General features: G+C 38.0%; 2 protein-coding genes and 1 pseudogene across 3 annotated transcripts; 2 read left to right on the forward strand and 1 right to left on the reverse strand.

Moving 5' to 3' along the window:
- The first annotated feature begins 46,568 nt into the window (after positions 1-46,568).
- On the forward strand, positions 46,569-262,213 carry ABCA12 (ATP binding cassette subfamily A member 12). The gene is made up of 53 exons (XM_010372163.2): positions 46,569-47,055; positions 74,377-74,470; positions 127,875-128,028; positions 137,443-137,534; positions 139,517-139,614; positions 142,263-142,448; positions 146,077-146,255; positions 154,287-154,399; positions 158,903-158,978; positions 163,201-163,319; positions 164,365-164,471; positions 170,605-170,861; positions 170,953-171,065; positions 172,265-172,389; positions 175,805-175,978; positions 179,309-179,473; positions 179,805-180,015; positions 180,985-181,124; positions 183,610-183,729; positions 187,171-187,261; positions 189,719-189,898; positions 190,428-190,743; positions 193,701-193,815; positions 200,142-200,471; positions 201,555-201,624; positions 201,713-201,847; positions 203,690-203,836; positions 204,757-204,943; positions 208,190-208,408; positions 209,676-209,872; positions 211,333-211,493; positions 212,891-213,127; positions 213,471-213,621; positions 215,981-216,233; positions 217,154-217,240; positions 217,993-218,086; positions 221,622-221,749; positions 223,239-223,326; positions 225,445-225,550; positions 234,267-234,321; positions 234,885-235,062; positions 236,534-236,649; positions 237,959-238,118; positions 239,221-239,474; positions 242,246-242,450; positions 244,116-244,225; positions 244,528-244,669; positions 246,040-246,174; positions 248,501-248,604; positions 250,684-250,776; positions 256,078-256,183; positions 259,470-259,607; positions 260,992-262,213. Exons 1-53 carry the CDS (start codon positions 46,987-46,989, stop codon positions 261,097-261,099), a joined length of 7,788 nt encoding a protein of 2,595 aa, XP_010370465.2. The 5' UTR covers positions 46,569-46,986; the 3' UTR covers positions 261,100-262,213.
- A 129,809-nt stretch (positions 262,214-392,022) lies between these two features.
- BARD1 (BRCA1 associated RING domain 1) lies at positions 392,023-477,835 on the forward strand. Of its 2 annotated transcripts, XM_010372155.2 has the most exons (11): positions 392,023-392,316; positions 404,014-404,070; positions 409,030-409,178; positions 423,976-424,907; positions 436,672-436,752; positions 438,669-438,841; positions 452,851-452,959; positions 458,368-458,500; positions 459,063-459,155; positions 473,815-473,912; positions 475,310-477,835. In XM_010372155.2, the coding sequence occupies exons 1-11, from the start codon at positions 392,159-392,161 to the stop codon at positions 475,640-475,642; spliced, it is 2,316 nt and encodes a 771-aa protein (XP_010370457.2). In that variant the 5' UTR covers positions 392,023-392,158; the 3' UTR covers positions 475,643-477,835. The 2 variants fall into 2 exon arrangements, with proteins under 2 accessions (XP_010370457.2, XP_010370459.1); XM_010372157.2 differs by lacking the exons at positions 404,014-404,070; positions 409,030-409,178 and having other exon boundaries at positions 392,244-392,316.
- Positions 477,836-505,187: 27,352 nt separating this feature from the next.
- Positions 505,188-505,528, reverse strand: LOC104669240 (annotated as a pseudogene).
- Positions 505,529-576,716: the final 71,188 nt, after the last annotated feature.

Here is a 576,716-nt window from a genome sequence, read left to right on the forward strand (position 1 = left end):
GTTGTTTCCTGACTTTTTAATGATTGCCATTCTAACTGGTGTGAGATGGTATCTCATTGTGGTTTTGATTTGCATTTCTCTGATGGCCAGTGATGATGAGCATTTTTTCATGTGTCTGTTGGCTGTATGAATGTCTTCTTTTGAGAAATGTCTGTTCATATCATTTGCCCACTTTTTGATGGGGTTGTTTGTTTTTTTCTTGTAAATTTGTTTGAGTTCTTTGTAGATTCCGGATATTAGCCCTTTGTCAGATGAGTAGATTGCAAAAATTTTCTCCCATTCTGTAGGTTGCCTATTCACTCTGATGGTAGTTTCTTTTGCTGTGCAGAAGCTCTTTAGTTTAATTAGATCCCATTCAGTCAATTTTGGCTTTTGCTGCCGTTGCTTTTGGTGTTTTAGACATGAAGTCCTTGCCCATGCCTATGTCCTGAATGGTACTACCTAGGTTTTCTTCTAGGGTTTTTATGGTGTTAGGTCTAACATTTAGGTCTCTAATCCATCTTGAATTAATTTTCGTATAAGGAGTAAGGAAAGGATCCAGTTTCAGCTTTCTACTTATGGCTAGCCAATTTTCCCAGCACCATTTATTAAATAGGGAATCCTTTCCCCATTTCTTGTTTCTCTCAGGTTTGTCAAAGATCAGATGGCTGTAGATGTGTGGTATTCTTTCTGAGGACTCTGTTCTGTTCCATTGGTCTATATCTCTGTTTTGGTACCAGTACCATGCTGTTTTGGTTACTGTAGCCTTGTAGTATAGTTTGAAGTCAGGTAGCGTGATGCCTCCAGCTTTGTTCTTATGACTTAGGATTGTCTTGGCAATGCAGGCTCCTTTTTGGTTCCATATGAACTTTAAAGCCGTTTTTTCCAATTCTGTGAAGAAACTCGTTGGTAGCTTGATGAGGATGGCATTGAATCTATAAATAACCTTGGGCCGTATGGTCATTTTCACGATATTGATTCTTTCTATCCATGAGCATGGTATGTTCTTCCATTTGTTAGTGTCCTCTTTTATTTCACTGAGCAGTGGTTTGTAGCTCTCCTTAAAGAGGTCCTTGACATCCCTTGTAAGTTGGATTCCTAGGTATTTGATTCTCTTTGAAGCAATTGTGAATGGAAGTTCATTCATGATTTGGCTCTCTGTTTGTCTGTTACTGGTGTATAAGAATGCTTGTGATTTTTGCACATTAATTTTGTATCCTGAGACTTTGCTGAAGTTGCTTATCAGCTTAAGGAGATTTTGGGCTGAGACAATGGGGTTTTCTAAATATACAATCATGTCATCTGCAAACAGGGACAATTTGACTTCTTCTTTTCCTAACTGGATACCCTTGATTTCTTTCTCTTGCCTGATTGCCCTAGCCAGAACTTCCAACACTATGTTGAATAGGAGTGGTGAGAGAGGGCATCCCTGTCTTGTGCCAGTTTTCAAAGGGAATTTTTCCAGTTTTTGCCCATTCCATATGATATTAGCTGTGGGTTTGTCCTAAATAGCTCTTATTATTTTGAGGGACGTTCCATCAATACCGAATTTATTGAGCGTTTTTAGCATGAAGGGCTGTTGAATTTTGTCAAAAGCCTTTTCTGCATCTATTGAGATAATCATGTGATTCTTGTCTTTGGTTCTGTTTATATGCTGGATTACGTTTATTGATTTGCGAATGTTGAACCAGCCTTGCATCCCAGGGATGAAGCCCACTTGATCATGGTGGATAAGCTTTTTGATGTGCTGCTGAATCCGGTTTGCCAGTATTTTATTGAGGACTTTTGCATCGATGTTCATCAGGGATATTGGTCTAAAATTTTCTTTTTTTGTTGTGTCTCTGCCAGGCTTTGGTATCAGGATGATGTTGGCCTCATAAAATGAGTTAGGGAGGATTCCCTCTTTTTCTATTGATTGGAATAGTTTCAGAAGGAATGGTACCAGCTCCTCCTTGTACCTCTGGTAGAATTCAGCTGTGAATCCATCTGGTCCTGGACTTTTTTTGGTTGGTAGGCTACTAATTATTGCCTCAATTTCAGAGCCTTCAAGAAGTTGAATCACGGATTCAACTTCTTCCTGGTTTAGCCTTGGGAGAGTGTAAGTGTCCAGGAAATTATCCATTTCTTCTAGGTTTTCTAGTTGATTTGCGTAGAGGTGTTTATAGTATTCTCTGATGGTAGTTTGTTTTTCTGTGGGGTCCATGGTGATATCCCCTTTATCATTTTTTATTGCGTCTATTTGATTCCTCTCTCTTTTCTTCTTTATTAGTCTTGCTAGCGGTCTGTCAATTTTGTTGATTTTTTCAAAAAACCAACTCCTGGATTCATTGATTTTTTGGAGGGTTTTTTGTGTCTCTATCTCCTTCAGTGCTGCTCTGATCTTAGTTATTTCTTGCCTTCTGCTAGCTTTTGAATGTGTTTGCTCTTGCTTCTCCAGTTCTTTTAATTGTGATGTTAGAGTGTCAATTTTAGATCTTTCCAGCTTTCTCTTGTGGGCATTTAGTGCTATAAATTTCCCTCTACACACTGCTTTAAATGTGTCCCAGAGATTCTGGTATGTTGTATCTTTGTTCTCATTGGTTTCAAAGAACATCTTTATTTCTGCCTTCATTTCATTATGTACCCAGTAGTCATTGAGGAGCAGGTTGTTCAGTTTCCATGTAGTTGAGCGGTTTTGATTGAGTTTCTTCATCCTGAGTTCTAGTTTGATTGCACTGTGGTCTGAGAGACAGTTTGTTATAATTTCTGTTCTTTTACATTTGCTGAGGAGTGCTTTACTTCCAATTATGTGGTCAATTTTGGAATAAGTGCGATGTGGTGCTGAGAAGAATGTATATTCTATTGATTTGGGGTGGAGAGTTCTATAGATGTCTATTAGGTCCACTTGGTGCAGAGATGAGTTCAATTCCTGGATATCCTTGTTAACTTTCTGTCTCGTTGATCTGTCTAATGTTGACAGTGGAGTGTTGAAGTCTCCCATTATTATTGTATGGGAGTCTAAGTCTCTTTGTAAGTCTCTAAGGACTTGCTTTATGAATTTGGGTGCTCCTGTATTGGGTGCATATATATTTAGGATAGTTAGCTCTTCCTGTTGAATTGATCCCTTTACCATTATGTAATGGCCTTGTCTCTTTTGATCTTTGATAGTTTAAAGTCTATTTTATCAGAGACTAGGATTGCAACCCCTGCTTTTTTTTGTTCTCCATTTGCTTGGTAGATCTTCCTCCATCCCTTTATTTTGAGCCTATGTATGTCTCTGCATGTGAGATGGGTCTCCTGAATACAGCAGACTGATGGGTCTTGACTCTTCATCCAGTTTGCCAGTCTGTGTCTTTTACTTGGAGCATTTAGTCCATTAACATTTAAGGTTAATATTGTTATGTGTGAACTTGATCCTGTCATTATGATAGTAACTGGTTGTTTTGCTCGTTAGTTGATGCAGTTTCTTCCCAGCCTCGATGGTCTTTACATTTTGGCATGTTTTTCAATGGCTGGTACCGGTTGTTCCTTTCCATGTTTAGGGCTTCCTTCAGGGTCTCTTGTAAGGCAGGCCTGGTGGTGACAAAATCTCTAAGCATTTGCTTGTCTGTAAAGGATTTTATTTCTCCTTCACTTATGAAACTTAGTTTGGCTGGATATGAAATTCTGGGTTTAAAATTCTTTTCTTTAAGAATGTTAAATATTAGCCCCCACTCTCTTCTGGCTTGTAGAGTTTCTGCTGAGAGGTCTGCTGTTAGTCTGATGGGCTTCCCTTTGTGGGTAACCCGACCTTTCTCTCTGGCTGCCCTTAAGATTTTTTCCTTCATTTCAACTTTGGTGAATCTGGCAATTATGTGTCTTGGAGTTGCTCTTCTCGAGGAGTATCTTTGTGGTGTTCTCTGCATTTCCTGAATTTGAATGTTGGCCTGCCGTACTAGGTTGGGGAAGTTCTCCTGGATGATATCCTGAAGAGTGTCTTCCAACTTGGTTCCATTTTCCCCCTCACTTTCAGGCACCCCAATCAGGCGTAGATTTGGTCTTTTTACGTAATCCCATACTTCTTGCAGGCTTTGTTCATTTCTTTTTCTTCTTTTTTCTTTTGGTTTCTCTTCTCGCTTCATTTCATTCATTGATCTTCAATCGCTGATACTCTTTCTTCCAGTTGATCGAGTCGGTTACTGAAGCTTGTGCATTTGTCACGTATTTCTCGTGTCATGGTTTTCATCTCTGTCATTTCGTTTATGATCTTCTCTGCATTAATTAGTCTAGCTGTCAATTCTTCCACTCTTTTTTCAAGATTTTTAGTTTCTTTGCGCTGGGTACGTAATTCCTCCTTTAGCTCTGAGAAGTTTGATGGACTGAAGCCTTCTTCTCTCATCTCGTCAAAGTCATTCTCTGACCAGCTTTGATCCGTTGCTGGCGATGGGCTGTGCTCCTTTGCAGGGGGAGATGCACTCTATTTTTTGAATTTCCAGCTTTTCTGTCCTGCTTCTTCCCCATCTTTGTGGTTTTATCTGCCTCTGGTCTTTGATGATGGTGACGTACTGATGGGGTTTTGGTATATGTGTTCTTCCTGTTTGATAGTTTTCCTTCTAATAGTCAGGACCCTCAGTTGTAGGTCTGTTGGAGATTACTTGAGGTCCACTCCAGACCCTGTTTGCCTGGGTATCAGCAGCAGAGGTTGCAGAAGATAGAATATTGCTGAACAGCGAGTGTACCTGTCTGATTCTTACTTTGGAAGCTTCCTCTCAGGGGTGTACTCCACCCTGTGAGGTGTGGGGTGTCAGACTGCCCCTAGTGGGGGATGTCTCCCAGTTAGGCTACTCAGGGGTCAGGGACCCACTTGAGCAGGCCCTCTGTCCGTTCTCAGATCTCAACCTCCGTGTTGGGAGATCCACTGCTCTCTTCAAAGCTGTTAGACAGAGTCGTTCGCGTCTGCACAGGCCTCTGCTGCTTCCCCTTTTGTTGTTTAGCTGTGCCCTGTCCCCAGAGGTGGAGTCTACAGAGACAGGCAGGTTTCCTTGAGCTGCTGTGAGCTCCACCCAGTTCGAGCTTCCCAGAGCCTTTGTTTACCTACTAAGCCTCAGCAATGGTGGGCGCCCCTCCCCCAGCCTCGCTGCTGCCTTGTGGTTAGATCGCAGACTGCTGTGCTAGCAATGAGGGAGGCTCCGTGGCCGTGGGACCCTCCCGGCCAGGTGTGGGTATAATCTCCTGGTGTGCCCGTTTGCTTAAAGCGCAGTATTGGGGTGGGAATTACCCGATTTTCCAGGTGTTGTGTGTCTCAGTTCCCCTGGCTAGGAAAAGGGATTCCCTTCCCCCTTGCGCTTCCCAGGTGAGGCGATGCCTCGCCCTGCTTTAGCTCTCGCTGGTCGGGCTGCAGCATCTGACCAGCACCGATTGTCCGGCACTCCCCAGTGAGATGACCCCAGTACCTCAGTTGAAAATGCAGAAATCACTGGTGTTCTGTGTCGCTTGCACTGGGAGTTGCAGACTGGAGCTGTTCCTAATCAGCCATCTTGCTCCGCCCCCAAGCCACTTCTCTTATCTTTTTATCTAGATTCACACTGCTAGGGGAATTAGCTAATCTCTGCATTAGTCTTCTTGTGGATCTGTACATTTTTTAAAAATTTGATTTTAATTAGTCTTCTTTTATTGTATAGTTATACAAGTTTTGACAAATGCATAGTCCTGAGCACCACACTCAGGACATAGAATAGTGCTCTTACACTAAAAATTTCCTTGAGCTGCCCCTTTGGAGTCAAATCCCGCTCTCAGTCCTAATCCTTGTCAATTACTGATTTGTTTTCTGACCCTAATGTGTTATATATTTTTAGACTGTCATGTAAGTGAAATAATATAGTATTGATTTTTTGAGTCTGGTTTCTTTCACTTTGTGTGATGTATTGAGGATTCATTTATGTTGGTGCATGTATCAATAGTTTGTTCCTTCTTATTGATGAGTAGTATTCTACCATATGGATGTGCAGTAGTTCATTTATTCACCTGCTGAAGGACTTTTGAGTTGTTTCTAGTTTGGGGCATTTATGAATAATGCTCCTCTAAATATTCACGTGCAGATTTTTGTGTGGATACATGTTTTCATTTTTCTTCGGAAAATACCTAGAAGCAAAATTGCTGAGTCATGTGATAATCATATGTTTCATTTTCTTAGAAACTGCCACACTGTTTTACAGGGTGGCTGTACCAGTTTGCATCTTCACTAGTGTTGAATGAGAGTTGCAGAAATTTCTCTGTCAGTACTTGATATAGCGAGGGTTTTATTATTTTAGTCATACTAATAGGTGTATAGTGAAATGTACTCTTTTTTAAAACATAAGAACATCTTTTACATTATGAAACAAAATACTTAACATTGCAGGCTAGTATATTTGCATTTGTATTAAATTACCAATATCTGAAGCAATCCCAGGATCAAAGGACCATGAGTAGGCATTTGATTTACATCTGCTTGACCAAAAAGACGTATGAGAGATCTATCCCCAAACAAAGATAGGACCCCACAGTGTTACACTAGACATATTGAACTGTAGAAAGCGAACACATAGCTTTAAACTAGCTTCCCTGTCCTGGTAGAGCCCACTATCAAGAGTTCAAAAATAATGAAGACCTCTCAGATTACACTACTATACAACTAGGGAATACATTAAAAAACTAAGAAGGAAATCTTTGCTTTATAGAACAAGTTAAAATATAGAACTATCCACACCATTAGTACCATTATATTTTCAAGAATTAGACCTGAATCTTCTTGGAATTGTTTTCTCTCCTGCTACCTGGTGATTACATGGAACTCCTGGTCTTTGAAGTGGGCTGAGCCTCAGACTTGCAGTGTCTTAGCCATGCATAAGAATAGCTAATGTCTTCACTATGACTTTTGTCCTCATGGCATCTCAAAAATCTTACTGACTTCCTCAATTACTAGATTAGCCTGGCACTCTTGGTTTGTCCTATCTTGAAGCTGCTTAGAGGCTAGTGTGGCTGGTTTACATCGTAAGTGGGAGTTAAGGAACAACTGTAGTCAAAGTTACTCCTGAACTTCTTTTAGAATAATGCCATGTTGGAGGCCACACCACGCTGTCTCACAGTTGAATCCAGTTCTGCCAGTTTTTCCTCCAGCTTTGGAACGAGTGACGTTTTCCTTCAGTGGAGTACCAGATGAAGGAATTGGCTTGTGTGTGTGTAGGGACCATGTGGTAAGAAAACCATCCTTGGCACCTGACTACCACAATTCTATTAAGTGCATCTGATTCTCATGCTACGAGTGGCTCAGAGAAAGAGATAAACTGAGAGAACAGACTTATGTCTCCCGCTTGTACTCATCTTGGGCACCTACTCAGCATATTGAGAGGGATGGCAGGTGGAATTTCTGGCACCATCTTAAATGTTATTTTTCTGTCTTTCCTGCAATGCTTTCCCTATCTTCCCAAGGTATATAGTTGGATTTCTTCAAGAAAAATGTCATAAAATCTGTAATGTTACTTTTCTGTAGTGGCAATGCAGTAGCTGGCTACTGTCTTCTTTTCCATTTCTTCGCAACGGGATGGAGAAATATTGATAGATTTTACATACCCTCTTAATGTCTAATGGCAAACTTGGCCAGCCTTGCACTTTCCCTGAACAATGCCCCCGCCGTGAGTAGCACAGTTGGTGAGCCTGCACACAGAACAGCCATACTCAATGCTGCTCTTGCACGAGCGAGAGACATTCTTTTCAGCTGCTTCTAGCCCAAAGCCATACAGTGCCCCTCCTGAGGTCTATAAATGCTCAGGCAGATTACAGAGCTGGGCTCATTAAAATCTGGCTGTAGAGCAATGGTGGTAACAAAATATGATATGTTATTCCTTCCATTTTCATTTTCTGAAATGACTGTGGCATTACTCATTGGAGATACATTAGACATTTTAGACATGTTTTTACCCAGTCAAATTCGCAGAAGTAAAAATACCAACAAAGTTTCCAAAATATGACAACACAAATTTTCAAGTCTGGTTTAATAATACAAAACAACTGCTACTTATTTGTAATAAACAACAGTGTGTAAAAATAAGTAGAAACCCGTAAATGTACTTAATAAACAAATTATGTGAAAAAGAAGTAGATAAGAATTGAAAATTTGCTAGTGCAGAGCCTTACATAGTAGGAATTAATTATTAATTGCCCTTGTTTTCTTTCGTTTTTAACCCTTTGTATTTAGAAGATAGGTTTATTAATGACCTAGTCATGGCAAAAAGCATAAAAAATGCTTAATAAGAAAAGTTATTCCTTGGATCCCCCCTTTTCTTGTTTGTTTTGGAAAGGCAATGTTGCACAACAGAAATATTATCTATCAGGCAAACCTATATTCAAATCCCAGCTAGTTGTGTGACCTTGAGCAAACTATTTAATTTCCTGAGCATCAGTTTCTTATTCTTAGACGAAGATAATGTTCCAAATATCCAGGGCAGGGGATAATAACACTGCCTTGTGGAATCATTTTAACAGTTTAGGATGAAGCCATTAAACATTCAATTTATTGAATTTCTTTTGATTCCAAGAAAATTTCTAACTATGTATAGTTTCCTTGATAGGTATCTCCAGATTTTGTGGTGACCAAATGGGCTTCTAGATCTTATCAGTCATTTCCTTGTGTAAACCAGTGATTCTCATTTACCTAACCATGTTGCTTTACTAAACATAGAAAAAGAATGCACCATTTATCCAGAATGGGCCTGCTGTCTACTGGTGCAATGAGGTCTCATCTTAAATTAATATACCTAATTTCATAAGTGTAATTAAAGTGAGTTTCACTGCTTCTCCCAGAGACAGACCTGCTTTTTATGTAAAGGTGAAATTAAACTTTTGAGCCTGCAAGGTGAAGGACTAGCAGCTGAAGATTATACATTTAGTGAGGTAAGGAATGTCACCCAAGGAATAGTTCTTTCTAGACTATTCTACTTCTGCATACCCAATTAAAGTTTATGTTTAATCATTATTACAGTAATGACTGGACATAATTTAAAAATAAAAAGTATTTGACTTCAGTATTTGACTTATAATGGAAAACTCAATTCCTGTTACTTGGAGGCAACCACTTTGAATTCTTTAAGCTATTTCTTCTGATATTTGCCTCCATATTTCTAAATTGCATAGCTCTGGTGTTGATTTCTTGATTTTTTAAAGTTTTAGATATTTTCTACTTATCTCTTGGGATGAAAGAGGAGGATGTTGCTAGCTTACACACACTGATACACATCCATGCAGCTAGCACACACATACATGCATGCACATACACATACAACTCTTCTATATAGTTATACCATATTTTTAGAACAATTGAATCATTATAGTGTTATAAAAACATTGTTCACAGCTGATACATTATTAACATTATAGTTGTGCACATGAGCATTTCTTGCATAATTTTTGCTTTTTCTGGAATTTATATTGATGAAGGGACCTGCTACCCCATAAGATCACTCTGTATAGTAGACAGTTAAAGAGTTTTTGTTGTCTACACTGCTTTCAAATGCCCATTTTGAAATTTAGCTCAGCACCTACAAGGCCTGCATTCCAAGCGCTTGCTTCTAGAAATCCTATTCACTACAACTCTTGGAAGAGACCTCAGCTTGTATCCAAGCATAAAAGAAAATCAAACTTTGATGTGCCTAGGAGCCGTGATTCCATCGTCCCTGGCCTCTGGCTGGTGAGCCAGTCCTTCCTCTCTTTCTGCAGAGTTTTTCTTACTGACAAAGGTTTGTTGCTAAATTCTGAGTTTGTAGTCTAAGTTTCCTTAGCAGGTGCCGCTCTTCATCTTTATGTTTTCACAACCTCCTCTGAAATGTTAAACATACTGCAATTTTGTCATCTGCATGTTCTTCTTGGAGATGGGCCTCCTTAAGACTTTGTCCTGCTGTAATGGGGACGAGCTGCTCCAGAGCGGACAACATACCCACCGCCCCGAGACTGCGCCTCTTCCCCATCCACGGGAGGCTCTCCATCTCCCTCCTCTTTGGGGCTCTCTGTTCTTTGTATCTTTATCTTACCTGATTTACTCCTCGATTTTAAAGAAGTACCTCCTTCCGGTAGTTTCCTGGGAAAGAGTTTGTGGTAAGTACTTTTAATTTTTTTTGACTGAAAATATCTTTATTCTATTTTCACACTTGCTAATTTTGCTGGGTACATATTCTAGAATAAAAATGACCTTTTCAAACGCGTTCTTCAGTTGCTTCCAGCTTTCAGTGTTGCAGCTGGAAAGTTTGGTGCTATAATGATTCTTTTTATACATTAATGACTTCATTGAGTGATAATTTTATACTGATTGTTGATCCACTGTAAAATATATATATTTTTTACATTCTGAAGACTTATTTATTTATTACTTTTGATTTAATGTTACTTTACTCTAAGTTCTGGGATACATGTGCAGAATGTGCAGGTTTGTTACATAGGTATGCATGTGCCATGGTGGTTTGCTGCACCTATCAACCTGTCACTAGGTTTTAAGTCCTGCACGCATTAGGTGTTTGTCCTAATGCTCTCCTCTCCCCTTACTGCCCACTTCCAACAGGCCCCGATGTGTGACATCCCCCTCCCTGTGTTTAAGATCTATCCTCAGTCTCTGTTGTTCATGAATTTTATATTTTGTGGCTTGAAGTGAGATTTATCAACGGGTCTCTTTAAAGGTAAAAATGTATGCCTTTTAGTTCTAGAAAATACTTATATTTTATCCTATGATAATCTCTTCTGTTTTCTGTGCTGTCTGTATCAGCAACTATTATTATTTAGATGCTAGGCTTTCTGGATTGGTTAAATAAATAAATTTTTCCCTCGATTGCAGTATCTCCATATTTTATTTCTATTCTTTATTTTACTTTTCAATGCTTCTGTTGAAATGCTTATTTCTGGTCTGGCATGGTGGCTCATACCTGTAATCCCAGCAATTTGGGAGGCCAAAGCTTGAGCTCAGTAGTTCGCCTGGGCACCAAGGCAAAACACCATCTTTACAAAAATTACAAAAAAACTAGCCAAGCATGGTGGTGTGTGACTATAGTCCCAGCTACTCAGGAGGCAGCGGTGGGAGGATTGCTTGAGCCCGGGAAGAGGAGAAGAGGAGGTTGCAGTGAGCTGTGATCACACCACTCTACTCCTACTTTGGTGACAGAGTGAGACACTGTCTAAAAAAAAAAAAAAAAAGCAGGGTTTATTTCTATATCATACTGTTAATTTTCAAGAGTACTTTGTTTTTGTTTGTTGGTTTTTTTCGAAGTAGTATAGCATCTAGCATCCTTTTTTTTTGTTTTATGGATACCGTATCTTTTAAATTTAAATTAAATTTAATTTTTTAACTTTTCCACAAGTTATTGGGGTACAGATGGTATTTGGTTACATGAGTAAGTTATTTAGTGGTGATTTGTGAGATTTTGGTGCACCCGTTACCCAAGCAGGATACATTGCAACATATTTGTAGCCTTCTATCCCTCACCCCCCTCCCACTATTCCCCCCACATACCCAAAGCCCATTGCATCATTCTTATGCCTCTGCATCCTCATAGCTTGGCTCCCACATATCAGTGAGAACATACAATATTTGGTTTTCCATTCCTCAGTTACTTCACTTAGAATAATAGTCTCCAGTCTCATCCAGGTGACTGCAAATGCTATTAATTCATTCCTTTTTATGGCTGCATAGTTTTCCATTATATATGTATAATGGAATATATATATGTGTGTGTGTATACACACACACATATACACACACACCATTGGGTTGGTTCCATGATTTTGCAGTTGTAAATTGTGCTGTTGTAAACATGCGTGAGCAGGTATCTTTTTCGAATGATGACTTCTTTTCCTCTGGGTAGATACTCAGTAGTGGGATTGCTGGATCAAATGGTAGTTCTACTTTTAGTTCTTTAAGGAATCTCCACCCTGTTTTCCATGGTGGCTGTACTAGTTTACATTCCCACCAGCAGTGTAGAAGTGTTCCCTGTTCACCTCATCCACGCCAACATCTATTCTTTATTGATTTTTTGATTATGGCCATTCTTGCAGGAGTGAAGCGGTATCGCACTGTGGTTTTGATTTGCATTTCCCTGATCATTAGTGATGCTGAGTATTTTCTCATATGTTTGTTGGTCACTTGTATATCTTCTTTTGAGAATTGTCTGTTCATGTCCTTAGCCTACTTTTTGATGGGATTGTTATTTTCTTAATGATTTGTTTCGGTTTGTTGTAGATTCTGGCTATTAGTGTTTTGTCAGATGCACAGATTGTGAAGACAACAAGAAGTTGTCTGTTTGCTGACTGTTCCTTGTCCTGTGCAAAAACTCTTTAGTTTAATTAGGTGACAGCTACTTATCTTTGTTTTTATTGTATTTACTTTTTGGTTTTTGGTCATGAGATCTTCGCCTAAGCCAATGTCCAAAAGGGTTTTTCCAATGTTATCTTCTAGACTTTTTATAGTTTCAGGTCTTAGGTTTAAGTCCTTAATCCATCTCGAGTTGACTTTTGTATAAGGTGACAGATGAGGATCCAGTTTCATTCTCCTACATGTGGCTAGCCAATTATCCCAGCACCATTTGTTGAAAAGGGTGTCCTGTCCCCAGCTTTATGGTTTTTGTTTGCTTTGTTGAAGATCAGTTGGCTGTAAGTATTTGAGTTTATTTCTGGGTTTTCTATTCTGTTCCATTGGTCTATGCACCTATTTTTATACCAATACCATGCTGTTTTGGTGACTATGGCCTTACAGCACAGTTTGAAATCAGGTAGTGATATGCCTCCAGATTTGTTCTTTTTGCTTGGTTTTGCTTTGGCTCTGCGGATTCTTTTTTGGTTCCATATGAATTTTAGAATTGTTTTTTCTGTCTCTGTGAGGAATGATGGTGGTATTTTGATGGGGACTGCACTGAATTTGTAGATTGCTTTTGGCAGTATGGTCATTTTCACAATATTGATGCTACCCATCCATGAGCATGGAATGTATTTCCATTTGTTTGCATTGTCTATGATTTCTTTCAGCAGTATTTCATAGTTTTCCTTGCGGAGGGCTTTTGACTCCTTTGTTAGGTATATTCCCAAGTTGTCTTTTTTTTTTTTTTTTTTTGCAGCTGTTGTAAAAGAAGTTGAGTTCTTGATTTGATTCTTCGTTTTGTCACTGTTGGTGTAGAGAAGAGCTACTGATTTGTGTACATTGAGCTTGTATCTGGAAATTTGCTGAATTATTTTATCAGTTCTAGGAGCTTTCTGGAGGAGTCCTTAGGGTTTTCAATGTAAAAAATCACATCATCAGCAAACAGTGACAGTTTGAATTCCTCTGTACTGATCTGGATGGTGTTTATTTCTTACTCTTGTCTGATTGCTCTGGCTGGGACTTCCAGTACTATGTTGAAGAGAAGTGGTGAGAGTTGACATCCTTGTCTTGTTCCAGTTCTCAGAGGGAGTGCTTTCAACTTTTCCCCATTCAGCATTACGTTGGCTGTGGGTTGGTCATAAATGGCTTTTATCACATTAAGAAGTGTCCCTTGTATGCTGATTTTCCTGAGGGCTTTAATCATAAAGGAAAGTTGGATTTTGTCAAATGCTTTTTCTGCATCTATTGAGCTGATCATATGATTTTAGTTTTTAATTCTGTTTATGTGGTGTAGCACATTTATTGACTTGCATATGTTAAACCATCCCTTCATCCCTAGTATGAAACCCACTTGGTGTATTCATCAAGGATATTGGTCTGTAGTTTTTTTGGTTGTGTCCTTTCCTGGTTTTGGTATTAGGGCGATGCTGGCTTCATAGAATGAATTTGGGAGGATTCCTTCTTTCTCTGTCTTGTGGAATAGTGTCAAAAGGATTGGTACCATTCTTCTTTGAATGTCTGGTAGAAGTCTGCTGTGAATCCATCTGGTCCTTGACTTTTTTTCTGTTGGTAATTTTTAAATTGTCATTTCAGTCTCACTGCTTGTTATTGGTCTGTTCAGGGTATCTAATTCTTCCTGATTTAAGCTAGGAGGGTTGTACTTTTCCAGGAATTTATCCATCTCTTCTAGATTTTCTAGTTTGTGTGTGTAAACGTGTTCATAGTAGCCTTGAATGATCTTGTGTATTTCAGTGAGGTCAGTTGCAATATCTCCTGTTTTGTTTCATAGTGAGGTTATTTGGATTTTCTCTTTTCTTTTCTTTTCTTGGTTAATCTTTGCCAATGGTCTATCAATTTTATTTATTTTTTCAAAGAACCAGCTTTTGTTTCATTTATCTTTTGTAATTTTTTGTTTCAATTTCATTTAGTTTTGCTATGATTTGATTATTTCTTTTCGTCTACTGGGTTTAGGGTTGGTTTGTTCTTGTTTCTATAGCTCCATGAGGTGTCATCTTAGATTGTCTGTTTGTGTTCTTTCAGTTTTTTTGATGTAGGCATTTAGGGCTATGAAATTTCCTCTTAGCACCACCTTGGTTATATCCCAGAGGTTTTGATAGGTTGTGTGATTGTGTCATTGTTGTTGAGTTTGAATAATTTTTAAATTTCCATATTGATTTTATTTTTGACCCAATGCTCATTCAGGAGCAGGTTATTTAATTTCCACGTATTTGTATGATTTTAAAGGTTCCTTTTGGAATTGATTTCCAGTTTTATTCCACTGTGGTCTGAGAGAGTGCTTGATATAATTTCAATTTTCTTAAATTTATTGAAGCTTGTTTTATGGCCTATCATGTGGTCTATCTTGGAGAAAGTTCCACGCACTATTGAATAGAATGTGTAGTTTGTGGTTGTTGGATAAAATGTTCTTTATATATCTGTTAAGTCTATTTGTCTCTGTTGGGATGGGTTAATTCCAAGACTTTGTCTTGGATCTCTGAATTTCTTTCTTCTGGTTGTTCAATTTTACTGCAGAGACTTTCCAGAGCATTTTGCATTTCTAAAAGTTTGTCCAAAGTTTCCTGAGTTTTTTTATTGTTTTTTCTTTATCTGTTTCCTTGAATATTTCTCCCTTCACTTCCTGTATCATGTTTTGGATTTCCTTGCATTGGATTTCACCTTTCTCTGGTCCCTCCCTGATTAACTTAACAACTGATCTCCTGGATTTTTTTTCAGGTAAATTAGGGATTTCTTCTCTTGGATCCATTGCTGGTGAAGTTGTGTGATTTTTTCGGAGGTATTGAAGAGCCTTGTTTTTTCATATTACCAGGGTTGGTTTTCTGTTTCCTTCTCATTTGGGTAGGCTCTGTCAGAGGGAAGGTCTATGTCTGAAGACTGCTGTTCATATTTTTTTGTCCCAAGGGGTGTTCCCTTGATGTAGTACGCTCCCCTTTTCCCTGTGGATGTGGCTTCCTGTGAGCCACGAGTAGTGATTCTTGTCTCTTATCTGGGTCTAGCAACCCAGCGAGTCTACCCAGCTCCGGGATGGTGCTGGGGGTTGTCTGCACAGAGTCCTGTGATGTGAACCATCTATGGGTTTCTTAGCTGTGGATATCAGTGCCTGTTCTGGTGAAGATGGTGGAGGGTGCAGTAGACTACGTGAGGGTCCTTAGCTTTGGTGGTTTCATGCACTATTTTTGAGCTGGTTGGCCTCCTGCCAGGAGGTGGCCCTTTCCAGAAAGCGTCAGCTGTAGTAGTGTGGAGAGGGACTGGCGGTAGATGGGGCCCTAGAACTCTCAATATTAAATGCCCTTTGTGTTTGGCTCCTAGGGTGAATTTGGAAGAACCATTCGATAAGGGTGGTGCCAGGTGTGTCTGAGCTCAGACTCTCCTTAGGCGGGTTTTGCTGCAGCTACTGTGGGGAATGGGAGTGAGATTCCCAGGTCACTGGAGTTGTGTACCTAGGAGGATTATGGCTGCCTCTGCTGAGTCATGCAGATTGTCAGGAAAGCAGGGAAAGCTGGCAGTTACAGGCCTCACCCAGCTCCCATGCAAATTAAAGGGCCAGTCTCACTCCCACCATGCCTCCCCCAACAGCCCAGAGTCTGTTTCCAGGTGGAGGACAAGACGGGCTTGAAAACTTGCCCGATGCTTTCTGCCTCCTATCTGCAAAAGAAAAGGGCTTTAGTTCTTCCCCCTGCCTGTAAAGTCTGCATGCTTGTGCAGTTCTGGCCAGGAGGCTTCTCTTCTGCCTGTGAGTTCTGGCCAGGAGCTTCTCACCCAGTTCAAATTGTCATAAAGTTAAGCTAAAGAAGTCCTTCTCCCTGTGGAGTTTTACCCCCTGCTCCTCTGGCCACCCTCCCGGTGGATCCTTGTGGTGTCAGGCAGGAATGGGCTGCTAAGGGACCCAGTGAATTCCCAGGGCCTTTCTGCTGCTTCCTCTACTCTTGTATTTCACTTGGCTTGGCTCTCTAACTTCACTCAGCCCAGGTACAGTTGGAAACTTCTCCTGCAATCAGACCTTCAGCTTCTCCAGGGGAGGTGTGTGTTCAGGAGAGGAGGATCTCCCTTTCCCACTTCTGCAGCTGGAGCACTCACAGTATTTGAGGTGTCTTCTGGGTCCTGCAGGAGCAGTCCGCTTCCTTCAGAGTTTCTGTGGGTCCTCTCAGAATTGCTGGTTTGTTTTTGCAGTCGATCTGGAGCTAAAATTCACAATGCAAGCCTCCGCTCGCTGCTCTGTCTGGAGCTGAAATTCTCGTCCTGCCTCCCATTTGCCATGATTCCTCAGTAATCTGTATCTTTTTTAGATGGTTGCAGTATCTGCTCTTACATTTTAAGTAAAATCATGTAAGTGTTTTAAAGTTTCCGTTTGTTTTCTCTCTTATCATTGTTTTCTCTGTTCTGTTTGTTTAGTTTCCATCTTTGAATTTAAAATTCCCTTAGTTGCCTGGTGGTCTCAGGCTGTTCATTTTTAAAGAAAATATAATTGAGAGCTCTGTTTCTCGGCACAGTTTGCCAATTTGTGGACCTTGCCACAGAGTGGTCGGATGGAGGGTCTGGCTACCTCACCAGGATACTCCCCAAATAAGATTTGAAGTATTTTCTTTTGGTTAAATCAATTTTCTCAAAAACAAAGTCTACAGTCTCCCACCTAATGATATATACTTTGCTGTAAGCATTTTGGGAGTCCAGCAGGAAAAAGTTGTTGGTGAAGGGAGTGGGAGTGGAAGAAGCAGCCGATTTTATCAGCCCCCAAAAGTTAAGTGCTCTTTGGAGAATGAGCCAGATCTTACTCATTGCAGCATTTCTCATGGGAATGAGCTAGACAGCTTACATATTGTGACATAGAGATGTTGGCAGTTTGGCTGGGATATTTGTCACACTATTATTTGTCAGGGTTGATTTAAGTGGTTGTTTCATGCTTCATGGGTGTCTCTTTAGAAACTATGAAAGGGGATAAAAGGCTTCAACAACGGAGAGGCCTACTCTGTTTTTTGTTTTGTTTTATTTTATTTATTTTATTTTTTTGAGACGGAGTCTTGCTCTGTTGCCCAGGCTGGAGTGCAGTGGCGCAACCTCAGTTCACTGTAAGCTTCACCTCCCAGGTTCACACCATTCTCCTGCCTCAGCCTCCCGAGTAGCTAGGATTACAGACGCCTGCCACAATGCCTGCCTAATTTTTTTTTTTTTTTTTTTGTATTTTTAGTAGAGACAGGGTTTTGTGTGTTAGCCAGGATGGTCTCTATCGCCTGACCTCACGATCTGCCCATCTCAGCTTCCCAAAGTGTTGGGATTACAGGCATGAGCCACCGCGCCTGGCCTTGTTTTTATTTTTGAGACAGGGTCTTGCTCTGTTGCCCAGGCTGGAGTGCAATGGCACAATCTCAGCTCACTGCAACCTCTGCCTCCCGGGTTCAAACGATTCTTGTGCCTCAGCCTCCCAAGTAGCTGAGATTACAGGCGTGTGCCACCACACCTGGCTAAATTTTGTATTTTTAGTAGAGACCGGGTTTTACCATGTTGGCCAGGCTAGAAAGGCCTACTCTTTCATCACAGTAACTACATTGCCAAGCCTCCAGCTATAAGATAGAAGATATGAGATAGGACTTAACACATGTGTAAGGCACTTAAAGTAGTTCTTGGCACAGGAACTATTATTAGATACATAATTATCAATTATTTAACATCAATGCATTAATTAAATACTGCTTTTTTAACTACAGTTTTGCTAAAAGGGTCCTTCGAATAAAATCCTACTCTCAAGTAGCTTATATCCTAGAAAAGACACTTGAACAATTGATTTCAATAATTTATTAAAAAAAAAAAGACAGATGAAATAAGATGAAATCCATGTTATTGAAGAGAGTAACAGCGATCCAAAGAAGTCACCTTGCTTTAGGGCAGAAAGAATCTTTTCTGCACTCAGAGAGAATTCAAGACTCCTTCATCCCGAGTGTCTGGGCTTTAACCAGTATACATCTGCTTTTGTTTTTATTCTACTCCAGAAATCTGCTGTGAAGCCCTTTAATTCACAGAACCCAAATATTTTCCCTGAGAGGTGATGTTACTCAAATGTTTGCTTCCTCTTTAATGTATTTTCCAAAGATGTACTAATGTTTACGGACAGGCTTTATTTTCCTAGAAACAGGAAGCATATGCCATCCCATATACTTCCAATAAGTATTTCAGTTAGGCCGGGCACTGTGGCTCATGCCTGTAATCCCAGCACTTTGGGAAGCCGAGGCGGGTGGATCACGAGGTCAGGAGATCAAGACCATCCTGGCTAACATGGTGAAACTCTTTCTCTAGTAAAAATACAAAAAATTAGCCAGGAGTGGTGGTGGGCGCCTGTAGTCCCAGCTACTCGGGAGGCTGAGGCAGGAGAATGGCGTGAACCCAGGAGGCAGAGCTTGCAGTGAGCTGAGATCGCACCATTGCACTCCAGACTGGGCGACAGAGCGAGACTCCATCTCAACAAACAAACAAAGTATTTCAGCTGTTTTCTGTTGTCCTTAAAGACAAGATACCCAGAGGACTTTAGCAATAGGAAGCTAAAATGATTAGTATTATCCCACAAGAGAGTTAAAGAATGTGGAGAAAGGCATTATCACAGGATATCAAATGGCAGAAAACTAGGTTAGACCTTTTAGCAGGCTGGGCTGTTGTCCTTTGAGGGGCAACTCGGAGACCTACTAATGCATTTCAACAATGGGTGTGATCATCACTGCATTTCTATTCCTTGCTGTGATGAGAGAAGCTTGTATTCTCAGTAGAGGTCCCAGGCTTGGAAATAAGTTGGTTTCCTTAAAATAGCTTATTGAAAGGAAGCTCTTGCATAAGCGATCAGGGTCATTACCAGTAAACTGTTTTGTTTATCTTCAATATGAACAAACGTCATCCCGAAATGGAGCTTCTTCCTGCCCAGTGTTATTGATCACCACTGGCTGCATTGGAAAATATTGATTTAGAGAAATACTGTTTATTCAACAAAAATTTACTGAGTCGAGCACTATGTGGGCCCTAGAGATACACTGTGATGCCAATATGTGAAGGATTTTAATGTTTACAATCTAGTGAGGGAGACAAAGAGCAATGAAATAATCACACACAAAAAATGTAAATGCCAACTCTATAAGGGCTACCAAGGAGATAAGCACAGTGCTGTGGATGTTAGGTTAGACACTTGTAAGAAAATGACTGCCAAAGAGAGTGAGTGGGTATGAAACTCAGAGAGGGCAGGAGGGAAGTGTGTCCAAGACCGTGACCCTAGGAAGGGAAAGAGTGAGATGAAGAGACAGTGAAAGAAGACAGGTGGGGAGAGTTTTAGTGGATGCTGGACTGTAAAGTATTAGACCATAGACCATCTTGTGGACCATTAAGCAGTTTTGTCTTTGTCCTAAACACAAAGGGAAGCCATTCAAGAGCTTTAAGAAAGGGAGTGACATCTTTAGACCTGTGCTTTGAAAAGATCATTTTGGCTGCAATTTGGAGAATAATTTGGAAAGGCAAGAGTGGATGTGTAGATGTGTGTAGATCGTGTATCACTGGTCAAGCCTTATTGAGAACTGTTACATGAAAGCAGCATTTAATTTATAAAAGAATAAAACCGTAATGGATGTCAAAAAATTCAATCTGATATTCTCCTGGATTAGTGGCTGCTGAAAACTTTCAGGACAAATGACTTAAAAAATCTCTCAGAAGAGAAAATCTACTGTATTTCTTGGGAACAGATACTGACATTTGACTATTTTTTTTTTTTTTTTTGAGACGGAGTCTTGCTCTGTCACCCAGGCTGGAGTGCAGTGGCGCAATCTTGGCTCACTGCAAGCTGCACCTCCCAGGTTCATGCATTCTCCTGCCTCAGCCTCCCGAGTAGCTGAGACTACAGGTGCCCGCCACCATGCCTGGCTAATTTTTTGTATTTTTAGCAGAGATGGAGTTTCACTGTGTTATCCAGGATGGTCTCGATTTCCTGATCTTGTGATCTGCATGCCTCAGCCTCCCAAAGTGCTGGGATTACAGGTGTGAGCCAGCGCTCCCGGCCGACATTTGACTATTACAGGGGAGCCCATTCAGTGTTTTAAAATGCCATACTTCTTATTGGATAACGTTCACAACAATACTGAGAAGCAATTTGGGATCATAACTTCAATTTTACAGATGTGGAGTTTAAGAACCTAGGTACAGAGAGACCTAGTGACTTGTCCTGGGTCATGAAAAAATTGAATAGCAGTGCAAACTGTTGACTTTCTTCTCAAGCTTTCAATTCCTTGAGTTGTCTAGATGATTTGGCATTCACCAGAAATGTCTCAGAGCACTTAAAGTTAGACCACAAGTAAGCATAATATTGTAGACTTGGCACACATCTCCGTAAGGTTATTCTAAGCATGAAGCTGCACTGTTGACCTCAATTTTCACGCTTTATATACACATTTTGTTCATTTTTTTCACTTAATTTCACTAATCCCTTTATGTTACTTATTTACTCTTTAGGTTTATACACAGTAGTTTTATGAACTTATAAGGATGCCACTAAGTTCTCAACTCTACCCCATATAGATTTGCCAAAGGCTGTGTGTTTACTGCAATGAACATGAGGGAGCTTTGAGAGTTGATGCATGTTAACCCCATAGAAAATGATGTATATGAACTGTGGCCTTCTAATAAAAATCTTTCTCCATTCTTTTTGTTAGGTGATAAAAGGTAAAATCTATAGATTGTTTTAGAAATTAAGTTAATGGTGACAGTAATATTCTTCCCTAAATGATTATTTTAAGTAATGTCTCTTGTTTAACCTGTATTTGTAATATTGGCTACCTATTATCTAGAGTTTCCAAGAAGCTTTAAAAGTGTACTATCTTCTAAAATTCCTGGAGAATGACAATGAATGACCTTCCAACCCTTTTTTTTCCCTACCACTACAGGCAGACTTCTGGCCTAGAATCAAAACTCAGAATTTTTATTAGTTTTTTTAAAAATTGCTTTAGAGAAAGTAGTTTGAATGGTTTGATTATTCACAGCAGTAGGGCATTAGCAGAAAAGAAAATATTTCATATCATAAAGATGATGTAATAGATATTGAAATTCATCTTTGAAATGCTGACAAAGCATTTAACCTTCCATCTTAGTCATTCAACTGTAACTATCTGGGTAAATTCAGGCAAAAGCCCTTCATGTGTTTTTAACTAAAACACCCTACTAACGGAGAGAAGTCTTGGGCTTGATTGAAATTATATATATATATATATCTACTTAAACCTTTATATTCTGTTAGGCCAGTACATTTTTTTTTTGGCTAAGATTTCTAATTTTACCATTATTTAGTCAAAGTATTTTGAACTCTTTGGATCCAGTAATCAAGTAAATAAAAGTCTAGTAGATTGACTTAGTGGGTAAAATTGTGGGAAAACGTTTAAGGAGGAACAGGATTTTTGCATAGTCTCAACGTATCTCACTGAAAATGATCATTCTATAGTGAAGCAACTTGGCATACATTACTTCAACCAAGGCTTGTGACTAACATTTGGCAAATGATATAATGGTGATGTTAACACTGTGTCCTAGAGAAAATTTTAATGTTCTTTGATCATGTATACTCATGATGAAATAAAAGCCTGGTAAAATGTAAACTCCATAATGTTTATTGTCAGGGGCATAAACTTTTTTTTTTTTTTCCTAGACAGAGTCTCACTCTGTCGCTCAGGCTGGAGTACAGTGGTATTATCTCTGCCTCCTGGGTTCAAGTGATTCTCCTGTCTCAGCCTCCAGAGTAGCTGAGATTACAGGTGCCTGCTACCATGCCCAGCTAATTCTTTTGTATTTTTAGTAGAGATGGGGTTTTGCCATATTGGCCAGGCTGGTCTCAAACTCCTGACCTCAGGTGATCCGCCCACCTCAGCCTCCCGAGGTGCTGGGGTGACAGGCATGAGCCACCGCGCTTGGCCTGTCAGGGGCATAATCTTTATCTGACATAGGTACTTGTTATGCCTTGAGCACTTACTAAGTGTTCAGTGATAAGAAATTACTTACTCATTTGAAAAGCAAACATTTATTAAACATTTGTAGAAAGTCTAGTATGGAATACATACATACACATGCACACGCACATTTAAGGAAGTACTTTTTTTTTTTTTTGAGACAGAGTTCCGCTCTTGTCACCCAAGTTGGAGTGCAATCGCATTATCCCTGCTCACTACAACCTCCGCCTTCTGGGTTCAAGCGATTCTCCTGCCTCAGGTTCCTGAGTAGCTGAGATTACAGGTGCCCATCACCACACCCAGCTAATTTTTGTATTTGTGGTAGAGACGGGGTTTCCCCATGTTGGCCAAGCTGGTCTCGAACTCCTGACCTCAGGTCATCTGCCTGCCTTGGTCTCCCAAAGTGCTGGGATTATGGGCATGAGCCACTGCTCCTGGCCAAGAAATAACTCTTTAAAGAATTCTGTTATGTGATTGAGACTACACTGGGTTTCAGAATATTGACTTAAGCATTCACATTGGATTCTACTAGTTTAGCTATCTCTAACTCTGGATTTATAAAACCAACATAAATTAGTTAAACATAATTGAAGTTAACCCAAAGAATAAAATAAATTATCAATGAGTCCATATTGATATAGATAAGTAACTGAATAAATAGACAAATGGTAGACAAGAGTTAACATGTATTTACAGAAGAGTTCCAATTAGTAACTGTAGAAGGAAGGTGGTAATATAAATTCACCATTATAATACTACAATACAGACAAAGGAGCAAAGGCAATACATTGGGGAAATATCACCTTTTCAACAAATAGTGCTAGAACACTGGACATCCACATCCAAAAAAAAAAAAAAAAAAGAATCTAGACACAGACCTCACACTCCTCATAAAAATTGACTCAAAATGGATCAGAGACCATTTTGTAGTCTCAAATGTGAAGGGCAAAATTATAAATGTCCTAAAAGATAACATCAAAGTAAATCTAGATGACATTGGGCTTGGCAATGGCCTTTTAGATAAGACACCAAAGGCACAACCGATTAAAGAAAGAATTGATAATCTGGACTTCATTAAAATTAAAAATTCTGCTCGGCAAAGAATATTGTCAAGAGAAGCCACATATTGGGAGAAACTATATTTCTTTTTTTTTTTTTTATTTTTTATTTTTTTTATTTTTTTATTTTTATTTTTTTATTTATTATTTTTTTTTTTATTATACTTTAAGTTCTAGGGTACATGTGCATAACGTGCAGGTTTGTTACATATGTATACTTATGCCATGTTGGTGTGCTGCACCCATCAACTCGTCAGCACCCATCAATTCATCATTTATATCTTGTATAACTCCCCAATGCAAGCCCTCCCTCCTCCCCCCTCCCCCCTCCCCATGATAGGCCCCTGTGCGTGATGTTCCCCTTCCCGAGTCCAAGTGATCTCATTGTTCAGTTCCCACCTATGAGTGAGAACATGCGGTGTTTGGTTTTCTGTTCTTGTGATAGTTTGCTAAGAATGATGGTTTCCAGCTGCATCCATGTCCCTACAAAGGACGCAAACTCATCCTTTTTTATGGCTGCATAGTATTCCATGGTGTATATGTGCCACATTTTCTTAATCCAGTCTGTCACAGATGGACATTTGGGTTGATTCCAAGTCTTTGCTATTGTGAATAGTGCCGCAATAAACATACGTGTACATGTGTCTTTGTAGTAGAATAATTTATAATCCTTTGGGTATATACCCAGTAGTGGGATGGCTGGGTCATATGGTACATCTAGTTCTAGATCCTTGAGGAATTGCCATACTGTTTTCCATAATGGTTGAACTAGTTTACAATCCCACCAACAGTGTAAAAGTGTTCCTATTTCTCCACATCCTCTCCAACACCTGTTGTTTCCTGACTTCTTAATGATTGCCATTCTAACTGGTGTGAGATGGTATCTCATTGTGGTTTTGATTTGCATTTCTCTGATGGCGAGTGATGATGAGCATTTTTTCATGTGTCTGTTGGCTGTATGAATATCTTCTTTTGAGAAATGTCTGTTCATATCCTTTCCCCACTTTTTGATGGGGTTGTTTGTTTTTTTCTCGTATATTTGTTTGAGTTCTTTGTAGATTCTGGATATTAGCCCTTTGTCAGATGAGTAGGTTGCAAAAATTTTCTCCCATTCTGTAGGTTGCCTGTTCACTCTGATGGTAGTTTCTTTTGCTGTGCAAAAGCTCTTTAGTTTAATTAGATCCCATTTGTCAATTTTTGCTTTTGCTGCCGTTGCTTTTGGTGTTTTAGACATGAAGTCCTTACCCATGCCTATGTCCTGAATGGTACTACCTAGATTTTCTTCTAGGGTTTTTATGGTATTAGGTCTAACATTTAAGTCTCTAATCCATCTTGAATTAATCTTCGTATAAGGGGTAAGGAAAGGATCCAGTTTCAGCTTTCTACTTATGGCTAGCCAATTTTCCCAGCACCATTTATTAAATAGGGAATCCTTTCCCCATTTCTTGTTTCTCTCAGGTTTGTCAAAGATCAGATGGCTGTAGATGTGTGGTATTATTTCTGAGGACTCTGTTCTGTTCCATTGATCTATATCTCTGTTTTGGTACCAGTACCATGCTGTTTTGGTGACTGTAGCCTTGTAGTATAGTTTGAAGTCAGGTAGCATGACGCCTCCAGCTTTGTCCTTTTGACTTAGGATTGTCTTGGCAATGCGGGCTCTTTTTTGGTTCCATATGAACTTTAAAGCAGTTTTTTCCAATTCTGTGAAGAAACTCATTGGTAGCTTGATGGGGATGGCATTGAATCTATAAATAACCTTGGGGAGTATGGCCATTTTTGCGATATTGATTCTTCCTATCCATGAGCATGGTATGTTCTTCCATTTGTTTGTGTCCTCTTTGATTTCACTGAGCAGTGGTTTGTAGTTCTCCTTGAAGAGGTCCTTGACATCCCTTGTAAGCTGGATTCCTAGGTATTTTATTCTCTTTGAAGCAATTGTGAATGGAAGTTCATTCCTGATTTGGCTCTCTGCTTGTCTGTTACTGGTGTATAAGAATGCTTGTGATTTTTGCACATTAATTTTGTATCCTGAGACTTTGCTGAAGTTGCTCATCAGCTGAAGGAGATTTTGGGCTGAGACAATGGGGTTTTCTAAATATACAATCATGTCATCTGCAAACAGGGACAATTTGACTTCTTCTTTTCCTAACTGGATACCCTTGATTTCTTTCTCTTGCCTGATTGCCCTAGCCAGAACTTCCAACACTATGTTGAATAGGAGTGGTGAGAGAGGGCATCCCTGTCTTGTGCCAGTTTTCAAAGGGAATTTTTCCAGTTTTTGCCCATTCAGTATGATATTAGCTGTGGGTTTGTCCTAAATAGCTCTTATTATTTTGAGGTACGTTCCATCAATACCGAATTTATTGAGCGTTTTTAGCATGAAGGGCTGTTGAATTTTGTCAAAAGCCTTTTCTGCATCTATTGAGACAATCATGTGGTTCTTGTCTTTGGTTCTGTTTATATGCTGGATTACGTTTATTGATTTGCGAATGTTGAACCAGCCTTGCATCCCAGGGATGAAGCCCACTTGATCATGGTGGATAAGCTTTTTGATGTGCTGCTGAATCCGGTTTGCCAGTATTTTATTGAGAATTTTTGCATCAATGTTCATCAGGGATATTGGTCTAAAATTCTCTTTTTTTGATGTGTCTCTGCCAGGCTTTGGTATCAGGATGATGTTGGCCTCATAAAATGAGTTAGGGAGGATTCCCTCTTTTTCTATTGATTGGAATAGTTTCAGAAGGAATGGTACCAGCTCCTCCTTGTACCTCTGGTAGAATTCAGCTGTGAATCCATCTGGTCCTGGACTTTTTTTGGTGGGTAGGCTATTAATTGTTGCCTCAATTTCAGAGCCTACTATTGGTCTATTCAGGGATTCAACTTCTTCCTGGTTTAGCCTTGGGAGAGTGTAAGTGTCCAGGAATTTATCCATTTCTTCTAGATTTTCTAGTTGATTTGCGTAGAGGTGTTTATAGTATTCTCTGATGGTAGTTTGTATTTCTGTCGGGTCAGTGGTGATATCCCCTTTATCATTTTTTATTGCATCTATTTGATTCCTCTCTCTTTTCTTCTTTATTAGCCTTGCTAGCGGTCTGTCAATTTTGTTGATCTTTTCAAAAAACCAACTCCTGGATTCATTGATTTTTTGGAGGGTTTTTTGTGTCTCTATCTCCTTCAGTTCGGCTCTGATCTTAGTTATTTCTTGCCTTCTGCTAGCTTTTGAATGTGTTTGCTCTTGCCTCTCTAGTTCTTTTAATTGTGATGTTAGAGTGTCAATTTTAGATCTTTCCTGCTTTCTCTTGTGGGCATTTAGTGCTATAAATTTCCCTCTACACACTGCTTTAAATGTGTCCCAGAGATTCTGGTATGTTGTATCTTTGTTCTCATTGGTTTCAAAGAACATCTTTATTTCCGCTTTCATTTCGTTATGTACCCAGTAGTCATTCAGGAGCAGGTTGTTCAGTTTCCATGTAGTTGAGCGGTTTTGATTGAGTTTCTTAGTCCTGAGTTCTAGTTTGATTGCACTGTGGTCTGAGAGACAGTTTGTTATAATTTCTGTTCTTTTACATTTGCTGAGGAGTGCTTTACTTCCAATTATGTGGTCAATTTTGGAATAAGTGCGATGTGGTGCTGAGAAGAATGTATATTCTGTTGATTTGGGGTGGAGAGTTCTATAGATGTCTATTAGGTCCGCTTGGTGCAGAGATGAGTTCAATTCCTGGATATCCTTGTTAACTTTCTGTCTCGTTGATCTGTCTAATGTTGACAGCGGAGTGTTGAAGTCTCCCATTATTATTGTATGGGAGTCTAAGTCTCTTTGTAAGTCTCTAAGGACTTGCTTTATGAATCTGGGTGCTCCTGTATTGGGTGCATATATATTTAGGAGAGTTAGCTCTTCCTGTTGAATTGATCCCTTTACCATTATGTAATGGCCTTCTTTGTCTCTTTTGATCTTTGATGGTTTAAAGTCTGTTTTATCAGAGACAAGGATTGCAACCCCTGCTTTTTTTTGTTCTCCATTTGCTTGGTAGATCTTCCTCCATCCCTTTATTTTGAGCCTATGTATGTCTCTGCATGTGAGATGGGTCTCCTGAATACAGCAGACTGATGGGTCTTGACTCTTTATCCAGTTTGCCAGTCTGTGTCTTTTAATTGGAGCATTTAGTCCATTAACATTTAAGGTTAATATTGTTATGTGTGAACTTGATCCTGCCATTATGATATTAACTGGTTATTTTGCTCGTTAGTCGATGCAGTTTCTTCCTAGCCTCGATGGTCTTTACATTTTGGCATGTTTTTGTGATGCCTGGTACCGGTTGTTCCTTTCCATGTTTAGGGCTTCCTTCAGGGTCTCTTGTAAGGCAGGCCTGGTGGTGACAAAATCTCTAAGCATTTGCTTATCTGTAAAGGATTTTATTTCTCCTTCACTTATGAAACTTAGTTTGGCTGGATATGAAATTCTAGGTTTAAAATTCTTTTCTTTAAGAACGTTGAATATTGGCCCCCACTCTCTTCTGGCTTGTAGAGTTTCTGCCGAGAGATCTGCTGTTATTCTGATGGGCTTCCCTTTGTGGGTTACCCGACCTTTCTCTCTGGCTGCCCTTAAGATTTTTTCCTTCATTTCAACTTTGGTGAATCTGGTAATGATGTGTCTTGGAGTTGCTCTTCTGGAGGAGTATCTTTGTGGCGTTCTCTGTATTTCCTGAATTTGAATGTTGGCCTGCCCTACTAGGTTGGGGAAGTTCTCCTGGATGATATCCTGAAGAGTGTTTTCCAACTTGGTTCCATTTTCCCCCTCACTTTCAGGCACCCCAATCAGACGTAGATTTGGTCTTTTTACATAATCCCATACTTCTTGCAGGCTTTGCTCATTTCTTTTTCTTCTTTTTTCTTTTGGTTTCTCTTCTCGCTTCATTTCATTCATTTGATCTTCAATCGCTGATACTCTTTCTTCCAGTTGATCGAGTCGGTTACTGAAGCTTGTGCATTTGTCACGTATTTCTCGTGTCATGGTTTTCATCTCTGTCATTTCGTTTATGATCTTCTCTGCATTAATTAGTCTAGCTGTCAATTCTTCCACTCTTTTTTCAAGATTTTTAGTTTCTTTGCGCTGGGTACGTAATTCCTCCTTTAGCTCTGAGAAGTTTGATGGACTGAAGCCTTCTTCTCTCCTCTCGTCCAAGTCATTCTCTGACCAGCTTTGATCCGTTGCTGGCGATGGGCTGCGCTCCTTCGCAGGGGGAGATGCGCTCTTATTTTTTGAATTTCCAGCTTTTCTGCCCTGCTTCTTCCCCATCTTTGTGGTTTTATCTGTCTCTGGTCTTTGATGGTGGTGACGTACTGATGGGGTTTTGGTATAGGTGTCCTTCCTGTTTGATAGTTTTCCTTCTGACAGTCAGAAGGACTGTCTGTTGGTCTGTTGGAGATTGCTTGAGGTCCACTCCAGACCCTGTTTGCCTGGGTAACAGCAGCAGAGGTTGCCGAAGATAGAATATTGCTGAACAGCGAGTGTACCTGTCTGATTCTTCCTTTGGAAGTTTCCTCTCAGGGGTGTACTCCACCCTGTGAGGTGTGGGGTGTCAGACTGCCCCTAGTGGGGGATTTCTCCCAGCTAGGCTACTCAGGGGTCAGAGACACACCTGAGCAGGCAGTCTGTCCGTTCTCAGATCTCAACCTCCGCGTTGGGAGATCCACGGCTCTCCCCAAAGCTGTCAGACAGAGTCGTTCGCGTCTGCACCGGCTCCCGCTACTTACCCTGTTGGTCTTCAGCTGTGCGCTGTCCCCAGAGGTGGAGACTACAGAGACAGGCAGGCTTCCTTGAGCTGCTGTGAGCTCCACCCAGTTCGAGCTTCCCAGCGGCTTTGTTTACCTACTTATGCCTCAGCAATGGCGGGCGCCCCTCCCCCAGCCTCGCTGCTGCCTTGCGGATAGATCGCGGCAGACTGCTGTGTTAGCAGTGAGGGAGGCTTCGTGGGCGTGGGACCCTCCCGGCCAGGATTGGGATATATTCTCCTGGTGTGCCTGTATGCTTACAGCGCAGTATTGGGGTGGGAGTTACCCGATTTTCCAGGTGTTGTGTGTCTCAGTTCCCCTGGCTAGGAAAACGGATCCCCTTCCCCCTTGCGCTTCCAGGTGAGGGGATGCCTCGCCCTGCTTCAGCTCTCGCTGGTCAGGCTGCAGCAGCTGACCAGCACCGATTGTCCGGCACTCCCTAGTGAGACGACCCCAGTACCTCAGTTGAAAATGCAGAAATCACCGGTCTTCTGTGTCGCTTGCGCTGGGAATTGGAGATTGGAGCTGTTCCTATTTGGCCATCTTGCTCCGCCTCCACTGTTCGAAACTATATTTCTGATAAAAGACTGTTATCAAAATTATACAAAGAAACTCTTAAAACTCAACAATAAGAAATTAAACAACTAATTAAAAAATGGGCCAAAGACCTTAACAGACACTTCACCAAAGAAGATATAGATGGCAAGTAAGCATATGAAAAGATATTCCACATGGTATCATATGTCATCAGGAGGAGAATGCAAATTAAAACAAACAAAATGAGATAGCACTTACACTTATTAGAACATCCAAAATCCAGAACACTGGCAACACCGAGTACTGGCAAGAATGTGGAGCAACAGAAACTCTCATGCGTTGCTGGTAGAAATGCAAAACAGTACAGCCACTTTGGAAGACAGTTTGGCAATTTCTTACAGAACTAAACATATTCTTACCATATGATCCAGCAATTATGCTTCTTGGTATTTACTCAAAGGAGTTAAAAGCTATGTCTACACCAACCTGCCCACAGATGTTTATAGCAAGTTGATTTATAATTATGAAACCTTGGAAGCAAACAAGATGTCTTTCAATAGGTGAATGAATAAACTGTGGTCCAGCTCGACAATGGAATATTATTTAGTGCTATAAAGACATGAGCTCTCAAGCCATGAACAGATGATAAGGAAATGTAAGTATAGATTACTAAGAGAAAGAGACCAATCTGAGAAGGCTACATACTATATGATTTCAACAATATGACTTTCTGAAAAAGGCAAAACTATGGAGACAGTAAAAACATCAGTGGCTGTCAGGAGCTTGGGAGGAGGGAGGGATGACTAGGCAGAGCACAGAGGATATTTAGGGCAATAAAACTATTCTGTATGATATTATAATGGTAGATTCATACCTTTATACATTTGTCCAAGTCCACAGAATGCACAGTTCCAAGAAGGAATCCTAACATAAACTATTGACTTTGGGTAATAATGATATGTCAGTATAGGTTCACAGTTTTTAAAAATATGCCCCTCTGTGGGTGAATATGTATGTGTGGGAGTGGGGGATGGATGAGAGTTTTCTGTATCTTACTCTCAATTTTGCTGTGAAGCTAAAACTGCTTTAAAAAATACAGTCTTAAAAAATTACCTGCTACCATCATGTAGGAAGACAAAAAAAGAATAAATATCTTGACATAAATAAATAACTGAATAAATATACAAATGGTAGACAAAAGATAACACTTCTTTACAGAAGAAGAATTCAATTAGTAATTCTAGAAGAAAGGTGGTAAATATAAAATTACCATCACAACACTACGGTTGTAATTGTTTCAGGCAAGATTCACCAATGGATGCGGAAATTTTGGGCAAAATTTTAAGGAGAAAAAGGATATCTGCATCCCAAATTATGTCTTCCAAATAGTAACATCATAGGGGAGAAATCTGACAGACACCACCTTAATCAAGGGCTCAAAGCTAACATCACAGGTAATAAGATATAGTGACAGGTGGCATCATGCACCCTCCTGATATGGCGCCCTGAGAAGTGTACATTGTCTTTGTACTATCCTTCCCAATAATAATGCAAAGCTCACTCCAATCATGAGCAAGCATGAGACAAACCAAAATTGAGATATACTCTACAAATTAACTAAATTAGGTAGTAACTTAGTACTACATAAAAGTTTTGAAGTCCTGAAAGGCACACAAGGAAAGACTGAGAAACAACAGATTGGAGGAGAGTGTGGAGACATGTCAACGAAATGCAACATAGGATTCCAAATTGGATCCTGGAACAGAAAAAAAGACTGTTGTAGGAAAATGAGGAAAATCTGAATAAAGCTTGTATTTTAGTTAACAGTATTGTACCCATGTTAGTTTCCTGGTTTCAATCATTGAACTATGGTTATGCTACACTGGGGAAACTGATGAAGGGGATATGGGAACTCACTGTACAGTGTTCTTAATTCTTCTGTAAGCCTAAATTATTTCAAACTAAAAAAGTCTTAAAAGACAGTAAAAATTGAAGTTGACACTATGAATTGAGCACTATATTCAGTGTAGTACAAATATCACAATTGGGGAAAGGTACATCTCTGAAACATTTTAGTGTTCTATTCCATTTCCACCACTTGAAACACATTTGTTCCTTAAACACTGGGTTTTAGAAATATGTGGATGGCACAATGTAACAACTGTCTTTAAAGATAACAGAATTTTCTATTAATTTCTACTTGTCTCTCTGCATTCATTGCCTACAAACCAATTTCAGCATTTTCCCTGAAGCAGAATGATGAGAGAGTCTTGAGAGCTGGCAGCATGTGAGAAGTCTTTATAATTTCAAGACTCATCAGGATGCTTACTTCTTCAGCAAGTCCCAGCCACACAGTGCTTTTTGCAAACAGCCACTCCTTACTAATAAGACTTGCTACGTGGGTGTTGCTATCAACAAAGTACAGTAGTAAGAATTTTTTGGTTATTGTCGAAACTGACTTGTGTAATATATACCACCCAGTTCCATCTTAGAATTAATGTAAATAGTGATTATACCTTATAAACAAAAGTCTCAGGATACAAAACCAATGTGCAAAACTCACAAGCATTCCTATACACCAATAATAGAGAGCCAAATCATGAGTGAACACCCATTCACAATTGCTACAAAGAGAATTTAATACCTAGGAATACAACTTACAAGGGATGTGAAGGACCTCTTCAAGGAGAACTACAAACCACTGCTGCAGGGTATAAGAGAGGACAGAAACAAATGGTAAAACATTCCATGCTCATGGAGAGAAAGAATCAGTATCATGAAAATGGCCATACTGCCCAAGGTAATTTATAGATTCAGTGCTATCCCCATCAAGCTACCATTGCCTTTCTTCACAGAATTAGAAAAAACTACTATAAATTTCATCTGGAACCAAAAAAGAGCCCGTATAGTCAAGACAATCCTAAGCAAAAAGAACAAAACTGGAGGCATCATGCTACCTGACTTCAAAATACACTACAAGGCTACATAACCAAAACAGCATGGTACTGGTACCAAAACGGATATATAGACCAATGGAACAGAACAGAGGCCTCAGAAATAACACCACACATCTACAAGCATCTGATCTTTGACAAACCTGACAAAGACAAGCAATGGGGAAAAGATTCCCTATTTAATAAATGATGTTGCAAAAAACTGGCTAGATATATGCAGAAAACTGCAACTGGACCCCTTCCTTACACCTTATACAAAAAAAAAAAAAAAAAAATCTCAGGATGGATTAAAGACTTAAACGTAAGACCTAAAAACCATAAAAACCCTAGAAGAAAACCTAGGCAATACCATTCAGGACATAGGATGGGCAAAGACTTCATGACTAAAATACGAAAAGCAATGGCAACAAAAGCCAAAATCGACAAATGGGATCTAATTAAACTAGAGTGTACATACAGCAAAAGGAACTCAAAATGTCTTATCCCACGGTTTGGGCTTGGAGTGGGGGTGGGGTCTCTCGAGATTGCAGTCCAGATGTTGGTTAGGGCTTCAGTTGCCTGAAAACTTTACTGGGGATGAAAGATCTGCTTCCGAGTTGGCACACATGAATAACTTAGCAAGCTGGTGTTGGTTGTTGACTGAAGGCCTAATTTCCTCCTTACCCAAGCTTCTCCATAGCCTGCCTGAGTGTGCTTACAACAGGATATCTGACTTTCTCCAGAAAAGGTAATTAAAGAGAGAGAAGTTGAAAGCCTCAATGTCTATTTCAACATAGCCCTGGAAATCTTAATGCAATTATTATTTGTGGAAGTCAGTCCTATTCAGTATGGGAAGATACTACACCAGGCGGTAAGGATCACTAGGCACCATCTTGGAGGCTAGTTACTACTACAGTGTTCCTAAAGGTAACAAGCTTGTATATTTTCTCTTAGTGTTCATATTAACTGTCAATAATATTTTATTTACCTACTTCAAAGTTCCTAATAATTGTTCTTGTACATTAAATTAACAGCTTTCAAAACATACCATTGTAGTATAAAAACAAAATCCTAAATTCCTTCATAGATTGAACACCTTCTTGACCAACGTGAACCCTGGAGAGAGAAACCTTAAAAACTGAGTTCCTAGCCATGACAGCATGGGAGGCTGGACACACTTCATGATATCCTCTTTGTTTTGCCGTTTAGACAGAACAGCTGACCAGCATTAATGTTAAAAATGAGATCATAGGGCCGGGCGCGGTGGCTCAAGCCTGTAATCCCAGCACTTTGGGAGGCCGAGACGGGCGGATCACAAGGTCAGGAGATCGAGACCATCCTGGCTAACATGGTGAAACCCCGTCTCTACTAAAAATACAAAAAACTAGCCGGCGAGGTGGCGGGCGCCTGTAGTCCCAGCTACTCCGGAGGCTGAGGCAGGAGAATGGCGAGGTAGGAGATCGGAGTCCATTCCTGGGTAACACGGTGAAAACCCGTCTCTACTAACTAAATACAAACAAACTAGCCGGACAGGCGATGTGCGCGGGGCACTGTAGTCCCAGCTACGTGGAGGATGCGCAGGGAATGTAGGGAAACCCAGGAGGCGTAGCTTGCAGTGGAGCGCTGAGATCCGGCCCACTGCACTCCAGCCTGGGCGGCAGACCGAGACTCCGTCTCAAAAAAAAAAAAAAAAAAAAAAAAAAGAGAGATCATAATACTGACAAAACGGACTCTTTGTGGCAACAATGTACCAAGACCTAAGGCAATGCCAGATAAAGGTTAAGTCACACACCACTGCACTTAAAGAATAGACTATGTTCTAACTGCCATAAGGTTTTCCTTTTTCTCTAGCAGCTAACCAAGTACTGGCCTCAAGATAAGCAATATTAAAACAATTGTAGCTCACCACCAGACACTGACTAACTGACTCTCCCTGTTTCACAAGCCGTAACTACAGTTTTGATTGGACAAGAGACTGATCTTAATAATTTTCTTCTGTTAAGAAGATCACCAACCAGGACTGGTTCTGATGGGTTTACAAAGGATGCACACTTGAGTGCCTTTATATCCTGAAAAGATCTTTGGGTGTTTAGGGCCTGACTGTCTAATTCTTGAATGTTAAGTCGCCACCCCAGAGTGAACATGGCTTATATGTTATATGCATGTTTGTTCAATACACATGTCAGGACCACCTTTATGAATAATCATAATTCCTGTAAGCTGTTGAATGTGTATGTTTGGCCAATAAGCTCAGCATAAAGCTCCTCACCCAACTCCTCCTCCTTCAAAGTGCCTGTTTCTGGTCATTGCGAGAGGCTGTGCTTCCCAGCCTGTGCGATGGCCACCTTGTAGGCTGTAACCCTTTACAAGTAAAGTCTCCTTTTCTAGATTTGTAGATCTTGTGATGTTTCAGTTGACAATAGTAAAACTTGACCCTTGCTATGATAAACATACCTTTATATTTCAGTTGACATAGAATTTTTTTTTATTTTTTATTATTTATTTATTTATTTTTTTGAAACAGAGTGTTGCTCTGTCACTAGGCTGGAGTGCAGTGGCGGGATCTCAGCTCACTGCAAGCTCCACCTCCTGGGTTCACGGCATTCTCCTTCCTCAGCCTCCTGAGTAGCTGGGACTACAGGCGCCTGCCACCGCGCCCGGCTAATTTTTTGTACTTTTAGTAGAGACAGGGTTTCACCGTGTTAACCAGCATGGTCTCAATCTCCTGACCTCGTGATCTGCCTGCCTCGGCCTCCCAAAGTGCTGGTATTACAGGCGTGAGCCACCATGCCTGGCCAACATAGAATTTCAATACAGCAAACACATAAACAGGTTTCGCTTCAAACTATATCTTGAAACTGTACCAATATTTTAAAGGAACAATTTAGTGAATAATAATAAATCCAAATGACTTGTCTTATTTATATTATGACAATGTAATTCTGATTAGGTATATTGGTAACATACATGATGACATAACCGTTAATCACATACAGGTTCAGGGATGTCTGAAATGACATTTACTCAGGTATTCGACTCATCTTCCAAAGGCTGAGGCTGTCCCAAACAGATTTGAGTCGAATAATGAGGCCAAAGCCAAACCTCAGTACAGTTCCACTACATAAGACCTTTGGTGAATTCTGACATGAAGATCAACTTCCTCCTTACCAAGGAACTGCTAAACCTTCTGAAACTGCAGCTGTATTAAGGAACCGTTCCGGACAGTTTCAGATTCCCCTTTGTTTTCTCCTCCCTCCAAGTTTGCACTTTGCCAGAAGGTTTGGTGTCTGAAGACTCAGACCCTTAATTCCTGATGGTAAATGGCTGTTTGTTTTGCAGAAAGACCAGTCTCGTTATTTTAATTTTATGCTATATGTTTATCACGTGGGCATCAAAAAAAATCTGCTTGTACTGAGTTCTACAAAATATTTTGTAAGCATTTCTATTAGCTTTTTACTCTGAACCCTGTACCAGGGATCCAAACTCAGTCCAGACCAGTTTGTCTGAAAAGGAATAGATGCCATGCACTCCCTTCCATTATTTTTCTACCTTAACTCATCTTCTACAACCGCCCCCCGCCCCCCACTCCTTTTACAGTTATAAAATAAAAGGCATATTTCTGGACACTTTGGGAAATCACTTAAACTCTGAATCCCAGGTCTTTCATTAAAAAGACCCTTATATGACAAGGTTGAAAATGTATTTACACTGCCTTAAATGTGCCAATAAATATAACTTCTTCCTTTAATAGATCAGATTTTTTTTTTTTTTTTTTTTTTTTTTTTTGAGACGGAGTCTTGCTCTGTCACCCAGGCTGGAGTGCAGTGACGCGATCTCGGCTCACTGCAAGCTTCGTCTCCTGGATTCACACCATTCTCCTGCCTCAGTCTCCCGAATAGCTGGGAGTACAGGTGCCCACCACCACGACCGGCTAATTTTTTGTAGTTTTAGTAGAGACAGGGTTTCACCGTGTTAGCCAGGATGGTCTCGATCTCCTGACCTTGTGATCCACCCACCTCAGCCTCCCAAAATGCTGGGATTACAGGTGTGAGCTACCATGCCCTGCCCCTAGATCAGATCTTCTTTACAAGATTTTCCTTCACTGGATAATGTGGAATAAAAACAATTGTAGAAACTTGGTAATTTAGAGTTTAACAGTCTTTTCCAGTTTACATAACCTGTATATTATGGCTCAGTGTCTTTGGTATAAATGCTTAGTGTCTTACATTTATCTCACCCACTATGATTCTCTTTAAAATGGTAATGGGTGTAATTGGATTGTTTGTTAACACTGTGAATAAACGCTTGAGGTGATGGATACTCTATTTATCCCAATGTGATTACACATTATATGCCTGTATCAAAATATCGAAGATACCTCATAAATATATACACCTAATATGTACGCACAAAAATTATAAAATAAAAAAATTCAACAGATGGTAATGGAATTTATGGAGGGTTGGTTTTATAATCTTGGAATATCAGGGTCCATGATGCTGGTGAGATTTGGGAAAAGGGAGGATCATGGATCCACATTCATTCTGAATCTTCCTTGGTTTCTCCTAGAGTGACAAATTCTGTTTCTTCTCTGGATGTGTAACCCCTGAGTCAGTTCTATCTGACGTTTTGAGACATCATGCTGGTACCTACAATTAATGGCTGTTTGCCAAGACCATTTGTCTTGCATTAAAGTTTTCTTACATTACAGGCTCTTTATTGTTCAGTAAAGTTTACCGCTATTGCTTGAAAAAACTTTCTCAGTTTTATAATCAATAACATTACTTCATAAGAAGTAGATGCTATTTTAAAAAATGAATGCAAGTGCCTTTTTCCCCTTCAAGTATTGGGATACGGGCATAACTGTCTCAGAAACTTTTTAAAAAGTAAAAAATGTTTTTAAATGAAGTGTTAGTTTTTAAATACCTACAATGTTCTGCTGGATTAAAATATGTATTGGATATCAGTACCTTATGAGTGCCGAACATCTGCATGTCATCAGGTCATTGGGGCCAGTCAAGATTCAACCAAAGAAGATAAACCAGTAGGAGATGAGACTTCTTGCAAGGAACTGGCTTACGTAATTGTGGGAGCTAGATAAGCAAGTCTGAAATCTGTAGGGCTGGATATCAGGAAAGGCAGGCTGGAACTTCAGGGCCGAATCTTCCAGCCACAGGCAGAATGTCTTCTTTATCAGGGAAGCCTCAGTTCCACTCTTAAAGCCTTTCAACTGACTGGATCAGGCCCACTCAGATAATCTAGGATGATCCTCTCTTACTTAAAGGTAACTGATTATGAACTTGAATCACACCTACAAAATACCTTTACAGCAACACTAAGATGAGCCTTTGGTTGAATAACTGGAGACTTAACCCTAGCCAAGTTGACACATCAAAAGGTCATCACAGGTCTCAAAATGTTTGCCCCCAGAGTTTTTCCAGTGTTGCTCATGATCTAATTTTCTGTTCTTTATCCCTTTAATCATAGGGATTAACTGTGAATATTTACCTCATATCTTTGGATATTTAAATGGTTGACTCTAACCTACAAGGAAGAGTTAGTATAGTCAGTATATTCTAAATGTAGGAAATGCATGTGTATGTAAGTTGTACATAATGCCATTAATACTCTTAGGTTTTGTTTGCTAGTTCAGACTTTATGTTTAATAAGAGCCTTCCAAAGAGAAATCTCCTCTTGATTTAAACTATAACTAAGAAACTTCCATGTATGTTCAAACAATTTTTAGAATATCATGAATAAGTTATTTATTGCTGACTTTTTCAGCAGTCTGCAGGCCAGCTCTGTGCTGAAACATAATTTAAAAAAACATTTGTATGTACTTGTCCCATGCTGTGCATGTATAATTTTTGTATTACGTTCACCTCCTTCTTTTCTCACTGACCCACTGCAATTAAAGTAGTATTTACTTTCGCTTTGCCATATCATGATTCAAAATGAAAGACTTTATTTAAAACAAAGAGAAAAATTTTAGTTAGGAAACATCATTGCTAAAGAGACATATTACTTTTATAACTTTAACGGAATTGAGCAATTCTTTTGAGTGTGAGTTACAATAGCAGTTATGTAACAATTGCTGTCATTTTTACATTGCCATATTAAGAAGCTAGATAATCTTATTAATTCACTAAGAGGGTAAACATTTCTACCACAGATGGATTGCTTCATACTTAATTGTTCAGACTGGGTCATCCAGATGAAGCCGAGTAGGCTAACTTTAATTTTTCAAAGGCTGTTATAAATACTGAAAGCAACAAAGTGCTCAATCTTCAGAAAGGATTTCTGGGCTCCTAAGAATATGTCAGGGATCCCAGAGGGGTTTACACTTCTCTTCACACTGCCTTGAGTGTAAGAAAAAATAGATAGTGACAGTATTTCACGTGTCCTGATGTGAATTGAATATTACTTTGAGTTTGAAATAATTGCTGTGGAATTAATCTCATTATCTTCCTTGATTGTCATTGTTCTGAAGGTTCCAAGTGATCAAGCATTATTTTAGTCAATAATAATAGTAATTAAGTGTAAAGAGTTGGTGAAATTTTTGCTACTTTAGGAACTGCTACCAGAGTTTCTCATGTAGTGAAGAGAACAGCTTTTATTCTAGTGACTGAGAAGTTTGGATGTGAATGCGTTCCTCTGGAGTCTGGAGGTCAGGAAGCACTAAAGCTTCAGAGAAGGGTTCTAAACTACTGAGCAGAAAGGAGAGGAATTTAATTGTCCTAGAAAGGGACAAGGAATAATGGAGTAAAGAGAAGAAGGAAAGGGAAGGGGGAGAGAAAAAAGGTTGAGTTGGGGAGATGGTGAGAAGCCATATACATGGAACAACTTGTCACCCCCTAATCATTAATAAGTGTGCTAATCACACCTGTAATCCCAGCATTTTGGGAGGCCAGGAGGTCGAGACCAGCCTGGCCAACATGGTGAAACCCCATCTCTACTAAAAATACAGAAGTTAGCCAGGCATGGTAGCGGGCACCTGTAATCCCAGCTACTCAGGAGGCCAAGGCAGGAGAATTGCTTGAACCTGGAAGGCGGAGGTTGCAGTGAGCCACAATTGTGCCAATTGCACTCCAGCCTAGGTGACAAGAGAGAAACTCCATCTCAAAAAAAAAAAAAAAAGTGTGCTAAACTCACGGAATACTTTGTGTGTGGTTTTTTTGTTTTTGTTTTGTTTTGTTTTGCTTTCAATTAATATACACCACCAATGAGTTTCCATCTGGGTTTTATAGGGTATTAACCCAAGCCAGTGCACAGATGGCAGGAATTGAGCAGGCAGAAGGGGCCTCAACTATCCTTTAGGTTATTTATATTTGTTTGATCTTTTAGTTTAATTCCCCAGTAAACCTGTAGGCTGAGAATAATTATCACCCCACTTTCTAGATAAAGCAATTGACCCTCAGAAAGTGGTAGCTTGGCCTTGACACCTATCTCTTCAGTACAACTCCTCTGCTCTTTCCCTCCACATTCTCTGCTTCCTTGTGAGTCAAAACAATTATTTCAATAAGCCCTATGGCTTTCTCTCCCCTTGCAGTAAGTTTGTACCTTCACTTTCAATGTGATTTGACATTTCTCACACGGCCCCTAGTTTAGAGAATGAAGTTGCTATATCAAAGTGGCATCTTGCCAATGACCTTCTGAGGCTGCAGAGCCATGATGTCAACAGAATTCTGTTTCATGGGCTCCTTGTGCTACACAAAATGGTTGTTGGCTCTAAGCAGTGAACTTTCATTATTGGAGGAAGGCTGATGATTTGAGGGTCAAGCTGTAGGTGAGAATGAGATTATGTTTCCCATGAAAGTCTCCGTGGTAGGGAAGTTTGTGCAAGTCTCTCAGAATGTTTTGGACAAATTTCTTCTTTTATTATTGTCTATATATAGGTCACAACTAGCTTTCAAAATAATTTCATGGTCCAGAAAAAAAATCACAGGTAGTAACAGAAGGGCAAGGTTAACGTCATTCCTGCCACTTAAATGATTATGTTAGATTGAGATATATTTATTGTGTGTTATATGGGAGTACTTCCCCCTTGGAAAAGGGTTAAAATATAAACTTGATGCTCACAATCATAATACAAATTAACGAATGCGCAGTTAGTTAATTTAGAAGTTGATGTGTTTAGAAAAATACCATGGGTGAAACTATATGCGGCAAAATTTGATTCAAAATCTCTGTCCAGTTATCTGTAGCAAGACTTCACTGGTATAATGGCCATATGTTCTGCTTGTCACATGCTATCATTAAAATACTCATTAAAATGCATATCTGGAGAGCCAGATGTTTCATTTTTATTATATACCATTTTCTTTCCATTTACAATCCATATGTGCTTATCTAATGGTTAAAATTTTGTGAATTTTTTTTACATACTTTTGCATGTTTTTTTTGTTTGTTTGTTTGTTTGTTTTTTTTTTGAGACAGAGTCTCACTCTGTCGCCCAGGCTGGAGTGCGGTGGCGTGATCTCCACTCACTGCAAGCTCCACTTCCCGGGTTCATGCCATTCTCCTGCCTCAGCCTCCCATGTAGCTGGGACTACAGGCGCCCGCCACCGCGCCCAGCTAATTTTTGTATTTTTAGTAGAGACGGGGTTTCACCTGTGTTAGTCAGGATGGTCTTGATCTCCTGACCTCGTGATCCACCCGTCTCGGCCTCCCAAAGTGCTGGGATTACAGGCGTGAGCCACCGCGCCTGGCCTCTGCATATGCTTTTTATCTTTAGCTACATATTTGTAAAGAAGCATATATGGGTACATATTTACATCCATATAAACACATACAAAAATGGATATTTTTGAGTGTGGACTTGTGAATTTATCCTACTCTATTTGTACATTCTCTTATTCAAGAGTCAAGCTATCAGCTATCACTATACATGCCAATCAGTTGTTCTCTTTCATTTCCCCCTGTACCTTTCCTTCTCTGCTTGCAAAATATTACTGATCAGGCTAGGCGTGGTGGCTCATGTCTGTAATTCCAGTACTTTTGGGAAGCTGAGTCGGGTGGATCACTTGAGGTCAGGAGTTCGAAACCAGCCTGGCCAATATGGCAAAACCCCGTCTCTACCAAAAATACTAAAAATTAGCCAGGCATGGTGGTGCATGCCTATAATGTCAGCTACCAAGGAGACTGAGGCAGGAGAATCACTTGAACCTGAGAGGCAGAGGTTGCAGTGAGTCGAGATTGTGCCCTTGCACTCCAGCCTGGGCAACAGAGCAAGACTCTGTCTCAAAAACAAAAACAAAATATTGCTGATCAGTTAGTGCTTCAATGAGACTTTTCAACTAAAATGTTTGATTATTGATTTGAATTGAAATTATTGACCAGTTCCTTTACCCACTAGCCTTATGCTTTCAAAGTAATACAGTAGTAATTGCACATACAAAATGGGAGGTGGATCACGAGGTCAGGAGTTCGAGACCAGCCTGACCAACATGGTGAAACCCCGTCTCTACTAAAAATACACAAATCAGCTGGGCATGGTGGCGCACGCCTGCAGTCTCAGCTACTTGGGAGGCTGAGGCAGGAGAATCACTTGAACCCAAGAGGCAGAGGTTGCAGTGAGCAGAGATTGCACCCCTGCACTCCAGCCTGGGTGACAGAACAAGACTCCACTTCAAAAAAAAAAAAAAAAAAGAAAAGAAAGAAAGAAAGAAAGAAAGAAAGAAAGAAAGAAAGAGAAAGAAAGAAAGAAGAGGAAAGAAAGAAAGAAAACCTGTGTGTTGCTCAAGATTGAGGGGACAGATAACTGGGTGATTTATTTTTCTTACAAGTTAGAATTTGAAAATGCTACAAATGATCATTTTCTAGTTTATTTAATAAAATTAACCTTTTCTTTTTTCTTTTCTTTTTTTTTTTTTTTTGAGACAGAATCTCACTCTGTCGCCCAGGCTGGACTGCAGTGGCCAGATCTCAGCTCACTGCAAGCTCCACCTCCTGGGTTTACGCCATTCTCCTGCCTCAGCCTCCAAGTAGCTGGGACTACAGGCACCCGCTACCTCGCCCGGCTAGTTTTTTGTACTTTTTAGTAGAGACGGGGTTTCACCGTGTTAGCCAGGATGGTCTCGATCTCCTGACCTCGTGATCCGCCCGTCTCGGCCTCCCAAAGTGCTGGGATTACAGGCTTGAGCCACCGCGCCCTGCCAAAATTAATCTTTTCTAAGACAGTTTCTGTTGTGCCCAAGAGAATGTATGCTATAGAAATCTTTACTATTGGGATATTCTTTTTTTAAATTTCTCTGGGAACAGGTCAGTCATCAAAGACTAAAACACATGCAAAAATTGGTTTGTTGTATTTTTTCCATGAAGAAACAAGTGATAGTAGATAAATATACAGATTTGTCTTTTAAGCTGTTTAAGGTTTTATGAGGGGAAAAACATAAATTGAGAAGAAAAAATACTATTTTTCATTTTCATTTTTCCTTTAAAATGGAGAATTGATTATTAAAACTTACATTGCAAAGAGGAGGAGATGATCTTTCTGAATACTCTACCCCATATCTTTCCATCAGTTTGAATAGGTTGGCCAAAAAATTCTAAATTTTACAGGTGTCAGATTTTTCTTAGCCTCACAAGATTACAGCTACACATGTAGTAAAATTAATTAATTCAACATCACCAGTTTAAGAAAATGATTACTCACCCTGAGTGAGTGGATGAGTAATTCTTCGCATGATGGGAAATCACCCTGAAATTGCCGTAAGATAATTGATTTATCAGACTTGGTCTCTGACATGACTGTGTTATTTGTGATGAGGAATCTGTGCCATTGAAATAACCTTGGAGGGACAAGGTGCTCTGTAACAGCTTGGAGTGAGCGAGACTTTTTAAAGCTCCCTTGAAATATGTCTTGTTTTCGGGTTTTGTGGATCAGATTTTTACCAGTTGCTTCTTGACACAATTCTTTTGTCTACATTATCATTGGAGTGCCTCAGTGCTGATAAAGCACTTGAAAATCCTGAATCTGATACCTTCCTCACACCCACCTGCTTCATAGCCTCAGTTATCAACATCTTACATCGCAGGTGGATCTTAGGTAATGAGGTATTAGCAACTGGTGCCTCATTATTATAATCCTTGGGTGGAGTCTCACCCTTCTTGTAAAAGAAGGATGCTGTTATTTTTACCATGAATTAGCTTCGATTTCCCAACTTGTTGCACATTTCTACCTAGGTTAAATGCGTGCACTTGCTGTGTTTCCTTACCCATGCTTGCTTTATGAGGGCCTGTTGGAGAACAGACTTTGCAGACACAGAAACCTGGGTTCAAATTACTGTTCTGACACTCATCATCTGTGTGACCTCAGGAAGCTACTTGTCCTATGCATCTTCACCTATACAGTAGGTATAATAATGTTGACCTCACAGGTTTATTATAAAGATCAGATTCTGTAGGCAATGAGTATCCATTGCACCTTAACGTAAAAGTAAGTTAATGGTAAAAAAAAAAAAAAAAAAAAAAAAAAGAGTTGTCACTGATGCTATACACAAAAATCAGTGTTGAGGTGAAGGAGTAAAATTATAATCTGGTTGCTGTTAAAATTTCTGAACTGCTTTACATCATCACTAACTCAATTCACTTGTTTTTTCTACTCAAAAAAAAAAAAAAAGGATTTCAAGTCTCAACTTCAGTCAATGTCTCTTTCTACTAACATTTTCATCATCCCACAGCGTTGGCTTTATCATACTCTCTCTCTTAAGAAGAGTTTCCAGGAACTGTTTCATTCTAAACCCACAATATGACATCTTCTCCTTAGCTTTAGGTCCCTAACTCTCCAACTTTATCTTCTACTACTTCTGACCAGCTCTTAGATTTAGCTGGGTCAGAATTCTCACCATTCAGGAATATAGAATTTATCTCGAAATTGTAGTGTTCCATGAGACATGGACCCTGTACGCAACGGGCTCAGAGTATGGACAGAGAGACAGACTGACTATAATAGAAGGTAATAAGGGAGTTGACTATCTGTGCGAACAAAGCTTTATGAGAAAACAGATGAAGGGGTGATTAATTCAGCCAGGGGTGGGGGTGTGGTGGGTGGAAGTGCTGGAAAAGGCTTCAGAGGGGAAGTAACACTTGAGTCAGTCGTTTGAGAATGAGCACAATTTCATTTTGGGCAGAGGGAACAGCGTGACCAAAGCCTGAAAGTGAACAGTCCTCATCTAAAGTATTCTAGCAGATGGCAGGAGGGATGGCTGAAGGTGGAGAGACAACGGATGAAGCCGACAAGAGCCAGGCTGGGAAGTGCCGTGAGGCTCTATCAAGAAGCCTAAAAGAGCATCCTTCCTTTTCCTGAATTCCTGGAGCAACTACTCTTTGTGCACTCATTTTGGCAATAATTTTTCATGCTGTACTTCCAAAAAAATCGCTACAAGTGATTTATAGGCCCCCCCCTAGAGAAACAGGGAAAATCCCTGATGTTCATTTGTTTCTCAGCTCTTCCTGTGAAGTGTAATACATGGGACTGGAGACAACATAGCATAGAGACTGAAAGTACAGAAACGAGGTTTGAGTTCCTTCTCTGCTGTTCCCACTGTCTTCACTGCTAACTAGGTGAACTCCGGCAAGTTATGGCACTTCTAAATATCATTTTCCTCCACTGAAAATGGGAATAATGGCAGTTTCTATATAATAGGACTCCTAGGATGATTCAATAAGTCCTTAGCAAACGTTGCTACCCAATTATTTAATAAGAATTAATTGACCACCTACTATGAGGCAGGACCTGAGTTAGATTCCTTTTTTTTTTTTTTTTTCCGGATGGTGTCTCGCTCTTTTGCCCAGGCTGGAGTGCAGTGACACCATCTCAGCTCACTGCAACCTCTGCCTCCTGGTTTCAAGTGATTCTCCCTCCTCAGCCTCCCACGTAGCTGGGATAACAGGTGCCCACCACCACACCTGGCTAATTTTTGTGTTTTTAGTAGAGACGGGGTTTCAACATGTTCGTGAGGCTGGTCTTGAACTCCTGACCTCAAGTGATCAGCCCGTCTCGACCTCCCAAAGTGCTGGGATTACAGGCGTGAGCCACCGTGCCTGTTGAAGGGCGAACACTTAATGCTTTAATGGATTTTGCAAGTAGAGTCTGGATTAGTCAGGATAGGTGTGAGGATCAAAGGGGAGCTTCACCCTACTAGCCTTGGTTCCAGTATTTTAGTCAATTACATTCAGTAGCAAGTATTGAACACTAATGATATGTAAAGTACTGTGATATAGTCCATGTCCTCAAATAATTTATTATCTTGTAGGAAAAATAAGACATATACAAATAAAAATAGTGCAAAAAGTTTAAGTTCCTTGAGAGAGGGCAACAAAGAATGATGCTAGACTCAAAGGCAAGAGAATCTATTCTATGGGGTATATCCAAAAAGGTTTCATTGAAGATGTCAACTTGGGGATAACTTTGAAAGGCAGGGTCTTAGAGAGGGAGGAATGTATCATGGAAAGAGGAAATAGAAATATTTTGGATCACCCTGCGTCCCCCTTCACTATAAGAGCCTGAAACAATGTGGCTTGCCTGTAATAGACACATGAATCTCCACTCATGAATTGAGGGACTCCAGTTTGTCATTTATGTCCCCTACAGCCTACCTTTCCTTTTCTGCACTGTGCTTAACTGAGTACATTGTGATGAAAGGTGGGACCTGGTCAACATAGTCACTTCCCCCAAAATCGAAACATTCAACTTTAAGTTAAAGATGGATACTTTCCCTAGTATATCTAGTGATGGGCTGAGGCTCAGAGCTTTGCAGCTAAGCTATGGCCTTATTGATTTAAATCATTTTAATGACACTTTAATATTAAAGAGCCACTGGGCCCAGTGTCTGTGAAATGCTCTCTGTGCCCTGCCTCAGCTAGAGCAGACACTGTGTGCAGGAAAGAAGACAAGAGAATGTAGGACAAGTCCTACTGGCCTGGCAAGGGTCCCACCCTGTAATTCCTGTGACGCATCCAGTGCGGGTGACATGCTCTCTAAGGTGTGGATAGGCAATTAATTTCATGGAGAGTAGGTGGTGTGGGCTCAGCTGCCGCTTTTTTTTTTTTCCCTCTTAGACATTATCTGAATGATCCTCATTCTCTCTTGAGTCTGGACTTCGTGCAACAAGCAGCACCTGGATATTATTTTAAAATAAGCATAAGCCACCCAAAGATACTGATCTGGGTCCTTCTTTTGGAAGAAGCATTGATTGAGAAGTGCCTCTTGGTTAAGGATTAACCACAGGGAAAAATCCAGCAGAAACAGAAGAACCGTGGGTTTCTTACCCCAGCTCTCAAGGAAGCTATGCCGTGAAAGGGGTACTGATACCCTGATATACAGCAAGTTGGACGGGGCATCAATTCTTCATTTGTGGAGTGGAGAAAAGAAGAGGAAATCTCTCATTTGGAGTGTTTGAAGGATGGCTTCCCAGTTTCATCAGCTTCGGATCCTGGTCTGGAAAAATTGGCTAGGTGTAAAAAGGCAGCCGGTGAGTTAAAAAAAAAAAACAGTGTGGAAGTGTGGGTCATGGGGCAATACGCCAGGTAATCCTAAAAGGTGATGTTAATGAGAAGTAAAAACAGAAGAGTTTAAACGCATTTTCCAAAGCAGGAAGTAATATATTTAGAATTCATCCCCCATCTGTCTTATAGCTAATGGAGCGAGTCTTAACATGCCCCCAAAAGCAGCCTTTTGATTTCAGTAAATTAAAAGAGTAAATCAGGACATGCCCTGGGCGAAAAAAAGAACATGACTTGTTACTGGCTGAACTGGAACATTGAATTCTGGGTTCAAGCCAAAAGGCTTCCAGAATTTTTCTTAATGAATTTAGTTAAAAATGGGATAGAGGAAAGAAGAGTATTATTTGAAATGTACAATAAATGGGAAGAAATATATTGGAAAACCAAAAGCCATAGAAAGTTTGATTGAAAGGTAAAATACAGAACAGAAATAGTTTGAAGTCTATTCGTATAGAAAAGCTACTGATAAATTTTAGTATCTAAGAATCATTTACTGGGAATGCCAAACAAAAGTATGTATATGTGCCATGTTTCAAGAATATCATTGAATCACTTAGCTTTACTACTACAATCTATCTTCTCTTGCTCATTGCAACGTCTTTTTTGTACTCTTACGTTAATGTTTGCATTCTAATTACAAAGTTAGCTATTCGATCCTCATCAGATGGCTCCCAGGATGATTGAGAATGGAATTGGTTTCTGGGAATTGTTATATATTCAGAAGAATGTTTGAAAATCAGGGAAATCCAAAAAGGTATTCAATATACTTTATTTTAAAGTGGTAATTCCCAGTCTTGAATGAGTAATGTACATATTATGCAAATAATATGCATCACAGAAACCAGCATTTTATCTATGCACCTTATCTCACTCTAGGCTTGGAGTGCCTGACACTTTACTTTAGTGTTTTGATGTGTGTAGTAAGAGGAGGACGTAGATGTCACTTACCCTTGTGAATTTTGTGGGTAGGGTTTTAAAATCCTAAGGCATGTGATTGCATGGGTGTGGGGTTTGAATATAAAATTATAAACTCATTCATGTTTTTATTTGTTTTTTAACTGGAAAAAAAAAACACTGAAGAAAAACTCCCCATAATTATCTCGTGGTTGATTCTGTGTGGCATTAGCAGGGAAAGGATCCTGGGTGTGTGGATGAGGTCAGAGGATGTGAGTTGGGGCCCCTGCCACTGCTCCTCATGTAACTTAAGTAGCTTAAGACAGTTTCTCTAAGCACTGGTTTTCCCACCATGATGTGGCATGATGAGTTAGATGTGGCATGATTAGTTACATGTGCCATGAAGCCTGCCACATCTAACTCATATTGGGGGAAGTACCAAATGTGCTAATGTATTTCAAAGTGCTTTGTAATGGTGACACTGCTTAGCAAATAGATTAGTGAGGGATTTGAAGCAATGTGTGTCAGATTTTATGCAGATTAATAATGAAAGGAAATTCAGGAGAAGATACTGTGGGTAAAAGGAAGAAATCTACATACAGTAAAGTTTGTAAGTGATAAAAATTCAATAGCTAAAAACAAAAACACGGAGGAACTAAAATCTGTATATGTTATTGTCAGTAATCTGAATGCTGAGGTCTGTTTCTTTTACAACTCTATTTTGTGTAAAAGAAGTTATAGGAAAACAACCCACCCAAATCTCAGGTGAATATGTTTGTTTTTCATTGAGAAATTTTATCTTTAGAAATTTTAATGACAAGTCTTTTTCCTCATTTTGAAAGTAGTGGGTATATCAATTTTCTCCTTTAGGGTTTCTCTTCATTCTAGTCAGTGTTTGCTGGACACGGTGAAATATTTAGGGGAGATGCAAGTCAGATACATTAAAAGTTTTTCAAGCATGACACCTTGCATTATTCCCATCTAGTCAAAACCCCTAAATAAACTCTGGTAACTATATTTTTCCTACGGAGGGAGAATACATGAGCCATTAGTTCATTTTGGGAGAGGGAATGATTCAGATCTTAAGTGCACCTTAAACAAATGGAAACCAGGACAGATAAGTCTTCATGGTAGAGCGAGGTCAGAAAAAGTCCAAAATTTGGGACAGTACAGAAGGCCAATCTGAATCCATTATAACCAACCAGAGGGACAAGAGAGACCTATAGAAGATGGTGATGCAAAAGGAAAAGGAAGGACAATTCCAAGTGGAGGGTGAAAGGGCAAAGAAAGATAAATTTCCTTCACAGTTTCGCCTAGCATCAGCTCTGTCTCTCCATATTGGGAAAAATACTTGAAGACACATGTGGGAAGGATATATGTCTGATAGCATTGCACTTAAAAAGGAAGAGCGGAATAAGAGGTTGGAAAGTTGGAATTAAAGATCTAAAGGGGGATAAAATGAAAAAAATTGTATAAAGGCAAATTAGAAGACAGACAAAATGTGAAATGAAGGTACATATGAATTTGAGAAGAAGCGTGTTTTTGTAGGCACTGGACTTGGTTATCCATCAAATAATTTAAAATGCAAGCATTTATATTTCTATACTCATAATCATTCTAAAAATTATACTTTCAAAATATACTTTTACTCACAGAAAAACAGAAATTAAGCTATGGGCACAGGAAATGTATAGTCCTTACTTAATGGTAAAAAAAATGGAAGCATCACCACCATGACAACTTTGCCTAATTTTTGTTAGAAATTCCATCACAAAGCAAGGTGGTGGGAAGAACAATTCAAAAGGGAAGAAGTTAAGAATCTATTAATAGAGAAACAAATGACACATGAAAAAAGAAAAGAAAAAGAAAGATATAGTAAAAATATTAAGGTAGATTGGAGATTAATGAGGAAATGTGTTGCTTATAAAGGTATACGCTGGGGCTGGGCACAGCGTCTCATGCCTGTAATCTCAGCACTTTGGGAGGCCAAAGCAGGTGGATTACTTAAAGTTAGGAGTTCAAGATCAGCCTGGCCAATATGGCAAAACTCTACTAAAAAGATACAAAAATTAGCTGGGCATGATGGCACACACCTGTAATCCCAGCTACTTGGGAGGCTGAGGCAGGAGAATCACTTGAACCTGGGAGGTGGAGGTTGCAGTGAGCCAAGATCATGCCACTGCACTCCAGCCTGAGTAACAGAGTGAGACTCTGTCTCAAAAAAGAAAAATAAATAATTTTTTTTAAAAAAGTATATGCTGGCCAGGTGCAGTGGCTTATGCCTATAATCCTTTGAGAGGCCAAGGCAGGTGGATGACTTGAGCCTAGGAGTTCGAGACCAGTTTGGGCAACATGGTGAGCCCTGTTTCTATTTTAAAATACAAAAAATTAGCTGGGCATGGTGGTGCATGCCTGTATTCCAGGCTACTTGGGAGGCTGAGGTGGGAGGATTACCTGAGCCTGGGAGGTCAAGGCTACAGTGAGCCTAGATTGAGCCACTGTACTCCAGCCTGGGCAAAAAAGTTTGACATCTCTCTCTCTCTCTCTCTCTCTCTCTCTCTCTCTCTCTCTCTCTCTCTCTCTCTCTATATATATATATATATATATATATATATATATATATGCCAAAATAGAAAATGAGAAGAGAATTACAAACAGCTATACAATCTGAGAAACAGAATGAGAATAGCATAAGCTAAATATTTAGTTTGGCTATAAAAAAAGGGGAATCTTTAATTTTGGTGGTGACTTCCCTCAAAATTATTCTTGGAGTAAATGTCTCTCTCTTTTCCTTGTAAAGTAAGATATCAGAATTCTGGAATATTGGACATATATAACTGACTTAATTTTACAGGGTCCTAGAATGCTCAAGGGACTTGTCCAAGGTCACACAGCAATTTAAGGCTCAAAGGCAGATTTATCCAAGCATGAATTTATTCTTTCCATTGCTTCCTGATGCTTCTCTGTTGCTCCCGAGTTGAGTTTTTTCCCTAACATTCTCTGATCCCTACTTAACAATTAGCCCACCAAAGAACAGATCATATCTGGTAAGGAGGCCTTAGGAATTGATGATACTTAATATTTGTGGTAATATCAATTCTCAATTTTATTGCCAAAAAATGAATATTAAAGGAAAATAAATAAAAATACACTAAGCACTAACAGAAATGTTAGGTAATAGAGAAAGACAACCAGGTGTAGTTGCTAACCTGCTGGGCTTGTAATTTAACTTTAAAAATAATGAAATAATGAAGAAATACTCCAGCAGAGATGGTTAGCAATAGGAAGGCTTACCTAATGAGATGCTAATTAATGACAGGAAAGAGTACTGGGAGGACAGCAAAGAGATTGCAGGCTGAAAGATTAGATAATATTAGAGTTTATCTTTCATTAAGATGACAAAGTCTATGAGAAATATGAGATTATGTAAAGTGACCAAAGCTACACATTATTGGAATTCTTGATAGAGAGGGAGAAAAAGTAAACAACTTGAAAAACATATTTTAGAGAATAATTCAAGAAAATTTCCCTAATCTTGCTTGAGTGGTAGACATCCAGATATTACCAGACATTCAGATAAATTTAGAGAATACTTGTGAGAGTTTATGCAAGCCAAACATCGCCAACTCATATAGTCACCAGACCATCCAAAGTCCATACTAAAAAATAAATAAATAAATAAAATAAAATTTAAAGCTGGTTACAGAGAAGAGTCAAAGCACCTACAAAGGACAACTGATTAGACTAACAGTAGACTTCTCAGCAGAAGCCCTATGACAGAAAAGATGAGGATCTATTTTTAGCCTCCTTAAAGAAGAAAAAATGCCAGCTAAAATTTTATATCCTGCCAAACTGAGTTTCATAAATGAAGGAGAAAGTCTTTCCCAGACAAGAAAACACTAAGAGAATTTGTCATCATTAGCCTGGTCCTACAAGAAATTTTCAAAGGATTTCTAAATATAGAAACAAAAGGACAACACAGAAAAAGATACATAAGTACAAAGTTCACAGATCTTGTAAAGCAACTGCACAACAGAAACCTCAAAAGAACTAGCTAACAACATTACATCAAGAACAAAATCTCACGTATCAACATTAACTTTTAACATAAATGCCTCAATGCCCTGCTTAAAAGATATAGAGTGGCAAATAGGATTTCAAAAAAGACACAGCCATCTTCTGCCTACAAGAGACTCACCTACTGACTAAAGATGCATTCAGACTCAAAGTAAAAAGGTAGAAAAAGATATATCACACAAATGGAAAAGAAAAGCAAACAGGAATAGCCATTCTCATATCAGATAAAACAGACGTTAAACCAACAACAGTTTAAAAAAAGACAAATACATTGTGTAATGATAAAAGGTTCAATACAACAAGAAGATTTAACTATCCCGAGTATATATGAACCCAATACTGAAGCACCCAGCTTTATAAAATAAGTACTACTAGACCTAGGAAAACAGATTAGTAGCAATACACTAATAGTGGTGGACTTCAACACCCCACTGATATTACTAGACAGATAATCAAGGCAGAAAATCAACAAGGAAACTCTGGACTTAAATTGGACTATACAGCAAAAAGACTTAATAGACATTTATAGAACATTATACCCAACAACTGCAGAATATACATTCTTCTCATCTGTGCATGAAACATTCCCCAAAATTAACTGTATGCTTGTCCATAAGGGAAGTCTCAATAAATTTAAAAAAAAATTGAAATCATATCAAGTATCTTCTTGGACCACAGTGGAATAAGATTGGAAATCAATACTAAGGAGAAACTTTCAAAACTATACAAGTACATGGAAACTAAACAACTTTCTCCTGAACAACTTTTGTGTAAATAATAATGGCAGAAATTTTTAAAAAATCTTTCAAAACAAATAAGAATAAAGACACAGTATACCAAAACTCCTAGGATATAGCAAAGGCAGTGCTAAGAGGAAAGTTTATAGCATTAAATGCTTACATCAAAAAGATAGAAAGATCTCAAATTAACAATTTAACATCACACTTGAAGGTACTAGAAAAACGAGCAAAACAAAATAAAAGCTATCAGAAGAAAAGAATAACACAGATCACAGCAAAAATAAATGAGATTGAGGCCAAAAAAAAAAAAAAAAAAAGATAGAAAGGATCAATGAATGAAAAGTTGATCCTTTGAAAGGCTAAACAAAATGGACAGACCACCTGCTAGACTAAGGAAAAAAGAAAGATTCAAATAAGTACTAGAAATGATAAGATGACATCACAACTGTTACTGGAGAAGTAGAAAAGATCATCAAAGACTACTATGAATACCTCTATTCACACAAACTAAAAAACCTAAAGAAGATGAATACATTCCTGGAAACATACAACCCCCAAGATTGAACCAGGAAGAAATAGAAACCCTGAACAGACCAATAACAAGTAATGAAATTAAATCAATAATAATAAAAAAAAGTCTCCCGATAAGAAAAGCCCAGGACAAGATGGATTCATGGCCAAATTTTACCAGATGTGCAAAGAAGAGGTGGTACCAGTCTTGGTGAAACTATTCCAAAAGAAATCAAAGAGGAGGGCTCCCTTCCCAACTCATTCTATGAATCCAGTATCACCATGATTATCAAAATCAGTCAAGAACACAACAACAACAAAAGGCCAATATTTCTGCTGAACATAGATGCAAAAATCCTCAACAAAATACTAGTAAACTATAACAGCACATGAAAAAATAATTCACCATGATCAGGGAAGCAAGGATGGCTCAACATACACAAATCAATAAACATGATCCACCACATAATCAAAACCAAGCACAAAGACCATATGATCATCTCAATAGGTGCAGAAAAAGCATTCCATAAAATCCAACATCCTTTCATGATTAAAAAAAAAAAAAAAAAAAAAAAAAAAAAAAAAAAAAAACCTTAGCAGACTAGGCATAAATGAAATGTACCTCAAAATAATAAGAGCCATATATGACAAACCCACAGCCAACATCACGCTGAATAGGGAAAAGTTGTAACATTTCCCCTAAGAACAGGAACAAGACAAGGATGTTCAGTATCACTGCTCCTATTCAACATAGCACTGAAAGTCCTAGCTAGAGCTATCAGGCAAGAGAAAGAAATAAAAGGCATCCAAATTGGAAAAGAGGAAGTCAACTTATCTCTGTTCACTGAGATGAACAGGTATATGCCATGATCATATACCTAAAAAACCCTAAAGACTCCTCTAGAAGACTTCTAGGCCTGATTAGTGACTTTAGTAAAGTCTCAGAATACAAAATCAACATACACAAATCAGTAGCATTTTTAATACACCAACACTGATATATCTGAGAACCAAATCTGGAACTTAATGCCATTTAAAATAGCTGCACAAAAAATACCTAGACATATGTTTAACCAAGGAGGTGAAAGATCTCTACAAGGAGAACTACAAAACAGTGATGCTTTAATTTCTTTAAATTGTAGATAACATCAATAAATGGAAAAACATTCCATGCTCGTGAATTGAAAGAATCAATATTGTTAAAATGACCATATTCTCGAAGCAATCTATAGATTCAGTGTAATTCCTAACAAATTACTAACATCATTTTTCACAGAATTAAAAAAAAATCCTAAAGTGTACATAGAACCAAGAGAAAGCCTGAATAGCCAAAGTACTCCTAAGGAAGAGGACAAATCTGGAGACATCACATCACCTGACTTCAAATTATACTACAAGGCTATGGTAACTAAAACAGCATGATACTAATACAAAAATAGACACAGATCAATAGAACAGAATAGAGAACCCCAAAATAAAGCCACATACCTACATCCGACTGATCTTCATAAGGCTACCAAAAATAACAATGCAGAAAGGACACCCTATTCAATAAATGGTGCTTGGTAACTAGCTAGCCATATGCAGAAGAATGAAACTGGATCCCTATTTCTCATCACATAAAAAAATTAACTCAAGATGGATTAAAGACCTAAACATAGGACTTAAACTATAAAAATCTTAAAAGAAAGCCTGGAAAAACTTTTCTGGACATTAGCCTAGGCAAAGGATTTATAATGAAGACCCCGAAAGCAAATGCAACAAAGCAAAAATAGACAAATGGGACTTAATCAAACCAAAATGTTTCTGCAGAATAATCAACAGGATAAACAGGTAATCAACAGGATAAACAGACAACCTACAGAATGGGTGAAATTATTTACCAATTATGCCTCTGAAATGAATTAATATCTAGAATCTATAAAGAACTCAAACAGATCAACAGAAAGAAAATGAACAACCCGGCCGGGCGCGGTGGCTCAAGCCTGTAATCCCAGCACTTTGGGAGGCCGAGATGGGTGGATCACGAGGTCAGGAGATCGAGACCATCCTGGCTAATACGGTGAAACCCTGTCTCTACTTAAAAATACAAAAAACTAGCTGGGCGACGAGGCGGGCGCCTGTAGTCCCAGCTACTTGGGAGGCTGAGGCAGGAGAATGGTGTAAACCCGGGAGGCGGAGCTTGCAGTGAGCTGAGATCCGGCCACTGCACTCCAGCCTGGGTGGCAGAGCAAGACTCCGTCTCAAAAAAAAAAAAAAAAAAAAAAAAAGAAAATGAACAACCCTATTAAAAACCGGGCAAAGGATATGAGCAGATATTTCTCAAAAGAAGAAATACAAGTGGTCAACCAACACATGAAAAAATTCTCAATATCATGAATCATAAGAGAAATGTAAATATAAAACAACACTGAGATGCCACCTTACACCAGTCAGAATGGCTATTACTTAAAAGTCAGTGTGGAGCCTGTGGCAACTCCTGCTGTCACTGGACACAGATCAGGCAGCACCAGGGACATGACCTTGAGACCTGAGATCAGACACAGACCTTCTGAAGGAAGTGGACTGCTCCTAAAGGATCCAAGAGACCCCTCCAAAACTGTGAGTGCCCTAATTGTGGAAGTGGAGAGGGAGACTCTCCTCTCCCGATTACACACCCCCACAGGAGAAGCTGAAGGCACTGGTATCCACGGCAGAGAGACTATAGACAGTTCACATCCCAGGACTCTGTGCAGACAACCCACAGTACTAGTCCAGAGCCAGGTAGACTAGCAGGGTTGCTAGACCCAGAAGAGAGACAACAATCACTGCTCTTGGCTCACAGGAAGCCACATCCACAGGAAAAGGGGGAGAGTACTACCTCAAGGGAACACCCCATGGGACAAAAAATCTGAACAACAGCCTTCAGACATAGACCTTCCCTCTGACCGAGCCTACCCAAATGAGAAGGAAACAGAAAACCAGTGCTGGTAATATGACCAAAGAAAGCTCTTCAGCACCCACAGAAAATCACACTAGTTCACCAGCAATGGATCCAAACCAAGAAGAAATCTCTGATTTACCTGAAAAAGAATTCAGGAGGTTAGTTATGAAGCTAATCAGGGAGGGACCAGAGAAAGGCGAAGCCCAGTGCAAGGGAATCCAAAACCTGATACAAGAAGTGAAAGGAGAAATATTCAAGGAAATAGGTAGCTTAAAGAAAACAACAATAAAAAATTAGGAAACTTTGGACAAATTTTTAGAAATGCAAAATGCTCTGGAAAGCCTCAGCAATATAATTGAACAAGTAGAAGAAAGAAATTCAGAGCTCAAAGACAAGGTCTTAGAATTAATTCAGTCCAACAAAGACAAAGAAAAAGAATAAGAAAACATCAACAAAACTTCCAAGAAGTCTAAAATTATGTTAAATGATCAAACCTAAGAATAATTGGTGTTTCTAAGGAAGAAGAGAATTCTAAAAGCTTGGAAAACACATTTGCGGGAATAGTCGAGGAACACTTCCCCGGCTTTGCTAGAGACCTAGACATCCAAATACAAGAAGCACAAAGAACACCCAGGAAATTTGTTGCAAAAAGATCTTTGCCTAGGCACATTGTCATCAGGTTATCCAAAGTTAAGATGAAGGAAAGAATCTTAAGAGCTGTGAGGCAGAAGCACTAGGTAACCTATAAAGGAAAACTTATCAGATTAACAGCAGATTTCTCAGCAGAAACCCTATAAGCTAGAAGGGATTGGTGCCCTATCTTTAGCCTCCTCAAATAAAGCAATTATCATTCAAGAATTTTGTATCCAGCAAAACTAAGCATTATATATGGAGAAAAGATATAGTCCTTTTCAGACAAATGCTGAGGTAATTCACTATTACCAAGCAACCACTATAAGAACTGCCAAAAGGAGCTCTAAATCTTAAAACAAATCCTGGAACCACATCAAAACAGAACCTCTTTAAAGAATAAATCACACAGGACCTATAAAACAAAAATACAAGTTAAAAAGCAAAAGCAAAATAAAGTACACAGGAAACAAAGAGCACAATGAATTTAATGGTACCTCACATTTCAATACCAACACTGAATGTAAATGGCCTAAATGATCCACTTAAAATATACAGAACCACAGAATGGATAAAAACTCACCAACCATCTGCTGCCTTCAGGAGACTCATCTAGCACAAAAGGACTCACATAAACGGGTGGAAAAAGGCATTTCATGCAAATGGACACCAAAAGCAAGCAGGGGGAGCTATTCCTGCATCACAGAAAACAAAATTTAAAGCAAGAGCAGTTAGAAGAGACAAAGAGGGACATTATATAATGGTAAAAGGCCTTGTCCAAGAGGAAAGTATCACATTCCTAAACATATAGGCACCTAACACTGGAGCTCCCAAATTTATAAAACAATTACTAATAGACCTAAGAAATGAGATAGACAGCAACATAGTAATAGTGGGGGGGCTTCAATACTCCACCGACAGCATTAGAAATGTCATCAAGACAGAAAGTCAACAAAGAAACAATGGATTAAACTATACCTTGGAACAAATGGACTTAACAGATCTATACAGAACATTTCAACCAACAATCACTGAATATACATTCTGTTCAACAGTGCATGGAACTATCTTCAAGATAGTCCATATGATAGGCCATAAAACAAGCGTCAGTAAATTTAAGAAAATTGAAACTATATCAAGCACTTTCTCAGACCATAGTGGAATTAAACTGGAAATGAACTCCAAAAGGAACCTTCACAACCATGCAAACACATGGAACTTAAATAACTTGCTCCTGAATGAACATTGGGTCAAAAACAAAATCAATATGGAAATTTAAAAATTCTTCGAACTCAACAACAGTAATGACACAATCTATGAAAACCTCTGGGATACAGCAAAGGCAGTGCTAACAGGAAAGTTCATAGCCCTAAATGCCTGCATCAGTAAGACCGAAAAGAGCACAAACTGACACTCTAAGGTCACACCTCAAGGAACTAGAGAAAGAAGAACAAACCAAACCCAAACCCAACAGAAGAAAGGAAATAACCAAGATCAGAGCAGAACTAAATGATACTGAAACAAAAAAAATTACAGAAGAGAAATAAGACAAAAAGCTGGTTCTTTGAAAAGATAAATAAAATAGACCACTGGCAAGATTGACCAAGAAAAGAAGAGAGAAAATCCAAGTAACTTCACTAAGAAACGAAATGAGATAATACAGCTGACACCATGGAAATACACAAGATCATTCAAGGCTACTATGAACACCTTTCTGCACATAAACTAGAAAACCTAGAAGAGATGGAGAAATTCCTAGAAAAATACAACCCTCCTAGCTTAAATCAGGAAGAATTAGATTCCCTGAACAGACCAATAACAAGCAGGGAGATTGAAATGGTAATTAAAACATTACCAACAGAAAAAAAGCCCAGGACCAGACAGATTCACAGCAGAATTCTACCACAAATTCAAAGAAGAATTGGTACCAATCCTTTTGAAACTATTCCACAAGATAGAGAAAGAAGGAACCCCCACCCCTTAATTCATTCTATGAAGTCAGCATCACCCTAATACCAAAACCAGGAAAGGACATAAGCAAAAAACAAAACTACAGACCAATATCCTTGATGAACATAGATGCTAAAATCCTTAACAAAATACTTACTAACTGAATCCAACAACATATCAAAAAGATAATCCACCATGATCAGGTGGGTTTCATACCAGGGATGCAGGGATGATTTAACATATGCAAGTCAATAAATGTGATATACCACATAAACAATTAAAAACAAAAATCACATGATCATCTTAATAGATACAGAAAAAACATCTGACAAAATCCAGTGTTCCTTTATGATGAAAACTCTTGGCAAAATCGGCGTACAAGGGACATAGCTTAATGTAATAAAAGCGGCCTATGACAAACTCACAGCCAACATAAAACTGAATGGGGAAAAGCTGAAAGCATTCCCTCTGAGAACTGGAACAAGACAAGGATGCCCACTCTCATCACTCCTCTTCAATATAGTACTGGAATTCCTACCCAGAGCAATCAGGCAAAAGAAAGAAATAAAGGGCATCCAAACCAGTAAAGAGGAAGTCAGACTGTCACTGTGTGCTGACGATATGATTGTTTACCTTGAAAACCCTAAGGACTCCTCCAGAAAGCTCCCAGAACTGATAAAAGAATTCAGCAAAATTTCCGGATAGAAGATTAACGAACACAAATCAGTAGCTCTTCTCTACACCAACAGTGACCAAACAGAGAATCAAATCAAGAACTCAGCCCCTTTTATAATAGCTGTAAAAAAATAAAATACTTAGGAATATACCTAACAAAGGACTCAAAAGCCCTCTGCAAGGAAAACTAGGACACACGGCTGAAAGAAATCACAGACAATGCAAACAAATGGAAACACATCCCATGCTCATGGATGGGTAGAATCAATATTGTGAAAATGACCACACTGCCAAAAGCAATCTACACATTCAATGCAGTCCCCATAAAAATACCACCATCATTCTTCACAGAGTTAGAAAAAAACATTTCTAAAATTCATATGGAACCAAAAAGCCCACATAGCCAAAGCAAGACTAAGCAAAAAGAACAATCTGGAGGCATCACACTACCTGATTTCAGACTCTACTATAAGGCCATAGTCACGAAAACAGCATGGTACTGGTATAAAAATAGGCACATAGACCAATGGAACAGAATAGAGAACCCAGAAATAAGCCCAAATACTTACAGCCAACTGGTTTTCCACAAAGCAAACAAAATCATAAAGTGGGGAAAGGGCACCCTTTTCAGCAAATGGTGCTGGGATAATTGGCTAGCCACATGTAGGAGAATGAAACTGGATCCTCATCTCACTTTATACAAAAACCAACTCAAGATAGATTAAGGACTTAAACCTAAGAACTGAAACTATAAAAATTCTAGAAGATAACATTGGAAAAAATCCTTCTAGATGTTGGCTTAGGCAAGGATTTCATGACCAAGAACCTAAAAGCAAATGCAATAAAAACAAAGATAAATAGCTGAAACCTAATTAAACTAAAGAGCTTTTGCATGGCACAAGGAACAGTCAGCAGAATAAATAGACAACCCACAGAGTGGCAGAAAATCTTCACAGTCTATACATCTGACAAAGGACTAATATCCAGAATCTACAACAAACTCAAATAGATCAGTAAGAAAAAAACAATCCCATCAAAAAGTGGGCTAATGAAAAGAGAACATGAACAGACAGTTCTCAAAAGAAGATATACAAACGGCCAAAAACATATGAAAAAATACTCAGCATCACTAATGATCAGGGAAACGAAAAATCAAAACCACAGTGCGATACCGCTTCACTCCTGCAAGAATGGCCATAATCAAAAAATCAAAAAAGAATAGACAATGGCATGGATGAGGTGAACAGGCAACACTTCTACACTGCTAGTGGGAATGTAAACTAGTACAGCCACCATGGAAAACAGTGTGGAAATTCCTTAAAGAACTAAAAGTAGAACTACCATTTGATCCAGCAATCCCACTACTATCTACCCAGAGGAAAAGAAGTCATTATTCGAAAAGGTACTTGCACACACATGTTTATAGCAGCACAATTCACAATTGCAAAATTGTGGAACCAACCCAAATGCCCATCAATCGACAAGTGGATAAAGAAACTGTGGTGTATTTATGTGTGTGTGTGTGTGTGTGTGTGTGTGTGTATATATATATATATGATGGAATACTACACAGCCATAAAAAGGAATGAATTAACAGCATTTGCAGTGACCTGGATATGATTGGAGACTATTATTCTAAGTGAAGTAACTCAGGAATGGAAAACCAAACATTGTTTGTTCTCACTAATATGTGGGAGCTAAGTTATGAGGACACAAAGGCGTAAGAATGATGCAATGGACTTTTGAGGCTTGGGGGGAAGAGTGAGAAGGGGGCGAGGGATAGAAGAGTACCAACGTGGTGCACTGTATACTGCTTGGGTGCTAGGTGCACTAAAATCTCACAAATCACCACTTAAGAACTTATGTCACCAAATAATACCTGTACCCCAATAACTTATGGAAAAAGAGAAAAAAAGGGAAAAACAGAAAAGCCAAAAAAATAACAGATGTTGGCATGGATGCAGAGAAAAGAAAACATTCATACACTGTTGATGAAAATGTAAATTAGTTCAGACTACGGAAAACAGTATGGAAATATCTCAAGGAATTGAAAATAAAGCTACCATTTGAATCAGCAATCTCACTACTCGGTATCTACCCAAAGGACACATGCACTCGTATGTTTACTGCAACGCTACTTACAATAGTAAAGTTATGGAAACAATCTAAGTGTCCACCAACAGTTGATTGGATAAAGAAAATGTGGCAGGCCAGGTGCAGTGGCTCACACCTGTAATCCCAGCACTTTGGGAGGCTGAGGTGGGCAGATCACTTGAGGTCAGGAGTTTGAGACCAGCCTGACCAACATGGTGAAATCCCATATCTACTCAAAATACAAACTTAGCCGGGTGTGGTGGCAGACACCTATAATCCCAGCTACTTGTGAGGCTGAGGCAGTGAATCACTGGACCCAGGAGGTGAAGGTTACAGTAAACTGAGATTGTGCCACTGCACCCCAGACTGGGTAACAGAGCAAAATTCCATCTTAAAAAAGAGAAAAAGAAAAGAAAAGAAAATGTGGTATATAAGCACCGTCGAATATTACACAGCCATAAAAGAGAATGAAATCATGTCCTTTGCAGCAACATGGATGGAGCTGGAGGCCATTATCCTAAGTGAACTAACATAAAAGCAAAAAATCACATATCGTATGTTCTCACTTATAAGTGGAAACTAAACAAATGCTACACATGGGCATAAAGTCAGAGAAAATAGACTCTGGGAATGTCATTGTGGGGAAGGGATGATGGGTGAGAAATTACCTACCAGATACAATGTACAATATTTTGGTGATGGGCACACTAGAAGCCTAGTCCTCACCATTACACATGTAATATCCATGTAACCAACAAGCACATGTACCCCCAAATCTCAAATTTTTAAAAAAGAAGATAGGTCCTAAATAGGCATATCAAGGAGTGACTTCAGATTTCAACAGAAGTGGGATCTAATTCCAGCCTTCTGACCTAAAGAAGGGAAATTAACTTTAGTTGTTTATTTTCTGTGGTAACTGTTTTGGTAGTGGATCACACTATAGCTCAGATGATGAGAGAACTAGCTTTTCCACAGACATTGTCACAACTTGCTAAAGGCTTACATTTTGGATGAAGCTTGATATACCCTCCTGCAATCCCCACCTTGCTCATATTACTACCTTTCACAGTGACTGCAGAAAGAAGAAAACTTTGCTTAAAAATTTAAGAGCAAGTTTGTCTATGCATTAAAATATTTTTTAGAATAAAACAAATTAGGATTAAACCCTAATTTCAAAATAATCCTAAATCAGATTGAAATAAACTAGGTCCTGCACAACTTACTCAACTATGCGGTCAATGTTCCAGTTCCTTTTATCTCTTCTGAATTGGTATCATTTACTCCCTTAATCCCTTTTAATTGCTCAAAAATTTTAGTTCTACCTATTGATTATGGTGCCTGGCACATAGTAGACATGCAAATTTTATGAATGTAGTCAATCATTAAAAAGTAACTGAGGTGAAGAGGTTTCAGAAATGAGAGCAATAGAGGAGTTAATTGACTTAATGTCTGATAAAAATCCATTGCTTCTGTAAACACCATAAAAAATTTACCAATCTTTAAAGTTCAAATCTATAAGTATGGATTTCACAAAAGTTTCTTGATTCCAGTCTTTAGATGAGTCATTTCTTTAGATGGCAGTGAGGTACACAAGTGTATTAGTCTGTTCTCATGCTACTAATAAAGACATACCTTAAACTGGGTAATTTATAAAGAAAGAGGTTTAATGGACTCACAGTTTCACATGGCTGGGGAGGCCTCACACTCATGGTGGAAGGCAAAGAAGAAGCAAAAATACATTTTACATGGCAGCAGGCAAGAGCTTGGGCAGGGGAACTCCCATTTATAAAACCATCAGATCTCATGAGACTTGTTCACTATCATGAGAACAGCACAGGAAAGACCTGCCCCCATGATTCAATTACCTCCCACTGGCTTCCTCCCACAATACGTGGGGATTATGGGAGCTACAGTTCAACAGGAGATTTGGGTGGGGACACAGCCAAATCATATCAACCAGAAAGACTAATTAATTGAGAACTCTGAGCCATTTTTATTTCCTCGCTGGGAAACTAAGTTTGTTCATGGGAACTAAGGTTTATTCTGGGTCTTAGGTAGCAAGCTCTTACTTTGCAATGTAAACCTTGGAATCCTCTTGTTACCATCAAATAACAGTCATTCTTGTCTTATAGGACAATGCTAAAAGAAAGAAATAAAAAAGGGAAAAAGAGATAGTGTACTTTGTATATGGAAGTTTGAGCAATTTTTATTTTCAAGTTTGCAATAAAAAGTTCTAATTCTAGGTTACAAGGAGTCCTTTAAATGACTTTCAATGCTTTCATAGAATAAATTAATAAAAGTATAGTATTCAAATCAAAGACAGCCAGTAATCCATTTTGTAGTGGGTTAGATCTATAATTTAGTGATTAACTCTGCTAGTGTAGCCAGACTCCCTGGGTTCAAACACCAGCTCTACTGCTTAGTGGCTTCTAGAAGAAAAGCTCATTTAGTCATTTTAAGATCTTGTCTTCCTATCGGCAAGAGGGAAGGAGGTTATTATGTTAAAAGTGATAATGCATGTTGTGTTTAGCAGAGCATGTTGCATAGTCTAAGCAGTCAATATATATTAGCTATTATAATTTGGAGTATCGTATTGAATGCTAATATTAATTATAACAAGACCACTTGACAACAAGAATTCATCCTGGGGAACATATTTTGTCACAGTACTTAACGGAATTGTTAACGTTGCTGAGGGGAAGAGGGGATTTTGTCTTTCTTCAAATACTCATAGAATTCTCATGTGGAAGAGGAGGCCAAACTTAGACAAATAGGCAGTAGTTACGGGAAGAAATATTTCACCTTAATATAAGCAAAAATATCAGACAATATGAGTTGTCCAATGATGAAGCAGTCTCATAGTAAACTTCTAGTCACTAGAAGCATTCACATAGAGGTTGGATAACCATATGGCAGATATATTTTCCCTAAGTCTTAATGTACCAGTCATTCTGGACTTATTTCTGTTCCTGGAATATCCACCTCTCTTCCCCATCTGTGGATCTTCACACATATGCTTCTTCTGCTCGAAAGACTCCCACTTCTTTCTCATGCTCCATCCAACACACATTTATTTCTTCTGTTTGACCCTTTTTCATCCTTCATGTTTTAGACTCAGCTGTCTTTGATTTATCTGTCTCTTGCATTCTTTACTTCCTATGTCATATTATGCATTCCAGCTAGCTGTAATTATTTTTTTCAATTTCTATTTTAGATATGGGGAGTATGTGTGCAGGATTGTTAGATGAGTATATTGCATCCAAGTGGTGAGCATAGTACCAAACAGGTGGTTTTTCAACCCATGCCTCCATCCCTCCCTCCTCTAGTACTCTGCAGTGTCTGTTGTTCCCATGTATATGTCCATAAGTGCTCAATGTTTAACTCCCACTTATAAGTGAGAACACAGAGTATTTAGTTTTCTGTTCTTACATTAAATTGCTAAGGATTATGGCTTCAGCTCCATCCATGTTGTTGCAAATGACATGATTACATGATGTCATTCTTTTTCATGGCTATGTAATATTCCATGGTGTATATGTACCACATTTTCTTTATCCAATTCACTGTTGATGGACAGGTAGGTTGATTTCATGTCTTTGTTATTATCAGTAGCAAGGTGATGAACATATGAGTGTATGTATCTTTTTGTTATAATGATCTTTTTTCCTCTGGTTGTATGCCCAGTAAAGGGATTGCAAGGTTAAATGGTAGCTTTGTTTTAGGTTCTTTTGAGAAATCTCCAAACTGCTTTCCACATGGCTGAACTGATTCATACCCCCATCAACAGTAGATAAGTGTTCCCTATTCTCTGAAGCCTCGCCAGCATCTGTTTTTTTTGTCATCGTTGTTTTGATTATTATTTTTTTTTTTTACTTTTTAATGATGGCCATTCTGACTTATGTGAGGCCAAAACAGCATTGCACTGGTCCAGAAACAGGTGCATATAACAACTGAACAGAATTGGAAACTGAGAAATAAAGCACCATACTCACAACCACCTGATCTTTGACAAGGCTCGCAAAACCAAGCAATGGCGGAAAGGACTCCCTATTCAATAAGAGGTGCTGGGATAACTGACTAGCCATATGCAGGAGAATAAAACTGCGCCCCCACCTTTCCCTATATATAAAAATTAACTCAAGATGGATTAGGAAATGTAAGACCTCAAACTCTAAGAATCCTAAAAGAAAATCTAGGAAATACCCTTCTTGACATTGGCCTTGGCAAATCATATTTGGTTAAGTCCCCAAAAGCAATTGTAACAAAACCACAAATTGATAAACGGGACCTAATTAAGCTAAAGAGCTTCTGCCCAGCAAAAGAAATCATCAGCCAGGAGTGGTGGCTCATGCCTGTAATCCCAGCATTTTGGGAGGCCAAGGCTGGCAGATCACCTGAGGTCAAGAGTTCAAGAGTAGCCTGGTCAACATGGTGAAACCCTGTCTCTACTAAAAATACAAAAATGAGCCAGGCGTGGTGGCACATGCCTGTAATCACAGCTACTTGAGAGGCTGAGGCAGGAGACTTGCTTGAACCTGGGAGGTGGAGATTGCAGTGAGCTGAGATCGTGCCACTCTACCCTGGGCAACAGAGCAAGAATCGGTCTCCAAAAAAAAAAAAAAAAAAAAAAATATATATATATATATATATAGATATATATATATATATCTATATATATATCTATCAATTGAGGAAACAGATAACCTAAAGAATGGGAGAAAATACTCTCAAACTCTGCATGCAACAGAGGTCTAATATCCAGAATCTATACAAACTTAAATCAGCAAGCAAAAAACAAATAATCCCATTTAAAAAATTGGCAAAAGACATGAACAGACGCTTCTCAAAAGATGACATACAAGTGGCCAACAGACATATAAGAATGCTCATCTCACTAATCATAGAGAAATGCAAATTAGTTGTAATTTTTTTTTGTTTCCCTTTCTCAAAAGACTGAAAACTTACATTGCTGTATCCCCAGTGTCTGGTTCACAGTTGATGCTCAACAATTTTTTGTTGTATTTATCTGTAGATCTTAAATACATGATTACTGTTTTATATATATTTATATGTATACTCTAAATTTTCTTAAAACTCTCCAAAACTATGACGATATGAAGAGGAATGAAAACTCTTCATTTTAGCCTTTTGTTTTTGTTTTTGGATTGAGGCAAAAGAAATCCTATTCAAATATAGAAACTATTGATATTCAGTTTCATATCATTCTTTTTTCTATTAATTTTTTTTTTTTTTTTTTTTTTTTTTGAGACGGAGTCTCACTCTGTCATTCAGGCTGGAGTGCAGTAGCGAGATCTCGGCTCACTGCAACCTCCACCTCTTGGGTTCAAATGATTCTTCTGCCTCAGCCTCCTGAGTAGCTGAGACTACAAGCACATGCCACCATGCTCGGCTAATTTTTGTATTTTCAATAGAGACGGGTTGTCACCATGTTGACCAGGCTGGTCTCAAACTCCTGACCTCAAGCAATCCGCCTGCCTCAGCTTCCCAAAGTGCTGGGATTACAGGCGTTAGCCACCATGCCCTGCTGGGTATCATTTATTTTTGACACAACCAGCCTCAGGCTACTCTAGTATAAAGGCACAAACTCAAAGGTCTGTAGGGACAAAATATGTAATGTATAGGTAAAGTGCACCAAGCACTTCATTAAAAAGTGGGGAATGGGCCGGGCGCGGTGGCTCAAGCCTGTAATCCCAGCACTTTGGGAGGCCGAGACGGGCGGATCACGAGGTCAGGAGATCGAGACCATCCTGGCTAACATGGTGAAACCCCGTCTCTACTAAAAATACAAAAAACTAGCCGGGCGACCTGGCGGGCGCCTGTAGTCCCAGCTACTCGGGAGGCTGAGGCAGGAGAATGGCGTGAACCCGGGAGGCGGAGCTTGCAGTGAGCTGAGATCCGGCCACTGCACTCCAGCCTGGGCGACAGAGCGAGACTCCGTCTCAAAAAAAAAAAAAAAAAAAAAAAAAAAAAAAAAAAGTGGGGAATGGTGACATCTATGATGAACTAGAGAGTACTTCCCCCATTTAAAGGCATTCACATTTCATTGAAAACAGTAACAAAACCGTGTGCAAGAAACAAAACAGCTCCGTGAGTCTGATGTGATCTTTCTACCGCCAGTCTGTTACTTCTGCTCTAGGATAATAAGATGTAGTAATTAAATTCACAGAGTCTCCAAACAGTAGTTTAGTTTCATATAATTTAAAAAATATATAGTTAGACTTGTTTACTTAAAATTCACCTGTATCTTATTTTCTTTACTGTTTAGTGAAAATGGTAAGATAATAACAATGGTAGACAAAAATAGAATCAGATAGTCTAGCATTAATTAGAATAAAGGGTTCTGACAACGTAATAAAGTAGTGATATCCTAAAGTTGAAATTATATGCTTTGCCCAAATTTTTTAGAACATCAGGTTTTTGAAATTTGCCAATATTGGAAATAATAGTTCTTAGCAGGTGCAGAGGAAAATATTACTAGATAATTTGATTTCGTTATTAGATACTGCAGATTAGCTTTAAATGAAAATTTTGCAGTGAATTTACATTTGATTAATATAAGGAATTGCTTAAGATTTAAACTTGTAATTTTGAGTTCATGACTTAGTGACTGCAAGGTCACTGAAATGTGCCCTGACGTTATCATTAATTCTCCAAACCTTGAAACTTGCATGCAACAGGATAGAGTTTCTAGATATGAAGCTTGTCTTTATCTCTTTTTCTGTTTCTTCATCTTTTGTATTCTTTTTTTTGTTTGTTTGTTTTTTGTTTTTTTTTTTTTGAGACGGAGTCTCGCTCTGTCGCCCAGGCTGGAGTACAGTGGCCGGATCTCAGCTCACTGCAAGCTCCGCCTCCCGGGTTTACGCCATTCTCTTGCCTCAGCCTCCCGAGTAGCTGGGACTACAGGCGCCCGCCACCTCGCCCGGCTAGTTTTTTGTATTTTTTAGTAGAGACGGGGTTTCACCGTGTTAGCCAGGATGGTCTCGATCTCCTGACCTCGTGATCCGCCCGTCTCGGCCTCCCAAAGTGCTGGGATTACAGGCTAGAGCCACCGCGCCCGGCCCATCTTTTGTATTCTCTTAAAAATTAGTCTGGATTTTCAAAAAGAAATGCAGAAATCTTTTAAATAATTTCTAAACTTTTTATTTTGAAACAAATTTAAAGAAATGTTGCAAGAACAGTGCAAATAACTTTTCTTTTTTTAGAACAATTTGAGATTGGTGCTCCATTACCCCCAGATACTTTAATGTACATTTTCTACAAAAAAAGCATAGCTCAATACCACCATCAAATCCTTAGACTCAAGGTTCACCAGTTGTTGGAACTGTGGCCTTTATACAGCAAAAGGATCCAGTTTAGAATTACATGCTGCATCTAGTTTTCATGGCTCTTGTCTCCTTCAGTCTGTAACAGTTTCTCAATTTTTCTTTATTTCTTCTTTTTTTTTTTTTTTTTTTTTTTTTTTGAGACGGAGTCTCGCTCTGTCGCCCAGGCTGGAGTGCAGTGGCGCAATCTCAGCTCACTGCAAGCTCTGCCACCTCCCAGGTTCATGCCATTCTCCTGCCTCAGCCTCCCTAGAAGCTGGGACTACAGGCGCCCGCCACCACGCCCGGCTATCAATTTTTCCTTGACCTTCACGACCCTGACACTTTCGAACCTTCATGACCAATTGTCTTATAAAGTATCGGTTGTTTCTTTATTTTTTGAGTCAGGTTATTATTCATCTTTGGCAAGAATGTCACAAAAATGATCCTGTTTTTTCCATTTCATCACATTAGGTTGTGCGTGATGACAATTTGTCCCATTTTGTAGGGAAATATTTTGTAGGTACGTGCTCCTTTCCTCATTAAGCTTTCAATTTGTTTATGTTTACCTAGGTGTTTGTTTCCATCAGCAGAGATTCATGGATTCCTAGTTTATTTAATTAAATATATTTTATTTTCAAATATATTTTAATGCTTATGCAGCCACAGGCTGGTATCTGTATTCTTGGATGTGTCCTCATCATTCATTGCCAATCCCTTTGCAGTAAATCCATCATGCTTCTATCAATCTACCTACCTACCTGTCTACATCAATCAAGTAAGCTATATAGCTATGTATCCTTTCGTATCATCTGTCTCTTTGTCTTCTACATATCATCTTTAGCTATGTCGAGTACTGAAAATAGTGAGACCCCACTAGCAATGATCACACCTAGCACTCAGTTGTCTACCAAAAGCAGCTAGCGTTTTTTGGAAAAATAGGTGTTTTCAGGAACTGGACAAAGAAGGTACACAATGAGGCAGAAACAAATTGTGGAACCAGAAAGTAAAAAATAAATAATACACACACACATTTTAATCTACATTTTATGTCTCTTTATACACTTGGGAATTAGGAGTTTATGCCCACTTTGCTCATTCTAACCCAACACTACCAAGTTCATTCTAGTTTCCTTCTTTTCCAATTGTTATAACTCCCCTGGTGGATAGTGGGAAGCCTGACTCCCCTAATGGGGGATATATCTACTTTTATCATCAACCTGCTCTTATGAAATCAATCGCCTGCCACTGCCTCTGTCCTGCCTTCCTGCACTGACACCTTCTTCACCCCACTTGGTCTCTGACACCCACATCTCACTGCTTCAGTGCCCATGTCCTCTTCACCCTTCTAAGTCCCCTCTTCCCTCACTGGGTCGCTGTGGATCCCAAGTACTAGTATGTACACTTACCTTGCTAGGACCTACCTATGGACTTTTGGATTGAATTTTTCAGGAAAAGAAGAAGAAAAAGAGAACAGAATGGTACATCTGAGTAGAAAATAAATCCTGGAGAAATAAAAGGATACGAATGCCCTGGCCCACTAAGGAATTATAAACTATTTAGTGTGCACATACCCTTTGATGCCAAGAGTATAGGGGGGTGGAATGCCAAGGAGATGTATAGACAGTGTAAAATAATTACACTCTAAGCACAAATATGAAACCTTTAAACACTGCTTTCGTCAAGCATCTCAAGTATCTCCTATGTCTATATGTGTAAAATTAATATATTATCCCTTTCTCTAAACAAACAGAAAAAAATCACGGCTCATTGGTTTAGAGTTTGAATCCTTGACACTGCATTTGCTTCTAGGTTGCTTATAATCATATTTAAAATGGTGTTGTGAACAACACTGCTGCTATGAAAATTTAAATTTTATTTATTTCTTGCTTTTGTGATTAACCTGTCAAGCTTAACATTTGTGAGACCACAGTATAGAGGGCTTTGTATTTATTATCCCTCTAAAATGCGGTATGCAGAAATGTTCTCTAAACCTCTCTCTGACCTGAAATCCCAGGGAAATCTTGTAATAATAGATTTGTTTATAGGCTGGCTGTGGTTTTTGCCTTCAACAGAGTCTAAAATGCCCTAAACGTCTCTGGTATATATTACATTTTTGTCTGGATTCAAAATATGTTTAAAATTAATTTTAAAACTCACCAAAACATCCTCATGAAATCAACAAATTAGATCAAGCAAAAGACAACTTAAACATACCATACAATATATGCCCCTTATCTGAATGTGGATATGTTGATATAGTTGATCTCAGTCACTGAATTCTCATGAAGTTGCCATAGAAAATGAATAGATGTTCCTAAAAGTAGCTATGGGGCATCAAGCCTACTCAGATGAATACTTTCCTTAAAGAATAACTATGGCCTCAAATACAAAACTGTTAAATCCACAAACATTAATTTTTTAACCTTAATTCTTTCTACTCTACATTTCAAATGAGAAACATAAAATAAAGATGATACCTTTTATCCAGGATCTTTAAAGAACAATCTCTAATTTCGAAATAAATCAGAGATGAGGCTAGAATAATAACACATCTTACATTTCTGTAGCACTCATATTTTTGCAATATAATTTCTGTAATGCTTTCTTATTTGCTGCTCAGAACAGTACGATAATTATATTTTAAAAAAATTCTGGCCTCCTATATATCTTGGGATTCAGATCCTTGTTCCCTGCTCTGCCTCACAATTAGATATATGACTTTGGACAAATTATGCTAACTTTCTGCACCTGGAAAATACAAAAAAAAGAGTTGGATCAGATTACAGGACCTTAGGATGGCTTTGGCAGTCTGGTCAAACCTACAGCCTCTTTAAGAATAATGTTTTAAAATTCATCATGTAAAACAAACTAAAAAGGATTATAAATAAAACCAATTATACTGAAATTCAGTTATCAGAGTATTAAAAAAAAATTTGGCTGGGCATGGTGGCTAACGCCTGTAATCCCAGCACTTTGGGAGGCCAAGGCGGGCAGATCACGAGATTAAGAGATCCAGACCATCCTGGCCTACATTGTGAAACCCTGTCTCTAGTAAAAATACAAAAATTAGCTGGGCATGGTGGCACACGCCTGTAGTCCCAGGTACTCTGGAGACTGAGGCAGGAGAATTGCTTGAACCTAGGAGGCAGAGGTTTCAGTGAGCTGAGATCGCACCATTGCACTCCAGCCTGGCGACAGAGCAAGACTCCGTCTCAAAGAAAAAAAAGCAAATTTATGATATGGTAATATGTGTGTCTCCTTATTATGCATTAAATAAAGGTCTAGTGGTGAATTCATACCTAATTTTAATATAGTAATGAGTATAAATAGCACTTTAAGGTATCTGCAACAACTCTAATGTGATTTTTAAATGTCCATAATTTCTGTTAGTGACAAAGTCACAGGTACTTCTAACAACACTATGGTTCATTCCCTACATTCGTCATTAATGGAAATACTAAACGTTAATAACAGGCTAGAGAAAATAAATATATAATCTCTTTTTCTCCCATTCAAATTGACAAATGCCCTGAATTCTCTTCATTAGGTGATCCCAAAGAAATTTTCCTACAAAAATATTCCAGGATTTTGTGAACACTCCTGTTAGATGGGCAGGGTGGCTTACATCTACATCCACTCTCCTCAAGGTGCAGTCCATGGATCAGCTGCATCAGCATCACCTACCCAGCAGCTTCTTAGAAATGTAGAATCTCAGCCCCCACCTCAGACCTTCTGAACTATAATCTGTATGTTTACAAGATCCCAAGTTGATTTGGAGTCCACCCAAGTGTTTGAGAATCGCTGTTTTAGATTAACTTGTTCAGTCTGTATGGGTGCTTTTCAAGCTCTGATCAAACCGATTGCCTCAGGATTCCTTGGATCTATAGTGAACTTCCATTTTTGAAAACTTACCCTTATACCCAAAGTCTAAGGAGCTGGTGAGACAGGCCTACCAGCGAGGAGAGCAGCACTCTTGGACGCGCAATGGAGATTTTAGTAGCAAATGTGCATTAGGAGTTATTTAAGGATCAGTGATTTATGGGGTTTGGATTGCTTTGGTGAATGGAAGAGCTCTAGGTAGATTGTTTGAGATTTGGCTGAAGCAAATTGTCTCTGAAAAGTGGGAGAGGAAAGGTAAATCTGACCACAAAACTATACAGAAACGCAGTTCCAAGTTTCACTTTATTAAGTATATGCAAAATTTGTCCCTGTGGTGTGGTTTGAGCACCATAACTATTTGCATATCACAGTTAATGTTCTTGTGAATATGTGTTTTTCATGGCTCTAGAGCCAATTATATAGATCTATAAAATATTAAGCAGTTAGTGTTTTTCAAACTGAATCATATCTACATGGTGAGGAAAACCAGCTCATAAAGTACTTAATGTGAAATTCTCTAATAGAAATTTCAGGCCTGGTGTGGTGGCTCACACCTGTAATCCAGCACTTTGGGAGGCCGAGGCAGGTGGATCACAAGGTCACGAGTTCAAGACCAGGCTGGCCAAGATAGTGAAACCTCATATCTAATAAAAATACAAAAATTAGCCAAGCATAGTGGCGGATGCCTGTAATCCCAGCTACTCAGGAGGCTGAGGCAGAGAATTGCTTGAACCTGGGAGGCAGAGGTTGCAGTGAGCCAAGATCGTGCCACTGCACTCCAAGCCTGGGCGACAGAAGAAGACTCCATCTCAAAAAAAAAAAAAAAAAGCAATTTCAATGCAGTATGTGTTTTTGAGCATCTAGTTTTCATCTAGTGGTAGAAATTTAGGTATCAATAAGACACTGCCCCTACCATAAATGAATGACCAGTTTATTTGGGAAGTGGGCAAAAAAAATCATTGACTGTAACAGTGTAAGTTCTATGATAGAAGCAGACACGCAAGACATTAAGGAGTATGTGGGACTACGTGGGACTTGAAGTTCCTTTTTACTCCTTCACTCATTGACTCAATTATTTCTCCGTTGGTTCATTCTTAGGTTCATTTATTCAACATTATTTATGGGTCATGACCCATGTCACACACCAGTCTTTATGACTGAGCATAGAATGCTGACATTGAAAAGGCTAAAATAGGCATAGGTTGACATTACTTCGGGTTCTGTATGCCCTGTTTAGAACATTGTGTCTTATCCAAGGGAAGTGGGAAATTCTAAAGGATTTTTAAGGAATGAAGTAACCAATCAGGTTTAATTTTAATATAATCATGAGTGGGGCAGTCACGAGAAGTGATCCAAAAGAGGTCTTCAGAAGATTATTTCATGGTTTTAAGCCTGGAAAAATCATTCTTCTGTGCATTTACAGGTCTTTTACATATTAAAAAAATCATTCATTTTTTATTAATAATATCTACCGTTGGTCAAATATTCAGCTTGTGTTGAAATATTATAGTATGACACATTTGTTGTAGTCAGGTCTTAAAAATCTTTGGTTCAACAATAAAACTAACCATTTTTTCTACCATTATGTTGCAGCTTTGGACACTTGTCTTGATCTTATGGCCGGTTATTATTTTCATAATTTTGGCTATTACCCGGACCAAATTTCCTCCAACTGCAAAACCAACTTGTAAGTAAATGAAATTTGTTTCTTTCCCTAATTTTCAGATTCTAGTTAAAATTTATTTTGGTACCACTTTAGTGTTTCATTTCAATTTTTTTTTTTTTTTTTTTGTATAGTGTTTTCACTTGGAAGGATCAATACGAACAATTTGTGTGTTTTTTACCCTAGATTTTCAAGTTGGTCAGAAAGTTGAGTTTGTAATATTATGTAGAAAAATATGAAGCTTGTAGAAGCCAGAAAATATTTTAGCCTTTTTAAAATGTTGACCCATTGATTATTCATTTCATACATTTTGCCATGATATGCACAACACAAATAAGCAGCAACCTAGCGCTACATCATTCTTCACTTTTGTAATGGAAATCGTAGTCTTGTATTTGATCAACCAAACAAATGAAAATCCAGAGTAGTATGCACATCTCTTCTCTCTCTTTAGGGCTGATATTTGAGTGGTGTAAGTGTGTCAACACATTTAGTTCAAGAGAAGATTGTTCTCTAATTAGTGCTCTTTCAGTTACATTTAGTAACTGTCAAGTTGTAAAATGGGCAGAATGCCTGACACTCTGTTATTTTCTTTTGGATCCAGAATGAAAAAGTATAAAGAACTAAGAAAAGTCCTCAAAACTGAAGGGGCTTTAACCCCAGTGGTTTGATGAATGCTGTTTTCATTTTTGTTTTTTCCCTGTGAAGCCAGTTTTCTTAAAAGAGGAGGAAAAGTCAAACCAGATGCTTCTTGCTTCACGAAGCAGCCATCTCCTAAAAAGCTTCTTGTAAATCAAATTTCTGTAAATCAGATTGTATTTCACAAAAATTGCGGTAATTTGCTACGTAAAAGAAGACAATGCTGAGTTATTTTGTAAAGAGAGTAAAAAGTTAGTGACTTTTAAAAATAATTAGTGTTTTTGAATCACCCAGTTCTAAGAAATCAGATGAGAACCATAGAATTTACATGAATCATGCGCAATTGGCTAATTCAAAATAAAATGTTAATTCAGTTAGTGGAAAGCGTTTGAACTCTTGGTGCTAGAATAAATAATTCCTTACATTTAAATAGTAATTTATTTCTGTTTTGTTTTGTTTTGTTGAGACAGAGTCTCGTTCTGTCACCCAGGCTGGAGTACAGTGGCGCGATCTCAAGTCACTGCAAGCTCCGCCTCCTGGGTTCACACCATTCTCCTGCCTCAGCCTCCCGTGTAGCTGGGACTACAGGTGCCTGCCACCAGGCCTGGCTAAATTTTTTTGTATTTTTAGTAGAGACGGGGTTTCACCGTGTTAGCCAGGATGGTCTCAATCTCCTGACCTCGTGATCCACCCACTTTGGCCTCCCAAAATGCTGGGATTACAGGCGTGAGCCACCGCACCCGGCCAATAGTACTTTATTTCTAAAGGATTTTTTTTTCAAGTCATTTGAGTTATTGATGAGATTTTATTAGATTGTTTATAAAAACAGCATAATTTTGCTCTCTTTATATTATGTGTATATTAGCTATTTATAAGAGATTGGCTCCATCGTATACTGTTGGAGTTTATATGTTCGTTTGTATCTTAAGTAGCACGGGCCTCAGAAATAATCCATTTATATATTTGTACGTATCTTAAGTAGCATGGGCTTCAGAAATATCATATAAGTAGGACAAATACTCTTAAACAGTTAATATGCTAACTAGCAATTTTCCCAGGTTCAAGCAATACTCTGCCTCAGCCACCCAAGTAGCTGGGATTACAGGCAACCTGCCACCACACCAGGCTAATTTTTGTATTTTTAGTAGAGACGGTGTTTCACTATCTTGGTTGGGCTGGTCTTGACCTGGTGATCCACCGCCTCGGCCTCCCAAAGTGCTGGGATTACAGGCGTGGGCCACCAAACCTGGCCTTTTGCCCTGCTTTTGTGGTAGAAAGAGAATAACTTTGAGATGTCAGTTTGGATTTAGATGCTTTTATCCTGTTTTTTAAATTGCTCATTTTTCTTTGTTTCTCATATATGTCTTTTATGCTGAAAGATTACAATTGGCCAATAATTCATCATAATAAAGATATTTCTTGATCTCATACTGTATACCAGACACTTAGTAAGGTGGTGACTGTATTATTCATCTCACAGTTAAGAAAACTAATGCACAGAGAAATTAAGTAACTTGACCAAGATGGTACAGTTAATAAGTAGTGGTGTCAGGATTTGAAACCAAGCAGTCTGGCTCCAGAATCTGGTTTTAAGCTCATGAACTCACATTTCTTACATCTGTTAGTCAGTACTAATTTTTCACATTGCATCATTTACATTTTATAAAAGTGAACTAAAATTAGAAACTAGGACTAGAAGCACCCCTGCTTTGTCTCAATTATGAAATCAAGAAATATGGGGAGTAGGTCCAGTCCAATGTATGTATTAAGAGTTATCGTAACTATTAGTATTCAGTGCTACCTGTGTCCAACTAATTCTTCATGAATCATTGTAGCTGAAGTATCATAGAAATTAGGTCCTCTTTAATAGAGTTAAAATCACTTGTGGGCTACCGTGCTAGTGGGGCAATAGAGAAGCGAAGATGAAACTCTAGAATCCACCTCTAGATGAAACTCAGTCGTGGTGGGTCCCTTAGTTTTCATCATTAGATCATGGGTGTGCAGGAGAGCAGGGTGCAGTCTGAAATCCTACACTCATGCCCTTGTCCTCACTTCCCTGAAAACATACCACAGAAAAAGTCAGCAGCAAGAGCGACGCCAGAACACACCTCACTCCTCTGACTTTCACAACCCTCATCAGTGAGATGCCCCACAGGCTCTTTCAACATGAAGACTTTATAATAGCTCCTCTTACCAATTCAGGCACTGGAGTCATGACAACATGCATGGATCCCACAACAACTTCTGTAATACTGTGGGTACATTCTGCTCCCAGAGGAGCCAGGTAGGTCCAGGTCTGTAGGACTTGATAACTCATTTAGAACAATTATAATTAGCAACTTAAAGGATTTCCTTCATAGTGTTTTTGATTGTTGAGCATCTGGAGAAGTCTATATTTTTGATGAGAGGAAACCAGCTGCAATCCCTGACACCAGGGGTGCTGGTCCAGATAACGTACATATTCCTGACATCACCTGACTTCACTCACTCCCTTTTGTGTTGCAACAAACGGCTTAGGTAACTAGCCTCTGCAAATAATAAATCCCAGGTAAAGAAAACCTTTTAAGCCTGGCAGGCAGGCCCTAATTCTTCTCATTCAAACAGGGAAGAAATGAGCTGAGGTGCCAAGTTTGAAGTAGTTTCAATCTCTTATAATCTCCACATGCAGCAGCTTGTCAAGAGGCAAATGTTAAAGCCGAAAAACCCTGTTTAGGAACAAGGGCCAACAAAACAGCACAAATTTCCACAAGACACACTTAGACTAAGCCAAGCTGTAACATGCAGCAAGCTTATTTTGTCTCCCTTTAATACATACATACCCATGAATGTCCAGGCAAGCCGTCCCTAATTACTATGCAACTATTTTTCAAGTACAGTAAAACCCTGACAGAATGAGATAAGTAGACTCCAAACAAAAGTAGTCATGTCATGGAGTCACACTTTTGTGAAGTTACTGAAAAACAATTTTTCTATTGTTCCCTAAATACCTCTAAAAGTACAATGGAAATCGTACCGTGCAAATATGACCATACATTGCATTAAGCCCCAACTATCCCAAGGCTGTCACTTTCTAACATTCCTGGGATCTCTGCGGATAAGAAATTCAGCCCATCTCACATTTGAAAATCAGGGCTGGTGGAAGGCAGGAGCCATCCACGAACTGAATTATATCCTGATTTATATTATCACAGAGTTATACTAAATAACACCCATCCAGATGTTACTCAACAGCTTTGGTAAATGCAAGGATGTCCAACATTTTCAGCATGACTTTTTTTTTGCCTCCAAAGTATACCCTTTATCTTCAGGGATGCATAAAAGTAATAACAGGGATGAACATTTATTGAATGCTTTGCTATGTGTCAGACACTGGGCTGAGTACTTTGCATGCCTTAGTTAATACTCACATCATTTCTGTGGGCCATGCAATAGGATTGTCCCTATTTTAAAGATGAGAAAATTGAGACAGAAAAATGCGTTAAGTAATTTACCAATGTTCACATGGTTATTATGTGCTGGAGCCTGGATTTTTGAACAAGATACCTGCAGACAGGTGGTTTTATTTAGGTCATGGGTGCCACCAATGGCGGTCCTGAGGTCTGGTTCATTACAGTAACTCATTTTTCTTCCTCATACCACTTATTAGCACTATCATATATTGAGCATTGCTGTAAACATGAACTCAAGTTGTTTTTCTACTTGTTAGTAGCTCTGGGAAAAAAATGTGAGAAGGAAGATTGAAATTGTTGATCAGCAAGTGGTTGGTGGGATCCATGCATGTTGTTATGACTCCAGTGCCTGAATTGGTAAGAGGAGCTATTGTACAGTCCTCATGTTGAAAGAGCCTGTGGGGCATCTCACTGATGAGGGTTGTGAAAGTCAGAGGAGTGAGGTGTGTTCTGGACTCGCTCTTGCTGCTGACTTTTCCTGTGGTGTGTTTTCAGGGAAGTGAGGACAAGGGCATGAGTGCAGGATTCCAGGCTGCACCCTGCTCTCCAGCACACCCATGATCTAATGGTGAAAACTGAGGGACCCACAGGAAATAATTTTGTTTGCTATCTTGATTGGCTCAAAATTTACATAGGATTTTTGTTGTTGTTGTTCTGAGAAGCTCAGAATTCATCATCACTTGTCTTTTGCTGTGGATTGCCCAATCCAGTTTCTGCATTCTCATGAGTTCCAGCAACACTAGTTAGTCTTTCAGGTTAGAAACATCTGAATCATCCTTGACTACTCCCTTCCTTTACCTCCCATAACTGCTGGCATGCAAGTCAGAATCCATCTGTGCAATGTGTCCCAGAGTTACTCTGCCCTTCCATCCTTCCTGCCACCCCTTGGTTCAAGATCCCATTGTCTCATGCTTGGATTGCTTCCATAGCTTTGTGACTGTGTAAAAGTGGGTGCATGTGTGTGTGTGTGTGCACGCGTGCGCACGTGTGTAGGCCCTACCTCCAACTCTTTCCATGTTTCATCATCAAATAATCTTCCTTAAAATACTGTTTGAGCCCATTAGGTTTCACCTTCTCATTGTCTGACTTTCAAGACCTTCAAATTCAGGATTCTTCCAACTTTGTGTTCATGCTGTTCTGCAGTAGAATGCCTGTGCTTAAGGAGTAAGTGTCTGAATGTCCTCCACACCTCTCATTCTCACTCCCACGTTGATGCATGTCCTTATATCTCCCCATGAATGTCAGTTAAAAGCCAAGCTCACATCCAAGGCATTCCCATTTAGCCTTGTCTGATCACTCAAACCCCAATCAATTTTCCTTTATATGTCTCTGGTTGAAGTATTGGCTTATAATGGTCTTTCAGTGTTTGATGCTTCAATCTTGACTCACTCATTGGATGGATAGTACATTAATAGCGGAAATCACATCATACCACCGTACTCACAAGGGACTGCGTGATTCCTAACAGGGAACAAAGTCGGAATGCAACGGGTCAGAATCTGATACAATTTGGAAGACTGATATGGGGGACTGGATTACAAAATTCACCCAATGATAGATAGTAAAAAATACTCGATGTGAGTCTGAGATGGGTAAGGGACAAGGAGTTAGTTTGTTTTGGTTTGCTATTTACTTTTCAGATACAGGTAAATCTCACTATGGGATCAAAATAATGTCTATAATGCCCATATGGGGGGAAAGAAAACAAATGTAAAGCCCCATCACTCCTTCGCAGCTAGATCCACCTGGGAACTTCCATCACAAATATGAAAGAGTTCCAAATATGTAGGAGAGATTTTTGTGTAGGAGAATTAACCGCCTGCTTCTTGCTTAAGAAGTTTCAGAAAATTTTGGAACAGCTTTTGAATTTCACGGCCAAAGACCCATCTTGTACTTCCTCCATCAGCAGATTATAGTCAGTGACTTTTTGGGAAACATGACTGACCCTTCAAATACCAACACGGAGATAAATTCTGTGGAAGCCATAGAAACTGATTGGGATTTGACTGGGACCCTGTTTCCTCCAGTGTCCCGTGCAGAGCTGCCTGAAGCATGCAGAGGGGAGGGAGATGTGGACACGGCTGCAATCACTCACAGGGATGACTACAGCTCCTGCTGCCAGTGGTCCATCTCCCCCAGATCCTGGCCTGATTCTCATGCAATGTGGATGACCACGCCCTAATTCCAGCTAACGTGACGACAAGATTTCTCAACTAATACCCTCTTAGGCTCAGTATACAGAATTGCATCAGAGAATAGGAAATATCTTAATTTTAACAAGTAGAAAAATTAAGAAGGGTATTTTCTCTCCATCCTGTATCATCCTCACATTGTGTGGTCTACCTGGCAAGCTTCCCAAAGGTGATTGTCTCAGTGAAATTGGCCATACAAATGTCTCTTGGTTTTTACTCCTTTTCTCTTTCCTTCATAAGAGCAGAGGGCCTTTTGTCAGACAGGGCCTCCTGTCAGATAGGGAGTGCTAATGCCCAAGTCTATCCAATAAGTAAAGATGAATGGTTGAATATTTATAATATCTTTATAACATATATATTTTTTTGAGATGGAGTCTCTCTCTGTCACCCAGGCTGGAGTGCAGTGGCGCGATTTTGGCTCACTGCAACCTCTGTCACTCGGGTTCAAGTGATTCTCCTGCCTCAGCCTCCTGAGTAGCTGGGGTTACAGGTACTACAGATTACATTAGCCAACATGCCTGGCTAATGTCAGATTTACCTGGATCTGAAAAGTAAATAGCAAAAACAAAACAAAACTAAGCTAAACAAAACCTTGGTATACTTAGATTAGTGCCTGCTATATGGTAAGAGCTATAAAAGTGTTGGACATTATTTTCTATACTGTATTATTTATACTATATATGTATAGAGTATAGTACCTATCCTTGAGTATCATGAAGATAATCTAGTATCTTGTCATCATTTGTCAGATGAGGAAACTGAGGCTCAAAAATTTTAAGAGACTTTATGGGGCCAGGTGCCATGACTCATGCCTATAATCCCAGCAGTTTAGGAGGCTGAGCTGGGTGGATCACCTGAGGTCAGGAGTTCGAGACCAGCCTGGCCAACATGGTGAAACCCCAACTCTACTAAAAATACAAAAAATTAGCTGGGCCTGGGGGTGGGCACCTGTAATCCCAGCTACTCAGTAGGCTGAGGCAGGAGAATTGCTTGAACCCAGGAGGCAGAGGTTGCAGTGGGCTGAGATCACACCATTGCGCTCTAGCCTGGACAACAAGAGTGAAACTCCATCTCAAAAATGACAACAAAAATAAGAAATTTTAAGAGACATTATTAAAGTTTCACATTTATTCTTGCCATCATCACATATTTAAAGGGCACCTGTTGCATCTATTAGCACTAATTAAGAAAGCCATGACCCCTCACAGCAATCAAGCCTATAAGAGAGCAATAAGTATATCAGAAACTATTGCAATGTGAAAAATTCCACAGTGGAGGTAGGTCCAAGACAGAAGCAAAGAAGCTGGAGTCAGCAACTTTGCCTGGGACCAAGGCAAGTGCAGTACAAAATTAGAGGGTTTGAAAAAACTCAGTGATCAAGATCAATAATAGTTCAAGAGAGTATTTTACAAAATCAAAATTAATACAAAACCTTATGATGAATAAAATATCAATATTTAAAGTAGAAACAGGATCAGGGTTACCAACTTTTCTTTTTTCTTAGCTTCAATGTGGAGTTCAGTGCTAAGACTTAGCATGAGTCTTGAAGAATGAGTAGGAGTTTGTCAGTTAGATAACCAATGTCGTTCCATTTCTTCCAGAAAGCAGCTTACATGAGTGAGGACACAGAATGTGAAAGAGTTAGATGTGCCAGGAATTTGGAATCTCTTTTGCCTGAAAGAAGAAGATGCTTGTTGAGTACTGAGAGATAAGGCTGTTTGGTCCAAACCAAAAGTATTAGACTTTGTTTCTATTTTTTGAGACAGAGTCTTGCACTGTCGCCCAGACTGGAGCATAGTGGTGTGATCTCGGCTCACTACAACTTCTGCCTCCCGGGTTCAAGCAATTCTCCTGTCTCAGCCTCCCAAGTAGCTGGGACTACAGGTGCACACTATCACGCCCAGCTAATTTTTGTATTTTTAGTAGAGACAGGGTTTCACCATGTTGGCTAGGCTGTTCTCAAACTCCTGACCTCAAGTGATCCACCCACCGCGGCCTCCCAAAGTGTTGGGACGGATTACAGGTGTGAGCCATCGCATCAGGCCTAGATTTTATTTTAAAGGTGATGAGAAGCCATTGGATTTTTTTAAACTAAATTAGTTTTATTTTAAAATGTTTAGAGATTTTTCTGACTCTAGATATACATGCTCATTATTAAAAATTAAATAATGAGATATGAGTAGTATATTGTAAAACATGGAAGTCCTGCATAATCTCACCCTCTAAAGAGAACCATTGTTAACATTTCAGTGTACATTTGCTAGGACTTTTTTCTATGCATATACCAAATACTTGCAAATACACATACATAGGCACACACGCACACACATGTGTACAAGCAAATACAACAGGACCATTGGGACTAGACAATAGCTTAGGTGTTCCTGCAGCTGTGTGGGAGATGGTTTTAAGGAGCAGGAGCTGGTGGCTGGATTGGGAATTCTGGTGTTAAGACTTCCACTTCAGTCTTCTTTTTCATGATCTCTTGATTGCCCAAGAGAAATAGTAACTGAGGTTAAAAGAAATCTGTGTACTTCTCTATCAGAGCTAGCTATTTCCTTAGGCTTTTTAAACACCCCATTCTTCAATCCTCCGTTTTCTTTTCAGATTTTTAAAATCCAGATTTCTTTTAAAAATAGAGAATTACTCTTTATACTATGAAGGTTTTCAATGCAAGGTTAGCCATAACCCTCTAATTTCAAATTGTCCAAAATAAGATGTACACAGTTTAGGAGAAATTTGGGAAGTGAAAATGGAGCAAATTAAGGAGAAAGTAATACAGAAATCACATGCTATTACCAATATTTTTCTTTTGTCTTTTCTCTATTTTGGAGATTGACAAACATATGTACCCAGCTACTCTACCTCAATCAAAACGATGCTGAAATAGAGAGATGGCAGAGTATTACCCTAGGCTTTCTGATTTGGCATCTGGAGGTGGAGGTGGAGTTGGAGGTGGTGGTGAGTGGGATGGTGTTGAGGACCAGAGTTTAAATTTTGAAGAACTCACCAGGTGATTCTTATGCTACTTCAAGTTTGTGAACTACTTTTTCCTTTCTTTTCAACTTAAAAATAATTTTAGATCAGTGTGCATTTTTGACTTGCTCATCACTGTGAAAACAAACCAGAGAATGGATTTAATTCTTTGAATAATCACAGAGAAGAACTTGCTTTCACCTGAGTTAGCTTGCAGGCTTTCAGTGGCTGCCAGCATCCTATCCTTCTTTTCAGCATTCAGTCTTTCACTGTGATCCTCAGGATATCAGAAGTCTTATACCATTCTTCATGTCTTATATTGAAGACACATTTTTAGGACAGCTGAAAAGAGGAGCAAACCTCCTCTCAGAGAGTCCTGTTGGAGCAGTGTCTAAGGAAGGACGTGTTCACAATTTCCTGAATTGGTGTTTTTCCAAGATGACTTCATTGATGAGTTACATGCCCAGGGAACCCAGGTCCATGCAAACAAGCGCTTCCCACTCTAGCTTTATAACACTGCACTTCTGGCTTCATAACTATCAAAAGAATGAGAACTGTCAAAATCTTTTCATTATTTTGAAATTGCTGCCCTATGTGGAGATGGTAAAAAAAGATGCTTCTGGAGATTTATATTCTACAAGGATGTGCCTAGGGCTGTAAAGAGCAGGACTATGTTCTGACCTCAAGTTGCTTACAATCAAATTGTAAAGTGAAGAAACACACAAGATAGATTACGGGCCATAATATATTTTTAAAAACAAAAAGTTAAATGTAATTAAAGTAAAAATGTTAAGTATAGATCTTGGCACAGTACTTTGCACATAATGGGAACTCAAATATTTATTAATAGTGACATGTCACAATTGTGCAGATAGAAAATAAATATTAAGTAGGCAGCATTGGCAATGAAAACTACTGGATGTTTAGAAAGGAAAAGATTGCTGTGAATTAGGGTAATCAAGAATTACTTCAGGATTAAATTCATCTTGGAAGGAAAACAGTCAATATGCAAAAAGAGGAAGTGGCTTTCAAGAGGCGGAAGTGGCATGATCAAGATCTTGGAGGCAGAGCTTCTCAGGCATAACTGGCTAAAAATAGGTAGATTAGTCTAGCCAAATTAGAGTGTTTTGCTTGAGAGTAGACTGGGAAACAGAGGGAGACACGATCTCTACAAAAAAATAAAAATAAAAAATTAGTCATATGTGGTGGTATGTGCCTGTGGTGCCAGCTACTTGGGAGGCTGAGTTGGGAAGATCACTTGAACCTGGGAGGTCGAGGCTGCAGTGAGCCATAATTGTGCCACTGCATTCCAGGCCTGGGCAAGAGAGAGTAAGACCCTGTTTCTAAAAAAAAAAAAAAGAAAACAAAAAAAGATCAATTTGAGTGGGGTTGCATCATGTGGGGTTTTGAATACTAGACTAGGAGTCTAGATTTTATCCTGTAGTAATGGAAACATTGGAAGTCTGTGAAGAGTTATTTAATTTTGTGTTTTCCAGCGTGGGAGGTAAACTAAAGGAAGTTTGTGAAGTTTTCCACCATAATTGTTTATATCCATCCAGATGTTTACATCACAGGCTGTATTAGTTATCTATTGCTCTATAACAACTTGCCCATCAAAATTTAGTGGTAACAACAATAAACAAACATTTATCATCCTCCATTTTCTAGGGGTCAGAATTTTTTTTTTTTTTTTTTTGAGACAAAGTCTCGCTCTGTCGCCAGGCTGGAGTGCAGTGATGTGATCTCGGCTCACTGCAACCTCCACTTCCTGTGTTCAAGCGATTCTCCTGCCTCAGCCTCCCAAGTAGCTGGGATTACAGGCACGCGCCACCATGCCCAGCTAATTTTTGTATTTTTAGTAAAGATGGGTTTTCACCATGATGGCCAGGATGGTCTCGATCTCTTGACCTTGTGATCTGCCCGCCTTGGCCTCCCAAAGTGCTGGGATTATAGGTCTGAGCCACCGCACCCAGCCAGGGTCAGAAATTAAAGAGTGACTTAGCCACATGGCTTTGCCTTGGCGTGTCTCATGAGTTTGCAGTCAGGATTTGGGCTAGGACGTCAGTCATCCAACAACTCAAGTAGGGCTGGAAGATCTGTTTCCAAGGTGGATAGCTCATGTGGCTGGTGCATTGGCACTGACAGTTGGTGGGAGGCCTCAGCTTCTCCCCTACTGGGCCTTGAGGCTACTTGAGTGTCCTCAAGACAGGGTGACTGGCTTTCCCCAGAGCAAGCAATCCAAGATAGGCAGAAACTATCCTTTTTCTGTCCTGCCCTTAAATGACTTAGAGCATCACACTGTCACATTCTATTCATGAGAATAGGTGCTTCAGCCTGATTCATATTTAAGGGAATTAGGCTCCACCTTTTGAAACGAAAAGTGCCAAAGATTCTGTGGACACATTTTAAAAGCATCACACAGTCTAATAAGATTCAATGGTGCAATAACAAAGGGCATAAACATGCTTGCAATATTCAGCCCCATCATGGCAGTGTCCTTATCTGCTTTGGGCCACACTGAATTCCTAGTACCCAGCAGGGCCTGCACATTGAGGCATTCATTAAATGCTTTTGAGCTATTACTGTTTTACAGATGGAGACATTTACTTTCAAAGATTTTAGTGACAGGCCTCACTAAGTGTTGAAGCAAGATTTAATTTGTTCTTACTTCCCATTTCTTCTTTCTACTCTCTATGCTATCTGTCAAACGGAGTCACTCACGTCTGTAGAGATGCTCACCTTGCTGTTGGCACAGCTAACAGAATTACTCTCTGGAATATTGCCTGGTACTTAGTCACCTAACAAATATTTGTTGAACAAATGAATGAATTTGGTGCAACAATAATTGAAGGCTGGAAGTTTAAAGAAATCTGTTCAAATTTACTTACAAGTCAGTGGAAAAAGAGAATACAATCCGGAGTAGTTGCCTTTTGTGCAAGTTATTATTTTGTCATGTTTGCTGAAAGGGCACCATGTTCAAAGGGCAGAAGTTAGATATTCTGAATATAGAAGAGATGGAACTCCTGGAGTTTGAGAAGCTTTTTGATAACCACACAGAAGGATTCTATGGCAAATGAACTTCCTATTGTTGAATCATTGTTTTGAACATAGTCTTTTCAAGAGTGGTAATATCGTAGGGGGTGTGGGGGCTGGGATAAGTGTGGATCAGCTGGAATTCCTCCCATTTGAGTAGTCTTGTACTTTGACATTTAACCCACAAAGAGAAACAAATGAATTATGATACCACATGGCATACCTAAACTTTCATACACCTCTCTACACAGCTGTAACATGGTTTATTCTGGAAAAATTTTGGACCAGAATTGAACCTAACTCCCGTGAAAACTTCACTTACCTCCACTGAATCCTGTTAGCTTTGATTAGCTGTTTTTAGGTTTTATGATAAGCAGAGCTCTGAAAATCAGGGAAAAAAAATTATAGATCTTTATTAAGCACATTACATTCCTTTCAGAGACATATCCAAGAACTGAAATTTAAGGTCTTTATTTTGTTGATTTATCTTTGGTTTTATGTGGAAATTTGGCATTAAATATATAATCCAGAAGGTATATAACAGGGACCAGTGTATTTCATAGGCAGGTTTAGCTTTAGGGATTTTATGGAATTTGTTAACATTAGGTAGTATTAACGTAGCCAAACTTCCAGAACAATAAGCAATCAGTTTTTCTGCAATGTTAGTGCAAAGAGTATTAAATTTTAGCTCAAATAAAACTGAAAGCAAATGAACAAGAGTGGAATTAGGTTAATCATAAGCTTTAGGAAGGTTGCTCAACGTATTACAGCCATGATTGCAGTCCTTGCTTTTGTTACATAGATTTCTAGCACCTAGATGTGCACACCCCAAAACACTCAGCTATTTGTCAAGCAAATATTTATTTATTATAGCATCATATGGAATCTAAAGGAAAAGAACCCAGGATTCTTAGGTAAAAACATGGATAATCAAGTTACAGTAACTGTAAAATCCATAATCTATTACATAATCAAGTGTGAGAGCAGGAACAAAGAACCATCAATGCACTAAGATTTTTAGAAAAAAAAAAAACAAGATTTTTGGAGGCTAGAGAAGTTAGGTAAAGCTTAATAGCATAAATAGGACTTAAGCTGTGTCCTTAAAAAAAACTAATAGGATACTTGGATTTGCATGGATAAGAGTGGGGAATTTTGTAAGGAAAGGAAGAGAATGAACAATTCCGTGAAGGTGAGAATGAAGGGTTTTATGTTGCTTCGGGGAACTTTCTCTGAACCTCTATACTAGGTCAGTTTTCACTCCTACACCAGCCCTCCTTTATAATTGTAATTGACTAAGTATGCATTTATTTGATGTTTGTGCCTCTGGTCTTCCCTTCATAGGATCTATACCTAAGTCTGTTTTTCCCACCAAAAACAAGCAGTGCCTAGCATATCAGATACTTAACAGATAAGGAAATGCCCCCTTTTTCCTAACTTCCATTAGATTCTGCTGGGAAATGAGTTTGAATCTGTAAAACTGGACCAAGAGACCCAAAGTCGTAAATAGCAGGGTGAAGATATAGGAATATCTTTATCCCATAAGCAATGAAGAATGACCCATGGCAATAAAAATATGGAGTTTTGTGCAGTATTAATCAGATAGTGTCAGAAGGCTGGACCTGGGCAAGGAAAGGCTGGAGGAAGAAAAAGAATGATGCAGTTATTGAAATTATAATATAAAAAGTAGTGGGTACTCTCACTAATAAAATTGGAGAAACAAAAATGGAGAAGAATGAGTAAGTCTTAAAGATATTGGGAAGAGAGAGTAGTAGAATATGGTGGAGACTAGATCTGGGGGACAAAGGAATGGTTTGAAATAAAAGCACTCTTCTGGCTTTTGATTTGGGAGTGTGAGAAAACAGAATAGTGACAATAATGATTTTTTTTATGTAACTTGTCTTTCAATTCTTGTACCAAACCTGAGAGATTAATTACTGTGATTTCCATTTCCAGATGAGAAAAATCAAAACTCAGAGAAGCAAGTAAAGCCTAATGATCAAACCCCTGGGCCTTTGGTCAGGGTACTCAATTCGAGTCTCACCTTGACCTTTGTGTCACTGGGAAGTTAATTCGTCTGTGCCTCAGTTGGGGATAATCAAAGAATCTACTTCATAGCATTGTTGGGGTGTAAAATAAGAGAATAAAACTAATAAAACAGCATGTAATAAGATAATTTGTGGTATCACACAAAAGGATGCCTGCAGTCTATAGATGCATATAGCAAGGACTCAATAAAAGATTACTATGAGTAGGTAACTTGCCCAAGATTAAACAGCTAGTAAATGGCAGAGCTTCCTATTTGAACCCAGGTCTTCTGGTGTATTTGTTATACACATTGTTATGCATGTCCTTGTGAAGAGACCACCAGACAGGCTTTGTGTGAGCAATAAAGCTTTTTAATCACCTGGGTGCAGGCAGATTGAGTTCAAAAAAGGAGTCAGCAAAGGGAGATAGGGGTGGGGCAGTTTTATAGGATTGGGTAGGTAGTGGAAAATTATAGTCAAAATTACAGTCTCTTGCAGGCAGGGGCAGGGGTCACAAGGTGCTCATTGGGGTAGCTTTTGAGCCAGGAGAAGGAATTTCACAAGGTAATGTCATCAGTTAAGGCAGGAACTGACCATTTTCACTTCTTCTGTGGTTATTCAGTTGCCTCAGGCCATCTGGATGGATATATACGTCCAGGCTTGGGCTCAGAGGCCTGACATTCTTGTCTTCTTATATTAATAAGAAAAACAAAACAAAATAGTGGTGAAGTGTTGGGGCAGTGAAACTTTTTGGGGGTAGTATGGAGAGATAATGGGTGAGGTCTCTCAGGAATGCTTCAAGTGGGATTAGGGGAGGCATGGGAACCTAGAATGGGAGAGATTAAACTGAAGAAACATTTTGGGGTAAGGGGTGATAGTGTGGGGTTGTTAGAGGGAGCATTTGTCGTATAGAATGATTGGTGATGGCCTGGATGCGGTTTTGTATGAATTGAGAAACTAAACGGAAGACATAAGGTCCAAATAAGAGAAGGAGAAAAACAAGTATTAAAGGACTAAGAATTAGGAGGACCCAGGACATCCAATTAAAGAGTGCCTAAGGGGGTTCAGTGTGATTATTTGCTTGGTTGGTGAGTTTTGGGGTTCTATCCTTGCGTTTTTTTATGTTGTTATATGCCAGGCCAGATTGATTTAGGTGAAAACAACATTCTTCATTTAAAAATGTACAGAGTCTTCCTTTTTCAGCAGTAAGTTGAGGCCTATTCCTGTCTTCTTATATTAATAATAAAACAAAACAAAATAGTCGTGAAGTGTTGGTGTCATGAGGGGACAGGAAGCTGTTCAGTCCTATTTGCAAATTGATTTTGGGGAATAAGGAAAACTAGTGTACATGTACCTGTCCAACTGATAGGTAGACACATGTAGGTGGAGGAGCCACAGAGGAAGAAGAGAACTTTGCAAGGCAAAACTGGAAATGTAAAGTGAAAAGATGAGAGGGAGCACCAAAAGAGATGTCTTGCACCCAGACTCTTAGGGACTTAGTGAGAGGAGCAGCTATTAGAGGTTGTAATGGGGATTGATGGGGCAACTGGGTAGAGGGGGTGGTTCGATTTTTATGGTATATTAGAACGCGTATAGTGTCTATAAGTAACCTTTCACTGCTATTCATGGGAGTGAGTATAAGCAAGCAAGAGGAAGGGTTAGGAGGAGTCTGGAGAACAAGGGGAAAGTAGCCAAGGATGGAATGAAATGCAGGGCAAATGTCTTAAAGGAAATGAGAGGTTCTAAGAGGCGGGCTAGTGGCTTGTGATCTACGTGGAAGAGGTTATGAAAGGATGATAGAATGGCATGAGCTTGTGAGGCTGGAAGGAGGTATTTTCCTTGGTCTAAGAACCATTTGTCTTGAGTGGGAAGGGTTCGATAGGTGGAAAACTTCAGTGGGAGAAAAAGTAGGAGTGACTGATAAGAAGGAGAAAAACTGGCCATGAGGGACAGAAGTTCGAATGCTAGCTGCTTCTTTAGCTACCTTAGCATAAGTGTTACCCTAAGCAGTGGGGTCTGAGGCCTTTTGATGGCCTTTGCAGTGAAGGACTCCCGCATCCTTTGGAAGTAAAGCGGCCTTGAGAAGGGTTTTTAATTAAAGAGGCATTAATGATGGAGGACCCTTGCATAGTGAGGAAACCTCTTTCAGCCCATATAACAGCATGGTGGTGCAGGATATGGAAGGCATATTTAGAGTCAGTGTAAATATTGACAGCGCAATCCTTCTGCAAGAGTGAGGGCCTAAGTTAAGGCAGTGAGTTCGGCTTGCTGAGAGGTAGTGGAGGGGGGCAGAGTGTTAGCCTCAATGATAGATGTGGAAGATACTATAGCAGAAAGTATATGCATCAGGTGTAAGGAAGCAAATAGATTTTGAAAGTTATGAGAACTATAGAAAGTGAGTTGAGCATAGTTTGTGATTTTGAGGGCCTCTAAAAGTATTAAAGCAGTGGCAGCTGCTGCACGCAGACATGAGGGCCAGCCTAAAACAGTAAGGTCAAGTTGTTTGAATAAAAAGACTCTAGGGCATGGTCCTGGTTCTTGTATAAGAGTTCCGACCACATAGCTCTGCACTTTGGCTGTGTGTAATGTAAAAGGGTTGGGATGAGTTAGGGAGAGCTAGTGTGAGAGCAGCTTCTCGGGCTGTTTTAAGGAACAGAAAGGGAAGTGGGGAAAGGATTTAGAATTTATGTAGGCTTCCTTTTGTGAGTTTATATAATGATTTAGTTGGGATGGCAAAACCAGGACTTGAGAGGTGAAAGTACCTAACCATGCCTAGGAAGGAAATGAGTTATTGCTTTGTAGAAGAGGTTGGAGTTTGGGAGATTAGCCGGACATGATCAGCAAGGAGAGCACGTGTGTTTTCATGAAGAATTATGTCGAGATAGGTAACAGATGAGGAAGAAATTTGGGCTTTGGAGGGGGATACGTGATATCCCTTTGAGAATAGATGTTGGAGGAGCAGGAGGGTGTCCTGTTGGGAAGATTTGTATGAGGGGCTATAAAGTAGAAGATCATCAAAATATTGAATAAGGTGAGAAGTAGATAGATGGAAAGAAAGTAAATCATGAGAAAGGGCTTGACTGAAGTAACGGGGGCGGTCCCTGGAGCCTTGTGGCAGTACAGCCGAAGTAATTTGCTAAGCCTGATGGGTGTCAGGGTCAGTCCAAGTGAAAACAAAGAGAGGCTGGGATAAAGGGTGCAAAGGAATGGTAAAGGAAGCATGTTTGAGATCCAGAACAGAATAATGGGTTGTGGAGGGAGGTATTGAGGATAGGAGAGTATATGGGTTTGGCACCATGGTGTGGATAGGCAAGACAATTGGGTTGAAAAGGTGAAGATCCTGGATCATCCTGTAAGACTTGTCCGGTTTTTGGACAGGTAGGATAGGAGGGTTGTAAGGAGAATTTGTAGGCTTTAAGAGGCCATGTTGTAACAGGTGGGTGATAACAGGCTTTAACCCTTTTAAAGCCTGCTGTGGGATGGGGTATTAGCATTGAGTGGGGTAAGGGTGATTAGGTTTTAATGGGATGGTAATGGGCATGTGATTGGTTACCAGGGAGGGAGTAGAGGTGTCCAATACTTGTGAGTTAAGGTGGGGGTATACAAGAGGAAGACATGAAGGAGACTTTTTGGGTTGGGGAGAAGGGTGGCAATTAGATGTGGCTATAGTCCAGGAATAGTCAGAGTAGCAGATAATTTTGTTAAAACATCTTGATCTAATAAGGGAGCTGGGCAGGTGGAGATAACTAAAAAGGAGTGCATAAAAGAATATTGTCCAAGTTGGCACCAGAGTTGGGGAGTTTTAAGGGGTCTAGCAGCCTGACTATCAATACCCACAACAGTTATGGAGGCAAGGGAAACAGGCCCTTGAAAAGAAGGTAATGTGGAGTTGGTAGCCTCCGTATTGAATAAGAAGGGGACAGACTTACGCTCCACTGTAAAAGTTACTGAAAGCATCTGTGATGGTCCAGGAACCTTCTGAGGCAATCAGGCAGCATCAGTCTTCAGCCACTAAGCTGAGAAGATCTGTGAAGGAGTCAGTCAGAGAGCTTTGGGCCAGCATTCCAGGAGCTCTGGGAGTGGCTGCCGGGCGAGCTGGACAGTCTGATTTCCAGTGGGGTCCCGCACAGATGGGACATGGCTTAGGAGGAATCCTGGGCTGCAGGCATTCCTTGGCCCAGTGGCCAGATTTCCAGCACTTGAAGCAAGATCCTGGGGGAGGAGGTCCTAGAGGAATACCTGGCCACTGCAGTTTAGGCATTTTGAAGTTCTTGTGTGCTAGAGATGTGGCTGGAGTTTCTTTCACAGTGGAGGCAAGTAATTGCAACTCAGAAATACGTTGCTACTTGGCTGCCTGTTCTCTATTATTGTACACCTTGAAGGCGAAGTTAATTAAGTCCTGTTGTGGGGTTTGAGGGCCAGAATTTAATTTTTGGAGCTTTTTCTAACGTCGGGAGTGGATTGGGTAATAAAATGCACATTGAGAATAAGACGGCCTTCTGGCCCCTCTGGGTCTAGGGCAGTAAAGCATCTAAGTGTTGTTGCCAAATGAGCCATAAACTGGGCTTGGTTTTTATATTTGATGAAAAAGAGCCTAAACACTGATTTGGGAAAGGTCGGCTAAAGAAAAAGAAGCATTAACCTTGACTACCCCTACAGCTCCAGCCACATCTGTAAGAGGAAATTGTTGGGCAGGTTAGGGAGGGCTAGTTCCAGAATGAAACTGTAAGCCAGACCAGGTGTGAGGAGGGGAGGTGATAGAAGGATTATAGGGTTGGGAGCTGAGGAAGAATTGGGACCTGGCTCAGCCTGGCAAGGAGCAGCCTGGGGAGGAGGGGACAGGTCAGATGGGCCCATAGAAAAGGAGGATTCAGATGACTCAGAGCTTAGGGTGGAGACTGAAAGAACAGACAGGAGAGAAAGAAGAAAGATTTGGGACGAGTTGCATTGGGAGCAGAGACGAGGGGAGGGACCAATGTGTAAAAGAATGCCTGGACGTCAGGCACCTCAGATCATTTGCCCATTTTTCGACAAAATTATCTAGATCTTGCAGGATAGAGAATTCAAAAGTGCCATTTTCTGGCCATTTAGAACCATTGTTGATTTGTATTGGGGCCAAGTGGTGTTGCAGAAGAAAAGACACTTAGGTTTTAGGTCAGGCAAGAGTTGAAGAAGTTTTAAGTGTTTTAGAATACAGGCTAAGGGACAAGAAGGAGGAATGGAGGATAGAAGATTGCCCATGGTAAAAAGGTAAGTCTAGAGAAAAGAGAGGGTAGAGACACGGAGAGAGGGGGATGGTACTTGCCACTAAGGTGAAGGATCAAGGCAGGCATCCCTGCGATGATCAGACATCTCTGAAATGTGGGTGAATAATCAGGCAGGCATCCCGTCAGTGATTAGATACCAAGGGAAGACTGTCTTCTCAAGACCATGACCAGCACTGGAGTTTTGAGTTCATAGATAAAACGCATCTCCTCTATCTCTACCAGAAAGGGAAAGGAACCAAAATTAAGGAAGGGAGAGACTGAAGGGTGGAGGGATAGCGAGAAAGGTTGGAGAAGAGAATAAAAAGAGGCCACTTACCCGATTTAAAATTGATGAGATGTTCCTTGGGCTTGTCTGAGGACCCGAGATCATAGGTGGTTCTCCTCATGGAGTGAGTGCGAGGACAGGAGACCGGTCTCCCAAAGGAGTCCTCCTGTCCCTGGTCTTCGGCAGCAAATGTCACGCACGTCCATGTGAAGAGACCATGAAACAGGCTTTGTGTGAGCAATAAAGCTTTTTAATCACCTGGGTACAGGTGGGCTGAGTCTGAAAAGAGAGTCAGCAAAGGGAGTTAGGGGTGGGGCAGTTTTATGGGATTTGGGTAGGTAGTGGAAAATTACAGTCAAAGGGGGTTGTTCTCTTGTGGGCAGGGGCAGGGGTCACAAGATGCTCAGTGGGAGAGCTTCTGATCCAGGAGAAGGAATTTCACAAGGTAATGTCATCAGTTAAGGCAGGAGCTGGCCACTTTCACATCTTTTGTGGTTCTTCAGTTGCCTCAGGCCATCTGGATGTATATGTGCAGGCTTGGGCTCAGAGGCGTGACACATATCATGTTGCTACTAGAGGTAAAAAGTCACAGGAGTAGAACTGAACTATTAGTTGCTTATTAGCCAAAGAACACCACTTGTTTATTGCAGTTCATGCTTTCAAAAACTGGCCTGAGGTTTGGAGGAAAAAGGGAAATCAATGGTTCTTATATTAATTCTGCTAATCTAAATTATCCTAAGATTTGAGAAGGGAAACATTGTTCTTTGGTTGCTATACTTATGTACTGAATCATATATGTGAAATTGTGCTAAGAGAAACAATGGATAAAAGTCCTCTGAATGCTAAGTTAGTCCTAAAATCTTTAGCGACCTCCACTGTTAATGACTTTGTTTCTTTTTGAACTTTAAAAGAGAGGGCACTAAAGATGTTTCATAGAACCAACATTTGAAAGAATTCTGCTCCCTGTAGTAGGAACCAGATAGCAATCACACAGAAGTAAATTGATGAGAAAATGGTTTCTGAGAGCAGAAATATTCAGAGGCTTTTGGGCCTGTGCACTAATTAGTAAAATGTAGCTCTTGTTTTATTATTATATCCTTGCTAGTAAAGGTCTAGATTTTTTGTGAATGTAGCAGTTCCTAGTAGTTTTAGCCTAGTAATGCTTTTCCTTTTGACATGTTTTTTTTTTTTTTTTTCCATTCTTAGAAGAAGGAATATGAATCTCATGAAATCGTAAGCAAGGAAAGATTATATAGTTTATAAAGAAACAGCATAAATAAGGCCTGGGGAAGAAAATAAAGCAAAACTTGAGCCATAGCTAAAACTAATTCAGCAAAAAGTAGGTGTTAATCTACTTTAGTTATTGCTATCTTGTTTCCTAGATCCCATATTATCTCCAGGAGACTGTTCAGACCACAATTTTATCCTTTCTATTTAAAAATTTCCTAAACTCTCCCCGCTCTTTCAATGTGCCTGGCATTTAGCAGATGTTCAATAAATACTTATTAAATGGAGGGAGGGAGGGAGGGGTGGATGGATGGACATATATGAATGATATATGTGAACAATTAATGGAATAGTTAACTCAAGGGATCAATAAAGTTTCCAAAAAAAATTAACCCTTTTGTGCTACTAAAACTCATTCCAGGAGCCACTGTGTCACATCACTAACATAATTCAGCATTACTAATGACAACTACATGATCATAACCAGGAATTAGCAGTCTTTTTTCCAAGAACAGGTATCTCCATTCTCGTTTCCTCTTCCTTAATGAAATCAATTTTTCCTCTTCCCATTTATTAAAATTCTAGTTTGAGCTGATGACAAATAATGTCAAACTAAGCCTCTGACAGCTTTGTTTCCAGTCTCCCCATCAACTCTTGAAAAATGAATCAAATCCAGCTCACTTCCACCTATTGCAATCTAATAGCTTTTCATTACATTAGACTAATCCAATTGTAATACCTAAAGAAAAATAATCAAGGAAGTGTGGGTATATTACACATTTTCAACGCATTTAATACTAAATCCTTTATCTTCCCTTTTCCCCAAACTGGACATTGCCTAATGTGGGAAATGAATTCGTCTTCTACCGAGTTGTTCAAAACAGTAAGATGGCAGCCATTTTCCCCTTCATGTCCACACCCTTTAGTCACTAAGTTCTGTTGATTTGTCCTTCCAAAAGTCTGCTGAAACCCTCTGTCTCCATTTCTGCTACAATTGCCTTAGTTCAGATCTTCATTATATTATCCCATTTCCATGCATATGTTCTAGCTCCTTCAGTTGATCTTATATATTAATGCCAGTTATTTTCCTAAACATAAATCCGTACATGCCATTTTCTCTGCTTAATATTCTTCTGACTCAACATTACATTCAGGATAAAATCTAGACTCTATTGTGTGGCACCTAAGATTTTTCATGACCTAACTCTTCAGAGTCATCTCTTACACAGCCCCCTCTCCATCACTCATTGCCACAAACTTCACACTCCAGCCACTCTCAATGAACTGAAGGAAATACTGCCATAGCAATGTAAGTGGGATCTAGAACATTCAATCATGTAAAATGCAGAGGGCTGTCTTGCAAGGATAATGAAATGATCAGGTGAGCCAATTGCTTTATATCCGAATTCAAGTTACTGCATTATCATGGGCCTTTTATGATACTTCAGGCTCCTCAAGAGTTTTCTTACATTTATGCCTTTGAATATATTATTCTCTCCCTTCTCTGTCGTTCTCTCAGTTAGCTCCAACTTATCCTTCAAAACACAGAGCAGGTACCACTTTCTCTAGCCCTCACTTGCTCACTCTACTGTCTGCCACCAAGTTGTATTAGGAGCCCAAATTTCATACTTTAATATCATACCCTGTGCATGACTCTAGTAGCATAAGAAGAATCATGCCAGTTGAAATTGTTTTGTACATATACTTGTCTTTTTTTTTAATCTTATCTTTCTGAACTCCCCCCACCACAAAACACACACACACACACACACACACACACACACGAAGACTGTATGCACATTTAGGTAAGAATTTTATTTTTCATATCTATATTTGCTCTTAAGACTCAGTCCAGTGACAAACACAGAAAAAATTTGTGTGTAATCAAAGCTAAAATCTGTATTTGCAGTAAACCATTTTAATAAATATTTGACAGTGCTTTCCAATCCGTGAAGAATATCCTGATCCAATTTGGACATTCATGATTGTCAGGTTCATCTTAATAGACAATATTAATAATTAACTGGGTCAGGCATGGTGGCTCATGCATGAAATCCCAGCACTTTGGGAGGCCGAGGTGGGTGGATCACCTGAAGTCGGGAGTTTGAGACAGGCCTGACCAACATGGAGAAATCCTGTCTCTACTAAAAATACAAAATTAGCTGGGCATGGTGGTGCATGCCCTCATGCTACCTAATACATCTCAGGACTGACTGAAGGTACAGACAGGAGAAGCATTTCCATGCAAAGGGCTTTGCTGGCTTGAATTCTCCTAGAGGCTCTCATTTAGACTTAAGTATCCCTGGTCTGTGTATTCCTGATTTGGTAACTTCAAAAGTTAATTAACAGCCTCTGGATTGTAGATTAGAAGTAACTACAAAAGTTAATTGATAGTTGCTAGGTTATAGGTTAAAATTGACTAATGTACTTAACCCATCGTATCTGGATGTATTTTAAAATGAAGTATAGACAATCTTGGATCCTTTGGCCAGTCACGATGGTGGTTTGCCATCCCCACTCCAACAGGTGGTGCACAGTAAATACAGTTGACAGCAATGGATGCTAGCCAGAATGACTGATTAGCTGAGCAAACAGCATCTTGCCATGTCTTAAAATACTTCCCATTATTTATTTCCCCTCTGTCATTGTCTGGCCTTCAATCCAGAGATCCTGACTTCTTCCACCACTATTACTTTTTGTTCTTTATGTAAAAACTACATAATGATCTTTTCATTTATATTAGGAATCTGTGATTACATAACATTATTTGACTCTTCAAGTGCCTATGTAATTGATGTTCTTGTGGAAGCAGATTGACGCTTTATTGAACATTTCTGCTCTCCTTCCTCCCTTCTTCATTCCCCATCCTGCCCCAATAATTCTACTGCATTTACTCACAAATATAAAGTGCTAAAATGTCTATAGAATAAATGAATGAATAAATGACATTCCGTGTTATGGAAGGAAGAATCTTATCCTTGTGTACCTAAAGCTAAAATGGAGGAGGCAGAATTGTTACATATAAAAGCAAATTACTTTAGGCCAGGTCTTGTTGAAATAAATCACATTATACAATTGAGATTTTTGCATGATGAAGTAGCACTCATTGTACCCAGGACAATAGTAAATCTTTTACCTACACTTTTCGGTTAATCTCTAAAATATTACTCTGAGGTAGATGCTGTTGTCTCTGGTTTGCCCCTAAGAAAAAGAGAAAGTAAAGTCAGTGGGCCAAGGTCTTAGGGTGGTCGAGTTGGAACCAGGCTTTGAGTCCAGGCCTGGGCTATGCCACACAAATCTTCACTGTAACCTATCACCAAATCTTTTGAAATCTTGATTCAGTTCACTTAATTTCAGTTAACATTTAAAACAGTGAAAGTCTTGTGCATCAAAAGTATAGGAAGCTCATTGTTACTGAGAATTGGGCTTTATAGCACAAGCTTCTTACACAGGCATGAAGAACTGTATCATTCACTGACTTTAGTCAAGAGTGTGTGTGTGTGTGTGTGTGCGTGTGCACGTGTGTGTTTGAGATGGGGTCTGTCACCCAGTCTGGAGTGCAGTGGCATGATCTCAGCTCGCTGCAACCTCTACCTCCTGGGGTCGAGCCACTGTTCTGCCTCAGCGTCCCAAGTAGCTGAGATTGTAGGTGCGTGCCACCACACCCAGCTAAGTTTTGTAGTTTTAGTAGAGACGGGGTTTCACCATGTTGGCCAGGCTGGTCTCGAACTCTTGACCTCAAGTGACCTGCCTGATTCAGCCTCCCAAAGTGCTGGGATTACCAGCATGAACCACTGCAACCGGCCCTTCAACAGTGATTTTTTGAGTTCCTTCTCCAATCATATTGTGACAGGTCTATGTATGGCATGTAAAACTGCCAGTAAGGTAAATTGACCCTCATGAAGAATTGTAACCATTACTTGGTCCCTAAGTTCAAATGAGCACATCAACTTTTATGCAGTTGGGGTGATAATAGTTATGAGAAGCTTCTGGCTAAGTTCCCCCCTTTTGATGGTTAAGTATCTCCATTCAGCCTTGGGATTTGAAAAGTTTTAGTATTAAGGCCATTGAGGTCAGTAGGAGAGTGTCTTTGACCTTAGCATTTGTAGTTCCTTCTCCCATTTTATACCTTTGGATTTAAAGAATTACTGGAAAACAAGTTCAAATATTTTGTTTAATTTGAGTAATGAGAAAATCAACTGTTGTGACTCAGATTGCCACTTGATAAATAAAGGGTTATTTGCACTTTTGGGGAGGAGGGTTCTGAAATAATGCAGTCTATAAGCTGAAATGGTGAACACATGTAAACATTTGCTGACCAGGGATGGTAGCTCATGCCTGTAATCCCAGCACTTTGGGAAGCTAAGGTGGAGCACTACCTGAGCCCAGGAGTTTGGGAACAGCCTGGGCAACATAAAGAGATGTGGTTTATACACAAAACAAAACAAACAAAAAAATTTGGCCAGGTGTGGTGGTACGTGGCTGTAGTCTCAGGTATTCAGGAGGCTGAGACGAGAGGATCACTTGATCCCAGGAGGTTGGGGCTGCAGTGAGCTATGATCATGTCACTGTACTCCAGCCTGGGCAACATAGTAAGACCTTGTCTCAAAAAATACTGCTATCTTTGGTATAGGTCAAAAATATTCTTTATATAAAAGATAAAAGGAAGAAAGAGAAACTTCATGATAATAAATTTGAAAATCACAAAGACCAAGCCATACCAGATGATATTTTGATGGATTAAGGGTAGTTTAAAGGGAAAATATGCACATGAGTTAAAGCTAGGGCACCCAGCATGATATGCCACTTACCTTTTCAATGAATTGAATACCCATGATAAAGCTGCTTGGTATGTCATGTGAGCTACTCCACCTTGGTATACCCATCTGAACGGTGGTTTTCAACCTCATTGTCCCCAAGAGAGCACCAAGATAGTAAAGCATATAGGATTTCTATTAATAGTTAGTATACTCTAGATAAACAATGAAAATCAGTATTACCTTCATCCCAAAGAAACTGAGTGTGGTTAATTTTTTTCTTTTGTTTTTGTAGATTCTGTCCTGCTTGTTTGGTGTATAGAGACTTTCATGTAAAATTGCTTATGATACCCAAGTGCAATCAATGCTCTAAAACCATCAGATACTCTGGCTTTTCTCCTTGTCTCCCATGAGGAGTCCAAGCCCTCTCTTAATACCTTTGTACTGAACCCTGATGTCTTGACCTCTCACTGTGATGTCATATTCAGGAATGACCTCATGCTCAGGATAGTACGCAGCCTCCTTTCCTTATAAACTTGTACATTCCACTATCCGTTACCACAGACACCTGTTGTCTGCTGGGTGACTCTAGGTGTTACTAACAGGCAGTAATTTCTATAGATATGTCAGGTATCCAATGTCTTACACATCTCAGTAACATAGTCTATTATTCTGGTTTAAATGCACTCATCTCCAGAGAACCACTACTGTATGGAAAGACCTGTTACATAGCCAAGTTAGGGAAGAGGTTTTAATTAGAGGAGACTTCCATCAGCTTGCAGCTCACACGATATATACCGAATGATTTCGTGGAAAGAGTGTGGGGCTTGAAATTACAACTCCTATTTCAAGTTCCAACTTTGTTTACTTATAAATATCATTGAGCTTTTATTCCCTAATCTATAAGAAAGGAAATGATGTTTATCTTCCATGGTTATGTGAATGAAGCTCAAAAGGATGTTATTTGTGGAAGTACTTTTAAAGCTAAAAAGCATTAAAACACATTCTGTTACATATGTTATTATTACAGTCATTGAAAAGGAGATCCCTTGAGCAAACTCTTTAAGAGAAATAACAGGTTATATGGATTCCAGAAAACCACGAGAGGACTAGCAGTCAGCAGGGGGCTTGTGTGCGGTGGAACGATGGGTCACGGGCTTGAATATTTATGCATCAGCCTCCTTAAGGACTCTTCACAGGCCACTGATCCTCCTTCCTGTTCACCCAGCCTTAAGACCATCAGGCTGCAAATGGTGAAGAGAAAGAAGGCAATTGCTTGAACAAAGAATATTCATTGCTCTGGGACTATCTTCCTTTGAACCCTGTAGCACAATTATGAAAGTATTATTGCAAAATATAAACAATGTGGTTCACTTTAGTAGGCAGGAGAGATAACCTATGGTTGAAAGTTAGAACCGGGTGAGGGCTGGTGGGAGTCCTGCTGAGAGCTAAGGGTTGGGTTTTATCCTGAGGGTGGGAAGGCTGTTCAGAAAAAAGAGCATTAAAATGCCAGGAAGAATTAACAATTTTAGCACTTTGGGAGGCCGAGGCAGGTGGATCACAAGGTCAGGAGTTCGAGACCAGCCTGGCCAAGATGGTGAAACCCTGTCTCTACTAAAAATACAAAAATTAGCTGGGCATGGTGGCGGGCACCTGTAATTTTGTACTCGGGAGGCTGAGGCAGGGGAATGGCGTGAACCTGGGAGGCGGAGGTTGCAGTGAGCCGAGATCATGCCACTGCACTCTAGCCTGGCCGACAGAACAAGACTTTGTCTCCAAAAAAAAAAAAAAAAAAAAAAAAAATTAACAATTTCAGTAAATAACATGTAACTGCATATGGACTTGTGAAGTGGGACTCATACTTTCATCTGAGGTCAATACAATGTGTGTAACACTATCAATAAGAATAATTCCAGTCCTCTAGTAACAAAATATAATCCCCAATGCTCCTTTAATATCAGTTTTGTGTTTGAAAATTCAAGATCCTCTAATTTAAAACTTCATTGTCAATCTTTTCTTCCAGGTATCTTTCTGTTCCCTGTCCTGACACTCTCTCTTGGGCTTCCTAAAACATATGCATTGCGCATGTGTATATTTAAGATCTCTATATACACATACTTTTAAATGTATAATTCCATGTGTTAGTTTGGTAATGTACTACAAAGTAGTATGTATCAGAGTATTCCAATGTTAAAAAGTAATCCAAGGAGGAGTGTAATAATTTGGTCACCTTTATTTAGGGGGGAAACTAAATCTAAATCCCTTCCCCCATTTTTTTGTTTGCTTTTTTTGTTTCTTTCTTTTCCGTTTCTTTTCCTTTCTTTCCTTTTTTCTTTTTTTTTCTGAGACAGAGTCTTGCTCTGTTGCCCAGGCTGGAGTGCCGTGGTGCGATCTCAGCTCAGTGTACCTCCGCCTCCCCTGAGTTCAAGCAATTCTCCTGCCTCAGCCCCCAGAGTACCTGGGGCGACAGGCGTAGTTTTTTTATTTTTATTTTTATTTATTTTTTTGTATTTTTAGTAGAGACAGGGTTTCACCATGTTGGCCACTCTGGTCTTGAACTTCTGACCTCAGGCGATCTGCCCGCCTCAGCCTCCCAAAGTGCTGGGATTACAGGCGTGAGCCTCTGCACCCGGCCTGTTTACTTGTTTTGTTAAGAAGTGAAAGCAAACAGGCTAAAGAGAGTCAATTAACATAAACTTTAACTGAAGCTTTTGAATACAAATATGTGCAACATGAAACTGAGGGTAATTGATATCTGTCTTTCCTGGCCAGAAACTGGCATCATGAAACTATTAATATAGGAAGCAAAAATGAGTAATAAACCGAGTGATTTTCAACTTCCTGGTCAACTAACAGGAGAATCTTCCAGCACTGGCCGAGAAAAGATTTAAAGTAATATGGTTTCGAGGGGGAGGAAAGAGGGACTTAGAACATTTTTCAAGGATTACCTGGTAGTTCTAGTACTCTGTATGAAACCACAGTTACAGCAGCAAGCAGGAAAATGGAGCATTGAGTGGAATACAGCACTTAAGATAACAGTCTTGACTTCCCAATGGAACAGCCCACAGGATGTGACAAGAAGTGGGTGTTATTTATGGCTACTGACTGGGCTGCCTCCGGCATATCATTTACTCTTACAGTGTCTTCGTTTTCTAGCCTATAAAGTGTAAATAAGTGATTTTTCTCAAACAGCCGAGGGTGATTGTTTCTCAGATTTATAAATATATATATATATTTAAAGCATTTTGAAATTTAAGTAAGAATATGTCTTAGTTCTATGATAAATCCTATGATAAATTTCTGACTCAGTTGCATCTTTTTTTTTTTTTTTTTGAGATCAAGTCTTGCTCTGTTGCTCAGGTTGGAGTGCAGTGGCACGATCTCAGCTCACTGCAACCTCCACCTCCCGTGTTCAAGCAATTGTCATGCTTCAGTCTCCTGAGTAGCTGCTAATTTTTTGTGTTCTTGGTAGAGATGACATCTCACTGTGTTGCCCAGGCTGGTCTCAAACTCCTGGCATCAAGTGATCCACCTGCCTTGGCCTTCCAAAGTCCTGGGATTATAAGCATGAGCCACTGCCCCTGGCCTTTAGTTCAGGGAATTCATCATTGTATATTTTTAAAGGAATTGTAAGTAACTGCATTAAAGTTACTAATAATATACCTTATTTTCCTGTAAGCAAGCAGGAAAAATGATTTAGGAATAAAGATGCAAAGTTTTTTCAATTACATATGGTATTCCTCTAATTACCACTGTATATAGCAGAAAGAAAATCCCCAACTAGCCGAGTCGTTATAAGAATTAGAGACAATATATGTCACATGTAGGGAAACATTAGGAATACAATAAATGGTAGCCATTAGCCTATCTATCCCCAACCAGTGTTTTGGTATTAATCCTATTGATATATCTAAACTGAATTTCTTTTCAGCTTCCTCTGTTGTGTCTGATTTCAGCAGCCTATTTTAATGTGGAAAGCCACTTGCCTGGAATTTAACGCTTCTGTTCATTTATTTCCCTGAACATTTTATTAAGTAACACAAGATTAAAAACTGTATGACCTCACCAAAAGCAAAAATTAAAAGGGTCTGGTGCTCAGGGGGAATCTGTGAATGTCTAGGAGCAATAAGCAAAAGCTGGCAGTTCATTTTGTTGACCTGAGTGAAACAAAACAAGAGGGGCAATAGCAAGGGAAAGAAATAATTGGACTGGGAGACATTAATGACATTTACCCTGGCTTAACTGTTCCTTTACACATACTAAGCAGTCAATGATAAACTTATACCAATTCTGATATTTGAAAATTGGAGGTAAGTTCAAGCTTTCAGGTATCTTCCACGTTTCATTTCTATTATTTATCCATCAATATTTTCCACTGCAGGCACTGAGGGGTTGATATTAAATACTGGCTATTTAGTAAGTTTCCTTCGCTTACATTTTATTGATTTAGAGCCAGGAAAAAGGCATTATGACTTCTGAGTTCTCATCCTTCTGTTTCACATAGTCAAATTTTTCCAAAAAGAAAGCCACCACTGTTTACAGGAAGATTTTCTTGTGTCTTATAGTGCAGCTTCGTGCATCTTTCACCTTTTCTATATATTGAACCAGGAAGAAAAGATGGTATGAGGGTTGCAATTTTAGTATCTGTTATCTCTGCAGATGAAGCACTTGAAGACTTTTTCCCATCCTTCTGTTTTTCTTCATATCATTAGGCTAAAAGAATAAAAGCCGTCTGTCTGCCTGAGACACAGAAGGGGCTACTGAAGGTTCACTAAATATGCATAAAAAAGGACAAGAGGGAAGAGGCAAAATATACCATGTTACCTAGATCACGTGCTGGTTCACATCCCACTTTCTTTTAATTTTTGGACCTGTGGGTAGGATTTAATTTTATTGTTGCCTTAGAGAAGTCCAATCTTGGGAGTTTCAAACTAGGAAAAGAGGAGTAATTGCCTGAAAGGTATTATGTTAATTTAGATCTAATTCTTAGGTATAATGGCCCAAAATAAAGATGGAGTGACTAGGATTTGTTTTGCTCCACTATGAACCTTGTGTTTTTTTCCTATTTCTCATTATTCTCGCTAAGGGTAGAAACGGTTATAATTTTCTTGTCCACCAACAGCATCTCCACATTATGGACACAGAAGATGTTCAATAGCCATGTTTGGATTGAATGAATGAATGAATGAGTAATGATTCTCCACTGTGGGTGTAGACACACAGATTAGATCAATATCTACACAGGGATAAACAACAAAGGGGATACTTATCAACTAGGACTGCGTAAGAAACTGGAACTTTCAAGATTCAAAATGAATTTGAAGGCAACATTACCCAAAATGTGAAAGAGTAACCAGAATTCAATGATAGCATCCATACAGTAAAATCATATGAAACTATTCATCAGTGTTCTCTCAAGGAAGACAGAGGCTAAACACAATGCTACATGACCTCAAGTTACTTCGCTCTACCAAGTGGCAGACTGCTGGACTGAGTTTGCCAGTGAAAGCTGTAGGAGTCAAGGGGACTGAATGGGATTGTTCTCCCTGGCTATCGTTTTAAAAAATCTTAAGAAACTGCAGAATAAGACTGAACCACTAATAAAGTGGTATCATTTACTATTAATGGTGAGAATATCTTTCAAGGGCTGCCATCTGGTTAATGGCTAACCTGTTTTTTAAAAATGTGAGAAGAGAGATCTTGGGAATTCACATTAGGAGTTGAGCAAATTTTACCTTTCACAGGAAAAAGCAATGACTGCACAGGCAGCAAACGTGGTATCGTTTTAATAAATTAGGTTGTGTCTTTCTAATCTGTGGAAATTCCTTGAAAGGATTGACTGAGTATCTGTGGTTAGGAACATCTAGTGCTTTACATTTTTTTGTGTGTGATCTTCCCAAAGGCTATGAACAACTGTTGCATTAAGTAATTTGAGGTATAATTTAATAATCGATAAAAAGTCCGATCTCGGATTCCAAAAACCAGCTGAGATGGGCAAATATGTAAAATGAGAGACAGCATTCATTGAACAGTGAGTTGACTTTTAGAAACCTAGAGACAATTTAAAAACATATTTGTTAATAATTCAGAAGCAATACAAATAAATGGCACATGTTTGCCAACAACCAGAAGTTTGAAGGATTATGAGAAACTCTTGAAGGACTTAATTAAGCTCGGTAATGGAGTAAACACAATAGCAGATGATGCTCATTGGAGAGAAGATAGAGGTAGTACATAATGGAACAGTTTGGAGTTATGCATTTAATGAGCTCTGAATTAGCTCTACCCCTCAGGAAAAGAAATCCCAGCTAGTATCACAATAAACAGGGCAAGGAGGACAGTGCGTAAACAAATAAAACCTAGGTCAATGAGTTACCCACAAAATTGACAAAACCAAAGAACGGAATTTATCAACTCAGAGAGCATTGCTATAAAGCTATTCTTGAACTGGCTTGTAGGTAAGCTTACACTGTAATGAGCCTTCTCTGGTACTTTGTAACTGAAACCTAGTTATGGTCGAATGCAATTCCAATACATCATTAAGAAAACTGTGAAATATTTCAAGCACATTGGCAAGCATACAAATAACAGACCTTCATGTGTCTACTACCCAACTTTATCAGACTCTAATATTTTGATGTCATATTTGCTTCAGCATCTATTCGTGTTATCATTTAAAAGAAATCAAACATTAAAGGTACCTTGGAGGCCCCTGTGTAAACCTGGTAGGTTCCATTTTCTCCCTCCCTTCCTGCCTCCTTCCTTCTGTTCCTGAAGGAAACCATTATCATTAATTCAGTGTGTAACATTCTTATGCTTGTTTTATATTTTTTACTATATGTTTATGTACCTGACTACATCACATAGTATTATTTTGCAAGTGTCTAAATGTTATGTAAATGGCATGCCACTCACACATCCTTTTGCATTATGCTTTTGGGCTCAACATTATGTTTTGCTCAGCACTGTGTTGTGTAGTTTATCTCCACTGATTTAGGTAGCTTGAGTTTATTCACTCTGACCCATATACTCCATGCATAAATATATCACAATCTATTTGTCCATGGTCTTTTGATGAACACTTTCGATTTATTACCAGTGACATCATAATGGATATTCTTTTATATGTCTCCTTTTGCACATGTGTGTGTTTTTCTAGAGTACCTCTCTAGACTTAGGCACATTTTAAACTTTGTCCAGTGTGGCCAAATGCTTTCCATACTAGCTTTATCAATTTACTTTTCCCCACCGTGGGATGAGAGTTCCCATTCCTCCATATCCTCTCAACACTTGTGTTTTAAACTTTTGCCAATCTGATAGATGTAAAATGGAATCTCTTGGATTTCCTGTGTATTTTTCTAAAGTGTTTTCTTTTCAGAAAAAAAGAACTTTTTCTTTAAAAAAACAGAAATGCGAATTGCTATGTTAAAATATTTTTAATGATAAATTTTAACTGTACAACTTGGGAACATACCACCAGGGAATTTTTCTCTGCTGTTTTTCCCCTTAATGAGACAGTAGCTTTGATGAAAAATGGATCTGCAAAGAGGGAGGGAGAAGGCCAGTAACATGTTGTGGGTTACAAAGCAAGCCACGGGTCACATAAATTGTCTCTTTGAGATTGGCAGAGGCCTTGGTAAGGAAATCTTTGGTTGAGGAAAAAAGTCAAGTCTGACGAGAAGACAGGGTTGCTACCTGTCAGCAGTGCTGCGGGAAAGAAAAGGTTGTGACACACATTTTCCACTGGTGGACTGTCACCAGTATCATTTGTAAATAGATGGAATATGAATACTAAAGACCTAAATATTACACAAACTGTTGAGGAGTGATAGGATCTGGAACCAGACTTCGAGCCTCCCGAGTGAATAGACCATCTGTTGAATCAAAGAAGTGACTAAGCTTTTGCCTTGATGGGGTCAATTTTTTTTTTCCTAAACAATGATCCCAGCAATAAATTTCATTGGCTTTTAGTTTTACACCATAGCATACAAAATTCACTGTGATAATAACTGAGTCACATTTCCAAGTGAAAAGACAGTTGTTAGTAACATACCTCTATTGGGATAATTACTAAAAATTATTTTCTTCATTTCATTACTTTTAATGGGTTATCAAAATTACATTTTGATTACCAAATATAATCTTCATTTTAAGTGCTTAATACTCCAACATGCTCATCTCCTTTTATAGGGGATTCTTCTACTTGGAACAGTTGTGATGGATGGATGACTCAGATTTTTTTTCCTGCATAAGTGAGGAAATTGACTCAAGGTACAGGGTTATGGTTGCACAATAAATCATTTGCAAAGCTAGGATTAAGAGAATGCTTTTTGACTCTTGCTCCTGTCTGATATTTCACTCACTAGAGTACTTCCTGAAAATTTTGCCAGTATGTAGTTCCAGGCAATAACTCTTAAGTTAGCTCAGGTTACTAGAAGGGCAAAGATTTGGGGAAGAAGTTGAAGAGGGCATTTTCTCTGATTAACCCCTAACGACTTTATGCTGTTTTCATTATCTTTCTTGGTATTCCATACACTGGTATTGTTACTGGGGGATCCTTGCTCCCAGAGCTCCCAAGATGGTGGCGGGCCACTTCCAAAATGGTGGTGGGCCACTTCCAAGATGGTGGCAAGCCTCGTGTTCTCTGACCTGGGGTTCTTGGCCTTACAGATTCCAAGGAATGTATTCTTGGGTCATGCCGTGAGTGTTATAGCTCTATTAGAAGCCATGGGTCACAGAAGAGAACCGTGGAACCCAGTGACTAGTGTTCAGCTCGATTAGGATGAACCCGGGCACTTAGCCATGCAGGAACAACGGCAAGCCTTTAGCCCGATTGGGAGCGGCAATGGGTGCCTTGCTGGATCAGGAGCACAGTGGGCACCCTGCCAGATCTGGAGGGATGGAAGTCAGCAGTGAGTCTGCAATGGCGGCAAACAGCAGTGGTGAACCTCAAGCGAAAGCTCAGTTGGAGCCGTAACAAACACGGACCAGAAGAGAGCGCAGTTGCAAGATTTAATGGAGTGAAAACAGAGCTCCCATACAAAGGGAAGGAACCCATAGAGGGTAGCCATTGCTGGCTCAAATGCCTGGGTTTATATGCCGATCATTGTCCCTCCCACTGTTCTCTCAGGCGATAGATGATTGGCTATTTCTTTACCTCCTGTTTTTGCCTAATTAGCATTTTAGTGAGCTCTCTTTACTATCTGATTGGTCGGGTGTGAGCCAAGTTGCAAGCCCCATGTTTAAAGGTGGATGCGGTCACCTTCCTAGTTAGGCTTAGGCATTTTTAGTTGGCCTAGGAAATCCAGGTAGTCCTGTCTCTCAGTCCCCCTCTCAACAGGAAAACCCAAGTGCTGCTGGGGAGGTTGACTGACGACCACTCTAACTGCTTCCTGCTGAATTGGGGCATAGCAGGGGTCGTGCAGTTGAGATTTCCTCAGGAGGGGTACCTTCAATGTCATTAACATCAGAGCATGGGCTAGCAGGTTGGTCCAGGGGTCCACAGTAGATCTTAGTCATGGACTGCATCTGGGGCTCCATTTGAAGAACTATTTTTAGTTTTACAGCTTTGATTCTTGAAGAGACAAACTTAACAAGGAGGTTAAAGATATAGGGATTGAAATGTATGGCCTGCAGTGCAGAGGATTATTTTTTTTTGGCACACTTCACAGGCCCTGACTATCTGCTTGATAGTTTTAAAAAGGCCTGGTCTAGTAAATAATAATTTGGCCATCTGATGGATGCTATGAATGCCTAAGTGAAAGGTTTGGTGAAGGGTTTTAAGTAATTTCTATTGGTTAGCTGCAGGCAAAAGTATTTTTCCTTCTTCGGTGGCTAGCCATCCTGAGGGGAGGAAAGTATGTCCTCATGAGGTTCCCTATTCTATTTCTCCTGCTGAGTACTGGGGCTTGGTTTCCCGGAGGGGATTACCCCATACTAGGGGTCCTTCTATAAGCATTTCTAATAGAGGGCCCTGCCTTGCGGCTCTTTTGGCTTCAATATCCGCTTGGTGGCTCCCTTCTATTTCCCTTTCCTTTCCTTTCTGATGACCCCAGCAGTGTAAGACTGCCACCTCTTTATGTTTCTGTGCAGTCAATAATAAGTTCCTAATGGCTTCCTGATGTTTGATAGGTGTTCCCTTGGAAGTTAGGAATTCCCTTTCTCTCCATATTGCTGCATGGGCATGGAGGACTAGGTAAGCATACTTAGAGTCTGTATATATATTTACCCTTTTTCCTTCTCCTAATTCTAGTGCTTGAGTGAGGGCTATTGGTTCTGCCAGCTGAGCACTAGTTCCTGGAGTGAGGGATTAATTTCAAGTATTCCATTACACTGACCACTGCATACTCTGCTTTTTTACGTTCTTTTTCTAAAAAGGAGCTTCATCAGTATACAAGTTGAGGTCAGGATCAGTCAAGGGAACCTCTACAAGGTCCCCTCGAATGGCGTAAGTTTGAGCAATTACTTGTTGACAGTTATGTTCTATCTTTTCTTCATTGTCTGGAAGAAATGTGGCTGGGTTAAGAGTTGCACAAGTGCACAGTAGCAGCACTGGCCCTTCAAGTAACAGAGCCTGATATTTAAGTAAATGGTTGTCTGACAGCCACAAGTGTCCTTTAAGTTAATTGTGTGTCTGACAGCCACAAGTGTCCATCATGAGATGTCCACACAGTAAGATCTCTTCCCTCTATCATTTTAACTGCTTCAGATACTAAGACTGCTACTGCCACCACTACCCATAAACAATGAAGCCAACCCTTTGCCACTATATCAGTTCCCTTATTCAGATATGCCACAGGTTGCAAGCTCATCCCTCAGACCTTGTGTAAGCACTCCTAGAGCTATTCCTGTTTTTTCTGTGACATATAAAGAAAAGTCTTGCCCCATTGGCAAGCTTAACACTGGGGCTTGGGTTAGGGGCTTCTTTAGGGCCTGGAAAGCTGCTTCTGCTCCAAGTGGCCATCTTACTAAATGGGTATTGGCTTTCTGAGTTTCCTTAATTAGTGTTTATAATGGTCTGGCTATTTCACTGTACCTGGGAATCCATATTTGGCAGAAACCTGTTATGTCAAGGAACGCTCTTAGTGGCTTTAGGGTTTTGGGATGAGGATAAACTAGTATAGGCTGGATACATTCCTCACTGAGGGCCCTGGTGCCTTTGGATAATTTTAGCCCTAAGTATTTAATCTGCTGTGAGCAGAGCTGAGCCTTTGGTTTGGAAACCTTGTAGCCACAGGTGGCGAGGAAGTTTAAGAGCGCTTTGGTGGCTGGATGGCACAGGGTTTCTGAATGGGCAGCTAAAAGTAAATCATCCATGTACCGAAGGACATGAGTGTCCAGGTATGAGAACTGGCTCAAGTCTTGGGCTAATGCTTGGCCAAATAGATGGGGGCTATCCCTGTACCCTTGGGGTAAAACAGTCCAGGTGAGTTGAGACATTGAGTTCAAAGGATCTTCAAAGGCAAACAAGAATTGAGAGTTGGGATGTACAGGGATGCAGAAAAAGGTATCCTTAAGGTCCAGGACTGTAAACCACTCTCCTTCCTCTGGTATTTGGGAAAGCAGAGTATAATCGTTAAGTACAGCTGAGCATAGAGGGACAACGGCCTCACTGACAATCCTGAGATCTTGCACTAACCTCCACTGTCCATTGGGTTTCTGTACTCCTAAAATTGGAGTATTGCAGGGGCTATTGCATGGTTTGACTAGGCCTTGGGCTTTTAGGTCCTTAACAATCTTTTGGATTCCTTGTTGGGCCTCGGGTCTAAGGGGGTACTGCCTTTGGTAGGGAAAGGAGGTGGAATCCTTTAGTTTAACTTGAACAGGATGGACATTCTTTGCTAGTCTATATTGTCCTTCTGTTGCCCAGACTTCAGGATTAATTCCTTCCTCAAGCAGGGGACAACAAATGGGTGTTCCTTCTCCTGTATTCAGGTGTATAATGGCCCCTGCTTTTGCTAGAATGTCTCTCCCTAACAAGGAGGTGGGGCTTTCAGGCATAACTAGAAAAGCATGTGAAAGGAGTAAAGTTCCTCAGTCACAACTTAGTGGCTGGGAGGAGTATCTAGTGACTGCTGTCCTAGGACCCCTTGGATATTGACAGATCTGGAGGACAGTTGTCCAGGACAGGAGAGTAAGACTGAAAAGGCTGCCCCAGTGTCCAGGAGACAGTTAACCTCCTGGTCTTCAATGTCCAAGCATACCCAGGGTTCTGTGAGGGTGATGGCATGGGCTGGCACTTGCCCCAGGCACCCTCAGTCCTGCTGCTGGATCATCTGGTTAGTGGCTTCTGACTCAGAGGACCTTCATCCCCTGGGGCAGTGGTCCACCCAGTGATTCCCTTGACATAAGGGGCATGGATGAGGGGGCAGCTTATTTCTACTTGGACAATCTTTTTTAAAGTGTTATTGTAGACTGCGCTGGAAGCAAGCCCTATTAGGCGTTCGATCTGCCCAGCTTTTCCCTTTTCCAGAGCCTCCAAAGTCCACTTGCCTGAGGGCCATGACTAAAGCGGTGGCCCGTATTTTTTTTTTTTTAAGCCCGTTTGTCCTGTTCCACCTGCTCCTCCTGATCTCTATTATAAAAAACTGAGGTTGCCAAGTTCAATAGGGTTTCTAAGTTTTGCTCTGGGCCTAAGGCAGACTTTTGAAGTTTTTTCTAATGTCTGCAGCTGAATGAGTAATAAACTTATCCTTTAAGATTAGTTGGCCTTCAATAGGGTCAGGTGAACGGGAGGTATGCTTCCTCAATGCCTCCCTTAGTCTCTCCAGAAAGACAGTAGGATTTTCTTCCTTTCCCTGTGTTATAGTGGACATCACTGAATAATTCATAGCCTTCTTCCTAGTTTTCCTTAGTCCTTCTAGCACGCAGTTAGCAAATGTCTGTGGCACCAATCTCCATGTTCTGATTGTGTCTCAATGAGGGTCTACACTCTCTGGGAACTGCCTGCTGGCCTGTGGGGAATCGTTCTCTTTCCTCTGTTGTCATCCTATCATTGACCTGACAGCTACCAGAGATCGCCAAACTCTCGGGCTGCAGTTATGGTGGCCTTCTCTCATTTGGGATTAGTGTCTGATTTAGCAGTAACATATCTCTCTATGTCAGATCAAAGGATTGTCCTAACCCTTGTAAAACATCAGTATAGCCATCAGAGTTATCTGAGAATTTACCTAGGTCTATTTTAATTTGCTTTAAGTCTGAGAGAGAAAAAGGTACATGCACTCTGGCTGGGCCGAATTCTCCTCCTCCCACCGCTTGGAGGGGGCATAATCAGGAATATTGGCAGTCTTTGGTTCATTGTTTACCCCTTTGTCTATCTCCTTTTGGATGATTTGGGTTGAAGGGGGGTCCTTATTAGTTGGGGAAGGAGTCGGGGGCATGCTGGGGTAGGGAGGTAGACTCTGGAGGCTTCCTGTAGGGCATAAATCACACTTTTTGCATAATTGAGAATTGTCTCTTAATGAAAAGAAAGTTTGTACATATGGCACTTCACTCCATTTGCCTTCTTTTCTACAAAAGGGGTCTACTGTAAGATGGTGTTATAATTTATACTTCTCTCAGGAGGCCAGGTTTCTCCCCCTTGAAGAGGATATGCCAGGCGGTACTGCAGAAGAATATAAGTCATTTCTTTCTTAGTGTCTGAGGGTCAATTTGGTCCCAATTCTCTAGAATACATATTAGGGTCAGCATCCCTAGTCATTTGCTGATGAGCATTAGTCCTAGAGTGTCCTCTATGGCCCTAATGCTTATTCATTCCTTTCCAGGGTGTGTAACCACTCATGGACCTCTGCTTTCTGGATTAGTTATGCTCACCAATGTAGCAGTCCTGCACCCCTTTTCCTGCCTTTCTTGACCACAAAGGAAGGGGTCCAGGCTGCTGGATTCTAGTGGTCCTTTACCAGCATGCCCAACATTGCCTTTGTGCTCAGGTGTGAGTCCTAGAGCTGGACTGGGTTCCTGAGTATTTCATAACAACCCAGCTGCCCCATCAAGATGCATTCCCATAAATAGTTCTTATACAAATTCATTTCAGAGAGGGTGTAGGTAACCTTTTGAGTCAGGATAGAGATCATCTTTTTGATTTTGTAAGTACTTTAAGGCTTGGCTGAATGCAAACAGCTCCTGCGTTTGAGCAGACCAATTATTATGCAATTTTTCTAACTCTGCTTCCACAAGAGTCTCCCTATCAATTACTGAATACCCATTGTGGTTTTTCCCTCAATCACCTGGGAGGAACCATCTATAGTCCTGTCCTGAAGGAAGTTCCTCCTAGGTCTGGTCAGACCTTTGTATGGTAATTAAGATTTAAATCCCCTGTTAGGAAATCTGCTGGGTTAAGGGAATTGTCAGTGGTTGGTGTTAAATTACCTTTTTCTCACAGAATAGCCCCATACTTTAAGATTTTTGAGTTAGTAAACTACCTTTTTGCTTTTTTGACTTAGAATAATTCTGAACTGGTGAGGTGTGCTCACAATGAGGTTTCCTCTAAAAGTTACTTTTCTACTTTCTTTTAGCAAAGCAGTTGCCGCTACAGATCAAATGCATCCGCGGGTGACTGGGTTAAGGATTTTTGATAGGAAAGCTGTGGGTTGTCAGTGGTCTCAGTTTTTTCAGGCTACACTCTTGTTTATACTGACAACAAGGTAGTATTAGAGTGTCATAGGGTCACGGAGAAGAACTTCAATTATCAATTATAGGTTTTAAATTTACCCTGGCTTTTAAAGGAATAGGGCACACTATTTTTGTTTTGTTTTGTTTTTTACTATTTCTATCTTTCTCTTTGCCTCCCTCTTTCTCTCTCCTCTGTCTCTCTCTCTCCCCTCCCTCTCTCTCTTCCATCTCTCTCTCTCTTCCATCTCTCTCTCTTCCATCACTCTCTCCTCTGGATCTCTCCTCCATCTCTCTCTGTCCTTCGACTCTCTCTCTCCTCCATCTCTCTCTCTCTCCTCCATCTCTCTCTCTCTCCTCCGTCTCTCTCTCTCTCCTCCATCTCTCTCTTTCTCCTCTCTCTCTCCTGTCTCTCTCTCTTTCCTGTCTCTCTCCTCTCTTCTCTTATCCATTACAAACTTGGGTGGGGCCATGGCAAGGGTGGTGGGGAACGGGTCCCACACAACTGCCCATGTCGAGAGCTGTATGCCTAAATTGGGAGGGACACCAGGGAGAAGACTCCCAGGGTTTATAGACTAGATGCCTAAGGATGCAGGGTAGAGCTTCCTTAGATCCTTTTGGAGATACAGCTTGCTAGAGGAAATGAAAGTCTGACCCATTAGTACCTAGGAGGCAGGGATCAGAGGAAGTAGATTCAGAGGTAAGGAGAATTTTGGTGCTACACTTTCAAGAAAGTCATGGTCAGGACCCAGGAGGTATGGGTCAGAAGGAAAGGTAGGGGTGCCTGCATGGGCAACTGTTGAATAGAGACTTCTGGCTGCAACATGATTTCAACTGGCTAATGCCAGGAGTATGGGACAACAGCTTTCTACCTCTAGTTGGCCCTCAGCTTCCCCAAGAAAATTGAAAGTGGAAGCTGGCTCCAGGCAGACCAAGTTCCCAACCCAGAAGGGTTGGGATTTGTTAGAAAGCCCTTCCCCAGATAACCTCACACCTGAGTCTTAAGTCTGGCGGTCATGCTAATCATTTTTAACTGCCCAACAGGTGCCTGGTATTTTCCTCCAATTCTAAGGAAGACAGAATAGCAAACAAAAGTGGTCCAATATTACCGCTTTGGAGATTCCTTCGCGGTTACCAAATGTTACCTGCGGGGGGGGGGGGGGGGGGGGGGGGGCGCGGGGCGGTCCTTGCTCCCAAAGCTCCCAAGATGGTGGTGGGCCACTTCCAAAATGGCGGTGGGCTGCTTCCAAGATGGTGGCAAGTCTTGTGTTGTCTGACCTGGGGTTCTTGGCCTCACGGATTCCAAGGAATGGAATCTGGGGCCATGCAGTTGAGTGTTATAGCTCTATTACAAGCCGTGGGTCACGGAAGAGAACCATGGAACCCAGTGACTAGTGTTCAGCTTGATTAGAATGAACCTGGGCACTTAGCCATGCAGGAGCAATGGCAAACCTTTAGCCCGATCGGGAGCAGCAATGGGCGCCTCACTGGATCAGGAACACAATAGGCACCCTGCCAGATCCGGAGGGATGGAAGTCAGTGGTGGGTCTGCCACGGTGGCAAACAGCAGTGGTGGATGGCGAGCAAAAGCTCAGCTTGAGCCGTAACAAACACGGACCAGAAGAGAGTGCAGTTGCAACATTTAACAGAGTGAAAACAGAGCTCCCATACAAAGGGAGGGGACCCAAAGAGGGTAGCCATTGCTGCTTCAAATGCCTGAGTTTATATCCTGATCATTGTCCCTCCCGTTGTGCTCTCAGGAGATAGATGATTGGCTATTTCTTTACCTCCCATTTTTGCCTAATTAGCATTTTAGTGCACTCTCTTTACTATCTGATTGGTCAGGTGTGAGCCAAGTTGCAATTCGTAGTCAGCCTAGGATATCCAGCTGGTCCTGTCTCTCAGTATCATGATAATGGTGGCCCAAATCGGCAGCTACCCGTTTAGAAGTGGTGAAGGGAGAACATTACTCATTTTCCCCCCTCTTTGCCTGCTAGCAGCAAACACCTCCATCTTCCTCCTTCTAAGGATTGGCCACTGGAATAATACGTCACTTTCACTGAAGCTCCCATGCATTGGTGGTGGGGGGTAAATACACTCTCACATTTGACTCACTAAAGTGAAGCCCATAGTCCCTGACAAGTATGATTTCTCTCTGTATAGTAAAAGTTGTATCTATCCCAGTACATATATTTATTTATTTATTTTTATTTTTATTTTTTGAGATGGAGTCTTGCCCTGTTGCCCAGGCTGGAGTATGGTGGCATGATCTCGGCTCACTGCAACCCCCGCCTCCCGGGTTCAAGTGATTTTCCTGCCTCAGCCTCCTGAGTAGCTGCGACTACAGGCGCGTGCCACCACACCCAGCTAATTTTTGTATTTTTAGTAGATATGGGGTTTTACCATGTTGACCAGGATGGTCTCGATCTCCTGACCTCATAATCCACCCACCTCTGACTCCCAAAGTTCTGGGATTACAGGCGTGAGCCCCCACACCTGGCCTATTTATTTATTTTTATTTTATTTTATGGAAACTGTGAACTGGGTAAATGATCACATTTCTGTATTTCCTTGAGTTGCTTAGGACACCCAGATCCAAATTTGTGGCCAAGCTCTATCAACACACAGACCTCTGGCTCATATTATTGTATTGGCTTTATTTTTTCCTATCCTTGCTTGTTCTCATTCCGAGTCCCTCATTATTTTTCCACATTATAGAGTGTGTACTTTAATAAGCCTCCTCAAATCCTTCTAGAATGAAATTCCCTTCTCCAGGCAATGTCTGAGATAGGTTTTACTGAGGGACTCCAACAAATAGTAATGCACAAACACTAAGGTGCTTGCTGAATTACCATCTGAAAGCCACATTAGTAAGGTGACAGTTTATAAATAAGTTTTAGAACATCAAGACTCGAAACCAAAATGTTTTCTTACGTAAGAAGTTTCTTCCTGAGGGGGGAAAAAACAACAACTTTTCAATTCCAGGCATCTTTTCAGCTGGGAATATGTGAGATCATGGATTAAGGCTCTGTTTTCCAAAGTGTGCCCCATGGAATATTCATTCCCAGCATATTATCCAGTGCTACCCTAAAAAACAGGCAGAAACATTTAAAGAAGGAAAGGAAAACATGTTCTGTAATCAGATCGTGGAAATCTGGAATTAACCAAAGTTATTCAGTTTTTTTACTGAAAAACTTTTCAGAATCTTTAATATGCAAATATATTCTGGCTTTCCCAGAAGGGGAGATAGAGTTTAGTTTCCTAAACTCATTTGGCTCCAGAGTCTGGTTTAGAGAAATCCCTGATGCTTCCCCACTCTACTCCTCCAAACCCCAGCATCACATTGGAGATCACAGTAACAGGAGAGGAATTAAATCCTCAACTCGTTCTCTCAGTGCAGGCTTTGTGAGTTAACTCCTAGATGCCTAGTGCAACACAGTTAAGTATCAGCACAGCACTTCCCTCCTCAATCAGAACAGATGCAGTGGTGCTGCGGGAAGTACCACTCCCCCAGTGTACCATTCCTCCAGGGTACCCCTCCTTTCCTGGGTGCTAAGTGGTGTTGCTGGATCTGTGGAAAGGGAGACTATCTCAGGGGAGGGGCTGCAACCGATGGGGCTCAGCAGAGTGGCTCTTAACCCACCAGCGCCAGGCCTTTCTGATATGACCAGTCAGCACAGTCATACCCAGTGTATGCGTACCCAGCTTAATTCAGACCTGCCCAGAGGCTAAAAACCATTTTCCTGGTTAGCCTTATCTAAGGAGAATTAGGAGGCTAAATTTCATACAATGAAATGAGATTCTAGGGGTCTATTTTTAAAAACTTTAATTTATATTTAGAGGGAAAAAATAGTTGCCAGGATTCTATTTGCAAATGGCCGTAGCAGGGAGACTTTTAAAAATGCCATTGTGAATCTTTGCTACTAAAAGACAAGTTTCAGAAAAGCAAAATGCCAGTTACTGTGAGGCTTGTCTAAAAAGACGAATAAACCCTACTTACCCCAGATGAGCCATAGAACTCAACATTCCTTGTTTCTTTTCTTTTCCCTCCCTTTCTCTCTCTCTCTCTCTCTCTCTCTCTCTCTCTCTCTCTCTCTCTCTCTCTCTCTCTCTCTCTCTTTCTCTCTTTCTCTTTCTTTCTCTCGCTCTGTCGCCCAGGCTGGAGTGCAATGGCGCGATCTCAACTCACCGCAACCTCCACCTCCTGTGTCCAGGCAATTCTCCTGCCTCAGCTTCCCAGGTAGCTGGGATTACAGGTGCACCCCACTATGCCCGGCTAATTTTTGTGTTTTTAGTAGAGACGGGGTTTCACCATGTTGGCCAGGCTGGTCTCAAGCTCCTGACCTCATGATCCGCCCGCCTTGGCCTCCCAAAGTGCTAGGATTATAGGCATGAGCCACTGTGCCTGGTGAAGAACTCAACGTTCCTTGTTAAGGGGAAATGATTTGAAAGCATGACTGAGATTTTTATTTTTAAACTTCCCCCAGATTCAGTCCACAACAGAGTTTATTATCTGCCATGTATTTGTTACTGTTATATCTCCCAGCCTTGAATCAAAACATTTTGTCTAAAATTTAAATAGACCAGGCCGTGATCTTTGGAAGCCATCACCCAGCAGGGTCTCTTTAATATTCAGAAGAGAAGGAGCTACATTTTGGTCTGGACATGCAGGAGGGTGGGATTATGGAGTCTTCTGGGCTGACCATCAATTCAGGTGTACACTTAAGTGTCAAAGAGATAACATCCAAAGAGACAGCAAGGTCCTGAGTCCAGACTGCCTTCTAAAAACTCCCCTTAAAAACTAATAATAGCAATAATCCAAAGATATAAAGAAGGCAGAGATCTTTCCCCAATGCCTCTTGCCTACAGTTTCATAGCCAGAGTCTCAAGATACCTTTCAAAATCTGTCTGGCTGTGGTACTTAGCAGCAGCTATGAGGGATGCAGGGGATGTGGGAAAGATCCGGACATTGTAGGACACCCACCCAAATGACCCAAGGGTTTTTTCTTGTTTTTTATGGTTGTAGCCATTGAGCATATTCAGGTGCCAACCTTTTGAGTACAGGACCTCCTTAATCACTGCTCTCAGGATTAGGCGTCTTGCCTCAGACCTCTTTGCCACCTACAGTCTACCATTTTGCCAATGGATTTGAACTTGGAAAAGAATCTGTGCTATGAAGCAAGACTTGCCTGGGGAGAAGGAGGGAAAATGTATCATGGCACCACACCCACTGAACACACAGTAATTTAAACACTACACTGGTTGATACAGGTACATATTATGAATTACTAGGAAGAGAAGTACATCATGCAACACTCCAAACCATTCACTGGCTTAAGGCATGAGCTGGGAGACCAGGTCGAGCAGAGAAGCCACAGTCAGCAAGTGGAAAATAAGACCAATGATGCAAGAGGAGCCCGATGAGCAATGGTAACTCATGGTTCCATGGGGCCTTGTGTCTTCAATGCTCATAGTACCTTACACAAGAATTGCCTAATGATCTTCCCTGTGCCCTGTGAGATGGCAAGATCCATTATCTTCAATCTGGGACATGTGGAAATAGAGTCCTAGGTTAATTTACCCCCTGGTGATTTACTGATTCAACAGCAAAACTAGAAGCATACCTGTTTTTCAAATCCTCAGTCTGTTTCCTCCTCCAAGATTCTGAAGCTTAGCTGAACATGTTGTTTCCATTACTGTAATCTATCATATAGTTCTAGATCCATCTCTGGCATTTTATTATTTATGTTTATTTATTATTGATTATTTATTTGGACTTTGACCAAATTGCTTGATTTCTCTGAGGTTATCTACAAAATGGGCATAAACACTCACCCTGCCTATCTTACAGAATTGTCATGGAGCTTGTATGAAATGATGTATGTTAAATTCCTTCAAAACCATGAAGGTTTATATTTTATTGTATTGTATTTTATTTGAGATAGGATCTCACTCTGTTGCCCAGGCTGGAGTGTTGTGATACAATCACGGCTCACTGCAGCCTTGAACTCCTGAGCTCAAGTGATCCTCCTATCTCAGCCTCTGGAGTAGGTGGGACTGCAGGCATATACCACCATGCTGAGAGAGTTTGTGGGTTTTTTTTTTTTGAGTGTGCATTTTTTGTAGAAACAGGGTTTCGCTATGTTGCTCAGGCTTTGTCTTGAACTGCTGGGCTTAAGCAATTCATCCGTCTTGGCAGCCCATGGTGCGAAAGTATAGATGTGAGCCCCTGCGCCCAGCTGAAGGTTTATTTTTTAACGAATGTTTTTTGTTTGTTTTCAAATATACACTTTTTAGTACACAATATTTCTGGCAGTTTGGAAAACAAATGATTTCTATATGCATTTTACTTAATAAAACTGTGATGACCTTATAAACCAGATTCACATACTCTCTTTTTCTCTCTTTCCATAATAACCCAGAGTAATATTTTTTAACTGTTAAGATGAACAATTTTTTAAAAAATAGAAGGATGAACCCTACTTAACACCTTTCTTGGTGCCAAGTACACAATACCTGCTCAGTAAATATTATTGAATAGATGGTGAACGGATTCAGTTTGTGGATAATAAATCCAGAGGTTGACATGTATGGATGTCAATGTGTATTAATTAGATTTTCAGAAAACCCAACACCTAAAGGCCCTGCAACAATAAATATTATTGATTTTATTAATCAATTAAATCTGTTTTACAAGGCATGTGAATATAATGCAATATTATCCATTGAACTTACTATAACATTGGGATACAATTTGAATCTTTGTCCTACAAATGATAAACACAAACATGTATATTAGGTTAGAGTCTTGAGTCGTGCAGTCTTCCTGGGACTCCCCCAGGGGTTCCTACAGCCATGCATTTATTCACATATTTAATAATTGTTTACAATGTGTGAAGCATTGTGCTAAGAACTATGTAAAGTTTGTTCTTTCTTTTAAATAGCTTATTTTTTAAGCCAGTCTCTTAAAAAGATTCACTTTTACTAGGTTAGAGTCTCTATTTGCAGGTTCGAAGTCATATTGGTTTTTAGCCCTAGGCTGAAGTCACTCTAGGCCACATAGGTGTAGAAGCCCTCATTCCGAGGGACCAGAATCAGGAAGAGTGGGTGTATTTGATTGTATCTGAAGGTGGGTGGTGGGCAGGTCGCCTCTCCTCAGTAAGTCGACTCATCCCTCAAATGAAAGGTGCATGCAAAGAACAGGAACAGATCTACAGGCTCCTGATACAATGTTTTGAACTACTTTGAAAGACCAAGTTTATATTATTTACAATTTAAATTGTCTTTTCAAATGTAACTGAGAACAAAATGTGCTTGAAAACTATAAGAAGATTTAAAAACTTTAATACATTATTACAAATATATGTCTAAGATTCATTTCCTTTCCTGTATTTTTAAAATTCACATTTAGGTATTTGATTGCTTGCAGGTGATGTGTAGGATATGCTTGTCTTATTCTGTACTCTTGTTATGGTGTTAAATCCCTGTTGTGGTGCTTGATAAGGAGACATTATTTGTATGATCAGAAGGCAGGACACTTATTCTGCCCCTGTGACCCTGTATCCAAAAAAACTGAGAAAAATATAATGCTCTCAAATGAGTAACTCCATATTTTTTTTCAGTCAGAATTTTCCTTCCAAAATGTATCATTCTATTCTTCACTGGGGTAAAGACTAAATGCCTTTCACCTAGAAATATAAAAATACCAACTAGGTTGTCTTCTGACCTGTTTTGAGAAAAACAGAATGAAACAGTGGAAAGTCTCTGATTCCACCATTACTATAATATGTACAAATATCACCAAGGCAGCCTACAGAATATTTCCGGAGCCTAATGATTTCAAATGGAAGTAGCTTCATTCCTGAAAAGACTGTGACACAACTTTCTGCAACAATAAAATAAACAGAAAATAGTACTTCTCTAGACAGTGCTAATGAGCATCGTGCTCCTGAATTTATTATGGAAGTGAGTCAAAATTCTTCCATGATGGTGAAAAAGACAAAGTAAAGGAAGATATTGAGAAACAATTGCATTCCTGGCTGCATCAATGAGTACAGAGAGGGGAGGAGGGAGGAAAGGCAGCTGCAGGAGGAAAAGGGAAAAGAGGAGTTGGAAATTGAATGAAAAGAGGAAGTAGTGAGTGAAAAGGAAAGAAGGAAACATTAAGAAATAGAGGAAAAAGAATTAAGTCCATTAGATGCAATGAGGGAAGAGGAAAAGAAGGATGGGAGAGAAAGTGAAAACAGGAAGTGAACAAGGCAGGAGAAGGCGGGAGATGCCTGTAAGAAAGGCTATCCTCCCAGGAGTCAGCAAACTACAGCCCGAGGGCCAATTTCAGCCTATTGCCTGTTTTTGTAAGTCTTATTGGAATACAACCAGGCTCATTGAGGCACCCATTGTCTGTGGCTGCTTTCACACTATAATTGCAAAATTCAGTAATTGTGATGGAGACAGCATGGCCCACAAGCTTAAAATTTACTGATGCTCATGGAAAACTTTGCAGTCTAACCCAGTGGTTCCCAAACTTCACTGTCCATCAGAATCACCTAGAGAGCTTATTAAAACACAGATTGATGAACCCCACCCCCAGAGTTTCTGATTAAGGAGATCTGGGGTGAGATCTGAAATTTTTAGTTCTAATAAGTTCCCAGGTGACACTGATGTTGTTGGTCCAAGAATCAAACTTGGAGAACCATCACGCTAATCTTTACATTCTGTCACACTAACAGTGTTTGGAATAGAGTCTTCTGTGAGGAAAGGAAAAGGAAAATCAAAATTTATCTCCCTTTGAGGTAAACATTACATGTATCCATTGATTTCACAATTGTTTACAAAGCGTACATTAAAAAAAAAATTCTTAGAACTGTTTTTATAATTCTAGTTTCATTCTTACAGCAATGAAAAATGAATCTGATTTACTTTAAAGCTGAGTTCATTGGTGGCTTGTTCCCAAAATTTTTTATAGTTTGGTTTGATTCAACTCTTTGAAATAACGTGGACTGTGTCAATGTTATGATTGGACAGTGTCAATGAGGTAGATTGTATCCATTCAATGAGAATGACCTCTCCCCACCCATGGGTGGCTGGCTGCTCACTGCCTTTGCCTGGAGCCCCTGAGAAGCTAAGCCATAACCAGCTCAGGATTTTGCCAACCAACACATACCTCACCCTACTCCCAGATGATGCTGACATCTTCTGAATTTGACCCTATGAAACTGGCAAATTCTTCAATAGCTTTTCTCCTGGTGATGGGCATGAATGTTATCCTGGGGTGAGACTTTTGGGAATCATGGTACCAAGGACTTTATCCTGCTTAAACAAACTCTATCTCAAAACCCTGCCTGAGATTTTTTTTTTTTTTACCTGTATGGGGCTGCCATGGTTTGCACAGTCATGATCTTCCTTTACTTGTGTCCTTAAATTTGTGCTTTGGCTGGGAACATAGACAATTATTAGCCTTAATTTTGCAATTCCTATGCTTGCTGCATGGAAGTTTTGTGAAAGAAAGAAGCTTCTCTTTTTTCTTTATCCTAGCACTGGGGAACTTAAAGGGGAATGTAATTTCAGGACCTGAAAGTGCCAGAAACACCTTCAAGGATAGAATGGGCTCAAGTTAAAATTAGCAGCTCTTTAAAATGTGTAACGTTTTGATTCCACCATTGCTCTTTTTATTTGTATACATAACTGAGATGGGAAGAGAATGGAAAAAATATTTTTTACGAGAAAGCTACAGGAAATTTAATTCTATTTAATTCAGATATTACTTCTAGAGGATTTCCAGAATTTACGAAAAGTTGGTGCTGGGCGCGGTGGCTCAAGCCTGTAATCCCAGCACTTTGGGAGGCCGAGATGGGCAGATCACGAGGTCAGGAGATCGAGACCATCCGGCTAACACGGTGAAACCCCGTCTCTACTAAAAAAAAAATACAAAAAACTAGCCGGGCGAGGTGGCGGGCGCCTGTAGTCCCAGCTACTCGGGAGGCTGAGGCAGGAGAATAGCGTGAACCCGGGAGGCGGAGCTTGCAGTGAGCGGGGATCTGGCCACTGCACTCCAGCCTGGGCGACAGAGCGAGACTCCGTCTCAAAAAAAAAAAAAAAAAAAGAAGAAAAGTTGATGTATATGAGAAAGTATATTATAGATGTCAAGGAAGGATGAATAACATAAGTAAATGTTACATGCCTAGCACAGTACATGGGATACAGTAGATATTTAATAAATCACTGTTGTCATTGTTGTTGCAACAGGCACCCTTACATTGATGAGGGTATAGGCCTTGATTAAAAGATTATGGTAAAATAAATAGTGCAAGCCATCCATGTTCTGCATGGCACTCTGTTAACTGAAACCTGTGCATGCCTGAATCAATTCCTCATTTGCATGATTCCATGTAACACGTTAAATATCCATTATCAAAAAACTGCAAAGAATAGACTGTCCGTATTTTAACACCATGGGAGTTTATTTTTAAAGAAACTCTGTGATGAATTTTCCTATAAATTAGGTTTTGTCCTCTGTAGATATCATACCAAAGAATGTGGTGGGTTAAATTCCTTCAAATTCCTCTCAAATCATTTGCAATTTGTAATGAATGCCAGGAAAGATAATTTGGATGTCACTGAAAGCTCTTCTTTCCATGACATCTTTTTCCTTCTTTCCCTCTCTTTGTATTGCAATATGGCTTTTCTTGAGTGTCTCATTTTTTCAGTACTGCCTGACTCAGCCACACCATCACGCTGATAAGTGGCATAGAGCAGAGGGGTCATCTGGTCATCTCTTTCTGTTGCCCTTCCATCTATCTTCCATTCAGATCAGTCACTGCATGTATTTGAGAGAGAGTAGGAATAAGCTCATTTGCAGTCCCACACCCTGAGTGAGAGGTTACAGCGGAGATCTGTGTGACAGAGTGGATTACCATGCATGGTGAACCTCCACTGCAGACTTTTAAAGGTCTTGCCATATGTAGTTCACTGTGGTAAAATTTTGTTGCAGAGGGATGACATGAAAAGCTAACAGGCAGTTTAGCAGCTACTCTCTATTTTATTCAGGGAATTGCATACGATGAAAACATTGGTGGGCAATCATTATTGGTTCACTGTGATTTTCACTTAGGTTTAACATTAGGAGAGGCACCAGTCTCTCTGGTGTCAAGGAGGGTCCACATGGAAGGAAGTAGTGAATAGTTTGATGGGCTTCAGTTCTCTCCAGTTTCTTCTGAGTTTTCGAATCTTTCATTCATACTGGCATTAATTTCTAAACTATTTGTTCTATAGTTACTGTGATAAATTACACCAAAATGAGTATCTTAAAACAGCACAAACTTATTATTTTACAGTTCTGGAGGTCAGAAGTCCAGAATTTGGTCTCAGCAAGCTAAAATCCAAGGTGTCGGCAGGGCTGCATTCCTTCTGGACCCTCTACAGGAAAAGCTGTCTTCTAGATTGTTCTGGTTAGAAGTTCTAGAGGCTCCCCACATTCCTTGACTTTCAGCTTTTTCTGCCATCTTTAAGGTCAACAGTATAGCATTATCCAATCTCTCTTTTTCCCTCTTTGCTTTGCTTCTGGCCAGCTTTCATATTTTCCCTTCTTTATTTTTTTCCCTCAGCACCTTCTTTATACAGACCTGTATTTAAGTTACTGGAATCAAATACCTATTTATTCTTTCTACTGGTAGATTAATGCATGGCCATGTTGCTCTTACCATTCTCTCTCTCTCTCTCTTTTTTCCCCACTTTTCTCCTTTCTCTTTAAAATGAAAACAGACCTGTACTGGCACTCTTTTTTTTTTTTTTTTAACACATTCATGAGGTGATCAAAGTTTTGCTTTTTAGCCTTAATTTTCCTAAACTTGCCTTTTTTGAAAGTTCATTGTCTGTGTAGTCCCCCAAAGGAAGAAACCTAGTGTTTTCATAGCAAACCTAATTGTGAAAAGATGTGTATTTCCCAGCTTGCCTATTGTCATGACTCATGTGTATGCCATCATCGTATTTTATAAAGCAAATGTTAAAGTTTACAAAACCCCTTACTATTAAAATTACTGTTTTGTATGACTTTAATTTTGGAGAAAATTTGCATTTTCATTCATACCATTCACTGTTGGTTTTTAAATTGGAAAAAGAAGTTGTGTATATAGGATAATTAAAATGTTAAATTTTAATGAGATCAAAAATAGCTCCTGGTTTTTGGAAGAATGGCTGCATTTATACCTACTTTGATTACAAAAGAAGACATGTAAATTGTGATAAAACATAGTTAATATACAGTCAAAAGGAAGAAAATAAAATGAAATACACTACCCAGGAAAAAAGCCATGAATCAAATTTTGGTGATACAATCTTTTGGATTTTTTAGTACACGTGTGTGTGTGTGCGTGTGTGTGTGTGTGTGTGTGTGCGTGTGTGTGTGTGCGTGTGTGTGTGTGCGTGTGTGTGTGTGCGTGTGTGTGTGTGTGCGTGTGTGTGTGTGTGCGTGTGTGCGTGTGTGTGTGTGTGTGCGCGCGTGTGTGTGTGTGTATTTTAAAAGATTAGGACTCTTCTGTTCATACTGTTTTCTGATCTGTTCTTTTAAACTAACAATGTGTGATAAATACTTTTTGTATTAATTGACAACATTTGTATTGGCTGCGTTGTGTTTTATCATGTGGATACACTGTGATTTATTTTTAAAACATTCTGGCAAATATTCTTGCAACTACTCATAAATATTTCTTAGAATAAATCCCAGGAAGGGAATTCATGGGGTAACCAGGCGTTTTTAAGTGTTTTTATACATATTAGCAAATCCAGAAAAGGGAAGTTAAACATAACACCCTCCAAGACTGCTCCTATTTAGTGGCGAATGTTAGTTGCAGAGTTGGGGCTCGGCTGGGGGACCTGGATAGTGGTAATCTAGGAGGTAACTTCACAAAGCAGAGTTGCTGCATTTATGTTCTTTCCCAGGGAAAGGTGCCATAGTGATGTAATGACTGCTTTTTTTTTTTTTCTTTTTATTTTAGGTTACCTCGCACCTCGAAACCTTCCTAGTACTGGATTCTTCCCGTTCCTGCAGACCCTACTATGTGACACAGACTCTAAATGCAAAGACACACCCTATGGCCCACAAGACCTGCTTCGTAGGAAAGGGATTGATGATGCATTATTTAAAGACAGGTGGGGGCACTTCTCAAGTGTGTTCAATTATTCTGAGAGATCAAACCTTGTTTCCTTATGAGATAAGCCAGGAAGCCATGCAAGCTTAGGTACACAATTTTGTTTTCTATGTCTATAAATGTGATGATCTAAATATGAAATAACAAAGTAGGTAGAAACTGTAATAACTGTGTTTATGTGAGATTGAGTACAATCTACTTTGGGTGGATGTCTCAAATTTGCTTTATAAGATGGGTGACTAAGGTAGTCCTCCTTTACATCCCTCAAAGATTCTCTATCCAACCTTAAATTATCAGTGACACATTGCCTGAGACTCATCACAAGCATAAGATGTCATAAGTGTAGGATAAGAGTCAGGGCCATCATCCTGGAAGAATGACATACTGGTACTACCCCTGTGTGATACTTTCAGATACAATAAAACCCAGGAAGTGCAAAAAAAGAAATTAAGGGTGCTTAAGTTCAAAGTAATAAAGTTAAAAGTATACGTAATTGAATGACAACCTTTAAATGAGGTTATTGCGTGTTCTACTGTAGGGTGTAAGGAGCAGTTGAAGAATGAATAGGGAATCTAAATCATTAACAACCCGACTTTACAACCTCAATTTTCCTTCCTGGGATTCTAAACCTAAAGAGACTCCCAGAAGCCCATCTGTCTTCAGAACTGAAAATAATATTGTAATCTTGAATCAACCAAGAACTAATTCTCTGTTAGAGATATTTTTTGAGTATCTCTCAAGAAAATATTATATTTATCTATAATCGTAGATATTTAGTTGCCAAACTTTAATGCTAAATTCCTTAGCATGTAGCACAATTTCTCCTTTAATACCATTCTCATGATTTTGGTCATCAAATAATATAGGTGATACTTTAAGAGCGTAACTGCAACCCGTTTAGCAAAAAATATAAACATATTAAGAACTGTCATGAGACACAACTTGGAACCCCTAATTGTTGGGTTGCTGATTCACACTGATTTTGTTGTTTCAATAATTAGGCTTGATGCTTAAAACAATCTGATGTCCATTAATTCATTCGTTAATCTATTTAAAAAATAGAGCAATAGACTGAGAGGCTTCCATGTGCCAGGCACCATTCTAAGCACTGGGATACAGAGGTGAATAAAACAATTTCTCTATTCTTTTGTTACTTGCGCTCTAAAGGAAGAGAGAGCAACAGCATGATCAAATAAATAAATAGCATAATTAATAATAATGAGTGTGCTAGTGAGAAAATAAAGTAGGTTAACAGGTAGAAATTGTAAAGTAGGGATTTACTAGAGTGTCAAAAGAAGGCCTCTGATAGAAGTGACATTTTGGTAGAGACCAACAAGGACAAGGAAAAACCAGCAGCAGCATATGAATATCTGGAAGAGAGTGTTGCATGCAGAGAAACAGCAAATGATCCTGAGGTGGGGACAAACCCAGCCATTTAGAAGAGCAGAAAGTCAGCTAATATGGTTGCAACACAGCAAGGGATGAGGAAAGGGATTCGGATATGTAGAAAAGGAACCTCAGAGACCAGAGCATGCAGAACCGATCATGAAAGAAAAGGTAAGGGGATTCGCGTTGTGTGTTTAGTATAAAGAGGAACCATCTGAAAGTTTTTAGCAGGGAAATGACATGACATGACACATTGTCTATGAGAACGGCACAGTTCTAGGCATATGCAAGTATGACCTCAATGAGCACCAGTGTGTAATTAATTCTGTAAGAAGACCACAGCCAGCTAGGGTCTATTCCCTCTTGTATAATCAGTTCAAAGGTGGGATGCAAAGAAAAATGGCATTCCTTCTTGTTCCAGTGTTGATGGTCTCTATGCTTGTCACTAAGTAAGTGATGAATTAGGAATAATGTATGCTGATGTTCTAGCAGGGGAGGGAAAACATTAAGTCAGTAACAATAATAGGAGATAGTACAATGAAGAGTGCCAGAGGGAAGCTGAAGCAAGGCACCCTCTATACTTAGAGCAGAAAGAGAGCTTTCAGCTGGGGTAATCCAGTAAATCTTCACAAAGAGGTTTACTTGAGATGGACATTTTGTGAACCAGGCATTAGAGGAGCTATGAGAAAAATTAATATCCATCATTTACAAACTGGATTACCATTTTACGAAGAACTAGAAGGGACATAATTAACCGTATCTAAGAAGTAGACAACTATAGTTCCCTCTAAAGAAGTATTTGTCTATCTAATTTTATAGAGAACCAAACTCATGGGGTTGCATGAGATGAGACACTGAGTTGGTTTTGGAAGGAGGATTAAAGTCCACGTTTATTTTTTCATCTGTTGATTATTCTCTAGATGGCTGATCATGTCTGCTTTACTTAGTTTTAGTCTAATCTCCAGGTATTTTGCCTAGCTCAAGTTGTATATTGCTGTATATTCACTGTTTTCTCTAAACTACTAAGTAATTGGAGTTTAATTTAGAAAATTATGTAAAATAATAAAATTGCATTAATGATATTTCCCATCATGCTATTAACTTTTATGCTTTATATAGCTGTGCAATGAAACTGGCATATATTTTACCAGATAAACAATTCCATTAAAATTGCTTCCCTTTAGTGAAGGAAGATTCACCAGCATAGCCTCATTAGGAATCAAAACCGTCTTCCTTTTCTGTTCTATAAGTGAGGGGAAAAAATGCCACCTTTGGTCTCATCAAAAGAGGCCTGCCATGTTTCTTTTAATAGAATGCTCTTCTGAAAGACATGATCACACTGCAGTCACTACTTGTTGGCCAGTCGCCAAGTGTTTTGATGTGATTTTTGCGTCTGGCACCAGCCTTCTGTCATTAAATTCATACTTCTCTAAGCATTAGCTTCAGGATGAGATGTTTAAAAAAAAATCCAACACTGTACTCAGCATTGACTCTAACTAGCTGTCTGAAAAAAGAGACAATTACATTTATGGTTTTCTTGCTCATTTGCACAACAGATGATCCAATATCACAGATCTTACCCTTTTCTTTCCTCCTTACACTACCTCTCAGAATCTATCAGCACAGTGGGAGACCCTGGCCGTGTGCCATTGCTCACACAGTTGGCGAATGGCAAAGATCGTTCCCCAGAGCGTACAGGGTCATTATTTGGAGAAGGGATTCAGCTTTCCTGCAGATCCTGGGGGCAATTGCCTCTGTGGATTTGCTCCCTATTTCTGTTGACACTCGTTCATGACCTGTGGCTTCTAAATTCGTACCTCGGCTCCTATTGTATGGCTCCTGAAGAACTTGAAAAAATATTTAATCAGAGTTTAGTCAGGTCAAATTTGAAAGTGCCAAGGCTTTGGTTTAATATTGAAAAATATGGATGAGCTTAGAAATAACCAAAAGATATTATTAGGAGTGTAAGATAACTGGAAGTAAAACAGATGTTTGCCTTCATTTGGTTATATAGATGAGAAAGGATGTAGAGGTCTCTTCTTGTATTAATATTAGATTAATTTATAACCACTTGGTAACCATTTTAGCTAAAATCAGCGTAAAAAGAAAGGGCAAAAAGAATTTAAGAGTTTTAAAACTTTCCTCTAGCTTGTGTTAGTATTACATTTTTGTTATTACATAGTTAAAACCACAAAGAGATACATGAATTAAAACATAATTACATGTAATTTAAACAGAGACATTGGTAATTATGAAATAAAATTGATGAAAGTAAAAAAAGAATGGTTAAAATTTTATTTATCAAAAAACAAAGTAGAAGAATGTCTTAATTATTATGTAAGCCCAACCATTCATTCAATAAGAACATATTAAATTCGTACAGCATGCTGGAGGCTATGCAAGTCTCTACAGATACAGAAATGAATGAGGCATATGTCTTGCCCTATATAAACTTACAGTTCAAGTGAGAAAGAGAGAAGTAGAGACAAGATAACAGGTAAACTGCTATGTAACATGGTAAATGTAATGAATGTCTGTTTAAGTCTCACTGTGCCCAGAATATTACACAACAAATGGTGAATAGTTTCACAGTTACCATAACACATTGTTTCTGCCTGAGGAATATGGATCTTACTGGAGAGTATATTAGTGAAGTGGAGATAGGTGTGGGTGGGCAGATGCTAGGAGAGTTCTTTCAGAGGCTTTTAAGAGTGTGGTCATGGAGAACAGACAGGGTGGTTGTTACCAGAATAGCAGAATGTATATTTGAGATAGGTCATGGAGAAAGAATGCCAAATTCAGCGAAAGGGAAAAATAGAGTCACTTGCATAGTTGTCTTACAGGAATAGGCCAATAGCTTTGCTACTGACTGTGATGGAGAGATTACACATTTCCTTGCAGTGTTGCCAAATTAATCTGCTTGTTTCATGGTTAGGTAGAACATAGTCTGCACAGTGTCATCTGAGAGATACAGTGGTGTTATCTCCTTCTCCTGATATTCTGTGTGTTGTTGGGACATGTAGGATACCCCCTAATCTGCCCATAATAATAGCCCAACAAATTTTGGAAATGTATTAGTTGGCCTCTACTCACTATATACTATAACTAACTCCAAAGTTTTTCCTAAGAATATAGAAAAACCCTAGGACACAGTAACATATTAAGACATTTCTAAATCTTAATGTTTTAACTGATACGGATTGTTGGATTATAACTGGGACAACTATGAGAGACATATGTTTTGAATGTGGACAGATATCCATAGCTGAAGTAAAGATGACCCTTAGGGAATGAGGGTCAGGATGAAATATGAATAATTAAAACAGATAAAATTTTCCTGTGGGTGACTTCTGTTTGGGATATCCAGGAAGGACAACTGCGTCAAATCACTGAGGGGGCCTCAAACCACTACAGTGTCCTTAGTCCTTATTTGCAGTTAAAAGTTAGTGATAAATGTCATCTGGAAGTGGGATCAGAACTAGACTTACAGCAAATCTCGTATGTTTCCAGGTGCCACTACATACCCATGTAATTCTAATTCTGGGGAAATGAGAAAAAATACATATGTAAATTTAACTAACCCTTAGAGACAAAAAAGAATGTCAGAATTTTCTTTCCAGGATTTGCCATATGTCCCTTGCCTGATAGGAATTCCTCTTATAGATGATGCCATGGCACACAGTACCACTTACACAGGTAGTGATGTTTCCTACTCATAGGAAAAAAACACCCAGTAGAAGTACATGCATTTTACCATTAAGACGATATATATAAATGTGACATTTCCTGAAAGTAACTATTGGTAGACATGTCTGAGAACAAGTAAAATCTATTCAGTGCTTAGCATTTTTTCCCCTCAGAATGATGGAATTCTCAAATCCAAAATGTTTCCCATATTGAGTTCTACTCCAAAATAGAGCCCTACAAATGTCACTGAGGCAGAATCTACATCTTCACCATCTTAGAGGAGAGGCCCTTAGCCATGCCCATGGTACTGTGCATGTGGCTGGGTCCAGTAAAAGTTAGTAAACTGATGCCATGGGCCACTTGGTGATTTGACTCAAGTTTTGTTGGTTCACCCAGAGGGTTGAATTTTCTGGAATCAGATGGGCCTATGTCCCAAATTCAGGGGACAGCTAAGTTTTGTGCAATACTTTCATATACTTCCCAGAGATATCCAGTATGAGACACAGTCTCTGAGACTTCCTTGGAGATATTTAGAGCTCCTGAATAGGACTTTTATCTCTCCTGATTTGATTTGGTCATGGGGACTGGAAATGGGGATGAGTTCAATAATTCCATTATCTATCATAGTCTAGTACAGGGTTTCTCAACCTTGATTCTCAACTACCGATAACTGGGACCAGATAATTCTTTGTTGTGTTGTACATTGTAGGATGTTTCAGCATCACCTCTAGCCTCTACTCACTAGATGCCAGTGACACTCCACGCACAGTTGTGACAATCAAATATGTCTCCAGACATTGTCAAATGTCCCCTGGGGTAGGGGGAATTATCCACACTTGAGAACCACTGGGCTAATAGAAGGCTGAAGGAAAAATTTTTCTGGTTGCAAGAGGCTTGCATTAAGGATGTGAGTAAGAATCTTGTTCTATAAGAAATACAAATGGGATAACTCAGATTTAGGGGTCCTGTCATGTGTTCCATTCCTCCTTTGTGCTTGTCCTTACTTAGCTATTCTCATTAATGTACCATAATCCCTGTGTTTTACTTGCCCATTATTTTACATATAATAAGAATGTAGTCAATGTTGGTGAGTTAATAAATGAATATGGTATGTACAATGTAAGATGATAACTTTGGGGCTATGGCTGGGTGTTTCCTTTTCTAAGAATCCTTGCAGAATCAGATATGCAACAATGGAGAGCAGGCCACAGCCATTTAAAAAAAGATGCTTTAGTGGTAAGTTGTTCCAAGTAATGTTCTTCATTATCAAGTATCCAGTGCTTGTCATGTGCTAAACATCCTACTATCTGCCAACACAGTACACTGTAGGCTTTTCTTAAGAACCTTACAGTCTAAAAAGGGGGAAATTGGTACACACTACTGGTGGAATATTTCTCTCATAAATAGATAAAGAAGTCACATAAACCCATAAAATGAGGAAGGGGTTATACAACTCTGGGTGAGGGGCTGTACCTCATTCCATATCACTAGTCAATACTTGTAGGTTCCAGATCTATAAAATAATGGGGTACATCCATTTGGATTCCGGAGCTTTTGAAGTTTCTACGATTCTGAAGGGATTACATCTAAAGTATGGGCCTCCAGCTCCCTACTGATGGTGAAGGTTGCATCTTTGCAACATCTTGTATAGGTACTCTGACCAAGAGCTAATATTGCTGAGTACCTATGATGACAGGGCCAAGAGAGACTCTTGGTACACACACCTCATATCATACAACAACCTTGCAAGGTAGGTGTTATCATTGCTAATTTGCTGATGAAGGAGACAATGGCTGGAATCTTTTAGAAAGAGAGAGCTGAAATTCCAAAGATATCTTCTAACTCTAAAGTACTTTCTGCCATACCCCAACAATATGGTCTCTTTTTATTTAATCAGCCATCAGATCTTATGGTCCTACACTATGTTAGATATCGGGAATATAAAGATAAATAAGACATGGTAGCTTTTCCCAAAGATGTCACAGTGGAAATAGAAAAAGTGGTGGGAATAGGTACAGATAGATATGACATAAGTGTGCACTAAGTGCTTGTGTGAAATAACGGGAAGGGTGCTATTTCTCAACTACTGTTATAAGAAGCATGTAGTGCTTTGTCTATAAGCATGATCCTGCTCATTAGAAACTTCAGGGAATGCCATTAACTCAGTAAGACCAGCTACTTTCTAGCCCTCTTTAAGTAGGTTAATCGGAAGTTAATAGAATTAATTGCCTTTGTTTGGGGGGAAGTAAGCTGTGTTTCACCTTACAGCATTAATTCATCTTTTTACGCACATACACTGTTGTACATTTATTTTGTGGTTTCAATTTTAAGAGTTTAAAGAAAACAGTTTTGATGTGCAATGGGAATAGACACATGCTATCACACCGCACCTTGTCAATGCGAAATGAAGCTGGAGAACATTTTCAGGAAAGGGGAACAGCAAAGCACACGTGCTATCCAACTCTCACTTCCAAAAAAAAAAAGACACATTAAGGCTATATAAAAGGATGTGGGCAACCATGTCACACTGGGCACTTCCTGGTGAGAGAAAAGCGCTGTTAGAATGGGAGCTGCTGTGGGTCCTTGTCTAGGAGCAGTCATTTTACTGGTGAGCAAGCTCAGAGGTGCAGAGCCAGCTGCTTGCTGGGAAGGGAATGAGTTTGTCTTTCCATGGTGTTTAAATGCTATTTGTAGGAGTAATTTTAGTTTTCTTATCTGAATGTGGGAAGATGAGTGAAGCGTCCTCTGTGGGGCAGATGCAGCTTTTGCTTCTCCAAGAGCACACTTTCTTAGTTTCCTGTTGCCTCTTCTTTCTTTTTTTTCCCACTTCCTCACCACCATTCATTATTCAGTCTATTTTCTCTTGCTCTTTCATTGCTCATTTTGATCTTTGTCATCCTCCCTTTCATTTTTGTTGCTGTCCCTAGTCCTTAAAATTTTTATGAAGGCAGTTTTTGCTTTTGTTTTCAAAATATGTTGATATTCAATAGTCCTCGTAGGATTGCAAGCCAAACTAAAAAAAGGTCGAGAGAAAAGTAAACTCGACTTTCTCAAACTTTCTAAAAATTCTTTTTGAGAAAAGGGAAAATGTTCAGGTCAGTTCTTATTTTTACCTGAACAGTTTTCCCATCCACATAGTCAGCATAAGGAATGTAAAAAGATTTAGGGGCATACAGTCAGGGTCATGAATAATTCAAATATATATTAAGAATGCAGAGCTTTTGGAGTGAAAAGTACATTTTATGGAGAATATTGGAAAAACACTAGGGAATGAAAACAAATGTCACTTCTTTTTCTTTTTCCAATTATAAATCACAAAGTACCCTAGAACCAGGATTCAGATCTTCTTTCTAAAACAGAAGTCAAATTGAACCACGGTAGTAAGCAGAATTTCTTGCTTTTCCATTATCTTTTTATAGCCATTGTTATGTACCTCAAGGTTTTTATAAATAACTTCATAAAATTCACCAACTTTTTGGAATTCTAAAAATTATTTGCATCCTGGCATTTAGACCGATTTTATTTTTGAAACATACATACTTATTTTAGGCACATGCTTTTTGATACATCCAGTTTTCAAGAAAATGTGATCATCTCCATTTTAATAATAAACTAAACAAAAAGTGAATTTTTAGAAAAGAGGGGGTTACTAATTGTGGGAAGGCCCAGCAATGTTTTCTTCCAAAACCTAGTATGATCATGTTGTATGGGGATTCCTGGCACCATAATGTAATTATTACTGCCTTGACACATTCAGTGCAATGGAAAATTTATTTTAATGTTATTCTTGTTATACCTGGTGCCATCTGTGATGACATCAACCATAATTCCTGGCACATAGTGGGTATTCAATAAATGACCTTTTTCTTCTTCCTTGAATCTGTGTTGAAAATCTTTAAAAGGCCATCTATAATTTAACATAGAAAACTTATTTTTCTTTTAATGTTGACAAACAAGCAGACCTTTCTTTCAGTCCCCAAAGCACTCTTGGATTCTCATTTATTTGGGATTTACCAACTTTTTAAAAGAAAAATATACATCATACATATTTTAAGTATTTATCTCTAATGTCTTTTTAAATGTCCTTTCTATAAGATTAAAGTAAAAATAACTATTTTAAACATCATCTAGGCCATTTTCTCTGAATAAAAATATACTTTGTAAGAGACCTTATATATTCATTGGTGTGTGGTTAGGTGAATTCTTCCATTAAAATCCTGGAAACTATATTAAATATTTGAAAGTCCTCAGACAGCCCTGGAATCTGCCACATAATACATTGCTGTAACTAACTAAAATTAATGTGGGAGAAGTTATAGAGTTCTTGCTTTTTCTTCTCTAGTGAGATTCTGAGAAAGTCATCCAACCTGGATAAGGACAGCAATTTATCATTCCAGAGCACCCAAGTTCCAGAAAGAAGGCATGCATCACTAGGTAAGCTATTTTCTTCTGTAGCGTTTAGAACAAGCCTTGTGGAACAGTAAAGGTCTAATCTTTGAAAGGTTTATACTTTAAACTTTTCAAACAAAGATGGAATGCTTAGAATATCCCTGAGAGATCTAAATGTTCCTTATGGTTGCCTGAGTATGGCGGTGCAATTACGCAAAGGTGTCGAGAATAATTAGAAATTAAGTTCTTACTGAAATACCCTACAGGAGCAAAAGCCTACATGTTGAGAATTGCACCATTTCCCAGAACTGACTCTAGACTCTTTCCCTGTCTGCAATGAGATGATGCGGGGATGGGTTAGAAAGCCCATTAATAAAAATTATTGGAAACAATCTCAGAGGTTTGTCCAGATTTTCCATTTTACAGATGAAAAATATGAGGCTCCGCAAAGTTAGGCGCTGTGTCTATAGCCATACAGCAGAGCTGGCATTAGAAGGACTTGCAGGCCAGTACTCTTTCAGCTGTATGCTTCTTCCTCACACTTAATGCTCAGTATCACAGTGTGACTGTGGACTTGCTTCACATCTGGGCCAGTAGCTCTCAAATTTTCATGTGCAGAGAATCTTCCTGAGTTACTCCCTCAAAACCTGCATTCCTGAGCCTTAGGCACGAGTGATTCAATTCCAAGTGGACTTGAGAAACACTGATTAGAAGCCACATGTTAAAAAAAAATAAATGCTTTAAACAGCACGACCGGCTCACATTCATTTGACAAATATTTATTAAGTCCCTAATACTAACCAGCCACTGTCTTAGGGGCTGGGGATATATTAGTGAACAAAACAAGATTCCTGTATGTCGAAATATGGCTGGTGCTCTGGATAAAAAGGGAGTTTCTTTAAAAAGGTCGTGGGATATTTAAGACTTTGTGATATTAAATAACATTCCAATGCAAGTTGATGGAGCAAGTAAAAAAAAAAAAAAAAGTCCCATGTTAATGTAGTAGGAACATGGTGATGAATGGTTTTGAGGAGTTAATGTTCTGTTATGAATGATCTGTGGGTGTTTGGCTGAGTAGGTTAAAGCACCATAGAAATAAGGTTATAATGTTATGGTCTAGTAAGTTTTGCTTTGCTTGGTAGCCACAGATTATGTTTCTCACTCTGGCCAGTTATCTCACAAATATATTCCATAGTCTAAAGGAATCAGATGGCAAATTCTTCAGTCCCATGGGTACTAAAATAAAGCCTAGGCCCTACTGATGATGAGTCACTGGTACCATTGAATATTAAGATTCTTTGCTCTGAGGATGACAAAAGACTTCTGTATTAAATTTATAAAAGTCAATATACTGGCTTAATGAACATCCATGTTATAGATATGAATGTAGTCTTCTAGCTAATGCTCCAAACCCAGAAAACTCTGCTACATCATAAATAAACAATACTAGATGAAGACGCATTGGGAATTACTTAATTAGAGTATACTGTAGTCCAGGCTAATTGCTTTATCCCATTTATTTGATCTAAAATATTATTCAGAAACCACTTGGAGGAGAGAATTTATGATTCTAAGCAGATTTCAGTGTCCCAATTGGATAATTAAAAGAAAAGACCATTATCACCAGATGTGCATTGGCAGATCCTTTGAACAGATGTTGGATATGATGGATCTGTGGAGCTAGTGTAGGTACCTCAAATCCTCCAGGCCTGCACAGAAATGATTCGGTTTATTGGGCAATAATATTGGTGATGAAGTTTAATGTCACAGACTGGAATGAAAGTAAATGACATCTAAATGATTGGAAAAAAAAATAAGAACAGACCAAAGCCATCACAATTTTATATGAAAAGAAAAACTCATGGAATTTGCCATTTTTCCAGTATGAAATGTTCATGGAAGAGGCACATTTGAGCACATCCTTGCTACAGTGTATATGAGGTCACAAGTGATGTTTATGGATTCTCATGCAGTCCTGTGCATTTGTGTGTGTTTGGAATGTCAATCTGTTCCTTCTTTGATTACAGCCACAGTATTTCCCAGTCCAAGTTCTGATTTGGAAAGTCCTGGAACATATACTTTCAATGGCAGTCAAGTGCTCGCACGAATTCTTGGCTCGGAAAAGGTAACTTGATTCAGTTTTGTAATGAGAAGAGTGATTCAACATAGGCCTTTTAGGTTAATAGAAGGATCTCTCAAATAGCAAGATGTTTGGAGCACCTTTCCTATTTAGAGTAATATCTTAGGCAACTTCTTAGGAACTCTTCAATAAACAGCTTAATTTTAAGACATTCTGAATTCCTGAAGATCTTCAGTATTTATTTACTTCCCTGTTAAGTCCCTTAATTGAACTTAAAGTTTTCATTTAATAAGAAATTAGGGTGGCATTATATGTGATGTTTTAATTTTCTGAAACAGGAAAGAAAAAAAGACCAAATGAAGTTATAATGCTCTTCGAATTTGTTGCCTCATCCATACTAATCAACTCTTTGGAAAAATTAGAGCTAAAGAAAATATTGCCCCGAAGTAGGAAAATCCTTTTTCTTAGCATATTTTAGAGAGCTTACCTATGGATTTCTCTGTTTCCTAGAGACCATCCACTTTAAGATTTCCCAGATTGCAAGACAATGAACATAATTTCTATCAGAGGTGTGAACTGGCAGCCTCTGAGCTAAATATATGTGTGAGTGTGTGTACGGAGATTTTAAAACATTGAATGTACATGCCTTTAAGCAGAACAAGTGCTCTTTGTAACTACAATCCCCACTTCTCCTTATTGTCTTTCATCTGGCCAGATTCATATATTTAAGTTATTTGGCTGGTCCCATAGGTATTTAAGTCTTGTTTTATGTGCTCTTTAGAAATGAAAAGACATCATTCTCAACATTTGGCATTAGAGATACTATTCTCTCTCTCTCTCTCCCACTTACCTTTCTTCTCTCCTTCCCCATATCATCTATACACACACACACACACAAACATTTTTAATAATATATCTATGTCTTATATAGCAACCATTTGTTTTATCTGATCATGAGACATGTCTTTAAAGTTTATTAACATTCCAATAACCATAACCACTGCTACTGAATATGTCTTTGTTAGTTATACTTAAATTAACACTCTGTATAACTGAGGCATCTCAATAAACTGAGTTACATAAATGAGTCAAAGGCCAGCACAAAAGTGGACTCCAGGAAATGGCATCACACTCATCAACTCTGCCCATGCTGGCCCAAATAGAGGACTTTTCAATCTGTCCAAAATAGACATTGAAAGTCTAGTTTACATAATAGTTGAGGTTTCTAATGTTTTTTGTCTGGCATAGAAGTCTCTCAATATGCCCAGTTAATTCCAGTCTGAAGCTTCCCCCAATCAAGTACAGTGTATAAATTAGAGAACGTTATTCTATTCCATTCTAATTCTTACATATTGGTTCCTAGAAGTAGACAGTCTTGCACTGGATCAGATAAATTCTTTAATATCTAGAAGAGCAATGCTATTCTCCAAAATGCTACTTTATCGTATTGAAACTCCCAAGTTCTCTTTCTCATGTGGAATAAAATTTCAGAATTTTGTGAGGCAGCACAGAGCTATATATCCAGGGGAGATAAGCCAAAAATGAAATTTCTATGTATGGATACATATTTTTAGAGTAGTTGGAGCAGGGAAGAGATGTAAAAATTAGGATGACATATTGATGCCTGTGTCAGCAATCTCTCTGATTCCTCTTTCTTTCTCTTTACTGCTTTCTGCAACACTTGCAAGAATGAGTAGAGAAATCATTTTGGGGTGAGTTTATGTGGACAGTTAGGGGAGAGATATGGATGAATGACTAGAAGGCCTAACACTTATAGTACATCCCAGATAAATGGATTCTGTCTTGTTCCATTACTTGTAGAATTTGAGTCACTAGAAGGTAGCGTGTATATTTTGTAATATACACTTAAGAGGAGGATGAAATTGGCCTCACCTCACGGAGTAATAAGAATTAATTATTAAGATGGACCTCTGAAGTCTGACAACAAACTATTATCAGCTCTGTAAATATCTAAACAACTTAATAATGGTAAATATGATCAATATTATTGGTAAAATACCGCTACATCGTGACTGGCCTGAATTATGAATATATAGGGAGATTATGATGATTCCATTATGAAAATGATTTCCAGTGACTACTTTTAGTAGTTATGCCTGCTATTATATATTTTCATATATGTTTTCCTTTTTCTTTCTATATATAAGACTTACATGGAAGAATTGCTTTGCAAATGAAGCAATCTATATTTGTACACTTCTGTAAATAAACACTGTTCATCCTAGGAATAGACCTCGAAGCTCCTTCTGTTGGAAATCTTCCAAGGATCACAACCAGTTTCCCATGAGTGTCATGAAGAGTTAGGGCACCTGAGTTTCTGCTGCTCAATGTTCAGAAAAAATGAATAAGATTTTTATGCATGAAGATTTTTGTAAGCAAAGACTCTGTACATTGAGGTTTTCTAGTCAGAGACAAGAAATGAGTTCAGTCAAATAAATCATATATAAATCATTTAAATAATAACAATGACAAGAATTTACCACATTCATGCATTCACTCTACAAGTTCTCATGGGTAAATTATATGTTCTTTATTGTTATTTTAATAGCTGCTATAATGGAGGACCTCAAAATGGCTATTTTGAAGACAGCTTAGATTACTTGAAGACTAGAATATTTGAACATCTACAATTAATAACATTCATATTTTACTCTTTTCACACATGCTTTTAGCTGTTAAAGCAAAATTCAACTTCAGAAGATATACGAAGAGAACTGTGTGATAGCTATCCAGGATACATTGTGGATGATGCCTTCTCTTGGACCTTTCTAGGAAGAAATATTTTTAACAAATTTTGCCTTTCTAACATGACCCTTTTAGAGTCTTCTCTCCAAGAACTAAACAAACAGTTCTCCCAGGTGAGTGTAGATCTTTGATGTACAAAGTGACTCAACATGAATTAAAGGGCAATTCTATAGCCCATGTAGACTGGGAAATGCTGACTCGCATAGACTCTGCACACAAAGTTTAATCTTAAGTAGTATTACATATTTAATGTGAAAGGTTGAAATGATTTCAATGCTAAACCAAAAATATTACATTATGGTTAATGTGGACACACCTTTTAAATAAAATATGGCTTTGCTCTACAGTAGATGAAGTTTGATTGTTTTCTCTGAGATCTTTAGGTGAGATTACTCAGGCTATGATACAAGTTTAATAATTAAATTATCACAGTCATATAACTGTCAGAATTTAGAATAATGGGTAAAATCTTTTTATTTTTCTCACTGACTTCAAACCTAGCTTGAAAAGCTAGTTTTTCTTTAACTGTGAATTTTCAAAAACTTTTGTTTTAGGTTCAGGGGCACATATTGCAGGTTTGTTATATAAGTAAATTCATGTCACAGTGGTTTGTTCTCTAGATTATTTTGTCACCCAGGTACTAAGCCTAGTACTCAGTAGTTATTTTTTCTGATCCTCACCCTCATCCCACTCTTCACCCTCAAGTAAGTCCCAGTGTCTGTTGTTCCCCTCTTTGTGTCCATGTGTTCTCATCATGTAGCTCCCACTTATAAGTGAGAAAACGCAGTATTTCGTTTTCTGTTCCTGCATAGTTTGCTAAGGATAATGGCCTCCAGCTCCATCCATTTGCCTGCAAAGGACATCATATTGTTGTTTGTTATGGTTGCATAGCATTCCGTGATGTACGTGTACCACATTTTCTTTCTCCAATCTGCCACTGATGGGCATTGAGGTTGATTCCGTGTCTTTGTTTTTGTTTTGTTTTGCTTTTTGTTTTTTCTGAGACACAGCTTCACTCTGTCACCCAGGCTGGAGGGCAATGGTGCTATCTCAGCTCACTGAAACCTCCGCCTCCCAGGTTCAAGTGATTCTTGTGCCTCAGCCTCCCAAGTAGCTGGGACTACAGGCACAGGCCACCACATCCAGCTAATTTTTTTTTTTTTTTTTTTTGTATTATTAGTAGAGATAAGGTTTTGTCATGTTGGCCAGGCTCGTCTCAAACTCCTGACCTCAAGTGACCCACCTGCCTCGGCCTCCCAAAGTGCGGGGATTACAGACGTGAGCCACTGTACCTGGCCAAGTCTATGTCTTTGTTATTGTGTGACTAGTGCTGCAGTGAACATACGTGTGCATGTCTTTATAGTAGAATAATTTATATTCTGCTGGGTGTATATCCAGTAATGGGATTTCTGGATTGAATGTTTTTAGGTCTTTGAGGAATCACCACACTGTTTTCCACAATGTTGAAATGAATTTATACTCCCAGTAACAGTGTTTAAGTGTTCCCTTTCTCTGTAACCTCACCAGCATCTGTTATTTTTTGACTTTTTAATAGCCGTTCTGACTGGTGTGAGATGGCATTTCATTGTGGTTTTGATTTGCATTTCTCTAATGATCAGTTATATTGAGCTTTTTTTCATATGCTTGTTGGCTGTAGGTATGTCTTCTTTTGAAAAGCATCTGTTCATGTCCTTTGCCTACTTTTAGCGGAGTTGTTCTTTTTTTTCTTTAGACTTTTTTCAGATGCATAGTTTTCAAAAATGTTCTCCCATTCCGTAGGCTGTCTGTTTATTCTGTTGATGGTTTCTTTGCTGTGCAGAAGCTCTTAAGTTTAATTAGATCCCATTTGTCAATTTTTGCTTTTGTTTTGATTGCTTTTGGCATCTTTGTCATAAAATATTTACCATTTCCTGTGTCTAGAATTGTGTTGCCTAGGTTATCTTCCAGAGTTTTTATAATTTGGGGCTTTACATTTAAGTCTTTAATCAAACTTCAGTTGAATTTTGCATATGGTTGTAAGCAAGGGGTCTGGTTTCATTCTTCCACATATGGCTAGCCAGTTATCCCAATGTCATTTATTGAGTAGGGAGTTCTTTCCCCATGGCTTGTTTTTGTCACCTTTGTTGAAGATCAGATGGTTGTAGGTGTGTAGCCCTATTTCTGGGTTTGTTATTCTGTTCCATTGGTCTATGTGTCTGTTTTTGTACCAGTACCATGCTGTTTTGGTTACTGTAGCCCTGTAGTATAGTTTGAAGTTAGGTAACATGATTCCTCCAGCAAGAAGTTAAATTTTGATAAAACAATATATCCCTCTCACCAAAATATTATACATTAGAACCAAGAACACTCTACTATGGAGTGTTTGCATACATTAGCCTTTAAAAAACTTAATTTAATGTTAAGTTCCAGGATACATGTGTAGGATGTGCAGGTTTGCTGCATAGGTAAATGTGTGTCATGGTGGTTTGCTGCACCTGTCAACCCATCACCTAGGTATTAAGCCAAGCATGCATTAGCTATTTATCTGGATGTTTTCCTTTCCCCTACCCACCTCTGACAAGCCCCAAGGTGTGTTGTTCCCCTCTGTGTGTCCATGTATTCTCATTGTTCAGCTCCCACTTACAACTGAGAACATGTGGTGTTTGGTTTTTTGTTCCTGTGTTAGTTTGCTGAGGATAATGGCTTCCAGCTACATACATGTCCCTGCAAAGGACATGATCTCATTCCTTTTTTCTGGCTGCATAGTATTCCATGGTGTATAGTATCATATTTTCTTTCTCCAATCTATCATTGATGGGCATTTGGGTTGATTTCATGTCTTTGCTATTATGAATAGTGCATACACTGGCCTTAAACAACAATGGTAAAAATGGACACCAATAATCTACATTTAATGAAACCCCACATACAATGAGAGATCATAAAAAAGTTCAAAATTCTCTTGAAATTTTATAGATATAAATAAATGAAATATGTCCATATCTAGTATTTTCCCCTTGATTTTTTGAATTTTTATTGTAATTTCTTTTAAGTACAGAATGCTTAAATAACCCTTTAGTAATCTGAGTTTTCCAAAGTAACCCAATTAGAGGTATGGTTATAATAATCCCCAATCCAATGTAAAGCACTTATGATATATTTTTTAACAAAATGGCAGTCATGTAGAATAGAGTATGTGGTTAAAAAAAAAAAAAAGACATTATTCAAAATCACATAGCATTAAGTATGTGTAATTGTAATAGTAAACACTTTCCTGAATTTTATATATATATATATACACACACACATATATATAAATCTATCTATATCTCTACTAATCTGTATATTAGTTTTAGGAGTACTCCACGCAAACAATATAATATCTAGTAATAAGTATAGGGAAGATATATCTGCAACTCCTAAACCAAGTCCTAAGAAAAAAACATTACTCAAAGCTAATTTTATGTTAGGAACTTAATTTTAATTTTGAAATATATAATTTGAAATATTTTATATAAATACGGCTTTCTTAACCAAACTTTATGCCAATTTCTGGAGCTACAGGGAAAAGATCCAATTATGTTTAAGAACATTAGAAATAGTTGCTGGTTTTCCAAATAAAAGATTGGCTTCAAACTGAGTGAAGATCTAAAAGAATTGCTTATGTGAAAATCAGATTTTTGATGCTTTTAAAAACAGCAAACCACGTGATTACGAATGTTAAAGTCTCATTTTACTCTGTTTGTGGTTTTATATTTTAAGCTATCCAGTGACCCCAACAATCAGAAGATAGTGTTTCAGGAAATAGTCAGAGTGCTGTCTTTCTTCTCACAAGTGCAAGAGCAGAAAGCTGTGTGGCAGCTTCTCTCTAGTTTTCCAAATGTGTTTCAGAATGACACGTCACTAAGCAATCTATTTGATGTTCTTCGAAAGGCAAACAGGTAAGAAAATATAAGAATTAAATGTAATATTAGTGTTCACAAAGAAGTCTTTAAAAAAATGTTACCTATGATGATTACTGTTAGGTGGGTTATTTAAAAACAGAACAAATAATCCTTCAGCCTCTTATTGCAGATTTTAGCAACAAAGGTGAGTGTATTAGTTAAACAAAGAAGAAACACACACTGTGGTCATCAAGGTTATGGAAGCATCCATGAGGAACTGATCCTAACTGTTGCATTGTTACTGAGTATCACAGAGCTTCTAAGAATGAGGTGTACAGCAGGACCAATGGTATATTGCAGCACTGACTCCAGCTCATTCAGGGACAACCTGAGCTCTATGCATCGAGCATTTAAACTATCCAGGAATAAAATATCTCAGTGAGTTTTGTTTGGTACCATCCAATAAAAAACAACCATTTTGGTAAGAGTTTTGTTCCTAGTCACCTCAAAGAGGTTGTTTTCCCTCACGTGTAGTCAGCTTAGAAATGACTTTTCCAAGCCTGCATATCAGTTAGCCTTGGTATATAGGTTATAAAGATTTTCAAATCTTTGCAGGAGAAACCCCTTTAAAGGTTACTTTATTTGGAAAAGAGATCTGGGCATGGCCAGTATTTAGAGTTTAATGGACAGTACTTTGGTTTTGATTGCCGTGTATAGCTAATTTGAAAATATGCCTTAAAAATCCAACTACTGCATCAATGATGTTCGATTATTAAGTGCCTATTACATGCTAGACATGTTACCAAGCCGTTTGTACACATTATCACATTGAATCTTACAACAAACAGTATTTATTTTATAAATTAGGTAACAGTCATAAAAATTAAGTATTTGCAGATCATGCATCTTGAAGGGTTTGCAACTAGGTTTTCTAACTCCAGAACCCAGGCTGCCTCTCTTATATGTCACTAATAGCATGATGTAGTCTATTTTATATGTCTAAAGCATCAGACGAGATTGTTTTTTACTTTCGGAATGCTTTTAAGAGCTTATATCTGTTCAAAGACCTTATAATAAGTCCTTGTATTGATACAGTAATCTCATTTGATTCTCAGAATAGTGCTTTGAGCTGGAGACAACAGGTTCCCATTTTACAGAAGAGGAGACAAATCCTTATGGAGGTCAAATGGCTTCCCCAAGGTTCTACAGTTAGTATGTGGCAAAGCCAGGACCTAAACTCAAAGAATTAGAATCCCAGTCCTATACTGTTTCCATGGTAACACACCATAACTGGAATACAGAAGAAGCAAGATTTACGAAGTTTGATTCTCTATGTTAACCCTCATTTTATCTCTTAGGGAAATTTTCACTCACTCAGAATTTTGACATTTGATCCTTTTCCTCCTATTTATCTTCTGTCTTAGGAAGCAAACAGGTGAATCTGTAAAAGGAGAAAAGGAGAAGGGGAATTGTATGACTTGTATAGTGTAGCAGTGAAAAGAGTCAAAATAATATTCAGACCACAAATAAGATATCACTACACAATCACTGGAATGGGTAAAATGTTAAAAGATGTATAATTCCAAGTGTTGGCAAGAACGCAGAGCAATTGAAGTGGTCATATATTACCAGTTAGCATGGAAAACAACACAATCATTTGGAAAATAGTGTGACAGCTTCTAATGAAGTTAAACAGTAGATCCATATGAGGCTGCATTCTACTCTTGGGTATTTATCCAAGAAAATGAAAATATACACCCATACGAAAACTTGTATGCTAATGTTTATTTCTTGATAATAGCTAAAAGTTGAGCTGGGTAATCAAATATCTATAAACAAAATGGCAAAACAAATGTGGTTTGTTCATATAATTCATATATTAAAATGCAACACAGCAATAAAAATAAGCAGATTATTGAGTCACAGAAGGTAAATAAGTTTCATTAATATTATGCTGGCAAAAACATCAAAACAAAAAATATATACTGTGTATGTAGATAGTGTATCCTATTTATAGAAGGTTCTAGAATTGACACAATCTATAGTGTTAGAAATCAGATCAGTGAATTCAGGAGCAACTTCATGAGAAATATTTTCTGGGGTGATTGAAATGTTTGTATCTTAATTGGCATGGTGGTTACATGTATGTGTATTTGTCAAAACTTATAATTTCACTTTGTACCTCGTAAGTTTATACAATTAAAAATTATCACTTTACAACTTTAAAAAACTCATTGAATTGTACACCTAACATAGGTGCATCTTATTGTATTTAAATTATACTTCAATGAAATTTGATTAAAAAATCAACAACAACAAAAAGACAAAAATTCCACAAAATAATATTTAGCAAAAGGCAGAAGGACTAAAAATACTCTAGGCATTATTTTTTTTTAATTTATTTTTTATTATACTTTAAGTTCTAGGGTACATGTGCACAACATGCAGGTTTGTTACATATGTATACATGTGCCATGTTGGTGTGCTGCACCTATTCACTCGTCATTTACATTAGGTATATCTCCTAATGCTATCTCTCCCCGCTCCCCCCACCCCACAACAGGCCCCGGTGTGTGATGTTCCCCTTCCTGTGTCCAAGTGTCCTCATTGTTCAATTCCCACCCATGAGTGAGTGCATGCAGTGTTTGGTTTTCTGTTCTTGCAATAGTTTGCTGAGAATGATGGTTTCCAGCTGCATCCATGTCCCTACAAAGGACTTGAACTCATCCTTTTTTATGGCTGCATAGTATTCCATGGTGTATATGTGCCACATATTCTTAATTCAGTCTGTCATTGATGGACATTTGGATTGGTTCCAAGTCTTTGCTATTGTGAATAGTCTAGGCATTATTTTGGTGGAGCAAATTACACTGGTAAAAACATTGTGCTGTGGCTATTTTATTTTAACAACCTCTAATCCAAGTGCTGCAGCTATTTTAATTCCCTTTAAATTTTAAAATATAATTATTGCATATTTTGGCACTATGCAATAGAGTATGTTGTCAAGTAATGATTATAAATGTAAAAGAGTCTGCATAATAATGAAAATAGCTTATTAATAAATGAAAATAGCTTATTAATAAATAACTTCAACCTTAGGAGCAAAACAAACAAACAAACAATGTAATTTAAAATGGACAAAAGATCTGAATAGATACTTCTTAAAATAACACATATAAACAGCCAACAGGTGTATTTTTAAAATGCTCAACATCACTCATCATCAGGGAAATGAAAATCAAAATCAAAACTATAATGAGATATCGTCTAACTGCAGTTAGAATGGCTATTATCAAAAAGACAAAAACAATAACAGATGCTGGTAGCATACAGAGAAAGGGAAACTCTTGCACACTCTTGGTGGGAATGTAAAGTGAAATAGCCATTGTGGAAAATAATATGGAGGTTCCTCAACAAATTAAACATGCACAGAAAGACAAATACTACATAATCTCATTTTTATGTGGAGCCTAAAAAAGTTGATCTCATAGAAGTAGAATGTAGAATAATGGTTACCAGAGGCTGGGTGAAAGGGGAGGATGAGGGAAGGTTGATCAAGGGGTAGAAAGTTACAATTAGATAGGAGTAGCTGGGACTACAGGCAAGTGCCACCATGCCCGGCTAATTTTAGTATTTTTAGTAGAGACGGGTTTTCACCATAGACCAGGCTGGTCTCAAACTCCTGACCTTGTGATCTGCCTGCCTTGGCCTCCCAAAGTGTTGGGATTACAGGCGTGAGCCACAGCACCTGGCCTATTTTGTATTCTTTTCTTAAATTTTTGATCTTAAATTTTCTTTCATTCAGCAGTATTTCTTTTCATTTTTAACTGACAAAAATTGTATATATTTGTGGCATACGACATGTTGTAATATATATGTACATTGTGGAATGGCTAAGTCAAGCTATTTAACATATACATTTCTTTCATATACTTATTTTTTTGTGAGAACACTTGAAATCTACTAGCTTAACAATTCTTTTTGTATGTAATATACTTTTATTTACATAAACAGGCCTTAGGGCTGGATTTGGCCTGCAGGTTCCATGGGTTAGTAAGTGCAGCAAACCATCATGGTACACGTATACCTATGTAACAAACCTGCATGTTCTGCACATGTATTCATGCCCACCCACCCTTTTTTTTTTTTTTTTTTAGAAGAAATAAAAAAAGATTTGGGACACATAACATTTTGTTTGTTTGTTTGTTTTTTGAGATGGTGTCTCCTTCTGTTGCCCAGTATGGAGTGCAGTGGCGTGATCTCAGCTCACTGCAACCTCCACCTCCTGGATTCAAGCAGTTCTCCTGCCTCAGCCTCCCAAGTAGCTGGGATTACAGGCACGTGCCACCACACCCAGCTAATATTTTCATTTGTTTGGTAGAGACGGGGTTTCACCACGTTGGCCAAGCTGATCTTGAACTCCTGACCTCAGGTGATCCGTCCATCTTGGCCTCCCAAAGTGCTGGGATTACAGGTGTGAGCCACCGTGCACAGCCAACATTTTGTGTTCTTACCAATAGCATGGAAGGTTTGGATTTCTTCATATCTTTGCCAATACTTTTTGTCTTTTTAAAAATTTAATAATATGCATCCTGACAGCTGTGCAATGATATTGAGATTTTGATTTGCATTTCTCTGATGATTGAACATTTTTTTCATATGTCTATTGGCTATTTATATGTTTTCTTTGGAGAAATATTTATTCAAGTCCTTAGTCCATTTTAAAATTGGGTTTATTTATTTATGTATTTATGTATTTACTATTGAGCTGTAGAAGGTCTTTATATATTCTGGAAATTAACTCTTTATCAGATAAATGGTTTCCAAATATTTTCTACCATTGTATAGGTTGCCTTTTTTATTTTATTTTATTTTATTTTATTTTATTTTATTTTTTTTTTGAGACGGAGTCTTGCTCTGTCGCCCGGGCTGGAGTGCAGTGGCCGGATCTCAGCTTACTGCAAGCTCTGCCTCCTGGGTTTACGCCATTCTCCTGCCTCAGCCTCCCCAGTAGCTGGGACTATAGGCGCCCGCCACCTCACCCGGCTACTTTTTTGTATTTTTTAGTAGAGACGGGGTTTTACCATGTTAGCCAGGATGGTCTCGATCTCCTGACCTCGTGATCTGCCCGTCTCGGCCTCCCAAAGTGCTGGGATTATAGGCTTGAGCCACCGCGCCCGGCCAAGGTTGCCTTTTTGATAGAATAGCATCTGACTTTTATTTAGTCAGAACAACTCTTTTCGGGGTGGTCCAGTAATTTATATACTTGATCTTTGTAACACGATAGCCCCTAGTTAATGTGGCTTTTGAGCACGTGAAATGTGCTAGTGTATCTAAGCAACTGAATGTGTAATGTTACTAACTTTGATTAATTTAAATTTTAAAAACTGATACTTGATTCAGTTATTGTAATACTTTTTAGTATGTTTAGAATGGCTTAGGTATGTGAATCTACTTTTTCACCTGTAAATTTAATGAAATCTAAATACAGATTAAGACTTTTCAATTAAAATTTGGCATCTGCATTGAGATGCCCCATTAGTTTGGAGATGTAGTACAGTAAAAGACCTACATTCTTTCATTAGTAATTTTTATATTTATTAAATATTGAAATGCTAATATTTTGGATGTATGGAGTTAAAATATATCATTAAAGTTAATTTAGTCTGTTTAACTTTTTTAATGTGATTACTAGAAAATTCTCAATTAAATACATGGCTTGGATTATATTTCAGTATAAACCATTTTTTAAAGTCAGCTGTTTATTGTTATGATTAAGCTGATATTGTCACTAAAAGTCATAATTTTCTCACAAATGATTGTGTTTTATCACAACATTATGGTCTCATTGGTTTATCTTAGTCTTTGTTGAACAAGTAATAGAGACAAATGGACCCCACAGGAATTTTTATTATTTCTCCAGCATTTGGTTTACATTGTAAATTGTATATAAACCAACCACCAAAATCAGATTATATAATGTTAAAGTTAAGACAGTAATTAGCAGAAATGAGCAATCTCAAAAGTCGAGAAAAACATATGATAGGACACACAGGATTGTTGCCTTACTGAGATGAAGGTTATGCTGAGACATAAATCACAAAAAGTCTTTTTAAAAATTACCTTTACTCAGAGGGCAACTTGTTTTTGATGATGTTTTGTTTTGATGATTTCCATTTTTATATGATGAAGAGAAGAAAAATAACCTATAAAGTAAAATAAATATCAAGTATCAATGGTTTAAGGGATTTCAGAGAAGATGGGAGTCCAGGTGTCATTATTTATTAAGTTACATTTTGTTAGATAAAGATGAATGAAGTCTACTGACATTTAATTAATAATGTTAATGATAAGAATGCCGAAAGATTTAATGAGATTGTCAAATGTTCAGTCTTTGAAGATGTTACTTTGGGACAATAGGTCAGGTGAGTTAGGCAGAGGGTCAGGCTTGAAGGCCGGCCAAGACTTACGCCCTGAGACAGTCTAACTGGTCTCTGTGGTTGCTAGGGTTTGGAAGTAACCCAACACCTGAGAACCAGGAGATTCTTGGGGCAAACACAAAAATGCCTGAGGTATCACCAGTCATGTATACAGAGCAGAGATGAGAAAAATACAGCCATGTCTCTGTGGCCAACTGTTTGGAACACAGCTGGGTGATAAGTTAACAATGCCTGTGGGCTCTGTGCAGAAATGTTCTGCCCTCCTCCTCCCCACCATGTTGAAGCAAAGCTTTTGTGCCAGAGGCAACATATAGAGTAGATAGAACATAAACTTTGAAATAGACAGAACCTAGCTGTACTTGTTATTAACTAGATAACCTGGTGTAAGTTACTTAACTTTTTTAACTTTCATTTTCCCATCTGCAAAACTGGACAAATAAATTGAATTTATAGAATTATTAGAAAACTAAATGTTAGAAAATATATATGCATATATTTTTGTGTATGTTTATAAACATACACACATATCCACATGTATATCCTTATGTTATACTAGATACTACCCAGATGGCATCCTAGACATAGGTCTCTAAACAGCTATCATTCATATCTAGGGGACTAAAATTAACATAATCTTAATCTAAATTTCAAAAACTCTAAAAACATTATAGAATGCCATGAACACGTACACAAATACTATCTATTGCTGGAATATGCATTCAGTTTACTAAGAAACTAGATAGGGAAAAATTACTTTTGGCTAATTTGTATTACATTTAACTTCACAATGTCAAATTTTTAACAAAAGCCTTTTGTTTTCACTACTACTTAACTAAAGCATTGACTCAACTGTTGATATAAGTCACAGTATTTGTATAATGTAGAAATACATGTGTAATAACAATATTTCTTTAAAATGCACTAATGGCTATAAAGGAACTAAAAGACATGTTTTAAGTAAATAATCGTGTTTGCGAAATACAGGATGAACTCAAGCATAACTGAATTTTCTGACTGTCTATCCCCAGGGTAGACTGCCCATCTTATTGATGACATAAAAGCTATAGAAACAGAGTATGGATATTAATTTTGAACTACCTCTGGAACAGTGCCTATAGACCACTTAGAGGACAGAATATAGTCGTTAATTAGGGCAACCTCCATTTTCTTTTTCAAAAACATTACTATCTGTTTAGCAAAAGATAAATATTATAAATGCTTAAATAATAATTATTCCTGAAACTAGATCCTTTACTTGGGTTTGGTTTTTAATGAAAATACTTTCTAATATTTAATTTTTCTTTTTAGTTAAAAAAAGATGTGTTCTTTAATTGAAAGTTGGTTTTCCTAACTACTTATTTCTAAGTCTTAGAAAAAAATCAATGGGAACCTTGCTCCATGACTTTAAGGCTGGTGATTCCTGATGTTTTAGAAACCTGGAAACGTAAACTGCTCTGTCCAGTTAAGAATATTTTGTTGAGATTTTGTGCATGAAAAGACAAACAAATAATTAAATTACAAAGAGTAGCATCTTGTCTTTTATAAGAATAATTTTCTATACTGTAGCCATTTTCTCCTTGAATAACCTTTTGTTTCTGTCTGCAAACCTTGAAACAGAATCTGGTTTAATTGTTTTTTGACTCCTTAGTGTGCTACTGGTTGTGCAGAAGGTTTATCCACATTTTGCAACTAACGAAGGTTTCAGAACCCTCCAGAAGTCTGTTAAACATCTGCTGAACACTCTGGATTCCCCAGCTCAAGGTATTATATTTCCATCTTACTGTGTTAAATTCAGTGTCACAAAGCCCACTGGAAATATAAAGCAGAGTGCAATGAAAGTAATCATGTAGAGATGATATTATTCTTAGGTGGGGACATATGCTGTGAATAAATCTGGATCTCAAGTTAATCGAAGTGTGGAGAAAGGGAGAAATGGCCAAGAAGAGGGAACTGTGACTTTCTAGGGTTTTTATTTAGGTGAAAATGATCTCTGTTAGCTTATAAAACTATGTTTATACTTGGTATACACAAAAAAATCAGGGAATATGCCTCAACAAATAGATTTCTACCTTACTATTTGAAACAAATGCCTAAAGTGAATTGCAGTGTTTTTAATTTCATTTTCAAATTTTGATTTTTTTAATTAGAGTTCTTTCATTGCAAAAATATGCCCCTCAACCATCTTGATATTAGAGCACAAATAGATCAGTGTAAATACACTGCTGTGTCCAGTAAGACAAGGTATAACATGTTGGTAGTGAGTCACAGAATGTCCCTTTGGCACATCTAGAATAGTACTGTCTACACACGTGGAGACATACAGCTACATACACACAGACACATACAGACAAAGGTTTGGAGATATAAGGAATAAATCCCTACTTGCCAAGTTTTGTTAACAATTTATCTCTGGTGAATAAATTTAGAATTATGTTTTCTCAGCTGAGTTTTTGAGCTTTTACATATGTCGACTTTTACCTTTAGATTACAAAATAAGCATCCTGAGATCATCAGGTCAAAAGCTGTTCATTATATAGTCTTGAAATATCAATTTTCATATAAAAAGAAAGCATGCCTGTGAAGGCTTTGAAGAATTCTCACTGGAGGGTCCAACAATACTCTTGGATGTCATTTTCTGTTAGTCTAGAGCATTTTTTATGTCTACAATTGCAGAATTGATGGTTAGCTTGCAGGATTGACCATTACTAAATTTGATGGTCTTGACGTCCATCAGAAAAACAGGATTACTCTAAAAAAAAAAGTTTAGGCTAGAAAACCAGACAATGTGCTAACAAACATAATTACTTCCTCTCTATTATTTTCATATTTGCATTTTAAAGGCTTAAGAACTTAACGTTTCTCCTTACTACCTTTTCCTTTTTATCTTCAGACTCACACTTTATAATTAATATAAAGTAAAGTAATAAAGTTACATTTTTGAAAATTTTAAGTACAAAGCTCACCTGTGCTTCAAAAGCTGGAGAAGTAAGTGGCATTTCTTATTAAGCAGGGAGCAGAACACATTTCCTGGTGAAAGATGTAATTCAGTTTTCAATATTTAATGGTGACCATGTCTTATGTCTATGACTGTGCTAATCATTTTGGCAAGTCTTAAAACACGTCATTGGATGGTCAAGAAGACAAGAAAATACACCAAGGAAATGTATTTTTATTCATAAAATTTGATGTACTTACCTTTTGTTTGTTTTTAAATTTCCTGCACTGTGAGTTTATCAAGCCAAGAACACCAATGCAGATGTATTAATGTCAATTCCTAAAAGTTATTAACTTCAAACCCCTACCTGTTTGAACAGAAATTGTGTAGACTTTGAAAACCCTCCTGAGTATTTCTAGGAATCTTTCAGGGAACTTAAACTTGTCATTGAAGGCAGAACTAGTGACTACAGTTCAACAGCACTGAGGTCTCTGGTCCAAGTACAAATACCTGCCCCGTAACCCAGGCCACCTCATTCTTACTCTTCACAGTGTTCAGCAGTATTTTTGAAAATGAACATCCTTTCTCCCTTGGTTTTTACTCTCTTATGCTGGAGTGGGGTGGTAGCTCATAGCAGAGTTGCTTGGATTCTCTCTAATATAAGGGTTAAGATAGCTTTGTAGGCTTCATATCACTCTTTCAAGTAAAGAACATAATAGGTAATATTTATTGTATCAACGCTCAGTCCTTTAGTATCTGAAATTCGTTTTATCATCTAAATAACTCTGTGAGATACAGTTATTATCCCATTTTATAGACAAAAAAACAGAGGCTTAAGGAGGCTGGGTGCTTGTCTTATGTTACTCATCCAGCAAACGACCAAACTGAGATTAGAACTTGGATCTGTATATCTCCAAAGCTAGGCCCCAGGAGCTCTTTTATGAACAGCCTCACTTAAACATCTGCCTTCTGGGACATACTTGCTTCTGAGGTATCTCACTGGGACATGCAAGTACCGGCTTAACCTCAGAAGGGCCCGCACTTTCAGCCACTGATGGAGCTTGGCTCTCCATTCACACTTATCATTCTGTGGGAAGCCACATGCTAAATTTTTTCCACTGCCTTCCCTCATTCCTCTCCACACTCTGATTTCTACCCACTTTCCTCACACCATGTTTATCTCTGATCCACCCTGAAGTATGAGCATACTTCAAGATTTCTTCAGGAGCCTCCTTAGCAACCATGAAAATAGAGAGTTGCTGATAAACAACCTGGCAAGAAAGTTGCCTCCTAACTTCCTATCTCAAGATATCTAATTCTCAGCTCTGCTCCACCTCAGATCCTTGCTACACAGTTAATACACTCTATAGTATGTCCATTTATAAATACTGAGTTTTGGGAGCAGAGATTATCTTTGTGACTCATTGGAATTTGTTCTTTTGCAAAATAGTACATTATACAAAATTACATTTTTAGGATGTAATTTAGGATAGAAAGCAATCCTTACTGTTAAAAAGAGGTTCCTTACTGATAAAAAGAGGTTATCTATGGACCATATTTCTGTGTCTTTGAATATAATTTTAAGTATTCCTAATCTTCCAAATATAAAAGAAGTAAAATCTCAGTTTTTAAGGGTTTGTAACATTTTCTGTTTCATTAAGACCTGTTTAGTATAGCATTTCTTCCAATGTACTTTATAGTCCTTAGTGACCAGAGGGAAAAGTCTTTATTTAACTTCAGGGTCAAGTCTATTATTGATAATATAAGGTTAATTTTCTATTAGTTACTTATTTTATTTGACTTGATGAAAAAGAGAAACTATAACCACATAGTATTACAAATACCACTTAGCTTGCTCAGCATCACATAGGAGTTCAAAGTGAGCAAAATTTGATCTTAGAAAAAGTTTTATATGCCTTTCCATTGCAAAAGCATAAATCTCAACAGGTGTTTAAAACTATAGTTATTCTCTATATAGATGCCAATGCATAATAGGTATTACTATTGTTAATTAGGTTTATTATTCTGGGCATCCCATTCATTCTTGGCCCTTTAACTCACTGATGCATTACTATTATTAGAGCAATAACATTCAGCTGCATTGTGAGCAGAGCACAGGAAAACTCCACTCTGCTGAACAGGAAAAACTGAGACAGCTGCTCTGCCAGATAGTAGGGTCGTACAAACATGACTTAAACCTGACTGATACAGGTGACAGACAAGGAGATTTTTAATTCTGGGATAGTCTTTTTTATACACACGCTAATTTAAATAAAATTATAATCAGGACCAGAAAAAATTGGGTGATTGCATAGTTTTGTGCTAGTACCTTTTTAGAAGGCTTTAGGTTGAACTAACTAGAGACAATACAAGAACTATTGAAGCTGGTAATAAAATGTCCCATTGAAAGTGATTAGGCTAATGCTAAAAATGACAACATTGAAACATACTGGATTATTTATAAGGAATGAGTAAAGTCTGAAGAGAAGGCTGAAATAAGTGATACCATTTTCCTAAAGGAGCTGAATTAAAGTATTGGATTTATGATGTTTTTATTTATGCAGGGGCCATTTAAAGCATTTTCATTTTCAATTTTTATGTGAATGCCGTTGCACACTTACTCTTTTATGATACAACCTTATGCAGCAGGCTGAATCAGGGACCTAGTTAACTTCTGGGGGTAGCTCATGGTGTTGAATTAGATCTTTGTATGTGGTTTCCATTAGATCAAACTTAGTGACTGCCTTCCACACTATGCACCTTCATATTATTTGAGAACTCTCAGAACAGTTCTGTTAACATAAGTCAATTTGCATTCCCAGCTGCATTCAATTGAGATTAGTGGCTGCTTTTTGAAAGATAGAAAATACAGATTAGTGATGGCAGATGTTTCCTGAGGCTACATTCTAGACAACTGAAGGCAAAAAAAAAAAAAAAAAAAAAATTCCAGTGACCCATAAGACTAAAATTGGCTTCATTTGATTAACAAATCATGTGGTAGTCAATCTTCATTATAGTACTCAGCAGTCATCTGCATATGCAGGTCCTGGGATAAAATAATGTAGTGGCTTGATGCACAAAGAACTTGTTAGAAATGCATATGCTTGACCATTGGGATTACTTTGATCAGTAGGCATCTATTTCCTATAAATATCACAAATATTTCCAACAAAAGAGCAGAGATGTCTTTTATACAATTCTTTGGAGAATGATTCTGCAGATTTCTGCATTTTCTCCTCATTAATTTGACCTGGGATGGTTTTCACTGAGGAAGAAAATCTTTAAGCAAACATGTTAAATGTTTACCTATATCAAAATTATTACTTTAGGTGACTCCGATAATATAACACATGTGTGGAGTGAGGATGATGGACAGACATTATCTCCAAGCAGTCTGGCTGCGCAGTAAGTCTTTGTTTATTTCTAAATAGGTAGATAACTTGGCTGAATAAACAATGAAAACAATTTCTAAACATAATTCTTTTGTGTACATAAGCATGGAATAGAAAAACCAACTATTGACTGAGCAAAGGGAAGGGCATAGTCCAAATAAAGTTGAAACTTATTTTTTGATATTATTTAATGATACTTTAGCATTGCACAAAAAAAATCTCTTTTTCAGTTCCAAGCTTGCATAACTAGATCTAATGTGTCATGTCTGGATTGGTTACCTTATGCCTATGAGGATGATCTAGATGGAGGGCTGCCAACACTTTTCTTTCACTACAAACAGTGTATAAGTATCTGTCTTGCTCTGTGCAGGCTGCTATAGCGAAGTACCATAAACTGAGCAGTTTATAATCAAGCTTCCTAATACTGTCATGTTAGGGGTTAGGAGTTCAACATATGAATTGCAGGAGAACATACTCATTCATACCATAGCAGCCTCTGATTTTTTTATTACTATTTTTTGGGTTTCTAGAGAATAAAAATATTTTTAATGCTTAAACAAGATAATGCAAAATTTGCTTGCTTTCAGTGGTATTCAGTTAGGCAAAACTGTTTGTAGGTTATTTAATTTGGGGCTTTTATTGGCATATATAAAGTCCCAGGAATAGGCAGTGGAAATAACAGCAGCAACTATGCTGTCTAAAGACCATTAATGTAAGCAGATCCTGAAGTAACTGTGATAATTATGGTAAGAAATGCAAACAGTTGCTTATGGTAGTTAATTGAGGCAAATTCCTGTAGTTGAAGGCAAATTTAGAGACTAGATGGCCTGCCTGTTAGGTAAAGATTGCTTTAGCCTATAAATTATACTATTGAAATTCTTTGATTTTAGTCCCAAAGGATATGTTTTTGTGCTAACGGAAATTTATACAAATAAAAACAAACAGGAGTACTTAGGTTTAACCAATTTTTTGTTTTTCTAAAATAGAACGTACATAGTTGTTTGTAAGAGAAGTTCTCCAACTCAGAGTAGATTCTGACCAAAATCCTTGCATAAACAACTACCTCCTGTTTCTGCTGCCATCTCTCTCATCCTCTAAGGTGGCTGACCCAGGTGCTTCTCCCAGAGCAACCAAGCCCTTAGGCAATTTCATCCTAGCCAGGCTGCCATGTTTCAAATAGTCGTGTCTTTTAAACACATTCCCTCTATAGCCATCAAAAATAATAATAGCAAAATACCTTTAAACTGAGATAACTGCATGCTTATTGCTGAAGCCAGGTATTTTTATCAGAGCCTCGAGGCATCCATAGCATTGATAATGTCAGCGCCGCAGACCTGCAAGTTCCACAGCAAATGTAGTTAGTTGCTGACAGCTAGCTGACAGTTTATTAGGAAGAATTCAATACTTCTAAGAGGGCCCTTGTTGTGATTGATGAAATTAAGGGATTTCTTATCTTCAGACTTCCTTTCCATTCCAGCTTTAAAATAATCACAGAGTGGTAACACTGGTATAAGATAAAAGTTATTTTGGCTCAGAATTTTCTAAAGCAAATTTTCAAAAATACTTTTCCCTCATAGCTCTACTTTCTCCTAATAATTTTTGTTCTGAAGCCATTATCTTTGTTTTGTATTTGTACTTACGAACATGAATGTGCATATCCAGACACTTACCTTTTATTGTAAGCACTCTTGGGAATTAGCTAGGATTTTGTATAAAAGATTACTCTAGTGTTTTAAGGGAATAATTGGGTATTTATGCCAAAACTGTGGCACACAGATATGAGATCTTATTTTGGAGTATACTAAGTCTATTGTCAACAGTTTTTGTACTCAAATGTTCTTTATGAAACTAAGAGGATGGCTTAGATGATATTTCAAGGTCAATTCTAGCCCAACTGTCCTCTATTTTAAGCTTGACAATATACCATGAAAATCCCTTGTTCCGGTCCATCTAGTAGATAAGGCCAATATTTTGCTGTTGAGCAGTGCACCAAGTGGAAATAGCTCTATGTTGTAACGATGATAACAGAGAGAAAGACAAACACAAAAGAAGGAAAGGCAATATTGGGAAGTGTGGGGAAAGGTGAGGAGAGGAAGGGAGAACCACCTTACTGAAGCAGGAGAACAACCCGACATGTGCTTATCCAGCGATGCCCCATTGGGTACTTCTCAGATAAATGGCCAGTATCTCTGCAGCTTCCAGCATCTCTTTTCCTCATGTATTTGTCCTTTCCACAGATATTAACTTAAGTGTATGATGTACAAAATACAAATGCTAGATATTCTGTGATGAGGATGGGGTCGGGGTGAACAGGGAGTGGGATACAAAACTAAATGGATCATTCTTTCAAGTTGCTCAGAGGAGAAATGTTTATCTTGAAACCTCTACTTATCACTATAGCCAAATAAAATAGATGGATTATTCTACCCTCCTCTTCCCAAAATAGATGCAGTCAATTTGCAATTATTCTCATAATTTCATTTGTCTCTTCTTTGATGTCTTGGATTCTCAAATCCCATCTTCCAGCTTATCTTTAGAATATTCTTTCTGACACTGCTTCCTACTTCCCTCAACATTCTGAAACTGTCATTTCAAAACACCTGCTGAGGGTTTTTTGAGCAAGTGCTGTGACTATATTGGTTATTATTAGACCTTGGCTTGATTTGATTTGACTTGACTCACTGATATCATAGGTGGACTACAGTCCATGAAACTTGACTGTAGGCGTGACTTCATATTATATGGGTAACCTATACAACAGGGTTAGTTTTATCACCTGTCACACTCCTGTTGCATTTTTAACAGTAATAATGTGATTTAGAAATTTCCCCAATAGACAGTTTCTTTTACTTAGGACAGAAAACTTAGTCTAAGAATACACTCTCCTGTCCTTCATTCGTGTATTGATTAATGGCATTGACTATCTATAAGGAGGCTTTGATAAATAGTGAAGCTCACTGTCTAAAATCTCTAAGGTCTGAGACCACCAAATATAGTATTAATAAGAGTCTCTAGTCAAGGAAATGCCTATGCACAAGCATGAGCACTTGGAAAATGGATACTTTTTGAAAAATATATAAAGACTATGAATAGTATTTAAATGAGTCAGCCCTCTGACCACTTTGCTGTGCTCTGATTGCCAAGTTAGAGACTTTTCTTGCCATTCATTTTTTTTCTTTTAAAGTTCCTCAAGGATCCAATGTTGTTAAACCCACATTTAAGCACCCTGAGTCTTCTTTAATATTGATGAAAACGTTTTCCTGCATTTACTAGTTATGCCAAGATTAATTGCTCCCATTCGTATTTTAATAAAATCTAAGTTGAACATCCAGTAGGACTAGTTAATTTGTGTTTTGTACAGTTTGATTCTAAACAGATGATCCCCAAATCAGCCATTGACATTTATTCCATCTTTACATAAAATTCAATAGCAGACACTAAGGGAAGAAGTTACAAAATAAATAGAGATGCAGCCTCACAGTTGAAGCGACAGAGCACACATAATATACACATACTCACTCACATAGCCTTACTCACTCGTGTAGCCTTAAAAGTCTTAGGCCCTATCGTCACATGCCAACCACTTTGAAAGGAAACCAGAAAGTGGTTAATTTGTAAACAGTAAATTGGTTGATTGGAGAAAAAAGGAACTTATATCGGTCATTGGGACCCTATTAGTTCACAATTAAATGAATTCAAATCTAGTTATTCAATGTTATAGGTGGAAAGGACCTAGCAGATCATCTAGTCCCCTAGCTTTCAATTGACGAGAAGAATCGGAGAGTCAGAAGGGGGTGGCCAGATTTAGAAAATAAAAAGAAAAGTGAAAAAAATTGCAGGACTAATGGGATGTACTTATACACAAAAAGATTATTCATTGTTTATCTATGATTCAACTTTAACTGGGAGTCCAGTATTTTACCTGGCAACCCTCACCCATTGACCTTTTTCTTTCATGTAAGTGTGCCTAGAAATTGCCTTAAGATGACCTATGATGGAATATTAAAATAATTAAATATAAAGATAGTACACATAGAAAAGGCAAGTCCTCAGAGGAGGCAGAGTAGTACTGCCCTTGTACAGTTAAACTGGATGGGGGAAGACATCCAACTGCCTAGTATTTCAATGTCCGAGTCAACCAATGCCTAACAACCAGGGACCAAAATGATCTCAACAAAATGTCTTTGCTTTATTTTCGTATGACTTAATTTCTATATTCTTTTCTAATTCTGCAGGCTCCTAATTCTGGAAAACTTTGAAGATGCCCTCTTAAATATATCAGCAAATAGTCCTTATATTCCTTACTTGGCATGTGTGAGAAATGTGACTGACAGTTTGGCCAGGGGTTCACCAGGTAATACTGTTCTTAGCAGTCAAAATGCTGCTCACGGTTTCTACCTCTGTTCTAAAGTAGTGAGTTTTTGAGGCATTTGCTTACACAGGAAAGAAAATTTGTAAAATCTTAGTTTCCATATGCATCGGTTTCAGTCTGGTGATTTGATATACAAAGGGAATGTGTAGTCATATTATCATATTATTCTGTTGCTGCTGCTAGCACTAGCTGGCCACCTGGACAAACTTTAATATATAATGGCCATATAATGGATAATATGATAATGGCCACTGGGACAAATTTTCCAAGTGTCCAGAGTCATTAGAGGTTCAAATGACCCTTCATGACATTTTTATGCTCTTAATAATCTTAGTTGTTAAAAAATGTTAAGGAATGATAACACAGAGTCCTAAAAGCAGGTGTAAATTACATAAACAAAGGCATTTTTGTGCCAGACTGTTTTTATTTTCTACCCTTACGTACTTTATTTGCAATTTTCTCCCTATATGGGCAACCACAAAGATTATATTTAATCAAATGTTTCTTTTTTTTTTGAGAGAAAAGACCTATTTTCTCACATTTTCTAGGACACACACATTCTTTTTTCCTACACCAAAAATAGTTTTCTGAGAGTTAATGGCAAGCAAATAGCACAACAAATGTTTAAGTCTGGTCTTTGTTTGCAAGGTATGAATTAGTCAAGGTTGGAAAGGCATATTTATATCACAGTGATTCTACAACCTATTCTCTCCAAGATACTTCAGTTATATAGCATATCCAAAAGTCAGGAATAAAAGCATAGTCAGTTCACAAAGAGCCAAAACTATGTAGCACCTTTGCTATAAGTATTTTTATCTCTAAGCAGAGAATATTTTTAAAATAATGAATTCTGTTGTCCCCATGGTTCAAATAAAGGTTAAATTTTCACTCATCTTATATTTATATTGAAGTAGGCTATTATCTTAGGAAAAATTTAGTAATAAATCAGGATAGAGGTGTCTTTCAAATTGGTTTCCTAAATGACCTTGCAATTCACATAAAGTAACTCTTCTCCCTTCCTTTACAGAAAATCTAAGACTCCTGCAGTCCACAATACGACTTAAAAAATCTTTTCTTCGAAATGGTTCCTATGAGGATTACTTCCCTCCAGTTCCTGAAGTCCTAAAATCAAAAGTAAGCCATGAAAGAAAAAACATAAACCTTAACACTTCCCATAATATTTGATAAGATATACTTTTACTTTAAGTTTTAAATCTGATCTTTGTAAATAATGATCCTATTTTAACTCTAGATTTATAATGGCCCTTCTTAGGACTCTAGAAAAATGGTGTCAAAAGAGTTTATGGCTGGATGCAGTGGCTCATGCCTGTAATTCCAGCTACTCAGGAGGCTGAGGTGGGAAGAATCACTTAAGACCAGGAGTTTGAGGCTGCAATCAGCTGTTGTCACCACTGCACTCCAGCCTAAGTGACAGTGTGAGACCCTGTCTATAAAAAAAAAATGAATTAAAAAAAAAGTTTTTAAAGAGTTTTATGTTATATAATGGTATTTTGTTTTTAATCAGTGGAGATCTCTGCATGAAATGACCCCAAAGAGCCTAATTACAGTATGTGCATTCATAAGGGAATGGCTAATAACAGTTATCATATTAAACTTCACAATTTGAAAGAGATTTGAAAAAGGACTCATGATTTCTAATTTGAGATGTCATAGTTTTAAAATCTGTAAAAGTAGATTTTGAAAGCTGATGTTTTAGATTTCACAACATACAAAAATCTCAAAATGTTGTTCACCCTACTTTTATTGTCATCAGAAGCTAAAATGAGTAAGTCATATTAAAATTTGTGATACTAGAGAATGTGGGAAAAGGCAACCAAAAAATTTATAACTCTAATGTGGGAATCACTTTATGCTTATTTGTCTATTATTCTTCATCTCATGCATATAGTATACAGGTTATCATGAAATTTAGTTTATTTTTTAAATAAACCGATTAAAATTTGAAAGCTGTTTTCCTAGAAAGAATAGCTATTTAATTGGATTTACATAGCCAGGAACAAAGTGAAATTAGAACTGGTTTATTCAGGGCAAGCAAGATGACTTGTATAGTGAACATGGTATAATTAAGCAGGCATGTAAAACATTATGTCCGTGTATATTACAAATAAATGTGCTAGTTACCATTACCTACATTTTAGCCCTAGTCTTCCACATGCATCAAAATTTCCAATATACTTAATTTAGCAATATCTTAATTTGTTTGTGCAAATGAGAAGGAAGTTGTACATTCATCTGGAAAATTCCTACTCATCCCTCAAGGACAAGTTTAAACATCACTTCTTCTATAATATAAGAGTATCACCTTTCTTGCTGTTTTTCAGCCAGGATAATGACTTTTTCTTCTGTGCTCCTATAATATTTATTCATTCATTTTTTTTTATCAATTATATGTACTCCCATAATACTAATCTATTTATTTGTAAGACATATCCTCTGACCCCAAAGTGCTTATAGTCAATCCAGTGGAGGAGATGGAAAAGCAGACCGACAATTGTAATGCAGTGAGATTAAGAGTTGTGATAGGTGGATAGAGGCTTCTGTGTACAGAGGAGGGATATCTAACATGGATTGTAAGGGACAGAGGTGGAGAGAAGAAATTCTGTAGACAAAATAATGCTTTCTCTGAGTTTTGAGGTCTGTGTAGAATTAGGTTAGTTGTGCATTCTAGACATAGAGTCCTGAGTTTAAGAAGATAGAGGTGTGAAGTTGAAAGACAGGTATAGGGTATCTGCAGTCATGTGTTCAGCTGGAACAGAATATGCCCATGTGATAGGCAGAAAAGAGGGCTGCAGGGTGAGGGTGAGCCTAGATCCTGATTTCCTTGTCAAGGAGTTTGAATTTGATCATGAAAGTTATATATTTGAAGAAGGTGAAATTTGCATTTTAGAAAGAGACATCTCTAATGAGATGACATCTCCAATGACGGTGAGATTTCTGGCATTTGGAACTCATTACTTGGCATTATAATTTGTTGCACGTCAGGTCTGTTTTCCTCACTAGAGTTTAAGCTGATGAAATTATGCTTTCAACACCCCTAAAGCCCCACATAATAGGAGCTTAAGGCTTGATTCATGCATGTATGAAAAAGTGAGGGTGTTAAAGTAGAGTACTGACAATGTAGTCATGTTCCCTGGGCAATTACTTACTGTAGTTCTTGACTTAGAAAGTCACCAGGAAGCACATAATATACACTAGGGGAATGGAAACACCATAGTCTCAACCATTTATACTAACTGGATGGGACTGGGGCTAAAAATAATTTAAAACATCATCCCCAATTTGAACATAATGCTCTCGTTGAGGGTTACATTATGGAAAAAGTTATAGAAGCCACAGAAGTGGAAATAAACTACATTCTTTTCCTTGGAGTAGAAAATCTATTGTCATTTATAACAAGCATGGCTGCTATTTGAAATTGACGGGACCCATTCAGTCCTAGACCACAAGCTCCATGAGGAATATTGCCAGGTCTCTTCCTTTACCATTGCATCCGCAGCACCTGGCATAGAGTATGACACATGGGAAACACTCAGTACCTATCACTGAAAGAATGAAGACAAACTCCTAGAGTTTCACAGTTACTGATGCTCTTACTCCTCTGCTTTGTTCACTCTGATAATTAGCATCATGACTGTGACCATCAGTTAGGCCACACCCAATCTAATGCTTTATTCATGATATTCCTAAGATGGGGGTGAACGCTGTCATTCATTGGTGACTTTTCCTAGCTTTTTCTCCTTGTCTATTCTGCTCCTCTTGAACCTTTGTGTTTTCTCCTTCCTTCATTGTTTTATCTTTTTTCTTTCCAGTTGCTTTGTTGGGAAGAATAACTTCCTGATTAGGGAGCTATGCATAAAGTGGCTGTTCCTGTATTGGGCAGAAATACAAATAACACAATATTTTTTGTGTAAAACCTGTAAAATTTTAAATAGACTCATTTTCCTCTCTATTTCCCCACCAAGAGCCCAGGAATATTGCTGTTTTATCATTTTATGCACATGCTATTGTGAGGTCAATACCATCATGTCACTTACGATTCTGATTCAGATACATTTGAAAAGCATCAGGCAGTGGAGAATTCAGTCACAGCTGGAAATGGCGTTAGTCATCTGTTGTTCTATTTTAAGCCTGAACTTTTACTCGTGATAAAAGAGAGAAGGGCTCTACGTGAAGCTTTGGCCAATCTGCAATCTGAAGTTGACACGTTTTTGAAGAAAGAATTGTAATTCACTGAATTTATGTTGATTATTAATGACCTGTGAAGCTTCTAGAGCTTTAATGCCTATATTGTTCTCAGAATAAAGTAGTAAGTAATGACAAAGATGAAATGACAGTAATGTTTCTCCTTGGTGGATATGCTTCTCAATGCATTCCACATTATTGGCCCTGAATTATATTTTTATTTCAGAGAACGAAGTCTATTAGCCACAGTGTGGCTAGATTTCCAATTTCCTCTTCTATAACTTTTATCTCACTAAGCCACGACCATACTATATGGACTTTTGCTGGTTTCCCACATATGTACACCAAACTTACAATTAAAAAACACATTTGAGTCTCTGCTGGGTAAAAGTCATTCAAATGTACAACACCCTCAAAGCTCAATTTATACAAATATATTAGCCCAACAGAATTTATCTTTTTATTTAATAAATTACCAAAAACAAGTCACTGGAGAATGTAGTATAGAAGCTTCACTCCATTTATTACAGGTTTAATCATATCTAGTAATTGGAAAATCAAAAGAAAGACTAGAGTGGCAAATGCAGTTATAGGTGGTACAGTGATTGGGTCTATTCCAGAATGGAAAATTTCTCATAGCGATAGCACTAGTAAGTAGAATTTTTGTACATATAAACCCATTTTTGAATAGTTCGAACTCAGAGGTCAATCATAATATTAAGTACAATGGAAAATAGACCAATGATATTTACTATCTAAGATGACCAACATTTAATTGCTATAACCTACGTGTAGTTATAAATCGCTCATTAAAGACACATCATTGTGCCTTTCTTATTTGATAATACAGAAATAAATATTCCCAAACATTTGCCGGTACCATAAAATACTTCATTTTGGTCAAACTGTAACTTCTGATTGGAAACTGAGCTGCAATGAATGACACATATATTTGCTTCTTAGGATTTTGTTCCAATTTATTTCCCTTCTTAAAAGAAACAGCTCGGCCGGGCGCGGTGGCTCAAGCCTGTAATCCCAGCACTTTGGGAGGCCGAGACGGGCGGATCACGAGGTCAGGAGATCGAGACCATCCTGGCTAATACGGTGAAACCCTGTCTCTACTTAAAAATACAAAAAACTAGCCGGGCGACGAGGCGGGCGCCTGTAGTCCCAGCTACTCGGGAGGCTGAGGCAGGAGAATGGCGTAAACCCGGGAGGCGGAGCTTGTAGTGAGCTAAGATCCTGCCACTGCACTCCAGCCTGGGCGACAGAGCAAGACTCCGTCTCAAAAAAAAAAAAAAAAAAAAAGAAACAGCTCTAGGGTAGCTTCCAAGCACAAAAGAATTTGCTTTCCCAGAGGCATATATTATTTTTTCCCCAGGTTGTAGGGCATGGAATATATCCTCAGAACACATAGAACATAGTGAACTGATAGTAAGAGGAATATCATTGACAGGATAGGAAATTATTGATTTTCATTTTCCTTTTTTTCCTCTGGGTGTGGGATTTTTAAGCCCTTTTAAAGACAAAAGCACCCAGTATCCTACAATACCTAAGAGGGAAGAAGATAAGGTCGATAGTGGTGCAGACTTCCAAAAAATCAGGTATCTCTTGTCCTTAGTTTAAATACAATCTTATTAGAATGAATGTGATCTTCATGCTGCAGTTCAAGAAAGACTTTTAAAATTTTTGTTAACCTTTAAAAATTGTTGACTGGCCACAGTGGCTCACATCTGTAATTCCAGCACTCAGGGAGGCTGAGGCCAGTAGATGGCTTCAGCATGGGAGAGAGAACAGCCAGGGCAACGTGGTGAAACCCCATTTCTACAAAAAATTAGCCAGGAGTGCAGGTATATGCCTATAGTCCCAGCTACTTACTTGAGAGGCTAAGGTGAGAGGATCACCAGAGCACGGAGGTTGAGGTTGCAGGGAGCTGTGATCATGCCAATGTACTCCATTGTTTCCACAAAAAGAAATACAAGAAATTAGCCAGGAGTGCAGGTATATGCCTGTAGTCTTAGCTACTTATTCGAGAGGCTAAGGTGGGAGGATCACCTGAGCCTGGAGGTCAAGGTTGCAGTGAGCTGTGATCGTGCCAGTGTACTCCAGCCTGGGTGACAGAGTGAGACCATGTCTCCAAAAATAAAAATAAAAATAAGGATTGTGGTAAAATAAACATAACATTTACTATCTTAACCATTTTTAACTATACAGTGCAGTTGTGTTAAGTACATTCACATTGTTGTGCAATTAATCTCCAGAACTCATTTCATTTTGTAAAACTGAAATTCCATATTCACTAAACAACTCCTCATCTTCTACTTCCCCAGCCCTTAACAACCCACATTTTGCTTCTACCTCTGTGTATTTGACTACTCTAGGTACTTTGTCATACAAGTGGAATCATACATTATTAGACCATTCACCTTTCATTTCTTGAGACTGGCTTATTTTACTTAGCATAGTATACTCAAGGTTCATTCATGCTGCAGCCTGTGTCAGAATTTGTTTCCTTTTTAAGGTTTAATAATATACCACTGTGTGTGTGTGTGTGTGTGTGTGTGTGTACATTACCACCAACAGTGCACAAGGGTTATAATTTCTCTATATCTTCTCTAACACTTGTTAGTTTCTGTTTTTTTTTTTTTAATAGTAGCCATGTTAATGGGTGTGAGAAAGAAATGCTTTTTAGAAGTTCCAAAACAAACCTGCTTTTTATCTGCCCTTACATATGATTTAAAATGTAAGTCAAAATATAAAATTAGTCAAAGTATTTGTGAGTTAAGCTGGATAAAACTAAACTACATTTTTTTAAACCTGTGACTCCACAGAGAAAGACAGTTCTAATAGGCCCAAAAGTTTTATCAAGTTCTTACAGGAATAATAAACTCAAATGACAGAGAGTAGTACTTCATAATAAAACTAACGCCAAATGCCAACTAACCAAATACATCTGCAGAATGTTTCTCTTAAAGGAAATCGATTGTGGTTACTTATTATCAACTACTATATATGTAGAAAAATGTTACTAATCTATTTCCTGCTCTTTTCCCTTTTTGGAAAGCTGTCTCAACTTCGAAACTTGACCGAACTTCTTTGTGAATCTGAAACTTACAGTTTGATAGAGAAGTCATGCCAGCTCTCTGATATGAGCTTTGGGAGCCTGTGTGAAGACAGTGAGTTTGATCTGCAACTCCTCGAAGCAGCAGAGCTGGGCACCGAAATAGCAGCCAGCTTACTGTACCATGACAATCTCATATCTAAAAAAGTGAGAGATTTGCTGACTGGGGATCCAAGCAAAATTAATTTAAATTTGGATCAGTAAGTTTTTCCATTGTCTTCTTCCTTGGTGAAATCTCTTTCAAAATATTGATACACCTAGTTGAATTTCTTCTTTTCTGTTTTGTTTCAGGTTTCTAGAACAGGCACTGCAAATGAATTACATGGAAAATATCACTCTGTTAATACCGATCGTAGAAGTCATGCTGCATGTCAATAACAGTGCAGATGCTTCTGAAAAGCCAGGTGTTTCCCCATCCACATTTTAAATCTTGTCTTATTAGAATGCATGTGATTCTCACGCTGCAGTTTAAGAAAGGCTTTTTTTGAAGTTCCCAACCAAACTCGCTTTGCTATCTGCCCTTACACATGAGAAACCTGAAGCATTCAAATGTGGTTACTTGTCTAAAGTAAACACACAGAAAGCTAGCAGAGAATGAAACAGGGAAATTTGATTTCACAGCAAAAAGATCTTCAAAAGTTTAACTCGTTAGACCATTCACCTTTTGTTTCTCTGATATATTAAAGTGTATTCGATAGTCAGCTGCAAGGGCAATGATGAAATTTACTTGCTTCTGTGAAAATAATCTGATGGAAAAAAAAACCAAAAGGATGTACTGCTGTCTACAGAAATCTCAATTCAGAACTTTCTATTAGTATTCCAAACATGATGTATCATGCAATATGTTTCTTCTTTGCATAATTCCTCAATACTGAAAGGAAAGGCATTCAGAATTTTGGACAATGGGCAGCCACAAAATTGGAATGGCACTAGGTTCAAAAAGGTATATTTGCATGAAGGATTCTTAAAAGAAATGGAAAGGCATTTGCAGGATGATTATTACAATCTGCTAAAATCAAAATATTGTTTATTGTGCCATAAATGACCCAGAAATGAAAGACTTATAATCACTCCCCTAAAAGAGTTTGAAGTTAAACACATTCTATTTAAAAGTGAGATAATGATTGTAAAAACCCTTTATAACTGTAGTGTGACTGTAGTTAAAGAAAAATGCTCTGTGGCATTATGTGTGGATTTATCAAACTTTGTCCAAATTGACAATATTACGTGATCCCAGATTAAAAAACATATTGAACCTGTGTTATTTTAAATCAAATGGAGAGATATTTACTTAGTGCATTATGTGATCAAAATCTGTGAGGAAAGCATATTTTCCTTAAATCAACCTTGAGGTGTAGATACCTAAGGAAAATGTATAACCCAGAGCAATCTGTTACCTTGGGTTTATGATATCATAATAAGAACAAATCTAAATCAGATAGAAATAGGTCCTAAATATGCAAAGTCTGCAAAAACTGGGAGACATCTGCCCCTGAGAAGGCATGTATGTTTTAGGCTAGAAGGTTTCTCTATGTTAGTCATACTAAAAAGAGTGACCTGACAAACCAACATGTGTTTTCTTTTTACATTTTTCTTCTTGCAGGTCAGTTAATAGAAATGTTTAAAAATGTCGAAGAGCTGAAAGAAGATCTAAGGAGAACAACAGGAATGTCCAACAGGAGTATTGACGAGTTGCTGGCCATTCCCATCCCTGATAACAGAGCTGAGGTGAGGTGTCGTGTGTTTGTACTTACATGCAGTTCTTAGAAATTTAAATAGCATTTAGCATTTGTTGAGCGCTTACCAGTTAAACACTGAGAAGTTGCATGCTAAGCTGGTGAATTGTCTATGTAAGTGATAAACCTGGAGGCCTAATTCTTTTTTTTTTTTTCATACATTAAGTTCTAGGGTACATGTGCACAATGTGCAGGTTTGTTACATATGTATACATGTGCCATGTTGGTGTGCTGCACCCATTAACTCGTCATTTACATTAGGTATATCTCCTAATGCTATCCCTCCCCCATCCCCCGACCCCACAATAGGCCCAGGTGTGTGATGTTCCCCTTCCTGTGTCCAGGTGTTCTCATTGTTCAATTCTCACCTATGAGTGAGAACATGCAGTGTTTGGTTTTTTGTCCTTGCAATAGTTTACTGAGAATGATGGTTTCCAGCTTCATCCATATCCCTACAAAGGACACGAACTCATCCTTTTTTATGGCTATATAGTATTCCATGGTGAATATGTGCCATATTTTCTTAATCCAGTCTATCATTGATGGACATTTGGGTTGGTCCCAAGTCTTTGCTATTGTGAATAGTCCCACACTAAACATACATGTGCATGTGTCTTTATAGCAGCATATAGCAGCATAATTTATAATCCTTTGGGTATATACCCAGTAATGGGATGGCTGGGTCAAATGGTATTTCTAGTTCTAGATCCTTGAGGAATCGCCACACTGTCTTCCACAATGGTTGAACTAGTTTACAGTCCCATCAACAGTGTAAAAGTGTTCCTATTTCTCCACATCCTCTCCAGCACCTGTTATTTCGTGACTTTTTAATGATCACCATTCTAACTGGTGTGAGATGGTATCTCATTGTGGTTTTGATTTGTATTTCTCTGATGGCGAGTGATGATGAGCATTTTTTCATGTGTCTGTTGGCTGCATAAATGTCTACTTTTGAGAAGTGTCTGTTCATATCCTTCGCCCACTTTTTGAAGGGGTTGTTTTTTTTCTTGTAAATTTGTTTAAGTTCTTTGTAGATTCTGGATATTAGCCCTTTGTCAGATGACTAGATGGCAAAAATTTTCTCCCATTCTGTAGGTTGCCTGTTCACTCTGACAGTAGTTTCTTTCACTGTGCAGAAGCTCTTTAGTTTAATTAGATCCCATTTGTCAATTTTGGCTTTTGTTGCCATTGCTTTTGGTGTTTTAGACGTGAAGTCCTTGCCCATGCCTATGTCCTGAATGGTATTGTCTAGGTTTTCTTCTAGGGTTTTTATGGTTTTAGGTCTAACATTTAAGTCTCTAGTCCATCTTGAATTAATTTTTGTATAAGGTGTAAGGAAGGATCCAGTTTCAGCTTTCTGCATGTGGCTAGCCAGTTTTCCCAGCACCATTTATTAAATAGGGAATCCTTTCCCCATTTCCTATTTTTGTCATGTTTGTCAAAGATCAGATGGTTATAGATGTGTGGTATTATTTCTGAGGGCTCTGTTCTGTTCCATTGGTCTATATCTCTGTTTTGGTACCAGTACCATGCTGTTTTGGTTACTGTAGCCCTGTAGTATAGTTTAAGTCAGGTAGCGTGATGCTGGAGGCCTAATTCTTAAGTAAAGATAGATGAAAAATTCTGAAGCAAGAATATTATCACTATGTGTCCCTTTTTTCTATATTTTTCCTTCTCCTTTCCCATGCCCCCTTTGTTCTTTCCTTTTCCTTACCCCCAGATGGCTTCCTTAATCAATGGATGCCATCACTAAAGAATTATATTCACTGTTGCAATCACATTGTCTGAGGTGAATTTGTACCTACTCAAATGCTATCAAAGTCAAACTTAAGTAACCTAATTGGGGAAAAATATGTGGAGAGTACTTACTACTGCTTACAATTAAAATAAAAAGGATACTCATTTTTACTTTTAAAAAGTCCCACAGCAAGACATAGCATATACAATAGATGTGGTCAAGGGAACTAAGGCTAAGTTTGTGGTTGTAGTAAACATTTTTTGATGTGAAAATGAATAATGTCATTTCTTCATATTTTGGTAATAGGATTTTCCCCTCAAAATGTCTTATCTTTTATTCTTTTTCCAAGTCAATTGTCTGGAAGTGTCATGGAAATTTTCCAAAAGAGCTGAAGAGCTTAAGGCCTCATCCATTCAAACCTTATGTGTGACACAGTGTGTCATTTCTAAGCACAGCCCAGTTATTTTCCAATGTTGGATAAAGTTTCTAAAAAGCCTTTAAGATTCCTCTTAAAAAATGTTGCAGCTATCTCCTGTCATTTTAATTGGTTCCCCCATACAAAAATTAAAACAGCTTTGCCTTTACTGTACTAGTAAATAATATTCATTGATCTTTTCCCTTTAATCTTACCTTTTGATTATTTGATCCTAAGATATAATTTCAGCAATCACGTTTTTGGCTTCTATAGCGCAGGTTCATTTTAGTAAATAAAACATGTAAATGGAGAGTGTACATTCTTATTACTTTCAAGAGGAAAGAGTGAAAAGTTCCTACGGCCTTGAATGTTATACGCTTTTCTCTTTTTTTCAACTTGGTGGCAATGAAGATGATATCTTATTTTGCGCAGTCATACCTCACTATCTACAGGAGCAGTTACTGTTCAAGATGGGTGATTCACATGATTATATGGTCTGGAGCTCTTTTTCTTTGCTTTACATCTCTGGACCCACAGAGTGTATTGCCTACGATTATAACGTTGAATGATTACAAAAATTAAGTGCAATTTGAATTTATTAAGAGTAAGATTTTATAGGGAGCAAAGTCTTAAACTAATGTTTTCCCCAAACTTACTCCAAATCACTTACCTTTCTTGGTACCATCATTCACCCAGCTGTTCAGGCAAGAAATCTGGGAGTCATCCTGAATGTCTCCCTGTCTCTTTTTTCCCATCTTCTTTCTTTTATTTTTGAGGCAGAGCCTCACCCTGTCTCCCAGGCTGGAGTGCAATGGCGCAGTCTTAGCTCACTGCAACCTCCACCTCCACGGTTCAAGCGATTCTCCTGCCTCAGCCTCCTGAGTAGCTGGGATTACAGGTGCCCGCCACCACGCCCGGCTAATTTATTCTATCTTTAGTAGAGATGGGGTTTCACCATGTTGGCCAGGCTGGTCTCGAACTCCTGACCTCGTGATCCACCCACCTTGGCTTCCCAAAGTGCTGGGATTACAGGTGTGAGTCACCTCGCCCGACCTCCCATCTTATTTCTTAAGTGAACCATTAATTATCTATCGTTTTATTAATAGTAATTATTGCTTTAGATTAAAAGTTGTTTGATTCTTGAGGACTTTTTGTCATAGTTTAAAATTTAGAGTATACAAAAAAACCTCATAAAATGAACAGTTGACTCTCGAATGATTCACAGCTGAAATACTTTTCTTCCTCCACTTGCAGATTATTTCTCAGGTGTTCTGGCTGCATTCCTGTGATACTAATATTACCAATCTCAAACTGGAAGACGCAATGAAGGAATTTTGCAACCTGTCTCTTTCAGAGAGATCCTGGCAGTCTTACCTCATCGGACTCACTCTTCTGCACTACTTAAACGTTTACAACTTCACATACAAGGCAAGTTGCTATTGGTTAAATATGTTTATATTCATGATTTATATAAAACTATTTAATTACACATGTATGTTCTCTGATAGTATGAAGGATGAGATCCATTTTTTCAGCTTTTGGAATTGCTGCATTATTTTAAAGCTAAATGCAATCTTAGAGATCATTTATTGCAATTTTCCATGTTTTATAGATGTGGAAACTAATATATTGCCTTACTAATTCTCGGTTTGTGTATCAGAGACCAATAATTAAATTTAATACGTACTGTTACTGTGAAATACAAATGTTGTATTTCAAAAATGTAAAATGCAAATGTTGCAATTATTTCTTTTTAACAATGAACAGACATGAAGTTGGTAGGGTTAAAAAATTAGTAAAAAGTGTTTTCTTAATTAAAAATGGCATTCTAAAAAAATGTCATGTTTCCTTTATCAACTTAGATAGAGGCTACCATTACCTACCCTGAAGGAAAAACAAATGGTCGTTCTTAGAGCTTAGTAAAATGAGCATTGACTTCATCTTGCAATATGCAGATGCTCTATGAGTACTGATTTACTAAATAACTGAAAGAAAAATATGAACATAGGAAAATTAAGCACCTATGTTCACCCAAATTTAACCTGGGTCAAAAATATTTACATGTTTTTAAAAACACTGAAGAATTGTCCTTCTCTGTAGTAAACACAACCGAAAGGAAATAGCCGACATATTTTTGAGACATAGCCAAAGGGATAAAAAATATTTTGGACTAGTTATAAGTAATCCTGTTCTGAATTACTATCATCTCACACCTGTATTTCTGCAGTGGTCTCCTAACCATATCCCTTGCTTCCACACCTACTCTCTACCCCCATCCCTACCACCTTGCAAGCAGCCTGCAGTGATCCTTTTAAAACTTAAAGTCTCATTATATCACCCTTCTGCTCAAAACTTTCCAGTGGATCTCCATTTGATTTAAGTAAACTCCCAAATTTTACAAGGGCCTCATGATCTGCACAATGATTCCTCATCACTAAAATCTCATTACCTACTTGTCTACTTTCTGGACCCTGGCTGTGTGGCACAACTCCAGAGACAACCCTTCACATGATTTGCAAGGCTATTTTTTTGTTTGTTTGTTTTTTTGCCTTTGCTTAACATGGATGTTCTCAGTAAGGTCTACTCTGACCACACTATTTAAAATGCAACCAGTGCTACCTACGGCACTCTCAAATCCCCTTTTCCTATTCTGGTTTCTGTTTTACTTCCAGCCAACTATATCTTTCATTACATTTTCATTTTTAAACTTTTTTTTTGAGACAGAGTCTCTCTGTCACCCAGACTGGAGTGCAGTGGTGTCATCTTGGCTCACTGCAGCCTCCGCCTCCTGGGTTCAGGCAATTCTTGTGCCTCAGTCTCCTGAGTAGCTGGGATTACAGATGTGTGCTACCACACCCGGCTAATTTTTGCATTTTTAGTAGGGACGGGATTGTACCATGTTGGCCAGGCTGGTCTTGATCTCCTGACCTCAAGTGATCCTCCCACCTTGGCCTCTCAAAGTGCTGGGATTACAGGCATGAGTCACCGTGCTTGGCCCATTTTAAAAACGTGTGTGCTGTCTGCCCCCACTAGTATGTTCGTTCCACAGGGGCTTCTTTGTTCACTGAAATCTTTTAAATGCAAAGAACAGTGCCTGGCCTGTAGGGAAATGCAGCAAATACCCATTAACTCAACCAATGGTTATTTTACATAAACTATAACCTACAATACATATGACATGAAATTATTATTATTACTCCACCTAAAATTTTAACTCTAATTTTATAATGCCTCCACAGAGCAGATATCAAACTAAATATTTGCTGTTGAGTCTAGCCATTAAACATGGGCATGCCAATTTATTTCACATTAGTGTGGGACAGCCTAGAATTTTGGCAGAACTGCAGTAGAAAATAGAAACCAAGGTTGGTTCTAATTTTCAAAATATGTTTGGAATTAGGAGCTCTGCTATTGAGGTAACCATATCTTCATGACTGAGAGCTGTGCAGTGTGGGAGATATGGACACAAAGCTACCTCCCCAGCTGAATCTTGTGCTCATAATCTTGGTCTTTGACTTCCTTGGAAATATCAGGAGTTTTCTCTCCTCATGGACCTCAGACAGCTTTGCCCCTCTGCCTATGCCCTTCCTCTTGTTGTTCTTTCAATGGTATGTTCTTTCTCATTCTTTGAGATTTTGCTTTGGAAGGTCTCCTTTGATTTCCTAGCTAAACACTCCCTACCTTCTCATATGCTCCAGCCTTTGGTTCATTGGCTTGTTTGATATCTGTTCCTCCTAATAGATAAAAGTTCCCTGAGTACTGAGATGGTGCCAGCTTGACCACCACTGCATAGCCATCACCTCACCCAGTGCTGGGAACACAGCAGGCACTCAATTCATGTTTCTGAATAAATGAAATAAGAGGATACAAAAATTACATTAAAATTTTAAAACATTTTCAGTGTTTCTTCCTGTAGCACGTAAGCATTATGGGATTAAAACGACTTAGCCTGATAAATCATATAAGCCTTTTGACAGTTTTATTTTAATTTTAGGTGCATATTATATTATTTTTGAGCAATAGTATACATGAAGAAATATGTAATTGACATTTGCCTTTATGACTTATAAAATCATCTATTTTTGCAACTTTATTGAGGCATTATTTATATACCATAAAATCACTGATTTTAAGTGATTAACTCAATGATTTTTTTTTTAGTAAATATACAGAATTGTGCAACTATTACCACAATCTACTTTTAGGACATTTCCATTACCTCCAAAAGAAACCTCATGTCTATTTGCAGTTACCTCTCATTTCAATCTCTAGCCCAGGCAACTTCTAATCTATTTTCTGTTTCTGTAGATTTGCCTTTTTAAAAAGATATTACATATAAATTGAATCATGAAATATGTGGTCTTTTTGCCTGGATTCATTCACATAATATAATTTGTTTTTAGTTTCATACATGTTGTGTATGTATCAGTATTTCATTTCCTTTCATTGCCAAATAGTATTCCATCTTAAGAATATATACTTTGTCCACTCACCTGGATTGTTTTCCCTTTTTGGCTATCGTAAATAATGCTGCTATAAACATTCACATACAAACCTTTGTGCGGACATGTTTTCACTTCTCTTAGATAAACGCCCAGGAATGGAATTGTCAGGTTGAGTGGTAAAGTTACATTTAACTGTTTAATACACTTCAAAAATGTTTTCCAAAGTGGCTGTACCTTCTTACAACCTTACCAACAACGCATGAGGGTTCCATTTTTCCACATAAAGCAATTATTTTTATTCTGTTTATGTTAGGTGTTTTTCCCGAGGAAAGATCAAAAGCCAGTAGAAAAGATGATGGAGCTCTTCATAAGACTAAGAGAGATTCTCAATCAGATGGCCTCTGGCACACATCCGCTGCTAGACAAAATGAGATCCCTGAAACAAATGCATCTGCCCAGAAGTGTTCCATTAACACAGGTAGAAAAGTCACCCAGTAATGTTCTTGTTGAAAAATGCCTTCTGTCATACTGAGTAGTTATAATACATTCAGCTTCAATTGTAGTACATTGGAAAAAAAAAAAAAAAAAAAAAAAACCACCTACAAGAAAACTCTTCTACCTAGCAAAAATTTTTGCCACTTTTATTAGTGAAGTTTATTGTTCTTCATTTACATTTGGGATACACGTATAAAAGGAATTATGGAAACTGTAAGGATACTCTAAGTATTATCAGGTTCTCTTTCTCTGTTGTTTCAAATAGCATCTAAAGCTCACATAGTGTCAGTAAATCGTGGATTTTTGTCTCACAGGCGATGTACAGAAACAACCAAATGAACACACCCCAAGGATCATTTAGCACCATCTCCCAAGCATTATGTTCCCAAGGAATTACCACTGAATATTTAACTGCCATGCTGCCCTCTTCCCAGAGGCCAAAAGGCAACCACACCAAGGATTTTTTGACTTATAAATTAAGTAAAGAGCAAATTGCTTCAAAATATGGAATTCCCATAAAAACCAGTGAGTATACTTTAAAATAAGCATGGCAATTGTTCTTAATGACAATAAGAATATTGTCTATTCTGTCTTAGTTTTGTATGATAAATGAAGTATTAATTTTCCCCAAGAATAAAAATAGAAAATAATTATAAAGCACTTACCACATGTCAAGAATGTCATATACATTAACTAATCTTAGTACAGGGAAATGAAGTACAAGGAGGGTAAGTAACATGGCCAGTTTCGCTCAGCTTGGAAGTGCCTGAGCTGTCATTTGAACCCAGGTACTCTGCTACAAAGACTGTCATCTTAACTACAATACTACACTTAGATTTTGTCAGTCAACACTGAGCCTTCTAGACAATATAAAAACTTGCCTTAAATCTGTTTGGGTTGATATTTTTTCCCTAACTTTCTAGAATTAGAATTTTTATCACACATGGTAGAGTTGCATGACTGCAGCAGAACCATAAATGTTTAGTGGCACATCAAAACCATTTACTTGATCTATAAACTTGGAGATGCAAAATGTGATGAGTGAGCTCATTCAAATAATATATGAGTGTCTAGTATAGCAATTGGATTCATTTATTCATCTTTTTATTCATTCACCAAACATTTATTGAACAGCTCTTACGTGTCTGGTACTATCCCAGTGGTTGGTTTTGTGTATTTTTTTTAAAAAGTAAGTGCTGGTGAAATGGATCTGTTAGGCATTCTGAAATGTGGCTTTCACGTTTTCTATCTCCTCTTGGCAAAATGCCGTCACTTATTCTGGGCTTGCTTATTGGGTTAAACTCTCTCACCTAAAAAAGATTTGTTACTATGCTCTCTTACTTTGACACCAGATGCCTCACATCTGTTAATAATATAGGAAGTACTAGGGCGTGTATGTTTGTGTGTGATAAGAATAATCTGTGTCAATTTGCTTTGAGGAAATAGATTTGAAGTACATCTATTAAATGGTTTTATTTCACTTTTTCCTTCCAGCGTCATTTTGCTTCTCCCTTTATAAAGACATCATTAACATGCCTGCTGGACCTGTGATTTGGGCTTTCTTGAAACCTATGTTGTTGGGAAGAATTTTGTATGCACCGTATAACCCAGTCACAAAGGCAATAATGGAAAAGGTTTGACCATTATAACTCAGTTTCTATTTTGAGTATTAAGATTTTTTTAAGTAGTCAACTTCCAAATTTACTTTAGCTGACTCATTTCTTTATATCTTACCCACTATTACTATTATCCTTGGCTTTCTGAAACTGTTAGTAAAATTCTCAACTTCTGCCCTGGATATGTGCAAGCAGTATAGATTGGGTGGGAGCCCTTTGAAGAGACATGAACCATGTTAACATTTGAGAATGAGGTTAGTTGAAGCAAGACCTCAGATTTTTCCATTTATCTCAAAAAGCAGAAAAGTTCTCTACAACTGGTGTCTAACTTTCAAAGTATGTAAAAATTATCATACTAGAAAAAGTAATATTGAGCATTATATAACTAGTTGGAACAAAAACAATCCCTGAAGTATAGATTCTTGGCCTCATATTTAGTTGTACAATTTAGTTGTACAATTTAACGTCTCGTTTATATAGAAGATAGATGTCGAATAAGATAACATTATTAACTATACTTACCATTTACTTCATTTAACCATAATAGTATTTCCCTCTCACTCTAAAGTTGGCTTTAATTATTTGAATTATAAACTTAGTACTTTTAAAATGACAGAGCTAAAGTAAAAGAAAAATCTGTTTCACCATTCCTTGGCCATTAAACTATAATTGTATGAACATAACATTATGTTTATATTCTACAGAATAGTGGACAGAGATATTATCAAAGAACATTCAAGTTGATCTCTGTCCATTTTCATAAAAATTGTGATTTAATACCTTATTTGCTCTACAGATTATATATTCCTATGTAGTTTTGCATAAATTAAGTTACATATGAATTTTGTTTTTCAATTTAAATGAACATTTATTTGTTGATTTTTTTTTAAAACTTTTAAGTTCAGGGGTACAAGTGCAGGTTTGTTACACAGGTAAACTTCTGTCATGGGGGTTTGCTGTATAGATTATTTTATCACCCAGGTATTAAGCCTAGTACTCATTAGTTATTTTTCCTGATCCTTTTCCTCCTCCCATCCTCCCTGCTTCTGTTCCCTGCTCTGTGTCCATGTGTTCTCATCATTTAACTCCTGCTTATAAGTGAGAACATGTGATTTTTGGTTTTCTACTCCTGTGTTGGTTTGCTAAGGATAATGGCCTCCAGCTCCATCCCTGTCTCTGCAAACGGCATGCTCTCATTCGTTTTTATGGCTGTGTGGTATTCCATGGTGTACATGTACCACATTTTCTTTATCTAGTCTATCATTGATAGGGATATAGGTTGATTCAGTGTCTTTGCTATTGTGAATAGTGTTGCAATGAACATATGCATGCATGTATCTTTATAATAGAATGACCAATATTCCCTTGAATATATACTCGGTAATGGGATTGCTGAGCCAAATGGTATTTCTGTCTTTAGGTCTTTGAGGAATTGCTACACTGTCTTCCACAATGGCTGAACTAATTTACACTTCCACCAACAGTGTATAAGTGTTCTTTTTCTCCACAACCTCACCAGCATATGAGCTTATGTTTTAAGTGTGGTCTTTTTTTCCCCCTTTTGTACTTGGTTCTCACCTCCCTTTTCCTCTTATCTTGATCTTATTCTTCCTTTCATATAAACTAATGTATGTTAGCATTCATATATGCATCTTCCTATAATTTATTCTATTACTCCAATCCTTTATAGATTATTATACCACGTATATTCATATACGGAGTCCTTTGAGGTCATTGCATTATTAAAATGATACTACATTTTAATCCTTTTCTATATATAGTTTTTCTCATACAAGAATACACTGTGGAAATTTTTCCAACTCAATAGGTATAATTTAATGCATTCTTTTTAAAGATTGCAATTTTTTTAAATAACACTGAATTTACTCATCCAATCATCAGGTGTTGGGCATTAATTTTGTTTCCAATGTTGTGTGTGTGTGTGTATGTGTTTCTTGCTAAAGTAAACAATGCGGCAACAAACATTTTTGTGTATATAGTTTTATGTAGCAGTATTTTTATTTCAATAAGATGAATGTTCAGAATTGAGGGGCTGAAGGATATTATATTTTATTTTAATAGCTATTGTCAAATTGCTTTCCAAAAACCTCTAACATATCTATTCTCAGCAGCAATACATGAGAATATCCTTCTGCTATCCTTGAACTAGGACGTTTCTTTAGTAGTAAAGTTAAGTGTATCGTTGGTAAAAATGAAAAACTGGTAAGAACTCCAGAAGTCATGCTTTCATTTTGGCTGTAAACTCACTCTGGATGTGAATCAAACCCTAAATTATGGAGAATTTTTATAAATGAACTTGACCCTATAAAAGCTGTCATTTGAAACTTTTGACCATGTGGGAAATTTCTGGCAAATTTTTGTACTAACTTCATGTTTTAGAACTGTCTTTTGAAGTTATGTAACAAAACAACCTTAAGATACCTTGTTGAAATATAGACAAAATACTAATGGATCTCACCTCTTTTATTTCTTTGTCATTAAGTCCAACGTAACTCTGAGACAGCTGGCGGAATTAAGAGAAAAATCTCAAGAGTGGATGGATAAGTCGCCACTTTTCATGAATTCCTTCCATCTGTTAAACCAGGCAATTCCAATGCTCCAGGTATGAGATGGTTCTGTCATTCAACTTAGTAGGAATTTGAATTCTTTGAGATTTTAATTGCCTTCATTCTGTGAATGGGCAGAGAGTAATTTTCCATATTCAACAGATTAAGTTGCCTCTCTTCCAGAGAGAAGGTCTGAGACAGGGTAACTACCACTCACGTTCATAATTGGCTAACTTCACCTCTGGTACTGCAGCTCCTCTGTAATTCAGAGAAGACATCTTACAAGTTGATCTAGAGACATAACTAGTGATGTAAATCAGGATTTCAAAAGTAAAATGCTATAAAAAATGCTTGGTATTGATTTCTCTGCTTTAAATTACTCTCCTTTGCTATCTTAACTAGAATTTCTAAAATACCAATAGGCTAGAGAACATTAAACTTGGGGAATTCCATGGTAGAAATTTATGACACATGTGTTAATAAATTCCAAATTCAGTTTAACATGTTATATACAGGTGTTCTCATTAAAGTATTTATCTGAATTTACGTTTAAGGCCACATAAGGAAGCAAAAGTTATCATCGGAAAAAGTGCTCTAGGCCAGGTGTGGTGGCTCACGCCTGTAATCCCAGCACTTTGGGAGGCTGAGAAGGGTGGATCACCTGAGGTTGGGAGTTCAAGACCAGCCTGACCAACCTGGAGAAACCCCATCTCTACTAAAAATACAAAATTAGTCGGATGTGGTGGCGGGCACCTGTAATCCAAATTACTCGGGAGGCTGAGGCAGAAGAATCTCTTGAACCTAGGAGGTTGAGGTTACAATGAGCTGAGATTGCATCACTGCATTCCAGCCTGGGGAACAAGAGCAAAACTCTTTCTCAAAACAAACAAACAAACAAACAAACAAACAAACAAACAAACAAACAACAAGGCAGGAATTTCTGAAGATGATGCAAATAATGTGGGGAAATGTTCCAATCACAGAGCTATTGACAACTGAAGATGGAGCGGCGGAATTAGCCCAGTAATCAGTTGGAGAAAAGAAAATTGGCAGGAATGGTGACAACCTAGGAGCTTCAAGAGAATGGTTTACATATCAAAGAGAGGCCCTTGGAAGATTAATGGAGCCCTAAAATATTTTTGGGAAAATAATGCCCTTTTTTATGATCATGCTTAGGAAGTTAAGCTTAGAATGAAGGATATTATATGATATGAGATGGTCAGAAAAGTTACACCCCAAAGGTGCTTGTATTCAGTCTTTGTTTTGACTAACAATGCACAGTTATAGTTATAACCCAAATTTTATCATAAAGGGTTAAATAAATTTCTACAATATTTAATATATTTAATAAATATAAACTCTTCATCAAATGTCTTCCCCCCAATTTCCTATTAATTTTTGATTCGAATTCTAAGCATGCTCATTTTAAGTGGTCTTTTCTAGTGAGTCTCAGATAATGAAGGCTACTTAGATAGTACTTCATGACAAATATATTTTCCTAAACAATACATTGCTATTTTCTCCTAAGACTTTTTTTTCCATGAGGAGAAAAAAAAAAGCCACAAATTATTTTGTTAAGAAAAGTTTTGTCAGCTAACATGGTAAATTAACAGGACATGTTCTATACATAATGGTTTTAAAGTACAGTGATTTGCTAGAATCTCTGGGATTGTGTTCGTAAAGGGATCATCATTTAATGGAAGGATCTTGATTCTGTCCAGAACAAAATAAATTCTTTTCAATTATTAAGGAAAAATGTAATATTATAAATATGCACAGAATTTGAAATTTTAAACTTCTGGCACAAGAACTGGCTTTGCCACTGTGAACCCTTAGGTGAATGACTTAAAGTACGTGAACTGCAGTTTATGGATCTCTAAAATTAGTATATTGGTAATGACAGACTTGTGAAGATCACATATGTGGAGGCATTCGGTGTTTTGGTATTTTTCAAATTTTTATACATTTATGTGATACAAGTGCATTTTGCTACATGCATGGATTAGTATTGATCAAATCAGAGTTTTTAGCATATCCATCACCCAAATAATATACATTGTACCTATTATTAGATATCATATGATTGATTGTTAAAGGAGTTATGGGAGAATTGAAATAGGGTTTAATGGATTGTCTCCAGATTGCAACTAACACAGTACTTTATTTGTTAGTAATGCTCTGATACAGATTTTCCAAGAAGCAGAAGCTAATTCCTGATAAACAGACCTTAAAGGACTGTTATCACAGCATGTAGCTGCATGGTAGCTAGCCATCAGTCAACATGCCACCAACTGCTCTTAGAACCCTCAGTAGCTATGGATTTAGCAAACTAATTCTATTATATATGTGCTCGACTAGTACGTTATTCTTAATCATTCATCCCCATGACAATAATACAAAAGACACTAGTAAGAAGGACACGAGAATACGTTGTACCAAACTGGGCTCTAAAAGGACAATCAAGCCTCGTTTACATAAAAACCAGGCCATGAATTTACACATAGGATGAAAAAACATTTCTTTAATTGAGTTGACTTCTCTCCTTCATTTTTTCCCTTAGCCCTTATTAATTGTGTGTCCTTAGGAGAATTTACATAGCTTCTTTAGCCCTAGCTTTGTCATCTATTACTTAGAGGTGATAATAACACTTACCTGAAAATGTTGTTGTAAACAAAGTGAGAAAGTCAAGTTAAACTCTGTAAGATGATGCCCAGCACATGGTATTATAAGAGCTCAACAGATTTTAGCTAATAGCACTCCTAGAGTGGTAGAAGTTATGTCTTCTAATTTGGCAAATAGCTAGAAAGGCCTTTATATTTTAAAGCAATTAGGTTTTTCTTTTAATTTTTCAGTCTTTCCATTGATAGAATTTAAAGTTTTATCATCAATGTATTCTTTCATATTCACATAGTTGCACTTATGACAGTTCAAAAATAATACAGTAATCGAAATGGACTATTCTGATGTGATGAGCCATTCTTACCTACTTCACTGAAAGGTTACCCGAAACTGGAAAAGGTACTTGCTGAAGGCTTTGGGCTAGGAAGTAGTAGAACTTGAATACAAATCAGTTGTGATGTCAGATTCCAAGGAGACATCATGATTTTTGAGAGTTGTTTGTGTTTCAAGTGAACAAAGTTCAACTATGAATCACAACATTGTGTATAGTATACGGTAAAAAGGAATAATATACCTACGAGGAAAAATTCTGTTAAATTGAATATAATTTTCTAATGTTGATAATTGTAGTCACATCTGGCCACTGTGCATGCTGACCAGTTTGTATCTATGGACAAGCAACAGCCCAGCCTGTCAAGTCATTACCAACCCCCAATCTTCTCTTTTCTTCTCAAGGATTTCTCTGTGAGCCTTTGCAAGACAGTGCATTGATCATGCCCAGTTCTGGTTACTGCATTTCACTGTGGTGGTTATTAGAGAGACAATGTCAAACATGATTTTTCTTGTATTGAAACTGATTTTTAATTATTATTTGTTAGAATACTCTAAGGAACCCTTTTGTGCAAGTTTTCATAAAATTCTCCGTGGGACTTGATGCTGTTGAACTATTGAAACAGATAGATGAACTCGGTGAGTCCAAATTCACAAAGCTTTTGTTCATGAGTCATGTCGGAAATATAAACAACATTGTTCCATATGATAACATTTTCCCCCTTTTCTTCTGTATTTAGTGTCTAGCTAGTTATTCAAAGAAAAATGAGACACTGGATATATCCCCCCATCTTCTTCCCAGTTAGTTGTACAATTACAAGTAGTCATGATTATTTACAAGCTCAGTGTCTGTAGTTAGTTTCAATAATTATAATGCAGGTAAGGCGTGGTGGCTCACACCTATAATCCCAGTACTTTGGGAGGCAGACACGGGCAGATCACTTGAAGTCAGGAGTTCAAGACCAGCCTGGCCAACATGGTGAAGCCCTATCTCTACTAAAAATACAAAAATTAGCTGGGCATGGTGGCACATGCCTGTAATCCCAGCTGCTTGAGAGGCTGAGGCAGGAGAATTGCTTGAACCCGGGGGGCGGAGGTTGCAGTGAGCCGAGATCATGCCACTGCACTTCAGCCTGGGTGACAAGAGTAAAACCCTGTCTCAAAAAAAAAAAAAAAATGTTCTTATGTAATATAAATGCAGTTTTTTTTCTTCAATCATGGGTAGGTTATTAGAAGTAAGGGAGCACTGTTATTTTAGTGACTTGATGAAAGGCAAGTCCTTAAGGACAAGGGAAACTGAAATTATTTGTTTCTGGCTACATTTAACATTTTTATCTCCATTGTCCTCAGTATCACTTGACTAATCCAGAATGTAATTGGAAGAGATATAGAGTTAGCAAAAGCAAGAAAAACACAATGGGGAGACTCAAAAGAAAATAATCTGAAATCAGTATTCAAGGTTGGGTCCTCCTCACATGGTCATTTAAAAGGAAGAGCCTGCAGAAGATCAAAGGAAGCTGTCTAAACTTATGCATTCCCTCTGCCACTTCCCCACCTTCAACCTAAGGGATGCAAGACATCTAATTCAGGCTGTGTCTGATTCACTGTTGCTATGCAACCATGGGTATGAGAAACAGATTGAGAGCATCAGAATTTGGCAGTAGCAGAGCAAGTGCCCCTCCTCCTCCCTGGCACTGCTGGGACGTATATGATTTAGGTTCTAAACCAGTGGGGAAGAATTATGCCTATATTTGTATTGTATATGATTGTACACATATTATGATAGTCAACCCAGCTAGATTAAATAAAGGTACTAGTGGATTTATTCTCTAAAAGTATCATTTGGGCAAGGAACTATTTGATTAACACATCAGGGCTAAACTAAAAAGTTCTTACATAAATTTTGTCATTTTTAACTTCTGAACTAGGAAGTGAGGCTTAGAATTTAAAATAAGATTAAAATGAATGTAGCATTGAGACTCTATGCTTGTATAATTACATATGTAACTTAGTATTGAAGAGATTATATAGTTTGAATTCGGGGGACACTGACCCTTTGAAGTGTTTTTATGATCCTATCTACCAGAATTTCTAAATAATTCTTTGGTGTTGTGTTGATTTCCAATGGCCGCTGGAGGCCACTGTTCAACCACAATTTACCCCTCCCCCACCAACATCTACATCAAGTAAAACATTTCACTTTAAATTCTAATGAGAAGTGCATTTAAGAAGTTGTCTTCTGTGAGAAATTTAGTCCTATTTTGGATGATGTAAGAGACATGTCTGGGTTCTGTGAGGAGGGATTTATGATATTCACAGCCTTCTCAGTATTCATGATGATCAAGTCAGTAAAAATTTAATTGGCCAAATGATTTGTTAACTTCCAATTTCATATTTACCCTTTGTCCCAGTTGATTTCCTCACAAAGAATCATAAAATTGAAGAGAAATTAAGTCCCCTTTATTCCAGAGTAATTACCTAAAATGAAATCTTGATCATTTTGTCGGATTAATACAGATATCAAAAGTAGTAACTCACATAAGATTTTAAGTCAAACAGTATTAGAAATTCACAACTATGTGGTATATATTTTCAGGTATCTTAAATGTTTCTATATCATAGCTTATGTAATAATATAGTTTATTTTTCCTATGTACTCTACATAGACTTTCCTTTGTTTCAATTTGTGCATTCACATTCCATGTACAAAGCAGGCATTTCTGTTTAGCTTATTCTAAACTCGCATCTCTGATTTATAGTTTTTTTGTCCTAAGTACATGTAGATAGATTTTAAAAAATTTGTTTGTCTTAGTTCTTTGTTAACTAAATTGTAACAAAATATATTTTTAAATTATCTTGTATCTTTTCTAGAACGTAGGTTTACTGTATTTGTAACTAGCTCGGATCCTCAATGAATATTTGCATAACGACCCATTTTCTTTGGTGTAGAATACTAGATATTTTTAGAGTAAATTCTGCAGCCTTTCGTTATTTATAATCTAGTTTAGTGTTTACAAAAAAATCAGTGTTTCATCTAATTACTACCAGAATCAAGACCATAATTTTTTTTTTGTCTCTTTTGCTTTGCCTCTTTAGACATTCTAAGGCTGAAATTAGAGAACAACATTGACATCATTGATCAGCTTAACACACTATCTTCCCTGACAGTAAATATTTCCTCTTGTGTATTATATGACCGTATTCAGGCAGCAAAAACCATAGAGGAAATGGAGAGAGAGGCTAAAAGGCTCTACAAAAGCAATGAACTCTTTGGAAGTAAGTGCTATTCTATTAGCGTTTGAGCTCTTTGTACTAAAATTGGCCAAATTCTTTCCTCACGTCTTTCATCCAGAACTCAGAAAACTAGTGTGGGGGTCATTAGGTCCTTTGATGTCCTTAGAAAAGAGAACCTTTCATGTAGGCAACCAACTGTAATTTCTAAGCATGTCTAATTTTGTTGGTGTACTTAAGATTGAAAAGGATTACATAGTTTGAGTGAAGTTGAGTCCATCCTCATAATCAGTCAAGATAATTTATCTAAAAGTGTTTTTATTGTAATAAGTGGCTTAGAGTGATGCATTTATTCTGTCTACTTAGTTGGTGATTATATTCTTAAACTCCAGCTTTGAATCTCTGAGGTTGACACCTCCAATTAACCATGTTTTCTGTAAATTAAGAGCCTGAACCTACTGTCACATTACTAACTCAATTGACTGTTTGGCTGTCCCCTCTGTGTACTCTCCAAACAATGAATAACGTCAACCATAAAATAACCTTTCTGCTGTTGTTGCCATTTTATTTTTAGGTGTTATTTTTAAGCTTCCTTCTAACAGAAGCTGGCACAGAGGCTATGACTCTGAAAATGTCTTTCTTCCTCCTGTCATAAAATATACCATCCGCATGAGTCTCAAGACCGCACAGACCACAAGAAGCCTAAGAACCAAGATTTGGGCCCCAGGGCCACACAATTCTCCATCACACAACCAGATCTATGGCAGGGCTTTTATTTATTTACAGGATAGTATTGAAAGAGCAATCATTGAATTGCAAACTGGAAGGAACTCCCAGGAAATAGCAGTCCAGGTTCAAGCAATTCCTTATCCCTGCTTCATGAAAGACAAGTAAGTGTGCACTTTCAGCCTTTTTAATAATCAACAACTTTTCTAAGAACTCACTTCAGTCCGTTCATTCAGATGAATGGAATTCTAGATGAAAGGAATAACATTCACCAAACCTTTGTAATATGCTTGTTTTGAAAAAGGGTTCACACTATACAGCATAGCTTCATCGTAACTGCTCATCATTACCAAAACGATGGTAAAGTGTTTACCAAATGATCTATAATAACCCTTAGCTCTCCAAAAATTCTGGCCCTAAAATTGGAAGAATTGGACTTCAGACCTGAGTACACTGCTGCATGATTTTGATGTTACCCACTGTCTACTGGGCTTACCTCCCTCTAGTCAAATGAAAGGGATGAACAAGACCATCTTACAATCCCTTCCAACTCCCAAATTGGATTTTAAAATATCTGAGCACATGATAAATTTTAAGAAAACAAATTGAAAAAAGAAATCTTGAACACATTTTTATCAACTATTTGAGATAAATATTGTGCTGCCTGAGACTTTCATGTACTATCAGTTCATTTGCTAGGAATCCTCCATATCTAAAGTGGTTTTCCTCGATGAATAAAGAAGTAACAATAATGCTTTTAGACAATTCAATTTGAATGTTCAAGAAATCTGCCAGTTGGGTAGCACTGAATGCTTCCTTCACTCTGTAGATGGTTAAAAAATAAGTGGATTACGTTTTTCTAGTTCACCTTCCTATATAAAAGCTTGAGGCTGATTATTACTTTAAAGGAATTGAACATGCTACGCAACCCAGTTATTGCAGTTTATATACAATTCAAATGGTATTGGCTTTTTCTTTTCTCTTCTTTTTTCTTTCTTTCAATGCTTCTGTCTCCCTTGACTACTTCAAGAGTTATAAATGAGATGAGGTAATGTAACCCAGTGCAACAGTAGCATGAGGAAGCAGGTAAGGATTCCATCAAGTGGACTGTCAAGGTTAGCTGGCTGTTGTGGAGGCTGTTGTGGAGGGGACTTTGCTGCCTGAACTATGTGTGAACTGCAATGGCTTGCACAGATTATGAAGATCTATGGGGTCAATTAAGTTAAAATTCTTATCTAGTTACCTGCTCATTTGTTCCCCTTATAAATTTTGGTACCTAGGATGGTGGGTACCTGGATGTTTCTTTAAAGAATAAGTGCAGTCTGTATTCTTTATGGGAATATGTTCATAATGCCTTACACACATATAAACTGTTGCATATAAAATGATTTCACATATATTATTTCATTTGTTTCACCCAACAACCTCATAAGGTAAGTAGGAGCAGGAATTATTGTCCATATTTTCCAGATGAGAAAACTGAAATCCAGAAAGGCTAATTAACTTGCCCAAGATAATATAACTGGTACTATAGTGATCCTTCTGTTTATAAGACCAGCATTTCTGTTTTATACTAGACCAAACCTAAAATACACTATCACTTGGAAGAAACATTACAGGGGATTTGTTGCTAATGAATGAAGGCCTTTGCCTAGTTCTAAATCCAGAAATCACTTTAAGGCTGCACCAGAACCCAAACAAAATTCATTCAAGAAGTATTCTTTAAATGCCTACCCCATGCCATACAGTTTGCCAGGAAACAAACCAAAAAAAAAAAAAAAAAAAAAAAAAAAATGGAATATGGCCTCAACTCCCACTGCTCCCTCACCAAAAAACACTTCATCTCTCTGATAATGACACACTTCTGCATGCTAAAGTGACAATGAATTATAGTGATCTCATGCTTCATTAATATTTACATTTTTCTTGGAGTACTTGGAGGTAATTTTTTTAGCCTTGTAGATTAAAAAAGGAAATGGCCTTGGGACCTTTCTCCAAGTGAAAGCTTTAGTGGAGCCCAGCATATAAACAGAGCAACTTAGAATCTTTCATTGACATCTACTGCCTTTGCCTCCACGCAAATAAGGGTATCAATTGTCAGAACCATGACTACTAAGGTGTGGTCCCTGGACCAGCAGCATTAGTATCATCTGGGAAGTTGTTTAAAATGCAAATACATGGCCCCACCCAGATATAATAAATCAGAAGCTGGGGCCCAGCAACTTGTGTTTTAGTAATCTCTTTGGGTGCTCTGAGAACCACTCCAATCTAACTTTCAGGCATCATGGGCAGGACATTGAGGAACACATCTGGGGCTTGAGGATGTCTTCCAGTGATTCTCTAGTTTAGCACATCATCGAAATAGACATTTCTATACCATGTATAAAGCATCTTCCAGAGCATTACTTTGAGGAATCCAAGTTCTTTGTCTGCATTTTAAATCAAATGCTTTGGGCCGGGCACAGTGACTCATGCCTGTCATCCCAGCACATGGGAGGCCAAGGCAGGTGGATCACTTGAGGCCAGTAGTTTGAGACCAGTCTGGCCAGCATGGTGAAACCCCATATCTACTAAAAAATAAACAAACAAATAAACAAAAACAAATGAATGCTTTAGATTTTATTTCATTTTGGGAAATTTAGTTTCATGATAACTATGATCTTCCTAAGAGTAGATATAAATACAGTAATTTTGGAAGATATAGCTTTTAGTTAGGTAAACCAATCATCTCATTTTAAATTTGCCTTTTAGATAAGAATTTAGTTTAGACATAAAGGTTTTGAGCCTTGCAATTATATCTATATAGTAATTATTTTCCCAGACAGGACATACTCAAACACAATTTAAACAATGTGTCAATTTTATCTAATAATCCAGAGCTGTCTTTTTTCTTACTCTTGAAACATTACACTAAAAAAAAAAAAAAAAAAAACAAAACCACAGACCCATGGGTTAAATCAGCTTCATGCATCATAAATAATGGGGTAATACTTTCAATTTCAAAACAGGATCATAACTTTAATGTAAGAGAGAATGAGTTCTTTATATATTATAGTCTCTGCAAGTGTGGCATTATTTTGGTCACTGAATTTTTCTTTCTTTCTTTTTTTTTGTTTTACAGCTTCCTAACCAGTGTCTCTTATTCTCTTCCAATCGTGCTTATGGTTGCCTGGGTTGTATTTATAGCTGCCTTTGTAAAAAAGCTTGTCTATGAGAAAGACCTCCGGCTTCATGAGGTATGTTGAAAATCACTTCTTGTTATGAGTAAGTCCTGTTCATAGAACAATTACTACGATTTTCATCATGCCTATATAAACTCAGAAAGCCTAACTTATCCCTTGTGAATTAAACAGAAAGGAAAACCTTTTACAAATCACAAAAGCAGCTGATAAGGCAATATTTTATTTTCTCAAAAAGTGACATAAAAGTCACTTAATAAGTACTTTTGAAAAACAAAATCTGAATAAAATATGAGTACAATGATAATTCTTAATTTTTTTGCCCAAGAAATTACCTATAGGACTTATGATCTAACAGAGGAAGTTTAAATAACAACAATAACAACTGTTCAGGCAGAGAGATTGTTGGCATGGTAACTAAAATAACCCAAATGTAGATCTAGATAGAGCTATAAACATAGACATAGATGTATGGCTTATTTTGGCTGTCACAAAGAAAATTCTCTTTCCAGTATATCTTGTCTTCTTCAGTTACCTTCTTCATTTCCCACTGACTCCTGACTTATAGAAACTAAGAATTTCATGTTATGCTACTGATTGGGTTAATAACCATATCACAATGGAAGACAGAAACAAGAGTGTGAAGCATGACCTCTTTCTGGGCACGTTCTTCATCATTAACCCCAAATCCAAAATATCTTACTTCTTTTTAGGATTGACGATAAAGCATTATGTGGTTTTTAGATTGTATTTGAGTAGAAATTATTTTATCTACTGATCCCATCATGAGTCCATTCTTACACTCACTCATGGAGTGGAAACAAAGATGAAACATTTCAAAACTGGGGCATAATAATTATTGCAAGGGCTGGCTGAATTCTGAAATAATGAGGTCAGAGGAACCTGTTCATCCACTTGTCCTTTTCAGACTTACCTTGACAATGCTTTTAGACAATTGATCATTTCTCCCTGTAAGATACAAGTTGCTGCTTCATATTTCTGTTAGTTCAGCATTAGGCTTTCAGTGTTGTCCCAGCATTTAAACATACATTTTTTACCTTTTCTGTTTGAATTTTGATTGATCCACACAGCTGTATTTTTATATTTCAGTTATAATTTGTTAAACTTCTCATCAACTAGTTTGAGTCCTGTTGTATTCAGGACTGTATGCAATGGTTTTCTAATTCCAATTTAGAAAGCTGAATCCATGCCTTCAACCATAATCATGATTGCAAGCCCCTACCTTCTAGGTTTCTTTCAGGTTCTTAGTATTCAGAAGCAAATCATCACAGAGTGAAGAAAACCTTTGAGATAGAAACTGTGACAGAAACGGAGTCTGTTTCTACTTCAAAATTAATACCTACCTTAAAAATATTACTTGTGACAGAAACAGTAAATAGAAGCATGTATGCATACAGTATAGATACAAATATATATGCATATAAAACCGTGTGTATACAATACACACACATTGTATTATTTCGTGTTTGAAGATGATGCTCTCTGAAAACATCTATGTATGTCACCAAAAAATATGAAAGCATAACGAAAAGTCATTTCTCAACTGAAAATGCGAAAGACATGTTTTTAGCTATGAACCAGTTTCTGTTTGGTAGCTCTGTGTCTCCATTTGGCCTGCATCTACCTTTAAAATTTAACCACCCTTGTCTTGGGGTCAAAGTGACATGGTGGAAGATCACTGAACCTGGAATCAGAATGTCAGGTTTTGTATTCCAATTCTGCCAGCCATATACACTTGAGCTCAATCTCTTAAACTCTCTGAGTCTGATCATCTAGACTTCATTCAACATTTATTTCCAGAATGTAGCTCCCTCTGTCTGCCAGAACAGAGGAGGAGCTCAATTATTCATATTTTATCAATTCTAAGACATTGATTTCCCCTCCACCTTTTTAAAGCCTCTGAAATTGGAATACATTTGATAGGGTGTCATGATTTATTTGGCAGTAATCTTTCTTTCTTGGTGGCATATAAAATAATGGCACACCCTCAACGGTGTCCTAAATTCGAAGAAATACGGTGTGTTTATGAAATGAATTGATGGAGGCGGGCGTGGAAGGAGTGGGATGTCCCTAGTGCCTCCTGCTCAGCCTCGCTCCACTGCGCACAGTTCTCATCTAAACTCCTTTTTAAAGATATAAGGTTCAGCTCAGAAAGTGAGAAGTGACTTGCTGAAGACCTTGGAGCTAGTTAATGGTAGATCTGGCAGTAGAACGGAAGTATTTTGACTTCCAACCAATCGTCTTCCAGATCATAGCTACCTTCACCCTTAGTCTTACTTTAATAACATAGATTTCTAAGGACATTTGCAGATGATGATGGATAATCTCTTAAGCTACCAGAAACTCAAACTCACTTTTTAATACCATCTTTTTATATTCTGATAAAGTCTAAAGCTGCCCAAGTCCTACCTTTTTTATCATTCAAATTAAACAAAAAAGGTAAATAAAATCAATATTCTCCCTTTTTCCTTCTATAATTATTCTCAATCCTGGCAAGAAAACCAAGTTAATTGGTATCTCAATGAAGCCACTTATCTTTGACTTCGTTATGGTATGATTCCACGAATCTCTTTACCTTGTTAAATAAATTAGCACAAATCCAGTAAGTTTACTTATTAAAGTAAGCCCATAGTATAAAAAAAGTACTTTAAAAATGCCTTTTGATTGGGTTTTGTTCTGCACTTTGCTTTTAAAAATTAAAATAATAAAGCTATACAAATCTGATTTCATAACATACAGAAGAGTATTTTTTTCTCATTATTTTCATGGTTTATGAGTTCGATTCATCTGTTTGATCTAATGTAAGTCATCTATGGGACTTTCAGTGCTTATATTTTGTTGGAGACAGAATTTTGGAGTCATTCTCTCAGTTCAGCCAGGTAACCTAAAATATATGTGGGCCGCAGAGATGTTACCAATAATTACACAAAGATTTTTTAGTCTCCTAGTGCTTCACATTAAACAATTTTTTGTGCTTTCCTGACATACACTAATCCACCCCACCAGTGGGAATTTGAAACGTTTCCAGTAATGGTCACAACATCCTTTATATTATACTAAAAAACCCAATAACATAAATGTCTATTGTTAATAGAATTATAGAAATTGAGGTAGAAAATGTTATTATTCCTTATGAGTTAGTACTTGACATTCTGCGGAACTGAATGAAGATATTGCTATCAAGTAAATATATGAGTATTTCTGATTTCTTTTCTTGACAGTATTTACGTCAATCCCTATGCGTAAGCTTCTCATGAATGTGGCAACACATTTATCCAAACTCTTCTAGAATCTCTTTCTTATTCTCTCCTGTAAACTAGGCAGACTTTGGCCACTATGCAGAGGGGTTTTCTTTGAGCAACAGGTTATCAGATATTGATGAATTGCTCTGGCAGGTTTGGGAGGCTTTAGACAAGTGACTCTCTGATTACAAAGCTGGCACCTGACATCTGTCACTTTGAGGAGGAACTAATGGCATCCAAGAAAGCACAGCCGGCCGCTCTCGGTGGGCCCCCTTCCATCAGCAAGTTTGGTCTTGTTTATTACAACAAAGTTGGCAGTGAATCTGGATAATTTATGGATGACTTATATGCTCTCACTGCTCTTTCTCTTTATGAATAGCAGCTGTTTTCCTCGTGGCGTAAAATCCTGAAGTTTCACACTGAAGTTTCATGCTACAATGTTAAATAGTGAATGCTTTTGGAAGCACCTAACTCACCCTGTTTCAGGAAAAAGCAAAATGATCAGTATCTAACTTTTACAAATTCCTGGGACTTGAATCTGATCTTGAGTATCAAAAATTTCAAAATTACATTGATTAAATACCGTTAGTCCTGGTATTCAAGCCTGCCAAATTATCTTTTAACAAGTCTAGGAATGAAGAATATTCTCAATATATAAGTGATTTATAGAAAGCTATCAATTGTCAGGGAAGAAAATCATGTGTATACACGTGACATCAGCTTTATTTTGTGGCCTTGATACGGTCTCGATATTTTATAAACCACCTTGGGAAATACATTGACATTGTGCCCTACGTACATATGTTGCCACTGGGGGGAAATATGTTTGTATAGGCTACATAAAATTGTGGTAAATATCAGCTTGGGAAGTAGTAATGTAGGTTCCATAACTCCCCCACTTAATTATATTCAAATAGGCACAAAAATATGAAAATACAAATAGTAGGAAAGGGAAATAAAAAGGACTAACATATCATATTGGAACAGGTGAATACCTCTGAAATAGTCACCAAACATGACACAGTATTTTTTTCAAATGGGGTAGGGTACACGCAAAGAATTGCTGGAATAAGATATCTGAGGTCTTTTTCACACTAAAATGTAATTTTGTTTTCAGTGATAGCATGTGTAGCAATTGGGGAAACTTTCCATAGTGACCTGTGCTTCATGCTACTTTGATCCATACTTTCCATGGAACCACAGAAGCATAGGTTGAGTCTTTACTACAAATGGTGACGGGGTCTCGGAGGAGAAACACATTAGGGAGAGAATAAGGTGAGAAAAAGGGCAAAGTTAAGAGGGAAAGTCACAGGCTCTTTCTCAGTGGTGATTAGCTTAAAGCCAACAGCTACTGTTGGCAGCCAGGTAGCTGTTTCCCTGGTAACAACTGGAGCAGCAGAGTTATCAAAATGTGATGTTACAAAAGCAAAAAGTAAAATTCACGATTTTGCTTGTAGAGCAAAAGATCTAGTGCATTCACTATTTTTTTTTTTTCCTGGAAAAGTTAGGTTTAATGGGGTGGGGCATTGACTATCCTTGATTTTGAAAAAAGAAAAAATTGGGTTATAAAGCTGTTAGTGGAAATTTCTTTTTCTTTTCTTTCTTTCTTTCTTTTTTTTTTTTGGAGACAGTTTCATTATTTTCTCTCAGGCTGGACTGCAATGGCATGATCTTGGCTCACTGCAACCTCTGCCTCCTGGGTTCAAGCTATTCTCCTGTCTCAGCCTCCTGAGTAGCTGGGATTACAGGTGCCTGCCACCATGGCTGGTTAATTTTTGTATTTTTAGTAGAGATGGGGTTTTGCCATTTTGGCCTGGCTGGTCTCGAACTCCTGACCTCAGGTGATCCGTTGGCCTCGGCCTCCCAAACAGTTGGGATTACAGGTGGGAGCCACTGCGCCTGGCCTGTTAGTGATTTCTTTTGTTCCTTTTTTTTTTTTTTTTTTTTTTTTTAAAGGATACTAGGTTCATAGGCTTAACATTAATCATGAATTGTTAAAACTGGAAACCAGGATATCCAGGTTACACCAAAGTACGTGTCACAAAATTCAACCAAACGAAGGTCCACAGGGCTTTACATCTTTTATTTTTTTAATTTTAATTTTTATTACTTTTTTGTTATACTTTAAGTTCTGGGATATATGTGCACAGTGTGCAGGTTTGTTACATAGGTATACACGTGCCATGGTGGTTTGCTGCACTCTTCAACCTGTCATCTACATTAGGTATTTCTCCTAAAGCTATCCCTCCCCTAGCCTCCCACCCCCCGACAGGCCCAGGTGTGTGATGTTCCCAGGGGACTTTAAATCTTTCAGAATCCTTTTGAGTTAATGCGCAAATAGATTGTGCTGGTTTATTTTTCTACCTTGTGGAATGCCTTGGCCTCTGGGGATATCACTGAGATATCAAAGAATATCATTTGAGAGAGAGGTATAGAGGATCTCAGATACATGAGTTTATTATGAATGTATAAATGGCGTTTTGGAAAACAAGGATGACAAATATTGACCCAGACTGTCAGTAAGTGTTAAGGATGGGAAGGCTATAGCTAAAGGCAGAAGATCTCTCTTAAGTTTCTGTGTTTTAAATTCTTAGGAATCAGGTATACTGTTTCTCTCAGGAACATAAATACTGATTGGGTTGTTCATTAGTGTTTATTAAAAAAAAATTATGGATTTTTATGAGCTCAGTCTCTACATTGAACTAGTAGTTAAGCCATGGTTTTTCACCAGCTTGAAATGCTCATGCCTGCACAAATGTCAAAATCATGTAAAATTATTCAGAGGATACCATAAATTTGATAATCTATTCTAAATTGGTTTAATCTAGAGATGTCAGCTGGATAACAATTATCAAGTGGAACTGTAATTAAACAAACCCTCACCATCCAAATTGTTTATTATATTGTGCCATTCTGTGAACAAATAATCTAAGATGTTCTGGTTTATATAGGCATATTTCACATAGCAAGCATGGATAAATTCTTGATTTATGTAAATGATTAAAATGCCTAGTTCCATACATAGAGAGACTATCATGACATTTCGACATAATACAGGGAATAATTTTTATTTGGGAGAATATCAGCATAACAAGCACCTCACATTTTTTCTTCTTACAGTACATGAAGATGATGGGTGTCAACTCCTGCAGCCATTTTTTTGCCTGGCTTATAGAGAGTGTCGGATTTTTACTGGTTACCATCGTGATCCTCATCATTATACTCAAGCTTGGCAATATTCTTCCTAAAACAAATGGGTTCATTTTGTTCCTGTATTTTTCGGACTACAGCTTCTCGGTTATTGCCATGAGCTATCTTATCAGTGTCTTCTTCAACAACACCAACATCGCAGCTCTGATTGGAAGCCTCATCTACATCATTGCCTTCTTTCCATTTATTGTTCTGGTTACAGTAGAGAATGAGTTGAGCTATGTAGTCAAAGTGTTCATGGTAAGTCAACTGTTGGAATGGCAGAGTGGGAAATGACCCATTTTTATTTGTTTGCTTGCTTATTTTTGGATTCTCAAACTGGAAGTTCGCTTATCTAAATTTGAAATTCAGTGAAAGCAAACTAAGCTCAATGTCCTAATGATAGCTTTTCCTACATCATTGTATACCATACAAGACAATGAAGAGCTTACAAAACCATGATATGTGATACTGTTAAGAAATAGTTCCTAAAGAAAGAACAGTTAAAATGTCATACATCATGTTTCAGAGGTCGTCAAGAATTCTGACTTCTCTCTGGTCCAATTCCTGAAACATCTTGGAACCTCTGGTATTGGAATTATTCTCATATGTGAACAATTCTCACGGTTCTCATGACATACAATATAGCTTAAATGTGTAAAGACAAATACACCGACAGCATATAATCAACCTTAAATTCTTTTCTGCCTTTTCAATTCAGAAGCACTACATTAATTTAAGAATTTTAATTAAAGCATTAAGATTACTGACTGAAATTTAGAAAGCAGAAGCAAATTTCATCATATTAAAACTTTGCTATTTATGGAAATAAAAAGTAATGAATAACTTTATCTAGTATTGACAACTTTGGGTTCAAACAATATTTAAATTTCTAATTTGTTGCAATTATCAGTATTCAATCAACTGATATTTTAGTATATTTTTATTCATAATACTTCTATACCTGAAATAAATGTATGGAGTGAAAACACCTTCTGGCCCTTAATGTTTTCAGTAAATTTTAGTCTTAATACTGAATTACTCCATAATTACCTATTTTATTACTTGTCAAGCAACATTTAATGAGTTCAAATGTATATTTTGATTTTTTAATGAATGGTTACAAGTTGTAATTTTCCTGTTTTTGTTTTCTGCTGTTCCCTCTGCTCTTCCTTCACAGTTGTAGCGTGGTTGGTAAGGGACTGCTGTATTTTTAAATTTGCTTAGAGAATGAGCATCAATTTTATCTATACAAATGTCCAAACTTTTAAGTATTTTAGGATCCCTCTGGGTGAAATACATGAAATCTACAAGAACTATCATTGCTGTTTCCTTTCTTCACAGAGCCTGCTGTCCCCAACAGCATTCAGTTATGCAAGCCAATACATTGCACGATATGAAGAACAGGGCATTGGTGGGTCCCCTTTCTTTAAAACTGGATTTTATCTTTCACAACTGTGCTGTGTGTCACAGAAGAATAAACACTTATGTTCACTTTTTAGGTCTTCAGTGGGAAAATATGTACAGCTCCCCAGTTCAGGATGACACCACCTCATTTGGCTGGCTGTGCTGTCTAATCCTAGCTGACTCTTTCATTTATTTCCTTATTGCTTGGTATGTCAGGAATGTCTTCCCAGGTATGAATATGCTTCCTACAGATATATGCTTTTTATGTGTAACTTCAACATAAATCAACTAATAATGTGTTCTAATATTTTATTTGCACAATTTTTTTAAATTAAAAAAATATTTTTTTTTTTTTTTTTTTTTTTTGAGATGGAGTCTCCCTCTGTTGCCCAGGCTGGAGTGCAGTGATGTGATCTTGGCTCACTGCAACCTCCACATCCTGGATTTAAGTGATTCTCCTGCCTCAGCCTCCCAAGTGGCTGGGATTATAGGCATGTGCCACCACGCCCAGCTAATTTTTGTATTTTTAATAGAGCTGGGGTTTCACCATGTTAGCCAGGCTGTTCTTGAGCTCCTGATCTCAAGTGATCTGCCCACCTTGGCCTCCCAAAGTGCTGGGATTACAGGCATGAGCCACCATGCCTGGCCTTTAATTTTTTTTTTTAATTAAAAAAAAATCTTATTTGCCATATATAATCTCCAAAAAGAAATACTCAAATCCCAAAGCTAACAAAAAATTTTCAGGATGAGATAATATACTGCTAAATTTCCTCTCAGATATTCCTTTAAAAGATGGAGTGAATTAAGAAGCTTAGAATAGTGTCAAATCAATCCAGTCTCTCTAAATAGGAGTGTGAGATATTATAAGGGAAAAACCAAATCTCCTAATTCTAAGGAGAATTTACTAGATTCTAAAGGAAGAAGACCTTCTAGGTCTCAGTCATCCTTTCTAACATGCTTAGATAGTTTTCCATTTAGCCCTACTTATATTTATGTATTTTTTGATGTTATAAATGAATAAAAGAACATGATTTCATTTATGTAAGATCTTTGTGAAAGACGAATAGATAGAGACAGAAGGCAGATCAGTGATTGCGTGGGATGTGGGGTGGGAGCAGGGATTATCTGCAAATGGGCATGGGACACATTTTTTGAGTTATAGAAATGTTCTAATATTGAATTGCACAACTTCATACATTAACTAAAACTTATCTACCTGTACACTTACAATAGGAAGACAAGTAGGCCAACAGCATGCATTGTTATGAGAGAAATGATATGAAATTATATGACTAATAGTTTTAATTATGTTTTTCTAAATGGCAAAATTATCCTTTCAGTCATGGATGAATATGTCTATACATGTCTGTTTAGACCCTTATGGGGATTAAACTGTGGCATTTTCTGGGTTGGAAACCCAGAATCTGGATCTGAACTAGTCTTATCACTGTAAAATCACAACTTGTAGCATTTATTTCATAGATATACAGTGGCTTTTTCCATTACAATAAGTGTACAGTTAGATAAGTTTTAGTAAATGTAAATGAAGCTGCTTAAAAACTAACGAGCAAAAAAGTCATCTTTTTTTTGCTTTACTTTGGAAACTGAGACCACCTTTTAGTTTTATATAGTGTCAAAAAATAAGTCCGGGCGCGGTGGCTCACGCCTGTAATCCCAGCACTTTGGGAGGAGGGTGGATCACAAGGTAAGGAGCTCAAGACCAGCCTGGCCAAGATGGTGAAACCCCATCTCTACTAAAAATACAAAAAAAAACAAAAAACAAAACAAAAAAAAAATTAGCTGGGCATGGTGGCACGCATCTGTAATCCCAGCTACTCCAGAGGCTGAGGCAGAGAATTCCTTAAACCTGGAGGGGTGTATGTTGCAGTGAGCCGAGATCACGCCACTGTACTCCAGCCTGGTTGACAGAGTAAGACTCCGTCTCAAATAAATAAATAAACAAATAAATGAAACTACTTCCTAAACCATACATAGGATCTACTGTTTCGTTTCTGATGTTTAATGTTAACAGTCAACTAAAACTCACTTTTCCTGATACATTTTTATTCCAGGGACATATGGTATGGCAGCTCCCTGGTATTTTCCAATCCTTCCTTCTTATTGGAAGGAGCGATTTGGGTGTGCAGAGGTGAAGCCTGAGAAGAGCAATGGCCTCATGTTTACTAACATCATGATGCAGAACACCAACCCATCTGCCAGTAAGACAAGTCAGTCAACAGCATGCCTTGTTATGAGAGAAATGATAAGAAATTACATGACTAGTAGTTTCAATTATTTTTTTCTAAATGGCAAAATTATCATCCTTTTAGTCATGATGAAAATGTCTACACATGTGTCTTTGGACTCCTATGGGGATTAAGTTATGGCTTTTCTGGGCTCATTAGCTCAGTTGGTTAGCATATGGCGCTAATTAGGCCAAGATTGCAGATCCCTCTGTGGTCCAGTTAGACTCACACAGAGAAAATTTTGTTCCTTGGCCACAATCTGCACCCCTAACTCCAGCCATCTGTCACCAATCATAAGAAGTAACCAAGTAACAAGTATCAGTAATTTAGCATAACCCATCCCAAATACTGGAAAAATAGTTCAAAGCTTATGTCTTCTTGATGCTAGGTGAGTCATGTCATCTTTATAGTGAGTACGGGCCACATAAGTGGTCCTTTTGTGATTCCTGAAGCAGGTGTAGATAGTTATTAATGATCTGGACTCTATAAGCCGCAGATCTGAACTAGTCTTATCACTCTAAAATCACAACTTGTAGGCATCATTTATTCCATAATTTGGTATCATCCTGCCCAACCAGGGGACCAAGCCTTAGATATATCCTTTGACTATTTGATATTTGTTGAATAAAGGAGAATTTGTAATTATAATACCATATTCTGGGACTGCTTTTTCCAACAAAGATGGGTGATATAAACCTTGGTTCTCCACTCTTATTCATTCTGTAACCAAGTGAGGAGGCTGAAGACTATAATAAATCATTTGTTTCTGGAATTTTTATTTTACTTAGAGGGTTATACTTTTATAGTCTTCAATTTTTAATAAAGATAAAGTCTAACTCTAGCTGCATTACCTTACTTGTGAGTTTACAACTCTTCCATTGATTTCTCTCCAGGTCCTGAATACATGTTTTCCTCCAACATCGAGCCTGAACCTAAAGATCTCACAGTTGGGGTTGCCCTGCATGGGGTCACAAAGATCTATGGCTCAAAAGTTGCTGTTGATAACCTCAATCTGAACTTTTATGAAGGGCATATTACTTCATTGCTGGGGCCCAATGGAGCTGGGAAAACTACTACCATGTACGCTAACTTTTTGACACTTATTGCCATAGAAGCATATTACAATAAAAACAGGTTTTTAAAAAATAAACTAACTGGCCGGGCGCGGTGGCTCAAGCCTGTAATCCCAGCACTTTGGGAGGCCGAGACGGGCGGATCACAAGGTCAGGAGATCGAGACCATCCTGGCTAACACAGTGAAACCCCGTCTCTACTAAAAATACAAAAACTAGCCGGGCGAGGTGGTGGGCGCCTGTAGTCCCAGCTACTCAGGAGGCTAAGGCAGGAGAATGGCGTAAACCCGGGAGGCGGAGCTTGCAGTGAGCTGAGATCCGGCCACTGCACTCCAGTCCGGGCGACAGAGCGAGACTCCGCCTCAAAAAAAAAAAAAAAAAAAAAAAATAAACTAACCTACATTTATAAAAAACGAAGTTATTACATTTCCCAGATGGAAGAAGATGGCTCAACTTGTATGCTATAGAATGGAGTCAAAATCAAAGATTCTAATACTTAACAAAATTTTTAATTCAGAGCCAATTTTGTAAAATGGGGAGTTTCCAATAAAAATAAATATTCTTGGCACCTCTTAGACAATAGGAAATTCTACAACATTGAGTTCATATTCTTAGGTAGAGACTATTGGTTGGGGCTCATTAGTAACTGATCTCTTTTTTTCTTTTTGAGATGGAGTCTCGCTCTGTCACCCAGGCTGGAGTACAGTGGCGTGAGCTCGGCTCTCTGCAAGCTCTGCCTCCTGGGTTCGGCTGTCTGCAAGCTCTGCCTCCTGGGTTCACGCCATTCTCCTGCTCAGCCTCCCGAGTAGCTGGGACTGCAGGTGCCTGCCACCACGCCCGGCTAATTTTTTGTACTTTTAGTAGACACAGGGTTTCACTGTGTCAGCCAGGATGGTCTTGATCTCCTGACCTCGTGATCTGCCCATCTTGGCCTCCCAAAGTGCAGTAACTGATCTCTTAAAGGGAGTATCTGCTTTCTGGTTCATCCCTGGTCTCTACCAAGTTTCACTGCTTCATACACCCACCCTGTTTCATTTATTTGCGTTTCTAGCCTGGTGTATAGATAAGTGTGAAATTGCACATCCTGATATAGACACACTTAGCCTCAGTTGCTCCTTCACAGGAAACCTTTGCCTTGACTCATAAAGAAACAAAGGAACCACCAGCTATCAGAGAGAAGTCAAAAAGGCCAGGAGCAGAACATAAGCTGTTCTTTCTCACTCCTCACCTATGTAGCATTTTCCTGTGTCAGAATGGAGAAGAGATTCAACTGTTTTTAAAGTGACATTCTTTTGAATTGTTTTTTATGTGATTTGCTCCAATGCTCCACATTCACTTAGTTGCTGAGTCAGCTCTAAGATGCTGTTGGTGCTCTAGCCCTTGTTTGAGAAAAAGGATCAGTTGCTGCATATCTTACTTAGTATCATCATGAATCAGCTCAGTGACTGCGAAAACACTGGAATTAATTTTTTTTTTTTTTTTTGTAAATAAAAGGGGACAAAGGAAGGTCATGAAATGAGTGAGCATATAGCCTCTGCTATTTGCATGGCCTGTTTAAAGTCAAAGTTGGCTTTCTAGGGAGAATACAATGACAAAAAGGCCATTTTTTTTTTAACTTTTATTTTAAGTTCAGGGGCACAAGTGCAGGTTTGTTACACAGGTAAACTTATATAATGAGGGTTTATTTTACATATTATTTCATCACTCAGGTATTAAGCCTAGTACCCATTACTTATTTTTCCTGATCCTCTCCTTCCTTCCACCCACCACCCTCCGAAAGCCCCACTGTGTGGTGTTACCTTCTATGTGTCCACGTAGTCTCATCATTTAGTTCCCACTTATACGTAAGAACATATTTGTATTTGGTTTTCTGTTCCTGTGTTAATTTGCTAAAGATAATGGTCTCCAGCTCCATTCATGTATCTAATAGGCAATAAGAGGCTAATGAAGAAAAGGAACAGAGAAGGCTCTTGAAGAGGCTATAATTTTAGCTGAGAATGCCCCCATTTTATTGTTCTAAATAGAAATCTTTAATATAACGTATGTTATTTGTATTTCAATGTTCATATGTGAAAACTGCATATTCCGTTGTTCATAATTTAATCCAGAAGTCTGCAATGCAAGGCACTGATTAGGTCACTGAGACAAAGTACTTAGAAAACAGGACCTTTCTCTGACCTCATGGAGCTCACACTGTAGTGGAGGAGATGGGTATTAAATAATTGCCCAATTTACTAACTATCTGAAAGATGATGGGGAATTATCCAGGTGAGAATATTCTAATCACAGTGTAGAGAAAAGGACTGGAGATGAACAAAGAGCATGTGGGAAGCAGAGTTAGGAGCTTAGAGTGATGGGCTAGGCAGATGATGATGATGATGGTCCCATGAGGATAGCTGTGAAAACGGTGAGATGGGCCTGTAGTTAGGAGATTAAGATAGGAGGAGAGTGCAAAAATGACTTACGGATTCCAGTCTCATGCAACCAGTATATGAATTTATCACATGGTGAAAGAGGCAAGATCAATGAGGGTGTGGCTTTTAGGGTAAAGATCATGAGCTCAGTTTTAAACATATTGAGTTGAAGGACCCTGTAAGAAATCTCACAGAGAAGTGGTATTGTCTGATAGATATATAGAGCAATCCTGGAGCCTGAATAATGAGGTCTGGCCTACAGATGTAACTTTGAGACATGCCAACTTGTAGATGCTAAGAGATGTCAGGAAAGTGCATGGGTTTGCTCAAGGAGTGAGAATGTACTTGAAATTTAAAAGCCCAGTCGTGGCCAGGCGCAGTAATCCCAGCACTTTGGGAGGCCAAAGCGGGTGGGGCACGAGGTCAGGAGATCAAGGCCATCCTGGCTAACACAGTGAAACCTCGTCTCTACTAAAAATACAAAAAATTAGCCGGGCATGGTGGTACACGCCTGTAGTCCCAGCTACTCAGGAGGCTGAGGCCGGAGAATGGTGTGAACCCAGGAGGCAGAGGTTGCAGTGAGCTGAGATCGCCTGATCGTTTTTGTCATTGTTACCACTACCACCACCACCATCATGTAGCATTTATGTAATACTCTGAATTATTAAAAACTTAAAAGTAATTTTTCTTATTTCCATTAAATACCATTTTATTTCATAGTTTGCCCTTGCCTGAGAAAATACACTATATTTTTTCTTTCTAACACCTGAGATATAGTTAGTCCTAATATCTAGCTTCAATGCTTGGCTTATACCTAATTTATCATTTCTTCATTTCCAGTTCCATGTTAACCGGGCTGTTTGGGGCCTCAGCAGGCACCATTTTTGTATATGGAAAAGATATCAAAACAGACCTACACACGGTACGGAAGAACATGGGAGTCTGTATGCAGCATGACGTCTTGTTCAGTTACCTCACTACTAAGGAGCACCTTCTCCTATATGGTTCCATCAAAGTTCCTCACTGGACTAAAAAGCAGCTCCATGAGGAAGTAAAAAGGCAAGTTAAGGCAGGAATGAGAACCTAAGTTGCTAACTCCTCTCAAAGACCCATAGCTTGGTTGGTAAATCTCTGGAAATGATACCAATAGGAAATGTTTTCTCACAAAATAATTACTTTTTAGTTTTTCTACTTCTTTAATATTGCAAACATTTAAGGTCATTATCCTTATCGGCCAATTATTACACTGAAATTGTTTAACTCTCTTCATCTCTGGCTCCTATATTGCCCTGAATCCTTTGCTTCTAATCTCCATGGCTACTACACTGGTCCAAGCCTCCTAAGTGGATTCTTGGATTTCACTCTCTTGTGAAATCTGTTCTTCAAAGAGCAGCCAGGGTGATCTTTTTCAACTGCAGATCAGACTATGTCACTCCTGGATTTAAATCGTCCAATGGCTTCCTTCCACGCTCAGTATAATACTCAATAACATCCTTATCAAGGCTTACGAGCCTTATCAAGCCTTACAAGCCTTATCAAGCCTTATCAAGGCTTACGAGGTCCTTAACAAGCCTTATCAAGGCTTACAAGGCCCTAAGTGACGTGCCTCCATTCTCACTTCTGATTTCATGTCCTTCCACTCACCTCCACATTCACTCTGCTCTAGGCACACTGGACTAGCTACACACGTGACTATCCAAGGCCTGCTCCAGCTTCAGGGCTTTTTACTTTCTCTTCCCTCTACTTACAGCACCCCCCCACCCAGGTGGCCATTTGACTTATTCGTGGTCAAATGACCACTTTCCTGGTCTCTGCCGAAATGTCACCGTTTCTGAGATAACTGCCATATATAAAACTGATGCCTAAAATAGCATGTCCCAGCCACTCCTTATCTTATATTCTGTTTTATTTTTTTAGTTGCACTTATCACCACCAAAACTCACTTGAGAATATATTTACTGACTGGATTTTCCTATATCCCTCCCAATACACACACTTACTAGAACATAATCTCCTTATGAGTAGAAATTTTATCTGTTCACTGCTTTTCCCAAGTCTGTAAAACACAGCCTGGCACAAAATAGGCAGGCACTCTCTAGATATTTGTCAAAGGAATGAATTATGTATTCCTTTGTTTTTTTTTTTCTGTACCTCCAATCAGGTGATAAATAATAGAAAACTATATTATGAGTCCTCAAGAGTTTATTGTACCTTACTGAGCACATAATAGTTATTTAGTGAATACATATCTATTAGGGTTATTGTATGTTTCCAGTACTCAAATAATATATCTGTAAAAAATAACCATCATACATTATTTTTGAAGGACTTTAAAAGATACTGGACTATATAGCCATCGTCATAAGAGAGTTGGAACGCTGTCAGGAGGAATGAAGAGGAAGTTATCTATTTCCATAGCTCTCATTGGTGGATCAAGGGTAGTAATTTTGGATGAACCATCTACTGGAGTTGACCCATGTTCTCGCCGAAGTATATGGGATGTTATATCCAAGAACAAAACAGGTATGAGTATTTTCTCAGAACTTCTCCACCCAGCAGTCATACCTCTGCCCTCTGGCATATACAAAAGCAAACTGAGGCTGGGTGCAGTGGCTTACACCTATAATCCCAGCACTTTGGGAGGCCAAGACAGGAGGATTGCTTTGAGACCAGCCTGGGTAACACAGTGAGACCCTGTCTGTACAAATAATAATAATAATAAAAACAGCTGGCTGTGGTGGTTGGCATGTGGAGTCCTAGGCAGTCAGGAGGCTGAGGTTGGAGAATCACTACTTGAACCCAGCAGGTCAAGGCTGCAGTAAGCTATGATCAAGTCATTGCACTCCAGCCTGGATGACAGAGTGAGATACTGTCTCAGAACAAACAAACAAACAAAAAACAGCAAATTGATGACTTTTCTGTTTATGATATCTTTAAAAAAATTTTTAAATTTATTTGTATAGATACATAATGCTTGTACATATTTATCAGGTATAATATCTTTTAAAAGTCTAAGATTGGCTCTTTCTTTTCCGAAGATTTTTCTCCCAGATAACTTTCTGGGTCAATTGGTTAATATCTATGTACTGCCCGCTGTCGGTTGAGCATTTAACTGGCCTTTTTGAGAGCATATAAATCCAATAGAAGTTTCAAAGTTTAATGCTTAGAGGAGCTAAGAATCTAATTAGAGATATCAAACATACACAAATGAAAATAAACTGAAAACAGACTAAATAAGTGCTAACAGGATGTGAAGTAATGGAGTAATCAGAGTGGAGTGGAATAATCAGAGAGGAATATTCAAAAAGTCTTAAATTATTGCTTTTTCATAATGAAGAAAAGGGAAAAGAGGGAGAGAAACAATGCAAAATGAACCCACGGGAGCAAAATTCTAATAGACTGCGAAGAATTGCCAATGCCCACATGACAAATGGTGAACATTTAGTCATTCAGCATAATAAAGGATTATTTGCTGTTTATTTGTATTAAAAAATGCCTCCAAATATTTAAGAATACCCTTCTGAATTTTTCTTTTTTTTTGAGATGGACTCTCATCTATTGCCCAGGCTGGAGTGCAGTGGTGTGATCTCAGCTCACTGTAACCTCCACCTCCCGGGTTCAAGAGATTCTCCTGCCTCAGCCTCCCAAGTAGCTGGGATTATAGGTGTCTGCCACCACACCCGGCTAATTGTAGATGGGGTTTCACCATGTTGGCCAGGCTGGTTTCGAACTCCTGACCCCAAGTGATCTGCTCGCCTCAACCTCCCAGATTGCTGGGATTAGAGGCGTGACCCAGTGAGCCTGGCCCTGAATTTTTCTTGCATCATTTTGGAAGCTCTTTGAGATCAGTCAGTTTTTCAGTTACCTCATAAAATGTGACTCTTCTCCTCAGATGTCACAGGATTTACTCTGGCCAACTCTGTGTCTCTTGGGAACTGTACTTTCATGTTTCATTCTCTGTTGTTCTTGTCTGTGTTTTCAAGCCAGAACAATCATTCTGTCGACGCACCACTTGGATGAGGCTGAAGTGCTGAGTGACCGCATTGCCTTCCTGGAGCAGGGTGGGCTTCGGTGCTGTGGGTCCCCATTTTACCTCAAGGAAGCCTTTGGCGATGGGTATCACCTCACGCTCACCAAGAAGAAGGTGGGAATGGGAGAAAATATACCTTACTATGGCGTCATAAATTAAGTTTTATATAAAATAGAAGCAGAGTCTCTCCAACTTTATTCATTGCTAAAATTCATTAGTATACTAGCTTAGTGCTTCTCAAATTTGAGTGAGCATCAAAATCCTGGAGGTCTTGGCTAAAACCCAGAGTTCTGGCCCCACCCCAAGAGTGTTTGATCCTGTAGGTCTAGGATGGGAGTCCAGAATGTACTATATTTCTATTGAGTTCCCAGGTGATGCTGATGTCGCTGGTCTGGGGACTGCACGTTTAGAACCAATGTGCTGGATAAAAAAATGATTGACATCTTAAGGTTACTGATGGAGAATCAGGCTTTTAGTTCTCCTAACATTTCAACCTAGAAAGCCAAAAATTCAATTTTCTGCTTTATCAAAAGCAAATAAAAAGAATATGAAGTCCTGGGTTCACTTTCTGATTAGCACTCCTCAAGTGGCAGTGCAGGGACTGTAACTTACACAGGTCAACGGTATCTTTACATCTTTTGGAGAACAAAAATGCTCACCACCTAACAGAACATATGATTTAAAAATACTGTGCAAGATGTATATGCTATTAGGAAGTTTTCAACTACCTCCATTTATTTTATATCTAATCCTCCTGATGTGACTTAAAAGATATAATAAGATGTTATACTATTAATAGTTATACTGTTAATTATTATACTCATTAATTTAGAAATTTATGTATTAGGTACATTATGCCTTATGATATCCAAGCACTGTCCCAGGCACTGGTGACACAGCAGTGAACTGGTACTATGAAAAGTCTCTGGCCTCTTAGAGTTTATATTCTGATGGAGTGTGAGGAATTCAGATGATACAATCAATTAAGTAAATTATTTCATATATTAGCAATTAGTACATCACTTAGTATCTTTATTTCTATGCTATGGATAGAAATAAAGCAGGGAATGCTGAGTGGGGCAATATTTAAGTAGGGTAATAAGAGAAGAGGTTCTTTGATAAAGTGATAGTTGAGCCGAGAGTTGGAGGTGGTGAGAGAATGGGACATATCGCTATCTGGAGGCATAGGACCACCAGTTGCAAGGACCCTGAGGAGGGGATGTGCCTGAACCCTAAGCCCTCTAGCAACAGAAAAGAAACCATTGTTGCTAGAGTAGAGCAAATGAGAGGGAGGGGGTTAGAGAAGGGACAGGATGACGTGGGAGAATGGGGCCAGCAGAATAGGGACCCAAGTGGCAAAGTGGCAAAGGGGTCTCTAGAGCAGTGATGTATGATCTGACTCAGGTGTGGAGTGGCCTAAAAGAGCTCATCACCTCACCCTCTGATTAGGGCCCTGGGGCACTATAGTGTAAAGACAGGAGAGTGTTTTAATTCCTACTTTTCTCTCTTAGAGTCCAAATTTAAATGCAAATGCAGTATGTGACACCATGGCTGTGACAGCAATGATCCAATCACATCTCCCCGAAGCCTACCTCAAGGAGGATATTGGGGGAGAGCTTGTTTATGTGCTGCCTCCGTTCAGCACCAAAGTCTCAGGGGCCTACCTGGCACTCCTACGGGCACTCGACAATGGCATGGGTGACCTCAACATCGGGTGCTACGGCATTTCAGATACCACCGTGGAGGAGGTATACCTCAACATTTCTTTTTTTTCTTCAAGCTGATATAACTTGCTGTTCCCTTCGAATAAATATGTGCCATTTTTTCTAAAAAAATATTTTAAAATAAATATTTCACAAAATTAGAAAAGCTTAACATTTTTTCAATACTATTCTTATGTAAGACTGAGACTAAAATGTTGCCCCAGCTAGACAGCATGTATCTTTTACATACAGAAATATTCACTTGAAGTCAGATGGGAAAAATTTGTCTCAATAAATGTGATAAAAGTTCAAAATCAAGGGTAAGCTTAGAAATGAGAAAAGATATGCACTTTTCATGTTAATGAAGTGATCTGGCTTCTCTTTCTAGGTCTTTCTGAACTTGACCAAAGAGTCACATAAAAGTAGTGCTATGAGTCTTGAGCACTTAACGCAAAAGAAAATTGGGAATTCCAATGCCAATGGCATCTCAACTCCTGATGATTTATCTGTGAGCAGCAGCAATTTCACAGACAGAGATGGTATGAATCTAATGTGGATATTTTGTTTAATTCTAATAGATGACATAAATGAGAAAAATCAGAGACAGACTTTGATTTTTAAAAATTCAACTCTGAAGTTTCATTCTAAATTCAAAAAAACACTAAGGAAATTTAAGCCTCCTTTTTTAAGATATAAAATATTCATTAAACCAAATCGAATCCTCTATTTCAAAAGTACTTGGAAGAATGTGAAAGAACTCCCTTGATGGTGTGGTCATGAGTATTCCACCTACCCACCAGAAATTGTTTTCAAGATGTCACTTCTACAATTTCAATTCATGCTCAGCAAGTTAAAATTCTTCTTGTAATTGGGGCTAACAATGGACAAGATTACCATGTAAAGTAGTTCACTCCTTGTTATTAGACATGTTGAAGTAGAGACAATAGTCATAAAAAAAAGTAAAAAAAAAAAAAAAAAAAAGGGAGTTGCCACTCTTTATGGTACCCTCACTGGAAAACATGTCTAACCTACCTGAATCTGAGTCTTTCAGGTGCTGAGAAACTGCTTTTGGGGAGAGTTTCTGAGTTAATTAATTTGGCTAAGAGTCTATAATAGTAGATTTCCTCCCTGAATCCTTAACATAGGATATGCTTAAAAAATCATTTTGCTTGACACGACTTTGAGGGATTGGGCTCTTTTGAAAATAACTTTTATTGTCTCTTCTCTTTCTGACAGTTAATTTATACCTCTGGAAACACCATTTACTTAAGGAATCATAGAGTAAAATGATATATAAATCATGGAGTAGTCATTTCAACAGTTTTTGCTTACAGAAAAAAATCTCAAGGAACAGAACTTTTAATTAAACATTTGCCTGGCTCTCAAAGTCAGGAAAGATAATCTCTGATGTTTGTATAATTCTGGAACTAGAGGCTAATTTGCCCTCTGTCATATTTCTCATTTCTTTTCTTTTATAATTGTGGCCTCCATGGCATTGAGGACTTTGATTAGAAAGTGGTCATCTGCTGCAGCAAGCAAAGGCTAAGTATGTGCCTCTGCATGTGTCTTATAATTTGAAACTATTCTTCAGTCCAAATGTTCCCTTCATTGACATTATCTTTTAGAAAGCACATTTATTCCATTTGATACACCTGTAAGTCATCCACATGTAATTTCTCAAGAAACAGAAAAGCATACTAATTAACTGAAAATATTCAGCTCCTTCTACAATTCCCTTTTGCAGAGATATGAGTTTGCATTTAAACTTGTTCACTCTGTTTAACTGGAATTCATTTTAAATTAAGCAGCTTTGTATTTTTTTCTTATCAGCTAAATGAAGATCATGATTTTTGTGCTCCATAATTTCTGATGGAAAACTTAAAATATACACAGAGTTGATGAATACCATCATCTTATCACCTATGAAGGCGTGCGTGGTGGCAGGCTTTCGGAGAGAATGCTATATTTGAACCTGTGTTTAGAGGGAGCAGCTGAAATTATTAGCCATAGAGCTCTATTGAGGAAGCAATGGTTTATGGCCTCTATAGCTGCTCTGCCGTGGAATTTTTCTCAGCACCAGAAAAGCATTTCGAAGTATGGGGAGGGCAGATATTTTTTCTAATGAGTTCTTTTTTTTAATAACTCTAGTGGCAAAAATGGAGTTTTGAAAGGCCGTATAATCATTCCAAATTTCTAAAGAGAATGTAATAAATATGTGGTTGAACTAGAATTGTACTCTGGAAGAGAGGATTTCCCTTTTCCTACTCTTAGTGTGAATTAATTGGACCTCATGTTAGAATCAGAGCCAATTAGACTTATAGTCACTAAGTTACTCACAGTAGGAACAAATTGTTAGATTAGGTTGGTGTTTGAGTTTGTATTTGTATTTGTCTCACATGAATTTAGTCTCTTCATAGAGACCATCTCTTGGGTATTAGTAATATATACTGAGTCTGCGTTGAGACTTTAGAGTTTGAGGACAATGATCCTTTATGAAATTCTAGATATCTAACTTTGACATGTAAAATTACTATGCCTATGACTAATAATATTTTGTGTATAGTGAATTAGAATTTTCAAATCACTTTACACATAGTTCTGTATGAGATGGACATTATCGTTTTCCGTTTTCCCAATGGAAGGTCCAAGGCTAAAGCTGATAAATGAAATTGCTGAACCTCAAATCCAAACCTTTAAAAGCTTTTCCCACCACACTGTATGAACCTCAAATCCAAACCTTTAAAAGCTTTTCCCACCACACTGTATGAACCTCAAATCCAAACCTTTAAAAGCTTTTCCCACCACACTGTATTATACCATTTATCTATAGTTTCTGAAGTTACTTTATTCCTTATCAAGATTTCCCAGAACCATATCCAATCTCTTTTTCTTAATCAGACAAAATCCTGACAAGAGGAGAGAGGCTGGATGGCTTTGGACTGTTGCTGAAGAAGATCATGGCTATACTCTTCAAGAGGTTCCACCACACCCGCAGGAACTGGAAAGGTCTCATTGCTCAGGTTATCCTCCCCATCGTCTTTGTGACCACTGCCATGGGCCTTGGCACACTGAGAAATTCCAGCAACAGTTATCCAGAGATTCAGATCTCCCCCTCTCTTTATGGTACCTCCGAACAGACAGCCTTCTATGGGTAAGTTTCTTTCTGTTAACTAAAAGAACGTTTCCAAAATGCTGCCAGGAGTGTGGTTGTACCTGAATGAATGCCATGAGATGCTGGAGAATAAAGTACTTAGAAGCCACGGTACCTGATTCTGCTAAAGGAATGAACAGTTGGATTGATTGCAGTATGTTACTTCTATTGTCAACAAATAGTTTTTTCAGTTTTTGCATTCATCTAAAACTAAAGTTATAGTAGATACTTATTTTTAATGACTAGACTTTAATCAAGAAAGCCAGGTTAGGTGTGGCTTCCCAATCTGTTGTAATATACAGCAAATAACTTTTTATTGGTCTCACAAATATTAAATAGCAAGATCAGAATCCTATATAATATAATGTCACATATACAATAGGTGATCACTGATGCATGTGACAATTAGGTGAATAAGAAGGCAGCCGAATAGAGACACGTGCATTTTCCTGTGATACCTTTCTTTCTTTTCCTGAGACTGTGTCTTTTTTTAGATTTCTTAGATTAAGAAAACAGTCCTAGGCTGAGTGCAGTGGCTCATGCCTGTAATCCTAGCACTTTGGGAGGCCAAGGTGGGCAGATTACCTGAGCTGCAGAGTTTGAGACTAGCCTGCCAACGTGGCAAAACCCCGTCTCTACTACAAATACAAAAATTAGCCAGGCCTGGTGTCGCTCACCTGCAATATCAGCAATTCGGGTGTTTGAGGTACAAGCATTGCTTGAATCCGGGAGGCTGAGGTTGCACTGAGTCGTGTGATGGCACCACCGCACTCCAGCCTGGGAAACACAGCAAGACTCTGTCTCAAAAAAGAAAAAGAAAACCGTTCTATATATACCACATTTCATTTCTTCAAGCATGATTTTAATATGGGAGACTAGTAGAAAAATCATGAATTTTTTTCTGTCCTTTCATATTGCAGGAATTATCACCCGAGCACAGAAGCACTTGTCTCGGCAATGTGGGACTTCCCTGGAGTTGACAACATGTGTCTGAACACCAGTGATCTGTAAGTGGTTCTTGCTCTTCTATTTTGTGCTGTTTTCAACATTCCAGTTTGAGTGTGTTCATGTGTACGTGGGCGTGTGTGTCTGTTGTTTGCCTGGAAGAAAGCTGTACCCTGATAGAAATCCCTGTTTAACAGATTTTTGTCTATCTCCTTTAGTTCATTTCTTAGTTATCCTATGCTATACCAACAAATATTAGATGTCTCATGATTTGTACAACTCTCTTGTATTTTCATTTAATAGTCACAACCTTGTGGATTATTAGTCCCATTTTACAGATAAAGAACGAGGTTCACAGAGACTAAGATACTTATCTAGCTGAGATTCCAGCTCTCATTTGCACTATACAGTGTTGCTTATTCTAATGTCTAAGATAGTATTAAAACATAACTCATGTAAACTTGACCTTGGTGTATTATTATGCTAAAGTGTCCTCTTCCTGTCAGAAGAGAGGATGAAAAGAGCAAAGAGAATAAAGGAGAGAAAAAGCCCCATCCTGACACAGTAAGACAATTCAATAAGCACTGGTCTCAATACTATATAATCAATAAATGATTTCCCTTGTCCCCCATCACAAAATGTCAAATCCTTTGGAAATGGTGGGGCAATGTACATTGAAGTTATGAAAAATCAGGAAATTGTATCTGTGACTACACACATGAACTTAATACCAAATACTTGTTTACATGCTCATATGTAAATGTGAGAACACATATACATACACATCTCACAGCAATATCATTTAAACTTGCAGACGGTGTTTAAAGAAAGACAGTCTGGAAAAATGGAACACCAGTGGAGAACCCATCACTAATTTTGGTGTTTGCTCCTGCTCAGAAAATGTCCAGGTAAGATGGAATTCAGTTTCAGTGAAATGGGACAATACGGGAATAAATATCGAAGCTCGAAAGATCTATCTAGGTTACCAAAGAATCGGTAAAAGTTCATTTTATGGAAGCTAGCAGCTCAGAAATATGGATCTGGGCAACTCAAAAATATTGACTTTGAACATCAGCTTACTGTTTTAAATCCATCACAGGACCAATTTTCAGGTAATTCTATGATGGTCTTTGTGGAAACCAACCGAAAATGAATTTTTGGTCTCAATTTAGAACTAAGTAGAAGGCTCCATGTTTCACATGGAAAAAAAAAATGCGACCATAACTGGCATATTTGGAATATAGCAAGACTGCCACTGTAGTGGTCAGCTTGGAACTCAATAATGTATAAGTCTAGAACAGAACTCCATATGTCTCTAAGCAACACCTCCAGGCTTCAGGAAAAAAAATCATTTCCTGAAAAAAACAGGAAAAAATTATTCATCACTTACTCCATCTGTATTCCATAGATGCAGACCTTAGTTTTCTAAGTCTATCAGTTCACCACACTTTCACGAGAACCAGATTCGCTAGAGAAGTTCAAAATTGTCAAAGAAAAAAGTCACTATTAGTTTCTACTAGTTAGTATATTGCCAACTAAATTTCTTGCAATATTTTCTTCAGAGTGACATACGGTTATACACTGAAGTGTCTTGGTATAATATTTTATAATGAAAATATCTTCAGTGAATGCAACCCATTTTGGTGTTCTTATGCAAAATAGTTACTAACAGTAGGAGTTGGGACCCAATAAGAATCTTTTGGAATCCCTGCATATTTAAAAATTAGTCTTGGCCAGGTGTGATGGCTCAAGCCTGTAATCCCAGCACATTGGGAGGCTGAGGCTAGTGGATTGCTTGAGCTCAGGAGTTCAAGATCAGCCTGCGCAACATGGTGAAACCCCATCTCTACCAAAAATAGAAAAAGTAAAATAAAATTTGCTGGGCATAGTGGCATGCATCTGTGGTCCCAGCTACCCAGGAGGCTGAGGTGGGAGGATGGCTTGAGCCTTGGGAGTTCAAGGCTGTACCACTGCACTCCAGCCTGGGTGGAAAAAAAAATTAGTCTTTAACTCAGTATTAAAAGTTTTAAAATCCTTTATCTCATTTAGCTAACTTCAGAAGTTCTTTATGTATTTCTTTAGTTCACAGTAAAAGTTACCTAACTTAATATGTAAAGTTGAAATCTGTATAGTTTTTATTAATCTAAAAAACCTAGGCCAGGTGCAGTGGCTCATGCCTGTAATCCCAGTACTTTGGGAGGTGGGAGAATTGCCTGAGCCCAGGAGTTCGAGACCAGCCTGGGCAACATAGTGAGACCTCATCTTTACAAAAAATTTAAAAAGTAGCTGGGTGTAGTGGTGTGCACCTGTAGTCCCAGCTACTTGGTGGGGCTGAAGTGGGAGGATGGCTTGAGCCCATGAAGTCAATGCTGCAGTGCTGTGATTACACCATAGCACTCCAGCCTGGATGACAGAGAGAGTCCCTGTCTCAAAATAAAAAAAGTAAATTAAAAATCCAGTAGATCTTCAATTTTTTCCAACCAATTTTGTCATTTAATTAACACCCCTAAATCTATTTCCAACTATTTAATAATAATGAGGTCACTTTGCATAATTGATGCTCTGTATACCAGACGTACAATATGAGTAAACTACTAAGTTTTTTGAGAGGGAAAAAAATTATACTGCATATACATCAAAAGATTAAGAGAGTAAAAAGGAAATCTGCAGAGTAGAGAATGATATTCACAATATACAACAAAGGACTCATATCCAGAATAAATGTGTATATAAAGAACTGCAAATCAATGAGAAAAAGATAAATAAGACAACAGAAAAATTAGCAACAAACATGAGACACTGTACAAAGAGCATATCCAAATGGCCAATAAATATATAAAAAGGTAGTCATCAGGGAAATACAAATTTAAGCCACAACGCAATACCACTCCACACTCACCAGAATGGCTGAAATGAAGAAGAGGAAAAACTCTAAGTGTTAACAAAAATATGCAGCAGCCAGAACTCTCATACTCTGCTCTAGGAATTTAATTTTGTGCAAACAGTTTTTAAAACTACTTGGCAATATATCCTAATGCTAAAAATGTGCATACCTGTGGGACCTGCAATTCCACTATTACTATACCCATCAGAAATGTGAATAATGCCCACTAACAGAATAGGTAATGTCAAATATAATATATTTCCACAATAGTATATGAACAAAATGAGAATGATTGATCTACCACTATACATAACATATGGAAGATTCTCATAATAATAATGAGTGAAAACAGACACAAGAAAACACATTTATACTATTCCATTAATATGAAATATAAAAATAGGCAACGCTAATCTTTGTTTGTTACTTTGGGAGTGATAATGATTTGAAGGGAGTGTGATGAGGGGGCTTCTGGGGTAGTGGTCCTGTTCTGTATCTTGTTTGTTGGTGACTGGTTCCACAGGTGTGTCAGTTTGTCAAAATTCATCAGGCAGTACAGATAATACATGTGCATTTCTCTATGTATAGTATAATTTAAAAATTACACTGAATACATAAGAGTATTCTCTTTTAATTATTTGTGAAAGCAGTGTCATTCTGGAATGCGATCTTCATGTTAATATAACTTGATAAAAGATAAAATCCAGCACCGATTTTTTAGAGCAAGCTGGAACTTTATGTTCTTGAGATATACATACAGGTGGCACTATAAAAAAGTGCTAGACTTTTCCCAAACTAAACTTCATTGCAAGGAAGCATGAGAAGCTACACTGAAAATTAAGTTATCAGGAAATGCAGAAAGTTACAAGCATAAATATAAATGGTTAAACTAAGCTCTAAACAAATATACTTGATAATGTAAGTACCCACAAGGGAAAGTAATCAGGGTACACAGGAACCCTCCACTAGCTTTGTGACTTTTCTGTAAATCTAAAATAATTCCAAACTAAAAGTTTATATATATAAAACAAATATATATATACACACACATATACATATATAATATTAACTAATATACGTATAACAAAGCTCTGACTCTTACGTTACATACCTAAAACTAATGTATCATAAACTTTTCATCCACTGCTATCAATCCTTGAAAAGTGTTATATTTTCAATTTGTGGCCAACATTTTATTCCTTCCCCAAGAATTATTGAGGAAATTTTATCATCTTAATGTTTAACATTATTGTCCAAACATATTAAGCCTCAGCACAGTGAAGGAAATATCACACATTTGTTAACTTGTGTTCTTTCAGGCCTTTAAGTGAGTCCTAAACATGGGGATTTGCTCTACATGACTAATAACTATTTGTTCTAATTTCTTGCATAGGTGAGATGACTTCTTTTGCAAAACTCTTTAGAGTCAAAGGACAGTCTTATCACACTCTGCCAGTTGCAGTAATAGACAAATCATGAGGCTGAAGCTCCTTGACATTGTCTATTTAACTTGCACAGCATTGGCCAGAAAAAAATTCATTTTTAACTTCATTTTCCAGGAATGTCCTAAATTTAACTATTCCCCACCTCACAGAAGAACTTACTCATCCCAAGTAATTTATAACCTCACTGGGCAACGAATGGAAAATTATCTTATATCAACTGCAAACGAGTTTGTCCAAAAAAGGTAAAATACTCTGTTTATAACATATTTAATTGCTTTCTCATTTTAATGGTAGCTGCCTTCTAAACTAGAACAATAAATATAAATTTCTATTGTTTACATTTTACATGGTTAAATTCTCAGTTTTATTTAAACAACCTTATATATTGAAATGTAACTAATGACTCTAAATTAAGATTTATTTGAGCAAACTGAAAACCATTGGTTATTTTAGGCCTCAAAAATGTAATGTTAAATGTGTACATTTGTTTTTCCTTGAAGTCAAAGAGAAGTTATTGACTGGCTTATACCAACTTGGAGAGGTTTAAGGCATGACTTTTGATGACAACTGGCCTCAGTTCCAATATGAATATCTCAAAACTTAAGAGTGTGATATCTGCATATGGACAAAATGTGTTGTTCATGTGTAGCAAAGAAATGGGCTTGTACTTAAGCCACCTAAGCATTTATCATAGACACAAAGTTGGTAGGCCTTCAATTGCTGCCATTTTCTTATTTCTTTCATCTCTTCCCTCCTTTGTTTCTCAATATATATCCATGATTAATATTCATTGTAAAAAATAATTAGAAACTACAGATAAGCAAAAAGAAGAAAAAAATTTTATTTCTCCACACAGATATAAGCACTATTGATATTTTGGTGTATATCCTTCCAGAAGTTTCCTTGTCACAGATATACATGTAAATATTTTAACAAAGTGGGTTTTATTATAAACCAACTATCTTAAAATCTGCCTTTAAAAAAAGTGAATGACATACTATGATGTTATTTGCATGTCAAAAATATACAGCTCTATAGCATTACATTTAGGATGATAGTCACAAGATTATTCTAGTGTGATTGCACCACTATTTATTTAATCTGACCTTAATTTGGTAGGCCAAATTAAGTATTTTGGTAAATAACCAAATTTGGTAAAATAACCTATTCTTAAAATTACTACTTGCATTTAAAAAATCAACTTTTCATTTTTATACCATGAATTGACAAGCAGTTAAATAGACTCAACTTGCCCTCAAATATTCAGGAAAAAAAAGTATAATATCTGGAGACAATATAGGGGAAAATTTGTTATATAGAAGAAATTGAGCCATTTGAAAAAAGATATGAACTGATATTATATCACTTCAGTATTATCTAAAAGGAATATTTGAGTACTAAAATATTAAGATATTTGAGATGGTGCATGGGTCAGTTAAGATGGAGAACTTGATTACATTATATGTCACTCATTTTCAGGATGACTACTATACGTATGCAATTGTTTAGAAGGACTTATTGCCTCTAGTTATAATGTACACTTGAGACTGAAATATGATACAAAGAATTGATAAAAATGTAAAATATTTGTCAGGCAGTATTAATTTTATATTGTAAATGTGTTCCTAACAGAAAAAAATGTTGAACTCCTCGTTAAGTATTTTAGATCTATTTCAGAAGATTTTCTCCACTAAACCAAAGATACATTTTTATTTTTATTACTCTCTGTAGATATGGAGGTTGGAGTTTTGGGCTGCCTTTGACAAAAGACCTTCGTTTTGATATAACAGGAGTCCCTGCCAATAGAACACTTGCCAAGGTAAATTTTGATCTTTTTTCTGGAATGTCATACAAATGAGAAGGTGAAATTGATATGTTTAAGCATTTTCATGAGGTGAAAACAAAACATGGGTACAATCGATTTGGCATTGTGCATAACCCAGGGCACAGTGGTTCCAATTCTGTGTATGTGCCGTAGGGAAACATGTACACATTAGCATCAGGACACATGTGTATACATAGTAGCATTTCTCATAATGGCCAAAAACGCAACCCAAAATGCCCACATGCAGAATATAGAAATAAACTGTTTCATATTCATTCAATAAAACTTTCAGCAATGGACATGAAAGAACTCAGCTCCATATAACAAGGAAGTTAAATCTCCCAAACCTTATCAATAAGGAAAAGAAAAGACAAAAAGGAATACATTGACTATGATTACATTTACTGTAAACTTTGAGAGTTTAAAGGCAAAACTCAACCATTTGTTTAGGGGAAAGGGAGGGTGTTATGATTTGGAAGGACATGGAGGGTCAGGGAAAAGGCGTTCTGGAGGCTGGCAATTCTTATTTCTCAACCTGTGTGATGGTTTAAGGGATGTGCTTCCTTCAGAGGTAACACTATATGTTTATGACTTTCACTTTTCAATAGTATATATATGTCATAACTGTGTAGAGAATGAAAATGTGTGCTGTTTAGCCTTGCTTTTTAAAGAACCTGGAAACTTAACCGAATTTAATGGAGATAAATAATTCTGCTCACTTATTTTTCCTTTTAGATTATACCTAAAATGAGGTAGAGTCACGGGATTAAAGGCATATTCTTACCTATGTGATCAATGGTAGTCATAGGGATTTAAAATTGTCTTCACATATTTCTCATCTGGGAGTAAGAGACATACACAGTCTTTGGGAAAGTGCGGAAACTAATGTCCATTTCGTGACTATTATGTGCCAACCACTAGTATCATCTTTTACACAAACTACCTAATTTTCTCCTCACAGCATCCCTGTGTGATAAATATTACTGAGCCTATTTTAGCCGATTTTTACAGTAAATCATATAGAAAGTAAAATAGTGGTGCTGGGGATTTCAGTGCCTTCCTTTTCTTCCTCTCTTCTCTCTCTCTCCACACACAGAGTAAATATTTTTGCATAAACATGGGAATTTCTAATATAAAATCATTTCTCTCCAAATCAGCTTTGCCATTTTGAATTAATTCGGTTTCTTGAATTGAGGTTCACTAGTATATTAAATCTGTTTTTGACATAGAATGTAAATAAAATCACACCCCGTTTTGTAGGTTATAATTCAGAATCAAAAATTAGTGGAGGAAGCCGGGTGCGGTGGCTCATGCCTGTAATCCCAGCACCTTGGGAGGCCGAGGCGGCGGATCATGAGGTCAGGAGAGATCGAGACCATCCTGGCTAACATGGCGAAACCCCGTCTCTACTAAAAATACAAATACCAAAAAAAAAAAAAAAAAGCCGGACGCAGTGGCGGGCGCCTGTAGTCCCAGCTACTCTGGAGGCTGTGCAGGGAGAATGGCGTGAACCCAGGAGGCGGAGCTTGCAGTGAGCCAAGATCGCGCCACTTCACTCAAGCCTGGGTGACAGGCTTTATTTATTTATTTATAAATATTTATATATAAATAAATAAATAAAAAATAAAAGTAAAAAATAAAAAATAAATTAGTGGAGGAATTCCAAGGTTTTCAATCTTGTGCTAAGGACACAAGGTATGTGTATTTTATTTATTTCTCCAGCTTGGTCTATTCTATTAGTTTTTATTACCATCATTGACAGTCAGGTTACTTTAGTTCTAGTCTCAGAATCCCATGGATCTGCCACAGGGATGTAGATAATGATTTCTCCAGTTTATTTCAAGCTTTGCCTAGAAGAGATACTGAATAACTAATAACTTAGTGCTGTCCACAGAACAACTCTCTTCCCAATTTCTGCCTGTTTCCAAATTGGAAATTTATAGGCCTATGGTCAATACTCTAGAGAACAGTGCATAATCTTCCAAGATAAAATAAATTATTGGAAAATTGATGCTCTTATTTTAAATATAAATAAGATAGCCTGTCAGATGTTAAGACAGCCTCATTTATTTGAATGCAATATTGATCTTTCCTTCTTTTGGAATTTAATAGGTATGGTATGATCCAGAAGGCTATCACTCCCTTCCAGCTTACCTCAACAGCCTGAATAATTTCCTTCTGCGAGTTAACATGTCAAAATACGATGCTGCCCGACATGGTAAAGTTACTAACAAACACAAAAGTGTCTTGTATTGCAACTTTGGTTACTCTCCGTATAAAAATGCACTTTATATCCTGTTTCTTCACAGTGGCAGGTATTTTATGGTATCTAAATCACAGGTCTTTAAAAGGAGTTTAGAAGTAGTAACTACCGCCAGATGGAACACTCTGAATAATCCTCTTAACTTTGGGTTAATTTAGTTTTCTCATTTATCAAATCAGGATAATAATGCTGACTTCATGTGCATGTCTGCTGTGAACCAAGTAGATATAGCTCATAGAAAAATATTTTTAAACGATGTGCTTGTCTACAGGCTAAACAATTTTTAAAAACAATTAATATTTACAAATATTGTTTACAAATCTAAACATGATGACAAAACTTTTCTTTCTTTTTTGACATATGTTAGTGGTTACTTGTTTATTTTATTGTTATTTTTCTTCAACTTTTATTTTAAGTTCAGGGGTACATGTTACCAGATGTGTAGGTTTGTTACATAGGTAAATATGTGCCATGGTGGTTTTCTGCACAGATCAACCCATCACCTAGGTATTAAGCCCAGCATCCCTAGCTATTCTTCCTGATGCTCTCCCTCCTTCCATCCTCTGCACTCTGACAGGCCCCAGTATGTATTGTTCCCCACCATGTGTCCATGTGTTCTCACCATTCAGCTCCCACTTATAAGTGAGAATGTGCAGTGTTTGGTTTTCTGTTCATACATTAGTTTCCTGAGGATAATGGCTTCCAGCTCCATCCATCTCTTTGCAAAGGACATGATCTCATTCCTTTTTATGGCTGCATCGTATTCCATGATGTATATGTACCACATTTTATTTATCCAGTCTGTCACTGATGGACATTTAGGTTGATTCCATGTCTTTGCTGTTGTGAGTAGTGCTGCAATGAACATACATGTGCATCTATCTTTATAACAAAATTATACATATTCCTTTCGGTATATATGTAGTAATAAGACTGCTGGGTGAAATGGTATTTCTGCCTCTTGATCTCTGAGGAATCACCATACTGTCTTCCACAATGGTTGAACTAATTTACATTCTTACCAACAGTGTAAAAGCTCTCCTTTTTCTCTGCAACCTTGCCAGCATCTATTGTTTTTTGACTTTTTACTAATAGCCATTCTGACTATTTTGAGATGGTATCTCATTGTGGTTTTGATTTAATTTCCCTAATGATCAGTGATGTTAAATTTTTTTCATGTTTGTTGGTTGCATGTATGTCTTCTTTTTAGAAGTGTCTGTTCATGTCCTTTGCCCACTGAATAATGTTCCCCGTCCCCGGTAAATTTAAGTTCTTTATAGACTCTGGATATTAGACGTTTGTCAGACAGATAGATGGCAAAATTTTTCTCCTATTTGGTAGGTTGTCTGTTCACTCTGATGATAGTTTCCTTTTCTGTGCAGAAGCTCTTTGGTTTAATTAGATCCCATTTGCCAATTTTTGCTTTTGTTGCAATTGCTTTGTTTTTGGCATTTTCATCATGAAACTTTTGCCTGTGCCTATGTCCCAAATGGTATTGCCTAGATCTTCTTCTAGGGTTTTTATAGTTTTGATTTTTACATTGAAGTATTTAAACCATCTCGAGTTAATTTTTTAATATGGTGTAAGAAATGGGTCCAGTTTCAATTTTCTGCATATGGCTAGCCAGTTCTCCCAGCATTGTTTATTAAATAGGGAATCTTTTTCCCCATTGTTGGTTTTTGTCAGGTTTGTCAGAGATCAGATGGTTGTAGGTATGTGGTCTTATTTCTGAGTTCTCTATTCTGTTCCATTGGTCTATGTGTTTGTTCTTGTATCAGTACCATGCTTTTTTGATTACTATAGCCTTGTAGTATAGTTTGAAGTTGGATAGTGTGATGCCTCCAGCTTTGTTCTTTTTGCTTAGGATTGTCTTAGCTATTCTGTCTCTTTTTTGGTTCCATATGAATTTAAAAATTTTTCTAATTCTGTGAAGAATGTCAATGGTAGTTTAATGGGAATAGCATTGAATCTATAAATTACTTTGGGCAGTATGGCCATTTTCATGATATTGATTCTTCCTATCCATGAGCATGGAATGTTTTTCCATTTGTTTGTGTTCTCTCTGATTGCTTTGAGCAGTGGTTTGTTGTTCTCTTGAAGAGGTCCTTCACTTCCTTTGTTAGCTGTATTCCTACGTATTTTATTCTTTTTGTAGCAATTGTGAATGAGAGTTCATTCATGATTTGGCTCTCTGCTTGTCTATTGTTGGTATATAGGAATGCTAGCAACTTTTGCACATTGATTTTGTCTCCTGAGATTTTGCTGAAGCTGCTTATCCTAGCTTAAGAAGCTTTTGGGCTGGGACAATGGGGTTTTCTAGATATAGGATCATGTCATCTGCAAACAAACATAATTTGACTTTCTCTCTTCCTATTTGAATACCTTTATTTCTTTCTCTTGCCTGATTGCTCTGGCCAAAACTTCCAATACTATGTTGAATAGGAGTGGTGAGAGAGGGCATCCTTGTCTTGTGCCAGTTTTCAGGGGGAATGCTTCCAGCTTTTGCCCATTCAGTATATTATTGTCTGTGGGTTTGCCTTATATGTCTCTTATTATTTTGAGGTATGTTCCTTTAATACCTAGTTTGAGTTTTTAACAAAAGGGATGTTGAATTTTATCAAATGCCTTCTCTGTGTCTATTAAGATAGTCTTGTAGTTTTTGTCTTTAGTTCTGTTTATGTGATAAATCATATTTATTGATTTGTATATGTTGAACCAACCTTGCGTCCTCGGGATGAAAGCCAATTTGATTGTAGTGGATAAACTTTTTGATATGCTACTGGATTCAGTTTACCAGTGTTTTATTGAGAATTTTTGCATTGATGTTCATCAAGGATATTGGCCTGAAGCTTTTTTTTTTTTTTTTTTTTTTTGGCAGAGTCTCGCTCTATTGCCCAGGCTGGAGTGCAGTGGCACAATCTCAGCTCACTGCAGTCTCTGCCTCTGGGGTTAAGCAATTCTCCTGCCCCAGCCTCCCGAGTAGCTGGGATTACAGGTGCCCGCCACATGCCTGGCTAATTTTTTGTATTTTTATTAGAGACAGGGTTTCACCATGTTGGGCAGGCCGGTCTCAAACTCCTGACTTCAGATGATCCACCCACCTTGGGCTCCCAAAGTGCTGGGATTACAGGCGTGAGCCATCACACCTAGCCTCTTTTTTTTTTTTTTTTGCATTTCTGCCAGGTTTTGGTATCAAGATGATGCTGGCCTCATAGAATTAGTTAGGGAGGAGTCTCTCCTTTTCAATTGTCTGGAATAATTTCAGTAGAAATTGTATCAGCTCTTCTTTATACTCTGGTAGAATTCAGCTGTGAATCCATCTGGTCCTGGGCTCTTTTTGGTTGGTAGGTTTTTTATTACTGCCTCAATTTCAAAACTTGTTATTGGTCTATTTAGGGATTCGATTTCTTCCTGGTTCAGTCTTGGGAGGGTATATGTGTCCAGAAATTTATCCGTTTCTTCTACATTTTCTAGTTTATTTGCATAGAGTTGTTCATAGTATTCTCTGATGGTTGTTTGTATTTCTGTGGGGTCAGTGGTAATATCCCCCTTATCATTTCTGATTGTGTTTATTTGATTATTCTCTCTTTTCTTATTTGTTAGTCTAGCTAGCTGTCTATTTAATTAATGTTTCCAAAAAAGAGCTCCTGGATTCATTGATTTTTTAAAGGATTTTTTTTTGTCTCTCTGTCTCCTTCAGTTCAGCTCTGATCTTGGTTATTTCTTGTCTTCTGCTAGCTTTGGGGTTTATTTGCTCTTGGTTCTCTAAATTATTTTAGTTAAGATGTTAGGTTGTTAACTGGAGACCTAGATGTTTAGCTGTTTGATGTGGGCATTTAGTGCTATAAATTTCCCTCTTAACACTCTTTTAGCTGCGTCCCAGAGATTCTGGTACATTCTCTCTTTTTCTCATTAGTTTCAAAGAACTTCTTGATTTCTGCCTTAATTTCATTATTTACCCAAGGGTCATTCTGAAGAAGGTTGTTCAATTTCCATATAGTTGTGTGGTTTTGACTGAATTTCCTAATCTTGAGTTCTAATTTAATTGCATTGTAGTCTGACAGACTATTATGATTTCAGTTCTTTTTAATTTACTGAGGAGTGTTTTACTTCTGATTATGTGATCAATTTTAGAGTAAGTGCCACGTGGCGATGAGAAAAATGTACATTCTGTTGTTTTTGGGTGGAAAGTTCTGTAGATATCAGGTCTATTTGCTCCAGAGCTGAATTCCAGTCCTGAATATCTTTGTTAATTTTCTGAAAGACAAAACTTTTAGACTAAAAAATTCTATAACTGGACAAAAGCATTGCCATTCATTGAGCACTGACCATATGACATGCTTTATATGAAATATTGATGATCCCTACAGCACTCTTCAGGGTGAATATTATTATCCCCTACTATTATATCATTTCTCTAAGGCCTAGAAGTGGGATTTGAATCCAGGGCTGTCTCACTCCTGCCTGTTTATTTTTCTAATCCTCCACACTGCTCCTCTGAACTCAGCCATGCCTACTTCAGTTGGGTTTCACAAGAGGCTTTCACATGGTTTTTAAAATAAGGCTTGAAATTTGAAACAGACTTTTAAAATATATACATATTTCAATTACTGTTTATCAGATCATGTCATCTTCTTGAGCCTTGCTCAAATTATTTTTCCATGCTGATCCTACAATTTTTTTTTTTTTAAAGAATAAAGAAAAGCTGGCGAACACATTTGCTGGCCAAGATTGAGATTTATATCCTAATAGTCTATTAAGTAGGATAAAAGATACAACATCTCTTTTAGAAATGCCAATGTCTACATTTCTTTCATCTCTCTACTGTTGGGCATCATAGTGTGTGCCAGATGTACTGGTGACTGTAGAAGTAGACCGAAGAGTCCAATACTCATTCCAGCATCAGGATCTTGAGCAGTCTTCATTTCAGAGAAAACAGTATTTTTTTTCTCAATTGCTTTGGCATTTTCTTAGCAGGAGAAACCAAGAAGAAAATACAAGACTGATAGTCCTTACATCTAGAGCATCAATAAAGAGCAAAGTCAACAGTGGTAAATTAAATTAAATGATGACTAAAGTGAATTGGGTCTAGTGTAACCTGGTGTGAAATACTATTGGATACTGTACTTTCAGTAGAGTGTTTTATTCAGAGCAAAAGACATTCATTGTTGAGACAGACAATGAAAGTATAAGAACTATAGAAATAACTAGGGGAAAATGTAGCAAAGATAAAGAGAACAAGAGACCAATGCTGCTTTTGAAGGGTCAGCTTTTTAAAACCTGTATTCTGGCTTCCTTTGTAATTAGTGCTCTTTATTTAGACCAAGGCAATCTGAGTCACTCTAGACTCCAGCAGGCTTGTTGTAGCTCCTAACATTACATTTTAAATTACAGAGTATAAAGAATTAAGAATTCTAAAACATAAAGTTTATTTTGACCCTAAACTGGTTTATTTTAATTAAAACTAATATAAGATGTAGCTTGAGTTATATAGAAATTAGTAATAGTATGTCTTCTAGCTTCTAATAATTTTTCTTAAATAGATTTACAGAAGTGGTAAGTTTCCACCCTCTCTGGAAGGAACCAGATCTCTTTCAAAGAAGAAATGCTGCATCACCCTAACTTACTTTTATTGTTTCTTAATGCATATATGAGGTCTACCATTGTAATAGTATTACTGGTTTTAAAAATCAACCCAATTATTCTCCCACTGCCTCCCTCAACACACTAGTTGTTTAAAGGCATCCTTGTTAGATTTTGCATGAATTGGGATTTTACTTTAACTGTAAAATTGATTTTCTTTGAATTCTAACATGTTAATAAAAGTCTTTTAATTAGCTTTCCTTTGCAATGTCAATATCTATTCTATTCATGTGGTTCCCTCTAGTGGTTAATATAACATTAAAATTCTGTTCTTTCTTCTCAAAAAATACAGGTTTGCTTGTTTTCCTTAACAAATGGTATACAAAGGCTTTTTTTCAAGAATACTAACACATTGCCCCTTCCACTCCAGTGTTTATTCTTACTTTGTTGCATTAGAAGCAGTGGTCCATGGGAAGCATCTAATTTAAGGTTTATAACTGTAGAGACATCAGAAGATGTCTTATTTTTAATATACATTATATGTGAGAAAAATATTAATTGAAATTTTGAGATTTGAGTTCATTTAAAAGCATTTATTGGCCAGTCTCTCTACTGTGGACATCATGCTGGATGCTGTGGAACCTGCAGAGATAATTATGATATAGGTCCCTAACTGTGACATATTTCCTTGATCTTTCAGCTCAAAATATGTATAAAAAACTGGTTCCACAGGATTTTGCATAGTGGAGTAAAATGTATTTCCAAGGATTTCTCTGGTGAAATACAGTATTTCTTGATTCTGAAATACAAAGCAGAAATAAAAGTTCTCCCTTGCCTATATAATAATTTAGCATTAGGGTTTAAGTAGGGCCCCTAGGAAAACTGAATCTCAGTTAAACAGGGCCCCGTAGGCTGGGCGCTGTGGCTCATGGCTGAAATCCCAACACTTTGGGAGGCTGAGGCGGGCGGATCACGAGGTCAGGAGATCCAGACCATCCTGGCTAACACGGTGAAACCCCGCCTCTACTAAAAATACAAAAAATTAGCCGGGTGTGGTGGCGGGCACCTGTAGTCCCAGCTACTCGGGAGGCTGAGGCAGGAGAATGGCGTGAACCCGGGAGGCGGAGCTTGCAGTGAGCCGAGATCGCGCCACTGCATTCCAGCCTGGGTGACAGAGCGAGACTCTGTCTCAAATAAATAAATAAATAAATAAAAAGGTCCCTTAATTTATACAAAAGATAAGAAAAGTATATGCCTACAATGATGTGATTAACATTATAAATCAACTTGGTTTTTGTTGTTGTTAGTTTTTTGCTTTAACTATATATTTTTTCTTTAATATACAACAGTTGCAGAACTCAACTTTAAAAGATGTTACATTCTACTTAATGAAAATTATAAATGTAACTTGAGAGAATCTGCCTTTAGAATCATCTATAATATTCAGTGCTGTGCAAGGGCCTTAACATCCTAGTACAATGATCAAATACTACATGAACAGTAAGTGAGAAAGCTCTCACTTAGTTTATGACACTATAGGAACAAGTATTTAGGAGCCATCTTCAATGGCATCCTCTACCATTCTCTTCCACAGTCACTCGGGCAGTACATACTTTACCTTCACATTTTTTTCCTTTGGGAAACTGTTGACAGCTCATTTTTGACTTTGGCTAACCAAGGTGCCCTAAGGAAGGGAAAAAAAGAGACTTGCTTTTTACTCAAGCATAAGCAATACTGGGAGATCCCCACAATATGGGACTGTATTGGAAGTGAGTGACCACTTTTCTGAAGCCAGCTAATATCTATGAATCCTCTTAGACATTTATGTCTCAGTGAAAAGGCCTCGGGTATAGCTGAAGTTCCCAAGCCCTGCTCTGTTAGAGCTCTAGAAAAATAAGCATCTTAGAAGTAATAAAGGGGAAGGAGGAGTCTGCTCAGGGTATACTATTTCCCCACCACAGACACAGCACTAAAGAGGGATGGAGGAAGTAACTGTCTGCTCTTTAAGGGATCCTCATATAAATAATTGGTCCCTCTTTGAATTGCTTATTTAAATGTACGTTTCTGAAGTGCTGTTGAAATACAAACATATATATGACCAGATAGAAGGAAAAGATGGAACATAATTATTTAAATATAACACACTAGAGGGAAATGCAATATAAGATATATAAATTCTTGGGGCCAGGCGCGGTGGCTCACGCCTGTAATCCTAGCACTTTGGGAGGCCAAGGCGGGCAGATCATGAGGTCAGGAAATCGAGACCATCCTGGCTAACACGGTGAAACCCCGTCTCTACTAAAAATACAATAAATAAATAAATAAATAATAAATAAATAAAAATAAATAAATATTAGCCGGGTGAGGTGGCGGGCACCTGTAGTCCCAGCTACTCAGTAGGCTGAGGCAGGAGAATCGCTTGAACCCAGGAGGCGGAGCTTGCAGTGAGCCGAGATCGTGCCACTGCACTCCAGCCTGGGCGACAGAGCAAGACTCTGTCTCAAAAAAAAAAAAAAGAAGAAATATAAATTCTTGTTCCCTTCCCAACGGTTCTAAACACAATGTGAAAAACCTCTTTTTATGTGAGTGCCACCAATAGTATGGCATTAATGGGATTAGGAGAAAAATAATTTTCCTTTAAAAAAAGGTCCCCCGGCCGGGCGCGGTGGCTCAAGCCTGTAATCCCAGCACTTTGGGAGGCCGAGACGGGCGGATCACGAGGTCAGGAGATCGAGACCATCCTGGCTAACACGGTGAAACCCCGTCTCTACTAAAAATACAAAAAAAAAAAAAACTAGCCGGGCGAGGTGGCGGGCGCCTGTAGTCCCAGCTACTCCGGAGGCTGAGGCAGGAGAATGGCGTAAACCCGGGAGGCGGAGCTTGCAGTGAGCTGAGATCTGGCCATTGCACGTCAGCCCGGGCGACAGAGCAAGACTCGATCTCAAAAAAAAAAAAAAAAAAAAAGTCCCCCAAATAAAATTGTTTACATAATAATATAAGAAGGAAAGTGTTGAATATTATTAATCTAAAAATTGGTATTTCTGATTAACTGAATACCTATTAATAGAAGAACTGTTTCTTCTTTAAGGCATCATCATGTATAGCCATCCTTATCCAGGAGTGCAAGACCAAGAACAAGCCACGTAAGCAGATATCTCTAGCATGACTACTTTCTCCTTGACATAGCTGAGCCTCTGTATAAAGTGCTGTAATTGGAAATCACAGTTGTATCTGAATGAATGTCAATCTAGAAGGGCTGGTAATATGTCACTGACTGGGATAAAAGGAAGTTTCTGCAAGGGTGTAGAGTGGGCTTGCCAAGTAGAGCTTGTTGACTGCAGACTCACAGCGTTTGCTGCTTTTATAAGTCAAGTGATAAGTGCTACATCACTTCAACTTCCCTGCATAGCAAATGGTTTCTATGCTCAAAAATGATACATCCCTTGCACAGACTCTGTAACCGCTGGAGACCGAGGTTTTTCTATCAAATATCCCTAGTCAATTCCGATGCACTAGAACTACATTTATTCTGGGGTCACAGCGGAGTCACGCTGGAGATATTATCTGGCTGCCTTGCAGGATGCCTTATTTGTGTCACAGCCAACTCTTGTACTGTTTTGTTGATGGTTTTAGTTATGAATCTTTCTGAGAGGAAAAGAGTTCCAAAAACTTATGTGTGTTTTCCTCTCCCTATTGCTCACTCTAGAATCAGCAGTTTAATCGATATTTTAGTGGCACTGTCTATCTTGATGGGCTACTCTGTCACCACCGCCAGCTTTGTCACCTATGTTGTAAGGGAACATCAAACCAAAGCCAAACAGTTGCAGCACATTTCAGGCATTGGTGTGACATGCTACTGGGTAACAAACTTCATTTATGACATGGTGAGTAATGTATGTCATTCATTGCAGGAAATAAAAGATTAATTTGGATAGAAGACATCAGTTTTCTATTCAAGAGTTATTTACTCTAGTTTGTTCAAATTGTTGTGACGAAGACAGGAAATAAAGAAAATGACTTGAGTCAGGCTTATCTTCATCCAGTGGTTGGAGGAAAGATAACCTACCTGCCCTCATCTCTGTAGACTGTATCAGATTCCCTAGGGCACTTAAAATGTGTATTTCTGGGACCCACTCCAGATCTGTTAAATCCATATCTTAGGAGTGTGGAGAATATGCATTTTTAAAAAGATCCACCAGGTGATTTTAAGCATGCTGAAGTCTTACTGTCAGTACTGTGGAGAAATAGAAGCTTAGCAGCAAAATATCCTTACCTAATTGTGCCAAACAATCAAGCTTATAAAAATTTAATCAACTAATAGTGAAAAATGTGAAGTAGTAGCCCCTGCTAACGACACATTAAAGAAGATTAGTAGAAAAAAGAAGGAATGTATTTCATTGATAGCTCTCTCATTTGCATAAAATGGTCCCAAGTTCAGATGGTTGTTTGTGACTCCAAACATACCAATGTTGGCCAAAAGCCCAGGATGGGTATGCATTTGCCTGGTGGTTAGAGTTGCTGTCAAGATCATTGGTTTAAAGGGTTGGAGAGTAATTAACTGCATTATCCATTTTGTTAATGGATCCAGTGAGGTCTAAAATGTGTTTCTTATAGAAATCAAATCTAAAAGAATAGTAATGACTGTTCAGGACTTAACAAGAGCTTTAATGTTAAGAAAATTTCAAGTACATACTTCTGTGAAGGTCTACTTAGTACTTTAGGATTCTGTTGTCTTATATCTGGAGCTCATTCCAATTTAGGAGATTCCTCCCCGACCTGCAAATTAAATTACCACCACCTTCATTGTGTCCATCTTCCTGCAAACTCCTCAGCATTTAATATTTCTACTTGCCAACAAAATGCTAAGTTATTTGTTCATATATCTGTGATTATGAGGATATGTGGGACCCGATGCCCTGCTGCTTTGCACAGAGTGGTTCACACTGATAACCAAGCTTTAGAATTCAACCATCTGAGAGAGTTTCGGGATTCAAAACGAAATCAATACTTTGAGGACTGAATGTAATACCAAGATACCTGGCTGTCTTATCTTTCTCACTGAACCTCTGTCACTGAACCATCCCGTCTCAAAGCCTAAAGGCAGGAACACCAGGGACTCCTTGTATATCTGTTAAAGATGGAGATTGGCTTAACCTCATACTGCAGGAGACAAATTCTAAAGTGAAATCAATGTAAAATAAGTTGAATGTTACAAGCAATGGGAACATAAATAAGGATTCATTTCTTCAAATTTTTCTAGGTCAACTTGTTGGAGTTTTAAACTAGATGGGTTATTGACTTTTTTTTTGAAAAATGCTTGTCACATATTAAACATTGTTTTAAATATTTCCATAGGTTTTCTACTTGGTGCCTGTAGCATTTTCAATTGGTATCATTGCGATTTTCAAGTTACCTGCATTCTACAGTGAAAACAACCTAGGCGCCGTATCTCTCCTACTTCTCCTGTTTGGGTAAGCTGCTGATTAAGCAATGAAAGAAGAATTAATAGAATTAAATGCCCCTAGATACAAATAGGACTAAATCTCATTAGCTAAATTACAACTGTCTTGGGGTTTCATTTGACATGAGTGATGACTAACAATATATTGCACTTGCTAGTCCATAGACTGTAAAGTATAATACTTTTGAAAATTAATGTTATTAAGAGTAATACCTGAAATTAATAAGCATTTATTGGGTGCCAAGTGTCATGCTTTCTAATTTACATATGTGATCTCATTTACATAAAATGAAAGCTTTAGAATGACTAGAAAATATGTATACATGTATAAATTTATTGACTATATGAGTATACATAGCATTATAAAGTGCATATATATTCATGTATACTTATTTATATTTTTTTAATAGATGTCTAAGGACACACATAATATTGTTTCTATATTATAGTAAGCTAATATAGGTAATACAGGCTGATATAATCAATGTTTAGCATAACAAATCTTTCTGCCCTGAATACATGGTAGTAACCCTTAATTAGCAATTGTAGCTGATGCAGGAACTCTGTCTCTAGATCTATTTAATTGCCCCCCAAATTGCTCAAGGTTTTGCTCAAAACAGGCTAGCCAGCTTCTAAGGATGCTCTTTCTGCTCAGCTAGACTTGAACAGTGTCATTACTTTTCCTCAACTTTAAATTATAAGATTTATACTGATTAAACTCATATTTCTGAGCAACCAAAAAGGCTTGCCTAGGCGGGATAATACCATATTCAGGAGGGATTAATTTGTAGTTTTAATGATGTAGAACTACTCAAGGTTTCTTAAAAGAGGCTTTTTCTGTCTTTTAAAAATACTCTTTGGATTTTTTTGTCAAAAAGGAATGAAAGAGAGATCTAGTTACAAGGCTTGACAACTCATCCCTAATGGTTATTTTTACTTTGGAAGCCCATTTAAATTGTTATTTTTTGTAAAATAGAATAATTAAGGCATTTCTTTTTTGAGACAGGATCTCACTCTGTCACCCAGGCTGGAGTGCAGTGGCATGATCACAGCTCACCACAGCTTGACCTCCCGGACTTAGGTGATCCTCCCACCTCAGCCTCCCAAATAACCAGGACTACAGGTGCATGCCACCATGCCTGGCTGATTTTCGTATTTTTCTGTAGAGACAGGGTTTTGCCAAGTTGCTCACGCTGGTCTCAAACTCCTGGGCTCAAGTGATCCACCTGCCTCAGCCTCCTAAAGCGTTAGTATTACAGGTGTGAGCCACCATGCCTGGCCAAGGCATAATTTTATTTCATTGTGTTTTTAACCTGCAGGTATGCAACATTTTCTTGGATGTACTTGCTGGCTGGACTCTTCCATGAAACAGGAATGGCCTTCATCACTTATGTCTGTGTCAACTTGTTTTTTGGCATTAATTCCATTGTTTCCCTGTCAGTGGTATACTTTCTTTCCAAGGAAAAGCCTAATGATCCGGTAAGGTCCCTTATTAGTCTGCTAAATTTCAGTGAATTTATCAAAAGCTTCAACATGTTCCAGATAGAAAGATTTTATTTATTCTGCATAAAAAAGAAGAATATCATTTGATTCTATTAAATTTGGGAGAGGAGAAACTACAGCTTTTAAAATCCTTTTTGGGCCTCATCTAAGTTAATGCCTATCATTGTATGTACTGAGTGTCAAAACTATTGACACTTGATAGGGCTTGAATGGTGTCATGGAGGTGAAATCAGATGTATTGTGCGGCCCTACAGAAATCGCAACCATTGGTCAGCTAAACATCTTCCTCATTAACAAATTCTTATGGTATGGTGGTGACAAGGACAATGACTTAGTTATATGACTGTGAACTTTGATTCATTTGAACGTTCATAGAGAAAAAACCTAATTCATCCCCTTTCAATCATGCATTGGAGACTACTTCATCGTAAGCATCACTTTCCATTCAGAGCTGACAATTAGGATTAGTGAGAAGAGAAGCACTAACAGTGCCACGCAATTGAACAGAAAAGAATAGAGAGGAAATGAAGTGAACTGAGGACTAGACAAGCATACTCTGGGAGAAGGAAGAAAATTCATGAAGTGGAAGTTGTTGGCCCACGTGTGAATAATGTGAAAATGAGCAATTTGCCCCTCTTGGAGACATGTTGTCTCTTCTTCTACCTCATTTCACCATTTTAGTCCCTCTCCAAGTAGGGATTATCTTGGGTTCCAAAACTTTACCGTACCAAGTACCTGCCTCCCTCAGGCACATAACGATACCCTGTATCAGACCCCAACACGCTGGCTAGCCCTACATTCCTGGGATTAAAGGCAGGTCTAGAAATAATTTTGCCTCCAGGATTAGGTCCAACATTAGAGGTGGCCTCATATAATGATTTTCTGCTTGTATTTCAGTGATAAACATCCACCATTTAGTATACTAAATAGTTGTATGCAAATTCAGCCTACATGGGCAATAATTGTCAATCTAGATAAGCTTTTTAGGTTTCACTATTTGTCTACATCTATTTTTAAATTTTTGTCAGCTTTTTGGAAGCTTAACACTGAGTTTTATTTTTTATTTCTCTTATTTCAGACTTTAGAACTTATTTCTGAAACCCTCAAGCGCATTTTCCTGATTTTCCCACAATTCTGTTTTGGCTACGGTTTGATTGAACTTTCTCAACAACAGTCGGTCCTAGACTTCTTAAAAGCATATGGAGTGGAATACCCAAATGAAACCTTTGAGATGGATAAACTAGGTGCAATGTTTGTGGCTCTGGTTTCTCAGGGCACCATGTTTTTTTTCTTGAGACTCTTAATCAATGAATCCCTGATAAAGAAACTCAGGTAAATGTAATGAAAGCATACGTTTGACATCTAAAACAGGACTCAATTCAAGCTATTGAGAAGGAAGTCAATAGTCTAAGCTTTTCCATTGGTAATATGGAAATGTTTGGCTCAAAAACTTAAAAAAAATTCTAGCATAATTCGCTATTGTATTCTAGTAAATAGTTATCAAATCTTAGTATGTGACTGCAACTATTGCTGTTTTGTGAGGGAATAAAATTAAATAAGCACAGTTGTTAACCTTAAAAAGATTAAGATACAGTGGTGAAGTGAAAATATGTACATAAACAAAAGATGTCGTCTTTGAGTTGAGTTTGGGAAAATGGAACACACTTTCTAGGCAGAAATGGGGAAAGAGGATTGAGTGTGGAGCATGTTGGCAATGAGTTTGGGAAAAGAAGACTAAGAAAAAGTGAAGACAGCATCATAAATGAGAAGAAACACACATGCAATTGACCCAGCAATTCCATTTCTGGAATGCTTACATATATGCTCACAGATATACAGACTTACGTATGTTTAAAGTTATTCATCATAGTAACCATTTCCAACAGCAAAAGAATAGAAACAGCATAAACGTCCTTCATTTAGGGACTAATAGAACATTAAACAGCCATTAGAAAGAATGATATAGTTCTCTATGTAACATTTGGAAGTGTCTTTAATATTTACTAATTTAAAAATGCAAGGTTCAGAACTATGTGTAAAGTATATTGCCATTCAAGTTAAAAAGAAAAGAATTATTTATGCAGACATATCCATAGACTATCTCTAATTGTGAGTGCCTCTCCTGATGAGAGATATACATGGTTGAAGTTGACCAGTTTTCACTATATATTCTTCGGTACCATTTAAATTTTAATGACATGTACATGTATCATCTATTGAAAAATAAAATTTTAAGTAAATAATGAGAGGAAATAAAAGAGCAGAGATAGAGAAATATATTAAAGCATATTTAATAAAGAAGTATTATAATTTAATTAGAACATAGAATAAACGTAAGGAAAAAGTAGGAGTTACAGTTTAACATGCAGTTGGGAGATTATGGAATCTCTTAAATACTTGGTAAAGAGATATGGTTTGGGCTTTATTCAAAAAACAAATGGACATTCATTAAGAGTTTTTGAACAGAGAAAAACATGATGAAGTTGTGCTTGAAGAAGTGTAATTTTGTAGATGCAGTGCAGACTGGAATGGAAGAGTTAGAGACCCTGGAGCAGTTTTATCTCCTGGAGAAATCTAGCTGAGAAGGATAAAACCCTATAGGACTAGGCAGAAAATAATCCATGATAGGGTGTTATAAGGTGCGGCGGCTCATGCCTGTAATCCCAGCACTTTGGGAGGCCAAGGCGGGCAGATCACCTGAGGTCAGGAGTTCGAGACCAGCCTGACGAACATGGTGAAACCCCATCTCTACTAAAAATACAAGAACTAGCTGGACGTGATGGTGCCTGCCTGTAATCCTAGCTACTGTGGAGGCTCAGGCACGAGAATTGCTTGAAACCAGGAGGCGGAGGTTGCAGTGAGCCGAGATGGCGCCACTGCACTCCAGCCTGGGCGGCAGAGCAAGACTCCGTCTCAAAACAACAACAACAACAACAACAAAAAAGGCATTTCCAGTATTTGGAGACTGACTACACGATTTTGGAATAAGGAAGATGAGAAGAAACATTACAGTTGGGGTTTTGGGGGATCTCTTCAGAAGAAATTGGAACATTGGGAAGAAAACCTGGATTGATTTCTTTACATTTTTTTATTTTTTATTTATTTATTTTTGGTATTTGTTAGCCAAGATATCAAGGTGGGTTTGGGACTTAATGAGTTTGGAGGGCTGATAACCTTAAAATATTGGCTAAATCCTAGGTGAGACATTAATAGTAAAACAAGTACAGAATAACAATAGCATTCATATTATTGATGATTATAAAAGTAGACATATCTGCTGTACAATATTGTGCCTATAGTTAACAATACTGTATTGTGCACTTAAAATTTTGTTAAAAGGGCAGATCTTATGCTGTTTCTAAACTTAAAAAGAAAAAAAAAAGTAGAGAGGCTTTTTAAATTTAATTGAAAAAAATTTTTTTTGAGACGGAGTCTTGCTCTGCTGCTCAGGCTGAAATGCAGTAGTGTGATCTTGGCTCACTGCAACCTCTGCCTCCTGCGTTCAAGCAATTCTCCTGCTTCAGCATTCCAAGCAGCTGGGACTACAGGTGTGCACCACCATGCCTGGGTAATTTTTGCATTTTTAGTAGAGACAGAGTTTTGACTGGTTGGCCAGGCCGGTCTTGAACTTCTGACCTCAGGTGATCCGCCTGCCTTAGCCTCTCAAAGTGCTGGGATTATAGGGGTGAGCCACTGCACCCGGCTGAAAGGATTTTTTTTTTTTTTTAAAGGTGATCATTGGTCTTAGGTTTGTAGATGATGAGTTCTCCTAATGATTCTGGAGTTCCTTAGTCCCTCTCTTAGGAACTAACTTTCAAACACTTCCTTATTACTGAAATTAGAATTATAAATCTTAACAGTGGATCTGTAAACATGTAAGGCATGGAGAACAAAAGCTGTTTCACAAATATCATAGTGAATACAGTGAAGAGGGTCTATATAGATTTCTTAAGTTATCTGAGTAGCATAATTCATTACAAATTTAAAAGAAGTTTAATGATGACTAGTACACTGTTGGTGACATGAAAACCCATCAAAACATGTCAAAATTGAATAATGTCATTTCAAAATCATTGACGTAAAATCACTGGGTCCATTTTTAGGCTTTTCTTCAGAAAATTTAATTCTTCACATGTAAGGGAGACAATAGATGAGGATGAAGATGTGCGGGCTGAGAGATTAAGAGTTGAGAGTGGTGCGGCTGAATTTGACCTGGTCCAACTTTATCGTCTCACAAAGACCTACCAACTTATCCACAAAAAGATTATAGCTGTAAACAACATCAGCATTGGGATACCTGCTGGAGAGGTAAGAAACTGTGTTTTGTTTCTAACTGTCCTTTTCATTGGCATACTGTGTGACAAATTAAAATCTTAATTATTGGCCAGGCACAGTGGCTCATGCCTGTAATCTTAGCACTTCGGGAGGCCAAGGTGGGCGGATCACTTGAGGTCAGGAGTTTGAGATCAGCCTGACCAACATGGTAAAACCACATCTCTACTAAAAATATAAAAATTAGTTAGGCATGGTGGCGCACGTCTGTAGTTCCAGCTACTCGGGAGGCTGAAGTACGAGTATCACTTGAACGTGGGAGGTGGAGGCTGCAGTGAGCTGAGATTGTACCACTGCACTCCAGCTTGGGTGACAGAGTGATTCTGCCTCAAAAAAGGAAAGAAAAAAATCTTAATTATTTTTCCATAATTTTTTTTCTAGAAATATAAAAGTTAATCTGAATATTTCCATGGGAAAAAATACACACATGCATATAGATACACATACACACACACATATATATGTATATGTATACACATATAGAGTCATCCCTCCATATCCATGGGAGATTGGTTCCAGGACCCCCAAGGATATCAAAATCCACAGAAATCCACAGATGCTCAAGTCCCTGATATAAAATAATGTAGTATTGCATATAATCTATGCACATCCCACTGTATACTTTAAGTAATCTCTAGATTACTTACATACCCAATGCACTGTAAATGCTATGTAAATGGTTGTTATCGTGTATTGTTTAGGGAATAAGAACACAGGAATTCTGTACACGTTCAGTACAGATGCTTTTTTCCCCCCTGAATATTTTCAATCCATAGTTGGTTGGATCTAAAGGTTAGAAACCCAGGGATAAGGAGGGCTGACTATGTATATAATTTACATATGTCCAGGTATTAGGTTGGTGCCAAAGTTAATATTATTTACCCTATGAGTCTTCCCACTTGGCAGAGGGAATTCAACAAGTCCTACCACACAGCAAGTCCTGAGTCCCTTCCTAAACTACTGTCTACTTGCTCTGGGGTAGACTTTGGTCAGGAAGCCTGTTCAAGGTGCTGTCTTAACCCTTTCATTTCCAGTCCTCCTCAAAAAACATCATAAAGACATAAGTTTTCAGAAGTGAGGTCCTAGGACTGCATCTATTTATTTATATTCTTGCCCTTCTCACAGAAGCAATATTAAAGCAGCATTGAAAAGAGAAAGCAAATATGGCTGTGCCACTTAGTTTTCCAAGCAGAGCTGCAAACTACACGCATCAAATTTATTTGACAGTACAAAGAAACTATTGCCTCAATAGCTTACTCAGTAAAGTTGTGATTTTGTGTGAATAATGTGAAATCTATAAATATAATTACTTTGTTAGGTTAGCAGATCTTATTTGTGGGGTATTTTATCATGTCACATAGAGGGATGATATAATATAATATGTAAAATAGGTCCTGTGTGTGTGTGTGTGTATAGATATATACACACACATGTTCAGTGGTTAAAGGAAAAAGAATACATAGTATCCATTTGTTTTAAAAGAGGAAGTTTTATCAAGAGCACTACTCTAGCCATGAATAATTCCAGTGATTTATTTATCTTGGTAATTTATTTCACCCAGGGAGAAGAGGGAGAGATACAAAAGCAGTATGTCATTGGTTTGGATTAAGGTTTACATCTTCTTTTTCTCCCTGAAACCAGTGTTTTGGCCTTCTTGGAGTGAATGGAGCAGGAAAGACCACTATATTCAAGATGCTGACAGGAGACATCATTCCTTCAAGTGGAAACATTCTGATCAGAAATAAGACTGGGTATGAAAAACTAATGCTTCGATTTACTGAGTACAAAGTACTTCAATGAGAAAAATAATTGAAATGAACATTTAATGTTATTTTGTGGTTATATTATTCAATCCTTAGGGGAGAACAAAGCTATTAAGGTGGGTGGAAATGTTTAAACCTTTAAATGTGAATCTGATAGTGGGATTATTTTATCTCTTTTTATCAAAGTCATTGACCACCATGACCAAAATAGAGCTACCTTCCCAGCATTTGGGAACCAGGAGGGATAAATCTTTTGAAATTCATCTGTGTTTTTGATTCTCTCAATTCAGATCTCTGGGTCACGTTGATTCTCACAGCTCATTAGTTGGCTACTGTCCTCAGGAAGATGCCTTAGATGACCTGGTAACTGTGGAAGAACATTTGTATTTCTATGCCAGGGTACATGGAATTCCAGAAAAGGATATTAAAGAAGTGAGTACAAGTGTGAAAAACTACTTAATTTGAAACCATTATTGTTTCTGCTTCTGTCCCCTGCCCCACCGCACCCCACTATCCCCCCTGCCCCACCATTTCCCCACAAAACCACCGGAAAAACTATGTCATTTTCCTTCTGGCAGTGGCAATGGCAGTGAGTCCCTCTTAGTTTGGTCATGTGTATTATATATGCACCTATGAAATTAGCTTTAGAAACTCCTTGGTCTGTGTTTGTTCAGTTACCCTTTTAAGAACTATTAAACAGAGGATCACACTTGCTTTAGGCTCTGGGCTGAGCATTGGTTGGTGATGCCTGTACATCTTGTAGTGTTTGGATGAGCACTGACATAAAGAGTTAATGGCAAAATGCCCAAGTAAAATAGATTAGTTTCCACTTTGGTTTTTAATCTATGGCTTTATATCTCACTGCAACTATTTGCCATTTTAATGAGATGGCTAACCCTTAGGGCAGTTTCTTCTACTTTTGCAATCCTGAGGACCTGTTGTTTAAGTTCAACCAGGATTTCATTATTTGCCAGGACTATTTAACTACAGAAATAACTACAAGAACCCATGATTCCTAATGTGCTAACGTTTTGATACTAGGTCAGTTTTAAATAGATTGAAAGCCGGTCGGGCGCGGTGGCTCAAGCCTGTAATCCCAGCACTTTGGGAGGCCGAGACGGGCGGATCACGAGGTCAGGAGATCGAGACCATCCTGGCTAACCCGGTGAAACCCCGTCTCTAAAAAAAAATACAAAAAACTAGCCGGGCGAGGTGGCGGGCGCCTGTAGTCCCAGCTACTCGGGAGGCTGAGGCAGGAGAATGGCGTAAACCCGGGAGGCGGAGCTTGCAGTGAGCTGAGATCCGGCCACTGCAATCCAGCCTGGGCGACAGAGCGAGACTCCGTCTCAAAAAAAAAAAAAAAAAAAAAAAATAGATTGAAAGGCTTTATGACAACTCACCCCTCAGTAAGAAGAAAGAGGAAGCAGCAATAACAGTCAGTGAGAACCCTGCCTTGTGAATTCTGTTTTAGCTCTATTAAGCCTTACTAGAGAATCTTGTGGTAATGCAGCAAAAAGTTCAATCTGCAATTGTAAACACACACACACACACATATGATGGGGGAGGGAATCCCATCTGAAAATGAACCTCCAAAGAATCTCTTCAAATAAACTATTAATCTTAAAGTGATTCTTTGAAAATAAAAATAAAATCTAGTTGAATTTAAGTGTTTTCATTTTTTTTTTTCCAGATATATTCTTCATGATGAAATTTTCTTTTCATGAGCACCTTTTTTTTCCATTTAGTGCTTTAAGGGTTTTGGCACAGGAAGGTCAACCTAACTCCTCTTTTATTGCCCACAGACTGTTCATAAACTCCTTAGGAGACTTCACCTGATACCCTTCAAGGACAGAGCTACCTCCATGTGCAGTTATGGCACAAAAAGAAAATTATCCACTGCACTAGCTTTGATAGGGAAACCTTCCATTCTACTGCTGGTAAGAGAATCATTATTTTAAAAGTCCACTCCATAATTAGAACAGCATATCTGATTGTATGGGTTAACATTTCATCATCACGATTGCAGTCAACATTTATGGAGGTCTCACTATGTGTTAGCTATTGTACAAAGCACTTTATGTACACTATCTCAATAAAGGAGTTTATATCAGCAAATAATTTGTTACCACAATAATATGCCCTCAAAAATGTTTTATCTGAAAGCAATGGCTTAGTGCATTTCAGAGGAAACACTGGCATGGAAATGGGAAGCGAAACAAATTCAAGGTACTCAAGTCAGTTATGGAATATGGTAGAATTTGATTCCCATCTATTGAAGAAATCATCTCTCTTTTTCTGTTAGGAACTGAGTAGGTAAACTCCTATTTTCCAGCGTCTACTATGGAGGACAGGCACATTTTAGGACAATGTGTTGTACTAAAATTTTATTTCCTTGTTGCTTAAAAATATGAGCTATCTAGCTTAGGATGTGATGCATACCATCCTATTTCATCTGAATGGGGTGTGGTGTAGGATGGGGAAGAAATGCATTCCACATTTACATTTTTCTTAAGAGATGGAAAATTTAATTGATCAGCTGGAAATATAAATTACACATAGTAGTAATGTTAATATTTTGCACCTCAAGTCAAACTTTGTAAAATGGTGTTTATTTCAGAGAAATATACTTGCCCTTATTTTGGAAAATCCCCTTCATTCAAGGACCTCCAAACTCTGAAAGAGCCTTAACTATAAGGAATCATAATACAGTTATAAGTCACCACATTATTCCAGGGATTAAGTCATACAGTGGATCAAATCATTTAAACTGCCAGATAGAAGGATGCACAGCCCATCTTTCTATAATACCAGAAGTTTATAATGCATTATATCTCTGCCAATCGATGCTTATAATGGAATTCTATTGTGTAAATGTTCCTTAATTTGAACAAAACAATCCTTAGACACCTCTGTGAAATAACAAATGCAAAGTACTTTAAAATGTTAAACGTTTAATGTAAACATTATGTATTAATGAACCAAAATGAAATATTGACTATGAAAGATACCAAGTTTTCTTCTACATGCATTTACTAAATATGCTATCTTCTTCAAAAATAGGAGCAGTGACAATGTATCCTTTTTTTCCCCAAATTAACACTCATTTCTTTATTTTTTTAAACATTATTTAACTATTATTTTAATTGACACATAATATTTTATACATATTTATGGAGTATAGTGTGATATTTTGATTCCTGTATACAATATGTAATGATCAAATCAGCGTAATTAGCTTATCTATCACCTCAAATATGTATCATTTCCTTGTGCTGGGAACATTCAAAATCCTTTCTTCGAACTATTTGAAAATATACAATAAATTATTATTAACTATAGTCACCCTGCAGTGCTACAGACCACTAGAACTTATTCCTCTTGTCTAGCTGTAATTTTGTATTCATTAACCAATCTCTCTCTATCCTCCTCTCCCCACTATGCCTCCAGCCTCTAGTAACCATTATTCTCCTCTCTACTTCTATGAACTCAACTATATTAGCTTCCACATAACCCATTCCTTTCTTTAGATTTAACACCATGCTGTAAATACAAGCCTCTAGTTATGTACATATGTACATATTTTTTGTTACAAATATATTTTTTAAATTTTTACCTAATCTTGACCTATAATGTGTCAAAATCTGTTATTGTGTGTTTAGATGATCTACTGCTACATTTTCTAATTTTATGTCTGAATGATTTTTCATAATATCATTTACTTTGAAAAATAATGTATATCTTTCTACTCGGCAATTTCTACAAATCTTGTTTTTATTTCCTAAGGAGTGTTAAATTTCAATTAATAACAGAAAACTAAAAATATACCTCAAACAAATTTACTGAAATATCAAATTATGTTCTTTCTGCTTCACAAAGCATATTATCACTCATAGCCACAATTCTGCTATCAGGACCAGGGTGGTAATCTTGTTGATGTGGCTTATATATGTGGCAAGGTAGAATTAAATATAAGAACTCTACTTTGCCAGTAATGGAAGTGGAATTTTTTTCCAAAGAAACATAAGAGACAGATGTAAAGTAACAGGGTGTCAACTGAGACACTTTTTAAAACAGATTGACAATTTTAAATGATTAATTTTGAGCTTTTTGACAGCAGCAGAAAGAAGCCTATTAAGTATAAAACGAGTTAGTCACAGGACCTCGAAAAGTGTTTCTGTTCTAGGGAAGTGAAATGCAGTAATTCATGAAAAGAACTTCATCAAAAATTAATTTGATAAATTTTTCTTGTAACTTTCCATTAAGGATGAGCCAAGCTCTGGGATGGATCCGAAGTCGAAACGGCATCTCTGGAAGATCATTTCGGAAGAAGTACAGAACAAATGTTCCGTCATCCTCACATCTCACAGGTAAACTGAGTGAAATCTTTAAAGTGAATCCACACAATCTTAGGATGACAGATGGGCAAAGGTAATCCTGTATAACACACACACATATATTTATATATATTTATATATAATTATATGTGTTATATATGTATATATATGTTATACAGGATTACCTATATACTTATATATGTTATACACACACACACACACACACACACACACACACACACACACACACATATATATATACGACAAATGCCCACAGTTGAATCAAACTATTTTATGTTTATAGTAGTAGGAGCAAGTCAAGCAGGTTTCATGGTGAGAATATAGTTCCTGTGGTGGGACAGAGTCTAAGGTCTCAGCAATCTTTTCAACATCGAATTTCTCATAACTTACGGCCCTCTTAACTCATCTGTGGCTCCCTATTGCCTGTCAAATAAAGTTCAGAATCCTTAGGCTCAACATGCAAGGCTTTCCATTCTATGGCCTCATCTAAATGCTCAGTCTTTTTACCCTGCAACACCGTCTTCTATCAGTCAATCTGAATGACTCCTGGTTCTACATTCTTCCCATCTCCATACCCTTTCCCATCTCCAAGCCCCTTCTTTGGCTGTGCTTTCAACTTGATTTTTTTTTTTTTTGAGAGAGTCTCACTCTGTCACCCAGGCTGGAGTCCACTGGCACAACAACTGCTCACTGCAACCTCCGCCTCCCGGGTTCAAGCAATTCTCCTGCCTCAGCCTCTCACGTAGCTGGGACTACAGGCGCCCACCACCAAGCCCAGCTAATTTTTATTTTTTTTAGTAAAGGCAGGGTTTCAGCATGTTGGCCAGGCTGGTCTCAAACTCCTGACCTCAAATGATTCACCCACCCCGGCCTCCCAAAATGCTGGGATTACAGGCATGAGCCACTACACCTGGCCTGAAATGGTCTTTTCACAAAATCTCTCCAAGTTCTAATCTTACCAGTCCTTCCAGAACCAGCTCACATGCCTCTCCTCCACGAAGCAGACACCTCTAATCAGCTAAGTATAAGAGACACTAAATCATTTTATCCGTGCCTCTCTTATGAGGCCTTGTCTTACAATTTGTATTAAGTTTATGTTTGCATTATGATTGTCACATAGGAGAAAAAGTATTAGATTTGCTTATTGTCAAGAGACCTGTTTATATCATAGTTTGCCCCAGCACAGTGGAGCCAATCATTTAATTTCCATTGGCTTTTGTATGAGGTCGACAGGGTAATACCTAAAATCACCTCCAATTATCATAGACCATGAAATTAGAGACTATATAATCAAGTACAGGCTAACTAGTTATAAATCCAAAAATAGGAAAGCCAACAGAATATGGGGTACGTGGCATAATGGAAAAATCTTAGTGTTATTTTGAAAACATTTCTGAGGAAGTGTAGGTCTTGAATCAAAGCTTGAAAGAAATCGTAGGTTTGATTTGGGGGGTATTCCAGGTGAGAGAAAGACGGTCTCGAGTTTTAGAAGAAACAGTAATGAACCCTATCTGAAGACATTTAATTTGTATTTTAAAAGATTGGTTTTTGTTCTCCTTTAAAAGAACTAAAAACTAAAAGAGAATCAAGAAACTAGGCCAGGTACGGTGGCTCATGCCTGTAATCCCTGGACTTTGTGGGGGGCTGAGGCAGGAGGATCACTTGAGCCCAGGAGTTCAAGACCCAGCCTGAGCAACACGGCAAGACCCCCATGTCTACAAAAAAAAATTAAAATTAAAATATTAGCCAGACGTGGTGGTGCACGTCTGTCGTCCCAGCTACTCAGGAAGCTGAGACAGGAGGATTACTGGAGTAAAGGAGGTCAAGGCTACAGTGAGCCATGTTCAAGTCACTGCACTCTAGCCTGGGCAACAGAGTAACACCCTATCTCAAAAAAAAAAAAAAAAAAAAAAAAAAAAAAAGAAAAGAAAAGAAAAATACTAAAATAGTATTTCCAAGTGCCATAATGAGTGCCAAATTTCCAAGTGCCAGTGCCAGTATTTCCAAGTGCCAAATTATGCTTATGCTCATGAACTTCAAGCCAAGTTTTCTGTATCCTGAATGCTAATATGATCCTGCTTTGTCTTTTAGCATGGAAGAATGTGAAGCTCTCTGTACCAGGTTGGCCATTATGGTGAATGGAAAGTTCCAATGTATTGGATCTTTGCAGCACATAAAGAGCAGGTGAAGAACAAATGCAGTGTTTAACAGGAGTATTGGGTCATCAGTCTAATGGTGCTCACTCAGATTCAAGGCTTATCTCAGCAGCCTGAGTAGTAAAACTAGAATGGACAATATAATCTTTGGAAGCTAGTCATTAACTCACCTTAAATTTAAATTATTTTATTGGGAATTTTATGAATTTTTCCTTAAATATTTTAGTTAACTTATAAATTTAACTCATAAATGTATTTTAGTTAATGCATAAATTTAGAAGGCCGAAACTGGAAAAAAAAAAAAAAATTCACAACCAAAATACTCTCAGGTGGAAGTTCTAGAGTTTACCCAATAATAAATTAGACCTTGACAAGTAAATGAAGGCATAGATTGTATCTAGCATGTTCATTTGCCATTTGCACAGTCTTTCAGTAAGCTACCTAACATTCACACCACATTCAAAACCTTTTAATCAAGAGTACATTGGAGAAATGTGCATAAATATCATACTACTATCAAATTTAATAGTTCATATACACCAGAGTGTATATGCATTTATACATATCCATGTTAATCTCCAAAATTCAGAATATTTTATGCTTTTCTCTGTAACAAGTTGACTTTCTTGCAAGATAGTATTAACCAAGATAAGGAAAAAAGGATGAAAGAGGCATTATGTTGCTCCTAGAGAGTCTGTTGCGACTTCTTTATAAACTCTATTCTTGGTGCAAACAGTTAGCTAGCACATTGATTTAATATTTATTTTTAAAACCCCAATAGCATTAATTTTTATTGATGACACCAAATCTCCAATGACCCGCTTATCAATACCTCGCTTACTTTAAATTAGAATGCATTTAACTTTACAAGTGTATTGTAAAGACCATCGCCACTATGAAGAAACTGCATCAACTAACGGGCAAAATAACCAGCTAGCATCATAATGACAGGATCAAATTCACACATAACAATATTAACCTGAAATGTAAACGGGCTAAATGCCCCAATTAAACAGACTGCCAAATTGGATAAAGAGTCAATACCCATCAGTGTGCTATACTCAGGAGACCCATCTCATGTTCAGAGACACACATAGACTCAAAATAAAGGGATGGAGGAATAGTTACCAACCAAACGAAAAGCAAAAAAAAAAAAAAAAAAAAAAAAAAAAAAAAGGCAGGGGTTGCAATCCTTGTCTCTAATAAAACAGACTTTAAACCAACAAGGATCAAAAGAGACAAAGAAGGGCCTTACCTAATAGGAAAGGGATCAATGCAACAGGAAGAGCTAACTAGCCTAAATATATATGCACCCAATACAGGAGCACCCAGATTCATAAAGCAAGTCCTTAGAGACCTACAAAGAGACTTAGACTCCCACACAATCACAGTGGAAGATTTTAACACCCCACTGTCAATATTAGACAGATCAATGAGACAGAAAATTAACAAGGATATTCAGGACATGAAGTCAGCTCTTGACCAAGTGGACCTAATAGACATCTATAGAACTCTCCCCCCGAAATCAACAGAATATACGTTCTTCTCAGCACCACATCACTATTCTAAAATGGACCACATAATTGGAAGTAAAACACTCCTCAACAAATGCAAAAGAACAGAAATCATAACAAACAGCCCCTCAGACCACAATGCAATCAAATTTAAGAAACTCACTCAAAACCACACAATGACATGGAAACTGAACAACCTGCTCCTGAATGACTACTGGGTAAATAATGAAATTAAGGCAAAACTAAATAAGTTATGTGAAACCAATGACAACAAAGATACAACGTATCAGAATCCCTGGCACACAGCTAAAGCGGTGTTTAGAGGGAAATTTATAGCACTGAATGACAACAGGAGAAAGTGGGAAAGATCTAAAATTGACACCCTAACATATCAGTTAAAATAACTAGAGAAGCAAAAGAAAAGAGGTTCAAAAGCTACCAGAATATAAGAAATAACTAAGATCAGTGCAGAACTGAAGGAGATAGAGACTCGAAAAACCTTTCAAAAAATCAATGAATCGAGGAGCTGGTTTTTTGAAGATTACCAAATGGACTCCTAGCCAGACTAATAAAGAAGAGAAGAATCAAACAGACACAATAAAAAATGATAAAGGGGAGATCACCACTGATCCCACAGAAATGCAAACTACCATCAGAGAATACTATAAACACCTATACAAAAATAAACTAGAAAATCTAGAAAAGATGGATAAATTCCTGAACACATACACCCTCCCAAGACTAAACCAGGAAGAAGTCAAATACCTGAATAGACTAATAAAAAGTTCTGAAATTAAGGCAATAATTAATAGCTTACCAACCAAAAAAAGCCCAGGACCAGATGGATTCACAGCCTAATTCTACCAGAGGTACAGAGAGGAGCTGGTACCATTCCTTCTGAAACTATTCCAATCAATAGAAAAAGAGGAACTCCTCCCTAAATCATTTTACAAGTCCAGCATCATCCTGATACCAAAACCTGGCAGAGACACAACAAAAAAAGAAAATTTCAGGCCAGTATCCCTGATGAACATCAATGTGAAAATCCTCAATAAAATACTTGCAAACCGAATCTAGCATAACATCAAAAAGCTTATCCACCATGATCAAGTGGGCTTCATCTCTGGGATGCAAGGCTGGTTCAACGTATGCAAATCAATAAACGTAATCCAGCATATAAACAGAACCAATGACAAAAACCACATGATTATCTCAATAGATGCAGAATAGGCCTTCAATAAAATTCAACACCTCTTCATGCTAAAAACTCTCAATAAACCAAGTATCGATGGAATGTATCTCAAAATAATGAGAGCTATTTATGACAAACCCACAGCCAATATCATACCAAATGGACAAAATCTGGAAGCATTCCCTTTGAAAACCAGCACAAGACAAGGATGCCCTCTCTCACCACTCCTATTCAACATAGTATTGGAAGTTCTGGCCAGAGCAATCAGGCAAGAGAAAGAAATAAAGGGTATTCAAATAGGAAGAGAGGAAGTCAAATTGTCTCTGTTTGCAGGTGACATGATTGTATATTTAGAAAACTCCATTGGCTCAGTCCAAGATCCCCTTAAGCTGAAAAGCAACTTCAGCAAAGTCTCAGGATACAAAATCAATGTGCAAAAATCACAAGCACTCCTATACACCAATAATAGACAAACAGAGAACCAAATCATGAGTGAACTCCCATTCACAATTGCTATAAAGAGAATAAAATACCCAGGAATCCAACTTACAAGGGATGTGAAGGACCTCTTCAAGGAGAACTACAAACCACTGCTCAATGAAATAAGAGAGGACACAAACAAATGGAAAAACATTCCATGCTCATGGATAGGAAGAATCAATATCGTGAAAATGGCCATACTGCCCAAAGTAATTTATAGATTGAGTGCTATCACCATCAAGTTACCATTGCCTTTCTTCATAGAATTAGAAAAAAACTACTTTAAATTTCATCTGGAACCAAAAAAAGAGCCCGTTTAGCCAAGACAATCCTGAGCAAAAAGAACAAAACTGGAGGCATCACGCTACCTGACTTCAAACTATACTACAAGACTGCAGTAACCAAAACAGCATCGTACTGGTACCAAAACAGATATATAGACCAATGGAACAGAACAGAGGCCTCAGCAATAATGCCACACATCTACAACCATCTGATCTTTGACAAACCTGACCAAAACAAGCAATGGGGAAAAGATTCCCTATTTAATAAACAGTGTTGGGAAAACAGGCTAGCCATGTGCAGAAAACTGATATTGGACCCCTTCCTTACACCTTATACAAATATTAACTCAAGATGGATTAAAGACTTAAACATAAGACATAAAACCATAAAAACCCTAGAAGAAAATCTAGGCAATACTATTCAGGACATAGGCAAGGGCAAAGTCTTCATGACTAAAACACCAAAAGCAATGGCAACAAAAGCCAAAATATACAAATGGGATCTAATTAAACTAAAGAACTTCTGCACAGCAAAAGAAACTATCATCAGAGTGAACAGGCAACCTACATAATGGGAGAAAATTTTTGAAATTTATCCATCTGACAAACGGCTAATATCCAGAATCTACAAAGAACTTAAATTTACAAGAAAAAAACAAACCCTATCAAAAAGTGGGCAAAGGAGATGAACAGACACTTCTCAAAAGAAGACATTTATGTGCCAACAAACATGAAAAAAAGCTCATCACTGGCCATTAGAGAAATGCAAATCAAAGCCACCATGACATACCATCTCACGCCAGTTAGAATGGTGATCATTAAAAAGTCAGGAAACAACAGATTCTGGAGAGGATGTGGAGAAACAGGAACACTCACACTGTTGGTGGGAGCGTAAATTAGTTCAACCATTGTGGAAGACAGTGTGGCGATTCCTCAAGGATGTAGAATCAGAAATACCATTTGACCCAGCAATCCCATTACTGGGTATATACCCAAAGGATTATAAATCATTCTATTATAAAGACACATGCACATGTATATTTACTGCAGCACTGTTCACAATAGCAAAGACTTGGAATCAACCCAAATGCCCATCAATTATACGTTAAAGAAAATGTGGCACATATACAACAAGGAATACTATGGAATACTATGGTGTATATGTGCCACATAAAAAGGATGAGTTCATGTCCTTTGCAGGGATATGGATAAAGCTGGAAACCATCATTCTCAGCAAACTAACACAGGAACAGAAAACCAAACATCACATGTTCTCACTCATAAGTGGGAGCTGAACAATGAGAATACATGGACACAGGGAGGGGAACATCATACACCGGGGCCTGTTGAGGGGTGGGGGGCTAGGGGAGGGAGAGCATTAGGAGAAATACCTAATTGGTATTAGGAGAAATTGGTATTAGGAGAAATACTTAATTGGGTGCAGCAAACCACCATGGCAGATGTATACCTATGAAACAAACCTGCACATTCTTCTTTTTTTGTGTTTATTATTATTACTATACTCTAAGAAGAAAAAAAGGAAAGCATTTAACTGCAGAAATTGACATCCATTGCAAATTCATGAATGTCATAGAAAGCCAAGATTTTATGTTTTCTTTTCAACTCAATTTTTGTCCAAAGACTGATTTTATATAGAGCTAGAAATAAATAAAAAATCATAGCAGTGGACTATTTCCAGTTTGCAACATGTCCTGAACTTTTATGGCAAAATGACAGTCTTTATATAAAGAAAAGGGGCTATAATGGTTGGCTTGGGTCCTGTTTCATTATCTAGAATTCCAGAGGAGCTATTTCAGCAAAATGTAACTCATACCATATTTTGCACTTTTTCTTTCTAGGTTTGGACGAGGATTTACTGTCAAAGTTCACTTGAAGAATAACAAAGTGACCATGGAGACCCTCACGAAGTTCATGCAGCTGCACTTTCCAAAAACATACTTAAAAGTAAGGGATTGATGGCTGGGTGCAATGGCTCACGCCTGTAACCCCAGCACTTTGGGAGGCCGAGGTGGGTGATCACTTGAGGTCAGGAGGTTAAGACCAGCCTGGCCAACAAGGTGAAACCCTGTCTCTACAAACAATACAAAAATTAGCTGGGTGTGGTGGCACACACCTGTAATCCCAGCTGCTTGGGAGGCTGAGGCAGGAGACTTGCTTGAAACTGGGAGGCGGAGGTTGCAGTGAGTCAAATCATGCCACTGCACTCCAGCCTGGGTGACGGAGCGAGACTCTATCTAAAAAAATAAAACAAAAACCAACCATATAAATGATTATCTTGCCTTATGATCTTGACTAGTTTTGATGGTAATGTCATAGCAACATTTGTGATTTCCAAGTTGACTACAGCTTTATTATTAATCTTAATATATAGATTAGTTCAAGATGCATAAGATATGCCAAAGCATACTGAGTATGAACAAATAGCATCTTCAATTAATTATATATTTTTGTACTTATTTAAAATTAACACAGTCCTTTCACGTACATATATTTTTGTTTCTTCCTCACAAAGGATTTATGATCATATTGTATTCATTTTCAAGTTGTATACCTTGCTAATCTACTCATTATATATATTAGGGAACTGAGGGATGACAGGTATTATATGACCAAGGTCATTTCTTCTTAGGCAAAAAACCCAAAAAGCTACAGAGTTCCAGAATGATTATCTGGTTTGTCCCCCTCATTTGAAAGAGAAGCCCACAAAAGTTGGAGCAGGACTGAGTAGAAATCAAGTCCTCAAGTTCTATATTAGATGAAATATTGTACAGTTGATGTCATCTCACATATGCACAGGCATGGGATGGACACACATAGATATATGCATATTACCTAACATAGCCCATACTTAATTAAAATAAATGTACTTGACAGGAAAAGTTATTATTATATCTTTGATATACAGGCAATTTGTAGAAGATGATGATTTCAAATGATTGTTTTTGAAAGGAAATCAGATGTGAAAGGTAATCGGATGTGGAATGATAAAAAGAAATTGGAAAGACTAGGGCTGAGGCCCAATTGTGCCCATGTGAGCAAGACATTAATCTCAGGGCCTCTTTTTTCTCATTTGTAACTAGGAATACAGGAGTGTCCCACTATTCATGGGTGATACATTTCAAGACTTCCAGTGGAAGACTGAAACTATCGATAGTACCAAATCTGGTATACACTATGCTTTTTCTTATATAGAAACAGGCAGGTAGCTTACACAACGTAGATATGCTGGACAACGGAATGATTCACATGCCAGATGGGGTGGTGCAAAATTAGATCACACTACTCAGAAAGGCATGCAATTTAAAACTTATAAATTGTTTATTTTTATATTTTTCCATTTCATAGTTTTAGGACTTGGTTGATCACAGGTAACAAATCATAGAAAGCAAAACCACAAATAAGGGATTACTACTATAATAACATCTACTTCACAAAACTGATGTGAGAATTAAATGATAAAGTGTCCATAAATTATAAGGCACGATGTTAATTTGAAGTGATTTTAGAGAAAATAAACTGCATTTAAAAAACAATTATTTTATCTTCATAAAATACCTTTGCTTCAGCCTCCCCAAGTTTGGCTAACGTCTCTAGGAAATAATAGCTTTCCTAATTCTTAAAAAAAAAAAAAAAAAAAAAAAAAATTAAGACACAGGGTCTCGCTATGTTGCCCAGGCTGGAGTGCAGTGGCGGGGTCATAGCTCACGGTGGCCTTGAACTCCTGGGCTCAAGGACTCCTTCCGCCTCTTCCTCTCAAGTAGCTAAGCATATAGGCATGTGCCACCATGCCCTGCTAAGTTTTGTATTTTTTGTAGAGACAGAATCTCATGATGTTGCCCAGACTGGTCTTGAACTCCTGGCCTCAAGCAATCTCTCTGTCTTGGTCTCCCAAAGCACTGGGATTACAGCTGTGAGCCACCACACTGGGCCTAGCTTTCAGGATTCTTATCAAAGCTCATTTTCTATCATCTAAATTTAAATCAAATTAAAAAACAAAAGGACATCTTTCTTGCACAAATTGTGTTGGTAGTAATGCTTTCTCTTTTAGTGGATTTCTGGGTTGAAATCTGTGTTGTTTCACTGAGTGATGAAATTACATTCTCCCTGGTCTGTTCCTCACGGGACCAGGGCTATACAAGGCAAATGCAGTGATAAATAAAAAGTCTGATTTCTCCCTAGCAGACCATTCTTTACAAATCTGTGGTGGTTTCTAGATGTCTAGAAGGAAAATAGCCAAAACAACAATCTGAGAGCAAAAGTAGGCAAGATGGCCCGATTGTAAGAACAGATATAATGCAACTACATGTCGATGGGAGACACTAAGCAATGCACAAAGCGGGAGGAGAAGGGTCTGAAATACACGGTCATGATCTGATTCACTGGGGTCACAGGGATAGATTCTGGAATAAGAAAATATCCTGATCAAACAAGTATCAGCAAAGATTATCCCAGCTGCTTTGTGCAAGAAAGTAAGTGTACAGTGTTTCTGGGGTTCTGAAGAGGTTGTTGCAGTAACTAAGATGTGGAGTAATAAGGATCAAGTTAAGCCTATTGGTGGTGCAAATAGAGAGGAAAGGTTAAGTTTGAGAGGTATTTTAAAGGAAAGAATAAATAAGAGCTGGTAACTGATTAAATATCCAGAAAAGCAAATTGTTAAAGATACTCCAAGGCAACAAGAATGGATTAAACTAAGTAGATGGTGATACTGGTGACCAAAATAAAGAAACTGAAAAGAAGTTTAGGGTGATTTGCGAAAAGGATGAACTGTCATTTGAAGGAGGTTCAACGCTTTTGAAGTATACTGTCTTTAGCCAGTATAAATGGAACCGCTAATTTTTAGCATTTTAGAACAATTCTAATACAAAAATGAAGTTTCTTAAGATTGAGCACGGAGAAAGCTTATGTGAGCTGAGCATAATGTGACATGTGAAACACCATTCCACAGATTCTTTACCAGGCAAGATTATAATGACTGTATAACTTCACATGAATATAGAATGCTTTGGAGTTTTCATGAACTTTTAACTTTGTTTTCTCTTTGACATTCACAAAACTTTCATCTCATCTTTGCAAGCTGTTAGTTTCAAAATATACTCGTTATTTATACTGTAGCATCATTTTCAGTGGAATGAACTTCAGCATTTTCCTGAACTCTTGGTAAAGTTATGTCTAGTCATGTCAATATTGCCAGACATTGCAAAATAATTTTTTTTTCCTTTGGTTCCCACAGGATCAGCACCTCAGCATGCTAGAGTATCATGTACCAGTCACAGCAGGAGGAGTCGCAAACATTTTTGATCTGCTGGAAACCAACAAGACTGCTTTAAATATTACAAATTTCTTAGTGAGTCAGACCACTCTGGAAGAGGTAAGATATATACCATGATCCACGTGCGCAACGTCACATATTAATATTATTATGCATTCTGGTTATTTCTTTTTAATGACATTCAATTTGTTTTTAATTGAATTAATATCTAATCTTGCACCTGAAAAACTTAGCAAACAGCCTAATCAATTTCTAACTTAACTTGGGGATATTTTTAAAAAGATGTGAAAGACACTAACTTTTCCATTTGATAAGACATCTGTATCCATAAAGTTATATGTATACATAAAGAAAAAATACCCACTATTTTCACATACATAACAAACAGCTGTTGACACTTTCCTTCCTTCTTCCATGGTAGGTTTCTTAAAGAACATTTCTATTGATTGACTTCCTGGATTAGGGTTGGATAGGGTAATTAGAATTTGGTGCCAGACCTTTAGATCTGTTAAATTCAGGCAATTAAAGTGGTAAATGCAGAATCCTTTCCATTCACTTACATCATCTGTCTTAATTACATTTGCATTCAATAACTAGAGACTTATTAGGTCATCCTTTATCACTTCTGTACTGTCTTAATTTTACACAGCTCAACCAACATGACACATAGAAAGTTTGATTATATCTGTCATTGGACTAGGTCTGAAAGTAAGGCCTTTAAGGGTCATTATATGGTGCTGGATTTGATGGACAACTTTTCTTGTGGGGCTTTAGGCATTTTAATGGGGGCTTTAGACAATCATGACTTTGCCAAAAATGAAGACTTAGTCTTCAACTTATGACCAACTACCAGCACCATGGCAAAAAAACAGACTCTCGATAGTTTTTGGGTGAAACTATGACTAATAGATTTAATTACTTTAACCAAAGTGAAAAGATCTGTCTATTAAGTAATTGGCTTACTGAACACAATGTTAACATGGGCTTTCTATACAAATTTTATGTTAATGCATTAACTCTTGAAACCAGTGAAATTTCTCTCAACATTTCTACACAATCATTCAATAAGGGCATAGGGCTGGGCTCCTTGTTTATACCTGATAGAGATATTGATGTAGGTCATATGAATGCAGAAATGTGGCTACAGATAGTCAACTATGGCTTATGATTGACATGATTATAAGTAAAATCATAGTCATAAATATGGTCATAGATATAGGTGCTATTTTCAAGCCCCAGTTAAATTTGATTTTCTGAAAGGACTCCTGGTGCAAGCGTGTATATACGTGTAGGCAGGCCCCTATAAAATCCAAATCCTAGTTTTACAAAAGTAGATTTTATAGGGGCCTGTCTACACGTATATACACGCTTGCACTAGGAGCGAGGAAGGAGAGAGAGAGAGAGAGAGAGAGAATATGAATTAACTTTCTTTCTTCCTTTGGCTTACCAGGCACTAATGGCTTTATTTTCCCTGAAAAATCAGGTTTTCATCAACTTTGCCAAAGACCAGAAGTCCTATGAAACTGCTGATACCAGCAGCCAAGGTTCCACTATAAGTGTTGACTCACAAGATGACCAGATGGAGTCTTAACACTTTCAGCAAACTCAATCTCAGCATATGACCAATGGCTTCATTTTGAAGAAAAGCCACAGAAGATACACTTCCACAAGATATCTTCATTTTAAAATATTATACTGTATGGAAAGTTACAACTGTGTTAGACTAACAAGTAAATATAAAAGGAAATTTTTCCTTCTAAGGTCAGTGAGTATTGTTGCTACTGAAATGAATTCCTGTATACTCAACACTGTGAGCATGCTAATGTATATGCTGATGATTCTTATGCAAAGGTGAAGCCACCTCAAGATGAATATCTTAATTTATTACTTTCAATAAAAAGGCAGCTTAAAAGGCATGGATATTGGTAGTTGAAAAATAAGAGTGGAGAAGAAAAGTCAGATGGTTTGTGGCAGGTGCCACCGGGCAAGCAAACAACATAATTTATTTCCAGAAAACAACAGAATGAACATCATCATGAATACATGAATCTGCTGTGATGTGTAAACTGCTAAGGGCCAAATGAACATTTGCAGAGCAGTGGGCACAATGTTTACAATGTATGTGTATGTCACTTTCGGTACCTGTGAATGCATGGGGACGTGCTGAACCCGAAAAAGTGCCTTTCCATAAGGATGTGATAGAGAGGGCAATTTACCCTGGTGGTAAACGGAACCTAGATTCACTCCTGCCATGCCTTGCCAATAGTAAGCTGCAGGGTGGAACAAGAAGTCACTTGCTCTGGGAGGATGGGAGGGGGGAATGGGTGTGTCAGCTGGGTAGATACAAACCCTGAAAAGAGAATCCATGTGCTGCTGGCAGGCAACATTTTTTAAAGCTCTTTCAGAAACCCTCATATTTGGGATTTCTCTTCAGGAAACATTCCTGTGGAGGGAAAATGAGTATGAAGATAATTTCCAGCTAATTATCTGGGTGATCTAGAATCATGTATATGGCTATAGGATAGACTTCTTAATAATGGCAAGTGACATGGCCCTGGGGAAAGGTGCTTTATGTACCATATGTGTGTGTGTGTGTGCGCGTGTGTGTATGTGTGTGTATGTGTGGGTGTGTATCTATACAAGTTTGTCAGCTTTGGCATGACTGTGTTTCAAAAACCAATAAACTCAAACTTTAGAAAAACTCATTCATGCTGTCATGTCATTTGTTAGGGAAGAGACAGGAACCTAAAAATGGGAGTCATGTGACCTGCAAAGTTTCCCTTGATCTGGCCCCTGTTGACCTCTCCACCCTCATCCCCATCTTTCTCTTTGGCGCTTTGGGATCTAGCCATGCTGGCCCCTTCCCACTCTTTCCAGTGCTCCACAGTCTTCCTCACGTCCAGACCTTTGCACATGTTGTTCTCCTGCTGGGAGTGCTCTTCCCCCCACACTTTTCACCTGGCTAACAGGCTTCAGAAATGTCATACTTTCTCAGAGAAGCCAGACTGCCTGGCTTTCTCATTTTAAATCTGGTCTGCTGTTCGAATACTATATACTTTGTTGTTCCTCCCAACCTCCTACTTTTCTGTCAGAGCATGCATCATCATTTGTAATATATCCAGACTAACTACTAACTATATATATATATGTATGTACATTAACAGATGGTAACACAGTTTCTTTCAGGATGCAAAATGTCTTTGCTGAATATAATATATAGACACGCCTTTTGGAGTAGAAGGTATAACTCTGAGAGCGTGGGTGTCTCCAGGGTCCCAAGTGACAAAATAGATAGCGGAGCTCCATGAAAGAATAAAAGGAATTTGTTTGTTGTTCATTGTCTTTGCTGTGGTTGGCTGGTTGTCTGCTTGTTTCTGAGCAATTGGTAGGAAAGGAAGCAAAAGAAAAGGAGAGAAGGGACATGGAGAAAGGTGGAACCAGTGAGATGGCAGAAGGCTAAGTACTGAAACAGATGGAAGCCCAGTGAGAAACAGAAGTGGTTGAACAGACATTTAAAACTATGAGTATTCAAATGCTTCTTGCATATTCACTCACTGTGTAGCCATGCTGTGGATGGTCCCTGACCACTGAATCTTCATTGAAGTCAGACACGCTTACAAATGCTCTATGTGACTGAGTGTCGTGTGGAGACTGGAATGAAGATATGTTAATTCCTTTTTTGAAAGAGGCGCAGTACAGTGAGAGCTTCATACCAGAAGTTGTCAGACCATGAGACAGGGAGATGCCAGGACATGTGTGGAGCAGAGCTTCCGACTCCAGCCAATCTTATCTACCTCTCAGTGGGGCAGGGACGCCCCAGCTGGGCTCTGGACCATGATAGTAGCACCATTGTTTGAGTGATTAGTATTTTTCTCCCTCACTAGGATTGAAACTCCATGAGGACAAAGATCTATTTTGATTTTCCTGGCTCTCCAACTGGTACCTATATATACAATCAATATTCATGGCACTCAATAAATATTTGTTGGTTAAATGAATAAATAAATGAAGGAGAAACAAAAGAGAGGCTGGCATCGTTGATATGAAAACCAAGCAACCTGATTCTGTTTAAATTTCTGAAATACGGTGAGGTTTCCCATGAGGTAGTTTATTCTAGGAGAAGAAAAGAGGATGAAAGATGATACATGGTCCCATATTACAGATATTACAGTGAATCTGCAATGGAAGGATTTAGAATGCTACGTTTTGTTTTTGTACATTTTTTCTTTCTCTTTTTTTTCTATTAGGATGTACTATTTAAGAGTGTCATGGCACATTTTTATATGTAATTAAGGAACATATATGAACATATATTTGAACCCATATTCCTTTGGGCTTCTCTGCAGTAGAGGAAATGTTTAGAGAATTCGCAGTTCCCAGAACACTACTTCCACTCTGGATAATACCTACAGAATTTGCTTGCTTTTTTTTTTTTTTTTTTTTTTTTAGACAAGGTCTTGCTCTGTTACCCAGGCTGGAGTGCAGTGGAGAGATCACAGCTCACTGCAGCCTCGATCTCCCAGGCTCAAGTGATCCTCCCACCTCATCCTCCTGAGTAGCTGGGACTACAGGTGTGCACCTCCAAGGTTGGCTAATTATTTTTTATTTTTAGTAGAGATGAGGCCTTGCTATGTTGCCCAGGCTGGTCTTGAACTCCTGAGTTCAAGCAGTCCTCCATCCGTGGTCTCCCAAAGTGCTAGGGTTACAGGTAGTAGCCACCATGCCTGGCCCAGAATCTACTTTTTAATGTGAGTTACCTGAGTTACCTCTGAGGATAGTGGCAATTTTCACTTCACGCATAAAACCGAATTTTCATAATATTTATACAGTGGGTACAAAAATCACAAGAATGGAAATATGATCAATGAGGTAAAGTGGCTCATACCTGTAATCCCAACACTTTGAAAGGCTGAGGTGGGTGGATCGCTTTAGTCCACGAGTTTCACACCAGCCTGGGCAACATGGAAAAACCCTGACTCTTAAAAAACAGAAGTACAAAAAATTAGCTGGGATTGTGGTACACGTCTGTAGTCCTAGCTTCTCAAGAGGTTGCAATGGGAAGATCACCTGAGCCCAGGACGTTGAGACTGCAGTGAGCCTTGATCACGCCATTGCACTCCAGCCTGGATGACACAGTGAGACCCTGTTTCAAAAGACAGAAAAATGATCCGTACAGCCTTCTGCAACAGTATGCTCTCTTCCTTACTGGTTGACTTCTAGACAAACAGCAAATGCTGACCTAGTAAAAGATGGGAAGGATGAACTAGGCTTCCATTCTCTTACCCTCACCTGACCCCAGAAGTCTGCCTGTTTCATTAACCTAAGCTTCTCAACATAAGAAGACAACAAGCTACAAGGAAATGAATACTATTTCCTTTGGTGTAATTTGTTTCAAAGTTAATCTTACCATTCCCTTGCTTATAAATCCAGATTGGTTTTCCATAATCTGCAGGATAAAATACAAACTCCTTAACCGATCTTCAAAGTATTTAGTAATCTGGCTCCAACACCTCAATCTCTCTTCCCCATGTAGTTCATGCTCTTATTGTAATAAATCTCTCGTTATTTCCTATTTACTTCAGAGCCTGTCTCAGTTCGTGCAACTTTGCTCACACTGCTCTTTTCTCTTGGAAGACCTCCTTTCCCTCCCTACTCAGCTTTTATCCAGAATCTGTTCATCTTCATTACTCTTGTCTTAGGCCTTCTCTTTAAGGAAGACTTCCAGGAGAGCCTCAGGCAGAGTTAATTGTTCCATCCTTTGTTACAAAAGCATTTTTGTGCATGACTCTGCAGAAGTATTTTCATCTGACATTATAAATCATCTCTGTACATACCTCTTTCTTCCCTGATTCTAAGTTCCTTAAGTGCAGTGACCTATTTTTCTTCATCATTGTACCGCCCATATCCAGCAAAATATCAACATATTGTTGCTGCTCAATAAATTTTTGAAGAACCAAAGAGATCTATTTCAACTTAGAAATGCTTTTAGGATTTTTGCTTTAACTTTTTTGTAATCATGCTTGTTTTAGTTTTAAAGTTTAAAGTTAATTGTTGGGGGAAAATATGCAGATGACCAACATTTTAAGTTAAAATGTTGATTGTTCATAAAGTGCATTTCACTAAAATGCCAAGCATTGGACATACAATTATTTTAGTAATACTATTGTCTAATATGGCATTTGCGCAAGGAATTTTTTTTTTTTTTTTTTTTTTTGAGACAGAGTTTCACTATGATGCCCAGGCTGGAGTGCAATGGCATGATCTCGGCTCGCTGCAACCTCTGCCTCCTGGGTTCAAGCAATTCTCCTGTCTCAGCCTCCTGAGTAGCTGGAACTGCAGGTGTGAGCCACCACACCTGGCTAATTTTTGTATTTTTAGTAGAGACGGGGTTTCACCATATTGGCCAGGCTGGTCTCAAACTCCTGACCTCATGATCCGCCTGCCTTGGCCTCCAAAAGTGCTGGGATTACAGGCATGAGCCACTGTGCCTGGCCTGCCCAAGGATATTCAAAATAAAGATGCTATTTAAATCAAATACTTTCACTAAGATAGAGTTATACTTACTCACTCTCATTGCATGAGTGGAAAAACTAGCTACGAAAGCAGTTGTAGTTAGGTTGGCTGCATGTGGTGTCTCACACCTGTAATCCTAGCACTTTGGTAGGCCGAGGCAGGAGAATCCCCTGAGGCCAGGAGTTCAAGACCAGCCTGAGTACATAGCAAGACTCTGTCACTACATAAAATTTTAAAAGTAGCTGGGGACAGTGGTGTGCATCTGTAGTCCTGGTTTCTTGGGAGGCTGAGGTGGGAGGACTGGGTGAGCTCATAAGGTTGAGGGTGCAGTACACCATGACTGCACCAGTGCACTCCAGCCTGCACAACAGAGTGAGTCCTGTAAGGAAGGGAGGAAGGGAGGAAGGGAGGAAGGGAGGAAGGGAGGAAGGGAGGAAGGGAGGAAGGCAGGAAGGCAGGAAGGCAGGAAGGCAGGAAGGCAGGAAGGCAGGAAGGCAGGAAGGAAGGAAGGAAGGAAGGAAGGAAGGAAGGAAGGAAGGAAGGAAGGAAGGAAGGAAGGAGTTGTAATTAAAATAGCAGGACCTACCACTTTTATTCATAATTTTTTATCTGTGAGGTACAGGTCAAGTTTGCCACATTTCTTACTCTCACAACAAACTTTCAATTGGTTACTAAAGGTTGGAAAAAGGCAACTATCTGGCCCAGAATCATACAGCCAAAGAATGAATTTGATGCCACAGACTGTATTCTGACATAGACCCCTCCCTCACAAAAAGACTTGACTATGTCAACTTACATACTTAAAATCCATTCATAATTTAGTGATGAGCTGTATTTATGTCTGTGCTGACTTGGCAAGAGAATCACTGATTTTGTGGGCCCTGAAAACTGCTCCCTTGTCTACTGCAGCTATCTCCAGTACTGTTTCTAGCACAAACAAGAACACTCTGTTCCTGACTATCCTCTTCCCTTAGAAATCCTTAGGAATGATCCTCTTGTTTCACTTTCCTACCTCCTGCCCCTCACCCCAACCACTGAACTAGCTCACAGATAAAACCAACAATGTTATTAAGTATGCAAAGATTTACTATTAATTTCCATTTATTTTAACTCAAAAGAGTTGTGGTTTGTACTTACTGAGATTTTGTTGTTGTTCTCAATATAGCAGATAATTTTGTTATTCTGTTTATTTGATTTCTTTCCTCAATTTATATCTATTTTCATTTTTATGCTTTATTATTGCATTCAAATGGGAGCTATAATTTCCAGTGTAAGGAAGCCCACACTGTGAAATGGTCTCTACCCTAAACAGGTTATGGCCAAGATGGCTCTTTAAACACCTCAAAACCGATTTTTAGTTCTTATTTCATGGTATCCATTGAAAGTTTCTAGTGGAAGAGGAAAACCCCGCACTTAAGTTAATGCTCTTAGGAACTCAATAGAATTGCAATCCGAATTATTCTCAAAGACAAAAGTTTCACTAATCAGCCCAAAAGAAATATTTAGTATTACCAGAGAAGTTTTAGTTTCTTTTATTTAAAGCAGTTCAGTCATTAAATGAAGATATTAATTAAATATTTTGAGCTAAAAAATTATAGGCAAGATACTCCAACCAGTGCATATATCATTTAAGAATGAAATAAATGTAAAGTTCCACCAAAGGCAAACCAGATAAAACTCCAGAAAAATCCTTAAACTTTCTGTCATATTCTTTGGTGAAATGCATAAGCACACATTAACTAAGCTAGGAAATTTTCTTTTTATACTAATCTGTTTTAAAAATGTAAGATACATTTAAAAAAGGAAAACTACAGGTCAATACCCCTAATTAAAAATGATGCAAAAATCCTCAACAAAATACTGGCAAACTGCTCAAAGAAAAACTTCAGCCAAATTAAATATAAAGGAGTTTAAGCAATGAACAATTCACAAATTGGGCAGCCCCCAGAATCATAGCAGATTTAGAGAGACTCCAGGGGTGCCTCATGGTCAGAAAAAATTTATAGACAAAAAAAGTAGTGACACACAGAAATTGGAAGTGAGGTACAGAAACAGCTGGATTGGTTACAGCTCCATGTTTGCCTTATTTGAACACAGTTTGAACACTCAGCAGTGTATGAGTGGTTGAAGTACGGCTGCTGGGATTGGCCAAGACTCAGTGATTGTTATAGGAGTATACTGCTATTTAGGTTTTCAATCCTGTCTACCTATTAAGTTAGGTTGCAGTTTATCCACAAGGACTGTATGGAAGTATGGAGTCCTTCTCAGGACATATTTAGTTTGCATTAACAAAACCAAATTAAACAACACATTTAAAAGATCATTCATCATAACCAAGTGGGATTTATCTCAGGGATGCAAGGATGGTTTAACATATGCAAATCAATCAATATCATGTATCATATCAACAGAATGAAGGACAAAAACCATATGATCATTTCTACTGATGCTCAAAAGCATCTGATAAACTTCAACATCCCTTCATGATAAAAAAAAAAAAAAAAACCCTCAAAAACTGGGTATAGAAGGAATACACCACAACACAATAAAAGCCATATAGGACAGATCCACAGCTAGTATCATACTGAATAGGGAAAAACTGAAAACCTTTCCTCTAAGCTCTGGAACAAACAAGGATTCCCACTGTCACTACTGTTATTCAACATAGTACTGGAAGTCCTAGCTAGAGCAATCAGACAAGAGAGAGCAAGAAAAGTCATCCAAGTCAGAAAGAAGTCAAATTATTCTTGTTTGCAGATGATTTATCTTATATTTGGAAAAAACTAAAGATGCCACACACACACACAAAAAACTGTTAGAATTGATAAACAATCCAGTAAAGTAGCAGGATATACAATCAACATACAAAAGTCAGTAACATTTCCATATGCCAATAGCAAACAATAGGAAAAGGAAATCCAGAAAACAATTCCATTTACAATAGCTACAAGTAAAATAAAATACCTAGGAATTAACTTTAACCAAAGAAGTGAAAGATCTCTACACTGAAAACTATAAAACACTGATGAAGAAAATTGAAGAGGGCACAAAAAATTGGAAAGATATTCCATATTTGTGGATTGGAAGAATCAATATTGTTAAAATGTTCATACTATCCAAAGCAATCTACAGATTCAAGGCAATCCCTATCAAAATATCAAGGACATCCTTCACAGAAATAGAAAAAACAATCCTTAAATTTCTGTGGACCCACAAAAGACCCAGAATAGCCAAAGCTATTCTGAACAAAAAGAACAAAACAGAAGGAATCACATTACCTGACTTCAAATTATGCTACAGAGCTATAGTAATCAAAACAGCATGGTACTGGCATAAAAACAGACATGGCTCAATGGAACAGAATAAAAAAGGACTCAGAAATAATTCATACATCTACAGTGAACTCACTTTCAACAAGGATGCCATGAACATACATTGAGGAAAGAACTATCTCTTTGATAAATGGTGCTAGGAAAACTGGATATCCACATGCAGAAAATGAAACTAGACCTCTATGTCTTTACATAGGCAAAAATCAAATCAAATGGATTAAAGACTTCAATCTAAGTCCTCAAATTATGAAACTATTAAAATAACACATTGGAAAACTCTCCAGGACATTGGACTGGGCCAAGATTTCTTGTATAATACCCCACAAGCACAGGTAACCAAAGCAAAAATGGACAAATGGAATCTCATCAACTTAAAAAGCTTCTGCACAGTAAAGGAACAATTAACAAAAGTGAAGAGACAACCCACGGAATAGGAGAAAATATTTGCAAAGTACACATCTGACAAGGGATTAATAACCAGAATATATAAGGGGCTCAAACAACTCAATAAGAAAAAACCTACTAATCCAATAAAAAAAATGTCTATTTGAACAACTAAATGTCTGAATATACAATTCTCAAAAGAAGACATACAAATGGTAAACAGGTGTATGAAAAAGTGCTCAACATCATTGATCATCAGAGAAATGTTCATCAAAACTACAATGAGACACCATATCACCCCATTTAAAATGGCTTTTATTCAAAAGACAGATAATTACAAATGCTGGCAAGGATGTGGAGAAAAGAGAACACTCATAAAATGTTGGTGGGAATGTAAACTAGCACAACTACTATGGAGAACAGTTTAGAGGTTCCTTAAACACAAAAACTAGAGGTATGATATGATCCAGCAATCTCACTGCTAGGTATATACCCAAAAGAAAGGAGATCAGACTATTGAAGAAACATCTACACTCCCATGTTTACTGCAGCACTTTTCACAATAGCCAAGATTTAGAAGCAACCTAAGTGTTGATTAGCAGATGAATGGATCAAGACAACGTTGTACTTATACACAGTGGAGTACTATTCAGCCATAAAAAAAGAACAAGATCCTGTCACTTGCAAGGATGGAGCTAAAGATCATTAAGTAAAATAAACCAGGCACAGAAAGACAAATTTTGCATGTTTTCTCTTATTTGTGGGAACTAAAAATGAAAATAATTGAACTCATGAAGACAGAGAACAGAAGGATGGTTACCAGCAGCTAGGAATAGCAGTGGGGGAGGGGGACTGGGGGGAAATGGGGATGCTTAATTGGTGCAAAAATATAGTTAGATAGAATGAGTAAGATCTAGTATTTGATAGCAAAACAGGGTGACTACAACCAACAATAATTTATCATACATTTTAAAATAATTGAAAGAATGTACTAGAATTATGTGTAACACAAAGGAAGGATAAATGTCTGAGGTGATGGATACCTCATGTACCCTGATGTGATTACCACACATTGTACACCTGTATCAAAATATCTCACATACCCATAAATATGCACATCTATGAACCCACAAAAATAAAAAAATAAAGTTATTAATTTAAAAATTTATCTGATAGGATTTGACAGACAATAATAGATTTAAAAGATACACAGGAAGATAAAACATACAAATATAATAGAAGTTCCTTTTCTTTTTGAAAACCAGTCGATGGAAGAGAGCACATGTTAAAAACTATAACTGAAAAAAAACTTACCTTAAAAAATAAATATCAAAGCTAAATATTGAAATGATATATTGTGTATCTGGGTGAACTTCACTGAGATATATTCTTGTAAAATTATTGGAATGTAAAGGAAATACCCTTTGGATAGTCAGAAAAAAGAACCAAGACCCTTTTTAGAGAAAGAAAATTAAGTAATCATAATATTATTTGACAGTAATGATTTACACCAGGAGAGAAAACATAAACAAAAGGCTTTGCATCTAATCAAAATGACATTGAATTATAAAGGTTTCAGGCAGATTATTTTGAAGATATGAGAATTCAGGAAAATACAAAGCCCTTTCCTGAGGAACCTACCAAAAAACAGTTTTCAGACAACAAAATGACGGTAGTGACATTGACATAAAGACTAGTTTTGAGCATTAAATATCTATTTGCAGAACTAAATCTCAATGAAGATTATAAAAGTATGTATGTGATAAAAAGGAAAAAGGAACATATCTGAGCTCTTCCTAGGTAGAGCTTCTAAAGTACTCCTCTATTATAAAGGTCTTCCTAAAACTGTTCCTTGATAATGAAATTAAACTATAAATTGTCTTATTAAATAAATTATCTTTATTAAAGAGACAGCTTATATCCTTACTTGACCAGTGTGACCTGTCTAGCATTTTGAGATCCCTCCAAGAATATTGAATCTGTAACATAACTTACATGTACAAAGCATATCATTTATTGAGCACAGGGAGTTGAGCAAATTGAGGGGTTTTTTTTCAATTACTCTTTTACGAATGTACTAAGTAGAGAAAATAGGTGGTTAAAGTGTAATGCACACTCTACAATGGCCCCCAACTGTTCCTACCTCCTGTACTGATATTCTTTAGTGAAAAATTCTCTCTCCGTGACTGTGAGTAGAACCTGTGACTTGCTTCAGACCAACAGAATACAGCAAAAATGATTATGTCACACAAGATTGTACCATCTGTCTTGCTAATAGCCTCTCTCCCTTCCTGGCTTTAATGAAATAAGAGGCCATGCTGAAAGGCCTCCTTGGCAAGGAATGGCAGGCAGCCTCTGGCCAACAACTGTCAAGAAACCAAAGATGGCCTCCAGCTGAGAGCCAGCAAGAAGCTGAGACCCTTAGTCTCACAACCTGCAAATAACTAAATGCTGCCAACAATCACCTGAGCTTGGCAACAGGTTCTTCCACAGTCTGGCATGCAGATAAGAACTCAGCCCTAGCCAATACCTTAATTACAGCCTTACAGAGAACCCTGCTAAGATGCACCCAGACTCCTGACCCATAGAAATGGTAGATAATAAACATGTGTTGTATTAAACCACCAAGTCTGAGGCAGTAGTATTTTGCAGCAATAGATAGCTAAAACTCATAGGTAGACTCAAATCTAACTGCCTATGCAGGCTTAACTTCCATTTTCTTCTTTGGTAGCATTTTTCCTTCAAAGAACCCTTCCCAAAAGATTCTAGTCAGTATTTGCTTAAGTGTGTAATTAATAATCCTATCCACCTCGATCTTTGAGATAATTTTTATTCCTCTCTGTTTAAGGCACTAGCTCTTTGGTTGACTTTCTGCTAATTATTTCATTGTGGTAAAATACACATAAGATTTATGATCTTAATCATTTTTAAGTGTACAATTAAGTGGTATTAAATACATTTAAAATGTTGTACAACCATCACCATCTGTCTCCAGAACTACTTTCATCCTGTAAAACTGAAACTGTACTCATTCAACATTAATTTCCTTTCTCTCCTCTCCGACAATCACCATTATACTTTGTTTATGATTTTGACTACTTTACTCTATGTACTTAATATGAGTGGAATCATACAGTATTTGTCTTTCTGTGGCTGGCTTATTTCACTAAGCATAATATCCTCAAAGTTAATCCATGTTGTGTTATATGTCAGAATTTCCTTCCTCTTTAAGGCTAAATAGTATTCCATTGTATGTATATACTACATTTTACTTATCTGTTCATTGGTCAATGAATACCTGAGTTGCTTCCACCTCTTGGCTATTGTTAATAATGAACATGGATGTACAAATATCTCTTCAAGATCCTTCTTTCAACTCTTTGTAGTATATACCCAGAAATGGAATTTCTGAATCATATGAATTATCACGATAATTCTATTTTTAATTTACAATACTGTTTCCAAACACAACAGTACCATTTTTCATTCCCATCAACCCTGCACCAGGGTTCTATTTACTCCACATCTTTGCCAACAATTATTACAATTATTATGTTCTGTTTTCTTTGGTAGTAGCCATCCTAATGGGTGTAAGGTGGTATCTCACTGCAACTTTGATTTGCATTTTCTTAATGATTAGTGATGTTGAGCATCTTTTCATGTTTTTATTAGCTATTTTTATATCTTCTTTGGATAAATGTTTATAGTCTTTTGCTCATTTTTGAATCGGGTTGTTTGTTGTTGCTGAGCTGTAGAAGTTCTCTGTATGGTCTGGATACTAATCCCTTATAAAATATATTATTTACAAATATTTTCCCTATTGTGTGGGTTGCCTTTTTACTCTGTTGATAGTGCCTTTTGATGCATGATTTTTAAAAATGTTCATGAAGTTCACATTTGTCTGTTTTATCTTTTGTTCCCTACGCCTTTAATGTCATTGCCAAATTGAATGTTATGAAGCTTTTACTCTATTTTTTTTTCCTAAGGACTTTATAGTTTTAGGACTGACATTTAGGTTCCTGATTCATTTTGAACTAATTTTGTATTTGGTGTTAGGTAAGGGTCCAACTTCTTTCATTTGCATATGGATATCTAGTTTTTCCCACACCATTTGTTGAAAAGACTGTTCTTTCCCCACTGAATGGACTTGGCACCCTTGTCAAAAATCATTTGATCATATATGTGAGGGTTTACTTCTAGGTTCCCTATTCGGTTCCATTGGTCTATATATCTATCTTTATGCCATTTCCACATTGTTTGATTACTGTAGCTTTGGAGTAAGTTTTGAAACTAGGAAGTGTGAGTCCTCCAGTTTGGTTTGTCTTTTTCAAGGCTGTTTCGGCTATTTGGGACCCCTTGAGATTCTGTATGAATTTTAGGTTGGCATTTTTTATTTCTGCAAACAATGCCATTGGGATTTTTGATAGGAATTGTGTTGAATCTATAGACAGATTTGGGTAGTGTTGACATCTTAACAATGGTAAGTTTTCCAATCTATGAACATGAGATATGCTTCCAGTTACCTGTATCTTTACTTTTTCAGCACTGTTTTATAGTTTTCATTGCACAAGTCTTTCTCCTTCTTGGTTAAGTTGGTTTCTAAGTATTCTATTCTTTTTGATGCTATCTTAGTCCATTTGGGCTTCCCTAACAAAATATTTTAGACTAAATAATTTATAAACAATAGAAATGTATTGCTCACAGTTCTAGAAGCTGAGAAGTCAAAGATCAAGGTGCCAGCAGATTCACAGGTATCTGTTGCCAGCCTATGCTTCATAGATGACACTTTCTTGCTAGTCCTCTCTGGCAGAGAAGACAAATAAGCTCCTCTAGGCCTCTTTTACAAAGACATTAATCCAATTTATGAGGGCTTTACCCTTATGACTTAATCACCTTCCAGATGTCCCACCTCTCAGCTCCACTGCACTGATCAGTAAGTTTCAACACATGAATTTTGGAGACATAAACATTCAGATCATGGTAGTTGCTACTGTAAACAGAATTGTTTTCTTCCCCCCACCCCCACTTTTTTTTGAGATGGAGTGTCGCTCTTGTCATCCAGGCTGGAGTGCAGTGACATAATCTTGGCTCAATACAACCTCCGCCTCCTGGGTTCAAGCAATTCTCCTGCCTCAGCCTCCTGAGTAGCTGGGATTACAGGCATCTGCCACTATGCCCAGCTAATTTTTGTATTTTTAACAGAGACAGAATTTCGCCATGTCAGACATTCTAGAGGAAATTTTGACTAAACTGTAGATCTCTGTGTCTGGAGTTTGGGAAAAGATCTCTGCTGGACTAAAAAATAATGTGGAAGGCACCGGCATACAGATGGAAATTCAAGCCACAAGTCTGAATGAGATTATGCAGGGAGATGAGTGTGGCTAGATCAGTGAAGCAATTTAAAGAGAGCATCCCAAGGCAGCATAGTATTTTTGAGGTAGAGAAGGAGCATCCAGAAATAATGTGTAACATGCAAGCCAAGAAAATAAATTGTTTCTAAAAAGGAGCGAGTGGCTGACCTTGCCCCGGCAGCTGCTAGTTAGATTAAAATAAAGACTGAAAATTGACAGTTGGATTTGACATATTCAGGGATGACCTTGACAAAAAAAGTTTCTGGAGAATGACAGAAAGAAAACCTCATGAATAAGTTGAATAAAAAATAAGAGAGAAAGTAGGGAGGATGGGAAAGGGGAGCAGAGAAATAGGTGGTAGCTGGAGGAGAATTCCTAGTTATATCACAAGAAGGATCTCACATATTCTAGTGGGGGCAGAAAAGGGTCAAGTTTGTCAAGGGTAGTGCCCTGTACCTTTGATAGTCTCTGGGGTGGACAGTGTCTCCTCTTCCCTGGGTAATATTTTCTATGTCAGGATTAGGGGCTGACATAACTTGTGATCTGGTCTCTTTCTAAGTCACAATATGGTAGTGCTTCCAGGTCAACTCACTTTCACCCTCGAGTGTCTGTTCCATCTTCCATTTCTCCCACAGGCACAAAAGCTCACACTTACCTCAGAGGTCACCCAGTTCACCAGAGTGGGATCCAGGACAGAACACTGTTGTCAAGTCAGTGACCACGCCACACTCAACTGAAGGTGACCAATCTGGAACCAAGTGTCTCCTTTACTGTACCATCTTGTGCAGGATTGTTTACTTTGATGTGGCATGTACCAGAGAGATCTACAGCAGCTTGCCTTCCACGTTACACTCATTTAACGAACGCTTACAATACCTTGCCTTCTACATTAAGCTCATTTAATGGATACACATGCTTCCAGGTCAAAGCCCTGAGGTAGAAAATTAGCACTGTGTTCACCCCTCTCTCCTCTTACCTTCGCTCCTTTCTTTTTCCCCTAAATCCTAAGGATAGAAAGCAGGTATGCTTTCTTTACATCTGATCTTCCTTCTACAAATGAACAACAAATCTTAAGACAAAGAGTGTCTTTTCTTTATAAGAGAACTCTGTGATCTTAAACTGATTCTCTAGTTTTCCAGGCTAGACTGTTAATCCACTACAAGGGGTGGAGTGAGGAAAGTCAGAGAAATTCAGCAAATCCATTCTTAAAACAATACCGTGGTTTTCAGAGTTACTGTCCTGCTCTGTGCTCCTATTTTGTTTGTCATAAACTGAATGCTACCTTGGCCTTTCCTCCACATTCTTTCCGGAAATTTTCCAATTCCCTAACGCCTCCTGCCTCCCTCTCCACCAACGTGCCCCCACTCCTACCCTCCAGCAGATAAACACCTTGAACTACAGGGCACAGGCATAGAAATCAGAGAGGCAAATGAGAAAAAGCTTCAAAGGAGACAGGTGATAATGGCAGGTCTATCCAGGCAAGTCTTTCTCACACAGAATAGCAAGGCTTTCGCCAGACCTCATCTCTGCAGCCTCAGAATCATAACTTAATAGCACAAAGGGGATATAGCTCTTATGGATGGACTTGCATTAAAGTTCAAACAACTGATGGCTAAAATCTGAGTGTCAGATTATTGATTTACATTGAGAACTTTAAGGGAACACTCCTATCCCCTAGTCAACAAATTTTCTCTCCCCTCAAGCACACTGCATAGGAAGTCATGCTTTAATCAGAGGGTCACTTGCTGAGCAGAGAGACTCAGGGCAAGTTGAGATAATTATGTGATTTCAATGTTAAATGTCATCAGGTTTCTCGAGCCTGAAGCAACCATCTCCACAGTAAGATACACCTTCAAAAGATACATCCTTGACTCTGGAAACCTTCCTCCCTCATCAGAGCTGAGTGGGCCTTGAGATCTACCATCCTCTGTCCTTCAGAAGCTCTTTTCCAATGCTTCTTTGGCCAACCAACTCCCTTTTAATGGATCTTTATTTCTTTAGACATGATAATCTAGCACTTTACACCTGAAAAAAATATCAAGGTATTTTTTCAGGTATAAAGATTTTATGCCTTCATCATTTATTGATTATAATGCTTAACCCAGAGCAATGTTTCCAAACTTCCCTTATAATAGGAATGATGTAGGGCTCGTTGTTGGAAAAAATGCAGCTTCCCAGGCTCTCCCCCTGGAGATTCTAATTTAGGAAGTCAGTGACTAGGGAATAAGTGACAGTGTTAACAGGTACCCAGGGGATTTTCATATTCAGAGAAATTTGAAGAACAATCTAATACACCTTATTTCTATGCTCTTCACTAAGATTCCACTATGGACAATATATACTCACAACATTTACACTAATTATGTGTATAATTACATAAGCCCTCATAAAATCATGCTGGGCGCAGTGGCTCACACCTGTAATCCCAGCACTTTGGGTGGCAGAGGCAGGTGGATAGCTTGAGGTCAGGAGTTTGAGACCAGCCTGGCCAACATGGTAAAACCCCGTCTCTACTAAAAATACAAAAAATTAGCTGGGTGTGGTGGCAGGCATCTGTAATCTCAGCTACTCGGGAGGCTGAGGCAGGAGAGTGGCTTGAACCCAAGAGACGGAGGTTGCAGTGAGCTGAAATCGCACCACTGCACTCCAGCCTGGGTGACAGAGTGAGACTCCGTCTCAATAAAAAAAAAAATAATAATAATAATAATAAATAAAATCAATCACATCAGGTCTGAGAGGGAGCATAACACAGGGATTTAAATAATTGCTTCTTAAGCACCAACTGCTTTTGAAGTTCACCCCCTAGTTTTGAGGTTCACACCCAGTTGCCCTCATGAAGTGACTGATGCAGTTTGGCCGTGTCCCCACTCAAATCTCCTCTTGAATTGTAGCTCCCACAATTCCCACATGTTATGGGAGGGACCCTGGCAGGGGATTATTGACTCATGGGGGCTGTTTCCCCCATTCTGTTCTCATGGTAGTGAATAAGTGTCATGAGATCTGATGGTTCTATGTACGGGGAAAATGCTTTCACTTAATTCTCATTTCTCTCGTCTGCTGACCTGGTAAGATGTGCCTTTTGCCATCCGCCATGATTGTGAGGCATCCCCAGCCAATTGGAACTGTGAGTCCATTAAACCTCTTTTTCTTTATAAATTACCCAGTCTCTGGTGTGTCTTTTTCAACAGCGGGAAAATGGACTATATACAGTGACCCTGTATGTTTTACTTAACCTCTCTGTAAACTCACTTTCCTTGTTTTTAAAATGAGGATAATGCTAATATCTTCCTCAAAGGATTGTTATGAAGATTTTATGGATGTTGAAGGTACTTAGCAGAGTACCCATGGTAAATTCTGCATAAATGATAGCTCTCATTAACATTTTGGTGCCACGGCTTGGTTTCAGCTCTCAGAACCAGTAATGAATGCAGATTTAAAGACGTTGTTGCTCATAGGTATATCTTCTAAAACAAAAATTCTCAAAGCAAAAATTTTTATAAATAATAAGATGACTATTTTCACCTAACATAACAGTGGGAGGATGAAGTTTCTGCATTTTGTTGATTCCAGGAATCACCTTAACTGGGTTTCATTAAGCACATTCCCCTTAATGTATCTACTCAAACAGAAAAGAGTCCTATGTTAACAAGCTCTCCAATTGACAAAATTATTTTCACTGTAGCCTGAACCCCGATTGTTACAAAACTGTTCCTTTGCTTTATCTCTTAAGGTTAAATTCTCACAAGAAATGATCAACTTGTCTTCAAAAATATATTTTCCATAACTTAAGATTATAAACTCGGCCCAATTTGGCACATATTGGAAATAAGGGCTACTGAATGTATAAATAGATAGATGGATAAATGAAGAAATAAATGTAATAATTCCTAAAAATCCTTTTTCAACTTTCCTCTGTCAACAAAATCTAAGTCTGAGCTTTACAATACAGCATTTTGTCAGAAGAAGAAAATGATTTTAGACACACTTCTCCATTATGGTACTTTCTAATTCAGTGATTCTCAATTTGGGCTGCATATTGAAATTACCTGGGGAAATTATACTGCTTCCAGGATTTTACCCTTCCCTGGGAAATCTAAAATAATTGGTTTAGGGTGTGGTGTGGCCACTGGGAGTCTTAGAAGTTCCCCTGGTGTTTTTAATGTGCAGCCAAGGTTGGGATCCACAGTTTTATCTGCTATGGATAATTGATATCTCACTGAGGAAGTAAATTCAAAAACAATATATAACTCCTGAAAGTCTTACTGAATTTATATTATACTTCGGCTGCATAGATAGAGTTAAAATTGTATGGCTTCAATATAGATCCCAGGTACTAATGCCCCTTGAAAACTTGTATTATAATCATGCTGGTATAATTAGAATTGGAAAGAAGAGTCTTTTGAGAGATCTAATAATGCTTTTAAATGATGTAAAAATCAAGTTATGCTCTAGCCTTTTTTTCTTTTAAACTCATATTTAAAAACAAATGTAGCTATATAAAAAAATAAGGTATGTGCCCAACTGCCATATACAAGAGGAAGAAACAGCTGAGCCTGTTTGGGGTCATTATTTTCAGAAAGAAGTTCTCAACAACTATGCTATATAAAACTATTATGATGAACATCCTTTTGCTTTTTAGCCAGGTGGTTCTACAATACTTATAGGTACTGAAACAGCTTCTAACATATTTGTCCCATCTGGTTTTGTAGTTGTTGCTCTATTCTTTCTGTTCTCTTAAAATATAGCACAGAATATGAATCATGTTCAGCATCATATATGAATCATTTAAATCCCACCTAACAACCCAATTGAGGCATGAAGGCATTATGTTATGTATCAGTGAATAAAAAACTACCACAGAGAAATGAGTTTTCTCAGTAAATTGATTACTTAAGAAAAATGGTAACACAGAAGTAGACTTCTATTTCTGTAGATTTTAGCAATGGAAAACTATATGTCTCCTTACAATATTTCAGCAATTTATACTTTGAATGCTTTCCCAACTTTTAAAATGTAAACCTCTTTTAAACAAAGCAAGAAGTGCAACAATATATATTTTATATTAAAACTCCATTAAAGAAATATCACATAAATAGACGGATTAAGATTTAACAGACATAGAAATCATGCTTCTAAGTAAAAAGCTAAAAAGAATAAACCAGTGGGTATTTATAAAATGCTCCCCTCATTTTCATTATGTTTTGTTTCATTAATATACATTCACAGGTACATACCAATAGAAAACAGAGAAGCTGGCTCTAAATCCAAGCTTTGCTGGGCCTACCTTTACTGCAAAAACTGAACAACGGCAGATTAAAATGTAGAAGTAAAAACAAAACCATAACTGGACTTTAAAACAAGATAAACCAGCCCATGGACCAGAGACAGAGCTGAAATAAGAGCCACAGGTTGCTAAAACTCTAGATCCAACAGCAGGCAGTGGTGGTGGGGAATTCAGCCACAAAAGGGATGAGGGGACTAAAACCTCATCCAAATGAGATACAGGGGGCCAGAGTTAATTTCCTCAAGCATCCTCAGTGAATCTTCTCTTCCTCCAATAAAAACAAGGATTTACTTTAGCACATGTAGGAAATCTGATTCAGAGGGCAAACAGAAGACAATGTGCAAATCTCTCTCCTGCAATTGGGGCGGGGAGGTGTATGGGATGGGTTACGTGAGTGCATGGGACAAAACACACTCTTCCTCAATCTGTGTTTTTCCCTCTGCAACTCCTTTCCTGTGGTATCTCAAGGGGGGGGGGTGAGTAAAGGGATCTGTCCACCCCAGTGCAGACAAAATTGTGGTACAATGTCTGTAGAGAATTTAAAAATAATAAGAGCCTCAACTTATTTTCACCAAGCTCCAGCAAAGGCACTTCTAAACAAAGTCAGTGATTGATATGGTTTGGCTGTGTCCCCACCCAAATCTCATCTTGAATTCTCACGTGTTGTGGGAGGGACCTGGTGGGAGGTAATTGAATCATGGGGGCAGGTCTTTCCTGTGCTGTTCTCGCAATAGTGATAAGTCTCATGAGATCTGATAGTTTTAAAAAGTGGAGTTTCCCTACACAAGTTCTTCTCGTCTGCCACCATGTGAGACATGCCTTTCACCTTCAGCCCTGATTGTGAAGCCTCCCCAGCCACTTGGATCTGTAAGTCCAATAAAACTCTTTCATTTGTAAATTGCCCAGTCTCAAGTATGTCTTTATCAGCAGCGTGAAAATGGACTAATACAGTGATCATATACTCCTATCAAAAAAAAATCTTTCATCAGGGTAAATTCTAAAGAAGTGATGTGGTTGCTACTAAATTTTAATAACATACTGGTAAATTGCAAATTTGAGCTTTTAAAAAATTATCTATCCTTTGATAAACATTGTATTCTTCATGAAGGAAAACTAGGAGAACTCCCAGTTATACACTTCAACTGGAAACCAGGGAACTTATCACAGAATTTCAAGTTGAAGACAGTTGGGAATCTCTTTCTAGTTAGCTTGAGGGGCAACTTCTACCTCCAACACCTCTGAAGTATATATTTCTGCTTTTAACTGGTAGATTTGTTTCATTTGGTTTTGTTTGTCTGTTTTGTTTTGTAGAGACAGGGTCTTAGTCTTGCTCTGTCTCCCAGGCTGGAATGCAGTGGCACAATCATAGTTCACTGTAGCCTCAACCTCCTGGACTCAAAGCGATCCTCCTGCCTTAGCCTCCCGAGTAACTGGGATTACAAGCTCGAGTCACTGCACCAGGCTATTTTTATCTTTATGTTTTTATGAAGACGGGCCCTCACTTTGTTGCCCAGGCAGGTCTCAAATTCCTGGCCTCAAGAGATCCTCCCGCCTCAGCCTTCCAAAGTGCTGAAATTACAGGTGTGAGCCACTATGCCAGCTAACTTTTAAATTGCTGATTTAGGTTTTAAATCAGCAATGATATCATTGTGATTGCAAAGATGAAGAAACAGAACTTGTTACTTCAATTCTGTCATTCTATGTAGCCACTTGGAATTTTTATGTTTAAAACATTTTGACTGTAGGGACATTTGAAAGCTGCTAGAATCAATCCCAAAGAAAGACATGGAATGCAATGAAATTTATTGTGAAATAAGATTTTTATAAAAATCTCTGCCAAACTATCCTTATTTTAAAGGCTTTTCTAACTATCTGTATAACTGTTGCTTTGTGTCAGAGAAATATATCAAAGTGAAAACAAACAGTAATCTTTGATCAACTAAGAGTGAAGACAGATTAAGCAATCTGTCTATACTTGCTAATAAACTTAAATATGCAAAGATCTATTTTGCTGAAGCTGTTGACAGAGGGCTTGAACACAGAAACTATATTATTCATTTAGTGACAAATAATTATGTAGATTTTATATTTTCCTTTTAAAAAATGCATTAATTAAATATCACTTCATTATGTTTTCCTTTGTTGAAAGTATTTTAGTCTCTAAATTTATTAATTTTTAAATTTTTAACTGACGACTATATATTAAATTCAACAAAAGATAAATCTTCACTGTTTTCATCACTTTCCTGGCTACTATGATTACTTTTATTTCATAATTATTAAAAATAATTTTGTCATATACAGGCGGAGGTGTCAAAGAAAAAGATACAGGCCATTCACTGTGGCATGCATGTAGTACTTGTATTTGGGAGGCTGAGGAAAGAGGACTGCTTGAGCCTAGAAGTCTGAGGCTGTAGTGCTCGATGACTGTGCTTGTGAATAGCCACTGTACTTTGGCCTGGAAAATATAGTAAGATTCTGTCTCTAAAAAACAAAAGGAAAAGATCCACTCTTAAAGTCAGATATGTTAAGTGAGTCCCTGCTCATCCCACCATCAAACCTCCCAGTTTGTGAAGCTGATAGGTGCAAAGTTATTGCAGTAAAACCCGTTATTTCTACATTGAGAATGAAGGAGAAGGTTAATAATCCTAGCATTATTTATCTGAAAAGAACTGATTTACCCTAATAAATTTTTAAGTAATGAAATTAGAATGAGTCCAGAAGTCACAAATGTGTAGTCCAAAACCCAGATTCTACACAAAGATATATTTTACATATATACATTTTATGGAAAAGAATAGAAAGCCAATACGTTGCATTCTAGATATTTGACTCAAAATTCAAATATTTGACTCTGAAAATGGCAAGATCTGATATCACTGATCTCCCACTGATATCACTGTGGAAAGTAATTGAATCATGAGGGCAGTTTCCCCCATGCTGTTCTCAGTGAGTTCTCACGAGATTTGATGGTTTTATAAGCACGTGGCATTTCCCCTGCTATCACTCATTCTCTCTCCTGCTGCCCTGTGAAAAAGTGTCTTCTGCCATGATTTTAAGTTCCTGAGGCCTTCCCAGCCATGCGGAACTGTGAGTCCATTAAACCTCTTTTCTTTATAAATTACCTAGTCTCATGTATTTCCTTATTGCAATGTGAGAACGGACTAACATACCTTGTAGTTTGAATACTGGGATTTGAGGGTGGCTTTCAGAGAGCTTATAGGACTGTACACAGGAAGTCTGGGAGCTATGAAAGAGGTTACCTAAGCTATTGGCTTATTTTCTGTAAGTGACTTGAGAAAAACAAAGCTATGTTCTCAGCAGCTAAACTGGAAAGAGAATAGTTACTCAAGTATCTGCTTCTATAGCTGATATCTAAACTCACCTGGCACCTCCATCCTGCAATGAAATCCACAGCTATGGCTCGCCCTCCAGAGTCCTCGCTTCTTGAAATAGCCTGTACAAGATCTCTCTTTGAACCATGATCTAACTTCAAAACAAGCTCATTTTGCAGAAAGAACAGCTTGTAGTCTATTATATTTCCAAATAGACAATATAACAGAAAGGCCAAATGGCATTCTTCAAGAACAAACAGTTTCCTTCAGTTTCTTGGAAAGGAAAGTCTATGCAGAAAGTACTTTTCTCCCTGGATCAATAGTTTTAGGTTTTAACCTCTTCAAAGTACATAACATTCACTAAGATTTTCAAAAGAAAAAAAGGAACATACTGCAGGTAATTTATTTTTTATTTGTTTGTTTTTTGTTTTTTTACCATAGAGACATTCTTTGTGACTGCAGGTAATTTCTAAGCGGTTGCATTCCGGGTGTGAATATGCTAACTAAAACAGCGTGCACCTGTTCTGGCCATAAGGTTGAAAATACAGGAAAGTGAAAGAAAGACCATGAACTAGAACAAAGATACTAAAAGCAATTAATGCCATTGAGTTGGTGTGATTTTCCTGTTTTAAGTATCATAGTAGATGGTTCTAATTTTTATTTTTATTTATTTATTTTTGAGACGGACTCTCGGTCTGTTGCCCAGGCTGGAATGCAGTGGTGCAGTCTCGGCACACCGCAAGCTCCGCCTCCTGGGTTCACGCCATTCTCCTGCCTCAGTCTCCCAAGTGGCTGGGACTACAGGCACCTGCCACTACACCTGGCTAATTTTTTGGTATTTTTAGGATGGTCTCGATCTCCTGACCTCGTGATCTGCCCACCTCCGGCTTCCAAAGTGCTGGGACTATAGGCATGAGCCACCGTGCCCAGCCGGTTCTAATTTTTAATTCAAAATGAGTTGGTTCACATCTTAGCTTTCTAACCACATGAGGGATTTTCATCCCTATCCCCATCACCACCCTTATTGCTGTCATCAGAATTACAGAAGATCCCATTACCCTTTCCCAATGTCATCTGTCCTTCCTAAGTAGATTTCCCAGTAAAGAAAGATTTCCTTTAAAAGGTTTAACACTCTTCTCTTCTACTTTTTTTTTTTTTGGTAAGTTATAAAACCTAAATAGTGCAGTTATTTTAGTTTTTAAATATATTTTTAATATAAATAATTTGTTTTCCAAAAATTAATTTAAGTAATTCTTAAATAGTCCATCATTTAGTATATTGTAAAATCTCATTTATTTTCATCAGTTTTTATGGATCTGATATGTTTCAGAATTAAAAGAAGGATAAAACTTGGTCAAGTGTCTAAGAAATCATCATCTGATTATATAAAATACATGATGGAAAAAATCTGAACCTAATTATATGGGGAGACTGCTAATTTTTTTCATTAAAAAACATATCAAGAATTACTTATAATATTCTTTATGCTTCATGGCTGGTAAAATAAAGGCTCTAGTTAGAAATGGTGTGGCATTAACACTATGTGGCATAATTTTTGCATGAATCATAGCTAAGTTCTGACATTTATGCTGAGATGTGAAGAAGGAGTTAGACAGATAAAGAGGCAACGGGAAATGATTCCAAGTAAACCTAAAAAAGGAGAATAACTGAAAATGCTAGTTCTAAATATCATTTGCTTCTTGTCACAAAGGATATGTTTTAATTTTATGAAACATTAATGATAATATCTACGTATAATTCCCTTATTTAATCAAAGAACCTATGTATCCAGTTTTCATATTCTTTCTTTTCACTTATTTTCATTTAAACCAGAGGAAAGACTATGACTGGGAAATTAATACATTTGGAAATATACCTATAGTGGCCCATAATAAAATATCTGAATAATGTAAATTATCACGCTCATTGCCATCAGTTTAGTTCCCATTGTTTTTACTTGTCTACTCATAGGAGGAACATTACAAGGGAAAAAATATGCCGAGGTCCCTAGTTGTGATGCAAAGGCAGTGTGAGCCAGACCACTCTTAGCAGTCTCTCCTTCCAGCATGCCTGGGTGTTCACAATTGGTGGAAAGTCCTAGTTAATTTGTCAGTTATTGTCTCTAGAAGCTATATACATTAAGCTATAATCTGCATTACTATCCTGGGCCACATTATTTTATTAGATTAGCCTTAAATAATCTAGACTAGAAGAAAGTTCTAAAGCAGAGATTCAAGGCACTGGTGTCCCTCCACCCTGATCTAGACCTCCCTTGTATTTTGTTCCCAGTGATATAGTGTTGGTTGGCAAATGTCCTATATCTTAGGCACCAACATATAAAAAGGCAATTTCTTTTTGAAATATAAATTTTGGTTTCTCTTTAAAGGTCAGATCTGGCAACATTGCCTGTCTCTCCCCAATGCCAAGTGAAAATAGTCTGCAGGAATCTGATGGCACTGCTTGTTTCAAATGAAACACAGACTCTACAGTTGGTCACGGTTGCCTCCATCTCTGAGTTTCTCCCAACCCTGATGCTAAATGTCTGATACCCTTAAGAGGCCTTTTCTGACCATTGAAACTCCTCCATCTCTAAATCTGGTGACTCTACCCCATTTCGTAACTGAAAAGTATAGCAGCTTAGCCTCAGACTGCATTTTAGACTTTTTTTTTCTTTCCCCTTTTCTCTTCCCCCTCCCAATCTAAAGATGTAACTTCAAGACAAACAGCACATGTGTTACCTTTCATCTCAAAATACAGCCTTGGAATGTGCTGTGAACCTCAACTTCCTTTCCTTTTCCATACTATACTCCCATGCCTTGTGTACGTTTGTTTATCTAGATGCTTGTTAACCACACACCATGCTCTCTTATCTGGACACATATTTCCGTAGAAGTGTCGGGGTCAGATCCTGATAGGGACGGGACACCTCCAGAATTCTCTCTCCAACAAAAGATTACTACAAGGCCAGAAGTCACTCCCGACTGAAGAGTGACTACAGAATTGACCAATTATGACCTGACAGGACCCACGATGGCGCCAGCTCCTGTACCAAATGGGACAAGAATTCAAGGGGACCCACGGGAGCAAGTCAGGCTACCTGGTATCTCCTAGCTCCCTCCTCACCTCTTCTGCATTCCAAACCCTTGCTTTAAAAACCCGTGTTCCCTCCACAAGTTGAAGAGTGGAATTCCTTTCTACTCTTCCCATTGCTGGCACGAATAATAAAGAAATATCACTCTTTATTATGATAATTCATTATTATTTTGACTTCTTTCCACAAGCTGCAGGCAGCTGGATCCTTTTGCCAGTTACAGTTTTACCCTTTTCTCTTTTGCTGACAATACTTATCATTCTCTGAAAGAACCTTACTTGTCGCCTTGTTTACTTGTTTATTCTCTGATTCCACCTATACCCTAGAATTGAAGTTCCAAGCAGCAGAGAGCTTCCCTGTCTTATTGACTACAGTATTCTCAGTGCCTAGAATACCACTTGGCACAGAATATCATTTTTTAGATGACAATAACTACTTGTTATCATTGTGACTGCATTATTGTTTTTCACAGGGCAGAGAAATATTTCTCTGTGTGCCCATGCCCTTATGTAAAGGACTTGAGACAAGAAGTTACATTCTAAGAAAAAAGAATCCAGCAGAGCTTCTGGTCTATTTGTATCTGGTCACTTCACTGCCTGCAATATAAAAACAATGGGATCTAAATTGATAGTAATTAACATGACTTTTAAGATCATTCAGAGAGTTTAGTATGGACCACTAGAGGCATATTTAAAACTATTAATTTCCCAGTCATGAGCTTTCCTCTGGTGTAAGTAAAAGGAAGAAAATATATTTTTTCATTTATTTTTGTTTCATTGATAAGTCTTAATTGTATGTATTTGTGGAATACAGTGGGTTATTCTGATATATGTACAAAATGTGAAATAATTAAATCAATATAACTGACATATTTATTACCTCACATACTTATTTTTTCTGGCAAAAACATTTGAAATTTACTCTTAGCAATCTTGAAATATGATATATTATTATTAGTCATAGTCACCATGCTATGCAATAGACCTCAAAAATGTATTCTTCCTAAGTGAAACTCTGTACTTTTTGACCAGCATCTCTCCATTGCTCCCCATCCCTGCTCCCAGCCTCTGGTAACCACTATTCTACTCTCTACTTCTATGAATTTGACCTTTTTAGATTCCATATATAAGTCAGATCTTGTGGTATTTGTCTTTCTATGCCTGACTTGTTTCACTTACCATAATGTCCTCCAGGTTCATCCATGTTGTCACATATGACAGAATTTCATTCTGTTTTAAGGCTAACTAATATTTCATTGCGTATACACACACACACACACACACACACACAAATATTTTCTTTATCCATTCATCTGCTGATGGACACTTGGTTGATTCCATGTCTTGACTACTGTGAATAGTGCTGCAATGAACGTGGGAAGGCAGCTATCTCTTTGACATACTGATTTCAAATCCTTTGGATATTCACCCGAAATTGGGATTGCTGGATCATATGGTAATTCTATTTTTAGTTTTTTGAAGAACCTCCATGCAATTTTCCAGAATACTAATTTAATTTTACTAATGTAAATACGAATTTACATTCCCACCAACAATGTAGAAGAGTTCCCTTTTCTCCACATCCTTGCCAAACCTTATCTTTTATGTTTTTGATACTAGCTGCCTTAACAGGTATCAAGTGATAGCTCATTGTGGTTTTAATTTGTATTTTCCTAATGATTAATGATGCTGAGCATTTTTTCATATACCTGCTGGCCATCTGTATGTCTTCTTTTTAAGGAATGTCTATTCAGGTTCTTTGCCCATATTTAAAACAGGTTTCTTGTTTTCTTGGTTTTGAGTTGTTTGAATTCTTTATATATTTTGTATATTGACCCCTTACCCAATATATGGTTTTCAAATATTTTCTCCCAATCAGTAGATTGTCTCTTCACTCTATTAATTATTTCCATTGCTGTGCAGAAGCTTTTTACTTTGATGCAACCTCATTTGTCTATTTTTGCTTTTGTTTCCTATGCTTTTGGGGTTAAACTTTAAAAGTCATTGCCCAGACCAATGTAGTGAAGCTTTCCTCCCTATGTTTTCTTGTAACAGTTTTATAGTTTTGAGTCTTTGAAAAACCTAAAATACTTAGGAATAAACTTAACCAATAGGGTAAAGAAATATGTATACTGAAAAGATATAACACTGATGAAAGAAGTTAAAGGAGAAAATAGAAAGAAATTCCATATTCATGGATTAGGAGGATTAATATTGTTAAAATCCATACCACTGAAAGCAACTTAAAGATTCCATTTCTATACAAATTCTGATCATTTTTTACAGAAATAGAAAAACAATCTTAAAATCCATATGGAACCACAAAAGACCCCCAATAACCAAGACAATATTGAGCAAAAAAGAACAAAGCTGGAGTTTATCACACTACCTGATTTGAAAATATACTACAAAACTATAGTAATCAAAAGAGCATGGTACAGAGAATAAAAACAGACACATCAACCAATGGAACACAATAAAGAGCCCAGAAATGAACCCACATGTATGGGGTCTATCAATTTTCAACAGAAGTGCCAAGAACACACAACGAGGAAAAGATGATCTCTTCAATAAATGGTGTGGGGAAAACGTGGATATCCACAAGCAAAAGAATAAAAAGTAGACCAGTGTCTCAAAGTTTATACAAAAATCAGTTCAACAATTAAAAAGAAATACACACTAAAATAATATTAAAATCCATAATAGTATGACTTAATTTGATTAAGGTGAGTGTTTTTAGTGGTCTAGAAAGGTTTTGTGTATAAAGTTATGCTTAAGCTGAAACCTGAGGGGTGTATATATATAAATATATATAAATATAAAGGGTGTGTGTGTGTGTGTATATATATATATATATATAGTCTCCATGGGTGTTTATCTTTTTCTGGGTTCATTAACATCATTGGAGAATCTCTCAAAAAACAGGTTTCCGAATTCTCCACTGAACCCTAAAGAAAAATACAAAAGAGAGAAAGAGGACTGGAAATTGAGGGCTAAACCTATGATTTGTTCACTGCTATATCCCTAATATCGATCACAGGATACACTAGATGTTTAATTTGCTGACTTACTGACAGAACAGATCATCAGATAATAGATTCTTAATTCATTTATGCCTGAGGTTGCAATTTTTTGAATTTTTGCAATCAGACCTTGGCGATGACCTTGAGCAGGATATAAACAACTACCACATGCTTAGTGTTCCAATAATGGAACACTAGGCATAAATTTAATGGCTGCTGCTGACTCAACTACTTCATAGGCTTAAACCTAACACCTTCAGCTCAATTAGGCTGCAATGAGATGACTACTAATGCAACCTCATTGATTTTGTGGTGTTGCGTTTTGGAGGAAAAGCCATTTGTTCCCGTGGAAAATAATGATTTTAAGACCCTTGAAGTGTCTTGCTGGGGTACACTCAACTCTAGCAATTTGATTGTCATTCCAGTCTTGTTTTTCACATTGGGCTCCATACAATTTTTTTTTTTTTTTTTTTTTTTGAGATGGAGTCTCACCCTGTCTCACAGGCTGGAGTGCAGTGGCACTATCTCAGCTCACTGCAACCTCCACCTCCAGGTTCAAGCAATTCTCCTACCTCAGCCTCCTAAGTAGCTGGGACTACAGGCACCTGCCACCACACCTGGATCATTTTTTTGTATTTTTAGTAGAGACAAGGCTTCACTATGTTAACCAGGCTGCTGGTCTCGAACTCCTGACCTCATGATCTGCCCGCCTCGGCCTCCCAAAGTGCTGGGATTATAGGCATGAGCCACTGCATTCAGCCTCATACACATTTTTAAAAGCACATTAAAAGGCTCTATGTCCCATCACCAAGTAAATCTGGGTGTATTTCAGCATAAATATTCATTAGAACCTCCCTCCACCTCCTCTTAAAAATGCTCTATTGAAATGGAGATTTTGACTTTTAGAATAATGAAGAATATAAAAGCCTTTATTCTGAAAAATTAATAGATGAATAAAATAGCATTTCTCTTTTTATTAGGATGAGTTGTCTTATTTTTTTTAAGTAAATTTCAATGTACTGTGCTTGTTCTTGTAAGAAAAGCATGTTATCTTTCAGAGGGTGGAATAACTCCTTAATAATGTGTTATAATTTCTGCATTCTCTGTTAATCCCCAATTAAATGCAGTCAGAATTATTTTCATTTTGGTACTTAGTATAAACTTTGAAGTTCTCCTTTGTCTTTGGTAAAAATATAAGAGGCCTTAGATTCTGCTCCTTTAGTTAGGGACTTACTACGCAAGCCATCTTACTACACAACCCAGCTCTCAGTTGTTTTCTGTCAAAAGAGGGAAACAATAAATGAATCATCGTGAGAATTAATAAATCCCTGTTGATGCAGTGCGCTTGAGTTAATATTTTGCAAAGTCTGTTTTGAAGAGAGGACCTGTATTCTTTCTAGATAAAACTAAAAACCTGGGAAAAGAAAAATACACTTTCAGAATATTTCAGAATAGGAACATTCAAAATAAGGTAAAATTTTTGTTTGTTGTTGTTTTTAGTGTGTCTTTATTACTGCTACATTTTTCTGAATGCAACCCCACTCTTTTCCAAGATCCAGTTGCCTCCCAAGTGAATAAAGACAAATGAAGAGTGATGATTTGCTGTTGCCCTCTGCCTCTCAGTGTCTATAAAATCTAGCTTCGGTTTGAGCAAAACAGGTGCCCTGGTGGTTTCAGTTCTACATCTGCTACAGAATCTAATTATAGCATTGACGCCCATTTAATCTGATTGGTTTCCATTGTCTTTGTCTATGCTCAGGACCTTGTTTCCGAGTCATTTCACTAGCCAGTTGGTCTTTGCCACATTCCATTGAAAGAGTGTGATTTGGTTTCTCAATTCATCACATCTTATTGTTTCTTATGACTTGGAACTGTAATGTCACGGTAAGATTTCTTTTCTTTGTCTAAGAATGTTTTTAAAAAGACTTCTAAAATTTATATGAGAGAAAGTAAAGAGGTTTAGTTAGAATTAATCTATGAATCTCCCATAAAAAGTATCTGTAATTTATTGATACAAATTCCTTCGCAAAAGCAAAAGTTTACTTTAAATAAATTATACTTAATTATTATTAACTTTGTTTTACCAAAACAGTAATAAAATGTGGTATAAACTACTGACAGACAACTGTTTGCTTTCCAACTGTCATATTCCTTCTTCCCACTTCTTCCTTCCTGGCCAAGATGTCATTCAATGACAGAATCTTAAAATGTCATACATCATTTTCTTTAAATTTCTTTGCAGCTAGGTTATGGGCTTGTGAACCACTCCTGTAGAAGAGACCCAAAGGAAAGTCTGCCAGGGAGCTTCGGAGAAGTCTTCCTTCCTATTAAAAAGATATGTGGGAAGAAACTGTCCATCTTTTATGACAGATGATGTTATCTCTACATGTGATACCTAAACTACAGCTACACTCTTACATTCAAGAGGTTTAAATAAACCTGAGGTCCAAGACAATATTCTGAGGATGGAGAGCTGAAATACAGAAAGATATGAATCCTTCATAATATTACTAAGCTGTCAAACCAATCCTGAAAGCACTTTGCCACTTACTTTTGTTAAGCTTTTTAAATTGGGTATTCTATTGTGTATAGCCAAAAGAATACAGAAGAAAATCACCACATTAACTGATAGGAAATTTGATTGTTTTTATGCAATGCAGAGCTACATCTGTACCAAATAATATGTAACTAAAAACCTAAATTACATTTATTGAAATGGTGTCTACTTATTCTCTTACTAAATTAAAGCAAACTTCTTGAATAACAATTATTTTTCTAATTTTGTACTAAAAATCACTTTTAAATGAATTCTAGTCCTAATGACATTTCTCCCCCTCAAACATGGTATTGACAATTCAGCTGAGGCTCTTTTTAGAGTGGTTTTAGTTTATTTATTTATTTGCTTATTTTTTGTTTTTGCTTTGGGATGAAGTTAAGGGAGAGTTTCCACAAAGTCAAATAGAACTCAGAATTGAAATATATTGACATGTTTTTGAAGATATTATATAATTGTATAAGCATATATCCAACAATGAAAACTACAAATTCCCCATGATAACCACTTTTTTAAATGTATCCTAACAGTCTGATTCATTTTGAGTATACAAACAAGTCTTACCTTATTTTTCTCACAACTCGTTTTTTCTTTTCCTTTTTTTTTTTTTTTTTCTTTTTGAGATGCAGGAGTTTCGCTCTTTTTGTCCAGGCTGGATTGCAATGGTACACTGCAACCTCCGCCTCCCGGATTCAAGTGACTCTCCTGCCTCAGCCTCCTGAATAGCTTGGATTACAAGTGTGTGCCACCATGTCCAGCTAACTTTGTATTTTTAGTAGAGACGGAGTTTCACCATATTGGCCAGGCTGGTCTCGGACTCCTGACCTCAGGTGATCCGCCCACCTCAGCTTCCCAAAGTGCTGGGATTACAGGGCTGAGCCAGTGCCCTTATTTTTCTCACAACTCTTAACACACATTTCTTAAAAGAAAAGCTACCTTTTAAAAGTTAATACCAACAAAACAAGTGGATCATTTATAAACCTATCACCTACCCATCATCCACAATAACTGAGTTACCTGTTTCCTTGCGGCAAGGTCAAAATAGAGTTCTAATCTACCGTGGGTAATCTGGATGAAGAGACTGGCTTTAGGAAGAAGGTAAACAAGCACTTCACTTTGGCTGATAGCCTAGATAAATTTAATGTGTGAGTGCAGTCACAGAAATGGGATAGGGATTAATGGAGAAAAAGAAACATGAATTTCACATTAAAAAGATTAGGGAAATCCTAACCTTCATTATAAAATATCTGTGAGCCTACAACGATGATTTACAATACTGGAAAAGCTTTAGATATGCTTTGGCTAATGCTCCTGGGAGGCTCAGAAAACATAATCCAATTTCCTAGTGGTGTACAAAAGAGACATACTTTAAAATAATTGCTATTTTAAACTGTAGCCTTCATGGAGCTATTGGCATCTAAGCACAACATAAGGATTAACAGAAATTGTTACACTGCCACTTTAAAAATGTGATATTTTTGTGTCACATATTTCACAGCCCATGGCATGAAAAGCCAACTACGTTAAAAGGATTGTGTCAACTGATGCGCACACCTTACCTTGGCTGCTTCACCTTAGACACGAGAAAACAGAAACAAACTGGAAGTCACGAAGCAATATAACCTGTTGATTAAGCTTTTGCAGTGATCCGATTGCTATTCTCTGGGAAAACAAAGCTGTGGCTATCACACATAATTTGTTTTTTGAAAGCATGTCCTTCCTTTCAGGCATTTTTTCCCAAAACTTTCTAGAAGATTCAGAAGTATTTTGTTCCAGGGTTAATTGTAGGAGCACACCAGAGCAATATGAAAGATATATTTATCTGTCTGACATCTCAGGCAGTCTTATTTACCTCTTAAACAGCAGAAGAGCAGGTTTCTTAGAGAATTTTTACATTGTGAATTATGCCTCAGAAAAAAACCTGACCTCCAGAAACTTACATCTGCTTTACTTTAGCCCAATCATCAAGCTATGAATGGTTTTCTGCTGCAGGCTACTCTGATAGTTTATTCCATCCTGACAGCCAGTTTTACAACTTAGTGTATTAAAGTAGCATCGAACCAGAGTCAAGCAATTTTGTTCTAGCCCTATTATTGGTGTGATGAACTATTCAGTATTCAGCCTAATACAGAGTTTCATAAACAGCTTCTATGGGCTAGAAATCTGCCATAGCTGAAGCTCGTTTTCATGGCTGATTTATCCAAAGACACTGCTTCACAACCAAAAAATCTTGGCAAGTAATCAAGCTGTTGATTAGCTCAAACAAAACTTTATTATTTCTCAGCTTTTAGCATCCCTCTGACAACAGTCAGAGATCAGATGCCAATTTGGTAGTTTTGGAAAGAATCTTATGATATTCCTCTTTAAATTTACTGAAAAAGCTCAATGCGATTAATTAGCTGCCTCAAAGTAATGGTCTGTCTTTAAGGTAAGAGCATAAGATAAAGTTGGGTAAACATAAAGAGAATATTTAGTCATTCAATAAATACTGAGTGTCTCCCTCTTTTGGGGTATTATTCTAAACACTAGAGATATATCAGAAAGATATCATCCAGATTTTCTTTAAAATAATTCAGTGTGTGGGTGGATAGGGGAGGGGTGAATTTGAAAGGTGTTAATGGATGAAACATGAGGGGCTTGTTTTGATGATTCTTACACATGACTGGTGAGTACATGAAGGTTTGTTACTCACTAGTTTTACTTATCTTTAAAATATCCCATTAAAACATTTTTAATGAATAAAGACCACAGAGGTCTAGAAATGAAAGAAAGATAAAAAATACACAGTCTCTGCTGTCATGGGGTTGACAGTCTGTCAGGGAAGGAAGATAGACACTCTGAAAGTATTGAAAGGCATTAAGAAACAATTCAACTCAATATCAGAGAAATGCAAATTAAAACTACAATGAATATCACTAGTCACTAGAAATTAATAACTGAAAATACCATGAGTAGGTGAGGACATGGAATAATTATTAACCCTCCAACACCTCAGGTGGAAATGTGAACTAGCACAACACTTTGGAAAACCACTTGGAGGTTTATTTAAAAGTTAAAAATACACCTACCAAATGACTCAACCATTTCACTGCTAGTTAATTACCCAAGAAAAGGAAAACATGTCTGCAAATACTCATATTCATATATTCATAGTAGCTATTTATAATAGTTAACAACTGGAAACAAGGTAAATGCTCAACTCTTGAATGGATTGAACAAACTGTGGCATATTCATACAATGGAATTCCACTCATCAATAAAAAGGAATGAACTATTGATGTTAAACTATGTGTGACTCTCAAAAGCATTATTATAAGGAAAAGGAAATGGTCATAAAAGACTACAGACTATGTATCTGCTGTTTCTTGCTGTCCCATTCACATTTAGCATACATGATGCCCCATGAGCACAGAATTCAGGTAGACCCACAGTGCATGGGAATGCGACATGACTGAAAGGATGAACAAGGTAAGTGCATAATATGTACAGCTAAGTATGTGGGACACTGACTGCCCTGAGAAGCCAAGTTTTCTGTTCAAACCACAGCTGTTTCAATAAAAGCAGGACCGACTGAGGAGCCCAATCATATCCTGTCTTACATTACTTCCCTGTATTATGTAGAAAATGACGACATAGAAAGGAAAAGTGGGGTAACCACTAGAGAGTGTTAGTGGGATGTGTACATACCAAGAAGTGAAATACAAACAGCTGAGTGGGTTTTGTGCAGCATTTTCACATATGCAGATATAAAACACAAACTGTAATTTGAGTGATTTTGCATTTAAGATAAATGCTTTTATATTTAAAGTTGGCAGTGCACAATATGAAGAAGAATGGTAAATTTTGTTCTAATAATTTAAATATTTAATGTTTAAACTTAGAACATTAAATAGCAAATAAAAATACCACGAAAAGTTGAAAGACACATCAGAGAATAAAGGAAAAATCTTTTCTATTTTATTATCTTAAATGGCACAAGTTTTCCTGCTTTTTGAACAAGGAGCCCCATATTTTTGTTTCATAATGGGCCCCACAAACTATGCAGCCCTGTCTGGACTTGACCCTGAAGGACAATGGGAAGCATGGGGTATCATGGAAAGATATCAGAAAGGAAAATCACATGACTGAGTTTGTGCTAGAGAAAGCTTGCTCTGGGAATAGGGTAGTCCCTGGATTTGGGGCACAAATACGTTGGAGAAAAGGAATCCAATTATAATGATGACAACAGGGATGTCGCTTGGTAGAAGGAAGTAGATTTTGAAATATCAAGAGTTAGAGTTGCCAAGACTTGTTGACATGCCTTTTGTTATCTATCCTATACTGATATTAAAAATCCTTGAATTCTCAAAATAATTTTATCTTTTAGACACTGTTTCTCAAGTTTTTGGTACGTATGAACTACCTTGATGATGTTTGGCTTCACAAAGACCACCAATTTTAGGTAAACTTAAAGATAAGTTTTTTGATGATAAAATACACTCTTTTAAAATTTAAAGTAATTAAAGTGTATTTTATCATCGTGAGGAATGATGTTCCTTGCTACTTTTCAACTAAAGTAATAACATCTGTCTGGCACAAAGGTCAGCCTTCCACATTGAGGTTTGTTTTTTCTTTCTTTTTATCCTATATTTTAAAATGCTCATTCAAATAGTAGATCAAAATTAGAATGACTATTGTCTCAGCTTCCCAGATTTTACCTGTTGTCCAAGTATAACTACTAACAGCATCCCTTTTGCTCTCAACTGTCTACCTTGTATATAATAAACGACATGTTCACATGGCAACATGGCAGGGAGCAACATGGCAGCAAATGTTCGGTGACTCTGTTCAATTAGTTCTGGATATCTGGATCAAACACACCTGATATAGAGAGATTTCTGACTGAAAAATGTTTTCTGTGCTGCATCAGAGGCTAATCAGTGAGCATATCTCCCCAAAAAGTTGAGGGATCAAAATTTTAACACAAGAGATAACAGCAAATGGAGTCTTAACCTGTTCGTTAGTTGTTTTTCCATTCAGGGCATGTTTTTTCCTGTTCCTGTTACAGCACTTTGGGTGTGGTATTTAAATATGAAACAGACCAATGTGAAAGAGACTTCTTTTAGTCACCCAATATTTGTGTTCACCTTTTCCCTTAGTATAATAATAGATCTTTGAATTTTAGCTGGGCACATGGCCATTAGAATAAAGACTACATTTCCTAGTCTGGTTGGCTGCTAGATAGGGCTGTGTGACTCAGTTTCAACCAATGAGATATAAGCAGAGATAGTGTGTTCAACTTTCTGGAAGAATAATTAAGGAAGGAAAACATCTAATTCTTCAATTCTTCACATAATTCTTTCCTCCATTCTTTTGAGCAAATTTAACACATCTGAATACTACCACCCAAATGCAATATTATCAATACATAAGCCTACGGCAGAGGTTGACAAACTTTTTCTTTTTCTTTTCTTTTGTTCGTTTTTTTTTTTTTTTTTTTTTTTTTTTTTGAGGCAGAGTTTCACTCTTGTTGCCCAGGCTAGAGTGCAATGGTGTGATCTTGACTCACTGCAACCTCCACCTCCTGGGTTCAAGTGATTCTCCTGCCTCAGCTTCCTGAGTAGCTGGGATTACAGGCATGTGCCACTACACCTGGCTAATTTTGTATGTTTAGTTAGAGACGGGGGTTTTTTCCATGTTGGTCAGGCTGGTCTTGAACTCCCAGCCTCAGGTGATCCACCGGTCTCCCAAAGTGTTGGGATTACAGGTGTGAGCCACTGTGCCCGGCCAACAAACTTTTTCTTAAATGGTCAGATAGTATCATAGGTTTTTAGGGCTACCTGGTTTCTGTCACAGCTACTCAAACCTGCCCTTGTAGCCCAAAAGTAGCCATAGATAATACAATATGAATGGATGTGGCTGTTTCAATAAAACTTTATTTACAAAGTGGCCAGGTCATCAGTCATAGTTTGATGGCCCCTGTCTTAGATTGGTGTTTTCCAGCTTTTTGCACATCAGAATTCACTAGGGAAAATTTAAATATACAATGTCCAGGGCCTACACCCTGAGCTTCTGATTTAATCAGCTGACACAGAGCCCAAATATTTATTAAAAGGTTTCACAATAATTCTTCTGTGACACCATCAACCATCGTCAATCTTGGAAATTTCTTAAGAAAAAATGTTTAAATGTCCTGGATGGTTTCTTTTCTATTTGTATGTGTTTTTAATACCCCAACTGCCCTTTCTCAGACAAAAATTTATGACTGCCACCTCGCCCGGCTAGTGTTTTGTATTTTTTTAGTAGAGATGGGGTTTCACCATGTTAGCCACGATGGTCTCGATCTCCTGACCTCGTGATCCGCCCGTCTCGGCCTCCCAAAGTGCTGGGATTACAGGCTTGAGCCACCGCGCCCGACCAGGACTGACGATTAACAGCAGAAACAATAACCAACACCATAGACATCTCTATTGCTTCAGCTCACACAATTCTGACTGAAAAATTAAAGTTAAGCAAACTTTCCACTCAATGAGTGCCAAAAGCATTGTGCCCAGATCAGCTGCAGAAAGAACTTTCAATGGAAATATTAAACAAATGGGATCAAGATCTTGAAGCATTCTTTTACCTTGGCAGACAAACAAATATATGTATATCCTGAAGCATTTCTTTGAAGAATTGGAACAAGTGATGAAATATGGCTTTACCAGGATGATCCTGAAGACAAAGCACAATCAACACAAGGCTACCAAGAGGTGGAAGTGGTCCAGTCAAAGCAGAAATAGCCTGGTCAAGAGCAAACATCATTCCAAGGGTTTTTTGGGATGCTTAAGTTATTTGACTTGTTGACTTTCTGGAGGGCCAATGGATGAAAACATCTGCTTATTATGAGATTGTTTTGAGAAAGTTAGCTAAAGATTTAGCAGAAAACACCCAGGAAAGCTTCACCAAAGAGCTCTTGTCCACCACAACAATATCCCTGCTTGTTCCCCTCATCAAATGAGGGCAATTTTGTGAGAGTTTATATAGCAAATCATCAGACATTACCGACATAAACTTATGGTATTGATTTGGCTCCTTCTGACTTGTTTCTTTTTTCCCTTCATCTTAGAAAATCTTTAGAGGGCATCTTTTTTTTTTTTTTTTTAGTAATGTAAAAAAGGCTGCACTGACATGGTTAAATTCCCAAGACCCTCAGTTCTTTAGGGATGGACTAAATAGCTAGTATTGTTTAGAAAGGTGTCTTGAACTTGATTACGCCCATGTTGAGAAATAGTCTATGTTTTTGTTTTTATCTTTTAATTCCATTTTCCATGAACTTTAATTCCATTTTCCCATGAACAACTCTCCTCATATATTAGTGTATGCAACCATGGCTTATACAAATTTAGGCCTAAATTAAAGATATGGTATGACTTGGGTATTCAGTAAACTTCATGAAAAAGTGAATGGCCATAAGACAGCAACAACACTGTTAGAGTGCTCCATATAAGTTAATTTTCCAGTTGATAATGGCTGGCCCCTTAAAGTGCCATTATTTTTAATAATTTATTTTTCTTCAGCTTTTATTCTATGTTCGGGGTACATGTGCAGGATGTGCAAGTTTGTTGCATAAGTGTAAGTGTGCCATGGTGGTTTGCTGCACAGATCAACCCATCACCTAGTTATGAAGCCCAGCATCCCTTAGCTATTCTTCCTGATGCTCCCCGCAACTGCCCCCATTAGGTTTTGAGAGACTTCTTTTTGTCCTCTGGATCAGAATTGTATATTCTTGGTGACTCAGGACCATCGTTGTAGGCTTGGGTTATTATACTGGGCTAGGATGCACTGACATCTATAGGGGCCTCAGAAAAAAATGGGTAAGAGTATGAATTCTGGGGCAAGACGGCCAGGTTTAAAATGTAGCCACCACCCCCCCAACTCTAGTAAGTGTATTTAGACTCATTACTTGCACTCTGCTGTCCTCATCCACAAAATGAGAATAATAATAGTACTGCCTCACCAAGCTTTCGTGAGGATGAAATGAGTTCATACATGTAAAAGGTTTAGAAGAGTGCCTGATAAATGTGCATTACTATTACCATTGTTCTCGAGGTGTTTACTTGTTCACAAAATAGTCCCACACTTTCTTTTGATGTTGTGTTTGTTCAATGGTCATTCTTCTTTTTTTTTTTTCTGCTCTTTTAATTTAAGGATGCTGAGGTCATGTCTAGGGCATCAAGAAGGCATGGCCATTAGCCAACCAGGATGGGGGAGACAGGGCGAGGAACAGTATCTACATCATCAGCATGCAACCGGCTCAGCCAGTGGACAGTGCCAACACCAGATGTTAAGATGGTGACAAATGTAGGGTCAACTCTTGGCCATTCCCTCAGTCCTTCAGCTGTGGCATGGACAGTCAGCCACAGGGTTTCATGATGAAGGGTCAGGAATTCCTAACGTGAGTAAAAACTGACAAAGGGGGCTTGGATTAAGGACACTTATCATTCTAGTAGTTTCCAGGAAGCTGGCACTAGAAATGTCCTTCAACAAGTGAAACAGCTCTACTGACTAAACAGAGGATTCCTTCATGTGCTGTGGCTAACCGCTGAATGGGAAGGACCACAATCTAGGAGGAATTAAGACATCAGATATCAAATAACACCCTGAAAACAGGAATCCAGGATGAAGCCCAGTTAGGAGAATTGAGAGACTGGGGCTCAGGGATAAGGGGATTCCCAGTTATTACAACAGAGACAAGACTTCAGGGTCAGATCCACACCAGAAATAGCTAAACGCTGAGCCTCAGGAAGTAGTTCTTTAAGTATTTAAGTTTCCATTGTTCTTGGAATTGAGAATGAAGATGAGCCCATACAGGAAGACCAGCTGATCCTAGAGTTTTGTATGATAGGGTATAGAGTATGGAAAAGAGGGGAAAGATGCTGGGATTTGGAAGCTATTTAGGCTTAACAGCTGAGTAATTTCTTGTTGCTGTCAGTGAACTTACCTCTGACAGTATTACCCATCTCTCTCTACCAATCTACTAAGGTACTTTAAATTTATTATCTACTAATGTACCAAAAACTGTATTTATTTATTTATTCTAATTGTGTGTAAAGTAAGAATGAATAAGCTCTCTAAATGAGACCTCGACCAGTCCTCTTACAAATAAGTAATACACATTCCCATCTAGAACTTGTACTACTGCTTTGGCTGCTCTGAAATCTTTTTAGTTTTCTTTAACATTGTATCATTATTTGAAATAATCAGTTGTGGGCTGGGCACAGTGGCTCATGCCTGTAATCCCAGCACTTTGGGAGGCCAAGGCAGGTGAATCACCTGAGGTCGGGAGTTTGAGACCAGCCTGGCCAACATGGCAAAACCCCATCTCTACTAAAAGTACAAAAATTAGCGGGGCATGGTGGCGGGTGCCTGTAATCTCAGTTATTCAGGAGGCTGAGGCAGAAGAATCGCTTGAACCTGGGAGATGGAGGTTGCAGTGAGCCGAGATAGTGCCACTGCACTCCAGCCTGAGCGATAAGAGTGAGACTCTGTCTCAAAAAACAAACAAACAAATGAACAAACAAAAAACTAGTTGTGATGGCAAAATAAGTGAGATGTTGACAACAATTCCGCAGAAATGATTCTGTGTGACTCCATTTCCCTTTCTAATGGTAGCAGTCTCTCCCTCTTAGGAGTAATGTGAAGGTTTGATCCTACTGTCTTGGTCGGGTGGGTTCGCCGACAGAGTTCTCCTGTAGTCCCCTATTTCCCAACTCTCTGCCCTGGATTACCCATCTGTAACGCCAGTAACTGCCAGAAACCTACGTTATAGTGCACTCAGTAAGCTTAGAAGGCCATAGTGGTAGATCGAATACGTCCACAAATTTTTTTTTGCCGCTTCTCACATTGAGAGGCACTGTTTAATTCCTCTGATCTTAACTCCATCAGACTTACTTGAGCAATGGAGTGTAGCATTTTAGAATTTCTAAGGTGAGGGTATAAAAAGTTTTGCACTCACTCTTGGAGTCCTCAGCTGCTATACACCCTGACCTCCCTGAGGCTGCCTTGCTGGAAAGACTACATGAGAAGACCATGTGGAGCGGCCCTGAGACCACATGAGAGAGACATACTTGGTCGGCTGCTCTACCCCTCAGCCACTTGAGCATCCCTGCAGAGGCCCTGCCCAATTAGCAGAGTTGCAAGCATAATAATATGGTTGTTATTTTACGGCTTTAAGTTTAGGAGGTGGTTGGTATGTAGTAAGACATAGACAGAACTGCCACTCTTCACTGGTGCCAGAGATTCACAGAATAAAAAAGCCTGCTTTGCTTTTTATTAACTCATCATTTTAGTCTCGAGGCTACCACACTAGATATTTAACCAAGTGCAAATATGCCTACTAAAAGGTTAGGGCAATTTCAGGAGACACATATAACGTAGATGGTGAAAGGTTGTACTTAAGTACTGAAAGAAAAGGCACCTAAGAATTGGGTCCTGCAAAAGAGGTCCCCTCCAGGGTTTCTTTGCATCTCATGCCCCTCAGGTACAGGCACTCCTCCAAGCATCTCTATCTAGTCATCTGCCTAAATTCCCACCTACCTACACAGAACTCTCCACCTCTCCTGAATCCATTCCCTCTCCTTCTTTAACATAAATAACCAAGTCTGATGCTTGAAAAGAAATAGCAGCCCCAGGGTTTGACAGGATGTCAGTGAAGCAGGTGGATATCAAGTCTCATACATAGAACAGGTGAGGAGTAACAGCTCTGAGCCATTGTTAATGAAGAAGGAAGCTCCTTGTTGGATTTTTTTTCTTTTTTCTTTCTTTTTTTTTTTTTTTGAGACACAGTCTTGTTCTGTCACCAAGGCTGGAGTGCAGTGGCATGATCAGCGCTCACTGCAGCCTCGACTTTTCAAGCTCAAGTGATCCTCCTGCCTCAACACCTCTGAGTAGCTGGGATTAAAGGCATGCACTACCATGCCCAGCTAATATTTTTGAATTTTAGTAGAGATGAGGTCTCACCATGTTGCCAGGCTGCTATCGAACTCCTGAGCTCAAGCAATCTACCTGCCTTGGCCTCCCAAAGTGCTGGGATTACAGGCATGAGCCACTGGGCCCAGCTGGATTTTTTTTTCTTCAATATTTGCATCAGTATGTGATACAGCTGAGCAGATCCCTGTAATTAAGTAACTTTTAAGTGAAACACATATCCAAGAAAATTCATTACTTTGGGGGGAATAGGGCATTCCGAACTAAGAATCATAATTGAGGCATTCAGACTTCAAGCAGGTAATGTAAATGAGTGAAATGGACTTGGTGTCATTAATAGGGAGAGACGGGAATCAGGGCAAAGCAGAATGAGCTTGCATGCTTTTGCAAAGGGCACAGTTGTTCCATGCCTCCCAACAAATGCTGTTTTGCAGGAATGCAGATAGTATTGCTACATTTTGCTCCCTCTCTCTTCAGAAATCTACATTTACATATGAAATGTCCAATTTTTAGAATGCTGAGGAGGTCAAAGAAAATATACCTATCCACTGAATTGGGGGCACCAGATGAAAAAAAAATTCGAGACAGTAATGTTCTTAATTATCAAGACACCCCTACCTTCTTTTTCTCTGAGCCCTATAATTATATTGAGTAGCATTTAGTTTCCTTATTCTTCAGCCTGAAGGTTCTACTTGAATAAATTAATTACATCAGCCTTTAATATTGACTCCTATTTTTTTCTTACAGTGACTCCCAGATATGATTAATTCCTAAACTTTAACCATCTCCCTTTAGAGTGGAGAGTAGAATGTTTGCCAATTATTTTCCTTTTTCTTTCTTTCTTTTTTTTTTTTGAGACGGAGTTTCGCTCTTGTTGCGAGGCTGTAGTGCAATGGCGCGATCTTGGCTCATTGCAACCTCAGCCTCCCGGGTTCAAGTAATTCTCCTGCCTCAGCCTCTTGAATAGCTGGGATTATAGGTGCCACCACCACGCCCGGCTAATTTTTTGTATTTTTAGTACAGACAGGGTTTCACCATGTTGGCCAGGCCAGTCTTGAACTCTGACCTAGGGTGATCCACCTGCCTCTGCCTACCAAAGGGCTGGGATTACAGGTGTGAGCTGCTGTGCCCGGCCCAATTATTTTCTTCACAAAAGTTTACAAGTCTTAGAGATGTAACCTTCACTACTGTGTTAACTCTGAAACTCTACCTCCTTTCATCCTTTCTTAAGCAATACTGTATTAATCAGGTATTCACTGGTCCCTGTGCTAGGTGTTTCTCCTATAAGCAACGCCTGGTGAGATTTTAATAGAAAATAATTTAACTTGGGATTTTAAACAGAAAATAATTTCATGAGCATCTGGTGGGAAATTACAACTAATTAAAATAACCAAACAAAATTATTTTTATTCTATAAGAAGTTAATAAATACTGCATTGAATTTCTACCACCTCTTCCCCTTCCCCAACCCCCAATCCCTTCTGACAGTAATTCCTTACATTTGAATCACATAATGTTCCAAGATCTGCCAATATTTGAGAAGACTCTATGTTCTAGTCTAGACAGTATAGTACTTTAAATCTTTTCATTATAACAATATAGAAAGGATGGGTCTGCAATAATTCATCACTCTTTATTCTCTATCAGTTGCAATGTCAATGTATGTCCAGATGATAACCAAAATACTTTCAGCCATCTGGCTGAAGGTATGCTCTGAAATCATTTGAACTGTTCTGATTCCTCAAGGTAGCACTTGCTTAACTCTTTAAGACTGGGCAATGAGAGGCTGGAATCTGAGCTGGGAGCTGATGTACGCCTTGTGGTACTGAAACTTTTAAAACTTGAGGGTTCTCCTTAAGAAAAAGAATACACATTTACAGAGCAAACTTATGTCCAAAGTGTTCTAAAAAGAGTGGACTGACTTCTTTTTTGAGACGGAATCTCCCTCTGTTGCCCAGGCTGGAGTGCAGTGGTGCGATCTCCGCTCACTGCAAGCTCTGCCTCCCGGGTTCACGCCATTCTCCTGCCCCAGCCTCCCGAGTAGCTGGGACTACATGCGCCCGCCACCACACCCAGCTAATTTTTTTTTTTTTTTTTTGTAGTTTTAGTAGAGACGGGGTTTCACCGTGTTAGCCAGGATGGTCTTGATCTCCTGACCTTGTGATCCGCCTGCCTTGGCCTCCCAAAGTGCTGGGATTACAGGCGTGAACCACTGCGCCCGGCCGAGTTTTTTTCCTTTAATGAGAGTATGTTAAGAGGCACAATCTCTCTTGTGATCATTAACTTTAGGTGTCAACTTGACTGGATTGAGGGATGCCTAGATGTCTGGTTTTGTCTTTCTGGAGAACCCTGACTAATATACCTCTCAGGTGGTGAAATCAGAAAATACGAGCCAGGGAGTTATTGGTAGCTGGGTTCTCAGAGGTATTGAATAAATTCTTTAGAACTCAATAAAGTCCACACATACAACATGTTACAAGACAGAAAGAAATGGCCTGTTGTGGATGTTCAGACACCCATTCCATAACCATTTCTTAAATGTTTCAGTAAAAAAAAAAGAGAAAGTATACACACTGACCTAGACTGTATAAATGGTACCTTCTTTGTCTTACATAATTTATTTATTAAAGAACTAAGAAAGTTCAGATAAAAAAATACTGGCATATGAAGCAAAAAGGATGAAGAATGATAAATATTATTCTAACATCAAAAAGAACATTCAAATAAGAGCAAAAAAACCAGATCATACCCAAAGTATTAACTTCTGTTTTGAGGTCATACAAGTGAGGTGGCCCTAAAGCTCTCTCATCATTAGCTTTAGGCTAAATCTCCTTCTACTTAGAAGCTCCATCCAATCCCCAACACAAGGTAACCTAAAATCATTCCAGTGCAGAGGATTTTTGCCTTTTTTTTTTTTTTTTTAACTGGTTTCCTCTAGGTAGAATATGTGAGTTTGGTAAAATCTAATTACAACTTCCTTGTGCCTTATTTGAGAATAGAAAGATTATTTCTCATCTATCAGACATAGCGATACAGAGAGTAATCGAAGAGACTCCCTAACAAAGGCACTTTTTAAGAAGTTATAGATGTTACTCAGACTTAGAGCCAATATTCAGCAGATATTTGATAAAGGAGATTCTTTGCATTGAATATCTGTTACTTCAGTCTGTTCTCTTAAGGAAAAATTGTGTTAAATGTCAGTGAACAGGTTCTTAGATTTCTGCTGGAAGATTTTTTTTTGCAAGGATCTTGGGTAAGACTTTTCTTCTGTCTCCTAGATCAGTTTTTCTTTTTTACTTCTCTGACAATATCCTCATTCATTCTAGTATTTGAGTTGCCCATCTACCATCTTTAGGAGAGTTTCTATCTCTATCCATATTCCTGCTGTGGTAATACAGAATATGCCTTCTGCAACTATTTCAATGCCTAGATGGAACCATTTTTTTTACTAGACCTCAGCTGCCTTTACTGCAAATCCATGTGAGTTTGCCCCACTTTTCAGTTTTTGTTCCTTAAAAAATTTTTTTGCCACTTATTGCCTTAATGCTTTTAGTTCTATGACTCAAGGATGTTTTTATTTATTATTTTCTATAGTCTATCCCCTCCGTGCTGTTTTTGATTCTCCCTGCAGGCTTTCCCTCTTTTTGCTGACATCTGCCCTCAAGCTGCACCTTTTATGTTTTTTTTCTTTGGTTCTTTCTTCTAGTAGCCTTAATTCTTGGTAATAATGGAAAGAGATGTGGCCATTTAGCAATAGACCAACCTGCTCAAAGAGACCCTGCTTTCTAGCCCCCTTACTTTCTTTTTTCAGAGTTATTTTTTTCCATTCACTTTAAAGCATCCTTTTGGTCACTGATGTTCTATTTTGAGACAGATATAAATGCCACTTTGAAAGATTTTTGAAAGCTTTTCCTGATCATGCAACTTCTTTTAAATGTGCGTTAATTGAGACTAGCCAAAAATAAAATAGCTGTTGAACAAGGGAGCAGAGCATTTCCAATGGAGCTAGGTAGCCCTTAGGCAAACTCAGGACTCTACTCTTGCTGGGAGGGTAGATATGCATGGCTATCAATTTGCCGCTCTGTAGCTAGCATCACTCCTATAATTAGGAGATGAAGATTATCTTTCAATGTTGTAGGAATAAAATGTTCACAGTGTATCTTTCTCTTCCATTCTTCACTGAGATAATTCACAGCCTATCTTCTGAGATCCATAACGGACCCTAGAAACAAGATTATTACATAAAATTAAGAGTAAACTCTGTATTTGGTAAGGATTCCAAGAAAGATGGTGATAGTCTGTGGTGTTTCTCATTGGCAGGGGCAGGTGGTAGTCACGGTGCAAAGTAGTGTTAGTAGTGTCAGATCACTAATCTGTTAAGCATAATTGAATTGTCACTGATACTCAATTACATACTTATATTACATAATCAGAAATAAAAAGTTGTAATCATTTTTTCCTACCTCACTTTGGCAAAATGAGATTTGCCAAAGTGGTGAATTTTTAAGAAGTTTTGAGAATTTACCAGTAGTGAATTAGTTACACTTTTAGATGAGTCAATTAGTATGCTTCCAATGACTGGTTTGAATTGTAATTCATCTTATGCTCACATCCAATTACTTCTCATAGAAAGGGTTCAGAAAAGTTCCCAATACACCAAAGCAAAGCCTTGACTTCAGAAAATATGTATACTTTGTTAATTTTCATTTTTTTTCTCAATTGAATGAGGAAAAATGCAAAGTTCAGTCATTCTGTTAAAAAGTATCATGTTTCTTCAACCTAGAATGACATTAGAATGAAGGTATTTTAAAAATTCTTTGTCCACAGTTAATATTTCCTCCAAAATTTTGAAATATCATCCCAAACTTTTAAGAAAAACAAAAAAAAATTGGGGTAACTCTCCTCCTAGAGAGGCATACTGAGTTACCATAAAAGTGAGCTAGAGTCTAGACCAGGTTACGTTTCTGGGATATAGTAAAGATTTAGTACGAACCAGTCAGAGGTTATGTCAGGAAGCTATGAGGAATGAATTGCAATTTATTGGTAGCTGAGAAAATGGGACTCAGGACACAGCAATATACTATAGATGGGTTCAGAGGTCGACACTCTATTTAGTTCTGAATGACTACAGAAAAGTGAGGTAGAAAAATAAGAAAAAGAAAGGAGTATCAATAGGAGGTTTAGCTAGAGACCATTGAGAGGAGAAAGAAAAGGAGAAAGTAGGAAAGAAGAAGTTATACAGGTGTGCTAGGATAAACCTAGAGTATCATGGAGTGATTCAGGTTCTTAGGAGCCAAGTTTATCTGTTAGTTGTCCTCAACTTTTCTGATTGCTTACTATCTTGTACTCAGTTATTACTATAGACAGGGAAAGGAATTTTGATTTATCAAATTCACAATCTCTGAAACCCAGGCATAGGTGAAAGAACAATGGAAAGCAAACACAGGGCACTGACGGTCCATTCAACACTGGACATTGACCATAGATGTGAGTGGAATAGAGGACTATAGGATTACTTCCTGTATTCACTATCCAGGAACACCACAAAATACTTCCCCCCAGGGTTTCTGACATGTGCTAGGACCACAGTAAATTCTGCCCTTCCTCCAGGCAAATCATAGCTTGGAAAATCAACTGTCTTAGCACAATGGAGCTGAGATTAAATCAGTGACCTGAGAACATAGTGATAATATGTATATTCCAGGTTTCTGCAATATTCCTAAATGGTGAGAAGAGACAATTATATCAAATTGAAGAAACACTTAAAGGTATTTAGGGCTGAACCAAGATAAAACTGTGAAGTATGGATCTTTAGATCATCTTTGCAACAATTCTGTTTCATTTTCCCTCGTGATGAAATCCCCCATTTCTTTTTTTTTTTTTTTTTTTTTTTTTGAGGCAGAGTCTCACTCTGTCGCCGGGGCTGGGGTGCAGTGGCCGGATCTCAGCTCACTGCAAGCTCCGCCTCCCGGGTTTACGCCATTCTCCTGCCTCAGCCTCCCGAGTAGCTGGGACTACAGGCGCCCGCCATCTCGCCCGGCTAGTTTTTGTATTTTTAGTAGAGACGGGGTTTCACCTTGTTAGCCAGGATGGTCTCGATCTCCTGACCTCGTGATCCGCCCGTCTCGGCCTCCCAAAGTGCTGGGATTACAGGCTTGAGCCACCGCGCCCGGCCGAAATCCCCCATTTCTAATACAGACCAGCTGAATATGCTCTCTCCTTCTACATCATGGAACTTTTATTACCCCTAAAGTATAATTGGATGACAATCCAGTAAACATTATCTATATAAAATATACTCTTGAGGTATTTTTATTGCAATAAGGGCCAAGACAGTTATCCTAAGAAGGATCATGAAATATATATGCGGTTACCCTTTGTCTTTGATAATGGCACACATAAGAAAACATGGACTTATTTCCCACTGATACCAGATCAAGCTACAGAATCTTCCTCAATAATGGTGTTCCAGATTGCCACAAACAACTGAACAAAGTAAGCCACTTAAAACTTATTTGCAATTCAGAATCTATGTCATGAAACTCTACTAGTAACATTTTAAATATCAATCAAGATGCACACACAGAGAGAAAGTATGAAATATATGGAGTGATGAAAGGGACTGAGGGAAGATAGTTCACATAATTGTAAATCCAGTTCTGCTATCAGATATGATATTGAAAGAAAATATTAAATAATTCAATAGTTAATGACAATTCCTGGTAAGAGTGTTATAGACCCAAATTGTCAATAACTACAAAATGCAAAGAGGTCACATTCAAGATCACAGGTGCCGATGGCTGAGCAAAGACTAAAGCACTGTTTGAAAGCTTTTGTTTAAATTTTTGTTGCTGTAGTTGTGGAATGGATGGCCATCATTTTCTGCACACTTATTATATAATGTGTTTTTACTCTTTAAGAAACAATGCAGAAATTACAGATCCAAATTACTATATCCCTTTCAAAGTAGCTGCCCTGACAGGATATACATTTATTCCAGCAGTACTGCCATTTCTTAAAACAGTTTTAGAACTCTTGAAATTGCTTTCAGAGCCTGAAGCTAATTTCTTTGACTATCCTCAATAGTGGCAAATCTTCATCCCTTGACAGGGGATTTGATTTTTTAGAGCTTGCTAAAAGTCAAGACTAGTGAATAAAGTAGTTGATCAAATTGGATTGTAATGTTTGGGTTTCAAAAATAAGGTGAGCTACAAAGTTATAAGCCTGGTTTTCTCATGTAGCTCATAAACCAGTTTAGAAGGCAATCACAAAAGGAAATTTTTAAAAGTATATTTTAGTTTCTTCCTCTATAAAATAAGTGGATACTACCAACTGATCTCTAAATTCCATCTAGCTTTATGATTAAGTAATTTGTATTAAAAAAACTCCATATGATTGAATTTTTAAAATCTTTTTAAAAAAGCCATTCATCATACTAACATAATACTGGCATATTTTATGTTCTTAATTATCACTGGGATTCATTTTCCTCTGCTGTCAAATGAGGAAGGGTCTTGAATTGATAACGCTTCTGTTGTACAATGCTGTGCTATATATTAGTAACCTACGATTTCATAACAAATTATTCCAAAATTACGAGGCTTAAACAGCATTTATTATTGCGGTTACTCTGAGTCAGGAATCTGGACCCTGCTTATCTGTGTTGTCTGCTTCAGGTTTCTCACAAGCTACCATCAAGGTGTCATCTGAGTTGCAGTAATTCCAATGAACAGCTGTGGAAGAATTTGCTTCTAAGTTCACTACATGACTGTTGGCACGGTTCCATTCTTTATTGGCCTCAGTCCCTGTTGGCTATTGGCTGAAGGCTGCACTTAGTTCCTTTTTCACATGGGCTATTTGTAAGTCATCTTAAGAGCAAGCAAGCAAACAAGGAGGACCAGGGAAAGAGAGAGTGTAAGTGAGGCAGGATAGGTAGTCAAGGAAGTGACCATGTTCTCGAGGCACAGCAACCATGGTGACTGCACAATCAACACAATAAACAACATTCGCATTGTAGTTGAACTCATTCAAGCAAAGCTATCTTCAGTAGGGACATTCCCTTCTAAAGAGCATGCACATTTTTATTTTACCTATCCTCAAACTGACCATTTGCTCATTTTAATAGTAAAAAGCACACCTCTGGGTGGAGATTTAAGATGCTAATGAGACGTGCAATGTATGAACAAGCATGTACAGATATTGTGAATGTGCACCCAGAGGACCACCCAGAACATGCTTACGAGTACCACCTCTTTTCACCTCTTTATGAATAATCATGTAGGTCTCCATAAAGGGAGCCTCCCTAGTGCCAGTCTTCGCTGTCTCGTCCTGCTCTGAATCCCCTCTCTCTCTCAGGGTATACTGCCTATTCTGCACCTAACCTTCAAAATACTCCTTTTCTTTTTGAAATAAATTACTCTATACTACACCCCCTTTGCTGGGTGTCTCTTGTTTAAATTATTTTAAGAAGACAAGAACTGAGGTATCACATCAGCTGTCAACACAAGCAAGATAGAAGTCATAGTTTTTGTAACCTTATTTCAGAATCCACATCCATCACTTTTGCCATGTTCTGTTATTTGGAAGACAGTAATGAAGTCCAGCCCATACTCAAGGGGAAGCAGTTACACATGAGACTCAATACAAGAAGGTAGGGATGACAGGAATTCAATTTATAAGCAGCCTACCATTATCTTCCCTCTGGCCCCCAGTGATTCTCATTTCTTCCACATGAAAAATATGTGTACCATCTCTCACGTCTCTGTAAAACTCATGCCATTACGGCATCAGATGAAAATCCAGTATCTCCTCATCTAAATCATGTCCAAGTATATGAAGGAGTTTCCTTGAGCACAGTTCTTTAAGTATAGCTCCAGGAGTACGGCGCCTCTATATCTGTGAACTTGTGAAACCAGAAAGACAAGTTATCTCATACCTGACAAACAATGGTGAGGCAGACATAAAATAACACTTACAGACATTTCTGTTCAAGACAACAGAAAATTGGGGGATGCGATGCATTTTGTACTGCTTCTGTTCATTTCAGCCCATGCTGGCAATGTTTTTGCATATATACTTTTCTCAAAAATGTTGTGGGTTTTCTGTGAATGTCACTGGCGTTTTGCCTATTAGACAAAAGTCACATCCATACATCTTCTGGGGTGAGGTTGGGGAGCCTTTGGGCTTCTATTGAGATTCCTGAAGAACAAAGTTCTGAATCTTCCTGGAGACCCTATTGTTCAATAAAAAATCTGTGAGGTATGCCCATAATCTCTAGAGTCTTTTGTGTGACTGAATAAAACTCTGATACTTTTATCTTCTTAAATCTTTTTTAAAAGGTAGTACAGTCAAATCATTAATATACCTATTTTTAGGTATCCCACAGCTAGGCACTCCGTATCTACCAGTCGCACACCAGAAGATAAATATTTTAGAAACTGTATACTTCTCTACTGTATTTGACCTGGTCTTACTCTATAACTCTAGGAGTTCTGAGATTATGATTTTTCATATTACCACAAATTTCATGGCTACCCTAACACAAGTGCCTCTGTACCACTGGACTTGCTGCATCTGGACCTACTGCACAGACTTTATCTGCTCTGGTTCCACTCACAGCTGGCATAGTAGTATTCCCAAGTATGCAACAAGCTGCCTCAGAGCCCAAAGAAGAAACCAGGTATCATGTTTTCTTGCATAATGAAAGATGTGAGGATGTGATAATTTGTCCTTTACTTTGAAGGGACATCTTTACTAAGATGCCCCAGACCAATGAATCCCTAACATTTAACTGATGAATCAGGTCCTTGAACCTTCAAAGTGTTTATCTCCTACCCTTTTACCTAGTCTTCCAATGTATTTACACTTTTTGATGATCTGATCCAAACAATATGATGCCATCAATATAATGGACCAATGGGATGTTCTGTACACAGCTGATCTGTCTAGATCCCTCCAGAAAATATCATGATAGAGGGTATAACAGTTAACCTAGTTAACCTAGGTAACAGTTAACGTAGGCAAAATTAGGCCTATTCCACATGAATACAAACTGTTCCTGATCCTCCTTTCCAATAGAGATTTTTAGAAAGGGTAAAACTGCTACATTAATAACTGCATACCATGTACCTGAAGTTGTGGTAATCTGCTCTAACAAAGATGCTTCTTCTGGAAGAGCAACTGCAATTAATGCAATATTTGGTTGAGTTTGCAGCAATCTACTTTCATCTTCCAGATCCATCTGGGTTTTCTAAGAGCTAAAATAGTAAATTCAATGGAGATATAATGGGGCCATGATCCCTGCATCTTTTAGGTCCTCTGCTGTTTCCCCTGGGATGCAATATTGTGTGTGAGGAAGGGGCATATTAGAAATTTCCACTTGCTCTTCCCACAAGAATAACTCTTACTCTACAATTTAATAAATCATTAACTACCAAGCATTTCCATTCCAATTACATATCTTGGGACCAAGGAAACAATCACTTTGTGAGTCTGTGAACCCAGTGAACCCACTACCATGAGCTGGACCAGTGCCAGCATTCCATTTATCATCTGGCTTCCATATACTCTCACTTTAACATGGGGATTATGACGCTTTATGTCTCCAGTTATCAATGTCAACTCAGGCCGACATCAAACAGCTCTCGAAATATTTGGGTATTCCCTTTCCCCACAGTTTAGTTATACACGTAAATGGCTGTAATTCCTGTTGGAGAATGACTTGTCTCTGCGTTACAGGGTCCCTCTTTCAATTGTTAAGTTTAGGATAGGAAACTGACACAGGTATGGAAATGGAATGTGACTTTGTAATATTTTATGTAGTTTATTTCAGTCTTCTGATCATCTATTTTTGACTTATATTAAGTTATAGTTTGAACAACACCCTGACTGGCTGCTCATCTCCCTTGCCTCCAGGGATGTTGCCTATCCACTGTGATAACTGAACTTTGGTGGATATACACCAATGAGTTATAAGCTTATATAAGGCCTTCCAGTTGACTGCAGGTGGAAACTGTGACTTGCTTCTGACCCCCAGAATATGGTAAAGGTGATGGGATGTCACTCCCTTGATTCAGTTATGTTTTATGGCAAAGGTAATGGATGTTACTGCCATGATTGTGTGACCTTACATGACTGTCTTAGCCAACCAAAAAACAGAGACTCTTTTGCTGGCCTTGAAGAAGTAACCTGCTATGATGTGAACAGCCACGGAGAGGGCCACATGGCAGGAAAGTGAGGTGACCTCTAAGAACTGAAAGCTTTAGTACTACAACCACAAAGAATTTGGAACAAATAAAAAAGACACAACTCAAGTCTAGATATAGATAGAAATAGTGATTATATAGATATAAATGTAGATAGATGGATAGATAGATAGATAGATAATGTACTGAAGTGAATTATAAAGAAAGGTATAACTTACTCTGGTGTGGACCATAAATCTTTTCTCATGAAGGGTATTTGGAAGCACACTTACATCTATAATTCATCTGTAATAAATTTTTATGAAGGGACTGTGCTAGAAACTTCAGTTAATTTTTTCACATATGGATATGAAAATTTATAGGCCTAAATGTAAAATTCTGACCACACCAAGTAATAGAAAGAACATGTAGCAAGTGGAACTCTAATATACTACTGAAGGGAGTGAAAATTGATATAACCACTTAGGAAAAGCTTTGGCAGTACTGACTAAAGCCAAAGTCATACTTCATGTTCTACAAGTTCAATGCTAGGTATATATCCTATAGAAACATATACATATATGCACCAAAGTACATGTACATGAATATCTATAGCAGTACTAGTCTTAAAGGCAAAAAAGGAAATATTTAAATGCCTATTAACAATATAATCAATAAATAACTTGTATATTTCTAAAATTAGTTATTATATTGGAATAAAAAAGAGAAAAACTTCACCAACAATATGGATAAAGCTCACAGACACATGAATGAAAGAAACCAGACAAAGAGGCCGGGCGCGGTGGCTCAAGCCTGTAATCCCAGCACTTTGGGAGGCCGAGACGGGCGGATCACGAGGTCAGGAGATCGAGACCATCCTGGCTAACACGGTGAAACCCCGTCTCTACTAAAAATACAAAAACCAGCCGGGCAAGGTGGCAGGCGCCTGTAGTCCCAGCTACTCGGGAGGCTGAGGCAGGAGAATGGCGTAAGTCCGGGAGGCGGAGCTTGCAGTGAGCTGAGATCCGGCCACTGCACTCCAGCCCGGGCGACAGAGCGAGACTCCGCCTCAAAAAAAAAAAAAAAAAAAAAAAAAAAAAAAAAAAAAAAGAAACCAGACAAAGAATATATGCTGTGCAATGGCGAACAGAATACTGATTCATTTTAGGAGGGCAAATGGAGGGAGCATGAGGAAGTCTTCAGAGATATAATGTTTATAATTTGATCCCGTTGGTTGTTACATGAGAATATTTACTTTGTAAAAAAGACTCATTGAGCTATGTATTTAAATATGTACTGCACTTTACAGTATATTGTACTCCAATGAAAAAAATCTCTCTTCCATAAACAAATAGTAGTTTAGAGAGAAGAAATGAAAAGGTCCCTTGCATATTCAAAAAGTTGTTCAATTTTATTCATAATAAGAGATGCAAATTAAGCCACATATTGTGATACCACTTCTTACCTACCAGAGAGGCAAAAAGCCTCTATGTATTGGATATATTCTGTTGGATAGGCTGTGGGGAACCAGGACCACTCCTATGTTGCCAGTGACAATGTCAAATGGTATAACACCTATGAATGTGAGCTTGGTGATATCTAGGAAATTTACACAGCCATTTACCTTTGACCTAGCAATCACACTTCTAGCAATCTATTTCTAATACACACTGTCATAAAGTGAAATTACTTTTTATGCTGAAGAGCCTTTGTTTGCCACTCCAGGTCTCTTCTCCACCTCTCCCCACTCTGCTCTGAGCCTGAGAGACTGAACTTTTTGACCTATGTCAATGGTCAGCAAACATTTTCCATAAAGGGCCAGAGGGAATATACTTTAGTAACTGAGGGCCATATAATCCCTAACTACTAAACTTCTGTTACAGTGTGAAAGGTGAAAGCATGCACAGATAATACACACACAAATGAACATGGCTGTGTTGCGGTAAATCTCTGTTTACAAAAGCAGGCCATAGTTCATTAACTCTTGAACTATATTAACTAGATTCCTCTGGCTTCCACTTAGGTTTGGCCCATAGGAGGCATCAGCCAGAGACTGGAAGGTGGGAGGAAAGTTAAGTTTGGGGTATTTATTTCTCACCTCCTTCTGGGCCAAGTCAATATTCCTCTACCTAGGGCCCAGCTTCTATCAGGCAGCCCTGTCCAACAGCTACAGCTATCATTTCAATGATAGTAGTTTTCCAGATTTCAGTAACTACTAACTTCAGGCCAAATGGAGGGGAAATGACTCTCAAATGTTACTAGCATTTATCTTAGCACTTTTTCTGTTTCCCTGGACCCTTCTTTACATCTCTTTGAATAACACTTTTATTAGCCTCTCCTCAATAACCCAGTTTGAGTGTGCCATCTCTTTCCTGCCAGTACTCTGACTTATTGATAGGTTATTATTATGACATTTTTTAAAGCAAAATTTGGAAACAAACAAATATTTATCACCAAGGAACTCACTGAATAAAGTATGATTGATTCATGTGTGTGTGTGTATGTGTGTGTATGTGCATATATCAAATATCTTTGTTTTTTCCCTTCTTTTCTCCTTACTATATAACATAAAATTTATGGACTTTTATATTATTTAAGTATTGTTAACTTTACATCAAGTAATATAACGTTATAAGATAGTTCACTTCTTCTCCTTGATATCTTATAACTAAATATAACAAACAAAATGTATTTTTATTTGGAGAGTAAGTATACTTTAAGAAGATGTGTATCAGTGTCAAACTGACATGGGCTTGTGTTGGTTAGCTTTATGTGTCAACATGGCTAGGCCTAGACATTGCTGTGAAGGTATTTTTAGGTGAGATTAACATTTAAATCACCAGACATTCACTAAAGCTGATAACTCTCCATAATGTGCATAGGCCTCATTCAGTCAGTTGAAGACCTTAAGAGCAAAAGGACTAATGTCCCCTAGAGAAGAAGGAATTCTGCCAGCAGATTGCTTTTGGACTCAGGTGCAACAACTCTTCCCTGTGTCTCCAACTGACTAGCCCATCCTGCAGATTTTGGACTTCTTAGCCTCCACTGCCTCATGAGCCAAGGTTTTTGAAATAAATAAATCTCTCAGATAGACAGATGGGATTGGCAAGGGGACGGGGCGTGATGGCAGATAGGCAACAGGCAGGAATGTAAACTAGCATAACTGCTAAGGAAAACAGTATGAATATTCCTTAAAGAACTAAAAGTAGAATGACCATTTGATCCAGCAATCCCACTACTGGGTATCTACACAGAGGAAAAGAAGTCATTATATGAAAAAGACACTTGCACATGCATGTTTTTAGCAGCATAATTTGCAACCGTGAAAACATGGAACCAGCCTAAATGCCCATTGACCATGAACAAGTGGATAAATAAAATGTGGTATATATACACCATGGAATACTACTCAGCCATAAAAAGGAATGAAATCATGGCATTTATAGCAACCTAGATGGAAGTAGAGACCATTATTCTAACTGAAGTAACTCAGGAATGGAAAGCCAAATATCACATGTTCTCACTTATAAGTGGGAACTAAGCTATGAGGACACAAAGGCATAAGAATGATATAAGGGACTTTGGTGACTCGGAGGGAAGGGGGTGAGGGATAAAAGACTACATGAGTGTATACCACTTAGGTGATGGGTGCACCAAAATCTCAGAGATTACCACTAAAGAATTTATCCATGTAACCAAAACTACCTGTTCCGCAAAAAACTACTGAAATTTAAAAAAAGACAGATAGATAGAAAAAAAATAGCATTTAGAATACATTCTTTAAAAAATCAACACGCAGGCTGGGTGAAGTGGCTCACACCTGTAATCCTAGCACTTTAGGAGGCCAAGGAGGGAGGATTGTTTGAGCTCAGGAGTTCAAGATCAGCCAGGGCAACCAGCCACGACAAAATCCCATCTCTACAAAAAATAGTCAGGTGTGGTGATGCATGCCCGTAGTCCCAGCTACTCAGGAGGCTGAGGTGGAAGGGTCACTTGAGCCCGGGAGGGCAAGGCTGCAGTGAGCCATGATCGCATCACTGTACTCAAACCTGGGTGACAGAGCAAGATCCTGTCTCAAACAAACACACAAACAAACAAAAAAACATGTAAAACAAAAGTTAACTACCCACTAGAACAAACACAATCCTCAGAAAATGATAAATTTCAGAGTTGCTGGAATGTCCAGTTTTCAATCAAAATTTTCTAGACGGGCAAAGAAATAGAAGAGTTTATTCATTCGCAGAAAAAACAAAAGCAAACAGTAGAAACAGATTCTGAGTTGGCCTACATGTTATATTTCGCAAAATCTTCAGCATAGCTATTATCAACGTACTTAAGGAATTAAAGAAAAATATGTTTACGTAATTAACAGATATGCTGTTAATGAGTTAAAATAAAGGTAGCATTAACACAGAAATATAAATTACAAAAACAGAAATTTTAGAGATAAAAATACAAAAACTAAAGTGAAAAATTCACTAGATAAACTTGATAGCAGATTTGAGATGGCAAAAGAGAGAACAAGTGATCTTGAACTATAAATTACTAAATATTGCTAAAAAAGGAGAGAAATGGATTCCATAAGTCTTTTAGGACACCACTTTCCTTTTAAACCTTTACTTTCCCTATACTGGCTTCTCCTCTCTTTTTTGATGACGACAAAATCTAGGAAGTTATGCACCTATACAAGAAAAATAGTTCCTCTCGCATCTGCAGAAAAGGTTGGTTGTGTATCTCAAACTTAAAAGCCTTATCTAAGGCCCTGTGCAGTGGCTCACATCTGTAATCCCAGGACTTTGGGAGGTTGAGGTGGGCTGATCACTTGAGCTCAAGAGCTTGAGACCAACCTGGTCAACATGGTGAAGCCCCACCTATACAAAAAATACAAATACTACCTCGATGTGGTGGCTTGTGCCTGTACTCCATCCCAGCTACTCAGGGGGCTGAGGCTCAAATATCACTTGAGTCTGGGAGGTCGAGGCTGCAGTTGAACTGAGATCAAGCCACAGTCCTCCAGCCTGGGCAACAGTGTGAGACCCTATCTCAAAAAAGAAAAAAACAAAAAACAAAAAACTGAAACTAACTCAAAGCTTTATCTATATTCTAGCTGCATGGCTCTTTCATTACTCTATATTTGTCATCACCCTGTTCAAGATTTCTCACGTCTGCCTCTCCCCCAACACTGCCGTTCTTTGATCTCAACTAACTACAGGTTAGAAAGTGGCAATCCACTTTCTAATTTGTAGGCGGGTGGATCACAAGGTCAGGAGTTTGAGACCAGCCTGACCAACATGGTGAAAGCCCGTCTCTACTAAAAATACAAAAATTAGCCTGGCATGGTGGTACATGCCTGTAATCCCAGCTAGTGGGGAGGCTGAGGCAGGAGAATTGTTTGAACCCGGGAGGTGGAGGTTGCAGTGGGCCAAGATCGCGCCACTGTACTCCAGTCTGGGTGACAGAGCGAGACTCTGTCTCGAAAAATAAAAATAAAAATAAAAATAAAAAATAAAGTGGCAATAGTAGTCATTAGTACTGCTCACCAAATATTTGTATTTGTAGTAGTATGCTTTCTCATGTCTCCTGAAGCTATCTGTGGCCTTGAACTTACTTTAGACAACAAATTGTGAGTGGAAGGTGAACAGAAGGGATGTGTGTTACTCTGGACACAAGCATTAAATGCCAGTATGTAATGCATCACATTTTCTGTTCACTTTGGATGACTTACAGTGTTACAGGCAGTGGCATCTTCTTCAATGCTGATCCTGTAGTAAAATCCATGGGGAATTGGTACTACTTCCTGGTTGGAAAACCAACCAAACAAAACAATGGGGAGGGGAAGGCACATCCAACTTGCAATGGACATATAATGTGAGCAAGAAATAAACTTGGTGGTTTTAAGCCAAGTTTTAAGATTTTCAAGGTTTCTGTTACTTCAGAATAACCTAGGCTATTCTGATTGGTACATGTATTAATACTTTTCTGTACTTTTCTCACTTATATTATCTAACCTACCCAGAGAAATGATGTCACTGCCTCTGTCCTTGACCCCATGCCTTATCTTTTAAAAGATGGTGGTGGTTGTTTTTCATTCTGCATGTACCTATTTTATTTTATTTTTTAAATCTCTCTAGGTCTACTGACCTGAAGTTTTAACATAGTATTAGCCATGATTACCTGTACTTTAAAAATCCTATTAATATATATCTAGTGGGTTACTTCTCTAAATAAAGGAATAGAAACAATATTTTGAGGCTTAGAACAGTAAAAAGCACCACAGAGCCTATTTCTAAGTCTAGTCCCTCAAATACCACCACAATCAGTTATATCAGTAATATCTGGATGCCCATATCCAACCAATGCTACATGTTACAACCTCAGAAGAACTTGTATATTGAGTGTACTTTTCAGACCATAAAGGTGAAGCCACAGTATGATTTAGTTTTGATCTCACCTAAAAACTGCATGAAGGCTTTGTGTTCTGCCAATGAGCCTGTTGAAAGACAACAAATGCCATAGGATTCCAAGTGTATCCTAGTTTTTTTTTTTTTTTTTTAAAGACAGATGATAGCATGCTATAGAAAGCTTTGGCATAGAAATTAAGTTATCTGTGACCTTTCCTAGCTCTACTTATGGCAATTATGTCTCAACTTCTAGAAGAAAATGGATGTAAATCAAAGTTCCCAATTTTATCAAGATCCCCTAATGTGCCTTATAGCAACAATATGTGACTTATATTCTTGCTTCAGAAGCTTAAATGTAAATGACATATTATCCAAAAGATTATCTTTTGACTCTGACACATATTGCCTTTCTAAAATCTTATATGACCTACATAAGGTTTAATAAAAATAGTAAATTTTCCCATGTAGAAGCTAATATATAATCATTAGTTTCATCCATTTGAAATTGCCAATATTTAACAAATTTGACCTATAAAAGTGGCACTTCATAGTTTAATCTAATAACTTTCCACATATTATGTTGTTGCATTTTCCTTTATATACATGATGAAAATGTACAAGAAGAAATTGGCCATTTTCCCCCCAAACTCTGCTCCTACTTTTATATTCCTTATCTTGATGAATGCACCATTGACTACCTAGTTGTCCAAGTAAATGTGGAAGTTATAATTAAGTCCTCTATCTTCCTTTCCTTTTACATCCAATTGGTAGTGAACACTATGGTTCCTTAAAATATACTAAAAAGTCTACACTAGCTCCATTGCTACTGCCTTGGCTCAGTTGGTAATCTGCCACAGATGGGGTTCCCAAGGAAGCAGACTGAGACAGGGATTACAGCCAGAAGGAAAGTTCTTAAGGCTGCAACATGCTGAAGGGAAGGGAATCAAGCAGGACTGAGCAGAAGGAAAAGCTGGGCTGTGTTGCACTCTCAAGAAAAGCTTCAGCAGATTCTATAAGGAGTTTGTTGGGGTTCTTTGGTTTTAAGAGACAGGGTCTTACTCAGTCACCCAGGCTGGAGAACAGTGGTGCAATCATGGCTTACTGCAGCTTAGAACTCCTAGGCTCAAGTGATCCTCCCACCTCATCCTCCTAAATAGCTAGGACAATAGGTACATGCCTGTAATTTGCATCTGGCTATTTTTTTTCTTTTTTCTTTTTTTTCAGAAATGGTTACCCAGGCTGGTCCTGAACTCCTGGCTTCAAGCAATCCTCCTGCCTCAGCCTCTAAGTAGTTAGAATTACAGGCATGAGCCACCACACCCAGCCCACAAGGAATTTTATAGTTGAGATGGCCATTCCAAATTATATTAAATTGGAGTAAAGGGATGAGGCCTTTATACCTCTACATCAACAAGTCATTGAACATGGTCTGGGAAAGAAGTACAGCCTTAACAGAGGTCACACTCTTCAGCCTAGGCAGTTTCTAAGAAGTCTGGAAGCTAAAGACTGTCTGCTGGCAGCATTCCCGGAGGGGAGAGGAAACTCTTCAGTTCTTAAGGGGCATCTGGGTAGCACATCACAACATCCACTAAATTTCATCCTCTGTAATGCTCATATCCACTTCTTCACCATAAATTCCAGAAGCAGTTCCTCCAAGATTTCATGGGCATCTTTTCCTAAAGAAACTTACAGGAGGAATGTCAGTAGAACAAAACAACCTTTATCTCTGAAGCTTGTCTCCAGACCACAATTGATACATCTCTCTTTTCTATTATGCATTCTAGATTCCTTTTGCCTTCAGGTAGCATTCTGCTAGCCTCGATGTTTTTCCTGGAGGTGTGACTGAGACCCTAATCCTCAAAGGTCTAAGCCTACAGTAACTGTGCCTTTCCCAGGCCCCAAGTGCTGCCCTTGTCCTTTTAACATCAAAATTGGGGAAGCGGTTACCAAGAGACGATGCTCAAGTAGATATCTAGAAGCCAAGTGTAGTTTTCTTGCCCCATGAAGTAAAAACAGCTCTAAGTCCTTGTAGAAGTCAAGTGTATTTTTCCTACCCCACTAAGTAAAAACAGTTCTAAGTCCTCATGATGATTAGGGTCAATTACCCCTGCCAAGAGAGTCGCTCCTCCTCTTGCCTGCTTCTCCCTTGGTAAGATGAGCCTGAAGTGCCCAGGAAACAGCTGTAGCTTTTAGTCCAATGAGATTCTTGCGTATTTGGAAACCCAACCTCTAAACTCATCAAGCCCAGAGTTGTAGAAATGGGAAACACTCCCCGAGAAGGTCAATGGTGGTGATGGTAAGTGGCGCTCCTCGGCTTTTAACGCATGGGTCCCAGATCAATGAATTTCAGCTACAGGGAAACAGCATCATGTAAAGGTCATTGGTTTAAAGCAGGGTTTTTTAACCTTGGCATTATTAATATTTTGAGTGGAATAATTTTTTGTTGGGGAGGGCTGTTCTATGGAGTGTAAGATGTTTAGTGTACTTCTGCCCTCTATCCACTAGATACCAGTACAACCCACCCCAGTTCTCCTCCCCAAGACCCCCTACTCCACTACATTACGACAACAAAAAGATGTCTCTAGACATTGTCAAATATTCCTCCAGGAGCAAAACTGCCCGTGGTTGAGAACCACTGATTGAAGTGCATACTGGAGGGATATACTGGAGGATGGTGTCCCACCATTGCTAGGCATTGCCTCTGAGTTGACATTTCAGCTATGCCTTCAATAGGCCATTTTATTGCTCTAAACGGTGGTCAGCTTTCTAGGGGGTGCAGTATGTAATGTGCCCAGTGGGTCCAGTGGTTATACACCCACTCCCACACTTCGTTTGCCATCAAAATGGTTCTTTAGTTCTTTAGTCTAACACAATATAGGTTAGAATGCCACATAAATGGAGAAAATGCTGTAAACCCTCAGATGAGAATGACAGTTGAGGCTCTGTAGCTAAGAAAGGGAAATCAGTACCTGAATATCTATGTCTTTCTGTCAAAATAAATAGCTGCTCCTTGTGGTGTGAAGGGGGACTAATGTAATCAACTTATTACCAAGTAACTGAATGATCTCCTTGAGGGATGGTGTGTATTGCCACACTCAGTATTAGGTTCTGCTGCTGGAAGATTGGACATCTGATAGCAATAGTGGCTTTATAAGTCTTGGTAAGTGAGAGTCCACACTGTTTGGTCCATGCATGGCCTCCAGCTTTGCCATCATGGTCACCCATTCATATGCCCATTGTAATAGCACTAGTGTAGGATGAAGAAGAGATCAGTTGATGTCAACTATGTGAGTTTTTGGTCTACCTGATTGTTTAATGGCACCTCCATAGTGAATGCTTTGTAAGTGCATTACATGTCATACAAATATTTTCATATTTGGTGCCCACTTGCATATATCTCTACCCCAGAACACCACAGAGCATCTCTTCCCATCCCTGACACCTCTAATACAATAGGAAATCCAAGACTGAATGGCCAAAGAGGGAGGGCTACTATCACCACAGCACGGACTTGCTACAAAGCCACCTTCTTCCCTAAACTGGTGGCTTTCCTGTCACCTGGTATATGGGTTGGAGCAGTATTCTCAGCTGTGGAAATTTTCTGTCAAAAAAGGGAGCCTAATAAGCCTCGTGTTGTCCCTCTTTAAGGTAGGAAGTTCAAAATGCAATAATCTGTCATTTTACTGGTGTCTTACAAAGGCCTCTTGATGTTATGTGTCACTGTTAAGTGAAAGAGTGTGATGTTCTGCAAGATGTCCAGCTGGTCCAGGTTTGTTCTGACTATATTATAACAGAGGAAAGAAGAGTTGACATAGCCCTGGGGCAAGATTGTGAATGTACACACTTGTCTGTTAGTGGTGAATGAAAAGTTTTCTGATTCCCCCCATCATGCTTGTTTGTTTGTTAGGAGAAAAGGCATATAAATTTATTTAACAAGTATACACAGGAAGAACGACAGTGATTATCCCCGATTCTGTTTTTGATAGGGGTGGGAAAAATACATTTACCAGCTTGTTAGCTACACATATCATTTACCTGAAGCCACGTCAATACTTAGCAAGCATTGCACATTGATGCAGAAGCCGTAATTGGGATTTATTTATTTATTTATTTATTTATTTATTTGTTTGAGATGGAGTCTCTCTATGTTGCCCAGGCTGGAGTGCAGTGGCATGATCTCCACTCACTGCAACCTCCACCTCCCTGGTTCAAGCAATTCTCCTGCCTCAGCCTCCCAAGTAGCTGGGACTACAGGCACCCGCCACCATGCCCGTCTAATTTTTTTTGTATTTTAGTGGAGACGAGGTTTCACCGTGTTGCCCAGCCTGGTTTCAAACTCCTGACCTCAGGGAATCCACCTGCCTCGGCCTCCCAAAGTGCTAGGATTACAGGCGTTAGCCACCGTGCCTGGCTGGGAATACTATTTAGAGGAGTTTGTGGTAGACAACTGTATTCCTCCAAAATCTGTCTAGTTTCTGCAGGGGTCAGACTGGCAAATTAAGTGGAAATATGAAGGAGGACAGCACCCTTGCATTCTTTAAGTCTTAAAGGGTTACACTAGTCTGTGCCATCTCTTTGGGATGCAATATTGCTTTTGATTTACTATATTGCCTGGGAAGGGGAGCAGTTTCAGAGCATGTCCAATTCTCTGAGTCTCTTAAATCCTTTCTTCCATTGCCTACTATGGCAATTCAGGTATTTAACACTTCATTTACTGTGGGTCATCACTTTTCCATGCTTCTAGGAAAAACCACCATACTCTGGAGTCTTTTCCAAGTATTAAATCCTGTATATTGGAGAGACCTGTCAAATCAATAAACAACTTTATGTTTTGTCCCTTTCATCCAGCACTCTTACAATCCAGTCCCATATGTACTCCTCAACTCCTGTCGATATATTTTGGCTAAGTCCTACAGCAGTTTAAGGGTTATTTTAGTTTTCTATTTGCTGTAAAACAAATTTCTACCAACTTAGTGGCTTAAAACATGACCCATTTTTTAACTCACAGTTGTATAGGTCAGCAGTCCAGCATTGAGTGACTGGGTTCTCTGCTTACGGTATAACAAGTCTAAAATCTAGGTGTGAGCCAGGTTAGGTTCTCTTTTGGGGGCTTTGGGGAAAAATCAGCTTCCAAGCTCAGTCTTACAATGGGTGAAATTTAGTTTCTTGAAGTTGTAGCACTTAGGTCTTCATTTTCTTGCTGGCTGCAAACCTGGAGCCTCTCTCAGCAACTAAAAGCCTACTACATTGTTTGACATGTGGACTCCTCCACCTTTCAAGATAGCAATCTTGCTGTGTCAAAGCCTTCTCTTTCTTTTAATAACTGACTTCCCCTTCATCAACCAGCTGAAGAAAACTTTTTTTTTAAAAAAATTATACTTTAAGTTCTAGGGTACATGTGCACAACATGCAGGTTTGTTACATATGTATACATGTGCCATGTTGGTGTGCTGTACTCATTAACTCGTCATTTACATTAGGTATATCTCCTAATGCTATCCCTCCAAGCTTTCTTTTAAAAGGTTGATTTGAATAGGTCAGATGCACCTAAATAATCTATCTTAAGGTCAGCTGATTTAAGACCCTAATTATACCAGCAAAATTCCTTCCCAGCAATACTTATATTTATTTATTTATTTATTTGAGATGGAGTCTCTCTATGTTATGTTAGTAACTCAGATATGTTAGTATCTGAGTGAATAACTGGGAGAACGTGTGTATATACCAGGGGTCTGGAATCTTGGGAACCATCTTGGAATTCTGCCTACTACAGGAGCAAAGAGGAAGGGTTTTTATTCATTTGCATTAACCAGTTATTGGATATGGGCTGTCATGAGAGGCAAAATGACCTTAGGAGAGAAAGATCTGTTTGGCAAAGGCAATTATGTAGAGCTGAGAACTGCCTGTCAGCAGCAGTCCCAAAAAGCAGGGGGACAAATTCTTCTATCCAGTAGAAGGGAATGGGTGGTTTATCTCATCTATTGCATCATCCTTCTTGTCTAGATTACCATACCACTTCTGGTTTTGCCCTCTTCCAATACACATGTCACACAAGTGACCGACTACATTTTCTACAACACAATTCTGATGATGTAATTCCCTGCATTAAAGTAACTCCCTAGTTATGTACAGTATTCATACCTTTACCCTTATTACTATGTAATACAAATTCTTCATGATCTCATGCTTTTTTGCCATCCAATAGAAGACTACAGATATTCCATTACTTGTTCTTTCTTCTTGGAAAGCCTAGATCATCCAAATACTGTCCTTTTTCCCCAAGTTAACTGTCCTATTCAAAATTGGCAATATCACCTCCTCCACATAGTCACCAGAGAGCCTTTACTTGTGGCTTTGCCATCATCTTGGCTAAGTCTGTGTCCTCTGTAGTTTTCAGAGAAGTCCATGCTTACCTCTATGACAGCATGTGTCATTCTATTTAGTAACTATATATATTCCTTTAATTATTATTTTCCGTTTTTGTGGGTAAATAGTAGGTATATATATTTATGGGCTACAAGAGATATTTTGATACAGGAAAACAAAGCATACTAATCAGATCAGAGTAAATAGGATATCCATCACCTCAAGCATTTATCCTTTGTGTTTCCAACAATATAATCATACTCTTTTAGTTATTTTTAAAAGTACAATTAAATTATTTTTTATTATGGTCACACTGTTGTGCTAGCAAATACTAGATCCTGTTTATTCTAATTATATTTTTGTACCCATTAACCATCGTCCCTTCCTTCCCCCACCCTCCAACTACCCTTCTTAGCCTCTGTTAACTGTCCTTCTACTCCCTATCTCCATGAGTTCAATTGTTTTAATTTTTAGCTCCCACAGATAAGTGAAAACATGCGATGTTTGTCTTTCTGTGCTTGGCTTATTATACTTAATGACCTCCTGTTCCATCCATGTTGTTGCAAATGACCGGATCTCATTCTTAGTTATAGCTGAATAGTACTCCATTGTGTATATGTACCACATTTTCGTTACCTATTCATCTGTTGATGAACACTTAGGTTGCTTCCAAATGTTAGCTATTGTGAATAGTGCTGCAATAAACCTGGAAGTGCAGATACCTCTTCGATAGACTGACTTCCTTTCTTTTGGGTATATACCTAGAAGTGGGATTGCTGGATCATTAGGTAGTTCTAATTTTTGGTTTTTTTGGGGAACCTCTAAACCGTTCTACATAGTGGTTGTACTAATTTACATTCCCACCAACAATGTTATTCAATATTCTGTTGAATAACAGAAATGGGTATGAGAATACCCATTTCTCCATATCCTTGCCAGAATTTGTTATTACCTGACTTTTGGACAAAAGCCATTTCAATGGGGTGAGATGATATCTCATCGTACTTTTGATTGCATTTCTCTGATGACCAATGATGTTGAGTACCTTTTCATATACGTTTGCCATTTGTATGTCTTCTTTTAAAAATGTCTATTCAGATTTTTGCCCCTTTTTAATCAGATTCTTAGGTTTTCCCCTACAGAGTTGTTTGAATTCTTTATTTCTTGATTTCTTTCTCACAATTGTTCACTATTGGCATACAAAAATGCTACTGATTTTTGTATGTTGATACATACACAAATGCTACTGATTTTTGTATGCTGATTGTGTATCCTGCAACTTTACTGGATGTATTCATCAGTTTTAATGTTTTTTGATGGAGACATGAGGTTTTTCCAAATACAAGTTTATATCATCTGCAAATAAAGATAACTCGAATTCTTCCTTTACAATTTGGATGCTTTTTATTTCTCTTGTCTGACTTGTCTAGCTAGGTCTTCCAGTGCTATGCTGAATAACAGTGGAGACAGTGGGCATCCTCGATATGTTACAGATCTTAGAGGAAAGAAAGACTTTCAGTTTTTCCCCATTCAGTCTGATACTAGCTGTGGGTCTGCCCTATATGGCTTTTATTATGTTGAGGTATGTTCCTTCTATACACAGTTTTTTGAGGGTTTTTATTATGAAGGGATGTTGAATTTTATCAAATGCTTTTCAGCATCAGTAGAAATGCTTATATGGCCTTTATCCTTCAATCTGTTGATATGATGTATCACATTGATTGATTTGCATACATTGAACCATCGTTGTATTCCAGGGATAAATCTCTCTTGGTTATCATGAGTTATCTTTTTAATGTGTCATTGAATTCCGTTAGCTAGCATTTTGTTGAAGATTCTTGCATCACTATTCCTTAGTTGATATTGGTCTGTAGTTTCCTTTTTCTATGTGTCTTTGGTTCTGGTATCAGAGAAACACTGGCCTTGTAGAATAAATTTGGAAGTATTCACTCCTCCTCTGTTTCTCAGAATAGTTTCAGTAGGATTGGTATAAGTTCTTCCTTAAATATTTGGTAGAATTCAGCAGTGAAGCCATCAGGTTCTGGTCTTTGCTGGAAGCTTTTTTATTATCCAAATCGATAAACAGAAAGTCAAATTGTCGCTGTTTGCTGATGATATGATTGTATACCTAGAAAACCCTAATGACTCCTCCAAAAAGCTCCTAGAACTGATAAATGAGTTCAGCAAAGTTTCAGGATACAAATTTAATATACACAAATCAGTAGCACTGCTATAAACCAATAGTGACCAAACGGAGAATCAAATCAGGAACTCAACCTATTTTACAACAGCTGAAAAAAGTAATAAAATACTTAGGAATATACCCAACCAAGGGAATGAAAGACCTCTCCAAGGAAAACTACAAAACACTGCTGAAAGAAATCACAGACAACACAAACAAATGGAAACACATCCCATGCTCATAGATGGGTAGAATCAATGTTGTGAAAATGACCATACTGCCAAAAGCAATCTACAGATTCAATATAATTCCCATCAAAGTGCCATCATCATTCTTCATAGAACTAGAAAAAACAATCCTAAAATTCATATGGAATCAAAAAAGAGCCTGCATAGTCAAAGCAAGACTGAGCAAAAAGAATAAATCTGGAGGCATCACACTACCTGCTCTCAAACTATACTACAATGCCATAGTCACCAAAACAGTATGGTACTGCTATAAAAACAGGCACATAAACCAATGGAACAGAATAAAGAATCCAGAAATAAACCCAAATACTTACAGCCAACTCATCTTCAACAAAGCAAACAAAATCACAAAGTGGGGAAAGGACATCCATTCAACAAATGGTGCTGGGATAACTGGCAAGCCGCATGTAGGAGAATGAAACTGGATCCTCATCTCTTGCCTTATATAAAAATCAATTCAAGACGGATCAATAATTTAAACATAAGACCTGAAACTACAAAAACTCTAGGAAATAATATTGGAAATACCCTTCTAGACAATGGCTTAGGCAAAGACTTCATGACCAAGAACCCAAAAGCTAATGCAATAAAAATAAAGATAAATAGGTAGAATTTAATCTAACTGAGATTTTGTATGGCAAAAGAAAAATCAGCAAAGTAAACAGACAACCCACAGAGTGGGAGAAAATCTTCACAATCTATACATCTGATAAAGAACTAATATCCAGAATCTACAACTAACTGAAACAAATTAGCAAGATGAAAACAATCCCATCAAAATGTGGGCAAGGACATGAATTGACAATTCTCAAAAGAAGATATACAAATGACCAATAGACATGTGAAAAAATGCTCAACATCACTAATGATCAGGGAAATGCAAATCCAAATCACAATGTGATACCACTTTTCTCCCACAAGAATGGCCATAATTTAAAAAAGAAAATACACGTAGGTGTGGATGTAGTGAAAAGGGAACACTTGACACTGCTTGTGGGAATGTAAACTAGAAAAACCACTATGGAAAACGGTGTGGAGATTCCTTAATGAACTAAAAGTAGAACCACCATTTCATCCAGCCATCCCACTACTGGGTATCTACCCAGAGGAAAAGAAGTCATTATACAAAAAAGATACTTGTGCACACATCTTTATATCAGCATAATTTGCAATTGTAAAAATGTGGAAGCAACCCAAATGCCCATCAATCAACAAGTAAATAAAGGAACTGTGGTATATATGATGGAGTACTACTCAGCCATATAAAGGAATGAATTAATGGCATTCACAGCAACCTGGATGGGACTGGAGACTGTTATGCTAAGTGAAGTAACTCAGGAATGGAAAACCAAACATCATATGTTCTCACTTATAAGTATGAGCTACACTATGAGGATGCAAAGGCATAAGAATGATACAATGGACTTTGCAGACTTAGGGGGAAATGGAAGAAAGGCGGTAAGGAAAAAAAGACTACAAATTAGGTTCCGAGTATACTTCTTGGGTGATGGGTTCACAAAAATCTCACAAGTCACCACTAAAGAACTTACTCATGTAACCAAATACCACCTTTTCCCCAAAAACCTACGGAAATAAATAAAGTAAAAAAAAATAAAATAGTCATGGACACACACATGCATACACAAAAGTTAAAATTAGGTACTGTGAGTGTTCACCTGATTTCTGGTTCTTATGAAGGTGCTTTTTCTGTGTAATTAGTTGTTAAACTGGTGTCCTTGCAGGGGGACAATAAATGGAACCATCCATTCTGCCATCTTGCTCTGCCCCTCCAATGGTTTACTTTTTTTGTATCCATTGAACTAAGAGCTACTTGGAAACAGATAATTTTTTTGTCTGCATCCTCATCATATCTCTAAATTTCTTTCATCCAACCCTGCCCTTGCTACTTACTAGATGTTCATTACACATAAATAGGTTTTCAATTACTCTGTTTTTGTTTTAACAAATATCAACAGAATACTCTAAAACATCCATATTAATATATTAATATTGGTTGTCTCTGGGTAGTGGGATTATGTAATTTTTCTTTTTGGCTAAGTTGCATTTTCAAATTTGTAATTAATTACCAGAAAAGATTAGTAAAAGATTACTAAAGACTACTAAAATCAAGACTAATCACAGCATCCAGTTACCTTCCTGTCCAGAATTCTTCTAGACAACAGAAAATGCATCTTAAAAAAAGTATTTCGGCTGGGTGTGGTGGCTCATGCCTATAATCCCAGTACTTTGGGAGGCCAAGGTGGGCAGATCACTTGAGCCCAGGAGTTCAAGACCAGCCTGGGCAAAATGACGAAATCCTGTCTCTACAAAAACTACAAAAATTAGCCATGAATTGGTGCATGCCTGTAGTCCCAGCTACTCAGGAGGCTGGGATGGGAATATCACATCCAGGAGATGGATGTTGCAGTGAGCTTAGATCACACCACTGGACTCCAGACTGGGCAACAGAGTGAGAGCCTATCTACGCCCCCAAATAACAATAATTTATAAAAAATGTATTTCCATCACAGTGCTAGAAAACAAGGGTGCCATCAGTGGAACAGAAAGTCCTGGGTAATAGAAAACAGACAGGATCATGATGACAGAGAAACAAGACTGAAAAAAACATGTTCAAGAGGAAATATCTGGAGAGATAAGAGAAAGTCACAGATGTTCCAAGCTTAAAGTGAGCAAACACAAAGAGCATGGGACGGCATAGAAATATCATCAGGGTATTAATTAACTGTGTTTGGAACAGCAGTGGAAAGAAAGTATATTGCTCTCCAGGCAATACTCTGATAACTGCTTTCTAAACCTTGCAAACTACATGCTCAGACATTTTCCTGGTATGAGTGCTAAGGGTAAAGAAAGACACAGAGGTCCCTCTTTCTTACCTATAGTCCTCTATAAGAACAGCAGGACGAAAGAAAAGGTGAGAGAGAATTTGACTTCTCCCTAGTCCAAACTCAACCATTAGTGTTATTTTCTAAAGTAGAAATGTTCAAATAGGAGGTGCACAGAGTGGTTACCAGAGATGGAGGAGGAAGCCAATGTCCTGGTAACTGAGGATCTCTGGGGGGAAGGCACACTCAAAGCTCTGACGCCAAACCATCCCCATGTGCCCAGCCTGGCTTCAGGTACTGCCCCTCCCCTAAAATCACCACAGGCAAGCTTCTGTAAATGGAACCTACAGTCACCAAAAACAAAAATAAGAATTTTCAAATATTAGCATAAAGAAAAAAAAAAACAGAATTATAAAACACTTAAGGGAAAAAAACATGAATTAGAGGTGCAAGACTCAACAGAAAACTCATATTCAAAGATACAGTTCGTAGAGAAAACCAGACTAAGTGACTAAGGAAAGAATAAGTAGAGATCATAGAAATGAAAAATATGATCCCTTAAATAAAACATTCATTAGGGAGGCAGGCTAGCAGAGGAGGATGGAAACAAATAAAGATTGATTTAGTGAGGGGGCCAGCTGAGCTATGTGACTCTCATGAAGTTCAGGAGAATGAAGCAGCAGAAAGTACAATAGAAACATTAAGAAAGGAGAATACATTCAGATGTTCCCACAGCATTCCAGAAAGAGAAGGAAGAGGAAATAAATGGGAGAAAATTATATTGAAAAGGAGAGGGGAGAAGGAAGAAAAAGAGAAAAGCAAGGAGAATAAAGGTAAGGAAACGGAGGAGATAGGGTGGAGGAAAAGGTAACTTTCCACAGGTAAAAGGTCCACCATGTGTCTGAGTACTGATGTTAAAAAAAAAAAAAAAAACAAAAAAAACCAAACAAAACAAAACATATGGTCAGGCACAGTGGCTCATGCCTGTAATCTCAACACTTTGGGAGGCCAAGGTGGGTGGACTTGAGGTCAGGTGTTCGAGACCAGCCTGGCCATGCTGAGACCCGCCCCCCCCCCCCCCCCCCGTCTCTACTAAAAATACAAAAATTAGCCAGGCATGGTGGCGCATGCCTCTAATCCCAGCTACTTGGGTGGCTGAGGCATGAGAACTGCCTCTGTCTACCCAAAACAAACAAACAAACAAACAAACCACATACAGACACATTTTAAAAATATGTCAAAGCCCTAAGTATAAAAGAATGCATTCAATGATTTTCAGAAAGAAAACAAACATGTATCTATGAAGGAATGAAAATCAAGTTAGTGTCAGACTCAGGGTCCCCACAATTTTACAACCCCCATCATGCACAATTCATACTGTGCTGCCGAGGGGCCAAACAAGGCACCAAAGTAGACGGTCCCTCCTGTAGTTGCAGAATATGGCGCTCCAGCCAGATTTGTCATTGCTAACAATAAAAGCTAGAGAATGGAGCAATGACTTCAGACTTCTGAAAGTTATTTCAAATCTAGAATTCTATACTTAGTGGATTTAATGTGAGAGCAAAATAAAGACACTTTATTTTTCAGACATACAAGGCTCAAAAAAGTTACTATCTACAGGTTCTTTCTGAAAGAATTCCTAAAGGGAAATTCCAGCAAGAGAAAATAAACACATAATTCCATTTAACAGAGGCAAGAAAAGACACCTGAACGGTTATTGTACAATATTTTAAAAAGCCAATTTGACCATAGGAAATGATGAGAAAGGAATGGAGGGTGTAACTGACAGCAAACTATTGTTGTCTTGTTCAAGGAGAGGCTGTATAATTAAGAAACACATTTGGCTTCAAATACTAGAGAAATCCAACAAACAGAGGGATTTTTTTTTTTTTTTTCATAACAATTCTGAAGGAAAGAAGTTACTGGATATTGATCCAGAAACTTGATGATATGTCAGAACAAGTGTCTCTACAATTCTCTTGGCCTTTCTCTCAGGCTTAGCATTTCATGGTTGTGAGGATGCCTGTTGCTGCCTCTGATGATATAACCATTTTGACTATAACAAGAAGAGATGGCAAGTCATTTCTGTCTCTCATAGTACGAAAGCCAGAGAAGATTTCTAACATGCCTTATTGACCCCAATTCATGTCATGTTGTTAGCAGCGGCAAATCCATATGAGTCTGCAGCAACCTCGGTTCTTGCCTCCTGAGAAGAAAGAATTTGAGGGGCAAAAGGCAGAGAGAGACCGAGGCAAATATTGGAGCAGGAGTGAAAGTTTATTAAAATGCTTTAGAGCAGGAATGAAAGGAAGTAAAGTATACCTGGAAGAACACCAAGTGGGCGTCTTAAGAGATTCAAGTGCGCTCTTTGACCTTTGACTTGGGGTCTTATACACTGGCATAGTTTTGAGGGGTTGCACCTCTCCTCCCTTGATTCTTCCCTTGGGGTGGGCTGTCCACATGCACAGTGGTCTGCCAGCACTTGAGAGGGGCTGCATGCGCAGTGTGTTTACTGAAGTTGTGCACATGCTCACTTGAGGCGTTTTTTCCATTCAGTGTTCCCAGAGAAAGGTCATCTACCAGTTAAACTCTGCCATTTTGCCTCTTGGTGCACATGCTTGAGCCCACTCACCCAGCTCCTGAGATCTTATCAGGAAGCTGCTGATCACCAGATTCAGGTGTTTCTATCTGCTGGGAGATTGCCTTTCCCTGGCACTGGCTGTGACCAATTATTAGTATTATTTTAGAGAGACAGTGTAATAACCACCTGACCATCACCCGATGGGTACCAGACATTTCTGGTGGGAGGGGTCCTCTCCTGCCTTGCACATATCTGACTATCTACTATAAAAAATATGCTCCAGCTTTAAGGGATCCTGGGAAAAGAGTATTTAGCTTTCACCACCCTATATGGAAGAAGACTAGGGAGAGGGGTTGGGGAAATGTTGGTGGATCACTTGACCAGAGTGTCTGCCTGGAAATTCAACGTGCTGATCCACTGTAGATATTGATAGTGAAGAGGATCAAGATATGCCACTCCAAAATATGCCTCTTTGGCCTAAGGATTATTTGGAGTTAGAGGCAATTAAGCATAAACAAATACAGGAAGGGTTCTGTGCTCTCCTCTTAACTGCCTAAAAGTAGGGCATACATTTCCATTTATGAAAATGGCATATAAGCCGGGTGTGGTGGCAGGCGCCTGTAGTCCCAGCTACTCGAGAGGCTGAGGCAGGAGAATGGTGTGAATCCGGGAGGCAGAGCTTGCAGTGAGCCGAGATTGCACCAGTGCACACTCCAGCCTAGGCTACAGAGCGAGACTCCATCTCTAAATAAATAAATAAATAAATAAATAAAATAAAAAGAATGAGATGGTCCCTGAAATATTTCCTCAAGAGGATAGAGTAAGTTAACTACAGGCCTTTTGTTTTGCTAAATGTCACATACAAAGCTGAAATGCTCAGAATTTTGAGAACCTGGATGACGGGAAAGGGAAAGGGGGAGAAATTAGAAATGTAGGTTTCTATGTACTGTCACCACTCATCAAGTAAGTTTCCTAGTGCTCTGAACAAGTGAACTCCAAACATGCCGGCAGCATGGCCCTATCTATTAATATAAAAATATATGAGCACTCGCCCTTTGTTGTATGTGTGTTTTTAGGTCAGAAACATATGAAATGCTGCACTGGTTATTATGTGAGGACACCAGTGTCAAAAGGTGTTTTGTTACTAATAAAGCTTAATTTCTTCATTTTTTAAGACATAAAATAACTATAAACATATTAAATTTTCTTATTCACTTCATTCTTCCACCAAATTTGGAAACAGCTGTGTATTTCACTTGGAAAAACAGACTGTTTCCATTATGTGCCTGATAGAAAAACTCTGGCATAGCACAACGTTCCTACTCTGCTCTGAGGAGGTGTTCTGATCCCAGTGATACAAGGCATTAAGATGGGAAGGCTGCCTGAAAACAAGATTGTTTGGGGATTTCTTTATACTGTGATTGTTCACCCTGGTGATTGTGAATGGAATTCAAATCATTTTAAGCAAGCAGAGAAGTTGCTGAATCACCTTGACTGCAGGCTTCAAACTTGCGGCAACAACCAGGAAGGGGGAAAGGTTAAAAATTCAGTTGAAATGTGTACTTATAAAAATGCAAAACTGAATTAAAAATTATCTAATCGTAATGAATTCTAAGTGTAAAAACTATGACTTGATGTTCTTGTAACTTGTAACAGACCACAGGCAAATTTATTAAGATCTTTTAACAGATCTTATTTTTTATTTTTTATTTTTTAAGAGAGGTTCCCCTTTTTAGATTTTGCTTATATGATGTTATCATTTGAGTTTATCATTTCTGTAGCATGAAACAAACATAACCCTTTTTGAAGCACATTTAAATGATGTCAAAATCTAATAAAATTAATGGCCCTGTTCTTTGCAACTGCTGCAATATATTCTCTTTCTTACACTAAAATTATGAGTAAACATGCTGTCGCTTTTTAAGTGATTTCACATAATAAAAATATGAAGTCTAGATTAAATTGATCTTTCCACTACTGTTCATTCTGCTATATTCCCTCTATGAAATTGATGTTTCATCTTCAATTGTACAATTTCAACTAAAATTGGAAGACCAAAGCAACTTAGGCTACAAAATAATAGAATTACCTTACTCTGGTACAGTTTTATATTTTTCAAAGCACTTTCCCCTTATCGAATTTTGTCTCACAACAAATCTAGTTATTATTATTTCTCTTTTGATATATGAGGAAAATGAGGCACAAAATGTTAAATGGCTTGTTTTTAGTTACACCATTTAATTAGTTATAAAGCTAAGTCTGGAACAGAATGTTTCTGTTGCTGAGTTCTTTTCTTCTCTGACTCTTCCATGAGACCTGATACTTTCATGGAAATGAGTCAGAAGTGTACCCTCTCCAGATAAACTCTAAACTCCTCACAATGAAGAGTTCAAGGAGACTGTCAGTTCTTAGAACACCCTTCCAAATTCCACAATTTGGAAACTATAATGATCATGGAAACTATAATGAGATTGGTAATCTAATATTTTCTGTTCTTTAGCAGCTAAAATAGGACTACACAGCAATTATATATTAAGCCAAAGCTATATGCTACTGAAAATATAAGCATATTCAAGGCATCCAGGACAGGGACTGAAGGAACGGTTTTTTATTAAAATAAGAATTTCAAGGCATGGCATTCAGAATTGTTAAAGATCTCAAGGCCTGAAATGCCTCCTACTACTACAAACAGGTATCTGGGGATACAGATATCCAGGAATACAGGAATTTCCCAGGACTGGTATGCCAATTCTGACTATGCAATTAGAGGAAGGAAACAAGACCTCAGCCCACGTACCAAAATTAGAGAGACTGTCAATATGGATTCAAACCCAGATCCTATGAGACAAAGTCAGAAAGATAATCCCAATTGCTATGCAGAGTTGCTATGGTTTTAATGTGTTTCCCAAAAAGCCTGAGGTGGAAATTCAATCCCTAATGCAACAGTTCTGGGAGGTGGGACCTAATGGCAGGTGATTAGGTCTTAAAGCCTCCACCTGTATGATTGGATTAATGCTGATTATTAAAGGGCTTGAAGCTGTGAGTTTGATCTCCTGCTCTCTCTCACCTTCTCTTGGCCCTTCCACCATGGGATGACATGGCAAGAAGGCCCTCACCAGACACCAGCCCCTTGATTTTGGCCTTCCCAGCCTTCAGAACCCAAAACCAATTTCTGTTTATTATAAATGACCAAGTCTCAGGTATTCTTTGATAGCAGCACAAAATGGACTAAGATAGTAGTTGCAGAAGCACAGTGAAATTTTTCTGAGGAAGATCAGATTCCCTAAGAGGCAGAAGCAATGTGGGCAAGAAGTCTACCAAAATTTCACTATTAATGAAGGTAATTTAGAAGGACAAAGAGAAAGGGAGAGTTCTGGCTGCTTTTCTATTATAAAACCAAAAAAGCAGTTTGCATAGAGAATTCCTAGTCCAGACTTGGGGAACAAGGGTTGCATGCTATGATTCATTCTCCTAGCTCCAGTCCAATTCCCCACAAGATTTCTGAAAGATAGGAAAAAGCCCCAGAAGGATGCACAGAAAAAGTTTCACACCTGGTTTGCTTTACTTACTCATGTTCAAGTAGTATAGTCCTGGCTATTCACTGACAGGATAGGTAACCACTGAGAACAAATTTCCTGGTATTTTAGCTTGTGTTGCTATAACAAATTATCATAGACTGAGTAGCTTAAACAGTGAACATTTATTCCCCACAGTTTTGAAGGCTGAGAAGTCCAAGGTCAAGGTGCTGACAGATCCGGTTCTAGTGAGGGTTTGCTTCCTGGTTTGCAAATGGCCGTCTTCTTGCTGTGTCCTCATATGTTAGAGAACAGAGAATAAGCTCTCATATCTCTTCACTTAAAAGATTTGGTCAGGAGATCGAGACCATCCTGCCTAATACGGTGAAACCCTGTCTCTACTAAAAAATACGAAAAATTAGCCAGGCGTAGTGGCAGGCACTTATACGCCCAGCTACTCGGGAGGCTGAGGCAGGAGAATGGCGTGAATCTGGGAGGAGGAGCTTGCAGCGAGCGGAGATTTTGCCACTACACTCCAGCCTGGGCGACACAGAGAGACTTTACCTCAAAAAAAGAAAAAAAAAAAAGAAAAATGAAGCAGTACTGGGGACTCTGTTGAAAGTAACATCAGGATTTGTGTCTACTGTGGGAAGGATAGGCATCTCAAAGTAGAGTACATCTGTGAGGCAAACTCTAGTCTTCCAGAAATTGAGGGAAGGGCTCGTATAAGAAGACCATGACCCTCAGAGACAACAGAAATGGGGATTAAGGAGGGGATCATGGAAACAAGAGTCCTGGGTGTGGGGTAATTGAAGATCCAGCCTAGGCTTTGTATCTACTCTCCCAGACAACTTTGTATCCCAGGATACCTGTGATGAACCAATAAAAACTTATTATGCATTCCATATTCTCCAGACTGGGGTGGATCGTGGTGGGAAAGATGCCCAACAAAAAGAGGTGAAAATATTTCCTGTATCTACATATTTGCCCATCTTAGGAGGAGTGGCTGAGCCCTGAGTTGAATGAGACTTAAGAACCACATATAAGCCTTGTGTTTTTCTTCCATTCATTTGACCTAAAGGGACAGAGTTTGTATAATTGATTTGTCAGGATGGCCAATATTTTCTCAAGGGAACACATAGTAACTAGAGAACATGTTTTTCAGTAGCTGTTAGGAGAATCCCATCACAAGAAAAGACACAGATTTGTTAGAGAGATGTCAGTAGTAAAGTCCAAAGAAGCTTCCTGTTGGTCTCCAAGTTTTATTGGTAAGAAGCTACTTTGAATAATATGAAGAGAAGGGAACAGCTTAGGAGCTGAGAGAGGCAAATTTCCATAAAGAAGAGCCCAATCTAACAGGCTTTGGGGAAAAGACAAATTTCTAAGATGGTATTATTGAATTGTTGGCTAAGTGACACATAAAGTAAAACTCCTCCAGCTTTGTTATAAAATCAATGTTAAATCTTACATTTCTAATTAATGCCTTCATGGCAGTTGTTCTGTTTTTTTTTGTTTGTTTGTTTGTGGGAGGAACTCAGAACAAGTTGTCTGCCAGGTAATTGAGTTACCCCATGCGATGGTTAATTTTATGTGTCAACTTGACTTCTCTAAGGGATGTCCAGATAGCTGGCAAAACATTTTTCTGGGGTGTCTATAAGGGTGTTTCTGGAAGAGATGAGCATTTGAATCAGTCAACTGAGTAAAGAAAATTGCCCTTACCAATGCCAGTAGGCATCATCCAATCCCTTGACAGAATAACTAGAACAAATAAGTGGAGGAAGAAAGAATTCACTCTGTGCTTGAGCTGGAATATCTGTTTCTTCCTGCCCTTAGACCTCAGCATTCCTTCTTTTCCAGCCTTTCAAACTTGAACTGAGACTAACACCATTAGGTCCCCTGGTTCTCAGACCCCACGGCTTAGACTGGAACTACACCACCAGCTTTTCTGGGCCTCTAGCTTGCAGATGGCAGATTATAGGACCTCTCAGATTCCATAAACACATGAGCCAATTTTTCATAATAAATACACATACATATATATATATATACACATATATATTCACACATATATATACACATATATATGTGTATATATATATCCTATTAGTTCTGTTTCTCTAAAGAGCCTGGCTAATATACCCCATGAGAAATACAATGCTTCAGAAATACAATCGTCACTCCCTGTTTCATCAGATGTTACAGGATGCCCTATAGCTTTAAATATTCTCATAAAATTATTATATTCAGAGTTTTTCACAATAAAATAATGTAGATGAGTAAATAGAGTGGTATCATCCTTTCTCTTTTGCAGATGAGGAAATGGGCTTTGCAGAGAATAAGTAACTTGGCCAAGTGATAAGTAACTAGAACTCTGATTCTTGTCAGTAAGTTTTATGGTTTCAAAGGAACAAAACCACTCATACTTGGTAGATAATGGGTCTTAGTGGTGTGCTAGTAAATGTCTAAGAACTGGAAAAAAAGGTCAGAGTTTGTAACATCTGCTAGATCTCTATGGCGTAAATACTTCTTACCTATGGCTAATTTCAAGCTACTTATTTTGATGTCACCAAATGAAGAGCTGGGAAGAGATGCATGTGATCAGAAACAGCAGGTAAGAACTGGCTCCAACACACCACTTCCTGAGAGGCCATCCAAGGCCAGGAAACAAATTATAGCTAGGACTTCTTTTAAAGCAACTGATAAGCAGTCTTCCACCCTTTTCCGATTTGCTTTGGACATATTCATTTATCTTAACTATGTCTTTGGTAAGTTTACTTCGCTAAAGTTTGACTTTCCGAGTCCAAGAAGGAAAAGTGAAATAGTGTGTAGTCTCTTTCCATGGTATCTTGCCCCTCATGGAGTCTGTGAAGGGGCAAATTTTTGCAGCTAATGGAGAACAGAGGTAGAAAATATCAGTGCTCTCCTGCATAACTCAGTGGTGTGCCATAAGGAACAACCATCTGGTAAAATACAATTTATGAATATGTAACAACAAAAACTAAAACTCTCAGTAGGCTATTTTTCTTTCAGAATTTCAGATATGGGGACATTTCTCTACAAAAATCCTGGTGCAAATCTCTTGACAATGGACCATTTCCCTATTAGAATGATGCTATGAAGGAAAAAAAAAAGAAACAGAATTGATTACCTCGGAAACTTCCACTGACATAGATTATAAGAATTAATATTTTGTGTCTAACACATTTTGGGACAAATAGCAGATCATCAATAAATATTTTTGAATTAATAATTTTTCAAATACTAGTACATAAAACATGTATTTTATTTATAATAGAATTTTAATGTGGTTAATTAAAATATTTTAAAATTCCACATATAACTTGAAAGAAATGATCCTGCCTTTCTAACATCTACCTTCCCACATCTTGTTCCTCAAACCAACAGTGAACCAGGTTAAGGGCTGGCTGTCATACAGACAAGGATTCATAGAACCCCAGCCCTTTAAGAGATTATAGACAAGCTTAAATCTTCAAATTAAAAGTAAAAACAAGATTATGAAACACTATTTTCAAAAATAAATGTAAATAAATCCAAAGCCACTTTGAAAATCATCTTCAGGCCAGGCATGGTGGCTCACGCCTGTAATCCCAGCACTTTGGGAGGCCGAGGCATGTGGATCACGAGGTCAGGAGATCAAGACCATCCTGGCTAACACGGTGAAACCCCATCTCTACTAAAAATACAAAAAAAATTAGCTGGACGTGGTGGCGGGCACCCGTAGTCCCAGCTACTCAAGAGGCTGAGGTAGGAGAATGGCGTGAACCCAGGAGGCAGAGCTTGCAGTGAGCCGAGATCAATGCCACTGCACTCTAGCCTCTGTCTCAAAAAAAAAAAAAAAAAAAAAAAATCTTCATTTTCTGTGTTTAGGAGCAAATATCTGGTGGTAATATACTTTTTATTGACTTTCCTTCCTTCCTTGGGAGAACAAAAGGAGTGATTCTTAGAAAATGCTTAGCACAGGTGCCCGGAATGCCATGCATATGTATATCACTTATTCAGCACCATTATCAACTGGTAACCATTTTCAGAAAACGAGCTCAGTGTTGCTGTGGCTTTTCTGAGAGAATGTGTACAACACACCTCAGAATTGTGCCATTAAGAGGTGAGTCCCAAGCAACCCCTTCCCTTATTTGTTGAGAATTGTATTAATACTACTGGCATTAACTCTTCCGCATCTCTGCATCTGGCATAGGCAACCCTCTGCCTGTTGCATCCCAATGCCTGAGGACCACTGTAAAATCTCTCCTGAGGACCACTGAAAAATCTCTCCTGAGGCTCCACAAAACAATGTTTGCCCTCCTCAAGATCTCCTTTCACCTCCTCTCATTGCTTTTAGACAAATGACTGGGGTCAAGTCTCAGCATGATTCAAGTGGGGGAATTACTGTCCCTGTTATTTAAATAAATAGATAATTTACCCCCAAAGTCTCAGAACCTGGCTAGTGAGTGTTAGCAAGAGCCAGCAGAGTATATGTGATATATATATGCTGAGAGGGTTGAATGGGGAATGAGGGTTGAGGTGGGACAGGATATAGGGAATTCATTGATATCGGACAGTCTCCCGAGACTTAGATGATAATACCTTGACAAGGTTGCCTGGAGTCAGTTCTAATATACTGCTGGCTGGCTCCTTGAAGCTTGGAAATAAGGATGGTCTATAGTGGAGATGCCAGCACCACCTTGGCAGAATATTGAGGAAGGGGTCTTAAAGACATGGGCTCATTTCATAAGACCCGAGAACACACTAGTTGATTCTTACCTGGAAGGGCCTGGGTAGGCACTCCCCTAAAACTACAAGGAAAGTACTAACTAGGGAGTGCTGGCATCATTTAAAAATGAATGATGATAGATGGCATCTCTAGACCAGGGTTGATAGGAGAGGAGATGGCTGTAAAATTGAGCTTCCTAGTGATAATGGAGATGTTACAAGATTCTGAGATAACAGAGGCCAGGTGGCACCACTTAACTATCAGAGGTAAGGCTGACATAATTACTATAACAGACACAGTCCATAATGTCACCAAGGAAACTTGACCCACAGGGGTCTGTGGTAATGGCAAATTGACCAGGTGTTCCTTGGGGTTAAATAAATTAGCAACTGATAAAGGTTATTACTTGATTTGTATAAACATAAATAATCAAGAGCTAGAAAGGAAATGGTTGGTGTCGGCCACTGCAATGGCCACTGCAATAGAAAATCATGCTCCCTTATCTGCTGTCTAGATCTGAGCCAATTCCTAGTCATAGGGCTCATCAATTGAGAAAGAAGAGGTCAGGTTCCCTTCCAAAAGGTCTTTGCAATGCCATAGCAAGTAAATGAAATAAAGATTTCACTAATCCTTAATCAAAAGAACCTTAGGCCTTTCATCTTATTAACTGTACGCTGAAGAAAGGATAATACAGATCTTTCAAGGGCTTCTGAAAATAGAGAAAAAGATGACACTGATATTAGGAGGACACATAAGGTCATGATGGTCCCTGCTAGAGTGTGGCTCTATGGAGGCAAGGTAATAAATGGGTGTCCTATCTCAGGTCTATCTCACAGTGGGTCTAATGAGTCTAAGGCCTTCCAGATGAATATTTTCCTAGTTGTAAGTGCAAAATTGGATATTCCTAGTAGCCGGCAGAAGCCTCACATTAGTTCCTTGACTGGTTAGATAAGTGCCATGGTGATAGAAAAAGCCAAGTGGAGGTTTCTGAAATCACCACTGCAACCTGGCCAAAATAATAAATCAAAAGCAATCTACAGGTCAGTTGGAATGGCAGAGATTTGTGCCATCTTCAAAGTCTAAAATATTGGTGAATGATGGACCGCATCATATTCTCATTTAATTCACTGGTATGGCCCCTACAAAAATCAGGGTGATCACAGCAAACAATACTGGATTACCATAAAATTAACCAAGTGGTAGTGTTAATCATAGCTGCTATGTTGTATGCAGTACCGCTAATAGAACAAATCAACAAAGCTGCTATTAAACTGGAAAATGAATTTTTAAAAGTTGTTATCAGGAGAAAGGACTAAAAGCACTTAGCATTTACCTGGCTGGACAGCAATGCAAGTTCAGAGAGTTGTCCCAGGTCTATGTTAACTCTGATGCTTTCTGTTGCAATAGAGTCTAAAGGGACATTCCACAGAATCTGCTGGTCCACGAGTTAAATGACATTATGCTAATCAAACTAGTGAGCATGAAGTAGCAAATGCTCCAGATATTCTGTCAAGCCATATGTGAACTGGCAAGTAGATAAACCATAGAAAATTTAGTCTCTACTAAAAATATAAAAATTAGCTGGGTTTGGTGGTGGGCACCTGTAATCCCAGCTACTCAGGAAGCTGAGGCAGGAGAATCATAGAGTGAACCTGGGGGCGTGGAGGTTGCAGTAAGCCAAGATCGTGCTATTTCACTCCAGCCTGGGCAAAAGAGCGAGACACTGTCTTAAAAAAAAAGAAAAAGAAAAAGAGAAAGGAAAAGAAAATGTAGGGTACATTAGTGACATTTTCATAGTCCATGTTTTGAGGCAAGCCAGGACATTCCTTCAATGTAAAGGATAAGTTATTATACCATGCACCTCCTATATTAAAGAAAAAGGCACAGTGCTTCTCTTTAGATATGGGAGATATTCTATCAGTTGGGTTCCTTATCTCAAGTTTCTTGCCCCTTGGTATCACAATTCAGAGACATGTTCTACTCAGTCTCTCAGAGGTTCCCTAGCAAGATCGAGCCTGGCTGTCTACAATAGTAACCTCCTCATTAACACTAAATCTTTAATGGGTTTTTCTCCTTACTCCTGTCTCTGCACTACCCTCTACAATGCTTTCTGAGATCACCTCCTAAATAAGTTACACTCAAATCCTTGTTCAGGATCCGCTATTGGAGGAACCTAAACCAAGAGAGTGGATAAAGGTAAAAACAAGGAAATATTTACCAAGTTATTGTAATAATCCAGGCAGAAGATGATGATGTATCAATGAAGGTAGCAGCACCAATAAGAAACTGGGAGGCCATTAGACTGAGGCAGTTCTAGCACCATGGGTTCCCACTTAAGCAAACCAAAGCCTACTTCAGTATAAACACTCTTAGTCAATCAGAAACTGTCAACCTGTCAACTAACATCTAAAAAGCAACATTCTATTACTTATGCATAACCAACCGAAACCACCATCTAACTAACTTCTAACTAGATCACTTTAACTAATTAATTTTTTTTACCCTGCTTCCTCATTTACCTTTTTTTTGTTGTTGTTTTTTTGAGAGGGAGTCTCGCTCTGTCACCAGATTGGAGTGTAATGGCACTATCTGGGCTCACTGCAGCCTCCGCTTCCCAGGTTCAAGTGACTGTCCTGTCTCAGCCTCCAGAGTAGCTGGGACTACTGGCATGTTCCACCACACCCGGCTAAATTTTGTATTTTTAGTAGAGACGGGGTTTCACCATGTTGGCCAAGATGGTCTCGATCTCTTGACCTCGTGATCCGCCCACCTCGGGCTCTCAAAGTGCTGGGATTACAGGTGTGACCCACCGCACCCAGCCTCATTTACCCTTTAAAAGCTTTTCCCTTATGCCCATTTGTTGGAGCCCCGAATTGCTTGCAGTCTTGAGCGGCCCCATTCATGAACTGTCGTCTGTTCAAATAAACTCTTAAAAATTTTCACGTGCCAAGATTTGTCTCAACACACTGGAGGTAATTGGATGTGGTCAAGTGTGATTGAATTTTTGATGTATTTTGAAGTTAGAGGTGTGAAGTTGGATGTGTGATAAGAGAAAGATGGAGTCCAGGATGTCTCCAAGACTTTTGCCTGAATTAACTGGAATGATCACATTTCTTTCAAGTGAGATGGAAAAAGACTTCAGGAAGAACAGATTTTCTGGGGAAGATATGGAGTTCAATTTTGGTCAGCTTAAGTTTGAGGTACCTAGTAAATATTCAAGACAAGCTTTCAAGTAGGCAATCTGGGTGCATGAGTCTAGTGCTCAGGAGGAAGGCCCACACAGGAGATATAAATTTGGGACTCATTGGCATATGATGATATTTCAAGCAATGAGACCAAATGAGATCATCCAAAAAGTAAATGTAGAGAGAAAGAGAAGAGGACCAGTACCTGAGCATTGGACACCTCTAATGTTAAAAGCTGGAAAGAAAGGGGAGGAAGAGACAAAGGAAATTTTAAAAATTCTATCAGTGAATCCCAGGAAATGGGATATCCAGGAGGCTAATGGGACCAAAAAATACAGTATATAAAAAAGGATATGATCACATGTATCAAATGTTTGCTGATATATGTCACATCAAATAAGGACTGGGAATTTATGAGTGGATTTAGTGATGGGAAGATCAGTTGAAGCCTGAGGACACATTTTTTGGTGTTCAAGGATATTATAAAGTACACTTCATTAATTCCATTGAGGTTCAATGAATATCTGAGCATTCCTGAGGCTGAATACAACGTAGCCTTTCTCAAACAGATGGGGGAAGGTATGCATGAAAAGAACTCTTCCAATGAACTTTGGATACCTTGCAATTTTGCCAAAGGTCAGCCATGACACTGGCAACAAAACATCAGAAATTAATATGATTGTAATAATAATATTACAGATGAGCAAACTCCCCTGGGTGCCCTGGTGGGAAAAATACAATAACACTAGAATCTCCGGTCAGTCAAACCAGTTACTTTACTGGATGCTTTTTGTGATAATTTTGCTGTAAAATAGATAGATTATATTGAACAATGGTACCTAAAATTTCCAACTGCACAGTGTTTTGGCTTGTTATAATCAACGGGAGGCCCAAGTGATGGCTGAATCAGCCACCTGACAGTAATGCTGAAAGTCATCTGTCAGTAAGCCCTAAGTGTTCAATGAGAGCCCAAGAGAGATAATGCCAAAAGAGCCTTATACACCAAAAGCAACTTCCAGAAAGGTAGGAGGCAAAAATAAGTCCATTTCATCTGTTCTCTATCTGGCAAAAAGTTGTTCTGTGGCTAGTTTTAACTCTGGTACAAATAATATCTTTTTTTCTTCTCTTATGACAGCATTTGATTTTGGTCTAGGAATTACCTTTAGCTTACTTCATCAGTGCTCAGTGTCATTTTCTCTCCTGATAGAAAATGTTGCCTTATCAGTGTTTGCATTTTTTCATCCACTATCCTCTGGCCAACAGTCATACTTGTTATAAAAACAGTATCTACCTATAGGGTTGTTAAAAAGATCATGGAACTTAATCTAGCTAAATCATTTAGGATGGTACTTGGAAAAGAGCTTGTGTTCTGCATATGAGTGTTACTTCTTGTTTTTATTTTACATGATAAATGTTTAGGGGGAGAAAAGATTTCCTTTCCTCATCCATTGCTAGGTTCATGGCTGAGGGTCCTATAACATAAGACACATTAACAAGAGAAAAACACACAAATGATTTAATATAAGTTTATGTGACACAGGAAACTCCGTAAGGAAATGAAGACCCAAAGAAACAGTAAATATGTGTATTTTTACGTTTAGATTTGATGATGAGTGTACAGTCATAGGCAAATATCATTGGAATAAAAAGGAGTATGATCTAATGGTAATAAACTGGGGAGAACTTAGCAAGGGCTGTTTGTACAGATTCTTTTCTGAACGTCTGTGTCTTCAGAGGTAAATGTGTTCCTCTGCTCTAGGTATAGAAAGAGTACCTCAGAAAGGAAGGTCTTATAATCTGCTTCAGGGGAGAAGAGTGAAAGAAGGTCAGAGAGTGACTTTTCCAGGTTTTATGACCTGCTTCAGCAAAGAAGGGTGAGTGGAAGGTAAAGGTGATTTTCCTGCTGCTGATTTCTCAAATGCTAAGGTGTCACGTTTAGGGGTAGTATTTCTTGAACTCCATCAGGTTTTACCTTTGTATGGCCTGTCTTTACATGAGTCTCTGTTACTTGTGACTATAAAAAATATGGAACTTATCAAATCATTGTGAGTATGGATTTTTCTAATTCTTTTTCTTTTCTTCTCCTTTTTTTTTTTTTTTGGCAAGATCTTGCTCTTTTTCCGAGGTTGAGGTGCAGTGATGTGATCATAGATCACTGCAGTCTCAAATTCTTGGGCTCACGGGATCCTCCTGCCTCAGTCTAGTAGCTCGGTCTATAGGCATGCACCACCGGGCCTGGTTCATTTTTTAAACAGATACAAGTTCTTGCTATGTTGCCCAGTGTATGAGTCCGTTTTCACACTGCTATAAAGAACTGCCTGAGACTCGGTAATTTATGAATAAATGAGGTTTAACTGACTCACAGTTCCGCAGGCTTAACAGGAAGCATGACTGGGAGGCCTCAGGAACAACTTATGATCACGGTGGAAGGCAAAGGAAAAGCAAGGCACATCTTCCCATGGTGGAGCAGGAGAGAGGGAAAATAAATGAGGAAGTGCCACATACTTTCAAACAACCAGATATCATGAGAACTCACTATTATGAGAACAGCAAGGGGAAGGGCCACTCCTATGATTCAAATACCTCCCACCAGGACCCTTCCCCAACACATGGGGATTATGATTTGAGATGAGATTTAGTTGGGGACACAGAGCCAAACCATATCACCCAGACTGCTCTCAGACTCCTGGGTTAAAGTGATCCCCCCACCTCAGCCTTCCAAAGTGCTGGGATTAAAGGTATGAGCCACCACACCTGTCCTATGCTTCTAATTCTAAATGTATGAATGCACAGGAAAGAATAATCCTGAAACCTTCAGAAATCCCACAAATTCTGGAGAGGAGAGTAAGTATGAGCCATTCACATTCTAAAGACCTGGATCGGACCTCAGAGTCTCAGGATCTCTGAGTCTAAGCTAAGCAACTGACATCTCCCAAGTAAGCTGCTACGGTCTGGATATGCTTTACTTGGCTCTGCCAAGTCTAATGTTAAAATTTGATCCTTAGTGTTGGAGCTGGGGCCTGATAGGAGGTGTTTGGATTGTAGGGGGAGATCCCTCATGAATGGCTTAGTGCCATTCTTGGGGGAATAAGTAAGTTCTTATTCTTAGTTCCCACAAGAATAGGATGTTGAAAAGAGCCTGATACCTCCTCCTATCTCTTGCTTCCTCCCTTGCCATACAATCTCTATATACCATGAGCAGGAGCATCCTGAAGCCCACACCAGAAGCAGATACTGCAACCATACTTCTCGTACAGCCTTAAGAATCACAAGCCAAATAAAGTTTTTTTATTTATAATGTACCCAGCCTTAGATATTCCTTTATAGCAAAACAGATGTACTGAGATATAAATTTGGTCCCAGAAGTTGGGTGTTGCTATAAAGATACCTGAAAATGTGGAAGAGGCTTTGGAACTGGGTAATGAGCAGAGGCTGGAAAAAGTTGGAGGGCTCAGAAGAAGTAGAAAGATGAGAAAAAGTTTGGAACTTCTTAGACATTGGTTAAATGGTTGTGACCAAAATGCTGAAAGATATATACACAGGTAAGGCTGTGCTGACGAGGTCTCAGGTGGAAATGTAGAAACTGTTAAGAACCGGAACTAAGGTCACCTTTGTTACATTATAGCAAATAATTTGGCTGCATTGCATGCATGCCCTAGAGGGGCAATCTACAGTATCCAGCAGAAGAGATTTCTAAGCAGCAAGGTGTTTAAGAAGTGATGTGGCTGCTTTCAAGAGCTTATAATCAGATGTTGGAGAAAAGGAATGACATAAAGTTTGAATTTATGATTAAAAGAGAAGCAGAGCATAAAAATTTGAAAAATTTGCAGGCTTGCCATGTGGTAGAGAAAAAAGGAGCACTTGCTAGAGAGATCAGCGCAGATAAAAGGTAGCCAGATGCTTATAGTCAAATCAATGGGAAAAAGGCCCAAAAGCCACTTCAGAAATATTTGAGGCAGCCCTTCCCATCACAGGCCCAGAGGCCTAGGACAGAATTGTTTGGGGTACACACCTGGGGCACCACTGCCAGGTGCCACCTTAGGTTGCTGCTTCCTGCATCCCAGCTACTCTGACTTTAGCCATGGTTGAAAGGGCCCCAGATACTGCTCTAGCTGCCACTCCAAAGGGTGCAAGCCATAAGCCTTGGGAAGCTTACATGTGGAATTAAGTCTGCAAGCGCGCAAAATTTAAGAGTGGTGGAGGTTTGGCAGCTTCCACCTCAATTTCACAGGACCTATCAGATAGCCTCGGTGCCCAAGCAGAAGTCTGCCACAGGGGCAGAGCCACTGCAGAGGGCCTCTACTAGGGCAGTGTGGGACCAGTACTGCTGTCCTCCAGGTTCCAGAATGGTAGAGCCATCAACAGCCTGCAATCTTAGCCTGGAAAAGCTACAGGCATTGGATTCTAACCAGTGAGAGTGGCCACATGGACTATGCCCAGCAAAGCCACTGGGACAGGGCTGCCCAAGGCCTTGGGAGCCCACCCACTGAACTAGTGTGGCTATAGAACATGAAGTCAAAGGAGATTATTTTGGGTTTTTAAGATTTAAGATCTGCCCTGCTCGGTTTCAGACTTGCCTGGGGCCTCTTACCCCTTTCTTTTGGTCAAATTATCCCTTTGGGAAAGGGAATGCTTACCCAATGTCTGTCACACTATTGTGTCTTGAGATTAAGTAACTTGATTTTGATTTTACAAACTCACAGTTTGCTTTCAGTCTCAGAAGAGATTTTGGACTTTTGGGTTGGTACTGGAACATGTTAACACTTGTGGGAACCACTGGGACAGAATGATTGCAATGTGGGAAGGACATAAGATTTGGGGGCCCAGGGGAGAAATGCTAGAGTTTGGATAAGGTTTGTTAAAAGTGTCATGTTGAAATTTGATCCCCAATGCTGGAGTTGGGGCCTGATGGAAAGTGTCTGGATCGTGGGCGCAGATTTCTCATGAATGGCTTGGTGCTATTCTTGAGTGAGTGAGTTCTTACTCTCAGTTCTCGCAAGAACTGATTGTTGAAAAGATCACCTGGCATCTCCTCTTCTCTATTTCACTTCCTCTTTTGACATGTGATCTCTGCATACCATAAGCAGAAGCGGCCAGAAGCCCTCACCGGAAGAAAATGCTGGTGCCATGCTTTTTGTACAGCCTGAAGAACCATGAGTCAAATAAACCTCCTTTCTTTATAAAGTACCAGCTTCGGGTATTCTTTTATAGCAACACAAATGGATGAAGACATGAGTATTTATACCAATTGCACGCTTCTAAGAAAAACAAAACATATATCCCCCTCCCAATCCCATCTCCATCTTCCTTAGATTCACTGGGTCTTACCTTTGGCCCAACCAAGAACCAGCTTATTGTTCAAGTCTTAATTTCCTTTGGAAGGAGGCTTTGCTAGTGAAGGAAACCAGAATATGTCACCCCAAAATATGCCTAATTTACATAAAAATTATTTCGAGCTGAAGGTAATTAAGCAGCAGCAAATGCAGGAAAAGCTCTTTCTACCCTCCCCCTTTCCTGCCTAAAGGCAGGATACAAATTTTCCTTTACTAGAGACAGCTCTAGACACTTAAACAGCCTAGAGATAACACCAGAGAAATCTGCAAACAAACCTTACTCCATTCATTTCCTTACATATTTTTACCTTCCTACTGTTTGCCACTCTTAGAAGCCTAAAACCACTTTTCTTTGTCCTGTCATTTCTTGACAAATTTGTTGTTCTTTGTTTGAAGATGCTATATCAGCTAGAGTTCTAAGTCACTGATTTGAGTTACTCTGTTGAGGTTTCTCCTGTGTGATGTGCATTGCATGCATTATAATAAACTGATTTTCTCTTCTTAATCTGTGTTTTTGGTTAATGAGTTCCAACTAAAAACCCAGGATGGGTGGCCAGGTGGGGTGGCTCACGCCTGTAATCCCAGCACTTTGGGAGGCTGAGGCGGGTGGATCACCAAAGGTCAGGAGTTGGACACCGTCTCTACTAAAAAAAAATACAAAAACTAGCCAGGTGTGGTAGTCCCAGCTACTCCGGGAGGCTGAAACAGGATAATTGTTTGAACCTGTGAGGTGGAGGTTGCAATGAGCCGAGATCGCCCCACTGCACTCCAGCCTGGGTGACAGACAGAGACATTGTCTCAAAAAAAAAAAAAAAAAAAAAAAAAAAAAGACAACCTCAAGATGGGTAGAAGTAAGTTTGCTTCCCCTGTGCTGGTAACACGCTAATGCACTAACATCCTTTTGGAGGGTGGCAGCTTTGGTAGTTGGGTCCAGTCATTCTTCTTGGAGCCCCTGACACCCCCCTGGGATGCCATGAGGAGATGGAGTACAAATTTGCTACTTCCAGAGCCTCTAATCACCAACCCTTCAAGGTCTGGAGCCTTTTTCAGTTTTTGTCATGTCTGGTTCCTGATCTTAGAGTCCCAAAGCCCGTCCCCTTTGCTGGACTGTATTCTTTTACAAACTTTTCTCAACTCTGTAAGACAAGCGCCAGATCTCCATTCACCCTAAAGCTGAACTGAGACAAAGGGGTATGAGAGAGAAAAATAAATACCTCTTGTGTTTCTCACATGCCTAAGCTGTGCAAACAAAACACAAATTCATATTTCAGTGGATTACTCTGGAACATAGAAATAAAATGGACCATACCATCTCTTGCCTCTGGCCATGGCAGGTACTGCTGTTTCTTCCTGGAATATGCTGCTTCCCCCTCCTCTTTAACTGGTTACCTCCTACTCTTCACATCTCAGGTTAAACATCACTTAGCAAATTTAAACTATGCCTTAATTCATTATTTCAAAGAATCAACACAGATTAAAGATTTCAAGAACATAAATACACCTTCATATATGATATTCACTACCATAGCTTAAATGAAGGAGAGAGTGGCCTCCCAGGACCTGCAAATAAGGAGACATTTCCCTTCGGGGGTTCCTACTTCCTTCCTGCAACCTCCTCTTCTTAAAGGCATCTGCGTTTTCAAGGGTTATGGGCTCCTGACCCTTTCCGTCACCCTTTCCCAAAGTCTTCCCACAGAAAAGAATCATTAATTGCTCATTTCCATCTTAGTGCAAATGTAAATCGATGTGTTAAGTCTCCTGCGGTATTCAGGCTAAGCCAATATTCTCTGATGGAATGAGAGACTTTGTTCCCAAAGAAAATGATGTTAAGCTGCAGGAAGAAAGATTTTACTTATTGCAGTTTAATATTAAGTGACTTTGGACCTGCTCCAACCTCTCTCTATCAGTAAAATAATGCTGCATGTATTCTGATTTTCCCAATAATTACTTTGGAAACTAAATGAGATACTGTATCTGAATATGTCTATAATCTCTAAAGTATTACATAAATGCTAGTGCTATTATTAGTAAGTTTTACCAACTTAACATCCATTGGCATTCAAAGCCAATCTGGAGATCCTTTATTCATAATGCCTAGATCTCGCTAAGTCGCTGCATTCAGTATACTTCCATGTAGATGTATAGACAGTTTCAGACTAGTTTCATAAAGAAAGCATATTTCTTTAAGAATAAAACAATACCTATGTCTTGCAATAATTTTTCTTGTCATTTTTTTCAAAATCTTTTGTCTCAGTGGGAATCTTCTATGTTTTTCTTACTTTTGCACTAGAGAGCATTTTATGTTTCTATATAACTTAAAATATTTTTTTCTCTCTGCCCCAAGAGCTAAAATGTGGTATGTATTAAAGTAACTCATTTCTTCATTTTCAACGAAAATGAATTAAATCCACCATTACCTTTTAATTAATTAGGGGAAAAGGTTTTACTTATTATTTCTTACAGTTGAATTACACTGATCTCTAGAGTCTGTGAAATTAAGAAATTTGAACTTAAGGTTGTTGGAACTTTAAATTATTCTGAGCTTTGAGAGAGATGTGACTATGCCGTCGGAGTCACGTGACATGCAGCTGCAACTTCTGACTTTTTTTCCTGGAAATAATTATGACCAAAGAGTGCCAGAGATTAGAGTCCCTCAGATCACTGTCCACCCATCCTTAGGAAGTAATAAAGTCATCTTCCTCAGAATGTAGCAATCTATAACCAATCAAATCACTGTAACATACGCACTGGTCTCATATGAAACACGCAATCTGCTAAAATTTCTCTTTCTGCCTATATAAGTGACACTTTACCTTCCTCACTTTAAAACACTGATCTCATTTGTTTGGAGTTGTGTCTCCTGGATGGCTATCCTTAAGCGTTGCACTGGAATAAATGCTATTCTTAATAATCTTTTCTGACTCTCATTATTTAAGATTGACAAACCCTAAGTCAAAAACAAAACAAATAAAACTACATTTTTCTGCCATATCAAAGATGTACTGTTCAATCATTAGTAGCATGCATTTCATACTTCCTGCATATCACCAAGGCACTATATTTTTCCTTTCATCAAGTCTTATGAATTTGGATGATTAAAAATGATCATTGCTTACCCATATTGAAAGTTTAAAGATTTCCAAGCTTATTTAAGCTTTCCTGTTACTGGTTCTTGTGAATCTCTTTTCCCCTGAAGTCATCACATAATTTTGAAAAGTAGGCAGTTAATTATGCTAGGAAAAAAAGAAATAAAAGAATCTGTAAATTTATTTTCTACTACACTGATATACACTAGGAAAGAGTATGGTTGCTTACATGGCTAGGCAATACCCTGTAAACCCAAATCAAATAAGCCACTGAGTTTTTCTCACAATGATACCCCAAAGCATAATCAATCACTCTTCTTTCTCTTTTTAAAATTTATAATTATTTATTTACTTATTTGTTTACTTTTGAGGCAAAGTCTCACTCTGTCACCCAGGCTAGAGTGTAGTGGTGCAATTTTGGCTCACTGCAAGATCCACCTCCAGGGTTCAAGTGATTCTCCTGCCTCAGCCTCCCGAGTGGCTGGAATTACAGGTGCACATCACCAAGCCCAGCTAATTTTTGTATTTTTAGTAAAAATGGGGTTTTGCCATGTTGGCCAGGCTGGTCTCGAACTCCTGACCTCAAGTGATCTGCCTGCCTCAGCCTCCCAAAGTACTGGGATTATAGGAATGAGCCACTACGCCCGGTCAATCAATCATTTCTCAAATTCAACCAACTGACCTCATGGATCCTTTATGTACTAAGTAGCTCAGATTGTCAGAAAGTAAACTATAGGTCATGAGTCAGCACGCTTAGATCCTGAAAATGTTGGCCATTTTTCTCAGTCATTCATTCACTCATTCATTCAACAAATATTTTTGGCCATCCATGTGTCAGGCACCCATTTGGATGAACAAGTGCCTGAGCTAAACATTCAGGTGAGTAAAGAAATAGGATTCCCTACTTTCATGGAAATTACAATCAAATGGAAAGAGAATAAACAATATATAAAACAAGATAATCATGAAGCATGCTCATGAGGGAGACTGAATGGCACAGGAAGAGAGAGCGACTCATTTAGATTGGATGGTCATGAAGTGTCTGAGTACATGAAATTTGTTTGAAGATCTGAAAGAGAGAGCCTACCAAACAAAGAACCAAAAGAGGAATGTTCCTGACCCATGGAACAGAAATGTAACCCTCAAAGCAGGAACAGACTTGCCCTTCTCAGTTTTTCTGCAAGAAGCCAGTAAAATCACCTTTGCAAAGATTATGACAATAAGAGAAATCTAGTCTAGCATGGCTGACTCCATTCTTGCTTCTAGTCTCACAGGCTGGCTGTCCTCGCTCATTCCTGGGGTGAGACCAAGCTAACCATGGGAGGAATTCAGTTTTTAGTTTAACTTTGAAGAAAGAATAATAATAGTCCCTCCCTAAAACTGACACTCTCTTTGTCTGGGGACTGACACCACCTTTGTAAGTCTAATGAAAAGCCATACCATTAGGATTACGAGAAGGGCCTGATTTCTGCTAAGATGTAGGCATAGCTTGCCTTTCTGTAATCATTTTACTGTGCTGGAGACCACAATATTTGTAACTTACCCAACTGCTTCTAAGATAACATCACTATTGTAGAAATTAATATTGTAGAAATTAAGATTGGTCTTTTGAGATATTTTTCAGACTTCTGCATTCTGCGGACTGACTCCACTCAGACCTGTGACTCATGACTCAACTGGTCCTGTGGCTCCCACACAGAGGCTGGATCAGTGCATGAGAATCATTTTCCACACCCCTATGATTTCATTCCCAACCAATCAGCAGCACCCCTTCCCCAGCTCTATGCCTGTAAAATTATCCATAAAAACCCTAGTATCTGAGTTCTCAGGGAGGCTGATTTAAGTAACAAACTCCCATCCTTCTGCTTGGTTAGCTCTGTATTTATTAAACTCTTTCTCTACTATAATACTGCTGTTTCAGTAAATTGGCTCTATCTGCACATTAGGCAAGAATAACCCACTGGGCAATTACATCATGTGTGCTGTTAAGTGATCGCAGGTGAAAGTGGTAGGACATAAAAGAGACAGAAGTAGGTCTACGTGGCCGGGCATGGTGGTTCACGCTTGTAATCCCAGCACTTTGGGAGGCTGAGGCAGGTGGATCACGAAGTCAGGAGTTTGAGACCAGCCTGGCCGACAGAGTGAAACCCCGTCTCTACTAAAAAATACAAAAATTAGCTGGGAGTGGTGGCGGGTGCCTGTAATCCCAGCTACTTGGGAGGCTGAGGCAGGAGAATCACTTAAACCCAAGAGGTGGAGGTTGCAGTGAGCCAAGATCGTGCCACCGCACTCCAGCCTGGGTGACAGAGCGAGACCTTGTCTCAAAAACAAAAAAAAGTAGGGCTACATAATGAACTCATAAAGATCAAAGTAAGGGGTTTAGCTTTTCCTTCAAGTAGGAGAAGCCGCCATAGGAGTCCTAAGCTGTGTAGTTACAGGGTCTGTTTACATTTACAATATCACTTTGGCTGCTCTGTGTGGAATGAATTATAAAACTGCAAGACTGGAAATAGAAAACTAATAGTGAAGTTACTGCAACAGCCTAGAAGAGAGATGTTAGTGCCTTGGACCAGGGTAAGAGAAAGGTAGAGAGATAAAAGTTAATGAATTTGTGATACATTTGAAGATAAGGCCAATAGTAATCAAAATATTAAATATTGAGGAGAGAATGAGGGACAGAAATCAAAGATATTTCCCCAATTTTTAAACTGAGGCACTGTGTTGATAGCATGTCATTTACTGAGATAAGACTAAGGGTGGGTAAGTTTTTGATAGAAAATCAAAAATTTTATGAAAAGTAGGAACCCCAGGAAAGAGAAAGTAATATACCAGAATAATATAGCTATCAGATTACAGAATGAAATACATCAATCAGTGTTAGCTGAGCTACAATTAAGCAGGAAAGAAATGTGATTCTTCCAGAGATTATCTTACTTTAATGCACAGAAGGCTAACAAATAGGCACAAGTTATTTAATGGGCCGGAGCTTGCAGAGTACAGTGATTGCATTTATGCGACAATGTGCATGGACTCCTGGCGCTTTTTACTGAATATTATAAAACATTGATACGTTTAATTTTATCAAATAAATCAGAAATCACTTTGCTAGAATAAATATTTATATGTTACATATAATATATGTAAAATTAGCATATATATATACATAAAATCTAAAAAGTGCCTGGCACTTTTAATATACAGTAGTATAGTATATTGTCAAGAAACACTTGCTGAATGAATGCAAAGATGTATACAATACAAAATTTTGAGTACATACGCTCATGAAAGAGGCATGAGAAAGGCAACTACACATCATAAACTATTTAGAGATGTGTTAATAACACTTGATTGTTAGACAAATGGTAGCAATAAGCAACGGTGAACCTGTAACAGCAGGCTTCTGGAAGATAAATAGTCTGAGAATCACTCAGACAAAATAATTCATTCTGAATTGTAGCTAAAAACTAGATCCAGTTATCAGTTCTATACAAATTACTTAATTTAGGTCTCTCAAACACAAACATCTAAAGCAGCCAGTCAGGAAATAGCTGAGCAAAGGCACTGGAACCACTGGGAGTGGTGAGCATGGAATAAACTAGAGGACACTTGCTTGGTTCAGAAGCAGGTATTTCTCAGCTCTTTTAGTCATTATCACGTTGGATTGAGAGTGCCATATTGCCAGATGCTTCCATTTTTCAAGACTTTTACACACTGGCAATTCCATTATTTGGAAAATGCCACCTGGCCAAATTTGGCTCCTGGATTCTTAATTCTGACCTTGGACTTAATCTTCCTGGGCCTCAGATGATATAATTATGTGACAGTACTAAGTAAACTAAACACCATTTTTTCGGTGGTTCATAACATTTTAGGTCACACACTTTTCTAAGAATCTAATGAAATTATGGATACTTTCCTCAAAACAACTTGATATAAATGACATTTTGGATAAAATTTCAGGATATTCATGGGCCCCTTGAAGGGTGTTCATGAACTGTTAAGGATTACATGGACCCAGCTTTAGAATCCCTGGGTTAAACAAATAAAATATTAAAATATTATAATGATGTCTCTTTTTTTCTTTAACTGCCAGAAAGCTCAGACCCAGATCTATGGCAATAATATGATAATAACGTAAAATCCTAAAATGTCTACTTTTCAGTTTGATTTTGTTCCTAGGTCTTGACCTTCTACAATTCCTTTTATTTAAACTGTAACAGGAGTAATACTAATGGACACATATTTGTTCCAAATGAAGAGTAACCGTGACGTAAAGACAGTTCTCTAGTATCCACTTAGCTCTTTTTCTTTCATTTTCTCCTTGTAAGTTATTCTTCGTCCTTTTCTGATTGTGCTCATGCTACCTTGGTTGCTCAGAGTTCCCCAAGGCTGCCCCCTACCCAAGTCCATTGTCTCTGGGTAACAATCTGTGTCTTGCATCTGCCTTGGGCTAACTCCCTTAGAGCTCTGCTGACATCTTCCTCTTTCAGCAGAACTTCAGAACTGTCTATGTGTCTCATTTGGACAATCACAGTCTGCTTTACAATGTTACTAAATGTTTCGCAACATGATTGTGTCATAGGGCTACATAAAGTTTGGTGTCTTGTCCCTCTTTTATAGGCTCCATGGCTTAGCAAAGTGGTGAGTATAGATGACAGCTTAATAGACACTGATTAAGTTTGACTGTACTACTTGTTATTCAAAGCCTGCTGGGTTTTCCATTTTTTCAAACAGGCAAATCTCTCAACAAAAATGTCACTTTTTCAATAAGCTTCCACCAGGTGATGTAATGAAACCTGGATCCACTAGTGATCGTCAGGATTTGGGCAGATGAATAATATTTCTGTCTGGAAGCCATAAGAACTAGTGCCATAATTAATTTGACTGAATTCTAGGGATGATGAAGTGAATACAGATCACTGGGAAGTGGAAGATTAACAAGATAATATGTTCCTTGCTGTATAGTTATAATCTGGGAGTTTATGGTTTCTGATAATTTCTCAATCCATTTTATACTTTTATTAAACCTGTGTTATTAGGTTGCAAGTTACTAGACTTAGATGTAGCCTGTTGTTCATTGCAAAACATGGCCTTCAAGTAAATGCTAATATGGCTTCTAAAGGATAATGTCACCAGAGTCAGATTTTTCTAAGCAGCAGTTTAAAAGATTTGACATTTTCTGAGTTGCCCCTGAGAAAGTGCCTCTTTAAAAGCACACCTCCTGCCAGAATGTAGCACTTTCAGAAGCTAGACTCCATTCAACAAACACTGAGTGTCTACTATATACTAGGCATCTGGTATGGGGGGAAAAGGAGCGCTTGTCTTTGAGACAATATAGTGATTAGATTTAAAAGAACAAACACTAACCCCATCCTCTCCCCACTGTTTGGTAGTGAAATAGCACAGCAAGGACAGGTAACATGAGAGTATAAAGGAAGAGCCCATTAGGGCAACTTGGGAGCACAGAAAGACTTCATGGAGGGGGCGATAAAGACGCTGTTTTCAGACATGAGTCAGAATTATGGAGTTCATATTTCTGACATCTATCAACACCATATATTAATAGTCCATCGTCTCATATTTCTTGAATTTATATTGTGTCATCTTGGAACAACAACAAAAAAAGTAAATATAATCATCCCTTAATGGATCTCTGTGGACACCAAAATCCTCAAGGTGCTCATGTCTCTCATATAAAATGACATGGTATTTGCTAATAACCTACACACATTCTCCCATATACTTTGAATCACCTCTAGAGTACTTATATTATCTAATACAATGTAAATGCTATGTAAATAGTTGTTATACTGTATATTTTTAGTTTGTATTATTAGTATTCTTGCAGTGTTTTTTAGAATATTTTTAATCCATGGTTGTGTGAATCAATCCATGGTTCAGACATGGAACCCACAGGCACACAGGACTCACGGTATAGACCCAGCATGAAATTGTGTGATGGTGCTCAGCTATAAGGTAGCCATCCCAGAGATCAATAACACGTTTGTATCAGTTAATTTTTCAGACTATCATGTTATTAGCAGGCACCCAGGACTGGTCTAACAGTTACAGAATGAGAATCAGAAGGTCTACTTATGCATAAAGAACTTCCTACAGAAGTGCCTTTTAAAAAGAGGCTCTGGGCCTGGTAGGCAGTTTCTCAGCAGTGGGTAGTCTAATTGCAACTTTAATTGCACGTAATTTCTTCAGCGAAAGGAGAATGGATTCTATTATTCTATGAGCCTATAGAATAATAAGGGTACGAATAATTACAATTGAGGAAATATGATAAATCCAAGGGAGAATACCCAAATTCATTAAATCTTATTCATTATCAGTTACAGTTGTATACAGCAAGGCGAAGAGGATTGCAAAGTGCTTAGGATAAGGAGGAAGGTAGGTTGACTTTAGGAAAACTATCAATGAGTCGTTATCTCTATTGATTTTCTTGCAGAAGTTAAGGTTCTTCCCTTTTGGAAGAAAGGAGGGGGAAAGGGCTGGGGGTAGGAGTAAATGCAGAATCAAGTAAAAGTGAGAGAATCACATAAGAGAGACCAAGTTACAATTTGTCCGATTTATGCAAACAAATTAAGTTGGAGCAAAGCAGATGTGCAGATTCAGTAGAAATGTATGAGTATGGTGACTTCTCTGAGTGGAAGCCCAATGTGAAAGCCCAGAATCCACATTCACAATTCAGGGTTCTTTCCATCATAATCTGATGCCTATTATTTTTATGATCATGAATTTGAAAGCTTCAGAGAGGTAGAGTAAAAGGTCAAGGGGGTATTTTCCACTCAGACACCCTTTTCCTCCACAGAGGAAGCTGTTTCTCTTTCTTTTCTCTTCTACCTATTAAACCTTCACTCCTAAAAGAAAGAAAAAAAAAAAAAATTCAGCAGTTGTTTGCAATCCACAGAAGTTGTGTAGAAGAAAGACATGGCAGTTACTTTGGTCCAGAATTTTCATAATCTTTTTTTTAATGCATCTCTCACAGGGATATACAATTTTTCAATCCTCCTTGGGAACTTTTAAATCATTTGGTAATTTTTATGAACTAAGTTTATATGTGTGTGTGTGTTATATAATTCATACATATATGAATTATAAAGTTGTCTTCAGTGATCAACTTTAATGATTCCTGGTTAAGAAAGGAAGAGGATCCCAATGTCTTTATAAATTTATGTCTTGCTTTTAGGCAAAAACAGGAAGGGCAGAGAGCTTTTCTTATATCTGCTTCTTCTCCAATGCCGTCAGCTCAAAATAATCCTTATGCCAAAGGAGTATACTTTGAGGTGGCATATTCTGGTCTCCTATAAGACTATAATTACATTTTAAACTGTCTTAATTTATAGTTATGTTTTCCCTATATATACATACAACAAAGTCAAGGAAGGTCAAACTTCTAAGGGTAAAGTCAAAACATACTTCTAATGTTTTAAAAATTTAGTCATTTATAGGATGTTTGGAAAGACAGGCCATTCTTGACTATTCAGCAATCAGAGTGAGTTTTCATAATCAAACTCCTGGACTTAATAATACATAACACAAAACCGGCCACTTACAAAATTAGTCATCAGTCAAATAACACGGAGTCCTGTCTGCCTCTCATTAGCCTCTATACTTCTCATTGCCTAAAGCATCAGTACCTGGACAATATGATATAAAACACAATGCAAATCAAATTCAAAGTGAAAATGCAAATATTGCACTGCATGCAAACTTTCTTCAAGTCATTGAAAGTGATAATGGAGAATTAGAATCATAAGCAAATAAGAATTAAACCACTCAACAACTAAAGAGAAATGCAAGAGCCATGATGACAAGTTAGGAGCTTCAAAAGATAATAATTTGAATATCAGAAGATTAAGAGAGGCCTTTACGAAAATGGGGATTAAGAATGCCATGTCTTACTATCAAAAACATTGTTTTGGCAGGGCACGGTGGCTTCCACCTGTAATCCCAGCACTTTGCGAGGCTGAGGCGGGTAGATCACAAGGTCAGGAGTTCAAGACAAACCTAGCCAAGAGGGTGAAACCTTGCCTCTACTAAAAATACAAAAAAATTAACTGGGCATGGTGGCGGGCACCTGTAGTCCCAGTTATTCGGGAGGCTGACGGCAGAGAATTTCTTTTTGTTTTTTTTTGAGACGGAGTCTCGCTCTGTCGCCCAGGCTGGAGTGCAGTGGCACGATCTTGGCTCACTGCAAGCTCCACCGCTGGGTTCATGCCATTCTCCTGCCTTAGCCTCCCGAGTAACCGGGACTACAGGCACCCACCACCATGCCTGGCTAATTTTTTGTATTTTTAGTAGAGACAGGGTTTCACCGTGTTAGCCAGGATGGTCACGATCTCCTGACCTCGTGATCCACCCACCTCGGCCTCCCAAAGTGCTGGGATTACAGGCGTGAGCCACCGCGCCTGGCCAGAAAATTCCTTAAACCCGGGAGGTGGAGGTCGCAGTGAGCCAAGATCGCACCACTGCACTCCAGCCTGGGCGACAAAGCAAGACTCCGTTTCAAAAATAATAGTAATAATAATAACAAAAACATTGTTATGCAATGTTACACTCCCAAATTAGGGAATTTTATTTGTCATTCATTCTACAGAGACAGGCTCCGTTTCAAAAAATAATAATAAAAAATAAAAAAAATTGTTTTGCAATGTTACACTCCCAAACTATGGGATTTTTTCATTCATTCTAAAAATCAATACATAACTGCAGTTACAAACTAAATATTATTAAATGTAATTCATTTATTTATTTATTTATTTTAAATGATACTTTAAGTTCTAGGGTGCATGTACACAATGTGCAGGTTTGTTACATATGTATACATGTGCCATGTTGGTGTGTTGCACCCATTAACTCATCATTTACATTAGGTATATCACCTAATGCTATCCCTCGCCCCTCTCCCCACCCCCTGACAGGCCCTGATGTGGGATGTTCACCACCCTGTGTCCAAGTGTTCTCATTGTTCAATTCCCACCTATGAGTGAGAACATGTGGTATTTGGTTTCCTGTCCTTGCGATAGTTTGCTCAGAATGATGGTTTCCAGTTTCATCTATGTACCTACAAAGGACATGAACTCATCCTTTTTTAATGGCGGCATTCTATTCCATAGTGTATATGTGCCACATTTTCTTAGTCCAGTCTATCATTGATGGACATTTGGGTTGATTCCAAGCCTTTGCTATTGTGAATAGTGCCGCAATAAACATACGTATGCATGTGTCTTTATAGCAGCATAATTTATAATCCTTTGGGTATATACCCAGTAATGAGATGGCAGGGTCAAATGGTATTTCCAGTTTTAGATCCTTGAAGAATCACCACACTGTCTTCCACAATGGTTGAACCAGTTTACAGTCCCACCAATAGTGTAAAAGTGTTCCTATTTCTCCACATCCTCTCCAGCACCTGTTGTTTCCTGACTTTTTAATGATCACCATTCTAACTGGTGTGAGATGGTATGTCATTGTGGTTTTGATTTGCATTTCTCTGACGGGTGGTGATGATGAGCATTTTTCCATGTGTCTGTTGGCTGCACAAATGTCTTCTTTTGAGAAGTGTCTGTTCATATCCTTTGCCCACTTTTTGATGGGGTTGTTTGATTTTTTTCTCGTAATTTGTTTCTTTGTAGATTCTGGATATTAGCCCTTTGTCAGATGAGTAATTGTAAAAATTTTCTCCCATTCTGTAGGTTGCCTGTTCACTCTGATGGTAGTTTCTTTTGCCGTGCAGAAGCTCTTTAGTTTAATTAGATCCCATTTGTCAATTTTGGCTTTTGTTGCCATTGCTTTTGGTGTTTTAGTCATGAAGTCCTTGCCCATGCCTATGTCCTGAATAGTATTGCCTAGGTTTTCTTCTAGAGTTTTTGTGGTTTTAGGTCTAACATTTAAGTCTCTAATCCATCTTGAATTAGTTTTCATATAAGGTGTAAGAAGGGATCCAGTTTCAGCTTTTTATGTATGGCTAGCCAGTTTTCCCAGCACCACTTATTAAATAGGGAATCCTTTCCCCATTTCTTGTTTTTGTCAGGTTTGTCAAAGATCAGATGGCTGTAGATGGGTGGTATTATTTCTGAGGCCTCTGTTCTGTCCCATTGGTCTATATCTCTGCTTTGGTATCAGCACCATGCTGTTTTGGTTAATGTAGCCTTGTAGTATAGTTTGAAGTCAGGTAGCGTGATGCCTCCAGCTTTGTTCTTTTGGCTTAGGATTGTCTTGACAATGCGGGCTCTTTTTTGGTTCCATATGAACTTTAAAGTAGTTTTATCCAATTCTGTGAAGAAAGTCATTGGTAACTTAATGGGGATGGCATTGAATCTACAAATTATCTTGGGCAGTATGGCCATTTTCACAATATTGATTCTTCCTATCCATGAGCATGGAATGTTTTTCCATTTGTTCGTGTACTTTCTTATTTTGTTGAGCAGTGGTTTGTAGTTCTCCTTGAAGAGGTCCTTCACATCCCTTGTAAGTTAGATTCCTAGGTATTTTATTCTCCTTGAAGCAATTGAGAATGGGAGTTCACTCATGATTTGGCTGTTTGTCTGTTATTGGTGCACAGGAATGCTTGTGATTTTTGTACATTGATTTTTATCCTGAGACTTTGCTGAAGTTGCTTACCAGCTTAAGGAGATTTTGGGCTGAGATGGGGTTTTCTAAATATACAATCATGTCATCTGTAAACTGGGACAATTTGACTTCCTCTTTTCCTAATTGAATACGCTTTACTTCTTTCTCCTGCCTGATTGCCCTGGCCAGAACTTCCAACACTATGTTGAATGGAGTGGTGAGAGAGGGCATCCCTGTCTTGTGCCAGTTTTCAAAGGGTATGTTTCCAGTTTTTGCCCATTCAGTATGATATTGGCTGTGGGTTTGTCATAAACAGCTCTTATTATTTTGAGATACATCCCATCAATACCTAGTTTATTGAGAGTTTTTAGCATGAAGGGCTGTTGAATTTTGTTGAAGGCCTTTTCCGCATCTACTGAAATAATCATGCGGTTTTTGTCTTTAGTTCTGTTTATATGATGGATTACATTTATTGATTAGTGTATGTCGTACCAGCCTTGCATCCCAGGGATGAAGCCAACTTGATTGTGGTGGATAAACTTTTTGATGTCCTGCTGGATTCGGTTTGCCAGTATTTTATTGAGGATTTTTGCATCGATGTTTATCAGGGATATTGGTCTAAAATTCTTTTTTTTGGTGTGTCTCTGCCAGGCTTTGGTATCAGGATGATGCAGGCCTCATAGAAAGAGTTAGGGAGGATTTCCCTCTTTTTCTATTGATTGGAATAATTTCAGAAGGAATGGTAATGATACCAGCTCCTCTTTGTACCTCTGGTAGAATTCAGCTGTGAATCAATCTGGTCCTGTACTTTTTTTGGTTTTTGTACTTAATTAATAATTAAGTTATTAATTATTGCCTCAATTTCAGAGCCTGTTATTGGTCTATTCAGGGATTCAATTTCTTCCTGGTTTAGTCTTGGGAGGGTGTATGTGTCCAGGAATTTATCCATTTCTTCTAGATTTTCAAGTGTATTTGCGTAGAGGTGTTTATAGTATTCTCTGATGGTAGCTTGTATTCCTATGGGAATCGGTGGCAATATCCCCTTTATCATTTTTTATTGCGTCTATTTTGATTCTACTCTCTTTTCTTCTGTATTAGTCTTGCTAGTGGTCTATGAATTTTGTTGATCTTTTCAAAAAACCAGCTCCTGGATTCACTGATTGTTTTGAAGGGTTTTTGTGTCTCTATCTCCATCAGTTCCGCTCTGATCTTAGTTATTTCTCGTCTTCTGCTAGCTTTTGAATGTGTTTGCTCTTGCTTCTCTAGTTCTTTTAATTGTGATGTTAGGTGTCCATTTTAGATCTTTCCTGCTTTCTCTTGTGGGCATTTAGTGCTATACATTTCCCTCTAAACACTGCTTTAAATGTGTCCCAGAGATCCTGGAATGTTGTGTCTTTGTTTTCTCATTTGCTTAAAAGAACATCTTTATTTCTGCCTTCATTTTGTTATGTACCCAGTAGTCATTCAGGAGCAGGTTGTTCAGTTTCCATGTGGTTCTGCGGTTTTAAGTGAGTTTCTTAATCATAAGTTCTAGTTTGATTGCACCGTGGTCTGATACACAGTTTGTTATAATTTCTGTTCTTTTACATTTGCTGAGGAGTGCTTTACTTCCAACTATGTGGTCAATTTTGGAATAAGTGCGATGTGGTGCTGAGAAGAATGTATATTCTGTTGATTTGGGATAGAGAGTTCTGTAGATGTCTATTAGGTCCGCTTGGTGCAGAGTTGAGTTCAATTCCTGGATATCCTTGTTAAGTTTCTGTCTCATTGATCTGTCTAATGTTGACAGTGGGGTGTTAAAGTCTCCCATTATTATTGTATGGGAGTCTAAGTCTCTTTGTAGGTCTCTAAGGACTTGCTTTATGAATCTGGGTGCTCCTGTATTGGGTGCATATATATTTAGGATAGTTAGCTCTTCTTGTTGAATTGATCCCTTTACCATTATGTAATGGCCTTCTTTGCCTCTTTTGATCTTTGTTGGTTTAAAGTCTGTTTTATCAGAGACCAGGATTGCAACCCCTGATTTTTTGTTTTGTTTTGTTTTCTATTTGCTTGGCAGATCTTCCTCATCCCTTTATTTTGAGCCTATGTGTGTCTCTGCACAGGAGATGGGTCTCCTGAATACAGCACACTGATGGGTCTTGACTCTATCCAATTTGCCAGTCTGTGTCTTTTAATTGGAGCATTTAGCCCATTTACATTTAAGGTTAATATTGTTATGTGTGTATTTGATCCTGTCATTATGATGTTAGTCAGTTATTTTGCTCGTTAGTTGATGCAGTTTCTTCCTACCATTCTATGGTCTTTACAATTTGGCATGTTTTTGCAGTGGCTGGTACCGGTTGTTCCTTTCCATGTTTAGTGTTTCTCTCAGGAGCTCTTGTAAGGCAGGCCTGGTGGTGACAAAATATCTCAGCATTTACTTGTCTGTAAGGGATGTTATTTCTCCTTCACTTATGAAGGTTAGTTTGGCTGGATATGAAATTCTGGGTTGAAAATTCTTTTCTTTAAGAATATCGAATATTGGCCCCAACTATCTTCTGGCTTGTAGAGTTTCTGCCGAGAGATCTGCTGCTAGTCTGATGGGTTTCCCTTTGTGGGTAAACTGACCTTTGTCTCCGGCTGCCCTTAAGATTTTTTCCTTCATTTCAACTTTGGTGAATCTGACAATTATGTGTCTTGGAGTTGCTCTTCTCGAGGAGTATCTTTGTGGTGTTCTCTGTATTTCCTGAAGTTGAATGTTGGCCTGCCTTGCTAGGTTGGGGAAGTTCTCCTGGATAATATTCTGCAGAGTGTTTTCCAAGTTGGTTCCATTGTCCCCATCACTTTCAGGTACACCAATCAGACGTAGATTTGGTCTTTTCACATAGTCCCATATTTCTTGGAGGCTTTGTTCATTTCTTTTTACTCTTTTTTCTCTAAATTTCTCTTCTCACTTCATTTCATTCATTTGATCTTCAATCACTGATACCCTTTTTTTCCACTTGATCGAATCGACTACTGAAGCTTGTGCATGCATCACGCAGTTTTCATGCCATGGTTTTCAGCTCCATCAGGTCATTTAAGGTCTTCTCTATGCTGTTTATTCTAGTTAGACATTTGTCTAATCTTTTTTTCAAGGTTTTTAGCTGCTTTGTGATGGGTTCAAACCTCCTCCTTTAGCTTGGAGAAGTTTGTTACTACCGATCGTCTGAAGCCTTCTTCTCTCAGCTCGTCAAGGTCATTCTCCGTCCAGCTTTGTTTCGTTGCTGGCTAGGAGCTACATTCCTTTGGAGGAGAGGAGGTGCTCTGATTTTTAGAATTTTCAGCTTTTTACTGTGGTTTCTCCCCATCTTTGTGGTTTTATTTACCCTTGGTCTTTGACGATGGTGACGTACAGATGGGGTTTTGATGTGGATGTCCACTCTGTTTGTTAGTTTTCCTTCTTACAGTCAGGACCTCAGCTGCAGGTCTGTTGCAGTTTGCTGGGGGTCCACTCCAGACCCTGTTTGCCTGAGTATCATCAGCAGAGGCAGAAGAACAGCAAATATTGCAGAACAGCAAATGTTGCTGCCTGATCCATCCTCTGGAAGTTTTGTCTCAGAGGGGCACCCGGCTGTATGAGGTGTCAGTCGGGGATGTTTAAGTCTGTAGAAGTTTCTGCTGCCTTTTGTTCAGCTATGCCCTGCCCCAAGAGGTGGAGTCTACAGAGGCAGGCAGGCCTCCTTGAGTTGTGGTGGGCTCCACCCAGTTTGAACTTCCTGGCTGCTTTGTTTACCAACTCAGGCCTCAGCAATGGCGGACGACCCTCCGCCAGCCTTGCTGCCACCTTGCAGTTCGATCTCAGACTGCTGTGCTAGCAGTTAGTGAGGCTCCGTGGGCATGGGACCCTCCAAGCCAGGCGTGGGATATAATCTCCTGGTGTGCTGTTTGTTAAGACCACTGGAAAAGCACTGCATTAGGGTGGGAGTGTCTTGATTTTCCAGGTATCGTGTGTCACAGCTTCCCTTGGCTAGGAAAGGGAATTCCCTGACTCCTTGCACTTCCCGGGTGAGACGATGTCCCACACTGCTTCAGCTCACACTCCATGGACTGCACCCCCTGTCTGACAAGCCCCAATAAGATGAACCCAGTACCTTAGTTGGAAATGCAGAAATCACCCATCTTCTATGTCGCTCACACTGGGAGCTGTAGACTGGAGCTGTTCCTATTTGGCCACCTTGGAACTGCCCTTAAAAGTAATTTATTTTCACAATTTTTATTTCCTTTTTCAAGCTAAAGAGTTATCAAATATTTTAAAATCTTCTTGTCCTTCCTTCTTCTCCTCTTGTTCCTTCTTTTCCCATTCACCTTCTGCAGTATTTTTATTATAAAATTTTGGCCCAGCAGTTAAGACAGTCCACCTTAAGTGAGCTTTTCCCAGTACCAAATCGTATCAGATCATGAGGACCTTCTGTGCAAAATCGGAAAAAGGAATCAGCCAGAGCCATCTTGAATTTCAATATTTGGAAAAAGATAAAAGAGCAGTCACTTTTGGGACAGAAATAATTACACTTGCTCAAAATTCTGTGGCCTTTTCTCAGTTCTCAATCCCTATGCTATCTCATCACTCGAGGAGAAAGTCCAAATATAACTAAACATTTTCAGTCTATTTCTCCCTGCACCATTTTCTTCACCTAAAATCCCAAGTCTTCTTCAAAATAAGGGTTTTCAAGCCTAAATAATATTCCTTCTATGATTTATCCTTGAAAGAAGTTTTTTTTTCTTTTTAATTTTATTATTATTTTAACAGAGACAGGGTCTTGCTATGTTGCCCAGGCTGGTCATGGACTCCTGGGCTCAAGTGATTCTCCCACTATGGCCTTCCAAAATGCTGGGATTACAGGTGTGAGCCCTCATTCTGTTTTTTTCTTTTGAATCAACATCTCTTGGATGATCTCTTAGATGATCATGCTACTCCATCCAATCTCCTAAATAGGAGTAGGTGTTTCTGAAAGTGCTTGCCCTTCCTTTCCTGCATACTTTCTCCTGGAATGTCCTAGAAATCAGAAATCATGCTTTTGAATTGCTTATTTATCATTTTAGAGAACTTTCTAAACATTTTCTGACCAAAACAAACAAAAAATCCTATTTTTTGTTTTAAAAAATCAAGTTTTTAACCAATCTAACATGTATAATGGGCAAAATCTCAGGAGAAGGCATTTCTTATTGTATTATTACTCTGTGGTGTACTAAAACAAATCTCTTTCATTCTAGGTTTGAAATTTGATCTCTTCCCTATCCAATGTATTATTATTACTTTTAAAGCCTAGGTATCAGAGAACCCCATTGCCTGAACAAATTTTCAGTCGTCTCTTTCTGGCTTGAGTAGTTGAAAGGTTATATGACTGAAGAACCTTGTTAATTATGATTCAGCCAAGGCCATCCATAAAAGTGAGGAATAAAAAATACTGGTACATACCTTCCCAGTTCATTTTAATGAACTATATGTAATTAGTACTTGATCTTTTGGTCATCTCTGCTTCTAGTATAGATGCATAACAGACATGAATATTAGGCATAAATTTTAGGCTAAGTTTGAATCTTGAGGAGCTATATTTGCAAACTGTATTCTTCAGATATTTTACAGTTGATCTTTACATATTATTTTAAAGAAAATCTCACCAGTAATATTTCTCCAAATATGAAATGATCACCATTTACAAAAACATACCTTATAAAAATTTTAAATTATATTTAACTTAAATAGTTATTAGGTAAAATGTAGTTCATCAACTGTGATTAAAAAATATTTCATTTCTTCTAGGTTTTCTAGTTTATTTGCGTAGAGGTGTTTATAGTATTCTCTGATGGTAGTTTGTATTTCTGTGGGGTCGGTGGTGATATCCCCTTTATCATTTTTTATTGCATCTATTTGATTCTTCTCTTTTCTTCTTTATTAGTCTTGCTAACCGTCTATCAATTTTGTTGATCTTTTCAAAAAAACAGCTCCTGGATTCATTGATTTTTTGAAGGGTTTTTTGTGTCTCTATCTCCTTCAGTTCTGCTCTGATCTTGGTTATTTCTTGCTTTCTGCTAGCTTTTGAATGTGTTTGCTCTTGCTTCTCTAGTTCTTTTAATTGTGATGTTAGAGTGTCCATTTTAGATCTTTCCTGCTTTCTCTTGTGGGCATTTAGTGCTATAAATTTCCCTCTACACACTGCTTTAAATGTGTCCCAGAGATTCTGGTATGTTGTATCTTTGTTCTCATTGGTTTCAAAGAACATCTTTATTTCTGCCTTCATTTCGTTATGTACCCAGTAGTCATTGAGGAGCAGGTTGCTCAGTTTCCATGTAGTTGAGCGGTTTTGATTGAGTTTCTTAGTCCTGAGTTCTAGTTTGATTGCACTGTGGTCTGAGAGACAGTTTGTTATAACTTCTGTTCTTTTACATTTGCTGAGGAGTGCTTTACTTCCACCTATGTGGTCAATTTTGGAACAAGTGCAATGTGGTGCTGAGAAGAATGTATATTCTGTTGATTTGGGGTAGAGAGTTCTATAGATGTCTATCAGGTCCACTTGGTGCAGAGTTGAGTTCAAGTCCTGGATATCCTTGTTAAGTTTCTGTCTCATTGATCTGTCTAATGTTGACAGTGGGGTGTTAAAGTCTCCCATTATTATTGTATGGGAGTCTAAGTCTCTTTGTAGGTCTCTAAGGACTTGCTTTATGAATCTGGGTGCTCCTGTATTGGGTGCATATATATTTAGGATAGTTAGCTCTTCCTGATGAATTTATCCCTTTACCATTATGTAATGGCTTTCTTTATCTCTTTTGATCCTTGATGGTTTAAAGTCTGTTTTATCAGAGACTAGGATTGTAACCTCTGCTTTTTTTTGTTTTCCATTTGCTTGGTAGATCTTCCTCCATCCTTTTATTTTGAGCCTACGTGTGTCTCTGCATGTGAGATGGGTCTCCTGAATCCAGCAAACTGTTGGTCTTGATTCTTTATCCAGTTGGCCAGTCTGTGTCTTTTAAGTGGACCATTTAGTCCATTTACATTTAATATTGTTATGTAATATTGTATTGCTATTGTTATTGTTATGTAATATTGTTATGTCATTGTAATACATAAATATTGTTATGTGTGAACGTGATCCTGTCATTATGATGTTAGCTGGTTATTTTGCTTGCTAGTTGATGCAGTTTCATCCTATCATCGATGGTCTTTACATTTTGACATGTTTTTGCAATGGCTGGTACCGGTTGTTCCCTTCCATGTTTAGTGCTTCCTTCAGGATCTCTTGTAGGGCAGGCCTGGTGGTGACAAAATCTCTAACATACCATGCTCATGGATAGGAAGAATCAATACTGTGAAAATGGCCATACTGCCCAAGGTAATTTATACATTCAATGCCATCCCCATTAAGCTACCCATGACTTTCTTCACAGAATTGGAAAAAATTGCTTTAAAGTTCTTATGGAACCAAAAAAGAGCTCGCATTGCCAAGACAATCCTAAGCCAAAAGAATAAAGCTGGAGGCATCACACCACCTGACTTCAAACTATACTACAAAGCTACAGTAACCAAAACAGCATGGTACTGGTACCAAAACAGAGATATAGACCAATGGGACAGAACAGAGCCCTCAGAAATAATACCACACATCTACAGCCATCTGATCTTTGACAAACCTGACAAAAGTAAGAAATGGGGAAAGGATTCCCTATTTAATAAATGGTGCTGGGAAAATTGGCTAGCCATAAGTAGAAAGCTGAAACTGGATCCTTTCCTTACTCCTTATACAAAAATTAATTCAAGATGGATTAGAGACTTAAATGTTAGACGTAAAGCCATAAAAACCCTAGAAGAAAACCTAGGTAATACCATTCAGGACACAGGCATGGGCAAAGACTTCATGTCTAAAACACCAAAATCAATGACAACAAAAGTCAAAATTGACAAATGGGATCTAATTAAACTAAAGAGCTTCTGCACAACAAAAGAAACTACCATCAGATTGAACAGGCAACCCACAGAATGGGAGAAAATTTTTGCCATCTACTCATCTGACAAAGGGCTAATATGCAGAACCTATAAAAAACTCAGTCAAATTTGCAAGAAGAAAACAAACAACCCCATCAAAAAGTGGGCAGTGATATGACCAGACACTTCTCAAAAGAAGACATTCATACAGCCAGCAAACACATGAAAAAATGCTCATCATCACTCACCATCAGAGAAATGCAAATCGAAACCACAATGAGATACCATCTCACACCAGTTAGAATGGTAATCATTAAAAAATCAGGAAACAACAGGTGCTGGGGAGGATGTGGAGAAATAGGAATATTTTTACACCGTTGGTGGGACTGTAAACTAGTTCAACCATTGTGGAAAATAGTGTGACAACTCCTCAAGGATCTACAACTAGAATACCATTTGACCCAGCCATCACATTACTGGTGATATACCCAAAGGATTAAATCAAGATTCTATAAAGACATATGCACATGTATGTTTATTGCGGCACTATTCACAATAGCAAAGACTTGGAATCAACCCAAATGTCCATCAGTGACAGACTGGATTAAGAAAATGTGGCACATATACACCATGGAATACTATGCAGCCATAAAAAAGGATGAGTTCGTGTCCTTTGTAGGGACATGGATGCAGCTGGAAACCATCTTTCTCAGCAAACTATCGCAAGAACAGAAAATCAAGTACCGCATGTTCTCACTCATAGATGGGAATTGAACAATGAGAACACTTGGACACAGGAAGGGGAACATCACACACTGGGGCCTATTGTGGGGAGCGGGGAGTGGGGAGGGATAGCATTAGGAGATATACCTAATGTAAGTGACGTGTTAAAGGGTGCAGCACACCTACATGGCACATGTATACATATGTAACAAACCTGTACATTGTGCACATGTACCTTAGAACTTAAAGTATAATAATAAAAGAAAATGTTTCGTGATATTCTTCATTTCACTTATGCAGAATATGAATAATGTATTATGGAAAAGGAAACTGTTATCCTCTCTAAAGTCATGTCAGAAAGCAATTAAAAACGGTTTATTATTTTATTTTTTTTAGACAGTGTCTTGCTCTGTTGCCCAGGCTAAAGTGCAATGGTGCAATCATGGCTCACTGCAGCCTTGACTTCCCGAGCTCCAGTGATCTTCCCACCTTACCCTCCCCAGTGGCTGGGACTACAGGTGTGTGCCACCACACCCCTCTAATTTTCAAAATTTTCTTTCGTAGAGATGGGATGTTACTATGTTGACCAGACTAGCCTCAAACTGGCCTCAAGCAATCCTCCTGCCTTGGCTTCCCGAAGTGTTGGGACTACAGGTGTGAGCCACCACATCCGGCCCAGGTTTATCATTTTAAAAACAAATTCACAATTTTAAAGTAATTCTTTCTGTACTTAATTTCTGTGAGCTAAAATACTGATTTTCACATTTTCAACTTTTATTATATTTTAAAAAATGCCAAAACTTATAAAATAATGAATACTATATTTTTATTTGAAGCCTCTTGTAGGTATTTTAATAAACCATTTGTAGTAACTATCACGTGAAAAACATAACCTGTGGAGTTATTTTAAAACATGGAGGCTGCTGTGCAAGTACTCGCAATATCGTTGTACTTCCCTTCTTTTTCATAAAGCATGGTGGCATTTTTCACCTTAAGTCTTTCTTTTAGGAAGTACATTGTTTGGTCTTTATTGGGACTTTGTAGTTAGGGAAAGAAAGAAAAGTGTATTGTTTGGAATTCATACTTCCTTCTTAGCAAGGCGAGGTTCTTTGTTGCTCTGACAGAATATGAAGGTCTTGATTCATGTTTGCATAGAAGTAAGCTATCAAAGTATATCATATCACTACCAAAACTATTTTACTAGCTTTGTCACATTACAAATTGATTTTAAAATACACTCGTCTTACAACGTAAAAAACTGCGTTACTTGTGTTTAAACACCACATAAACCAAATTTAGCGATCTGTTTATTTTTCATGCTTGCATGGACCAAGTTGTTTGCACTTCAGAATGTTGTGATCTGCAATTATTTACTGCAGAAAAACTCCTATATTTCTACAACCTGTGACTCTTTAATCTTATAAATTTAAGAATGAGTCAGTTTAACCGTATATCCTAGTATAATAATATATTTGTATGTATGCCCTATTATATTTATATACAGTTGAGTTTAGTTGTAATGTATAGTGGTCTTGTTCTAGGCTTACTTATAAATTTAGGTAAGTACAACAGAGAAATGCATCTACAAACTGACTTATGGACAAAAACTAGAAGCATTTCAGATTGGGTAAAAGAAGATGATGTATTTATTTATTTTATTGTCTTGCGAGGTCTATATTGCTATCCTTTATTTTCAAAAGTTAATGATAACTTTACTTAGAAGATTAATGAATCAAATACCCTTTAAGCTGGTATCACCACTACTTCAAAACTGGTGTGGCTTGTCAACAAGTAAAACGTGATATTCAAGAAATACTCAAGTAATACTTAACAGTTTTTGAATAATTACAAAACACTTAGCAGAGCTAAGCTTGTCAAAATTGTTTCATCTATGAACCTATTACTGCTATAATTTGATTTAAAGACACATAGTACATAAATGAGACTAGAAGGGAAAATAGAGCTATGATTCTGTTAGATCCAATATTAAAATTATCCACTGAATGGGCAGATAAAATGGTTATTTTAATTCCATATTTTAAGAAATTATCCTTAGATGTGGATTTTTTACTATCTTGTACTGATGCATGATTTAAAAAATTACCTTAAATCTTAGGATACTTTATTTAAATTATAGGGGTTTTTTTTGTTTGTTTGTAGTTCACCTATTGGGACAGAATGAGCTAGATTTTGTGATTCTCACCCAATGCTTCAACCATTTATTCTGGCACCCTATAATTCAAGAAAGGAAATGTAATTCTTACTTGGAAATGAAATATAGAAGAGACATTTCAAAGCAAACCACATTATCTATTGATCATAATGGGAATTACACAAAACCTTAGTAGTTTTTTAAAGAAGGTATTTTTTTTCTACAGAGGCAATTGTGCACTGACAATTGAAGTTAATAATTTTGTTTTAATTTTAACAAATGTGGGGTTGGCTGAGTACCTCTTATTTTGAGTTTGGACAAAGAAGTATAATTACCTCTCACATGTACACTTTACAGACTGCTTTTACATAGGTATTCTCATTTGATCCTCACAGCAATACTATGAGAAGGCAATTATTATTTTTTCCATTTTAGAGTTAATAAAAGGGAAGCACAGGTTGTGAACTCTATGAGGACAGGGTCAGGTCAGTCTTATTCGCCCCTGTAATTCCAGCACCTAATATAGCAACTGGCATATGATAAGCTCTCAGGAACCATTTGATGCATGAGATTAATTGGAAAGATTTTAGCATTAAATGGCTTTTTAATGCTAAGACTTTTTCTTCTTCCCAAGGTCGTTCCACCTGGTAAAACTTTTAATGGTTTAAAAAAAAAAAAAAAAAAAGTAAAGCAAATGGGAGGGCCAGGGCTTGAATAAACATGTTACAGATCCAACAACACTGCTGCCCTAGTTCTTTTTTTCCTATTCATTAGTAGTTATCCCATCCCTTTTGTTTATCTTTTGTCCCCCCCAAAATGCTTATACATTCTTTTAAAAACGTATACATTTTAACATGTATTTTTCCTTTTATTTTTAAATACTCCTAACCATTAAAAATAGTCGGAAAACAAATAATATTTTTCCTTTTTCTGTTCTTGGTTCTTATAATTACTGTTATCACAGCATCCTCCTTCACCTAAAGCAATAAGCTTGAAACATGTGAAAATCTTCGACATCAAGTCACTGAGTGTGAAAACAGAACTCTATTGAGAAGATAATACGATCAGAAAAAAATTCAGGTAATATGTTACCCATAAAGACTGTCATGTCTTGCCTCTGGAATGATAAGCACGCATTTCATAGGCTGGCTGGACAGTTCAGCGAGTGAGGTAATTGGAAAGCTGAAACACCTAGTACCGTATCTATCTTGCCCATCTTGTTTGGGAGCAAAACGTTTCCCCTTGGGAGCAGGATGTATTGTTGTTCTGATATTAAAAAACATAACAAAAAAATAGAAGCCTTCACCCAGCCTTACTGAGATAAAACAAAGGATTAGATTTCAAACCTGACTCTCACAAATCTGACCTTTCAGCAGGCACCATCTTTGCTGGCAATATTACTTTCCCAATTATTTCCAGGTTCTGGATTGCTGGGTCCTGCCTCCTTCCTTTCTTTTCTTTTCTCCTTCCCTTCCTCCCTTCTTTCATCACATCATGATGATCTATATATAATGTGTACAGCTACTTCACTTGCACAAAAGAGGCCTGGTGAGGCAAGAAACATCTTCACCTTTATACTCAGGTACATGGCTAACATGGCATTTTCCAGGGGCCAGCCCTCATAAATCCATAGACTTCAGATTTGTTTCCATAGCAATCCTATATTCAGCTAAAAACATTCCATAATTCTTAAAGTTCTCAGCTACCCCAATCCTGGGATTTTCCCTGGCTGCTTTTAATAGATTCAAGCCCAGTCTATGATTATGACATATTGATTCCTCTCTTTGCCCCACTACCCTCTTTCTTCTCTTCCTCCTTCCCATGCCTTAAACTTAATTTCTCTCTCTTTGCCTCATGGAAAGTTACTTTGGATTCTGCTAATTCCCCTCTTAGCCAAGCAACTTTTTTTTTTTTTTTTTTTTTTGAGATGGAGTTTCGCTCTTGTTGGCCAAGGTGGAATGCAGTGGCATGATCTCGGCTCACTGCAAACTCCGCCTTCCAGTTCAAGTGATTCTCCTGCCTCAGCCTCCTGAGTAGCTGGGATTACAGGCACCAGCCACCACACCCAGATAATTTTTGTATTTTCAGTAGAGACGGAGTTTTACCATGTTGGCCAGGCTGGTCTCGAACTCCCGACCTCGTGATCTGCCCACCTTGGCCTCCCAAAGTGCTGGGATTACAGGTATGAGCCATCATGCCCGGCCTTAGCCAAGCATCTAATCAAGAATTTTCCCAAACCATCCCACAAAAGAAATCTGATCTGTCATGTTAAGAAAATGCATTTTTCTTAAACTTTTGATTTTATACACTCCTAGGTTTTATTTTTCTTCAGACAATGGGAAGAGAAGAAGTAGAGTGAATCTACTGGGGTGCAGAAAATATCCTAAAATATGCCACATTGACAAGCTGAGTGCTGTGAATTAAAGAAAACTGAAAGGCCTCAGAAATGAGCGTCAGAACTAAGGTCTCTCTCTGACCTTCCCCAACCACCCTGTCTCTCTGACCCATTTCCTTGCTCAAAGTACCAGGAAAGATTCTAAGATTTCCTTATCCGACTAGGGAAGCTTCTTTCCAAAAGAAATGCAATTGTCTTAAGACCCACTTCCTACAAATCTCATCAAATGACCAGGAAAGATCAACCACTGGAGAAAAGAACAGACTGGGATGAGCACCATGCCCAGGCTTTTAATCTCTTCTCTGATGGCAGCTTTGAGAGATTACTTACCCACAAGACTATTTGCATATTTTCCCAGTGAAGCTCAGCCACTCATCATCCTGCCACCTCCCCCAGAACTCTGAGAAACTTCATCCCAGGCCATTGTTCTTGGGGTTCATCCATTTCCCCTGAAAATCATTTACCATTCCCCACGATTGACTATATCTCATATTTCCTTGTCTATTAATGAAGAGGGTAGCATCAACCATCTGGCTCTTCCTTGAATCTCATATTTTAAATGGTTCCTATGTTTATGCATGTTAAATAAATTTGCATGCCTTTTTCTTCTATTAATCTGTCTATTGTAGTGAAACTTCAGCAGGTGGAGAGGAAGCTTTCTCTCCACCTGTATAAACCTAAGCAGTACTACTCACCAAGAGCCAGAAAAATTCAATCATTTTAGAGAGTTTAAAGGGCACAAATATCTGGAAATCTCTAGGGGTAGTGGGGAATCCTTCTCCTAAGAGAAAAGAGCAATTTTGGTCTGGAAATAGTATCTTAGCCTCTAACGGCCAAGCTGATTTTGACTACAGCATGTGTCTTCACTCTGTCCTCATTCATTCATTCCTACACCTATTCCATCCCTGGTGCTGTCCTGGGTACTGGGGATATACCAATGTACAGACAAAAATTCATGCTTTCTTGAAGCAGGTATTGCATAAAGATAGACAATAAATTACACAAGTTAAATATATAATGTGTGAGTTGGTGAAACACATAAAGAAGGAAAAGTGGGGTAGAAAGTGTTCCTCCAAACCAGCACCTCATGTATTTGTGATATGAATGGAAAATGCACAAAACCACATGAGCCAATTTTGCACACTTCTGAGAAATAATGAAGGCTCTGGCAGCACTAAATTATTTGAATAGAAACAAAAATGGGAAAAGCCACACTCCCTATTTTAGCACAGCTGGGTGGAAATGGAGTACCTTGTAAAGGCAGCACCTACAGACAGTTTTGGACTGGAGGGGCTGAGGGGCTTGAACGAGCAAGGAGCTCATGACCTCAGAGCATGCCAAGCTTCAAGCTTCTTTAATTTAATTAATTAATTTATTTATTTATTGAGAAGGAGTTTCACTTTTTGCATAGGCTGGAATGCAATAACATGATCTCGGCTCACTGCAACCTTCACCTCCCAGGTTCAAATGATTCTCCTGTCTCAGTCTCCTGAGTAGCTGGGATTATAGGTACGCACCACCATGCTTGGCTAATTTTGTATTTTTAGTAGAGATGGTGTTTCACCATGTTGGCCAGGCTAGTCTCGAACTCCTGATCTCAGCTGATCCGCGTGCCTCAGCCTACCAAAGTGCTGGAATTACAGGCGAGTCACTGTGCTCAGTCAGCATGCCAAGCTTCTGAGTCGAGGCAATAAACATCACTATGGAGCTCAGAGACAGATCCTGAGAGGACGGAAAGTCTGGATCCCATGTTGTGCCAACAGCACTGTGATTGCGACTAAATGTCAAACACACCCTGAGATTTCCACATGGTGGTAGGCAGGATAGACACAACTGGACATAATAGGTAGATGCACTGATATGCTGGTAAATGTTGAACAATGAGCATTCTGAGTATAGCTGCAACATATATGTTGGTTATTATTTGTATTAGAGTCAGACAGAAGTGAAACTTGTTCACCAATGATGTGATTTGCTTGCAAGTTGAATACTGAAAGAATATGTCACCAATTTTAGGCTGTGTGCAGTGGTTCATGCCTGCAATCCCAGCATTTTGGGAGTCCGAGGTGGGCGGATCATTTGAGGTCAGGAGTGCGAGACCAGCCTGGCCAACATGGTGAAACCCCGTGTCTACTAAAATACAAAAATGAGCTGGGTGTGGTGGCAGGTGCCTGTAATCCTAGTTACTTGAGAGGTGGAGGCAGGAGAATCACTTGAACCCAGGAGGCAGAGGTTGCAGTGAGCCAAGATGGTGCCACTGCACTCCAGCCTGGATGACAGAGTGGGACTCCCTCTCAAAAAACAGATATAGATATAGATATCGATCTAGATATAGATATACATCACCAATTTTGTGTCTATTTACAATACAACATCTATAGACATAAAAAAACTATACATCTATCTATACACAGATATATATCACCAATTTTTGTGCCTATTCACGATACAACATCTATAGACATGATATACTTTTTAAACATTTTTAAACGGTATTTTATTTCAATAGTTTTTGGGAAGCAGGTGGTTTTGGTTACATGAATATGTTCTTTGGTGGTGATTTCTGAGATTTTGGTGCACCTGTCATCCAACCAGTATACACTGTACCCAGCGCGTAGTCTTTACTCTCTCACCCCACTCCCACCTTCCTCCTGAGTCCCCAACGTCCATAATATATTTCTTTTGCCATGGCGGACATGATATATATTTAAGAGTAATCTGTATTATTAAATTTTTCTCATCTACATTTAGACTAAACAATCAATGAAAGAATATATTGGCCAGGCGCGGTGGCTCACACCTGTAATCCCAGCACTTTGGAAGGCGAAGGTGGGCGGATCACGAGGTCAGGAGATCGAGACCATCCTGGCTAACATGGTGAAACCCTGTCTCTGCTAAAAAAAATACAAAAAATTAACCAGGCGTGGTGGTGGGTGCCTGTAGTCCTAGCTACTTGGGAGGCTGAGGCAGGAGAATGGCGTGAACCTGGAAGGCAGAGCTTGCAGTGAGCCCAAATCGGGCCACTACACTCCAGCCTGGGCCACAGAACGAGACTCCATCTCAAAAAAAAAAAAAAAAAAAAAGAAAGAAAGAAAGAAAGAAAGAAAGAAAGAATATATTAAGCACTCATTAAGCCTTACACCAATAGTCTTGGTGTAAATACTCTCACTGTGGCTGATTTCAAGATACAAAAGTAAATGTATTCTGCATTATTACATTTTATTCATCTATATCTAGAATAAACAATCAACGAAGGAATATATTAAGCCGTAATTAAGCCCTACACAGATATTCCTGTTGTAAATACTCTCACCGTGGCTGATTTCAAGCTACCAAAGTGATGTCACTGAATGTGAAGCTGATAAGATGTGCAAGAGCACACCATCATATACTATAGCATTCCTACTATAGGAATAGAAAAAAATGTAAATAACTTCAAGAGCATAGACAACAAGTAAATGTAGTAAAATAGGAAGTGAGTTTTTAATATTTATTACCTTTGCTTTAAAAAATTATTAATTCTAAGTTCACATAATATAATTTTAAATAATGGCAACATTTAACAAACAGCTGGCAAAACTCCTAAAAATTCCTGAAAATTTAATAAATGGCTCTTGTGAACCTAAACATGCCAGCTAGCACACACCACTGGTGGATGGCAAAGCTATATAAATGTGGGTTGTTATTAATAATGTGACTCAATATTTACTCCCTGGCTCAAGTTGCTCTGAAAGGCAAGCTTTTAAAAAAATATTTCCGGGCTTCAATTTTACTCTATTTGCTTTGATTGCAATGGGGCTTTTCTTTGAATAGCTAAGCACCGTATTTCCAAATCTCTTAGGGTGACATATATGAGCAGATAAAAATCTCAGCCATTATTTATTGATAGCTGTTAGCTTCCCTCTCAGAAAGTGACTTTTCACTGATCCTTCCCCAAATTCTAGGAGTTCCTTATTACATTTAGCTATGTACTAACTATAATCACTACTATATAATAGGTATTAGGTTGAGCCAGATGAAATTGCTGTTGTCTGACCATTTTTGATCTACAAAACCAGTAATTTTATACGCTTCAATCAACACTTTTGCTCTAGTCAAACTGGTAGTGATGTTCCCTATCATTTGTGTGCCTGCATTCCTACGATTTTGCCCATCTAAAATAATTTTCCTCCTCCATTCTACTAGTCAAACCTATGACTTAACTCCCACTTTCACCTCTCCCACACTCAAAGATATCCATGACCTTTCCAATCTTCATTAAGCAATTGTAAGGATTCTCTCCCATGACACCTTTTGTGATACTTTATGTGGTTCACAGAATTGAACACTTAATTATAATGTCTTATTTATATTATGTCTTGCATAGTCTTGTCAATAACTAGGCACTAAATTCTCTGAGAGAGACTATAATAAGCTTTGCAATTAATGTATAATTGTGCTGAAAATGGGTATGAACTCATATTTCAACTGACTGGGATTTAAATAACATCCTTTTCTGAAGTTGAACGTAATTAAAACTAGGTTATGTGCTACTTACGTGCTTGGGTTTTGAGGTCAGGCAAACCTGGATCTATTTCCTTGCTCTGCTATCTGTAAGCTGTATGTTTTTGGAAAAGTCACTAAATAGCTTGAAGTCCCTTTTCCTCTTCTGTCAAACCGGGTAATGGCGTCTATACTACTGGGTGATTGTTAGGATTAGATGATGAATCTGGATTATACAGACTTTTTTTCTAGAAAATATAACCAAAGCAGTATATTTTTCTCAGTGATTTGAGGAAAATCAGGGAAGGAAAGATGATCGTGGTGTTTGGTTTAAGAATAAAGAGAACACAACGTTATAGTTATTTTTATGATTTTTTGGTTTGACTCTGCTTCCAAATTTCCCAAATTAATACCTAAAAATGGTATGTGTGTATTGTGTGTGTATATACCTATACTGTATTAGTCTGTTCTCAAGTTGTTAATAAAGACATACCCAAGACTGGGTAATTTATAAAGGAAAGAGGTCTAATTGACTCACAGTTCCACATGGCTGGGGAGGACTCACAATCATGGTGGAAGGTGAATGAGGAGCAAGGTCACTTCTTACATGGCAGCAGGCAAGAGAGCTTGTGTGGAGGAATGCCTGTTTATAAAACCATCAGATCTCATGAGACTTATTCGCTATCACAAGAACAGTATGGGGGAAACCACCCCCATGATTCAATTATCTCCACCTGTCCCCACCTTTGGCACGTGGGTATTACTACAATTCAAGGTGAGGTTTGGGTGGGGACACAGCCAAACCATATCATATATACACACATATACACACACACATATATATACACACACATAAATACACACACATACACTATATACACACATGCTCTTATTACCTGAAAAAAAATTCTGATCAATTTATTACTCTTGAACCTAGAGTTTTTTGTACAGTGGTAAATGCTAGCATTTATTAGGAACTTAATATGTTCCAAGCACTTTTCTAAGTGTATTAGCTTATTTTATCCATATAATAGCAATAAAGTATTTTCTGTTATCCCTACTTTGCAGATGAAAAAATACGTAGGCTATATTTTGAGATAGTGAGAAAAGTAACTAAAGGCATGAGCAAAATTTAACAGACTATGTCTCATAGAAAGTGACTTTATAATTGTAATTAAATTTTAAGTCAGTGTTCTAAATTCTAAATATATTGCTGAAGAGCTGTTAAGGATTATTACCAATATGAGTAAAATGAGTCCAATACGAACAAGGCATAATTTCTAAAAGAATATATATGGATGAAGAAAAATTAACCTGAAATGCAAGTTGTAATTGATCATTGCTTTTACAGATAATGGTATATAGTCATTCTTTTTTTTAATTCCCATATTTATTGAACACAAATTGTATATGAGGCATATTTAAATATATTGGTTACTTCTTGCTTGTGCTTTGAAAGAAATTTAAATTATTGCATGAATTTTGATTAAACTGATTACAGAATTTTGAAACACAATGGAACCCAAACTAGGGCCAATGCTCATTTCCTAAATGAACATTTTATGTGCAAACAAACAGCTGCTAGAATCCAACAGAATTTAAAACAAGCTGTTTGTAAATTTTACTGACAGCTGTTTTTGGTGATTTTTGTCAACAGAATTTTCCTGCTTTGCATCGCAGCATCCTTTTATTATAGTATCCCCTCAAAGTATAACTTGCTTGCTTTAATCACGTTTACGGAGATTTATGACTTGATGCTTATTCAGTGGTAGAGCTTCTCAACACAAAATGTCAGTGAGCCTGTTATAAATTGCTTCTGGCATTCCTACTCTATCTTTTATTTGGCTGGGAGTATTTCCACCTGAAAGTGATAAATTCCTGTTATAACCACTTTATGTGCTTCAGTAATTACACTGTACAGAAAAAGGGGATTTCTACTGAGGTGTCTCCTTAAAAATAGCAAGCAATAAAAGGCAGTGGAATGGGCTGAACTCTGAAGTCTATTGAACAAAAAACAATGACCAGTGAAATATCTGTGTCAGATTGAATTTGATAAATGATCAGGAAGTACAGAAGATACCAAAACCTTTAAAACAACTACTGTGGGGTCATAGTAATGTAAGTATGCCCTTAGACTAGTTACTTTTAAGCCTGTGACAGAAATTTGGCAGGTGTCCCCAAGAATGGAGTTAACATCCTTTCAAAAACAATCTTAAAATATCTAGATGCTTCTAGAGACTTGGGTAATTCTAAACCAAATGCCAAGGTGTACATGACATAGGGACTGAGTTTGTATATACTAGTCAAAGAGACTGTGGCATGCTAAAACGGTTCAGTACAGTACACTGCAGCCAATAAGTTGATCAATACATATACACACAATCGAACTGATTGAAATACACATTAATCATGATGATATTCATGGGTGGTTTGTTTGCTTCATATACATTGTCTCTAGTACATAGAACAAAATTACTGTTTTTAATTGCTTAGGCTTTTTTTTGTTCTTAAATGAGCAACAAAATGATGTAAATAAAAGATCTTTAAGTTAATGAAACAAAATTATAAACATTTTCATTGTCACATCCTAATATTATACCAACGATGGTGTTATGAATCAGGTGGATACTTTATCTGAGATGATACTAAAATAGATTATAATCAGTAAATATGATTTAAGCTTCCTTTCAAGGTTATTGCATTATATTTGCATAGGAATTGCTACTGTAAGTATCTCTGTTCCAATAGCCACAGAATAAGTGGTTCCTGGCTTAGAATATGTATTCTTTCATAGGCTAAATCATAAGCAAGTGTAGTTGGCTTCATGCAACTCAACAACGCCAGTCCTAAAAATGGAAAAATATGTTGTGCCCTTATTGTGTTTTAAGCTTTAACATATGTATTAAAGTTTAGGACAGTCCATTGCAAAGGGATGTCCATTGGTTGTGCTGCACTTCCGGTTTAGGACAGTTTCATAAACTGTAATTCCTTTCTCACCACAACCCTTGGAGTATGAGATTGACATACATTAATCCTAAATTTACAAAAGATGAAACTAAGTTCCAAGATGGGTTACATAATGGACTAAACTGTAGGAAATGGCAAGGCTAGGATTATAATTTAGTTCCGCTTGACTCCAAATCACTGTATACTTAATTATTACATCACATTGAATTTCAGAAAAAAAAACAAAACAAAACAAAACAGCACAAAGCATATGACTTTACCTTAACAGCATCATATAAAGGCAAGCTCAGGCAAATGTGCAAAGCACATACCACAGTCCTAGATGCTGGGATGGTCTGCTCTAGTCCATCAATTACCACATTCAATCGATCCTTATCAAATGTTTCAAACTGCATTTTTTTGGGGGGAACTACATTTCATAGAGGGGTCCTTGCAAACAAAATTTGCATCTGACAAAAAGAATGCTCTCAGGAAGTCAAAGTGGCCCATTCCAGTGCATAATTCCATAATGAAAAGTCAGAGAAGAATTAATATAAGGGTAAGAATTTGTGAGATATCTTTACACTCCTTTGGAGTAGTCTGCATATTATGGATATCCCATTTTGCTTGTATATATGTTTATCCAAGTGAATATGAGGAAGAGTTACTTCTTTGTAAAACACTTCATAACACAACAGAAGAAAAAACAGCATTTTGACTATTTTCAACAAATCGTTATATTAAGCCTGAAGATCAGAAAAGAGATCAAGGGGCCGGGCACAGTGGCTCATGCCTGTAATTCCAGCAGTTTGAGAGGCCGAGGTGGGTGGATCACCTGAGGTCAGGAGTTCAAGACCAGCCTGGCCAACATGGTGAAACCTCATCTCTACTAAAAATATAAAAATTAGCTGGGCATGGTGGTGTGTGCCTGTAATCCCAGCTATCAGGGAGGCTGAGGCAGGAGTATCACTTGAACCCGGGAGGCAGAGGTTGCAGTGAGCCAAGATCATGCCACTGCATTCCAGCTTGGGCAACAGAGCAAGACTCCTTCTAAAAAACAAAAAAAAGAAAGAAAGAAAAGAAAAGAGATCAAGGCTGGAGATGCCTTCATACCATGGTAACACTACAGAGGGTAACTGAAGCAGTTGGGCGCATGAGGGGTAAGTAGACCTGGAGAGAGGAGGATAGGTAAATAAGGCTGAAGCAAGCTTATCTGTATGCCTCAGAATCCACCCAGGACTAGAGTGTTACACTGGGGGAGGGATGGATGATTTTGAGTCTAGGATACTTGGGAATACTGCTTACTAGGAAGAGAACAGACTAGGAGTGAAACGGAGCAACAAGACTAAACTTTTATGTACCCAGGAAGTCCTTGCAGGGAAAACTCTGAAAAAGAAAAGATACCATTTAGTACTTTTTAAAGTGACAAGAGGTCATTGTTCATGTCCTAAACCACGGCTTTACTGAGACCCTGCTGATGGCTGGAGTTCCCTGCAGAACTTTTTCTCTGGGACAAGAATTCCAGGATTTTACACATTGTTGGTGTACCCCATGGGAAAAGGAATTTGCCCTTGAAACTCAGGATCCAGGGTTAAGAGGAAGAGTTGGTTCAAAACAAACATCTCATCTCCACTAAAGGCAAAGCACCAGCAAGCTAAGCTGTAGAAGAGCAAGGCTAGAAGGAAGAAAATGGAAGGGGAAGTTGCACATGGGAGAGTAAACCTGCTTATTCTCTTTATGAGTTTCATTACGGCCACTATTAAACAGCTGCCACGAATGTCATGACCCTTGGGGAGAGGGAAAAGGACAATGACAGAAGAAAGGAAGAAAGGAAACTGACAGTAGAAAGAACTCATTGTATCTGCATCATAATTAATTTAATAGCATGGTATGAATATGCCAATTATAAATGTCTGGTCCCAAAGCATTTTACCAAAATGTGAAATTTTCATTTACTCTCATCACAGTTAAATTATGCCCTAAGTGTAGTGGCGCACGCCTGTAGCCCCAGCTACTCGGGAGGGTGAGGCGTTAGAATTGCTTGAACCCCTTGAACCCAGGAGGCAGAGGTTGCACTGAGCTGAGATTGTGCCACTGCACTCCTGCCTGGGTGACAGAGAAAGACTGTCTCCCAAAAAAAAAAAAAAAAAAAAAAAAAAAACTGTGCCTTTAATAAAAAAAAGTTGATTATAATGTTCAGTGTTATTCTTTAGTAGATGAAACATTAACAGTACTGATTATAAATAATCATCCTCAATCAGTTACCATTTATTGAGTACTTATGGTGTATCTGACTTTACATTTTATTTAATAGTCCTCTTACATCTTATTTAATAGTACTCCAAATCTACCTAATAAATATTATCCCCATTTTGCAGACAAGGAAACTAATGCTCAGACAGCTTAAGGCTTGGTTTAAATCACTCAATTATTTAGTGAAAGTGGGCTTAGAAGTAGAACAATCTGTCCTCTGAAATCCTCAGTTTACTCCATTAACACCACAGTATCGCTCCAGGTTTTAACATTTTCAGTTCTCTTTTTGCTTTGTTTCTTTTTCTTTCTTTCTTTCTTTCTTTTTTTTTCTTTGAGACAGTCTTGCTCTATTGCCCAGACTGGAGTGCAGTGACACCATCTCGCCTCACTGCAACCTTCACCTCCTGGGTTCAAGCTATTTTTCTGCCTCAGTCTCCCAAGTTAACTGGGATTACAGGCACATGCCACCACACCTGGCTAATTTTTATATTTTTAGTAGAGACAGGGTTTCACTATGTTAGCCAGGCTGGCCTTGAACTCCTGACCTCAAGTGATCCACTTGCCTTGGCCTCCCAAAGTGCTGGGATTATAGGTGTGAGCCACCGCACTCGACCCATTTTAAATTTTCTAGAATTGGATTTCTCCCACGCTCAACAAAGAGTAAGCAATGGCTTAACAGGACTAATAGGGACTAACTTCTTAGGTGCCTCTGAGTTGTTTTTTTTTTTTTTTTAAATATTGGTTCGTTTGTGTGCTATCATTGTTTTAGATAAAAGACTTAATAAAGCCTTATTTAGCTGTGCTTACTCTAACCAAGTGTGTGATTTTGGCCAAGTTATTTCAACTCCTTGAGTTTTCATAATTCAGTGGAGCTACAAGGCACAGTGGCTCACACCTGTAATCCCAGCATTTTGGGAGGCTGAGGCAGAAGAATTGCTTGAGGCCAGGAGTTCTAGAGCAGCCTGGCCAACATAGAGAGACCCTGTCTCTACAAATAATTTTAAAAAATTAGGTAGGCATGGTGGGGTGTGCCTGTACAGTTTCCAGCTACTAGGGAGGCTGAGGTGGGAGGGACACTTGAGCCCAGGAGTTCGAAGCTGCAGTGAGCTGAGATCGTACCACTGTACTCCAGCCTGGGCAACAGAGTGAGACTTTGTCTCAAACCCCCCCACAAAAGACCAAAAACATAATTTACTGGGTCCATTACTAATCAAAAAGATCTGGGTTAATATTCTGCCGCTGTTCTTATCTGTGCCTCCATCCTGGGCAAGTATGCTTTTCTTTTTACAAATCTTATTTTTCTCTAAAGATGGGGGTCTTGCTATGTTGCCTAGGCTGGCCTTGAACTCCAGGGCTGAAGTGATTCTCCTGCCTCAGCGTCCCAAGTAGCTAGGACTACAGGCATGTGCTGAGCCCCTTGGGCAAGTAAATTAAGATCTCTGAGCCACACCTGCCTCCTCTTATTAGCAAGCACTTAGTTGTTACAACAAAATACTATAATCTAGATGGCTTAAGCAACAGAAATTTGTGGTATTTCTGGAGGCTAGAAGTCTGAGATTAGGGTGCCAGTATGACTGGGTTTTGGCGAGGGCCCTCTTCTTTTGCATTCTTGCTGTGTCCTCACGTGGGGGAGAGAGAGAACTCTCTCTTCTTACAAGGTCATTAATTCCATCATGGGGGCTCTGCCCTCATAACCCCATCTAAATCTAATTACTTCCCAAAGGCCCCCTCCAAATACCATCACGCTGGGATTACAGCTTTTGACATATGAATTTGGGGGTGACACAACAGATACTAATGCCCATTTCATAGGGTCCCGAAAGCACTTAAAGCCGGAGTCTGGCTTGGGTAGAGGTAGTCCAATTATTCAACAAACACTGAGCACCTGCTTGGAGCCAAGCACTGCATGTGCCACATGAAGCTATATTGGGAAATGAGTCACATGCAGCCAGTCTCTGGCCTTTTGGAGGTTTTGAACTAGAAGGGGACACGCACACAATCGTGTGTGTGTATTGTATCTACATACACAGGTGATATGACGCACCTGAGAGAATCTAGTCTAGGAACTAGGGAAAGCTTTAAGGAGTGATATTTGAACTGTATTCTGAAGGATGAGGAATGGGGAGGACGACAATTCCAGGTTCCATAGTGAATCTTTGTGCAAAAAGCCATAGGCAGCAAGGTGCAGGGGCTTTTTTTTTTTTTTTTTTTTTTTTTGATCTTTGATGGTTTAAAGTCTGTTTTATCAGAGACTAGGATTTGCAGGGGCTTTTAATGACCTAAGGGAACGCACTGTGGGGTTGGGACCATGATGGCCAGAGGAGGTTTTGACAAGAGGCTAGTCAAAGAGCAGCGAAAAACTTTAAAGAGTTTTAAGGAAGGGAAGTGCCACGATGAGTTTTGTGTTTGGAAATGTTTTAGGCGGCCACACCGCAGTCTTGGAACTGGCTGGGACCTGGATAGACACTTGGATATCAGCTAGAAAGCTACGACAGGAAACCAGGCGAGGATGAGGCAACTGAGGATGTTGTGGAGCAGAGACGAAGAGAAAATGGGTGCATTCGAGACAAGTTAGGGGGAAAAATGCTAGGACTTGGAAATAAACTCGGGGGGCGGCAGGGAGGCATGACGAGTTGCTCTGTAGGTCTTACTGTAAAACACGGTGATCAGTGAAAGATCCAGAGGAGGAAGGTGAACACACTTTCTAACAAAACAAAACAAAAACACAACTTTTTTTGAAATTTTATACCAGTCATATTTTAAAAGTAAACCAGATCTTTTCAAACATGTCTTTGAGCTGATATTTGTGACTAGTTAGAATTAGACACAAACTTTTCTTATTTTTACTCAGTTACAATATACGCCACAGCTGGGGTGAGAGGAAAGAAAAGGTTGCCTTGTCAGGAACAAAGAGAGTGGTACCTTCAGTATCGTGGGCAAAGCTCTTCCAAGTTCAACAGTAGTCAAAACAGCGCTTTTTATAAATAACACTCAACTAAAAGTTTCTGGGTTGGTCACCGTTCCAACGATTAAGTTCGGATGAGCGTCCCTGGAGTCATAACCCCGGGAAACCGCGACTGACTTTCCACCTGGACTTCATCCCTCCAGGCAGCCCAGAGCGGTTTCAGGCCCCGCCAGCTCTCCCGCCAACATCAGCCTGGCGACTGCGGCCCCGCCCTCAGGCCCCGCCCCTTCGGTCAAGCGGCGTGCGCTGGCGGCCTCGCCCCTGGGTCCCGCGCGCAGGGACTTCGGTTTCGCCCATCTTGTCCCGCCCCCCCAGGCCCCGCCCCCTCCGTCCCGCGGCGTGTTCTCGCCGCTCCGCCCCTAGGACCCACTCGCCGGTACTTTGGCAAGTTTCAGTCGTCCGGCCCCGCCCCCTCGGTCCCACGGCTCTCGCGGCCCCGCCCCTGAGCCCCACGCGCCGGGACTTTGCAAAGTTTCAGCCTCCAGCCCCACCCCTAGGCCCCGCCCACTCGGCCAGCCGCTGGCTCTCGTGGCCCCGCCCCTGTGCCCCGAGCGTCTCTAGTTTGGGAGCATTTCGGCCTCCGTGCCCCGCCCCGCCCCGCGCGCCCCGCCCCTCTGGCGGCCCCTCGGGCCGGACGCGGGAAGATCTCGGCCGAGTTCGAGTTGCTGGCCTCCAACTTCCCTGTGGTTTCCCGAGACTTCCTTGCCTCTCGCTCCCCGAGGAGCCTTTCACCCGAAGGCGGGGCGATGCCGGATAATCGGCAGCGGAGGAACCGGCAGCCGAGGGTCCGCTCCGGGAACGAGCCTCGTTCCGCGCCCGCCATGGAGCCGGATGGTCGCGGGGCCTGGGCCCATAGTCGCGCCGCGCTCGACCGCCTGGAGAAGCTGCTACGCTGCTCACGTTGGTAAAGACGGAGCCTCGAGGGGGTGGTCGCGAGGGCACGGGTCGCCCAGTTTCTAGGGGCGGGGGCATCTTTTCAAATCTCCCGTTTCCTCCTTCCATTCCCGCGCTGCAGTCGGGTTGGCGTGCAGTTAGCACCTGCCCAGGTATATGGTATTAACAACTTATGCCTCTCATTCACTTTCTTTTTGGGCGACTTTCCAGCCTCCCCTTGCCCTAAATGCAGCTGAAACGGTAGTTTTTGAATTTGAGCGGGCTGAAGAACTGTCTGGAGGTGTGGCTAAAAAATGTTCATCCTGGCCCCGCCTCCAGAGTTTGAATCTGGGGCTGGGGTGGGGCTAAGGCTTCTGCGTTTTTTACCTGGCTCTGGTATTACCCCGCTGCTTTCCGGGAGCTATGGCGCATTGGGCTGCTGGGCGCCCCGGAGACCCTCTAAATTAGAAGCAGCTGCCACTCTAAGTTAAACTGGCCTTTTTGACATTTTCTCCGTGCTAGCTTTTTCGGATGGGATGGAATGGAGCATCGGATATCTACCATCGGTGTAGATTGAAGATGGCAGGAAATTTCTGATTTCCTTAGTTTGCTGACAAGACTATGTCTGGTGTTCCAGCTCTTAGTGATGCTGTTTGTTGTTTTCCTTCCTGCTGTCACACTATGGGAGTCCTCTCAGGGTTTTCATTCTGTCCAGAGGCATTTTCATGAGAGTTGCTTCTTGCTTTTTTTCGTATAGCACTTTCTAGTATACAAACCAAGAAGGTTTGTAAAACCCAAGAAAGGCTTTGTCTCATTTTCATTTCTTCTGAAAAACATTTTTATTGAGCACTTGCTGTGTGTACAGCTAAGTATTTCTGCATGAAGATCATTGGCAGGTTTTTTGTTATTTGTAGCTGTCAAAAGCATATATCCTTTTTCTTCCTTTGACTTCTAACTTGCAGAACTTAAGTCACTTAGTTGCATAAAGTTTTGTGGGTTTTTTTGTTTTGTTTTTTTTTTTTGAGACAGAGTCTCGCTCTGTCGCCCAGGTTGGAGTGCAGTGGCAGGATCTTGGCTCACTGCAAGCTCCGCCTACCAGATTCATGCCGTCCTCCTGCCTCAGCCTCCCCAGTAGCTGGGACTACAGGCACCCGCCACCGCGCCCGGCTGTTTTTTTGTATTTTTAGTCGAGATGGGGTGTCACCGTGTTAGCCAGGATGGTCTCCATCTCCTGACCTCGTGATCCGCCCGCCTCGGCCTCCCAAGGTGCTGGGATTACAGGCGTGAGCCACCGTGCTTGACCGAAATTTTTCTGTAAAAATGAAAGACTTAACTGTCAGAGTTTTGCGCTTATATTTTCTTTTACGAAAACTTTTAGTATCTGTGACAAAATGACATTACACTTGTTAGAAGAGTGACACTTTTGCTAGAGTGAGTACATGAAGACATTGAGTTGTGTGTTTGTTTTCCTGTAGCACATGGGTCATCTGAGAATAGGAAATTTAAAACTGGCACTGCTAGTTGCAATAACGGAAGCATCGTAGATCACACCTTAATAGTCCAAAGAAAGTTAGACATTCCATTGGCACATATCTATGTGGAAGCATAGGGCTTCACTTAGACTTTAAAGTCAGAATGCCTGAGTTCAGGTTCTAGCTTTGACACTATTGAATAGGCCAAGTTATTCATCTCTCTGAGCCTCATTTTCTTTTCTGCATGTGAGTAATACTAATGATTAGCTTCTTTTCTTGTGAGGGTTCATTAATAATCGTAAATTTATTGAGCACCCATAAAGTGCCAGACCCTATTGTGGGTATTGGGGATTTGATAGTGAACAAAACAAACAATAAATTCCAGCCCATATAAGGGAGCTTATATGGAAGAAACTAAATGACATTTTACATGTGTGTGAAGTGTTGAGTTTGGTGGTTGTCATAGAACAAATGATAAATAATGGGTGTCTTCATCTAAAAGAATGTGATGTTTGCTAGCTACATGATTTGGGAGAGAAAAAATAGATAATATATATGAATATATGTTGTCCTGAAAAATAACAAAACCAGTTTCACTTTTTAATCCCCTACCAAATATTTTTCCAGTTTCTAACTGAAGTGAGTGAACAGTAAGAGTCAAAGGAGTGTAAGTAGACATCAGTAACTAGGCCCAGACTTATAGCATGGCTCACCCATTTGTCTGGAGAATGCTATTGAATGCCATTGATTTTTTTTTTTTTTAATTTATATCCAAACCTCTATGGATGAATTAAATCTTAACTCTTCGAATGCATGTTTCATAGGGATCTGCAAATTTTTTCAGTAAAGGGTCAGATAATTAATATTTTAGGCCTTGCTGCCCACAAATAGTTTTTGTTCTTACTTATTTTTACTTCCCTTTAAAATGTAAAAACCATTCTTTCCTTAAGGGGTGTACAAAAACAGGCTGTTGGCTTGGTTTGGCCCACAGGTAATAGTTGCTAAACTGTCAATAAAGTCTTAATAAACTTAATGTCTTAAGTTTAAAAATCCTTTTTGGTGTACAATTTTATATCACATGAGCTGCCTTATTTTTTTTTTTTAGACAAAATTTCACTCTGTCACCCAGGCCAGAGTGCAGTGGCATTATTTCAGCTCACTGCAACCTCCGTCCCCTGGGTTCAAGCAATTCTCTTGCCTCAGCCTCCTGAGTAGCTGGGACTACAGGTGCATGCCACCATGCCCAGCTAATTTTTGTGTTTTTACTGGAGACAGGATTTCATCACATTGGCCAGGCTGATCTCAAAGCCCTGACCTCAAGTGATCTGCCTACTTCCGCCTCCCATAAATGTTGGGATTATAGGCTTGAGCCACCATGCCTGGCCTTTACATGGGGTTTAATATTTAGAAATGATTTTGCTTTCCTCTCTAGATGTCTCTGCAACTTTGGCACTATCTATAGTGAAAAAAAATGGCCAGCTGCACCTTACTCAAGGAGGAAAAACATTCTTCCTACCTCTGCCTTTGCCCTGGTAGCCACCTGACAGTGCCGGCAAGGAGCAACTGAGAATGGTCTGCTTCTTACATTTGCTACCCTCCATTCAAAGCAGTGTCATATTATTTGAAATTGTGTCAGTATGTCCTTTTACAGAGTTTCAGAGTTCTACCCAGTGGGCTAGTGATTACCCTGATTACCCTCACATTCAGCTTGCAGCTGTCATCTGTCTTGTGTTGCACATGAATCTGTTTTGCAGCCGGCATTACTTGCTGGTGAGGGTGGATTTGTACATAACCGGGCATCCTTTCTTGACCTTTAACATGAATATGGCTTCAAGGTGAAGCTGATGAAAGTGTTCAAGAGGCCAGATGTGACATTTGTATTAGGACCAAGCCTCACAACCAGATAGAAGCTGTTTAAGGATTTGGAAAAATGAGACAGGAAGACCATATTATTTGAGAGGCTGGCAGAAAGCACAATAATAATGTGTTCCTAAAGGAAGCAGGAAATGATAATAGGAGCTACAGTGTAGAAGCCCCAGGTGTCATATAACACTGTCTTGTGAATTAATAGGTACCTCTTGGCATATTTTTGAGGGTGAGAGTGGGATTAGACGTCTATGACAATCGTAACTTGGGCCATTTTAATCAACTTTTAATGAAAAGTTAGAATCTTTTAACCTTTGTGATAAATGTGTATATATATATATATATATATATATATTATAATATATATATATTATAATATATATATATATATATTATATATATATATATATATATATATATATATATTATTATATATATATTCTGAATTCGTGTTTAAGAGGTGATCAAGCTTAATTTTGTATTCTTTCATACTTTAAGGCAGCATGATATAGATGTTAAGAGCGTGGATCTGGAGTCATATTCCCTGGGTTCAAATCCTGGCTCCGTTATTCAGGTTATTTTATCTTTTTATACTTCCTTTTCTTCATCTGCAAAAAATGAGTTGATATTCATAAGATGCCTTGAGCAGTGTCTGTTATTACTAAATGCTGTATGAATATTTGTAAAATAAAGGATAGGTTTTCTGACTCCAGGTTCAGCTTTTGCCTTTCATCATGAGTTTCGAATGTTCGGAGGCATTCTCACAGCACAGTGATCCCCAAATGGAATGATTTCTCCGTGGCACTGGTTATTCATTAGAATAACAGGAAATCTCTGAGACACTGCATAAGGGGTGGTAAGGTGATGCATTTTCTACCTGAGTGTATGCTTAATTATAAAATATATACAAGTTTAGGGAAAATTGTGCAGATCGACATGGTGCTGAGAAGAGTACTTGGGTGGGACCAGTGGAAGGAAGCTTCATGGGCTTTTAAATTGAGATATGAATAGATTTTCTTTTTTCTGAGACAGAGGTTCCCTCTGTCACCCAGGCTGGAGTGCAGTGGCGTGATCTCGACTCACTGCAACCTCCGCCTCCCGGGGTCAAGTGATTCTCCTGCCTCAGCCTCCTGAGAAGCTGGAATTACAGGTGAGCGCCACCACACCTGGCTAATTTTTGTATTTTTAGTAGGCACGGGGTTTCACCATGTTGGTCAGGCTGGTCTCGAACTCCTGACCTTGTGATCCGCCCTCCCTGGCCTCCCACAGTGCTAGGATTACAGGCATGAGCCACCACGCCCAGCTGAGATATGAATAGATTTTTAAAATGGAGCCAGGTTGCGGGGAGCAGGGATGGTGGATGTTATTAGCAAATAACTAGCTATAAAGAATTGTAGGATAAAGGGGGACTGGGTCAGGTGAGCAGAGAGTTAAGACAGGGTCAAATCAGTGATTAATAGCCTAACAACAAAATACTCAGTTGGTTTACGTGGTTAACTTCCTAAAGAGAGCAATTTGTGTAGCTTTCCTGGACTCTGGTTCCTCATCTATAAAATGAGGAAAATGAACTCGTTGATTTGAAAGTTCTCTTCAGTTTGCAGATTTCATAGTTATTTGTGTCCACTGGATGAAGTTTAACATACATACAGAAAAGGCACAAGTCATTGGTGTTCAGCTCGTATCATATCTTCCAAATTAGAATTTATTTGTGAGATTTATTTATTTATGGAATATTTTGAATGATGTCTGTCTCCTTCAATTATATATTTAGTAAAGCTAGGTTCACGTTTGTAGCCACAATGCCAGACACATGGTTTCTTAGTGTATGTTAATTAATGTATGAAAGAACTTAGGTTAAGGTAGGATCACATTTGAAGGGCCTTTGCAAGTGGTTTCCAGAAGGACCTAGTTAATTTACATGAATTGCTAAGAATTCCCTATAGGTTCCATGTCATTATCCATATACTTTACTTGTTAAACACTTCATTCTTCTAAAGATAAACACAGGAAAAGTTGTTTAATTGGCTTGGTGAGCCTGTACATTCAGATGTTCAACATGGTGGTCCACACGTGAAAATTACCTTGAGGATTCTTTCAAATGTAAGAGCATTGTGGGAGCTGTCTTGCCTAATATTAAATAGCAGTTGATATCTCATGGAAACATAGGGGAGCCATTCTATGAAGAAATAGATCTGCCTCGGTATTATAATCTCAGATTAATTTACTTTTCTTTTTTTCTTTTCAAAGAAAATTTTATATCAGTAAGAACTTCTTTAAAAAAGAAATGTTCTCACTATTTAATTCTTCCCTAAGTTATCCTCTGACAGCACTGATCTTTCTAAATCAACTACATGTAAAGTTACAGAAGTATGACTATAGATGGGGAAAAAGGTAGAGTAGCTGAATTTTCAAGGTACAGAAATCCTGTTACCATGCAAATGTCTTTTCTTATTTGTGTGGACTTTTTCTATCTAATATATATGTATATCAAACAGAAAATAGGGAAAGGATAAAATGGAATTGTTAATACAAATGCCATTTTTGTATATAGGCTTCCATTTGGTTCATTCTCTAAGAACTTATTGAAATCCTGCAGTTAATCTAGCACCATGCTAGTTAGGTAATGGTGGGTTGGGGAGCTCAGAAAAAATGAAAGTAAGATCTCTTGTCTGTAGGGCTGGAGTCTATTTCAAGAAAAGAAAAATAGAAAATCAGTAAGTTAAAATATAGCTGCTCCTGAACTTGAGATGGGGTTATGTCTGGATCAACCCATTGTAAGTTAAAAATATTGTATGTCAAAGATATATTTAATATACCTAACCTGCCAAACATCATAGCATAGCCCAGTCTGCCTTAAACGTGCCTAGAACACTAACATTAGCCCAGCTGGATTAAATCATCTAACACAAAGCCTATTTTATAATAGAGTGTTTAATAGCTCATGTAATTTGTTGAATACCATACTGAAAGTGAAAAACAGAACGACTTCCTGCTGTGGCCCAGCATTGTACTGCATATTGCTAGTCTGGGAAAAGATAAAAATTCAAAGTGTGGTTTCTATTGTTTGTGTATTACGTTTGCAGGATAATAAAGCTGAAAAATTGTGAGTCGAACCATTGTTAAGTCAGGGATCATCTGTAGAAAATATTTTGTTTTCAAGCCTGGGCAACATGATGAAACCCCACCTCTACAAAAAAATTAGTCAGTTGTGGTGGTCTGCACCTGTAGTCTCAGCTACTTGGGAGGCTGAGATGGGAGGATTTCTTCAGCTCAGGAGTTCAAAGCTTAGTGAGCTGTGATCGTGCCACTGTACTCCAGCTTGGGCGACAGAGCAAGATCTTGTCTCAAAAAAACAAAAACAACCCCACCCCCGCCAAATATTTGGTTTTCAACATTGAATCCCAGAGCCCCAACTAGATGCTGTCTCTCTTCTTTGTAACTTTAGAGCATTTTGTACATCTTTTAAGTCATTAATTTGGTTTATATGATTAATTGGCCAGATTATAAGTCCTTTACAAAAGAGAGGAACATAGTCAACTTTGTTCTTCAAATGTTACATGGCATGAATTTTGCAGAAGTGATGGCTAGAGACTAAAATCCAAGAATTCCTGTGCTAACTGGTTTAGTGTCACGTTTATTATATCATCCTGAACCGTGTTTGGGTAATGTCTTGGCTTGAGTAGTTGCTGGGGAGAAGGGACTATATTCAAGGCTGGGGAGCATGACCTGAGTGAAATCATGGGGTTGGAGTGGGACACAGGCTAATTAGAGTTGTAAGAGACACTGGCCTGACCACAGCAGAGTTTTTGTTGAGGAGCAATGACAGAAAAGGTTGCATGGCTTAGGTGTTACAGTTTGTGAAGAACTTTTTAATAGTGAATTTTTTAAAATGGTAAACAGTGTGTGAAAAGAATTAAAATAACACAGTATATGGCCATTCAGTATTTGTTAAATGAACAACAGATAAGTGTGAATCTTCTTCAGTAACTCATAATTATCAATTTCTTGTGTATCCTCCAGTAAGTTCTGTGTTCATATAAGCGTTGTACTGCCTCAGATAAGCGGGCACTAAACACCATGTAGTTGTTGCATGAGTCATTTAACCATTTCCTTATTGGAAAAATTTAGGTTGTTTGTGGTCCTTTGCTGTAACAAGCAGTCCTAGAGTGATATTGATATCATGTGCCTTTACATTTAAAATGTTTTTAAATAAAGTTATACATGTATATAGTTGACAGTCAATAGGACAGACTATTAATGAAAACATTCTTTGATTCATCCTTCATCACCTCTGAGTTCTATGCATCAGAAACATCTTTTGTCTTTTTTTAGTTTTACAAACATGTACCTCTACATTTCCAAATATGTTTATATTGCTATTTCTTGTTTTTTTTTCATTTTAGACGTTATTAACTTCCTAACTACTCTCAAAGATGAATTTTCTTACTCCTGTTAATTTTGACAGTGAAAGTTGAGTGGATATAGAATTCAAAGTAAAAATAATTTTCAGTAATTATTTTGAAGGTGTCATTCCACAGTTCTGTAGCATCTCTTATTACCCTTGAGAAGTTTTATGCTATCCTATTTCCTTTTAAAAATATATATATGACATTTAATTTTATTATTTCTTAATCTCTGGAAGCTTTTAGAATCTTGTCTAGATATCTTTGGTGTTTGAAAGTTTCATTTTTGCAAGGATCTAGTGTTGCTGAGGAATAAATTCCTGGCAGTGGAATAGCTGAGTTAAAGTTGGATTCATTTATATTCTTGATAGGTATCTCCTAGTTGTAATAATTGTTTTTAAAAAAGTTTTTTTCTAAAGATACGTGTTCTTGCTGTGTTGTCCAGGCTGGAGCCCAGTGGCTATTCACAGGCACGATCATGACACGGTATATCTTGAACTCCTGGGCTCAAGCAATCTTCCTGCCTCAGCCTCCTGAGTAGCTGGGATTGCAGGCCTGCACTCAGCTGAAAATGTTTTTATTCCAGTATATCTTAGCTGAGCGCTAGCCATCCTCACAAAGTCTGACTTTGGCACAGATGAGTTCACCTTTTGAGCTTTTCCATTGAAATTCTTTTGAATTTGGCACTCCCTTCTCTCTCAGCTTGGCTCACACACTTTCTTCCTTGTTCCCTTCCCCAATACACACAAGTGCACATACTTCTCATTCACATTTCCATTATCTTTCCTTATCTGTTAACAGCAACACAGATATATATTCTAGCTCACTGGTTAGAATAATTAGTACTACTGATCAGTTATTCCCACATATTACATCATTACTAATAGATGATAACATCTTATTGCTAGAGTGAAGGTTACGAACTATAGCTAAAGAGTTCAGTCATCTTAGGAAGGAAATTTAAAGTTGAAAACCAGAATCAAGGCATTGAGTCAAGTATTGCCAGAGAAAGCCAGAAGGCTATGGACTGCATCCTGGGGATATGCCTACATGGATAGGTAGGAGAAGCAGCTAAGGAAATGCTGAAATAGGCAGATAAATGTGTATTAAAATATTAAAATTCAGTGGAAGGAAAGGTTTCGGGAAAGAAGATGAGATCAGTGTTATTTCCCAGAGTGGTCAGAGACAAAGGGACCAAAAATGCTTTGGAGAACAGTTTCAGCAGAGTGGAGGGAGTTAAAGCTAGGCAGGTGAGGAGATGGGAGTAGCTGGGATAGAGCACTCATTTGAGAACTTTTATCTGTTCAAGAAAGGGAAGAGATGGAGCAGCAGGTGGAATGGGAGGTATGATCAAAACAGTGTTTTTTCTCTGCATTGAAGGAGAGATTACCTGTTCATGTGTAAATGCAAATGAGAGAAGAAAGGCAACTATTATGAATATATAGTGCTTTGGGAGGCAGGAAAGATATGGGAACTAGAGATAGAGCAGCACATTTTGGGAAGAGTGACTAAAGGAGATTGAATTTTCCTCTGAGACTCTCGGAAGGTGTATGATTACTGGTGAAAAGATAAAAATGTATTTAGGTGGTAAAAAACCTACACCATTAAGTTGCAGTAAAGTTAATGAGATGAGGAAGCATAGAGATTGTTTTGAATAGCCATCTATTCATTTGTTTGTATACTTATGGAATATCTAATACATGACTTTAGTAGAGATAGAAAAATGAAGAGGCTGCCAAAATGTTATGTTATGTTACGTTATGTTGTTATGTTATGTTACGTTACGTTACGTTACGTTACGTTACGTTACGTTATGTTATTGTTTTGAGACAGAGTCTGGCTCTGTCACCCAGGCTGGAGTGCAGGGGTGTAATCTCAGGCTCACCTCAACCTGTGCCTACTGGGTTCAAGTGATTCTTGTGCCTCAGCCTCCCAAGTTGCTAGGATTACAGGTGTGCACTACCATGCCTGGCTAATTTTTATATTTTTAAAATTTTATTTATTTATTTTTGAGACGGTCTTGCTCTGTCACTCAGGCTGGAGTGCAGTGGCTCAGTCTTGGCTCAGTGTATCCTCCGACTTCCAGGTTCAAGTGATTCTTGTGCCTCAGCCTCCCAAGTTGCAGGGATTACAAGCATGCGCCACCACATCTGGCTAATTTTTGTATTTATAGTAGAGACAGGGTTTCACCACATTGCCCAGGCCGGTCGAGCTCCTGGCCTCAAGTGATCCTCTTGCCTCGGCCTCCCAAAGTGTTGGGATTACAGGCACGAGCCACAGTACCCAGTTGCTACCAAATGAATTTATACAGAGAAATTTATACATCTTTCTTTCTCTCTTTCTCTTTCTTTCCTTCCTTCCTTCTTTCTTTTTTCTTTTCTTTTCTTTTCTTTATAGTGGTTATTCACAGCCTGAGTAGGCAAGGAAGAATACGTAGGCTCTGGGGCCTATCTAGCATTATAGATTGGCATCCATGGGTGTCTAAGAGGTCAGCACAGTTAGGTAGTGGTGAAGGCGGCTTGGAAATAGTTAACTCTGGCCTGGGCTGTATAGGGAATCCAAGGTGCTCGGAAACTGAATGGAATTCTTTCAAGGTAGAGAGCAACCTGAAGGTGGAGGTTTGGCCAGGGTGATGTAATAAAAGAGAGGAAGGATATTGTGATAGGAGGAGCTTGCCATGAAATAGAATTCAGTACACTTGATGGAGAAAAGGAGGTTAGGTTTGGTAGGTCAAATAACAAAAATTATAGGCGCAGTATGAGTGTTAAAAGAGATCATGTTAATTGGCAGAGTCACAAGTCGTATTTTTATCAGTACCTTGTACATACTGTGATACAAAAATCAGGCATGGTGAGTTTTTAAAAAGTAATAGGTTTTGTAATGTCAGTGAGCACCATTTTCAGTATCTTCAGAATAATATTGTGGGTGTGTACTCTGTTTTTAGCAATCTTTCTGAAAAGCTCAATTTCACTTGAATGTTCATATCTATTAAGATGTGCAGTGTGATACTTTCAGTCTTTCAAGAAATGTGGAGAATTATTTTTATTAATATGTGCTATGTGTACAGAGGTAATTTGATAATAATGGTGTAAATACCTAAAGATTTTAGAGTTAGTATAATAAACCAAGCACAAAAAGTGCTCATCATTTAAAAGGCTTTACTTCTCTGGGTACGTTACATCCACTGAGTATAATGTCTTGGTGTGTAATTATTAGTATCCTTACCTTCTTAGGATTAACAAATGTAGCAGGTATTTTGATGGACAGTAGTAGGAATATTTTGTTTCTGTGTCTCTTTGCTCACTGCAGGGAACTTCATTCTGTCTGCACACAGACTGCCAATCTGATGATTTCTGTTTACATTTGCTTAAAGAACAATTAACTTGCTTTGAACTGAAAGAATGGCTGCATTTTCCACAATATAGCTGAAAAATGGGTGGCTACTTGACAATAGTAAGAAGCACATGTTTTTTTTAATGGAAAACCGTGGTTTCTTACTGTCAAAATGACTAGATATCCTGGTTTGTCTGGGCAGTCCTGGTTTATTCTTATTGTCCCAGTATCCTATTCAATTATCACTTGTCTTCATTCTCAGTTTTCTCATTTGGACAATACATTATATGGTCATTCTATGTGTGGGTGACATTTTGAGGTATATGATCTACACTTTGAATCATCAGGGGAAGATACACCTTAGTAGTTGAAGGAAGCAGCCAGTAGTTGGTTTTGCCTCAAGAGGTTTAGAGACACTTGAACAAAATTGTTCCTTTCTCCAACCTTCTTTGGTAGTTACTATTTAAAATCAGCAGGTATGTTATGGTATAATATTTAACCAAGGAGTAACAGCCTTTCAAATATTCATCCTTAATACCTTCTGCTTTGAGAAAGTGAGAAATATGGTAGTGTTGGGCCTTGGATGAAGTATTGGGTGTGAAATGTTTATTTAACAGTGACTCAAGTCTTGATTGTTTTAATTTCTTCAAACAGCGCTAACATTCTGAGAGAGCCTGTGTGCTTAGGAGGATGTGAGCACATCTTCTGTAGGTAAGTAATTATGGCTTGATATATGTAGTACAACTGTATTTTTTACTAGATAACAATCATGTAATTTTGTTGATAATAATGTTACTTGATATTTGTGTAACTTTCAAAGTCTGCAGAGTAACCTACTGTATGTTATCTTAGTTTGATCTTTAAAACTGTGTCTTAATTTACAAATAAGAAAACCAAAGCTCGAAGAGGATGACTTATCCAAACTTACGAAGCTTAGTAGATAGCTTTGCCAAATTTGAGGAAAGAAAATAATACTGTTTATATCAAATAGGTGTTTTAAAATTTTCTAGTCAAGTTTTGAATCTAGACTCAAAATTATGGAAGTATAGTTCTTGTGGTTATTATATTAGTTTCCTAAGTCTGCCATAGCAACTGAACCAAAAACTGGGTGGCTTAGAAGAACAGAAACGTATTGTCTCTCTGGTTCTGTAGGCTAGGAGTCCAAGATCAAGATGATGACAGGGTTGGTTCCTTCTGTGGGCTGCGAGGGAGAATCTGCTCCATGCCTTTCCCCTAGCAATCTTTGCTGTTTCTTGACTTGGAGATGCATCACTCCGGTCTTTGCTTTCGTGTACACCTGGCATTCTTCCTTGAGTGCATGCTTCTCTCTATGTCACATTTCCCCTTTTTATAAGAATACCAATTATATTGGATAAAGGCTCACCCTAATGATCTCATCTTAACTTGATCATCTAGATCCCCTGTTTCCAAATTAGGTCACATTCACAGTTACTGAGGGGTGAAGACTCAAACATCTTTTGGGGGGACACAATTCAATGCATAACAATTATTGTGAAATTATATCCATGTGACAGCCCTGGCTTATAGGTGAGAAGATTAGATTTTTATCTCTTATTTCTTGTTCAGGAGAAATCAGTTGAGAGATTAAGTGTCTTAGTTTAATTGCCTGTGAGACAGGGAAAATATAATCTCCTTTGAATTAATCTTTTAATTATTTCCAGTTATGAGTATGTTACTGTCTTGCATGAATAAACTGCATCCGGAAATTTGAACATGTATGAAAATAACCTTGTGTATTACTGCACGGGCTAAGGTCGTCTGGGAGGCAGCTATGTTTTGGGTCGCAATTTTGTTTCTGGAAAAACAGATCTGTTCTATGAGGGATATCCAGCAGGAGGATAGAGTAGGAGATGGTACCTGTTGCCTACCAGATACGTCTGTTTGGATGATGAAAGAAAAGGTATTTTAAAGTTGCTATGTTCAGAGCTGATCTCTTGATCATCCTCCTCTTCAGCCTTTTCCTGCCTGGGTAGTCTTCATCACAATAAATGGTACCAGTTACTGCTAGGTTGTTTATCCCATGTCACTAAGTTCTGTCAGTTCTGCTTCAAAATGTGTCCTGAATCTTGAATTTTTCCACCTTTTTTTCTGAATTTGCTACTGTTTATAGTTTGTTCCAAGCCACCGTTGTATTATCTCTGCTCATACTATTGTGATAGGTTCATAACTGGTCTTCCCTTTTTGGCATCATCACCCCTTCCTCATTTTCTGTGTTCTTGACAGTGATCTTTGAAAAATCTCAATAATATCTGTATTATTACCCTGCTTAAACTCTTATAGTGGCTTCCTATTGCAGTTAGAAAAAAATCCAGACTCTCCCCTCTGGTCTGCAAAACCCTGTATGGGACCTAGACCCGGTCTGCCTCTTGGACATCATTTACCTCTGGCTCACACTGTTCCAGCACTTCTCCTTTTAGTTCAGGAAGTACACCAAATTCACTCCTGCCCCAGGACTTTGACACTTGCTATTTCTTCCACGTGAAATGTACTTAGGCCAGAGTTCTGTGAGGCTTACTTTTTATCAGTTATATATCAGCTGAAATGTCACTGCCTCCAAAACGCCTCCCGTGGATCTGCTTACAAAATGATGCCCACTCCCTGTGCCCACTGTGTAGCAAGCAGATGTATTTTGTTTCAGCTGATGGATGATGGGTTTTCTCACTGTATACAATGGGTCAGTCACAAAGCTGCTAGAGCATGATGAACTCCATGACATTTTATGCAAAATTGTTTTGTGTGTCTGGTGGGGTGGGGGATCCATACATTTAATGAGATTCTAAAGGACTCTGTTACTTAAAACAGCCAATAAAAGGTTGAGACATGAGAACATCCTTTTCTTTTTTTTTTTTTTTTTTTTTTTGAGACAGAGTCTTGCTCTGTCCCCGAGGCTGGAGTGCAATGGTGCGATCTCGGCTCACTGCAAGCTCCGCCTCCCGGGTTCACACCATTCTCCTGCCTTGGCCTCCTGAGTAGCTGGGACTACAAGTTCCTGCCACCACGCCTGGCACATTTTTCTATTTTTAGTAGAGACGGGGTTTCACCGTGTTAGTCAGGATGGTCTCCATCTCCTGACCTTGTGATCTGCCCGCCTTAGCCTCCCAAAGTGCTGGAATTACAGGCGTGAGCCACTATGCACCTGGCCAGCAACATCTTGAAAGAGAAAATGATTATGTGTATATGACATGAACATAGGAAAGAATTCATTCAGTGCAGTTTTGATTTATGATTATATAATGCCAAAAATTATGGTAGCTATTTTTATTCTTGCAGATTTTGAGTTAAAACTGTTCAGCAATGAGGTTTTAAAATGATTTTGAAATAGCTCAGGTCAACTGATAAAAGTAGTTCATCTACTCTCTCAGATACAATTTACGTGGCAGGGATGCTCAAACATTTTGGTCTCAGACCACTTTGCATTCTTCCAAATTGAGAACCACAGAGAGCTTTTGTGTGTGCATGCATTTACCATACAAAACTGAGACTTAAAAAAAAAAATTCATTTAAAAATAATAAACCCATTACATACAAACACAAATAACACTTTTTAAGGAAAAATAACAATTTTACAAGACAAAGAAAAAAATAGGAGTGGCACTGTTTTACATTTGTGCAAATCTCTGTCTTGCTGAATAGAAAACAGCTACATTCTCAGCTTATATGTTCAGTCTATTGTTATATGTTTTTTTGATTGAAGAAAATCTGGCCTTATACATAATTGTAGTTGGAAGAAGTATTGAAGTATTTTCAGTAGCTTTTTTAGATAATTGTGGCTATTCTTCTTTAATACTACACCAAAACTTGACAAGGGTTTTTTGTTTTTGTTTTTGTTTTTAATTTGGGAAGACATGAGTCTCACTCTGTCACCCAGGCTGGAGCGCAGTGGCGCGATTATGGCTCACTGCAGCCTCAGCTACCTGGGCTCAGGTGATCATCCAGTCTCACTTTCTGAGTAGCTGAGACTGCAGTTGTGCCTCACCACACCTGGCTAATTTTTGTAGTTTTTTTGTAGAGGCAAGGTTTTGCCATGTTGCCGAGGATGCTCTTGATCTCCTGGGCTCAAGTGATTCTCCTGTCTCGGCCTCCCAAAGTGCTGAGATTACAGGCATGAATCACCATGCCTGGCCAAAAAGTGCTGTTTTCTGTAGGTTCATCACAGTGTGGAATCTGAAACTATATCAATAAATTTTTATACTCTGTTACATGAAATTTCATTGGTTTATCTAGTACTTTGGATTTATCTTTTACTCAGCATGGTTTTATGACATCACACATGGGTCATTTGGGAAATATTCACTTACTGAACTCTACAGATCCACAGAAAAATGACATTTTTTCAGAATTCCGAATTAATGTATATAAAATAATTTGGGAATAGTTTATAAAATGTTACAGAATATATAAAATACTAGTCTGATCTGAGTACTAGTGCAGTACTGGACTAGTAACTTGAATAACTGGATCTCATTTTCTTCATCCAAAAATGAGGTAGTAGTTCTTGATGAGATGATTTCAGATTGTATTTTACTGATAATTAAGTATTGCACAAATGATTTAAATTGTGTGAGTAGTCAGTTTTATATATATTTTTTTGTGTTGGGGTTCGAAGTTAGAGTTCTTAACTACTAGCGAACAAATGTACAGAAGATCCTTTGCTAAAGAAAGTTGACATTTATTGACTTCAGTGACATTTTTTGAAGTAGGTGGTCCCAAAAGTGTCTTCCAGCTCTGGTATGGGTTACAGATTCATTTTACAATTATTTTGAGTTAGATTCCGTCAGGAATCATGCTATAAGCCAAGGATACAAAAATTAGAAATGGCATAGGTTTTGTCTGAAGATAGTTCATGTTGTAAGAATCCTATCTGCCTACAGAGGATTGAGTCCTGTGACAAGGAATGTCCTGTGGTGCTTGGGGAAGATGTGGCTTTTCAACTGTTATATTACCCAGTCCTGCTGGAACCCCATCTCATGAGGCCAATGAAGGAGGAGATTTATAGAATTCTTACTCTGGAATTCACAGATGGGCTTAGGCGAGGGGGATCGCAAATCCCTCTTTTTACATAAGTGTGTATATATATTCATCAAATTTACAAAAGGTTTATAAACCCCAAAATTAGAAAAACTCTTCTAACTCTGAAACTTTAGTGCTTAGATAACCCAGGTAATTGAGTCTACAGGTTTTAAAATTATGCAAAAGAGTCAAAGATCTTTTCCCAAAAGCTGCTTTAAAGCCTTGAGATACTTGTCCAAAAACAAAACAAAAGGTCTTTCCTGGTCTCTGCAGTAGTTTTAGGTATTTTCATGGAATGTTAAGATAGAAGAAGTTAGGATGCATGACTACCATACATTAGGCATTCTATCTTTCTGTTACATCTCTGTAACCTTTAGAAGCTACAGATTTATTTGTAGGAAGAGTTATGCAGACTAATGTCAGGCTAAGTGAAGTCTCTTCATAGCAAATTACATGAGCAACTTTAGATTTGATGTGTGTATTTTACTCTTTAAAACAGTATTTAACTAGTATATTACAATTGTCTAATATATGTTAGAATAACCTCTGCTCCATTTATTTGTGTTCAAACTGTTTAATTTTTGGAACTTAGATTCTGCTGAATGGGTTGATTTTTTTTGTTTTTTAATTCTTTTACAGTAATTGTGTAAGTGACTGCATTGGAACTGGATGTCCAGTGTGTTACACCCCAGCCTGGATACAAGACGTGAAGATAAATAGACAACTGGACAGCATGATTCAACTTTGTAGTAAACTTCGAAATTTGCTACATGACAATAAGCTCTCAGGTAAGAACTATCCTTGTCTCTTAGTTAAAAACTGATGAATTCATATTCTTCACATAAAGTATGTGAAACATCTGTCTGGAATTCTGAAATACATGTTTCAGATTTTAAAATCTGTAGCTTTTTTTTTCTTTTTTTTTTTTTTAATAGCCATTGAGTCTCTATGTTGTCCAAACCAGACTTGAACTCCTGAACTCAAGGGATCCTCCTACCTCAGCCTCCTCGGTACATGCAGGTGACACCACACCTGGTGATTTTTTGGAGGATCATTTTGAGAAATGACAGGAACTGTAGAGATAATTAAAGTCTAACCCCCTTATTTTATAGTTGAGAAATCAAGGTCCAGAGAGGTGAAATAATCTTGCCTGCAGCCACATGTGTAGTTAGTACTAGAAGCTGGAAAAATAAAACCCGTTTCTGACTATAAATCTAGGAACTTTTTCGCTGCTTCACACTGCCTGCTTTTTACATTTATGATAAGATCTGTAGAATATATATGGAATAGTGATTTTGGCCTTAGTAGCACTTAACTCACTTAAATACACTTTCCCAAGATAGAATACAACATTTTTCCATGGATCACTTTTCTAGACTGAATTAATTAGATAAGCACATTTTGAAAGAGCAGAAATCTAATACTCATTTTCTTTTATATTTAAGTGGGGGTTAACGTTTTTCAAATTGTCCTTAGACTCTGTGTATTAACTATATATCTTTCCATTGTGCTTTCTGCTAAGAACTAATTAACTATGGAAAGAAAGTAAAATGTTTTGAGTCTTCATAATTGGATATTGCTCTTGTCTTTTTATTGACCAGATCATGCTATTTTAGTGTGTGTTTGTAGAAGAACCTGTTCTTGACTGGCAGGATGCCATGGATGATTGATAATGCTCATATAAAATTGGTAGATTTCTATTTTTAAATCTTTTGTTCTTAGAATCCTGCCATGATGTCCTAAAGAACAATTATACTGACTATACTTATATACTTTAGCTACTAAAGATGAAGTTGATTGTACAAAATAAAGAAATGTGACAAAAACTTCTGAGTGTTACTACAGGTCCATATTTTTAAGAATTAGAACTTACATCACTCTGTACCTATGAAAATTTTCCTTTAGCTAGTTATCTGCATCATTGTATTCAACTCCATTCTTTTGTGATAAAATGTGCTATAGTGCAGAAGTTTTTCTTACTTTCAGATGTAACTATACACACACATTTTTGAAAGTTACCCTTTTTTAAAAATGATACTGTAGTTGTAAACCTTTTTAAGAACACACTGAAGAAAAATTATGTCATTAGTTCATCTGAACTCTTCTTATTCAAAGACAGTACTGACAATGTTTATTTTCTAGTTAAAAAAGATTGATGTGTGATCTAGCTTTCTCTCCCCACGTAGATACCAGGGGTCAGTGTAGGGGTTCTTAAGGGCCCATACACCTTTGGCAGTGTTCAGAGTTGAAGTGGGTAAGATGCCAAGACCAGCTCGGTCAGGGAGACCCTAACCCAGTGGCGCTAGAGGAATTAAAGACACACAGAAGTATAGAGGTGTGAAGTGGGAAATCAGGGGTCTCACAGCCTTCAGAGCCGAGAACCCCGAACAAAGATCTACCTACGTATTTATTAACAGCAAACCAGTCATTAGCATTGTTTCTGTAGATATTCGATTAACTAAAAGTATCCCTTATGGGAAAAGAAGGGATGGGCCAAAATAAAGGGATGGATTTGGCTAGTTATCTGCAACAGGAGCATGTCGTTAAGGCACACATCACTCATGCTGTTGTTTGTGGTTCAAGAACACCTTTAAGCGGTTTTCTGCTCTGGGTGGGCCAGGCATTCCTTGCCTTCATTCCAGTAAACCCACAACCTTCCAGCGTGGGCGTCATGGCCATCATGAACATGTCACAGTGCTGCAGAGATTTTGTTTATGGCCGGTTTTGGGGTCAGTTTATGGCCAGATTTTGGGGGGCCTTTTCCCAACATGTCCCCTTTATTTGATTTGCAAAGTGATAAAAGCAAGGGCAGCTCTGTCAAGCTGAGCTACTTCTCGCAGGAGTCAGGATCCACATCTGTAGACTATACACAGACAAACAACACAGATTAAAAGCACAATCATCATAGAAATGACAGAGCTTCCAAGTGTTTTTATCCATTTTAATGGGTTACTAGCTGCTAATCTATCTGCAGCTCCTTCAAGCACTCCAGTTCCTGGCATTAAGGTCAGGTGTGCCTGGGATGCTTTAAATATTTGTTCTTTGAATTTTGCAATATTCAAAGACAAGTTTGTAGAGTGTCTTTCTAGTTGCTTTTTTATTCTTTCCTAAATTTTTATCTCATTATTAATAGTTTCCACAAATCCTTATGGCTCCTACAGTGGGCCATATCATTTGAGGTTGAGGTGCCACTATACCACCATGATTCCAGATAATAGGAACTCTTGCTGTACTTCTTATCATTTCTACCATCTAACCCTTTTGTTCAGATCAGCGGAACATAGTGTTGCCGTGGCACGCAGACTGAGAGGTGCAATTTAAGCTAAATGTCCCCTTAGGGGACCAATCAACAATGATACCATAGGAATCCTTGTGCAGCACCTCTGCCTGTTCTGCAGTGCAGTCTTCCTAAACAAGTATGTTCATTTTTTCTGGTCAGGTTCAATTTTGTTTACAAATAGGTTTTTGAGGGTGATATGCCTCTATTATAGGAGCAGATTTTTTATGGTAAATACTGAGATCAGAAAGCATGTGTAACTGCATCATAGAGTGATTACATCTAGGCATTATTGCCAGCCAAGATTGATAAATATGCCCAATAAGTATAATTGTTTTCTGTGTCAGCCCTTGTTGAAGGAATACTCAACGGTAATGGTGATCTTCGCTATCACAGCTACCATTAAATTACTCATTGTGACCAGCTGTCCCGCTTTCCTTAGGTTTTCTTCTGCCATCTGTGACAGCTTCTTGATCTGTCCCCAGGTGGGTGACTGTGTTCAACAGGTGTTGCTTGTGACAGTTGGGGTCCTCCTCAGCATCATCCTCAACATGGCTGCAACCAGGGGGTCCTCGGGATCTTCCCAGAAACTTCCTTGGCATCTGGCTCATGATAAGATTTCAGGTGTCTTGATGGTATCCAAATCTGCTGTTGATTTTGACCTGGAGAAACACAAATATAACCTCTACCCCAAGTTATAATTTTACCTATTTCCCACTTTTTTGTTATTGGATCTCTCCACCAAATCAGTTGTTATGCTTCTGTCTTTGCAGCTGGTTTTTGTAGGTGCTGTTCAGCTGCTGATAACATCTGGCCTTTGGGCAGGCTCAAAAAATTTAAAGTTAGTAATGCTAGATCCAATTGTGTATGGGCTGTGCTATAATCCATTTCTCCCCCTTTTTTGTTTTTGTTATCAGTTGTTCATCTGTATGAAATCGTAACTGAGCATTCTCAGTTAACTGTGTGGACTGAACCATGTATCAAGAATCAGAAATCGCATTAATAGGCATATCAAAAACAGTCAATACCTTAATTACAGCTACAAGCTTTGCTTTTTATAGGGAGACTGGAAAACTTTTCAAGCCAGAATAAGAAACTTTACCATTACTAGAACTATCTGTAAAACAATGAAAACGCTTAGCAGGCTGTAGGTTGTTTACCACAGGAATTGTAAGTGCAAACCATTCACAGTCTTGCTCAGCTAAAGGGATAGTAAAGAAACAGTCTTTTAAATCTATGACTGTTAAAGGCCAGTTTTTTGGAATCATAGCAGGAGGAGGCAATCCTGCCTTTAATGCTCCCATAGGTTGTATATCTGAATTGATGACAGTTAAGGCAGTTAACATTCTCCGTTTACCTGATTTTTTCCTTAATTACGAAAACTGGAGAATTCCAGGGGAAAAGCTGTGTGCCCATTTTCTAATTGTTCAGTAACTAATTTCTCTAAAGCCTCCAGTTTGTCTTTACTTAGCGGCCATTGTTCTATCCAAATTGGCGTCTCTGTTAACCATTTTAAAGGTATAGGTTCTGGAGGCTTAACAATGGCCGTCATCAAAAATGATATCCTAATCTTTGGCGGGAACTTTGTCTTTCCACTTGAAGCGGTTCTTTCAAACCTTGCAATTTTTTTTTCTAGTCTTATACCAGGGACATACCTCATTTCATGCATTATATGTTGACTTTGAGGGCTATATAATTGTTCTGGAATTAGAACTTGTGCTCCCCATTGTTGTAATAAATCTCTTTCCTATACATTTATCGGTACAGAAGTTATAATTGGTTGAATAGTCCTAGGTTGTCTGTCGGGCCCTTCACAATGCAAAAATATAACTACTTTGATATGCTTCAGGGGCTTTACCGACTCCAACTATGTTAAATTGAGCGGGTTGAATTGGCCATGTGAACGGCTAGTGCTGTAGAGAAATGATTGAAATGTCTGCTTCTGTATCTACCAGACCTTTAAATTTCTTTCCTTGAATAGTTATTTCATAGGTAGGACGTTTATCAGTAATTTGGTTTACCTAATAAGCTGCTTTGCCTTGTTTATTTGTGTTTCCAAATCCTCCTGTTCATTTAATTTCACTTTTTCCCATTCCTACATATGGCACAATCAGGAGCTGTGCTGTATGCTCTTCTCGCTCTGCTTTCCAGGGAACAGAAGTAGATATCGCAATTTGAATTTGCCTATTGTAATCTGAATCAATGACTCCTGTATGTATTTGTACCCCTTTTAAAGTTAAACTAGACCTTCCTAAAAGTAATCCTATTGTCCCTGCTGGCAAGGGTCCACAGACTCCTGCTGGGACCGTTTGCAGGGGTTCCCCAGGTAGAAGGCTCACAGCTTTTGTGCAGCATAAATCTACTGTGGCACTACTGGCTGTGGCGGGGGACAGACATTGTACAGGGGTGAAGGAATGGCCTGAGCTGGAAATGCCCCAGTTTAGAATGGGGCCTGGCACGGACCCCTCATGGCGTTTCCCGAAATCGGGCTCCCTTCTTTATCAAACTTAGAGTGACACTGATTAGCCCAATGTTTTCCTTTTTTACATTTTGGACATATTTCAGGATCAGTAGTTTTCTTTTTTCCTCTATCTGGCGACCTGACTTGCTGATTTTTTCTACATTCTTTTTTAGTGTGACTGTGCTTCCCACAGTTAAAACAAGCTCCAGGAAACAGAGTATTTCCTTCATCCACTCTCAGTCCTGCCATTGCCTGTGCTAGCAGAGTAGCTTTATGCAGATTACCTCTGATACCATCACAGGCCTTGAAATAATCAACTAAATGTGCTTTCCCTCTGATAGGATGCAGAGCAGCCTGGCAATTGGGATTAGCATTGTTGAAAGCTAATAACTGCAACACTATATTCTGAGCAGCCAAATCTGCAATCATCTTTTTAAGAGACTCCTGTAACCGAGCTATAAAGTCAATGTATGGTTCTTTGGGTCTCTGTTTTATAGCACTAAAGGAAGGGTATTGTTCTCCACCTGAAGATTTTTTCCCAAGCTCTAATGCACACTCCTCTAAACCGTTCTATGGCCTCATCCTGCATGAACACTTGTGCATCTAAACCAGCCCAGCCGCCAACCCCCAAAAGTTGGTCTGAAGTTATATTAATTTGAGGTTGGGCCTGGGCATTGTGAGCAGCCTGAATGGAAGCTTCATCTGCCCACCAAGTTTTAAATTGTAAGAACTGAGCAGACGTTAAACAAGCTTAAGTAAGAGTGTCCCAGTCAGTAGGAATCATCCGACTGGAAACAGCAACATTCTTTAACAGTCCCATTACAAAAGGAGAACCTGGTCCATAGTGATTTATAGCTTGTTTAAATTCTTTGAGTAATTTAAAAGGAAAAGGCTCAAATGTAGCTATTATATTTCCCTGTTGATCTGGGGGGTGTATTCTAACAGGGAACTGCCAAGCCTATAAGTCACCTTCTTGTCCAGCTTGCTGAATTCCTGCCTGAATAGAACTAAGAGCAGTCGCTCAAGGCGCGCTCGAACAGTCACTGGGGCAACTACTTTTCACCCACTGTCCTCTGGAAAAGCAAGATCTGGAGGGTCACGCCACTCTTCTTGAAAATAATAACGAGGGAGTGCAGAAGGGTAGGGAAGAACCTCTCCCTCCTTTGCCGCTTTAGCTTTACCTGGCAAATAAACATGCTCTGTAACCTCTTTTGTTATTTCGTTATACTCTCCTTCCTCCCTCTCATCAGTGTGAAAAAGTTCCAAGGTGGAACGAACCACAGCCCATACTTGTCCCATTGTTACCCCAATGCTTCCAAGCTCCCCTTCTTACTACGGGGATTGCTTTAAGAGTACTCAGAGTGCTCCAGCTAGTTCCACGTTCTCCAGGTGTTGCTCCGGCGACCCTTCAACCTGGATTCGAGCCCCAGATTGGGCGCCACTTGCCAGACCAGCTTGGTCAGGAAGACCCTAACCTAGCGGTGCTAGAGGAAGTAAAGACACACACAGAAATATAGATGTGTGAAGTGGGAAATCAGGGGTCTTACAGCCTTCAGAACTGAGAGCCGCGAACGAGATTTGCCCACGTATTTATTAACAGCAAGCCAGTCATTAGCATTGTTTCTACAGATGTTTGATTAACTATAAGTATCCCTTATAGGAAACGAAGGGATGGGCTAAAATAAAGGGATGGGCTTGGCTAGTTATCTGCAGCAGGAGCATGTCCTTAAGGCACAGATGGCTCATGCTGTTGTTTGTGGTTCAAGAACACCTTTAAGTGATTTTTCGCCCTTAATGGGCCAGGTGTTCCTTGCCTTCATTTCGGTAAACCCACAACCTTCCAGCATGGGCATCATGGCCATCATGAACATGTTACAGTGCTGCAGAGATTTTGTTTAGGGTCAGTTTATGGTCAGATTTTGGGGGATCTGTTTCCAACAGTAAGGGATCAGTGAGTTTCTTGCGTTAATTGTGCAGTATGAAAACTGTTCATGTTTGTGTGAAGATGACTTTTGTTAGATTCTTAGGAGTGTGTGGTCTGTTAGGATTATTGGCTTTGCATTGAAATTTGGAGTGCTACTTTGGGGTTTGTGGCTATGATGATATTTTGATTTGGTTCTTCACCAGTTGCTGTATAGTAATGTATTCATTTGTTAGAACTGCTGTAATGAAGTATCACAGACTGAGTGGCTTAAACAACAGAAATTTATTGTCTCACAATTCCAGACACTAGAAGTCTGAGATCAAAGTGTATGCAAGGTTGGTTCTTTGTTGAGGTCTGTGAGACAGAACCTGTTTTAGGCCAGTCTCCTTGTCTTGTAGATGGCCATCTTTATGTTTACATGGTGTTCTCCTTGTTTGTATGAAATCTCCCCCTTTTAAAAGGACAGGAGTCATATTGCATTGGGGGTCCACCCTACTCCAGTATTGCTTCATTTTAGCTAGTTACATCTACAATGACCTTATTTCCAAGTAAAGTCACATTCTGAGTTATTGAGGGGTTAGGACCTCAACATATGTGGATTTTGTTGGGGGAAGAACACAATTTCTAACAATATAACATTTTTAATAGTGATAAATGGAGAGCAGGGTAACCCTTGATGTATTTACTGCTGTCAGTTATGTTATACCATAGGGGTGCAAAGAAGAGTAAGATACACTCCTTTCCAGAAATTTTACTCTAGCTAGTGATGTTTGAATCATTTATATTTTGAGGACTATGGAATATGAAATGCTTTCTTCATATTTCATCATTAAAGATATTTAGGAAAATTGTGTTTAGAACAAGTTTCTGAGGCCTTTAAGAATGTAATCTTTCTCATCTAAGTAGAGTTGGAGATTGGAGAGATAATTCTAGTGATTAATTTCCCAAAGACAATTTTGTGTTTGTTTTCTTTATTATAATTAGGAATAATTACTCTAGTCCTTACCAGACTTAAGCACTGGTGCCCTCAGCATTACTTATATTAAGCTGAGTTGAATTTTACTGTTTAGATAACACATAATCCAGAATTTAGGAACATGAAGGTCATCTTTGATCCCATTATTCTGTAGGTAAGGAAACAGTACCCAGGCTACACAGGGCAATTGTGTTGTACATTTCTTACTGTTTTTCTATTTTGCACAACTTTTTGGTTAGAAGTGTAGGTATTCATTATGTTTGTTGGATTGAGTTGCATAAAAATTGGCAGTGCTAATTCATGTCCCAGAGACTAAACTTAAAATTATTTGTTTACTTATTTTGAGACAGACAGTGTCCTGCTCTGTTGCCCAGGATGGAGTGCAGTGGGACCATCATGGCTCACTGCAGCCTTGAACTGGGTTCAAGAGATCCTCCCACTTCAGCCTCCCAAATAGCTAGGACTACAGGCACTCACCACCACACACCCAGCCAGTTAGTTAATTAATTTTTTCTTTTAGAAGAGATAGGGTCTTGCTGTGTTGCCCAGGCTGGTCTTCAACTCCTGGCCTCAAGTGATTCTCCCACCTTGACCTCCCAAAGTGCTGGGATTAGAGGCATGAGCTAATTGTGCCTGACCTAATTAAAATAATTTTAAAATACATTCTTAGAATTTGGTTTAAATAATTCATTTTATAGTGATAACATCTATGCATTCATAGGCCTTCTTAAAAAATTATAATAGTAATATCTTTCTTTGCTACTTTGATAGAACATGACAATAAATTTAGAGTATAAACATATTGAATTATAACCTTCTGTTGAGATCTCTAAATTCCATGGTGCAGAGCTTTTTCTACTTTAATATAAGTTGTGTAGTCCCCAACTTTTCATCCCAAATTCTTCTGAAAACAAATTAGCCTTAAAGGCATTTGAGATTTTTTTCTGGAACATTTCCCTTTGTTTCTTTACAGTTTATCTATTCTGTGTATTTTATGCAGTACCTTATGTGGTAGTTGATTATCTAGTAAGTACTTCTAGAACGAAAAGGCTAGAAGATAAACGATATACCAGGAACTGATAGTTGGGGACAAAAGACAGTTAGTCTTCTTTAGAATAATGAGGACGTTGGAAAATGATCTCACTAGGATAAGGGTATTAGATTAAGTGATTCCTAAGCTGTCATTCCAAAATTGTATGTTTCTGTTAAATGGTCATGTGTAGAAGATGATGAATTAAGTGGAATGGTGAACATCTCTCACATTTTCTCTTTTAAAAACCCTGTAGTTCACAATTTATCTTTCAAATGAACCTTGTTACTTGCATTTGCTATAATATATATAATTACTGTAATTAAGGTGGGCAATTAGGAAGAACTTGTCAAATCATGGACATAGTGTATGGTATACTGGAGATAAAGAAGCCTGATTTATAGTAATACTTTCTAAAATGAGCTTCTAAATACTTGAACAGATTTTTCTTGGTTCAGTGTACTTTAAAGAGGAGATTGTCAAATTTTGCTGACAACCATTTTTGGATAACTTTACCTTAACATTTATAACACTTTATAACATGATCTTCTTTTTACTAATGGAGTTAAATTTTAAAGTTTTTATTTTCTCTTGAACCATATCATATTAAAGTCAGACCTTGCAGGTGCTGGTCAGGCTCTGTGAAACATGTTGGTGTTGGTGACATTAAAAAAAATACTTTGATTATGCTTTTACAGTATTACAATTTCCCTTTCTATTTTCTACTTTAGAGAGAGATGCTGGTCTTTCTGTAATGATTACACAGTGTTTCATATATGCTCTGATGTTTTTATAATAGAGGAAGATGAATGTTTGAATAGCTGTGTTGCTGTTGTTTTTTTTAAATAGAGCTGAATGCTTCCTAAGTTATAAAATAATCATTCTTTAGTGAAGGCGTTAATGTTGCACAGATGGTAGCAAAGGACTTTCCTTTGATTTTTAATAAGGAACTGGTTCGTCAAAGAGATTTCTCAACTTCGGTTGGGAAACCTATAATAGAGAATAATTTGAAAGGCACACAATGTACATCATTATAATCCTTTGATGTAGATTAATGATAGCTAAATCACATTTTCTAATTGCCTCTTTTCTATAGTTGATTATTAAATTTTAAGAAAAAACTTGGCTAAGCAGCTCTTTAGTAACACGTGCATCTCTGTTCCTCAATATTTTGTGATGTACTCTGAAATTCAGAGAATAGAATTTTCTTTTAAATATTATCATTAAGGAATTTACTGTGCAGAGGAAGGACCAATGTTTTTCTTCATGAAATAGATATTATGATTTATCATGCTGAGAAGCATTCACCCAAAAAAATTGTTGGTAGTTGTTAATAATGTGATTTATGTTCCAGCAGTAGTGTTTTGCTTTTTACAGTTTTATCTTAGATATTATCTTAGATATTCAGAATATCTAATAAAATTCAGAATATACAGTCATCTTTGTTGTTGTGCTCCTTGCTTAGTTATGCAAGATACATAATTAAAATCTTCTTGCATAATGTTATTACCAGATGAATAGTAAAATTGTGTTCATATCAATTACATTGAATATGTTATCTTCATGTACTCATTTATAAGGTAGGAAATGTGTACACCTGAGAATGAAATTTCTTGTCTTTTTAGATTTAGGTTTTTAGTCAGTTGAGTATGTTGCCACTATATATAAGGCTTAATTTTCCTTTAAAAGCTCAATTCTACATTTTTAAAGTTTTTCAAACATTGAGAACCTCAGGGTTTGACATGGTTTTAATTGAAAATGTCATCTATGTTTAAAATAATTTAAAACAAAATCAAATGCAAGTTATTACAGACTATCAGAGGATTAACCTTTATGTCTTTGTTATCCTGAGTCTTTCTTGAAAAGTAATCCTGGTAACATTTCATTTTGACCTTTCCTATGGACTTGAGATTGTATCAGAAGTGACTTGGTTTTGAAATCTACTTATCACTGCAAAGAAAAGACCTTGTTGAATCTAGACATAAAGTCTCTATGTGAATGGATACCTCTTTCTGATACTTTCCAAGATCCTGTCTTAATAACACTTTGTGGACCAGGTCATGTTCACCTATGACATTTAAAGGGTTTATGTAGGAGAATCTGCCCTTATTCAGATACGTACTCCTGCCTCCAGCAGGTTTATCATTTTACTGCCTTTTCAATGGCATGCTTCCATTCCTTCTGCAGGAAGCAATGGCTACACTTTGGAGTAGAAAATCTTTACTCTTTTGCTAGGCAGGGATCATGTCTGAAATTTCTAGAGTTAAGTAATAATTATTTTATTTTTCAAAGCCTGTTTCCCATTTCTTCTCACCTGTTTTAAGGTTCTTTTACCAGGTGAATGTATTTTTAAAGATAGGACTTTTGTACTCAGGAAATATGAGGTGAAAGAATAGGCAGAAGAAGCAATTTTGAACTTGAAAGAATTGAGATTATCATTAACAATCTTCTGGTGCATTAATAATTTTAAGCTGGTAAAACAATAAAACAAGCTGTTCTGTGTGAATAAAAAATGACTAAAAGGAATAAAAAATAATTGATGATGTACTTTTGCTAAGAAAGATATGAGAATGTTGAGAAGAAATTTATTCCACAAAACAGTAAGAAAAGGAAAATAATGTATCTCTTGAGTATTAAAAGTTTGCAAGAATAATCACCATTTGAAATGTTATTGAACACCTTAGTAACATCAGATGTTTATTTCCTATATGGTGGATGTTTTAGCCCTTAGGAATAAGACTAGTGGCCACTGGTTTTCTTCTTAAAGTACCTTATGTTTAGAACTCCATTCCATTAAAATTTTTCTTTGGTTCTGTAATGTAAGTAAAGTTTTATGCAGCATTCTTTTCTATTTGAATGAAGAGCAACTTTAAAGGAGGAAAACAAAATTTGGGTAGTTTCTTTTTCTCTCTGTCTTTTTCTCTGTCTCTCTCTTTTCTCCTCTTTCTTCTTTTAATAGGAATCACAAAACATATTGTAAGAAGCCTGGTTGGTCAGAGGAGATTGTCTGTGTTAATTAGGAGAATGTTTGTCAGGCAGCATGAAATCATTTGTTAATTATTGTTTTTAATCTTATCAGGTTATTGTTATTTTTCCAACTTTCTTCTCTTTCTTATGTTCTTTTTTTCTTTCTCTCTTTCTTTTTTTTTCTGGACCTGAAATTACCTTTTGCTAATCCAGTTTGTGTGGAGAGAGAAAGCACCAGATTGGGAGTTAGGGGACTCCTTCCTTCTTTTTGTTTTGACTTTAGTCCTTCATTGTTAAAATGAAAGAATTAGACTAAATTATTTTCAAGTTTTCTTCTAGCTCTTAAAATTAATTCTAACGTCTCTTACATAAACATTTGGAAAGATTTAAGAGACTATCAAATAATATATTCACTAGTACTTACTGAGTACTATCTATTCATGTGCTTACCACTGTGCTAGGCTGACCTGGGTTGATTTTTACCTATGTTTACATGGAGTGGGAGAGAATTTTAAGGCAATTTTTTTTTCTTGAAGAAAATGAATATCCCAAAGACAAAAACAATGTAAGACAACTTGAAGGAAGTTGTCAAAGTCAGAAAAGTGGATGATTTGTACGATTTGTCAATGAAAAAAAACTTTTCCTCTACACTCTTAGGTTCATTGTATGGAGGCCTGTGAATTAAACTGTAAAAAAGTTTAGCAAGAGAAAAGACAGATTTTTATTTATGAATATACATGTAAGTTCACAGAAAAATGTGACTCTCCAAACTGGCAAAAATGGGGGTTTATAAACCTAAATTAATGGGAAGAGGTAGAGGGAAGAAAAGGCTTCTGTGGGAAGAACAAACGGCTTTATTTCTTTTTTTAAAATTATACTTTAATTTCTGGGATACATGTGCAGAACGTGCAGATTTGTTACATAGGTATACATGTGCTGTGGTGGTTTGCTGCACCCATGAACCCGTCATCTACATTAGGTATTTCTCCTAATGCTATCCCTCCCATGACCCCCCACCCTCTGACAGGCCCTGGTGTGTGATGTTCCCCTCCCTGTGTCCATGTGTTCTCATTGTTCATCTCCCACTTATGAGTGAGAACATGCAGTTTTCTGTTTGGTTTTCTGTTCCTGTGTTAGTTTGCTGAGAATGATGGTTTCGAGCTTCATCCATGTCCCTGCAAAGGACATGAACTTATCCTTTTTAATGGGTGCATAGTATTCCATGGTGTATATGTGCCACATTTTCTTAGTCCAGTCTATCATTGATGAACATTTGAGTTGGTTCCAAGTCTTTGCTATTGTGAACAGTGCTGCAATAAACATACATGTGCATGTGTCTTTATAGTAGAATGATTTATAATCCTTTGGATATATACCCAGTAATGGGATTGCTGGGTCAAATGGTATTTCTGGTTCTAGATCCTTGAGGAATGCCCACACTGTCTTCTACAATGGTTGAAGTAATTTACACTCCCACCAACAGTGTAAATGCATTTCTATTTCTCCACATCCTGTCCAGCATCTGTTGTTTCCTGGCTTTTTAATGATCGCAATTCTAACTGGCCTGAGATTGTATCTCATTGTGGTTTTAATTTGCATTTCTCTAATAATGATGATGAGCTTTTTTTCATGTTTGTTGGTCGCATAAATGACTTCTTTTGAGAAGTATCTCTATATCCTTTGCCCACTTTTTGACGGGATTGGTTTTTTTCTTGTAAGTTCATTTAAGTTCTTTGTAGAGTCTGGATATTAGTCCTTTGTCAGATGGATAGATGGCAACAATTTTTCTCCCATTCTGTAAGTTGCCTGTTCACTCTGATGATAGTTTCTTTTACTGTGCAGAAAAATTTTTTAATTTTTCTTTTTAAAAACTCTACTGAATCTTTGTATATTCTGTCTACCCTGCATGGAATCTTTGTGTTTTAATTCTTAATTATAAATCTATATTTTTAAAAAACTTAAAGTTATTTTATATATATGTAGAAAATACATATATTTTCTAACTGTATAGTTTAATGAATTTGCACAAACTGAAGTCGCCCAGAACAAAAACAATACCCTGGAAGTCCCTCTTGTGCTCTCTTTCAGTCACTGCTTTTCCCTATAGGGATAACCAACTACTATTCTGACTTAATACATTAAATTAGTTTTGGCTGTTTTATATTTGATGTAAGTGAAAACATCCAATGTGTATGTAGCTTCTTACGCTTAAGAGATTATGTTTGAGTATGTAGTTATTGTTTATTCATTCTTACTAATCTTTGGTTATACAGCTTGAAGTTAATATTAGATGATACCTAAAGGGTCGTGACTATTGTCTTTAATCCCCTATATTCATTTTGTCAGAGATAAGTCTTGAAATCATATAGTATGGGTCCTCCAACTTTGTTCTTCAGTATTATGTTGGTCGTTCTAAGTCTTTTGCCTTTCAAATTGTACCTTTCTTTTTCCATGTAAATTTTATAATTGCTTGTTGAGTTTTACAAACAAGCCTACTGGAATTTACATTGGGATTTGTTACATCTGTAAATCTGTTTGGAACAATTGGCATCTTAACAATATTGTTATAGTTCATGAACATGGTATATCTCTCCGTTTGCGTAGAATTCTTTAGTAAGTATTTTGTAATTCCTAGCAAACAGAACTTACACATTCTGTTAGATTTGTATTTTCTGGGGTTTTTTGGTACTATATTTGGAATATAAGTTTTATGTTTTGTTCTCTGCTGTATCTTCAGTCTCTAAGATATGGCACAAAGTTGGATTCAGTAAGTATTTATTGAATGAGTGAATATCTGCTGTCAAAGAGTTCATACTCTAGGAGCTGAGAAAGAAGTACATAATTAAAAGATGATACACTTTAGGGGAACTATCAACAGAATTCTTTTGGAGCTCCTTGTGGAAGCAATAAAGTTCATGTAACAGATTTCTTTTTCTTTTTTTCCTGTCAGATTTGAAAGAAGATGACCCTAGGAGAAGTTTGTTTAATGATGCAGAAAACAAGAAGAATTCAATTAAAATGTGGTTTAGCCCTCGAAGTAAGAAAGTCAGATATGTTGTGAGTAAAGTTTCAGTGCAAACCCAGCCTGCAATAAAAAAAGATGCAAATGCTCAGCAAGACTCCTATGAATTTGTTTCCACAAGTCCTCCTGCAGATGTTTCTGAGAGGGCTAAAAAGGCTTCTGCAAGATCCAGAAAAAAGCAAAAAAAGAAAACTTTAGCTGAAATCAACCAAAAGTGGAATTTAGAGGCAGAAAAAGAAGATGGTGAATTTGACTCCAAAGAGGAATCAAAGCAAAAGCTGGTATCTTTCTGTAGCCAACCATCTATTATCTCCAGTCCTCAGATAAATGGTGAAATAGACTTACTAGCAAGTGGCTCCTTGACAGAATCTGAATGTTTTGGAAGTTTAACTGAAGTCTCTTTACCATTGGCTGAGCAAATAGAGTCTCCGGACACTAAGAGCAGGAATGAAGTAGTGACTCCTGAGAAGGTCTGCAAAAATTATCTTGCATCTAAGAAATCTTTGCCATTAGAAAATAATGGAAAACATGACCATCACAATAGACTTTCCAGTCCCATTTCTAAGAGATGTAGAACCAGCATTCTGAGCACCAGTGGAGATTTTGTTAAGCAAACGATGCCCTCAGAAAATACACCATTGCCTTCATGCAAACGTAAAGTTGGTGGCACATCAGGGAGGAAAAACAGTAACTTGTCAGATGAATTCAGTAGTCTTTCTCCGGGTACACCACCTTCTACATTAAATAGTTCAAGTTACAGACGAGTGATGTCCAGCCCCTCAGCAGTGAAGCTGTTGCCCAATATGGCTGTGAAAAGAAATCATAGAGGAGAGACTTTGCTCCACATTGCTTCTATTAAGGTAGGTTGCTTACTCTGAAATACCATCTCAGAATGAGGCCAACTATAAAGCAATTTCTTTGGAGTTGGTGAAAAATGGCATAGGATTACTAGGATAATTAACCTTTCACAGACATGATACTTTCTCTGAACCAGAGAAGCCAAATTTACAGGGACAGCATCTCTACTTCAGTTGGAGCAGTGGCCCCTGAGTCTGGGCAGCAGGATCTTGTAGGAGAAAACCAATATTTGAATATTTCAGCTTTTATTTTGCCAAGTGCTTTTGCTTTTGTCTATTTTACCTTCAGTTTTTATCATTTTGTTTACCTGTCCTCATGCTTTATGAATGTAGACAATTGCTAAGTTATTACAGGCAACAATGTTTACCTAGTAAAAGAGCCCACCAGAATCTGGAAGGTTGAAAGATGTGGTCTGTACATTTCTCCAATGACCAGGACATTTGACTATCAGAAATGGCTCCTCTGGTTCACCACAAAGGAGCTGCTTTTTGCCCTACAGTCAGCCATTCCTTTTACTGACCTGTTTAATGACGTTAATTCTCTTTAATTATTCTCAGCACCTGGGATGTGGCAGCATTTTTTGGAACCTGGCCTGTTTTCTAAACACTTGGTAGTGGTTAATCTTTGAAATTGACACAAACACTGCATGTGAAACAGAGCAGTAGGCACCATAGCTTTATAGGCTTTGCTCTGTGATTTCATGCAAGTGTTAGGAAAGTATGATATGGTAGACCTTAGTACTAAATTAGGATAGCTTTTATGCTCTCTTAGCGACTGTACGTAGTCAGTTCACCCAGAAAACCCTTTGGTCTTCTGGATGGGTAGAGAACTTTGGGGCGCCTGGGAGGAACCATTTGGAGGCCCACAAACATGAGGCACCAGAGCAACATAAAACATTTGCGAAGAACATGGAGTAGACATTGAGCGTGGTCCAAAGATTCCTGTATTTCTTTCTGTGTGGAGAAAGGGAATAGCACACACAGAGCTTATCCCAACTGCTGCTGGTTTGTTTTCCTTGCTTTTCTTCCAGATTAATGAGGAATACAGTCAGCTCTGTGTATCTGTGCGTTCTATGTTTATGGGTTCAACCAACTGCAGGTCAAAAATATTTGGGAGAAAAGCCAATAACAATACACGATAAAAAGTAATGCAAATCTAAAAATACTGTGCAACAGCCATCTACATAGCATTTATGTTGTGTTATGTGTTATAAGTAATTTAGAGCTGATTTAAAGTATACTGGAGGCTCTGTGTGGGTTATTTGCAAATGCATCATTTTGTATGAGGGATCTATGGATTTTGTTATCTGCTGTGATTCTGGAACCAGTCTCCCACAGATACCGAAGGATGACTGTACTCTATTTCTGATACCAGTGAGGCAGGGACCTTACAACATGACCTCATATCCTTTGGACATCTTGAATTTTTGGACTTGGCTCTGGTTGTGTTTTAGTTTTATTTCTGCAAAGCCTGACTTACAAAATCACACTTTTTTGTCATCTTTGTTATATATATGTGTGTATATATATATATATATATATATATAAGCTATTGTAAACATAAAGTTATAGACATAAGTAACTAGTGTAATTATTATTTTTGTTCATTTTTCTGACTAATACATAGTAAGTTATATATTTTGCTTTCTGGGAATTTTTTGGACTATCAGGCAAGCATTTGCTTATATTGGTGGAGACTTTTTCTTCTAACCATAAGAATAATTTATTAATGAGGATCCCTAGGGTCTAGGCCAGAGTTTCATAAATTCTTTCTTAAAAGGGCAGTTAGAGTAAACGTTTTCAGCTTTGCAGGCCATGAAGTCTCTATAACTTTTCAGCTCTGCTGTCTTAGGGTAGAAGTAGCCATAGATTGCTTCATACGAGTTTTGTCAGTTTACTTAGAGTTTTGCCAGAATTAGAATAATCCATTTTTATTTCCTTGGACTTAATTATTAAATGTCATTATTGTCACCAGTTATCAGATTATGTGATGGTACATTTTTTAAAAGTTAATTTTTATTGTTTTTAAAATCACCAATTAATAGTGTCCTTTTAAAATTTTTTTATGAGTTGAATGTATGCCTCTCACCTTAGCTTTATTTTAATAGATATATCCTTAAAATCAATAGGTTTGCATATATATATATATTTATTTTATTTTATTTTATTTTTGTGACAGAGTCTCGCTCTGTCACCCAGGCTAGAGTGCAGTGGCACAATCTCAGCTCACTGCAACCTCGGCCTCCTGGGTTCAAGCATTCTTCTGCTTCAGCCTCCCGAGTTGCTGGGATTACAGTTACCTGTCATCATGCCAGGCTACTTTTTGTATTTTTGGTAGAGACGGAGTTTCACCATGTTGGCCAGACTGGTCTTGAACTCCTCACCTCAGTTGATCTGTCCGCCTCAGCCTCCCAAAGTCCTGGGATTACAGGCAGGAGCCACCACACCCAGCCAATCTTTTTAGAAGCAGTTTTCATTTCATTCCTATCCTAATTTTCTCATTTGCAGCCAAGAATAAATAATCTATGTGTACACATAGTGCAGTTCTGCCATCTTATTTATACTTTGTACCCACCTACTTCAGGAAAGGATTTGAAGTGGCTCTAAAGTTAAAACTACTATAAAATGGAACAAGGAGTTGGTAAAGAGGAAAGAGTTACTACAACTAGAGTGAATTTAGTTTTGGTGACCTTAAAGGCAGCCAAAGCAAATAAGGGGAAGGACGAGGTTTTGTGCTGTCAAAAGGTACGTGCCTTTTTTGGTGGTGATTGTATTTTGTACCCACCTACTTCAGAAAAGGATTTGAAATGGCTCTAAAGTTACTTATACTTGCATTGTATTGTTTCTTAAGCATGTTGGTAAACTTGCAGTTTCTACAGTTTGAGCACATGGTTGCACTGAGCATGCTTAGTGTATGCACTGAGGGCACAGAACCCAGCAGGAGTTTGTTCTCCTGTACCAGTTACCTTCCCCCACTGCAGGTAGGGCTTTACTGATTGATTTCTGAACTTGGAAACATTATTAATAAATATTCTATAATACCTGGCCCCAAACTACCTCTGGGCATCATCGTTGGCCATAACCTTTCCATAGCTACCACCCTACTAGCAGCTACTTCTCTTTTCTTGCCCCGACCACTTGCATTAGTTTTCTATTGCTGCCAAAACAAACTACCACAAAGTTAGTGATTCAAAGCAATGCAAATTAATTTTCTTACAATTCTGTACACCTGAAGTCTGGTATGGGTCTCATCACACTAAAATCATGTTGTCAGCTATTTTCAGGAGGTTCTGGGAAAGATCCGTTTTATTTTTATTTGGATGGTTGGCAGCGACCTCATCGTTCTTGTGGTAAGACTGAGATCCAGATTTCTTGCTGGTTTTCAGCTGAGAGTTGTTTCCAGGTTCTAGAGATTGTCACATTCCTTGAGTTCGTGGTCCTCTTCTTCATCTTCAAATCCAGCAGCAGTAGATTGAGTCCTTCTCACATCTCATCTTTCTGACATAGCCAGGAAAGATCCTCTGCTTTTAAGAATTCCTGTGATTAAATTGAGCTACCTGAGAAATGCAGAATAATCTCCCCGTCTCAAGGTGTGTCCACTTAATTATATTGCAGTGTCCCTTTCACCACGTAAGGTAATATAGTCACAGGTCCTGGGGATTATTTGTGAACATTTTGGGGGGTCATAATTTTTTGACCACACCACTGAAGTAGCTTCCTAATTTCCCTTTGTATTTCCTGCAGTCGGTTCTCTATGTAATAGTCAGAGTAATCTGACCGAAGTCAAAATTGTCATTTCTCTACTGTCCTACCAGTAAGTCTTTTTTATACCCCTCTTCCTATTTGAATATCTTCATAACTCATGTTCCTGTTTGAATGTCTGCATCACCTGTGTTAAACTGCTATTGAGAACACTGTTACGAATGGGAGATTTTATGAGAAAGTATTGTACCTAAGTAGAAACTAAGATACTCATTATTTATTCTTCTGATTTATTACCACAATTACTTTTGCACCAACCCAATAGAAAACAAAATACTAAGGATATAGAGAAAATTTTTTATTTTCTATTATGTCAGTTTTGCTTGAGAATTTGTACCATACTAACCTTCCTCTTTTCTTACCCCACCAAGTTCTCTAGCACAAATTCTTAAAATGGTAGTGATTACTCATAATTTATGCCACAGCAATGGCTTACTGTGGAATAGAAGAATTGCTTGAAGCTGGCATGACATGATGTATTAGTGATGTAGACATAATAGATAATGTTTTGAATGCAACTTACAAGGCATGGTATGCTTAGAACATAACAAAGGTGGTGAAGATCCCCTGGATAGAGAGAAGATCCCTTGTGAGGAGACTCATTAAGAGTTTAACTTTGTAGTTTATTATGCTTGAACACAGTCATGTTATATTGTGTGTGAAATTATGTATCCTTCATAGCAGCTTCATGAGAAGGTAGCAAAGGAAACAAAAGGAGCCTTGGCATATGTGATATTTTCTCAAGAGTTCAATTTCTAAAATACCTCTTGAAGTCAGTATCTATTTTCCTCCTCTTTTGCCTACCACATATGTATAAGTCTGTTTCTGTATTACCAGTAACTTATTGTGCCATTGACTGGGTTATCAGAATTATCTGTTAAATTACAGGCTCACCTCATTTAATTGCACTTCACTTTTTTTGTGCTTCGCAGAGTTTTGTTTTTGTGTTTTTTGACAATCCTGCATTGAGCAAGTCTGTCAGTGCTATTTTTCCAACAGCATATGCTCAGTGTGTCTCTGTGTCACATTTTGGTAATTGTCACAATATTTCAGATCTTTTCACTACTGTTGTATCTGTTATGGTGATTTGTGATCAGTAATCTTCAGTGTTACTATTGTAACTGCTTTAGGGCACCACAAACCCTGCCCATGTAACATGGCAAACTTAATTGATAAACGTTGTCTTTTCTGACTGTTCCACTTACTGATAATTCTTCCATCTCTCTCCCTTTGAATCCCTGTTTCCTGGGACACAAGAATATTGAATTTAGGTCAGCTAACAACACTACAATGGCCTTTAAGTTTTCAAGTAGAAGGAAGAGTCGCTCATCTCTTACTTTATATAAGAAGCTAGAAATGATGAGTGAGGAAGGCATGTTGAGAGTTGAGATAGGCCAAAAGCTAGGTCTCTTGCCAAACAGCCAATTTGTGAATGCGAAGAAAAAGTTCTTTAAGGAAATTAAAAGTGCTACCCTGTTGAATACACAAATGAGAAGAAAGCATAACCGCCTTATTGCCAATATGAGGAGAGTTGGAATGGTCTGGATAGATGATCAAACCAACCACATTTCTTTAAGCCAAACCCTACTCCAGAGGAAGATCGTAAATCTCTTCAATTCTGTGAAGGCTGAGAGAGGTAAGGAAGCTGCAGAAGAAAAGTTGGAAGCTAGCAGAGGTTGGTTCATGAAGTTGAGGATAAAAAGCTGTCTCCATAACACAACAATGCATGTTGAAACAACAGGTGCTGATGGAGAAACTGCAGCAGATTATCCAGAAGATCTAGCCAAGATAATTATGAGAGTGGCGCACTAAACAACAGATTTCAGTGAAGTTGAAACAGCCTTCTGTTGGAAGAATATGCCATCTGGGTTTTTCATAGCTAGGAAGGAGAAGTCAGTGCCTGGCTTCAAAGCTTCAAAGGACAGGCTTTCTTGTTAGGAGCTAATGAAGTCAGTGACTTGAAGTGAAAGCCAATGCTCATTTAACATTTGGAACAACAAAGCCTGGATGAGAGCACATCTTGACAGCATGGTTTACTAAATTTTTTAAGCTCGCTGTTGAGACCTACTGCTCAGGAAAGATACTCAAAATATTACTAATCGACAGTGCCACCTAGTTACCCAACTGTTCTGATGAGGATGTATAAGGAGATTAATGCTGTTTTCAAGCCTCCCAACAAAACATCAATTCTGTGGCCCATGGATCAAGGAGTAACTTTTACTTTCAAGTCTTACTACTTAAAAAAATACATGTTGTGGCTGGGCAGGGTGGTTCACGCCTGTAATCCCAGCACTTTGGGAGGCCAAGGTGGGCGGATCACAAGGTCAGGAGATTGAACCATCCTGACTAACACGGTGAAACCCCATCTCTACTAAAAATACAAAAAAAATGAGCTGGGTGTGGTGGCGGGTGCCTGTAGTCCCAGCTACTCGGGAGGCTGAAGCAGGAGAATGGCGTGAACCCAGGAGGCAGAGCTTGCAGTGAGCTGAGATTGCGCCACTGCACTCCAGTGTAGGCGACAGAGTGAGACTCCGTCTCAAAAAACAAACAAACAAAAAAAACAGAAAACATTTTGTAAGGCTATACCTGCTATAGATGGGATTACAGTGATGGTTCCGGAAATGACTCACCATTCTAGATGCCATTAATATCATTGGTGATTCATGGGAGGATGTCTAAATGTTAACATTAACAGTGGTTTGGAAAACAGTTGATTACAGTTTTCATGGATGACTTTGAGGGGTTCAGGACTTCAGTGGAGAAAGTAACTATAGGTACAGTAGAAATAGCAAGATAACTAGAATTAGAAGTGGGGCCTGAAGGTGCAACTGATTGCTGCAGTCTCATGACCAGACTTTAATGGATGAGGCATTGTTTGTTATGGATGAGAAAGAAAGTGGTTTCTTCAGATGGAATCTATTTCTGGTAAAGGTGCTGTGAACATTGTTGAAATGACACCAAAGGATTTAGGAAATTACATCATCTTAGTTGATAAAACAGCATCAGGGTTTGAGAGGATTGGCTCCAATCTTGAGAGAAGTTCTGCATGGATAAAATGCTACCAAACAGCATCACATGCTACAGAGAAATCTTTCATGAAATGAAGCCAGTTGATGTGGCATACTTTATTGTTGTCTTGTTTTAAGAAACTGTCATAACCACCCAAACCTTCAGCAACTACCTGCTTGCTCAGTCAGCAGCCACAGCATCAAGGCAAGACCATCCAGCAAAAAGATTGTCACCATTTTTTAGCAATAAAATTACTTTCAATTAAGATCTGTTCATTTTTTAAAAAACATAATGCTATTGCACGCTTAGTAGATTACAGTATAGTGTACATATAACTTTTATACACGCTGGGAAACCTGAAGATTCGTGTGACCTGCTTTATTGCAGTATTTGCTTTATCGCAGTGATCTGGAACTGAACCGACAGTATCTCCGAGGTATGGCTGTATTTTATTCAGTAAATTCTAAGAAGCCAGAGAAATATTTAACATATTTTAGAGCTTCATTCCAGATGGTTAATTTTTGTTTGTTTGTTTTAATGGCATCTAATTGCCAAGAAGGGAAGTTTTTGGTTCCTGGTCAGTTCATTTACATGGAAAAGCTTAATCATGCTAGGCAAGTCATTTGTCTTATACTTAATTGTAATGTTCTGTATTGTTTTTATGAATATGTTTATTATTAATGGTATTTTAGAAGAGCTAAGCTTTATAATAAGGAAAAGTTTTGTTTGTGTGTGTATGTGTTTGGAAAGTTTATATTGCTGGAATATGTGTGGATCTGCAATATGTACAAATGTGTGAAGGATCTTTCCTTTGATTGAAAGATTAGCAATAAAAGATTCAGTGGGATACACACTCTTATTTTCAGCCTTCAATATATTACTTGAAAATACCAAATTCATTGAAAATTTTTAATAAGCCTTGGCAAATACTTTCCTTAGATAAATTATTTTTGCTATGGTTTAGGAAAAGTTCAATTACTCTTTCAAGTTGTGAGAAGCTCAAAAGTGAGTATTTGAAAGTAATTTAAAGAAGCCAGAATCAAAACTTAATTTATTTTCTGGCTACTTCGTATCAGTTCAAGCTTATCCAGGTACTGTAGACTCTAATTATCATAATTTTATTTATGCGCATGACATTACATTTACATGAAGTAGAAAGATGAAAATATGACAAACTTTCAAGTACTAGGGAGGAGAAAGCAGATTGGTTATAAAAAGCAAGCCTTTTGCTAATCAGCTATACAGTTCAGGGGTGGGGAGAATGTTAACAGAAGACACTTTGATAATATGAAGAGGTGACATGAAAGAAAAATAGCAACTGTCTAGCAACCTTAAAAGAGAGTCTACCTTTATTCTTTAAATTGTCACTCTGTTTCTGTTTGACTATTCCCATGAGACTCTTCCATTTCACAATTGTGTTTGTATTATTTTTTAAGCTTCTTTAAGTTAATGTGTCTTTTTTTGCATTACCATGTAGAATTAGAATGGGGAAATTTTTGAGAAGGTTTTCTTGTGTGAGTACTTTCATGTTGAAGATAGGGAATGTGTGTGGTTCTGGCAGTTTGTCTGCTCACTTATTACAGGATTGTTTTGGAAAAAAAATCAAATTCGTATCTTGGCAGATATTCCTGCATTCATTTGTAACTGATATGAATATAAAGCAAAAGTTGCAGGGGCTCACATCTGTAATCCCAATCATTTTGGAAGCTAAGGCAGGAGATTGCTTGAGTCCATTAGTTTGGGTAACATAGTGAGACTCCCATCTCTACAAAAAAATTAAAAAAAAATTAGCCAGGCCTGGTGATGTATGCCTGTAGTCCTAGCTACTACTCAGGAGGCTGGGGCAGAAGAATTGCTTGGGCCCAGGAGCTTGAAGTTACAGTGAGCTATGATCGTGCCATTGCATTCCAGTTGCTAAATACGTGATTAACTTGCTCTAGAGATGGAATTTGCACTGTTAAGAAATCTGGGAAAATGTTGCCTTTTTTTTTCTTTCTTTCTTTCTTGAAACTAGGGTAATTAATTTGAAACCTATAATCCTTTTAGGCCCATTGAGCATTTAAGATCATTTTGTTAATTTAGGAATATAAAATATGTGTTGCATGCGGATTTACTTTTTTAGAAAACGGAAGATTTGAGCAGCAGCCCAGAGCACAGAAACAGAGACAATTAGAAATAAAAAGCATTTTTTTTTTTTTTTTTTTCTGAGATAGAGTCTCGCCCTGTTGCCCAGGCTGCAGTGCGGTGGCGTGATCTCAGCTCACTGCAACCTCCGCCTCCTGGGTTCAAGCAATTCTCCTGTCTCTGCCTCCTGAGTAGCTAGGATTAAAGGTGTGGGCCACCACGCCTGGCTACTTTTTGTGTTTTTAGTAGAGATGGGATTTCACCATGTTGGCTAGGCCGATGTCAAACTCCTGACTTTGTGATTTGCCCACCTCAGCCTCCCAAAGTGCTGGGATTACAGGTGTGAGCCACTGCATCCGGCCAGCAAAATTTAAAAAAAAAAAAAATCAAATATTGTATTTAGGAGAATTAGTGATTTCTACATTATCAAACCAACAGAGGAAAAAAAAATTCATTTCAGGAAAGAGTATTGGGAGAGGGGCTGGGTGGGGAGAGATTTATTCACTAAAGAAGCACAAAACTCATTGAACACAATATTATGCATATAACTTCTGTCTGTAGCCTTTTATTCAGTCTTTTTTGAGAGTATGCTCTGCTGGTTATTTTTGCTTTATATTCATGGACTTAGGTACTGCACCCTGCCCTGTTATCCTAAAAGAACTGATTTAGTTACATTTGCAGTGACTGGTGATAATAGTGTAATTTCAAGAAAATTTTTACCTTCGTCCCACTGCATAAATGTCTCCTTCTTCCTAAAGCCTGACATTGTTTTACAAAGGGACAGTATCTTTTATATTACAGCTGGAGATTTTTAAAAAGACTTTAAGAGTTAACACATACTTAAAATGTAATATATAATTAAATATAAACGATAGATGTCAGATCTTTACACATTACATGAAGGGACAAATTTAAGAGACCCTGGTATTAGATAGCTTGAGGATTATTATCTCTCATTTCTAGGAAAATGAATTAAAAAGAAGAGTGGGAGGGCAGACTACCTGAGACCAGTTCCCCTGACTTAATTCCTTTGCCACAGTCTACCTGTGCTGGAGGCTGGCAGCAGAGGGAAGCTTTTTTTTTTTTTTTTTTCCTCCTTATTTCAAAAGACAGCTTTAAAGTGACCTTAAAAGTCCACTCAGTTATGGTAAGATTTAGTTGGATCATGACACGCAAGACCCAGAGGGTTCAAAACTGGAAGGGGGTCTTCAATTTTAATGCTATTTAATAATTGACACTGTCTTAATATGAAAGCTGAATTAATATTGTCTGCCTTTAGAGTATTTTCCTTGCCTTGTACCTCATTTTAATTCACTTATTCACCAGATCTTGTTCATCTCATTTAAAAAGAGGTTGTGAATTGTAAAGTAAAGTTACTGTATTTCTTACTTTTCCTCATCTGCCTCCTCTCCACTGCATCAGTGTGCTACTGTTGCTACTGTTCCAACATTGTTGCATAGCTCTCCAGAGTACTGGAATAGAGAAATAGAGTGAGAAATTGAAAACTGTTTGTTAGAAAAGACTTGTAAGGCTGGCCGGGCGTGGTGGCTCACACCTGTAATCCCAGCACTTTGGGAGGCCGAGAGGGGCGGATCACGAGGTCAGGAGATCTAGACAATCCTGGCGAACACGGTGAAACCCCGTCTCTACTAAAAAATACAAAAAACTAGCCGGGCGAGGTGGCGGGCGCCTGTAGTCCCATTTACTCGCGAGGCTGAGGCAGGAGAATGGTGTAAACCCGGGAGGCGGAGCTTGGAGTGAGCGGAGATCGCGCCACTGCACTCCAGCCTGAAAGAGCGAGACTCCGTCTCAAAAAAAAAAAAAAAAAAAAAAAGACTTGTAAGGCTACATCACAGAAGCTCTATTTCCTATAGTTGAGTTAGTTGATAACGGGTGGTGATTTTAGTCTTGAACTGGGCGGGGAGCGGGGGAAAAAAAATTTAATGTTGATTCTGTGGGCTGATTTGAATAGGTTTGTACAAATCTCTTTTTTGCCATTTTAAACAGAGCAGTTGTTGCTTCCTAGAAAATGTTGTTTAACAAATAAGTTGACTATAAACTAGATTAATGTATTAGGATGGAGTAACTGCCAATAAAATGGCAGTTTTTAAACTTTGGTTTCACTTAGTAGTCTTCTGAGCTAAACAGTTTTGTTTGTTTTAAACAATACTCAGAAGCCATTTACATATATGCTTAAAAATTGTTTTTTTCCTATTTCAAATACAAAAAATTATATTTTTCTTAAAACAAATGAAATTATGGATTTTGCAACTTCATTATGAGCAGATGATCTTTAGCCAGTGTCCTTTATTTGGTACCTTGAAATGAATTTTGAATATGGCTTTCTAATAGGTTTTGTAGTCTGTATTCAAGCATGGCTGTATTTCTTGATATCTCAGAATAATTTATACATTGATAATTTCTCTTTTGTTTCATTTTTTTTGAGACGAAGTCTCGCTCTGTGGCCCAGGCTGGAGTGCAGTGACATGATCTTGGCTCACTGCAACCTCTGCCTCCCAGGCTCAAGTGATTCTCCTGCCTCAGCCTCCCAAGTAGCTGGGATTACAGGCTGACACCACCACACCCGACTAGTTTTCTATTTTTAGTAGAGACAGGGTTTCACCATGTTGACCAGGCAGGTCTCAACCTCCTGACCTCAGGTGATCCACCCACCTTGGCCTCTCAAAGTGCTGGGATTACAGGCGTGAGCCACCACACCCAGCCTAATAATTTATTAACTCATGAATAGTAGCCTTAAGAGAAAATGATTTAAGTTTTACTTTATATTGAAGAAGACAGCATTTTTAAAAATCTCAATATTTTCCTTTCTTTCCTTAATGCTTTTTAATTTCCGTTTTGTTCATTTTTCTAGGGTGACATACCTTCTATTGAATACCTTTTACAAAATGGAAGTGATCCAAATGTTAAAGACCATGCTGGATGGACACCATTGGTAGTTGTCTGGTTTTTATTCTCATTCTTTTTGTGTTTTACAGTTACTATAGTTTATAGTTATGTAGTTGTCTATATATCATCCTCTGCCACATACCCTCTTTTTAGTGTGAAGAATTTATGTTTTCAACAAATATGAGGACATGATTATTTTCCTTCTAGCTTTTCATTTGTGACAGGCAAGAAATTGGTTACCTTTTGACATACTACCTTTAAATTTAGGATTCCACTTGTACTATATTGCAGAATTTAGCTAATGTCTGGAGGTAACAGCAACAGCTGACATCAGGCTCCATTCTGTAACCCTGCATGTTACTGGAACCAAATTTCTTGGAACAAAAAGAGGTCAGAGGAACTGAGTACAGGAAAGTGATCACAAGGAAGTGATTCTTACTGAGGGTCTGTCTTAGCCTTACTTATACCCTATCCAATTGTAGATATATAAGGCAGTAGAAATCTTTGCTTACACTAAACAATTTTTAAAAGTCTTTGCTTATTATTACTAAAAATAAAAATGTGAGGCACAATCTGGAAACAGAATGACACAAATACTTGGAAACAATTACTGTGTAGGCCAATTACATTAGGGCCATAAACATGAGCTTTGAATGCAGCCACAGAAGTGTCAGCAAATGAAGTAGATGCCTTCATCCTATAAACTAGAGATTCAGCCAAGAAATTAGGAGACTCAATAGGCTAGGTGCAAAAAAGCTGGGAGGGTTTACTCTGGATCAGTCACTTTGCTGACTGGACTCTACTGGCTGGCTAACCTTTTCAAAGAAAGGTTAATTTTGGCCAGGCGCGGTGGCTCAAGCCTGTAATCCCAGCACTTTGGGAGGCCGAGACAGGCGGATCACGAGGTCAGGAGATCAAGACCATCCTGGCTAACACGGTGAAACCCCGTCTCTACTAAAAAATACAAAAAAAAAAACTAGCCGGGCGAGGTGGCGGACACCTATAGTCCCAGCTACTCGGGAGGCTGAGGCAGGAGAATGGCGTAAACCCAGGAGGCGGAGCTTGCAGTGAGCTGAGATCCGACCACTGCGCTCCAGCCTGGGCAACAGAGCGAGACTCCGTCTCGAAAAAATAAAAAATAAAAAAAAAAAGAAAGGTTAATTTTATTTTTTTCTTCAAAGCCACTAAGGCAAGTTATAGTCAAGATTGGTTAGTGATTTAGAGGGTTTAGTGCCTAATTTGGATTCCTTTCTCCTAAAAATAGACCTACAGATGTTGAGTGTGTTATCGCTTATTATGAATTGAAATAGATGTACTTAAAAAGTATAGAATGCCAGAGATTTGTTAGAATACAGCATTGTTTGTAGTTCATTAGACATAAGGAAAGATTTAGATCTAAGGCATCTGTGAACACTCCATTGTTGCCACTTCTGTCATTCAGCAAGCTCTTTTTGTATTCCTACTCGTGTTATTTCTCTTATCAATAACAGCAGCCATACAGCAATCTGTAGTTTCAGCAAACAGCTTGTCTTAAAACCCTCCTTCATGGATACTTACTTTGTTGTATGATATGTGTATGTACTGGTACAGATTTTATATATCATCTTGTTACTAAATATGCACTTTTTTTCTTAATGTTTTACATTTATTGTAGAACATTTAAGGAGCTACCATTGGTTTAAAACTACATTTTCTTCTTAAAAAGAAAAAAAAAAAAGTGCTTGACCCAAGGCTCAAATGAGAATAGCCTTTTCTTTTTTCATGAATTACACAGATCTTGATAGAAAGATTATTAATAGTAACTTTCACTCTGTCAACAACTTATAGTCTTTTTGAGTATTTAGGTAACAATAAATTTGCTGCCTGACATTTACATTTATTTTTCTAAAGTGTGGTATTATAATATCATCCATTGCTCTTTCTTATCACTTCTTTCACTTCTTTTTCAAAAAATTTAATTAGCATGAAGCTTGCAGTCATGGGCACCTGAAGGTAGTGGAATTATTGCTCCAGCATAAGGCATTGGTAAACACCACTGGGTATCAAAATGACTCACCACTTCACGATGCAGCCAAGAATGGGCACATGGATATAGTCAAGCTGTTACTTTCCTATGGAGCCTCCAGAAATGCTGTGTAAGTAGTTCAACTTAAAAATTATTTTTAAAATCAATCTATATTCTTGAATCAAGGTATGTGATAAAGCAGAGACTTTAATACTCAAGTTGATGGCTTTCTTCACTTTCACAACTAAAATTAGATGTGATCATCAAATTCTGCATTTGTAATTGGCATTCATGCCCTCCCTCTTTATGATACAGTTGGTCCTTCATATTCTTGGGTTCCACACTTGAGGATTCAGCCAACTGCAGATCAAAAATAATTGGGAAATATCAATGACGGATTGGATAAAGAAAATGTGGTACATATATACCATGGAATACTATGCAGCCACAAAAAAGAATGAGATCATGTCTTTTGTGATCACGTGGATGGAGCTGGAGGCCATTATCCTTAGTAAACTAACGCATGAACAGAAAACCCAGTACTGCATGTTCTCACTTATAAGTCAGAGTTAAATGATGAGAATTCATGAACACAAAGAAGGGAACAACAGACACCAGGGTCTACTTGAGTGTGGAGGGTGGGAGGAGGGAGAGGAGCAGAAAAAATAACTATTAGGTACTAGGCTCAATACATAGGTGGTGAAATAATATGTACAACACACACCTGTTACACAAGTTTACCTATGTAACAAACCTTCACAACTTAAATAGAGACCTAAAATAAAATAAAAGTTAAAAAGGGGGAAAAAAAGACTAAAAAATAACAATACAATAATAAGTAATATAGGTAAAACAATATAAATATTTATACAGCATTTCATACTATTAGGTATTACAGGTAATCTGGAGATGATTTAAAGTATACAGGAGGATGTGTGTAGTTTACAAGTAAATACTGTGCCATGTTTTACAAGAGACTTGAGCAGCTGCACATTCTGACATCACCAGGATCGAGGAACCAATTCCCCATAGATACCAACAGGGATAACTGATATATTTAGGGGAGATTTACTTTCTTAATTCAGAAACAATTGTCAAGTTTGGAAGCCTTCACTTAATGGAAAAATGTCCTTAAGTGTTTATATTCTGTAGATTGATTTACACTTTCATAAGCAATTGTTGTAGAAATAATTATTTTGTATGCTTCCTAAGAGTTTGGAATTATTTTAAATATTTCATTCCCATTTTATTTTTTCTGCGTATTTACTGTAATGACAGGTAAAGCATGTAAGAATTTAAATATTGGGCCAGTGCAGTTGAATTATTTCTTAGATTTTTCACATCATTCACATGAGGTTCTAGGTGAACTTTTTGCAGTATCAGGACACAGAGATGCATTAGTGAATGCCAGCAGCTGGATTTTAAAATTGGTATTGTCAAGAGCGTCACAAGTAAATGCTGTATGTAGATTTTGTATCTTTAATCTGTAACTTGGTTCATGTCTCCCTATGTATTATTTTATTCTTTTCAGTTAATTAAGTAATCGAAATGAAAATGCAGGTATTGCCTCTCTGCCCTTGTTGCTTCTATAGCTTTGAAAAGAGCACACAAAAATTAAGTTTCCAATGGTAACAGATGCAAATAAGAATTATAAAATGCAGAGCCTCTAGGTTGTAATTTTTTATTGGTAACTTTTTAACATAATTGAAAACCAAATTAATAATGCAAGAATGTACCATACCTTGGTGCTGTTAGTTTCGGTAAATGTGTCTAATCTCTTTTATCTCTCATAACAGGTTATAAGATAATTGGGGCAAATTCAGGGTGTGTGTGTGTGTATATATATACATACACATGTGTAGATGTGTGTGTGTATATATATACATACATGTATATACACACACACATCCCCTGAATTTGAATTCATATTTGAACATATATATATATTTTTTTTTCTTCTGATTTTTGTGTGTGTGTGTGTGTGTCTGTGTCTCCATATACATGGACCTAACAGAGATAACTATTTCTTTGTAAGGCGCTAACCGATATGACCCTCCCGTATGTGTTGCAAGCTATTTGGTAAAGCAAATTATTGCTTGGGTCAGGTGAAACTGACTAGTTATCATTCTAGGGTTCTTAAATCAGCCATGACTACTTTAATGAATAGAGCACTGGTCAGGGCGTTAGGGAATCTAGCTTTTATTTGTGACTCCATTATTGACTTTATAGCTTCAGGCAGGTTAATTTCTGTGCCTTGGTGTCCTCACCTATAAAACATGGGTGATGCCTGCTGCGTTTCTATTTCTTTAGAGCATAGTGAGGATTAATGAGCCAAAACACAGAGCCTCTCTTGTGGTTTGTACACTATGATTCGTCACTGCACTGTGAGGGCTTATTAATATACAAGGAGTGGCACGAGACAGTGAGTCTGCCTTCACAGGTACTTTCAGTGTTGTTTTAAGTAGGACTACCTAGTAAAGTGGCAACTTTAGGTATATCTGTACCTCAGCAGTGTCCAATAGACCTTTCTGTGGTGATGGAAATGTTTGTATCTATGCTAGACATTCAATAGCCACTAGGCACCTCTACTATTGAACACTTGAAAATTAGCTGTTGCTACTGAGGAATACATTTTAAAATGTATTTTATTGTAACCACATGTGCCAGTGACTACTGTGTTGGACAGCTGGTTGATACAGCTGGGTAGTTGGGAAGTAGGGTTTATTTCACACAAGACGTTGGGATCGATATTGGATAAAGGCTAGCAGGGCAGATGAAAGCGTAGATCTAATCCTAGGGTACAAGAGTGTGGTAGCTGTTTCCACAAATTTCCTTTCCAGACTATTGGTCTTCATACTTAAGTATTTTCCTGTGTTTTTTGCCTTTTAAAAAAGGTTGTAGTCATTGTTCATCTGATTGGCTTTACAAATTTCCTAACTGTTCTCCTCCTTTTCATATTACTTTTCTTTAATTCTCTTTCCATACTGTAGCCAGAGTGCCTTCAGAAAAACCAGATCATTTATTTGCTTAAAACCCTTCCATGGCTTCCTCTCAATGTTTTTTAAAATAAAGGTTAAACTCCAAAATATGATTTATAAGACCCTGGATGGTCTGGTGCTACTTTCCTCTCTGTTCTCATCATTCTTTCCACAGCTTCTCCTTTCCCCCTTTCCTTCAAGCATTTTTTGCACCAGCTTTTCTGAATTTTTGTTTCCTTAAAATGTTTAGGATCTTTTATCTCCTAGCCTTTGTACATGCCTTTGCATTGTCTAGAATATTTGTTTTTGGTAGCCAGTTTCTCGTTTGAGTTTCACTTGGGTTATCCTGTCCTTTTGGCTGCCTTTCCTGATATGGTGCCTCTCCCCAGTCACAGGACTTACTATTTCCTACCTTCTCATGAGGCTGTAAACTGTATGGGCCAGGGATCACATCTGCCCTCCCTAGCTCTGCCAACTGCCTAATGTAGTCTATATCCACATTTGTTTGTAGAGTGAATTCGTGTTTGAATGAATGAAGATTATGGTATACTTTTTCCTCCTTTTTGATAACAGGTCAGATGACATGAAAATGGGAATTGCGTCCTTCTGCCACTACCTTTACTGTATGACAAGATGTCTAAAACTAAGTTTCTCTTATCTCTGCCTTTTCTAAGGTGGTTGAACGGGTTCCTGGTAGCTTTTGCCCAATTGGCATCCATGGCATGTTACTTTTTGTGGGATTGTGGCTACCCAAAGTAATTCCTATAGCCTTGACTTTTAAGTGCACGCTCTCTCAGTGTTCTAGATACTGTCTTCTAGAATTAGGTAGTAACAGGTGAGAATAGATGAAATTTATTCCTGCCCTTTCCTCCATTTCTTAAGAAGATCATGGGAAGGGAATCTGGAGCATGGAGACTATGGGATTCTTACTACTATTTTTCTTCCTGAAGCTCTTATTCTTTATAAGCCATTAACAGCTCAGATTCTGGAATCTGAGTTGGCAAACAAAATTTTTCTTTCTCGGCTTACTATATCTCTTTTACTCTTGGTGGAACTCCTTTCTCAGTAAGTAGGCCTAAACTCTTCCCATGGAAGAAGGGTAAGAACCAGCAAGGGCAAACACCATTCTGTCTGACCCTCTTTGAGGTTTGCTACTTTGACTGATTGAAGAAGTAAAGTCGTTTTTGCTTATTGTAAATTTCTAAATGGCCTCCTTTAGCTCTAGGATAGGCATTTTGGCTGTCTTCTTCATGACCTCAAGGTTGAAGTTTTCTCTTAGATGCCTTCCTCTCCTCTTAAGTCTTCTCATAGTCCCTCCGTTGCTCCTTTGCCTCATCACCTCCTCAGTTGTCTGGCTGCTTCTGTTCTAGTAGGAGTAAACAGGCTGTTAAAGCACTGATTATAGAATGGTGTGAGGCATGCCTTCATAGCACGGTGCTCACAGTAGTATGAAAGTCTTGACTAGGGCTGCAAGTAAGACCAGAGGAAGTCACAGAAGGCTTTCTGGAAGAAGAAGAACTCTGAGTTTTGAAAACATAGAACAGGAGGATGGGCTTTTCAGAAAGATAAGATATGGGTGCTAAGGTACTCAAGGCCAGACTGCTTCTTCATTCATTCTAGGAACTTCTGTTAGTGATGTAAGTGGAATAAAAGGATGGAGGAGGATGAGAGGCCAGAGAAGGTGGGCAGGGACTTTGAAAGGCTGTGTGTGCTAAACAGAGTGCTGATTTTAAGGTGAAAACTTCCTCCTCCACACTGGGGAGGGAACTCAGTTAGGTTTGTGCAGTAATCCAGGAAAGGAGTGATGAGAGTCAAAGTAGTGACAGTAGTGGTGGCAGGGGGATGGGAGGGGGAATAGCCATATTTATTAATTTATTCTTTCAAATGATGTTTGATTTACTTTGTACTGTTTCAAAAATACCATATTAGGATGTTTTGAAGTTAGGTAAGTACATAGATTCTAGTGGAGTACTGATTAGGATGTTGATTGAAACTGGGTAAGTGTATAGATTACAGTGGATTAGTAAAGTTGGTTTTTATCAAGTGGATTGATAAACTTGATGTCGTGTGTTATTCTTTAAATGAATACATCAGTTTGCTAGGTTTTTATTTAGGAATTTTGCATTTTAAAAGTTAGAGTGATTTGTGATTTTATCTTTCATTTTTTACCCTTAGATTTTGATATCAAAATTACACTCATAGATTCTAAAAAGTAATTGGGACCAAGATACGTCTCCATTTGTTTAAGCATTCTGTTATATATATCTTAGTAAAGTTTTTAGTCTGTTTCATATGTATGTATGTATATACATGCATATAACTATTAATTTAGGTTATTCTAGATGTAGGCTGAGTATTCCTTGCCCAAAATGCTTGGGATCAGAAGTATTTTGGATTTCTTTCCCATTTTGGAATATTTGCATATACATAGTGAGATGTCTTAGGGATGGTTCCCAAGACTAAATGTGAAATTTATCTATGTTTCATAAATGTTTTATACACATAGCCTAAAGGTAGTTTTATACAATATTTTTATACAATATTGTAAACAATTGTATGCATTAAAAAGGTTTTGTAAGTACTATGTTTGGAATTTTCCACTTGCATCATGTTGGTGCTCAGAAAGTTTCCAATTTTGGAGCATTTCAAATTTCAGATTTTTGGGTTAGCAATGCTCAACCTGTATAGTATTTGATTATTTGTTGCTAGTAAACTGGATATTGTGTTAATAAACATAATTGTTATTCTTGATATATAGGAGAGCTGTTAATTTAGTACATTTCTATCCAGTCAGCTCCTAATTCTAAAGATCTAATTATCATTTATTAACTTCTGTTTCTTATTGCATTTGTCAGTGCTTCCAGAATGATACAATAATGATAGTTGGCTTGCTTGCTTCGTTCTTCCTTTTTTAAAAAAGTACTGACCCGTAGAGTTATATTCAATTTTAATATCCATATTAAATACAAAGACTAATGTTCTTTATTGCTCTGTGGAAGCTTTCTTCCCTTTATTATTTTCTAACAAGACTGTATTGTATTTTATTGAATGATTTTCAGCTTCTGCGGAGATGATCTTAAACTTGTTTGTTTGTTTTTGTTTTGGAGATAGGGTCTCACTGTGTTGCCCAAGCTCGTCTTGAACTCCTGGGCTCAAGCGATCCTCTCACCTCAGCCTCCCAAAGCTTATGTTTTTTTGACTATTGATGTTATTAATACATTTTTAAATATTAAATCATGCTTGTATTGCTGGGATAAACTTGACTTGGTGTAGTATGTTATTCTTTAAACACAAATTTTACATAAATTCGCTAGGGTTTTAGGAATTTTGCATTTATGATTATAAGTTAGAGTGATTTGTGATTTTATCTTTCTTTTTTTACCTCAGATTTTGATACCAAAATTATACTCTAGTTTCTAAAAAGTAACCAAGATGCTTTTTTTTTTTTTTCTTTTTACCTTTTCTGTTCTCTGGAACATGAATAGAATATCTTCTGGAAATATCCTGCCCCCTGCTAAGTTGGCATAACATTATCTATTTTGATAACTCACATATTATATAATTTTTGGAGATCTCTCCAGTTTTGTTAGTAGTAGTAATCTGAAATACTAATGTATTAATAATAAAATACAGACACTGAAGAGAAAATGGGCTTTTCTTTTTATCCCATTAAGTTCATCCTTAAAAAGTCCTTGTGGACTGTAAAAATTTTACCTATTTTGCCATTTTGTCTGAGGCTGCAATTTTGATTAACTGTATAACTTTCCTGTTACTGTAAGAATATTAGTTTGGATTAGAAGAGTAAATATTTTTGTAATGCAGCCCTAGGAGAGAGAAGAAAAACTAAGACAAAGTCCAGCCTTAGAGTTAGTCTCGGATGTCACTGGGAGAGAGGAAAGCTTGTATAAGAGGGCTAAGTAATCCAGGTTTTATCCTGATACATGTTCTGGTATTACTAATAAGTTATGGGTCGGGCGTGGTGGCTCATGCCTGTAATCCCAACACTTTGGGAGGCCGAGGCGGGTGGATCACTTGAGGTCAGGAGTTCGATACCAGCCTGGCCAACATGATGAAACCCCATCTCTACTAAAAATACAAAAATTAGCCAGGTGTGGCAGTGTGTGCCTGTAGTCCAACTACTCGGGAGGCTGAGGCACAAGAATTGCTTGAACCTAGGAGGCGGAGGTTGCAGTAAGCCAAGATGGTGCCACAGAACTCCAACCTTGGCCACAGAGCGAGACTCAGTCTCAAAAAATAATAATAAGTTACCATGAATGGTGCTAAGTAAGATGTGACTTTAAATATTGGAGACCAGGCTTAAGAACTGTCTTTTCAGTAGTGACTTATAAAATACAAAGATAACTGAGAGCTTTTTTTGTAGCCCAGGAAGTGGGTACAGTTAACACCTCAGTCATATAAGTTAGGCATTGAATGTGTGTGGAAAACTAGACATAGGAAAAAGAATGGAGTATGTTTCTGCTGCAAAGCCAAGTGAATTTAAAAGCATCCTATTGAATATTGGTGGAGGGAAATCTTGAAACCTTATAAGGCAAGGCACAATAGCTAAGAATTAACCATATTGCGGTATGAATTTAAAGTCAATGATACTCTTTATTTGCCATCTTCACTGTTTAATTTTAAAATAGATGAGCTTTTAGAGCTCACCAGTGAAGTCTCCCAACCCTATTTTTTTCCCGTAGAGGCTATGTTCTTTATTAATTTTCCTACTGCAATGTTTTTGAGCCCTAAATCTTTATAATTATGGAGGATTCGAATATATCCTCCATAATTTGCCCTCCATGAGGCAAATTTCTCTTTTGTTTTGATTTAACTTTAATATTCTGGCAACTTACTTTTTTATGTGTCTTGCATTTAAATAACAGTATTAATTCATTTAACCCCTATTTTTTTTTTTTTTGCATAAAAATGTACCTTTTATGAGCTAAAACAATAAGAAATAAAATCAGTTCTGCTTTAACCCTAGATCACGAGAAAAAGGTTTATATAATCTTTGTTGTCAGGGAATATTTATAACTGTTCAAAACATCATTGGTAATCTGTCTTCCCCACTGCCTTCTGTATATCCCAGTGTGAAGCTAGAACCACAGCCCTTATGGTCACATCAGCACCATTTTGAGTGTGTGGAGAGTAACATATGCTTTTTTTTTTTTTTTTTTTTTAATGGATATGTAGGATTTTAGAATGTGGTACTTGATCTGCCATTAACAGAGTTTTCCTTGGAAGGATGTTGAATTCTGAAGTAGAAAATATTATATGGACCATTGGACCTATTAATTGTCCCACTGCCCTAGGTTAGTTTTTAAAAAATAATTGCCTACAACAGAGATAATTTATGTTTTATAGCTTTAAAAACCCATGTCACTATTTTGAATTACTCTGCTTTATCCTGCTCCATAGCAAGCAAAGTGACTTGAAAAATTAAATCTATGTGTTTGCAATTTTGTGGTTGTTCATGAAGGATTTCATTCATGAACTCTCTTGGTATCCTGTCATGGTGATAGATTTAGCATTAGTAAAAATGCATTTTTTCATATGTTTTTGCAGTTTGGATGATCTGTACATGGAAGGACAAGTTTAAATTTGCCCATCTCTCCTTTCTTTTATTAGTGGTGTAATGAATTCAGATCACCATTGTCTACCATATTATTACTGAGGCTAAAGGGATATTAAAAGGTTTTACTGCATCCTGAATGTGGCCTTTGGGACAAAACTGAAACATTAAACACCACAGTTTAACCCTTTCATAAGTACTTCCTTTTCCTCATCTTCAGGATCAGAAAGATTCCTAGTTAGGAAGAGGATTTTCAAAGTTGTATTCTTATTCTGTTTATGTACCCGCTTTTCTTCCTTACCCTTTCAGGTCTGGGAAGCTTTACCAGACTGCAAAACCTTTTCTGTGTGCTTCTCTGCTTTCCTCCTCTGAGTTCTGTGAGGACAGAAACTACCTTTTATCTCATTGTTTCTTTAGTGCCAAAAGTTGTTGGTAAGTTTTTTTCAAAGTACTTGTTGAATGATGAGTATTTTCCAAACTAATTACAAAACAGTGTTTATGACTTTTCCCCTACATGGTTATACAAATATACTCATTCCATGTGTGTTAAATAAATAAATGATTAATGCTACTTCTGATATATGCAGTATGTATATCACGCATTATGTGTATTAATACATATATCCATTTTCACATCAAATCCATCAACATCAGTAACAAATCATCCAGTATTTCGTAGTACATTTTAGATAGCAAAAAGCAATGGCACATGAACACCTGGATTGTCTGTTTAAGATTTTAAAACTTACAATCTCCAGTCATATCTTTAAAGATTTTGTATGAAGCCTGTTTTCCACATTATGATTTAAAATCATAGGTAAAGGAATAGCGCAAGAGTATATTAGAGAGAAAAAACTGGTGAAATCTGCCAGTGTACCGTGTTGTCAAGGAACAGAAAAAAAATTAGAACCTTTGAATTTTTAGGATTCGTTATATGTATTGGTCCGTTCTCATACTGCTATGAAACACCTGAGACTAGTAATTTATAAGGAAAAGAGGTTTAATTGACTCATGGCTCCCCAGGCTGTATAGGAAGGGCCTCAGGAAACTTAAACAGTCATGGTGGAAGATGAAAGGGAAGCAGGCACGTCTTCCATGCCTGGAGCAGGAAGAAGAGGCAGGGAGGTGCTATACCCTTTTTATTTATTTATTTATAATTTTTTTTATTTCTATAGATTTTTGGGGAACAAGTGGTATTTAGTTACACAAGTACGTTTTTTAGTGGTGATTTATGAGATTTTGGTGTACCCATCACCCGAGCAGCACACACTGAACCCAATTTGTAGTCTTTTATCCTTCACCACCTTCACACCTTTTCCCCGAGTCCCTCAAGTCTGTTGTGTCATTCTTATGCCTTTGCGTCCTCATAGCATAGCTCCCACTTAGGAGTGAGAACATACAATGTTCAGTTTTCCCTCCTGAGTTACTTCACTTACAGTAATATTCTCCAATCCCATCCAGGTTGCTGCAAATGCCATTAGTTCATTCCTTTTTATGCCTGAGTGGTATTCTATTGTATAATACACCACAGTTTCTCTATCCACTTGTTGATTGATGGGCATTTGGGCTGGTTCCACATTTTTGCAGTTGCAAATTGTGCTGCTATAAACATGCGTGTGCAAGTATCTTTTTCATATCGTGACTTATTTTCCTCTGGCTAGATACCCAGTAGTGGGATTGCTGGATCAAATGATAGTTCTACTTCTAGTTCTTTAAGGAATCTCCACTGTTTTCCAAATGGTTGTACTAGTTTACATTTCCACCAACAGTGTAGAAGTGTTCGCTGTTTACCACATCTATGCCAATATCTGTTATTTTTAAATTTTTTAATTATGCCCATTCTTGCAGGAGTAAGGAGGTGTCAGTGTGGTTTTGATTTGCATTTCCCTGGTCATTAGTGCTACCCCCTTTTAAACAACCAGATCTGGTGAGAACTCAAACACTATCACAAGAACAGCAAGGGGGAAATCCGCACCCATGATCCAGTCACTTCCTACCAGGCCCCTCCTCCAGCATTGGGAATTATAATTTGACATGAGATTTGGGTGGGGACACAAATCGAAACCATATCAGTATAAGTAAAGTATATTATCTACACGTACTCATTTGCAATTCACTGAATTCGAGAGTGTCTTTGATAAGGCATTAAAAGAACTGTCGAAAGTGGTACATGTAAAAGATATTAATATACTGTCATGTACTAGATGTAAATTCAGCAGTTAAGATCTCGACATTTTCATATATTCCAAAATAGTTTTAAATACTTTGGTGTTGCGTTGACCCATATCATTTAACTAGTAGATACATGTGCCTTTCCATTTTCACAGCGACGTACACTTTTTATCTCTAATGTTTGTTTCTTTATACCTGATTTTTTCATTGGTTTTGCATACTGTGTTTGGTTTCTACACATGGGCACACAGTGCCTAGAAGGTTTGATAGAAGGCTTTCTTCCATCAGTTCCATACATTTCAGTAATCATGTTGCTTATTCCCTGCACAGGCCCTTAATGGCTAACCACCATATTCCAGTTTCTAGTCCTGGGCTCAAGGCCATTTAAATCCATCTTTTATTTCACCTTATTACTTGTTTTGATTTATACTTTATCAGTTTGATACCTGCTTGTTGAAGGAATGTTTATCCTCAGTAGGATTATAGGCAAGGACAGTGTTTTCTAAGTCTTAATGTGTCTCTCCAAAATACCTAATTTGAGTGGTAAAGCTTTAGGTTAAATCATGCTAGAAAAGAGAGAATTGACTATATTTAAGTGTATCTAGAAAAAGCCATTTTATAAGCTTCCCTGGTCACCCATTCTAATAAATAGCACATCAAGTTATTGATGTCTATTTTGAGTCCATAATGTAGTAAATCTTAAAAAGTCTTCTTCCCTTGTATAATGATGAAGAATAATGTATTTATCACTGACTTCTCTCTTTAGTAATAAGTCATATTAACAGTGCCTGAGATATGTTGCAACATAACTTTTCCTCTATGTAGTACCTATTTGTTTTATAATGGAAATAAAATCCACCTCTGTGCATTTTAAATTGATTTTTCACACTAATTCTCTAAAGTGTTAATCTCTTCAAATATATCAATGGGAAGAAAGCACGCATTATTGTGCCCAAATCATAAGAAATCTTACCCACGCCCCATCTTTCCTTGCTGTGGTCTTTGAAGGTTTCACATGTAAACTCACATCTACTTCCAAATGTTAATGGTTCATGACAAAGCAGAAGCAACATGACTGGATTTAATAGGCTCTATTTCCCATTATACAGGACTGAGATTAACCGATTATCTTTCCATCTGTAGCACTTGTAATGTGCCATTCAGTTCATTAGCATTACAGGAGGGCTAAGAGTTTAGTGAATTGTGTGTGAGCAGAAGCCATCCATAATCCAAGCAGAGAAACCACATGTTTTAAGACCATATGAGATAGTAAGCTTTGTATAGTAAGGATCCTAAATGTAAATTGGAACTCTGGTAGTCACTTTGTAAAATCATCTTACTGGCTTAGACCATGTTTTACTGGTTGATTTTTGGTTTAAATTCCTCCCTAGCTGATGGTGGTACTTTGAGAAGCACTTGAACAGTTTTTCGTGTTGTCATCATGGACTTTTTTTCATATATGTGTAAAATAACTACGCTAATGTGATTAAGTTGCTGTGCATTAAAATGCACTTGATTGGGCTCTTTTATTTTTTTGAGGTGTAAGATCTACGTTTGTCTCTGTCAAAAAGTCCTAATGTATGCATGGATTTTTTTTTTCTCATTTTTTTTTTTTCATTGAAACAATGTCTCTTGCTCAGGCTGGAGTACTGTGGCACAATCATGGCTACACAGTTATTTATTTATTTATTTTGGATGGCATATAATGTGACGTATTTTTGTTGTTGTTTTGTTTATTCATATTTGCACTTGGTGGTTTAAGACCTAGAACATTGGTTCTTCAACTCAGATTTCTGTTTTTTTATTGTCATGTGTATAGCATATGTGTGTGAAGAGATTGTGTATTTGGTATATGAACATAATAATTTAGAGAATGAATTAGGAAGTATCAAAAATAGTGGATGAGTTTCTTTTAAAATACCCTGAGATTGTCTGCTCAAAATGTAAGCTGTGATGTGTGTTGCTTTGTTTTAAATTATAAAGCTGAAATGCAATCCACTGTGTTATATCTTGGCTGGAGAAAGACTGTTGCCAGAGGAAGGTTGTTGGACTTGGACATAAAGAAGAGTCAGAATACAAAGTTGTCAGTGTTTACCCAGGACTGTCCAAAGAAGAAAGCAACTGGACCTGATAGTCACGAATTGCAGTCATTAGAGAAACATTTGCTGTGGTTCATTTCTTAGTCTAATACACTAGCTTTCTTTTCCCACTCTGCCATCAAAACAATTTTCACCAAGGTCATTAATGACCTTGTCTGTGAACTCAGTAGATGCTTATATCCTTCATCTACATGACCTCTATGCAGCATCAAACAGAATTGGCATTTTCTACCTTCCACTTCCCTTGATATTTCTCTCTGTTTCCTTCCAGATCTTTTTCTATACATTTGATACAATTTACAAAGTTAGTATTATACCATGTTTATAACTTTATATCCCATTTACCACATTGCATTTTCACATGAACTTCAGTGGCCATTATATGAATATAGCATAATCTTTAATAAAAACCATAAAAGACTATAAAAGAATTACTCATTTTGAAAACTTTTTGCCACAATATAGTGTATTTAAATCATATTCTGAAACCGTATGTAAGGAAACAGAATAGTAGACAGAAGTCCTTTAGTTTTAACAAGTTACTTATAATTGAAAGACTTTAGGTGGGGCAATATTTAATTTCAGTGAAATTGAACAAGGAGAATATGACCTTAGTTAAGCCATTGGAACTTGTTCTTCTCTCTTTGTTTTCTTGTCTTTAACAGGATCAAACTGGGATCTCTAAAATCTCTTCCAGCATAACATTCTGTGACTCGTGAATTAGTACATGCTGAGACGTTTTTATCTCTCTGAGCCATAATAGTTTGTTCTGCGATGGTTGTGATTATTACAAGTTATTGTATGCATACATGTGTAAATTAATTTTGAAAGTACTCTTTTTACTACATTATTAAACTGTTTGTTATGTGGCATAATTTTCCTTCTAATAGAACAAAATCCCTGTCCTGTGAATTTGTCTAATTTTGTATTGGTTTATAAAGACTATAGGGCCTATAATAGCTGTAGTAAATGATTTTTATTGGCATTTGAAAGTCTGTCACTCACAGTGATTGGTGATTATGAAGCTATATTTTAATATGAATAAGAATGCAGAATACAGTTTTGAAAAAATTCATGATACTATATTCAATAAAAACAATCCCTATAATCTGATGTCAGACTGAAATTTTGTATCATTTCTCCTTTGAGTTCAGCAGCTTTTGATTCTAGATTCTTCTACCTCATGTGAGTTCTGAGTAATTTATTTTAGTTAAAATTGTATATTATTAAGGATGTTGAAAAATTGTTCTGCTGGTGCATTCATGTAGTTAAGAGACTCATTTGACTTACTTAAACACATCTGCACTTACTTTGCCAGTAACATATTTGGTCTGCGGCCTGTGGATTGTACAGACGATGAAAATATGAAATCACTATTGCTGCTACCAGAGAAAAATGAATCGTCCACAACTAGCCATTGCTTGGTAGTAAGTATGGATTCAGCTTTGGGATATTTATATATTTTATTGAAATTGGTTATGAAAGGAATATAATAGAAAAATTTCCATTTGGCAAATTGCTTACATTCACCAAACAATTATTGAGCACTTCCTGAGTGTTAACTACTGTGGATTCAAAGACATAATCAGAGTATGACCATCTAGAAATATTTATTGAGCCTGCTGTGTATTTTAGGCAGCATTCATGAAACAATGACTATGACTGATAGAACACTTATTCTCAGGGAGGTGCTTACCATCTGGTGAGAGGTAGGGAAGAGACAAACTGGAAATATGTGAACTAATATAAATAAAATAATTTCAGAAACTTAGACATGAGTGCTTTGAAGATGTTGTAGAGTGTCGCTGGATGGAGGTAGTGGGCTTCCGCAAGGCCACTGCTTTAGCTAGGGTCACAGAGGGGAGCCTTAAAGCACTGATTTGAATTGAAACCTGAATGTGGAAGTGAGGAGGCTGCCAGGTGACTGTCTGGAGGACACAGTGTATAGGCCCTTCAGTGAATGAGACTGGTATGTTAGAAGGTTAGAAAGAAGTTTGTTATTGCTGGAGACTAGCAAGCATCTAAACAGGACTTTCAGATGGATTACATATGAAGTGTGGGGAAAGAATGGAATAAGTATGACCTTAGCAGTGAAGTAGATGGTAATGCCATTTTTTGCCATGGAGAAGGAAATCAATTGTTCTACGTGCCAATTTGATGTCTATAAAACATCAAATGGAGATATCGAATAGATCATTGGATATGAAACTATGGAGCTTAGGAGAGAGGTACAAGCTAGAGATAAAGTGGAAAGAGTGCCTGTTTCTTAGGAACCCATAGCTTAGCAGGGATTTCAGATGTAAAAATTTTTACTGTACATTGTAATAAATTTGTAAAATAAGCTATAAAAATATACAATAGAATCAAGGTAAGTAGAAACTACAGGAGACGTCAGGAAAAATTTCACAGAAAGACCAGACGCAGTGGATCTCACCTGAAATCCCAGCACTTTGGGAGGCTGGGGTGGGTGGATCACTTGAGGTCAGGAGTTCAAGACCTGCCTGGTCAACATGGTGAAACCCCGTCTCTATGAAAAATACAAAAAGTAGCCAAGTGTGGTGGCGCACACCTATAGTCCCAGCTACTAGGGAGACTGAGGCATGATAATTAATTGAACCCGGGAAGTAAAGGTTGCAGTGAGCTGAGATCACGCCACTACACTCCATCCTGGGTAACAGAGCAAGACTGTCTCAAAAAAATATATATGCATATATATAGAGAGAGAGAGGGAGAGAGAGAGAGAATTTCACAGAGAAGGTGTCCTAAGTCTTTCAGGGTAAACATTTTAGCAAAGTATCTAATAGAATGCTGTTGGCTGCCAGTAACAGAAAACCTTTACTCAAATGCTTAAAGACAATTTATTACTTTATATAGAATTAATCCCAATGCAGGATAGCTCTGCATTTGCTTAATTTAGCACTTAGTGGTTACATCAGGGAACCCAATTCTTTGTACTCTTTACCTTGCCGTCCTCAGTTTGGGGGATTTGTCCTCACTAAGAAGTTTCCTTTAGTGGTTGTAGAATGATTGCCACAATTCTAGATATGACAGTGGCCAACTGAAAAGAGACACTAAAGTCTTTCCGTGGGCTTTCCCTGTGTCTTATTGTCAGAAATTGATTTGACAGCCCCTCCTGGGGCTGGAGGATAGGGTCATTCTTTGAAAGGGAGGCTACCTGAATAAAACTGGGCTTCTATTAGTGTGGAGGAAGTGAGCAATAGATTTTGAGGGGACAGCCAACATTCCCCACTGCAGTCAGGTGTACAAGGTGCGAATGGAACAGCTGCTCAGAGACAAGAAGGCATAAAGGGCCTTAGGAATCTGAGAAACTATAGCATTTACTGTGAGAGGAGTATGATGTGTGTTGAAGAGGGATTCAGGGTAAAGGGCTAGGTTGGGACCAGATTGTGAAAAGCCTTAAATTCCCCGATACGAGTTTAGACTTAATAGGGCACCTTCAGTGTGTTTGTAACTGAAATAGGACTGTCTGCAGGGTAGCTGAGAGTGGGAAGAGACTGAAGGCTCATTGGGAAGCTGCAGTACTGGAGTCCAGGTTTGAAATGCTGAGGACTGGAATTATAGATGGTAGTTATGTGGGGATGGAGAGAAGAAGAGGAGTTTTAGAGAGAGTTGGTAGACTCACCATATCTAGTACTGCTCAGATGGGGGCAGAAAGGGAGGAGCTGAGGTCAAGGATCATTCACAAGAGTAGTAATAGATGCCATTGTTTAAGATAAGAGGTAGCCTAAGGTAGCTACAGTTTGATACTCTCATAGATGCTTTCATGAGCTAGTTACTTTGGTATCGTGAATACCCTGTGTCTTTTGCTTTAGACTTCAGCCTTGTAAATGTGTTCCAAACTATAGTTTTGGTAATGAATTGGAAGAGAAGCTAGAAATCAGCAATTTAATTTTCCCCATTTACAAATGAGAAAAGTGAGACCTAAAGAGGCTGATTTGCCCCAGGGTTAACCAGCCATTTAGAAAAAAGGTTGTTTTTTTCTTTATTAATGGACCAGTTAGAATTCACATTTCTGAAACCTTAGGTCAGTACTCCATTCAGTCCCACCATACTCAGCAACTATAAATTGACTTGTTTTCTTCATTTGTACTTGCAGTCTGACAGCGTAGAATAACAAAGTTGTCCTTTGCTGGTGTTCCTTTTATGTAAAAGCTGGAAAATGATTATTTTAAAGGTGTCAAGAATAAAGATATCTTGATGATATTCTTGGAGTCTGAGGGTGGCAGTGCCTTTCAGAAAAGGAGGGTTCTTATTATGTAGAAGAGACCTATACTTCGCGCATGTCATGTAGACGTGGCCTTTTGGGTATTATTATTTACTGTCTTAATGGTTGGTACTTGGCTAAGGAAAAGATAATATCAAGTCCTTGAAGTTTAAAGGGTAGTTTCTTAATGTGCAGTCCTTAAGATGGAACCTCTGGAGTCTACCTTCCCTCAGCCACTACCAGTCTCTTCTTCACTCACTCTTTTTCAGTCACATGGGCTGCCTTGCTGTGTCTTGAGTCCACCAAACATACTCTCATTTCAGGTGTGCAGCACCACCTGTTTGTTTGTTTGTTTTTTCTTCCAGGAACTAGATGTTCCCATGGCCAGCTTCCTCACACCCTTCAGACACAGCTCTAGCATAGTCTTAGCAGAGAGGACTCTGTGCTGCTGCATGTTAAATAGCAACCTCCCAATGCTGCCTAACCCCTTCCCCTGCTGTGTTGTACCATACTATTTCTCATTTGATGTAATGTATTTTTATTTTATTGTGTTGTTTTCCCCTCTCAAGTAGAATATAAACTGTGTGAGGGCAGGGGCTAGCTCTTTTGTTTACTGTAATAGCCCTAGCATTGAGAACAAACAGTGTTTGGCACATACTGAGTGTTCAGTAAGTGTCTGCTGAATTCATGAATGAGCATTAGAGTATTCTTTATGATACATACTTGCCTCTGAAACAAGCACAAGTGCTTGGTAGCTTAGTCTGGAACCCTTTAAATAGTGGTGTCCAGTGAGCTGCTTTAGGGAATATCACGCAGATGGGAAGGGGTTTGAATTTCTCTGCTTCCCCTTAAGGATTTTTGTGTTTCAAGTAAAATTTAGTGGCTGTTGGAAAACGGCTTTAAGTTTGAGAAGTAACCTCTAATCTTTTAAAAATTTAAAAAGCTCCTTATCATTCATTTGTTTTGAGACTTCTCTGTTCATGATTCATTTTGAGTAGCATGTTTATCTAAGAAGATTTTTTTCTAGATTTTTTAACCCCATTTTTGATGAACTTAAGAAAAACTAATGATTTTATCTAAGAAAAAGTACCCTATTTAATTATTCCTTTGAATTTAATGCTAATGAACATAGTATCTAATCTCTATAAAATCAAGGTATTCAACCTTTGGGGTGTTTTTTTGCACCTCTTTTGAGCCTCATGGGTCAGAGACCTACGCTTATTCAAGTCACATCCCCAGCCCCCATGCCACCTCGCCCCAAATCAGACACGTGGCTTTGGCAGCTGTTTGCTTTATGTTTTATTATAGCATTCTTTAACTGTGAGAAATGAGTGCCAGTTTCTATTTTTTATGCAAATTTTTAAAAGTATGATAGGAAAATACTTGACCCACTTTGGTGGTTTCCTTGGGTTGGTAGAAATAGTATCATATGCTTGCTATATTTAGAAATGATATCTTTTTCACTCTTGTATTTTGTGCAGAGAACCAATGCAGCTGAAGTAGTGTTATATATTGAGAAGTAATGTGTTCTATTTAGATGTATTTAGTAATGTGTTCTATTTTTATGGTATTTGTGTAACTTAACAAGAATTTTTGAAATACTGTAGTGTTTTTAAATATTAACAAAGAGTAATTGAATCCATAAAGTACACTGAATTATTTATTTTCATGTGAGGCGTATTTATAACGTTTAGGTTAGATGTGGTGACATCATCTTACAATTTAGTGACTAGGAAAGATGAGCTGAACTTTTAAGTGCTGAATTCTGTCATTTTTACATCATCTTACAATTTAGTGACTAGGAAAGATAAGCTGAATTCTGTCATTTACAAACACTTTTATGTAAATATATATATATATATATGAGATATATATGGACATATATTGTTTCCTTGAGTGTTTCACTTCTCAGCTTTAATGCTATCCACTGTTACCTTCTCTTTATTTTTGTCCTTTTTAACTTCTGTGAATTCTAAGTCTAGATTTTAAAGTGAAACTATTAGTCTTTGTTAGAGCACTTCTTTCTTAGTCATGAGCCGCATGGACTTCTTACTATTTATGGATCTGATCTCCTAAGTTTTGAATTAACTTGTCTGTTTTTCTCTTTTCTTAGTTTCGAGGGGTTACTATTTTCATAATTTGTTTTCTATTTTTTAGATCAGCACTGTTCTAGAAGCCTTGGCATTCTTTGATTTTTCAGATAATGTCAGTTTAATAACAGACCAAGTTTGAGTTACTCTTTTGGGACAAGGTAGTGGAGGTGGAATAGGGAACTGCTGATTTTAAGTGGATATTTTGGGTTACTTGGGGAAAGAAAAAGGACTTACTGGTATCAGAATGAAGTAAAACCCTGGAGAGACCCAATTTAAAATTGAAGAAACAAGATGCCCTGGGTATAGAGAGCTATCTCAATTGACATTTTCTTGAGGGAAAAATAAAGAGAAAAATACTTAAAAGGTTCTGGGTGTCGATTCATTGGAAATTACTGAAAATTATTAGAGTAAACTAAGTAATGAAATTCAAGTTTATATCAAGTTAACAGTCTGTTTAATGTCTTTGTCTAGTCTTCTAATGTTTTTAACACTGTGGCATCTCCTTTTATATTAACAGATGAACACTGGGCAGCGTAGGGATGGACCTCTTGTACTTATAGGCAGTGGGCTCTCTTCAGAACAACAGAAAATGCTCAGTGAGCTTGCAGCAATTCTTAAGGCTAAAAAATGTACTGAGTTTGACAGTACAGGTGAGGATTTTGAATTTTGGTGGAGAGGGGGTAGGAAAAAATGTTAGATGATCCTTTTGGAGAACTACCTTTGACAGTTTACATATGTTTTAACCATTGGGTGATGGCTGTATACTTTGCATCTTGTAATAAATCTAAGTTTTTTTTCAGTAATAAACTACTTATAGACAATGTAGTTAGGAAATGTAAAGTTTAAAGGTTTACATATATTTTAGGACAAGACAGTATTTCAGAAGAGCAAATTTGTGACTTTGCTTATGACAAATAAATTGTAGTGCAGTGTAATGTCATAATCCCTTAGGTGTAATTTGAAAATAAAATAAAAATTTGTGTTTGCCAATATGACTTTAAGATACATGGTTTATGATCTGATTTTTCATATTGATGGCCAAGTTAGAGAACGAGGTACTAAATAGAAGTAGTCTTACACTTAAGTGTAAAAATTGTTGCCTTTGAAGATTCATATACAAGTTTTTAAAATATAGATTAGTTATACAAAGCAGGCCAAAGAAATACTTTGGCTTATATCTTTCTTTCTCTTACTGCCTTTTTTGTATTTTAGTAACTCATGTTGTTGTTCCTGGTGATGCAGTTCAAAGTACTTTGAAGTGTATGCTTGGAATTCTCAATGGATGCTGGATTCTAAAATTTGAATGTAAGTGTTGGATTTGAGAGAATTAAATGAATTAGACTAGTTTCATTTTTTATGGTTATTAATGCCCGTGATTAAGGAACTTGATGTTAATTTTCTTACCTCTGGTTAGTCACTGCATTTTGAAAAAGCTTCTCATATTTATGGTGTCATTTAGATGTCCTTAGTAAATGTATACACATATGTTCTGGTTTTAAAGTCTTTTTTTCCTATAATACCAACTATTTCAATGAAAAGTAAATGGAGTACATAGTGCACTTTTAAGCCTAAGCAATTCTTGTTACCGTTAAATGATATATTGAATTTAATAATACATGTTTTAAATATACGGCATGACATGTCTGTGAAATGAAAGCAGTTTATTACTTTTCCTTTATGATTACCTGCATAACACCCTTTTGGTCTTAGTTAATTTAATCCAGTATTTTTAGGAAGCTGTTGGGAAATGACTGCCTTGTACTACTTTAGTTGGAGTCACTACACGAGCTTTCTCGACCTCCACTGAAAATGTGTTCCTGTTCCCCTCTTCTTGCTGATAGTCAACCCACCACCACCTTCAGAGCTGCCTCTCGCCTCCCCTACTGTCACTCGCTTTCATTTCTACTCGGATTCCCTTGGGACTTAAAATGAAAAGAAAGCTCATACACAATTATTTTCTACTCCTTAATAGTGAACACATCTCCTTTTGATACTATGGCTAACATAGAACAGTAGATTCACTTTTTTGTGTTTATTAATTATTTACAAAAGATTAGTGGTTACAAAAGATTAGTGGTTACAAAGGAGGAACGTGGGGAACAATACAGTTGAGTATTTTGATGTTAGTAGTGGTCATGTAACACAAGACTACCTGAGATAAAATTAAATGAGTGCATTTATAGCTAGTGAAATCAGGCTGGGCACGGTCGTTCATGCCTGTAATCCTAGCACTTTGAGAGGCCGAGACAGGCAGATCACCTGAGATCAGGAGTTTGAGACCAGCCAGGCCAACATGGCCAACCCCCTTCTCTACTAAAAATAGAAAAATCAGCCGGGCATGGTGGCACATGCCTGTAATCCCAGCCACTCGGGAGGCTGAGGCAGGAGAATCGCTTGAACCCGGGAGATAGAAGTGATCTGAGATGGTGCCACTGCACTCCAGCCTGGGCAACAGAGTGAAACTCCATCTCAAAAAAATAAATGACTATTGAAATCTGAGTAAGCTCTATGGATCGTATTGAAGTCAATTTGTTGGTATTATGTTACAGTGGTGTGAGATGTTAACACTGGACACTGAAGGAAAGGTATGTGGGACGTCTGTACATTCCTTTGAAACTTCCTGTGACTATAATAATTTTCAAATAAGATGTTAAAAAAGAACAGTGGGTATATTTAATGAAACCCTTTATGAAGCAACTGATGGATTAAAATTAGTTTACAAAAATGGTTTTATGGCTTTGTGCTTTGAAGGTTTTATGGTAGAATGCTTGATTTATCAAGATCTTAATTATATTATTAATTTAATCTATAGTTTGGAGTTGATTTGGTTTGTAAAACAGTTTTCTTTCATCAATTGGTATTCATGTCATTTTCAAATACAGCTACCACTTCTTTCCTTGTGATGCTTGTCTCAACCGATGCAGTCTCATCCAGCTAAGAGGCTGTGACTAGCAATGCCACTCCATCTGTTCTCATCAATCCCTATTAATTAGTCCCTCCTAGTTATGACGAGTTTGAGAAGTATAAGTAATTGGACTAATGTGTCTTACTTTTTTTTTTTTTTTTTTTTTTTTTTTTGAGACAGAGTCTCGCTCTGTCGCCCAGGCTGGAGTGCAGTGGCCAGATCTCAGCTCACTGCAAGCTCCGCCTCCCGGGTTTACGCCATTCTCCTGTCTCAGCCTCCCGAGTAGCTGGGACTACAGGCGCCCGCCACCTCGCCCGGTTAGTTTTTTGTATTTTTTTTAGTAGAGACGGGGTTTCACCGGGTTTGCCAGGATGGTCTCAATCTCCTGACCTCGTGATCCGCCCGTCTCGGCCTCCCAAAGTGCTGGGATTACAGGCTTGAGCCACCGCGCCCGGCCGTCTCACTTATTTTTGAACTTTCTTTTTCCTTTTAAATCTGTGAAAGTCTTATTGAGCCTCAGTGTTTTAAAAATTCATTTAAAATGGTTTCATGATCAGGGATGCTTTTGTATCAAACCTGTGCCAGAGACCTTTCCAGTGACTATAGGAAGAAATAGATTTTCTTCATAATAAGGTTGCAGTAATAAAGAAGCCATATGTAATTTTGAATGTTAAGACATTTACCACTTAACTTTTGAGTCTAGTTCTTGTGAATATGCTGAACTGGCATTTGGTTACCTATACAGGCTACATGATTCATTTCCATAAAATCTGCCTTTTTTGGGAAATGTAGGTTTTGTCACTTTAATATCTTGGCCATGTCATTTTTATAGAATCACTGATGGACTCAGACTGACTTAATAGTGTGCTGTTTGGTGATTCTCACAGTAGTGAATAATATCCTCTAATATCAGTGGTTCTTTTAGGATAAAGGATGGATGGAATCCCTTATTGAAGTTCATATCCTCATATTTTCTAATATAGAGTCCAAAGAGAGGTTCAAAGTTTGAGACAATTCCTTTAAGTAGTCACTGGGTTTACAAAAAGAAGGCAAGAACCTTCAAATACTTCTTTCCTAATATATATTTCTCATAGTTTCTATACTGTGTATAGAAGATGTATAGAAACTGTTTCTATACATAGTTTGTATACTATAAAGTTTCTATACTTTCTATTTCTATCAAGCATCTCAGTTTGATTCTTTGTTTTTTAAGAGACGAGGTGTCACTCAAGCAATTCTGCAGCTTCAGCCTTCTGAGTATCTGGTACTACGGGTGCACATCACTGCACCTGGCTTAGTTTGATTTTTTAAAATGTTTCAAAGCTATTTAAAACTATTTGAAAACCATTCATATTAAAAGATAATAGGTGGACCAAAGCTTTCAAAATTAATTTTAAAGATTTATGACTTTTTAAAACTAGGTCTCATGTTTGAGTCTGTCCATTAACTTGCTGGTAGATAAAACTTCAGGATTAACTATTAAGAAACTTTCATATTAACTTTTCATGAGATTTTTCATAAACCAAATAGATTCAAGAGGAATTTTATTTGTAATTTTTTCTGTAGATAATCGATTCATTTTACAAACTAAACAATTTAACAAAAAGAATTATACAAAAGATTTGGATCCATTGGGTCCAAATTTAACTATGAGAAGTTTTCTGTTGAAGTATTCTGTCTTAATTGGTTAATATCTTATTCTCCTACATTGTTTATGCAGAATATCTTAGAGTGCCACAATTAACGAACTTAGCATGAAGATTCTGAGACTAAGCCATAATTTTACAGACCATCCAGTCTTATATTTCTTTTATAGATATTTTACAGAATGATGTTTATTTTATATTTTACAGAAATAGGAGCTATAGATAAGAAAAGTCCCTTCTTCAACATCAAATTGGTGAGGGAGCCTCTACTTTAGTCCTAGTTTGGGTGCTAATTTCTCACAGGCCATTAGTAGCCACCCATACAAGGGTGATTTTCATATTAAAGAGGTGATAAGAATAAAAGAATGGAAGGTATATAAATAAATCATCTTACTAATCTCATAGAGTATGAATAAGATGAAACTGTATCCTAAAGATGCAAACTAGGCCAAGATAAAATGTTTTCTACTAACCTGTTCTTTCGGTACACTGCTTTCAAATTTTTTTTCTATCTTAGCCTTTTTACTAAAAGAAATTTAATTCTGCATCTTCTTTTCTTATCTCATTATGAAGGTGAGAACAGATTGCTGTCATCTTTTCTTTAATAATCTTTCTCTCTTCTCCACTCTCATCTAAGTTTAAATAAAATTGCAGCTATCGAAGTTGTAAAATTCCCCAGTACCTAAGGGAATTACTGAAGGAATGTGCCAGACATTTTATGCTGGATTTATGTCTGTGAGATGGTGAAGGGCTAAATGGAGTGTTTTTTTCATTTTTGTTTTAGCTGAGGAGAGATGGACCCTAGAAGACAATCATTACATCATCATTTAAGTAATAACCTCATAATCAGGCTAACACATTAATTCTTTTCAAACAAATTCTAACAAGTTTTCTTCTTTAAATGGATACTGAGAGTACAATGGAATTTTAAAATTAAATACAACTTTTATTCTGTACAAACTTTGCTAATTATAAAAAAAAGTACCAAAACATTCCTATAAATTAAGATTGATTAGGCAACTTTATGCTGACAGAAGGCCTCCACCAAAGATTGTCTAAGAATAAAAAAAAATTAACATCCTTTGATCTAATAGTCCCAGTTCTGAGAATTTACCCTACGCAAGAAATACAGAAGAAAGAAAGAAAGTATTTGCAGTGTTACTTCTGATAGCAAGAAGTAGGGAATATGACCTACATATGAAAGATTAGGAAAACTCTGAAATGCTTGAAGATATTCTCTGGAAAAAATTCATATTTTATATAATAAATATTAAGACTAAAATATTATGAAAAATGGAATTGTTTAGCTTTTAAACACATCAAATAATTATATCTTCACTTTCAACAATATACAAATGTGTGCATGCATGTGGATAAAAAAAATCAAAGAGCAACAGCAGTAAATTGGTGGGTTACTGGAGGACTATTTTTTATAACACTTTTAAAAATAATGGGTGCCTGTTAGATCAAATTTAAGTTGTCTAGGAATAAATTAATGCTTTCAAATTTTCAAGTTGTAATAATTGGAAGTATTTCACTTTTCTAAAGATTAATTGGATAGGGAAGGGCTTTGGTCTTAATTAGGGAAATTCGAACCTACATGTATTTATTCCTCCCGTCTGATACACCAGGTCTTTTATACCTGTTTAATGCATACCCACCAAATACAGTTGAATATGGGGATTGCCCTAATCAGAACAGACATTTTTACATAAAAATTTGAACTTTTAATATATGACTTCAAAAGAACACTAAGCATGAGTTTACTAATAGGACAATTTTGGGACATTAGACTGTTTGGTTTTTAACCATACCTATATAGAGACAGTTAATTTTGATATTCATAATACAAGAGACAGACTATTTTGATATTTTGATATTATTCACAATATAAGGTCTTAGAATTGATACCCAAGTTTTGCCTAAGAAAAATTTATGAAATAATAATATATTTTTGCAATAGAATTTGACCTGCTTCTCAATGCATTAAGTAAAATAGCAAATTACACATATTGTCATGTGCAGAAATATATTTCTACATATAAATATGCTGATAGCTAGAATTTTTATGAAAATGTCAAAAAATAAATAATTGCTAAATGATATTTATATGGAGCCAGGATTTAATGACCTGCGACAGTATTTAATGAGATATCTCAAATCTTAAATGGGAACATTTAGCCTTTATTTTATATTTTCAGCCTTTATTTCATTGTCCTTTCACTTTTGGCCATGGAAGTTTCAAATTTCAAACTCATTTCTCTGTTCTTTTACTTAAGTTTTTCAGAAATTGCAGTGATAATATGCTACTGTTTTTTCATTTTTGTCATTGTTGTTGGCTGCCTATTGTGATTTCCCTTTTTACTAAAGTTTGGTGCTGTTATAGTCTGCTTGACTAAAAAGTCTAAAATAAAATCATTTGCAAAACAATTGTTTTGCTTCTACAATCTGGGTGCTGATTTTTAATAGAAATAGGAAATTCTGTAATGTTTATTTTGCTTATATACTGTTATCTTGAGTGACACACATCCCTAGTTTAAACATCCCTAGTTTAGATCTAATGACATACTTTATTAGAACGTTTGTTTTCATATGGAGTAGTGATGTTTGACTTTGTATTTTAATTTTTTTGTGTGTGTGGATATTTTGTATTGACTAAGAGTGGTTAATTCTGATTCCCATAGCTATTTCAGTTACAAATAGCCATTAATTCCAGAAGAATAACAACCCTTTTTCCCCTCCCTCACTCTGTCGCACAGGCTGGAGTGCAGTGGTGCAATCATAGCTCTCTGCAGCCATGAACTCCTGGGTTCCAGTGATCCTCCTGCTTCAGCCCCCTGAGTAACTGGAACTACAGGCACTCACCACCATACCTGGCTAATTTTTTTTTTTCTTTTTAGTTGAGGCAGAGATCTCACTTTCTTGCCCAGGCTGTTCTTGAACTCCTGGTTTCAAACAATCTTCCTGCCTCGCCCTCCTAAAGTGCTAGGATTACAAGTGCGAACCACCAGGTCTGGCGTAAAAATCCTTTAAAATGTGGATCTGTTTACTACTCTGGGATTTGAAGAGTGAGAAAATTCTACATAGGGCTTTCCATGCAGAGTTAATAATTGTCTCCTCCTTTGGGCATTTAAAAGATCTCCATTTTGAAGTTTTCTTCCACCTTCATTGTATTCTCTCATCATTTTTGTTTAACTGTGGATTCAGGAACACCCTCCTTTTTAAAATTTCCTTTTATTTGTATTATTTTTTTTATTATAGGAAAAGTAAGCTTAATATAAATCCATGACCATCATTAGTGGTCCATGCAGCTAAAATAGAAACATACATCTACTGATGTATATGCTTTTATGAGGTAGGAGGAGAGAGTGGTTATTAGCAATTTAGAATAAAAGAATACCTTCTGTACAGTAGAAGTTTCTTTATAGAAAAGTGTTGTAGCCCTGGAATTCATAAGCTTCATTATTATGCAAAAATTCCAGGCTTTGCTAAGGTAGACAGAGCTACCTTAATGACTTTTGAGTTAATTACTTTGGGTTAATCAGTACTTTAGGAATGGGGCTGCTTACCTCTGTTAAAAAAGTATTAAGATCTCAGGGAAAAAGGAAAGCTTACATGAAATGGAGAACATGATCAGGAATACATCTGGGCTAAAAGGATCTCTTAGTTTTAATAGATAAGTAGTTCCTCCTTTGTTTCTGCAAAGTGATAGCTTCAGTCAAAACCTTCAACTATAAAGGAACATATGAAAAGTAACAAAGATGAAATAAAGCATGCATTTTATAAGGATAGTGGCTTGACACATGATTTCAAGTATGTATCATTCTGGCATATGCAAAAGTTATGTTTACATAAATAACAGCTGATTCATGCAAGGTAATTTTAGTAAGGAAATTATTAGCCAAGAAAACTAACTAAAATGTGGTCTTGTATTTGTATTTTTTGCTTTTTTTTTTTCTTCAAAAGGAAGTATAAGAGTTTGTTTTCTACTAACTGATGGAATAATTATGGACTTTATCAACTGTTTATTACAAATATAAAATAGTTTAAATCTTAAGATGTAAGTGTTTTAAATGGAAAATAGGTTAAAAATTCTTGCTGCAGATTGCTTAACTGTTATTCTGTAAATAAAATCTTAAAATGTTAGCCATTATTTAGGCTTGAGTTAATTAAGTAATGTTTGGCTGGTAGATTCTTCCATTGCATTGATAATGTATCACCATTTGAATTACTGAAAGTTTATTTTAAAGCATTTCATTCTTATTTTACTTTTTAGTAAATCAACTCAATTGATTTGTCTTAAAAAAGGTTCAGTAGGAAGTTGATATCAACTTGTAACTATGGTAATGTCTATGGAGTATGTCATCATTCTGAAACTCACAGGGTACAAGTTAGAGAGTAGCAACCTTAGCATGTCAGATTGAGTAAACACATTGTTCCAACTAAGAATAAAGATTAACAAAAAAACTTGATCTGTGACATGTAGGATATTTCAGTTCTCATCTCAGTTATGTCACTGAGAAAGCCACTTAAATCTCTTGGGACTTAAGTTTCCTTATCTATAAAAGAGGTTGATTAGACAAAGCATCAGAAGTTTCAAATCGGTAGACTAAGGACTCTGAGGGCTGAAGGAAATACAATGTCTGTGGTTTTTTCTAACATAATTAAATTTTATATATTTAGGTATGATGTTTGTTATAGTCTCCATAGCTTCCTACCACTTCATACCAGGTTCTTCACACATTTATGTAATCTGCTTGGCTTTTGTAGGCATTTGAGTCACAATCCTTGGAGTAGATGTCACTCCCAGCTTTGAAAAAATTCTTGAGATTTTCTATGCTATGACAGCAACTCTAATAAAACACTTTGCCACCATTCAAATGTAGTTATAGACCTGGAAACTTCCTGTGTTTTCAGGAAAAGAAAAAGAGCTACTTTCATTCTTCCTTAGTTGGTCTTAGATGACATAAGAATTTTGCAAGCTGTTGCTTGGAGTAAAAGCATATTAGAGGAGTGTATTTGTTTAACTCAATCATTATAATTAGAGCATTGGATTTGCCTTACTTGACAGAAACTTACTACATAACTCTCATGAAACTGAATACTTAATGAATTAAGACTTACACTGGCTCCTTCCCATTGAATTACCATTCTGCCCTGTTGGTATCTGCCATCTCTTTTTTCTTGATGCCATGCTTATTGGATTCTGGTATCTATTAGGGTTAAATTCTGTTGATTGACTAATGCCAGCACGTTGTCAGGAGCAATAGATGTCATTTTAATGTATTTCTTGTAAATAGTCAAATCAACCCATAAAATGGAGAAGCAACTGACGTAAGCACAGCCTACTTAATTCTGCAATTAGACATTAGCCATTCATTTGATACAGGAGATATCATAGAAGTGTTCAGTCCTTGACTTTCTGTGCCACCATATTCAGTTAAAGATACAATTATGAACGCTCTGCAAGTATCATTGGGAAGGAGATTTGGGAAGGGGAATAGATTTGGGAAGCAGAATACCTGCTTATGTAATGAGGAAAATTAAAAAATTTACATATAGTGAATGTGAGTTAGCCATTTCACTGGATTCCTGATGGTTTTTGGTTTGATCTTTAATATAGAAACAATATATGACATAATTCCAGCACACTGGCAGGGCTTCTAGTATGGTATTTTGACCTAGTCAAGAATTTTGAGTCTCATTTTCAATGTATAATAAAGTTAATATTTTATATTAGCTTTATTAGAAAGGTAGTTTTTAATTCAGTGAGTGCTTATTAAAATTTATGCCCTTTTTAGAGTATAATTTTTATTATATGTAAAAAACAATTTTGAAAGCACATTTATGATCATTTAAAATTAAAAGATTCAGAAACTCAGCTGAGCAAACTTGGGTGAATATGATTTTTATATTAAAAACAATGGGGGAGAGAGAGATGAGTGCCAAATACAGCACAGATAAAACTAACAAATTAAGATTGACATGATGGGTAATTATAGATGTCCTGAGTGTGAATGTTGAATTTGAATATGCATTAACGACCCAATTCCGGAAAGACTCCGTCTCTTGACAAACCTCTGCTTTTGGAGAGATGGAGTACTCAGTTGTTAGTCTTCTGCTTCTGGCCTTTTTTATAATAAACAACATCTTGGAACACTCAATTCAAGCAGCTTTTAAGCATTTGACATATGCACATCAAGCTAAGATAATACCCAAGGTTTATCTTGTGTACCACTAAGTTATATTCCAGTGTGAAATACACAGCCTTTAGAAAACTAAGCAGATTTAGGTTCAGATTCACATTCTGCCAGTTAATGGCTGAATGGCTTTAAGCAAGTTAACTTCTTAGCGTTTCAGTTCCCTCCCCTGAATTGGAAGTAATATACAGTAAATCCTCATTGTTCGTGGATTCTGTGTTTGTGAGTTTTCTTACTTGCTAAAATTTTTCTTGTAATCCCCAAATCAATACTCACAGTGCTTTTGTAGACATGTACAGAGTAGTGAAGAACTTTACTTGCCAAACAGGTGTGTCCCCAGCTGAGGTCAAACAAGGTGATACTTGCCTCCTTTTTCCAGCTCTCACACTGTAAACAAGTGGCCCTTTCACAGTCTATTGATGCCATGTTTTCTGCATTTTTGTATTTTTGTTGATGATTTTATTATTTAAAATGGCCTCATAATGTAGTGCTGAAGTGCTGTTTTATGTGTCTAAGCTCAAGAAGATTGTGATGTGCCTTTCAGGGAAAATATTAAATACTGTGTTAGATAAGCTTTGTTAAGGTGTTAATTGTAGTACTGCTGGTGCTAAGTTTAATGTTAATGAGTCAACAGTATACAATAAATAATGTGTATAAACAGAAACATACATAAAACAAAGTATTCATCGGTTGATGAAAATTCTGGAACCACAGGCTCACAAAAACATAACCCTGTATTTCCTTTAACAACAGTGGTTCATTATTCACTAATTCGGTGTTCATAGCATCTTTATAGAACATAACTACTGCAGATAATGAGCATTGGCTATACTACTCTTGCTGTATTTGGGGAAGGATACAAGTACTTTTAGTAGCTGTTATCACAGTAATTTTGATCAGGATCTTTTCTTAGAACAAACAGTTGTGTCTTTGGTCATTTAAAGTTAGAAAAGTAAAAAGAAAACAGAATAGAATAAGTTGGTATCTTAAGAATTTTTTTTTTTCTCCTTTGACCAGAACATATTGGTGTGTGATTTTTAGCATTGGATTGGTCAGGCCTTATGATTTATGAGTGTTTTATTCTACATTATGGAAAAATTAAAGTTTTCAGAGCACTGCACAGTGTACACATTCAATCTATAGTAAAGTATTTTGCTCATTGGATAAATATTAGGTAACATAGCATTCATAGTTTTTATAAAATGATGCTGCTCTCATGGTTCTCTATTAATAACAATTTATAAGAATAGAGTTCTGTCTGTTAGTATTTACAGGTGTAAAATAAACTTATATACAATCAAATAAATTCTCAGGTTCTACTCAATTTAAACCCAGGGAAGTAACAATGGAACAACTTATTCCTTATTTTATTAATGATATTCTACTTTTTCTTTTCATATTTAATATTACCATTTCATTTTTGTTTAACAAGAGCTATAAATGACTAAAACTCTGGCTGTGTATTATTTCCTGCTTTATTAGTATTTTTGAATACCACTTCACTAATACATGTAAATCATTAATACTTCCAGAATTTTTTTTTAAATATTTAAGATATATTGGTTCTCCATTTTCATAAACAACTTTGCATTCAAACATTTTTTCAAAAAACCTATTATCTTTGCTTTTAACATTTGAAATAAATGCAAAATATAAAATAATATTTTATTATTTTTCTGACAATCAAATCTGCTCCCAAATTTGTTCTTCTTTGAAAGGTTAGCCATTTTAAATAGAAAAAGAGGGAAAAGCTGGATCTGAAAAATGGATCTTCTCATGTTTGTCTGTGTAAAAACTATTAACCTTTGTTCTTTAATTGACTTTGTAACGGAAATTTACATAATATGAAGTTCTTAGAATTTCTGGACAAGAGTAGGGAGTTTTCTTTGTTATTATATATACCATGACTTGAGATTATCTCAGTGGCATCCTTAATATCTTTAAAACATGGATGTAATTTTAAATGTGCTTGGAAAATTAAATTTGATAATGGATTGCTTGTTGATAGAGGAAAATAAAGCAATAAAATTTCATTTAAAATTAGGCAGTCTGAGATAGAGCATTCTAATATTAATGAAAGTTCAGGATTAGATTATTGAAATAAAGTGACAGGAAACAGCAGGATTTTCTTCTTAGGGAAGAGATTATGACTTCTCTTGTACATAATAGGTGTTTAACACAGTTTGAGCATTCCTAATCTGAAAATCCAAAATGCTGTAAAATACTAAACTATTTGAGTGCCAGCATGACACACTTGACCTCACATGATGGCTCACAGTCTAAACGCAGACACAACTTTGTTTTATGCACAAAATTATTAAAGATAGTATATAAAATTATCTTCATATATGTTTTATCTGTATAAAGTGTATATGAAACATAGATGAATTTCTTTTTTAGACTTGGGTCTTGTTGCCAAGATATACCTAATTATGTATGTGCAAATATTCCAATATCCAAAACAAAACTGAATTTTAAAACACTTCTGGTTTCAAGCATTTCAGATAAGGGATACTTGGCCTGTAAATATGATATAAGAAGAGCACCGATGTGGAAGTCTGTTGCTTTAGGAAGTGGTTCACTTTACCTTTGCTATTAGTGATCTTAGCAAGTCACTCTGTTTCTGCATTTGCCTGTGCGAATCTATAAAACAAGAAAGTAGGACTAGCTCTTCAGGGTCTTTTCTACCTCGTAAGTAATTTGATTCTGGGTATTTTCAAAATTCAAGTTACAAGATTAGAATAAATGAAACATTTTATAAACAGGACTCAAACACATTTTTTTCCCCAGAAAGTACCAGTTTTTTCAGTTCTGTCGCGTTCTCCAAATTCTGCTGATTGACTCCTGTAATCCGATGAAGTTTTGTTACTGTGTCAGAGTGGGGTAATAAAGAAGAAAGTTTAAAACTGATTATACCATAAAGTTTGAGTCAGTCTAAAGTGAACCATTACTTAACTCTTGGAAAACACTGCATTTCTTTGTCTTCTCCAGTATAAGTTTTTGCTCTCAAGATAATCATTATAGGTGTGGTGGCTCACGCCTGTAATCCCAGCACTTTGGGAGGCTGAGGCAGGTGGGCGGATCACGAGGTCAGGAGATTGAGACCATCCTGGCTAACACGATGAAAGCCTGTCTCTACTAAAAGTACAAAAAATTAACTGGGTGTGGTGAGCGCCTGTAGTCCCAGCTACTCCGGAGGCTGAGGCAGGAGAATGGCGTGAACCCAGGAGGCGGAGCTTGCAGTGAGCCGAGATGGTGCCACTGCACTCCAGCCTGGGTGACAGTACAAGACTCTGTCTCAAAAAAAAAAAAAAAAAAAAAAAAATCATTGTGGGTCAAGAGCCATTTCACTCATACACAAGTGAATCTAAATTTATAGTAGATGCAATCCCAGGACAGTTCTGGGTAGCAGATTAACTGCTGGTTCTTGGCCACCCTTCAGTCAAGAAAGGAGCCCTTTTACAGGCAAATGCAGAGTTTACATGCCGAGTAGTGATTCTGCTCCTGTGTTGGAATCAATTTACTGTTGAAGTAAGTAGGGATCAGCCGGATAGAACTTTATCACTAGCATTTTTCAAGAGGTTTCCAAAACACTGTAGTATATCCAACATATATGTCTAATCCTCGATCTAAATTATATGTTTATGCAGCCATAGATTTTTTTCTGGTCGTTTTAAGCCATTAGATATCAAGTGATAACAGGATACAATAGTTTGATATTCAAAACTATGTGTAACTCTGAACTCTTACAGGTGCTATACAATTACTTATTTTTATTGGTGTGGATACAATCTATCAATGCTGTGTCCATAGTGAATTTTTAAAAACTTTTGTTCCTTTGTGTTAACAACACTAGACAGTGAACGGGATACCTGAGTTACTGTTCCAACTTTCCCAATACCCTCTGCTATTAAACTCCTCTTCTATGGGAGAGTGTATGAAATTCTGAAGAATGCATAAGTGAATAATATATGGTTTCTGCCCTCAGTGATAAAATGAGATATTGAGCAAAACAACCTCAAAGACAAATAGGAAATTGTATGGAGGGTTTGTTTTTATAATGAAGATAATTCATTATAGTATCTAGTTTATAGAATGCTTCTTGCATTTTATCCACAGAAACCCAGTGAAAAACACTGTTTTCATTTTTTATTTCCTTAGGCAAGGAAGCTTCCAGAACAAGTAATTGGGATAGCCAAGTCCTTCAACTCCAAATCTCAAATTTAGTAGTTATATGCTATCAGAACAGAAGCATAATAAATACATATATACATGCCATCAGTTCCCTCGCCTGTTGGTGAATAGGCGTTATCCAAGATGTTGTCTCTAGCTGAAGCTGACCATGTCCTTCATGATTGGTCCTGGGCATCCAAGGGTTCCTTTCATTTCTAGAGCCTAGCGAGACAATTGGTACTGGCTGCCAGCCAGTGGCCCTACTTAGGGTTTCCCCACCCAGGTGCCAGGCAGTGGAATGACTCTAAACAGTGCCAGGCTGAGCTGTCTCTATTGCATCTTGCTTTTTAACCTGAAGCTGTGAACAGACTTACTCAAGCCATCAAAACAGTGCTTTTTTTTTCCTGCAAAGCCCAACCAAATCGTCTCTAGACTGGCGACCTCAGTTGTGTTCCTGTCACATTCCAAACCTATCCCAAGCTCTGCTTGTTTACTTTAGCAAGCACTGTTGAGCCCCTGTTGTGTGGCTAGCTGAGCTAGGTGCTGTAGACTAAAGCACATTCCGTCATGTCAGATCACTTACAGTTTAACAGACAATTAGACATAACTGCCAAAATGAGCAGTGTAGATGGTAAGTGCTCAGTTTAGGTTATTGTGGGCAGGACTGCATCATGGACTTTTTATTCACCTTACATTTGGGTAATTGCTATGAGTGAAAATGTAGACTTTTGTGTGTGTGTTTGAAATAGTATCCTGGCTTAGGTTTTTTAGAAAGGAGATTAAAATTACAGTTAGTGTTCAGTACTAACTTATGGCTTAATCCTCCAAAGAAAGAATATTTTAAATCTTTTCTTTATATGGAAAACCAATTGTGTTATGTTTTGTTTTGGCATAAGTAAGATTTCTGTTTGCATTTTAGAATAATACTTAAAAACTGCCATGAAGAAGAAAAACCACTTAGGTAAATTGCTTAATTTTAATGAGAGAGAAGTAATGCTCACTTGATATTTATTTTGCTTTAATTCTTGTGTTTTTGTCAGGGGTAAAAGCATGTCTACGAAGAAAAGTATGTGAACAGGAAGAAAAGTATGAAATTCCTGAAGGTCCACACAGAAGCAGGCTCAACAGAGAACAGCTGGTATTTTTCTTTTAATACAACTTTCATTGTTCTTATTATGACATACTATTATTATCACCATCAGGAAAAACTTCTGCCCTTTCAACAACTACAGGTGACTGATTAAAATTTTAATTGTGCTTATTTCAAGCACTTGGTTCTGAAAGATGATCACGATGAGCAGTAAAATCCAGAAGGTAATAATTTCATACTGTTAATGGATTTTTGGCATCTTGAACATTCCCATAAACCTTTCAGAATCGGAGGTAAATCTCAGATACAGGAAGTAGCTTGGAAGAAGACTTACAGCTGCTGCTCGGATTTAGTTACCATATGTCTTGATGGCCACATATTGTAGTTTTAATGGATAATATTGCATTATCCTGTTGATATATATATGTATATTAGAAGTGACAAAGAAAATTTCCGTAGAAGGGAATTATGAAACTTTTTTAAATTTCCAACAAGCATACAGAAATGTGTTTCATAGCTAATTGGATCCCTAGCCTCAGCACAATAATCTCTTGTGCCCGTGAATACATTTCTGGAACCGTGGAGGGCACACCCCCTACGGTGGCTGCCCTGGAGACCTTAGGTTGGTAATATGTAGGGACCTGAATGTGGATGGGCAGAACTGGATAAAAGTCCATGGAAAAGATGTTACTCTTGTAATTACATTTAGCCTTGTGTCTCTGAAGCCTGTTTCATAAAAGCTAGGAGTTGTGGGGGTTTTAAGTCCCACCACTTAAGCATAAACATCCTGATGAAAAAAGTTTGATGAACAGTTTTTTTTTTTCTTTATACCAAACACATCTAAAATTTTAGAAGAATGAAAAGGAACCAAAATGGTGACTGAATCTTCGGGGAAAAATTGTAAATAGGAAGCCCCTATTTGCCTAAATATTTTTCTTGATCCAATTAGTATGCTTGAAATTTAACTTGTCCCAGCACCTCATTAAGCAGCTTCTTAGCTGCTCATAATTATTACAGATTGAGCATCCCTAATCCAATATCCAAAATGCTCCAAAATCCAAAACTTTTTGAGCTTTGACATGATGCCGCAAGTGGGAAATTCCACACCTGACCTCATGTGGCAGGTCACAGTCAGAACACGGTCAAAATTGTGTTGCATGCACAAAATTACTGAAAATATTGTGTAAAATTACCTCAGGCTGTGTGCATAAGGTGTACAAGAAATAAATGAATTTTGTGTTTAGGCTTGAGTGTCATCCTTAAGATATCTCATATATATGCAAATTTTCCAAAACCCAAAAAATTTCTGAATCTGAAATGCTTCTGGTCCAAATGTTTCAGGTAAGGGATACTCAACGTGTATTTTTATTTTCCTCATTCATATGCAGTGTTTTTGAATACAGTATTTTGATCTGCCTTTAACAAATGTTTTCTCATTATTTCAGTTGCCAAAGCTATTTGATGGATGCTACTTCTATTTGGGGGGATCCTTCAAACACCATCCAAAGGACAACCTTATTAAGCTCGTCACTGCAGGTGGGGGCCAGATCCTCAGTAGAAAGCCCAAGCCAGACAGTGACGTGACTCAGACCATCAATACAGTCGCATACCATGCAAGACCCGATTCTGATCAGCGCTTCTGCACGCAGTATATAATCTATGAGGATTTGTCTAATTATCACCCAGAGAGGGTTCGGCAGGGCAAAGTCTGGAAGGCTCCTTCAAGCTGGTTTATAGACTGTGTGATGTCCTTTGAGTTGCTTCCTCTTGACAGCTGAATATTGTACCAGATGAACATTTCAAATTGAACTTGCACGGTTTGTGAGAGCCCAGTCATTGTACTGTCTTGAATGTTTCACATTTTTACAAATAGGTAGAGTCATTCATATTTGTCTTTGAATCAAAAAAAAAAAAGGGTCTAATGCCAGATTAGGAATTCATGTTGTGTTTACCATTTAGATGCTGGGATTGCTTTTAAAGGTTTTTCTTTTTAAAATTGCCATGTTTTTTGATTCATCGTGTCTTTCTATTCAGATTATTGAGTATCAAAGATTAATGAGAGGACGCCAGAATCCTGGTTAAATAGACAAGTGGTGTCATTACTGTTTGAGTCTTTTAATATTCTTTAATAAAATCCATACCTGCCACCAGTGAAAAAACTTGCCTTTTTTTTTTAAGTAAACAGAGAATATTATCAAATATTTTGGCTTTATTGCAAAGAGAATATTTGGTCTAAATAGACCAACCACCTTAGGTGTTTAATTCTCCTATCTGCAATTGTCTTTATCCTATATTGTGTTCATTTCTTTTCTTGTAATTTACTTTGTTGTCTGTTTCTACACTTTTATCTCTGTTTTTTATGTTGTATATTCATCAGGAAATCGTGATTTAATCTTTAACATTTTTTTTTGTGGTAAAAATCAACACTGGGCTCATGGTACATATTTTTATTCTGTACATTTGCTTATAACTATCAATATATAACTCTGTTTATCTACTCTCTCTATATATATACTTACAGCATTTTCTCTAACACATTTTAATATCAGTATTTTTTAAAGAAGTCTGACCAATCTAGCACATTGTCAGTCCAACGTCATTACTTTAAATTAAAAAGCAGTCTTCTTCTGGTAAACCTTGTTGATATTTGCAAAATAATTTTGAAGGTCCTAATTTCTTCCTTTGTAAAGTTTTTAAAAGTGTTTAGGTTGGCATGGAGGCAGAAGTTGGTGATTACTTGACTTACAACAGACTTTTTCCAGATCATACAAAAGGCCATACAGTAAGTGTAGAAGGAGGCATGGGGAGGGCTTACTAGTATCAGACAGACAAGGCCTCAGTGAGTGGGCGGGATACCACCGGAGAGTGGCCAGACCTGGGGAGGTTACTCTGCTCTGGGTGCTCTCATTCCCGAATCCACAAGGATACATTAGATTATTTTGAAACATTTTTTTAAGAAGCAGAATTCTTTAATAATTCCTTCCTAGACATTGAATATACTTACAAAATTAAAGACTTGGCGAAGGAGACACTGAGAGACCTGCCAGTTTGGTTCCTCATGAACAAAAGAGGACAGTTTGATAACAACTAGAATAGAATATCCCTAGTTTTAAAATACTGAGAATCTCTGAAGTTCATCAACATCTTAAGATGCACTTACTTGAAAGTTTGAGATTCTGTTTATCATTTGAAAATACGTTTTGCTTTAATTCTTTCTTTGACATACTGTTTTTTTCATATCAACAAATATATTGTATGAACAAAATAACCTTTTGACCCTGACCTTGCTGGGTGAATTAGCTCTGAAACACTCTCTGCAACCAGTAACGCATTTGTCCCACATTTCATTCTGATGGAAAATGACGAACACCATAGCACCAAACAAAAATCCGACGAGTTAGATAATGTCTGGATTAAATAATTTAAGACTCTCTGGGATTTTGGTTGTCATTTTGTATTTATAACTGACTTCAAGTCACTTTGTATTGCCTCATAGGTCACATTTTAGACAGGTTTGTGTCTGTTCCTTGCATCTGAATTCCTGTTGGTAAAGATACCTTTGAGGTCTCTTGCTCAGTTTTTGTCATTCATTTTCTTGGTTTATCACCCTCCCTTCTTTTTGTTGTTTTTCCCTGACTGTTAAGCAGTTTCATCTTTGTTTTGTTAAATATTTATTTTGACAGCAGTTAGTTTGTGTTAAGCTCTTGAAACTTGTAATTGTACACTCTGTTTAGATATATATGTAATTTTTATTTTTCAATCATAGATTCAAGCTTCCTTCTTATTTACCATAAATCATTAAAATTATTTGTGTTTCCATATATCTGTGTCTTATATAAAATTGGCTTATTCTGTGCTGTTGAATGAGGCCCAACATGACTTGGTGAGGAAATGTATTAACTAACAAAATCTTATCATTTTGAACATAACACTTTTTAATTAATTTTGAATAGAAGTATTTCTAAAATGTACTAGATACTTTATTACCTTAGATTATTCCGAATATAGTATAACTTTGATAGTTGGGAATCGTCATTAAGAAACAATTACACACTGATTCCTTTGTGTCTCTATAAAAGTGAGAGGCTGGTAGCTTTTCCACATTCTCATGGCTGTTTTCTAGTTCTCTTGAATTTGTAGCTGTTCCTCTTTTTCCTTGACAGCTGCCACTTTGTAGCTATTTTTCTGTCTCTGCTAATACTTTACCATATCTAACTTACTTTTTTTTTCTTTTGACCTGCTGAAAAATAGAAACCAGATGGGAAGTATATTAGAATTATGATTGAAATAAGGGTAAATGAGCAATGTGTGAGGGTTATCACTGACTTCACCTAAGAAGTAATTTAGCTACATGAATTTTAGTAAATAGAATTTTTCCTTTATTTCATTGGTCCTTTTTTTTGTTTGTTTTTGCACCTGCTTTGTGAATTTAATAGTTAAGTGACCTCTGCCTAGAGGATGATATTTGGGGAGGTTTGATGTTTTCTGTGGGAATAAGATGATTCACGGGTGGGAATGGGGCTACATTAGCTGTTATTGTTTCCATGAGTCAGTGTGGAAAAAACATTAATTGTATTCTAAATGTTCATGGACCTCATTGCAGTCACAATTGTCTATTCTGTTTCCTACCCTGAACACATTAAAATGGTAGGAACTAATGAATAGCTACTGAAGTTGTCTTCGGTTAAGAGCTGTAATTTTTTTTTAGTCAACTAATGTGGCTTATGCCTGGCTAATTAAGCTGCAGACATTCTTATAAATTAGTGATTGTTGATTATTTGTGTAGCTTTCTAAGGCACAAGGTGCACTTTCTGATACCTGTATGTTTCTATTAGAATGGTGATGTGAGAGAAGTGGGAAAAGCATGTTCTTTGACTAGGCTTAAAGGGTTAATGACTAATACTCCAGCCCTAGGGAGGATTCTGGGTCGGCTTTGAAGTTAGACATGGGTTTGTTAACAGTCTAACCTGTATCATCAGTGATAAAGCGGGGGAAATACTGTTTATTTCACCCGGGTGTAAAGATGTGTGAAAGTACTCAGCACACGGTAGGCATTCACAATTCGCCTTCCAGAAACCCTGTGAGCAAGCTCATGGAAAAGTGGCTATTGATAGCACAGCTTGTGTCAGTCCTGAGTATCCTGGCTTTTGTGTCCCATGCACATCTACTGCTGGGCGTCTTCCTGTCTTCACTTTACTGGTTTTAGCCTGAACAACAACCAGAGCCAGGCCCTCGTTTCCTGTTGCTGACTTCTCGCCATCCCATCTGCACTGGTAAAGTTTGCCCATCATATATAGCCACCCCTGCTCATTTAACTAAAATGTTTAGCTTTCATCCCCTCTGTGTATTTACCGTGGATACCACGATTGCTTAGGCCTCCACAAAGAAGTGGTGTACCTTGGACAGTACTGGCAAAGCTTCTACTGTTACCATAATATCATAAACCCTTCCGCCACCTCCACTTGAGGCCTAAGACAAGAATGTTTATCTTTTCTGCTTTAGTTTATAGTTTGTTAGACTCATATTTTCATTAATACCACGAGTTTGTCAAAACCATTTGCCTGCTGTGTAAGGCCCCATTTGCCTGCTGTGTAAGATAATGTAATCTAAAAATAAAGGTCTTTTTCTGAATCTTTCTCATGTAAATGTCTGAGTTTTTAAACAAATCTGTTTACAAAAGTATTACATAGTTGAGAAATACAAAAAGAATTTCTGCAGAATACAAAAGCACAAGGAAGAAAACAGGCACAAAATCCAGGGGCCATTAAACTGAAACTATTTTGTGTGGCCTTCGTAGTGTTAAAAGTACGTCGAATGCTGATAACAGGGGACATGAGCTTCTGTTCACCGCATCCTCACCACTTCTCTCTCACCCCTTAACGTTTATTCTTTTAGTTGGGCCTTGGAAACATTGACTTAATCCACAACTATTAACATTCTTACCTCTTTTTCTTTCCCCATAAGTTATTTGGGTATAGGTGGTATTTGGTTACATACGTTCTTTAGTTGTGATTTGTGAGATTTTGGCGCACCCATCACCTGAGCAGTGTACACTGCACCATATTTGTAGTCTTTTTTTTTTTTTTTTTTTTGAGACGGAGTCTCGCTCTATCGCCCAGGCTGGAGTGCAGTGGCTGGATCTCAGCTCACTGCAAGCTCCGCCTCCCGGGTTTACGCCATTCTCCTGCCTCAGCCTCCCGAGTAGCTGGGACTACAGGCGCCCGCCACCTCGCCCAGCTAGTTTTTTGTATTTTTTAGTAGAGACGGGGTTTCACGGTGTTAGCCAGAGAGATAGTCTTGATCTTCTGACCTCGTGATCCACCCGTCTCGGCCTCCCAAAGTGCTGGGATTACAGGCTTGAGCCACCGTGCCCGGCCAATATTTGTAATCTTTGTCCCTCGCCCCTGCTCCCAGTCTTCCTCCCAAGTCCCCAAAGTCCATTGTATTATTCTTACGCCTTCTCATTGTCATAGTTTAGCTTCCACATATCAATGAGAACTTACGATGTTTGGTTTTCCATTCCTGAGTTACTTAGAATAATAGTCTCCAGTCTCATCCAGGTCATTGCAAATTCATCCCTTTTTATGGCTGCATAGTATTCCATTGTGTATATATATGTATATATACACACACAGCACAGTTTATCCACTTGTTGATTGATGAGCATTTGGGTTGGTTCCACGATTTTGCAATTGTGAATTGTGCTGCTATAAACATGCGTGTGCAAGTATCTTTTTTGAATAATGACTTCTTTTCCTCTGGGTACATACCCAGTAGTGGGATTTCTGGATCAAATGGTAGTTCTACTTTTAGTTCTTTAAGGAATCTTCACTGTTTTCCATAGTGGCTGTACTAGTTTGCATTCCCACCAGCAGTGTAGAAGTGTTCCCTGTTCACTGCATCAATGCCAACATCTACTGTTTTTTGATTGATTGATTATGGCCATTCTTGCAGGAGTGAGGTGGTATCGCATTGTAGTTTTGATTTGCTGATCATTTCTGATGTTGAGCATTTTTTCATATGTTTATTGGCCATTTGCGTATCTTCTTTTGAGAACTGTCTATTCATGTCCTTAGTTCACTTTTTGATAGGATTGTTTGTTTTTTTCTTAGTGATTTGAGTTTGTTGTAAATTCTGGATATTAGTCCTTGTCAAATGTACAGATTACGACAATTTTCTCCCACTCTGGGTTGTCCCTTTACTCTGCTGACTGTTCTTTTTGCCATGTAAAAGCTCTTTAGTTTAATTAGGTCCCAGCTATTTATCTTTGTTTTTACTGCATTTGCTTTTGGGTTCTTGGTCATGAAATCCTTGCCTAAGCCAATGTCTAGAAGGGTTTTTCCAATGTTATCTTCTAGAATTTGTATAGTTTCAGGTCTTAGGTTTAAGTCCTTAATCCATCTTGAGTTGATTTTTGTATAAAGTGAGAGATGAGGATCCAATTTCAGTCTCCTACATATGGCTAGCCAATTATCCCAGCACCATTTGTTGAAAAGGGTGTCCTTTCCCCACTTTATGTTTTTGTTTGCTTTGTCTAAGATCAGTTGGCTGTAAGTATTTGGGTTTATTTCTGGGTTCTCTATTCTGTTCCGTTGGTCTATGTGTCTCTTTTTATACCAGTACCATGCATTTTTGGTGACTATGGTGTTATAGTATAGTTTGAAATCAGGTAGTGTGATGCCTCCAGATAATGTTCCTTTTGCTTAGTCTTGCTTTGGCTATGCTGGCTCTTTTTTGGTTCCGTATGAATTTTAGGATTGTTTTTTCTAATTCTGTGAAGAATGATGGTGGTATTTTGACGGGGATTGCATTGAATTTATAGATTGCTTTTGGCAGTATGGTCATTTTCACAATGATTCTATGCATCCATGAGCATGGACTGCGTTTCCGTTTGTTTATGCTGTCTGATTTCGTTCAGTGGTGTTTTGTAGTTTTCCTTGTAGAAGTCTTTTGACTCCTTGGTTAGGTATATTCTTAAGTTTTTTTTTTTTTTTTTTTCAGCTATTGTAAAAGGGGTTGAGTTCTTGATTTGCTTCTCCGCTTGGTCGCAGTTGGTGTATAGAAGAGCTACTTATTTGTGTGCATTAATCTTGTTTTCAGAAACTTTGCTAAATTATTTTATCAGTTCTAGGAGCTTTCTGGAGGAGTCTTTAGGGTTTTCAAAATAAATGATCATTTCGTCAGCACACAGTGACAGTTTAACTTTCTCTTTACTGATTTGGGTGCCCTTTATTTCTTTCTCTTGTCTGATTGCTCAGGCTAGGACTTCCAGTACTCTGTTGAAGAGGAGTGGTGACAGTAGGCACCCTTGTCTTGTTCCAGTTCTCAGAGGGAATGCTTTCAACTTTTCCTCATTCAGTATTATGTTGGCTGTTACATTAAGCTATGTCCCTTGTAGGCCAATTTTGCTGAGAGTTTTAATCATAAAGGGATGTTGAATTTTCTTTAATGCTTTTTCTACATCTATTGAGATGATCATGTGTTTTTTGTTTTTAATTCTGTTTATGTGGTGTATCACATTTGTCATGACTTGCATATGTTAAACCATCCCTGCATCCCTGGTATGAAACCCACTTGATCATAGTGGATTATCTTTTTGATAAGTTGTTGGATTTGGTTAGCTAGTATTTTGTTAAGGATTTTAGCATCTGTATTCATCAAGGATACCCGTCTGTAGTTTTCTTTTTTGGTTATGTCCTTTCCTGGTTTTAGTATTAGGGTGATGTTGGCTTCATAGAATGAATTTGGGAGGATTCCTTCTTTCTCTATCTTGTGGAATAGTGTCAAAAGGATTGGTACCAATTCTTTGAATGTCTGGTAGAATTCTGCTGAAAATCCGTCTTATCCTGGACTTTTTTCTTGTTGGTAATTTTTAAATTACCATTTCAATCTCACCGCTTGTTATTGGTCTGTTCAGGGTATCTAATTTTTCCTGATTTAAGCTAGGAGGGTTGTATTTTTCCAGGAACTTCTCCATCTCTTCTAGGTTTTCTGGTTTATGTGTGTAAAGGTGTTGACAGTAGCCTTGTATGATCTTTTGTGTTTCAGTGGTGTCAGTTGTAATATCTCTTGTTTCATTTCTAGTGCGGTTATTTGGATTTTCTCTCTTCTTTTTTGGTTAATCTTGCTAATGGTCTATCAATTTTATTTATCTTTTCAAAGAACCAGCTTTTTGTTTCATCTGTCTTTTGTATTTTTTGTTTTGTTTTGTTTCAATTTCATTTAGTTCTTCTCTGATCTTGCTCATTTCCTTTCTTCTGCTGGGTTTGGGTTTGGTTTGTTCCTATTTCTCTAATTCCTTGAGCTGTGACCTTAGAATGTCAGTTTGTGCTCTTTCAGTCTTTTTGATGTAGGCATTTAGGGCTATGAACTTTCCTCTTAGCACTGTCTTTGCTGTATTCCAGAGGTTTTGGTAGGTTGTGTCATTACTGTCATTCAGTTTCAAGAATTTTTTAATTTCCATCTTGATTTTGTTTTTGACCCAGTGCTCTTTCAGAAGCAGGTTATTTGCATGGTTTTAAAGGTTCCTTTTGGAGTTCATTTCCAGTTTTATTCCACTATGGTCTGAGAGAGTGCTTGATACAATTTCAATTTTTTAAAATTTATTGAGGCTCGTTTTATGGCCTGTCATATGATCTAACTTGGAGAAAGTTCCATGCACTGTTTAATAGAATGTGTATTCTGCAGTTGTCAGATGAAATGTTCTGTATGTATCTGTTAAGTCCATTTGTTCCAAGGTATAGTTTAAATCCGTTGTTCCTTTGTTGACTTACTGTCTTGATGACCTGTCTAATGCTGTCAGTGGAGTATTGAAGTCACCCACTATTATTGTATTGCTGTCTATCTAATTTCTTAGGTCTGTTAATAATTGTTTTATAAATTTGGGAGCTCCAATGTTAGGTGCTTATATGTTTAGGACTATGATATTTTCCTGTTGGGCAAGGCGTTTTACCATTATATAATATCCCTCTTTGTCTCTTTTAGCTGCTGTTGCTTTAATGTCTGTTTTGTCTGATATAAGAATAACTACCCCTGCTCACTTTTGGTGTCCATTTGCATGAAGTGCCTTTTTCCACCCCTTTAAGTTTCTGTGAGTCGTTATGTGTTAGGTGAGTCTCAGCAGCAGATAGTTGGTTGGTGAGTTCTTATCCATTCTGTGGTTCTGTATCTTTTAAGCGGAGCATTTAGGTCTTTTACAGTCAATGTTAGTATTAAAATGTGAGGTACCATTGCATTCATCATGCTCTTTGTTGCCAGTACACATTAGGGTTTTTTTTTTTTTTTTTTGTATTTGCTTTTTAATTTGTATTTTATTTTATAGGTCCTGTGTGATTTATGCTTTAAAGAGGTTCTGTTTTGCTGTGTTTCCAGGATTTGATTCAAGATTTAGAGCTCCTTTTAGCAGTTCTTGTAGTGGTAGCTTGGTAATGGCGAATTCTCTCAGTATTTGTCTGTCTAAAAAGACTGTATCTTTCCTTCATAAGTGATGCTTAGCTCTGCTGAATAGAAAATCCTTGGCTGATAATTGTTTTGTTTGAGGAGGCTGAAGAGAGCACCTCAATTCCTTCTAGCTTGTAGTGTTTCTGCTGAGAAATCTGCTGTTAATCTGATAGGTTTTCCTTTATAGGTTACCTGGTGCTTCTGTCTCACAGCTCTTAAGAGCTTTTTGTTTTCTTTCCTTTTGTTACCTTTGGATAACCTGATGACAGTGTGCCTAGGCGAAGATCTTTTTGCAGTGATTTTCCCAGGTGTTCTTTGTGCTTCTTGTATTTGCGTCTCTACGTCTCTCACAAGGCCAGGGAAGTTTTCTTCGATTATTCCCCCACATATGTTTTCCAAGCTTTTAGAATTCTCTTCTTCTTCAGAAACACTGATTATTCTTAGGTTTGGTCATTTAACATAATCCCATACTTCTTGGAGACTTTGTTCATATTTTTTTTATTCTTTTTCCTTTGTCTTTGTTGGATTGGGTTAATTAGAAGAGCTTGTCTTTGAGCTCTGAATTTCTTTCTTCTACTTGTTCAGTTGTATTGCTGACACTTTCCAGAGCATTTTGCATTTCTAAAAGTGTCCAATGTTTCCTGGATTTTTCATTTTCTCTTAAGCTATTTCCTTGAATATTTCTCCCTCCACTTATTGTATAATTTTTTTTATTTCCTTGCTATTGGGCTTCGCCTTTCTCTTGTCCCTCCCTGATTAGCATAATAACTAACCTCCTAAATTCTTTTTCAGGTAAATCAGGGATTTCTTCTTGGTTTGGATCCCTTCCTGGTGAACTAGTGTGATTTTTCTGCGGTGTGTTGAAGAGCTTGTTTTGTCATATTGCCAGGGTTGCTTTCCTGTTTCCTTCTCATTTGGGTAGGCTCTGTCAGAGGGAAAGTCTAGGGCTGAAGGCTGCTGTTCAGATTTTTTTGTCCCACAGAGTGCTCCCTTGGTGTAGAACTCTCCACCTTTTCCTGTGGATATGACTTCCTCCTGAGAGGTGAAGCCAGCTGGACTTCCTGGGTCAAGTGGGGACTTGGAGAACTTTTCTGTCTAGCTAGAGAATTGTAAACGCACCAATCTGCACTCTGTGTCTAGCCAAAGGATTGTAAATGCACCAATCAGCAGTCTGTAAAAAACGCACCAATCAGCACTCTGTGTCTAGCTAAAGGATTATAAATGCACCAATCAGCACTCTGTGTCTAGCTAAAGGATTGTAAATGCACCAGTCAGCTCTCTGTAGAAATGCACCAATCAGTGCTCTGTGTCAGCTAAAGGGTTGTAAATGCACGAATCAGCACTCTGTAAAATGGACCAATCGGTAGGATGTGGGCAGGGACAAATAAGGGAATAAGAGCTGGCCACTCTAGCTAGCAGCAGCAACCCACTGGGGTCCCCTTCCACACTGTGGAAGCTTTGTTCTTTTGCTCTTCACAATAAATCTTGCTGCTGCTCTCTGGGTCCGTGCCAACTTGAAGAGCTGTAACACTCACCGTGAAGGTCCGCAGCTTCATTCTTGAAGTCAGTGAGACCAAGAACCCACCGGAAGGAACCAACTCTGGATACACTGAGCCAAACTGCGGTGATTGTTGTCTCTCTTCTGGGTCTAGCCACCCAGCGAGTCTACCTGGCTCCAGGTTGGTACTGGGTACTGTGTGCACAGAGTCCTGTGATATAAACCATCTATGGGTCTCTCTACCTTGGATACCAGTTCCTGTTCCTGTGGAGGTGGCGGGTGGGAGGAGAGTGGTGTGTGCAATGGACTCCGTGAGCGTTCTTAGCATTGGTGGTTTAATGCTCTATTTTTGAGCTGGTTGGCCTCCTGCCGGGAGGTGGCACTTTCCAGAGAGCATCAGCTGTGGTAATATGTGGGTGAAACAGCAGTGGGCGGAGCCCTAAAACTCCCAAGATTGTATGCCCTTTTTCTTCTGCTACCAGGGTGGGTAGGACCCTCCGGTGGGGGTGGGGCTAGTCATGTTTGAGCTCAGACTCCCCTTGGGCGAGCTTGCTGCGGCTGGGGATGGGAGTGAGATTCCCAGCTCACTGGGAATCGTATACCCAGGGGTTGTGTACCTAGGAGGATTATGGCTGCTTCTCCTGAGTCATGCAGGTTGTCAGGGAAGTGGGGGAAAGCTGGCAGTCACAGGCCTCACCCAGCTCCCACGCAAATCGAAGGACTGGTCTCACTCCCACTGTGTTCCCCCGACCACCAGCCCTCAGTCTGTTTCCAGGTAGAGGGCTAGACAGGCTTGAAACTCTGCCCCAGGCTACTCGCCTCCCAGCTGGGAATGAAAAGGGCTTGGTTCTATCCCCACCTGTGGCATCTGCACACCAGATTTGTGCCCGCCCCCAAGTTCTGGCCAGGAGGTTTCTCACCCTGTTCAAATTGTTACAATGTTCCGCTAGAGATTCCCTCTTCCTTTGGAGTTTTAGCCCCTGCTTCTCTGGTTGCCCTCCATAGGGATCCCTGTTTTAAACCAGGCAGGAATGGGCTGCTTGGGGACCCAGTGAGCTCCCAGGGTCTTTCTGCTGCTTCCTCTACCCCTGTATTTCACTTGGCCCTCCAAATTGACTCAGCTCCAAGTAAAGTCGGTAACTTCTCCCACACACAGACTTTCAGCCTCTCCAGTAGGGGTGTGTGTTCAGGAAACGAGGGTCTCCCTTTCCCACTTGCGCAATTGGGGCACTCACAGTATTTGGGGTGTCTCCTGGGTCCTGCAAGAGCAGTTCGCTTCCTTCTGAGGGTCTGTGGGTCTTCTCGGGGTTGCTGGTTTGTTCTTGAAGTCAATCTGGAGTTAAAACTCATGATGTGAGCCTCTGCACGCTGCTCTGTCCAAAACTGCAATCTAGTCCTGCCTCCTGCCCCCATGATGATCCGAGAATTTGTTTTCCTTTTTAGGGAAATAGGATTCTGAATCTGTTTTTCCCCCCGTTTAAGCACACCTATATAGCTTTTATAACTAAGACATTAAACCTTGTGTATGCTTTTACTTTCCTTGTTTTTCCATGTAATTAAGTATTCTTATCCATAATTTCAAAAAGTGTAGTATCTTATCAACAAGATGTATCATGATTTATTAAACTGAATTCCTGGTGTTGAATATTTGGATTGTTCTATTATAGAAACAATGACTATATTATTATTATTACATTTTTTTTTTTTTTTTTTTTTTTTTTGAGAAGGAGTCTCACTCTCGCCCAGGCTGGAGTGCAGTTTTTCGATGGCTCACTGCATGCAGCCTCTGCCTTCCGGGTTCAAGCGATTCTCCTGCCTCAGCCTCCCAAGTAGTTGGGACTACAGGCACGTGCCACCATGCCGAGCTAATTTTTGTATTTTTAGTAGAGACAGGGTTTCACCATGTTGGCCAGGATGGGTCTTGAATATTATTATCTTTATAATAAATTTGGAGTGGGAGGGGCAAAGTTTCTTTAAAAGGTCACGCTAAGTCAGTATCCATGGCTACCATCTCTGTAGAATGCACTGCATAGACTACACATTTAAATTATAACCTGTAGTTGCATCTAAAATACAAAAATTAGAAAAGGAGCCTTAACTGGTTGCTGTGATTTTCATGAGTTGGTGAAACTTAACCTGTGTGATTAAAAACACCTTATGCATTAAAAACTAACAATAAAAAGAAAAAAGAGAAACAATCTGCCTTTTGGTAGAGACCTTAGAGATTATATTGCTTGTGAGAAGTTCTTTTGTTAAGATGAGGAAACTGGTCCAGAGAACTCTAGTGACTTGCCCAAAATCATTCTACTCACTAATGGCAGGACCTACATCAAATGCCTGTGTTCTTTCTCTATCCCATAGCATTTGCTATTATGCTTTAATAGAGCCTTTGATCTGATATCTACTTGAATGAACTTACTGGACTGTTCTAGGACAACCAGAAGGAAAGACTGTCTGTCCCACACTTGGGGCAACCTCACCTCTACCTCAGCAGACTTACTAATCACTATACTTTGGTTTTGAGACTGCAAAGGATCTTGAGATCTTTCTCAATTTTTGTTTCAGACAACCACATCGAGTTGGTCAAGTTGGTTTATCAGCTGGAATAAATTTACCATTTCTAAACTAAGCCATGCTTAAAAACACAAGTAATTTTTAAGTGTGTGTGTGTGTTGCTTTCCTCTGTAGCAGACTAGAAGTACATAATATTCCAGTTAATGATATTCCAGTCCATAACTGTGGCTCAGTACAAGTGATTTTCAACTGAGGGCCCTGCCCTCCTAGTCGAGGGTAGAAGGGGTAAAAACAAATGAAAAAAACACCATCAAAGGGCAAGAGAAAGAGAGTGGAAAGAAGGAATATGGTTCAAAAAAATTCTCTAGGTGATTTTTTATGCCTGCATTTTCCCACAGTTTCAAGTCACTACTGCTTTAGAACCATTTATTGCTGGAATTTACTTGTGACATCATCACACCATTCAGAAATTGTATTTTTGATTTAAGTACCTATTGTGATGCGAGAAGTATGTATGTATGTGTATGTGTGTTTGACTATAACTATATATTATGTATGCAATGTGTCTGATTACCCATCACACACATTTCTAAAGCTAAGATATGTGGAATTTGCTGTAGAATATGATGATGTGCCTTAAAGTCATTACCATCCTCTTTGTAATAATTCTTCCCTTTTTTCTGTATGTGCTGAAATTTTGGCATCTGGTGGTAAATTCAGATTAATTTTCTGAGCTGTAGAACTAAGGATTAACACTTATGGCATTTATATTAAAAGAAAATTACCACATTCTGAAAAATAAATGAAGTCAGTTGAGTTTTTTTTGTTTTTTGTTTTAGACAGGGTCTTGCTGTCACCCAGGCTAGGGTGCAGTGGCACGATCGCAGCTCACTATAGCCTCAAACTCCTAGTCTCAAGCAATCCTCCTGCCTCAGCTTCCCAAGTACCTGGGACTACAGGTGCATGCCACCATGCCCAGCTAATTTTTGTATTTTTTGTAGAGATGGGATCTCATGTGTTGCTCAGACTAGTCTCAAACTCTTGGCCTCAAGCAATCCTTCCATCTCAGCCTCACAGTGTTGGGATTACAGGTGTGAGCCACTGGGCCTGGCCGAGATATTATTTTTCTATTGACCTTTCTTTTGCAGATATGTGCCAGAAAGTACAAAGATTAGGCATTTGACTTTTTCAGTAAGTATCCTCTTAAAGTGCCATGCAAAGATTCACTTGCAGTGATACATATGCATTTTATCTTTTTCCTTCCTAAAGATTTGGCTTTACATTTTAAGAGAGTGAGGAAGAATCTGTTACTAATTAACCCAATAATTTGTACTATGTTGATTCATTGACCGTGAGGACCTACTGGGTATCAGACAGCGTTGGTCACCTAGAAGAACAAAGGTGAGTAAGATACAGCCCCAGTCCTCAATGGACTTGCTACACTCTAGTAGAAGAGCCAAACGAATAAACAGATGGTTGCACAGGTATTGTTTTTGGCAAGGCAGACCCCTATTTTCCTGTCCAAGAGAAATATCATGTTGGAGACCTGCTTGCTAGTGGGTATTGCTGTGTTTCAACAAAGTCTACCTTGCTACACATGACTCACTTGTTAAAAGAACCAAATCAGTGTTTGCTCTGGACACAATCAGGTATTTTTTGGCAAGGTATCTAGGATTTACCTTACTATCAGATGAGTTAATATTCACCGTATGTACTAACCATTGTTTGATTACTCTTGAGTGGTACTTCTAGTCTTTTGCAGAAGAGAAAGGCATTTTATCAATATTTTATTAGCGGTTTTTTTTTTTTTTCAAATTACGAATTCAAGTCAGAAATAGGAAATGCAATTTGCTGAAACCATGAATGGAAAATGAGTTTTTTGCCATCCGTATGTAATTTGCTAAGTTAGCAAATTTAATCTGAAGATAATTTAAACAGTAGTTAAATCTATCCAGATTTATTTCGTCTACCTTTCTAAAAAAATGCAACTTTTTAATATTCATGCTGGTTTTCTATGAAGTCAGATGTAGTCATTAGAAAGGGTTTTTTTGTTTGTTTGTTTGTTTGTTTGTTTTTTGGCTGGGCAGTGGCTCACGCCTGTAATCCCAGCACTTTGGGAGGCTGAGGTGGGCAGATCATGAGGTCGGGAGATCAGGACCATCCTAGCTAACACGATTAAATCCTGTCTCTACTGAAAATACAAAAAATTAGCCAGATGTGATGGCACATGCCTGTAGTCCCAGCTACTCAGAAGGCTGAGGCAGGACAATCCCTTGAACCTGGGAGGTGGAGGTTGCAGGGAGCCGAGATCACGCCACTGCACTCCAGCCTGGGTGACAGAGGGAGACTCCATCTCAAAGAAAAAGGAAAAACAACAACAACAAAACAAAAACAAACAAACAAAAAAAAAAAAAAACAGGAAAAAAGGGGGAGGGTGGTTGTTTATGTCAGAGAGGTTTTTAAAACAGATTGTTGGCATTTAAAATCTTTTGTATCAATTTGTGCATGTAGTTTAAAAATGCAAATATTGCTAAAAGATTTAGACTAAAATATATGCCTTCTCTACCTCTCTCAACTTCTGCCTAGAAACACTTAGTACTCCTGTAGCAGTTTATTTTGGTATTTCACCTTCTACTTAGTAAGTATGTCTGTACTGCATTTTCTTGACTCCTTCATTTTAGGTAGCTATTGATTCCCTGTTGGATTGGATGATGATTTTGGCACTCAGATTCCTTCTGTCTCCGTCTCCCCATCTTCCTAGTGGGTAATTTAAATCTCTTTCAGGGGTTTTCACCACAATGCCTATGGAAATATTCATTGCTCTTCCAAGTCATTTGCAATAATTGCATTTTTGTAAACCTTGTTTATCTTCATTTTATTAGTTCTTAAAATTTGTCTAAATTTTTGAACTCATATCTAAATCTTCCATGACTTTGATATTTCTAAAAGGTCTCACAGTCTTACAATTTTTTCTCCAAGACAAACCTATGCAGGCAGTAGATGAATAGTTTCATTTTTTTTTTCCTGGAAATACTTACCCTGGCACCCCCAGTGCCTTCCTACTCCCATCTGGACTGGCTGCCAGTGAGACCTGCCACCTCACCTTCGTCCTGGGACTCCCCTTCTTTCCCAGTTGCTGGGAACCCTGTTGCTTTTCTTCTCTATTGGATTCCCTGTTTTCTGCTTTATGTTTATATTTCGATGGAGTGTATCAGTTGGTTTGTAAGAAAGAATACAATCAATAAATATTTTGTCTGGAAAAAATTTTCATTTGGCCATCACACCTGACTGTTTGGCTTGGCAATTATAAGGTGGCAGTTGTTTTCCCTTAGTGGGGTTTTGAGGGGTGAATCAGCTTCTTCCTTATTGTCTGTGTTCCCAATGCCGGCACTTGGGTTTGAAAGTACCTCCTTTCACTCATCATATGTTGTATTGAGAGGTACACCAGGTTGTTCATTGTGTTATTTTACTGTGGTTTTCAGGCAGATAAAGGGACAGTCAATGGGAACAACACCTTTAGCATCCACACCCATTCTTCTGAAAACCAGAAACTCAATATATATAAAATGGTGCATTGGATTACATTTTCCATTTGGAAATAATTGGCATAGACTTGTTGAAGATGATGTAACCTGGCCCTTTGAAAGGAATATTTGATAAAATAAGGCAACTTGGTCATTTGAGGCTTGGGACAACTTGCAGACAAAACTTAGTAAGCATTTTCCTTTCCAAATGAGATGTGGGCTCTTGAATGATCACTGTAAATGACCAGTCATCCCCTGCCCAAATGGCTACTGATTTATCCATAGTATTCTATACCAAAAAACTGTACATTCATAGTTAATCTTTTTAGCAGCAAGTCTTTGTAATGTTTCCTGGCCAGACACTCTCCTTTTGGTAATGCTATAGAGATGTATAAAAATCTTGTTATTATCACCCAAAAGTAAAGGCAGTATTCATAGGAGATCTGCTAAAATGCAAATGTAAGCCATGTAGGTGCAGAGTGGGTGATGGGGATTTTTAAAAGGGCATAAGAAGAATATACTCTTAAAAGCCATGTTAATTATGATACAAAAATATAAGGCTATCAATGGATGATTATCAATTAGACATTTGGGGCTAGCAGATATCAAGTAGAAACCCAACCAATTTCCTATGACCATAGTTGAAAGAGGAAGAAAGCACAAACTAATGGAAGTATATATAATAATTGCTTTATGTCTTTTTATGTTATTCTATAATTTCTTAAGAATTGACAGGTAAGCTATTTTGCTTCACTGAAAGATAAGCTTGTGATTTTGTGGTTGTTTTCATCTGTAAGAAAATACAGCTATTCAATTTTCATTATATCTGTACATTGTGGGAATTAGGGTAAATAAACCATTTATCCTTCTTTGAGTAGTATATAATCTATAGAAATACTATACTCAGGTGGTTACCTCTGGGGAATATTTTAAATATTATAATATTTGAAGGAAAATAATTCATGTAACAAAAAAGAGGAATTTAAGAGTTTGCCGTCCTCAGTGGGATCATGCCTACTGAAATCTTCAACATGTGCTTAGTGTCAGGAAACAGTGAATTAAAATATTGATCCTGAGCCATTTCCTCCTCTTGTTTTGAAGCTTTTCCAAAATTTTGTTTCTTTACAAATCTTTTGCATTTGTAGGTGATCATCAGGATTACTAAAGATAGCAGCCTGCTTCAGTTGTCTTCTTATTTTAAATATTATGTCACATGTATGCTAAAAGGCTACAGAATTGGAGCTCAAAGTATTGTTCTCCCTTAATTATTCCATTTTCTTTGTTTCTCCATCTTGAGTGTTTTCTTCTTGCTTTTGGTAGGATCTTCCCTCATAAAAGGGTTTCTGCCTTCATCCCTGTCTTAACATCTTGAACAGAAGGCTAATCACATTGTCTTTGGCTTACCATTATTATTTTTCTGCTGCTGCTGGACTTCCATTCACCCCATACCACCATTCTCCTGCCTTGCTATGTATTTTTACCCCTTATTGACATTTCAATGGCATTCAGTCTTAAAAACTCTGAGCTTAGATGCTCTCTGGTTATTTTCTACCTTTGTCATCTCAGAGGGAAAAAAAAATGTTCTGCAGAATTCTTGGAATTGCCTATTTTATAAGCCATCAGAAGTTCACCCACTTCAATGAATGCAACACGAGTTTTTATTTTCCATTTGCCCTTTACATTATTAGCTTTCTTTCTTTCTCCTCCCCTCCTTGCCTCCAGAATTTGGCTTTTACCCCAACATTCACTCACTGTAACTATCAAAAAGTTAGGGAAATTGTTGTTTCCAGTTTCTGTTGAAAGTCAACGGCCCTTTGGCTTTTATTAGTAAAGCAAAAATGCTCTAATTTGTATAAACTCCTTAAAGCTAGTACCATATAGTAATCATAGATAGCAACGAATGCTTTCTTGTTGCCTGCCTAGTATGATCAGACACTGTTTTCATTCTTTTACGTGTATTAAATAATTCTCACAACAGCCTTCATTTTCTCAGTAGTGTTGTTGTCGTCCCATTTTAAAGATGAGAGTTTAAGTAACTAAGCTCTCAGGGTTATGCAGGTAGTCCTCGTCTTGCTGAGAGTTGAGCCCAGATTGTCTGACTCAAGAGCCCAAACTATCGACTACCACTTTATCCTTCCACAACAAATTTGAACTTAGATGTGGTTAGGAAAGAGTCTGGCACAAAGAATCAGCCCCTGATTTCCCTGAAGCAACATCTAACAAGAAGTAACTGTGAAAGGCAGTGTCAGAGGCCACACACCATAGTGTTTAATACTGGGCTGACTGTTAGAAAAATTAACTTGCATGATTGTGACAAGCACCTTCACATCTGATATTCAGTCTCCTCATCTGTAAAATGGGGAAAGTGATATTTTGAAGGGCTATGAAGATGAAATGGGAACCTATAAAGTGCGTGGCGTGGGAGGGCAATAAATACTTCGTCTATCTCAGATCAGTCACATGCATCTGAAAGTCAGCAGCCTAAAGCAGGTAGGGGTTTGTTTTTCTCTTCTGTAGCATGAAGTCTGGAGGCTAGAGCAGGGTCTCCCATTTTCTACCTTGTATCATTGTTACATGGTGTCCACTAAAACTCTGACCACCACGTCATTTGAGACTGAGAGGCAGACAAAAGAGCCCACTAGTTCTGTCAGCCACACCCAAAAACTACTTCCTTTATCTTATCGGCTAGAAAGGCACATGATCACTGACAACGAAGTGTTGATTCTAACAACAAGAAATGTAACTATTAGTGAGAAAGAAGGTATGTGTGTGTGTGTGTGTGTTTACATGGTGATTATATGTGTGTATTTTATACCAAAGAAGGAGCAGAAACAAACACAAAATGGGGGGAAAAGAGAACGGCCTACCACCAGTAGCAATCCTAAGCAGCTAATAAAGGTTGGAGGGAGAATGAGATGTTCCTGCTACATACATTAAAATATCTTTAAGACAGGAAAATATGAGCTAGGCCCTTTCAAAATAATGGCATGCAAATATATAAAAGGAGGTCACATTCAGGTCTTAAGAAGTTGCCTTAATTGGTTAGACAGAGTGATAACAAAGCCTCTGTATTGGGCTTGGACTCTGCAGGGAATAATTACCTGCCCCCTTACCCTGTGAGGGTAAGTCCAGATAATAATTTGAATTTTTTAAATTTTTTTCTCAACCTCAACAGTGCTTTTCCACTCCCAGGGGAAAAGCAAACCAAAACTACAGAACACTCATTTAATAGAAAATGGCTGATCGCATCATTTCTGCTTAAAAGACAAGAGTTAGTATATGGTGATGGGCTGACATAGTTGGCTTGTAGTGTGGGAGCCATCATAGGGGGCCCATTTGTCATCAGCCCGCTGCACACTGGAGTGACCCTTTCACTTCACAGGTCTCCTTAACCCTGAGTTGATCCAATGCATTACCTGGCATTTGACCTGCAAATGGTTGATTTCATTAGCTTTATTGATCTGCAGTGGAAAATAAAGACTTTCAATGCTCAGACTCCATTGTTCAGACCAAGTATATAATCAAAGGTTAATTTAAACTTGAATGCATGATCGGAGTACATTTAGATAGAGAGCATTTTGGTATCATTTTGTTTGATAAAGTTCAATTCATGTGAAGACAAATGCAGATACAGTTATTCCAAGCATATTTCTAAGGTTGAGATAAACAAGAAAATGGCAACTCTAAGAACAAGGTAATATTTTAATGATACTGAGTTTCATTTGAAAAATCCAGTTGTCAATATTCAATATGTAAGATGATAAACAACATATAAATGGAGTTTTTAATAACTGTGTAATTGTAAAATTAATGGATTAAAAAAAGAATCTTCAAGAGTTCTGATGAAAGACAAATGAAAGAGAAATATAGCCATGAAGGATAGTGTCCAGGTTCGGTGCTAAGAGTGGATACCTTATAATGTTGGTGAATGGACTGGATGAAAAATATAACTATGATTTTCCCCCATCTGCTTTAAAATATGAAGGTAATGTGATTTTAATGTGCCCAAATTTAAGAGAGGAGAGTGACCTGGATTCAATGGGGTTTTTTGTGAGGTTTTTTTTTTTTTGTTTTTTTTTTGCCTCTGTGCCTCTGGTCTGATAAAGTTCATTTCTGCCATTTCACAAGATAGGCCATTTCAGAGAAGATTCTTGCTTTTTAAGTTAAAGGTACTAGTGACAAAAGATTGTAGAAAGGAGGCAAAAATTCCTATCTGGTGCAGAAGGAACATTCAAAAATTTGGAGAACTATTTAAATGCTGGATTGCCTTTCAATTTTACCAAGAGTTGTCTACATCTGTACCACCCTGAATGTGCCTGATCTTGTCTGAATTGTACCAAAAGTTCCTAACTAAACCTTTAATGTTGCAGGTTGAAGAGTCATTATTGCCCTTGGAGGAAGATAGGCATTTGTGTCCTGCAGTGAACAGTTGAGCAAGTTTCACTGTGGCATTAATTGAGTTTGCCGGCTTCAGCTGCTGGATCTTTGCCATTATAAAGATAAGAGCTGATGCAATCATACAGACACTCCTGATATTTATGTAGATGTACTTTCTGTGGCTGAAGAATTCACCTTTACCCAATTTCAAATCACTGTTAGACATGATTGGACCAGAACAGTGTTTCTCAATTTCTTGGAGACTTGCTGCTATTACTATCACATAAAAATCAAGGATTTCTTAAATTAAATCTCTATCTCCTGATAATGAGATCTGTGACTGCCACTCATATCAGAGCCCACTCCCACATTCATGACTTGAGATGTCAAGCATTTTTGTCTCTATCAGGATAAATTCAAGTATTTCTAAAACAAGGTTCAAATATAACATTTTGCCAAATATTTATGTGTATTCTATACATTAAGAATATAGCATTGGAAACATTAAAAAAAAAAAAAAAACAAAGAAGGGTTCCTCTTGCCATGTATTTCATTGCCAACAATGGTGACTCTGCAATCAGAATTTAGTCAGCGATATTTTTGATTCGTGAAGCAGAATAGCATGTATTTTGCTCTTCTGTAGTAATATTGGTTCTGCAGGGCAGACGGTAGTATAATATTTATTTTTCTGAGTAAACTAAAGCAGACATGAATCAGAAGACACATGGGAAGGAAATAAATGTTCTTCTGAGACACTGTTTTGCAAAGCCTCTTTTTGACAATAACCACACTTTATATCTCTGTCCTTTTACAATATTCTGTAATTTCTAATATACCGTAAAATAAATTTATGTTTTCCTTTTAAAGACAGCAGTTGTAAGTTCTGCTATCAATCCCTCAAGTTAAAGTATATTGTGTGATCGGAAGCAGAGTGATATAGCAGCAAGGGCATTAGCTGCAGGTTTTGGAAGTTCTGGATTGAGTCCCCACTGGGTCATTTACTGTCAACTTAAACAAGGCTTTTTAGAGTCTCATTTTCTTGACTTATATTACAAAAATAATAATCTTTAACCATCTTGTGGGGTTACTTTAAGCATCAAATAAGATAATGCCTGTATAAATTGTTAGGTTTTCCATGGATATGCAGGACTATAATTTAGGACATTTTTGACACCAAACTATCCATTATTCACAGCTTTTCTACCTAAGGACAATAAAGCTGATGGATGTACTTGACCAAAGCAAACAGTTTTTGGCTGTCATGAGAAACAGGAAGAATGTTTGACATAAAATAAATCTGACATCTTGGAGGTGAGTAGCATCTTCAGAAACTCCCTAGTTCTGAGATGTAGACTTGCAATAATTATAATATTACTGTCAGAATATTTACAACCTATCTAAATTTTAAAATATTTTAACACGTTTTAATAGATACATAATAAATATACATAATTATGGGGTTCATGTGATATTTTGATAAATGCACACAATGTATGATTAAATCAGAGCATTTGGGATATTCAGTCCTCAAATATTTATCATTTCTTTGTGTTGGAAATATTTAAAATCTTATTTTCAAGCTATTTTGAAATATATAATACATTATTGTTAACTATATATCACCCTATCATGCTATCAAACACTAGAATTTATTTCTTCTATTTAACTGTATATTTGTACCCATTAACCAACCTCTCTTTATACCCCTATCCCACTTCCCAGCCTCTGGTAATCATCATTCTACTCTCTACATCTGTGATTTTCGCTTTTTTAGCTCTCACATGTAAGAGCATGTGATATTTGTCTCTCTGTGCCTGGATTATTTCACTTAACATAATGACCTCCAGTTTCATCTGTGCTGCTGAAAATGACAGTATTTCATTCTTGTTTATGGCTGAATAGTATTCCATTTAGTATACGTACCACATGTTCTTTATCCATTCATCCATTGATAGACACTTTGGTTGATTCCATATCTTGGCTATTATATGAATAGTGCTGCAATATACATGGAGGTTCAGGTATCCTTTGATATCCTGATTTCCTTTCGTTTGGATAAATATACAGTAGTGGGACTGCTGGATCATATGATAGTACCATTTTTAGTTTATAGAAAAAAACCATACTGTTTTCCATAATGGCAATAATAATTTACATCCCCACCAACAGTATATAAGAGTTCCTTTTTCTCCACATCTTCACCAGAATTTATTTTTTGTCTTTTTGATAATAGGCATTTTAACTGGGGTGAGATGATATCTCATTGTGGTTTTGATTTGTATTTCCCTGATAAGTGATGTTGAGCATTTTTCCACCTATCTATTGGCCATTACCGTGCGTTCTTTTGGAAAATGTCTATTTAGATCCTCTGCCTAGTTTTTAATGGGATTATTTGAGTTTTTGCTGTTGAGTTGTTTGAGTTCCTGGTATATTCTGGATACTAGCTCCTTGTCAGATGAATAGTTTGCAGTTTTTTTCTCCCATTCTACAGGTTCACTTTCTTGATTGCTTCCTTTGCTGTGCAGAAGCTTTTTAGTTTAATATTGTCTCATTTGTCTAGTTCTGTTTTTGTTGTCTGTGCTTTTGAAGTCCTAGCCATAAAATCTTTGATGAGACAAATGTCCTGGAGTGTTTTCTTCTACTAATTTTACGGTTTTAGATGATACTCTTAAGGCTTTAATACTTTCTGATATGGTGGGAGATAGGCGCCTAGTTTTATTGTTCTGCAGATGGATACCCAGTTTTCTCATCACCATTTTCTGAAGAGGAGGTGTTTTCCACATTGTATGTTCTTGGTGCCTTTGTTGAAAATCAGTGAGCTGTACATATGTTGATTTTCTTCTAGGTTCTCTATTCCATTCCATTGGTCTATATGTCTGTTTTTATACCAATACCATGCTACTTTGATTACTATAGTTTTGTGATATATTTTGAAGTCGGGTAGTGTGATGTCTCCAGCTTTTTAATTTTTGCTCAGTATTTCTTTGTCCAGTTAGGGTTCTTTGTGGTTGCATAAAAATTTTAGGATTTTTTTTTCTATTTTTTTGTTGAAGAATGCTATTGGTATTTTGATAGGGTTTGCACTGAATCTGTAGATTGCTTTGGATAGTACTGTCATTTCAATAATATTAATTATTCTAATCCAGGAGCATAGGGTGTCATTGTGTTCTCTTCAATTTCTTTCCTCAATGATTTATAGTTTTCGTTGTACAAGTCTTTCACATCCTTAGTAAAATTTATTCCTAGGTATTTTGTGGGGTTTTTTTTGTAGCTATTATCATTGGGATTGCTTTCTTGATTTCTTTTTTATGCTAGTTTGTTATTGGTGTATAGGGATGCTGCTAATTTGTGTATGTTGATTTTGTATCCTACAACTGTACTGAATTCATTTATCAGTTCTAAAAGTTTTCTGGCAGAGTCTTTAGTTTTTTTAATATATAAAATCATGTTGTCTGCAAAGAGGAACAGTTACTCTTCCTATTTTCCAATTTTGATGTCTCTTTTTTGATTTGTTTATCTTGATGTCTATTTCTTTTTCTTGCCTGATTTTTCTGGCTAAGACTTCCAGTAGTATTTTGAATAAGTGTTGTGAAAGTGGGCATCCTTGTCTCATTCCAGTTCTTAGAAGAAAGGCTTTTCAACCTGTCCCCATTCAGTATAATGTTAACTATGAGTTTTTCATATACAGCCTTTATTATGTTGAGGTATGTTTCTTCTATGCCTAATTTGTTGAGTGTTTTTATCATAAAGGGATGTTGAATTTTACCAAATGCTTTTTCTACATCTGTTCAGATGATCATATGGTTTTTCTCCTTCAATCTGTTGATATGATGTATCACATTTATTGATTTGTGTATGTTGAACCATCCTTGTGTCCTTGGGATAAATTCCATTTGATCATCATGTATTATCTTTCTGATGTATTGTTGAATTTAGTTTGCTTTAGTATTATTTTGTTGAGGATTTTTGTGTCTATGTTTATCAGGGATATTAGCCTGTAGTTTTCTTTTTTTATTGTGTTCTTATCTGGTTTTGGTATCAGAATAATGCTGACCTCAAAAAATACGTTAGGATTTCCTCCTCCTTAATTTTTAAAAAAATAGTTTGAGAAGAATTGGTGATAGGTCTTCTTTATAGGTTTGGTAGAATTCAGTAGTAAAACCATCCTGTCCTGAGCTTTTCTTTGATGATAGACTTTATTACTGATTCAATCTCTTTACCTCTTATTGGTCTGTTCAGATGTTCTTTCTTCCTAATTTCATCTTGGTATATTGTATGTCTCTAGGAATTTATTCATTTTTTTAGGTTCTCCAATTTGTTAGCAGATAGTTGTTCATAATAATCTCTAATGATCCTTTGTATTTTTGTGTTATAAGTTGTAATATCTCCTTCTTTGTTTCTGAATTTATTTATTTGGATCTTCTTTTCTTGGTTAGTCTAGCTAGCAGTTTGTCAGTTTTATCTTTTCAAAAACAAACTTTTTGTTTCACTGATCCTTTGTATCTTTTTTAGACTCTATTTTGCTTATTTCTGTTCTAATCTTCATTATTTCTTTCCCACTACTAACTCAGGGTTTGCTTTGTTCTTACTTTCTTAGCTCTTTGAGATGTATTGTTACATTGTTAATTTGAAATTTTTCTACTTCTTTGATGTAGGTGTTTATTGCTATAAATTCTCTTAGCACTGCTTTTGCTGTATCCTATTAATTTTGGTATGTTGTGTTTCCGTTGTCATTGTTTCCTTAATTTCTTCATTGACCTGGGGGTCATTCAGGAGCTTTTTGTTTAAATTCCATGTATTCGTTTAGTTTCCAAAGTTTTCTTATTACTGATTTCTAGTTTTATTCCACTGAGGTCTGAGAAGATACTTGATATGATTTAGATTTTTAAAAATTTGTCGAGACTTGTTTTGTGGGCTAACATGTAGTTTATCCTGGAGAATGTTCCATGTGCTGATAAGATGGAAGAAATGTCCTATAAATGTCTGTTAGGTCCATTTGGTCTATAGTGCAGATTAAATTTGATGTTTTTTTAAATTTATTTTCTGTCTAGGTGATCTGTTCAGTGCTGAAAGTGGGGTGTTAAAGTCCTCAACTATTATTATGTTATGCTTTATCTCTCTAACTCTAATAATATTTGCTTTACATATCTGAGTACTTCAGTGTTGGGTGCGTATATATTTACATTTGTAATATCCTGTTGCTAAATTGATCCTTTGTCATTATATAATGACCTTCTTTGTCTCTTTTTACGTTTTTTGACTTAAAGTCTATTTTGTCTGACATAAGTATAGCCACTTCTACACAATTTTGGTTTTCATTTATGTGTAATATCTTTTTCCATCCCTTTACTTTTAGTTTATGTCTTAAGAGGCGAAGTGAGTTTCTTGTAGGCAGCATATAGTTGGGTCTTGTTGTTGTTTTTAATCCATTCAGCCAATCTATATCTTTTAGTTGGGGAATTTAAACCATTTACATTGAAGGTTGTTAGTGATATGTGAGGACTTACTCCTGTTATTTTGTTGAATTTTTTTCTGATTTTTAAAATATCCTTTGTTTCTTTCTTCCTCTTTTACTGTTTACTTTTACAGTTTCATGGTTTTCCACAGTGGTAACATTTCAGTCCCTTCTCTTTCTCATTTGTGTTATCTATTCTACCAATGAATTTTTTACTTTTGTGTGTTTTCAAGATAGTAGATGTTGTCTTTTTGCTTCCAGGTGTATGACTCTGCTATAGTTTGGATGTTTGTTCCCCAGATCTCATGTTGAAAGTTGATCTTCAGAGTTGGAGGTGGGCCCTAAAGGTGTTTGGGTCATTTGGGCAGATCCCTCCTTAATGGCTTGGTACCATCCTCATGGTAATGAGTGAGTTCTCATTCTACCAGTTCCTATGAGAGCTGGTTGTTAAAAAGAGCCTGGCATCTACTTGCTCTCAGTCTTTCTCTCTCACTATGTGATCTCTGCACTTGCCAGTTTTTTTTTTTGTTGTTGTTGTTGTTGTTGTAGTTGTTTCCTGCCATTGGAGGAAGCAGCCTGAGTCCCTTACCTGATGCAGATGCCAGTGTCATGTTTCTTGAACAGCTTGCTGAACCAAGAGCCAAATAAACCTCTTTTCTTTATAAATTATTCAGCCTCAAGTATTTCTTTGTAGCTGCACAAATGGACTAAGACAGGCTCTCTTAAGCATTTATTTTAGCACTGGTCTAATGATGATGAATTCCCTCAGTTTTTGCTTGTCTGGGAAAGACTTTATTTCTTCTTCAGTTTTGAAGGATAGGTTTGTTGCATGTAGTATTCTTGGCTGACAGGTTTTTTTTTTTTTCCTGCACTTTGAATATATCATTCCAGTTTCTACTGGATTTACATAGTTTTTGTTGAGAAATCTGCTGTTAGTCTGATAAGGATTCTTTTATTTGAGACTTGACACTTTTCTCTTGTTTTTAGAAATCTTTGTCTTTTTCTGACAATTTGATGATAATGTGCCTTGGGAAGAGATTTTTGAGTTAAATCTGTTTAAGAATTTTTGAGCTTCCTGTATCCAGATGTCTATATCTATTACAGATATTTTCAGATACTATTTCATTATATAGGTTCTCTGTATTTTGCTCATCTTTTCTCCTTCCAAATCACGCCACATTTGAATATTTAGTCACTTTACAGTGTCCCATATCTTATATAGACTTTCTTCTTCTTTTTTAAAAGTTCTTTTTCTTTGTCTGGTTTATTTCTATAAACCTGTTTTCAATGTCAAAAATTCTTTCTTCTGCTTGGCTTCATCTATTGTTGAGCTCTCAGGTGCATTTAAAAAATTTCATTGATTAAATTATTCAGTTCCAGGATTTCTGTTTAGCTTTTTTATAACTTTTTTTGAATTTCTCATCTAGATCATGACTTTTTAAAGTTTACATATGTAATAATATGACATATCTATGTGTAACATTGCTAGGACCATTGAAGAAACTATACAATGATGTTCAGCATTTTCCCCTTCCCGTATGGACTTTAAATTAAGGGTGATAGCATGAGGAAATGGAGCCAGAAGCACAGAAATTATATACAAATAACAGCCAAAGAGTCTAGGGGCCAGGGACTCCAGGGATACTGCTCTCTTCATTCCTTCCTCACCAACTTTCTCCTGTCCAATCTGAATGACAGCCTGACAATTGAATGGCCAGTCAGAAGAGAAGTACATACACACCTTATCCCCCTATATGCACATCAGCAAGTTCATCAGTCATTCTCATTGGGCCACATGTTTAGCATATTGGAATTTGTGATATAAGAGGGCAAGAGAGGATTACAGAATCTTGCTCTCTTGAATAGTCAGTTCTCACCCTGGCCTTCTCTGTTATAACTAGCAGGTTGTATTCAGTTAGATTCAGTCCAAGCTGGTGAACTAGACTGTAGATGCTGGTCACTTTCAAGTCCTTTCCTCCTCCTGTTCATGAATCACCAGCATTGCTGCTTCTCCACATCACACAAGAGCTGGGTTGCCAAGTTCTGGGAAGGCAGAGATTTCTCAGTCTTCCTCATCTCCCTAAACACTTTCCCCAGCTTCCTCCAAGGTGAATCATCTCCTAAGTACCTCCTCATCCAGCTCTGCTGTAGTACTAAGCCCCAAAGGCTAGTTCAGTTTATCCCTTTTCTTCCTCCTTCCCCAAAATACACCTGGTATCATATTATATCTGACTGCATATGCATACATGATTGAGCATGTCTTCCCAGGTGCACAGTTCTGCTGCCAGAGCAGCTTTTAAGAACCTAAGGCCCCAGTGTAGACTGGAAAAGTGGGCTGCGTCAGAGGCAAGAAGCTTCCATGGCTAGCTTCTTCTCCTTCTCCTTCTCCTTCTCCTCCTTCTCCTTCTCCTTCTCCTTCTCCTTCTCCTCCTTCTCCTTCTCCTTCTCCTTCTTCTTCTTCTTTTTTTTTGACCCTCAAGACCATGCCCTACATGAGGTTCAGGTTCACTTGCCTGCCTGAATTTGTATTCCCAAATCTCAACTTTCTCTCTCGTCATATAGCCCTCAAATGGTTCCCCTGTGTAATACTTTCACAGTATTTCAAAGCACCACAGTATTACTTCATCACCTGTTGCCTTCCTCACTTTTAATTTTACAATGAGCAATACAGAGTTTTTCTGCTGAAAGTTATAGGGCTTTAGAATCAGAATCAATCTTGTATATATTTAACTATATTTTAGTGATGAGGAAATTAAAATCCAGAGAGGCTAAATGACTTAAAGGTTATACATGAGCTCTGCTAAGACAAAGTAGAACTAGAACCCAGATGCCTTGACTCCTAAACCAGTGCTTTTCCCATTATCCCACAATACTTTCAAAAGCAACATACTGGAAGAGAGTAAGAGAAAAAGTGCCCATTTTCTGTGAGTAATGATCATCAATCTTTAAATTATTTAAGAGCCAGGGCAAACTGCAAGAGATACTAAGTAAAGGGAACTAAGTGGGCATTGTAGTTTTAGGCAAGCAAGTCTGTCTTTCTTTTGAAAGATTTTCTAAACCTGCCGTAATGGAAACATGAAGCAATAGCAGCATAAGGGACAAAACACTTAGAAGCACAAAAACATGTCTCATTTAATCTACCTTTCCCAGCTACGTCAGGTTAGCTTTTGGATGTAAAACCTGCCATATTATTCCCAAGGCTCAGCTTAATCAATTTTGGAATATTCTCCTCCAAAAGGAGAAATCACATCTCTCCAGTTTCTCACAAGAGAGAAAGCATTTGCAGCATTATCCAATCTTAGTCTTTCCTATTTCTGGGCCCTACCTGTACTATAGGGAGGATGTAGGAGTCTCAATTTAACCAAAGAAATGGACTCAGAGCCCCCCCTTAACAGCCACTAGGAGAATCAATCATTTCTGCCTAGAAACTGAGATCTGACTAGGTGCCCATTTCATCCCTGCCTATATGCTGGTCATCCAGTGGGGTGAGGAGTAGGAGGAGAGGGCAACCTGGGTTACCCTGTAAGCTTGCTGGTGATAACCAAGGACTTTCTCTGGGGCAGAATGTGGTCACTAGTCACCAGGTTCTTGTTTGCTTCTGCACTTGGCAGCCGCTTATTCTTCATCTTGGCTTTGGCCATGTTGTAGTCTCCTGAGACAAAGTACCTTTTCCCTTTCTGTAATCTCTCCATAAGGAAGTCAGAGCCTCTGGGCTCTTGTCCTAGGCTTGGGTATTTGGACTTTAGCTTTGGCTCCTCAACTCTCTCAGAGAGAATACCTTCTTTATCCTGCATCTTCGTTTCTCCTTGCTGGTCTTCTCCACAGGGTTCTGTCTTTCTTGTTACTGGGATGTCATGGGACTGAGTCTGTGGAGTGTAGGAGGGCCCAGAAAGTCAACCTGATAAGGGAAAGGGGAAGGGAAATGGGGACAACCTATGCTGCTGCTTTGACTCCTGTCACTAGGGTTGCTCAGGCAAAATAGCCATAAATTGTTTTTCTGATTTATTTGTATTGTTTATCTGTATTCTCTTGCATCTCACTTAGTTTCTTTAGTAACATTATTTTGAATAATTTTCCAGGCATTTCATAGATTTTCTTTTCTTTGGGATCTTTTACTGGAGAAGTGTTGTTTTTCATTTGAGGCATCATGTTTCCTTGCTTTTATGTATTTCTTGTGTCCTTATGTTGATATCTGTGCATTTGGTATGAGTTACTCCTTTGAATTTTATGGATTGGCTTTTGTACAGAAAGACTTTTTTCTATAGATGTATCTATAGCATTGGTTGGGTAGGATGATTTGGCTTTGATTCTGAGTGGCTGCAGGAGTATAGTGTCTGTATAATTTTTTCTGCTATAATCAGTGTATGTGAGTTCCTCAGTGGCTTAGGTTGCAGTAGTTAGCAGAGTCTATGGTGAGGTTTTGCACAGGACAGGGATCCCAGGAGGGCCAGTCCTTGGATGTCAGTGGTGGCAGCAGCGAGTTGGGTGTGCAGGTCTTCAGGCCCCTGAGTAGTGTGTGTGCATGCCAGCAATGGTAGGCCTAGGCAGACCAGTCCTTGGGCCTCCAAGTAGCTTGCTTGGGTGCTGGCAGTGGTGGGCCAGGTGGGCCTTTTGTTCCTGGATGGCATGCATGGCATTGGTGGTAATTGTGGCAGCAGGCCAACCTGAGTGGCATGCACAGGTGCCAGCAGTGGTGGTGGTAGGCTGGCTGAGCTGGTCACCAGGCCCCAGGGAGGTTCATGCGGGTGCTGGTAGTGTGGGCAGAGTGGCCTCATTTCTTATGTCCCTGGACAGTGCATGTGTGCACTGGTGGCAGCAGGCAGGGCAGGCCTACTCCCAGGCCCCAAGGCAGCATGCACAGACAGCAGTGGTGATGGAGTGGGACTGTCCTCAGGACCCCCAGTAGTGTGTGCAGGTACTGAAGGCCACAAGTGGGGCAGATTGATCCCTGGGCACCTGGATGACATGCTCATTCATGCCAGTACCCAGGCCCCCTGAAGACGTGAGCAGTGGCCTTGCTGCTAGAGGAAGGGAGGTTGCTTACAGTGGTAGCAGCAGCCCTGGGCGTGCAGCTCTCAGGCTCTGGGAGGTGTATGCTTTAGCTCTCCTTGTCCCAGTGGCAGCCTCCTTGTTGCATTTCACCTCCTCTTCTTTGGGGTCTAGGATATTGTGTGGCTAGAGTGCTAGGCAACGTGCTGTACTGCTGGGTCCAGTTGACATCATAACACTACAACCCTCCGAGGGTTGGCAGTGTGGCTCCAAGGTTGTGAAGATGCAGGTAGAGCAAGATGTAGTTAGGTGGAAGGTGGGGTCTCAAAATGGTGCTGTGCTGCAGTTGCTTGGGTCTCTATCATGTGTGGGATCCAGTGCAAAGTCCATCTCTGGAACCAAGCCCTTGCATGGGCTCCAGGCAACTCCCTATACTAGTCTTGGGGCCCATGTGGGCTGAGAGGCTCTCCCTTGGCTGGATTGCAGGAGTTTGCGTGGGAACATGGCTCACTGGGGATATTTTGCTTACATTTTCCCCTCAGTGAGGAGTTCCTCCTGGCTCCAAGCAAATACTGACTAGGCTGACTGCTTTGATTCTCTGTCCTTTGGTGCTTCAGAAGTTTCCTTGCTGAATTCCTGTGTTCTGTCTTAGAAACTCCATTCAACATGGGGCTATCTACTTGCTCTTTTGTCCTTCTTTGTGGAGGAGGTAAGTGCTGGGTACCTTTAGTCAGCCATTGCGAAGCTATCTAAATTGAAATGTTTCATAGATGCCATGCAATCAGTGATATCTTTAATAAATGCCTGAAATTCTATTAAAATCATGGAATATGTTTGTTGTGTACAAAGGTACAGTGATTATGTAGTTCTGATAATAGTTCATATTGTTTATTATATTTTCTTTATATAGTTTTAAGGTATGAGTAATTTCTTGATTACTCATACTCTTTCTAGATTACTCAAGAAATTAATTTCTTGAAATAAATTATTTACATTCTTAAATAAGGAGATATTCTTAAATGAAATGTCTTTCTTTCTAAGCCACATAATTTTTGTAAATTTAAGAATATAAAGAATATTTTCTTGAGCTATTTTTCATAATTACTTACTCAGTAGTATAGAAAAATTATAAATTATAATTAAAATTTATCTTTACATTGAATTCTTAGTCATGCACAGACTCCATATCACCTTTTAGAATTAGAAAGGAGAGATTTAAATAGTATAGACTATTAAATTCACAAAGTAATCACATGAAGGGGATCTAAAAAATGTCTGTAGTCTAAAGTCTTGTTCTTTACAATGTAGTAAAAATATATGAAATACAAATTTGGCTCTGAACTTTAAACTTGAAGAACTCTACAAACAGTACAGGAAATATGTTTCGAAAAATAGCCAGAAATCAAAGGTCAATTTAATATGCCTAACAAAATGAGAGATTACCAAAAGTGGTTTTCTTTTTTATTCCTTCCTTTTTTTATTGAAGGAAAGCATTCTACTGTAAATGTCATTCTCTTTAAAATGCTCAAAATAATTTCCAAAAGAATAAATCTTTTATTGAGATTTTTACAGTGCTTATCAAAAAGTTTTCATTCTCTATACCTCACTTACTTTTGACATTATAAATGTGTATCTCTTGAAAAGCATCTTTTATTAAATAAATATTTACATGTGACTCAGTCTACTACTAGTCCAGGCAGTATGGATTTAAAGGTGAGAAGACATAGTCTTGATTCATAAGGAGCAATGGGCATTTCCTAATGATTTAACAAGTTTAAGAATCATTATTTGAGAAAGACAACAAATATTTTCAGTCTAATGCCATGTGAAAACAAATTGTATTTTATTGCTGATTTAACATGGGAGGGTGTGTGTGTCAGTTATGTGTGTGTATCAGTTATATATTATTATATAATAAATTTTAGTGGCCCAAAAATGTACCATATTTCATAAGGCTTGTCAGGTTCATCTGGATTGTTTTAGTCTATTTACTCTTTGTCTCAGCTGAGGCTGCAGACATCTGCAGGTCTGACTGGGCTCCATCATCCAATATAATTCATATACATGACTGGCAGTTAGCATTGGCTTGTATTTTGTTTCTTCTTCTCATGACTTCTCAACTTGGCTTAGACTTCTAAGAATGTGGCAACTGGGTTCCAAAATAAAGTATTTCAAGCAATGAAGGCAAACACTGTAAATCCCTTGAGACTTAGTGCCAGAAGTTACATAGTATTTCTTGTACTGCATTCTATTAATGGAAACATATTACAGGGATAGCCAGGTTACTGAGAGGAGAAGTAGAATCCAGCCTCAATAGGAGGAATCAAATAATTTACAGCCATCTTCAAGTAACTACAGGGGGAAAAGTCTCCATGTTTGGTGAGAAATCGACGTGGTACCCTATAAACTGTTTCAGACTCTGCCATTACTTAAATGATTATTTGCTTTTTCTAAACATTGCTCCTTTTTGCACAGTGATTGAAAACAGAGTTCATTGTATTGGACATTATAACTTTTTAAAAAAATTTATTTATTTTTATTATACTTCAAGTTCTAGGGTACATGTGCATAACGTGCAGGTTTGTTACATATGTATACTTGTGCCATGTTGGTGTGCTGCACGCATCAACTCGTCAGCACCCATCAATTCATCATTTATATCAGGTATAACTCCCCAATGCAATCCCTCTCCCCTCCCCCCTCCCCATGATAGGCCCCAGTGTGTGATGTTCCCCTTCCCGAGTCCAAGTGATCTCATTGTTCAGTTCCCACCTATGAGTGAGAACATGCGGTGTTTGGTTTTCTGTTCTTGCGATAGTTTGCTGAGAATGATGGTTTCCAGCTGCATCCATGTCCCTACAAAGGACACAAACTCATCCTTTTTTATGGCTGCATAGTATTCCATGGTGTATATGTGCCACATTTTCTTAATCCAGTCTGTCACAGATGGACATTTGGGTTGATTCCAAGTCTTTGCTATTGTAAATAGTGCCACAATAAACATACGTGTGCATGTGTCTTTGTAGTAGAATAATTTATAATCCTTTGGGTATATACCCAGTAGTGGGATGGCTGGGTCATATGGTACATCTAGTTCTAGATCCTTGAGGAATCGCCATACTGTTTTCCATAATGGTTGAACTAGTTTACAATCCCACCAACAGTGTAAAAGTGTTCCTATTTCTCCACATCCTCTCTAACACCTGTTGTTTCCTGACTTTTTAATGATTGCCGTTCTAACTGGTGTGAGATGGTGTCTCATTGTGGTTTTGATTTGCATTTCTCTGATGGCGAGTGATGATGAGCATTTTTTCATGTGTCTGTTGGCTGTATGAATGTCTTCTTTTGAGAAATGTCTGTTCATATCCTTTGCCCACTTTTTGATGGGGTTGTTTTTTTTCTTGTAAATTTGTTTGAGTTCTTTGTAGATTCTGGATATTAGCCCTTTGTCAGATGAGTAGATTGCAAAAATTTTCTCCTATTCTGTAGGTTGCCTGTTCACTCTGATGGTAGTTTCTTTTGCTGTGCAGAAGCTCTTTAGTTTAATTAGATCCCATTTGTCAATTTTGGCTTTTGCTGCTGTTGCTTTTGGTGTTTTAGACATGAAGTCCTTGCCCATGCCTATGTCCTGAATGGTACTACCTAGATTTTCTTCTAGGGTTTTTATGGTATTAGGTCTAACATTTAAGTCTCTAATCCATCTTGAATTAATCTTCATATAAGGAGTAAGGAAAGGATCCAGTTTCAGCTTTCTACTTATGGCTAGCCAATTTTCCCAGCACCATTTATTAAATAGGGAATCCTTTCCCCATTTCTTGTTTCTCTCAGGTTTGTCAAAGATCAGATGGCTGTAGATGTGTGGTATTATTTCTGAGGACTCTGTTCTGTTCCGTTGGTCTATATCTCTGTTATGGTACCAGTACCATGCTGTTTTGGTTACTGTAGCCTTGTAGTATAGTTTGAAGTCAGGTAGCGTGATGCCTCCAGCTTTGTCCTTTTGACTTAGGATTGTCTTGGCGATGCAGGCTCTTTTTTGGTTCCATATGAACTTTAAAGCAGTTTTTTCCAATTCTGTGAAGAAACTCATTGGTAGCTTGATGGGGATGGCATTGAATCTATAAATAACCTTGGGGAGTATGGCCATTTTCACGATATTGATTCTTCCTATCCATGAGCATGGTATGTTCTTCCATTTGTTTGTGTCCTCTTTGATTTCACTGAGCAGTGGTTTGTCATTCTCCTTGAAGAGGTCCTTGACATCCCTTGTAAGTTGGATTCCTAGGTATTTTATTCTCTTTGAAGCAATTGTGAATGGAAGTTCATTCATGATTTGGCTCTCTGTTTGTCTGTTACTGGTGTATAAGAATGCTTGTGATTTTTGCACATTAATTTTGTATCCTGAGACTTTGCTGAAGTTGCTTATCAGCTAAAGGAGATTCTGGGCTGAGACAATGGGGTTTTCTAAATATACAATCATGTCATCTGCAAACAGGGACAATTTGACTTCTTCTTTTCCTAACTGAATACCCTTGATTTCTTTCTCTTGCCTGATTGCCCTAGCCAGAACTTCCAACACTATGTTGAATAGGAGTGGTGAGAGAGGGCATCCCTGTCTTGTGCCAGTTTTCAAAGGGAATTTTTCCAGTTTTTGCCCATTCAGTATGATATTAGCTGTGGGTTTGTCATAAATAGCTCTTATTATTTTGAGGTACGTTCCATCAATACCGAATTTATTGAGCGTTTTTAGCATGAAGGGCTGTTGAATTTTGTCAAAAGCCTTTTCTGCATCTATTGAGATAATCATGTGGTTCTTGTCTTTGGTTCTGTTTATATGCTGGATTACGTTTATTGATTTGCGAATGTTGAACCAGCCTTGCCTCCCAGGGATGAAGCCCACTTGATCATGGTGGATAAGCTTTTTGATGTGCTGCTGAATCCGGTTTGCCAGTATTTTATTGAGGATTTTTGCATCGATGTTCATCAGGGATATTGGTCTAAAATTCTCTTTTTTTGTTGTGTCTCTGCCAGGCTTTGGTATCAGGATGATGTTGGCCTCATAAAATGAGTTAGGGAGGATTCCCTCTTTTTCTATTGATTGGAATAGTTTCAGAAGGAATGGTACTAGCTCCTCCTTGTACCTCTGGTAGAATTCAGCTGTGAATTCATCTGGTCCTGGACTTTTTTTGGTGGGTAGGCTGTTGATTGTTGCCTCAATTTCAGAGCCTGCTATTGGTCTATTCAGGGATTCAACTTCTTCCTGATTTATTCTTGGAAGAGTGTAAGTGTCCAGGAAATTATCCATTTCTTCTAGATTTTCTAGTTGATTTGCGTAGAGGTGTTTATAGTATTCTCTGATGGCAGTTTGTATTTCTGTGGGGTCGGTGGTGATATCCCCTTTATCATTTTTTATTGTGTCTATTTGATTCCTCTCTCTTTTCTTCTTTATTAGTCTTGCTAGCGGTCTGTCAATTTTGTTGATCTTTTCAAAAAACCAACTCCTGGATTCATTGATTTTTTGGAGGGTTTTTTGTGTCTCTATCTCCTTCAGTTCTGCTCTGATCTTAGTCATTTCTTGCCTTCTGCTAGCTTTTGAATGTGTTTGCCGTTGCCTCTCTAGTTCTTTTAATTGTGATGTTAGAGTGTCAATTTTAGATCTTTCCAGCTTTCTCTTGTGGGCATTTAGTGCTATAAATTTCCCTCTACACACTGCTTTAAATGTGTCCCAGAGATTCTGGTATGTTGTATCTTTGTTCTCATTGATTTCAAAGAACATCTGTATTTCTGCTTTCATTTCGTTATGTACCCAGTAGTCATTCAGGAGCAGGTTGTTCAGTTTTCATGTAGTTGAGCGGTTTTGATTGAGTTTCTTAGTCCTGAGTTCTAGTTTGATTGCACTGTGGTCTGAGAGACAGTTTGTTATAATTTCTGTTCTTTTACATTTGCTGAGGAGTGCTTTACTTCCAATTATGTGGTCAATTTTGGAATAAGTGCGATGTGGTGCTGAGAAGAATGTATATTCTGTTGATTTGGGGTGGAGAGTTCTATAGATGTCTATTAGGTCCGCTTGGTGCAGAGATGAGTTCAATTCCTGGATATCCTTGTTAACTTTCTGTCTCGTTGATCTGTCTAATGTTGACAGTGGAGTGTTGAAGTCTCCCATTATTATTGTATGGGAGTCTAAGTCTCTTTGTAAGTCTCTAAGGACTTGCTTTATGAATCTGGGTGCTCCTGTATTGGGTGCATATATATTTGGGATAGTTAGCTCTTCCTGTTGAATTGATCCCTTTACCATTATGTAATGGCCTTCTTTGTCTCTTTTGATCTTTGATGGTTTAAAGTCTGTTTTATCAGAGACTAGGTTTGCAACCCCTGCATTTTTTTGTTCTCTATTTGCTTGGTAGATCTTCCTCCATCCCTTTATTTTGAGCCTATGTATGTCTCTGCATGTGAGATGGGTCTCCTGAATACAGCAGACTGATGGGTCTTGACTCTTTATCCAGTTTGCCAGTCTGTGTCTTTTAATTGGAGCATTTAGTCCATTAACATTTAAGATTAATATTGTTATGTGTGAACTTGATCCTCCCATTATGATATTAACTGGTTATTTTGCTCGTTAGTTGATGCAGTTTCTTCCTAGCCTCGATGGTCTTTACATTTTGGCATGTTTTTGCAATGGCTGGTACCAGTTGTTCCTTTCCATGTTTAGGGCTTCCTTCAGGGTCTCTTGTAAGGCAGGCCTGGTGGTGACAAAATCTCTAAGCATTTGCTTATCTGTAAAGGATTTTATTTCTCCTTCACTTACGAAACTTAGTTTGGCTGGATATGAAATTCTGGGTTTAAAATTCTTTTCTTTAAGAACGTTGAATATTGGCCCGCACTCTCTTCTGGCTTGTAGAGTTTCTGCCGAGAGATCTGCTGTTAGTCTGATGGGCTTCCCTTTGTGGGTAACCCGACCTTTCTCTCTGGCTGCCCTTAAGATTTTTTCCTTCATTTCAACTTTGGTGAATCTGGCAATTATGTGTCTTGGAGTTTCTCTTCTGGAGGAGTATCTTTGTGGCGTTCTCTGTATTTCCTTTATTTGAATGTTGGCCTGCCCTACTAGGTTGGGGAAGTTCTCCTGGATGATATCCTGAAGAGTGTTTTCCAACTTGGTTCCATTTTCCCCCTCACTTTCAGGCACCCCAATCAGACGTAGATTTGGTCTTTTTACATAATCCCATACTTCTTGCAGGCTTTGTTCATTTCTTTTTCTTCTTTTTTCTTTAGGTTTCTCTTCTCGCTTCATTTCATTCATTTGATCCTCAATCGCTGATACTCTTTCTTCCAGTTGATCGAGTCGGTTACTGAAGCTTGTGCATTTGTCACGTATTTCTCGTGTCATGGTTTTCATCTCTGTCATTTCGTTTATGACCTTCTCTGCATTGATTAGTCTAGCTGTCAATTCTTCCACTCTTTTTTCAAGATTTTTAGTTTCTTTGCGCTGGGTACGTAATTCCTCCTTTAGCTCTGAGAAGTTTGATGGACTGAAGCCTTCTTCTCTCATCTCGTCAAATTCATTCTCTGACCAGCTTTGATTCGTTGCTGGGGATGGGCTGCGCTCCTTTGCAGGGGGAGATGCACTCTTATTTTTTGAATTTCCAGCTTTTCTACCCTGCTTTTTCCCCATCTTTGTGGTTTTATCTGTCTCTGGTCTTTGATGATGGTGACGTACTGATGGGGTTTTGGTACAGGTGTCCTTCCTGTTTGATAGTTTTCCTTCTGACAGTCAGGACCCTCAGCTATAGGTCTGTTGGAGATTGCTTGAGGTCCATTCCAGACCCTGTTTGCCTAGGTATCAGCAGCAGAGGTTGCAGAAGATAGAATATTGCTGAACAGCGAGTATACCTGTCTGATTCTTACTTTGGAAGTTTCCTCTCAGGGGTGTACTCCACCCTGTGAGGTGTGGGGTGTCAGACTGCCCCTAGTTGGGGATGTCTCCCAGTTAGGCTACTCAGGGGTCAGGGACCCACTTGAGCAGGCGGTCTGTCCGTTCTCAGATCTCAACCTCCGTGTTGGGAGATCCAGTGCTCTCTTCAAAGCTGTCAGACAGAGTCATTCTCGTCTGCACAGGCCTCTGCTGCTTCCCCTGTTGTTTTTTACCTGTGCCCTGTCCCCAGAGGTGGAGTCTACAGAGACAGGCAGGTTTCCTTGAGCTGCTGTGAACTCCACCCAGTTCGAGCTTCCCAGCGGCTTTGTTTACCTACTTAAGCCTCAGCAATGGCGGGCGCCCCTCCCCCAGCCTCGCTGCTGCCTTGCGGTTAGATCGCTGCAGACTGCTGTGTTAGCAATGAGGGAGGCTCCGTGGGCGTGGGACCCTCCCGGCCAGGTGTGGGATATATTCTCCTGGTGTGCCCGTTGCTTAAAGCGCAGTATTGGGGTGGGAATTACCTGATTTTCCAGGTGTTGTGTGTCTCAGTTCCCCTGGCTAGGAAAAGGGATTCCCTTCCCCCTTGCACTTCCCAGGTGAGGCGATGCCTCACCCTGCTTCAGCTCTCGCTGGTCGGGCTGCAGCAGCTGACCAGCACCGATTGTCCGGCACTCCCCAGTGAGATGACCCCAGTACCTCAGTTGAAAATGCAGAAATCACCGGTCTTCTGTGTCGCTCGCGCTGGGAGTTGGAGACTGGAGCTGTTCCTATTCTGCCATCTTGCTCCGCCCCTCTGGACATTATAACTTTTTGATCTGGCACACAGCTTTTGAAAAATATATATAAGTAACATGGCTGCAGGATAATTACCACTGGCACGTAAAAGTAGAAGAAAAACTTAAAAGTTTACATTTGATTTATGGAAACTCACTGAAAATTTCTAAGTGCAGTTTATAAATACAACTTGTTTATGCTCATTGCTTGGTTAGACTCAAAATGACAGAAATTTTGATGATTGTTACACCACTCTTATAGCAGAGATTTCTAGGTATTGCCTCCCTTTCACTTTCTCCTCCTTCCTTAGTGTAGCTCTGTATACTTTTAGCTTAACTAAAGGATTACACTTCCAAGGGTCTGTTACAGTTAGTTGTATGACTAAGTGTCAGTGATCAGTCATAAGAAGTGTTAGGTGAGCCCTTTTTGTCTTCTTTCATTTTACTGTTCAAAGTAGATGATACTGCTGAACAAGGATCACATCCAGATATGGAGTGGGAAGCTGAAAAGAGTCTGGTTTCCTGATGACATTGTGGAACACTTATGCCAGCCCTTGACTGCCAACCTCAGGATTGCTTTTATGTGAGAAAAATAAACTTCTGCTTGTATAGCTACTTTTATTTGGGATTTTTGTTGTCGCTGTTGTTATAAGGATCCAAGCCTAATCCAAACTGATTCACCTGCTAAGCAAGTTCTCTATCCTGAACTTAAATTTAATGAAAATATAGTCAATTTTGAGAGTTATCTTTTCTATGGGTGTTTTAAACATGATTTTGCCTTTTTTTCTTTTCTTTTTGACCTGCCACTTACTTGGTGGCTTCAATGAAAGAAATATTGTATGTGTGCACATGTACTCATTTACATGCAAGGAAAATTAAAGAATTGTTAACGCTGACCTCAGATAATATTCTGGTTGTTGTTTGCCAAGTGCTAATTGGCCAAAAGCTACACCAAAATAAGTGAATTCTTTTATGTCTATTGTTTCGATTATCAGAGCTCTATTGAGAATCTCAAGCAAGAAATGAGTAAGTCTAATTAAAATCAAGTGCAAAGTTAAATACTTTAACATTAATATGACTAACATTTAATCAATGGTTGATACAAGTAAAACTTTACAACATATTATATAAATGGAAATATGTAACAATGGCTCTGAAAAGTTGTATACAAATCTTCGTGTGGACATACGTTTGTATTTCTTTTGGGTATATCCCCAGGAGTAAAATTCTGGGTCATATAGTAACTCTATGTTTAATAATTTTAGAAACGACTAGACTGGTTTCCAAAGTGGTTGTACCATTCTACATTGCCAGCAGAAGAGTATGAGGGTTCTGCTTTCTCTACATCCTTGACAAGAATTACTGCTGGACCTTTTGATTCAAGACCTCCTAATAGATGTGAAGTAGAATCTCAAATGTGGGTTTTTGTTTTGTTTTGTTTTGTTTGAGGCACAATCTCCACTTACTGCAACCTCTGCCTCCAAGGCTCAAGCAATTCTCGTGCCTCAGCCTCTCAAGTAGTTAGGATTACAGGCATGTGCCACCACACCAAGCTAATTTTTGTGTTTTTAGTAGAGACAGGGTTTCACCATGTTGGCCAGATTGGTCTCAAACTCCTGGCCTGAAGTGATCCACCCAACACGGCCTCCCAAAGTGCTGGGATTACACGCATGAGCCATGGTACCCAGCCTCTCATTGTAGTTTTGATTTACATTTCCCTGATAACTAATGATGTCAAATATCTTTTCATGTGCCTATTGGCCATTTGTTTATCTTCATTGGAGAGATAGGTCTATTCACCTCTTTGCCCATGATTTGATTGTTTGCCTTTTTATTATTGAGTTGTAAGTGTTCTTTGTATATGCTAGATACAAGTGCCTTGTCAGATACACAATTTGCAAATATTTTCTCCCATGCTGTGGGCTGTATTTCTACTTTCTTGATGGTATTCTTTGAAACAATACCTGTTAAATTTTGATGATGTCTTATTTATCTTTTTTTTTTTTTTCCTGCTTTTGCCACTTGTGCTTTTGGTGTCATATCTGAGAAACTGTTGCCTAATCTGAGGACATGAAGATTTACTCCTATATTACCTTCTAAAAGTTTCATAGTTTTAACCCTTATGGTTAGATCTATTATCTACTTTGAGTTAGTTTTTGTATTTGGTTTCAGATAGGAATTCTGCTGAATTATTTTGCATATGGTTATCTGGTTGTCCCAGCACCATTTGTTGAAAAGATGATTCCTTCCCCACTGGAGGACCTTAGCATCCTTGTCAAAAATCAATTGACCTTCAATGTAAAGGTTTATTCTTGGACTCTCAAATTCTATTCCTTAATTTATATGACTGATTTTATGCCAGTATCACACTATCTCGATTACTGAAGTTTGTAGTAAGTTTTGAAATTGAGATATGTTAATTTCCCAAATTAGTTCTTCTTTTATTAGATTGTTTTAGCAGTTCTGTCTTTTGAATTTCTATATGAATTTTAGTACCAGCTTGTACATTTTTGCCAAAAAAAAAGGCATGTGGAATTTTTTTGGGAATCACATTGAATCTGTAAATCAATTTGGGGAGTATTGCTATCTTAACAATATTAAGTGTTCCAATATATGAACATAGAATAGGTTTTTTATTTAGTTTTTATTTTTTAATTTATTATTTATTATTTTTATTTTTAGTTATTTATTTATTTTTGAGATGGAGTCTCACTGTGTTGTCCAGGCTGGAGTGCAACGGCATGATCATGGCTCACTGCAACTCCGCCTCCCAGGTTCAAGCAATTCTCCGGCCTCAGCTTATCAAGTGGCTGGGATTACAGGAACCTGCCATCAGGCCTAGCTAATTTTTGTATTTTTGTAGCAATGGGGTTTCACCATGTTGGCCAGCCTCGCCTTGAGCACCTGAGCTCAAGTGATCTGCCCATCTCAGCCTCCCAAAGTGCTGGGATTATAGGGGTGAGCCACGGCGCCTGGCCTCGTTACTTTTTAAATACTTATTTCAATGATGTTTTAGAGCTTTTTCAGTGTATAAGTCTTACATATCTTTTGTTAAATTTATTCCTCAATATTTTTGATGCTACTGTAAATAGAATTGTTTTATTAACCTCATTTTCTAATCTTTTATTATTAGTGTATAGAAATACAGTTGACTTTTGTGTATTGATCTTATATCCTGCATCCTTGATGAATTCATTTATTAGTTTTAACAGTTTTTCTGTGGGTTTCTTATTATTTTCTATATACAAGATAATGTCGGGTATGAATAGAGTCAGTTTTATTTCTTATACTCAGATGCCTTTTATTTATTTTTATTTCATAATTGACCATAATAGAACCTCCAGTACAATGTTGAATTAAGTGGCAAGAGTGGACATTCTTGTCCTGTTCCTTATCTTAGAGTGAAAGCAATCAATCTTTCAGCACTAAGTCTGACGTTAGCTGTGGGTTTTCAAAAATACATGCTCTGGCCAGGCGCGGTGGCTCACGCCTGTAATCCCAGCACTTCGGGAGGCCGAGGCGGGCAGATCACGAGGTCAGGAGATTGAGACCATTCTGGCTAACACGGTGAAACCCCGTCTCTACTAAAAAATACAAAAAAAAATTAGCCGGGCGTGGTAGTGCGCGCCTGTAGTCCCAGCTACTTGGAGGCTGAGGCAAGAGAATGGCGTGAACCCGGGAGGCGGAGCTTGCAGTGAGCCGAGATCTCGCCACTGCACTCCAGCCTGGGCGACAGAGCGAGACTCCGTCTCAAAAAAAAAAAATACATGCTCTTTATCAAGTTGAAGAAGTTCTGTTCTAATCTGTACCTCGTTTGCTGAGTATTTTTATAATGAAAAGGTTTTGGGTTTTGTTTTGTTAAATGCTTTTTCTCTACCTATTGAAATGATTATGAAGGTTTTGTCCTTTATTCTATTAACATAATGTGTTACAGTGACAGATTTTTATATATTAGAACAACTTTTCATTCCTGGGACAAATGCCACTTGGTCATGATATATAATCCTTTTTATATGTTGCTGGATTCAGTTTACTAGTATTGTGTTAATGATTTTTCTGACTATATTCATAGGAGATGTTGGTCTGTTGTTTTCTTTTCTTCTGATGTCTTTGGTTTTTGTATATGGACTCATAAAATAAGTTGGAAAGTTTTTCCTCCTCTTCTATTTTTTATGGAAGAGTTGGCGAACGATTGGTGTTAGTCTATTAAATGTTTGGTAGAATTTACCAGGAAAGCCATCTGGACCCAGGCTTTTTCTTTGTGGGAAGTTTTTTTGATTACTAGTTCAAATTCTTTTAAAAGTCTACTAAGATTTTAAAATTTCATCTTGAGTTAGTTTCAGAGATGTGTTTCTGTTTTCCGAAATTTGTCCATTTCATTTAGGTTAATCTAATTATTTGTTATACAATTGTTCCTAGTATTTCCTTATAATCATTTTTAATTTTATAAACTCATTAACAATGCTCCCTCTTTTATTCCTGATTTTAATATATTTTTCTCTCTTTTTTTCTTGGTCAAGCTAAGCAAAAGTTTTGCCAATTTTCTTAGTCCTTTCAAAGAACTAATTTTGGTTACATCGATTTTCTCTCTTGTTTTTCTATTCTCTCTTTCAGTTATATACACTCTCATCTTTATTATTTCCTTCCTTCTGCTTGCTTGTGACTTAGTTTGCTCATCATTTTTTAGTTTCTTAAGGTCTGAGGTTAACTTATTGATTTGAGATCTTTCTTTTCTTCATATAGGAATTTACAGGTATAAATTTCCCCCTAAGTATTGATTTAGTTGCATCCTATAAGTTGTGGTACATTGTGTTTTTATTTTCATTAGTATCAAATTATTTTCTAATTTCCCTCGCAATTTCTTCTTTGATCCATTGTTTAGTTAGGAGGGTGCCTACCATTGATGTCAAATTATAGTATACAGGGGAAAATACTGGAAGGAAATTTTAATAATTTATAGTGTGAAGTACGTCCTACTCTGAAAACAAATTACTTGCATTTAATAGAACATACCATTGCTTCACCGCATGACTGTGTTTATTATCACATATTCCAAGATGGTGTGGGTAGATCTCAAGGTTTTCATTATGTTTTCACCACCTACAATATCCTTTATTTTGTCTGATTCCATTTCAGTTTCTCTGATTGTTCAGCAATCAGTGCAGCAGGGTGGTTTTTCTCCTTCATCTTCAGGAGGCCATGTGGTTAGCAAAGAAAGTCAAACATTTATTATATTTTCAATTTTCAGCATAACAAGAGTTCCAGCAGAAGAGGACTGACATTTAGTGGACCTGTAATGTATTTCATGTGTTATTTTAAATTAATTATTTCAAAAGAATATGGTAAGGAAAATTGTTCTCATTTTCCAGTTGAGTCTCAGGAAATGTCAGTAGTTTTTCAAAAAGTCAAAACAATAAATCATAGACATGGGATTTAAACCCAGTTTTGTGCTATGTTAGTGCTCATACTCTTTCCACTGCATCTGCTTCCTGAGGAGCAAAGAAGGAGGACCATCACTACTAGATTTGGGGAGTTTTATAATTAGCACTAGAAACATGGTAGCTATGTCAGGTTCCACAATCTTTCTTTACTTTCTCAAAGCTTTTACTTTTTAATTATCTGTTAATTCTCAACTAAATGTTCTCCACCAGATGATCCACTTTAAAATGAGTTGGTTTACAGAGTGTTTGATACTACAATTCTTCTTCTTTCTATTAGATCTGTTTATTGCATTATCCACATTCTAGCCATGATTTACATGCCACCAAATCTTGGTGGTACCTAAGATAGCATCTGTAATTTTGCTGCAAAATCCTTTGCCTGTTATTTTTCATGTTGTATCCCAGTAGATTTGAAGTTAATAGTACTCTTCCTATCATTTTACTCTATCCTTCACCTGTTCTTATTCTTTTTGTCCTAGCTGTTGGCCTTCCCCATCTTGTCATACTTTTATGGTGTTTTATTCATTTCCATGGTCAGCTTAAAGCTTATAAGTTTAGTGGTTAAGACAGATTCTGGTGTGCATAGAAGTAATAAAGGTACATTATTATTGTAGTTTAAAGGTTGTATATGATAAGACATTTTGTTTTTACTGAATGGTCTATTCCCCATCCCAAGGCAAGCATGAATAAAAATAGGTTAAACATGAAAAAAAAAAAGATGGATTCTGAAGCCAGCCTGTTAGATTCAAATTCTTTCTCTGACAACTGACCTGAAATGTAAGAACTTGGGTATGTTACTTTACCACTTCAACCTACCTTACAGGGTTATTGTGAACTTAAATAAGTAGACACATGTAAAATGCTTTATCAGAGTTCAGCATACAGTGTTCAACAGCTTTAACTCTTATTTCTCTTATTAGTATTATTCATTAAGTCAGTCACTATGATTCACATATAATTTTCTTTCAGTAAGAGTATAAGCTGGAACCTAGAATTGTAATATTTTTTAAAGAATTTCTACATGATTAGCCATTAGCATCCTACAATCCTCTCACTTTTTTACTATCACATTCATAGCTTTTCTTGAATAAGTTTTTATAAATTCTGGGCGTCTGGCAGCATGCCATAGTAGAAGAATTTAGAATATTGGGCTAGAAAAGAGATTCGTACACTTAATAGGGTCTGATTTCTCCTTGTTTGATCAAGCACAGGACAATCAACATCCTTCCAAAGGTTTGGGCTGCCTTTAATGAATGGGATGCATCCTTATATGATTCCAGGAGGGCACACTTCCTCCTCTCTTCCACTAACTAACCTCTCCACCATATTTTGATTTTCCTGGAACTCTGCATCTTCTATAACAAAACACATTTCTCAAGTCTTGTCCTTTTGCAGAGAGATCTTTCTTAGAAAAACAAAGCATAAACTCTGCAGGATATTGGATCACCTCTCTTTATCCTTGAGGTGAAATATAAGCTTTTTTGTTTCCCTATGGATACAACTTTTACAGGATATATGGGTAGAGGATTAGAAGATAAATGTTTTTGAGATGAGGACTCAGCTTTTCTGGTTCACCAATTTCCTTCTGTTCTCTATGCCTTCTCCTACCCAACCTTCTAATTGAAGGTAATTTCAAATAACAACAGCTTTCTTCAGCAACTGCCATGGAATGAAAATCATAGGAGACATTTGTAAAATTATAGTTTCAGGGTCTGACCTTGAGCTCTCAAATCAGAATCTCTGAGTTTGAGGTTATACAAATCTATATTTTTAAAAATTCCATCCAGGATATACACATTTTCTCTATTTTTTTTCCTTTATATACCTGATAGTAAATACATATGTGTCCATATATATTTAAATAAATATTTTATATATATGTGTGTATATATATATGTTTAATGTTAATACAAGATGAGCATCTTACTATATTGCCCAGGCTGGTCTCAAACTCCTGGTCTCAAAAACCTCAGCCTCCAAAGTAGCTGGGATTACAGGTTCAAGCCACTGCACAAGGCATGATAGTAAAATTTGAACTACTGGGTTTATTTTTTTTACTTTTTAAAAAAAATTTTCTTAAATTATTCAAACCTCTCTATGTTAGTTTACCTTCTGGGAGATTACCTTGCTTTATTTCTATCTTTTTTATTTAAAAGCTTATTTCTTGTTTTCTAAATGTTATAAATTTCTTGTTTTATGCAGGCGGGTGATATTCTCTCCCTATCTTCAAAGATACAAAGTAGCTTCAGTTTCATCTGGGGTCAGTTTTCCTATTTGTTTATTTTGCTTTTCATCTTTAATGTTATACATTATTTTCATCTTCTGGTGACTATCGGGGGAACCCACCCCCAATAGTTAACATGAGTTCTTTTCTATTTCCCTAAGTGTCTCGGCTGGTCTGAGAAATAAAGGGAAAGAGTACAAAAGTGAGAAATTTTAAAGCTGGGTGTCAGGGGAGACGTCACATGTCGGCAGGTTCCGTGATGCTCCCTGAGCCATAAACCCAGCAAGTTTTTATTAGCAATTTTCAAAAGGGGAGGGGGTGCACGAATAGGGTGTGGGTCACAGAGATCACATGCTTCACAAGGTAATAGAATATCACAAAGCAAATGGAGGCAGGGCGAGATCACAGGACCACAGGATGGGGCGAAATTAAAATTGCTAATGAAGTTTCGGGCACGCATTGTCATTGATAACATCTTATCAGGAGTCAGGGTTTGAGAGCAGACAACTTGTCTGACCAAAATTTGTTAGGCAGGAATTTCCTCATCCTAATAAGCCTGGGAGCGCTACAGGAGACCAGGGCTTATTTCATCCCTTTGACTTCAACTGTAAAAGACGGCCACCTCCAAGGGGGCCGTTCATAGACCTACCCTCAGGGCGCATTCTCTTTCTCAGGGATGTTCCTCGCTGAGAAAAAGAATTCAGGATATTTCTCCTATTTGCTTTTGAAAGAAGAGAAATATGGCTCTGTTCCATCCGACTCACTGGCAGTCAGAGTTTAAAGTCTTATCTCCCTTGTTCCCTGAACATTGCTGTTACCCTGTTCTTTTTTCAAGGTGCCCAGATTTCACATTGTTAAAACACACATGCTCTACAAACAATTTGTGCAGTTAACGGAATCATCACAGGGTCCCGAGGCGAAATACATCCTCCTCAGCTTATGAAGATGATGGGATTAAGAGGTTAAAGTAAAAACAGGCCTAGGAAATCACAAGGGTGTTGACTGGGGAAGTGATAAGTGTCCATGAAATCTTTACAATTTATGTTCAGAGATTGCAGCAAAGACAGGCGTAAGAAATTATAAAAGTATTAATTTGGGGAACTAATAAATGTCCATGAAATCTTCGCAATTTTTGTTCTTCTGCCATGACTTCAGCTGGTCCCTCCTTTTGGGGTCCCTGACTTCCCGCAACAGGTGACCTTGGATATTGAGTCAAATTTAATATCTAAGAGGGATTATTGGGTAGGAACTCTGTTTATGGATAGAGTTAGTAATACCAGGCTTCTTTCAGAGCGAGTGTTAAGGGAGCTACCTATTATTGTCAAGTGTCAGAAATAGGAGGACTGTTCCGAAAGGCACTAACACACTCAGTAGCTATCCTAGTTATCTCTAGATTTTTTTTAAACCATCTAACAATTATATCTTCATTTTTCCTTTTTCATCTTGGAAGGAGATACAAGCTGTATATAATATTCTGTATAAAAGGGTAGGGAAATGGGGTGAGGTAAGTTGGAATCAACTTTTTTTGTGGTACACACCATCTTGGACAGCTGATATAAGGTTGTTCGGCAGTGACAGTTATTCCAAGTGGATGTTCCCATCTTTTGCAAGGCCCAACCTTGAATTCAGCTCTGATTTCGCTAAATTAGCTTGATCATGTGATTCTCCAAGATTCTTTCTACTGAGATGCTCTCCCACTGATAAGAAGCGTCTTCTTATCAAGGAGCATTTTGGTGTCTTCTTTTGTTCTGGCCCATGTGTACTGTATCTGCCAAAGATTTCCTAATTTCTAACGTAGCTACATTTTTTCCCCCCATTTAGGCCATTTAAATAGAAATCTGTCCAGACTGGAGATAAATGCCCATCTCAGTTGCCATTTGACTAGAAATCCTCTCCAAGCTGTTGTGGGGTGAATTGTCTTCCACTCACACCTAATTTTATATTTTAAAATCCTAATACCTAGTACCTCAGCATGTAACTATCTGGGAGATAGGATTTTAAAGAGGTAATTAAGTAAAACTGAGGTCATGAGGGTAAGTCCTAATCCAATATGACTATTGTCCTTCTAAGAAGTGATCAGGACACAGACGGGCATGCAGAGGGAAGATCATGTAAATACATAGAAGGCCATCTGCAAGTCAACAGGAGATGCCTCAGAAGAAACCAACCTTGCTGACACCTTTTTATCAGACTTCCAGCCTCTAGAACTGTGAAACAATTAATTTCTGTTGTGTAAGTCTCCCAGCCTGTGGTACTTGGTTATGGAAGTCCTGGCAAATGAATAGACAAGCTATTAATTGAGACAAGCTCTTGTCTTAAGACAAGGACATTAAGTTACAGCAAAGAAGACGGCTAATGAGTAGGGATGGTAGACTTACACTCAGGGCTTCTGACTCCCTCCTAATTCTCTTTTGTATTACACTACCCCTGTCTTTCTACTAGCTGGTTCCTAGAACATATATTACCCAAGGGTCGCTAATAGCATGGACCACAGGTCCTGTATCAATAGTTCATTCCATATATCTTTCAGTTTTACATTCTGACTGTTGAATTTCTCTTATTTATGTTGAGCTGAAATTTGTAGCCCAGTAGCTAACACTGGTTGGTGCTGGATTTTCCTTGAAGGAGCAAGAATAAAGATAATTATTTTCCATGTAGTAAGTCTTCATTAGCATACTTTCCCCTTTATCGTCCACCCCATAATTGCTTCTCTTTTCTGACTGAGCAGGTTCCTTCAGCAGCTTCTTTTTAAAATCTTTTAAATTACAGTAAAATACATATAACATAAAATTTACCATTGTAGCCATTTTTAAGTGCACAGTTCAGTCGTACTACACACATTCACGTTGCTGTGCAACCATCACCAATATCTAATTTCAGAAATCATTTTATCTTGCAAAACTGAAATTCTATACCTATTAAACAACAACTCCTCATTCCCCCCTACCTCCTGCTCCTGCCAACCACCATTGTACTTTCTGTCTCTATGTTTTGATTTCTCTAAATACCTCATATAAATTGAATCATGAAGAATTTCTCTTTTTTTGTGTGTGACTGGCTCATTTTACTTCACATCATGTCCTCAACCAGTTTCTTCTATAACAGGATTTGTAGCTCCTTCCCAATTTCAGTCATTCTTCTCCGAAAACTCTTTGTTCATATCCCATTCAAGAAAGTGGAGTTCAGACAGCACATATGAATCCAAGCATAGTCTGAGAGGCAGAGAAGAGAATTCATTCTGGATATTATGTTTCTAATAAAGAACACGTGAGATCTTTTTGATTGCCTCCTGCCACTGTTGACTCATTGAGCTTTACTATCAACTCAGAGCCCTAAGTCCATTAAGGCACTTCTTCCCACTGTCCAGCCCCCTACCATTGTGTATCACCAGGCACAAGGAACATTAGCAATTGCATATCAAGGTCATAATGAGACTGAAAAAAGGATCTACATAAAAAATGAATTTTCTTATGCAGTTTCTTCTATAATAGCATTTCACATTTCCATTAAATTCTAGTCCATAGGTAGAATCAATGCAGTGACATTGGGAGATAGAAAGTAATAAAAATTATTAATATACACTGACCCTGCTTTTCAAACGCACATTCTGTAATGACCCAGAATTACTATGCTGAGCACATTTTTTTTCACCGAAAGCACAAACATATCAAATTGAACATTTTTTCTTTTACAAATACATACTCGTTTGCATTTAATAGGCAGTTCTCAAAAATGATGCCAAGCCACAATTATATGTATGTGATAAAATAGGTTGTGAACCCAGGTATGGTCATTTGTTATTAATGAGAATACTAAAGTTTTATAAATGAGGTACCTTTTGTTAAAACTTGAGGTGGATCGAAGGATATCTCTCTCATTTGTTTTCTGGTATGGAAGGAAAACGGTTGAGTTATAATTAGTTAGCTAGGTGGAAATTGTTCATAATTCAGTCTTCTTGGAATGCAACTGTTATTAATGTACTGATAATACCTGAGGGATTATGAATCACTTAAATTATTTTAAGTTGCAATTTTAATTATTTTTTATTTTACCAATTGGATAAATTTATTATAAGGAAGAAAATTATAAAGAAAATGTAAATAGGAATGTGAATCTTATGTCTACATTACATCCATAGGACTGTTTAGAAATGCTTTAGTTCCCAGCTGTTTCTTTGTTTCATCAAAATCTGTGTAACCATGGGAATGTGAACATGTGGATATCACCCATCCCATATATTAAAACCATATGTGTGTGTGTGTGTGTGTGTGTGTGTGTGTGTGTGTGTGTGTGTGAGTGTATGTGTATATATAGAGAAAGAGAGAGAGAATCACTGATGAAGGCAATTTGGATAATATATATATCTGGGAATACAAATATAGTATTTTACATTGTAAAAACCTTATAATGCATACGATTATATTTTACAAGACACTTGAAGTATTGATATTTAGGCAAGTGACTATCTCATGCTAGTCAAATTCCCTAAGTATATAATTCACTGACTCCTGCTAGGACAGCATTTTGGTAAAGTAGTCATCAAGATAGATGGCATTTTGACCTGTGAAATGGACAGACTGTATAGCATTACGTTTAACTTTGAAGTTGAAAATTGTTTAGTGGTGTCATAGTTTGCTAACAGTTTCCCCCGAAATACCTATAGCTTCTTAAAGCTATAGGAGACTTTCAGACAATATCAGCACCTTCAGAAAATACATATTACTCAGGAAATGATACATTTGCTAATAAAAATAATTTATATATTCATTTATCAATAAATAGGTTCAGAGAATCATCCTGTACTTTTTGTTGAGAATCATGTACAAAAAATGTAGTCAAGGTACTCAAATTGTCTTTCTAATAGACCATTTCTTATCAGCTTTACTTGGTGCCTAATTTTCAGTGTGACTAGCTTTTTTTCTGATCTTTAGGTCATACTTCAATTAAGTAGTATTTTATTGATAAAAGCTTTTTCTAATTAAATTACAGTCCTGTGCTGCATAGTGGGTTTCAGTCAACAACAGACTGCATATATGATGGAGTCACCTAGTAAGCTAAGGTTAATTTATTATTGAAGAAATAAAAATATTTTAAAATAAATTTAGTGTAGTCTAGGTATGCAGTGTTTAGAAAGACTAGAATAGTGTATGGTAAAGTTCTAGACTTTCACACTCACTCACCACTCGCTCACTAACTCACTCAACAACTTCTAGTTCTGCAAGTTCCATTTATGGTCCATTTACAGGAAGTGCCCTATACAAGTGTACCATTTCTTATCATTTATATAGTATTTATAGTCCCTTCCCTATGTTTAGGTATCTTTAGATATGCGTACTTTCCACTGTGTTACCACTGCCTGCAGTATTCAGTACAGTAACATGCTGTACAGGTGTGTAACCTGGGAGCAACAGTTATACTGTATAGCCCAGGTGTGTAGTAGGCTATACCTTTTAGGTTTGTGTAAATATACTCTGATGTTTGCACAATGACAAAATCACCTAAAGATGCATTTCTCAGAATGTATGTCATTCTTAAATTGCATAAAAATCTCAACTTTCTCTTTTAGGATGAATATAGATTTTACTGCTTCTTATCTTTGTTCTTTTGCTTTGTGCATCCACTTGTGTATTGTTTTACCCTACTGTATTTTATCATTTATTGTTTATTATAATTATTTTTTGAGACAAGTTCTCCCTGTGTTATCTAGGCTGGAGTGCAGTGGTGTGATCTTGGCTTACTCCAGCCTCAACCTCCTGAACTCAAGCAATCCTCCCACATCAGCCTCCCGAGTAGCAAGTAGCTGGGACTATAGGCACGTGCCACCGCTCCTGGCTAATTTTGTTTATTTTTTGTAGAGACAAGATCTCACTATATTGTTCAGGCTGGCTTCAAACTCCTGGGCTCAAGCAATCCTCCCGCCTTGGCCTCCCAAAGTGTTGGGATTATGGGCGTGATCCACTGTGTCCAGCCCCCACTATATTTTAATTTATCACTGCCTGTACCCTCTTCAGCAACTATAATCTTAATTATTTCCAAGTTTGAATTGACAGAATTTAGCTTCCTACTAAATGACTGGAAATTAACTTTCTCATATACCAAATGTCCCCAGGTTTTGCGAATAGGTAGCAAGGTTTCAGTGTGACACTATTTGAGGTTCTGTAGGCAGTTAATGAAGTTTTTCTTTTAAAGAAATCTTTTCCTTTTCACCAAATGGCCTCCAGATTGCTGGGCTGGCTGGACTGGTGTGCTCTTAGCAATATCCTCAGGGCCTGACATAGGTGGAGCTTGCCCCTTTCCTGTGCTGCTGTGGTTGGTATCCTCCTGCTGTTGCTGGACCTGCTCCCATTATTACTGCCTCAAGCCTCTGCAGTCAGTTCTCTTAGTTGCTCCCTTGACACTTCGCTGTACTCATCTTTCCCAGTCTTCCAACTAATCTGCTTTTGGTGTTGATAGGCCTTTTTTTTTTTTTAAAGATTTTATTTTCTTTATCCGGATAGGAAATTAGACATTTTACCAAGGTCTAACAATGACTGATTCTTCAAAGTGAGCACAGTCTTTTAAACTCAGGTGATGCATGCAATAACCTTGTGGAACTGGTTCAGCCAGCTCTTCACTTGCATGAAGGCACAGGGTCTGTCCTTTTCTTTCCAGAGGGCCCCTCTCATATTCCACTGCCAGTTTCTGTTAGGCCTGACTTTTATAACAATGGTATTTCCTTCCTTATGGTTATGAAACCAATCAACTGCACACCAGGTGTATAGCATTTCCATACTAACTTTCAGCAGCTGACATCACCACTGATGCAGGTTCACGCCGTCTTTGAGCTATGCCACCTTTAGCATGTTGATTCTTCTCATATTGGCCCCAGCATGGACACAAGATGACTGTAACAGCTCCAGACATCACACAGTAAGTTTCAGTGTCTGAAAGAGTGTCTATCCTTTTATAAGAGCCGAGAACACTCCTCTATAAGTCACCCAGCAGATTTGCCTTCACATTTCAATGGTCCAAGCAGCATTGTTGGACCCACTCTGAAACTGGGAAGGGAAATGGAGTGGCCTTGATTGGCTTATGCTACACAAGATTTATCCCCAGAGTTGAGGAGAGGCCTAGGTTCTCCTGAAACACATGCATTCGTATACAGAATCCAAGTTCTATTACTAAGAAAAGACCAGGGATAGGATTGGCTATAGAATAGGCCCCTGTCACGTCTGCTGCTGGAATGAAAAACTTTGCTTGAACAGATGAGAACTGTGCCCAAAAATACTGAGACGAGCCTTTGGGAAATAAACTATCCAAAAGGCCTTCTGCCAGACTGCTCTAGCAAAGTGTTCTTTTGATTCCTGTTGCACTTGTTAATGTAACACTTACTGACACTTAGCACATCTGACCTTTTGGGGTCAATTATCCTATGTTCTGTTTCCCCAACTAGACGGCAGATGAATATTTTAGCAGGTTGAGATTCATGAAAGGGCAGTGCAGGAATTAGGTATCTCACCATGTTTCTAATCTCAGTTGCCTTCCGTGTGCAGAGCAGGGAGTGGCCCTGAGCACTGGATGAAGTCAGCTGACTGGTCTTGCCTTCCCCAGTGCAGAGCCTGCAAACTGCCAGTTGTGGGCTGTGTCAGGCTAACACACATGCTGTTTTAACATTACAATGTTTTTTAATTTTTTTAAAAGAAAACTGAATAGTTTTTAACATTTAAAAATTGGAAAATGTTCTATAAAATCTTGATTTCTCTTTATTTTAAGAAAAAAATCTGATACTATGACACCACTGAGTCCATATCCTTTTAGAGCAGCAGCTGACTTGGGCTGCCCAGTGCTGGCCTTTTTAGAGTGGAGCCTGGGCTTTCCTGTCTTCTAAGGTGCTGCCCAGATCTTGTTCTCCTCACAATAAGAGCATTTAAGGTACCTGTTGGGCTTCTGTAACATTTATGTTTGAGATTGCTATTGTGCATCATCCTGTATATTGACGCCATGTTAATTTTTAAAAATCTGCTGCTGCACACTTTTGATTACTTTTGGTTGTCTTTTTTTTTTTTTTTTTTTTTTTTTTGAGACAGAGTTTCACTCTTGCCCAGGCTGGAGTGCATTGGCAGTGATCTCTGCTCACTGCAACTTCCGCCCCCTGGGTTCAAGCGATTCTCCTGCCTCAGCCTCCTGAGTAGCTGGGATTACAAAGGCCACCACCGCTTCTGGCTAATTTTTGTGTTTTTAGTGGAGACGGGGTTTCACCATGTTGGCCGGGCTGGTCTCAAACTCCTGACCTCAAGTGATCCACCCGCCTCGGTCTCCCAAAGTGCTGCAATTAAAGGTGTGAGCCACCGCACCCAGCCTCAGTTGTCTTTAAATAAAGTTTTCAGCCTCCTTGGTAGTGTTTTGCCCATCACATACATGGAGATTCCCTATCTCCACTGCACATTGCCATTCCTCAAATAATGGTATCCCTACTTGCTTCCATGACTTTGTTAGAAAACGCCTTGGGTCTGGAACACCTCTGTGGTAAGCTAAATAATGCAGCTCCTGTTCACCAAAGATGTCCATCTCCTAATCCCTGGAACCTGTGAACATGTTACCTTCCATGGCAAAAGGAGATTTTTGCAGATGTGATTTAGTTAAGCATCTTAGGATGGGTAGATTATTTTGTATTACCTTGGTGAGCCTGATATGATCACAAGGGTCTCCTTATAAGAGGAGACCAGATTGGAAGAAGGTAATGTGAAGTCAGAAGGGGAGTTTTTAGAGTGATGCAATTACAAATTACAAAATGCCGGCCGGGCGCAGTGGCTCACGCCTGTAATCCCATCACTTTGGGAGGCCAAGGTGGGTGGATCACAAGGTCAGGAGTTCAAGACCAGCCTGGCCAAGATGGTGAAACCCCATCTCTACTAAAAATACAAAAATTAGCCAGGCATGGTGGCAGGCGCCTGTAATCCTAGCTACTCAGGAGGCTGAGGCAGACAATTACTTGAACCTGGGAGGTGAAGGTTGCAGTGAGCCGAGATCCTGCTGCTGCACTCCAGCCTGGGTGATAGAGTGAGACTCCATCTCAAAACAAAAGCAAAACGAACAAACAAAAAAGAAATGCCAGAACAGCCATTAGATGGTGTAGGAAGCATGGGTTGGCCTCCAGAAGTAAGCAGACCTGCTGACATTTTTAACTCCCTAAGATGAAGTTTAGACTTCTGCCCTCCAGGACTACAAGAGTAAATTTGTGTTGTTTTTAAGCCACCAAGTTTGTGGTAATTTATTATAGTTACAACAAGAAAATCACTATAACTTCCTTCCTCTATCTTTCCTTATAAATGTTACCTTCTCATTGAGATCCTTGGGAATCATCAAAACATGCACAGTCTCACTGATTTTATGTGCATACATATCTTAATTCCCCTACTAGTTTACAAGCCCATTGAGAATAGGCCCTTTGTGATTCAATATGGTGCTTTTCCCAGAACTTATTGTTATTATTTCTGAGATGGAGTTTCGCTCTTTTTGCTCGGGCTAGGGTGCAATGGCACAATCTCTGCTCACTGCAACCTCCACCTCCCAGTTTCAAGTGATTCTCCTGCCTCAGCCTCCTGAGCAGTTGGGATTACAGGTGACTGCCACCATGCCCGGCTAATTTTCTTTTTTTTTTTTTTTTTTGTATTTTTAGTAGAAACAGGGTTTCACCATGTTGGCCAGGTTGGTCTCCAACTCCTGATCTCAGGTGATTCGTCAGCCTCGGCCTCCCCAAGTGCTGGGATTACAGGTGTGAGCCAATGTGCCCAGCCTTCGCGGAACATATTTAAGTGCTTGATCATGGCTAATAGTTAATAAATATTTGTTGAGCGAAAGAAAGGGAAGACTGGGAATATTAGTGGCCAAAATGGCCATGAGGTGCAATTATAGGTAAGTTTAATAGTATGCTTAAATAACAATGGTTTATATGGCTTCGTATCTTGGAATTTTAGTACCTCTAGATTAGTTGAATTCGCCTAATGAACTTTCAGGAAAGGATAAAAGAAGAGAGGAAAGGGGAGGAGAGGAGAGGAGAGGAGAGGAGGGGAAAACTTGACAAAAACCCAAAGAATAGACTTCCTCTGCTTCATCTTTATTTTGGATGTGCTGTGAATCACAGAAAGACATTTCCTGTTGGAGCACTAGGATAAGCAACTTTTCTCATTAAGTTTTCAATTCCACTTCTATTGATGGCTCGTCCTAGATGGTATAGATTATAGAATTCTAAAGACATGTTTGTCTTATGAGACCTTTGGTCAAGAATGGCATTCTACTCTAGACGTTGTACATTCCCATAGTGAATGAGGTCAAGAAAATTTTTCTTTGGTTTTGTGACACATATTAGATCACAGCTGTCTAAGTGAACAATGTACTATTTCAGTGCTACTTACACATTGGCATCCAAGCAGTTCATCTCCAGGGAAAGTTACACATTTGCATAATGTCACTGAAGGTTTGTGTTCCTGTATTAACTGACAGAGATGGGCAATGACAGGCTACCAGGCAGCTGGGTTGATGGCAGAGCCTCTGAAAATAGAGAGTGCACATTCTTTCAAGATGACATCGGCCTTCAATTAAGGGAAGGTAGGAAGATACCCAAAGGAAGGAGAATGGGGAAAAGAGAAAGAGCGAGCTACTAAAGAGTTGGAATGATAGACGGTAGCTTTGATTACTAAAGGAAGGAGGGAAGCAAATATTTTCATTATGTTGGACTTTGGATGACAGAATGTGATACTTGGTACATATGGATGAAACATTTTATTTAACTCAAGGATTAATGAAAGAGGAGAACAAATAGATTAAGATTAGGCTAATGTTATTACTGTTGTTTTTCCTTGTGGATTACAACTTAAAATCTTGTCTTTCTTACGCGGAACTGCAGTGAAATGTGACCTTACCGTCTGTCCTTGTGTAGGTTCATGAGAGCAAACTTCGTTTATACATCTTGCCCATTCTGATGGAGAACCCAGCACCTGATGTAATTCTTCAGAAAATCTACTTTACATGTGAACAGCTTAAAAATGAGACATGAACATTACTTATTTTATAGAAAATTTGATTTATGTGTGTGTATAGGGCATTGATGGTGGTGGTGGTCATACACAAATCACCAGCTCTGTCTCAGCAACTGCTATGTAATGTATGTTCTGAAACTCACTGAAAAAAAAGGCCTCCAATTAATAGGGCCCACCAATTTTAAAAGGCAGATAGCAATTACCTTTTGTTACTTATGCATTCCTTTGGGGTTGCAGCCAACACCTCATTGGCTCAGTGTCTTAGGTTGTGTCCACTAGAAGCAAATGCTGAGATGAGGATTTGAGCACAAGTGATTTATTGAAGGTGTTTCCAAGAGAAACTGGAAAAAGAGTGAGGGATGCAGAATGCAGAAGAGGAAGAAGCCAAGCAAAGGTACAGCCTTAGGTGAAGTCCTAGACTTGCCCCTATCCAGTGGCATAGAAATTACACCTCACAGTTGGTGATTGGAGGCAAGAAAGCTGGGCTTCCATGCTCTGGTACCATTAATCATTGGCCAAGAGCCAACTCAATGGGCTATAAACCCTCATGTATTTGAGGCTTTCCCTGTGTACAGTTTCCTGAGGGCCATCCCTCAAAGAAGAAGCACTGTTGTGGGCCCTGGCAGGCAATCACACATTGAAGCTGGGGAAAAGTGGGGACAAAGAAACAGGAAGAGGGATCCAAGAGAATCTTGACACTGACTGCTACACTTATCAAAGTACTCTTTTCAAATACCAAGTGCCTCTTCAAGGGGAATTCTTGATAACAACATTTCTCTCTCTCACTTTATTTTTATTGCCCTTCACTAAAAGATTTTCCTTCCCCTGATTACTGTAACAGTATTAATTAAGGTAAATTGCCCTGTGAAAATGGTATAGAAAATGAAATGGGCTATACAGGTCAAAATTTGCTATCAACATGAGCTCTTTATTCCCTTGACTCCATTTGAATACTTTGCCCAAACTGACTTCTTGGATTCTGGTCCTGTGCCCTAAGGACTTAGTTATGGTATTTCCAGATTTTTTTCTGGTAACTCTGTAGCCTTACTGGTTTTGAAGTGAATATGTCAACAAACTGCTTTCCTTTCCTTCCGTGACCTCCCTAGGTTTTTACTCTGTTGTGCATTACTGAGATTTATTCCTAGCTTGTTAATGATAATGGCCATAATAGTAAAAGTGACAGCTATCATTTATTGAGTTCTTTTGTGTATCAGGCAATTTAGAAATAAATTCTCACATTGTCCTTGATAATTGGGTATTACTATTTTCTTTTTATGAATGAAGAAACTGAAGCAAAGTGGGAGAAAAATAAAAATTTCCCAAGGACCTCTCCTTTTTTTCAACATGCTACATTGGGGTTAGCCTGTCTAAAAACCCATACCCCTTCTCCCCTCACATCACCACTCACTGCTATCTCTAAGCAACTTGAATTTTACAAAATTGGGGCAAATTAAAGGCAAACACATATTTGCTTTGTTAAGGTCAGTAGCAAGTTGTCTTCTTCAGTGAGGCCTGCTGGTAAATGGTAATTTATTCTTCAACTCCTATGTGTAGACTGTCAACTAACAGCAAAAGAGATAGTAGTTCTTTTGTAACTTAATATCTTTTGAATTATTTTTTTCTGTCCTCATTAAAGGCTCTTAGCATATCAAAAAGGTGTTTTAAAAATCACCCTGAGAATCCAAAGAGCAAACCCAAGCACATTTTGATATATTCATAATGAGGCCAGCTACCTCAGTTAATAAACAGGCCACAGCACTATGAACAGAAGTGTCCCCCAAATAGTCCACAGGGATGAGACTAGTGATGTCAAAGGCCTCTGGCAGTTTGGCAATTCTCCAATGTTCTGACTCCTGTGATGCCATTGAGAGGTAAGAGGGAGGAGATTATCTTCACTGGGACCCTTTCTAGGCTGCTTTTAAGTCTAGGTTAAATGTTTTAGGTTATTTTTATTTTCTTTTTAAAATCCAGATTGGACTTATTTTATCTGTCTCTCAATGTAGGAACTTCATTTTCTACTATCTTGGGAAGATCTGGTTGGTTATCTATTGCTGTGTAACAAAGCATGTCAAATTTAGTGGCATTTTTAAGAAAAATATTTATTAAGTAGGGAATCCTTCCCCCATTGCTTGTGTTTGTCAGGTTTGCCAAAGATCAGATGATTGTAAATGTGTGGCATTATTTCTGAGGCCTCTGTTCTGTTCCATTGGTTTATATATCTGTTTTGGTACCAGTACCATGCTGTTTTGATTACTGTAGCCTTGTAGTATAGTTTGAAGCCTGGTAGTGTGATGCTTCCAGCTTTGTTCTTTTTGCTTAGGATTGTCTTGGCTATACGGGCTCTTTTTTGATTCTGTATGGAATTTAAAGTAGTTTTTTCTGATTCTGTGAAGAAAGTCAGTGGTGGCTTGATGGGAATAGCATTGAATCTATAAATTACTTTGGGGAGTATGGCCGTTTTCATGATATTGATTCTTCCTGTCCATGAGCATGGAAGGATTTCCATTTGTTTGTGTCCTCTCTGATTTCCTCGAGCAGTGGTTTGTAGTTCTCCTTGAGGAGGTCCTTCACATCCCTTGTCAGTTGTATTCCAGGAACAGAAAACCAAACACTTCATATTCTCACTCATAAGTGGGAGTTGAACAATGAGAACACATGGACACAGGGAGGGGAACGGCACATACTTGGGCCTGTTGAGGAGTCTGGGGGAAGGGCCGTGATAGCATTGGGAGAAATACCTAATGTAGATGACAGGTTGATGGGTGCAGCAAACCACCATGGCACATGTATACCTACTTAACAAACCTGCACGTTCTGCACATGTATCCCAGAACTTAAAGTATAATTAAAAAAAAGAAAGCAAGGTATTATATCAAATTTTTTTTCGTGTGTGTGAGGGATATTGTTTTATACCACGTGATGTCTATTAGGATCACTCTGTGATCTTCAGTTAGTGTCTGAACTATTAGAATAATAACTCAATGGATGAGTTGAAGTGTAGAATGAATGCAATTGAGGTAAGAATTAGTGAATCAGAGGATCAAGTTGAGGAATTCCCTCTGAAAACATAAAAAAAGGTAAAAAAAAAAATAGAGGGAATGAAAGAAAAGTTAAGAGATATGAAGGGTACAAGTAAGAAATGCCAATGCCCCTTTAATATGAATTCCAGAAAGATAAAAGAATTAATGGAAGGGAGAAAAAAATAAACAATGATGATTACAAGTTCAACGTACAAAAATCAATAGCATTCTTCTACAAAAGATAATATAGCTAAGTAAGAAATATAGTAAAATAAGATACTTTTGGCAATAGAAACTATGAGATGTTCAGAAATAAGCCTAACAGAATGCACAAGATCTTAAGCAGAAGAATTTTTTTTTAAATTGCTGAAGTTAATAAAAAGAAGAATTAAATAAGTCAAGAGATATGGTATATCCAAGGATGAGACTACATAACATAGGAAAAACCTAATTTTCTCCTCAAAATTAATCTTAAATATAATGCCATTCCAGTTAGAATTCCTGTAGGATTCTTTCATGAAATTTGAGAAACTGGCTTTCTAAAATTAATATGGGAAAATAAAAGCCCATAAATAAATGTAAACTTTTTTAAATAAAAAAAGGGGAAACATGTCATATCAACACTTGGGATCTAGTACAAAGAAGTAAAAACAGCATGACACTGGTGCAGGAAAAGAGAACTGACTAAAGGAATGGTACGAAAGTTCCAGAAGTATCATGTATTAGGTTGGCGGAAAAGTAATTGCGATTTCGTACCATGAATTTTAAATCATTATAACTAGGTTAAAATACATTTTTAGTAATCAAAATAGGAACCATTACTATCAACCAATGTTACTTAAAAATTTGTACTTCGGGATTCCATGAACTCTTGGAAAGCATTTTCTGCATCCTGCTGGTTATGGGAGCATTTTCTCTGCAAAAAGTGTCCAGATGCTTAAAGAAGTAGTAGTTGGTTGGCAAGAGGTCGGGTGAATGTGGTGGATGAGACAAAACTTCAAAGCCCAATCCGTTCAGCTTTTGAAGTGTTGGTTGTGCCACGTAGAGTTGGGCATCATTGTGGAGGAGAATTGGGCCCTCTCTGTTGACCAATGCAGGCTGCAGGCATTGCAGTTTTCAGTGCATCATATCGATTTGCTGAGCATACTTCTTGGATGTAATGGTTTTGCTGAAATTCAGAAAGCTGTAGTAGATCAGACTGGCTGGTGGCAGACCACCAAACAGTGACCATGACCTTTTTTTGGTGCAAGTTTTGTTTTGGGAAGTGCTTTGAAGCTTCCTCTGAGTCCAACCAGTGAGCTGGTCATTGCCGGTTGTTGTATAAAATCCACTTTTCGTTGCATGTCACAATCCGATCGAGAAATGGTTTATTGTTGTTGTGTAGAATAAGAGAAGATGAAACCTCAAAACGACAATTTTTAAAAAATTTTTGCTCAGTTCATGAGGCACCCTCTTATTGAGTTTTTTCACCTTTCCTATTGGCTTCAAATGCCAAACGGCCATAGAATGGTCAACGTTGACTTCTTCGGCAACTTCTCGTGCAGTTGTAAGAGTATCAGCTTTGATGACTGCTCTCAATTGGTTGTTGTCAATTTCCAATGGCCAGCCACTATGCTCCTCATCTTCAAGACTCTGGTCTCTTTTGCAAAACTTCTTGAACAACCACTGCCCTGTAAGTTTGTTAGTGGTTCCTGGGCCAAATGCATTGTTGATGTTGTGAGTTTTCTCTGCTGCTTTATGACCCATTTTCAACTCAAATAAGAAAATCACTTAAATTTGCTTTCTGTCTAACATCACTTCCATAGTCAAAAATAAATGTAAAATACACAGCAAGTAATAAGTCATTAGCAAAAATCATAAAGCAAGAAATGTACATTAAAATGATGTATAACATAACCACATTTATTTAAGAATGGATCTCAGTATCAAACGGCAAATTTCAAACAGTGCAAAAACTGCAATTACATTTGCACCAATCTGTACTTATGGAGTTCAGTGTATGATGGCCATTACAAATCAGTAGGTATACAGCAGATGATTAATGGATAATGTTAAAGAAATTATCCTTCTATGAAGAGAAAAAATAAAATAGACTTGCTACTTAACACCATATGGCCTTCAGATGGGTTAAAGACTTAAATAATAAAGATAAAGTTACAAAATTAAGTAACATAAAACATATGAGAATATCTTTATTATCTTGAACTGTGGAAGAATTTAAAAAATTAGATTCTCTAAAGTAAAAACCATTAGGTAAAGCTTCATGTTTTTTACTTTTACTGCAAATTTTTTCTCTTTAATGAAGTTTACCATCACCAAGTTAAGATATGCTGCTAGACTGGAAGAAGATATTTGCAATATCTAAAATATAAAAAGGGATTAAATGTCTAGAACATAGAGTAAATGTCCAAATTAGCAAGAAAAAGGACAGCCAATAGATATTTGGGCAAAGATGATGAGGTAATTCAGAGAAGAGAAAACCAAACGGCTAATAAGTGTAAAATAAAAAGATGTTCAAGAGAAATGCGAGTTAAATTTATGACTAATCACTAATTTGCCAAATGTCAAACATGAGAAAGTCATGTTGAGGTTAAGGAGATCAAGGAGGAGGGAATCCTCATATTCAGTCATTTGGGGGAGTATCCTGGCAGTGCTTAGTGATATTAGATACGGACGTACCATTAAACCCCACAAGTCCGTTCCAGTGTGTATACCTGATAGAAACTCAAGCACAGACCCATAAGGAGCCATGTTTGAGGACACTCACAGCAGCATTTCTACCAGGCAAAATTTTGTCTCAGATAGATGACTGCCCTTAGGGAAACTGGCATTTAAGCTGTGTTATAGGCCGGGTGTGGTGGCTCATGCCTGGAACTCCAGCACTTTTGGAGGTCAAGGTGGGTGGATCACTTAAGGTCAGGGGTTCAAGACCAGCCTGGCCAACATGGCAAGACCCCATCTCTACTAAAAAGATACATTTACTGTGGCTCCAGCTTTCAGGGCACTCTTATTGCCTACTCTCACCTCTGACCTGACAGAGTTTTGAGAAAATCTTGTGGTTTGCAGTTTTCATGCTGTATCAAATAATGAACTGGATTCCATAAGGAAGACAAATAATACAGGTAATAGAATTATTCTGCATTTAGAAAGTCCCTCATTTTATTCTTCAGTCCTTGTGTTTTTTGAGTATGAAGTGACACTAGCAATGCATCTTCAGCCATTCCCAGTGAAGACTACATATCTGAAGTGATTATCAAATTGTTTTTTTACAAACCCTCAGCAGCAGATTTTATTTTGATTTTTTTAAAAAAATAGGATATATACATGCAACACATGTATGTATACATACATATGTTAAAAAGTTTGCAACAGTTTGCATTTATATACATACTGAGGGAGTTAGAATATGCTATCGTAGCATATTGACTATTTAAATAGTTAGATTCTTGAAAAGCAGCAGGTGCAAAAAGATCACTTTGACCTTCATGCTGTTTCATAAGAGCAAAAGATGAAATTCCCAGGTGAAAGACAATCTTCCTGTACTAGAAGAAAAGGCAACATCCTTATCTTCAAGGACAAGAAGTTGAGATTGAGAGAACACTGTACAGACCTTGTTATAATAACTCTTATCTTTTAAACCTCCCTGCATAATTTAGTCACATTTTCACAGTTTACTATTTGTTGTCCAATTCAGTATAAAGCAACTGACTCTAGATGCTTTTTTGGTCTTAATTTCTTTATAAAGGTACCTGTGCTATGTAAAATGTGTATTAAATACATGTGTATGCTTTTCTCTTGTGAATCTACTTTATCTCAATTTAATTCTTGCACCTAGCCAGGACCCTAAGAGGATGGAAGTAGAATTTTTCTGCACCTATAGTTTACACATACAAACATATATATACACAGGCATACACAGAGTTTGTAACAGAATTTGCATATATATGTGAATATATGTATACATGTGTGTATACACATACACACATGTATATGCATATACATACATGTGTATATACATATACATAGGTACATACACGTGTATACATATGTATGTACATAAACATATAAATTCCAACTGTTGCAAACTGATACAAGCCCATTTGGTCTGTCAGAAATTATTTCCTGGATGCTATCTGCAGTATCCAGTATTTGGAAGTAGGTGAGGGGCTATTGGTTCAGTTTGCTTGAATCAGGCTTTGTGCCTATTATGCTGGTGTGCCCTTCAGTTTAGTAGTTTAGCACTCTTAAAAGTGTCCTCGTTTGGCTGATAAATTATATGGTTACCTTGCTTTGGTTCCTCCTCTACAAGCTGTTTACCAGGTAGTGTATCATATTGAAAACAAATCTTAGACCCAATTTTGTCATATATACAAACTTTTGTTAGCAAGCACGTTCAAAGACAGTCATACAACCCATTTGAAAAGCCTGATGAGGGGCCATCTCTGTGTTTTCACAGGTCCTCCAGCAGCACCTTGTCTAAAGGTCTTGTGTGGCATAAAGCTTAAATAATTCTGAGGGGGCTGGGTGCAGTGACTCATGCCTGTAATCCCAGCACTTTGGGAGGACAAGGCGGGTGGATCACCTGAGGTCGGGGGTTCAAGACCAGCCTGACTAACATGGAGAAACCCCATCTCTACTAAAAATACAAAATTAGCCAGGCATGGTGGCACATGCTTGTAATCCCAGCTACTCGGGAGGCTGAGGCAGGAGAATCGCTTGAACCCGGGAGGCGGATGTTGCAATGAGCCAAGATCGTGCCATTGCACTTCAGCCTGGGCAAAAAGAGCGAAACTCCATCTCAAAAAATAAATAAATAAATAAATAAATAATTCTGAGGGCTCTCTTTAAGAAAAAAGTGATACAAAATTTCAAATACAAAACTGAAGATAAAAATGAATATTTACTTAGTGAAAAGAAAACACAACAAATCACACATTTTGTGGAGCTGACAGATACCATAAACATCAAACAATTCAGACAAATACCACAATATCCTGCCGGGCTCATCACTATAATATTTTTTTCTACTTTTGTTGTTGTTTTTACAATGACTTTGGTTATTTCCTCCTATATTGGCAAATTAAAAATGATTTGTTATTGTTTCATTTACTGACCAATATTTAACTTATATTTACCACTTTAAAAATTTTTATTGGCTATTCTAGAATTTACAATACATATTTTTGCTTTATCAGAATCTACTTAAAAATATTATACCACTTTGGCCCGGCACAGTGGCTCACGCCTATAATCCCGCACTTTGGGAGGCCGAGGCGGGCGTATCACCTGAGGTCAGGAGTGTGAGACCAGCCTGGCTTACATGGCGAAACCCCATTTCTACTAAAAATACAAAAATTAGCCGGGTGTGATGGTGCACACCTGTAATTCCAGCTACTCAGGAGCCTGAGGCAGGAGAACCACTTGAACCTGGGAGACAGAGGTTGCAGTGAGCCAAGATCATGCCACAGCACTCTAGCCTGGGCGACAGGGTGAGACTCTGTCTCAAAATAAATAAATAAATACATACATAAATAAATAATATTATACCACTTTAAGTAGTGTACTTTAAAAGTACCAGTGACACTATAAAACAACCACACAAACAAGTCTGCATAATAACCAGCTAACATCATGAGGACAGGATCAAATCAACACATATCAACACTAACCTTGAATGTAAACCAGCTAAATGCCTCAATTAAAAGGCACAGAGTGGCAAGCTGGATAAAGAGCCAAGACCCAGTGGTATGCTCTCTTCAAGAGACCCATCTCATAGGCAGTGACACACCTAGGCTCAAAATAAAGGGATAGAGAAAAATCTGCCAAGCAAATGGAAAACAGAAAAAAGTAGGGGTATGAGTCCTAATTTAGGACAAAACATACTTTAAACCAACATAGATCAACAAAGGCAAAGAAGGGCATTACATGATGATAAAAGGTACAACTTAATAAGAAGACTAACTATCCTAAATATATATACGCTCAAATAGGAGCATCCAGATTCATAAAGCAAGTTCTTAGAGACCTTCAAAGAGACATAGACTCCCACACAATAATGGTGGGAGACTTCAACGCCTCACTGACAATATTAGACAGATTACTGAGACAGAAAATGAACAAAGATATTCAGGACCTGAACTTAGCACTGGAACAAATGTATCTGATAGATATATACAGAACTCTCCACACAAAAACAACAGATACACATTTTTCTCATTGCCACATGGCACATACTCTAAAATCGACCACACAATCAGACATAAAACACTCCTCAGCAAATGCAAAAGAACTAAAATCATAACAACCACTCTGTCAGATCACAGTGCAATAAAATTAGCAATCAAGACTAAGAAATTTGCTCAAAACCATACAATTACATGGACATTAAATAACCTGCTCTTGAATGACTTTTGGGTAAATAATGAAATTAAGACAGAAAACAAGAAGTTCTTTGGAACAACCAGAACAAAAATACAACATAACAGAATCTCTGGGACACAGCTAGAGCAGTGTTAAAAGAAAAACTTGTAATACTAAATATTGACATCAAAAAGTTAGAAAGCTCTTAATTTAGCAACCTAACACTGCAACTAAAAGAACTAGAGAACCAACAGCAAACCAACCCCAAAGCTAGCAGAAGACAAGAAATAACAAAAATCAGAACTGAACCAAAAGAGATTGAGATACAAAAAATCATTCAAAAGATCAAAGAATTCAGGAGCTGATTCTCTGAAAAACAACAACAACAACAACAACAACAACAACAAAATTAATAAAATACACTGCTAGCTGAACTTATAAAGAAGAAAAGAGAGAAGATCCAAATAAACACAATGAGAAATGACAAAGGGAGTGTTACCACTGACCCCACAGAAATACAGATAACCACCAGAGACTATTATGAGTACCTTTATGCACACAAACTAGATAATCTAGAAGAAATGGATAAATTTCTGGACACATTTAACATCCCAAAACTGAACCAGGAAGAAAATGAATCCCTGAACAGACCAATAAGGAGTTTCAAAATTGATTTAGTAATAAATAGCCTACCAACCAAATAAAGCCCAGGACCAGACAGATTCACAGCTGAATTCTACCAGATGCACAAATAAGAACTAGTACCATTCCTACTGAAACTATTCCATAAAATCGAGGAGGAAGTACTCCTCCTTAACTCATTCTATAAAGCAAACATCATCCTGATACCAAAACCTGGCAGAGATATGACACAAAAAGAAACTTCAGGCCAATATCCTTGATGAACGTTGGTGCAAAAATCCTCAACAAAATACCAGCAAACCAAATCCAGTAACACAGGAAGAAGCTTATCCACCACCATCAAGTGGGCTTTATCCCTGGGTTGCAAGGTTGGTTTAACATACACAAATCAGTAGATGTGATTCATCACATAAACAGAACTAAACACAAAAACCACATGATCATCTCAATAAAGAAAAGGCTTTCAACAAAATTCAATACTCCTCCATGTTAAAAACTCTCAATAAACTAGGTATTGAAGGAACATACCTCAAAATAACAAGAGCCATTTATGACAAACCCACAACCAACATCACACTAAATGCACAAAAGCTGGAAATATTCCCCTTGAAAACTGGCACAAAAAACAGGATACCCTCTCTCATCACTACTATTCAACATAGTATTGGAAGTCCTGGCCAGAGCAATCTGGCAAGAGAAAGAAATAAAGGGTATCCAAAAGTCAAACTATTCCTGTTTGCAGATGACATGATTCCATATCTAGAAAACCCCATAGTCTTGACCCCAAAGCTCCTTAAGCTAGTAAACAACTTCAGCAAAGTCTCAGGACACAATATCAATGTATACAAATCACCAGCATTCCTATACACCAACAATCATCAAGCCAAGAGCCAAATCAGAAATGCAATCCCATTCACAACTGAAACAAAAAGAATAAAACACTTAGGAATACAGATAATCAGGGATGTGAAAGATCTCTACAGTGAGAACTACAAAACACTACTCAAAGAAATCAGAGATGAGACAAACAAATGGAAAAATATTCAATGGTCATGGGTTGGAAGAATCAATATCATTAAAATGGCCATACTGCCCAAAGCAATTTATAGATTCAGTGCTATTCCTACCAGACTATCAATGAAATTCTTCAAAGGACTAGAAAAACTATTTTATAATTCATATGGAACGATAACAACAAAAAAGCACAAATAGCTAAGGCAATCCTAAGCAAAAAGAACAAAACTAGAGGCATCACATTACCTGACTTCAAACTATACTACAGAGCTACAATAACTCAAACAGCATGGTACTGGTACAAGAACAGACATGTAGACCAGTGGAACAGAATGGAGACCCAAAAATAAGTCCACAGACCTAAAGCTATCTTATATTCAACAAAACTGACAAAAACAAGCAATGTAGAAATGACTACCTATTCAATAAATGGTGCTGGGATAACTGGCTAGCCATATGCAAAAGATTGAAACTGTACCCCTTCCTTACACTGTATACAAAAATAAACTCAAGATAGGTCAAAGACTTAAACATAAAATCCAAAACTATAAAAACTCTGGAAGACAATCTAGGCAATACCATTCTGAAAATAGGAACAGGCAAGGACCTCATGACCAATATGCCAAAAACAATTGCAACAAAAGCAAAAATTGACACATGGGATCAAATTAAACTAAATAGCTTCTACACAGAAAAAACACTATCAACAGAGTGAACAGACCACCTACAAAACGGGAGAAAATATTTTCAAGCTATGCATCTGACAAAAATCTAATATCTAATATCTATAAGGAACTTAAACAAAGCTACAAGAAAAAAAAACAACCTCATTAAAAAGTGTACAACAGACATGAACAGACACTTTTCAATAGAATACATACCTGCAGCCAACAATCATATGAGAAAAAGCTCAACATCACTGATCATTAGAGAAATGCAAATTAAAACCACAATGAGTTACCATCTCACACCATCTCACAGTTTGAATGACTACTATTAAAAAGTCAAAAAATAACAGGTGCTGGCAAGGTTGCCAGAAAAAAATGCTTATATACTGTTGGTGGGAGTGTAAATTAGTTTGATCATTGTGGAAAACAGTGTGGCAATTCCTCAGAGACCTAAAACCAGAAATACCATTTGACCCAGCAACCCCATTACTGGGTGTATATCCAAAAGAATATAAATTTTTCCATCATAAAGACACATGCACACATATACTCACTCCAGTGCTACTCACAATAGCAAAGACATGAATCAACCTAAATGCCAATCAATGGCAGACTGGATAAAGAAAGTGTGGTACATATACACCATGGAATACTATGGAGTCATAAAGAATGATATCATGTCCTTCTCTGGAACTTAGATGGAGCTGGAGGGCATCATTCATAGCTAACTAATGCAGGAACAGAAACCCAAATACTGCATGTTCTCACGTAAAAGTGGGAGCTAAATAATGAGAGCAAATGGACACATAGAGAGGAACAACAGACACTGGGGTCTACCAGAAGATGGAGGGTAGGAGGAGAAACATCGTCAGGAAAAATAACTACTAGGTTCTAGGCTGAATACCTGGGTGATGAAATAATCTGTACAAGAAACCCCCATGACATGAGTTTATGTATATGACAAACTGCACATGTAACCCTGAACTTAAAAGTTAAAAAAAGTGTACCTTCATTTCTCCTTCCTGCCCTTTTTGCTATTGTTTTTATCATTATATTTCTTCATGTCTTATGAATCCCACAATATATTATAATTATTTTTAGCAAATTAGAAAATTCAAAAATATAAGTAATATGTTATCCACATATTAGCCTTATCCACCTGTCTTTATTCCTTTGTGGAGATTTAAGTATTCATGGGTTACCCTTTTACTTGAATCAGAAAAAACCTTATATAACATTTATTGTGTACAAGTCTGCTAATGACAAGTCTGTCTGTTTTTGTTTATCTGAAAAAGCCTTTATTTTCCCTTCTTTTTGAAGTATATTTTCACTGGATAGCAAATTGATAGTTTTTCTTCATCACTTTATATATGTCATCCTATTTTTTGTTTGTTCGTTTTTGCTTGAATTAGTTCTAACTAGAAATCAGTGTAATTCTCCTTTTGCTTTTCTTTAAGTAATGTCTTTTTACTCTGGTTGCTTTTAAGGTTATCTTCTTATCACTGGTTTTCAGCAATTTTACTATGATGTTTGTGCTTGGGATTGGTTGAGCATATTGAGCCTCTGTGGGCTTACAGTTCTCATTAAATTTAAAAATACTAGGTTATTCAATTCCTCTTCCTCCACCCTTTTTGATTCTTGAATTTAAGTATTTTTATCTCATAGATCTCAGAATTCTTGATATTGTCCCATCAGTAAATGCTTGCCCATTTTGTTCAGGATTTTTTTTTCCTTTCTGTGATTCAGTTTGGAAGGTTTCTTTCACCATATCTTTAAGTTATTATAGTGTTTACTTTGATGTTAAGTACATATAGGAAGTTTGTCATTTCTGACATGTAATATTCATTTCAATAAGTTTCACGTCTTTTTAAAAATAGTTTTCATGTCTTTCTTCATTTTGTTCATGTTTTCCTTAGTATAGTTGACCCTTGAACAACATGGGGTTTAGGGGTATTGACCTCTCCGTGCAGCTGAAAATGTGTGTATAACTTTTGACTCCATAAACACTTAACTACTAATAGCCCACTGCTGACTGGAAGCCTTACCAATAACACAGTAAACACATATTTTGTATGTTATATGTATTATACTGTATTCTTACAATAAAGTAAGGTAGAGAAAAAATTTTATGAAGAAAATCATAAGGAAAATAAAAATATTTATTCCTCATTATGTGGAGGTGGATCATCATAAAAGTTTTCATCTTCATTATCTTCACATCGAGTAGGCTGAGAAGGAGGAAGAAGAGGAGGCGTTGGTCTTGCTGTCTCAGGGCTGGCAAAGGCAGAAGAAAATCCATTTATAAGTGGGCTTGTGTAGTTTGGATTCATGTTATTCAAGGGTCAACTGTATTCTACCGTGACTTTTTCCTTTTATTTAGTTTTTGTTGGTTACTAACCGCATTTTGCTACTTCTTTACACGTCTTTATAATTTTCAGTTGGATGCTAGATATTTTCAAGAATCAATATTTTGCTGTCTTTTTTTTAAATGTGGAATTTTATTTTATCAGTCAGTTGAGATAAGGCTGTAGTTCTGAGGCTTGTTCTGAATCTTTTTCAGTGTGGATCCTGAGTTGTCCTTACTGTAGCTCTAGTTAGTCCTATTGCTAGGGCAAGACCCTTTTGGGGTCTGTATTCAATGGCCTAGTGCTTCAATAAAGTCTTCGCTTTGGTTAATTGGAACTTGGATATCTCCCAGCCCCATGTAAGCATTGAAAATTGCTCAGCTGGGTGGTGGGTGAGGGGAGGGAGAGCATTAGAACAAATAGCTGATGCATAAGCGGCTTAAAAACCTAGATTGCCGGTGAATCGGTGCAGCAAACCACCATGGCACACGTATATCTGTGTAACAAACCTACACGTTCTGCACTTGTATCCTGGAATTTAAAGTACAATTTTAAAAAACTTACTCAGCTTACAGTTGCCCTATAGTTTTCTTACTCAAGAGAATACCTTTCTTTAGCATGTCCTCTCCAGTATTCTACTCTTTCAGCTTCCTGCATGTACTCTGAACATCCTTTCTTCCTGTCAGCAAGCCCACTGTGGTTTGCTTAGGTTTTCTCCATTTCTGTGCTACAGCCCAGAAATTACTTCTATGAAGCAGACCAGGGCAATGGTAGGATTCACCTTGTTTGTTTACTTTTTCATAGGGTTTACTGTCCTGGACTTCCTGTATTTTAGTCTCTGTAAACTCTTATTTAATACTATGTTAAATTTTCCAATTAGTTTTGTTTGGGTGGAAGTCATTAATTCATCATGGCTAGAAATAAAACTCATACCTTCTAATTTCTTCCATAAAGAAAACCTTTAAAAATTATATTAGATCACTACAAGAGTAAGAATTTTTATTCTGTTCGCCAATATAGGCCAAGTGCTAAAATGCCTATGCTAAACTACTAATTATGTAGTTTCTCAATAAATCTTGGTTAAATACTTGAATAGATTCATAAAATCTATTTTTAACCAATTTGACCTCTGTTATAGCTCAGAAAGGAAGACTGATGATATGATTATGTTAGCCCATTTCTGGAATGTATACTTTTTATCACCACTTTTAAATGCTGATTATTATTAATAATTATTTAGTGGCATATTCCTGATTACAGCACTTCAAATATTATCTAATATTTGAAGGGTACAGGAATAAGTTAAAAATATTGAATGTGTACATATATACCACCTTACCTATATTGAAGTATTATTTTATTTTATTTTATTATTATTTTTTGAGACAGAGTCTCCCTGTACTGTCTAGGCTGGAGTGCAGTGGTGTGATCTCACTCGCTGCAATCTCTGCCTCTCAGGCTCAAGTGATCCTCCCACCTCAACCTCCCAAGTAGCTGGGACTACATGTGCACACCACCATGCCCAGTTATTATTATTATTTTTTTTTGTATTTTTGTTAGATATGAGTTTTCACTCTGTTGCCCAGGCTATGTTGAAGTATTTTAGACAAAACTACAGATGACATATAACACAACACAAAAAGGCAATAAGTAAAAATTCTCCTTCCCACGCCTGATTCTTACTCTCTCAATTCCCTTTTCACAGTTGCTCCTTTTTAAAATCAGCCTTTGCATATACAACTTACAAATACCTGTCCTTTTGTCTCACAAATGATCACATATTAAATACACTAAACTGCATCTTTCTACTTTAATATAACTATATCTGTGAAGAAGAGTTTCATAAACCACCTCACTGTTTTAATAGTTGCCTAGTATTTCATTGAATAGTTATATCATAATTTATTTAAAACATGTTTTTTGATGAAAATCTAGTGTTTCTGCAGTTAATTGCAGTTACAAGCATTGCTGCAATGAACAACTTTGCATATGTCATGGTGCTTTTTATATGCCACAGTTCTATACAATTATATAAAGTAGTAATGAAAACTACCCCAAACCAGGTAATGAACAAATAATCCTTCTATAAAACAGTTCTTTATTAGTGGACAATAATTGCATAGCCCCAGTTAAAGTTATTATAATAAGAAACCTCAAGCACACAAAACGACCCCAAAATATTAACATTGCTTTGTAATACACCGTTGCCTCTTCTCAACTGGCTCTGTGTAACAATATGTGGTATTACTATGGTAAAAGTTGTTTTTATTAAGGAAAGAAATTACACCCTTTCACTTCCTTGATCTTGGGATTAGAGAAAAGAAATTGCAAACCTTGAGCCTTTTTGTATGTGTGTGCAAAAAAAAAACAAAAACAAAAACAAAAAAACCCCACAAAAACCCAAAACAAGAAACACTTACATAAATGAAGAACCAGAATCTTGTTTGCATTTTCTGCATTTAAAAAAATCTACTGTGTAATTTGTTAAATTAGCTGTTTGCATTCATAGGAGAATTGCATTTGTCTTGCCTTTATTTTCTCATTAAGTTGTCTTGGGACACCCACTCCAACAGAGAGAACTATTGTTCACAGTTCTGAAATGCACGATAGTCTTGTGCTGATAAAATTGTGGCTACAATGAGTTATCTCTGAGAAGATGAGGCACAAATATTCTTTCATATGTTAGAAAAATTCAACTTTCCCAAAGAATAACTGTGGGTCAGGAAGTCCTTCAAATACTTTTCTTGTTCTCCTATTAACATCTTTGAGTACTGAAGAAATTCCCCCACGGAAGCCTAAAGACATTATTAAAACAAAGCAGGAGTTTGGATTTTGTAATGTAAAGATTCTTGGTAGACACATGAGAGCCTGGACGTGGAATAATTCTTAACTCCTCACAATTAAAGGTCATTTTGTATGACATTCAAAATGTAATTTTCTTAAGACTTTGATTCTTAATTGTTTTTTTGCTTATCAATACCTGGAGGGTTTCCCAGATCTTCCATACTTCACAGTGTTCCTTTTATAATAGCTACCCAAAACATTCAGAACAGGCGATCTTCGAAATGTCATGTTAAGAGCGAGAAAAGCCAGAGGACCAGTTCTCTGGGAGACAGTCGGCTAGATTTGAGGTTCAGGCCACAGCATATCTCAGCAATAGGATGGGTGTGAGATGAGGGAAGAGAGAGAACCAGGTTTTTTGGAAAGCTAGTGGATTCTCATGGCTATGAGAATAATAATAGAGTGGGTAGCCCTCCAGGAACTGCTTCTGATGACACCCCATTTATTCTATCACTGTCTTAGAGGCTGGGGTAAATTCTGATTTGACCAGCAACTGTGACGTGCAAATAATTGGAACTTATGGAACAAAACCTCTCCCCTGATAGCTCCTCTACAGTAATGACAGCTATAAGGAAGTAACTGACAGCAAACCATTGTTATTATTTAACATTTATAGTCAACAGCAGGCTGGGTGGTGTGAAAAATGAGGAATACAATACTGAGATAGTTTGATGAGTTTATGTTGTCAAGTAAACAGTGGCAGCTGGAACAGTACGCTATCCTCTTAAAAGGGACAGGACAAATTTGCCGAATTCAATGGTTCGTTTCTTTTCTCCTCCCCCTCTTAGTGTTCTTCTTTGATGACTCATATCTCACAGCTCAGGGGTTTGACAACTTGGTTATGCATTGGAACCATCCAGAGAATTTTTAAAAACACTGCTGCCTGCTTCTCACCCTAAAGATGTTGTTCACCAATATAGGCCAAGTGCTAAAATGTCTGTGCTAAACTACTAATTGTGTAGTGGTTTAAAACCTGGGGCTCTATCACTCTTCTTTCATCTTGTAGCCATTTTACTGCTGAGATATGCTATGGCCAGAACCCCAACTCCAGCAGGCTGTGTCCCAGAGAACTGGTCCCCTGGCTTTTCTGCTTCTGGAGAAGACATTGTGAAGATCACCTGTTCTGAATGTTTGGGTAGCTATTATAAAATGTCAAGCTATATAATAAATCAAGGGCATTTTCTAGGCATCAGGATTTTGAAAACCTCTCTATATAATACCCACTGGTCTCCTGCTCCTCTGCTAAGTGGATTTCAAGGGGGGTCTTTTGAAGACAATGCCTTTTCCCTTATCTACAGCAAAGGATCTAATGGTATAGATTTTTGGCAAATTGTTTGATAGTAAGTCTCTAATTAACGTGTGAATCACATTTTAGCCATTAGTCTGTTCGCTTGGGATAGATATGTAAGAAAGACCCCTGTCAAACTTTCCATGTCATGCTTCCAACCAGCTTCAGCTAATTTATTCTGGATCAAAGGTATATTCTTCCATTATCTGGTTCCTTTATATAGACCTAGAGAGTCCAGATTGAGTTACAACTGCTCCTGTGGCCACCCCACATCCTTCCTGCTTTTCTCCCATCATCTAAAAAGCATATTGGATGTTTTGCAGGCTCTGAGATGCCACCCTAGAAGTAGCCATTAGGTCAAGGTGAGGCTCCCCCAAGGCCACAGACATACCAGATGTAGGCTATGTCTAACTCTCAATGTTCTGCAGTAAGTTGATGTATTAGTTATTTATTGCTTTATAACAAATTGCCCCACAACTTAGCATGTTTAAAACAACAAACATTTATTATCTCAGTCAGTCTTTGAGGCTCAGGAATCCAGGAATGGCTTTGCTGGATGGTTCTGGCTCAAGGTCTCTCAACAGGTTTTAGTCAAGCTGTCTTCTGAAGTTTTAACTGGGGTGAGAGGATCTACTCCCAACCTCACTCACATGGTTGTTGAGAGGTCTCAGTTTCTTGCTAGCTGTTGGTCAGCAACCTCAGTTCCTTTCTAGTTGGTTTCCCCATGAGGCTGGTCATGAAATGACATTGGCTTACTCCAGAATGAGTGTTAGAGAAAGAAAGACAGAGAAACAGAGAGACAGGAAGATATAAACTGCAGTGCCTTTTGTAACTTATCTTGGAGGTGACATACCATCATTTATGCTGTATATTATTGGTCACTCAGACCAACCTTGATACAACGTGGAAGGAGATGTCACCCCTGTAACACTCCACTAGAGTGTCAGTACCAGGATTTTGGATCATTCGGGGCCAGCTTGGAGACTGCTTACCACAATTGGGCCAGACCAAGCACAGCAAACTCATTAGCAAGATTAAATATGCTCTTCTTAGTTGGCTTTTGTTTATTACTCATCTTCCATTGCTTGGATCTCTCATTTCATGCTTTCGCAATACTAAGCTACTTGTAGTTCCCCAAATACAACATGCTATTTTATTGCTGTGCTTGGTTCGGCCCAACTGTGGTAGCCAGCCTCCAAGATGGTTAGGGATGGGGGTCTCAGGAGGGATGGGAGAAAAGGATTTCGAAAGACCACTAGGAAACTTTCAAGAGTGATGGATATATTCATTATCTTGATTTCAGTGGTGATTTTATGTGTGTATACACACACCAAACTAATCAATTTGTGCAGTTAAATATGTGCAGTTTATTATTTGTCCATCATGCCTCAATAAAGCTGCTTTACTAAAAATAAAAAAATTAAAGTGCTAGAACAACAACCACAATAAAGAAATCCCTAGGGTATGAGTCAGAGGTCTGAACAATCCTCTCTTACTCAAAATACCACATATATTAGAGGGGTTACAACGTAGCTTCAGAAGGTCATCCTGATGATTTGGATAATCAACAAGTTTCCTTTCCCAGCATAATTCATGGCAAGGAATGATCTCTTGCCACTTCTGATGGTGGATTACCGTTGAACATAATATAGTATAATTATAAGGAAGATTCAGAAGCCAAAATGTGGGTGACGGTTAGATACAAAGCACAATGTATTTATATTTCAAATAAGTCGAAGCAGAACAGGGATGATGAACATTTAACATTGTTCATCTGTCAATCACTGGGAGAAAAAATCTGCTATTCAAACTAAGTGCCTTGTAGTTGTCCAGTAGAGTAGACGGGTTTTGTGGATTCTACAGAGCCACCTCTAAGAAATGCCCAATTGTGAGAATATTGACTTTTACATGCCCCCTTTAGTTGGCCAGGACGATGACAATTAGACACTGAGTATTAAATGGGAGTAGGTGGTAAGTATCACTAAAAGTCACTAGTGAAGTGTTTTAAGCAAGAAATACAAACTGGTTAGTGTTTTGGAAAGATTGCTTTGGTGCCAGAGTAGAGAATTGATTTAAATGCCTGTTTTCATTACTGAAGTCAAGGGATTTTTATTTCATCAATATCTTATTCTTTAATTGTCCTAAATTAGCATTGATTTGTACAATTATATTTCATTACTAAAGGACGAAAAATGACTCTTAAAACAGAGAAGTAATTCCTTAACATAATTTCAATTTAAACAGCCAGATAAATATACAGAAAGTTATTTTTTTCCTTTAATGTGGCCTTAATTCAGTAATGACAGTTTGAAACTACTCCCTGCTCACATTAAAACATTAAAAGTCTCCCGTGGCTGAAAAATGTGTGAGTGGGAGGGTGAGCCATGATAAACAGCTCCAAATGTAGTGAGTAGAAGAAGCCGTCTCCTCTAGAGAGAGGTGAAGGGACAAGTTGCCCTTTAGAACTGAGACTCATAGCCTATTCTCTACTAAAGAAGGAAGCGGGCTTCACAGGCCACAAAATGTCATGCCACGTTTTCAGAAAAATAACAATCCCAACTAACAGAGACCTTCAATATTTTATTCTCCTGGACAGACATTGAGACCTCTTTACAGATCCGGAATATCTTCTTGTCCTAAACAAGCAGTGCGACCCTGGATCCTAAATGTCTTCTTGCATCAATCACGAGATCTCTCTTCAATGTATGTTATCATTATCATTTCATGTAGCCTTTGTGTAGTTAGCTAAATTGTAAAAACACATTCTATCTCTTCCTTCCCTCTTGAATGTCTTGAGATCTCATTTTGCTTAAATTAGTGTCATGTCATTGCCCTTCCCAGTTGACCATGTGGCAAATCGAGTTTTGAATTATACTCATGTATCAACCAAAGCTTGCCATACTGATGTTATAGAGGTAGAGTAGTGTGGTCCCTTCCTTCAGTGCTCCTTTCTGACTGTACAGTAGCTCTTATACATTGCGAAGGCTTCTTTTCATATTTTGAATCTGGATTGATTTTTCCTCAACAGTACTTGACTTAGCCTATGGTGTTTTAGGCCATTCATTATCCTGGAATGGAAAATTGGGTACTGGAAAAATGAAGCAAGACTAGAAGAAATAAATTAGCATGACAGAAAAATTGCAAAAATATCTGAGTATGTAGAAATGAAAGAGCCTAGCCTGAATTCTAGGCTTGCTGTCAGATATACCTGGAAACTCAACTTTTTCTTTAGTCAGTTTCACATAAATACTTAGGGCCATGTAGTGTACTTTCTTTGCAACTGTTGAGTACATGATCAGAGACTTTAGGCAGGCAGGAGAGGAGGCCATGAGGATATAAATGTTGCCCCAAGACTATCCAAAAGCAAACTTACGTGCCTGGTTGAACCTCTAGGGAGAGGGGTAGGTGGTATTTCATCTGTTATTCTCATGGCAAACTTTGAAGACCTGGGAAGTACCCATGAGGGTGCACATAGTTTCGTCTTTAGGACTTTCTCTCTCTGTGCTGTTAAAGGACTTCTCCAGCCTCTATTCATGACCATAGTTACATTCTATTAATCAAATCATCATCCTGTTGAAACACACATGTACCTGTCATATGAAATGAATAGAAATAGTGTGCTAGGAAAATCGTACTCCCAAAATGGGAACAAGAAAACATGAGAAATGCCTTCAAATATTTGATGGACCACCAGGAGCTAGAAGGATTAAGTCGTTTTATGTGGTTTCCAGTAGTAAAATCAGGAACAGAAAAAATACATAGGTCAAGATAGGGAAGACTTTTTGTACAGTAAACAATTTAAGTTGGTCATAAGCAATTTTTCACCACTGAATGTGTTTGCATGGAAGCCTACTGCTGTCCTGTTAGATCACAAAGGATGCTTTCAAAATTCGGTCAAGCTAGATATTTTCTATGTCTCTTTAAACTGTAATATTCTAGAATTCAAACAGTAGGATAAGCTCAGTATCAACATTGTGAACTACAATTTTCATAAAACTTTTGTTTTCTATCATTGGAGATAATTAAGACTGTACTCATTTTTGTTCTGCATTGTGAGATGTTCTTGCTCCTCTCTGTGATTGTTGCCATTTTGTGTCTGGCATCTATTTTAATTTGTTATTTCGTGTGTTTATTTGTTTATTCAATCAACCATTTATACAACAAATATTGTTGAACTATTCTATACTAAATATTATGCTAAGGACCCCAAAGTGGAAATGACTTAGTATCTCCCTTGTCCTCATAAAAACGTGAGTCTCTGCTCAGCTGCTACTAAAGTTGGAGCTTTACCCTTAAATGTATGTGATACTTCTAGTTTTTAACGGATTGTTTAGGCCCTTAAAAGGTACTGTTATTCATTCAACCTGCTGTTTTCAAGTATGGATGAACTTAAATATCCAAAGAGTCAGGTGAGAAGACATTTGAGATACATCATTTGGCTCCATATTTAAATACTGTTTTCTGGCCACGACAGAGTGATTGAACTTGTTTATGATCAGTGCTTACAGGCATGGGATACAGGTTCAAAGAGCAAGTTTCAAATCCTGCTTCCTCTGGTTACCACCTATGAAACCAAATTACTTAACCTTTCTGTCTTGATCTTCTCATCTGGAAAAGGGAACTGTGGCAGAACCTACCTGTGAGGATTCTTATGCGCAATAGAAATACTGTTTGTACAACTGCTTGCCACAGGACTTCATGTGTAGTAATTACTGAACAATGAGAAACAATTATTATGGTGCTTTCGATGAGGCTCTCCTCTGTGCTTACTTATATTTTAGCACTGATTGGATTGAATTTTGGTAACTCTAGTTCTTTTCTTACATCTCTGTCACCCTCACTAAACTGTGAGGTTTCTAATTCCCTGACCTTACCTTAGTCTTCACTAGATCAGTGTTACAGGGCTTTCCAATCTTGTTCATGCCAGGAAAATACTGAAAATCTTAATGTTTGAGTGACGCATCAGGGAAATGAAAAAGACTGATCTGGGTGAAGGTGAACAACCTGTGGGCTCTAATAACCCTGAACTGCCCAGCCTCCCTGAGGGCTGAGAGCATCTATCTGTCGGGACACCAGGAACTATGGCACGGTGGCTGGAAAGCTCTGGCCTCATCCAGTGTCTGATGGAGTGATAATCAGGGAATAGTTGGTACCTGTTCTGTTGCCTTTTTTCTTGGATTAGAAAGACTTCCACCTCCCGGCTCCATTCTGGTGCTTTAGAAATGAAACATTCTATTTATGTTTTTCTGCTTTTTGAGTGTAAATCCTATATCCTGAAATATTGAGCTGTTGCACCAAAATTTCCTTCACAGGGATCTACGGGCCCTTACTGAAAGATATGTGGTTCATCTGGTAAGCTGTCCAGAAGACTTGGAGTTTCCAAGGTGGTTTAGGCCTCAGTGTGTTGTTTTATTATGAATTACTTGCATGTACATAGGAATTTTATAATGGATCTCCAGGAATAAGCTATAGGGGTATACAATATCTAGGTACAAACTTCTATCTATTTTAGTTTAAATATCCATAATTGTTATGGGGAAATGCTTCTTTCCCTAACTCTCTGTAGTCCATGAAGAGGGATTTTTTTCTTAAATGTTTTAAGCCTCTTGCCTCAACTGTTCTTGTCATGGAGGTTGAATAAGCTTGTTGGTTGGTGGGTGAAAATTATTTATTCACAACTCTCTATTGGGTAAAGCCAGATACTGATGGTTCTTAGGCATGGAGAATCCTGTCTCTTGTTGCTATCCTCCATTCTCCTGAACCGTGTGCAGCACTTATCCTCAGGAGGTGTGTGTGTGTTCAGACTCAAGCTTTTTTGGGGGGGTCAACTGTTCCAAGGTATAAACCAGGAGGGGACAGGATTAGGGTGTTTTAACAATTCCATTTGGCTCTTCACTCAGCCATTTCCTTCAGTATGACTTTATCAGAAATGGTTTCTACCTCTCTGATACCAGCATCTGATCTCAGTTGGTTCTGAGTTCAGGCAGAAAAAAGTGTTATCATTTATCAGACTCGCTAGAATGCCAACAGCAGTCAGGTACTATTTACTAGTACTCAATCTGGATTTAAAAACAAATCCTTAAAAGAGAAGTGAGACATGTATATGGTAAAATAATTCAAACCATATACAAGAACAAAGTGAAAAGTAAAATTCTCTTTCTTTTCCCTTTGTCTCTCCTCACAAAGTTACCAACTATTAACATTTCTGTGAGCGTCTAGAGAAAAAGCACTTATGCTTACATATGTATTTATGTGCTTTAGAAAATGCACACAAAAATGTTGGGTTAGGCAACAGTTTCTTAGACACAACACCAAAAGTACAAGTTATAAAAAAAGATTGATACGTTGCATTTCAAAATTAAAAACTTCTGTGCTTCAAAGGACATCATCAAGATAGTGAAAAGACAACCTATAGAATGGGAGAGAATATTTGCAAATTATATATCTGATTAGGGATTTGTATCAAAATATATGAATAACTCTTAAAACTCAATAATAAAAGATAAACAACTCAATTGAAAAATGGGCAAAGGATCTGAATAATTTCTCCAAAAAGATATAAAAATGACTAATATGCACATGAAAAGATACTCAACATAATTAGCCATTAGGAAACTGCAAATGAAAACCAAAATGAGATGCCACATCACATCACTAGGAACGCTGTAATAAAGAAGATGGAAAAATAACAAGCACTGTCAAGGATGTGGAAAAAGTGGAATCTTCATGCATTGCTGGTAGTCATGTAAAAGGCAGCCACTTTGGAAAAGAGTCTGATGATTTCTCTAAACAGTAAACACAGAGTTACCATTTGATTTGCAAATCCTAGATAAATACTCAATAAAAATAAAAATATATGTATAGGCTGGGTGCAGTGGCTCATGACTGTAACCCTAGCACTTTGGGAGGTTGAAGTGAGAAGATCATTTGAGGTCAGGAGTTCAAGGCCAGCCTGGGCAATATAGTGATACCCCATCTCTGCAAAACATAAAAATGTAGCCAGGCATGGTGGTGTGCACCTGTAGCCTTAGCTACTCAGAAGGCTGAAGAGGGAGTACCGCTTGAGCCCAGGAGTTTGAGGCTGCTCTGAGTTGTAATTGCGCCACTGCACTCTAGCCTGGGTGACAGAGTGAGACCCAGTTTCTAAAATAATTTTTAAAAATGACTACACAAAAGTTGTACATAGACTACAACGTGGTTGAACCTTGAAAACATGCTAAGTGAAAGAAGTCAATCACAAAAGACCACATATTGTATGATTCCGTTAATATCAGATATTCAGAATGGGCAAATCTAGAAACAGAAAGTAGTTTAGTGGTTACGAGGAGCTGGTGGTAGCGAGAATGGTGCATGACTGCTAATGGGTGCAGGACTTCTTTTTGGGAAAATGAAACATTCTATAATGAGATTATAGTGATTGTGTGTACAACTTTATAAATATACTTAAAATTAGGGAATTATACACTTTAAATGGATAAATTATGACATATGTAAATTATATTTCAATAAAGTCAGAAAGATAAGAAGGTACACATATATGACCCTTTTACACTAAACACATTTTAGGGTGTTCACCCCATATAAGCAGATATAAAGCTGGTATGTTTTTACATGGTTATGAAATATCCTAAATTATGGGACAATTGATTGTTTTCTGTTATTTGACTTTCTATCAAATAATTTCCTGAAGTGGAAAGGAGGCTTGTTCTTGGCCTGTTCATATCCTACAAATGACCACAGTTAGGGCATGAGAAGCATTTAGAATGGATACAGCAGAAGATCAGGGAAAGAGGTGAATAGGCTTTGATTCTGTAGATGAGGCTTGGAGTTTTGGAGAAGAAGCAGAACAGCTGTAGCCCAGTCGTTGGTGCCTGAGAGCCTTTCCTTGTCTGAACCAGTAGTTTTCCGGATATTAAAATTGGACCACCAGGCCTGTCCCAAATATGAGGAACTTATTCAGAGTTAACTCAATGCACCTCTGTGGCTGATGATTTTGCTTTTTGATTAGGCCTGCTTTGCATTTCTTTGTGGGAGTCAATAGGTCATTTAATATTTCATACCTTACTTTAATATTTTTGCCTTCTCTCCTATCTCAGGCTTGTGAGTTTATTTTTATTCATAACTGAGACCTTGGAAGTTGTACCTTTTATGAATATTTATAAATATTAATATTTGTAAATGGATAGAAAAACTCATTCTTTTATGAATATTTGCAAATATATTTTGCTGTTGGTTTCTGATAAGTTCTTTTTATCAGGTTAATGTTATTTCTTCTATTTCTTGATGAATAGATTTTCTTAAAAATCAGAAATAGATGTGGAGTTTTACCTGATTTGTGGGGACATTCATCACTATGGTTGTATATGTATTTATTGTTTCTTCTTTAATCATTCATGTGGTTAATTGCATTAATGCATCTCCTAGTCTGTTTTTGATCATTCATTTGGAATTCACTTCACACATATTTATTTAGTGCCTTCTACATAGCAGATGATGTTTTGAGCACTGATGAAACAGTAATAAGCAAAACCGACATTATTCTTTAAAAACTGTTAAATATGATCGACTAGCATTTAGGGTTTTTTTGTATTAGATGTTAGAATCCATCTCAAGAAATATTTAAAGCTATGAACAAAGATATATTGATAAAGAATGACTATTGCAACATTGTTTATAAACATTAACGTGCTCATCCATGGGAGAATGTTGAAGCAAATTTTAGTTCTTCCACCTATTGAATAATATGTAGTAGTTTGTTTATAAACATTAACATGCTCATCAATGGGGGAATGTTGAAATATATTTTAGTTCTTGACCCTATTGAATAATATATAGTAGTTAAAAAGAACCAAGTAGCTCAGCATATACAAATATGGAAAAAAATCAGTTTGCAAGATTTATGTTTCCATAACATCATGTCATTTTTGTAAAAATGAAGAAAATCTCTGTGTGTTTGTACTTTCTATAGGCATAAAAATATCTGGAAAGATATGAAACAACAAACTATTAACCGTGGATTCCTCCGGCGTCTGGGATGAGGAGTAGGGAGCATGAGGACATATTTTTACTTATTAATGTGGCACTATTGTACTGCTTGTTTTTTTTAAAAAACAACAGGCAGGTATTGTTGGGATTACAAAAGGAGAAAAATTAAATGTAGAGCTTGAGCATTAGAAGGAGAGCATAGAAAAACATTTTGAACACAACTCCATGGGTTAGTGCTCAATTGCAAGCAACGGAACTGTCATAGCTAGTTTTAAGCAGAACGCTACTTATTACTATGTATTAGATGATTTGTAGTATCATTGGAAAAGCCAGAGAAGCAGGTGGTAGATGGAATTTCCAGAAACAACTTCCAGCCCCAGAATCATATGGTCTCTGCTGTGATCAGGGTAGTTGTCACCACTGCCACAAGCAGCTGCAGACTCAGGAGGCTGATGACTCCAGAACCACCCCATTTCTCCTGTGATCTGCCACCATCTGTGACACATACCCTGCCTCCCTCCCCATTCAACTCACTTCCAAATTCTATAGCCTCACGGGAATGTGTCTAACGGGCAAAACCGAAGTCTCATGTTGAACCCTAGCTGCAAAGGAGTCTAAAATTGTAATTTTGTGTTTTCCAAACACCACAGTAAAGGAAGATGTGCTAGAAGAAGTCTTGAATAAATATTAAATATGCAAGCCAAACACAGCATGTACCTCAATAAGCAAATAGCACATTGCTTTTCAAATACAATAAATAGTTATTTTCCCACAAAGACTGAGAAAGTCATCAATTCATTGGCAAAATACTTTTTGATATGTAAGAAATATATGCTTATTGTTAAAAAGTGGCCAAGTAAGAAGCACATAACAAAAAGGTAGATAAAAATAATCTGAAAGCCCATCCTCCAATGTTAATATTTTGATTATTAACATTGTTAGTATTTTTACCTTTCAAACACCTACACACACAATTCCTGGCCCTACACACGTAAAAAAAAGAATCATATTAAACATCGACAGAATCTGTTTTAAATGTGTAGCAAAGCTGGATGCAATGTTTAAAAAGTAAAGTTAATTAAAAACCATAAAACATGTATTGACTTAATAACTTAGTTTAAAGACTTATTGAATTAATAGACACCGAGTTTATAAAATGAAATTCAGTTTTAAATCACTTTCATCGGGTCAAAAATAGGCTATCTTTTCTTCATTTTTAATGAACTCTAATTTTTGATTCCAAAGGTTTTGTTTTTAATTAACTTTTTAAACAAATTTTGAAAATATCTCCCTTAATACTGCCACTGGCCCTCAGTATTCAGAAAATTCTGTATACTGTTTAGTTTTAAAACAATGGAAAGATCAGTCATTAACCATCCCTATGACCCATAAAAGTCATGAAACCTGTCAGTACCTTTGTTTCCATGTTTGCAAAGCCAAGATGTTGAACTAAATTATCTCTAAGGGTTCAGAACTATGAGACTGAACATTCCGTGAAGAGATTTCCATCCTTAGGGAAAAGTTTCAGATTGCAAAATCCTGGCTTTGATTTTCAGGACTGCTTTTCATGTACCGGGTGACCTTGGGCTCATTATGAACTGCTGGATGCCTCCACGTATGAATTTGAGCACTGAGATGAAAAGTAGCTCCTATTTACTTCCTGGAGTTTGATGAGGACTGCCAGCTCCCTTGCAGCAAATGTCCTATATACATATGATACCTAATTAAAGTAGGGACTGTAATGTGGTCCAAGAGATAGCTAAACAGAGTTCTTTAATTTCAGTGTAGATTTTAATCTTGAGATGACTTTGAGAGATGTGAAAGCAACAGTGACAGCATTTTAAGACAACAAAAGAGCACAGGAATTTATTTCAGGTAATGAATGGATTGTATGATCACTTCAAATAAAAAGTTTACCTAGCAATATAGATTACTCAGTCTATAAATCTACCAGTGTAGAAACATACATTTCATATATCCTCCTATATCTGAAAAAGCTTATACAAATTAAACGTGATTATCTCTGGGGATAGAATTACAAATGATATTCAGAGTTTTCCAAGTTATTAATTGAATTACTTTTAGTAAGCCAATAACATTTTCTATGTCTAGAAAAAAAACACGATTCAGTGCCTTAAAAAATGTAAATGAAAGTTGTGCTTTGTTGCATATATTCTGAGGCTGGAGCAGGTAGGTGGGATAACAAGGAAAGAAAGAGTACCTGTTAAATTATTCTGCCTGTTTTGAGAGAGAGAGAGGGATTGAAAACGCTAGTGAGTAGAAAGTTCCAAGACCCTTTCAATCATTCGTGACCCTAACTTCTCACCTGTCAGATGATCTTAACTTTTGCTTCCAGTTTAAGATTTACCTTTAGGAATCAATGTTGTCCTTTCTGTACAATCACTTAACCTCATCTTGTTTAGCACTTGCAGTGGTGGATGCCAGGAACATTAAAGGCAAAAGGTGACATACTCCCAGGCCAGAGTGTCTGCAGATGTCACTAGGACTATTTCAGTAGGCTTGTTTCTCACTGTCTCCATTTCCTCCCCTAATCCATTTTACAGTCTTCTTGCCATTGTTTTCTAAAGCACAGCTCTGATATTTGCATTCCTTTGCTCAATAATCATGAGCACTCCCCTAGTACAGAAAAATAAGAAAAACAGAGACAAAATATCCTCCAAATAACTTTGGTGGATTTTCAAGACCGTCTTTGTGCCCCAACTTACCTTTCCAACCTTATTTTTCCTTCAGGCTGCAATCCCTTCCTTTACTGCTCTTTGCCTTTGCTTATGCCAGTCCCTTGGATCAGCCTTCTTTACTTCTATGCCTCCATATCCCTGTCATTTAGGTTTTAGCTCAAACCCCTAGAAGGCCATCCCAAATTCCCTTCCCTGAAACACTCTATACCTGCCTCTCAGCTCCCATAACACTCCATCTTTTCTTCTCTTGGGCACTTACTACCGTCCACCCTGTGGCTATTTGTGCTCTCTGGGAGCTCAGCCATCAACACATTCAGTCTAAGCTCTGAGTTGGTATTTTCTATTGTAGGACTGTAATAAATATGTGCTATTGAAGAATTGGGTTCAACATTGTTCTGGGCTAGATCCCATCAGAGTAGCTATACAACGAATGCCTATTAAGCTTTTGAAAAAAAAAAATTAACTTCTGCAGGCCACAGAAGCACCATTTAGTGCACAGGGCTATGATTTATTAAATAATCCTCTACCAGACCCAGGTTTTTTTAAAGATGAGTTGCTCATAGTTAACACTACACTGTCTTTTTGGGGGATTGTGAGCTCTTTCTTGGTACTAGCCCCTAAATCCACATCGATGTCTCTGAGGCTGTAAAATGGCAAAGTAGTTAATCAATGGCATTTGAAATTACAGGCAATGGAACAAATTTTCAACTTTTTGTAACACTTAGCCCGCTTTTTCTTTTCTGCCTTCTTGCCCCTTTGATTTATTTGTTTATATTTTTCTTTCTTAAATAGGTTGGATGTAGGCTATTTTTCAGAGTGATTCAGTTGGAGTAGCTGCCAATCTCTATTAGTGACAATGTGTGAGTGTTTGGGGAGGTGAGTGGGAGTTTGAGGAGGAAGAGGTAAGAAAGGCTTCCCCCTCCCCAGGGAGTGGGGGCAGTGGGTGTTTCATCAAGGAAAGCAGAAGACCAGATTGTCTTTCCCCAGAATTATGTAAACCATCTCACCTTCACCTGTGACTCGATTAAGCAAACCTAAAATCAACAGATTACCATGAAATGAGCAATATTAAATTTCTCCACTTAGCAGCATGAAGTCATAAAATCGAAGCTAAATTCAAATAGGAAACATCACAAGTAATATTTCTTGAACAACTAGGTTTGTGATCTAAGATTTGTATCCACTACATATATATCTTATATATCACTCTTAGGTAATTTTGTTTGGCTACCCTGAGTCTGATACATTCTGGCTGCCCTCATCAAGTTGAATTTCTAGAGTGAAGAGCTATGGTTAAGCTTGTAGATAATGGTGATTTCCCCAACGATGTGCTATTCTTGAAAACCTTTTCTGGGTAGCCTTGTAGCCTTCCCTTAGTTAAGTCTGTGATCTTCTTGCCATGACTCTTTAAATTATTAATACAAGAGAGACAAGGGAGAGAGGAGAGAAGTGGCATGATGTGGGCATAAAGACATGTGAATAGAGTTGCTTTGTTCTGTTTATACATGTGGCAAAATTCTAAGAAAGGCTTGTACCTATTTTTATAACTACCACTTTCAAGGAGCTTTTCCTATGATTGACTTAGTTAAGAAATAATGTTTAAACATTTTGTTGAACCAATCTATATACAACTGTTGCCAATTTCTTTCCACAATATTAGCGCTGAATACTCATAGAAAAAAAACCACTCATTTTTCCTTTAATAATCAAATAATTCATGTTAATGTAGAAAAATGAGAAAAAAGAGAAAAACCTACAGGAGTGAATAATGCAGCAGCATGTTAAAACGGTACTCTTTTTATTATATCTTTGAGTTTCAGCAGAAACGGCAAAGGCTACAAATAATACAGTAGATTTCATGTACCTCATATTCTAAAGTACCATGTGAAACCTGTATGCAGGATGCACTAAGAAATGAAGGAGTTATTTGACACATATAACCTTGGGTGGTCTTCCATGTTGAGAGTATACAAGAATTGCTTCTTTCTCACCTCAGCCAAATGAGATAAGGGGTTTGAGAACATCTACTTGGAGGGATTCACATTTGTTCCCTGGTGTTTGGTGAACTCGGAACTGGGGTCTATTTTTTTTCCAGGAGAAATCCTAAGATGAGAAACGGACTTGAGTTTCTAAGAGTGAGCTGTGCTTTCTTTGAAGGTAGAACAAAGGTGTGTGTTTCTTGTGGAACAGATGTAGGTCATTGAAAGGAATGGCCTGGAATTATATTAAAATAGACCCTGTCCAGAATACTATGTGAAGAACCAATGTGACCCCAACGCGGACGTGGAATGCTGCAAGTTCAGGTGTCCAGAGGATATTCGATGTGTGTCAGAGGAGATGCTGCGAAGATGTGAAAGGAAATTATCATTAGAGGTGCGCAGAGATGACTCTCAAAGGATTTTGCAAAAGATCTCTATAAAGCCAACAGTCAGTTCTGGACTGCCATTTCTAAAGAATGTAAACACCAGATCACAGATGACTCATTCAAAGAAGACTGTCCTGACTGGGCACGGTGGGTCACGCCTGTAACCCTAACACTTTGGGAGGCCAAGGCGGCAGATCACTTGAGGTCAGGAGTTCGAAACCATCTTGGCCAACATGATGAAACCCCGCCACTACTAAAAATACAAAAAAAAAAAAAAAAAAAAAAAAAAAAAAAAAAAATTGGCCGGGTGCAGTGGCTCACACCTGTAATCCCATCACTTTGGGAGGCCGAGACAGGCAGTTCATGAGGTCAGGAGTTTGAAACCAGCCTGGCCAAAACGGTGAAACCCCATCTCCACTAAAAATACAAAAATTAGCTGGGCGTGGTGGTGGGTGCCTGAAATCCCAGTTACTCAGGAGGCTGAGGCAGGAGAATCGCTTGAACCCGGGAGGCAGAGCTTGCAATGAGCTGAGAACACGCCATTGCACTCCAGCCTGGGAGATAGAGTGGGACTCCATGTCAAAAACAAAACAAAACAAAACAAAACAAAAAAACCCAAAACCAACCAACCAACAAACAATCAAAAACAACGAACATTGTCCCTACACCTTTACATCTGTTCACCTTTTTACCCTCATCCATCTCTGGAGAGGCCATACCTTTCCGCTAGCAAATGGTGGAAGATGCAAAGTGAGAAAGAGAGAAGCTAAGATGTTATCTTTTTTCCACTGTAGCATCTTTAGTCTAAAGTGGGCTCAAGCATTATTCCTCACTACAGGAAAAGTGACACAAATTGGATAAGAATTTGGAGTTTTAATATTACACCTGACAGTGGTGTGTGATCCTTAGATTAGACTACACTTTTTATTATTTGGAAAAAGAGACCATTTCTTTGTAATTTAAGATAAACCAGAAAAAATTACAGGAACTCTTTGAAATTTGAACTAAAGGGCAGGGCACAATAAAGTCACAGAGGGATTTGTGGGAGCATTACTGAGAAAATATGGTTAGTTTCTGCTTACTGCTATAATAACAATCACCTGAGATGCTGTTATAATAACAATCACCTGAGATTACCCAGAGATCGCTAGTGCGTGTTGGTTTATTTCTTCCCAGTCCTTTTTTCTTTGCCTCCATACATTTTGTAAAATCAAAAATTGGGATCATACGATATCATTTATGGTACATATTTCCCATCGATTTTCCCTAGCCCTTTATAAAGTCTTTAAAAAGTCAGACAACAATAGCAAATTATTTAGAAAATAAATTTGGGTGTACCTGGAAGACATAAGGCAATTTAATGCTATTAATTTTCTGTAAAGGTCAAGGCAACTGTGTAATTGTCCAAGGACTAACATTAAGGACTATTACAGTGCTTTGCAAATCAGTTAGTTTTACTTGCTGCATTTTGTTGATAGAAGTGAGACACTGCAGCATATGAGAGCTTTACACTCCATTTCCATCCTATGCAGAATGCAGGGGGTGTGAGTCCCTGGTCTATCCCCTTCATCACAAGTCATCAGTCTCTTTTGAAGTATCAGAAACACATGGTAATTGCAGCGAGACAATAATCTTGGCGCTATTTCATTAATTATGCCTCCTTCCCAGCTGGTGTTTTTATTTCAGGAATGTTTTGTCTTCCTTGTGTAGGCTTCATGCCCCTTGGGCAGGGACTGAATTTTCCATTTTGTCTTGTCTTGTGCTGTTGCCTAACAAACACTGAAATATAATTTAGAAAATGGATTTGGTTCACTTACAATTCATCTACAAAGATTGGCAATGCCACAGGTATTTTTTAGCCTTGTGTCTTGCAAAAATAATATATTTCAGTTTTAGTTTCTCCAGTGTCTCCTCCTGGCAGGGGCATGTGGGCAAAGGTGGTTCCTTTGGAAATGAGAACGTCAGACATTACAGATATTCATGGCAGAAGGGACCACTTCTTTCAGCTAAGATGTGACTGAGAAATATTGGCAAACTTGCTTTTTTTCTATCACTATTGCACATTGGCAGCCTATGATAGACTTTTTTTTATTGGTTTACACATTCTTTAAAAGTAGAATTAAATGATAACATGTACAAATCAGAAGACTCACATAAAATTGAAGATAAAGTGAAAACAGCTGACAACTTAAGTCGCATATTCCTTTATGGTAATAATCAGCTGAGGAGCTATTTTGCTTTCAGATAGGACGTGCCTACTCCATAATACTACAGTCTCTGTGACTGCCTGATGTGTTACCAACTATGAGCCAGTGTGTTATTCACCATTTAACATTGTGCTTGTATTGCCTCTCCCCTCTATATTTAGCCTACTTTAGTCATCATATAGCTTGCTTTATCCTGTAAGCATTTTAATTTTGCAAACTCTGCCTTTTCCACATGGTCTTCCTGATCTGCCTGTTCAGTAGTTATAAGGTTCCAATCTAAGTATCCAGTTAATCATTGGAGAACCCTTCAGACAATGATATCATAAAATAGTCTATTTAGAAAGAATTCGATATGGTTATGCTTTGTGACCCCACCCAAATCTTGTCTTGAATTGTAATCCCCATAATCCTTATAATCCCCAGGTGTCAAGGGAGAGACCAGGTGGAGGTAATTGAATCATGGGGGCAGTTTCCCCCATGCTGGTCTAGTGATAGTGAGTTCTCACGAGATCTGATGGTTTTATCAGCGGCTCTTGGGCCTTTGCTTAGTACTTCTCTTTCTGGCCACCTTGTAAGGAAGATGCCTTGCTTCCCCTTCACTTTAAGCCGTGATTGTAAGTTTCCTGAGACCTCCCCAGCCATGCTGAACTGTGAGTCAATTAAATCTCTTTCCTTCGTAAACTACCCAGTCTTGGGCAGTTGTTTACAGCAGTGTGAAAATAGGCTAATACAGTAAATATTATAAAAATATTTGAAAACAAAAAATATATTTAAAGCTCCTTACTAATAAGATAAAAACTAACTCCAGCTTGGAGAATAACACTGTTGGCAAGTTCTGAAAAGCAAGTGGCTTACTGTACTACCATAACTGAGCTAAGGTGTGTAGCTCTGGATTCTAGTTAGAACTGATGCAGAAAGAGGCAGCTGCTATATGTCTGGACAACACTCTAGTTGGTAACATGATGGTAAGCTTTGCTTATCTCATTGTTTGTTTAAATGGTTGGAATTATGTATTTCTTTTCAAATTCCAGCTGTCAAGAGATCATTTATCTTATAAGGACTTCTGAAAGCCACTCACTCGCTCTCAGGACTTATTCTGCCAATTCTGCCAGCTTAACTTTGCATTAGGAAGCATAGACATCAGAATTTTGTCAAACTAGTTTAGATTTCAGGGGTGAAGGTTCTGTTTCAGTCTTTGCTAGTCTCTTCCACCCCCAGCACCTTCTAGTTGAGTAAATTGCAACCATTCTATCCAGTGGAAGTCAGATGTTAGGGAGTCGTCTTTGGCAGTTTTCTGACAACCACATCCAATTAAGTCCTGTTCTAATTCTTAAATACTCCTGACACATCTGCTTCTCTGCTATTGCCACTCTCCTTCTCCAAGCCACCATCCTTTCAAGAAAAGCCTTCTACTCCAGACCTCCCCAGTACAACAGCAGTTTTCCATTACCTTCAAGATGAAGTCCACAGTAATGAACATCTCTCCAAAACCCTCCATCTTCCACACTGCCTTCATCTCCAGTGTCTTCCCAGAATCGTTATCTTTTTGTCCCACCTCCAGACTCCCTAAGGACGGCACGCATGCTCTTCGTCTTTCTGGAATACTCTTATCTCACACTTTATTTCATGTCTACTTTTCACCTTGAACTTCTTTCCTCAGCCAGTCCTTCTCTGTACTTAGTACTCTCATAGCATCCTATCATTTTCTTTTTGAAGTAACAATTACATTTTAATTTATTCTCCACTGGGTAGTAAGGTTCAGATTCTATTTGTCTTATTCACAGTTATAAATCTGATGCTTAGCACAGGGTCTGGAACCTGCTTGGTGCTCAAATATATTAAACTAAACATGAAGCCGCGAGGCTCTGAATACATAAGACATATGTATGAGAGGTAAAAACCTGAGCAAATTGGTTATTTAACATTTGCAAATTATGCAGTTTTATTGCAGAAGTTAAGTAGAAAAATCATACAGGCAGAAAAATAAAGATAATAAAAATCTCTTTAAATTCTTCAAGATAGGAACAACTGTAAATATTTTTGTATAAATTATTGCTGTGTTTATCCTCTATACATGTAGGTGTAGTTTATCTAATTTTTTCACTTAACACATTATGAAACTATTCCTGTGCTGCTATTCTATGAAACATCATTTTTAATGTCCATGGAATGGATGTTTCAAAATTAATGTCTGCATTCTTGCTTATAGGATTTTTAGATTGTTCACATTTTAATTTTTATTGTCTTAAATTTTTAAAAATTAAATGTCATGTCATTACTATATACTTTTAGCTTTTGGAATGGCTTGCAAGAAGAGTTATATTACTGAAAAGTCTTAATACTGAGACACCATATAGCAGAGTGGTTAAGAGCATGGACTCTGGAGATGCATATTCCAGGACTTGAGTCATGGCTCTGTTGCTAACCAGCCATGTGACTTTTAACATGTTACTTATTTTCTTTTCCTTTTTTTCCTTTTTCTTTATTTTCTTTTATGATAAGAACACAGCATGAGATTTGCCTTCTTAACAATATTTTCAGTGTAAAATGCAGAAATGTTAACTATAGGCACGAGATTGTACGGAAGATAACTAGAACTTATCTTGCATAATGGAAACTTTGTCAGTTGATCAGCAATTTCCTATTCCCCCCGCCGACCTCAGTTTCTGGTAACCACCATTTTACTCTGATTCCATGAGTGTTAACTATTTTAGATAACTCATAAAAGTGGTATCGTACAGTATTCTTTCCTGGCCCATTTTGCTTAGCATAACATCCTTCAGGTTTAACCATGTTATCAGTATGGCAAGACTTCCTCCTTTTTTTTAAAACAAGGCTGAACAATATCCTATTTGATGTGTTTTACACTTTTTTGTTATTTATCCATCGATAGACATTTAGATTGTTGATGTGGTATGGCTGTGTCCCCACCCAAATCTCCACTTGAATTGTGTCTTCCAGAATTCCCACGTGTTGCGGGAGGGACCCAGGTGGCAGTAATTGAATCATGGGGGCCAGTCTTTCCATGCTTTTCTTGGGATCGTTGAATAAGTCTCATGAGATCTGATGAGTTTATCATTGGTTTCTGCTTTTGCTTCTTCCTCATTTTTCTCTTGCTGCTGCCATGTAAGAAGTGCCTTTCACCTCCTACCATGATTCTGAGGCTTCCCCAGCCGTGTGGAACTGTAAGTCCAATTAAACCTCTTTTTCTTCCCAGTCTCAGATATGTCTTTATCAGCAGCATGAAAACAAACTAATGCAGTTGTTATCGCATCTTGGCTGTTGTGAGTAGGGCTGCAGTGAACTTTGAGGTGTTACCTAACTTCTGTGTGTTTTAGTTCCTCATCTGTAAAATGTAACGTGATCACAAATCAGGCTTTCCTTAATGAATTGGGCTACTTCAATAAACTTTTTCCCTGCTTTCCTTCAATCCCCCTTCCAATCCAATTTACAGTCTGCTTTTAATTGACCCTTAATGCCCAGTTTTGATACTTTCAGTCTGTTGTTCAAGAATCATCAGTGCCTTTCTAAGTGGAAAAAATATCTCCGGACTCCTTCATTGAGTATTCAAGGCCTTCTATGTCTGTGCACCACCCTTCCCTCTACAATTGTATTCTCTGTTCCTTTTCTGCTCTTTATCTTGGCTCTTGTCAATGCTTTAGCTCTTCTTCTACACCTCCACTTATTCCTAGCCTTATAATTAAGGACTCAGCTCAAACTCCTAGGAAGCTGTTTTCAATTCTCTTCCCTTGAAGTGCCCTTTTCCTTTCTGTGAATGCTTGCGACACTTTCTCTCTACTTCTCTCTGATCACTTAAATTGTTTTAAATGGCAGTTTGGTTATTTGTGATTTTAGGGGAGGTCGTCAGCATGTAGTGACATGCACACTGTCAGTCTCTGATCTGGCTTGGTATTTGCCACAGGACCATACCTTCATAGGCATGCAATAAATAAGGGCTAAATGATTGAATGATTGAATAAGGGCTAAAAGCATTTGGAGGCTAGATCCTCCTACACTTTATTCATTTTATTTTTTTGAGGCAGAGTCTTGCTCTGTCGCCCAGGCTGGAATGCAGTGGTGCGATCTCAGCTTATTGCAACCTCCAGTTCCTGGGTTCAGGTGATTCTTAGGCCTCAGCCTCCTCAATAGCTGGGGCTATGGGTGTGCACCACCATGTCTGGGTAATTTTTGTATTTTTAGTGGAGATGGGGTTTGCTCCATGTTGGCCAGGCTGGTCTTGAACTCTCAAACTCCTGACCTCCCAAGGTGCTGAGATTACAGGTGTGAGACACCATGCCTGGCCCCCACTATACTTTAGAAGATAAATTAACTTTCCCAGCCCACAGTGCTTAAGCCATATGGTTGTGATGCAAATTAATGAATAACATATGCAATTCACTTTTATCTAATTTGATTCTACTTATGAAATGCCATCTTTTCTTACACCCACTGTTTTCTTGCTGAAATAATCTACATTATGGATTAATTCCAGGATTTCTAGCAGGCTTTTTTCTTCACCTCCATGTAGAGCTCGTTTCTTGTAAACAGGTGCAGTTTATTGTGTCCATTTCCATGTCTCTTTCCACTGCTCTTGCACGGTGACATGTGCTGCCACCTGTTGCATTCTAGAATATGCTAGCTGTCAATGTACAGCAAAAAGATGAGGGTAGGGTCAGGGTCATGAGTTCGGTGCTTCATCTGTCTCACAGAACAGTAGTCTCATGCAGTTGAAGGATGATTGCCCGGGTTTTGATTGTCATCAACTTTAGAATGCTTGAGTCAGGGAGCAGGCAGCAAGGAAAATCGACATGTCTTTTTACCTTAATTCATGCTGCCTGTGTTTCATAAAGCGCCTCAATTCAGCATGAGAGTCAGCATCTCGATCCACCTACCTTAGAGTTAGGGCAGAGACCACGTGGATTTTGGTATTGGGCTATCCAATAGACTTAATTGTAAATGTTAACTACCAACACTGAGTTTAAGTGGGAAGTGAGAAAATCGTGTTTCAGGTGCTGTTAGGCAGATGTCTTTGTCAGTTGGAAGCCATCAGGGACAATATTTAAAAAGTTTTCAATCAAAGAAGTTTTTATAACTGCAAGTTTGTATATCTAGCTGGTATAGCCCAATATGCCACCATAGCAGCTTGTGGCACTGTTTATAACGTCAGAGCAACAGGCTGTGAAACCCCCTGTGCAGATGGCATCCCACTTCATGGCGCTTGGATAAATATCCAAATAATTTCCACATGGTGTAGTTTTGATTGGGATAACGAGCCTCATTAGTTGCATTTGGGAAGGGAAGTACTCCTTTAGACTGGCATCAGAAATCAAAAGCCAGAAGGAGATGGAGGGAAAGAGAAAAGTTTAGGCTCAGAAGGCAGAAACTTAGATCAAGTTCAGCATGTTTTCGGTGGCTGTGTTGTCAGAAGACAAGATATTGATTCAGAAACCAGGATTTTTTTGAGAACATAAAGAACTCCAGGTATTTGTGCTTCGTTTTATTAGGATCCCATTTTCCCGCAGAGAGAATGAAAAGAATGTACATTCGTTTTAGAATACAGGAATCTGGATTTATTTTCTCTTAATCATCACAAGCCCTGAAGCTTGCTTCCTGCTGGGCTTAGTGGAATCATAAAACATACATAAATTTCTCATGGCATAAATATTTCTCAAATATTAGCATATGGACTAACTAATGGTACTGAGTTTAAAGATTTTAAATCAAGTAATCAAGAGAAACAAGGATGTTGACATTGCTTTATAATGAGGGTTTGAAACTAGTAATTATTAACTGATTCATGATTGCAAAACAATTGGAAAACAAAAAGCACAAGGAAAAGGCTTTAGAAGAAATGCAATGAGGTCAGATAGTGCCTTTTAAGCACATCCATAAAGGAAGACGATGTATGAATGTGATTAGGAATTTTCCTTTTTATAAAGAAGGACTTTGGAAATTCTTTTCATTTGCCCCTTCAGTATAGATCTTCATCTTATGTCTTTCATCACCTGCCCATCTAGCCTTGACTTCATTGAAACTAATGAATAGCTGTGGGTGTCAGCTGGCACAATAACAGCAGTGCCAGTCCTCCTGAGATGTGATAGGCATCTACCCAGTGAGATGTAATGATAATCAGGAGGTCTTTTCTACCACACAGATCCAGGGCAAAAGCATCCAGCCTCTCCTGTTGCCTGTTCCTTTGGCTTCAGATTGCGATTTGCAAATTCAGTTTGGCATGACTTAGGATTCTCTGCAGTACCTCTGGTTTACATCTGGGTTTCCCTGGACTTGCTCAACGTTCACCCAAGTTTGGTTTTGTACCATCTTCCCCACAATCCTCTGGGGCAGTCAGTGAAAATGAAAATTCCTAGTCTTCACCCAAGACCCACTGAACCAGCACCTTTGGCAGTAGAGCCCAGGAGTCGTCATTATCAACAACCCAGGTGATTGCTTTGGAAAGATTTTTGTAAAGCTCAAGAAAGTAAAATTATCAAGCATACGTCTAAACTTAACCAGAGAAGACATAATTTTATTTTTTTTTGAGTTTTTCATAAAAGCCAATTGCAGATACAATTTAAGCTTCTTTTGTACTCATCCTTCTACCCCTTCTTAGTAGTAATCACAGGACTATGGTTTCTCTTTAGTCCATATTTCATACTGTGGGAATTTCCATGTGGGAATTCCCTTCCAGTGTTTTTTTTTTTTTTTTTGGTTTTTTTTTTTTTTTAAATCATTTTTGCAAATCCCAAATCTTGAGAAAAAAATTGAGAAATTGGGAAAATGGGAAGAAGTATTATAAGCTCTCCTACAGGAATTAAAACTTGATCAACATAGAGGTATTGCTGGTTGGAAGGAATTCACTAAGGTCAAGTAGAAGGCAGAAAACACTGACAAGCAGAGCTGCTGATCGCTTCAGGAACCAGGATAAGAGTGTATATGAAAGAAGTAGTCACAGGCCAAATAGTGTCTCATGCTTTTGGGAGCCCAAGGTGGGAGGATAGCTTGAGACCAGGAGTTCGAGACCAGCCTGGGCAATAGAGCTAGACTGCATCCCCACAAAAAAGTAAAAATAAATAAAAATAAATAGCTGGGAATGGTGGCATATCCTGTAATCCTTCCTTGCTACTTAGGAAGCTGATAAGGGAAGATCCCTTGAACCCAGAAGCTCAAAACTGCAGTGAGCTATGATTGTTCTACTACACTTCAGCCTGGGCGACAGAGCAAGACACCGTCTCAGAACCAAAACAAACAAAACAACAAAACACCCATAGTCCCAAGCTCGTAAGACAGTCTTGCTTGCAACTGTGGCCATATTAAAAGTGTGTGTTCATGGTTCTATCTGCTATAGCAGTGAGTTAGTCTTACGAATAAAATAAATATCTAGAAATTTATATGCATAGTGTACTTTAGATAAATCTTATGAGGTTTATACTTCAGATAAATCTTTAGATTAATCTTATAAATCTTGCATTCGAAGGAATAGCAAATTTTGGAAGCAAAAGTCCTTAAATTGTCAATATTGGTATATAATTCTGTGTAATGCTGTTTACTTTGCTAGGAGATTTAAATGCAATTTGAATACTGTCCAACAATGTTTGGTGATGTTTTCTACTATATGAATCCTGGACAAATATTTATGAAATGTCCTCCTTGTTAACAAAGGAAATTAGTTCACATTTAGCAATCTGTACCCTAAAGTCGAGTTTGAAGGTGCTGTTTCTTCTACAAACACGCTCTTAAAATTTAACCAGTGTCAACACAAAATGAAAACATTTTATTTTGCATGTGGAATATTTATCTTTTATTTGAAAATGACTTTCATTGGTGTTTTTTGTGTCAATGTCCTTTTCAAAAACATTTTTTTCTATCAAATACGTGTAACAGGGCCAAGCACGGTGGCTCACGCCTGTAATCCCAGCACTTTGGGAGGCCAAGGTGGATGAATCACCTGAGGGTCAGGAGTTTGAGACCAGCCTGGCCAACATGGCGAAACCCCATTTCTACTAAAAATACAAAAATTAGCCAGGCATGATGGCGGGTGCCTGTAATCCCAGCTACTAGGGAGGCTGAGGCAGGAGAATCGCTTGAACCTGGGAGGTGGAGGTTGCAATGAGCCAAGATTGTGCCACTGCACTCCAGCCTAGGTGCTAGTGTGAGACTCCATCTCAAAAAAAAAAAAAAAAAAAAAAAAAAAAAAGAAAAGAAAATATAACATATAGAGATCATTTTTATGGCATTGAAATATATTTGTGTCGCAAAAAG

This window comes from Rhinopithecus roxellana, chromosome 14 (assembly GCF_007565055.1).
Source record: "Rhinopithecus roxellana isolate Shanxi Qingling chromosome 14, ASM756505v1, whole genome shotgun sequence".
NCBI lineage: Eukaryota > Metazoa > Chordata > Mammalia > Primates > Cercopithecidae > Rhinopithecus > Rhinopithecus roxellana.

Excerpts from the sequence above, each read along its gene's own strand:
- ABCA12 (XM_010372163.2), top strand. The coding sequence starts at position 46,987 with ATGGCTTCCCAGTTTCATCAGCTTCGGATCCTGGTCTGGAAAAATTGG. Across the intron at positions 154,400-158,902 it reads TCTGGATTCCCCAGCTCAAG|GTGACTCCGATAATATAACA; the intron begins GTATTATATTTC and ends TTATTACTTTAG. Across the intron at positions 172,390-175,804 it reads TCCCTGATAACAGAGCTGAG|ATTATTTCTCAGGTGTTCTG; the intron begins GTGAGGTGTCGT and ends CTCCACTTGCAG.
- BARD1 (XM_010372155.2), top strand. The coding sequence starts at position 392,159 with ATGCCGGATAATCGGCAGCGGAGGAACCGGCAGCCGAGGGTCCGCTCC. Across the intron at positions 404,071-409,029 it reads TGTGAGCACATCTTCTGTAG|TAATTGTGTAAGTGACTGCA; the intron begins GTAAGTAATTAT and ends ATTCTTTTACAG. Across the intron at positions 452,960-458,367 it reads CAACTAGCCATTGCTTGGTA|ATGAACACTGGGCAGCGTAG; the intron begins GTAAGTATGGAT and ends TTATATTAACAG.